The sequence below is a fragment of the Oreochromis niloticus genome, linkage group LG15, assembly GCF_001858045.2.
Source record: "Oreochromis niloticus isolate F11D_XX linkage group LG15, O_niloticus_UMD_NMBU, whole genome shotgun sequence".
In the NCBI taxonomy this organism is placed as follows: domain Eukaryota; kingdom Metazoa; phylum Chordata; class Actinopteri; order Cichliformes; family Cichlidae; genus Oreochromis; species Oreochromis niloticus.
In genome coordinates, this window is record NC_031980.2 from 14,578,771 (window position 1) to 15,138,634 (window position 559,864).

Consider the following 559,864-nt stretch of genomic DNA (forward strand, 5'->3'; position numbering starts at 1 on the left):
TTTCATGACTCACAGCTTGCACACTCATACACCTTGGATAAGCATTAACCGCAGCAATCATCAGACCAAATTATTAACAACTGTGTTCCAAAATATCTAGTTATTTGATGGAAGGTCCAAGGTAAGAGCTTGTGTGCATAACATTTTCAGGGAATGACTCACAGCCCTTTTTGCAAAGAAAGCGTGCAGTGGATTGCAAATCTTTCAAACACATCAAATGTGTAACTAAATTCTTTGTTTTCAAAAAAATCTATTCTTATTTCTAATTTGATGCCAGCAATGTGTTAAAAAAAAGTTTTGACAAGAGTAACAAAAAACTGTAAAAAGTTGTGCAGTGCTAAAGAAAACTGCATGATGGAACAACAAATGAGGTTAACTGGCAAACAACTTGTAACATGACTGGGTATAAAAAGAGCATCCCGAAGTGGCCGAGTCTTTCAGAAGTAGGGACGGCGAGGGGTTCACAGGCTGGTGAAAGAGCATGGGCAAATAGTTCAACAATTAAATAGTAATGTTTTTCAACATAAGGTTTGGGGGATTTCATCATCCATACTTAATAATATCGTACATGATAGCAGAGAATCCAGACAAATCTGTATGCAAGGGAAGAGGCAGAAAACCAGTATGTGGTTTTGGCTGTGATCTTCAGCCCCTCTTGCAGGCTTTGTGTTTAAAACAGGCACAACTCTATGCTGGAAATCACTGCATGGGCTCGGGAACACTCCTGAAAATGCCTTGTTAGTAAACTTCCACAAATGCAAATTAAAACCCTACCATCCAAAGTAATGAAAATGAGAAAGTATAAAACAAGATCCAAAGGCACTTCCTATTTAGAAGGAGACACAGTGGAAACTGTCCTGTGGTCTGACAAAACAAAATTTGGAATTCCTTTTGGAAATCAAGGACACTGCTTCTTCTAGTTCAAAGAGGAGAGAGAGCATCCAGCTGGTTATCAGCACACAGTGCACAGGCCAGCACCCAAGATGGTATGGAGGGTGCATCAGTACACATAATGCAGGTGACTTGCAAATATGTGAAGCCTAACTAATGCTGATTTATATTTACAGGTTTTTGAGCAACATGCACAACTCTGCTGGTTAAATCCAATCTGCAAGCTTAAAGTTCTGTGAACTACTAACGCTGAGAGCTGGCAGAGTTTGATGTAGACTAAAGTTAATAGTCTTCATCAAACTAAAAGCACAGTCTACAACTTAAACAAAAGTACTTTTAAAATCTGGGTCAGATATTTTTCTTCTATTCTTTTTCCTGTTTGTGCCAAAGCAGTGTTTGGGCTGTGGCACTGAAGATTTGGACAAAAATGACTGATTTAGGCCACTCTGCTGGTCTTCCATAGCCAAGATTCTATGCAATTCCCTAAGCACTAAGATTGTGATGTTAGAAGTGCCTTTCGTGCCGCTGTAAACAGCTGAACGTGAACTATTTTACTTTTTCGATCTATTTTATCTATGCCATTTGTTGTCACTTACTACTTGAACATCTGGTTTTGCATATGTTGGTATGTCCTTTAATACACCATCTTATTTACCTTTATCTCTTGTTAGTTTACAGGGAACGCTGTAAATGCTGATGTCAACAGAATCTGCTGGAGATGCATAGGACAAGTCTTTCACTCAAGATTTAATTTAAAAGCCAGAGGCATAGCAATACTTATTCACAGGGAGATTTTTTTTGAAACAAAGGAAGTTATTGCAGATGTGGGTGGTCCGTATTATCCTCTGGCTAGCTCCTTAATAAACTGGTGACTCTGCTAGTATCTACACCCCCAACTGGGATGATGAAGCCTTCATTTTCTCCAGATTTTCCAGTTTTGCAAACATCTATCCAGACTCATTCAACCATTGGAAATGGCCTCTGCCTTAAGCATCTTTATTTCAAAAATTGGCTTATGTGACCCCTGGTAGTTTAAATATCAAGAGAGTAGAGCTTACTCCTTTTTCTCTCCTGTGAACCAAATATTCTCCTATATTGAATATTTCTTTATTAGTATTACACTAATTCCCCTCAGGTCAAAGTATTATAGCATGGTAATATCAGATCATGCTCTCCTACATATTCTGTCTCCAGATCAAACAAGGTTGTACCTTTTTTTAATGCATTTAATTTTTAAAGCACTGATTTCCAGTGACCTCTGAAGTGGTGGTGGAGAATGTATTTGATCAAGTTGAGTGAGGTTTTGCTTTTCAGACTTTTGAGGAATTGTTGCCTCACAGCAAGAAGTTCCTGAGTTCGATTCCACCACCTGTATGTAGTTTGCATGCTCTCCCGGTGTTTGCGTGGGTTCTCTGTGGGTACTCTGGCTTCCTCTCACTGTCCAAACACATGCAGTTAGTGGGGTTAGGTTAACTGGTATTTCTAAATTACCCATAGGTGTGAATGTGAGTGTGAATGGTTGTCTGTCGCTGTGTGTTAGCCCTGCGACGGATTGGCGACCTGTCCAGGATGTCCCAGCCTCTCGCCCTTTAGTAGCTTTTATAGGCTCCAGTGATCCTGACAAGAATAACTAGAAGAGAATGGATGGATGGGTGAAGTTCAGACAAATACTATAAAAGGAGCAAAACAAGATGCCTTCTCTCCCCCTTGCTTTTTGACCTTGCCATTAAACCATTAGTAATTTTTTATGCCGGTGTCAAACTTTTTCACAAGGATGCAGCTTACAAAACTGCCTTACATGCTGATGATTGCTGTATGTTTGTCAGCAATCCCATGTCCTCAATATAACCAATCCTTAATATATGAGATCTCTTTGAGTAGCTATAGAGACAGTTTTCTCAGTTCGCAAGTCTTTATTGCACACAAGGAATTACTTGCACCAGCAGATCTCAACAAGGCGCTATTTCTGGAGCTGATGCAGGGTGCTGGGCAGGAGTTCATTAGGAGACAGGATAGAGTGATTAGTCCAGGTGAAACTGTTGGGAAGTGTTCAGAGAAATGCACCTAACATGAGAGAGCTGAGTGTGAGAACTGGCTTATTTGTATTCACTAAGGCAATGTCTCTGGTGATGGGCATTGGTTTGCTTGCAGTGGGTGCTGGAGGTCATAGGAGGTAAGGCAGACAGGTAATCAATGCAGAGAATGTACTGATGAAGGTTTCCAGGAGGAATGAGCCAGCTTGGTTTCGGCAGGTAAGTTGATCCATCAACGGGGCCCACTCCTCAGCCACACAGAGGAAAGTAGAATGCAGGAGAAAAAAAGACATTAAGCTAAGAAACTGAAGAAAATGCAGGAAAACCATGGAGGAGTCTGATTACTGGTCTGGGTATGCAGATAATCTGGTGGGGACTGGATGCAGAAACTGGAACTTTAATACAGGGAACAGGTATTTAAGATCCAGCAACAGGTGTGGAGGCCAAGGAGCGTGAAATGGCAGCTTGACCCTGAGGTGAAACAGTGCCTGCCCAACCGAAGCTGGTCCTCAGAGCAGGAGCAAAAAACAAAACACAAGCAAACTAGTGCAGACCATGACAATACTCTGCTTTTGCCTTGAAGATATCAAATATCTCAAATATAACCCAACGCCCGTGATCAATAGATGAAAAGAAGATATAGAACAACAATGCACAATGGCAATCTGCATTCATTTGATCAAAATGAAGGTAGTTCCAAAATATCCCCACTTTTCATTCTAAAGAAACCATTTGGAATAATTGATTCATTTTTAGATTTATGTGAAATAGTCAATATCTACGGGTCAACAGGCGTTTTCTGGAGTCAGAAGGAGGAAGGAGTAATGAGTATACTCGATCTCTTGTAATGTTCAAAAATCTTTCTTCTGTGTGCTTGGGAATATTAGTGAATGCATGTCAGACTGACTGGGGTACAGTGGAATCACATTACTGTTCTATTCATTTGTTAGTTTCTGCTCCTTTATGATGCTCAGCACAGGGCTCGGTCCATTTCATACACTTTGGTTGCAGTTCAGGAAGCATTTTGGATTGCAAAGCCCTTCTGTAATAGGACCTATCATTTTCATACCTGTTGGAATGGATGTGGCTTTCTGTGCCTGGCATGATTAATAGGATACACCTGATTTGGTTTTTTTTCTTTTGACAGCATATTCACATCCCTTGAACAGCTTGCAATGAAATTTAAACTACCACGCACCAACTTTTTAGATATCTTCCAACTGAGAAATTTTGTCAAGAAACAACATGGCTCTTTTCCTAACATGTCCCAGGCTACTCCAATAGAAAATTCACTTAAGAATAAGGATGTTATTCCCCACATTTATGGATTAATTAGTGAATCCAGTGCATGTCTCAGTCACTGGAGAAGCTTAAAAGTCAATGGGAACAGGACTTCCTTTCTTGAAGTGTTGCTCTTTTATGACTGTCCCGCTATTACAGTAAAGCTAAATTACGCTAGATTTAGTGTAATTTCACCCTATATGTGACAGATATTAAGCTTCTCATGGTAATTCAGGTGAGCTAGATCCTCTGTCATATTTAGCTGAAACCTGAGACTGCTACCTGGTCAAAAAATGTCTGTAATGCTGTTTATTTTGCTTGCCTTCTAGTTTATCATCTTAGTCTTTTAAACTGGAAAGGTCCTAAGTCGCTCTCCTATGCCAGATGTCTGAAGGATGTCATGTTCCCTTAGAAAAGGTTAGAAAATAATAAACATGTCGTAAAAGGAAAGAAAAGTGAGTTCTGTAAGATATGAGCTCCTTTTACATCATGCTGTACTTTTGTCAGTGGGATAGCAAATTAAAATGATCCATAATAAAGTCTTCTTATCCAGCTCTTTGATAACCACATATGAGTAGCTGTGAACAAGTGTTATATTTTGTTTGTTTTTGCTTGTTTGTCTGCCGCTGCTTTAGTTCGTTATTACTTTTTTTATGCATTCCTACTGGACTTATCTTTGTATTTCAAGTGACCGTATCTATTAAGGTAAATGTGTTGTAAAATGTTAGGGCATATAGGCCACTTCTAATTACTTTTCAAACGATTCAAAAGAAGAGATGATAAGGGCTGAGAAAAGGGAAGGGGATTCTACATTATATTGTTCTTAATGTGTGGCTACCATATGATTAGCACTGTGTTATATTACAGTGGGTACATATTGTAGAGGTTTAACATTCACCTAACAAGCAAACGATACCAGGAGGAGATACAAATCAACCATATGGAGCTTTCTGCTGGGGCGATCCACTGTGAATAAGGGAGCAGCTGAAAGGAACTCTGTATATTATTACAAAGTTTAATAAAGAGAAGCTCCTAAAATATTCTGGGTCAGATATATGTTACATTACTTAGTAAAAAAAAGAAAAGGCACAAGACATCAAGTTAACTTGATTCAGTCCATGTGAATTATCTTCACCTTTTGACTTGTTGCTGACTTTACAGGTTTGGAAAAAAGTTTAGAAAAAAGTTCTGTCAACTTGAATTGTCTTGTTTCGTCTAATTAGAATCTTCCTGTGAGGCTAACAAAATAAATAAATAGATAAAAAATAATTCTAGCTTCAAAAAATGCTCAAGTTCTTGTTGAGTAAACAATAAAACCTCAGGGTTTGAACTCAGGACCTTTCACAATGGAAGAAAAGGCTTGTACCCCTTAGACACTGAATGCACCTACAGACTTAGCATTTAGGGAATGCTGACTAAACATACACATGTGACAGGCTAAAGTGTTGTTGAATAAAGTCTTGACTATCCTACTCAGCTCGTATTGAGTTTCAACTGCTTCAGAAAGTTAATTAAAATAAAATTAATCACATCTTTAGCACTGAAGTTCTCTTAGTCATTGAAGTAAAGATTCAAAAAGCTTTTCAAGTAACAGTTGTAAGAATTCTGAAACTGAAACGCCGGCAGTATTGTTCCATCTTGTTCCATCTTCACATACCGTGACACCCGTGCAGAGCTGTTAATGAGGAGTTAAAGCATGCTAATCTGGTGAAAGTTGTAATTTTTGCAGATCGTTCACACTATAGGTCCACTGGAACTACATCACAATAAAGGCTTCATGCCCTCTGAAGAAATATCAAAGTATTAGCAAAAACTGCAACCGAACAACTGAGATATCGACTCTGGTTTTTGAGAATAACTACGGCCTGATATCCAGTGTTTGAACCGTTCAAGTACATTTTCAGTGATCAAGTGAGACGTCAGTGTTGTACAAATTATTAATGCCACAAATTTGCTTTTCAAAGTCAAAGGGAGCATGAAAGCACTGAACGCTAAAGTGTGTGTGTGTGTATACATACACTTAGTTTCACACTAATTACAGTGAACAAGACAGTTAGAACTCGTGCATCGATTCAAATTTTATTAACAATCAATGCAATGGAAAACAGATGCACATACACTCACAAGGAGGTACGCATCCATCATGCTGTTATCGGGCATTTCTCAAAGGAAACTTGAGCTTTTGGTTTTGCCAGTGACAAATCTTTTATTTTTGACTCAAATAAAGCTCAAAACTTCACTTTGTTTGAGATCAATAATTACTAATTGTCATTTTTATATTGTACAGACATACCTGCAAGAACACCAGATGACACTTTTTTCATTGACCAACCCAGCCCTGACTGCTACCTCATAAAACATTTTTAGGGATTATGGGCAAGTCCTTATCACTAAACATCAGTGTTCAGCCTCACTAATGCTGAATGGGAGCAGATCCCCGCAGCCAGGTGGGCAAAATATTATGGAAAACATCAGCGTGGGCTGCTGTGCAGCATACCACAAATGAAAAATCAATTGCACATAGGGTCAATATCTGGGTGTCTACACACTTTTGAACAAATAGCAAGTGCAAAGGCAGGAAAGTAGGAAGAGAAAGAAAGTGTTAAAGACAAACGGTTATGAAGAGAAGGGATATATCAATGAGGAGGGAAGAGGAAGTCTCTGTATGGAATAAAGAAAGAGCAGATAAAAAGCGAAGGTCAACGATGAATGAAAATACACAGGTGATGCAGATGTATACATGTATAGATAAAGGGAAAGCAGAAGGAGTGACTATAGGCAGTGTGTGGCCCTGAGTGTGTCACTGCAGACTGTGGTGCTGGGCAGCTGTCCAGCAGTGGGGAGGAGAACCAATCCAATCAGCTGTAATGGAGTCAAAGGTCAGTGTTCACTCCTGCAAAATTGCTGTGGCCAACTGCCTGAGCAAGACACATACACACAAACAGATCACTCAGTCTCCTAGCAGCTGTAGTATATCCTGATAACAAGAAGGGAACATGTGGGCATGTGTGTGCCTTTTGTCCTTGTGTGTTTCCATCAAATATAATGAAAAAGAAGCGGAAGAGAAGGAATGATTTTTTTTTAAAAATACTTTTGGCCTGCCCAGTACAAGCAGGCATTGATCAGATTGGTAGTTAAGGAAAAAAGGATATTAAAATTTCTGCTCCTGTAATTAGTATGAACTATTCTAGTACACAGGAAAAAGCACTCTGGCATGTTGATTTTTAATCTGTTTTACCAAAAAATTAGGGAATTACGAAAACAACATATGGTGCTCTTTAAACAAACTTTAACTGGGAACAGTAAGATTGCTGAAGTTTACAAAATACTTTCCCATTCTTGCTTCTTATAGGGTTTGAACTGTACAAAAGTTAGAGGCCTTTGTTTCATTTTTGCTTTAGAGTGACAGAAATGTTTTTAATGGGCAAGTTTTCTGGACAGCAGGCAGTCCAATTTAGCACCTGGATGAATTTATAGACATCAATCAACACTCAGCATCTCTAATAGGTGTAAATAATTTAAAGTTTTACCACATATAGCTACTCTGCAGCAAGCCATTCATGATTATTTGGTTCTTTAACTTTGCATTTATGAACTGACCAACCAAAAATAATGAAATGTGTTTATTTTTAGCAGCAAAATGGAACAATTCCAAGGTTTTTCCTAACTCAACATAGAACTATATCTGTATATACTGTAGTTCTGACTGTTCATCTGCCACTGGAGAGCCACAAGTTTGCGACTGCTGGCTATGAGGCAGCGCTTGATGACAGTGAAAAGGAAGAACTAACTTTTTAATAGGAACTCCCTCCAGTAGAGTCAGACTCAGGGAGGGTCAGCAATCTGCTGCAGCCAGTTGGTGGGTGTGGGGGTAACAGAGGACTAGAAAGAGGAGCAGAGAGTGTAGCTGGCTCCACCACAACAGCTCCTTAGAATGGTTCACAAAGAACTAAAGGCGTCATCATAGCCTCCAAAATTCCCAACACGTTTGGGGTGCTCAGAACAAGTCTGATCTATGGAGGCCTCATCACACAGCCCACAGGACCCGAAGGATCTGCTGCCAGCTTCCCAGGACACTCTGAGAAGTTACTTGTCCATGCCCACACCAATCAAAGCTGTGCTGGTGGCGCTAATGGCAGAAATATTAGTCAGTTTTAATGTTGTGGTTGGTGAGAATGACAAAGTTGTTTTTAGTGAGATGTTTCTACTTTAAAAGAGAGAGAGAGTGTGAGAGAGAGACAGATTGCATTAAAACTTAATAGTTAAGCTGTTACATTTTGGTCTACATTTGAACTAATTGACCATTGTACTGCATTTTTTTCAGTAATTAGAAAAAATTGGACAGCTTTACAACACCCTCTGATCCACAGGGCAGAGGACAACAAGAAAAAAGCTTTCAGAATAATACATGCGATATAATCATTATGATTCCCCTTAAGCCAAACTGCATTGCAAAAATAACCCTTGTCGATAGTCCCTGGCCACACCACAGTATCTGTTCTCATTCTGAGTAATGATCACTGAGCTGCAGTGCACTAGAAAAATCATACTGTTCAAACACTGAGCCCAAAGGCGTGAGGCAGCGGGGTGGCTGCGCTCGTGCTGCTCTCATCCACTTTGCCTCTCAGGGTCCAAGAGTCAGAATTTGTCAAGTAATTAGATACTACACACTGGCATGATGTGCGTCTTCTCTGATTATTATCTGGACACCCCTTGACAGCCTGATTAATGCCTGGCTGCACTGCTGCCTTTGTTTCTCATGCTTTATCTGTGACTTTGTTGACTTGCCCACTCCTGATTGCATCTTCGGGTAATCTCAGAGTGCATTCCGTGCATGAAATATGGTCGCTTTATTGTTTTTAATTAAAAACACATTTTGCTCAATTTCCCCTCATTACCACATGCAGCGAAGAAAGGAGGAGAGGCGTCGTTTTCTAAAGAGCAACCAGGACCTTTCTGCTCAAGGGTGTCAATTTGTGGTGATTTAAAACTACTTTTGGATTAATGGGGAGAAAACAACATTAGAGTTTTTTTTTTATGAGGTGCTTAAGGGACAAATGGTCTGTTATTTCCAAACTGTCCTATCATTTAGTAGAGAGCAATAGTCCTTGAAGTATCTCAGCAGGGCCACTAATATGAGGCCTCACAACAAAACCTTAAAAGCCCCTTTATAAGATAGGAGCTTCAATATCATCTGCACCTCATGAATTAAAATTTTGGAAATTAAAAATCCAATAGGGCGTCTAATTGATCATCCTTCACTGACCTAAAAAAAAAGATCCTCAGCATTGCTCACAGTATAAGTGGAAGAGACAGCCAGATGCCCAGTGAGAAGTACTTGGGATAAAAATCAATAGGTCTCAGCATCTATTACAGCAAAGGAGATGGAGAGAGGCGAGAGAAAGACGGGCGAGAGGGACACAGACAACTCAACAAGGCACTGAAAGCACAGGCAATAAGGCTGACACTATCACAGGAGAAAAGCAGGGAAGGCAGGGCTCATAATGAACACATGTATTGTGCAGGGATGCTGCAAAGCCACTGCAAAATGAGGTTCTCTTTATTCACCTCGCCAGTTCGAAGGATAGTTTTAGTCATGAGACAGCGAATAAAGGTTAGACTCATCAAGGGATGTTATTGATTTTTCAAGCTCACTAATATCCAGACAAACTACAGTAGTAAAAACTGTAAAAGCTCATGATTAGAAACATTTTCACGGGCTGAGAGTGTGAATGTGACTATCTCTGCCTCTGAAGCAGCCATTTAGCATTCTGAAATTAATAGATTTAGTTAGTGTGAATTTGTGGACCGCCTGTGATTTCCCAGAAGAGCTAAATGAGTTCAAATCGTGGCTGAAGGAAACCAGAAGTTGAAGAAAGGTGACAAAAAGATTAAACTATGCTTATTATGGGTTTCGCTGCACTCAAAACTAACTTGCTGCAATTAAAACACTGCCAGTTTTATCTGCCTGCCGAGTCCACTAATAAAAGAGATGTCGAGTTTGAGCCCAAAATGAGATCTCTCATAACAGCTAACATCAATGACTTTTTTCCTCATTTATATTTCAAATACAGAACTGGAAATCCCCCAGGGTTCTGTCTATGCTTTATAAACATGAGCGGGATACCTCGGTTGACTCTTTGGCCTTTCTACTATGAAAATTAAATATTGTTGGGTGTTATTTACTTTAGCTCCAAAGTCATCCTTCTCAATTAAGCTTTTATTACAGCTCTGCATGTTAATGAGTGCATGCTTTCAGTAAAAAAAGGCACGCTCTCCCACATGCAGCTATTTTACTTTAAAAAAAAAAACTTAGAAATCATTTTTGTTTTCACTTGAAATATAATGACAGTGAATACCATCTCTTTCTCTACAACTCCAGCTTTATCTAATGGTTTATCATATGAAAAGGAATTGTAGTTTGTTTTATGTTTGGCTTTTAGAAGCTTTATCTACTAATTGGATGTCTAGATGGAAAGAGATGGCATCTGCTCATATTTCGCTTGAGGCCGATGGAAGGTGAACCCTATGGAAAATAAATGTGCTGGTTTGTACTGAGATGAGGATGTTCATGTGGTTTGAATGAGCAGCTAAAAATCCGCTTCACTTTTTGAAGTAAGAGCTCATCAGAATTCAAAGCCCTGCAATTACACCTTGTGGCCACAGAGGTCACTGTTGCCACTACGAAACAACATATGTACTCCTGCTTTACCTTTTTTTTTCTCTTAAAGATAGTTGTCGATATATTATAATAATCCTCATGATAATGTAGTGACAGCAAATAGTTTCTTAAATGTTAATGGACACTTTCAATACACTAGTACTGAAACAAGTTAACAGCCTCCATGTACAACAGAGCACTCAGAGGTGTGGCCCCTCTGTACATCTCTGACTTACTCACTGCATATAACCCAATGAGACCTCTCATGTCTTTAGGCTAATGTCTCTTAGCTGAATCCTGAATTAGATCCAAGGCTGGTGGGAGTGATTTTAGTCATTGTGCCCTTACTCTCTGAAACTGCTCGCTCACTTTAGACCCATCACGATCGTTTTCACATTGAAAAGCAAACTTAAAACCTTCATCCCTCAGTCCTATGAATAATAATTGTGTGTATATGCCTGTGAGTGTTTGCAGAATTCGTAACACATGTGGTAACGCAATTTTAATTCATGCATATAACTTACACATATTTGTGTTAACTGTTTTGTCGTGATTGTGCCTTTACCTCAGGCATTTTAGGTTAAATGTTGGTGCCACTTTTTCAAAAGTCTTGCAAAAATTAAACCTGCTTGCAATAAAATCTGCAATATCGATACAATTTTTCCAATTTCATTCAAACCCTTCAAGCAGGTTTTAGTGTGTCAGCTCAAACTAGTTGGCAATCCAAGTTTAGTTGAATTACTTTTTGCCTTCTTGAATAAGTAAAAACTAGAGTGACATATTTTTATGATGCTCTTTCATATTTTGAAGCCAATGTCAGGCAACGTTACACAAGGTAGACTCACGTACTTTTAATTGAGGGAATGTGAATAGCTTGAAGTAAAACACGCTGACACATACTCGAAGCTTCCAACTGAGAAAGCAAGAGAGAAAGACCCTAAAATTATTTCACATAGAATTTGGGTTAACTTAGCCTTCCTTTATTCTATTATGTATTTGGTAATGATGCAAACTCAGAGATGTCTTTTTAGAAATTCAAAGAAATTAGTGCATATAGTGACTGACCAATGGGGAGCGAAGTGGGGTTTAGAAAGCTGAAAACATTGAGAACATGAAGCATTTATTCTGTCTTGGGTTCTGAGATGGTGCTACTTGTTCTTAGATCCTGGAGCTGTCTTATTGGATTATTCAATTTTTCATAAACCAAGTCCATCTAGTGCATAAGCAATATAGTGTGTTCTTTGAGAAAGCTAACAAGAGACCGTGACTGTGTGAGAGCAAACATTCCCTGCAGATGTAGCAGGTAAACCACTAAAGGTTAGAAATGCTGCAAAAAGGTCAGCTCCCTCAGTAGAATTGTGTGCTCCTGCTGCTCTCCGCAACACTTCAGTGACAGCAAGTTCTCGACTATCGGAGCCTCTGAGGTCAGAATACAGCCTGGGCTAAAATCTGGATTTGTGCATGATAAAATCTGTGGCTCTGTCTTTTATCACCTTTGAGCTGTGACTATGTGTGCCCTGTGTTTGAGTGTTTACCCAGTGCTTCTGGGGGCATAGAAATGCATATGTGCAACTGGTGAAATTGGACATCGAGTCCTTTCCCAGCTTCCCCATCAGCATTCTGTCCTCCTCCCTCCTGCCACCCCTGTCAGTGACCACCGGTGTGCGTTGGTGACATTTCAAGCAGCCTGAGGACAAAAACCACACATCACGCTTCTCTGTCATCCCCACGGGTGGGGAAAAGGAGAATATCTGTTGTTATTATTTCTCCGGTTTTCACTCTTCCACAAACACTGCCTCCCTTCATTTGAACAACAGCCCTGCTGGGGCTACCTATTTGGATGGTGCAAATACTACACTCAAATATAGCCTCCATGTCTGGTTGATCCAGAATATCAGCCAGCCATGACATCAACAAAGTCTGACTGAAATGTTTCCATGGCAACAAAAACAAGGTGCAATGACATTTAAATCAAGGCCACTCTTTATTAGCCTCCCTTATGTTTTCATTCCAGGAGATAATAGAGAAATTGAAAAGTGTCCACAGGCCTTCAGCTGTAAACAAGGATTTTTATTACATAAGTAAAAAAACAAATCTTACCAGATGTAAATGTAGCAAAGTTAAATTATGGATATTTGCAAGAAGAAAAAAGTTTTAAAATTATATATCTCATTCTCAATTCACATGTGTTTGCCTAAAACAAGAAATATATTCATCTAATTTTCTCTGGTATACCAATCTTGTTCAGTTTCCTATGGTTTAATAAAATTATGAAGTTGGAGGAACTGCTGGGTAAAAGATCTGAGTTCACCTGGGTGATCTGCACTCCTGCCAAAAACAGAAAGTGAACAAGGAGTGGTGCCAAAGGTAGCCAAGAAATTTAATGCACAAAAATTTGAAATTTAAATTAAATTTTGAAGCACTTTTCTTCTACAACAGAAAGCACAGTTCATACTGGGAAAACCTATTATACCAATTTTAAGCTAATGCTGAGTAATACAACATACATAGTATATTAATTCTGTGATTGTAAAGGGTGCAGGGTGTGGCAGGATTCATCAGAGGTAATATTTTCAAGTAAGTTACACTTTACAGTAAAATGGGTATTCCTAGTGTTTGTGCACCATCACTTATATCGACCTTACAATATAATTTCTTTAATATTTTCACTCATAATTGCTTAACAGAAGTGACATGAAGTGTCACCACACTTAATATGTAGTGCTAATACTGCTGCTCCTGAAAGGGGAAGCCAACACTTCAGATACCTTAAACCTCAATTCTTTCTAATGGCCAGCAGGAGGCAACCCCTCTGGTTGTAATAGTTTATCTTCCCTTTGTGGGGTGTGTCTGGATATGTCATAACAAAGCTAAACCCTTACTGATGTCTTTAGACTAGAGGAAATTAGGAAAGAAAGAAGGGGTTCGCTGGACTGATGACTGTCCCTGTGTCACCAAGATAGGTGCGATCCAATAGGTGGTCGACTCATTTCTTTTGAAAGATCTGCGAGAAAAAGCCCTCCGCTTGGTGATCTCTTTCAAGAATGACTCAGAGCTCTCAAAGCAATTTCTCACAATACAAGAGTAATAAGAAGCAAACAGCTTAATAATAGTGTTACTTGATTTAAAAAGGTTAGTTGTATGTTGCGAACAAATGGACGGTGCTATTCCCGACACTAAACCCCACCTAAGGGGAACCTACGCAGGTCCTATGCTTGTCATACTGTTACAACACTGAAAACTCATAATGAGTATGGCCCAAACTTTAAATAAATTGGTCATTGCATGATATTATAAATTTATCATGTGGTCTCAGGCATATAGCTGAGCAACCCCACCCACACACACACTTCCTGACTGGGCAGCCAATCAGAAGTAAGTTGGAGAGGTAAGTGAGCTAAAACTGGACTAAAACTGACACTGGATGAACGACGGGGCATCCTGTGATAAATAGGGATTATTATGAACTATGAGTGTATATGGGGGGTAAATGGGTATGATAGGTCTCCTATCACAAAAATGGATTTTTAAGTCAATTAAAAAATGATAGTCAGCATGTTTACATTTAATAGATCTAATATTCAAAAATAACCAGATAGATATTGAAATTTGGTTCACATTACTTGCAAAGTTATTATCTTTTATATTTTTATTTGTTTTTTATTTAAATAAAAGAAAATGAAATACTTTGTAAATAGACCGGCACTTATGTAGCACCTTTTTACTTAATTCGAGTCTCATTCACCTAATTACACACACATGTGCACACACACATACACACACACCAGTGAGTGCACTGGGGGTAACTAAGGATTCAGCATCTTACCCAAGGATACTTCCACACATGGACTGGAAGAGTGGGAAATCATTTAACCAACCTTCCTACTGGTAAACAATATCCCGAGCCACAGCCACCCCAAAAATGTATATAAAATATTTTGGAATATCATCATCCAATGCCAAAATGAGCCCTACTTTTCGATGCTGATCAGGCAGAGAACTTTTAAGTGTGCTGCACTGGGTCTATCAGCACTCAATATTCGGTCTACCTGTAATTTGTCAGCAGCATAAAGCTCATCAGGGAAGTGGAATCCACTCATTACTTTCCTCTAGACTATTTCGTTTCTGATTCGAACCTCATTTGTCTCTCAAATTCTAGATACTCCCTTGAGGGGGGCGGAGGTACTGATTGCTTTTTTAACATGATAATATGGAGCAAGTGGACTATTTAACCAGTTTGTTCGTCTTGACGCAACACCGTGCTTGACTGAAAGGCTGCTTCCTTCTTTTTTCTAACTAGGCAGACGGTGACAGCAATGAGATTCATTTCTAATAGTCCCACCTTAGGAAGTTAATACACCACAGAGCCAAACACAGTGGCTCTTTTTTCTCTCTGCACGTCTCCTCGTTTCCTTTTTTCACATCTCAACTTGCTTCCCATTTCCTTACTCCTCTCTCTTCTTTTCTACTCATGTTATTCCCACTAAATCTGTGATTCAGCTGCTGAAATCATCTTCTTTCATTTCTATTTCTGGGAGCTTCCCTTCTTTCACTGAAGGTGTACGTGGGGAGCAATGAATGGGAAGGTTATTGGGAGCGAGCTGAAATGGAACCGTCTCTTCAGATTAAGATGCATGCTACCGTGGAACGTGCAGTGAATGAGAAAATATTTTATGGCTGAGTTGGCTGAAGGTGGTGTTGGGGGTTATGTGGTGTGCTGACTGCCAGATTGAGGGCAACACAATGAAACATCAACAGTGATTCGGCTGTTTTTTTCCCCCTCTTTTCTGTGTGTGTGTGTGTGCTCCTTTATCCATGTGAGCCTGAAAACCCTTTGTTTACTCTGACTTTCAGAGTTCTGTTGAGTCAACCACTAAATGTCAAGGACTGGAATTGAAAAGCAGCTTTTCCCACTTTTCAAAACACATAAAGGTGGTGAGTGTAATATAATCAAGGTGGGATCATGGAGCGGGATTTCACAATAAGGAAAAGCAAACAGCCAAACAAAACACTTCAAGATTATGCACCAAGGTCAGCCACAGGTGAGTAAGACATGGCACAATATGAAAGTTTTTCCCCCTCGAAATAAGACTGACTTGCATGGATCAAACTTTGTGATTTGCTCCTTGCAGTCCTCGCGGTGACTTTTTAATGATATCTGATGAATCATATGAAACCTGGTACAAGTACAGCTGTCCTGAGTGCTGCTCTTGAATTAATCATTGCTTTGACCAATGATATTTCCCGTCTCGTTACAAGTTGTTCCTGACGGGCCAACACTTGTTTTACTCATGGGCATGCAAGATAGCAGACTCCACACTCTGATCCTGTTGAATGTTTGCAGCCCATATGCTTAGGTTTCCTCCCCGCTCTCTCCAGAGGGAATAACTAGAATGGTCCCACGAAAAGCCAAATTCAAATTGGCACCTGGTTAATGACTGAACACCAGACGAATGATTCATGGCAGCTGGGTACAGGCTATCAGTCTTTGACTTTCTGTGGCACTCCCGGGCTCAGGGCCTGACTGAGTGATGGATGCGGCGGCACCTCATATGAAAATAACAACAAAATTCTGCAATAAATTGTTTGCTAATGAATATGGACAACATGCCAAGGGAATTTATGATTTCTGGGATCTCATCTGTTGGAGCAGGGTGATATTGCCGATGACATTAAATGCGTCCAGCTGCAGCTGCAGCTCACATTAATCATACTCTGGGAGTCAGGACCTGTCAGACCAGATTAGAAGCGAAGCAGAGCCAGCTTCATTCCACCTCTTCCTCCCTCCTAGGTCAAGCAAGATCAAGTGTGGGAGTGTGGTTGTTTGTGGGGTTGCTACAGGCTTCATAAAGTGCCATGATCCCATCCCATAACAGCTCTGAACACCTGATCTTCAGCGGATGACTTTGCACTTTATGTGCTCGTTTTTGTTTGTGTGCCTTCGGTAATAAACCGTGATAGGTGTTCAGTTTTTGTGACACAAGTAGCTGGGCGGGTTAAGGCTTCAATTGGTCTCACCCGGTGAGATGCAGGGAAGCCGATCGACTCCGGCAGCTGTTAGCCACAGCCCATCGGCAGGGTGACCTTACCGCCACTCTGCAAATTTCACAGCTGTTTTTCGGGTGTCATAAAGATTATACTTAAACACCAGATAGAAGCTGATAAACAGTGATGCCTCATAAACTTCTAACTATCTGATAAACCCCTTGAGGCGAGCAGGATATATTTGATATCGACAAAAAAAAAAGGAAAAAGCCTTATCCCTTATCATCAGACTGATTTTTTAATAGGGTTGAACTTCAGTGTGATTGACTGCAGGGGAAATAGAGTCCTGGAGCTTCAGGCTGTATACTCTGGTGTTTGGAGTTGGGCTTCGGTAACAAATTGCCTTTAAATTCTGAGATGAGATTTTCTCTTGCAGTTATGATAGGCACTGTGTCATAGATGGATAGGAGAACTAATAGAGCAATGGGCAGAGAGGAAAAGCATTAAGAGCCATACACCCGAGAAGAGAGCTGCAGCATCGTCGTGCCTAGAGTGGCATTCAGTATCTTGATGCAATAAAAGTTCAGGTGATTGTTGCGATGGCTTTTGGATACCCGATGAATTGACCGATATCCCATATGATAGATTGGGAAATATATGGGAAGTTTAACTACACAACCAGAGCCTAGAATATCCAACTAGAGTGCTAATACCAATTATGATATGCGACTAGTGAATTTATAGAGCAGGCTTTAGGCAACAGAAGAAGCGTAGGAGAACACAAAGGGCAAAACATGAATATTTAAATGCAAAGTGTCATGAGTAGATCATTCCGAGACACAAAGCTCCGCTCTTACACTTTGAAATCTTTTGTCACGCGTATCAGTGTGTCTTATTCAAATTTCCGTTTTTACAAATAATGAACCATTCATGTCCTCAAACATGAAAATTACTGTAAAGCATCAGGAGGCCTTGGCGCCCTCCTCCTGTGTTGCCGTGATGATTCAGCAGTGGGAGCTGACAGATTGGTGGAATAATGAACAGCGGCGTGCTGGGTGAACGCGGGTGTAAGCACATGCCTTCTTTTGCTTTTCAAACTTGGATATGCCAGCTAGCAGTGGCAGTCCATCTTCCCTCCTTCTCCTCTCCTGCTGTTCCTGGAATGCTAGATGCTCATGCACAGAGCCCTTTCAGCTCGTGCAACAAAACAAACAGGTTTGGAAACTTCTTCTCCTTTAGAGGCCCTTGGTGTCTTTACCGCCTCTGTGTAATCTGGGCGCCTTTCTTGTTCTGTCGCACTTTTCTTTACTTATTAATCCATCTCCGTCTCCCTGCAGCTTTGATGCTGGTGACGGCGAAGCTGCCCTGATTCTGTCATCGAAGGAGCTCTAAAGGTGGGGTAGTGTCATTGTGATTTGGACTACAAGGGCTTTGGAGAGCCCCAGCGGTGAGATGAAAGGGTGTAAAACAGCCAAGAGTCCACACACACAATTTTCACGGCAGCATGAGACCTCTGAAGGCATCCTTGCCAGAAAGACGAGGTACATTAACTGACAAATTGTCAGTTAATGTACAGTACAGCTCCGCTGAGCTATTTTGGAGCAACGAGGAGTTTTCTGAGATGTCACACAAAACACACATACACTGGCTTCACTTATAACAGCAGAGCACTGTAGATGAGTGCATTAGACATTTCTACTCTCCTTGTAATCCCCCCCTGTGGACAGAACAGGCTTCGTATTTGTGATCCCAATGAAAAAAAAGCGAGCTGGAAGGACAGAACACATGTAAGAAAGGGTTTGGCAGGACTGTAGCCAGCAGAAACATGCTCCAGAAAGGGAAATAAGTGCACCCTCTGGATGGATTTGCTAACAGTGATACTCATAGCTATAGGCAGGCAGCTTGTCAAAGAGAGTCCATTGTTGACACAGCACCTTCATGTCTGAACATGCCATTTGACAGAATGCAGAAATTATTAATGAGTGCAAGTTGTAAATGATTAATAGATATTGTTTGCTTTGTTTGTCTCACTGTTGACAGACAAGTAGCCTCTGGCTAAAATGCATGCTGCTTCTCTTCCAAAGAAAACAAGATGCTATTTCAGGGATGGCGGCCATCCCAGTTGCAAATTACTTTGGAGTGAAGTCAAGGGCCTGTTTGTTTGTGTATATGTACAAATAGACCTCACCCATCTATCTTTTAAAACAGCATGTGATGTTGAATAATTTAAAAAAGCTGAGATTATGCTTTATATTAGAAATAGATTGCCTTCCTTACTGCCTGCCAATCACGGAAATCCACAATCGCTGGTTTAGGAGACCAGTGCCTTAGCCAGGGGACACATACACTGTGGCCCTGAAAGGGGACATTACCAAAATTGGGTCCTGTACTACCAAGCAAGTTACCGGATTCACTTCCCCTAACTGCAGCAATCAGGATGAGCAGTTAACATAGTTTCTTCTGCTTGGATAACAGTTTGGGATTAGCTGTATCAGACCAGAGACATTTATGGATAAATGGGAAATACAGGGAGTGCAGAATTATTAGGCAAATGAGTATTTTGTCCACATCGTCCTCTTCATGCATGTTGTCTTACTCCAAGCTGTATAGGCTCGAAAGCCTACTACCAATTAAGCATATTAGGTGGTGTGCATCTCTGTAATGAGAAGGGGTGTGGTCTAATGACATCAACACCCTATATCAGGTGTGCATAATTATTAGGCAACTTCCTTTCCTTTGGCAAAATGGGTCAAAAGAAGGACTTGACAGGCTCAGAAAAGTCAAAAATAGTGAGATATCTTGCAGAGGGATGCAGCAGTCTTAAAATTGCAACGCTTCTGAAGCGTGATCATCGAACAATCAAGCGTTTCATTCAAAATAGTCAACAGGGTCGCAAGAAGCGTGTGGAAAAACCAAGGCGCAAAATAACTGCCCATGAACTGAGAAAAGTCAAGCGTGCAGCTGCCAAGATGCCACTTGCCACCAGTTTGGCCATATTTCAGAGCTGCAACATCACTGGAGTGCCCAAAAGCACAAGGTGTGCAATACTCAGAGACATGGCCAAGGTAAGAAAGGCTGAAAGACGACCACCACTGAACAAGACACACAAGCTGAAACGTCAAGACTGGGCCAAGAAATATCTCAAGAATGATTTTTCTAAGGTTTTATGGACTGATGAAATGAGAGTGAGTCTTGATGGGCCAGATGGATGGGCCCGTGGCTGGATTGGTAAAGGGCAGAGAGCTCCAGTCCGACTCAGACGCCAGCAAGGTGGAGGTGGAGTACTGGTTTGGGCTGGTATCATCAAAGATGAGCTTGTGGGGCCTTTTCGGGTTGAGGATGGAGTCAAGCTCAACTCCCAGTCCTACTGCCAGTTTCTGGAAGACACCTTCTTCAAGCAGTGGTACAGGAAGAAGTCTGCATCCTTCAAGAAAAACATGATTTTCATGCAGGACAATGCTCCATCACACGCGTCCAAGTACTCCACAGCGTGGCTGGCAAGAAAGGGTATAAAAGAAGAAAAACTAATGACATGGCCTCCTTGTTCACCTGATCTGAACCCCATTGAGAACCTGTGGTCCATCATCAAATGTGAGATTTACAAGGAGGGAAAACAGTACACCTCTCTGAACAGTGTCTGGGAGGCTGTGGTTGCTGCTGCACGCAATGTTGATGGTGAACAGATCAAAACACTGACAGAATCCATGGATGGCAGGCTTTTGAGTGTCCTTGCAAAGAAAGGTGGCTATATTGGTCACTGATTTGTTTTTGTTTTGTTTTTGAATGTCAGAAATGTATATTTGTGAATGTGGAGATGTTATATTGGTTTCACTGGTAAAAATAAATAATTGAAATGGGTATATATTTGTTTTTTGTTAAGTTGCCTAATAATTATGCACAGTAATAGTGTTGGGTCTGTTCCCACAAACCCCGATAGTTCTAGAGACTTATTCATCATGAATGAAAACAAGACAGTCAGCGATCGATCGATTACTTGCGCAAGGGAGGCCTCCTCTGTGTCCAGCACGAAAATGACCCCGATGAGGGCCTCCTCTCGCTGGCTTTTATTGACAAACTTCAAACAATAGTTTACAAAACACCTCCCCTCGCAACCCCCTTTGGTTACAAAGACAAGGCACTGTATGTATGTATATGCAGGTATGTGTGTGTGTGTGTGTGTGTGTGTGTGTGTGTGTGTCCTCCTGCTGACCAAAGGGTCGTAAACGCAGGAAGCTTACATCAAAGGAAGTAGATCTTCCAGATAGGATGTATCTGCAATAAAACCTCCCCCAACACAAAGTGGTTAGAGGTGCTCAGGATCAAAGGAATAGCTTTGATAATACTGCTTGAACTAAGACTGTACAAATTTAAGAAACACAATGGCAACATTTAACAATTAGACCTAACAAATAGTCACCTGCACACACAGATATCCCCCTAAAATAGCTAAAACTAAAAACAAACTAAAAACTACTTCCAAAAACATTCAGCTTTGATATTAATGAGTTTTTTGGGTTCATTGAGAACATGGTTGTTGTTCAATAATAAAATTATTCCTCAAAAATACAACTTGCCTAATAATTCTGCACTCCCTGTATATAGAGAGATTAAACACATTCAACAGACTGAAAAAAACCAGCTCCTACAGACAGTGTGAGTGTGTATGAGAGGAGAGGGCAGTAATATAGTATGAAAAGAGCTGTTATATTAATAAATGTTTAGCCTGATTAGAGTCAAAAAGAGACCCGGCCAAAAATGCAGACTGAGTAACAGAGTTATCAATAAAACAGAGGATTGTAATCAACCGCAGACCTGGTCTATGTGCAAATTTGATATAAGGTCCTCAAGTTCAGTATAGGTATTTTATTTTAGGATTGTTCTAATTTAACAATAAAATTGCAAAATTGTTTGCACTTAACAGAAGAAAAAAATCAGTATATAGCTACATCTAGAAATATTTATTTATCACTGATAATCACCAGGGAAAGACCAAAACATTTAACACATCTGATCAATTTAGACCCTCCTGCTATTCACCCACACAGGATTCTTCCAGAGAATTGATTGGTCAGTATGCAGCATTTTTTTCTTACCAAGTAAGAGTTCTCTGAATTTCACAAGTTTGAACTTGGGTAAGTGTTTCTCCATGGCTGAGAATGGCACGGACAGGTTTCTGCAAGAGTTGGGGAGGCAGGCACACCAGGACGAAAAATGCAATGAGGGAGGACAGGTAAGGTAACTTCATAGCATAGAGTGGTGTGCTAGAGCATTAGTAACTAAGAGGCCTTAGTTACACTACTACACTGTGTAGCTTAACAATCCTGTGAGGATTGGAGAGGAGGACTGGGGCTGGTAATTGTAGATGGGAATCACGTGTGCCAGTGGACTCTGGGGTGGCCATGCCTTCTTCTGGGAGGAGGTAAGCAGAGTTAATTCACCCACGTCGACACAGACACGGAGGAAGAGAGAGAAGAGAGAAGAGAGTCAGAGAAGGCAGGTCAGCACCTGACTAGACAGGGGGGACCTTCTTCTATTTGGAAGAAAGAACTGGACAGAGCGTGGGTGAATGAATTCGCTCAGGTCACTCAGAGCTGTTTGTCTCAATTTACTGCAAGTTTTATGAAGGAATAAAGTGAAGTGGGAGAATGTAGCATCAACATACTTTAAACACGTACTCTTTAACCTTCTGACTTGATTAGAATCTTCACAGTTTTCAAGGCAAGAGATATGTGGATTGAAATATGGATTGTCGAGTCATTCAATATTGATACAAGGGTCTAAATGTTATCCTAGCAAGGAAATTACCTGTGCTAATTAAAGATCACACATTCACCAAAGGACCGAGCACACAAGGTGGCATTAATTTAGACTGATGGAAGGTGCATATTTGGGGAAGACTGGTGTCAAAATGTCAGGCGTAATGGTCTTGTACTGCCGTGACAGTGTACACTAACTTATGTTTAATCAATTAACTGCACGCTGTAAGTGCCTTCCTTGTATCGCAGGTGCCCAGAAAAATCAAAGAACAGAATTATCCTACAAAAATCCAAGCGTGCCCTTCACGGATTCATCAGCTGTGTAGCTGTGTTACATCAGGAATTCATCATTTTTGGAAGGAGTCAACATGTCAAGGTTGAACAGTTACAGGCCGCGATGATTTGTGAAGAGGCATTTCATTTGTTGGGTCACTAAAATACTCACATCAGTAGCCTCTAAGTGGATTTTTATGTGTAGGCCTAGGCGTTTTATGGTTCTGTTTTGGCATTTTGGCTGTAAGAAACTTGTGTTAGCAAAATTTGAAATGGCACTGTGGAGTATAAGACGAAAAATATGATGCTGGAGTGACCATGCAAGACGCTGTGTGCACACAGTGCATATTAGCTTTGATTATGTAGCATAAGACGGACCACACAGAAGTGGATATGTAATCAAATCAACATGCAAACTGTGAACACAGTCAAATTGAAGTGACAGAGTTAATTGCAGAACGGAGCAGTAGCAAAGGGATGTTTCATCCAAACCACAACTTATGATCAAACAAACGCACATAAAAAAGAAAAATCTCCATAAACTGAAACAAGCAAAAGTTTGTTTTAATGTTTCCTGTCTCTTTTCCCTATTTGATTCTGATGCTTTAAAGTCTTTGGCTGGTGCTTTTCTCTGATTAAATGGTGCTCATGTACACTTTCAATTCAGTAGACGTTTTACGGAACTGCAGAAGCCGTGTAACAAAACCATTTTTGAGACTGTTAACTACAAGTTCAAAATACATACTTGCTAGCACACTTAAATTGACCTTTAGGGAATCAATGTAGCAAATTACAAGGACTAGAGTTCAAGCAGGGTTCAAAGGCCATTATCTTGTTAAGACTGCTGCTCACTTACGATCAAGCGGAATTAAAGGCTCTTCAATAGCTCTGTCAGACTGAGAGTGATTAAGTAGATAAAGTGTCATGAATGTGCAGGATCCTGCAGAAAGTAATCCATTTTTATGAGAAAAATTACTGACTTCCAATAAACCTTTGCAGGGTCAAGGACTTTTAAAAGTAGTGGGAGGAAAAAGAAAATTTGATTACTTTTTTTTTCTTTAGTTGAGCATTGCACCTGCAACAAGATGACAGCCATGGAACATTCTTCTGATTTTGTCCTTCTTCTGCTCTTTTTCCCTCAGCTTGTGAGGCATGCTCTGAATTTCACCTTCAGCTGCTAAGGCTTCATATTTGCCATCTCAGACTTCTCTCCTGCTGCCACCATCAATAAGCTAATGCCCGCTGTGAATATTTTTAGCTTCGTATCTGTTCTTACTGATCCCCCTGACACCACCGACACGGACCCTTTTGCCTGTCTGCACTGCCTGAGGTGCAATAACCCTCCCTAGCATTGTCGACATCATTACACACATTGGGCCCCCTGTAGAGCCATGGCAGTGACACCATTCATACCTCTGTGAACTACCACAGTTCCCATGACTAACCCACCAATACCTGCTGTTTCTCTTGCTAGCGTCCCAGTCCACTGTGCAGCCTGTGGTTCAGCAACAATATCAGGCGCCATGGATCCAGCAAGCCCCTCCTAATTCCTTTGGGAAGAGATGCCAAACAGGCACAAGATGAGGTAAATTATTAAGACAAACTGTCTGCCAGAAGCCCTGTGCCAATTCTTAAATCCCAGTACAAAAAGAGACTGTGAAGCGGAAAATTCTGAGGCTCTTTTATGACATAGACCGTAGGGTAAATTCTGAAATACAGTTCATTTGAATTGTGTTATTCAGTAAAATTTAAATCCATATCTATTGCAAATTATTATTTTTTTGATTATGATAATGATTCTTTTTTTTTTTTGGTAATAGCTGAAGTTGCCTACTGTCACTCACAGTAAAATCCTGGTGCTATAATGATTACAGTCCCAGGGTATTTCATTTTAAATTACTGTAACTGTTCATCCCACACCTCCCAGCTGAGGTTTATTGGTAGTTGCTTCTCATCGTAGTAAAGATTTGAGTGAACTTATCATTTTTCTTACATTATTACATCCTTAACATGACTTAGCATGACATTTGTAAGTGCTCTGGTGGAATGAACCACAAGCGGTGATCGTGCCAACACTCAATTGAATCGTTAATAAAGCTGTAATGCTGTAAATCTTTGCAATATACATGTGTAGCTGAAGTAGACGTGCCAAGGAAAAAACCCTTCAGACCTTACTTTGGAGCAAAGTGACCAAAACTTTTACGTCTTTTCTAATCAGATTTGACAAGTGACTTACACCCCCTTGCCACTTTATCAGGTACACCTTCATAGTACTGGGTTGGGCCCACTTTTGCCCATGCAAAAGCATGCAAAATGTAGCACAAATTCAACAAGGTGCTGGAAACATAACTCAGAGATTTTGGTCTATGTTGACATGATAGCACAGTCACACAGTTCTTCTATATTCATTGGCTGCATCTTTAAAGAGATACACGTAGTAAGTAACATACTTAAGGTTTTATTTTAGGATGTGGTGTTTAAACGATGCTCAGCTGGTACTAGGGCGCCCAGAGTGTGCTAAGAAAATATCCCACACGGTTGCACCACCATAAAGAGCCTGAACTGTTGATACAAGGCAGGATGGATCCATGTTTTCATGTTCTTTATGCCAAATTCTAAACTTACCAGCAGAAATTGATACTCATCAGGCTGGCAACACTTTTCTAATCTTCTGTAGTTCAATTTTGTTGAGCTTATGTGATTTGCGTCTTCATTTTCTTGTTCTTATCTGACACGAGTAGTAGTTGGTGTGGTCTTCTGCTGCTGTAGCCCATGTATACCAAGGTCTTTTGTGTTGTGTATTCAGAGATGCTCTTCTGAATACTTTGAGTCGCTGCTACCTTACTTGAAGAAGTCTGATCATTCTCCTCTGACGTCTCGCATGCATAAAGGCATTTTCACTCGGGGAACTGCCCCTTACTGCATTGTTCCCTTTTTCTGACCATTCTCTATGAACCCTAGAGATGATTGTGTGGGAAATTTGCACCAGATCAGCACTTTCTGAAATACTCAGACCAGCCTGTCTGGCACCAACAACCATGCCATGTTCAAAGTGACTTAAATCCCCTTTCTTCTCCATTCTGATGCTTGGTTTGAGCTTCTGCAGGTTATTTTGATCATGTCTACATTCCTAAATATGTTGAATAGCTTCTGTATATATGCAGTGAATTATGTTTCAATGACCAATAAACTTAGAGGAAGGACTTTGGCTTAGCTTAGTAACTAATGTGACAATAAGCTATTGATTCCTGTAAAATAACACATTTTTTTACAGAGCCGTTTATACTTGAATGCTCCCTCCGCTCTGGATTCCCTGCATGTCCATCCCTCCAAAGGTCAGCGCTGTCAAAATGGCATGTTAGATTTGTGAGCAGCACAAATCTGCTGATAAGAGAAAAGAAAGTGGATTTGGTTTGTGAGCAAATCCTCTAAGTCTGCCAATTTTACTAGTTTCCGGTGAAATTTCACTTTTTTATAGGTCACTGTAGTCGACTGTTAAGACAAAGAAGCACTGTTTTGAGGGGGCCCTGTTTCATAACCTTTTTAAAAGAAGAATTCAAAAGCTGACAGTAAGCAGTTCATTTATTTATATTTTAAAACTTGTGCTAAGGAAGGTGACAGAAAATCTCACAATCCTTTGTTACTAACAGATGTAGTTTTTTGTCTCTGTGGTTTACATAACAATTTTTTTTTATGCTATTCTCCACAAAACTTAAAAAGACACGAATTTGCCAGTTCGGTCATTTCATTTTCATAGCGGGAAACAAAAGTGTGTCTGTCCGCGTCAGCCTCAGAATTTGTGTTTCATATCTGAAAGAAATTTACTTCTGGAGTTCTTGTCAAAGCAACTTTATCAGAAAATCAATTCCAAACTTCATAAAGGCATTTTATACTGCTAAAGCAATGTTCATCCATTATCTATGACAGCGCAAAACCACTGAGAATAAAACTGTTTTGAAAGCAGGGAAATGTAAATAAGACAATTGTGCACGAAACACTTTGGCTACGCTTTACCTTTTTGTTTGCTTTGACATAGTACTCATCTGTCAGCAATCCTGTGAGTGTGAATAGAACGATATAGATGAATATTTCACACCCCTCTTCTTCTATTGTAGTCCTAAAGAAAAACAAGTTTTTATGGAATTTCTAAGTGCCTAATGTCCATTTTTTACCAGTTAAATACACTTTCAAGGTTTATTGCTTCATGATTTGACTTGTAATTTAGTGCATCCGCCAGCTTGACTTTGACACACCTGTAAAATAACATTATTTCTATTTTCATCAGCCATCACAGAACATATATTACACATTGTTCCATATTTATGACAATAAGCCACCCAGATTAGTTCAAGAATAGGTTTACGTATGTCTTCTTAGGCTTTGATAAGGTGTGTGTGTGTTATGGACATAAGATGGGGGATGATAGGTAAAAAAGAGAGTGTGTTACTTTGGAGATAGTGGGAGCAGAACGGTTATGGGCTTTTATCTAATAGCATCTTCAGCGGCTCTTGAATTCCTTGAACACTCACGCTTTAAGACCTGGCGAGCACTGAGCTCTGAGAGGCAGGGGTAAGAGATAAGAGGTTTAATAATGAAGGTCAATTTAAACAAAAAATCTGAACCTATAAAACCAAACAAAAGAAAAATATAGTATTAACCCAGTTAGAAATTATATATTGTGGCACTTAGTCCCCAAAAAGGGCCATTTGGTTAAAAGATGTCATGGCTGAGCTGTAGTTGTGGCTACTTGAGAGTAGTTTATGCTGCCAAGAAACCAAATGTGGTCTCTTGTGACCTTACTGCTCTGGAGAAAATGGACAAGCTACCCCCTGCCATGACAGCTTCAGGGTAGCCCTCCACAACATGTGGATAAATTTGAAAGCACGCACTAAATCACAGCAAGTGCACTGTCTGCAATTATAAAAATGGTGATCGATGGGGTAGGCCTTGCCCTGCATCTTTGACTCCAGAAATAATGGTAGGTGGTGGAATTAACAGAGATCTGCCCTCGTCTATATCTAATGGCTCAGTGTCCCAGGATTACGAGCTTTGCCACAGGCAGCGGCATCATTGATTTAGAAGCATTAGTTTGTACATACAACAGCCGGGAGCATAATAAAAAGGATCCCTTTGCAGTTGTACTACTGCGACCCAGAGTATGACTGAATTACAATGCGCTTACTGCACGAAACCAGCACTGCTGGGACTATTTAATCTTTTCAAGAGCGCAGTAATACGAGGCCTGTGGTCTTCCACCTTAGGCATACATTTGGGATATCATCTAACTCTTTATAAAAGTCAAATTAAGTTACATATCACGTAATATGAGGCATGTCCCACATGATCTAGCGATTAAGATTTGTGGTTTGAGGGTGGCTGTGGCTCAGCAGGTAGAACGCATCATCAACACAAGACACTGGAGACACCTGATACTCCTCTGGAGCAACACACTAAAGCTCTGTTGCTCCAGATGGTTAGGCTAGCACTTGAGCAGTAGCGTGGTGGTGATTGTGAATACAACAGTGTATGATTTTCTCTTTTTGATAGACGCAGATTAGAAATTGTGTTAGTGATACAAAAGTGTTTTATCTTTTGAATTTGGCGGATTGGTTGCAAACACAGCTGTCTGGCAATGTTTTCACAACAACACAGAGATGAAAATCCAGAAACTGTCATAATTCAACACATATTTCACAAGACTTCCATTAGTGTAGCAGTTTTGCTTCAGCAGCTTAACATTTGTTTTCATTGCCAAATACCATTAGGTCACCATTAAGAGTTAAGTGTTGTGCTAATATTGTTGCTAGTGCAGACCTCAAGAGATTGTCCAAGAGACAAGGCCATTAGTACGGTTCAGGTCCTTTACAAGAAGAGAGCAGCCCTAGGCTACGTTGCATTAGAGCCCACAATTAACTGTGTTAATATGTACTGGATCCTCTCCGCTTTCAGCTTTCTGACAGCCAGCAGTGGCCGTGACCCTCATTAACCGAGCCACCGTACCTGCTCCTCAGCTCATATCAATGACCAGCTGCCCCTCACATTTCACAGTAATAATGTTGGACAAAATGATATCTGCAGAAAGTATGTTATTCAAGAGTAGATGGGGAAAAGAATGTAATTTCTCATTTATTCTCAAAATTAGAAGACAGGCTTTCAAAACCTGCAGGCAATGACACACCAATGACTGCGTATGTATTTAATATTTAATTTATTCTTTTTTTTAAGAGCAAAACCCTAAAAATGAAAATTAGCAGTGTTTTACCCACTGGCAGGAGCAGATGGGAGAAGAGAGAAAGCCAGGAATTTACTGAAGCAAATAATGTGAAATAATGAGTATGTCATGTAACATCCATGTTACCAGTGAACAAGCACAATCATTTTTACAGTTTTATTATATTAAAAAAAGCCTTTGATAATTTAGTTTTGTATTTGGTTTAATAGTTACAATGAAACTGCACTTTTTTTCCTTTTATTAAAAAAAAATCTGAAATTATACTCGCACTGAGCCAATAACGCACACTCTCACTGCTTTCAAATCTGATTTTATACACTTTGATCCGTAACAGCAATACAAAGCAGACACGTGAATTCTTGTGTAGAATAAATCCATTAGCTTCAGGCATGACTGAGTGTAAAGGGGGGCACAACAAAAACCAGGTTGGCAGGCTGGACACAAATTCTGGGAATGGATGCCCAGAACTTGAGCCAGCGGACACCAGATCAGAGGAGAAGAGTTGCCAGTGAAGTGGACAGCCGCTGCCTTTCAATCCCCCGACTCCATCTCCCCCGCTTGTTATGCTCACTTTTTTCTGCTCTTTCACGTCCTCTTAGGGGATTCATCTGCTCAGCTGTCTGTCTGCGGTTTGTATCTGACAATCTGTTCGGTACCTTTTACTCGCAGTCTCCTCACATCTGTCTCTCTTCAGCTGCACGCCCCGTTCACGGACCCGACAAAATAGTAAGCGAGAAAAGCAACATCTGGCTTTTTAATAGGAGCAGCTCACGCATCTAAAAGCCTTACAGAGTGATCCTGAATAATGACTGAAGCATTCTCCCCTCATATGAAGATGGGTGCCACATCATTTGTCTCTTCGTTCACCACCCCCAGCTGGACACACATAATTCTTAAAAACCACACATACACACTTCACACGCTTCTGCCTTCTGCCCAATTGCTAAACCAGGTGACTGCGATCAGATAAAACCAAAGACTAGCGAGCAGAACTGATTGTTATTTATGCATAACAGGCTCTTTGAAACCAGCACAATGATGTGGAGATGTGGTCCTTGACCCAGTTAATTAAAACACTGGTGGAGAAGTAACACAATAATGCCTTTGAAGTTAAACACAGCAGTCCTATTCATGTTCCCATATTAGCATTCCTTTCTCACCAGTTCCATTCAGTTTACCGAGGACTCGAAATAACATTGCTGCTTGTTGCACTGGCTCTACTGATGAAGTAACTGACAGGAAGGACCAGTATGGGAAAACAACACATGTAATTAAATCTGAACTTGAATAAAAATGAAACGTTAATTAGAAATAAGAACACGGGGTTTGGTGCGGTTGTTCAGTCGTGTTTCGTCAAAACTACTGGGCCTTTTCCATGAAAACATTTTGACATAACGGTTTGAAAAGCTCAGGTGTAAATCATAAAATTAATCATATTATGAGCGTGCATGCTGTGTCCTGGATTAGTGGGGCAGCTGAACAGATCAGACCCATTGTTGATTTTATAAGAAAACTCGTGTGCTTTTTGCCACTATAACAAGCCAAAGTCTACCGTAAAAAAGGAAAAGAGAAATGTTTTATTAGCTTTCTGGTGTGATTGCGTCCTTACATAGTGTACAAGCTATTTGATTTCCACAACAGGCACCGGCCACAGATTTGCTGCTTAGTTAATTTTTCTTCCTAAAGTGAGCGCTGCAGCACCCTTGGGATAAGGTTGTCATTTATTTTGAGTTTTTAATCACGTTTCGCCACATTAAGGAAAAAAAATGTTGACATATCAATATATATGACTTTCAATCACACCATGCCACAGAACAGAAAAGCTATTAATATGAAAATTACCATATTAAAAGTGCTTCATGTGCTGTTATGTCTTGGTCACAGTGCTTTCCAGCTTCCACAGCACTTAGAAAAGCAATAACCATCAGAGCTCTGATGGAATGATTTGACAGCACGCAGCTTAAAGGAATTCAAAACGTAAGCACTCACATTATATTGATTTTAGGTTAAATAAAACATAACTATTCTCATTCATTTTAATGTTCAGTATGATTTAAGTGGAGTTATGTCGTGTTAAAGGCTAACAGTCAGAGCAGCAAAAATGAAGGCCAAAAGCTGCAGTTTCTCAAGTGACCACTTGAGGTTGGCTCTAAATGTGAGTCTTCCGTCTTAAATGCCAGGCATCTGCGTTATGGTTGAGCCCCCGGGATCTAAACCTTTTCTCAAAGCTCAAAGTGCACCCTCAGCGGAATTGTGCTGACATACTTTTACAACTATGTACAATTAAGTTATACAGTTTAAGAAAGAAAAAGTTGGACTCAAATCATAAAATAATAATTATTTAATAGCCTAGTGTGTCTGCAGCAGTCATGGTAGCATCAGTGAACGGGACACCGATTTAAAAGTGGGCCTATGCACATAAGGTTTTGGGAAACCCTCCTCATGCGCTCAGATTCGGTGACCCCAGCTGTTCAAGTGTGTGGTGAGTTCATTAATTCAACATCTCTCCCGTTTTATACACTCTCCCATCCAAGACAGATATTTTTGGACTTTTATAACTAAATTCCATTTCTCTTTGAGTGTGCTATATGCGTGTGGCTCTAATTAGACACCAGTTAATGATGAAGTTTAAAGCTAGCTGTTCATGCTTGAATTTGTTGTGTATAGTCAGTAAAAATTGGCCAAGTCTATAGGTTATAATTATGTACTATTGCCTCTTCTGGTGCTTTTTTTTCTTAATCTTAATGAAATAGTACAGTGAGTTAACCCAGATGCCCTGTTTCAAAATTGGTTGCCTGTCAAGCCCATATGGTCTGGCACTGAGCCTGTAAAAGCCCAGTGTTACAGCAGAGATAAATATATTTAATTATATGCCTCATATAAACAAATACATTTGGTCATTGACAGTGCTGTAAAACAGTCATTTTTTTCCTATAATATAATAATAATATATATAATGTAATAACAGTATATAATAATAGTTTGTCATTTGGGTCATTCAGTCCAGTAACTGCATGGAGATTTTTGACCCATATGATTATGTTTTTATGTGTGCAGGGAGCCAAAAGGAAGTCAGTTATTTTAGAAGCTAGTGGGTGTGTGAGATGCAGACTCAAATGGCTCAGCTGGGAGCAGGACCGTCATGCACCTGCTCTATGGGTCCATATAGGCAAATAAAGCTAACTTTTTCGTGTGGTGAATGAGCTCCTTCAATAAATCCTTTAAAATTCTCATCAATGCTTTTATAAGTCTCAGGTTTGCTTAACTGTGTACGATCATATGATACTGCACATATTTCTGATTATATAAGACAACCTGTTGATCCCGCTGGGTCTGTAAAACGGCCATTAGGGCTCAGAAAGTGTTTAAATTATCTTACTGAAAACAGGATAAACCCCAGGAATTTGGGATCGATTTAGCGTTCGAGTCAGAAACTCACTTCCAAAGTTGTCAGTGTTTCTTTCAGCAGTGCTGGTTTTGAAATGTCAGTCAAGCACTGCTGAGATAGAACAGAGAGACAGGGTTTAAGCTTGTTTACAAAAATAGTGTCCAAAAAAATACTTTTCAAAAATTGAAATGTATGCACAGCCGGTGTGTGGTTGCAGTGTTGTTGTAGTTTATACAGCCTTTATAGTGAAAGCGAGGAGGATTCAAATTGCTGTTTCAATCAAGGTTTCGACATGACTTATCTGCTCCTACAGGTCCTGCAACTGTCACAGCAGTGGAGCACAGTGGAGCTGGAGAGCAGCATCTATCAACTATAAAACCATTCATATGTGAAAATTACTGGGCGTGGTAAAGTTTTAAATGACGGTAAAAGGCCATGGTGTCCAAACCTTGAGGAAATGAGAGAGGGAGTGGAAGTTGCAGGAAGGTGATGGGGCCGGTTCTCCCTGTAGATGGATTGTCTTGTGACACACAGAGGCTGCCCTCCATCTCTCTCATCACAAATAAATAATAGGACAGAGCAATGAACAAAGACAGCCAGGAGGGGCTGAGTCTCTGAGAGCCGTTACTCAAAGAGCATCGCCATTTATCAGTGTCACAACAGACATTTCATGCTAGCCAAACACACAGAAAACACACAGTGTACGCATATCCATTATGACCGCAGGCAAACAGGCAAGGGCATACAGATATATTTACTCTGGCTTTAAGCAACTTTCAGCAAGAAACACACAAGGATCTTCATTCAGCACACGATGACGTGCTATGAGCGCAGTTCAAAAAAACTTGGCAATTCAACGTGAAAAGGAAATAGGAAGGAAATGCAAATGAGGTGCTGATTATGCAGTCCCGGAGGTTTTAAAAAAAAGTTTAACCACTGAATAAAACTTTTAAGATGTGATTTCTACGCAGATTTTCTAATCATTGCTTTAAAAGGATTTTTATTATTCTAAGTGATGAAACTGGAAAATAATGACACCTACTGTGTGTAGCTTAGCGTAACTCACTTATACTGTCAGCACTGAATAATCAAATTTACACTGTTCCCACTGCACAAACTGTAGCAAACAAGATAAAGAGTTTCATAGACCCTTTCGAGTCACAGACCTGCATACACAAGTGTTAAGTAAACACGCATCTGACATCACAGCATTAAATAAAAGCCCAAGGCCTTACTGCATGGCACACACCCACCCAAGCATGGTAAGGTAATACATTAATGATATATTATTTCCATATGCTTAATATTTATCCCTCTGAGCATTCACTTTCCAATGCAAATCTCATTGGGTGTGACCTCTTATATACTATACAGAGCCTGATAACGGGAGTCTTTTCTCAATATAAGTGACAGCTCAATTCTGTGTGACACACTCCCGTCTCGTTGTCTTTATGCATCTACCTCGCCAGGCGAACGGCTGACAGTTTCGAAGCAGCTACAAAAAAAGTGCAGCAACCCACACTGTCACACCAATACAGCAGCCACTCCTTCCTCTTTGCCTGACACCCAAAACACAGAGTAAGATTGAGAGACAGAGCTCTGAGATGCGAGGCGAGGAATATACTGACATTGTGTGCAAGGAGTGGAAAAAACAGAAAAGATTTTCAATATGGGTCACCGTTTGTCTTCAGGATAGCCTTTTTGCTTCTATAACTGTGGGCGGTGGATACTAGACGTTTGTCAGTTCAAGCCTCTGGCTCACAGGCTTCCACATCCTTTACCCCTGTAACTGTTAGTCAAAAGTTCACCGATGATTACATTTGACACGGGAGGCTGTAAACAGTGTGGGGGCACCTTGGGTCAACAGAATTTGCACCTCGGGGTGTCCATGCTTCTTTAAAGTTTTGCTGATTTTTTTTTTTTTACCAAATCAGACTAAGGGACTGACTCGCTAAATAATAAAAACTTCACCCAAGTTCAACCTGAGCAGAAGTCTAATCAGCCAGCGAGATCCTGTGTGGATGCGAAATGGAAATGAAATGGAAGCAGTATCCTCAGTCTTTGGGTGTTTGTTTTGACTTCCTTGCTGACATTCCAATTACCAAAAAGAAGAAATTGAAGTTTGATTTATTTTTGTAATAGTGTCCTGTTAATGGTATTCTCCACGGGGCATTCATTTTTGGTTCCAATTTCTAAACCGTCATTTGATTGGTGCAATATTTGTGTGGGCCGATTGTAATATCGCCTCAATTTCAACTTCCTACATCTATCTTTCCACTAAGTACTTTGTGACGTAATCTAGATAACAGTTAAACGCGCGTACTGCTGTCATTATAGGAATGCATCTTACTGTGAGTTGACAGGCTGGTCATTTGCCATCACAACAACGGGGTTCATAAATGTGAGGTGATTTACCCCAACATTTAACAACGTGGCACTAACAAAGGACTGGGGGGAGGAATTGAAATCGTGATGTGTACACAGATGTACACACAGTCAGGAGGATACCACTTACTTTCAAGATGACTGAATCTTTTTGCTTTTATTTTCATTTTTGTGTCCAAAAAAACCTTCAACAAATCCCCAAAAAAGAAAAGCGCACAATAGCTCTGGTATCAAGTTTATACTTGTGCGGTTTCACTTCAACAGGTACACACCGATACCCTATTACTGAATATATTGTTGACAGGATTGGACTCACACTGTGTCTGAGTCACAACTCAAATGAAATGGTTTGCACTTATATATAAAGCATATTTCTTAGTGATTACATACAGTATGTGGGAAATGCTTTTTCTGCAGACTGTTATCATAAAGTAGTGCACAATGCCAATTTTCCTTAAGTCATTTTGCCTGTTATGACAATGTATTTTTTGCTGTGTGCATGTTATGTAACACCATGCATTTGTGAGAAATGACACCCTAACCGTGTACCTTACCTTAAACTTGGCCATTATCTAAGTGTCCATTATTTTTTGGCTCAGACAATCATCAGGTCTGTAGAACTCCTTAGATAGAAAAGAACTTCTGTGCATCAGAAATAAAAAACCTAAATCCCCCTCAGCACTTCCAGCTACCAGTGACTTTGATTGACCAACAAGGGAGAACAGAGGTTCAATGACACTTTCTGTAAAAGACTAATAAGGTCTTGCAGTTCAGGCAGGCAACACAGAGAATGTCCCCTCTTCAAAACTAAATGGGTTTATTGGCAGGTAGCTGTCATTCAGCGGCAGGGAGAGCGTTTTAAACAGACTGCTGAAGGGACACTAGAGTGTCACAGTCATTCACAATCTGATTTCTGGGTCCCAGTTCAGGAAAGCGTCCAATTGGGAATCACTTATGAAGTGCCTGGTGATAACAAGCTAGGCCAAGGCTTCTATCAGGAGCAGACAGATTTGCACTTGAAGCCACCGTCCAAATGAAAACCCTATTCTGCTCAGAGGAAAGACTGAATCCAAGCCACTATTAGTATAGATTGCTGGCTTGTGGTATTCCATACACTCACGGGTGAAATAAAGCAAAAGCAGAAAGAGACCTGATCATTGGGTGTAGGCTCATGGCACATTTTAACAGAACGATTCCAAGTCAAAGTTTTTATGATTGCCTCTTTTGGGACCTTCAATCAACACTTGCCTTCAGCTAATGGAGTCTAGTCAGCTGGAGATGGCTCTGTTGGTGTGTGTAACTGCTGGCAATTCTGGCTTTAAGTTTGTTCACTTCAGTTTTTGATGTGTGCTTTGTCACGAAGCATGGAAGAGGAGACTTAAATGTATTGGATGAAACCATCTTCAAACTTTTAAATATGTTGTTATGAGTCATTTTCACTCTTGAACTCTTGGCAGTGTTGTGAGAATCAAAATACAGACGTGGTTCAAAGTTTCTGCATAAAGCACATGCATGACAAAGTAATTTGCATGACTGGAAATAATCTCTTTTAGGTGAGAAGTTGTCTCCTTCTTGAGCTTGCCAGATGCAGACACCAGAGAGAAGTCTCTGGACAATTACCTGCTTTGTTCTCACATATTCAGACTTTGCACTAGAGAGCTGGCAGGGCAGGCTGTTTAATATTCAAACCAACTGATTTGTTCTCTTACACACAGCTCTTCTGTGTAGATCTAAAAAATGGCTATACAACTGAATGCAAAGGAAAAACCCACTGTGTGAGCCCTGAGTGAGATTATTTAAACACACACACACACACACACACACACACACACACACACACAGAGAGAACAGATTGGCGGGTAGTTGCTGGAGGTTGCTGGTCGATGCTAGGAAACAGATTGCCACACCAAAAAGCTCCTTTTGATTGCTTTGGTTCCTGGCAGATTGTTGCAATCACCCATAGTTTGCACCACAAATGCAAACTTATCTGCAAACACTTGAGATTTACTCTCCAAGCTGCAGTGCGATGCAACCTAAAAAACATTCACCTCAAGAGTAAAAAAAAGTAAAAGAGAGTTGTGCCTTACCACTGCAACCAACACATTTCAAAAGGCACAACTTTTAATTTGATCACGAACAGACTACAGCTTGAGCCCTCAGGCCAGCAGGGATCCTGAAAGGGTGACAAACTTTAAACTACAGCAGTGGCGATGTGAAAAGTTTGCAATGACAGAAGAAGAAAAAAGAGGTAGAGGGGGAAAAGGCAGTGGAGATCGGAGTAGTTTATAACCACTAAATATAATGCTTCAAAACTAAATGCTTCTACTCTAGCCTTCCCTGTGGGGGACAGAAACTTGACAAATATTTTCCACAAGCACCATATTATTTCTTTTGTTTACTTTGATGTTTAATGTTAGTTAAGTTAGCTAGCAGAGCAGCTGATCAAGTTTTTGTAAGTGTTTATGATGCAATAGTGATGCACGCTGGTTGAAGAGGTCCGCAGTGTATTTTTGCCATAACACACTCAATAATGATGGTTTGTGAGTCTTTGCAGACAAATCTGCATCTCCCATGCAAACTACAGATGACCAGAGCAATTGCAAGGAGGGTTTTGATGCCTCTGGAAATCCCTGACCAACAAACACTTTTCCTTGGCAACCAGGAAATCACCGACCTGTCTCTTGGCCTATTTGGCTGGGGCTTTAGTGATTGATTTCATGTCAACTGCCAGCAACCAGTCTGGGAATACACATTTTCCCCTTGCAACCAATTGTTGACAGATGGTTGCTAACCCATCTCTATGCCTGTGTGACTGAGGCCTTAGCGCACTTTCAAATTCATCATAAAGCATTTCAGATGGAGCATAATTGGTTAATTTTCACTAATCAGATTGCCTCCTGCTGCTCTTTTTCCAAAGTAAATTAATTTGCAAATAGGGATAGAACTAACAGATGCTATTTGCTATTCATTTGTATGTAATAAGAGCCCTTTTCATTCGTTTACAAAGCCAGACAGTCTTAAATATCACAGGAAGGACTGTTAAAGAAGAAACACACAGTGGAAAACCATAAAGTCTATGACTGTTCATAGCCCTGAACAGGTGCCCCAGTCCTATTTGTAGGAGGTATGACTTTCATTTAATGCTGAGTGCTATTTTACCCTATTGTAAAATATAATGTAATCCATTTAGATTTAATACACAAATCTAATTGAAATAGCTATGAATGCATTCAGACTTTTAAAAGTGTGCAATGACCAGCAACAGCTCGAGTGTAGCAGTCAAAGTAATCTTTACCTGCAGATCTATCATAGATGTGCCATTTCACATATAAACTCCATTCAATCACAGCTGTCATTAAAGCTGTGTTTGATGGCCGCCTGCCTGCCTGCCTGACCTGAATTTGCCATTTGGCGCTCCCGTCTGAGCCCTATGAGAAACAAGACAAAGAATCGAGAATAAACCGGCAGGCGGGAGACAGAGAGTAAGGGATAGATGTGACTGAATTGTTGATTTGTGCACATCACAAGGAAGAGTTTGGATGGATACAGAGATGTAAAGGGAGAGAGTTGGTGGATGCAAAGAGACATCCCAGACTGGGAAACTCTTGCATCACAGCTTGAAGTCCATCAGAGCAAAAGAAATAAGGCAGTCTTGAAATGAACTCGAGGGAGACAGAAAGGGGGGAGAGTCAAAGGATCAAGATGAGTTGGAAGATGAGATGAGGTCATGGGGATGAGCATCACTCGAATGTGTAACTAAGAAAAGTTGTATTTGGCCTTTTAAAAAAGTTGTTAAGTCAGCTCTTACTAAGCTAAGGAAACTCTCCTATTCAAGAGAGTTCTTTAACTTCTCATATAAGGACTCAAAATGTGAGTTCGGGCCATACAGAAATAGCAGCAACCATTTTTTAACCCCCCAAAAAATATCCAAGCATCACTGCAGTCTTGTCACTACTGAACACCACTTATCCTGACTTAACACCATGTTGAGCCTTGTCAAGCACCTCTAGTCCTCGTCTGAGTGTCTCTGGGGCTGTGATTGGAGTGTCAGGCCGAAGCACAGCACAGCACTCCATAAAGTGGCTATCTGGTGCTCCATTTGGGAACACTTAAGACTCTCCCTCTGCTAATTACGTGGCTCTAATTAGCTTGCGGGTAGAATCCAGTAAATGCCTAATTGTCTATTGACATTATGCAATGAGCTGCAACAAAACCCTCTATCTCTGTTACCGTATCGCCTGAACAGCGAAAAATATAGGCTGCTGAAAGTGTCAGTCTTTGGGGTTTGAAGTGCATTTGCACAAGACGGCACAAAAAAGGAAAGAGAATCCAAATATTCATATTCAGTATTCCAATCATGACTTTTCAAAGTCAGCGGAGATATGAAAGACTCAAGTCTGTCAGAGTTAGGCTGAAATATGTCTCCATTTTTTTTCTGGCTCTGCCTTCCAGTGTGTATTTCTTCTTTTTATCAAATCTAAATTAAATGAGCTTTATTGGTGGAAAATACTCATGAGCAACAAAAATAACAATATAACACAATGAGCAATGCTCAGCTGGCAAATGAAAGAGAGAAGGCATAAATTGATTAATGGTAGCAAACACTCACTCGTGCTGCTGCGGGAGATCCCACGGGCATTTTCAGGATTCTCCAAAAACTCACATTGCCTGTATAGAAAGTATGAAAGAAGGGATGCTATATAGATGTAACCATTTGAAGATTCAGCTTTTTCTGCTTTGGGAATAAGCACATATTCAGTACCTTGTGTGTATCTGAAAGCATTTATTCTCAAGTCTTTTCAAGTATGAAGAATTAACACGCCACAACAGTGGTAATTGATGCATGTTATTTATGCATTTAATCCAGTCTCTCTGGTGTGCAGGTGGAACATTTGAAGCATCAGCAGGAGCTCAGTGAATGGTCAGCTTTCAAGGTAACATTCACCAGATGTAGTCATTTCAGTCCTCTTTTGATGTTGCGAGCAAAGTGAGGATGTAGAAAATGGATCAAGGTATTTTGATGTGCCACTTGAAGCATTTAATGTCTTTATGGAAACAACGACTGGCGCATTTTAGAGCCTTTCTCCTTTTGTCTTATTTTGTTCCCATATCGGACAGAAAATTGCTCCTATTTCAAAGCTTACTCACATTCATGGAGGAAGTACATCCTGTTCAGACAGACTCTGATGAGATCCAATTATCAGAATAATAAACACAGAATGTAAAAGAAAATGCACCTTATCAAATAAAATTCTAATCTTGGGTTTTTCTGACAAAATGAATCTTGTGTATAGCCTGACTGACATATGAATATTACTCATATTTGTTGCTAGCTATTGTCTATAAAGACTAAAGAAAGACAGAAAACTTACTCTGCAATGAGAAAACGTATGCTTTCTTGGGCTACAAGCCTCTGATGATGATGAAATGTAACTGAAATATTTAAGCACATCGACTGCCATGCTAACTAGCTGGTCATTAGTAGTGAATTCAGACACTGGGGGAATAAATGGTTTATATTCCTGTTGCTGTTGTTGTCTCCCCTTTTCTATCGTGTTAACAGAGGAGCTCTGAATCAAATTCAGTGAGTACAACAGAGGAGTTGTTTCGGGTCATAACGTGTCGAGTGTTAGCTGACAGGCGCTACCATTGGCTCATAATATTCTTCTCACAGATTACATTCTGTCAGACGAGCTGCAGGTTGTTAACAACACTCATGACATGCGTGGCATCTGTCTTCTGGGAAACACGAAGAAAGTCAAGACCCCAACAGAGATGCAATACATATTGCATCTCGCAAAAGTTGGCAAGCTAACACGTTGAAATAAAAAGCTAAAAGTGGTCGAAACTTGTGGAAACACATATTATACTTGAACTGTGCTTTCATGCTTTTTTACACCCACAATATTATTAACATTCTTGCTATGGTTTCGTAGATAACCATAGCAGATTCAGATTTGATCTCTCTAGCAATTTCCTTATAATGAGCAAAGCAGCCCCATATAGCCATCCAGACTCTTCCATTAGCCTATCAGATCTGTACATGGACAATAACCATAGCTGTCTGTCATTCAGGTGATACAACAAAATGCATGCTGGGAGGATGTTCACAATCTGACATCATGGTGTGTGAACAATAACTTGGTCTTAAACATGACAAAGACCAAAGAAACCATTTCAGAGTTCAGGACTAAAAAGAAAACCATAGAAACACTCTTACCTCTATACATCAATAGCACATCAAAAGCAACGTTCCTGCACCCCAGCAAACACAGGTAAGGTTCAAATAAGGATTCCTTATTTCTTAAGGAGGGTAAGAAGAGTGAACCTCGCCCCAAAAGCTGCTTTTCAGCTTCTACAGATGCACAACAGAAAGCATTTTCACAAACTGCATGACAGCCTGGAACAGTAGTTGCACCAAAGCTGTCAAAGGCCCTCCAGCGTGTTGTGAAAAAGGCTCAAAACATCGTTGGCACAGAACTACTGTCTTTGGAATATCTATATATCGCTAACTGCGTGAGGAATGCCAACCAAATTATGCAAGACTCTGCAAACCCTGGACACCATTTGGTTAAGCTCCTCCCATCAGGCAGGTACCTCAGAGCTATCCTTACACATCCAAAGGCTGTGACACTGCTGAATTCAGTCTGTGAATAACCCATGTCCAATCCTAATTTCACAATGCATTTCATAACTTGTGCAATCATTTCATACTACTGCTGATGAACTTGCACTCGTGTGATCCTATTTTAATGATGTTAATTCAGTATTTTTTTTTAAAATGTATACTAATACTCTCTTTATCAGATTTATGGATATGTGTCACACTTTATTTCTTACTCAGTTTGCCACAGCAGAGAACTCGATGTATCTGATTTGCCAGATTTTTCTGCTGAATGCCCCTCATGTCACAGAGCCCAAGGCACTTGTGCCTTCTCCCGGGATCAAACTTTTGTTTAACTGTGTAAACCACTAGACTACAGAACCACTAATCCTGAATCTAAAAAATTTTACCCGTAATATTTGTCTAATAAGAAAATCTGTGAATTTATAGGGTTCATCAAACACATTCGGACAAGTTCGTATATAATTATACTGTATTAAAAAAACATGTCCACTAAATTGCCACTTTAAAATACCTGTTCTTACAACCTTTCTAGCAAACCTCTTTGGAGAATCAGACATTTTCATTCTGTACACAGGCAAGTAAAAGCAAAAATCTCTCTTTTTTCCCCCTCTTCAAAACCAATTCTAATTCATTTTGTGCTGTCAGGGGCTTCTCAGGACTCAGATTACTCACTATGGCAACAAACTTAAAAAAAGGCTAAAGCCTAAAGAATGATACCGGCAAGAATTACTGACACTTCAACTGAAGTCACCTGGCAAGTGCTACTTGTTGCTGTGGCTTACTATCTTTGTCCCAATCCCTGTTTGAGGGCAGTGAATAACAAAAAGGTATCATGTAAGGAGAGTTTTGCCCAGTAACAGCAGTGCGAGCATGAGAGAAAGTTTCTTTTGACAGAACCATTATTAATTCATTGAACTGTTTATAAATTTTATTGAAGCTTTTTTTCTAAAGCTCACAAGCAGCCGTCTTGGCTGATGTGTGTGAGCAGGTGCACTCATATAAGTTTTTTTAAATGTCTGTGTTTGTGTGTGTGTGTGTGTGTGTGTGTGTGTGTGTGTGTGCATGTTGGCTTGTTGGTATCACTTGGGGCCAAAACAACAGTTTCACTGAAATACAAACACAGCAGCTCTGCAGAAAACAGCAGAGAATTACATAGCTGCAGGTGTTGTTCATGGTATGGAGGTTCCGGTGAGAGCATTTCTGTCCATCAGTAGGCGTGTGTGCATGTTCAAGAAGATGTGTGCATGTAAGGCTTGTCTAGGCGGGGTACATCGGGGATATCATGAGAACCAGTACCTTAGTATCACGTCAGTGCATAGACTTTGGAAAAAAATGTTACTTTTTTGTGACGCTAAAAGCATTGGACAGTAAACACAACATGTTAGTAGTCAGTGCAGGTTGGGCAACATTTCTACTGTATCTTGCAAGCAAGTCATCTTCTTAGGTTAGATTTTAGACAAAAAACAATTACACAGAATTTAAGATGAGGGAATAAGTGGTGGATAACTTTACATTAAAAACAAACACAATATTTGTATTTTGAATCTGCCACTCCCTGGTTTTCAACAACGTACTAGAAGTCACGTGCACAATACACCTACAGGAGCTGCTCTGCTATGGAAAACTAAGCTATGAAGCTTCTGGCGGACAGTGTTTGTGCTGATGTTAATGCCAGAGGAGGTTTGGAAATGTGTAGTTATTGAGTCAGCGGAGTTTAGCACCTCAGTACGTCGTGATCATGGTGTACCAGTTTGTACATGAGTTGTTTAGGTTTCAAAATTCTTGAAATTTTTTGTGTGTTAATAAATACATTTGTTTTCATGCTCTTACTTTTTTTTAAATATAGAAATGGCCCATCTTATAATCCAGCCTGTGTTTGTGTGTTTTGCTACTCTCTGCAAGAGTGGAATTCTCTCTCTGTTTTACTAAAGCATGAACTGCAACATATCCTTGCCTTAATTATTGACCTGGTGTTAGAAAATAGTAAAAGTTTCAACAAAAAGACTTGAAATATTTCAGAAGTTTGCTCTAAAATTCTTTGACTACTTTCCACACCCACACAGTTTCACCCCTACCTTATCTGGGTCGATTTCTGTTGTTTTCCTTCTTCTTCTTTTGTCTCCATACACACACAGCACCTCCACATGCCTGTAGGATTTATAATTGATGCCTTGCGTTGTTATGATAGAATAGTATTGGCTGTGTTATTTCTCCTTTTTGAACACCGTGCCAACAAATATACTCCCAATTACCTTCATCATACTGTTATTTCAGGTTGCTGATACTGTGATGTCCCTTTATCTTAGTAAAGTTAGCAGACATCAGCTTGTTGCATCCAGCACTGTGTGCAGAAGTTCAGAAAACACAGGTGTTTTGTCACAGGCTGTCAGGCTGTGCAGATGTCACCCACCCTCAGGCAGTAGCCACTGGTCATTCGGCACAACTCAGACTTGGCACACCTTCTTTAATAGCAAGTACCAACTCCTCAGTACAACAGAGCACCTCCACACTGGGGGGAATTTCTGGGAAAACCGGAGCTGTGTTAAGTTCAGAAATCTGCCCTGAAGCCTTACCATACTTTTTCATTTGGAGAACGAATACCTCGAAACGCTCGCGAAAGCACACATGAGTACTCCCGGGCCCTTCACTTTAAAGCGTGATAATAATTCAAAGTAATTACCGAGGTGAGGTGTCTGAAAAACTCCCTTTTAAGCAGCTTTTTCCACCAAACATCAGCTCTCAGACATAATCACGACAAGCACTTAAGGTACATTAATACTCATGGGCTGAATGACTGATGGTGCACTATTATCACATAGTATTCTGTATCTGTATGTGACGGGGCGTGTGGATCTTTGATACAAAGACACAAATGGTTCAGTAAAGCGCCGATATTGGCAGCAGGTATGGCAGCTGCATGTCAAAGGGGTTGCCATGGTGACTGTGCACAGTCAGCTCAGCCATCCCCTCCCTTCCTCTCTCTGTGTGCCTCTTTCACTCACTTTTCTTTTTTTCTTTTTTTTGCTCCTAGTTATTTCGTCTCATACCAGTGGGCAGCTTTGTTTTGCTGTGGTGGCCTTGTGTTGCAACTGACAAAAGCCTCACAGTAACATTCGCAGCATCATGACGCTCGTCATTAGCACGCAACAACAGAAGATCTCCGTCCCCATTCCCAGAACACACATTTGCAGGAAAGCGACACTGGAAATGGCATCATGCCTTCATATCCTGATAGCTCTTTCCCTCAGAGCACAGTAATTGGGGAGGAAAAAAGCCTGAGCGAACCCAGAGCTGATAATCACATCCTGACAAGAGAAATTATCGTGTTCAGTAGCAGAGCAGGGCAGTTGCGCGTCTCAGACACAAATGTCACACTGCTTTATGCTCCCCTGCCTTATATGCTGAGGTCATCAAGTGCCTGTATGTTAATTGCTTTCCCATGGACTCTGATTCGCAGAGAGTGCAGACCCCCTTTCAAATCTCTGGAGATCACAACCGGCACATTTCTTCATAATCTTCGGTTTTCTGGCTAGACCCATTTTGTGATTTCGTGCTGGCCTCAACCCACACCACTTATATATTAAAGCTTCCTTTCCTTCAGTGTATTCTCACATCACTCATTAATGCAGCTTACGTAGTCTTGAAGCCAATCATTAATATAGTCGATTAGTGCAGAGAAGCTAGAGCAGGATAGGAGAGGCAGATTATCATGGTTAAATGTCACCAATATTCTTACTGCAATGTGCGCCCATAATGAGAACGAGGGAGCTCTGAAAATAGGAGCGATTGCTTGTGATGGGAGTCTCATGCAATGACTCAATGGGTTCTTTGTCTTTGAGCTTGCATACAGGAGCTCGGTGACACACATACACATGCATTCGCCGTGCAACACTAACGTTTAGATACGTGCACACACACACAAATAAACTCATGGTCACATGCCAAGCCTTTTATTTTAGTCTTGCAATGAGCGATGTGGAGCACAAACACTGAGTCATGAAGTCACACACAAAGGGAAAATGATACAGAGTTTAATGCAGTCAGCACATCCACTTGCTTACAGAAATATATGACACATATATTTAAGAACCTGAGCCATAACGTGGACACATCCCCCCCCCCCCCTCCAACAAATTGAAGAATCTGACATATTCTCTCCGTTTCTTTTCTTTCATAAAGAAGGGAGCAGCTTGCTAAGAGAAATCTTTCTTCTTTTACAAATAAGACTGTGGCTTACAGAGCAGTGGGGAAGAACAGTAAGGTACAGAGCACTGCCACAGAAAGTCTTTTGGAACAGGATTTACGGTGCAACCAGCCAGTATTTGCCATCACTCCCATGTTTCTAGGGTTTACAGACAGCACAGTGTGTAACGAAACAGCCTTCTGTGCCTTCAAGACATCATCTATGCCCCACAAATCCACTTCACAAATTGTTTAGAAATGTGAGATGATGTTTCAGGGAACCAGTAAAATCAGTACTTTGAAAACAGGATTAACGTCAGGTTTATAGTAAGAGTGTGGTCCCTGGGTAGGTGTCTTAATCAAAAACACCCAGTTAGTTTAGCATTGAGGACTCCAGTGAGACTCAGAAGTGGTTCCAACTGGATTACTAATTTGATGACTAATACTTGCTATATTTTCCTTTCAACACAAATGTCACCATTAGACCAGCTGGCAGAGCTGTAGAGACATTGTTTGTTTCCTTGGATGTCTGTGAAGATTAAAAATGGGCTAATACTGATGTTTAATGTCAAGAGCAGGAACTGCATTATTATGCTGCTACACAACAAAGAATAAGGCTGTTTCAGAAACAAGGGTCAGGAAATATTCCTTAAATCAGTAGTTTTGCAGATCTATTTGATTTTGAGTTATAACAGTGGTAAATTATGGATTTTATTCATAAAATGTCTCAATAAAAAGGAAGGTTAAATTTCTCAAACTCACATGGGCCCACCCCTGGGCAAAAATTTCCCCATATCACCTGCCATCTTTATTTGATTTACCTTTCACTTTGAGCAAGTTCACATCTGTAGCTCTCAACTCTCCCTGGATGTTGGACAAAGAGAAGCTTAATAGTTGTTTTACCACTAGATCAAGGGGTTTTTAAAGTCTGGCCTGCAGGCCAGTGGTAGTTCTTGGTAGCATTTTACGTGGTTCATGACCTTGACAGGGAAAGACATGCTGCTGTATACTTTATAAATTCATAGTTCACACCACAGTGCAAAACAAGACCAGAGCAGGGCTCTTCTTTCATTTCCACTCTTCTCTTCTAGCCATACAGTCGACTAAACCTTCATAATGCTGACAAATACATTTTGTGCGTAAACAATATAATATAAAACACTGTCTTCTCAAAGACATTACAAAAGCTGACTAAAAGTGTTTGCGTGCATTTTCAATGCAATCCTCAATTATGCTTTGGCTCCCAAATGGGTAATCAGTCATGAAAAATTCAACAATGTCTGACCTACAGTTGAGGTCAGAAGTTTAAATACATTCACCGTGGGCATGAATGTCATGAATGCCTTTGAGCTGTTCTTTTTTCAGGTTGGAAAGATGGTACAGCATACATCTTTAATGACTTCGAAAAACAAAATTACGTGCACAAGTCTGAATTTGTTTTGCATTTTCTCTAATCCACGCAGGGTCACAATTATACAAATATTTACAAAGATTTACTTAAGTCTTTTAATAAGTGGTGCTGAAGGTTCTATAGTATTTTTTGATTGGACAAGGCCAAGGCCTCTTAACTTCTCGTTGGTGATCATGATTGACTACAGCTGGGAGTGTCATGGTCCCTGTGTCTCCCCGGTTGGCTCAGCATCAGGCCACATGTTTTTTTTATTATTGTTTTTCTCCACTCTCTCTCGCTTTTGTCTCCTGCCTGCCTGGGTGGAACACATTACGGATTCCCGCCATTGATACACGCACCTGGACTAATTAACCACCTGCTGCTTGTTAACCTGGTTTCCTGTCCACTACCTTAACCAGTGGCTCAGGGCTTCTCGTCACTGGATCGTTGATAACCTGAGTTAGTTAGTGCAGCCCCGGTAAATCCTAGTCTCTGTAGGAATCTCTTGCTTGTTTTCTGACCGTGTGTTTCTCTGTATATAGATACCCTGGACCTGTTCCTGTTTACCTTCCATGGATTCCTGAGTTTGGCAGTATGGCGCGGTGCGAGTGGAGTGAGAGTGTGTTTGGCAGAAGAGAAGCGTGGCGTGAGTGATTGTGACTGTGTGTACGGACCTTTCCCCCTCCTTCCCATGGAGCCCTGGAAACCCCCACCCCTGCACTTTGTATATATTGCACCTGGTGATTGTAAATAAACTTTTCATTCTAAGAACTATGGGTCTGCGCTTGAGTCCATTCGGTCACGTGACAGGTAGTTTCTCTTTGCCAGGGTGACAAGGATTTTGAAAGCACTCACCAAACTGAACACTACAATGGGAAAATTCAAGGAAATTTGAAGCAGCCATTACGGACAAGCCAAATCCCATTTGGAAAAAAACATTTTAAGGTCAGACAAGACAAATATTGAGCTGTTTGGTCACAGTGACAAAAGGTATGTTTGGAGGAGAAAATGTGTCTTTTAAACTTCAAACCACTGTACCAAATATCAAGTACATTGATAGGTAGGTTAACCAAAGTTATTGGAATAATGAAGAAGGAGGACTACCTCCAGATTCTTCAACTTCACCTCAAACCAACGGCTAGAAGGCTGAAACTTGGACACAACTGGGTGTTCCAACAGGACAAATCCTAAAAACACATAAACACTGGCTTTAGAATGGATAAACAGGCTAACATTGGAATTTGAGGGAGGCTGACCTCAATCATGTTAAAAATTTGTGGACCACAGCCAGAATCTGCACCAGCCAACCGGTTTAAATGAACTGTACCAATTCTAATATCCAGCCGAAATTATGCCAGAAACGTATCGTTCGCTATCAAAAGGATCTGGTTGAGGCGCAACTTGTTAACAGACATTAAACCAAATGCTGGGACTTAATTTTGTGTGCATTAGAGAAACTCCAAAATGAATTCAAACTTCTACATCCAAGTCATTAAAGACGTATGCTGTACAATCATTCCACGCTGGAAAGACAAACAGTTCAAAGAAATCATTAAAAGCCCCGGATCACCATGACATTTGGGCCCACGGTGAGTGGATGACCTGCTGATGAACATTAAGGTGAGCTAGGTGTTAGCTTGTTTTTCCTATGTAAATCTCAGGGTTATATTTGTTGAACAAGGGTACTTAGAGAAACTATCTTCCAAATGAAATGTGTCCACTGTATGCATACTGTTTTGGTTTCCCGGTTTTTGTATTAACCTCTTTGTCTGACTGAGCTAGCCACCTTCCCACACAGAAAATAAATTTTGATAGGGTCTAATGGCTTCAAGTTTGATACAGCAAGAGCAATTACTGAGTGCTGAGTGCTCCGTGAATTGCCAATTATACAGTTGGCTCACCATGTTTAGGTCAGCCCAACCACACTTTAAAAGTTCAACAAGTTATTTCAGCCCAACAGATGGATAGCCTCTTTGGCTTCACGCAACATGGCCGGTTTAGCTTTCTAAAAGGTCTTACATTCACTCCTTACACTTTGTAGTAGCATTACAAAAACTCTTTCCTCTATTAATAATTAAAAGTTCATGCACATTTTCCTATAGTTAAGTTGCATCTTTACCACTTAATACAGCGCTAACAAATGCCATGTCAGTGACAAGCATCTTAAAATGAGTAACTGGAGTTGCGGCTCAGGTGTATGTGAGGCTTGTCTGAAACCCCCAGCCCGCGTACTGCATCCCAATCACCTGGCATGCTTGTCCAGTGAGACTACCCACACAACAGGACAATCATGCCAAATCCCCTGTTCAGCCAGGGGCAACCACGGCAGGTAAGGCAGACAAAAAAAGGAAAGACAAAGAAGAAAAGAAGGTATGTTGTAGGGGATCTAGTATCAAAGGATTCATTTTGTAAGGAATTTATGGAAGTGATTTCTGGGGAGGTAACCATATTTCTTGGCTATAACCCCCTGCTCAGCCTCCTTTATGCTCAGCGGACTTACTTTCAAGGTTCATCCAGCTCAGCTGCTTGGACAGATGCCATGCTGGGAGGTTGTGAAGCCACAGGTTTATCTCAGTTGATGGCCTGCACATCAGTCAGGAGCCCATAGCAGGATGCCATGGGTTGTTCTCCATCTTCCATTTCTGAGCCTTATGCTCATGATTCACCTGACAGTGGATCTATCACATGTTATTCAAGTGTGTACAAGCATTTGTTGACTTCCTGGGTTAAAAAGGGGTTAAGAGTCATCTATTAAACTTCACTATAGCTTTTCCTTCCAACTTCTGGGGGTATTTCCTGTGCTAGGCTGGTGCTTCTACTTTAAGCAAGCTTTGATTGTCAGATGGGCTGATAACCCTTCTGCCTCCCTTTCCAGCATCTGTCAATCACTGTGGAGCCTGTGAGCCACAAGAAGCATAAGAAGCTACACAGCCAGAAGGGAAGAGAGTGACACACAGAAAGAATTAAACAGGAAACCAGATTGAAACACACACACAGTTTTATACTGTGTACAGAAAGGAGAGACTAAGGAAGCTGCTTTGCACCACTACAGGTTCAAACCAGCAATGCACTGGCTTAACTCAATCGAAGCCTGATTCAGCATTTCTGATCATTAAACCAGTGCCAGAATTAGGGATGGAACGACATCCCCCATTGCTTCCATTAATCTATTAGTGTTTATTGACTGATCTAGTTCTTTGCTTGGAGATAATCATGTTTCCACAGTGAGCCCCATTTACTTTACTTCCTTTGCTGATTTGACAGATTTGCTTGTTGCTCAGAAAAGCTAACATCCACAAACTGTTACGCACTGTGGCACTGCTATTGCTGGGGTTGTGTCCTTTACACGTCATACTCTGAATGCTGCTGATTAGTGTGCACTGAGGCCTGTGCATCTGAGAGTTGAAAGATACTTTAACCAGTATAATAGCTTAGAAATGGGGGAGAAGTCAATGGGTTCAAATGTAATTAAACAAAGAAAATCTCCTTTTTTATTACATCTCTATCATATTTCTTTATCTGGCTTGAAATACTGTGTTTTGTTTAGATTTTATGTGTTACAAGTCTGTAATGAAAAGCTGATTAATTCATATATTTATTATATATTTATATCATTTATAGTAACTGGCAAAAGATTTACTTAAATTTGTAAAAAAAACTTTTAAAAAATTATTGGCAGACAACAAACTTCACTGGATACACTGCATCATCAGGCTGTTTTAAGGAAAGCCCAGTCTGTTGTTGCTGATCGTAAACACCCTCTTTATTCTGACTTTGAATGAATGTCGTCAGGACGACGTTATAGGATGCCACTATCTAAGTATGCTGTGATGTTTATTGTTTTATTGAAGTTTTATTGTTGTGTTAAACATTTGTATACGTATATGTTTAAATGTGGGTTAATAAGAAGAGACTTGATTGATTCCTTTAGGACTTGGTGAGCCGAAGGCAATTTTCCATTGATGTGGATGATAAAATTATTGTATTCTCTCCTATTTATGTGAAAAAAAAAAAAGTTTTTTAAACCTAATCTAATATGCTTTAATGGCTCATTCACACCAGCGTTTAGAAAGCAAGCTCAATGTTTTTTAGATTACCAAGACTTTTAAGACTACATGATGAAAATTCTGGACCATTTAGCAGCTGAAGTGACAGATAGAAACATGAAAAATGCACTTAAACTGTGATAAATGTTTCATCTCTATTTAGCTGACGGCAAAAAACACAATTCAAGTTAACCGACAGTGAATTCAGTGAGTTAAACTTTGGTGTATTTTGACACATTAATTTGTGCTTTTTGCAAACAAGTGGCAAAGTGTCTCAACAATGCTCAACCTTTCTGCGAAGGGAAGGCATCAGTCAAAAATCCTGAGAGGGGGCTGTATTAGATTTCTGCCACGATTCCAAATTTAACTTTCAGACCACGAGGCAATGTCAAAAGAGCTTTCAGTTCCTATTGATTTTGCCATGCATTAAACACAGAGCAATGACAGCCAACTTCAGAACTGTAAAATTCAAACATGAAGAGAATGTACTCCCTTGAACATACAGCAGAGTAATCTAATTACTTTTAATAAAAGTAGAAGGCTGAAATGGGCTTTTACAATACTTCAATTGGTTGCAGTCGCAATCTTTCTTGTGAACAGATTAATGAAAACCTTTTACATGACACCTCACCAGCCAGAACCTGTTTCAAACAGGTATTTTTCCCCCACTTCAGCAGCTGCAGCAGCAGTAGAAGGTAATTTCTGTAAATTAATGGTTGCACGCTGCCTTCATGACACCTGCCTCTTCATCAAATTCCAATGACACGATTGTGAGAAACCCATACAGGATTATACAAACAAAGACTGGAGGTGTGATGAAATGTCAGAGCAAAAAGAACTGATCATCAGCATGTGTCAGACGCCCACCTGTAATTATGTAAAACTGTGTGTATGCAGATCTTAATTAAATCCACATATATGTTTACTTATGCAAGCATTTGAGTTTTATTGATGTGCGCATCTGCTTTTAGAGGATTTGAGGACATCCATGCATGTAAGGGAATGTGCATACCTCTGAGCCTGTGTGTGTGTGTGACAGTAATAAATGTGGTGAGAGGGAGGTGGCAGAGGAGAGTGATGGATCGTCTACGCGCTGCAGGCTGAGTCTCCAGGGAGGGACACTGCTACATCCTACCAGGGAGGGACAACTTAGAGTAATTGGGTCACTGGTACTGGGAGGAGAGTTTCCACCCAGCCATGCTTTTAACTGAGAGAGCAGCACAGAAGGTAAGGAGAAAAGAGTAGAAAGAAAGGTAGGAAAAGTGATAAATAATGAGAATGTGGTCTTTGTGAAGGCAGCAGGCAGAGGCAGGGAAAAGCACGAAAAAACAAAAGCTAAAAACGGAGCAATAAAAAACACGCAGAAGAATCACAGTTGGAAAGAAATGAGCCGCTACTTTGGTTTTGATATCGTCTAGAAAAGCTCCAGTGATTACAGGGAGCCATGGATTCAAAGTTTTTTGGCTTTTGTGCAAGCAGATTTCATCCTGCATGGCGTGGCCTCATGTTAGGAAGTATGCAATATGTAGAAAACAGGCTGAGGTAACGCTTATGTTCATGCTCTGCTTCACTGCTTCCAGTGGAGCTCAGCGGTTAAATCAGATCAAACTCTTCTTTAATGAACAGAAAGAGGTGCAAAAGACCCATCTGGGAGTCTTCAGGCTGCTTATGGCTTCTGAAAGAGAGACTGAAACACATGAGAAGAAAGAGGCAGAGATGGAAGGAGGGAGACAGAGAGGGAGATGTGGGCGTCCTCTTCTTCTCTGGCAAGAATGAAAGGTCAGAGATTGAGCATTGTGTAAATCTATCACTACAATGCCGGAAGGCTAATACACTAGAGCTGGCTGCCTCCCTGCTGATTCTGTTTCTCCTGCACTAACCTGAATAGTTTATGAAGCTATACCTGATATTATATGTATTTTTGTTAACTATGCATATTTCAATTTGTTATGATAACCCAAAATTTTTGGCTAAATATATAAAATAAAGGCTGACAGAAGGGATTTTTGAGATCACATAATTAAAAAAATAAAGTTGTTAGACACTACTGAGGGCAAACAATGTAATACTTTAGCACTGTTGGTACTGCATTTTATCAATCAACTTATAAAACAATGTTAAAAGCAAGAAACTATAGTCCAGCTAATATATCACCCCAAACCTTTTGGTCCAGCCTTACTGACCCAGTTTTTCCTGCTTGTAAAACAATGTAAAATGCTCAACTTTGTAGGCAGTGAAATTTAAGCCTCAGTCACACAAGAATGAGACTAGCTGGTGACTCTTTTGCAACCTCTGGTTATTTGGCGAGTGGTTGGTGAAGGTTCATGGGTATTGTTGGGTGATATCAGTTCTGAAGAATGTGCTGAGTTGAATATATCCACTCTAACCAAAGGCACATTTTTTACTTTGAAGTTAAACAACTCTGCTTGCAGTTTGCATCACAAGTACTTCCAACAGGGAATACTCATTTGTCCCTTGTTTTTGCCATCTGGGCACCAGATGATTTCTAGGCCTGACTGACCAAGGCCATAAGTATTCAAAATATCATTTTATTTGATATTATTCACACAGATGACAAATATTAACCAAGTTTAAAACTACAACATGCATTTCAAACAATCATTTCTGATTTCATGATTGCAAACGCCTTATAGCTGCATTAAAGTATATTTTAATTTCCTGGAGAGCAGCACAAGTAGGTTGTAAACAAGACAGGCAAATAAAAGTTGATAGAAAAACTAGAATATCCATAATCGTGGTAAACATCCATTTCAAGACTACCGGTTATTTGCGCCAGTCAGTGGCATTCCACCGGGGCAAGCAAGGCAGGAGTGATTGTCCAGTGAAATTAAAAAAACAGGTATCAATTTAAACCAGAGTAGATACATGATCTCTCTCCTTACATCTCAGACAGTGTTCCATATCGTTGTGTTTTTGCTTCCTAAAAATTACTTTCATTTTGTTGTCCCAGTTGGCTAATGTTTCTGGAAGTCAGCTTGACTCATTTTGAGCCACCAGAATCTGTAGTTTCTGGCATTTTCATGGGTATGTCTGTTTCCAGTTAACCAGTTATCCAGTTTAGAGCAGCAGCTTTTTTTGGTTGTTTGCATTTGCACATTGTGGATAAACCTGACTTAAAAAAGAACAACATGCCAGATGAGTTGCTCCCAGCTTTGCTTTCACTGCTTTCAGATCGTTTACGTTCTGTGAGTTATTGTAAATGCGAAGATATGTGTGGAAACAAAGGTAGCAGTAGCAGATACTGTAAATGAGCAAATTCCTCTGCGTTTTTCAACTTGTGTGGCGTAGAGGAGTTAGAGTGTAGTGTGAAAACAAGGAAAGCCTTGATAATAGAGACGAGACATCAACTCTTACCACATCCACCTTAATAAAGCAGTGGAGGTAAACAGGTTCATAATCTCTGTTTTACTTTCTATAAAAGTCACCTCAGACCACTGGTGTCGGCCTCATCATTTGCAAATATAGTTACTAAATCATCAACAGCCAAAGGTTTTGAGATTGCCTTGTTATATTTGCAGTCTCTCTTTTGCACTGATGGAGTCATTACAGGTTGCTCATCACTTTTCTTAAAAGTAATGCAGAACGTTAGTTATATGTTATAGTACTCATATTAGTTTTTCCCTGACGTACACTGGTAACAAAAAAACCTGAGACTAGAGTCCCACACAGTGACACAAATCCCTAACCCAATGAAGGCAAACATACAATCTTTATATATGACCAGACAGCAGCTGAAATCTAGAGACTTCAAATCAGTTACCACAGTGATTCTACCTTTGAAATATGTAGAGATAGAAATGAAAGCTACAAAAATACAGGTCTGACTGCTCATCATTGTTTCTGTTACCTGTTAAAGATCAGGCAGAGCTGGGCTGAGTCACTCGGAGTTGTTTGCTAGCTTGTGTTAGCATGCTGTTCGGGCAGATCCTTGCAAAGAGCCGGAGATGTATTGCTTCTGTCCTGGATGCAGTTTGTACTTTACCAGCCTGTCCTTGTCCTGTCTTGCAATAAAAATACAAGGTAAAGTCCATTAAAAGTTGTAGACCACTCCACAAGTTACCTCCTCCCTGAACACTAACTGAAATCAGCTGATTGAGCTGTAAATGTACAGGAACAAAAGGGCGTGTTTGATTTTTTATTTTTTTATTTTTTTTGGTTCTATCTGCCTCTTGTGCAGATACCATTACCATAAAACAGAAAGTGACATAGTTTTTGCGGAAACTGTAGGGTTTTTTTGCTCCACGGCCTATCAAAACTCCATTGGTGTTATTGGAAAGTCATGTTTGACTTTATACCTCTCTGTATAGGTCCTGTGACGCTTTGGTTGCACTATTGGAAACAGTTTATTTTGATGCACATGCTGCCATTTTGCAAATTGTGCACAATAATATCTATATATTTTCTATTTCTTTGCAGTTCTTTGCAGTTTATTGCTTTTTTTTTTCTTTTTAAAAAAAAGCAATTTATGTAGTTACTAGGGACTTATTACATGCATATTATTAACATTTGGGATATAAATGTGTTATTGATGTATAAAATGTATAAAAACTACAGCATGTAAAAATGTAAAGATAAGCTCTGGCTAACTTGTTTTCTTTGTCTGGCTTAAAAGTAAGAACCCCTGTATTGTGAATAGCAACAGAGTTTTAATGTAATTACTGATTTTTGTACAGTCACATATGACATAATTGTGTTATTGAAAAATGTGATGGGATTACAGTAACGTCTTAGTTTGGAACATGTTACACCAAATGCTGCTTTTTTGCTTTCTACACAGTTTACCTGCATGCATTTAAAGCCTCCTGAAATATTTATGGTCAACAGAGCCAGGACAAGCCAGTACAAGCTAGTGACTAAAATAAAGGTTTGCCTAAAGTAGAGATGTTTGGCCCTAATACAGAGCACCATGTGTCATGATCCTGGGTCCTTTCGACCCAGCGTTTTGTGTTTTCTATTATTGTGATTTTGGTTCTGTCCCTCCTGTTTAGTGTTTATTCTGTTCGGCCCATCTATTCCTGTGTTAAGTCCGCGTTTCCCAGTCTGTGTCCTTGCATATGTGTTTCCTGTTTTACTTTGAAGGTCTCTGTCTTATGTCAGCGTGTTCTGTTTACGTTTCCCCTGCCTCGTCAGCTGTTATGTCTCCCAGGTGTGTTTCCCTCCTGTTTCCCATCCCCTGATTACTGATGTGTATTTATAGTGTGTGTTCACCCGTCCTCGTTGCTGGTTCGTCTGTGTTATTCCCCTCCATTTTCCGGTGTATTCTGGCCGCATTACTCTGCCTGCATCTCCGTTTCATGTCTCAAGGTTTCAGGTTTGTTTTTGCTTAGCTTTTCCCAGTTTAGTTTACTCCTAGGTTTTGGTTTTGCTCCTCCTCATCTCCGTTTGTGTCACCCTTTGGTTAATAAAGCTCGCTCACCACTTAAGCAGTCTACATCTTGGGTCCTTATCTACACTCCACATCTCTGCCACACCGGACGTGACACCATGTTTGGCAAAAAAGAAACATATCATATCATCACATCAAGCACAGGGGTGGAGAGCTAAAATGCTGTGGTGGGACCTTGCGAGAGCTGTGCATAAACAGATTCCTGCAACCTGGATGAACTGATGTAACAAGAAGTGGTCCACAATTCCCCCACAACAATGTGAAAAACTTATAAAATCATAGAGAAAATCATTATTTCAAGTTACATTTGCTAAAGGTGGTTCTACAAGCTGCTGAATCAGGGGGCATTCTTAGTTTTTCACAAGACTGTGATTGGAGTGTGCCAGATAACTGCATACATATATACATTCTTATTCTATTGTTTGTAGTCACTTTGCTTATATCATTTGCATCTGCTTTCGTTATGTAACAAACTGCAATAAAGATGTTATTTAACTTGGAGCATTAAATTCTCCATTCTCGCATTCATAAAAGAAATTAATATGTTGACAAACTCAGGGGAACAGATTTGTCATTTTACAAAAAAATGCCTCTAATGAGCCATTTTTCTCTGCAGAAAAAGTGAAGTGTTTTACATCTCCAGCAGGCACATCACAGAACAGTAAGAGCCACCTTGGATAAACAGACAAACAGAAAAGCACCGCCCACGGAAACTCCATCAACAGAAGAAGAAGAAAGATGCAACTGTAGCCACACTGACAAGTAATTTCTGTGAACACGCCAGTAAATACAGGACCAAAATAAAAAAGAGGAATTATACATTAAATTTTATGCCTCGCCACATCACAAATAGTGGTTATATTATTTTAGTTATTGTTTGCTTTGATTTTAACTTTAGGCGTTGTTGCACTGTTACCCACGAAGACTCGACAGCATAATCGTGAAAAATGGGAACAGGAGAACAGATTTGACATACTGTAAAGGTCAAAACCTTGAATCAAACCATTGTGGGAGAAAATATGACACGGAATCCTAGAGAAAAGAAACTCACTCTATCTATAACTCCTACACTGATGTTTTCTCCTGTTCATTTTTGTATCTTATCTTACTCTTCTGTCCCTCACTTCTTCCGTCGTTATCTAGTCTTCACATCTTTGCTCCCATTCTTCTTGCCGTCTAATTTCCTCAGTGCCTCGTTCTCCTGCACCACTATCCATCAGCTGTTCAACCAGCCCTCCAACCTTAGTCGCAATATCACTGCAAGTCTGCAGAACTTCTTTGTATCTGATCCATTTATTGAGTTTGCATAATAACTAAAAATGGTTGAGAAGCAAAAAACATATCGCTCTGTTTAGCCGTTGTGGTTTACACATGCAAGTAAATGAATTTTAAACCACAAGTTAGACCACCAAGCTTGCAAGTTTCATATTTTAACTGGGCAAAAAAAACAGCATTAGTAAAATTTCATTGTTTCAAAGAGGCCTTATTAACATGATACCTTGACACGGAGACTGCAAGAGCATTTTATAGATACAGGATTTTACTTAAAAGTTTTATAGGCAATTAACCCCTGAGATATTTAGTTTTTCTCTGCTATGGAACTGTGTGATGTATGATCAGCCAAGCAAATATGAGTTGCATAGTCAATAAAATTCATTAACTCATGACTTCTGGACATGAATTGACTTTATGTCTAAAAATCAAAACTGGCTGTCAAATGTAAGAGGCCCAGAGTTTAGCAAATCACAAATGAAGGGAGGAATTCAATAAAATATACTTTTATTAGGTTGTAATACTTCCAGAAAAGGCAATTAGTCTGCTATTTTGCAATCCCAATTTATGCGTCTGGAAGATCAGAAAATTAATGTTTAATTCTTGGAAGCTTCATAAGTGGATGTCATTTTAAATGTAATTCCCCATAGATGGTATTAATTATTTAAAAGAATATACTGTAATGCCTGTCTGTGTAATTAATTCTTAAGTTTTTGACAAGAATAATAAATAATAAACTCACTTTACTTTTTAATAGACCTCCAGGCAACATAGTGATGCAAATGAAAGCTGACAGATCACCTGAGAATCAACAATTTTAATGGAATAGTTCATGGAAAAAAATCTATTTTCTGGCATTTTTTTCACTCCCTCCAGTTTCAGCGCTCAAACCCCTGAGTGTAATCTGACTGTTCTGCAGCAAAATGATCAAACTGTGAATTTAAAAGTCAACCACAGTATTTACCTCCCTCTCGCCTATATTTCACTTGATGATAATAACCTAGTCAAATCGCACTATTCACCATAAGGTGCAACTTTTCTTCAAAATGCTCTGCTTATGCCGCTCTGGCTCTTTTGGGAAATTTGATGGCTCTTTTACTGCTATTTTGAAAGTGAAGCTCACATTTATTTCAGCTGTTAAAGAAAGAACTGCGATGAAACAAAGACACTAGTTGAAGAAACAGCAATGTCAATCACATGAACCACTTTGCTCTGACTGAAATATCTCCACTGCTGTCGAATGAATTGATATTCATGGTGTGGCATCATTAAGCTGATGTTTCTGGCTTTTGAAATATGTCTCAATGGCTACTGAATAGATATATGGACAGTTAAGTCAATATGTTTTAGCACAATGGAACATTTTTCTATGTAAAAAAACAGAATGGATTATGAATCAAACAATTAATATTTATATTTATATGATTGAATTGAAAACTTTTACCTGTAATTTAAGGGATTTAACAAAAGTACTGCAGTAACTGTGTAGGAGACTCAGGTGGGGGGTTGGAGCCTATCTCAGCTTCGAGAGACAGGGTACACCCTGGACAGGTCACAAGTCTATTGCAGAGCTAACATAAAGAGACAGACAACCATTCACACTCACGTTCATGCAACCTATGGGCAATTTAGAATCACCAATTAACCTAACCCCACTCGAGGAACTCTTGGATTGCTTTTGCAATATGTTCTAGGCCAGCATCCATTTGCATCCATTTGCAATGCTGTGAATAAGTTGTGCAGCATTTAGCTGAATCTAAACAGCTCCGTACGCCACAGAACTCAACCTGGTCACATGATCAGTAAACACTCGTTGCCGGTTTCCACTTCCACTGACAGGCCCATGCCACCACACTGCCATCATCATGTTTAACAGATCATGTGTTATGTTTTTTTTCCCGCAATCAGAGTCCTGATCAGTGCGGGATGGAGCTGCCCGACCACCGCTGCATTGTGGTAGGAATAACAAATCTGTATGAACTGATAAATGGACTTGAACTCTATACCTGTTTGGACAATGGTCGACTACAAGTCAGTTGAACTGTATATGTATATGTGTATTGTATATCTGTCTATAATGTTCACATCATCATAACATATATATAATATATACATTTTTGAGCTCTATTTCTGTTTTTTGTCTTTAGTCACACACTCAGGCTCCCTAGTCAAGCTTACGTCTGATTAGCTTATTACCCATTAAGCTGCAGTCAGGCGCCCTAGCCCTTTACCACGTTACAGTGAGCCAATTCTCTCCTTCTCCATACTTATTCATACTTACCCCTTCCCATCATTCTTGTACAATTGATCTTGATTTCAATTGTCCAAAGAATTTTTACAGTACTGTGCCGGCTCTTTAGATGTTGTCTTGCAAAGTGTACTTTGTCCTGTAACCAGTGGTTGAACCTTGTTGTAAACCCTCTAAGTTTGTATGCTTGTGTATCCTGGATTGCAGACCAAGCTACATGCTATGACATGCCTACATTATGACATGCTTTTCGATTGATTGAATGTTGTAAAGGGTTTTTTCTGAACCAAGGAAAGAATTTTTCACTGTATCTGTCTTCTGTCTTCTTCCAAACCCTTTAGTCACTGAGTGGAAAGGCAAGCTCAGTGACACTTCTTTTTAATTCCATCCAGTTAATGCAATAGTTTTGTTAAGCCTGTTATATGAATGCAAAAAGTCTGCCCTTCAATCATATCTTAATCATTGGATTCAAAATTCACAGTGGCTGTGTACAGAGGCAAAATGTAAAAAAGAAAAATTAAGTAGAACCTATGAATACTTGTAGATGCACTGCAGTACCTAGTGCATAGCTTATATAGGACAGTCATTTAAGCACAAATGTCTGTGGTCTTGTGGCCTACCTGTCGTGCACTGGTAACTAGGGGGTTTAGCAATGTGTTCAAGAGCCCATTCAGAAGTCTCACACTAATTGCATCTAGGCCTATTAATCAGCCTTTTTACCTCCTGGCAAACTGGCTGAGTGTCAATCTAACAAAACAGCATCAATCCAAATGAAATTAAAGCCTCCTGGAAAAGCTAATTAGTATTAGTTAAGGTTAGGTAACCGTGTGTTTGAGCCCTATTACACAAGATTTCATCACTGCACAGTGATCACAGCAGGTCCAGGGAAGGACAGTCATATCTGACCCACCTTCTGCTTAGTCTGGCTTTAGCCGGCTGCACCTTCACACCAGTGGAGGTTGACCAAACAGGTGGTCTGAGACTGTGTGTGAAGCTCCAGAGAATATGAAGTAAACGTTCTAAAAGAGATTTAATCCGCAGTGTGTTGCTTTCAAACTGCACTGTTGTTTTACTCCCGCTGCAAAATCAACCCATTTCTAAATGAAGAAATGTGGTAAGAGTAGAAACATTTTAATATTAAAAAAATCATAAAATATTAGTCTTTGAAAAAATTCTCATTAATTTTCAATACCTATAATTTAAGCCACATAAAGAATGAATTCAGCACACGCTCGTCTTAAGTGCTAAATCGATGTAGTAGTTCAGCTTCACTCTTCTTGAAAATAAAATGTGTATTAATGTGGGATTTACTAATGACATTTCAGTTTCTAAGATTTAAGATTTTATTTTTTAATTTTTTTTAATCTTTTTGCTGATATTAAGTGCTCACTGGTGTAGACGCTGACAGAGGAGAGGCGAAAAATGATGGAAACATAAATCAGAATTAAATTTGGGTCACATTAACTCAAATGACAGCTAGCTGAAGCTTTCAGTTATTAAAAAAAAAAGCCAGCAGATGAGTGCTGCAAGGAGCTAAATGATCTGTGCACAAACTGCAGGTGCACCGCTAAATAACAACCCTGCTCGGTAATCGAGGTTATGAAAGGAAATATTCTCAGCTACTAACAGATGAGACCAATAAAAAAAACACACACAGATGAAATTGGTAAAATAAGCACAATATACACTAGTACATGCTCATATAGCTTGCACTGTTGCCATGTTTGCAATAGTGAATGAGTTCCTTCAAAGCCTACTGGATAAGTGTGGCAGTGATTTTGCTGTCACTGTCAACAAATCCCCTGAAAATACTAAAATCAACAGCAACTATAAGGAATGGTCTGTGTAGCTGAACTCTGATTTAAATTACATTCTGTGCTGCAGAGCTCAGTCTTCATATATGCACACACACACACACACACACACACGGTTTAACTGTGGAGATCAGCTGAATACAATGAGGTCATTGTTTGAGATGATAAGTGGGCTGTGGCCATCAGAAGATGGGTACAGTGTGGTCATACACAGATAGATAGACATGGTCAGCAACAATACTTGAGTGGGCAATGGTGTGTAAATGATTCTCAATGTGCCCCCAAAAGCTATCTGAACCTCAGTGGGTCATCTGAGTTGCCCACTGAGTTGCTGCCATGTGATTGCTGATTAGGTATTTGCATTATCGAGCAGTTAAAAATGTGCATCTAATGAAGCGGCTGGCGAGTGTGCTTTAAACTAAGCACATTATTCCTTCATTACAATGAGCATACTATCACTTATTTTAAGCCATTCTCAAATACATCATTGCAGTTCTGTAAATGTTCCTATTTTGAAGAAGATTTGCTAAAAGCTTCAGTCTTTTGTTGAAAGAAAAATATAAGTTAGAGACCCATATTTAAAGTCCATGAATCAAAAATGTCATTTGCTTATTGTTATTTCACACAGATGTTTGCACATAGATATTTCTGGTCAGAGTCTGACATTAGAAAGCCATTTAAACGAAACGGGAAGCCTTGTTTATGGCTCAAATGAAATCTGACAGCAAGCTATGCACATACACGCCCGTTCAGAAGCCAGTTATTTTCCCTGACACAAGTGTGATGAATTATAACCTATGGTCTTGGCCAATGGTGTTATCCTCAAAGTCCATTTTTACAAGTCATTTTAAGTGCTTCCTGTATATAATGTTGCTATTATAGTACAAAAGCTCAAATTTAGTAGATTACATATTAGATCGAGGCTTCATAACTTCTATTCAAACAGAAGAAGTAGGCGGCTGTGAGATTATTCACTGTTACGCTGTTAAACACAGAGCCAGTCAGTGCTCCTTTCAGCAAAAGAACTTTTGTAATCCCACATTTTCTGACTAGAATTGTTCCAGACCTCCATCTTTTGTGCTTTTACAGCTACAAAAGATTAGACTCAGCCCAACCCCTTTCCTTTCATCTAACCTCCTCTCAATCAGGCCCCCCCAGTTCTGTTCCTCACCCTTCTGTCAACATCTATCAGCATCCCTTCAATCAGCTGCTGCCCTCTCTCCTCAGCAAGTTGTTTCTGAACATGCTGATCCAAGAACAGGTAATGAGGCAAAAGCGAACAATGGGTCACTATGGTGATCGAGCTGCGGGTGGTGAAAAGCCTCCCGTTTTCTAACAACGTGTTCCTCTGATTGACCTGTGGGCAGTCTGTTATAATCTCTGAAAGCTTTGGCTCACCTCACGGCTCACCTGGCACAGCAATATGCTTTCTCTTTCTCTGTCCCTCCTACTAATCCCTCTCTTTTTACCCCCCTACATTCACTTGTCCTAATCGCAGCCTCTCCCAACCCCACTGTTTCCCTCCCTCACCCCCCGTTCTATACTTCCATTCAGTTCATCCCTGCAATTCAATTTCATTTGCTATATTGGCACGGGGCAGGAAATCCTTATCTTGCCACAACATGTATATAGGAAATAAATTAAAAGAACATGAAACAACAAGGCCATAAATATGAATAAGGATTAAAGTTGGTAAGCTGTCAAATTTACTCAGCCAAAGTTGGTTTCGCAACAAAGGATTCATATTCATGAAGCCATATGTGCCACGAGAGCTAAATATCAGTCCCTTGGCTGTAATAAACAACGCTGCCTTTTATATTCCGCTTTATCAGATACACAATCAATATGCAAATTATTTTTAGGGAGCTAATTCTGCCAAAAAATACAAAAAAAACCCCTCAACATGCTGATCTAAGTCTAGTTTTATCCTGGAACGGGCCCCCTGTCTCTCCACACAGAGTGCCAGGCAGGCTTTTAATGCTCTTCACCACCTCCACTCATATCAGTGTACACACAGGCGCGCATGCACACACACACACACACACACATTTGGCTTCTAAATGCCAAATGCCTGCCTAATGAATACAAACACAAATGCACTAACACACGCCTAATGACATGCAGCCACCTTCTTGTGCATTCCACTGAAACCCACGTTTACACATTCCCTGACTACAAGCAAGCCAAGGATGCATGTGTCAGACGGTGTGCTTGCCCATATCCACCTCACTGTTAATCTGCTATACTGCAGTGTATCAAGAATAATGCTTTTTGACCATTTCTGTTCTTATCTCTGGCTCTTTATCATCCCCCTTTTTACACACTTTACCAATAGCCAAATCGCACCACCTGTGCACCCGGGCCCCGTCCTGCTGTACGTACAGCGTGTTGCTGCCCTGGCCCGACGCCACTGCAGATGGGAGGCACCAGAGAGGAGACGTTACAAGTATGAGCTTTGAAATGGTAAGAAGATCTGTTTATAGTGCAGTGCAGATGAAAGTGAGCCGCAAGGAGATGCACAAGGCCGAGGAGGGGGGGGTTGTGGCAGGATGAGGTATATATGGAAGGAAAGAGAGGATAAGAGAGGCTTGTTTCCACAGCCCGCACACACCTCAGCTAACCTACTGCCACTTGGCACCTGGAAGGATTTACTCTTTCTCTGTTCGTCTCCTCCTTATCTCTCATCCTTGATTATTGCTGTCATATTGCAAAAGGATAAAGAACATGAAAGGTTCAGGTAGAGGTGAAAATGAGCTGTATAAAATGCATTGCATGGACATGCAAATCTGAATGTGTAAAGGTCTGTGTTCAGCACAAATCTACATTCCCCGTCTTGTATATGAGCATTAATATGCGTAAGAGTGTGTACTCATGTGCATTATGTATCTGTGAAAAGCAAAAAGCAGAACACTGCGACCCCCTCCTCTTTACTTACACTGCATTGCTATATTTTTACACTTTTGTTACACTACACTGCCCAGTCTGTCCATGCAGATCACTAAAGCTTCATCTCACTGTGCTGCTTTAGGTAGCCTCAGTCACAAGGGCTCTGCTGAGGTACATAACCCTCAGTGAGGTTTAGTGTACATATTGATTTCAATGAGCCAAAAGCTAAAATATCAGTATCTGTGAAAAAGTTCAAAGTGAGATTTCAAGGTTTCTTTGCTTTACATTTGAACTTTTTTTAGAGATTAAATATTTTATTTGACTCTTCTCTGTGTTCTGCATCTATAGAGAACATTTCACATGAAAAAGTATTTAAGTTCAACTGAATTTAAACTACGTAAATCTTAAGAAACTCTGAATAAATCCCAACTCACCTGGTCCAGACAGCTGTGCAGGGCTGTGCAGGGCTGGGCAGGCGCGGTGACATCAAAGCACAGCTCAGAGCAAACACAGAAGGGAAGCTGGGGGGGAAATAATAACATGAGGAAAAAGCCTGAAAGCGAGAATAAGCAAGTTGTGTGTGGAGAAAACATGAATAATGGATAGCAAGTAGAAGTCATGCAGATGAGAACAAATAGACTCCCAATAAGAGGGGCATTAAAATAGACTATGTGACACACAGCACTGATAAAGACTTTTGTGGTGGCTTGCACATACACACGTATATTAATGTGAACCAAACAGAGGAACAATTTCCTGATGTGTTTGACAGTAATGAGGCAGAGGCAGAGTGCTGGATTTGAGGAGAAAAGCCTGCAAGCAATAGACAGGCAAGCAGAGCATGTCAAATCACCCTTATGTGGGACAAAATCATTATGTCACCACAGTCTAATCTGGCAGCTTCAAACCTCAATTGGTCTTTTGGCAAAACAAGGGTCAGTGGCAGATGGGTAGAGGCTGGAAGTGTGGAGCTAGCTGCCGGCCACACAAATGCACTGACTGAATCTCTAACCTCATTTACACCAGTTTCTGTTTGGCTCCCGGGGGCGCAACCTAAGTTCCAAGCCCAAGTAAATTTAGGCCAGGCCAGAGGAGACCGTAGCATCAATGCCTGTGGTCACTGGAGGGTCGCTTGCAGCTGTCGCAGCATGCACATCACGCGTTAAAAGTGCACATTTGCTGCAGGACTCAAGACTGTTGAAAGAATGTAAGAGTGAAACAAAAAAGCTGGGAGTGCAGCGTCGGTACAGTTACTTTGCTGCAGAGACAGAAATGCAGGCAGAGATAACAACCTGGAGGGAAAGGCCTGTGCTGGAAGGAGAGCCTTTTATTTGGTCCCTTTAATTAAGATGTCATAATTATGTCTGTGTTTTGGCAATAAATTAAACAACTGTTCAAAGACTAAAATGCTTTCCCCTTCCTTGTGAATATGAATGAAGATGACGGTGACAGGACAAAAATGTCTGCAGCCAAGCGGCAAGAAGTCATCAAATGTTTAATTTTCGCAACACGAAAACTGCTCCATAAAAAAGATGCATTATCACTACTATTACTCTTATTATTAATCATTGTCTACTGTAATTCTGAGACTTAAGTAGGCTGATTTTATTTAAATCAATTTTTAAAAAAGACCCTTAATAACATCAATTCATCATTTCAAAAAGAGACATTTTCTTTTAGTTCCTTTCCAATAAAGTAATCACACCTTTTTATATGCTAGTCAGAATTAACAAATGTCTAATTTACCAGCGAAATGCATTGCTAACTGAAATCAATAGATGTGTTAAGATGTGGGCCTGCATGACTGAAGCCAATTCTCAATGTTAAAGAACTTTTGAATTACAGAAAAGGCAAAAATCATTTCAAGGTGTGACTTGCACAGAATGCTTTTTCAATTCAAAGCTGACAAAGTTCCAAGAGAGTGCGTTATTGAAATCTTAATTGTATGGACATTAAGCCTTCAAGGATTTAAAAAAAGAAGTGGTCTAGTTTGCAGCTATTTGCAAACTTTTTGGCACATGAGGGGCGCATACCAAAATATCTAGTTACACAGAAACTGCTGCTTTTTGCTGTCTGGCAGAAGAAACTGAAACACCCACATACTTACCTCAGTAAGGCTGAGCCAAGGCTTCTATAAGGGACAACAGATTTATTTTTATCTAGTTCAACAGTGCAGTGCTTCCTGATTAATAATGATACAGATATTTTATTAGTATGTTTACCCTCAAATGCCAGGAACTGTTAGAATGCAACAGTGCATTTTCTCACTTGTGTACTTAAATACAATTAAGATGCACTTTACTTAATTGATGCATCCCCACTTTGTGCTACTTTACATTCTTAATTCACTAATCTTCATAATTTTGTACCTTTTGTATACAAGGCACATAACAAGCTAATAAAATATGATACATTATTATTTTGTTCATTTTTTATGTTCATTTATATATCTGTATTAAATGCTGTTTAAAAAAACAGAACGCATCTAAAATGCACAAAACACAAACCATTTACAAACAGGGATGGAAATCGACAACCACTTTCAGTTAAGACATCCAAATTGTCAAATCCTCTGGCTTTGTACTTCTCTAACTTTATCTGTCCGTTTCATCAGTGCTGGCATGTCTTACCGACAGTTGCACATTACAAAACAATGACATGAAATTCATGATGGTTAAGCTTTTACACACTTGAGCCGTGAGTTTTTGATTATGTTTGGAAACCGTGTTCAGGGATAATAAAACAGCTGTGCTGACAAACTGATCAGAATTATGGAATTTGGCTGTAAGCCTGTTCTTGTTTGCAGTGGCGATAGACAAGCTGATAACGTGGATGAAGTCAGGCAGGAGTCTCGGTGGGCTACGATGTGTACAGACAACATTGTGATCTGCAGTGAGAGTAGGGAGCGGGTAGAAGAGAAGCTGGAGAGGTGGAGATATGCTCTGGAGAGAAGAGGGATGAAAGTCAATAGAAGCAAGACAGAATACATGTGTGTGAATGAGAAGGAGACAGGTGTAACTGTGAAGATGCAAGGAATAGAGGTAGTGAAGCTGGATGAGTTTAAATACCTGGGGGGCATCCACCCAAAGCAAGAGAGGAGAAGAAGAAAGTGTAGGCATGGTGGAGTGGATGGAGGTGAGTCTTAGGAGTGATATGTGACAGAGGGATAACAGCAAGAGTGAAAGGGAATGTTTATAGCATGGTAGCGAGACCTCCTGTGGTGTATGATTTGGAGACGGCGGTCCTGACAAAAAGACATGTGGCAAACTGAAGATGTTAACATTTTTGTTGGGAGTGACCAAAAATCAGTACATCAGAGTGACATCTCAGGCTGAGAGCTTTAGAAACAAAGAAAGAGGAAGACCACAGAGAACACTGTAATGGATGTAGTGAAGGAGGACATGCAGAGGGTTGGATGACAGGGATAGGGTGGTGTGGAGGCAGATGATACATTGTGGCAACTCATAAAGGAAACAGCAAAAAAAAGAAGAAGAAGAAGAAGAAGAAGGGAAGAGGGTAAAGAATTTATTGGCAGTGTTACACTATATTGCTCAAAAGTATTCACTCATCCAGCCAAATCATTAAATTCAGGTGTTCCAATCACTTCCATGGCCACAGGTGTATAAAACCAAGCACATAGGCATGGAATGGGTCGCTCTCAGGAGCTGAGTGAATTCCAGTGTGGTACTGTGATCGGATGACAACTGTGCAACAAGTCCAGTCATATAATTTCCTCTTTACTAAATATTCTGAGTCAATTGTTAATTGTATTGTAACAAAGTGGAAGTGATTGAAAAAACAGCCACAAAGTGACAGGCCAAGTAAAATGACAGACCAGGATCAATGGATGCTGAAGCACATAGTGCGCAGAGGTCACCAACTTTCTGCAGAGTCAATCACTGCACACCTCCAAACTTCAGATTAGCTCAAGAACAGCGCTTCATGGGATGGGCTTCCATGGCCAAGCAGCTGCATCCAAGCCTTACATTGTCAAACGCAATGCAAGGTGTCAGATGCAGTGGTGTAAAGCATGCAGGGGAGACGTGTTCTCTGGAGTGATTTATTATGCTTCTCCATATGGCAATCAGATGGATGGGTCTGGGTTTGGCAGTTGCCAAAGAACCTACTTGTCTGACTGCATTTAGTGTGCCAGGTTTGGTGGGGTTTTTTCAGTGTTTGTTCTCTGTCCCGTAGTTGCAGTAAAAAAAACTCTTAAAGCTTCAGCATACCAAGACATTTTGGACAATTTCATTATCCCAACTTTGTACGAACAATTTTAGAATGGACCCATCCTGTTTCACCATGACTGTGCACAAAGCAAGGCCTATAAAGACATGGATGCACAAGTTTGGTGTGGAAGAACTTACGTGGCCTGCACAGTCCTGACCTCAACCCAGCAGAACACCTTTGGGATGAATTAGAGCAGAAACTGTGAGCCAGGCCTTCTCATCCAACATAAGTGCCTGACCTCACAAATGTGCTTCTAAAACAATGGTCAAACGTTCCCACAAACACACTCCTGAACCTTGCGGAAAGCCTTCCCAGAAGAATTGAAGCTGTTATAGCTGCAAAAGGATGGGCTGCCATCATATAAAGCCCTATGGATTAAAAATGGGATGCCATTCAAGTTCATATTTGAGCATTCTAGTGTATCAGCTCCATTTATACAATAAAAATAAAAACCAAAGTAAAAACCCACAAGCATCATGTTGCTCATGATAATGAAAAACTGAAACTTCTGCTATGTTATAGTACATAAACTAGGTGAATTTTGCTCAACCACAGTTACAGCAAAAGGGTTCACACAATGAAGCATTTGTTATAATAGTCCAATGTGCTAATAATATCATTTTCAAAGGGAGACAATTTTCTATATTGTTGCAGATAACTGATTAGTTTTTCACTGTTGTTAGATACGTTGTTATTATTAAAGTATAGATTAGAGGCGAAGGGGATTCAATACTTTGAGCGGTTTTAATAAATACTCCTTTCAACAGCTTTCTTTAGAGGCTTTATTTTGTTCCTTGCCGCATTCAGCTGCAATAATAGGAAGAATTGTCAGCACCAGTTCTTTTGTAAGGTTCACATTCAGTCACTAATCACAAATACAACACTGATCTCGTCTAAAGAGACACATCTCTGCCAAAATTACCTGCTACAACTCTATCAAACACAGGGCACTACACTGTGAAATGACCTACAGCGCCGCGTTTTACCATTGTGTCTCCTGCTTTATTTGTATTTTGATGTGGAGATGAGATTGGCCAACTTTACAGTGGTACAGATATTCTAATCTTTACTGTAATTTTGATGTATTATAAAGTCTACACCCACAGTTTTAGTGGTTATTTGTACACTTCTCTGTAAAAACAAGACTTCCCAGATAATATTGTATAGCGTTAAAAAAATGTGTATTTGTACTCCATATTGCCATGATAATTATAGCAGTCCATGATGACTAATTGGTACTAAAGGAGACTATAATGGGATTTTGTAGGAGTGTATATAGTGTTCTGAACTTATTTGCATACAAAAAGGCCCTGGTGGATTTTTAAAGTGCTGTGATCCGACTGTGGCTTTCTTTGAGGGACTGCTAAGTAAAGAATAGCTATTTGTATCAAATGATTATCCGCGGCACTTGAAATTCTTCTGCAGTCACACAGGTAGCTCCAGTCAGTGGCCTTTATAGTACTCACGCCCGTATGATGAAACCAAGCATCTCACAGTCAACTACCCCTCCTTAGCAGCTGGTTTACAATCTTTCCCACACCTCACAAAACACAAGGAAAAAAACATTACATAACGCTGAAGTTGGAACTAGAGCTCTAACTGTCGAAGGAGGGGGTGGTGGGGGATCCTCAATATTTAACACACCTCATCCTACATTCACTTTGACTCGGGCCGAGGAATAACCTTCTGATCTCGTCCATCAAAGCTTACTCAGCCAGTCACCTCACATCTCCCTTTATACCCGAGTCTAATCGGCACTGATTGGCTTATGAAAACCCTAATCACTGAAAATTACTTTCAGTGTGATGCCGGTATGTGTGAGTTCTGAATAACTTTAAAATGACGAGTGACTGCAGGAGGGTTTTTCTGTGCCTACTTGATTTTAAGTAGCTCTGCACAGTCACTCTATATGGATGTGGTTTTGAAATCTAATGAGAGAGAGCAGAAAGCTCTCCTCCACAAAGACGGAGACGGCCAAATGCCTGATGAAAAAACATTACAATACTCCTGTTGCAACCCTCACAAGCACGGCCTATATACTGTGTATGACACCTCAATCTGGACTTCAATTGTTCTTGAAGGCATCTTTATCCATATGCCAACTATACTATGTCTGTGTAAACTGATATGGAGTTAGTGACCTTATTCTTTTTAACAGTTTTAGTGCCTCATATTAGCCTTGTCAACTCAGTGGAGAGGACTCATATAAAGGTTTGGACCCAGGCAATCTCATTCCTAGTCTGATATTGCTAAAGGACAACCGCTAATGCATCCAACTAACTCAGCTGTGAACTCATCATTTTATCTGAAGGTATTATGTAATATACTTCATATTTCATCTGTCTCATACCGTTGTCTCCTATTAAAGAGTTATTTTAGTGACTAAATCATGGTTAACATTTTCACCTGCATGGCTCAATGGATAGCAAATTTAGCTTGTCAACCACTGTGACTCAGATGTGTTCTTTTCTTTATAGCAAACAATCATGGACCCCAGAGGATGGGAAACCTCATGATGTTTTATCGTAACACCACTTTGAGGTTGACCTTTGTAGTTTTTGGTTAATTGCTGTAAAATTTGGGGGAGATATCCATGGATCCCAGTGGATCCTAACAGCTTTGATCCTTCTACGTCTGGATCATAGTTTCTACTTAATCAGTGAAACACAGCAACATACATGGGAAGGGTGAGCAGATAGTCATGGTTCCCAGAAAATCCAGAAAATGCATCCTAATAACTCTGGTAATTGGCTGGCAGCAACACAATGCATTTAGGCATGCAGACACGGGAAATGTGACCTGCTAAAGATCACACTGAGCATCAGCATGGGACATAAAGGTGATTTAAGTGACTCGAACGTGGCATTATTGTTGGTGCCAGACAGACTGGTCTCAGTAATTCAGAAACTGCTGATCTACTGGGATTTTCCCACACAAGCATCTCTGGGCTTTACAGAGAATGATCTGAAACAGAGAAAAAAATCCAGTGAGCACCGGTTCTCTCACCGGTGAAAATACCTTGTCGATATCAAATGTCAGCAGGGAATGTCCAGACTAGTTTGAGCTGATAGGAAGGTAAAAGTCACTCAAAAAGAATTTTACAGCCAAGGTTTGCAGACGAGCATCCCCAATGAGACATGGAATCGTGAAGCAGATGGGCTACAGCAGCAGAAGACCATGCTGAGTAGCAAAGTGTAGTTTAGTTGAGGTGAAAGACAAAAAGCAAGCTGTGCTGACTTCAAACTGATGCAAAAACTAGACAACAAAAAAAGAAAAGAAAGGGACAAATCTTAAAGAGATACAATAAATCTAGCTGGAAAATGGATACCTGGAACAGTTGGCATCTGGGTTGAATAAAGACAATCGGGCAATGAACCAAAGAGAAACAGGGGAGGTGACTGATTAGATGACTAAACAAAGGCAATACTAATTGGGGTGGGGAAAGTAATCAAAAGGCAGACAAAGAAAGTAAATACGAAAACAGGGGCACAAGAAGGGAACAGAGTAATCTGGGAAATGACAAACAGAGAGACACAGATAAGGAAACAGGAGACGAGTGGAAAGAGAAAACATGAGGGAAGAGAACTAGGAAATAAAGCATGATCCAAACCCACAACTAGAACCCAAAACCACAACACACTTAATGTGAATAATATTAGTCTTTTACTTTCACTCTAAATAGCAGGCTTTTTGACTTTATATACTGCAGATAATGAAACACGCTGACTTGATGAGTGTCTGTGTCCTAGCAGTGACCGCATTTTATCGGTGCTCCCAAATAGACTTTGCCAGTTTATAGTCACACAAATCTCAATTATACTTGTAATACTAATTCTTATAATACTATTATTCAGATCCTGCTGCCATACCTATTCTAATTGAACCCTCCCTCAATTGCCCCCTTTCCGGTGTTGATGTGCTACAAAAATGTTCTGCGGAAAAACTGTAACACTCTTAAATAAAAAGGGGGCAAACACAGTAAATGACAGGACAGGAGGGGCCCGAAACAGATGGCTGTTCCCTCTACATAAGTAAATTGACCATAAATTCAATTCATTTCTCCCCGGTGTGTGTGTGTGTGTGTGTGTGTGTGTGTCTGTCTGTCTGTGTGTGTGTGTGTGAGAGAGAGACTTAGAGAGAGCTTATAAGCAGGAGGAGACTTTTTCTTTTCGTGCACAGTCGCACTGAATTAAATCAAATTGAACGTTTCTTTATCACATCACAACCAATGAGGCTAATTCCAAATGATTTTCTGTTTAAGAATTGACAGTAATGTCTATTGTAAGCTATACAATACTGGGATACTGGTTTCCTTCTTGTCACTCCAACATATTAGAACTGAACAGTGATTGATAGAGCGAGGAGAATAGGAGGGAGAGAGAGAGAGAGAGAGAGAGAGAGGTGGTTAAGCCTATCCGGAGGAAGAAGCAACTAGCCAAGAAGCCTCAGCAGTTACACTTGCCAAAGCGGTTCCATTTAGCCAGCAGGCTACACTTGCAGCATTCACCGTTTAAATGTGAATGAACAATTTTGCATACGTGTTCGAGCCACAGTCGCTCCGCGTCTCTTCCTGTCTGCGCTGTGCAGGAGAGGCAGCTGGGAATGGGATTTCCTTTAACATAACTTAACGGCGGCAGCAGTTGTTGGACCGGCGTTTTTCTTTTTTTCTTTTTTTCCTTTTTCTTTCGGCGCCTCCTCGCAGCGGATTTACAAAGCCTCTCCGGAGCCCGCAATGAAATTCAGCACCCTGGACAGAGACTAAGCGTTTCAGCACCCGGGGCAGCGATTCACCGTCCACTGGAGGTAAGCCAGCAGGAGTTAGCAGAAGCCCTTCTGCCTTGTATCTTTACGGTGGTGAGGGGAAAGAGCAGGTTAAAAAGGAGACCAAATGACTCCTGAATGTGCTATGACTTGTCTCAGCGCTGCTTCAGAGCGGGATATGCGCACATGCCAGACATTAAAACGGTGATGCTGAGAGGTTGAAATCACAGAAAGCACAGTTTCCTCGCTAGTAAGTTTAAAAAAGGTTAGTATGTGTAAAGCTTTCCCAGTTCTGCCACTTTCTGTCGTTCTTGTTCCGACTCTTTTTGGGGGGTTTATTTTGGACGCTTCTTTAAAGGAATTCGTGTTGTGTGGGGGGGGGGGATAAAGACGGCTAAAGTAATTGCCAAGCATTACTTGTTTCTACAGCTATTTGAATGATTAGATTTGTCGCCATGCTTCGATAAGCAGGGGGCTTCCGTTTGCCCCCTCCCGCCGGTTTCATGTAAGGCAGCTGTTTATTTTGAAGAGTCAGCGCGTGCCCGGGCGGCAGCGGCAGCGGCTCGTGCCTCCGGTCTGCGCGGAAAATCAGCCCTTCCGTGTTCAGAGGCCCCCACCAGCCTCCGCACCCAACACACACACACACACACACACACACACACACATAGACGTTCACACCGCCCCCACAGCACGCGACTGTTAATCCTCACGACCCCTGTGCTTTCCCACCTCATCGATATTTTAGCCTATCTGATAATGGGCACAAGAAAGGAAGGCGCTCCTCCCTTTTAGCACACGCATTTACTTCAATATTTCTTTCTTTATCGGAGAGACCAAGCCTTGGTTTCAATTTCTCGCCTCATTTCTGAGTTTTTAAAGCCACCAGCCGTGGCTTTAACCCGATGACTCCAAAGGTTAATCTTGCAGGTGTAACCACTGTGAAGCTTCAGATGATTAAAGTGTGCGTTAGGCCGTATAGTTATAGGTGTGTGATAACCAGCTTCTTTTGCTACCAGTCAGAACTATAGTTTGGTAATTATTGGAGTGTATATAAGAGGAAAAATGAGTACATGAGCTCAAACTGTAAACCTTTTCAAGTGTGAATACATGCTGTTTCCCTGTTATTGTATGCCATGTAACAGTAAGATGTTATTTGGGGGGTAGACTGTGTGTGGAGCTGAGACTAAAAGGCCTTTTTCATAAACTTTCTTACGCCTCATAGATTAAAACAACAAGCATATTAATCATTACCCCACTCATGAATAAAACCCACAGACCTTTAAAAAATGTGTCAAGTGTTAGCAAATATTGTCACGTTAAAGGTTTTCTCTTTTCTTAATGCCCATTTAATCTAAGCAGCACATTAGCTATTGCTGGGATTAACCATGTGACCTTTTGGTTTCCAGACTGGTGCTTAAACTTGATGTGGCCACCCAGCTTGTTCACTCCATGCATTGCTTGATCTGTCGGCTGCAGCTCTTTTGCACGAAGAAATTAGCTTTCAAAATGTAAAAGAAGAAAAATGCCAGTGTCAGGGCTGCTTTGAATAAGAGGTGACCCCTGTGGTTTCTGGTGGCTTTTTTTTTTGCCTGCGGCACTCCAACAGGCTCTGATAGCCCTTCAGACACACTCTCACACACATGCATACGCTCTGACTGCGTGTAAACCCACAGTGATGTAAGCCTCAGTTTTTAAAGCCTTGATTTTAATGATGTTCATTAGGATTTTGATTACACTGAATGTGTGATAACTCTCGGCACTGCGTTAAGTGTGTCTGATATGTCGGCTCAGACTCTGAGTGACAAGAATTAAGTGGGAGGAAGCAAGAAGTGTGAATCACAGCGGAGATGTTGCCACGGGGCTCCACTCCCGTGTCCTTGAAAGAAAGAAAGCATATATTGATATGCCAGTGTTGCCTCTGGGTTATTAAGCTCTGGGCACCACTGTATAGAAATTGCTGCTCTATATCATTGGGATGATGAACTAAATGCAAATTAATCTTTCATGCTCAATTTATTATCCAATAAACAGACCATGAATTTGAATTTTAATAGTGGCCCTACAGAGGGCACACCCCAGAATTGCCTTTTACCTTTCTGTAAACTGCATTTATTTTGTTTAAAATTGCAGTGGCTGCAGTGAACATGAGATGCTCTGAGTTCAGGGCAGTTGTTCTGAGGCATTTCATTTTCTTGTACCATGAAAGCAGTGCCAGTTTAACATTCATTTGCCACCCAGAGGGTTACCTCTCAACTGGGGTACTGTCTCAAACCATGCCTCATTGAGAAACATGGCACGGCACACCCACAGCCTTAGGGTCAGCAGTTGGGAGTCCACACTGGCATCCACAACACAGCTTGTTGATGGGCTTTGCTTTAGATTTTTCTTTTCTTTTTTTCTTTTTTTGCATTACATAGATTGCAGAACCGCGTTGCTTTTCATGAGTATGCATTTTACTTGCTCATTGCACAGTGGATCATGTTTCTGCATGCCTGGAATTCCATTTGTGGAGTCTCTTAAAATTCAGGCCTTTGCTAGAAATGCAATTAGATCCCATATTGCTATAAATACATGATGGGCCGATCCGAAGGCCACCGAACAGGCAGAGGCAGTGAACACCCACTCACCCTCCTCACTCCACATCACTCCCCCTTCCTAATCGAAATCCTCTCCCCCTCACCCCGCCACATGGTGAGTTGTGGGCAATTTGAATGGTCAGCAGAAGACAGTCTGGAAGCAATGGCTGTCACACAGAATACTGGGCCACAGTGAGCCTCATCAGTATAAAATCTGCGTGTCCACAGAAGTGTGGTTATTCCCTCCTAGGTGTGTTTCTTTCGGTCCTGTTACAGAGATAAAAACTGGATTCATGAGAGTGCTCTGTCTTTCCTGTGCTAGGCTCTACTGGGCAAAGCGTGCTACGCTAAACTGTGTGGTTCTGTGTTGTGCCTTGCTTTGCTGTGCTCAGTGTCGTTAGCTGAAACACAGATGCTATTGCATCTGATGCAGTGAGCACACAGCTCGTCTCACCGGTTCCCTGCCACTGGTTTTCCACTCCAGTATCGCTGTGCTTCGGAGGGCTATAATCTCACTGACATAATGGCACCCACTCCAATCAATAGCCAAATGGCACAGCGAATCGATAGCTACAATACTGTACAATAACGTGGCCTGGGAGAGACAGAGGGGAGAAGCAGCATGCAGCCATCATGCGTTTAACCCTGAAAAACCCTTTGAATATATACTCCTTAATTATGGATCAAAAATACCAACCTTGTTAACGATCCATGTATTATGGATTGCTGCATGATCTATGCTAATATAAGCACAGCAGTTGGAAAAATACTGGCACCACTTTCCAGGCTTGCTTTCCTCACTCTCTAATCACCACACAACCCACACACAAACACACACAAACAGCACAAAACTAGAGCCTGAACTACTGTAAAATATAAAAGTTTGCATAGTGCACAGAGGAAAATCCTGAGTAAATATCCATCATTTGTCGTACTTGGAAGCTTTTTTTTTTTCAGATTTTCTTGAAAACACAAACCAGTGGGTGCCAATATTAGCCAAGGGGGAAGTGTTCACACATTTAGCCCTTTCAATTAACAGTTGTTGGTTTTCCCTGAGGACCCAGAAAATTCATTTGGTTTTTAAGTGTTAGTCAAGCTTTTATCTAAACCTAGCTTAAAGAACTGTGCGATGGGGGGAGTATGGAGTATATTCAGTTTTATCTGATAGAAACCAGCTAGTATTTCACACTGTAGAAAAAGCGCCTTTAAATGATCCAGTTTTAAACGTTTTGTCTGCACCATTCTCAGAGATAATGTTATGCACAGAGAAAAAGACCAAGACGGCTCCGGGAAGAATACAAATTGCAAAGGTAACTAGGTAAGGGTCACAGCTAGAGCTAAATAACGGCTGTTATTCCAACAGAGAAGCAAATTGCCCTGAATGGAAGATAAGAACTTTATCTTTATGTCTGTACCACACTTTAACACTGCTAGAACCAAGATATGATTAGATCCAGCCTTTAAAAAAATCACTGCCACCCTAAATGGCACTTTCTCTGTTAGAGGGCAATTTGGCAATCTGCTCAGCATCTCATAAAGCAGCTACACTGGACGTTTATAAATCAAAGACTTCAAATCTCAGAGTGTGGCTGGAGGAGAAAACAAATGTACCCATGTGAATTTTTAACCAATCACTCCAAGGTTTGTTGTGGTAGCATAAAATTCCACCTGCACCATCTGTATGGTGGTTAAAGATTTTATTTTAGTTTTTTATTAATCTCTGCTTTGACTGTGGATGTTTTTTTTGCTCGCAGCTCACTAATTTGCTCCAGTGGAGGATTGTTGACAAAAAAATAAAGGGACCTGTAGCAGGAGCAGAATGCAAATCTGCCTCTTGTCCTGTGTATATGCAGAAATGTTTGGCATGTCATTACCACAAATGTCACCATGTAACTAGCAGCTAGTGCCTTTCCCCTTACACAACAGCATGCACAGCACACATACATTTTTTAATGCCACCCATATACCCACCCACGCCCTGCATATACACATGCTTGCGCACTGAATGCTTTAAAGACAGTGTGATTGTGCGGGGATATAGAAGTGAAATATTGGAGCCATTGCAGCCCTCCAGGCATGCAGTTATCAGGGATATAGAACTGATGGGAAATCAATCAGCTCAAGTGGAGTGGCCTGGCCTGTGGTGAAGAGAATCTTGACTTTTTTAGGTGCATGCCTTGATGTCTGCAGCTTATGTTCTAACCACGGGTAGATGTAGAGAGATTTGTTCAAATATGGTTAAGTATGGTCAACAGTGGTTAGAAAGGGCCAAGAACAGATTGTGGTTTGGGTAATAATGTGTATATGTGAAGTGTAAATAATTATTGGGCTTTCCCAGAAACAGAGGTGGAAGTACTAATGTTGTTTACTGCTACAAGACCTCAGGGGAGCAGAGTGGATGTTGGGGGCATGTCTGTTTTTTTAGAAGAGAAACTGCAGTTTGCATCCCATTTCCTAATGTTGCTGTGTTTTACAAATAACGCAGTCGTTGGGCCAGGCTCTGTAGAAAAGTCTATGTATACGTTCTAAACGTATACTTCATATTTTATTTAACCTGTAAACTTTTTAAGTTTCAGACATGAATGCATGTCTCTATTTAAAGTTTAATTTCTGGCGCCTCAGGATGGAATAAGAGTGAGGGGTTTTTTTTTTCTTTTGGGAAAAAAAATGAATAGGGAAATACTCATTTCTTCAGACCTCGGTATGTGCTTAAAGACATTTCTAAAACCTGTGCGTATTTTGTGTGCATAAGTTAAAATCTAATCTTTCATGACTTCAAGGGGCACAAAGAATATGAAAAAGTAGTTTGGTTTAAATTTATTATGTCCAGATATCCTTGTAACCAGCCTAAAAGTAGGGTTCCTTTATCCATGAGCCTGATGAAGAACTGAGTGAAATGCAGTGCTTTTGCTCTGAGTCCTTGATTATAGTTTTACAGACTGAGTGCGCAGTATCTACCGCAAACACTCATGGCTAGTTTATTATGAATATGTTCTGGTCTTGAAATGAACTATTATGCATAAATACATGCTTTCCCCTCTTTTTAAGATTCTTTTCCTCTATATAAATATCTATCTCTAACCTTACCTATCCTACAGTCATATTTACTTGCCGCAATATAAGGGGAGTGTTGCAGAATGAAACCCAGAAGATCTGTTACATCTCTGTGTCAACCTCATTTCTAATTCATGCATGTTATTGTTGCTCTGCAGCTGCATATATGTTCTCTGAGGTGCACGGGCCAAACCTGAATCACATACAAAAATGAAGAGAACAAGGTAATGTGCTGTAGCTAGAGGCTCTAGAGGATTTAAGTGTCCATAAACATTAATATGCTATATTATCCTACTGATACTGTTTCCTTTATGGTGATTTTAAGTAGGAGAGTAAACCCATTTTCACATTTTCATGCAGACTTCTCAATGGCTTTATCTTGACAGGAGGTAGAGACAGGAAGTGCGCGTCTGTATGCATGTTCCATTTTTACATTTTTCAGGGCTCTTATAGGAAACAGCTTACAACATGCACAACCTCGCTCGTTTAAATGCTCGGACTGTCAGCAAAACAAGGATTCACATTAATCTGTCAGCATGTGTGTTTGGCTGTGAATGCATTTGGCCACATACACACGTCCATGGATAACGAGGGTGTCACAGCAATGCTCCAGTTTCTGCTGTGTAATACTATTAGAAGGGAAATAAACAGCAATATTCCATGTTTGTCCACATTTTGAATGTGTTTCGCATTTCCATCTTGTTATATTATTACTGCGAGTATGCACACCTGACCAGATGCTGTTTGTGTATATTTCTTTACATGTGTGCATGTGTGTATTTTCTAGATGAGTGGATTTCTTCTGATTTCTGAAAGGTATGTGAATACTGTATGTCTGGATTAGTCTTAAGTGTGTGTTTTGCAGTGTGCATGTGTGTTTTTTTTAAACTCATGTTGGTTAATGCCTCTGTGTGACAGTGGATGTTTGCATTTGTGAGTAAAGAGGAGTCTACGAGTGACAGCGAAGTGTCAGTGGGGATATGATTTCAAGAACCATGAATCACTTTGTGCTGCTTTTAATTTAGCATTACTGAAGGCAGGAAAGGTTTTAGTAGAGAAGAGAGAAGACATTATGGCATTTCTCACATTTTGGAGTTCTGTTATTACACTAGTGAGGGATACAGATGGGTGATGAATGCAAAGAACGGGAATGAGAAAAATAGCAGATGCTTCCATTTAAGATTAAGAGTTGGTAAATAATGTGTAGAGTGTGAATCAGTAGAATCAGTAAGGCATCGCTTTTTATTAGCTGAAAAACAAACCTGGAGCTACGTGAAAAAGAAGCTGCCTGGTAGTTCAAACAGCCAAGTTGATCCTCCTTCACACCCACATGACATACTCCCCTAACAGCAGCGTATATCCAATGCGCCCTTTCAATCATGGTGGTGTACTTAAGCTGTCAGTGATCTGCTCACTATTTGCTGCCACACTGCTCACCTGAAACCTATGCTATCATTCTGTGCATAAAGCATTTAAAACCCCCTATAATCTATTCCACAAGCTTGGCTAACTGAAATGGTTTTCATTCAAGCTGCAACCTCAAGGGCTGAAAAATGAAACCAACGCTCAAGTGCGAAAAGGGTGCAGTTCCTGAAGAGGCCACTCGAGGAATCCCTATAGACTTCAGCCATGAAATCAGTCCCTGTAGTTTCTTTCTCCCAGCAAAATAACCAAATCCCATTTGGATTTTGTGAAAGATAAAAATCAGGGGTGTTGTCTCATTACCTGGCAGTTGTGCCTACACAGGCGGTAGCTGTTTGCTGTGCCACGCCTCTACAAATTCAAGTCACTGATCTGGACCTCTATTCGTTATTTTTCTTTGTGTCGGTACCTTTTGGAGCAGTTATCTGACAAACGATATGTGCAGCTGCGAAGTAGAGCCCATCTAAGAAGTTTCTGCTCTAGTTTCAAACAGTGCGATTGCGTTATTATCTTAGTCTGAGCCACTTAACACTAATCAGCATTTGTTTCTATCTGTGGGATGCACCCATCCATCCATACAGTTAATGGATGAAGTCTACTTAACAAGTTTGCTAGTGTTTATTTCATCTTGTCATCCAAATTTTGTCTGTTTAGGCTCTGAAAAGCAATGTTGAAAATGTGGCTATGTACATCTTTTATATACAGGCTATACAGGCTGGCTGATATATGCTACATTTGCTGCAGTAGATTTCCACTGACAAACTATGTAAAAAAGTATTACGCTGCACCAACTGCAAGATGGTTTATGTCAACTTTTACCTCATTTTTTCTCATTTATAGGTTCACACTAAAGTTGACTTTTTTTCTGTACTTAGCAATAGAATTTTACATCACATTGCAAAAGAATGGTGAACATTAATAATAGCTTTTAAGGCATTTTTCATTTGGGTTGGAGAGCTGTTAGCAAGTGAGTGACAGATCAGTGTACCGGGATGACAAGGAGGCTTGCCTTTCTGGTTGACTTGTCTGCCATTGCTGGTTAAGAAGCAAAATGAACTGAGATCATCTGGAAAAACAAACATAAAAAAGACTGTCTGAAAATCTGCCAAACACAGCTTGTGGTGTACATCAAGGGCCTCGTTATGTGCGTCTATTTCTGTATTGTGCAAAGTGTCACCCTTTGTGTAGATGTCATCAAGTGAGAGTATGTGCGGCTGTGTATGTTTTCAATTATGTGTCACCATATGTCTGTTTGTACAGCTATATGCTGCCAGCTCATTATGGTGTTGTCTAAGTTGGACAATGGGCTAGAGGTGCACATGAGACAGATTTTACCCCACTGGAGACATAAAAATATTATCATAATAGCCACGACACATTTTGCTGACAGTCTCCTGCTGTTCTGTTGTTTATTTGCTCCTGGACAAAACCAGTCAGGGTTATATTGGCTAAGGCGGTGTCCAAACCAAATACATACAGTAGATAATAAGGGAACACTACTGAATCGTCCTCTAAGCATCCTTATTAGTAATTTTAAACTGTTCCTGTAGAGAATATTGTTTGGACAACCTTTGTAAAGCTGGCAGTGCTGTGCAGGTGTGATTGTGCGTAATTACAGTTTGTGCTTTTTTTTCTTGTAATTAAGTCTGGCCCACAGAGTCAGCACCCAAGCTAGCCTAGGCTCCGTGTACAATGCTACAAAACAGAGGCTTGCGTGATTTAATTACCGCACAATCGCACAGTTCACACACATGTGCACACAAACAACAGCAAGCCAACAAGGCTCATACTCTCTTCTGCAGCTCTCTGTATTCCCCTCTCGTTTGTCACTCGCTGCCCTTTGCCAGCCCTCCACATATTCACTGGGTTTGTGAGGTGCAGGAGGATAGCCACCATGGCAGGGAATTAACCCTGCTGTATGGGGCCACCTGACCCATCTGTAAGACATTATTGCCTGTGTGTTGTACGTTTCAGCCCACCGAGTGCAGTAACTATTGTGTATATCATCATCAATACAGATCAAGCCTGACGAAGGGAAAAGTCAGACACCCTGAGCTGGACTGGAGCCAGGACTGGTAGACTGATTAGTCCGTAGTGGCTGCTGGTAGATGTTGCTGGGGGGATAAATTCAGCTCCGTATGACTGTTACTCCGGCTCGGAAAAGCAGAAGCAGCTGCTGCTGTGTCACTGCCCCTCGGCTGTGGAAGGAGACTCTGGAGATACAGGACTACTCTCCTCCCCTTTTCCCCAAGCTTGCTTTCTCCCCCCTCTATGCCGTTACTCTTTTCCTCTATCTCTTTCCACTGCACCTCCCCCTCTCTCCCATCTTTCTTGCTTCCTTTCTCAGCAGCACTCAAACACCAGCACCAACAGGCAGTAGATAATGCAAGGACACACACACGCACCAAACAGTGATGTACTCTCACGTGTACTGCTTCGTTTTCTGTGTGGGCTCAAACACAAAAGATTGGTCCTTCTATCTTTCCTGTTGTCATACTGCCCAAATGTGTGTGTGTGTGTGTGTGTGTGTGTGTTTAGATACGCACACACTTGTGTATGGAAGTGCACTTTTAAAAGAAAGCAGATGAGAATTTGCCTACATACAAACGTGTGTGAGTGCTTGTGTTTTGTTTTCAGTGATGAGCACTTTTTTTAACTAGCCTGTCTCTCAACTCAGCACGGCACTAATAGGCATTCTGCAAGCCACTCTGCTCTGCAATTAGCCGAAAACCACGGGAAAAACATTGATAAACAAAGATGAAACAATTTACGCCTTGCCCGTTGCAAAACCCTCAATCGAAGTCAAATGCTATTATCATCCCGGCAATATATTTCGGCAGGTGGAAGCCCGCTCTGCCAAACAGATACTACTATACCCTTGAAACACATCAAACAAAAGCAGATGCAAGTGCCTGTTTGCTCAAACACTTATTAAAATCCCATATAGGCCACTTATGTGGGTGTTGTTACTGGAATCAGAGTTAAAGCAGTGGTGGCTGCTTCATCCTTGTCCCCACAGTGCTATGGCAGAGAGTAGCAGGGGCTACTAGCCATAGTTTCATGTCAGAGCCAAAGTCAGGGAATGCAGCCACCATCACCACTGAAAAGCTCCATCATCCAGCAAACACGCTCATCTATCCTGAGCTGACTGCAGAGCAAAAGAGATAGCTTGAGGAATTTAAAACAAAAAAAGGAAAAAAAGAAAAACATGAATTGTTTGCCCTTTCTTTTCTCATTGGCTTTCTATCTATACCATCAGCCATTGCTATAGATTTCTCTCATTTCGAGCTATTTCTTAGCTGAAAATGTTTACACTTAATGAAACCAGACCAGCCCACTCCCTGATGCCCGATGCCTTTGAACATTATTCTTAGCCTCAGCAGATCAATATCAACTATGTTCCCTGTCGGTCTGTTTGCAATCACTAAAACTTGGTAGTAATGAATTTTTTTTTCACCTCAAACTCTCTGGAGCTGTGTGATGAAACCAGCAGCATCTCCATCTCTTACTAGGCTTTTCTTGTGAATGCCATCAGGCCAAATATCTCTCGTATCTTGTTGTTTTTAATCTCTTGCCAATAACTGAAGCATGCCAGGAATGAAATGCTTGTATTACCAATCACAGCAGCCACTTACATTGATGCAAGTTGTTGGAAACCAAATGGAGGTTGGAAATTGAATAAGGGGCCGGGCTGTATCACACCAGCAGACAGACAGCACATTGTACTGGTCTGCTGGCACACTTTTTAAATCAGAGACGGTCAACAGGAGTCAAAAATGTTGACTGGTGCCTTGCATCACTGGACACTGGAGTGAGTTTTACAAGGTCTCAGTCAATGGCCATGACAAGCTACAAGCGACGTGTCTGCACTCTAGATGGCACTGGGGAACCCGTGCATCTATATTCTGAAGCTCATCTGTCTGAGAAAAAACAAATTTACAATTCCCACTAGCCCTGAACAGGAGTATGCACATGTACACAGTGAAAATATACTAAAAACGGGATAAAGTGCAGCCTGAGGACAAAATAAAGACAGACTACATATCTAAAATGATGAAAACTTCAATATCATAGGATTTTACTAGATAAGCCTACTAAACACAAAACATAATTGCTTTATTGAGGATCAAAACAGCAGGATTTCCTTAAAAAGGGCAGAAAAAATAAAGAAAAACAGCTATGAGCAGTGATAAGAGGGCTGAGCAATTCAGAAGGGTACCTGACCTAATGTTAAAACTGTGGCTGTAATTACTGATAGGAAAACCACTGTTATATAGTCATTTAAAAACCACACAGCTAGTTTGCTATAAGCAGTTGCAAAAATAATATGAGCTCACTTCATATTTAGAAGGGTGCAAAACCGTTTCAATCCATCCTATAACTCGTGTGAGGCTTGGTCTGAAACGTTTCTGTGTCAGTTTTGATGAAGATTGGGGGAAAAAATGTTTGTGAAAATTTAAAAAGAAAAGAAAATCCTTCATAAAGATTGCATCAGTTAGTTTGACGCTGTTGGCACTGAGATTCTCACGGTTTTACCAGACAGAAGACTTATTACATAATTTAAAAAATATATTATATATTATTTATATATTTTGGGGCAAATCTCATTTCTCTAGCACCCCTTATCAGTCACTGTCATAATAACTCAAAATAGGGCCCAGGCACCAAACCAGTGTTGTAGCTAATTAATATTTTTTGGAAATAAACAATAAACAGTCAGTTTTGCAGGTTTGAGAAAGAAGATCATCTGGGCCTATTTTAGGGAAGATTGTGGTATGAGAAATATTTAAAGTTTTCACTCAAATACAACATGGTGATGCCGTGGTTAGCACCGTTGCCTCACAGCAGGAAGATCTTGAGTTTGAATCCGCTGCTCTGCCGGAGTCTTTCTGTATGTGGTTGAATGTTCTCCCCATGCGTGTGTTCGATCTCTCTGGGTACTCCAGCTTCTTCCCACAGTCCACAGACATGCATGTTAGCCTAAATTAGCAGTTGTCGAAAGGTCTGATTGTGAGCATCAATGGTTGTCAATGGCTGTGCACCACCTTTTGCCCTATGACATCTGCGATAGGCTTCAACCCCACCAATGACCCTGAATTGAATAGAATGGATGGGTGGATACCTCAAATACAATATAGAACAAATATTACACAAAAATATCAACATCATAGGACACTGTGAAATCATCTTTGATCCAATGAATCCAGCATTGCCTTATTTTTGAAAATGGTTTTTGAAATTGATTTGTGTCTGAACAGAAGTTTTACTAAATTATGCTTTCGCTTTCTTGGTTCCAATGATTGCACTTCCCCACTTTCTTCATGATTATGACATGAAGTATACTTACTTCTGAAACATATTACTTACAAATTCAGCCTTGCTAAGACAAAAAAAAGACATTTTGAATCCAGGAAGATAAAAAAAAAATAGACACTTTGTTATGAGATTGGGCGGGCTATAGTTACATCCTAACCCACAACTTCATCCATCCATCCATTTGCTTCCGCTTATCCTTTTCAGGGTCGCAGGGGGTGCTGGAGCCTATCCCAGCTGTCATAGGGCGAGAGGCGGGGTACACCCTGGACAGGTCGCCAGTCTGTCCACACAGGGACAGACAACCATTCGCACTCACATTCACTCTAAATCCTGCAGTCCAAAGACATGCACTTAATTGAAAAATCTAAATTTTGATTTTTCAATTAAGTGCATGTCTTTGGACTGCAGGAGGAAGCCGGAGTACCCGGTGGAATGGTGGAATTGAACTCAGGACCTTCTTGCTGTGAGGCAACAGTGCTAACCACCGTGCCACCGTGCTGCGCGAACCCACAACTTATGTAATAATATTATTAGTAGTAATAATAATAATAATGAATGAACAAATAATATTGAAGCAGAAAATAACATGCTTTGTAAATAATTTGGGTGTTTTAGAGGAACTGCTACTCCTTGCATTCAAAATTCAGTTCTGAATTCTGAGTGTTTAATTGTATTTGCAAAGTATTTAAAGAATGAACGGGGTGATTTCAGACACAGTCCTGGACTCTAAGGTTTGCCTTTGGGCTTTTTATAACCTGCTGACAATGAACAGGACCTACAGATTGTTGAAATGATTGGCAGGGCATCGCTGTTTCATGTCACCATTTCTCCTGCCTCTGCTTTCAGTCAGAGTGGGTTTAAAGACTACAGTCTATTGTTTATTTTTTATCTGAAATTTAACTAAATCAAATTAGGCTCTGTTATGTACAGTGTGGGCTGGGAGCGCTCTGTGTCTGTATTAAAAACTATTTTGCACAGATACTCGTCCCATTCTTCATTCCAGAGCAGAGTTAACATGATTCATGATTATTGTCTAACAGCAAGCCCTGCTTTGTGCCCCCCTCCCCCATTTCTAGCCCTGCAGACAGCTGTGGTTTCTGCCTGATCAATGTGTGTTCTTAGCAACTCCATCTCTTTCTAATTAAGATATTTCACTGTGTTCTCCATAAGGATTTCACAGAAAGGTCAAGCTGACTATTTTCCCATTTGGGTCTCAGCACATTTGCAAAGGTCCTGCTCACCATGACGACTGATCTACATATTTCCACGTGACAAAATACCAGCAACTGATGGCATTACAGATTTTGGGAGGTGTGAGATGTTGGGCTGCTCCTTGTTCAAGCTGCTTCAACACCATCGGACTTATTTACTGGCATAATCGCCTAATGTTTCATCAGAGCTTTCCGATGGGACAAATGATCTCTATAAAACACAAGGAAACAAATTAACCACCGGTGTCAAGATTTTAATGGTTCCAATTAGTCAACACTTTGGGGAACGTGTATTATTAAGAATGATTGCATGCCACTTACAATCTGCAAATTCCACCTAGTTTGTAGCAGTCGCAAGCAATCTGTCCAACACTTTCTACACTTGTTTTACAGGCCTAACATTACTGTAAGTAGCGTTGATTTAGTGCGGTGAACATCATCTGAGAGCAGGGTGTTCAGTCAGGCTGACATTGCCACCCTAAGCCCACGCACACACAAATCTCCACATGCCAACAATATCAGAGAGGCTTATCCTGTTTTCATGTTGAAAAGGATAGAAGCTAAATATTCAGCCTATTATATATTTTAGGTAAACATGTTTTTTCCAGTTTGTGTCTTTCCTCTTAAGTGTTGCCCATTCGTAATGAGGCCAAATGGGTATTTCACACTTTAACTTTCTATTTATTTTTGGTGTTCCTATAACTTTCCATCACAACTGAGGGTTGTGATTTAAATGCAGAGCTGCCAGTAACTCCTGACTGATTTGTTCCCAGATTACATCCTTTGGAACATTATTCTTTTGGCAGCAACTCGTTTCTCTGCAGTGGTCTGATTCCAGACAGAGACAGTAACCAATCAGTTACCCTTAGCAAGCTTTCCACAATTTTGTGGAGCCAGCCAGAACAGCTTCTGTTTTCCATTGTTGTATAGATGAAAACAATCCTTTGCTTGGTTTAAAACGCTGAGTACTTTCCTCTGCAAGTGAAACAGCACTTTGCATTTCAAGTGTGTGCCAGCATGCTAGCAGGCTATAATGCTTATGCTAAATAGAGGTAACCAAAGTATGAAATAAACTGAATTTCTGAGTGTCTAAATGGAGTAGATGAAAAGCTGGATCACCTAAAGTTTATGAAAAACCAAGAATGAGTGTAACAAACTTCATGGCAAGTCAGCCTATTGTAGTAGTTCTGGAGAGATTATAGTCTGAGTCGCCATTGTCAACCTACTGATGGCAGTAGAGAAAAATTCAGGAGGATGACTAAAATCATTCATGGTCCTCAGAGATCTGTTTATGTAAATTTTGCCCTGCTGTTGGAGTTAGATAACAATTCAGCAGGTACCAGAGTACACTGTCTCAGCTGGGGACAGAGAACGTTGAGCAAAACTTCTCATTTATTGCATATGCTGGTATGTTATTTATATAGCTGTTAGCTTTCATTTGCAAACTAAAATTATTATTCCTTGGTTGTACACCTTGATATGGTGCAGTTTACTTCCATCACTCCTTTTGTTCTTGAATTACGGCATAGAATATCAAACAATAGCTGGTTTTCCACTGTTGTTTTATGATGTTACAATAGAGCTGCATTGGTCATTTTGGATATAAATTTGTGGTTTCGGACAAATGTGTAAAATTTTATTATTATTCTTAGAGATGAAAGAGTCTGAAAGACAGGTTGTTCCAGTGTCTGCAGTGATGCAGACCCTTTACTGCTGTGGTAAAGAGAGAGCCGAGTGTGAAAACTGATTGAAGTTCAGTTGAAGTTGTCAAATTACTGGTCGGTCTATGTTCCCACACCTACTTATAGCCACAAGCTGTGGGTAGAGACCAAAAGATTGCAGGTACAGCTGTGGAAATTAGCTTCCTCCACTGAGTGTCTGACATACGGGTCTCAGAGTAGAGCTGCTACTCCTCCACATTGAAAGCCAGTTGAGGTGTGGAAGGATGCCTCCTGGGCATCTACTAGGTGCTTTAAGCATGTCCTACCAGGAGGAGGCCCCGGGGCAGACCCAGGACATGCTGGAGAGATTACATCTCTCGCAGCCTTGGGAATGTCTTTGTGTCCTCTGGGAAAAGCTGGAGTACGTCGCCAGGGAGAGGGAGGTCTGGGTCTCTGCTTAGACTGCTGCCCCTGCAACCTGAACCTGGACAAGCTGTGGAGAATGGATAGATGGATTTATCACTGAGAGTGGCTGATTTTTATCTGTTGTGTCACATTAAATTTACAGTGGTTAAATGTTCAAATACGAGCTGAAAGACTGGAAAACAGTTCAGTTGTTTTTACAATAAGAAATGACAACAAAAAAATTCTGCATCAGCGATCAGCCAAATTGATCAGCGTTACATGAATATTAGCCTCCTTAATCACTGATGTATGAATTTTCATGCACATTAATTATGCGAGATGTGTTTTGTGGGGCTAGAATGACCTTTGACCACAAAAACCTAACAGTTTCATCCTTAACTCCCGTGAACATCTCTGCCGTAATATTGGTGAGATGTCGAGTTCACAAGAATAGAACAGATGGGCAAACAACTCAAACACATAATGCCTCCGGCCACTGCAGAGGCAAGTAAGAGAAAAAACAATGAGACACAAAAAGAAAAAAAGAAAAGCATCACACCACAAAGAGAACCTTTTAGAAAAGAAAGAAAACAGACATATATGAATCAAAATGATAATTTAAAGACATTTCAAAAAATAACCAGCTGGAATTGAATGAAAACATTCAGCAGGGAGAGAAACAATAATAAGAATTCAATAGACAACAGTAAGGCCAATAGAAGAAAAAAATGTATTGTCTTTGTAGAACTACTTACATCTGTTAAATAGATCTCTCATTCCCTGCCATTGCTTGAATCTGCCAATTTATTCTTTGGATAAACATTAGCATGTTTTTTCTAGACATGCTGGACCCGTGTTAGCAGAATATGAGTAATCACTACTGCTGTTTACGGGAGATATTACACACCAAAAACCCATTAACCAAACGGCTCCCACATAAATGCCTGTGCTCCACTAAGAGTCGGCTGATTTCAGAAAGTCTGGAAAGGGCAGGACTACAGAGAATCCATCTGACCTGTCCTATTGATTGTCACAAAGCATGTTTGCCCACATCAGGTTTCAAAGCTAAACTCTAGGCTAAGACCGTCACCTCATGCACCCCTTAGCAGCAGTAATTGCAGAGCTTTACACTTCAGGCAACTAAGGCTTTCCAGCCCCAGCCCTGCTCCCATTGCTTGTATTGGTGAACAGGCTTGCCAACTTGCTATGTCACCATGGGATCTTAGAGAGTGAGGTGTTGCTTGTCCTATATCAACCCTCTCCAGCCCTACCTACCTCTCATTTCAGGAAACAGAGGAAGTGCAGAGCAGACAGACAGTAAGCAAGCGTGCGTGCATACGATAAGGGGAATGTGAGTTCTGCATGTGAGACCTTGTTTTTGTCTTTCAGAGCTCTGGCATGTTTGCCTGCAAATGAGAGGCATGGTATGTCAGATACAAGTAAAACTGCATGGAGATAGACAGAGAAAGAGACTTAAAAGCACGCCGCCGCCGCCGCCAAAGGTGTGCGCCTGTGTGTGAATGATAGAACGCTTGTGTCACCCATCGTCTTTCTGCTCACGGCTGCGGTTAATTATTCACCAGGGTTGTGCTGCAGAGATGAACTGAGGGGCTTTGGGATAAAGGCATTGGAGGAGGAAGATGAAATTATAAAATCCTAATGACGGAACTCCGGCTGAATGGTAATTTCTTAAATTGATTTTGAAGAGGTGCCCAGACAGAACTGGCATGGAGAGACATTGAGATGGAGCGAGGGAGAGGATTCCTTCCTCGCTCTCCTTGTTTCACTCTCTCTCTGGACATGTTCCAGCCCTCTTCACCTCTGGCCTCAGCCGCCTTTTTATCCCGTACTTAAGTTTCATCGCCACACATCTGTCCTTTTGTTTCAATCTCTCCTACTTAACCTCAACTTCTCACCTTCATTTACACAATCTGTTCACATATCTCTACGATGGGATCATCTTATAAACTATTATCTCATTTTACTCTTCACTCATATATATGCAGGACCCCAAATTGCAGGTCCCAGTCATCTTTGAGGTGAACTGGAGTCTAAATTCTTTGGACTGAGAATGCAAACCGAACCTAAATGAGCATCAATGGATTTCGGTAAGGAAATGGAAGTTGACATCTCATGGTTAATGGAGTAAATCCAAGGACAAATCTGTAGTGATCTGTAGTCATATATTAAATTATACTTTTTCAAGGTTTTAGTGGTCTGAAGAGAGAGAGACAAAACACCCCTGTGTATTGCATTTGCAGTATTATACCATGTTTATTTACATTTTTGCATTTTTCCACATGTTCGCTGTTTAGAGGAAATGTTATCGATAAAAACAGCATAAATATCCACATAAACAATATCAAAGATATTCACTGTCAAACTGAGGGCTCTTGCACCTTATCTGTGCGAACCGTTATTAGTCATTATAACTTTGGAGGGTCTGTAGTTGACATTGACCAAATACAAAGTAAATAAAATCCCCAGGAGAAATTTCAAAAAGTATAACCCCTGAAAATGTCAAAAATGGCATCAAAATGTTCTCTTCAAATCAAACTTCCTTTGGGGTTTAGGTCATGGAGGCTTTTTTGTCTGTTTTCTGCTATGTGTGTACCAAATTTCAAACACAGCTCCCGTTTACGTACATTTCCTGTACTTTCAAGAGCGTATACGTCCTTCTAAAGGCTGCAAATAATCCTAATAACAAACTGGACAGACATAATAGAGCCTTTACACTGTCAGCACTCGGGCCTAAATAAAGAATATTTCAACTAGAATAAAATTCTTTTGCATTTTTTATCAATAAATAAATACCAGATGAACTTTCTAATAAAAAAAACATTGGAATGGACAAATGGACTATGCACTATTTAGTCTTATTCACTGGTCTGCAGCATCTGGAATCCCACAGTTCAGCTCCTGATTAGAATAAGCTTCCTACTGCTATACTGGCATTAATGAGAGCCTACTTACATTCATTAATGTGTCTGCCTGTCTGAAGTTACTGGTTCTTGGAAAAACAAAGTGGTCCATGAGCTTAACTCATTACAGTGAAAAGAAATGCCAAGAAACAGCTAAGGGAAACTATTACATGCAAACAGCATCCTAACATTTCTAAAAAGGTATGCTAATGTTAACCCAACACTGCTTAATGTAGTATAAGTGAAGTGGATTTAATGTGCTTTCAGTTGGACATCTTTTGTGTGCCCGTCAGAAGAAATTAGCCACCTCCAGAATTAATGACGGCACTCCATATAAAGTCTATATCATGGGTGCGAAAGCCTGAACCAGCCTGCCAAAGGTTTCAATCCTGCCGACTGGATGGCTTTGTACAAGAAAGAAAGAGGGCATAATTTTTTTCCCCTTTTTTTCCCAGTCTTAATGCAGCATTGTGTTGCATTAAGTATGGATCACCTCGTGAGAGTGAGAAACTGTTAATTTCATAGGAGCCACAGGTCTGAATCATCATCAGTTTTACAGCCTTCCTACTGTCAAAGACATTACCCACGGCCTGCCATCAGCTCGCAAGTAAGATGGTTTAAGCCAAAGAGCCGTGACGGCATGTTTTTGATTTACCACGCTAGCATTTCTTTGTAATGACACTAGACTGGCTGAATGTGGAAAAAACATTTGTAGAGTATAGCTGTACTTTTTCATAAGAAAAGAAAACAAGTTATTAAAATAATTCATTATGCATTGGCTTCACCGGTTGGGCCCACTTGAAATCAAATTGAACTATTTGTGGTCCATGAGGTAAATGACTTTGACATCCCGAGTCTATATGACGACTAAAGAAATACTGCCTCTTTTTTGCCATCTCTTGTCAAGCTAAACCAAACAGTAAACAGGATTTCAGTGAACATGTAGGCCAAATGAATCATCTTGTGAAAGGTGTTGCCGCTCTGTAGTAGAGAGGAAGTGTTGTTGCGGTAATGCTGATTCTAGGCTGAGCAGGGCAAAGAGAAAGAGTCCCGCTCTGCTCAAGTGAATTATATCGTCAACAGGATACACTGAGGAAAGTGCATCAATTGAATCAGTGCGGAGCACTGAAAAAGAGTATTTTCCACTACCCTCGACAAACAAGAATAATACCTGTAGCCTTCGTAACATCAACAAGGACAAGGGTTTCCAAATTTTTGATAACTGAGTACCAGTTAAGGGAGACAACGTATGATTAAGCTTCACACAGGAAAAATTCCCTCTTCAAACAATTTTTAGTTGGTGTTTGTTCAGAGGATGGTCCTTTATTTGGACTTTTTTCTTTTGACTTTTAGGGGGGTTTTTTGTTGTTGTTGTTTTTTTAAGAAACCAGCTAAATTCCTACATCCTCTGCCTCCTGTTTTTTTCAGTTTACAAAAAGGCTCTCAGATGGACAGAACAAAAGAGTTGCAATTAAAAAGAAATGGTGCCATGGTCTCGTTCTGCAGTGCTATGTCACTGTGGAACTCCAGATGGATAAAATGTACAGTAGTGCATTTCAGCCAGACATTAAAGCACCATATGAGGGAACGATCATCTCTTATCACACCTGACAATCATCGACTCATCGAATAACAAACCGAAAGAAATGATGATGTATGTACAGTGGCCCTGAGAGGCCAAACGGACTGCAACTTAAGAAAACACCAGCAATAAGAAAAACGTTGCAAAAGCACACAAAACACAACGGAAATAGGAAAAAAGAAAACAGAAATAGGAAAAAACAGATTTCCGAAAGCACAAGGGAAGTGTTTCTGGGGAGACAATAACCCGACGGACCAGTTGCAGGAACCAAAATATGCTAAGAATTGCGCTGGGAGACACTTAAAAGAAGTGGAGGATCTATCGGGTTTGTGAGGAAAGAAAAGATGAGAGGTAAGTGTGTTAGCCTAACTATTAGCCTAAAAATCCGTCATTAGTATTATATGAATCATGATAAAATAGGCCTATGTTTTTGGTTCTTGCAACTGGTCCATCGGGTTATTGTCTCCCCAGAAACACCTCCCTTGTGTTTTCTCCTATTTCTGTTTTCTTTTTTCCGATTTCCGTTGTCGTTTTTCCGATTTCCGTTGTGTTTTGTGTGCTTTTGCAGCGTTTTTCTTATTGCTGGTGTTTTCTTAAGTTGCACTCCATTTGGCCTCTCAGGGCCACCGTATGTATGTCATAAAAATAGAGATTGTCGAAGTTCTGCGTCAATAACAGGTCAACATACAGAAAACACTTACAGAATAAACTAAACCCTAAACATTAGATACAGTCTAGTGAATATAACCAATAACCATTATAAGAAAAATGACCAAATGTCTTATTCTGTGCCACTGTGTACGATTGCCCACATAAATAAACTGATTACCCCAGGACCTCTGATAAGGAATACAAGACATCTCACTAAAGACAGATGAAATACTGAAATAACGAGAAACACAACAATTGCTCTTTTAATCCTGCAGGATACACTGTTTGATGATATATCCAACAGGCCTTGCTTTGAAGAAGCCTCCCCTCTCTATCGTTGCCTCACTTCAATACCCCTGAACCATACATGGCAAAGACTATGTCCAGCAGAATGGCAAAACTTAGCTATGTGAGATCCCTCGTTATTATTTCTAATGCTTCTCTTGTTTTCTCAAATCTCTAATAGTCTTCTCTGCATAACAAAATCAACATGTTATTAACTCAACTACATACTGCATGTGGCCCTGTATGAGATTCTTTGAAGGTTTTTTGGGCTGTGTGATAAATGTTCCTCTTTAATCGTGGCATCATAGTTCACACAGTTCAAACGTGGAACATTTCCAAGGGAAAGATGACTTGAAAAATGGGACTTTACAAATTTATCTCTGAAATTACTCGATTGCTTTGAAGCGAATAATGGAGAATTAACAAACTCTTTGACAAAAGTAGGGCCAGTAGACAGTATGTGCCAGTGTTTTATATAACAACATTTTAAAGAGACTGGAGGATGGGTGAATAAATAGAGGTCACAACTAGAATTTTTTATGAGTAGGGGGATTGAATGCTGAGAGTTTATTTCTGTCCATTTGCATGACCTTAGATAGACTCATGTTTAAAATCCTTTGATCATATTTATTTTTCTGAGAAACAGCAACACAAATCATCAGATTTTTCTAAAACCCTTCCTCAGAGAACAAAGTATTTTTATCTGCGGTAGTTGACTGCAAGATAAAAACCTTTTCTTAAACTATGTGGATGATAACTTGAGGACAAAATAATTTGTATTAGAAACGCCGAGCAAAGCCACACGATGATTTCTTTCTCATTTATGTAATATTAGAAATAACAGGCTCTGCATATGTTTATGTTTAAACCTTTTGAGTTGGGCCACGTCTGCCTTTTTGTTTAGGTTACCACCTTCAGCCCTCGTGTTACAAGCTCAGCTGAGCAAAGAGTATCTCAGGCAAAGCTCATATTTAGTCATTAATCCTCACGTGTCACTCGCTGAACAAATCCAAAGCAATGTTTGAACATATGAAAAGCAGCATTCCTCTTGTCAAATACAGTTGTGCTTCTCACAGAGAATTTCAGTGTTGAACTGAATAGTGGCAATATAATGGGACTTTTTTTAAAAATTAAATCAAAATACCCTTTTAAGCCAAATTTTTACGTTTTTATAAATAATCACTATTTATAGGAGTTTATCTAGGAATTTTGATATGATTGCCCAGGATAGTGGCATCATTAGCATGTTATACCAAGTTTCACTAGTTTTTTTCCTGTTTAATCCCATATAAACAGTATATTGTAGTTAATGTTGTATCATTTTATTTTAGACTTGGCAGTATCCTCAAGGGTAAATAAATGCTCCTGTGCCTGACAGCCATGAGAAGAAACTAGAAAAATGTGGGAGGGTAAGGTAAATACACTCAGTGCTGCTCTCAGTCAATAGCTGCTGTTGAGTTACCATTGAGCAAAGCACTTAACCTCCAACTGAGCCAGCGCATTCGCTCAGTAGATCTGTATAGATGGATCTTCGGAAGCTAGGCTTACTTGAATTAAAAAGACATTTTACATCCTTACCTCCACTTTTACAGTTTACCACCACCCTGTGCAAGCACAGCACATTCACACCTGAGCACACACGCGGTGACATACAAACACACATCGTTCTGATCCTTCCTCTAGTTCTGTCAGCCCCCTGAGGCGTTTCACCCTCTCGTTCCTGTCTCCATTCTTCCTCATCCTCAGTGACACCGCACCGTCCTGACCAGGCCTGTCACCCTGTTATCCGTGCAGCGGGCTGCAGAGGAGAACGAAAGGCACTGTGATTGACAGAGATAAGGCCTCTAATTAAGGCAGTGATTGGGGGCTCTGGAGGGGGCTTAGCTTCCTGGCAGGCAGAGGAGAGGAGACGTATCCAGGGCGCCCAGCCCCTCTGCAATTAGACACACATCTGCTATCAGCGATCAGCTCGCTGTCCCTAGAAAAGGGAGACTTTCTGGAGCACATTGCCTGTCAATGTCATTCATTGTCCCTTTTCCTTCCCTTGTACAACCTGCTTCCACCACACCCGATAGACTGTGGAGATACTGATCATGGCACGCAGATGCGAACACAAACAGTACAGGAGAGTGCACTGAATATTCACAGAAAGTTTGAAGTTCTCATATAGGGACAAAAGCAGTAGCTAGGCAAATACCCATTCATGCATATACTTTACAGTTTATTGTGCACACATGTGTTCAGTCATCATGGATGAATACATTCAATCAAAGCTAAGATTCCTAAACGCCTCTTGTTTTAGGTCTTTTAAATCCTGCATATATAAATTCATGCAGACCTCATCAGAGGATGTGTTTGAGTAAATGGGATAAATCCACATAAAGGTGAATACACCCAGTTTTACTGTAGCCACAGACACAAATTTACCATACCATTAGCATGCACAACCCTGTCTCAGTGCTCTTACTGCAAGCTTTGGATTTACACTTTGAAAGCATGATCAGCCTGTGGAGATTTTACAGCCTGGGTGAAATGTCAGATCATCTAAGCACCAAGTTTTATGACTCTAATCTGGACAGCTGACACAGACACAGGGCCCACTAGCATGTTCGAAATGGAATAATAGTACATTATGACACACAAGAGCATACATCACGGGAGTTCTTTGCTGCAGGAGAGGGTTGTCGGATCGGGCCAATTTATGAACCGATATGTCTACAGCCTAATTCCAAATATGAGGGAGCCGTCATTTGAATAATCTACACCGAGAGAGCGGGAGGCTAAGAGATATTTAACATGATGAATACGCCTGAGCTGTACAACTTGTGCTATCTGCTGAAGTCTTAAATCTAGACTCCTCGCCAGGGGGAGCGGGGTGAGAATATGGATGGAGCAAGCTTAAGTCAGTCTACGGCTTTCACAAAGAGAAAGGAGGAGAAAGGCCACACACTTGAATTGAAGAAACTTCAGGAGAGAGACACAGGGGGCCAGTTACGCATAGTCACCAACTAAAGAGATTTCTCAACAGAGACGTCTGCTGAAAAGGCAAATTAGTCTAGGACCAGGCATAATCCTTGTCTGTGAAACTGGCCACGAGTGTTTTCTCTACAGGGAACCAGGTCTTTATTATAGCCTTGCTCTTCAATATTGCACCCCAGACTGCCAGGAGACAGGTCGCCTCTGCAACAAAGGAATTTTGCTTTGACATGCTCTGTTAAACACACCGGTTGGCTCCTCTCATCTGTGCATGACTGTTTTAAGTCATTAAAAAAAGTTACTGCAGGTTGTGTAGGTTCAGTTGTGATCCCAAGCAACTGTTCTTGGTGTCTTGGAATGTACTGTTAACATGAAGAAAGCAAACTTAGCACTGAATTAAAGACGCATTGCAAGGTGTGCACCGCGAATGCTCAATATAATTGGGAGCACAAGAAAGTCCGTTGGCTCTGTGAGAAGAGAGTAAGGGAGAGATGGAGCCCCTCAGCGCAGGTCAAACAGGTTCTGTGAAATAAGAAAGAAATCAGGACAAGGGAGATGAAGAGGCAGAGAGGGAGCATAGTGAAGGAGGGGAGGAATCTGTGAGCTCGCTCAAGGAGAGAAATGGGAGAATTGGAGCATTTTCCCCTTGTGGATACTCGACGTTTATGACCAGACAGACAGAGACAAAAAAGAGAGAAAAATATATAAGTGCATTCTTTATACCTGTGTTTAGCCCTTGCGTGGCTAAATCCTTCTTCTAATGTTAACTAGTTAAATTTTTGTCCTGCCCATCAAGTCCAGCTGTCAGTCAAGACAGAATTGACCTGTTTTGCATAAAAAACTCAACATAGATCTGACACAATCGTTTAGAAATACACAGCTCCTTGGCACTTTTCAACTTTTCCTTGAATGTCTGATTTAGCATCACAGATCATATTTAAACAAAGGCACGGTTTGGTAAGCTTTTCTGGTTTTAAAACTTTGAGTTAAGCATCATGGTTCTCATAATGCTATATTTTTAGAGCCAGAAGTGACTACAATTAGCAATAATTATAGTGATCAGCTAATGCTAGCAATGTTGATTAGTAAGCATCCATCAGTTGTAGTGGTGCATCTGCTAATTAGTGTTAAATAGCATACAAATACAATGGTAGCATTTCAGTCACCATAACTGGAGCACAGATGGCTTGGATGGCTGTAGAGCTAACTGCAAAGCGTGTCATATTACTTGTTAGATAAGTACATTGAAAATTCTCCAAAAGCACCAACACCACAACCATGGCAGAGAGCTCCAGGTCGACATCTCAAAGTTCAGCCAGTTGTGAGTTGTTGGTTGTGAATAAGGTGCGGCTGTAGACAGTAGCATTGGCACAACTTTTGCTTTAAATTATTCTTTATTTACTCCCGTTCTTATCCATCATCAACTGACAAACCTGATAGCTTTAGATATAGAAATAAAATCTAATCTTAACGTGAGCTGTAGGTTGATTGGAAACAAAAAAAAGAAGAAATAACCTTTTTATTTTATGAATACTGATTTTGCTCCTAAAGCAAAATCTTTAGGAACAAAATTATGCTACTGCTGTATTGTAAGGTCCGCAAGTCTTATTTATTTATTCAGTAGGTTTTTAAACTATATCCTCCATAATGTATGCATGTAAACTGGACATAAATATATTTAAAATATGTTTTCTGGCTGTACCAACATGCCTTCGTTGCATTTAGCTTCTCTGTCTAAGGTGATCCAATTATTCCACAATATAGTGGCACACAAAACCCTTTGCTTCAGCATTTGCAGCATTACAGTCCGAAAGTGCCTTACTGCTGCATGCAAACTGAATATATCAGCTCTATGAAAGTCTCATTATTATAGCTGAGGAGCTCATGCATGTTCTGTTGTTAGCAGGCACTTTGGTGCTGCCTTCTTCTAGCTTCTGCTCTTTTTCTCTTGTCAAGATGCATTTTATGTCTCTAGCATTTTTGTGTTGTGATAATTTAAAGCATTTCTTGTGATACACCGAGGCGCCGGAGTCTGATAGAATCTGTGAATGTGAGGCAGAGTGAAGGCTGAGTATTTATGAATGGCCTTTAACAGCAGGGGAGAGATGAACTGCTGGATTTTCCCTGCTCTTGTTTCTTCGCCTGCTCTCTCCTTCTCTCCTTCTCCCACCGCGAGTCAGTGCGTGCCGTCCTATTGTGCACAACATTCAGGCTTAGTGTGAAAATCAGCAGATGGGTAATTTTGTTTGTATGATTAGTGAGGACGCGTGGGTGTGTGTGTTTCTGTCTGTGTATGAAGAAAGAGAGCGGGCGAGAGAGAGCTAAGGAGCAGGGAATAATTTATGACCGCTGTACCCTATAATTAGCAAAAACTAAATTGCGTGTCAATGTAGGAGGCTGTTAAATAGGGCTCGGCTTCTGTCAGAGGACATTACAAACCTCAAAAAGAACTGCAGTAGCAAACGACACTGTTTCCACTGACTACTGCTCTAAGCTCAAAAAAAAAAGATGTCTGAAATAGGAGCCTATGGCCTGAATAGTTTTAGACCCAGTTTGGCGAGACCAAACTGCCAATAACTTTCTGATGAATTGCTAATTCTGATTACTTTTTTGCCTTTAATCTGTTAATAAAGGCAGAAGGCACAGCCCAAAGGCGGAATCAATTGGAAAACACGGAGAATATTCTGGAGAAAAAAACACCAATTGACGTTTTTTAATTCTTCCTCTATACACTCTGTTGCCTATGAAGGTGCAGGCTTGCCTGAGGTGTGTGTGTGTGTGTGTGTGTGTGTGGTATGCATCAGCATAGCATTTCCACAGATTGAGGCTGTTCACGTCTGAAAGGGCTGACAGCAGTTGGCTGATTGATCAGATTGACTTTTTAGCTTGCAACAGCACCACCTCCCACCCACCCGGCTTCGTCTGAGACCTTGAGTTAGGATGGGACAATATTTTTTCGCACTGTTCAAATTGATTCACAAGGCAGTGTTCACAATAGAGGTCAAGCAGCATAAGATGTAATATCTAAATCAAACCTGAATTGATTTGTGTAATTCTTTTGTCTTGCTGCTCAGCGGTTCAAGAATGGGATTGTTTTGGTTCAAAAACGTCAATGCTGCCTAGGTAAAGATATATCTTAGTACAGAAAATGAAAATGGCCATGATAATAAATGTAAACCTGACACAACTGATCAGTGTTGTTGTCCACACAGTGCAGTTAAAACATTTCTTATTAAAGTAAAGCAGCTTTAGAAATTCAGTTAAATCATGAAATACAGAGATTGTATCTTAAAATTAAGAAATATGTAGATGACTGAAATAATTTAACTGAGTTTAGTTTTATTTATATTTTATTAGCACCAAATCACCACAACATTCACCTCAAAACCCCAACAATAGGATGATCCCCTTTCAACAAGCACTTGGTGACAGTGGGAAGGAAAAACTTCCTTTTAACAGGAAGACACCACCGGCAGGCTCAGGGAGGGGCAGCCATCTGGCCATAACCAGTTGGGGGAGAGGGGAGGGAAGGCAGGACAAGACGAACTGTGAAGAGAGAACAGAGTAATAACAACTAGTGACTGAATGCAAAGCGGTGTGAAAACACATAGAAATGTTCAGCATTTCATGGCAACCCCCCAGTAGCCTAGACCTATTGGGGCATAACTAAGGGAGTCTTCAGGTTCACCTGATCCAGCCCTAACTATCAGGAAGGACACAAATGCAGGACTCAGAGACAATGGAATGAAATAAGGAAGGCAGCTTTATTGCTGTAGCTTGAAAGCGCAACAAAAAACAAAGATACAAAAAAACCCCCAAACTAATACGAGGTGGAAAATAGAGCAGAGAGACTAAGGAACAGATAACTCAGGAACACATAGGATGAGGAGATAACACAACAAGAAGAGGAAGACAGAGGACTTAAATACACAGGATAACGAGAGGATGGGAGGGAACACAGCTGGAACTAATACAGACTAACAGGACATGGGAAGCAAACAACAGGGGAGGCATGGAAACAGAAACCTAAAAAATAGATGACAAAACTAAGATCAGAAAAAAACTAATATTACAAAACTCAGATACAAAACTAAAAGAACCAGAATCACAACTGTTCTGTATGTACTACAACAAAATCCAAAGTATTGCACCACAGAGTATTTTTCTGACCCTTGATGCACAACATCATAACGTTTTTTATCACTCTATATTGTATTATGACTTATTATCAGCTCCTGGTTGTTGAGCCAGGAAACAGCCACAGACCCTTTAGCATTCACTGGCATCCTGATGTCCTAAGACAGAAGGCTGACAATGATTAAGGTGCCTGAGCCTTGGCCAGCTGAGCCCCCCCGGGTGGTTGTATTTTCCCTCTTGATAAAGCGAGGCCATCGAATTAAAACAACTCCACAAGTCATCACTTGCAGTCTGATATAACTTTCAGGCTTTTTATGAAAGTTTCTCTCTTCGTTCCACAGCTTAATTGTCACGTAATTATTACCTCAGATTGAAAACGCTTGTCTTAATAGCGCCTCTGCATTGTTTATGAGCATTGTTTGAAAAGCGTGACATACCAGAAGTTTATTAGTGTGCCCCATCTGTTTGCCGGGCTCTGCATGTACATGAGACAACCTGATGTTCATGTCACTCTTTGATGCCTTTCTTCTGATCTCCATAATTAATTTAAAGATGCCTGCATTAAGTAAAACAGAATATGCTATTTAAATAGATGTCACTGTTGCTTGACAAAGCTTCTGCAGAAACATGGTGGTGCACCAGTTCAAATTGTTAAATTAATTGCTCCCTTTAAATTGCATTAATGGTGTAATTAATCAGTTTTATGAATTCCATAATATTGCACCTGCTATAATAATCAATTTTAGATTTGACATGATTATTTTCTAAGCAAATAATAGAATGCTTGTCCGCTAATGGTTTCTCATTGACTCTAAGGCCTTCCATCACAAAGCACTATGTCTGGCGGTAATGAAACATTTAGCTGTGATTGTGGATAGGGATTCACCATTTTTTTAAAGTTAATAAAGCCAATTTAAATTAAAAAGCCAGGTCTTCTTGCTTTCTAAGAACACTCATAGGCAGTCAGTATCTTTTTTTGTAACTCTTCTTTAACAGAAATATTTAAGTTTGTGGTGTTAACCTTATGACTTTCACACCAGGTTAGAGGAGCTTCTTTCCCTCTAATTCAAGTAATTTTCAAAATAAACTGCCACGAGATGCTGTCATGTAAAAACAAAGTATAAAAATATAAAACAAGTGAGAATTAATTGCTCTACCTTTATGCCTTTTTTTAAAATCTTCGAACACATTTTACATGTTTGGGTTGTTCTCCAAAACTCTAATTGGCGGTGTGATTACCACGCCACTGAATTGAGTTACTTTGTGTACTTCAAACAAAGGGGACTGATCTGAGCTGTTATGTTGGAGTCGGTGCTAATAAATGTTTAGCAGCAGTTTCTTTTGCTGAAATGATTGCAATGGCAAAAATAGAGAGCACCAATCGAGTCTATACACAAACTGGCAGAGCTTTGAAAACGAGGAAATAGCAGATGGCTACGGCGGCAGATTACCGACTATTGCGTTAGCATTATGAGGAAGCCAGAAGCCGCAATTACATCCCATTACACGTTAAATTTTATTTCACAGAAGAAATATCTTTGAACAAGTCAGTATGTTGTGTTTATATTGATTTTCATGATTGCATGCCATATTGCTACCAAGCACAGGACAGTTGTTGCAGTTTGCATGGTGATGATGTTTACAGAGAGAAGCGCATCTGGCTTAGGATTGGACCCTCTGCTCGAGACTCCCAGGGCTAGACAGACAGGTCATAAAGTCACATGATTTTCAGTGTGGCTGTTTAAACTGAAATGACATTGCAAGACATAGGATCTGTGTTTGGATCGCATATGGAATCAGCCCAAATCAGAACTGGAAGAGAAAAATCTGATTGCATGGGATTTGTGTTGTCTCCACTGCACTAAAAACAGATCTGAGTCACATATGAGAGAGGGAGAAAAAAAAATTCACTTTGTGCCATTTCTCCCTGCAGTCTGGACATCAAACAGCGTGCACAGACCCTGCTGGTGTTAGATGAGTAAAACACTGAGTCACTGTGGATGCCAGAAGATCCTTAATTCAAGCAGTCAGTGTTTGTCAATGTTTGCATCCTGGTTTACACTGTTTAGCAAATAGTCCATCCATCCATGCTCTGACCACTTCTCTGACTAGAGTAGCAGAAGGGCCTGAGCCTAACCCAGCTGACTTTGGGCCACAGAAGGCTCGCCCCCCGGACAGATCAACAGTACATCAAAGGAAGCAAGCAGTCAGTGTGCATGTGCACGGATTCTGTCAGTTGGTTGGTTTTTTATAGCTAAATTCAGCATTAATCTTACTGGACACGTACGCACTTAGAGGCATTGGATAGTGCGGCAGTTAAGGCCTTTTTTATTCACCATTCACAGTCTCTGTATGTGAGAAAACTGAAATATAAATAATTTTGCATTATCACTGATCATGTCTTGTGGTCCACGATTGTAACTCTTGCAACAGTAAATAATGAGTAATGTAATGAAGCTGGAGATGTTAGCAGAAAGTTGTAGGCTGGACAAAGTTTTATTGTGAAACACTGTATGCCCATAGCACACCTACATTCTGGAAATTCAACTAAAGTAACGCACAGCAAATATAACTTCAATTTCATTTTTAATTCAATTTTGTTTATATAGTGCCAAATCACAACAACAGTTGCCTCAATGCCTTTATATTTTAAGGTAAAGACCCTACAATAATACAAAGAAAACAGAGAAAACCCCAACAACCATATGACTCCTATGAGCAAGCGCTTTGGCGACAGTGGGAAGGAAAAACTGCCTTTTAAAAAAAAGAAACCTCCAGCAGAACCAGGCTGAGGGAGGTGCGGCCATTTCCCGCGAACGGTTGGGGTGAGAGAAGGAAGACAGGACTAAACACATGCTGTTAAGATAGCCAGAGACTAATAATAAGTAATGATTAAATGCAGAGAGGTGTATAGACACATAGTGAGTGAAGACTAAACACTCAGTCCATTATGGGAATCTCCCAGCAGCCTAGACCTATTTCAGCCTAACTAAGGGAGGATTCCGGGTCACCTGATCCAGCCCAACTATTTGGTTTAGCAAAAAGGAAAGTTCCTTCCTGTAGTGAGTGATTTTTAAAAAAAAATAAATAAATAAAGGTTTATCTGGCATTGCTGTGTTAGTGTTTGTTCTTCAACATCACACTGATCAAACAAACACAATTGTACCTGACCAGTCAGGCTGTTGGGGCACCACAGCTGAAGAAAAAGTACTAAACTAAGCTTCACTTATTAGAAGTAGTACAAAGAAGGAGGAAGTCTGTGCAGGTGGATGAATGGGCCAAACATTTTATTACTTTTAGACTTACCTTGTGCTTTTTGTTAGGGGTATTTTTAGTTTCAGGTTTTGGAAGAGATTATTGATGCTAACCACTTCGTCGAAGGTTTTTAGGCAGAAAGCTCTTTTTTTGTTTTTTGTTTTTATATGGCCATAACATTACAAGTTATTTAGTCACTTTAAGTGAGGGAGTTTTTCCTCAAGTTCTCACTGAATCATATAACATAAGCAAAATCACCTGTGTGGATCTGCATGGCTTATTACATATTAGTGTAATATGATTAAACTTCATATGGCCATCCAGTAATGTTGGTAGATGGTTCATTTTTTGTCTCATAAAGAATTAAATGAGAAATGGATATTGAGACGGATTCACCAAAATAGGTGAAATGTATGTATGTCTTTGTATCTCTTACGCACCTGTGTCTTCTAAGCTGGCTAGCTGGCTACTCGTGGGCATGTCTTGCAGAGTTACCTGAATTTCATTCAGACTTGAAATATCTGTGAATCCCAGAGCTTCTGGACAGATTACAGATAACACAGTTGAACTCTGGGCAGTTTGTTAATAATAACAGCTCTTCCTCCCATGCCTTTGAAATGAAGGTAGATCAAAGCTGGTCCTCCTGTGCTTCTCAGGGAGTTCAGCTGTAACTCAGCAGGGGAGCCGCCAGGGCTGTAGCCGGCACTATCTTTCCTGCCATCGCACTTTCTAATGTTTGTGGTCAGCATCTGTCCGTCTTCAGTTTTAGAGGGATTAACACTTGTTAGGAAGCTTTTAAAGCACTTAACGGAGGCTAATACGGTGGCCTTGAGTTGCAAACAACAACAAACCACAACAAAACTAAAAACACAGCATTTCAGGGAACACAGTACACAACATTTCACTTTGTGGAAAAGGTTGTGACTGCATTTTTTTTATTTTTAGGCATACAAGTTCTCGCCAACGCCGTCTCTCCTCTCCTACTCTTCACCATCCCCCAGCGCACACACACACACACACACACACAAACACTGTGAATCAGACATAAACACAGTCAAAAGAGAGGAGAGAAACTATCACAAGGGTAATTGACAGCAAAGGCTTTCGCATCCAGATGAAGTGCAACAAGAGTGCATAAATGAGATAAATAACAAATGAAATGTTTAGGTTTATTTTAATTTACTGCTTTTTTTGCCTATTTGGAGGTCAATCTCTGGAGCGCTGGAACTATTGATCAGCAAGATCCCTGTGCACTTTAAGCTTGTCACTTTAAAACCACAGTCTTCTTTTATATTTCCAGGTAGCCTGCTGTTATAGTGGTTTGAAAGAGGGTTGAAGACGCCTTTGTGTGATTGTTAGTAATCTGCGTCACAGGAAATAACTACTTGCTTTTAGTACGCTGTCTGATACTTCAAAAGTTGCAGTATTTGCATTTTATGTGCTCTTACTTTCAGTTCTCAGCTGGAGGATGTGTAAAATGGACATTTCTGCTATGAGAATAGCATTTTGGAGTGCTGTGTACAGTCACTAGGGTACAATAAGTACTCACCATCTGAATATATTCTGAAGTAATTTTCCCAGCATTGTCGTAATTGCCTATGTCCAGTGTATGTGAAGGCTAAAAAGCTCCAGCTTCACAGTTGTATTATCCCATTAAAAATTGCACACTGCTGTGCAGAGTAATAACAACATGCCAAAAGCTGCAGCAGTCTCTTCACAATGAAACAACTAATAATCACTAGTAAACCTTAGTGAACAACAACCACGGGGAATGGGGAATGAAGACGAGCAGAATATAAGTCCATCCATTTAACAGACAAAAGCAGCCGCGGCAAACAGATTAAGTATTTCCGATTTTCTAAAGTTATAGTCAGTAAATATAAATTGCGTGAATCCTTCACTCACGCCACGCATAGGCACTTGTGAGCACTGAAGTCATGCCCAAACACACCTCGGTATAAAGCAGCTGCCAAGAAATTTGACACCTCTCAGTGTGTCGCACGGCAAACAATTGTCTAATCCTGAGTGAAATATTGTTTTCCATTTCATTATCATACAAAACAGGTGCAGCCTTCAGCAAACACCGTACCCATGAGACACATTCAAAGCTTTGCAACATTTTGTCAAATACCGCTTCAGACGTAATAGAAAGCGCATGAACAGAATCCGACAAAGATCCTCTTTCTCTGCCAAACAACTCCTCTTAAGGTAAATGATCTTATATTCCGTTTTAAAAAGCAATCATCCTTAAAACTGGGGACGTTTCTCACATCATCAATAGATTTTCTCCACTTACTTCACGGCAAATTATTTTTTAAGACTGAACGTTAAGATTAAATGACTTGTTGAAAGGGACAGTTTTTCCCTGTTTTCTTTCCTCCCCCCTCTAATCATGAATCCCTAGCTGCTAATATTTAAATCAGTTTCTTCTGCAAAAGATATCCGATTTAACTCCTAGCTCATTAGCAACACTTCAAATCCTCCCTGTATCACATCTCTTTTTGCTTTTTAGTCGATCACATGGAACAGCAACCCTTGCTCCCTTGTCTCATTCTCCCTCTCCTTGCTCTCTAGTTGCTCTTCCCCCTGAGGACAGCGCATGAAGGTGACTGGCCTTGCCCTTTTACCTACCAGCGCATACCTGTTTTATGCAAAGTAGTAGCAACAGCAGGTTGAGTGGGTGTTTAATTGAGATGGACAACAAAGTAAGCTTTACTGGTTACACTGGAGAGAACTATCAGGATTGTCACTTCCTACATTTTAGCCAGTAACATAATATAGGACCTGTGAGGGTTTGATGTCTTTGGGATGTCATTTTCTCCGTAAGTGGGATAAAAGCAAACAGAACGGAAGCATGACTGGAATGAAGCCACCTCCCTTAGGGTGGCCAGATTAGAAATTGCAACACTGAACACACGGGGAGGAATTGCAAAGCGTGGCAAAAGAGTACGCTGAAAAAGGGAGATGAGGGGGGGAAAGGGGGTTGGGTTATTGACACAAAGATTAAATGGATCTCCCTGTAAAACTGCTGGATGAAAATCACTTCTTTCCCTGGTTGATCACACACCCAAATGATCATTACTGAAATAAATATGAGAGCTTGGATCACATGGGTAAATCAATATGCTTGTTAGAGTCTTACATCAGAGAATTAAAAGCTAGAGGAGTGCGTAATAGTGTGTTACCATGGTAAAGCTTCAGTGCCATGCCACAGATGTTTGTCTGAGTCTGTGTGTTTTTGTGTGTGCGTGAAGAAGTGGGGTAATGATAATCACTGCGGTACTTTATGCCCTTTTGTGGCCCTCAATTTAAAAAATTAAAAGGGAGTCACACTATTGCTTAAAGGGACAATCCAATTATCAGCGCGAGAGGAAGTAAAAGTGCTTGAAGGTGTGCCTCTTCAATGTAAGGGGTTAAAAAAATAAGAAAAAACTTAATTATTCAGGAATCACTAATTGTTATTGCTTGGCTTTAGTTCCACAAAGCCCAAAGCTGGGGGATTGGTGTCCAGTATGGTGCTGCTTCAGTGACTGCCATTTGGGAATTTTGGAAAAGTGAGAGAAAATGAGGGGCTATATCTTTGGGATGAGGATGCGTTTCTTGGATTAAAACTGACAGCAGCATTAGAGGTGAAAGCACACTTGGGTATAAAGGTATATTTTGCAGGTCAATTCAAATGTCCTAAATCACCAGTATAACCAGCAATATTATTTTTGGAAGATCAAGTTTGAACAGAGAGCAGTAATGTTAAGACCCAGTGGATTTCTTTCATTTTGTTCTTTGAAAATAATGGAAAATGGGGTTCTCGTTGCCTGCAGACAGTGTATAAGCTTAAAATGCCATGTAAAACTGGCAGAACATTGCATTTTCACCTTAAATCTGTTTTTATATTATAAATGTAAAATAAATTGGATCACTTGCAGTAACTTCACTATGCACTTCAGAGACTTTTTAGTTTCTTTCTCCTCATTGTTTTAGTTTTCAGTTTTATGACCCACAACTTTAGTGTTTGTTTAATTAAATTTAACATTTACTTTGGCAGACAGCTTGGTGTATCCCGTGTGGTATAAAGCCTACTTGTTTCTGTTCTGCAAACAGGAAAAGACTATAGACTAAACTAACTACGTAATTTCATTCTATGCACTGTTCTGTATTAAGCACAATATGCTTAATTGGATGCACTTCTTCATTACACTCTATTCCACTTCCTGTCAGCTGCCAGTTGAAGACAGGTTACCATGGTTACCCACCCTCATTTGAGATGAACCAAGTAATGATTAACAAATTTCAAAGTAAAGTATATTATGCCTTGCAACATGAAACCAATTAAACTCTCAGAATGAAGAGTTATTCACATTAGAGCTCAGCTGCCTTGATCACAGTCCAGTAATATCCCACATTTCACTGTGGGATATTTATGCTGCCATAATGTCCAGTGCTGCTTTCCTATAAATATAATGGCCTTTGCACAGTATTGGTCACACATTAAGGTTTCTGACATATTAAAATATCCATATACTCATTAGTACATGACTAGGGAATTTTACAAGGAAAACTATTCTGCAGCCTCTAACACTACTCACACTGTTTCAAGGCCTTAAACTTCAAGGGTTTTGGTGTCACATGTTTGACAGACTGAGGCTAATTGAGAGGTGGGGTATAAGAGTACAAAGTTTAAAAGAAAAAAAAAGAAAAAGAAGCAGAAAGAAAGGAGTGAACATTTTTTTCCTGTGGAATACTTTTGCTCAGCTTACTTTTTCCTTTGTCTAAAAACTTAAAGTTTTATATGTTGCCAACATTTCATTTCATCTTAAATTAGATTGTATCTACTACTGTATATGCAATACACTAACAAACATGTTGGCAGGATTTTATAGTCTGACTTCTACTACAGAGCCTACTAACAATACAAGGTGGCAGGGAGGTGCAGAAGTCAGCCCTGTCAACTCACCACCTAGGGGCCCTGTTGTGTGGTGTTTTCATGTTCTCCTTCTGCCTGAGTGGGTTCGCTCCAGGTGCTGCTCCCACAGTCCAAAGACATGCATGTTAGTTTAACTGGCAAATTCTAAATTCACTGCTGGTGTGAATGTGAGTGTGAATGGTTATTTGTCACTCTGTGTTAGCCCTGCGAATGAGACTGCTGACCTCTCCTGGGTGTACCCTTCACCCTGTAACAGCTGGGATCAGCCCCAGCACCCTCAAGACCTTGCAAGTGGCAGAAAGCAGATGGATAAAGTTACGATGTTATTTGTTATTAACTTTCAAACTGTAATTTGAAATCATGTTCATACAAAGGTAAAAACTGAATCTCAGTCAGCTTGAGTTCTGCATGAAGATTTGGATCCGTGTCTCTGAGGTTTGATATGTTTGAGGTCTTCACTTATCGCCTGCGTGACTGAAATGTAAATTATCTCAGTGTATGACTCGTCTCACTCGCTGTACCTGCACTTACTCCCCAATCTCTCCGATCCGTGTGGTACCTACGGTAACATCTGCACCCACAGTACAATAGAAAAACAGTATCATCAAGCTTTTATTGACTTGGCACTTTTGCCATCTATATTGTGAAACACCAATTACTTCCACACATTTAAATTGCACTGAAATCAAATTTTCACCAATTTTAGTCACACTGAGTAAAAATAAATGCTGTATGCAGCATAAAATTTCCAGACCTACAATTTCTCCTTCCATAAATGATGTCTGTTAGCTCAGTTTCCTGTTGTAATGATCCAATTTCATTTTTATTATTTTTCAAGTATTATTAACCTCATTTTTATTAATTTTTTTGTCAATTTCTAACCAAAAATATTTAATGGTGAATATGGTTTTTTTTTAAATATTGAAGAAAAATGCCTTCTAAATTTCCAAGTACTGCAGTTTACCCTAATATCATGATACTGCAACCGTAATAGGAAAAAGTTTTATTGATGTTACACAAATCGGTTATTGTTTAACTTTGTTAAAGCTAAAGATGATAGAGAAGGGTGGCATGGTGGAGCAGTGGATAGCATTGTTGACTCACAGCAAGACGGTCCAGTCTTGGGCCTTTCTGTTTGATTTTCCATGTTCTGCATGGGTTCTCTCCAGCCATTCCAGCTTCCTCCCACACTCCAAAAACATGCATGGGGTTAGGTTAATAAATGATACTAAATTGGTTGTAGGTGTGAACGTGAGATGAATAGATGTTTATATATGTTAGCCCTGAGACAGACTGGCGACCTGTCGAGAGTGTATCCTGCCTCTCCACCCTGGATAGGTTCCAGCGCCTTGCGACACTGAAATAGATAATCGTTAGAAAATGCATGGATGCATGGATGACAAAAGACTAGACCTCAGAATTCGCTCTTAGAGAATGAAAATCTCTGCCAATCAGAGGAAATTAATCAACGATTGGCTCTTACTTCTGCCAGGACTTTGAAAACAGCACAGTAATGCAGTGTTTACATTTAATATGATCCCTGTCTGAACTGTACGCTATTAGGTTATAGAAGAAGTACAAGAATATCAGGTTAAGATGTTTGACGGTAATGACCATTTAAACTGCATCCTCTTTGGACGGTACCTCAAGTGTCTTGTGTCTTGCCTCACGTGTATACATTAGGCAACCAGTCATCTTCGCCCCCTGTGTCAGTGACTAAATGCTGGGTGGGATGTCAGAGGGCTGCTCTTCACTTTGATGATGATTCACTGTGGCATGGTGCCTTTGATCCTCTCCCCAGCTTTGTGAATAAAGAATACACTTTGATTGACGCTGCGCACATTATGGCCGTTTGAGAGTTGGCAGAGGAGAAAAAGACATGTCTGTCATGTTGAAAAGCCCCTTGTCTCTGCTGCTAAGGGCCAAGTTGGAGGAAAAACACTTTTGAGCTGCTTTCAACATCTAAACCTATACAATGCCTATTATTGGAGCCTATCCTGCACAGCAGCTATCTATCCTTTGTCATGTGCGGCATGTTTGATTCAATAGTGTTTGATCAACACCCACGGCTATTTAAAAGCAGAGACAGCCCAAATACAGATTGGGTTAGTTACAGTTATGGGCTGAAATGAACCTTCAGTGCTTATCACACACACACACAATGTGACATGGCAAAGTAGAATAAGGATCAGCCTTAATCAACCATAATGGGTGATAAAATGAGCTTAGCTACTGCTACAAATCACAGCCTTCTTCTTAGTTTCAGATCCTTCTCAGTATTCTAACCCAGTGCAACCTTATAAGCAATCACAAGCATATTATACAGGGATAACAAGAAAACAAGAGACTAGCGATATAAGAGCAGCTAGTAACGTACAAACCCAGTGTATTGTGTTTTGACTAATTGATGTCTCTGCTTTGAATTGCACAAAATAGATGGAAAAGGACTAAACCTGCCAAAAATGACAACAAAATGCAAAATAAATGTGTTTACAATTTGAATTCACCACCACAGCAATTCATTAGGAATAATAGAAATACACTGTAAATAATGTATCGCACAAGAGCTTAAGCCTCTGGTGGTTATAGAACATTAAGGAAATGCGTCCCTAAGAAATGTCACACAGAGTCTTCAGCGCAACTGGGGAAATCAAGCAGTCAGCTTTGAATGCAGCTGGGTTTGTTATTGGTCCCAGTAGGGAACGCGAGACACGTTTTAACATGTATTCAGGGATCTGGGGATTTAATACCTTTCCGTGTTATAATCAGCGCAGGATATATTCGATCAGTGTGTGGTTACCGAACATTGTGAGGCTGTGAAATACGGGATAAAGGCGTGACCTAGAGATTGCAATCCTTTCAGCAGCCTTTCAGGCAAGAAAAGATGGAGTTTTCTGAGAGCTTTCGTGCGTTTGCACGTGCTCACTCGCATACACAGCGCATGTGTGTTAAGTTACTGTGTGTGTGCACAAGCATTTGTTCAGCTGAGCTGTGTTGAGCTGCACCCTGTGTACTGAGAAAATTCAAAGCAATCTGCTATCTCTCCTGAACCTAGCCAAGCGCTGACTGTAACACAAAGGACAGCGCAGAACACCTGCTGAGATGATGGAGATGGCTTGCAGCCAAGACAGCATATGGGTCTCATTCTGGTCCTAATGAAGACAACCTGACATAAATATCGGACAAAACGGCCCACTCTCGAGACCTGCGCTGTCCCACTGCAACGTTGCTGACATTGACGTAAACATTTGATCATCCTTGAGGTTTTGAGACAGGAGGAAGCATGGAGAGACAACGAAATTGGCAGTGTAATACGATATGTTTAATGCATAACAATACAGTTTCCAAAAAGCATAAACAGCTCAGTGTTCTTTGAAACCTACAGGTAACGGAGCACGCCATCCACTGTTGCAGGATGAAATGTTTTTGCTGCTGTAAACAAGTGCAAGCCCACAACCTTTACCGAGTGTATGAAGTGTCAGAACACCTCAGTGTTAAAAGAGAAGCTTCTCGGAGCTTGAAAGACTTTACTTTCCTCAAGCTCTGAATCTGTGTCAAAAAAAAAAAAAGACAAACATCAATCCAGCAGGAACATGGGTAATTAAGCGAAGTCAGAGCTTGAAAAGGTTCTGTTTTCATGCTCATTTTCAAAAGCAGCACCTGCACACTGCACCATTTAAAAAGAGTATAGGGTTTTGAATTGATTTTTTCTTTTGTTTTGTTTTTTTTCCACATGGTAGAGAGTGAAAGAATCCTGTGCCAAAGTGCTGTTCTTGCAGTTGAACTCACTGTCCTGTTCTTTGGCTTAAACTGACCTCCTTCACTGATTTTTAGGACAAACAGAACAGCAAAGCAAACATGTCACTTGATGCCCCAACCTCTGGTCATGTTGTGATCCGAGTGGAAGTCTGCAGCCAGTCAGAGAGGCTAACTGTTAAAATAACTGCCTGACAAGGAAGCTCTGGCTGTTTAGAGAGATAATGGCCTGGACCACAGACACAATAATAGCCTCCCTCTGTGAAGAAATGTTGTCCTGCCAGTTCACAGCCCCCCGTGGTGCCTATTTATAGTAAACCATAATTAATACGCAGTATAATTGAAGCCTCTGAGTAGAGCTGAAACATACAGACTCCTATAAATAGAGGCCCCCTGCGCTTACGGGAGGGGAGGAAAAAGTCATGCAGAGATGTGAAATCGCAGCTGTCAAATCTCATATCAGTGGACATTTCTTTTCTTTTTTTCTAATTCAGCGTTAACATTCCGGGCTAATCTTCAGCCTTGAGAAATACATTATAAATTCCGAGCGGAATATGCTAAGCAGAGCAGTGCGCTTCTGTCATCACTTCACGCAGACAAAGAGATTTTTTCACAGTCTGTGGCAGAAGGGATTAATAATAATCTAATATTGTCAAAGTTCATCAGCTTCCTGCTTCGTAGGGTGCACCAGCAGCAACGAATCACAGCGATGACATCTTGGGATCCATGTTTCGCAGCTCAAGTCATAATTCCTCCAAGGTTCAAACCATCCAATTTGGCACTCTCATATTATCGCTCCGGCCGTAATCCGTTCATTAGCGAAACAATCTCAAAGTCTTTTTTGATAATTAATGGCATTTAAATGATGATTCGATGTACGGTATATGTGGAAGCAGTCTTCCTTATAACATGTTAATGATCCACAGCATTCTGCTAATCAGTCAATTAATCACCATCTTATGAATTTAATCTCTTACTTAGGCCCTGTTCTACATAATGGGTTTTAAACATTCAAATCCATGCTTGGATTACAAATGAGGCGCACTCTGGTACCGTGCTCTCAAACTGGGCTTCCACTGGCAGTCCTTGATTTGACATGTTATTAGATAACATGTTGTTTTTGTATTCTTCAGCGAAATGGGGTATAACTCAGTGCACCCTTTTAAATTCTTGCAGGGGTGCCATTAAAGCTGCATTTTTCTGTATGTGCTTTTAGGGTGTACACGGTGCAGTTCATGTTTTCTAAGGGTGGTATTTTCTGATGAAAAACAACCTCTCTGCAATCTTTGGATCTCATTCAAAAAGCTCAAAAGCCCATTTTTGCTTTAGTGATTTCACACAGCGGGTGTGAAAACAAGCTCATGTTTATTTATCTCATACTTAAATCTCTCATATCAAGAGCACAGTTAGTCAAACTAGGAGTGAAATCCCAGTTTCTAAATTACAATAGTAAAGTCCACAGTGGTGGATCACTTTTAATGCATGTCTCGATTGGCTTTTTGCAAAGAAGCCGATCAATATCACTAAAAGGCTTGCCATTGTTTTGCTAAAGTGGTCAGAAAGTGGTTTGGGCAGGGAATTTAGGCTTTGACTTTCCATTTTTGTTAGAAACACAGTTGACATATTTGAGGTTGGAGTATTCCTCGTTTTAGTGTTTTTCCAACTTTGGTACTACTTTCAAAGGCAAACTTTTATTTTTTAAAAAAAGACAGTTTAAGAGTGGCTGTTGAAAGCACTGCTTGTACTATTTTATATCATGTAGGCTGTGTGGAGGGCAAAGGCAGGACCCAAATGCAGGACTCAGAATAACATAACCAAAACAAAGAAAATCAAACCTTCAGCTCAAAAAGGACCACATACTGCAAGCGAGGACACAACCAGGAGGGACAACATAACAAAGAGGAAAAGAAGACTTAGAGAATATATACATACTAGGTATTTAGGGAGAAGGGAAAAACCAGGGAAGAAAAACAGAACTTAATTCACACAGGACAAGAGACTATCAAAATAAAACAGGAAGTAACAAACACTGAGACTAAGACATAAGAACTTGACAGAACTAAACAAGGGCATGACTGGAGAGACAGAGACATAAACAAACAGAGAGACTTTCGCAGGAGACGCTGAGGACAAGAGACAGAGACAGAACTAGAACACGAAAAGAAATTAACATAATCAAATAAGAAACCATCAACTAGAAATATAAATAACAAAACTCTGAGGCACTAGGAGAGTACATCATAGACAGAAGGTTATGGGACTCAAACATAAAACCGTAAAGACCTACGACAGAACATGTGCACAGAACTATAATACAACGATAATTAAAAATGAGAAAGAACTCAAAACAACTCAAAAACTCAAAACACTGGGTCAATGACCCAGGGACCATGACATTTTCATAATGATTTCCTAATGCGTTATACACTTAAGTTGCTATTTGTGTTAACGAGCAGTTGAACAACCCACTACCACCTCTTAAACTGCTCATAAACCCAAACATCAGGTGGCTGTGGGAGAGCGAGTCATCTACTAATTGCAAGGTTTGTGGGTCAGTCCTCTGGCTTCTCCAGTCTACATGCCCAAGTATCCTTGGCCAAGATGCTGAACCCCAGATTTCTCCTGATTTGTTCATCAGGGTGTGACTATCATAGATAGAAAGCACTTGGAGAAAAAGTGGCTGTACGAGTGTGTGTGAATGAGACATGTTGTATGGAAGCACTTTGAGTGCTTAAGTAGAGTAGGAAAGTCCCATTTACCATTTACATCTAATCAGTCAGCTCAGTACTTTAAGGATGTAGTAATGCTTTAGATGAGTTGCTAAAGTTCAGAGCATTAGATGATTTATGTGACTTCAAACGTGGCATGGTTGTTGGTGCCAGACTGGCTGCTGTTGTAATGCAATTTTCCTGCCTCCGCATTCACCAAATCTCAATCCAAAGGCATACCTTAGGGATTTGGTGGGATGGGATATTCACATCATGGATGTGCAGCTTACAAATGAGCAGCATTTTTGTGATACTATCATGTCAATATGGAGCAAAATTGTGAGGAACTGTTCTGGCACTTTATTGAATGAATGTCAGAAGAATTATGATGGTACTGAAGGCCTGAAGTGTGTAGTACCAAAGAAAATATATGACTCAACAACTTGTAGGTGTCCAGATTTGGGAGAATACTAAACAAACCAGACAAAACCTACTCATTAATAACATAGTAAAGTATATAACTGAAGACCTAATAACTAATTAAAATGGAAGGAACAAACAGGAGAATTCATCAGTTCACGTATTACTTCTTTATAACAAAAGCAAAGAAAAACAATCAATATCGGCTGGTGCAATTTTTTTCATTTCTATGATATTTTTTATAATATTGACATTTGTTGAAAATTTAATGATGCAAAGTAAAATCACACCAGTTGTGTTTTCTGTTTTTCTGACGATAACAGGATATTTTCCACACTGCAGAAATTTTGAGTTAGACTTGCGTTAGCCAAACAACTTCTGTTTGTACGACCAGCCCATATTGAATGTTGCAGTCGTGTCTTGATTTGAAGCGTACTTGGGCTGACAGAAACACTAATGTGATTTATGTGCGTTCTGCCTGAAGGATCCGGTGACAGGAGTAGGCAGAAATGAACAAAACAGAGCGACAGATAAACTCTAGTTCCCGCTCAATGTGAAACTCGACAAACTCAAACTGATTGAGACGTTTCTGCTCAATTAGCACATTTCACTTTCTTTTCCCAAACCTCGATTTTCCCTTTTTTCTCTTTTCTCCACGCTAATATTTAGACTTGCTGAGTTATTTATGGATGAGGTCAGTGCACAAGGTAAGCTCCTGCTGGCTAGTTAAGTGCTCGGCATCTGTTTTTTTTAAATTTATTTATTTATTAATTTTTTATTTATTAATTTATTTTTCACAGATGCCCACACAGCCTCCCCAAACCAAACCTGTCACACGCTCCGACACACACATCAGCTCAAATATTAAACAGGTCAAAACAGAAACACCTTGAAACATCATTCAGCAAAAAAGGGAGTGTGAAGGGAAATTTTAAATGGAGCTTGAACTGAAGGTAAAATGAAACATGGACAGGGTTATTATTATCAGTATCATTCATGATGCACTGTTGACACAGAGCACGCATGAATGATAGCTGAAATCTGTGTCGTTTTCTGTTCTGCACTCACTGAAACAAAAGTCATCGTAGCCACTAAAAAAATCCTGCTGCATACGTGCTGCAATCGCACTTTCCTCGTTTCCTTGAAACTGCACCGAACTGACTCAATATATGTGCAGGAAATGAACTCTTTGCTGTTGTTTATCCCATTTACCCTTGCCTAGGAAGAAAATGCAGTGCCAAGCAATGTTAAAAATAAATAAATAAATAAATGGGAAAAAAAACGAAAGAAAGAGGCGTAGAGCAGTTAGCTACTGTGTGTGACTTTAAAATTGGCTTCTACAAGTTTCTGTAATAAATCCTCTATTAATTTAGCTCCCAGAATTAAACTACAGGGTATTATGGCCCCAAATATGCTGAATATATTAACATTTCCACGGAAGCATATTAAGTCGTGCAACCAGATGTCATGTGACATATCACAGACAATAGAGAGGAAATAACATCCTGAAGCAGTTTTACATGTGCAATATGCTCTGTCCCATCAATAGTGAAACAGGCTATATTTGAGCCAAGCTGACACATTACTTGGCTCCTCATATGTGGAAGGCCGTTGGCAATGAAACTGTGTTATATGGCCCAGTAGTGCTGACAGGTTTCTTTCTCCTTCTCCTCTACCCTCCACCCCCCACCCCCCTCTTTATTTCTTCCTCCTTTAGGCTTTGGAGAGGCTGGCACGTGGCAAGAAGAGGGGGGGTAGGATGGATCTTCAGCCCGGTGTAAGAGCCTCCCCCCAGGGAAGCCGGCGTCAGACGCAAGACCTCACGGGCCGCTGACCTGCTGTCTCCGTGATTTATGGCGGCTGGGGCCTCTGGCCACTGCAGACTCCTCTCCTCTCTTTCTTCCGCTTCCCTTCATGCACACTGCAGGACCGCAAGGAGCCACACACACTGCACCACCGTCCACAGGAGCATTCAAAAAGGGATTCCTCGCACATGCCAAGCTGCACCACAACCGTGCATATATCCACTGCATACAAAAATAAACACCCCCATAAACATTCCTACACTGCGGCACCGTGCCCCGCCATCCAGTCACATGTCCATTAGACAAAGCCTGCTCTCAGAGTCGGCTCCATTTGACGGCGTGTGGATTACGATCAGTCATGGTGTGTCAGCTGTGGAGCCCTTGGTGTAGCTACTGCTCAGGGGCAGAGCTGGATCAATGGAAGTGCGCTGAGTAACGAGGCGATGTCCCTGTTTTCACGTGGTCTGAGAGCAGTCAGCAGTTAGCGTCGTACCCCACACAGAGCTCTGCTTCTACGCTGCAATAATCATCGTCCTCTATGGACTATTAGTGCAGTGACTTATTTTATTATGAAATAAACTGTAGCTGGACATCTGCTCCTGTGCACACAACATCTGTCAGAGCACCTTAAATACCATTTTTCCCCCTCCAGCCTTAAAGGTTTGGAGTGTCCAGACTACTTTATTTTTATTTTCACAAGCTGTGGCCTGACAGTGAGAGCCAAGAGGTGCCCTCGCCATGGTGTTGCCACCCCCAGACAAACGCCACGTTTGCCTGACCACCATCGTCATCATGACCAGCATGGCCTTCATGGATGCCTACCTGGTGGAGCAGAACCAGGGTCCCAGGAAAATCGGTGTGTGCATAATAGTGCTAGTCGGGGATGTGTGCTTCCTCATAGTGCTACGATATGTGGCAGTTTGGGTCGGTGCTGAGGTGCGCACCGCCCGACGAGGATACGCCATGATCCTGTGGTTTTTGTACATCTTTGTGCTGGAGATCAAACTCTACTTTGTCTTCCAGAATTGCAAGGCTGACAGGAAAAGTCTGGAGACAGTAGCACGGAAAGCATTGACGTTACTATTATCCGTGTGTGTGCCTGGGTTATACTTAGTTTTAGTGGCTCTGGATAGCATGGAATATGTGAGAACTTTCCGGAAGAAGGAGGACATGAGGAGTCGTCTCTTCTGGGTGGCTCTGGATCTTCTGGACCTGCTGGATATCCAAGCTAACCTGTGGGAGCCCCAGCGGACAGGCCTGCCCATATGGGCTGAGGGCCTGATGTTCTTCTACTGCTACATCCTGCTGCTTATTCTTCCCTGTGTGTCGCTCAGTGAAATCAGCATGCAGGGGGAGCACATGTCACCCCAGAAAATGATGCTGTACCCAGTCCTAAGTCTGGTCACCATAAACGTGGTCACTATCCTCATACGTGGTGTAAACATGGTGTTGTTTCAGGACAGTCGGGTCTCCACAATCTTCGTCGGCAAGAACGTGGTGGCCATCGCGACCAAGGCCTCCACTTTCCTGGAGTATCGCAGACAGGTGAAAGAGTTCCCCCACCCACAGAATGCAATGGCACTAGAGCTGCAGCAGAACTCAGTCAGCCACACACAGCCACTGCCCAACGCCACCAGTTTGCCACACGAACCCTCACCGGCGCAGGATGTCATCGACACATGACCGCCAGCGCTAGACTCAGCAACAGTACAAAATAAGTGAAAGCTCTAGGAGTGGAGGACAGAGAATAGAGAAATCAGCTGCATGACAGGATGATATTCTGCTCTTGTCAAGCCCACACGAACTGCTGTGAAACCATAAAAGAGATTTCTAGCATCACCTGCCTGTCAGAATACACTGTAAACCTACACTTGACTGAGTGCAGCGAGCAGACTTTTCAAGTCAAAACAAAAGTTTTTATCGTGCTGTTGTGTTTTTAATTGTCTCAAATGTTTTAAAAGTTCAAACTTTAGAGACAATCTCCACACTGCTCTGACCAGTGACATTAAGTCGTGTAAAATGGACAGCTGGTTCCCCTTCACTGAGTATCTTGCATTTTTTTTTTAAAGGTCACTTTTATGACAGCGCATCTGTGGCATTTCCTTTGAATTCCAGCACCAAAGGACGTACCACTCAGCGTGAAGCACTGATGGAAAAGAGGAGCAGAGAGTGACAAGGGTCATTCATGAGAGGCTATCTGCTCTGGCTATCTGTGCTAGAGCAAGGTTGATGGCTTCTATGTTTGGGTCTGCTGAGGAAGGTTCTCTGTGGGAAATGCTACAGACCAAAAGTCTGATCAAAGCACCGGTGCAAATCACTATACCATCCACTGCAGGCATCCCAGAGTGCGTTAAAGTGAAACGATATGTGTTTGTGTGCATGCGTGCACGCGAGAGTGTGTATGTCTGAAGGTCTTGCGTGTTGACCACAGGAGGTTTAGCCTATTTCAAGTTGTTTTGGAGCAGATGAAAGTGTTTGATGAGTGTGACGAACTGCAAATGAAACAAAAACATGTAGATGTCAGAAGCGAAATAAGACGATGGGGCAAAGATACTCCTTGATTCCTGTACTGTACATTCCTTTAAAACTATCTCAAGCCTTGAGAATCCCAAGTATGCCTCACAAGAGAATTGACAGACGTAAAGAAATAAAATAACACAGAAAAAAGACATTTCAGATGTTATTCAGTTCCTTATTATTATTATTATTATGTACATTCTTTACATGTTGGAGGCCAATGATGTTTTAATAAAAGTAGAAATTAATAATAACAAGATGGTGGTTTCTTTTTTCGGTGCTGAGTATAATTAAATAAATATAGTTTTTTTATTCGGTTAAGGATTATTTGGTGCTTGTGTTATATTTTGAGAGCAACAGCTTCCTAACACCAACATATTTTTGCACAAAACAATCCACACAGCACATAAATATTTAGACTATGCAGCCTTTCTCTGGGATCCCGGAGCATTTTGTCCCTAAGGCTACCAATTTTGGGGGAATGCAATCAATGAATTTATTCTCAAAATGTGATAATAATGTATGAACCTTTTCTCGGTTTCGCTCTTTTCCTCCCAGTTCTCATTATCACCTTCCAGGTTTTTTTTGTTTTGTTTTGTTCTATTACCAGTTATCACCTCTGTATAGACCTGATATCACTTATCAAACAAAACTTTTTTTCAGCCAATGAGAAGCCTTCATGTCTCCATAGAGACTTGTATCAAAGGATCTGGGTGTTTCAGAAGAAGGTGGAGAGGTCAGCCACATGAGGAGATTCATTTTTTACCGTCATCAGGTCATCTAAGGTTAACTGCTGATCTCAGCTCAAAGGGACACACTCTCAGACGCTGAGTGGCCCAACTCAATTAACGATAACCGTCATCCGCAGAGTCGCAAAGAGACTGAATGGCGTTTTCTTTTTACAGTTTTCAGAAAAAAGGTGAGAGGCTGCGTAAAATGTTAATAAAAAGGAATACACGGTTGTGCAAAGTACTTAAACCCCATATTTAATTGAAGGCAACATGCTGAAAATTTTGAAACTAAGAAATCTTACTGCTCTCTGATTTTTAATTTTATGCCAGTAAAAAAGTCAGTGCAAGGACATGTTTGCCACTGTGTTGCATCACCTCTTCTGCTAACAACACTCTGTAAGCGTCTGGGAACTGAGGAAACCGATTGCTATAGTTTTTAAAAGCAAAATGGTTTCCCATTCTTGCTTGATGTCGAATTTCAGCCACTTCTATTGTCGTATTGTTTTATTTCATGATGCATAATAGATTTTTTTTAATTAAAAAAAACATACTTATTCCATACCCGGTTCTCAAATTGTCCTTTGCACAGGTAGTACTATTTTAATAAAGCTAAATCAGATTGAAATAACTGCAAAGACCAAGATAAATATTTTTATTGGTGGTATCTAAGCTTAATTACAGCTTAATTCAAAATGGCCTTGGCTAAAATGCCAATTTGAAATTACTATTTGCTAGCAAGGACACACACCACAAACATGAATTAAAAACAGTTATTGAAAATGAAGCAACAAGGTCAAAGGCTGCGATTTGGGCAAAGCCTCACTGAGGATTGACGGGACCTTTGAGAGAAGGTAGAGAAAAAAGCAGGGAAGGTGCGGCACAGAAACAAGAACACAGGGGTGTTTTGCACAAGCAGCAATTACAGGCGTATGAAATTCAGATAAATTATCTGTGGAAAGATGTAATTTGCTTTGCCTGTTGCGTTACTACAAATCCCTTGCAAAGCAGCGGTAATAATTCCAAAACTCAGGTAAAATGTGCTTGCTTTGCAAATTGGTACAAGTTGTGCTGTATGTGCTTGCATACTGACTAGGGCCTTGTTTTTGCAAAATATACAAAACACACAAAAAGGCAGTTTTCCAACTAATGTATGAAAAAAAAAAAGCTAAAGCTATTTGCAGAAGTGCTTAATTACTTTCCAATTTCCTGTGTTGTTACTTTAGATTCATTACTTAATACAGAACGCAGGGTCGGTATGTGACTTATGGTATTAGTTGCAAACTGACAGTCTCTTCTCATGGATTCTCCTCTGTAGAAACATATTGATTGTTCTTGCTGGTAGAGTATGAAATATTTCTGAGACGTGGAGCACATCCACTTCATTCTGGTTGTCTGTTTTCTGTTCAGCTCCTGTCTTACTAGAAGTCTGCATTATTAAGGCTGACAAATAAATGTTTACTTTGACATGGTGCATTATAGCTGTTATTGACAGGCCATTTCTTAATCTAATGGATCAGGTGACCCTGAAGCATCTGTTGGTTTTGGTGCTACTGGCTCAGGCTGCTGGGGGACCTCCCATCATGCATTGAGCAGTTCTCCTTCACTCTCCATGTATTTATGTGCCACTGTTGCATATCAGTAACTTTGTGATTCCTGTCTTGTAGTTTGTACTGTTTGTTCTGTTATGCACATCTGTGCTTTTTTCACACAGCAAATTGTTGTGGAAAATTGCTACCCTCCATGGGCCTGAAAGTGCTGAAAGATACTTCCTGTTAAGAAAGATTTTTCTCAGCAGTTTAGTCAAGTGTTTACTTATATGGAGTCATTAGAATTCCTTCTTCAGCATTTTAGGGTGTTTATGTAAAAATATAGCACAGCTTGAGTGACTGCACATTATCTTTAGATTAACTACATCTCCCACTGTTTGAGAAATATACTATATACTAGACCGGCTAGTGTGTTTAGACTCAATTATTTATGATCATAAAAAGCAATCATTTGTAGCATATTTAATGAATCCGTTATGAAATTATTATGAATTTTGTGGAGAGAGGAGGCTTGTCATCAGTAAGCCAATGTGCTCCTATTGCCAGTGCCAAGCCAAGATAAATGGGGAAGGGTTGCAAATGCCCAGGAAAGGCATTCGGTATAAAATCTTTGCCAAATAAAATATGCAGATCATCGACAATGAGATTTCTATACTGGATCGGTTGAAGCCTGGGTTAACAAGACTGCCGCCAGTGCTGCTGATCAGCAGGGTGTCAACGGAAGCTGTGCTATTGTTAGGCAAAGACAAAGGAGGAGAGGGGAAAGCGTGCTCGGATGGAGAGAGAGAGAGTAGGATGTCATGAAGGAGGGCATGCAAGAGGGTTGGTGTGACCAAAATGGATTAAAGGATGGGGTGAGACAGAGGCAGATGATCCTCTGTGCCAACCCCGAAGACAACAGCCTGAAAGAAGAAGAAAACTACACTGAAATATGTCATTTCTCATATTTTTACAATCAGAGCGTCAAACATCACTTCCTAACAGAGACGAGCCAGCTAACTCTTTTTTTAGATAGATGTGGTAGTAGAGCGGCGCTAAAAACTACTACAAAAGTTTACACTCAACAACTGGCCATTTCAACAAAATGAACCCACTCTGGAAACTTCCTTCACATGGTGTCAATTAGTTTGTGGTCTCAGTAATAGCTCAGTCGACACCGGCAATTGTTTGACCAGGAAGAATTTGGTCTGCGCATCACCCAACAAATCGAGGCGGTCAACCACATATTACAAGCCCAGCCGCAAAACCACTGCAATTATTTCCACCGGAAAGCACAAACTACAGCAGCAGCAGATTTTCAGGCATGTTTTGCAGTAAAAGCTTAACTTTACTTCAAACCTAAATACACCCACCTCCAAAACATTTGTGGAGGCTGCACTGAAAGAAGGCTGACAACATCAATTTCACTGTGGCGTAATGTGGAGGATAAGTTCAGTTTTTGGCATCTAAGAATTTAACTTTAATCCTCAAGCCTTCTGGAGCTGAAGAAAGCACGAATCGTAGGGAGGTTGATGATTGTCATCGTTTATATTTTGTTCCAGTCACAGCAGTCTATAGTCCTTGCACTGTAGGGTGGGCAAATTATTGCATTTTTAATGGGAGCTAGTCTTAGTTAAAGTATCCTGCTTAGGAAGCATCTAGCTTAAAGACATACTGTACTTATCTTCTGTTTCCCACTGCAATGAGGGATCATTTTCACATTTTAACATAATATTTTGCGAAGCACCGGCATGCTATTACACATGCTAGGTGCATCTGTATTGTGCAAACAGTTTGCAGTAAAATATCACCTTACACTGTTTACTGACAATCACCTGTCACATAACGGAAGAAATATAACTCCCCCCAAATCAATAATCCTTCAAAATTGTGTCACCTTACACTCTTTACTGTCATATCCAGCTTCCCATATTCACAGCATGCTTGTTAGCAGGGACAGCGGTTTATCGAGGTTTGACACTGCTCAACATAAATAAGGGGATTTCAAACATCTAATTACACACCTCATGTACTGCAAAATTAATTATTGTATGTAAACAGACCATTACTCTAAGTGTTGGAATGACACTGCTGTTATTTTCTCGAATTTGAACAGACTTCTAGATGCCTTGTTGGATTTCTGATGCAACTCACAAAATGAAATCTCCACTCGTGTTTTTTACACGGTAGAGTCAGAAGACTGAAACCGAGAACGAAATCCTACATTTAATTAAAAACATCCTGAATATGAACATAAGCTACAGAACCGGTCCACGGTACTAGAACTTTTATATGTATGTCCAAATCTTTTCTTTCTTATTGTTAGACTTACAGCATAACAGCATAATGCCGCTATTGTTTGAATAAATCTTGTCAGCGCAAGTGGTTGGGGTGGGGGGAAGTAAATGGCAAACTTGGGAATAGAATAAATTACCTGTGCCTGCCTCTGCAACAGATCACCTTTCCGAGACCCTCTGAGCGAGAGACTCATCTATAAATCACCAAGGCTGCACATCAGGAATGTAATTGTGCTCTCTCCATATGTAATAAGTTGGTAAAAGTGCCTTTTCTCTCTCTGCATCTGATTTACTGTGTATCCACGACTTCCTGCAGCACTTAGTCTCAGCTAATTTAAATCAGAACCAATAAGATGAGCGTGGCATTACCGGTACTGCAGAATTTCTCTGAACCACCTTTGTATTTGCTGACTTGAAGGAGTTTCTTCTCCGGTGGCTCTCTCTGTGTTTTACTTGTTAGTAAATGTCTCTGTTCTCATTCCGTAGTCACTTCGGTGGCTACACAACGCTGCTGCTGCACACCCCATTGTGCACAGTAATCTGTATGTAAATCACTCACTGACTCCATCATATAACTGCACTGTATTTATTGCCCACTGGACAACAAACAGTGACCTTCAGTCTTGCAGAATCATGCTAAAAGTTTTGCAAGTATTTGTTTAATACTTAACATTTGCTTAATTCACAATACTACATAAAAAAAAAACACATCAGATTTTAAAAATGAGAAATTTTGCTATTTCATTAAACATTTTAGCTCATTTTGAGGTATTCTGAAGCAATTTGGTAGTAACTTGTCTCAAAATAGTGTAATAATGTGCCTCGGATTTTCATCTTTCTAATACAGGCCAGTTTGAACACTTTGTTGAAGTCGTCTAATAAACTGGCAATTAAACTGGATTGCAAGTCAACATATTCATTCAATGATTTGTCTTGCCTTTAATGGAAACGTTTGACAAGAAAATGATTGGATATGTTTTTCATTTTATGGCTGTACATAATTTTTATACCTTCTAATGCTTTTTTTTTTTTTTTGACAAAGTAAATATTACCGTATTACCAGAAACTCTAATGTTGACTTACAAATTCATGAAATTTGGTCTGCTTTCATAGGCCAACAGCAGCCAGTGTTTAAATAATGGTTAGATAATTGTTAGATAAAGCCAAAGTCCACTCAAACGGAATTGGTCAATAAAATTACGACTCCAAACTCCAGAAAAACAGCAAAAATATTGTCCTTTGCATACAGACTCTGCAAATGAATATCCAGATAACTGTTCACAGAAATGAGTCAGACTTGAATACGGATACAAACATGCAGGTTTCTAAATTTTACTGTTGAACATTTAAAGCCTAAACTGTGAAAATAGGATTTAACCATTTCCATAGCCACCCAATCTGTAAGCACATGCCCCCTCATGTTGAACAGACACACAGCCCCGTGAAATTCTCACAAAAAGCCAGCACTTTGCTGCTACAGTAGCTGGTGAACACACTGGAGCATTTAGCAGCTAAAGAGCCAGATATTTCCCTCAGGAGTTCATGGAAACCAAAACAAATTTAAAAGGAAGAGAATATTGGACTGCTTGACATTTGTAAAGTGCACAGAAATGCAATTGTAAACGAGCGCTAATGCTGATCAAGACTGCTCTGTGTTTAAACATGTTTACTGTAGTAAGAGGTGAATATGCCAGTCACAATGTGAAAAAAAGATGTAAGAGGGAAAAAACACAACAACTGCTGCAAAGGAACATCTAATAATTACTTAAAGCTAGCCTCCTTGTTCAAACAAATACAAATTAATTGCACTTAAATACACAAATAGGGGGGGAAATGAATGGAAAAAAGAAGAAATAGTCTTGATTTATTTGTTAATCACTTAACAAGCTGAACAAAACATGATTTACCAACAAAGGAGGCTGTACCCCATTGTGATACCCTGAATTATGGATGTGGTTTCTTCTGGGAAAAAAGAAAAGAAACAAAAAAATAGAACAAGTGATGTATCTGAGTCAGCTTTCCTGTTTTTATTTAAAATTAGATTTGACTCTGGGTGTGAATCTATATTTCAGGCAACAAATGAAAGCCTTGGACTCCTTCCAACACTAATGTGTTCTTTTAATGATTGATCTCTGCAGAACGGCCTAACAAAAGTCCTCAACACTCGGTGATCTATTACACATCCTGATTCTAACCTTGATTAAAAGGGTTCAATGCTCACTCGCCATTAGTGGATGTTTCTAGGTGGTCTTATCAAAACTATCAGTCTTCATTGCAACATTGCTGGCTTCACCAAGGCTGGCTACTTAATATTCATACACAGATAGATAAGAAGGTATTGTGTTACCTTCACGAAGTGTACAGCGTGTGCAGAATGGATTAATCACTGAGTCACAATGCACAGGGGAATAGACTGTGGGAGCTGTCATAAACAGATAAGCATAAATGAAAGCTGAGCGTGTGCGGCGGTAGAAAGTCCTGCTGCTAGTTGTGAAAAAAGCTGACTGTCCTCTGAGTTTATGGCTTGATTTCTGTGCTTTCTTAAAAGTGACTTCATTATCAGCTGGATTGCTAAAAACAGCCAGTGACCGCAGGTTATGGCTCTGATAATGTCACTGTCTTTATCATTATTCAGTGTATTTTAATTTTATCTAGTTATAAAGTTTGCAGACGATTTTAAATACCAGGGAAAGGTCACATGGTTTTAGTGGAGTACCACAGCGATGTACCACTTAAGGGTTGTGAACTGTTAGCTTAAAAATTTTATATGCCTCCCCCCAACAGAGACACAGGGGAGTCAAGGATTCAAAAAGACACTGTGAAGAAAACCATTAGTCCAATTTGACACATCCCAGTAACCAAGAAAGGAATTCCTCTTAGAGGGAGGGATCTTTTTTTGCAGAATGCAGGTTATAATCGTGGAATATTTTCTTGGGTGGGGGTCTATGCAGAGATGCTCAGACCTCCTTCTCCCTGGCCACTTCCTCCAGCTATTCAGTCACTAAGGCGTTACCAAGCCAACTGAGAGATATAATCTTTCCAGCATGTTCTGATGCTACTCTGGGGCATCCCCTGATGGGACATGCCTGGAACACATCACCTAGAAGGCATCACAGGGGCATCCTGATCCACCTCAGCATAACCGCTAACCTCACCTGACACAGTGACGTGCAGAAAAGCTACAAATTAATGCCTAAAAATGCAGCAATTTAAGAGTCTGATGCTCACTCCCAGACCGCCCATCTTCTCACTAATTTTAAACTGACAACCAATAGCAGTATTGCTTTTTATGAGGTGGTATAATATTGTTCCATGACTCCATTAATAAAAAAAAAAAAAAAACGTGTTTAAATTTGGCTGATCTTCCCTACAAGATAGTGTCCTTGAACACACCTGGCCTGCTTCCAGCACGCCTGCTGTTTTTACATCAGTCCCTGAAAAGTATTGTTCTGGCAACTTGCGTTTTAGCTTCTGTGATGCCTGCTGGAGGTCCTCCACTTATAATTTGAATTTTGTTTTTCTACATCACAACAAGTCAAATCTGGCAAATAAATAAGATAGAGAGTGAAGACTGCATTGATGGCACAATGGCACGCACCAGCCACATAGTTTGTGTTCAGAGTCTAGTATCACCACTGCAAGCTCCTGAAATGCCTCAAGACGTTCGAGTTATAGGCTTTAAGAGGAGTGAATGTTGAATCAAAGTACTAACATGCTCCCAAACAATCCCAAACTGAAGTTCCTAGATCTAAAAATAGCATCCAAGCTTTAAGCAACCCAGAACTGCCCGAGGAGACGATTCCGAAAGAGAAACAGTCCAAAGTGAAATCAGATTGTTGTTGATTTGGCATGTGCTGAGTTTCAGAATTATATATTCACACTCCACAAACACTACTATTGAAAATAATATATATGCTAATTTAACACTGAAAAAACTTCAGGGCAGTGGTTCTCAAACTTTTCACAATGACTACCGTCTCAAAATATATGGCTCTTAAAGTACCACCCTTATGACGGACATTAAAGTACAGTAGTATAGGCCTATCTAACACCACATACAGTTTACACGAGACAAGTTTATTTCTTAAATGAATGTTATTAAGTGTCATAAACAGGATGTGACAAGTGATAATAATAACAACTGTACTGCATTAAAACATCCACAGCAGGTGGGATATCCAGTCTTTAAGTGATGACCTGATGAAACCTGCTTCTGGGTCCAAACTACTCGGCATTTATTAAGGCCATTGTGTTTTTAACAGGTTTAATGCTTTGTATTTTGTTCTATTTAATCTTAACAAGCCCCTAAAAAACTCAGTGATCACTGTTGGCCTCTCTTGGCTTTTATCATTACTATATTGCAGTTGTTCTCCTCACTGAAGTTTCTTCCGTTTACAGCATCCTGGCATGCAGTTACATTTGTTCCTAACCATCGGGAACCCTAACGTTAACTTTTATCGAGTAGAAAAAAGTTAGTGTTTGTCCTCCAGCCTAACTGTGTTTATATTATGCTAACCATAGCTGTGTAGCTAGCCACATCATTATATACCAGCTAGCCCAACTTCAGTAACCCTACAAACTCCACTGCTGTTTAGTTTTCTGTCTTCATTTATGTTGGAAGTGACAGCAGAGCTGTACATTTTAATTTTTGCTGTGGCGGTTAAGCTGCTGGATCTTTGGCTTCACGAGCCTCCTTCATGGTTCGTGCACATCAAAGCTCAGTTTGCTCTTCGTGGCGTTTCAGCCGACGACACGAAATACCGTCATGTGGTGGCCTTGCTGGATCTGCTGTCCTCCCACCGTGTGATGACCCTCCTCCGGGATCCCAAGGGAAATACACCGCTCTCAAGGCGCTGCTGCTGCTGCTGCTGCGCTACTCTCTCTAAGATGCAGAGCGGGTCGAGAAACTCCTCTATCTCTGGGTCCTGGGTGATGGTACCGCTCTCGAGCTCACGGAGAGCATGCTGCCCTTGCTAGGAACAGATGAAGGTGGATTCCTCTTCACTGACGTCTTCGTGCAACAGTTGCCGGTGCGAGCTGGCCTCGCCAACTCCCCGCTACTGGGCACGAAGGATTACCGCTCACTCGAAGAAGAAGTGGATCACATTCTCCTGGCTACCAGGAGCTCCCTCATCCAGGCGATAATTCCCGACTCACCCACGCCCCCACCGATTCTCCTGGGGGCCTCCGACTCATCGATGGTGGCTGGGATCGCGGCGCGGTGGCACCGCGGAAAAGGGCTGTGTTTTTACCATCAGCGTGACAGCACCGTGCTGCCTTTGGAGTTTTAAGGCCCAGGGAAATGAGCCCGCCAGCGCTCTGTAGCGGCCTCAACCCCTGGCAATAAGGAAAGGCTGCTTTTCATAGAGGACTCATACTCGGGGAGGCGTTTTCTGGTTGACTCCAGCTCCCAGAAGAGCCTCAGGAACTCTTGTGTTGTCTTTGTATACCTCCACAATTGTATAATATTTAATCTTTCAAAGAAATGGAGATTTCCCGCATACCACCAGAAAGAGCCCAAGTACCACTAGTGGTACGCGTACCACAGTTTGAGAGTCACTGCTTTAGAGTATCTTAAAAATATTTTCTACTAGGTCTACATGTCAATATCTGGACAAGCTGAGGTCAGCCAGATGGTATTGTGATACACTCAGGGGGAGCATGCAGTGATTGTCCAGTGAAGAACAGACATCAATTAAAATGTACCAAAGTGAAAATGGTGTTTTTTTTGTTTTTGTCTTTTTTTGCAGTGACTATTGTTTCTGGAAGCAGGCTCGACTATGTTTCCGTTTAAGTCAACTTCACGCATTTACATGTTAACAAAACTACAGGATTTAAGAAGAGCTATCAAACTGTGAGGCCAGGCACTTTCTTCTGGTTGTTTGCTCATGAGCATTGTGGATAAACCTCTGGTCTTTGACAGGAAACTGATGGAAGGCAAGTGTGCTACACAAGCACAGAGATCAGTTATGGTCTGCACTTTGTGTTAATATTTAGTTAGTATTAGCAAGTAAACAAGCTTCTGTGGCTAAGGAGCAAGATGTGAAAACGGGTGTGGGTCACAATCAGCCAAGGTTTCAGGTGAACCTATTGTGAAACCTAGCCCCACCCTATTATGTGATTTACTGAGGTCAAATGGCCCAGGATGTGAGTGGGTGTTAAGGCGTCTGGGAAGGGATCTCAAAACTGGATTATAAATGGCATACAGTTAAAAGACAATCAGCTCAGAATCATAACATGGTATTTTTGGCTCTTTATCTGGAGCTTGTTAAACAATTGAGAAAGATTGTTTTTTGTCTTTTTTTGGCAGGGTGGGGGCTGAGGGGGTGATGCAGTCACTGTCTCTGTTTGCCTTTTTGTACTATGTATGCCACTGGACACTCATGGCAAACATGGAGACTACAAGTTTTTTTAGCGACAGTTTTTTCAAAGCTGTTTTTTGTCAAATTTGTTCACAACAATGTGTGTGGATTATGGAAACCAGTGTGTTTTTGCAAGAACAACAAACTCCCATATGCCTTCATTTAATGAGGCAGAGATGGTGTCTCAAAACTTGGCCAAATTAAAAATCTGCTTGGCTATTAAATATGACTGGGTAAGTTACAAAAAAAAAAGCTTCTTTTGTCATTTGGGTGCACATAATTCATTAAACAAAAGTGTATGGTCAAGGTTCAGATGCTAATTTTAGTATAGGGGAGTGCAAACCAAACCAGTAGTTAAAGAAACAACCTACACCCATAGAAAGCCTAAAGAATGGACATAGTCACCTCAACATCACTTAGTGGTTTTGAGCTCTGCATTTTAAAACTTAAAAATTAGCATTTTGGCCAAAGCCATGTTTTAACTTAACAACGTCATTAGCCAGACTTTTCTTCGGTTCCCAAATTCAAACACTGCAGCGTTACTGAGAGTTAAAATTGCCTCATATTCTTTCATCTCCAATAAATTGTTTAGTGTGGCTGCTCTCCTAAGTGTTACAATACAGTTTAAGATCCAAGCATTCATTAAAAAAGGAAAATTACAAGTTCAACAGTTAGAAGTTAGCAGGAAGTTAGCTTGCTAGTTTCCATCTAAAGATGATACCATGTTATGACCAGAATTTCTAAAAAACTAAAGCATGCAGAGCTGCTATCACTTTGGACATAAATGAAGACAGAAAAAGATGGAAAGCGAAACAGCATCAGTGTTTGTAAGGTTATTGAAGTAGAGCTAGCTGGCATATAATGGTGTGCTACCTGGTAGTTAGTAAGCTGCATACGTAAAGTATGGCAAAAATAAGGCAAAGACATGTATTGGCTAAATGGATCCAGCAGATCACAGGAAAAAACCCCAAGATCTCTGTTCAGAAGAACAACAAAGATGCTGCACAGCACCCTCAAGCTCCCAGGCCCGACGCTGGCATTGAAGCTCAAGGATATTAAAAAAAAAAGGCCTATGAAGGCCAAAACTGCTTTTTGTACAAGGCTGTAAAATTGCTTTTTAATGCTTCAAAGCTGAGGATTTTAACACGGTAGTCTCTGGGGACTGACTCCTTTTGGAGCTAGCCTCAAGTGGCACCTACAGGAACTGCAGTTTCTGGCACTCTGGCTTGGCTCCTGAGGTTACCATTTGCCCACAACACCTTGCATTCAGCAGTACAGGATGCCCTTATGAGCGACTGCAGCAAGCAGCAGCAACCCAGTTTGCTAACCATCCATCACTGCAGCACAGCCATTTACCCAAACAGCAAAGTGGTGTCAAAAATACTGGCAAAGCACAAACAAGGAAAGAAAATGTCCCCAAACTATAGCTGTGGAGGCGGCGGGTGAACAGATAAACAACTTTTCAAAGCAGGATTATGGTGCTGTATATGTCAAGGCCAGGATGCGTGGGCATTGACTCTAAATGTGGCACAGCAAATGGCGAAGGAGAGCTAAGCCAGCATTCAGGGGAGACACAGAGTAGCTGCCCAAACTGGCTTGTTAGGGGGCAAAGAGGGAACTCATCAGTGCACAAGATCACGGCTGACAGAGGAGCTTGTTAACTGTAGTAGGGTAGCCAAGAGGTGGCTCATTAGGGAGAAGCACCAGTCGCCTGCATGGGCCTTGCTGGCCTCACCAGATGGCTGTCCGTCTGGATGAAGAAGGTTATCGACATCCATCATTAACAAATGATGCGCAGTATATTTTTTGTGATGGAATAGTATAGAAGGCACTCATTGTGTGACTTTGTCACAATTTGATAACTGAAACTTTATATCATAGAGTGCCAAAGTCTAATTCACTGGGGGGAGAAGAGCTCTATTTCAGTTTATCCTGAGCTTCTGTTTTGCAAAGTTTGTTGGTGGCACTGAAACATAAATCCTGTTGCAACATTGCCCCCTACTGGTGCTACTGACTGGAACTCCAGATTAATGGAGGAGAGATACAATCAAAACGTGTGTTTTTTCCCCGTCACTCGCCCCTCAATGGACTCTTCACATGTTGCCAGCTGTCATTGTAAATAACACATTGTTTGCAATCACCCTGTCTTAATAAGTACAGCCCTCTTCAGCTTGATTATCCCACAAGACAAGTTTCAAGTGAGGGCCAATAAATCATTACTCGTCATTCACTGAAGGAGAAATACACGCTGCAGCAGCTACATCTATATCAGAAGTGGGACTCATTCATTTAGCCATTCTTTGCAGGGATGCTTCAACCAAGTAGCAGATGATTTATTTGCTTTCTGTCTGAACACATATCCCAAAATAAAGAGTATTGTTGCATGTTATTACTTTGAGGGTTGATTGAGTGTGAATTTATCCACTGCTGATGTGACTGGAAGATGCTGGTACTTAATTAAAAAACTGTGAATTCTGTAGTGAGGAACATCAGTGAGTAAGATGTAATAATTGAGGACGCAATCAAGCCATAGTGAGGTAGCCGGAATAATAAAGAGTTTTTTTCTCCAGACGACCACTTTTGTTTAAAAGAGCATTAATCATGGTTGTGCAACAGCAGCTATGAGAACTACAGAAAAAGTCTACTTTTATCTTGAGGGTTTTTTGAACAAAAGAGAATCATTATATATGTTAACTTTGGAAGCTGCACTTATACAGTTGGCTCTTGGTTTAAGGGAAAAATGTGATTGAGTCAGCAAGTCTGAAATCGTCCTCAAGTGCTGTCACTTCCAGTTAATTAAATCTTATACTAAGAAATTAAAATGAATTACTGGAAAATGATTACAAGCTATACCACATTGCAATTCATCATTTTATGCAAACTTTCCAAATCTTAACTAGAAATAAGACATCTTACAGAATAAATACCAGTAAATGCAAAAACATGTGAAGCTCGATGTGGTCAAAAAAGATCTGCTGAGTGTCAAACCAACATCAGAGTGGTAAAGAAAGGTGATATAAAATTATGAGCAGAAGTTTACAGACACACATCAAGGGCATGAAGGTCATGGCAAATTTGGGCTTTTGCTAATTTCTTTGAACTGTTCTTTCTCTGGGCTAGAATTCTTATACAGCATACATCTTCAATAACTTTCTAAAATAAGAACTGGGCAAACTTCTGACCACAACTCTAAGTGTCTTTGAAATTGGCATGGTTGCTAGCGCCAGATGGGCTGGACTAGGAATCTTAGTAACTGCTGACCTGCTCGGCTTTTCCCACATAACCGTCTCCTGGGTTTACAGAAAGTGGTCAGAAAAATAGAAAGTATCCAGTGAGCAACGGTTCTCTGAGTTAAAATGCCTTGTTGATGCCAGAGTGCTTTGAGTTGAGAAGAAAGTAACAGAAACTCAAATAACAACTTGCTGCAACCAAGTTATGCAGAAGAATATCTCTCAGTGTTGTGCCAATGGGCTACCACAGTAAAAGGCCGCACTGAGTGCCAGTCCCATCAGCTAAGAAGAAACTAAAGCCACAATTTAAACAATCTCACCGAATTGGACATCGGAAATTTGCCTGCGTGATGAGTTTCTGCTGTGACATTAAGATGGTAGGGTCCGAATTTGGCATAAATGTGAAAGCACGGTTCCATCATGCCTGTATCAACTGTTCAGGCTCCTGGTGTGAGGAATATTTTCCTGGCACACTGTGGGCCCCTTAGTACCAGCTGAGCATCATTTAAAAGCCACAGCCTTGCTGAGTGTTGTCGCCTACCGTGTCCATCCCATTATGACCACAGCGTACTTATCTTTTAATGGCTGCTTCCAGCAGAATAATGCAGTATGCCACAAAACTCTAATCATCTCAAAACTGGTTGGTGTGGTGGGATGTGGTGGAATGGAAGTTTCACATCATTGATGTCCAGGTGGCATATGTGCAACAAATGTGGGATGCTATCATCTCAACATGGACCAAAATCTCTGAAATTGTTGAATTTATCCCATGAAGAGTTGGGGCAGTTCTGAAGGCAAAGGTAAGTTAGTACTAGGAAAGTGCACCTAACAAATTAGCTCATGAGTATATAGCTGAAAATCTAGGTGAATTCGTTTCTCAGAAATAATCATTAGGGGAATACAGTATAAAATAAAGTGGAAATCCTCAGTACAAGGACTTTACAGCGGCTTATCGTTAACATGCTCGTATTAGGTCATCTTGATAACCGATACAAGCAGACAAGTAAAACTACTTCAGTTCAGCCCATTTTTCTAGATAGTGATTTATCCCTCCACTGTGTGCAGGCTCTGTAGGACGTTAGCACCTGACCAAAACTGGGACAATACTATAAAAGAAATTTTTGCTGAATATCAGGGGAGTATATGGAAGTATTAATTTTCCACAGAATGAGTACTCCAAGCCTTGTGATTTGTAAAATCCTGAAATAATATAACAAGGAAACGGTTGTAGCCGCTTGCAATCTACCTCGTTCACACTACTAATGTTCTGTCCAGTGGCTAATGTTCCAGCTGCACTCTCTTATGAGTGGGCATATAACAAACAGGTTCACCAAAACACCACTTAATTTACTGAACAGTGGGTACGAACAGGCAAAAGGCCCCTTAATAATTTGAAAGTTGAGTTCATGCTGCGAGAAATAGAACAAGCATCAGGTACATGTACAAATGGCTTCATTTAATTAACGCATTTCACAAACAGTAACTTATGAGACAAATGTACAGGAATTATTTTGCCATTTTATTTTTTTCCTCACATTATTGCTTTACAGTAAAATGCATTGATTGGATATGTCCAGTATAGCAAGACAATACATTCATATAAGTTATACAGATGTCCTCAGTAATGTTTTGTAGTAACTAACTTTACATTAAATATATTTTTAATCATTATTACTCTTGACAAACAACTCCCACGTCACATTGAGCTCACAGTGCATCAGGTCGCATTCAGTCAAATACACACCAGTTGTCTCAGTCTGTTAAGTGTGTGCCTGAAAGTTTGTGCACTTATTTTTCCCTACACAGGATTTCCATACAATCTGGATTTTCGCAAAGCTACAACAAATATGGCCTCTGAAGTCTACTTTCGCCCCTCCCCCCTTCTTCCATTTTAAAAAAAGAAAAAAAAGAAAAAAGAAAAGATCAGAAACTAAGGAGAATGGACGCTGTGTCCAACAAACAGATGAGCAGTGTTTAACCCTGGTGTGTCCTTACCACTTAAGTGGGCAAAGACCACAGCAACTATACACAGAAAAAAAAAGAAAAAGTTAAATACTGCACATTCTGAATCAACTCAAGTACAGTACAAACATGCCTTCTTCAAAGAAAGCATAAAAAATCTAAATTAAAAAAAAAAGAAAACAGCGGCTATGTATATATGTACAGAGTTGCCACTAAAAATGTTGGGAGGGTCAGAGGATTGTTGTAAGGTAGGTGACTGGCGAACTCCCTGTGTGGTCACCACCTCCAGCTGATCCACAGTCATTGAACCCTGACAGACTAGCAGCTTTTGGGGTGGGTTTGACTTCTTTTTTGAGAGAGAAAAAAAAAATCCTTTAAAGCCTGCTCTCACTCTGGAATTTTGAAAAGAAAAGGAAGGAGAAGAAAAAAAAAAAAAAGAAAAAAAAACACTGAGAAAAGCCATTCATGCCACCATCCTGTGTTCGCTGCTGCCCCTGACCTCCTCGAGCCAGGGTTGCCAGAGAGTTAATGCGAGTGGAGAAAGACGACAAAGGATTGTGTGTAAGAAGAGACACCAGACTACCCACAAAGCCACTGCTCCAGACACTTCCATCCTTTGAGTTCCTCAGCTGTCACAAACACACTTGTGAGCTCACACCAAGTACTAGTAGACAAACTGACATCACATCTTCAAGGTTCCCCCCCTCCATCCTTATATGGCATTCTTGCAGGGGGGAGGGGGTCCTTCTGTCACAAAAATTCTTTACATTGAGATTGCATATACAAGTGCCTGCTGCCAACAATGGGGCAGAGGGATATTTTCAACACTTAACACTCTCCACGAACATAGTTTTTAAGTCTCTGCGCCTCACTTGCGGACTCCTCACAGGCATTTTTGCATGATGTCAAAATGTCTGGATTGCAGTGTGGCTCGTAGCTGCCGTTTTTTGTAAAAGTGGGCAGGGCGGCGTCCGTTGAGACACCCAGAGGCCCCCAGCCTTTCGCTGTGCTGTGGAGGAGCTGCTTTAGATGTCCCAGCATGCACTGCAGACAGGTGTGCTCATGTTGTTAACGAGGTCCCGGTCTGTTTTAGAGTCCGGTGTGAGAAACGTAGCGTGGGCCCACACACATGCACTCAATGTTCTCTGGCACACACACACACACAGTCACACGGACACTTATACACTGAAAATACACACGCACATAAGGAAGCACTAGTTGATTCAGAATGAGAGGACGGCTGTTAAAGTGCAGTATCTACATGTAACTCAAAATCAAGAGACCATCACCATCTCCACCTCTGTGTTTCCCTGATAACTGACAGCTGTGGTTGCCCCCCTCTGCCCTGGGTAGAGGAGCTGCAGTAGTCCCTACTGGCCAGAAGGTGATATAGCAGACAGTGTTGAGAACCATCTGGTTTCTGTGCATTTTTTGTTTTTTTTGGAACAAATATCATCATGCGGATGCAGTCTCAAAATGAGAACGCCTCCTGATGAGAAAGATCGGATGCATCACACAGATGTGGAGCCAGTCGTCTGTTTTTCTTTCTGAACTTGTGCGGAGGGAAAAGTTGAATGACGCGTCGCTAAACAAAAATAAAGCTGGAGTGGAGTCGCCACTGCCAGCCAGTACCTCTGAGTGGTCAAATCTCCTTACAGCAGAAAGCAACAAAAAGCATTTCCATGTGCAATTTGTTTCAGTGAAAAACAGGCAATGTCCAATATTTGCAACAAGCTCTCTTCCATATTTCATACTAGACAAAACGTTGTCTTGAAAAAAATACAAAAAAAGTGTTTACAAATTTACATTGTGCAGTGCTGCATATGCATAACACCTCTCACAGTCATCGGATCTGGACTGCGATACAACTTGACACAAAGTGTCCAGACAAAAAGGTCTTTTTTTTTTTTAAGAAAACAAAGATTTGATCAAGCAGAAGAGGGTTGGGGAGTTGCACATGGCGAGTGAGTGAAGTGAAGCACTAACAGTAACTGCTCCCTCATGCCAAAGGCCATGCCAGGAGAGTCAGGTCCAAGCTGGAGGAGGGGAGCTGCCAAGGACAAGACCCTCCTCCAGAAAGCTGAAGAGCAAGTGAGTCTTTGGGTTCTTGGGTAATTGGTAAATCTTTAGGAATGACTTCAAGGAAAACTCTCCCTCTCTCTGTGAGGGTTTAGATTGGGATCAAGGTTTGTGGTTTGTTAATTATTTTTCCTTTTTTCCTTGACAGACTCTTTTGGTTTGTGGAAAGGCTTTGGAAATGGTGTGTGAATCTCTACAACGTGAACATTGAAAACACACCAACAATTAACAGGGGCACTTATGATTTCTGGAGGTCCCCAACATCTAAAGGCATGCTAGATGGGTAGAAAGATAGCAGGCGCACAGAGGAACTAAATACTTTACTGCAGTAACAGGCAATGCCCCAAATAACGGGCATTAAGGACCGGCACTGTGTGACAAGGAGACAAATTCGAGACGTAGAATGGCGTCCATTCTTACAGCTTACTGCCTCGTAAGTAAATTAGATTCATATTTGGGACAAAAGGTTTACAAAGAAGAGAGTGCAAAGGAGGAGGAGAACAGTCTGTGATAGGTCCGTGTTATTGTAGAAAAGAAAATTGAGGGTTGCTATGGGAGCCTTGAGGTTTTGGTATTCGAGGCATGCTGCTGTGCTCTACTCCTCCATACACATGGGAAGGTTGACAAAAGTGAAGACGTTGTATTCTATCATGATAGAGAAGCAGAGGAAAACGGCATACAGGACGAGGACGTACACGCCCAGCTTCAAATCCAGCCGCCACTTGTTCAAGTGTATCCCCAGCACCTGTGCGCACACACAAAAAACATCAAAAGGCTTGTTACTGAATCCTGAGCATGAGAAAAAGGATTTCAAACTCAATTTCTCTACCAGATAAAATGAAATTTATCATTTATGTAGCGGCATTATCTGTTTAGACAACCAATTAAGCAACTTTCACAGACAGCAAGTTTTATGTATTTTTTTGCTGGCACTACAGTAAAGAAACAATCTAGATCGCCTACACCTGATCAGTGTTTAAAGTTCACCATTAAGCAAATAGAGCTCTAGTTTCCACTCTTTCCTTTGTTTACTCACTGCAACGATTTCCACTCATGATTATGTATTTGTTTACATGTGCATGTTGAGGATTACTAATATAAAATGTGCTAAAATGGAAAAAGGACACACCCCCCAACAGCCAGAACGCTGCTGTGCACAATCAAGTGATACTGCTACAGAAAATCTATATGAAGGGGGACCACGCACACATTTTGTAATAACTACAGTTTGTAGAAGTAATATTTGTTTACCACTGACTGTGTGGGGACTCATGTATATTTGATGTCACACTGTGAAATTTATGAATGTGTCTGACTGGAGCTCAGAATTTTCAAAGGATATCACATTTCAGTTTATTGCCAAATGCAGCACAGGGTTATCACATTGTCTACATTATATAATTCTAAATATTGAATGAACCGATTATTACAGAACAGAGACAACATTAACCAAAGTGTCATCTTAATTCTGTAATATTACTTCAGTTTTATTTAAAACATACACAGCAATTAACTATATCATCTTTCTGGAAGAGAGGAGCGTGTGAACAACATGCAAGCATTTTATTCTCACCGTGAGGGCCACAGAGCCCAGGAGAAGCACCACCGAGTAAAGCAGCCCCCGACTGTTAATCATCACCTGAAACACAAAGAAGACTCATCTGCACGATTCATCTGGATTTTGGTGGTTTCACATATTTAATAGCACAGAAACGATCAAGTACAAACTGTTGTAGAGCAAACTAGCCTCTCACCACTGATCCATAGCTAACACACATGGTCTGCATCGCCCAGGGAACCCCAAGTCCCACTAGAATATCAAAGACATTACTGCCAATGGTATTGGACACTGCCATGTCTCCCAAACCTGCAAGAAAAGAGAGACCAAACAAAGTTTTTTAAAAACTTAAGTTTCCTCTTCTAGACTTTTGGGTCAAATAAAAACGCTTCACTTCCAACGATTCTGCTGTTCTGTAGCTTCTGGTATTCACGAGGGCCCTAACCTTATTCAGCGGGGAAAGCAGTGACGCATGCCTGCACCGTAACATCTATAAACAGCGCTGTACTATTTCCTCTTGTTCCTGTGATCTTGAGCACTTCTCCACTTGGAAAAACAAAAAAAACCTTGTGTCTATGTACAAAAGACAACTGACAGCTTTGAACATATACTGCACTAGTTTCTTTAAAGAAAAAAAAAAAGAAAAGAAAAAAAAAGCAGCATTTGCAGCTTCGCATTTCTAAATTCACGCCTGTATGCATGCAACACATACAGCTTCCATCTGTGGGTTTAATACAATTCTACATGTAAATAGATGACATCCTTTTCGCAAGAAAGGTGGGACATATTAAACATCAATGTAAAAGCTGAATGTTAAAGATGTTATATTTACAGAAGTGTCAATTATCTATCTGAGCAACATGTTTTTTAAAAAGTTGAGAAGGAAGGGCAACAACACTGGAAAAGTTGCTCATGGGGTTGTGTGTTTGAACAAACCACAAATAAATCAGAGGCAAGACTGGGCCCTTAAGTCCAGATGGGGATGGATTCATCATTGTGACAGAATGCAAGGGCAAATATTTCAATTTAACAATAACATTTCACAACAACAAAAAATGCAAAGAATTTAGAGCTTTCATCAAAAACTCTACAATGGAAAGAACAAATCGACGATCCAGAACCCTGATGCTTTCTCTGAGAGGTGAGATGAGGTCATGTAGCACGGTGGTTTTGATGCATGTTGCTAGCATACGCTTATTCAAATTTTCTTGTATGTTCAATATACTGTCATGGTAAAAAGTCCTCTTTAGGTCTTAAAATTAGGTAAAAGCAACCAACAATGCACAGTCATTTTTAACAAAAACAAATGAAGAAGCAGAATTCGGAAAAACTTTACAAGTCTTTACAGCATTGCTTCAGTTCATTGAGGTTTCCAGGCATTCATAGATGAACAGCATTTCAATAAGGCTGATGTCTAGACTGAGTCATTTTTGTAGATTTGTGATCACTTTGTTACATACTTCACTGTACACTGTTCCACAGATTGCCTCATATGCTACTCTAGAATCATTTGGGCACCTTGTAGTAATCAAGTTGAACATATACTGCTCTGTATACCAGAGGACTGTTCTACAAAGCAATTCAAAAAATACTCGGGCAATCTTTCCATTATCCTCACAGCCAAACTTGGGGTAAGTTAATCAAGATAAGTTGTCATGGTTACAGGGTTTTCACTGTACATTCACATGAGAGGGGTGGCACTGGCAACATCAATTACAATTATGGCTAAGTGTAATGCAGACAGAGCAGCTGCTTTTAGGATTGGAAAAGAGCCCTTATATGAATAAACTTGAGCCCATTTAAAAACCACAGAAGAGGTGAAAATACCTTGCCGAGCCACGATGAGACTAGCTATGCAGTCTGGGACGCTGGTTCCTGCCGCCAAGAAAGTAATGCCCATGATAACATCAGGAATTCCCAAAGTGTAGCCGATTATGGTCACCTGAAAGTATACGTGGGAGGCAGTGCTCAACAAATGGCAACACAAAGCAAGACAAAACTTTATTTAAATGTTCTTTTGATGAAAAATATGTTAAGCCATAGTATGAATCTTCACAGTCCGTTCAACATTGTTAGGAATGATTTCAGTTGACTGTGCTGTTGCTTATATGGTAGTTTGAGACACGGCAAGAACAGTTAAGCAAACACTACTGGTTATATTAACTTTTAGCCTCTTTAAAATCTATACATAAAAAAATATCAGCTCCCCAAATGAAACCAGAGCATCATCTTGTATCTAGGTTCCTTGGATTGCAAGTGTTAGCTTGCTCCTGACCAAGCTAGCTACAGGCCATTCCAAGCTAGCATGTAAGGGCAGTCCAAGATATTTTTAGGTTAACTCGTGCATTTCAGTCTTTGTACTTGTTCAGTTTGGTCTTTTTAAATATAAATTACATGGGTAAAATGCAACTCCAAGGCCCTCTCTTTTCAAATACAATTTAAAATGCCTTTATTCTCATAGCATAGTTGTGTTGTATTAAAAAGAGGTGACAGCAGTCTTAACCAAATGGAAACCTTTTGAATTTATAAATTGCAGGCTACTAAATGCCTCAGCTTAAAACAGGACTTTAAAAAAAGTAAATTAATTAACCTTATTTGCTTTTGTAGGTGCCTTCATGTTTGCAATTTATGCTGCTGTGGTTCATCAGATTTCATTTGGACTGGATTTGGAGAATGTTTTGGGCGTAAGTGTTCCTCTTTAGAAACAGCTGAACATTACATGAATACTTAACATTAAGGTTTCACTACTGATACATAAATCTTATAAACTTAGTTTTTCTGCAGTCTAATGTCTTGTCTTAGTGTCATGGTTTTACATCTGCGTGGCACACACAATGATAGTAAAGGTAGTTCTGATTCTGAATTTGCACAAGCAGATAGCCAAATAAGTTACCTTATATGCTTTACTTTATTAAAACCTTTAGTTAAACCCCTGGTTTGTGTTTTATTTTCATATTTGTATGATTGAATCGTCATTGCAGTCGACCCTCTTATAGCCCAGAAAATGTTTTCTTACAACGATGTGCACCTGAAACCATATTCAGGTGGCAGAAAACATTTACATAGTAAACCTTCATGATAAATTGCTGTCAGTTATTTGAAGACCTGAAGGACTGTGCATTTTATTTGCCCACAGCAATACAAATTCCACTTTCAATTACATAAAACACAGTTTACACCAATTTTCACTTTTCTGCTTTCATATTTAATAGTCTGGGTTTTTTAATCAAATAATTACTTCAGCAGCAGTCAAGCAAAATTAAAATGTTTCACTTCGTGCTTTGCAAATTCCTGATTTAAATGACTAATGCTACTGTATGATCTTTGGCACACAAATATTACACTCACCATCCAGACCATAAAGTAGGAGAAGACTGCAATCCAGACAGTAGACAGGATGAAAGAGAGCATGAAGTATTTCTCCCAGCGAGGCTTGGCACAGTTTGGGACGGTAAAGAACAGCAGCAGGAGCAGAGGCCACGACATCAGCCACTTCAACTTACTGCCTATACCCCCTGCAGTGAAACAACAGCAAGAGATCAAGATTGTCCATTTATTTTCGCCAGGCTTAATTTATAAAAAAATAAAAATAATTATTAGCTTTAGCATCACATGCCAACAAAAACAAATCAGTTCCGTTTAATGTTTTTTTCCATTGTTTACACCTTTTGGTGAATTCGGTCATTTTTTCGCTTTGACCTTCAAATTACTTGTGGTATACTTATAAATACACATCACTTACAGCGTTATATGAAAAACAGGCTCTGTGTTACATGTCTGCAACTGCAAATTATTCAGCTTAAGGTCACACTGAAAATAACTGTCTAAACTGTAGCTCCATTTGTGTTCAGTTCCTCTTTGGTTTTACTAGTGAAGACGAACATGTTGCCTCATCTGTCATTTACCACAAACACTGAAAGCATCAAGCTTCATTGCTTTTTTAAATGAAGCTTTCATACTGACAGAGCACTCTATTTTGAGGAAAAAGGTTTCAGTGTGCCTTAAAGCACCAAAAACTTTACTCTTCCATGTCATTTATAACCTAACAAGATGCAACACCAATTCCACCCACTTAGATTTGTCTGTTTCATGATAAATCAGGATAATCAGATTCAGTCTTTTCACATGAGCAGGCACTGACTGATAAAAGGGCAGCCCTGCTTAGAGATGTCAAAGAGGATAATCATTAGTTGGTATACAAGAACCTACCGCCCAATTTAAGCAAGGACATCAATAACTGCCGAAGCAGAAATAAATTCTTAAGCAGATTGAGCAGCTCCATCCAACTAAGCATTCCTCTGAGCACTAATAGCACCTCTAGTTTTTAAAAATCTATACCTACAGGAGGATGCAAAGCAAGTTTTGAAATATGACTGGCATGTCCCCAATTACACATGTTCATCAGGGAAATGCATCAAGCACGTACTTGGAATATGAAAAGGTGAGATGGTGTCATTTTCCTCCACCTCGCTGGGTTTGTCCTCTGGCACGTTTCCATTCTCGATTTCAACCTTCCCGTCGATCACTTGCGTCTCCACACCATTGGCAGCTTGCATCAACTTCTGGCGCTTTCAAAAGAAACAAACTAAGTCAAAGAGCACATGAGCGAACATGCTACTACTTCTGCTTTTAAAATGGATTTTGCTCCTCTAGTTGTACAATGAAATTATATAAGTGTATGATGACATAAAACCCTTCAGGGCTTCTTAGAAACACAAAGCTGAAAATAGTTCCCACCTTTAACCTGTAAAAGGAAGCTAAATCTAGTTACTGGAGCACCAACGGCAAGCTGTACCTCTGTAATGATGAGGCGACTGGCCATGCGCAGGCGGGTCTTGGGTCCAAAATGGCTGGTCACCATGACACGGAGGCCAGCCTCTGGGAACCTGAACTTTGAAGGGCTTGCATTCATGATCTCATCCACCATCACCACAGAGCCACGGCTGTAAGCTTTGCTAGGCTTGACTAAAGGGGTAGAAGCACACATTACAGCAATAAATACAAGACACAACCCAATAATTCTCCAAACCATTACAGCATATTAACAAACATCTGCTGTATAACTTTGCAGTCTCGAGCGCTATAGACTTCCAAGCCAAAATAAAGCATTACTGAGAGCTAAGCTGCCATTTAATTAGTGTCAAACAGTGCTGCACTAGACCATATTATATTCCACCACTCCCCAATCAGTGTGAAGGCAGTTTGATGTCAAATATATCAAGGAAAACCATCCCAAGATGAGGAATACCTTGCATCTACAAATCCGGGTGTCTTCCTTTTTGAAAAATCCATCATTTCTTTCAAGCTCTTTTTCTATTTTTCCTGTTGGTGCCTTTATGTCACCTGCTCTCTCAGTGACAGGGTAAGTGCTTCTCTGAATCCAATTGTAAGGTAACATTGTTGGTTTGGAGCACCAGGATGCCAGTTGTAGCACATACAGTTCAATTCGCTTCAAATGGGTAGACAGAAATATCAAATTTGGCATTTTCTTACAGACAATTCAACTCAACTTTTTAGATTATCCAATCATATTTAAGTGGATTTACAGAGATGAAAGTTTTATATAAAATTGTATATAACATTCTCCAATGTGAAACTACAATAAAGCTATATAGAAACTGAGGCGTCAGTAAATCACCAACTTGACATCAGACACGCCTGGAGACCAGTTGGTGCCCTCCTGGCAACCCCCGTTTGCCATGGAAACAAAATGTGTACTCCAAGGCAAACTACTTAGCAAAAGAAAAACCTGAATTTTAGTGTTTTTGAGAGTTGAATTTTATTTTTTTAAACTTGTTTTGATTCAGATTCTTGCATCACCACTTGGGAATGATGAATCCTATCAGAATTCCTCTTTCCTAAATTAGTTTTTGCACATTATGATATAAGAAAATAAAATTGTATGCCAGTTTTAAATATTTAAAACTGGCAACCAAGACTGATTTCAAAGGGTGCATCTTTGAACATGTAACCGCAGGCACCTTTGACTCAACTCGAGCTGTAACTTGGCTGACACGTTAAACAGTCAGTCCGCTTCAGACTTCAACTCGGCCTGCTTTATTGGCACCCAGCAAATCCACATTTGGTCTTTGCATGCAATTAGTACCAAGATTCAGTGTGTGGGGAATTAAAAGTTCTACAGTCCACTTATTAGTTTTACTCAGCCTTAATTTGACTTATTATACATGCAAGAATGCACATAAATTAAATGTGTAAACAGAGCTGGCATAAACATTTCCTCTTGTGAAATTCATTACCACTTCAGGAGCGAGTGGGTCTACACCCCAGAGATCAGCAGAAGAAAAGTATGCAAGCAGAAAGAACTGGCACACAGCAGCACAACACTGTTGACAATAAGCAAGAAAAAGTTTAGTAAGGCTAAACAGACAGGCATGTTAGCACTAATGCAGCCAAAGTAGGAAAGGTTAGGTCTCTCAGAAGGGTTACATGTCTAATTAAAAACCTTTGAGAGTTCAAAAAGAAGGAAGAAGTGGAGGACTGTGGCTATAAAGTACTGTAACATGACACCAATGGTATTATTTAACAGACTAATTTTTCTCCCAGAATAACCTGGAGACCTAAAACATCATGTCGTGTGACATTAAACTAATTTGAAAAGATTATTTTTTTTAACTTTATTATGTTGTTGCCCTTTTAAAACTTCATTTTGTGCCTGTTAAAAAGCTACACTTGGTTATCACCCAAACTGAGAAAATGAGTTTTGAAGGGGGGGGTTAAATTGTAAGACGTGACAAATCGTCTCTTGTGAAGTTTGCTTGATGTGCTTCTGAAGAATTATTAAACGAAATAGTTGACATTTTGTGAAACGCATTTTTGATTCCACTCATGTCTTTATGCCAAATACACTCCCCACCCACTGGTGTACCAGGTACATCTTGCTAGTCAGAGTTGCTTCAGTTTTTTGACTGCGCATCCTTGATATGAATCCTTGTTCCGCCGCATCCCAAAGGGACTGAGATCTGGTGACCGTGGAAGCCATTTAAGTACAGTGAACACATGTTCAAGAGCAGTTTGAGATGGCGTGAGTTTTGTGACATGTTGCAGTATCCTGATATAAGCAGTCACCAGGAGATGGGTACACTGGTCATAAGGGGATGGACATTGCCAGCTACACTACTGAAGCAGGCTGTGACATTTAACATTCTTCTGCAAACCCTGGTTTTAATGAGCGGTTATTTGAGTTGCAGTTCCCTTTCTATCAGCTCAAAGCAGTCTGGCGATTCTCCTCCGACTTCTGACACCCAAAAAGCATTTTAATCACAGAACTGTAGCTCACTGGATATTTCCTTTTTCAAGTCTCTGTATAACCAGTGTGGGGAAAATCCTTTCTTCACCATTCTGATGCTCGGGTTGGTCGTCTTGACCATGTTTACACGCATAAACGCATCAAGTTGCTGCCATGTGACTGTGATTAAATATTTGCATTAACAAGCAGCTGAACAGGCGTTAATAATGAAGTGGAAGGTGAGTGAATGTAGGTACAGCTGGAATAGCCTACTGTTTTCCAAGAACAAAGAGGGCAGATGGCTATGTGACCACTGGCTAGCAGTTTTAGTTTGTAGGCTATAGCTTCATATTCTTATGAGTGGTATTTATCTTCTCATGTAACCACCAAGTTGTAAATGAGTTCATTTCACAACATGTTTAACTACTCTTCTAGGCATATTTTTAAAAGAACAAAGCAGAAGCTCAAGCATTTCTGGTTAGTTAGCCAAAAGGAAGCAAAGATCAAAGCCACAGCCCTTTTATAACAGGAGGAAATACCCACATTCTTCCATAGGATTAGCCACGTTGTTGCCTTTTCAACATACAGTCTCTCATTTAGCAGAGACTAGTCATGGGTACGCAGCCTGTCTGATTAACCTTACCTGGAAGTAAAGGCGATGACGGGTCGTCATCCCAAACATAGCCATAACTAGTATTACCGTCCTCCATCTCACTGCTGGCTGCCGCGTTGCCATTTGCCACATTTTTTTTGTTTGACTTTCCCATGAAAAACTTCTGCATGCTGGAGTTGAATCTAGTAAAAAGATTAAACATAATACATGAATCAGAGAGTGCAGGAGAGAAAAAAGCCACAAGATTTATCTGCAAATGGGTTTATCAGCTTTAGATGAAAGGCACCAATTTGTTTGAAATATAGCACGTATTAATTAGCCGGAATAATCCTCTTATTTCTCCTATACAATTTACAACTCAGGTGGCTCACTTTCTAATAAATATCAGCGCATTACATTATACATAATGAGCTGTTCTGCATTGGCATAAGAGAGAAAGAAAATATCCCCAGAAGACAATAACAAGCTTTTCAGCCTCAGACTCTCAGCAGGACCATTTGAGTGCCATTACATAAAAATGGATGACAAAAAAACCACAACACCGCTGCCTTTGAACATAATGTGCGTAGAGGTTACACTGGCAGCATTACAAGAGCTACTCTAGCCCCTCGGCACCTTTGGAAACATTAAAAATTAAAATTGTTTGTGATTATAGGCTGCAGTTTGCAAAAGAAGATCCAAGGCTATCATTTTTGTTTTTAAAATTTTTAAAATTGTGCTTTCTGTGTTGCTTTTTTTCCCCTCTCAAATGAACTCTGAGTCTGAGGACAGAATGGGAATAAAAGACTACCTGAGGACATCAATAAAAAGCCCTTCTAGTTAAACACGACATGTTCGGGGCAAGACATTTGCTCAAACATTCAACAGGTAAAAAGAAGCTTTGCGCATATAATTACAAGCCGATGCACATAATTCATATGTGTAATATACCATAGTGCATATGAATAACCTTTAAACACAATCTTAGCTTTCAAGGACAAGTAACACATGACTAATTACATCTAATTTAACAAATCCTTATAAGTGTTAAAGTATTTATAGTGATTTATTATTCTTACATTTTATGCACCTAACTTCTCCATGCTGTCATTTAGCAGCATGCGTGCCACTTGCTTGTGAAAAATCACAGCCGTGCACTACAAGGTCACCTCAGTGCACAGATTGTGCTATATAAAACCCACTTTATTCCATTTCAACTGGAATAACATGACAGCATATCCTAGAGTAAGCACTTCTTTCCTCCAAATGAGAAAGAAAAGGAGTGATCTGGTTAAGCCTGTGCTCTTAGCCACTGCAGAGGGGGGAAAAGATTAAACTCTTTTATGGCAGCGAGAGAGCAGACTGCTGCTGAGTGTAACACAGATTACCAGCTGGACAGAGACAGCAGCACAGGACAACCTGGTTGGCATTATTCACTTTGGTCTGGAAAGACAAAAATTGAGTGCAATGGACTCCAAAATCTGAAATGCCTCTCATTTTTTTTCCCCCCTTTCTCAAGACAGCAACCTATAAATAAAGCTAAAATTTAGACACACATTAACACTGTTAATCGTAATTTGAGCAAGTTTTTCTCCACAAAGCTCCCGTGTTGAATGAGCTTGTAACACTAGTCAGACAATGCGAGTAGCTGGAAATCCGCTGCTCATTTGTGCGCGCACGGTTGGTTACGCAGGTGTTAGTGCATAAGAGCGTGAAGCAGAATGTGTTATCATGATACCAGCCTGATTCAGCAAAAGCAGCTGTAAGAAGAATTTGCAAGACTCACTTCATGACGAGGATGTATCCTGCATACATGAGCACCAGCACCAAACTCTCCCACCTGACGGAGATACAGGATGAGGAATAAAATTAAAATGGCTCGACTTGTATATAAGTTAAATAGAAGTTCAGTAGGTTATACGTTTTAGCTTATAAAGCTTCGAGGTATTACATGACTGTAATACAGCGGCCCCTCCCACTTGCTTTTCAAACCTGCCCCATGAGGGGAAGCTAATCAAAAGAAAGATGTCTTAAAGAAAAGCAAATAATGGGTGTACTGAGGAGCTACACCAGGGACGTCAAACTCATTTTACAGCATCACACATACAGCGCACTTTGATCTCTAGACCGGTAAAAATCCCATCAAGTTTAGATGCACATTCAATCCCTGCGATATCTCAAAAATAAGGAATAGACGTGCAATTTCAACATGATAAAGACACGCTGCTCTATTTTAATGAGAAAAAAAATGTTAAAGTCACCACACCTTTCTGGACTTTAATCGTAAGAAATAAATGTGTAAAATTATGGGGGGAAAATGAATGCAATAACAGCAATAAGACAGTATGAAGCAGAAAATTTTTCTTAATTCACAAAAACAACAACAACAAAAAAAAAAAAAAACGTGTATTAAGAAAGACTGTGGGTGAGGTTTTCATGAGTAAGACGACCTGAAAATCTATGAAAATACAATTAAAAGTCCAAACTGTACGCTCTCCTTCACATTTACCAGTAGGCCGGATTGGAGTGGGACGTTTCCGGCCCCTGGGCCTCATGTTTGACATCCTTTGTCTACACCAAGAACCAATGTATAACAGCAAAGGATTGTTGCAAACTGAATCAAGCAAAGCTGTCCTAACTGAAAAGAACTGAAAAGTTGGAAAACTTTAAACAATCTCACTATAAATATGGTTAAACGCACAGCTTACCAAACTATCTTCTCATCATAGATGAACTGAAAAATAAAAAGAAAACATTTTTTAGATTACAGCACAGTCATGGCAACTATTCATTAATAAAAATATGTAATAACTTACTGCAATCAGAGCCACAACAGCCAGGATGTAATAGAAGGAATCCCTGAAAACAGCCCACCAGGTCAGCATCACCACCTAAGAATTCACAGAAAGTATCTTTTGAGTTAGTTAACATATTTGCAGAACACTTTCTGATTACACCTGCAGTTTAGTTCTCCACTTCTCCACTAAAACCAGTTCTAAGAAAACTGAAGCAGATGGCTTCGTTTCCCCTCAAATGCTACACATGTGATGCTCTGCAGTCTATAAATAAACAGAACGATACAGCCACAGCAGTAAGTCACTCCTCTCTCTCTCGCACACACCTGTCCAGCAAAGATCCCGCAGACACCAATGATGCATAGGATGTTGAAGACTGCTGAGCCAACGATGGTCCCCACCCCCACATCACCGTGGGTGATGAAGACACCTGCACATAAGGAGGCAGCCAGTCAGAATTAGTGGTGACACCGACCATCTGGGAACGTCTGAGTGGGTGCACATACTGCTTGTATGTATGCATGTGTACCGATGACAGATGCAAAAAGCTCTGGTGCAGAACTGCCAGCTGCCATGAAGGTGGCTCCTGCGACATCTTCACTTAGATCTAGTTTCTGCAGGAATTAAGCAAAGATGATGGTTTTACACAACACCGTAAAAGTGTAACTTGGGAAGACAGGATGACAACCACATACCTCACAGATCTTCTCCAGTGATGTCACAAAGTATTCATCACATGTTATAGCAAGCGCCAGAAACATGTAAAGAGCCTGGAGATGGGAAAAAAAAAAAAAAAAAAAAAAGAAGAAGTTACATTTGTAGAATGCCTCTGTGACAAGGGGCAAGGATATAGTAAATAAAGTGTGCATGGGCTTAACGGATACATCCCTAAATGTGCAGAAATTAGCTGGGTTAATAAAGCACTGGCTGCTAAACGACAGCTGAAGGGGAAACTGCTTTAAATTTTAATATCAAATCAGTGGTCAAAAAAAAAAAAAAAAAAAAAAAAAAAGCTGATTTACCTTACACAAAAAATAAAAATAAAATAAAAAATGTACAGGATCGGAATACTCCCCACCACCATTCCTAACAGGCGGATGGACGATGTATAAATTATAGATCGTGTGTGACATCATCAGGGCCTGGCAGCTCTGACAGGCGTGCTCTGCTCTATGCTATCCACAGGGGGCAGTGCAGGACTGCAGTGTGAGCAGACCCTTCACACATTTACTTCTCAGCAGTAAATTAAGAATAGACAATATTAGTTACATTTAAATGTTTAAATTGAAGCTCAGGACAATTAAAGAGGTTATGAGTGTATTGTCTTGACTGCAACTCAAATCTCAGTTTTGAAATATCACTTTTAATCAAATATGCTCAGACATTTTGAGAAATCCAGCAGTGATAATGACAGAAGCAATAACACAGTATGAGCTGCTCTCCATATGTAAAATATCCCATTTCTTTGTACTAAGGAAAGCTTAAGCAGGAAGTCCAGTTTATACACTGATGCTCAAAGCAGCCCTCCATCATTATATCTTTAAATCCAAGTACATAAAAAGTTCAAAAGACACCCTAATCAGAGCCTAGTCCTCTTATTAAATTTAAAAAAATAAAATAAACAAAAAACCCACTTCAGAATTCCTGTGACCCAAATTTTAAATTTCACTTCACAAACTCCAGTCCTGGGTGTGTGCATTCACAAGTGCATAATAACGAGCAACTCTTAAACTGTCTTTATGCAAAGTCAGAGGAGCACAACATGACTCACTGCAGGCAAAACTTTTTAATATAGAATAATAAATAAAATACATTAAAATGCACCTGCATTCTTATGAATGATGCCAGTGTTTAAGCTTGGACCAAAAATACAGCACTGGCATATTTATGAAGCTTTCCATGCACACTCCTGAGCAGGGACACTTTTATGACATACAGAACCATAAAATGAAATGACTGCTTCAGAATCTTACTGTGTGCATTCGACACATTCAAAAGACAGTTTGACTATATTAAAAGTCTGCCCTATTAATGCAAATTGCGTTTTATATCGTTTCCTGTTAGAGTTTATAATTTGGTAAACAATCTTATTACAGTTGGACACAATTCAAGGGTACTTCGCAATTTTTGCATTCAGATCTTTCAGTGTTTAACTTTATATTAAGTCAAATAACATTTTTTTAAGTGCCCTTGTATGTCACATTTTGGATCATCATCAGTTTTTGCAACCATCGTTTGCAGTTGAAGTATTTGTTATTTTTCTGCTTGCAGCAGCTGTACAAATAGTAAACAGACACTGGAAAAAGACAGTATTTAAAAGAACATAGCACTGATTTGGCATTATAGTAGGGCAAAAATGTGACATTTAGTTTTAAGCTAAAAAAAAATAAAGTTTATCATGTTATTCCCTTATCCCCTTTGTTCTGAGTATATATTAAACTATTTGAGTTTGAATTTACAGATATATTTGCAGAGAAATGGGTGCATACTTATTTTAAATAACATGCTCTTGAGCTAAAGAAAAGCACCTCTGATCAGTTTAAAATCTGGCAACTCAAACATGCCACCATAATCTCCCTCTTAACTTTCAGGCTTTGAAAGCTGAAAACAGTAGTCGGCTATGTGAAAAACCTCCAAATCTTCCTACAACCAAATGAGTCACCGACTGGAGACTGAGGCGATCTGTTATGCAGGTGCAGATTCTTTTAAAAAGTAGTCTTACCGCCACAATGTGCAGCATAATGGCTCCACTCTTCCGTTCATCGTTGGTGAAAAAGTCGTCGGGGAACTCGTGTATTGCTGAGGAGAGAAGAAATGTCACGGTCACCACATATCAGCAGCTTGACTGCAAGGTACACGTCACTGTCCTACCTTCAGACGGCTCACACTACACAACACTACGACCATGTTATTTTTTTTTTTTTTCTCCCTTCCTTCCCTTTCTCCTTGGCTACCTAATACAGAAATGTGTCTTCCATGTTTAAAACTGGGCAGCTTTGAGACTGTGCAAATTAAATAGTTTCTGATCACTAGCATCCCAGAACAGCTTTAAGGAACAGGAATAGTTCAGGCACAGGAATAGTTCAAAACACCTACAATATCACATCACTAAGGAACCAATTATTTCATACCTACTCAAGGGGGGGTGGTCTCAATCATCACATCCTCTTATGATGTGAAAAGCTCGGGCTATAATAAGAGGCTGAAGTCATACAGAATTACAGCAAGCAGGCAGAAAACACTCCCATGCTGAGGACTCGTCATTCATCATCCAGAGCTCCAGCTGGACCGCAGTGTGATCACGATACGAGCATAAGGCTCAGATAGGGGAGCACGGCCACTCCACAGTGCACCTGGCTGCAAACAGAAGCTAGCCATCTCCCTGACAAGAATAGCATCTGTGGGGGGGAACGGCCTCTGTCCGACCCATCCCTGCTGGACCTGAGCTGCAGGTTCACATCCAGCAACAAGCCTGCAGTATTCCAAGTGTAATACTTAAAAAACTAGAGCATTCCCTGAACTATATACTGCAGGTGGGAGGCTAGACTGAGTTGGAGCAGTGCTTGGAGTAGATGCTAACACATTGATGTAGATCAAGGGTAATATTTACATATTTTTATCCTATTAAGTTTAATACATTAGCAAGCTAAATACTTAATTCAGTAATTAGCACAGTACAGGTGAGACTGACACACAGTATGAAAAAGCCACCGAAATTGATCTTGAGAAGAAAAATTAACAGACTAAGTGTTATTTAAGGGACATCCATGCTGTTGAAAACAGGGTTTTGCCCCATTCATGGTTCTGTGCCAGTGCTGTGAGCACTTAAGCCCCACCCACCCGCTGTTCAAACGTTTTGTTTGTGAGGGACAGCCAGTCAGAAGAGGGTTGGGCTAAAGGCTCATGAGGAAAGAAGGGTAATGTTTAACTGTGAATCAAGCTAAGCTACTCCAGTAGAGTCCAAGAATTTAAGGGAAAAAAAAAAAAAAAAGGAAGTGGAAAGTAGTGCGATATAGGCCGAAATTAAACAAAACAAGTAAATGTACAAAATTTTTGAAGCGATTATTTTGTAACAGTTGATATATTTCACTGTGGAAGTGAACACTATGGGTTGCTAGTGAAACTAGGGGAGTGTATGAGAACATGGAGGCCATCATTTGGATCCTTTGACTGAAATTCAGAGCAAAAAATTTCAATCTGCATAAAAGTGGTGCTTCAACTTACAGACCATCCCTACAACCTAGAATTGGGAAAACATCTGACTGGGTTACTGCAGTGCAGTAATCATTACTCTATTCTTCAGTAATTCAAATAAACAGTTATTGTTAAAATAAAAAATTAAAAAAAAAAAAAAAAAAAAAAAAAAAAAAACCACTACAATCCAAGCCTGCAGAACAACGCTGTGCAGAGCAGAAAATAAGGACAAAATTCGGGCTCCTGTCACATGTGGAGTCGTGAAGTGGAACAGTGCTCACCTGAGACTTGTCAATGCATCTGTCCCAGTCTCACAGACGTCTTTTTGTAATGATATTTTATTGTGTGCACATGTGACCGAGTTAGCATTTGAAAGTGTGCACAGGGAAAATCAAATGCTGTGCAGGATGCAGTCCAAGACCTCTTAATCAACTGCGTGCTTCCTTCCTTTCATTTAATTACATCACATGACTGGTAATGTTGGTTCATTATGCATCGGTGTGTCGTACAATAGCTCCCTTTAGTTGCAAAATGAAAAAAAAAAAAGCCATGGCTTAAAGAAATTACTTGCAAATTAATCAAACCTCGATTCGTAGATTTTTAATGTGGATAAATGCACCTGATTAGATTAGTATACATGATAATAAAAAGCTGATTAACCTAGAGTGTAATATAGACTATAACATGATGTATAATGAAAAACTGAAGGCGGCATTGAAATCTAACAGTGGCATTGACTATGTCAGGAAGCTTTAGCTCATTTCATTTCTGACAGCTTTATATGGCATATGAAGTGTACCGGAAAGCTGGCTGCCTCGAGTAAACGTGCAATCAATTACAGGATTTGTCAGCTGTGCCCTCAGAGGTGATTGAAAACAAACTTATGCCTTATGGCTACAAACATCATTCTAGCTGTTGAAGGTTACCCATTAAGCTTCTGAAAAACATGGAAAGGTGTGAATTTCTTGCTCTCCCAGTCCTTCCATGTTCAGTTGAAACAGTGAATAATTAAATAGTTATTTGGTGACATTGTCTATGTCCTAAATATGAAATCAGCTCTGGCACGGAGAGCGTTTACAAAAAAATATAAAAAAAAATTTAAAAAAGGAGGTGTTTAAAAGGGTGCTGGCACAGTGACCGCAGAGATGACAGGTAGGCAGGGGTCACCTCACTCCCTGTAAACATTTGAGCAGACAGCGTCTGCAGGGTTCGTCTGCATCTCCTCACAGCAGAGGTCAAACAGGATGCAAACATGCTTCCACAGCCAGTTCCCATATAAGGCCAGAACAGGATGTACACACAGGGGTGGGACAATGCACACACTGCTTTAGTGATCTTCTCAAATGAGGTCCATAAATAGAATGATAAATATAATCACAGCTAAAGCAAGTGGGTTTTTCCCTTTAAAAAAACAAAACCCAAAAAAAAAAGTATACAGAAAATGAGGAAACAGCTTGGGGTGATGGATTACTGAAGTGTACCGCAAATATAAAATGTTTACCTCCAGATCTAATTTAATGATTTTAATCAAAGAATGAGACGATGTTTGCAGCTTACAGCTTCACAGTTTAAAAACCGTTTTCATTATTCTTGGTTTACTTCACTTCATCCATAAAAAAGCAACAAAAAAAACAAAACAAAAAAAAAAAAAAGTGTCACACTTCTATCTTCAATTGCTCATTTTGTACATCCAAGAATCCAAATCCACAAGATTCACAATCCACAAAGTTGCAGAGCTTCTTTTGTTTGCTTTTGAAACATTTCATATAATTGTCTGTTTGTTTTAGTCTTTTCCTTACACTTTCATTCACTTATATTTAAACTTATAAGCCATGATCAATTACCAAGTTGATTGATTGTGGAATAAACCACCAAGACAAAAATATTATTAAAAAGATAAAAATGTTCAGTCCACTTAATGAGATCATGTCATTCCCACACACCTGTTCCCATATAAATTCAGTGTGGTGCTTTGGGCCAGGGTAACTTATCTTCCTTTTGAAATGAACCTAATCACAACGTTATCATCTTCCAGAAATTTGGCCATTTTTAGCTGCAGATATATAAATGTTATTCCATGGAAATTGTAGGTTGGTTTAGTTGCTCATAAATAATATAAGTACTGAGTGCCTTGTGTCAAACACTTTCATCTGCTGCTTTCTGACTGAAACAAACTTTTATATTTACATTGTGTATCTAATATACACCCAGCTGCCTTCACATCTGCATCTTTTCAGAAAATACTCAAGCAGCTGGAGGGCGTCAGCAATCTGCAGCAGACGACTGAACCCAGCATCACCAGTTCTCTCAGTCACGTCTTTAGCACCGTCCTGCAGCACAGCATGAAGAGTTTGGGGGGTTTTTTGAAATGCACCACATCTGAAGCCATCAAACAGACCTGATGAGGCATGGCAGCATGCAAGCCTCCAAACAGCTCTGCATGTGGTCCCACGTGAGACACTGGGCAAGCACTGCTGGTCTAAACATCCGCTGAGGACTGAAATGCTCTTCAACAAGCTGCTCATATGCCTTCTTTAAAAAAAAAAAAATAAAAAAAAAAAAAAGGATGCTGCTGTGTTGGTATGGGGTCTGATGTGGCTGACAGCAAGGAAATTCATACTTGGGTTCCAGTGCTCTAAGAACTGCTGGTCCTCGAGAGCAATTTCCTTCGTAAGTGCTGCTGTCTTTTTTTTTTTAATGTATAAACGCAGAATGGATCATCGCTGTACATTTTCTCTCACTTCCCCAGTGTTTGCTGCAAAGCTGATGTTGGTTTAACGAGCCATTTTTCACTCCTGCACAGAGCATAGACGGCTGGCTGCATCACATTTGTCATCTTTGCTTAGCCTAACATACATAACCAAACTGCTCACTCGGTGTACAACTAATGAGGTTAACATTACGTTACCCTAAAGTGGTATCGGTGTATTTGCACATGAGAAGGTCGACGCATCTCTAAACATAATGTTCAGCCCTCCTTTCTACCCTCATCAAAATTTCAGTACAGCCCTGCTTTTATTCAAAGTTTAGCCTCGGTTGCATTGTGAACCAGATAAATTCAAGAACATGGTTTATTCACAGTCTACAGTTTCAAGATGTGCTATATAGCAAACCTCCCCTTCATAGAATCTCAGTTTTTTGATGCACTAAAGCCAGACTGTGGTAGAAACTCGTGCATTTCTGCAATTATTATTCCATAATCTGGTAATATTCCAGATATCATGGTGCTGTTACATAACACAGCTCAGTATTGGGTGCCTTCTGCTGTCCCAGAGAGATGATTGACAGGATGGTGCAGAGAGCAGGCCAGTTTTCACCCAACACTTCTGGACACAAAAACACCCTATTACAGATGCAAGACTGACAAGGAGCCCTGCAGAGCTCTGTTTTATAATCCTATCAATAGCCTGCTTCTGAAAAACAAAATGCTATTAAATGCGATACAACCGAATTAAAATATGACGCGTGCAAGATGTTTTGGCAGAGTGCCTGGTGATACCTTCTGTCACTGCTCGCGTACTGACCCACGGACCAGCCAGGTCATTAGCTGACTACAACTGACACGAGAGCGCAGAAGTCAAGAGACTCTTCAGAGGAGAGTGATTCCTCTGGGCCATTATTAACCCATTAGATAATTAGCTTGCTCCAACAGACATGACTCAGCTGACAGCTCAGTCCTGTAAACATGACAACATCATCACGGGGACGACCTATGGGAGAAGTCTCCAGGTCACACAGCAACAATAAGTTATCAAAACTGAAGCTGCTTGTTTGTCCAGAACACACATGCCCCGATCATCCTTGTTAGGTTAGCATTTTCTCAGACTGAAACGCCACACTCACTCTCATGTTTGTGTGAGAGCGTGACACATGCAATTTTCACTCGCATGAGCATACTCACATACCTATTACACTTCTGCTTTAAACATGAATTGCCCTGAGCCTTTAGTAGTCAAATTGTTGGTGGAGCAGATTCACAGACTCCTGCTTTAACAACTTAAAGGGGACACCGATATAGAACGCATGCATTCAGTTGTGTACAAGTGGAAAAAAAACATTTCGCTTTGTGTGACAAGAGAGTAAAGTAGCTAAATGTCACCTTCATTATCAAAAGAGGCAAAACAAGAGGACAATTAAAATTTGAGGGGGGAAAAAAATAAAAAAAACAACCTGGAGCCGACTAGAAAGCGAAAAGAGGTCAGATGTGTTTGAATTGCACGGTACTAAAGACTGCTCTGTGCAGGTGCTCGTGCCTCTCCTCTGCGCTGCGTTGTTTGCTGGCAAGCGAGAAGCAAAGTGAGGTCAGTTTCCATTATGCACAGTCGCATAATCCCCGCTTGTGTAATTCCCTTTTAAAAAGCCTCCTTCTGGTGTTTCCCAGGAGTTGACGAACCAGCAATCCAACGTGGACGGGCCTTTACTCACTGGCAGCTTCACCCGTCATGTTCCCGCCAAATTTCCTGCCTCTAAATTATTGTGCCAGCAGGAGAACTCAGATTCTTCTCACTAGCAAACATTTGCACTAAAAGGGACCGCTGCAGCTTTTACACGGTGACGCTGCTGCTTCTTAGCAATATAGATTCAGTCACAGCTCCCCCTCACCAACCCCTGCTTTTCATCCCTAGCGTGAAACATGTGTGGCCAGTGTCCGTGAGCAGATTAGTGCCATATCTAAAATAACTATAATCCAACCCATTCTGAACCTTTTTCTTTGTTGTTCACTTCTACTTTTGTGCTGCCATCTGCTTCTACCAGGACAATCACGCCACTCAAGAGTTAGTTCTCAATAAAGGGCATTAGCAGCATGTTTATTAAAGCCAAATTATTACTCCTAGAGAACATCAGCTATGCTTTTCTGCTCCCTCTCCCATTTTGTGCGCTCTAAAGTTGGCATAAGCACTCGGAAACGGGATACAGATGAGTGTATAACCCAATTCTTTTTCTCCCACCACCAAGTCGACCTTAAGCCATTTTTCAGGCAACGCATTACTGATCACGTTTCTTATAACAGCCCGAAAGAGCTCATAAAACATTTAAATCCTGAAATAAACCAGTCATTCATTTCTTCATACGTGGGTGAGAAATAGGAGAGCATTTGTTTCATTTGTCATGGGACAGCTACAGGAAATACTCAAGATCTGCATGTGATAGCTGGAACATTATTCACATGTTGTTTCAGACACCGAGTCATTTGGTCATTTGGTTCTTTGTGGCTTGGACGGATGCTTTCTAATCAAGATTGGACCCAGAAAGCAGTTTGGACAGCACCTTGTATTTGCCTGGAGTTATAATTGAACGCCTAATAAAACAAGCACTTGTGCTGCCTTAGCAGCACTTGGGACAAGCAAAAGCAGCATTAGCACCCTGTGAAGCACAGTGATCACAGAATTAATGAGGAAAAGGCAAAGACCAAAAATGGCCGAGAGAGAGAGTAATCCAAGCAGCCCACCAACAGATCTTCAACTGAACAGAGTATCATCTGTTCCACAATACCAGCATAAAGCAGAAGCCTACAGATATAATAAAAAGTACCAGTCCTGGCTCCAGTACAAGCACTGGTCCACTGCTGGATCAGCAGTCCTGAAAAACACATCTGCGGGGAATAGGCAGAAATTCAAAGATCTGACACCAACACATGCTTCCCTTATTGGGAGACTGGTATAAGGCCATCATTTAAGAGATTCCTCACCAAGACGGCACTATGGAAACTCAACCTGACAAGTGCAACAAAACCAAGGGTTATTCAATTTCAGTCAAATTAATAAATAGGACTTTTTTCCCCTAGCATTCGTTATTTGAAGGGGTCATTTTAAATTCTATTATCAAGCCATTTTTAGCCTCGTCCTTCATATTTTTAAGGATACATACCTGGTACTATGACTCTGACATGACAGGCCTGTCGAAACCACAGTTTTAATGGTAGGGGATTGATGTTTGCTTTACAGCCTTTAACATGAAAAAGGCACCCTGAATGGTTGCAGATGTTAAAGCTTGGATATGGAGGGGGGAAAAAAAATTGCAGTATGAGACGTTGGAATGTTTTTGTTTAAGAAAATTAACAGTATTGACCTGAAATTTTGCACAAATCCTATTAAGGCGGCAAATCCAAGATTGTCAGGTAAGACGCATGTGATGGAGTAATGTGGACTGATCCAAGTTAATTGTTGTCAATCCCCTGAATTTAAAACATTATAGGTTTATCTACTACTAAAAAAGCAACCCATTTACTACATACAATCATTTGCTTGCATTTCTCCATTTTTTTTAGCCATGTTTGTACTGAATGTATACTATATAGTATATATAGCATGCATAGTGAAAAGTGGGTGACCCTTTCGGGATCATCTATACGTGCGCAGGTTTCTCTTAAAGTTAGAGAGATCATCTCCACATTAAATAATTATCACACTAGTTGCAGTGAAAATTGGATAATGAATCTGAAACCCTCAACAAAACCTAATTGGTATCATAAGGGAGGAAACCTGGAGTGTAATCAGTGAGACAAGACTTCAAATGTGGGTTAGAGCTACACTGACAGACATTTGAGCTTGCTTACAAAAAGCTTATGCTCTGATCAAGACAAATTATTTACATCAAGCTGAAACGGGTTACAAAGGAATCCCAAGAGTTTTGATACTCATCAGGACACAAAACACTGTCTATAAATGGAGAGTTTAGTAGGAAGAAATCAATGGAGTTTGTCACCACCTCTGAGCTTGCAGTCATCCATACAAATGTCATAGTCAAGGTTGCATGGGTACCACAGAGCATCTTGATTCATGTGGAACAGGGTTGAACAGCTCGGGATGAGCTTGCAGCCTAAGAACCTTCTGAAATTTTATCCCAGAGTGCTGCACATGTTTAGCTTTGTGTAAAGTCTGCCCGGCTACAGTTAGGACCACACTGCCCACAACCTCGGAGCAACCCGTCAGCCAGGGTGGTCTGAAGTTTAGCAGCTATGACAGGATTATTCACGAGACAAAGACTCAAGAACAAAGAGTCATATGATCAGCTTACACTAACGAGGCAGAACACTGGTGGGATAATAGGGAGGGGGACTCCAGCCGATGAGAAATGTGTGGAATGTCAAATCCAGTCAGGTGCCTCCAGTGTGGAAGTCATTGGGAAAAACAAAAAAGGCAAAAGAAAGACTTCCAACATTATTTAGCACTTTTAACCACAGCGAACTGTCTGGTATTGTGACTGGTGCAAAAACGTTTGTTTACATCTAAAAATTGCAGGTTGCAACACTAATGATTTGAATAATCTCTGAGGGATTCTGCCTGCTGCGACCGGTAATGAAGTAATAGCCTGTTAGCTCTGACTGGATCACTTGTGATGCAGTAGAGTAAAGAGCGTACATCACACTTGAAATTACTTCCAAATTGTCTATGCCCTAGTGTCACAACTTCTGTGCATCAAATACACAAAACAAAGACAAAAGCCAGTATGTAGCAAAGCAATTACTTTCAGGGCTGTAAAATCCAACAACTGCATTTCCAGACATTTGAGAGTTTAGTAATGGAAAGCGCAGCTAGTCCCCAAATCCTGCCCAGCCAGTTAATCACAGCTCCGTAAGTGTATATATGCAACAAATGGCCAAAAGGGACCAAGCCTTTGTAACCCTGGCGGGCTTTGATGGCTCCCCTCTTCCCACTGACTCATTCAGAATCACAGAGCGCTCATATGAGTCAGTGTTTGGGAAAAGCAAACTAGTCAGGACAGAGGCAATTCAAATGGCATGGAAATAAATAAACAAATGCACCATTTCGTGACATTGCCATCACTGTTTATGCACCGTTTAAAAATCAATAACTTCGTGGTAAAAAACAGTAAGTCTTTTTTTGCAGCACGATGCAGATCTCAGCAGAGAGTCAGCATATACTCCAGTGTATCTAAAGAGAGTGCTGCTTCCTTTAAGTATACCTAGGATGCTGTAAGCTAATCAATACCCGACCCTTTTAATAGCCCTTTTGTTGCTTATTACTGCGCAAGTGATCTAAACCGCATCCGAATAAAAACCCAGCAGAGATGTGAATTAAAAGCAGAAAATCAGCTGAGAAATACCACAACTCCCTGATGTCTTCATACTAATCTATTGATATATTAGGTGCTGTAAAGCCCGTTTACAACATCTGAGCTGCAACAGAACTATCAGCCTCAAGGATGTAAATGTTGAACTTCAAAAGAATTAATTTGCAGTTTCACCATTTGAATAAAGACTCGCTTGTCAAGATCTCACTGTGTTCATAAATGAAGCCAAACAATATAACTGGCAAAAGAAAAAAGAAAAAAAGAAGTGTTATCTTGTTATTAGGTGATGAATTCACTGTTCATAATTGCAACAAGATATCCAACAGTTGGCCATTTAGGCATTCAGCAGATCTGGCGTAACATTATGATTCAGATGCAGTTGTGTTTATCTCTGAGGAAACTACAAGGCTCCTCATCTTCTACATGTCCATCCATACATGTCCAAGTTCTTTGAGAACTTTCTGTCTCAAAGAACAGAAAGTTCTTTGAGACTTTGTTCTCAAAGAACTTCCTGCTTTGACTGAAGATCATGAAAACATTGCTGTCAATATATTAAGAGGGAAAAAAATATAATGAATTGTTAAGGAGAAACATTAATTTCAAGATGATGTACCTGGCGCTGAACAGTTCTTCTCCTCAGTTTCATTTTCTGGTACTGAAGCCATTAGCCGTCTCCCCCAGATTTCATGGTCGGGATGTCCCTCCACAATCATCCCATGGCCTGAAACAGTATTGAAACAGCTTTGATTATCACATATTAACATAATATAATAATAACAACACTTTATTTAAATCCTCTTTGATCAAGACCTTAAAACTCCCTTATATACATTTCAAATATGCAACAAAACCCAACATGGCTGCTGTTACACAAAGTATGAGCCATGACCCAAAACACCCATGATCTGAATTATGCGCAATCTCCCGAAAGAAGGTTGCTTTTCTTTAATCCCTTAAAAGTTTTTATTCATGTATAAATGACATGTTCATCCAGCAGCAGCCGCCGCAGGAGGAATAGCGCATCAAAATGCAGCTGTGCCATTATACTTTGGGGGTGGAGAGTGTAATTTTTCATTAAACTGCTCTTAAGCCTCTAATGAGAACAGAGGAGAGAAAAAAAAAAAAGAAAAAAAAAAAACAGCAGTCACAAATCTATTATGTAAAAATCATAACAACGAGCTTACCAGTGCTTTAAAATTGCAGCTTTCATAAAATGGTGAAGTGAGAAAGTGGTAACTGACGACATGATGATTAAGTAGTTCTACTGTTACACGATTATGAGCAGATTACTAAAAATACCACAAGGAGTAATGTCTGCATTCATTCATACCGGTAGTTTGTCAACGGACCTCCTCTGAGTGCTTTTAGAGTAATAGATCACACAATGACTGGGACAGGGTCTATACAGCAGCACATTCACATGATCTCCATGACCAAAGTCTAATTACTGATCTTTGACACTGAGCAAGTAACATTTAAGATAAAGGAGAGAACATAGTGCTTTTAGCTTTAAACAAACTGCATGTGTACTAAGCCCCGCTAACTTTTTTTTTTTTAACTGAAAGTCCACAAAGTGCTAAAAATAACACTGATTAACAGATTTACACAGCTGCAGATAATTACTCCATTTGCCTTTTTATTAGATTAAAACAAATTAGAGACCACACAATGCACTACTCAGATCTGATTATCAAACCTATTCATCCACCAATCCATCTTCTTATCCAATTAAACGTTAGGTGGTTCTAAAACATCTGAACTGCGACAAGGTGACAGGTGGGTCTACCACATGGTTTAAAGAATCAACCATTCACACTCCTGCTGGAAATTTGGAATCACAAAATAACCTAATATACATGTCTCAAATTTCTGGGAGGAAACCCATGCAAGCATTGGGAGAACCATGCAAAAGGCAGAAAAGCCCCTGAGACTGAAACCCCGGATGGTCTTACTGTGTGGTGACAATGCTAACCACTAGCAGCTAATCATTTCAACTAGTGATTAGCCACTAGTGCTGAATGTTCATAATAGCGACCCACACTTTAAGGAAGAGGTCAAGTATTAAACTGTTATAGATTTTAACATGAGGGTGCATATGTTAATGTAAACCATGTAAATGTTAGCCAACGGTTACCTGACAGCCATATTAGCAGTCTGTTATGGTTAGCGTGGCAGCTAATGGCTTATAAAACAACAGTATGGGAGAATAGTTGTTTTCCCCCATGGTGTTGAAATGGTACACGGTATTTTTCCTGTGTTTCAGTATTTAGTATGAAATTCTAGTATTATGATAACTAGTTTGCACCATCCATTTAGCCCATATTTTAAAGCTAAAGGCCACTGAAGTACTGCTGAGCCAAGAACAACTGCATCAGTAGTTAGTTTCAACCCAAGAGCAGTTAAGCTTTTCACATTTTCCTACCACAACCCTCTTCCAATTGCCATTATAAAACAGTTCTACCTGGCTAAATTGTATTTCCAATGTAGTGATACAGATTTGCCACTTTCAATCCAGTAGAGTTAGACAGCCTGAAGATCTGCAGGCACTTGACAAACAGACTGTACACAAAGCAACTGCAGCTGCTTCCTACAGTTCTCCAATCCAAAAGACCAAAACCCTCCAGTCACTGCTCCAACCTGTTCCTTCTCACTAACCAGCTTGGTTACACTCCCCTTCTGCCTCTCCCCTTGTTGCTTGATTTCTTTTCAAGCAATGCTCGCATTAAAATAAATATGCTCCAATTTGATATCAGGGTAGAACATGAAGAGTCTAAAGTTTGCAGACACTAAACTTTTTAATGCTGTATCAATGAATAGGCTGAACTTTCAGATTTACACAAACTCCAGTAGACCTGAAGGATTAAACCCTTTAGAAATTTATGCATAAGATTTAAATACAATTTGCAGTTTCATTTGTGTAGAATCACTTAACCACAACTATTAAGTCTTACAACCAATGATTCTTGGAAGCCTAAACAAGATAACTGCATGTATGTGCATGTGCACAAGCAGTTTGACATGCTTTCTCAGTGCCAAGCATCTGAAAAGAAGGAAACAGTGGAGACATGATTCTATCAGTACTTCTAGGCAGGCTGGGGATAAAATAAGGATGCAAGCTTTTGTTTTGCACAACATTGCTGGCTTATTCGCCTTCTCCCAGTTGACCTGTTTTGATTAATTGTCTTATTCTCTGTGTTTAAGTCTTCATGTTCTGGCATTCTGAAGCTCTTAAAGGTTGGCAATACCCCCCGATTAATCCTTGTTAGTTTGTTAGGAGGAAATGTCATGAATTCAAGAGGCTGATTAGAAATTGGTTGACAGGGAAATGAGCCAGTAATTACTTCATTTGTCTTTGTAGGTCTGAGATCAATAAGGAAGCATTTTTACTTATTTAAACAGCTCAAACTGCTAAAAAATTAGCTTTTTGCAATTTATTTTAAATACAATTCCACCTGTTCCTTCTCAAAACTTTAAAGTTGATCACTTTGATGGTAACATGCAAGTCAAGAAATACATTTGCAGTTCAGTATAACAGTTTGTCACATTATTCGGGCACTACACCAAACTAATGTTTGATTCCAGTTTCTTTTACATTTACAGGGTCAAGAGGTCAACGAATCTTGAGTGGCTAAAAGAGGATTTAACATTAGAGCTGCTAGAAGTCCATTAATCAATTAGTTAGCCATTACCCAGAAAGCATTCCAGCCGTGAGCGATTGTTATTTAGGAATCCAATCAAGATGTTGTGATATGATATAAAATTTTTATCAATTATCAGTAGTGGCCTTGGACTCTGTACACTGGGTTTGTAGAGTTTGACTAAATGAGTAGTGGGTGTAGAAATAACCATGCCACTACTGATAAAGTGTCAAATGAACCAAAGACAACATTTAAGTAAGAAAATACATCGCTGGCTGCAGTAGTAAATGAGGGGAGCAAAGAAGGAAGTTAGGGGATATAAAATGACTGCGGTGGATGAACTCAGCCACAAAACATCCAATGCTAACACAAGAGGCTGCAGTTTGAGTTTTCTTGTGTTTTATTTTTTTTAAACAAATAGTCCACAATGGGTGTCTTAATGACAGTCCCCACCCACATTTATCATGTCTACCAGGAAAATCAATAACCTTAAAAATAACTAATTTTAACTCCAACTATGATCTTTCCCTACCACGTTCTTTTGTCTCCAAATATTACCCTCCCCAAATCAGTTGCACAACATGAAACTGTTGATTTATTTTCCTTAAAATCAATTTATCAGATTGAGAGGGTTAGCAGACCTGAGACAAACACGTTATGTTGGATAACATATGAAAAAGCACATCTGTCATTCTGTGCACGTACATATAACATGTAAATTAAGGATGTCACAATCATTATAATAGGTTCAGAAAATTCAAGAAAATAGTAGCAATAAGGTTATCAGCCAAAATGTTTCTATAACTTGTTTCCTATTGTAACTGAACTTAAAATGTAGTGTAGCATACAAACAGTACAACTGCCATTACTGCATCACTGCGTTGATATTCCATTTTTTAAAACCATGTGTATTGTCAATACAGATGCATTGTGATCGGTACTGTAAAGTGAACTCAGATTTATAAAATTATTCTCTAAAATTAGGACATCCAGCTACTTTAGGCAAAACCCAAATGGATACAATTGAATTAAAAAAGATCATAACTTCACTTCTAGCCGAGCACGCAGACAATAATAGCACTGTGGTAATGTCCTCTATCCAGGCAGATCGACCAAGGACAGTCATCCATCAAGCTCATCATGCTTATGGTTATTCACATTCCTTTAGTCAAAAATGTCTCCAGGTCATTTACACCCACACACAGACACAAACACGGCCAGCACAATCAGCCCCTCTGCAGCTACCTATCAGAGCTCAGCCCTGCCCTGCTTCTCAAAACACCTGCTCTACTCGCCCACGTGAGGCTTCTTCACACATACACACCCCCCGATCAGCATGCATGACAACATGTTGCGCCCCACCCCTCTTCATGAAGATGTAACTCATGAGTAGTACATCAAATCCCATCCATCTGGAGCATTCAGCATTTCATCACTCTCCTATACTGCCATCAATCAAATGGATGGCAAGCACAGAGCACAGACTTTCCTGTGACATGAGACATGCTGGTCCCTGTTGTGATTGTTGAAATATGAGAAAGGGCACAGCTATTGAATTATAGAGATTTAGTTATGCTGAGCTTTGGGTCTCCTCACTCTAAAAGGAAATTTCTTTTTCCTACCCCTCTTTCATCAAGCATGTCACCTTGAAATTCCACTATCCACCACCACCAAGGCTGCAGCTGCTTGTCAAAACGGCTGAAACCCAAGAGGAAGCCTGCTGTCAAATGCCTTCATGTGGACAGTTAGTGTAGGTCAGGCAAACTTGATTAAATGAAAAGAGGGGAAGCCACTGGTGACCAAAGGGAGCTTACTTTGTCTCCCAGAGCCTGTCTTTCGAGATAAGAGATTTGCACCAGCCTGTATGATATCGCTCCAGAATAATCTTTTAAGCCTCTTGTTGTTTTTAACGTAATTAATAAAACTCCCTGATATGTCTTTAGGGATCCAAAGCCAGGCAGGAGCTGTGGTGACTTTACAGCTGCTTTCAGCACTGGGAATTACTAAGTGGTTTCAGATGGACAGATCTCACGACAGGATCTGGCGCTGAGGCTTACAGCGTTAGAAGCACACCAATCCCGCTTCTTTCATGTGAAAAGTCCTGAATGGAGCACCAAGTCTCCTTAGCGATAAAAAATGCTAACAAAATCCCCTTTGGCACTGAATGCAGGCTCGATGTTCCCTCCTTATGAACAGTACTGGCCTGGAGGTGTGTTCCCATCTAGTTAACCCATGATCCCAGTGGTGTGTCGGATATTCTTCACCAGTAAAATGTCAAGGTTGGCGGTTAGATTACATAACCGTGTGTGTGGCTGTGTGGGATGCTGTGCGCGTCAGTGTTTGCGCGGAGTTTTGACATGTGTGAATGGGAGGGCATGTAGCTTGGAGTCTGTGTTTGCGTCGCACAAAAATCAGCCATCTAAATGGTTTGTTTCAGCAACACTTCGGATTTTAACTATGAATATTGTAACATCCGGCAAGATAACGCATCCCCGGTGTTTACCCTCCACCCCTCCCCTCCAAGTCATAATCAGTGGCCTCTGCGTAAAAATCGGCATCCCTCGATCGCCATGTGGAACCTGGGAGCGTAATGATGCTCGTGATCCGGTGTGAGCAATGGTGTGTGAAGCCCAGGGGCAGACGTGATAATGCCAGCGTTAACGGCGATCCTGAGCGCTAATGTAGTGTGATCGACAATACATCTGGCACCAGAAGACAAAAAAAAGGAGGGTGGGAGGATTTTGTGAGAACAAAGGGCAAACAAACGTAAATGCAAAAAGCGATCATACCTGGGTCGGAATGTTTTCTTTCTGAAGTGTGCACGTTAAGCACGGAGTGCGCGTGTGCCGTAATTATGAGCCTGGCTTTCAATTTCAAAAACGTGCCGATGCCACGGCGCGCACACTGCGGCATATACTGTCAAACAGACGCGTGTATACGCCTGAACAGATTCTCTTTTTTTCTTAAATGCCCCGCAATTATATTTACAGCTGACTTTCTAGGGAGTGTGATGGGTCAGTAACAGCAGATGCTAAATTCTTTTTCAATGGAAACTATACGGGTATGAATGAATGAATGAATGAATAAATAAATGACAAAGGCACCAAAAACGCATTTGGTGTCTGAAAAAAAAAAAAATTACATATTTTGATCTAATGCCCTTGCTACTGAAGCCTGATGGTGCTCATGTGACAGATCTTCGGGCTGCATGATTACACTGCAGATCTGTGAGCAGCTCTGCTCCGTCCTCTGTTCTCTACACCCCGGTGGATCCCTTCACACTCACCTGTCTTGGTCAATAGTGCCGACATGCTCCACGCTACGAACAGGACACTGCAGATAAAGCAGACCTGCACGAATAACATCTCCCTCCTCTTGCGAACTTTAAATATCTTCGCAATTATTGTCTTTTTTGAGGGGGTCGCGGTGTCAGTGTCGTGCTGCTCCATGCTTCGCACCTCGGCCGGCGGCCACTTTTTGCGTCCTTGAGCCGAAGAAACTGCCACCTCGCTTGCCTCTTCACACGGAACACAACCGGGATGTGACCCTCATTTCAAGCCGTCCAGTGCGCAGATGGAGAGTAGTAAAGCGGACAGTTTTTCCCCCCCTTCTTGTCTCCGATGCTGAGATGATGCCGTTCAGCTGCCCGGGACTGGTGACTGGGCAATGACAAGGCGGTCAAATTCCGATAGGTCTCCAAATCAGTTCAGTGGCGCCCCTGAATTCGGATTCTGCTAAAGAACGTGTGTCGGTTGGGTTCCTATTGCAACCTGCATCCTGTCCCGTGGAGAGAGAAAAAAAAAATCAGCTGCAATTGCTATTATCTATCCGTGGCAGCCTGTAGTTTCTGTGTTTAGCATAAAATGCGTCAGTGTTCAGTCACAAACGTGGAATCGCTCAGCTGCGCCGTTTTGCAAATCACACGCACCTGCGCCTGTTAAGTGAAAGCAATCCGTGTTCATCAAGGTTAATTGTTAAATTCAGGCAGCAGTCGTGCCGCTCGCCTCGCTTGGGCGCCTCCCCCTCCGCATGAAGTCCTCCTCAGTGCAGGAAAACCGTGCTGATAATGAGAGAGGACCATCAGCTTCCCTCCTACTCTGTGCCCTTCATCCCCTACATTGAAACTGGGCTCCTTTAACTTTCCTGAGTACTGCATGTGTAAACAGCCAGTGGGGGGGAAAATATCCTCCTCCTTCTTTCTCTTCACTGTCCACTTTAGAAACAACGGCGAGCTGCTGATTTATCACACGGGACTCCAAACTCACGCGATCTCTTACATTATTTGACCGTCGAGTAGGCAAGCCCGGTCATGCTGTTTAAAAGAAAGCCTACACAGAAACCAAATGTAATATCTTCTGGGTCCCTGGCACAGCCCCTTTAATAACTGCCCTGCAAGTCACCTGCTGTCCTCATTTTGACACCATCCTGAATAAGTGAGGTGATGGATCTTCTGCTTCTTTCTCTCAAACATCCACAAATACAGAATAAATTCTCATTTTTTAAACTTGCTTTTGTGCCAAAAAAAATAACATAATGGCTTTTGCTTCTCATAAATAAGGGAGCATTCACATGTAAAGCACTGTGTGTAAGTATTGAGCTACCCCTCGTTTCTTTATATTTTATTAAAAGAATGGGAAATAGGTGAAGGATTTTCTTGAAATGTGTAAATATACATGAAAATACAGTATATATAAGAAAACGCAGCCTGAACTCTTGTAGGCAGGCTTTCTTTAGGTATTCTTTGGGAATAGTTCCAGGCTTCTTGAGGGACATTTCAAAGCTCTTCTTTACCTTTTGTTCTGTCTAGATGTAGCAGCCAGTAGCTCAGGAGGTATAGCAGGTACGACCTGCAAACCAGCAAAATTACTAACCGTGAGGTTTGTGGTTTTATCCCTAGCATACAAAAAATACAAAATATACCAAAAATTAAACTAAATTACAAATTTGGGAGTGAACTGGAATTCAGCTTACAGTGAAGGCAAGGACAAGGCGTAAAGCACTCACTGAAGATCCTTGCTCTTTGATAGTTAGCAGTCTTGCATATAGGGCATCTGTGTTGACTCTAAAGCATACAGCGCTTTAGAGATTTAAAGCTAAAGGTATTTAATGCTGTGGTTAGGATAGTGCACCAAATTATTATCCAGATATTATACCTTATGCTCATCTACTGTTGTCTCACGCAGCTCAAAGAAAAGTGAAATTCAAAGTTATTGGCTCAAAAGTTTAAACTCTCATTAATATATTCAACTTTGAGGTTGTGCTGGTGAGCCACCCTGCTGTTTGCACTAATGAAGAGCCTTCCAGTTGTATTTATAGACTGCTCCTAGAATAATTGAGTCGCTTCCCACAGCTAAATGTTTAATTTACTTTGAATGTGAAGCTGATGATGATTCCATGAACATGTAGAAAAAAATTTTAAATAGACAGCCACACACTTTGGATAATAGTGAAATGATAAAGTCAGTTTAGATGACAAGCTTAGCTTAACATAAAGCCTGAAAGCAGTGAGATACAGCAACCTAGCTCTAGTACATAGTAAATAAAAGGTTAAGCTGTATCTTTAATTAAATGTTGTCACTGTAAAAAGTTATGTACACTGTAAGCTTGGCTAACCCTGGTGGCACAAGCTTTCTTTTTGCCATACAAGCATAAGCGGGGCAACGGTCTTTTTTGCTTGAAAGATAATAAGCACTGTTTCATTAACACTCAAGTGCAACCTTGCCCTCCAATTATAAACAGCACGCTCTTGTTGGAGGACTTGTGAGACTACAGAGCACAGTCTGCTCCAGCTGCTGCCTCCAGGCCTGCTGCAGGTCACCTTAGCTGCCAAGATAACAGACAGGAAAGCTGCTGCACTCTCAAAGCCATCAAAATGCACAGGTTGACAGGGCTGAAACAGCATGTCAACTTTTTACCATCACCACGGCTGCCCACTTAAGCAAAAAACTGAGCCACATGTAAGAGTCAAAGACCTCGCAGTCAGGCACAATCTCCAGCAGACCAGGGTTATGTAAGACCAGGACTGTCCTGTCTGTACAGTATGAGGCCATCCTCCAAAAACAATTCCCCTCATCTCCAAGAAGCATCCAAGATGCGCGAAGGGTGCTAGTTAAGCATGAAAGGCGATCGAAGGTTATTAGTTGGGGCGTTCTGAATCTGTTGCCAGGTCTTGTCTTTATCCTGCAGCTTGGGTCTTCTGCATGCACCCATACACATCAACATGTGCGACTCATGCCCATGCCAAGGGATTAGTCCCCTTCAGGCCCCTGCCCGCACAGCAGGCAGGCAATCGGGGAGCAGCGCCAGGGCCTGCTTACAGAGATTTAGCCACTGCTGTACACTCCCTGCCTTGGTGAAACATACATATGGCTTCCTTTGCCTTCTACAGGACCCAGCGATTGCCCCCTGATCTGCAGCAGAGATAATAATGTGTGTGAACTGTGGTTTTAGCCGCGGAGAGATAGTGAAAAATTGGCTTTGATATTAATGCTAGGCGTGTGTCATGTCCTTGCTCTGCAGATCACTAATGACTTGATGTCAAGTGTGTTTACAGTGTTGCACAACAATTGCAGTTTGACTCAGCGTTGCTCATTTAGGCTTCCAACTCCGTTACTGCTGCGATGATTCGTGTGGTTTATTCACTGGTTTGATGCAGTGATTAAATCCGCCCTTTAAGGGCATTACAGCTGAATCACTTTACATCATGTGAACATATTTAATTAGGTCTTCCAATCAAGCACCATCAGCACATGCCAGTTAACCAGTGCATGTTGCATGTCTTTTCTTAAAACTGTCAGAACTGATTTCAGCTCATACTCTTTGTGGTTAACGGGGGAAATTAGGTTTATTCCTATAAAAAATGAGAGTTTTTCTCCTCATAGTCCCAAAGTGTCACTTTGAATTCTTTGGGTTTTTTCTCTCTGACATTGTAGGATTTTTACTTCACAGAGTAAAGGGCTTTGGGATGACTGTTGTAATCTGGCACTATATAAATCAAATTAAACTGAAGAAAATATAACAAATAAACTGAATTGAAGTTACCCTAGTCCCATTATGTCAATTAGGCATGCAGATACACAGGAAGTAGTTTTCAGGTTCAAAGTTAACCTCACCACACGTGAGTTAGAAATGTTCCCACTTATCCTGTTATTAAGCCTTCTTTTATTTTGTTACTTTTTTCTTAGCACTTTAAAGGCAAAAGCAACTTTACTCCTTTGACAAAGAAATACATTTTTTGGCCATTATAATATATTTAAATGCTGTATTGTCGGAGTCTCAGCCAGGTAAGAACAGTATCTTTTACTTGGTAATGTTAGGTATTGTCATCAAACACGACTTGCACGATGGAATCAGTTTAGCTGTCTTTATGACTCTTCTCTACTTGTGTCACAGCATTTCAGAAGTTTTAGCATAAATAAATCAGGACCTTTAAGTTTGTATTCCTATAGGACAGCAAAGTTTAGACTTTTGCTATATTTCTTCTGCACTTTTAATTTACAGTTGCTCTTTGGTTAGGTTTAGTGAACAACACTACTTGGATAGGTTTCAGAAAAGATTATGGTTTAGATCAAAATCTGAAATTTCACATCCTTTTTACATATTAGAAGGCAAAATTCCCTTTCATTTTCTGTGTTATAACGGTGACACCAGCAGAGAACATTTATCTACTGTCTCATACAATTCAGACACTGAGGAACTTTTGTTGAGAATTCATCAGTGTGCTAAAAAATCGCACCAAGTGATCTGTGTAGAGCTTTGAAAAACGAAGTATACCATTAAATAGCTTAGAACCACCTGTAGCAATAATAGCTTGAATTAATCATGGCCACATTGCTGCATCATTTCAGTTCATTGAGGTTTGGAGGCATTCGTTTATGCACAGCGCTACAGCATTTCAGTTAGGTTGTGGTCTGGAGTTTGTGTTTGCTTTCAACAAATATGGTGCAGAATTATGGGTCTGGATGGATATCTCCAAATCAATCTTCCTTTTTATTTTGGTCAAAGACAGTTTTGCAAACCCGGGCTGTGCTGTTCTTTGGCAACCCTTCTGACCGAGTCATACTTTTTCAGTCTTTTTCCAATTGTATTGTCATGAACTTTAACAAGCTAACTTTGGTGGTTGTCATATTTGGACTGAGAATTCAGACACAGCACACCGGCAGCAGTTTTACAGTGATTTACAGTCTTATAGCTTGAACACAACCAGGAACACTGTCAGAGTGGAGAGATGTGGTGAAGGTGAGTTTAGTGAGATCTTGTAATTTTTGTGAACTGTTTCAGTGGCCATACTTGAGCCCTGGAGGAGTAACCGACAGTCAGGCGGAAATCCAAAGCAGCTGGATGAGAAACAGTGACGAGTGGGCAGGCAGGTGAGTAAATGGTAAGCACAGGAATCGACAGAGACTAGCAGTTGCACCACTAGCCACTAGCATGGTGTTCAGCACCATCCAGCTTTTATATATCAGAAGGTTAGTGAGCTAGCTCAGAACAAGTGTGGGAAGAACATGCCGAGCGACTCTGCCCACATGAGGGCCAACATGGAAACAGGAGCCCACAGTTTGTTTTCTTTTTCATTTCATCTTCTTTATTTTATTTATCAGGAGCAGAAAGTTTTATTTTCACATACTTCATAAGTTTTCCAGCTATAGGCTAAATAAAATCACATGTACCCTCCAAATTTTCTTATATATGTATATATATATATATATATATATATATATATATATATATATATATATATATATATACATATATATGTATGATACAAAAAAAGGACAATGCCAGTTGTACTATAAAATAAAGTGCATAGTGTAAATGGTGGACACCATTTGTAAGCTGATAAGCGAATTTGTGCCTGTGTGATGGATCGTGATAACCAGGTGACACTGAGCCAAAGGAAGAAGCTGGACTCCTTCCATTAATGCACTGCTGGCATTGTAACTAATATTTTACCAATCAACTGAAGCTAGTAGACAGATGGATGGAGAAATATCCCAAGCTCTGAACGTTTTTTTTTTCCCTCTGAACCTGAATTATTGCCGAGCTCACTTTAGCCACCGGCTGGTTGTACAGTACAAGCTTGGTGTGCGTGCACACGTACAGAGCCAAATTATCTCTGGAGACCTGCTGATTCTACTTTTTGCGAAAGCTTCTCATCCAGCTGCAGGAAAAATAAAATATTCATCATGAGTGTTGAACATTCGGTGGCTGCACCGCAGGTTTATTTGTATGCCTGTTCAGGTGTGAAGAGTAAACAGGCCAGAGACGAGCAACAGAGAGTCTAATCTGTGTATTCTGGAGGCAGCAGTCATCTTGTGTACTGCTCTCTTCATCTTCGAGGACATGAAAACCCACCCTTAGCGCTTTCGACAACAAAAGGCAGCACTGTCAACCCCAGACAGACAACATCAGTGACAAACATTACAATACACTGCCTTAAAATGGGTGCAATGGGGGACGATAGGACCTAAAACACAGCAAAATGATCAGTTATGTGTATTTCATCCCTGGCGAGAGAAATTAATTTCATTTTCTTTTGAAAACTATTACATAACGAATAATAGGTGTCAAAGTGGTGTACAGTAGGTGGCTTCTGACTTGAGAGTAAAACCTGCACAGAAACTATTTGTCCTGTTAAATAGCAGTAAAGTGCTAGAAGCCAGATTTGCCATCTCCTAGTTTATAGTTTCTCCAATAACAACAAGAGTTTCTTACTGTAAAAAATATTATAGAATATGAGCATTAAAGTACGATACTATTACCTGTTTGTGTTCCATTATACTGTTGTTTTAATGGTCCTATTGTAATCTCTATAAACAGCAAATTGTAAAATGTATCAAAGTAATGTATATTAAATGGTATGTTTAGAAAAATGCTATTCCTAATGCTGCACCATGTCCCTATTTATGCTTCATTGTAAAGACAATGTTACTGTATTTATTATTTAGCCACCCTGAAGATGAACACTGGCTGTAGGTCATAAACCTCCATGATCATGTTGCTAGCTGAACCTTTCTATTTGCCACACAGACACCGGAAACCACAACCTACATCTGTACATACAGAACTGAACATAATCCAAACCACAGTTTTTTTTCTTCACATTACTAAATGATGTGGTTATAATTAATGCAACAGGATTTCATGCAGATGAGCTGCAGCAGACTCAGACTTGTGTGTCTGTCCAGTTGTCAGTGGTGTTCCTCAGGGCTCTGTCTTAGGTCTCCTTATATTTATAATTATTATCTTCTACCTCTAAGTCATATTTTTAGGAAATTCGCATTTTCATTCTTACGCTGATGACACACAGCGTCATCTGTCCACTAAGCTCTACTCTTCCACCTTGTTCTCTCCACTGTTTGTGTACTTGAACTTGAATTGTGGTTATTTGCTAATTTCCTCAAATTAAACAGTGACAAAAAAGTGTGTTTTTGTGGTAAGAACTAAAACTGTTTAGATAAACTCGGTATGTAATCTACGTAAATGGAAGTTTTCGCACTTCCATTTACGTAATATTAGTTGTCTACGCCCATTTTTTACAGCTAACAATGCTCAGGGTACATTTTAATTCTACCTTCTCTAGCTTACCAAACAAACGTACCCGTATACTTCAAATGTTTCGAAATGAGCTGCTCGTGTCGTTACCAGAATCCCTTCCATAGAACATTTTACTCCTATCCCTCAACACCAGCGTCCTGTAAAATACCACATTAATGCTTCTTGCTTTCAAGTCTCTTCTTAACCTTGCACCTCCATATCTCTCTGATGTCCTGCATATGGCCACTCATTCCCATACTCTGAGATCCTCCTCGTCTATTAATCTCATTATACCGTCTGCTCGTCTGACTACCATGGGCTTTAGAGCTTTCAGTTGAGCTCAGCTTCAGCAAGCCCGTACCCAGGTTAGACCCCAGGACCTTCCTGTGGTAAGGCAACAACAGGAAGGCTAACCACCAAGCCGCCCTGCTCCATTAACAAAGAGTGGTATACAAAATCCCTCTTATTTTAAAATGTTTGCTATTTTGATGCACAGATACAGATGAATAGATGCATATCCTGAGACTTATTATATGTGACTGGTTATGAGCAGAACAGGTTGTAAGGTGCTTCTGAGTTAAAACTCAGGTCAAGGATCAAATGTAATTTGATGCTGAAATTTAAGGTGTTGCACTAGAATACTTTTAATGCAAGATGTTCATGTTGTTTGACTACTACTATACTATTACTGTACTACCTTATATTAATTAAATGTGTCACTTATGGCCTTTATGTTCTTTAATATTATACATTCTGCAGTTTACATCAAAACAGCTTCATCTTTTCAGTCCCTTCTCAACTTGTTGAAAAAGTTTTATTCTTTTAAGGATCAGGGCTGCATGAAATTGGATCAAGGTATTGCAGTTCTGCAGTTCTGCAGACAGTGGCTAAAGGAAAAAGGCTGGCTAAATCTGAGAGAGACTTAACCTTTTATAATGAGCTGCACATAAATAACGTTATTATTCTTTTCTGTCTGTGGGTAGGCACGCAAAGAGCAACCTTTTCCCCTTGCCAGGAAGAGTGGAGATTACCATTCAGGCTGACCACAGAGGTTACGTCAGACGAAGCAAGCAGCTCATTCATTCTGCGAAGATAGCATCAGAGTTGCAAACACAGGGTATAACATCTATATTAATGCAGGAAGCATTCCTGAAACAGAGGACAAGTGAGGGTGAGTTCATTTACTTCATTCACTTGGAGCTGGAGGTGGAGAGTGCGTGCAATAAAGTCAATGAGCCAGTAGATTTCCCTGCTGTGTAATTTCATCACCCTGCACACCTCCATATTGGACAAAAAAAGTTATAGGCACTGTGTAGGAGGACAATGTGTAGGAGTTGTTAATGTCAACTTTTTATTATTCATAAGCAGGCACGAGGTCCAGAATGTGCTTTTTGATGAAAAAAGCACATTTAGAGGAGCCCTCCATGGCTTTTGGACTTTATGGTATGTTTGCAAACATTTCCAATTTAGTCTATTATACTTTTTTTTTGGGGGGGGGGGGGGGGGGGAGCTTGTTTCACAGACTTGGGTATGGAGAGACTCTGGATTTTGGTTGGCTTTAACAAAAGATACGGTTTAATTGTGGGAATTGTAAGATTTGGGTTTTTAAGCTTGAGCTCAAAAAAAGAGGATCAGAGCCAGGATTTGTTGGCCTGCTGCAGCAGTTTGAGTGCTGTAACTTTTCTTGAGCACTACAGTTTCTTTGCACAAACGACTACGTGCCAGTAAAAAGACACCAAAATTAAATCCATCAGCTCTATGGTAGCAAGTCTTGAGCCTTAAACGGAATTTCCTATTTAACCTGCAAGCATTCAACCTTTTCAGAGATGTCTTAATAGCATGTGCATCTCAAATAGAAGCTGTCTTGAAATTAGAATCACATTTTATAATCTTGATATGCTTCACTAGGTGATCAACATGTCAGAAACAAAGGCTGAATTGCAAATCAAGCCAAAAAGGCATCAGGAAACTGTCCTGAAGAGAGCAGAAGGCTCACCACGTGGTGCTTGTGGGAGTGTGATTGATTGCATATCTGTTCATTATTACTGTATGCAGCACGACAGTACAGTCACAATTAGGTGACACATGAATTATTACATAATCCAGAGGCCAGTTTTATAGACTGGTTAAGTGATTATGGACCTAATCTCTATAAACAGCAATCTGCATGTGAATATGCTGAATCTGCAGGCACTGGACATCATGGTGTTTGGTACTGGAAGCGTTCAGGTTTCCCTCTCCTTGGTGTCTGAGTGCTACTAACGAATCGCTTTGAGATGATCAGATAATCTACATTTTTCACTCAAGTCCCCGTAGATCCGTGGGCAGTCAGGCCTCAGGTCTAGTTTTATTTTTCAGATCACTCAACATTTTCTTTGAGTCATAAAATGCTCACTTATGCTGCGATACAAGGCAAAGCTAGCAGAATGATTGGGACTTTACATTTCACCGAGATCTGCAGGTCACCACTCACAGCGCTGGCATCTAAGATAAACTGCTTAAAGATAAACTGTTGGCAGTGCTGAGTCACTTCTCTGGATTCGCACTCCTTGGTCTGGCCTCTACTAGTTTTCACATCACCATCATTCACTGCAGATGATTCAACCTTATCACACGGCCCTGTGGCATGCTGGAGAGTTAGGAGAGGCGTCTGCAGCGGTAAACACAGGCAGCTAATCTTCATCATGTTTACAGAACTCGAATTAATCATCAGCAGGGTCTCCTCGCAGCTCTAAAGGTGGTGTCAGCCATGTCACATCAGATAAGGCCGCTTCCCTCTGATGTGCTGAGTGGAAAGAGCAGGCCAGCCAGGTTGCATTCTGCTGACTGGCTGGAACCACATGTCAGGCTGAATGCAGTTTTGCTAAGAGGCTGATACCGCCTTCACCCAAGAGCACATTGCCTGATCCTATTGCCTGTAACGCCTTAAGTTACAGACAAGCAACTGGTCAGGTTTGTTTTTGCTCCGGGAAGAGAAGAATGCACTGTTTATACCCAAACCAAGCAAAACAATCTCATGTGATCTGACCTAAATATCGACTCACATACACATGATCATTAAGTCATCCAGATGTCTATGCCAGGGACTCAGCCAGGATCAGTCCCAGCTATGAATGCACCCCACAAAACACATTGTTTTATCAGAAAGGCAACATAGCAGCTGCAGCATTGTGGACTGTGGATAATCTGGCAGCAAGAGCCATCGTGGATTTGTGCTTGTGAGCTTTCCTGCTGTGTGGATGAGTGTGAAGAGCAGGGTGCATTAGAGGATCACCACTGTAATGGTGTAATTCAGGATTCCTGTTTAACGGTAATATATGTTTATTTTAAAGAGTGGGTGGGCATGAGTGGTTCCTTTACTGGAGTGACCATTAACACAGGAAGATGCACAGGGATTACTCATGAAGGGAGGAATTAGGAAAGAGATGGAGGGAAAAGGCAAGAGCTTGGAGAGGAATTAAGAAGAGAGGAGTTTATAGGGAGAGAGTAAGGGGGGAGGAAATGAAATAAAAGAACTTCTAAGGCAAACACAAACCTTTTACAAGCTAGTTTAAGGTTGTAAATATTGTTTAAAACTTACTCTGTGCATTTTTATTTAAAGGAATGATTCAAAATTTGGAAAAAGTTAAAAAAAAAAATACACCTGTTGACACCTCTAAAGCTCAGTAATTAACATAACACATAATACCTTGTTTGTTTAATCTATACATAATCTGAAATGTTAAGATGTTAGGAAGTTGTAGTTCTACAGGAAATTATGCGCTATATTTCATTAATCCGGATAAAGGGTGACCCCGTGATCAACCCCACCTACCCTTTTGCAACATCTGTTTTTGAGAAAAAGACTTTCAGAGGACAGAAAACATTCTAGCATTTGACCTTTCGGGAGCATTTCCCCAAGACATTAAGCCAAGGAGAAGAGAGTGCTCATCTACTGGAGCAATTTCTATTAGATGAAAGATGAGAACAGCTCATCTGTGAGAGCACTAATTTCTTAGTATTTTAAACATTTTCTCCCTGCTACACTTTTACTGATGACTAATTCATCATGAATGTACTTTACAATAACGCCACCCATAAAACATCAAACCTAGATTACAAAAAGCTCATAATGCAGCAGTCTGTAAAAGACCTTGTTTCACTGATAACTGGTATAGGGGAAGAGCAGGCAGGCGCAGCAACGTCTTGTAAGTCAGGAAATTCTTAAGGTGTGTTCAGAAGCAGAAGCTAATTTTAACCTTGTAGCATTCATGCAAATTGGAGCACTCGTAGCTTTAAGCTACCTAGCAATGAACACAGCCACTTCACATGTAGGAGCGTGCCTGATTATGTGTGACAACTCAACCCCAGTTGAGTTTTTCCCTCACGTTTCTCTAGTTGTACTCCTTTCCTATAAGTTCTTTGATTCACTTAATTAAATATATGAATAATGCCGCAGGATTAGCGAAAGGTTTCAAAAGAAAATCCACATTGCATCACACCACCTGCAAAATCTGCCTTGTTTCTGTCCAACTCTAAACTGGGGATGTGATAAGTAGTAACTACCAAACCCAAAGATGACACCCACTCAATACAGTGAGATTGGTCTCCTGGGAAGTGAGCCAAAAAAAAGTTTTCCTTCACACCACTACATATGCACATTTACTTCCCCTCCTGACCCAGCCGTGGGTTCACGCTCAGCTCAAAGAGTTTTACATTTAACAGAAATACAGCTGATTATTCTAGGCTCTAGGGAGGTTATACAAATGTGATTAAAGCTTCATAATAGAGAAAAAAACAACCTTGTTTAGAAATCTCTTGCTGGTTTTTATCATCCTGGTCTATGGAAAAATAGTTTTTTGGCCATCAGGGAAATTTTGTGGTTGTTGTTGACCACTGTGAAAAACTGGCAGCAAAGACGAGTGGCAGCTGCTTATATTGCCAAATAGATGATAATTTTAGCAGCAGTGCCAAAATTCCCATAATGTTTAAAAGCTGATTTTTTTTTTACCACTCAGTAGTTGTTGATAGGATATGCTCTGTTTCATTATAGGATAGCAAATCCTTTACCTGTATTTTTTACAGCCCACTATAAAAAAAATTATGAGCCAGCAGCAGTATTGAAACTGACTGCATAATTTCTGATTTCTCAATAAATGTGTTTTCTGCAATTACATATTTCCTCTGGAATGCAACTACCTTGAATCCCCCAGAACAATACTTTAACATTTCACTTTCTTAAATATTGCATTTGGATCACATACATCAATAGTCTCTTGACAGATATATATAGAAAATTTAATTTTTATAGTAGTTTCATTTTAATGAAGAGAGACAGAATATGAACCAACAATCCAGAAAAAAATCACATAAAAGTTATAAATATGATTTTCATGAGTGAAATAAGTATTTGATTCCCGAGCAAAACAAGCCTTAGTATTTGGTGGAGAAACTCTTGTTGGCAACTAGACATTTCTACAAACTCAGAAGGGATTTTGGCCCATTCATCGTTACAGAAACTTTCTAAATCCTTTAGGTTTCTTGGCTGCTGCTTAGTAACTTGAAGTTTCAGCTCCTTCCACAGACTTTCTAGGCCTGAGCTGGATACTGGCTAGGCCACTCCATGAGCTCAATGTGCTTCTTCTTTAGCCTCTCCTTGGTTCCCTTGGTGGTATGTTTTGGGACATTGTCATGTTGTAATACCCATCCATGACCCATCTTCAGTCTTCTGGCTGAGGGAATGAGGTTCTCAAGATTTTATAGCCTCGTCCATTCTGTCATTCTGTACCCTTAGCAGAAAAACAGCCCCAAAGCATAGTGTTTCCACCTCTGTGCTTGACGGTGTTCTTTGGGTCATATTCAGTGTTTCTGTTCTTCCAAATACAGTGGGTCGAGCTGGTGCAGAAGAGCTCAATTTTGGCTTCATCTGACCACAGCACTTTCTCACAAACCTTCTCTGAATCATATACTGGCAAACTTTGGACTTGTACATGTGCCTTCTTCATGAGGGGGGACCCTGCAGGTGCCACAAAATTTCAATTCATTACTGTGTAGTGTCTTACCAATAGTGTTCTGGTGACTGTGGCTCCAACAGCCTTCAGATCATTAACAAGCTCCTCCCATGTAGTTCTGGGCTGATCCAACACCTTTCATATTTCTTCCATTACTAAATAATCATACCAACAGTTTTCACCTTCTCACAAAGCTTCTTGCTGATGGTCTGATGTGGGCTAAGACTTGACAGCTCTTTGGTCTTTCCCATTGTGGTGGAGAGTTGGAATGGAAGAAATCAGATCAGAAAGTAAATCAGCAGTTTCTGAAATACCCAGACCAGTTGGTTTGGCACCACCAACCATTCCACACCCAATGTCACTTAAATCACCTTTCTTCCCAATTCTGATGCTCAATTTAAGCTTCATCAGGTTGTCTGGACCATGTCTATGTGCCTAAATGCCCTGAGTTGCCACCATGTGATTGGCTGATTAGAGTTTTTAACAGCTGAGCAGATGTACATGATAATGTTTCCTATGGGTGTATTTATGTCACAAGTTCTTACCAAAAAACCCCCCCAAAAAACTAATTTTTAAATGTTTTTTTCTAAAAAATCATTTTCCTGAATCTTGTAATGTCTTTATCTTAAAGTCTTGGAGTATAGGTACAAAGGTGCATAAAAATTTTCCAAATCTTTCAAATGTCTAGTTTTAGTCATGACCGCTGGTTATTTAGAACCCATGCTTAATCTCAAAACCAGTAGAATGTCATCACAATGTCCATTTGGGCTGAGTGACAGTTCCATTTTTAGAGCAGGATGTCATGGGATTTTTGTGCCTTATGTTATGTTTGAATATTGTGTGGTTTCATAGAAATTTGTCCCCTTTTCACATTATTACATTGATGTCATTGGCATTAAGTGGTCTGCTTAGTGAGGAGACCAGGAATTCAAAAGGGATTAAATTCATTCATCCTCCGATCCACACAGATGAATGGGTATGCACGACCAAGATGCTCGTTTTTTGAGTGCGGTTTGGTGCCAGTGACTGCAGCATAAAAGGCACAGGGGTGGTCAACCTGGGTATGGGTTCAAGATATGACGTCACCCGGCAGATTGGAGGTGCACGTTGAATGGAAAGCAGCTCTCTTAGTGGCCTCCAGAGGGCAGAGTGGCCTCTCTGCCCCTGGGCGATTCTGCCCTGTGCTCTGGGCTTAGCTGCTCGTTACATTAAAACAGGGGCTTCTGTGACAGAGTCAGCATTATGAAAGCTAAGAGGATTAGCTGATGGACATTTCTGGCGTTGCCGGTCAATTATCAAAATGAAAAGCAGTGACTGGGCAAGGCCTGGCATGCTCTATGGCACAGAAGAGCTCCTCTCTCTCCTTCTCATCTCCACTCTAGCTCTCCATCTCCCACTCAGCTTCTGTCTGTCACAGGTTACTGAGGTTTAGGCAGGGAGGCGGGAGGGGGAGAAATAAATAAAGGCGTCATTGGTGCCTTTCTGAACATGACATGGTTATCTGTGTGAGCCACGGATTAAAAAAGAGCATTTAAAATTTAATGTTTCTAAAGTGCAAAACTGTATGTTATGCAACTGTGTAAAAACAGGCCTGCATGTCAGCCAGCCATCCATGCTCAAGTCTAACTCCTCCAACCATGTGCATGATCATCCATCCCCACACACACTCCCTCACACTGCGTGCTTCGCTGCTGTGTATGTGTGGGCATGTGTGTGACTGTGTAGCCCCCTGTGATTGCTTAGCACGCTATGATAACAGGAGGAGTCTCCACCACTGTGATGTCACGCTGCCAGCACGTGTGATGCTGGAGTGTTGGGGGTGATTTGTGGGGAGGCAGGAGGGGAAGAGGGTTTGTTTTGGTATATCCATAAAAGTGACATTCCACAGCTGCCCGTGTTAAGGATCTACCCCGGGGATTCACACAACACTGCGAATGTAATCAGCCGAGTCAATGTGCCACCACGGCTGCAGCGGACACATCACGCCGGCAGTGACACCGTGCCTCCCCTTCCATCCTCAACACTCCCTCTTATCGCCCAGCTTTAATACAAGCAGTCACACCTCACTGGGGCACGGCAGAGGTGAGGCTGTATATCCACGTGTGCCAGAAAAAGATAAGAAAGCAAACTGATCAAGTGTTTCTCTTATTATTATTTTAAAGCCAGGAAGGCAACATCTATGTTTATTTCTATAACTGTGAGACAGTTACTTAACATATAAAAAGAGCAGTAATCCTGGTTTACTACAAGTAGGCTGAATTATATTCAATCCCAATTATCACTTTCGGGGACAATGTCATGTCAGCGCTGTATTACAGATGGTCCTGCTGCATGGGCAGATTTGATATGGGTATTCAGAGGCTGCTTACATACAGCTGAAAAATGTCTCCATCTGGTGTCACTACACAACTAGGTGAACTCATAGGCAGCAAAGTATTTGTAGTGATAGACCGATCAGCATATGTGACACATCATATGCTTATTTTTTTCGTGTTATCAGTCTGAAGTTAGTTTTGCTTATTGGCTTATTTTCATTCTTGCACTGGTTAGGTTTATCATTGTTTGTATTTCTGTTTGGTTGTGTTTGTATTCCTCAATATCAGATGATCTGAATTCATCTCAAAGTGTAGATTCTGAGAGAACTAATATGAAGCTCTGGAGCTTTGTCAAGCCCAAACTGCTGGAACCCTGTTCTCTCTCCTTGCCAGTGTGCCTCTGCAATGCGCAGTGAAAACATACAGAGGTGGAAAAGAAGATTATCAAATTAAATCGGCCACATTTTGGATTCGAATCTCCAGGTAGGCTGGGGCCTTTCTGTGTGGAGTTTGCGTGCTCTCCCTGTGCCTGTGTGGGCTTCCTCCCACAGCCCAAAGAAGTGCAGTGGTGAATCTAAAGTGGCCGTAGGTGTGAATGGAAGGTAGATAAAGAGCTTAAGTGCACAGCATAAAGTCCTGTATGAGTATATGTGAAATACGAATGTGGGCTTGTAGTATAAAGTGCTCTGAGTGGTCAGTAACACTGAAAAACCACAATATACATGCCAGCCCAGTAAGGATTCTGAGAAGCTTTCGATTTTACCTTATATAAGCAGTAATAAATGAGTGAATAGTCAAGTGAAACAATATAACTGTAGGACTGAATAGCCAGCATTTGAAGTCCTGGACATTTAAGACAAACAGAAATAGATCTTGGAAAAAACAAAGATTTTTAATGACAGATCTGGAGGCCCAAAACATTTACTTGTATGGAGGACTTGTACACTACAAGAACCTCAGAATCTGTTCACAAGAAGATGTCAGTCCATGGAAACATCTGCCTTTGCCATTATTGAGGTAAACTACCAATGAAAAAAAAATACCTGGAAAAGAAATTATAAAAGGTACAGGAAAAGGAAAATGTACAACACGGTTTGCAGTGAAACAGTCGGAACTGCTCATAGGGCAGAGGTACACGCATCTTCTCTGTGTAAAGTCCTTGTAAAGGCTTGTCTCTGTATTTCCATGATGTGCTCTGCTGCAGCTATACAACAGCGTACTGCTGATACAGCAGCTCCCGGATCTTATAATAGTCGTCACACAGGCAGCCTTCCAGGCCAATGCGTCCGGCCTCCGTCTGGACAAAGAGAGCGCAAACATGCAAAGGTCATCCACCAGGTCCTCACACAGCAAGCCTTCACCAGCCTTGTACGTCACACCAGACCTTAAAAACAAGTGTGTTCTCCATTCCTTCCTACAAACTTGGATGAAAGCGTCTAATGAATCTGCATCAAGATTTTACAGTTAAACACCGCACTCCTTTACGAGTCTCGGCTCTCTTTGATTTCCTTTTCTGGGTTGCATCTATTTTAAGTTCTTGTCAATTATGCAGTTTGTTGTTAGTATCCTGGCTCACTCCTACTTTCTCTTTAGTTCTGAAGCTTTGCCTGTGTTTCTTATTTGCATCTTTGTCTGAGGTGAGATGTTTTAATTTGCTGCTGGGGCTTTTGCAGCCTACTTACGCATGCTGTATTTGTTTCTCTTTGTGTATAAAGTACCATTTGGGGTATTTGTGCTTAAGTAAAGAAAGCTTAAAGTACTCCATTTTCCAAGTGTGTCTTAGAAAAACAGTCAGGTACCTATAGAGTATCAACATTAAACCCAGTTTTCTTCCTCCCGTTCATGCAAATACAATTTAAGACAAAACAGGAAGCAGATTTACAGCCTATTGCTTCCACCTGTTTTTCTCTACACCCCAGACTTTCTCATGACATATAAAATGACGTGCTCAGTGCACCGTAAGGAACTGCTCGGGATCCACAATCTATCATCAAACAAATGGAGAAGCACGGTTTGTTGTAATTTTTTGTTAGTGTGTCTCATGCGATTAATTTTCAACTGTGCATCGCTGCATCCGATGGCTCAGAGTCTCATGTCACTATAGCCAGGAGTGTAAAGAGAAAAGGTCTTTCAAACAGCATTTAAAACACCATTATTTGTCATTATTTGAAACACTGGCAGGTTTAATATGACTAATTGACTGGTTTTCTATCCATCTAGTATTCTTTCATGGGAAGGAAGGACACTTACTCTGCGGACGGCCACCATGTTGTTGCATACCAGCACTCCTCCCACAAACTCAGCCTGGATGCCCTCTCTCAGCAAGACTTGCTTGAAGTCAGACAGACGAGGCTCGTTGATGAACACCGACTGATGCCCTGGAGTCTGAAGAGAGAGTGAAACAGGGTCAAACTTGTCCTACAAAGACTCCTTATTCACTCTTTTGGACGCAGACTATCACAATCACATCACAAGCCTTGGGAAAAGTTTTCTTTCAGGGATCATTTCTGCATCACACGTTGGTCAAACGACATTACAACACCAAAATAACAGTTTTTATGCACTAACTGTAGCAGCTATTTGGGTCTAAAAGTCACGTGCTGCTCATGTTGTTTCATTTGCCAAAACAATTTGCATTACTGCAAGGAAATGAGGCTACCTGTCAAAATGAGCAGCAGCAAAAACAAGCCTTCCGATCACATATTCCCTCTGAGCTGAATCGAAACAAAGCGCCCTATTTAGCATTCGTTCCACCCTCTTTAGCTTTCTTCGCAGTCAGAGGTGGGACCACTCACTCGTACAACATCACTGACCCATCTAAATGTTTGGGGCACACTGGGAAAAACAGACTGCGTTTGATCTCTCATTCAAAAATATCTAACAACTCTACAGCAGCAAAATAAACTTGAAAGTGAATATTTGAAGGTCCTCCACTCAAACATGTGTTTAGAACATGTGCACAGCCTGACACCGGGAGACGAAGAGAAAAAGTTTAGAGCTGGAAGATATTAGCAGAATTTTGTGAGCTGACAATTAGGAGAATATCTCAGAGCAGCTAAAGATGGTTCATGAGAGTTGGATGCAGCCCCTAGGCTTGAAAAGTAAAGTCAATGAAAACATGCCTTAAATGGCTATTGATCGACAGGGGGTGAGAACTCTGTTCTGAGTGAAAATTTGTCCACTCTTTTCTTTGATTTATGAGCTCATAAATGTTTTTCTACTTGTTTATGATCTCAGCTGCTAATTTCAAGTGCTCTTCAATAGAATGTGACAGTTATTTTGCAGGCCAAAAGGTTCAGCTTATTGGTACGGCCGTGCACAGTCCTGATTTTTATGTGGCCCCTTGGGGGAAACCCCCTTCCAAAAAAAAACGATGAATAGATTAGAGTAGAGCTACTCTATGAGTCACATGTAACAATCAGTCTTAATCTAAGTGTAATTTCTGTACAGCAAAACAGCTGTACAGAAATTAGCTGTTTTGCAAAACAATTAACATCTCATTTCACTAGAAAACACCATAGCACATTGCTAACCAAGCTAGCTTGCAATATCTTGTCCAAATATGGGCATGGTTGGAGATGGAAAGAAAGTCAAACTCAAAGTTTTAAAAAGCAAAGTTAGAAATACATGGAAGATTGTCCAACATTTAAATCCAGTCTGTGGATGCACTATCCAACATAAACCTTAACACAGTTTATAGGGCTAAGAAATGGTTATGCATTTTTTGTCTTCTCTGAGGAGTCTCAGAGTCTCTCAGAAACTTAATTACTCATAATCAAATAATCAAAAAGAACAGCAAAATCATTCTACACAGCAAGATTTCTGCTCCCCACCTCGTTTGGTGGCAGTGGTTCCAGCGTGGGAATGACATCACTCTCTTCGGAAAACTCCTTCTCATCCTCTCCGAACAAGTTCTTCATGGCTCGCTGTGCCGCGACTGCTATGTTGACGGGGTCAGTGCCAAGATCGGGGGCGATGTCCATAGCCAGCTCGCTTTCTTCCGCCTCGTCTTTCACACCCTCCTCCAGTATCACACCGGTATCCACCTTCACTACACGCATGTCCAGCACACCGTCAATCCACGCTAGCTCCGTGTCTTTGGCCTTGCAGAACTGCAGAGAACTCACCAAGGAGTCTTTTAACCGCACCTTTACCAGGACAGAAAACAAGATAGTATGAAGACACTGACGAGTCTTGGAAGGATTGCAACACAATACTTCAGATTTAAGGTCATAAAACACATTTAAGGTATAAGATCAAATGCACCCATTACTAAATTTAGGGGGAAAAAAAGACAAATAAACACACTTTATTAAAAATATAATTACACAGGCCTTAAATGAAGCTAACCTGGTAGATGTGGGTTTCACTAGTGGCATCCACAGTTTCCTGCAGTTTAGGCGTGTAAACTTTGATGTCCTTGCTAAAAGCCTTGCAGGACTCTGCCAGGTCCAGACTGGCTTCTGGTGGCCCACGAACAATCACCAGCTGTCTGGGCTTCATCTGATTGATAATCTTCTTTATGGAGTCCCCGTCAGAGCGACCCTCGTAGTCTATGTACGTGACCCTTGCTCTGTGAAGAAACAGAGATGAGGTCAAGCCTTTGAACACTACACTTGCTAGGACAAGAACTGCACCAGAGACACCAGAGACTTGTTGACTACACATAACAATTTTCAGCATCATACAGTTTGATATTCAATCACGTGGAGGTGGATTCTACTGTACCGTTTGCCAATGGCCAGTTAAAATGGCTGAGAAAACACAGCCAAATTATCACAATGATCACTGACCTTATTTCAAGACTTTCTGTGCTTGAGATGCATTTTGTGGGGACTACAGACAGATCCTGGTCCATAGGTTCATCTCCATTGGTCAAACCAGATTCTAATTTGCTCTTCTCCTCCTCTGTGGCTTGCAATTCAGGAACCAGAAACTCCTCTAGCCTTTAAAAGGGTAACATTGGTTTTTATTATTATATTATCATTGATAAAAGTCAGAATTTCACATTAGTGGCCTCCTGGATTCATCAGTCATCTGATGTTTTTGTGCATTAGCATCGAGTACCTGATGATTTCTCCATACTCGTCCCATTTGATTCTCTCCTCGTGTGTGGGGAACATTGGATATGACTTTTTGGCCTGTTTGAAGAAACTGCCTTTACGGCTGCCCTCGCCCTTCATCATCAAATCGTGGTGTTTGGTTTTTACTACAGCCGACTGATCCAGATCATCATCCATATCGCTCTCATCGCTGGAGTCCACATCCACCCTGCAAACCCATAAAATAAACATTAATTCTATACTTAAAAGTTTAATTTGTCTAGGAGCAGACAACTTATTTTTGCTCGGTAGCGGAATATAAATGTTTGTCATAAAAGTGTTATGACTCATCTCGCAGTTACAGATTTCCTTTTAAACAGCATGTTTGAGATTTGTAGTCTAGACCACAGTTTGCATTTGTGATGGCATTTTTTCCAAACCTAATTTGCTGCCGTACTCGTGAACTGACTGATGAAACGTTTTGTAACACCAATAGCGTCACAGAGAAAATACATGCAACCCTTAAGCTACAAGTCATCTCATGTCTTTTTCTGCAGAAACTTACTCTTTTGCTTGTTCAAGTTTTTTAGCAGTTTCTTTCTTAAGTTTCTCCTTTTCCAGGTATTCTTCCAGCTCCTTGCCTTCGAGTTTTACTCTCTTCTTGACCTGTGGTAACGAGAAAAAGTGGCAAATGGATACGGTGTAAATGACAAACTGACAAATTTTGTTTCTTCCTAAGCCGGGTCTGCATATTAGCATCAGAAGCTTCCCATGGGGCAGATATCAACACTCTGGTATAGCAAATCAACATTATGACTGCAGGACTCACCTCCAGATCCAGCATCTTTTCTCCAGGGTTGTCGATGAGGTAGCGAGCTAAGGTTCCAGGTGTGGTGCGGTACGTCAGGATGATGGAATTTTTTGCATTTTGACACCACTGGATAAAAAGTTCTCGAGAAAACCCTGACTCAAGGTCCGGTTGGCTGCAGAGCACCACCTTGGGGCTGGGTACACGGGCCAGGTCTGCCAGACTGTGGCACAGGGTCAAATGTCGGAATTGGAACGGGTTGTTCCTCTTGTCCTCAAAACACCTCATGAGCTTGTCACTCATCCACTCCACCTACAAAGGATCAGTAATTAATGAATTCATGAATTATAACAATAACAATTATGTATTATTTGCTGTGCTCTCTCTGTAGAAAAATTTAAGTTTTGACTGGAAAAATCTGAATATTTCAATAGTTTCTCCGATGTGAAAAACAAACAGTTAATGGTACCTGGGACTTTGAGAACTCCACTACATTGTAGCTAACATTGTTAAGCAGAGCGAGTGGGTAAGCTCCGAGCCCAGCATCCTTCGTCCTCCAAATCTGGTCCAGGAGCTGAGCCAGTTCCAGCACACGCCCAGCTGTATCGACGGCAATAAGGACATTGCCATCACCACGCAGGGTCTCCATCACATTGGCTGTGGAAGAACGGAAAAAGAGAATTACAAATTTACATAATAAAATCTGTAACCGTTAGAATATGGCAGTTTGAACTCACATACTATTGATGTAATAGTGTTAGTGTTAAAGCGCCCAGTGGCTATTAATACGTACTAAGTAGCTGCTCATCTCTTTGCTTGCGACGTGGTTGTACATACGCCGCATTGAAGGAGTCTGTAATAAGTAAGGATGGACGGCTGAGGCTCTCCAATGAGCAGCCATTGAGGTGGCTGGAGTACACAGAGAAAAAGAATGCATTAACAATGAGCCAAACTAAAAACAATAAAATTTCATTTCACATTAATGTTTTCTTTGCTTACATTTCTCTCTTGTGGTTAAAGTCCACGGCGTAAACAATCTCCTCCTCCCCATCCTTCACAATTTTCCAAATAGTGCCTCCAATCATGTGACCGGCTGGAAGAGGAGTAATGGAAAGACCGTGCCCTTTTCCTGTCAGGTAAAAAAAAAAATACATAAACAATCACATTGTTATATGTGGTGCATAAACAGGGAATAACACCTGACCTCTGATGTTCTGCAAATAAAACACACCTTTCAAATTGACAATCTGAGAGTACTTCAGCTGCTGGATCTTATCAAAAGCAGCATCCACATCATCAAGAGTGAACAGTGTAAAATCTTCACTGTTGTTTCGGGACTACATGGAAAGAAAGAGAGAATTTAATACAGCAATGGTAATCAAGCCAAAAAGACCCTCTGTTAATTAAATCATGCATTACCCACATCCCCTTCTTACCTGATACAGATCGTACATGAACATCTGCCCCATCTTGTAGACAGGAATCGTGGCATAGATAGTACAGTTCAGCCCCAGTTTGCCCACAGCGTATGGCAGGGCTCCCAAGTGTATGGGGTCGGGATGGGAGAGCAGCACAGCGTCGACCTGATGAACATGTCTGGAGAGGGGAAAAAAGAGCATTGCAGCAGGTTCAAGTCCCAGAAAAGTGGAGTAGTTTAATTCAAATCTTTATTCAATCGCACAGTCTCGTCTCACAAGATCAAAATTTGTTCTTTAAAGGAGAACAATACGCATTCACAAGGAGTCCAGACAGATAATAAAGCTTTACATTTTACAAGGGTAATATAGGCTTCTAGTGGCCTCTACTTTGAGGACAGTTTGCGATTCATTCAAGATTAGAAGGTGCACAGTTCCAGAAACAAAGCCAACTAACATGTGCACATGGGAAATATTTAAAGTTGTGTTTAATGTTTTCCCCCTCAACAAAGATGACATTTCATGAACTGCCCTGTACCCTTAATGATGAGTTTTGACACCTCATTACATATCAATAAAGACGTGACAACCATTGACATAGTTTTTGGGGTTTTTCCAAGGGTAACTGAATAGGCAGAGACCACCCTCACCAATTTCTGATACAAACCCAGTCATCTTGCTCTATAAGCAAGAAAAGAGCTTCAAGGGTTACTTCTGATACTCTTGGTGTTAAGATAGCTATTCAAATTGTGTAAAAATCACTTTGGAGGTTTCCTGACTTTGCACTAAAATAAGAATTTAAAAAACATTTTTTTCCCTGGAAGTTACAATTCAACCACTGTCTCTGAAATCTCTGTAGCTGTAGTTATTAGATGTGAGAAAAGAAGAGATTTTAGGTAGTTTGGAAGCCTCAAAAGTAGAGCTGTCCCTTTTATTCTCGACTCTATAGATGTTCATCCAACTGATACAGTTAGAAACGATGAGTATGAAATTTCTCATTGGTGATAAAGTACTATAATAGACAGGGTTTTATATATATGTTGAGAGGGCGAGAGAGAGAAGACTACCAAAGGCAAGGACAGACATGAAGGTGAATGTGCAATAATGGCATAGTTAGAAGACGACAGACATCCTTTAATTCTGCACTCTTGCACTACATAGCTAAGAATGATTCACATTCACAGGCAGAGATGAAGAACACAACTATTATGTGAATAAAAAGCTCTAGGTGGAAAGCATAATAAAAACCAAACTGCATCATTAATAATTCCCACTCTTCTTCTTTCCACTGTCCTCATCGTACATCATCTGCTTCCATCTCACCCTATCTCTAGCATCCTCCTCTGTCACACAAGCCCTCTTTCACTACATCCGTAACTCGTCTCAGTGGTCTTATTCTCCTGCTTGGCTACTCCATATTTAACATTCTTTGTCCAACATATTCACAACAACATCATCTCAGCCATACTTCTTTAAATTTGGTCTCCAAACCGCTCAACCTGAACTTTCCTTCTGATCTAATTCTTTCTCCCAGTGAAAATCTTAACATCTACAAAATTGCCATTAGAGTATGAATTAGGATAATTCATGTTGTATATATGTATAGGAAACAGCAATAGAATTAGAAGACATACATTTGTCCATGCTAATGAAAGCATAAAGAAGCAAAGGACTAAGTTTGGAAATCTCTCCATATATGTTGAACCATCTCCTTGCGCCTGATATTCTTCTACTACAAGATGAGACAGAAAAAGTACAAATTTAACATAAGTGAGGTAAGTTGGGGGTCTGATGTTAAGAAATTCTTGGGAGATGACCCTCAGACTACAAGACTACAAAACCTACACCCATCGTCTAATGACGGCCAGTAGTAGTAGTAGTATTATAAACTTTCTTTTATGGCAATAAAAGGTCGGCACAAGCTTTCTTTCCCCTACTTCGGGGTGGGGAGGTCAGTCATCAATAAACCAGACTGCTGTGGGTGTACTGTGTTTAGTGAGTTCATAAAGGCACATTTACTTTTTGCTAAGAGTTTTTTAAATTAGAAACATCAACTCTTTTTGAAAGACTGGCGGTATACCGACCTCTTCATAACATCTATGATTTCCATGGAGAAGTTCTCATCCCAGCCGCAGTCCAAGAGGAAGCGGAATTCATCCACCTGCAGCAGGTAACAAAGGGCAGTCTCCTCCTGAACCCCTGACACGGCTGTTAGCTTGATAATGGACGTCATGGTTCTTCAGTTGTCGCGCTGAAATATAAGAATTGTGCTTGCATGTTATACTCACCACGAAACCTTTCCCACTTAATCTAAGGCGCGTGGCTCTTTATGTGTGTGAGTGCGACTCTGAGAAAAGTCATTCAATTTAATCAACAAAGAAAACAAACACAACCATGGTTGGAGTTTGCCATTAAACTGTGTGTGAGGCTAACAGCGTAATGTTGCACAAGTTTAACCTGTGATGTATGCAGCTTACAGGCTGTAAGTAAATAAAATGTAAACACAGTTTTGTTGCTAGCCACAGCTAGCTCAGAGTTGTTAGCAGATTGCCCAGCAAAGTGTATTTACAGTGCTAGCTAATGAGTGTAAATGAACTAACAAAGGAGCGTGCACCATACCATTAATTGTAAAATAATGGATTAGTCTTCTGGAATAAAAAACAAACAACAATCTTTTTTTCTGTTATTCCCAAATTAAACCATTTTGGCTCGCGTTTTTGATAGCGGCAGACATATTTGCCGCTGCATCATGTGTGAAAGGGCAAAGGAGCATACCACATATGGTGGTGTCGGTACTAAATAATTCTATGTTAAAACACTACATTTAGATTTTTTTTTCGAAAGGTATCTGAACACATCACCTTTAACATCATATGTTCAGTGTTGGAACGTATCTAATATTCCACTACTTGTGCTTTGACATTAAAATTAATTATTTAAAAATATGAAACCACCACATCGTAAGTTTACAGTTGGTAGAATCCGATGTCCTTCGCTTGGTGAATGAGGAGCTGAAGGCCGCGGCTGGTGTAAACAGAAGGTATTATTTTAGATATTAATATTATATATTATATTCATTATTCTTTTTTGGTCGAGTCAGTGAATTTTAATGTGTTTATCGTACTAAAAATACAGTAACTAGTGCAGTTTAGAAATAATCCTTAACTACACCTTGAAACATATTGCTAAGGCTAACTAGCTGACAGGCTAGCTAGCCAAGTGCCTCTCTCTAGGATACCAAAAGTTTGTGATGAACGATCTGCAGACTTACTGGATATTTAGTATTCAGCTTCATATATATAGCTGTAATGTAATGCATGGCCACCATATAATAACTGAAGTGACCGTGGTCTGTTCTTTGACATAGCTTGATGTGCATTTAAGCTTTGCCTGTCAAACCTCATTGAAGTGCATAAAGAAATGTTGTAACACATTGTTAAGGTGTACACATTCTTATAATCTAAAGTAGGCGTTTAAAGACAGTTGTTGTGCTAATTGTGCAAACAAATGTCTGTCATTTTTAGTCGAGAACATTAGCTGATTTCGTTTTCTAGAAGTTTTTTGCAGGTCCTCTAAATCTGTGAACATGGGCTACCCCCGGAATACTACATGTTGCTAAAGATTACAACGTCTCTTTCAATGGTTGGGACTCGCAGCATGATCAAAATAATGATGGTGGCACGATACAGATATAGTGTTATGAAAAAGCATTCTCCCTTTCCTTTTTTGAGTATTTGTTTCAGATCAAACAAATTTTAACATTAGACAAAGATAACCCGAGTAAATGCAAAATCTAAATCTGTGTAACTAAATGGAAAAAAGTGGAATTAAAAGATGAAAGGTGTTGTTGCATTCATTATTACTTTTAATAAGTCACTTCAGTAATAAGTGATCTGATTTCCTACACTTTTAACAGTATTTCCCCTAATTTTATTTTAGTTAACTTTTACCCTTATTCATTTGAGAACCTCATTTAAAATCATGAATTAATAACTGATTTGTTTATTTAACAGTGGAATCTGTGATGCCAGTGTATCAATGGTGTATCTTAAAAGAAAGCAATAAGATATTGCTATATTAGTATTTAGCCTTTCAGATAGCTTAAACAGAGATCAGACTTTTCAGCAATAGTGGTAAATGTTCTTGTATCATTTATGCTTGTGCTTTCCTGCATCCATTTTTCTTATTATACAAATATGAATGTCCAACTGCAATCATAAGTTTAATTTGGGAGTATAAAACCCATGCTGTTTTTCCTTTTTTTAGGTAGGAACCATGGTGAACTTGGCAGCCTTTGCCCGCCAGTACTGGGCACACATATTTGTCCCCACGGGCTTTGTCATTGGATGGTACCTTGACAAGCAACAGGACCAGAAGTTGACAGCTTTCAGAAACAAGAGTGCTTTGTACGGAAGGTAAGAACAAGTGACTGTTCACCAAATAAAAACAAAACAAATCCCTCAGGTTATTCTTGAATTTAAAGACTAACTACTATGTTGAATTCATGGTGATGTTTGTCACTGTGTACACAATAGCCCATGGTCTGGAGTTATTAGTTCAGTGCATGGATATTTTCAATTTGGCAAAGTTATAAATACATGAAATCTGCAATTTCATAAAAAATCCACCTGTAAATATTTGAAACACATAAGATGACGCAGAATAATGACAATTAGTTTAATACATCCTGTGTTTGTGTTTTATCTTGTCTATTTTGGTGTATTTAGGCCAAAATATGATGCAATGCTGAATGCAATAAAGACCCCTTACAGATATGCAGGCTCAATTAATAAGCAACTGCCTTCTATATCTATGCAAATCCACTTTAATAGATTTCCATATAACACTTTTTGTTTCTAATGTAGTAATACACTTTTCCACTTTCAGCCAATAACTCCAGTAGTGATCTTCTGGTGTAAAACTGTGCTCATACATCATTCTGCGCTGTGAAAGCCAAACATCTTACAAAACTTCAAATTTTTCTTCTTTTTATAGGGAACTGAAGCCTGGAGAGGAGGTGACCTGGAGGTAGACTGCTCTCTACTTGAAAGCCTGTGTCGTGTGGTGTGAACGAATGGGTGTCCTCAAATCACAATATTTAAGAAGACTCCTGTACCTCTGTTTTTGAGTTGTATCAACCAATAATAAAGATGCCATTAATTAAAATCATTTGGTACTTGTTAATGATTCTGGTTGTACAAGACCAAAAATTATATATAAATTTTTTTTTATTTTTAGTTGAACAGCAAAATCACAAATGCATTATCCATTTCCAGTTGAGCTAATGAAGGCTACTTGGAGCAGACATGTTCTCCACTGAAGATCTTATTTTGTATAAAGTGATTTGATCTCTTCATGCAGTCACCATGGTGGAAGAATCTAGTGCTACACTGGTTCTGCAGTGTGGATAATCCCCTTCTCAAAAAGTAGTTCAGCCAAAGCAATCTGGGGAAAAAGTAAGGGGAAAAACATGAGGATCAACCACTAATGACAAACACATAACCAAATAAGTGATTTCACTGTGCAGAAACCTTGTTTATACAGGTACCCATCTAAAACACTGAAGATAAGCTGCCCCATATGAGACACCTTCCAACAACATAAAACTACACAGAGTGTGTGAAGGTAATAATTACCCTGTCCTGCGCAGATTCACATGGGAGGCTTCCTACTGTCACAAAGCCGGGATATGAATGGATCAGAAACTCGACAGCATCTGTGTACTAAGAGGAAAAACAAGTCAACCCCGTCATTAGCACAGTTTACGAGACCTGACAAACACATCTGCCAATGTTTACCTCTGGTTTTATTTCAAAACTCTTGAGCTCCTCTTTGTGGTAAACTCTAGAGTTGTCAGTGGTGTAGTAAAGATGAACGGCATCTCCGTCATTGCATAACCTGGCAGTAAAGATTTACAAGACAAATGACAATGACACTTTTCTGCTTTAATTGGTAGCCTTAACATGTAGTCAATAAAAAAATCTGTGTTACCGGGCACACTGAGCACGTAGAATTCTGATTTGAGTCTGTGTAATGATATGTACACCCACATCCTTTACTTGTCCACCTTCCCACCTCGTAGGTGCTCCTTGTACACTGGTGACCAGTTCATCTGTGGGTGATGGCATGAATTAGAATCAAAAGCAATATCGTGACATTATGCATCTCACTGAAAAAAGAAACTAATGCAACAATTACAGCTCTCTCCATCACATACCTGGAGTGAGAGCGGGAGGAAGGCAGTCATGAATGAAGTCTTTAGCCTTCTGATCAACAGCAGCATCTACTGGTGCGTAATTTGTTAGCCTCTTCATCAGATTATCAATTCGAGAGAAGAACTTTGCCCTGCGCGGGTCTTCCTACACAAGGATAAGTTTTATCTTTAGCTAGTAATTGGGAGTAAACGAAGACAACACCTGAAAAGTTGGTAAAAATCACTTCATTAAATACCTTGTCGGAATTCTGTACTCCCATGTACGTCAGGTAGTCCAGAGGTAAACCCCGTCTGAACTCCACGTCCTCCTCCATTGCTACTTCCAATGCTGCTGGGACCAGCTGAAAAAAAGAGCAGTAAATTCTGAATACCCTTTTGTAAGTTTAACTGTCTTAGGCAATCCTTAGGTTAAGAAAGAAAGGTGATGTATGAACCATCAGCAAAATACTCTCCACCAGAGATCATTAGTATCATCTGTCAGCAGGAAAGACTGCTTTGGTTATTATTCTTCACCTGCAATGCAAAACCACTTCATGCTGGATGCAAGATTTATACCCTTCTGCTAACTACTGGCACACGTTTCAGAGTTCGGCCGTTGTCTTCATCTGCATGCACCACAGGGGGAAACAGGGAGGGTTTTCTACCTTTTGCAGCAGATCTCCCCAGCTGTTCTTCTGGTAAGAGGAGATGGTGATGTGCAGAGAGTGTGCGTCTGGTAGGCAGTTGCCTTGATGGATAAAACCTCGAGGGAAGTAGATGAGATCTCCGGCTTCTACCACCACATCTAGGATCGGCTTACCAATGTCTGCCTGGTCGAAGTTTGCTGAAGAGAAATCACAAAGCAGACACCTCTGAGAAATCTATGCCAGCATTAATTATATTTATTTATAATTCTGTTTTTCAAGCAAGAGAGGCTATTTTATTTCCACAAATCAGTAATTTATCATTTGTAAGTGACACCACAAGACATGAAATATTTCTTTTTCTGCCCTCCTTCATCAAACCCACTCCACCATCATTCTCTTACTTTTAATTACAAGTGCTTTTTACAAAGTACCCATTCCCCTGCTGCCCCAGGATCCCACGAGGTTCAGACCCAGAGGCATCAAATAATTATGCTAACAAAACGCAACCGTTAAAAACTACTAAGAGGATTAGTTGTTGTTGTTTTTTTTACTCACGACTCGAAAGCACAGGCAAGACCTCATCGTCTGATCTAAAAGAAAAGGAAAAAAAGAGAAAACGAAAGAGTAAAAAAAAAAAATATATATATAAAAATACCAGATATAGCAAAAATTAAACAAATTAAAACCCACATATGCAAATTGACTTTATTATTGTTTTAATTCGTCTGAAGGTTCAATAAACACCCCAGTTTCACAAAAATGAGAATTTTCTGGCAATTATTTTATGGTTCAGGCTTCACTGGGTTCAATCAACACTGATTTGGATGCTTAAGTAGTTTTGTATAAAACTTTAGTCCATCATGACCCACATACTATAAATAAGTCTGTTATGCAAGTTTGCTGATTTAAAACATTTGCAGAGATTTACTAATGCAATGACATCGCATAATGTACACGCAGTGTGTTTGATATATTATTCTGGATTTATTATTATGCACTATTAATTCAGCAACAGCATGACTTTAAAATTGTGGTGCTCTTTTTTGAAAGTTTCCCCGCTGTTTTTCACCTTGGGCTGTACACTCGCCAGCGTTTCTTCCCCTCCAGCTGAACCACAAAGGCTTCAATGTCATCATAATGTGGAGCAAATCCTTGTGTGCCAGGTGGTGTCAGGTATCTGGTTGAAGAAAACACACACACATCAAGACCAAAACAAATGGAGTATTCCCCAATGTGACCGATTTTTGCTCCAAATACTAACATATTGGCTCCCGCCATGCTGCCAAACTGCTCTTGGAGGATGGACAGCACGTTCCACACCGTGGAGGAGAAAGCCTGAGGATTCAGCATGCGGAGGGAGCAGCCACTCTGGGAATTGAGACACCAAGATGACTACTAATCTGCAGCACAGAGCAGATGGCGCACTGATACAGCTAATGGAATGACTTCTATCATGCAGCAATGAAAAATATTCAAATTAAAATATTACTTAGTACATAAATATACATCTGATTTTTCTCTTAATGAAGGTGGTCCCGGAAAATATGAAAATGAGGATAAGCTTTAATGATCCCCACAGAGAAAGTGAATGCAGCTAATTTGCATCAAAGGGCCCAATTATTAGGAAAGTAATCAGGACATTAAAAATGCAGAAATCACTGTAATCTTGCTTTAGACATAATCATAAATCAGCAGCCTGCAGCACTGTGTCCCCACCTCATAGAAGTCCCACGCAGTGTATGGGAGCACTCTCCCTGGAGGATTGTGAGTCTCTCTCTTGCCATTAGTGTAACTTGTGACATCCAGGTTCACTCCATACTGAACATCTTCCTTTAATATTAAAAAGTCAACAAATATTCAGGACTTTTATTCCTTATTTATACTAACAAATATGACCAAACTGCTCTGGACGATTATTAATCTGCACAATTAGACCAGGGTTGTCTCTAATTTTACATGGCGGCCACATACTGTCGACCAGTGAAACGCCCCTTTCTATCAGTGTAAAGAAGTTTAACTAAACACTTAATCCCCGAGATATCTTAATTACTTTGGTAATGTGAATGGCTGTGGCGGAGGTCTTCATCAATAGGAAAAGCTGTAAAACTTCAGAAAAATACAGTTAAAAGTCCAAAATTTATCTCCCACTTCACGTGTTCCAAAACTGTCCAGTGGACCAGATTTGCCTTTGACGGGCCAAATTGACATTCCCGAATTAGAGGTTTAAAAAAGGTGCCAGTTTGGTTAAAACATTTGTGAGACTTCCAGTAACAGATTACAATCCTTAAAAGTGCCAATAAATCCTGCCATCCATCATGTCCCCTGATAAACACAGATGGGGAGATTATGTCTTCTGTTTATCCACCCATTCTCCAAAAATTTCAAATGCTTGGTTCCACTTGCCCCTTCCCCTGACTCACCTGGTGCTAATTCAATGTTTTGAAAAAGAAAAAGAAAAAAACATATCCATTTTTAACTAAGTTTAAGACTTAGTTTCAGGTTTCTTACCTCTCTGAAAATGCGATCGAGCTCTGCTGTAGAGAACAGTCCCTTGTAGTAATCAGGATTCTTACGTTGGACAAAGATGGGCTTTTTTTCCCATGTTTCCCTGAGGAAAGAGGGAAATGTATCAATACCCAAGGCCTGTACTAAGAAGCATGATTTAGGTTAGTTGGTTAACCCTGGGTTTTGAATATTACAGCAGCAGTTCATTTCTCAGACAGGTCACTTATGCTGCAGACCTAACCTGCTCCAGAGCAGATTATGTTCAAGAATGAAGATCAACATGTATAAAAATCACTGGCTAATGGCCAATCAGGTCTCTGGAAAATGATATCAGGATGTTTTTTGTTTGTTTTTTTTAAGTTATTTGTAGCTATAAATACAAAATCTCCTCTCAGTAAGAGAGGAGATTAGTAAGAGAGGAGATTTACTGTCAGTAAAGGTTGAAAAAATAAAATATATATATTACTTTATATAAAAAGAGCTTCGAGAAAGAATGCCAGCTGTTTGTACCTGAAAAACATCTTGTCAGGAATGGGGGTGATGAGCCACTGGAACAGCTTGCTCGCTCTCTCCCTGCTGTTGTTGATTTTTGTCAGGTCTGCCAGCAGAGTCTCGAGAGGCTCAGCGCTCACACACTCCACCGTCACCTGATTCTGACAAATACACACCCTATTAGGCCTTATACGTTTTTGAAATTCAAAAGATATTAAACCTCTATCTTTACATTAGCAGGTAAACACACTCACGTGCGAAACTTCCTTCTGATTCTCCTCTTTTTGTGACGGCTTGAGAAGCTTCTTTCGCATCTTCTTCCTCTCAGCTTTCGCTTGAACTTTGACTTTGAGCTTAAAGGCTGCATTGTCCTTTTTCTTCTTCTTCTTAACTTCCACCTATAAAAACACAGAGGTTAAAACAATGCCCAGAAGACAGAAGTGTGCAGATAAAGAGGAGAGGGCTGGAGTCATTGCTGCTCCTCGTGCAGCTGTCAATCAGACACTCAGTCTTTGGTTTTAAGTGTGTGTACCTGCACTGAAGGCTTCTTAGCCGGAGGAGGCTGGTCCGGTTTTAAATTCTGATACAAGGCAAAAGCTGACATGTGTTTGCTCTCCATTTCACACCCGATGTACCACCAACCCACGACTTCTACACATGCTTCTGTGCGCTCCTTCTTCTTCTTCTACGAATGTTGTGTCGATTTGTTCTCTAATGGACTCTTTACCGCCACCTACAGACGTGTGCTTGATTTGACCTCATTCAATTATTTCTCTTCTTCTCCTTGTTCTTTTTCTTCTTAAGTAAGCAAACCAGTGTGAATTTAAAATGATTAAAACAATTTATTCTAAAAGAATGTTTTGTTGTACAGCAACATGATGGCAGGAAAATAATATTTTTTTTTTACCAAAAACAAAAAGGTTTTCCCAAAAGATAATGAAGCAACAGAGAAAGGCTAATGGTTTTAATTTATTTTTTACTACTTTCTTCATTGTTGATAGATACTGAAGACATCAAATATATGAAAAATATATGCAAAATATATGGAATTATGCAGCAAAGACAAAATTGATTAGTAACTCAAGCAGAGGCGGAGGCAGACATTCGAAACACCCAGGGCTTAGCCCTAAAGGGTAGTATCCATGTGGGATTTTTTGGGGGGGGGGTTAGAAATGACTGAAAGATTAATAGGCTGTGTTTTGAGTTTTGTTAAAAAAAAGAATGACTTCATATAGGGAAAAATACATATCACATATGCAGGACACCTTAAACTAGTTTTTTAATTAAGCAGTAAGGCAGAACAAAATCAGGGCTGTATCAAGACATGAGGACTAAACCCCAATTCAACCAGACCCAGAACTGATCCGGAATTAAAACAGGACTACTTTAGGACTTAACCAAGACAGAACCAGAATCAGAACTAGATGATAGTAGCACTAAAATCATCATAGACCTGCACTACACTTATTTTTTAATTCTACCAAAGTACGCTATTTAGATTCAGAAAAGTTTATATAATTATTTAGCCTTGTTGTGCAAACAAGCCTGCATAACTTAATAAATATAGAATTTGAAAACTAACAAACCTAAAAAGAAACACTAGGTACGAGATACATGAGTACCTATGATACGGTGATACTTTTAGTGAACAACCATTTGACTAACATGTGTCTCACCTGCTCTCTGTTCCTCTCTCTCTCTCTCTGTTCCTCTCTCTCTCTCTCTCTCTGTTCCCCTCTCTCTCTCTCTCTGTTCCTCTCTTTCACTCTTTGTGCTGACAATCAAGCCAAACACCAACATCATCAAATATACAGTGGAAACCAGATATTTACACACTCTTCAGATAAAAACACAAACACTTTTTTAATTGTAACATCAAATCAGACTAAATGTTTATTTTTTTTAGATTGATAAATATAAAAAACATATTTGTTAACTTTAAGAGTAAACAGAGAAACTATCTGTATTTCTTAATTGTAAATGGCACCAAACGTATTCAAAATTGAGCCACACTTATGGAGCTCCACAATTCTTTTCCTGGTGTTTTGGTTGATATCTCTTGATTTTCCCATGACAAAGAAACAGGCTCTGTGTTTTGCCTTATATGCATCCACAGGTGTGCCACCAATTTACTCACATGGACTCTACTAACCTATCAGAAGCTTCTTCAGCTCAGAATGGAATCATCTGGAGTTTTCTTATTAATTAACAATAAACTTAGTGTACATGTACTCCTAAATTTGATGAAAGTGATAAAAAAAATAGACATCTCTGTCTCTCTTTATTCTGACATTTAACTAATTCAAAAGATATTTCAATATTTATTTATCCAAAACAAAACAAGTTTACTCTAAATTGATGTTGTACAGTAAAAAATGTTCTTGTGTTTTCCATAAAGTGTATGTAAATATCTGGTTTAAACTGTGAATATACTGCTGTGTATTGAAATTCCTCTTGTTTTGCATAGAAATATACTGAACAACATACAAAGCATAATATATAAAATAACATCTACCTGAGTTTTTTCTTTGAAAGAAGCCCCTTATGTCCATTCTTGTATATCAGTACATTACTGAAACCGATTTATTTAGCCGTGGAGGGTAACAACTGAAAATATGAAATAAACACACATGTAAGGTAAGACTCTCTAAACAAACAGTGTTGTTGTTGTTCGGCTTTTCATTTTGCCATTTGTTGATTCACTTGAAGAACAAGTAACGTAATATGGGTCAAGTGATCAGTTTGACATCAATCTTTTGTGATACACCGTCATATTTATATTATTTGTACAGTACGAATGATTTGCTTTGGTATCTGGTCAAACTTCACTTCTCCTCCGTCTGCCTTGGCTCCGTTTCTCCAACAGCGCACTCCTAGGCAGCGGCTCCCCCCGCCGCTCGCTCAGTCGCTTAGTGTCTGAGCTCGGATCATACCAATATTAGGGGGGATTTACGCACAGTCGTAAATTCCCACAGTGTGCACTATGTGCTTCGAATATTATGTGTAGTTTTTGTTTTATACAGTTGTCAGCCAGGCATCTAACTATGAAAAAAATACACTTCAAAAGACCCCGGGCTTCTGAAAAAACAACCCGGGCTTAAGCCCAGTATGCCACCCCCCCGCTCCGCCACTGAACTCAAGTATGTCTTTTATTTTAGATTCCTCAAAGTAGCCAACCTTTGCTTGGTTGACTTCTCTCATTGAGCTTCATGATGTAGTCACCTGGAATGGTTTTCACTTCATAGTTGGGCCTTTTCACCCGCTTCGGATGTTATCATTCCATTCAGTGGGCGTTATTAGGAAAAATCAATCCCATAGATATGGGCCAGTATGGGCCTTCTACACCTGCTAGTTTGTTCAGAAGCCTTCTCGGGGTTCATTTGTGGAATTTCTTGCCTTTTTAATGGAGTTGGGACCATCAGTTCTGTTGTGCAGAAGTCAGATTGGTACACAGCTGACAGTCCTTATTTGACTTTATGTTACCTTAAATAAATAGACCCACATTAAAGGCTCAATTAGGTAATGGACAAATTCACATACAACAGTGATAAAATATCTTAATAAAAAATTAAACAAGAAAAAGAATGAAGGCAAATAATTGCTAATTAATGAACTCGTCAGTTGAACAATTAATTAACTATAGGCCAACTATAGCCAACTATAAGCCACTTTACAGTTCACCTGTTAGAAGACATCTGTTTTTTTATGGTCCATAATGCCGGCACCAGGTGGCGCAGTTTCACTGCATTTCCAGCGTTTGACGGCACCGTAGCATCAACACAGTTTCCCATAATGCTTTGCTGCGTGCGGTCGGTGCTGTTTGTCCAGCCGTCGCTCCAACAGTGCAGCTTTTAATGGTGCTGGAAGCGGTGCGAGATGAAAATGCTGCAACACCGCAGGCTTGTCCCGAGACTGTAGACCTGCAGATTCAGCACACGGAGATTTCTGCGGTGTGTCAGACATTCTGGGCGCCTTTCACTCAGTTTTTTACGACATCTTGGACTCCTCTATCCCGGTGAGTTGTAGCCGCTGAAGCTAACATCAGTCTGCCAGTGTAGTACAGAGCAAATGCGTTTTGTTGTGACCACTGCTGGCTAGCACGCTAGCTAATTGGAGAGATGAGATTTGTAGCCCCTTGTGTGGTTCCCTGCAATCCCCTGGCCATCTTTAATATGTCCTCTCGTCCTCGTTGGTTCCTAGATGTGAATTTTCAAAGTCCCGAAAGGTAGTTGAGTGGATTTCTGCTAGTCGTGAGTGTGTTTTGCTTTGATCTCGGCACACAGCCGGTGTAGTCGAGGCTTTGCTGTAATGTTGTCTGAATATGACCCACCTGGGCTGGACTGAAAATTTATCGATCTTTAATATTTGAACCCCCGTTTTTTTTTTTTTATTGTCACCTGCAAAACCTGCGCCACTTTTATGGCGTGTAGACTGTCACAAATGTCGCTGCCAGTTCAACGTCGAACTGCTTGTCAGTCGTGATAATTCATATTCATGTTACATGTTAATACACTGACGACAGTTTCAGCATCTCACCGTTTACACACCAATAATAAATGATAATTTGCTTTTATAATAGGCAGTCAATTGTAATGACATTTTTTAGTTTTAACACAACGATTGGAAAAGTTTAAAAATGGCTTTAAGTCATGGACTGCATCTTAACCACTTAATCAGTTGGCTTTTTTTCTCCTTTTTTGATATTATTTTCAGTGACTTTATCTCCCGGCTGTTCCACCCCATTATCTAATATTGATTCCCATAATATGAGTAATGTGCTGCCTTGTGTTTTTTGACTAAACTCAGCATTCATTACTCAGTTGCCATCTATCATCTCGTTTATTTAAACGAGGGTAGACTGAAAATTACGTAAACTCACCAAATAACCACAAACTGAGCTAAAAACAAACAAACTGGACGTTATATTTTAAGACTGAGTGCACACAGCTTTCTATAAGCAGTGAGTGAGTTTTCCAGAGTATTGTCTTACACTCTGTGGGATCTTCTTTTGTTACACCTTTCTAGTACCAGGTTGGACCCGCCTTTGCTTTCTGAACTCTTAATTCTTTGTGGCATGGATTGAACAAGGTGATGGAAACATTCATGAGACATTTCGGTCCTTATTGAAGTGATAGCATCACACAGTTACTGCAGATTTGTCGACTGCACATGTGGGGGTCATTTGAGTACAGTAAATTCGTTGTTGCGTTTAAGCACTTTGAGATGATTTGATCTATGTAGCAAGTCTGTTATCCTGCCGGAGGGCAGGGATGGACACTGTGAGCAACAATACTCTGGTATGCTGTGGCATGTAAACGATGATCTGTTGGTACTGAGGCAACCAGAGTGTGACAGTGTTCCATTATACAACCAGCAGCATGAACCATTTATAAAAGGCAGAAAAGATCCAAGCTTTCATGTTGTTTACTAGGGCTGGACTATGTCATACCGTTCACGGTAATACCGGTGTAATTTTGGGCAACGATAGGAAAATGAAATATCGCGATAGAATATGGGTAAAACGCGCATGCGCAGTGCCTATGTTTACATACGCACATGGCGGCGACGCAGAATGAGAAGAGCGAAAGTGGATCGTTAAATGAAACGGATGAACCAGAGTGTGTTTGTAAAAATGCTGCAACTTCAGTGGTGTGGAACTGGTTTAGCTTTCGTCCGTCAGATACATAACAAAGCACTATTTTTGGTAGACCATGCTAGCGGGCCGTCGTTATTACCGTGTTGTTTGGAAAATAGGGCACACTTAAAATCAATCCTTTGATTTTTCTGAAAATCGTCAGTGCCCCTTATAATCCCGTGTGCCTTATGTATGAATTCTGGTTGTGTTTACTGACCTCGAAACGATTTTATGTGGTACACGGCGCTCGAAAATCTGTCAAATGTTTCACTAAGACTTTGCTAAGCTACGAAGCCGCACCGCTTGATGGATTGTCGGAGCATTACGGCTATCGTAGGCAGGAGCCTCGCGGAGTGATACGTACTGTGCTTCAACATAATATTACTGTATTGTGTGTGTATAACCTCTTTTTAAGGTTTGTGGATATTCTACATGGTTTTGCTGAGGATATGTCGGCCAATTTCCACTGGAAATGCCTTTTGGTTAAACTGTCAGCAAGGAATTTGCATTTGCACTGTTAAATTTTTATATAACTTTAATGCACATAAAAAAACAGCTGCTTGTTTAAGTGAAAATACATTGATGGGGTTTTTTGCACTAATAAAGTTGTGGAGTTGTAAAGTATTTTGTCTAGTGTCAATTATATCGTCAGTTATATCGTTATCGCAAATTTTCAAATGTATATCGTGATAAATATTTTTGGTCATATCGCCCTGCTCTATTGTTTACTCCAAATTTTGACTCTATCACCTGAATATCACAGCAGAAATGGAGACCAGGACCAGGTAATGTTTTCCCAATCAGAGGATTGGAAAAAATTATTTAAATAACCCATTTAGATGCTTGGTTTGAAGTTCAGCGTGTCTAAATGTCTAAATGCAACGAGGTGCTGTCGTGTAATTAGCCAGTTAGATATTTGCATTTATGAGTGGTTGTACCTAATGAAGTGGCCAGTGAGTGTAAGTTCACTCTGAGTGAGCTCTTTGCAGATGAGGAATATGAAGCCCTGTAGCTGATATTAAGGCAAGGCTTGGCATGTTTTAGGGAAGCCTTAGGTTTCTGCCTGGAGCAATGCTTTTAAAGCATGTTTCTATAACCAGCGAACCAGTTTTCACTCACATGTCTTTGCCCAAGGTCTCCACTTAATAGCTGCTGTATCAGAGTTGTAGAGCTGTAGCTGTGAGGTTAATTCATTTGTGCCTTTAAGGAATTGCATTATCAGATTATACCTTTTGTTTACTTTTACGTTTAAGTCAGTAGATCATATTTAAGAGACAAATGAGTTTGAGTACATGTTATATTTGTACTTGACACTTGGTGAAAGCTGCTGAATACACTCTGATTCTGAAAGAGGAGTGCAGGGAAATTGGCTTCTGTGAACACTGCACCTGGAGCTTATGTACTTTCCCCTATCTTAAAACCAATATTGATAATCGTGTCTGTATTTGTCATGTGTTATTAGAGTTCTGTCTGAGACTGGGCAGCAGTTTCTTCCTATCCAGTTAGTGCCGGTGTCTGATGTTATCACAGGAAGTGTTTTTATTTGCAGGAATTCTTCCATCTCTTGATGTTTTGCTTGCTGTGCTGAGATATGAACAAGAGCAGGTTGTTAAAGTGTTTGCGTCATGACAATAAACAAAAGAGACTTGTGTTTTTGTGATGATGCAGCACAAAATCTATCATAGAGCATGCCAATAAAGATCTGTCCAAAAGCTGAAATATCACCAAACAGCTGTTTGTGTGGTTAGAAATTTCCACACTTTCACCTTTCTTTCACAAGACACACCAGTGTTAAAACTAGCATTTCCCAAAAGGTACAATATGCTTGCTAATATCCTATTCTTGTTAAACACATACCTGAGGTGCACATTATTAAATTTTATCATGTCTAGTGGCCATTCAAGTGAAAAATTAGCTGTGTTACATCAGTATATTATATGCTATAGGATTAATAGTTATATAGGAGCTTCAGGGAAGTACTTACTGCTTATGAACGGTGGGAGTCACCTTGTAGATGAAAATATGAGGCTCTGGATTTGAAGTCAGTTTTTTTTTGGCATGGGATTCTGTTTGGCTTAGAAGTGAATATGCTTGATTTGAAACCAAATGCATTCCAAAACAACCACATCTGGCAGAATCCTACTGTATGAGAACCAGTATAACCAGGTTCCAGACTGGTCAGTACTGAAATATTGATAAGCACCTGGACAACCACAGTCGTTATCGATGTTTATGCCAATGCTGGTCAGCTAGTCATAATGAAGCTGTTTACATTCTTTGCACTCTATTCAGGGCTGGCAGGGCAAAATATTCATAAATGTTAAATTACTTCACATTTTAATGAAAGTACACCTCTGTGCAATACACTGTATGCAAATAGGTAGTTGTATGTAGGCAGGGTAACTCCAGCAGCCTCAGGAAACGCACATGTGACCTTCCTTAAAGCAGTGCAGTGTCTTTGGTTGCTCTAAAAGCAGCAAAGTGGTTGCACTACCAGAGTGAGGTTTCCTGGCCCTGATGCTGATGGGATTTTCCAAACTAACAAGGTGACACTTGTTATTTTTAAAATAAGTCTGTAGTTACTCACTTGGGACATAGTGTTTGTAATTATTAGTACTTAGATGAGCAGCAGCCTCGGCTTTGTCACTGGAAGAGGTCAGACACCCAAATTGGGCAGCAAGGTGCTGCATTGGTTTGCAGTCATTTCACAGCAAGGAGGCCCATGGCTCAAATTATCTGATCTTGATAGAGTTTGCTTGTTCTCCCTGTGGCTGCATGGGTTTTGTCCAGATACTCATGCTTCCATCCATATCCAAAGACATTGATGTTAAATTAATTTTGTACTGGCCATGGATGTGAGGTAGATGAAGGGCTTAAGTACAAAGAGTAAAGTGCTGTATGACTGTAGACTGATATGTGGTCAGTAAGACTAGAAAGCACTGTATGAATGAGCATCCAACCCATTCTCCCCTGGCCTGTCTCCAAGTTTGTTGTAAAAGCCAAGTTCATTTTGGTACAGTATCCTCTTCCTGGTGTGAGCTGCACTGACAGTGAGGAGTAACTGATTTTGGTTTGCTCATGAATGTTCAGATGTTTATTATTATGATGTCGCCTGTGTAGGCAGCTGGACTTAATTTATAAGTTCAATACTCCCCATCAGCTGTTAGAACTGAAGAAGCTTATTGGATGAGAGGTGAAACATCTTCAGGAATTTAAAAAAAAGGAATCCATTTGCCTTCAGCTCAGCCACTTGAGACCATCCCCATGTTACACAGCTAATTAAATCACATGAATAATTCTTGAATTCTGTTAAGGTGTCTCTGTTTCTCAGCTTCAGACTGCTAGGTATCTCCTTGCCAGCTCACTGAGATTCTCACACCTGTGCTTTTCTGACTGCTATCGCAGGCCAAAATATCTAAATATCTGCTGTGAAATGGCCCAGTTGTTATTTTCTCACTGACTGTGATGAAGAGAAAAGTGGTCAGAATTTGGCTTGATTGCCCGTGATGATAATTGTACCGTGGAAGGAGATGGAGGTGCTTCTTTATGGCAGTCCTGATTTGTTTTTTACCACACTAGAGTGAGAGAGTTCGGCTGTGGTTTTTGAACACTGAAGACATTAATTGCCTCGTCTTTGTGATGAGGGCCTGGATGAATCATCAAATGGAGCTTCTGCCTCTTGACTTGGATTCTATCAAACTATTCTGCTCTTGTCAGAGAAAGTGCAGAGGTTTAGAGCTATTTGAGTAACTGACTGGTCACACTATGGAGGAGTGAGCTCTACTATTCTGCATCATCCTCTAAATCTGCTTTAAACGGCAGGAAAAGTTAGGCAACATAAACCATGGACAGCTTGTTCCATTTGTTTATTGAAACACAGAAGAATGGTTTCTTTGCACTAGAAGAGAGAAGTAAATGTTTTGAGTGAAGCTTCTGACAAAAACAGATGCAGCGGCTCAGAAAATGAGAAAAGAGCAGAATGACAGGCCTGCTTTTACTTAGCAAACAGCAGCTCTTCATGCACCGCCTGCAAGCAGTAGGATTTCTCGGCTCACTCATCTCCAATAATACTACAGTCACACTAGGGAAAACAGTAGTTTGGGACTTTGACATGATCAAAATTACTTCAACAAATAAAGCACAATAAACTTGTGATCTTTTTGCCTTTTAAATGGTTGTTTTGAAGACGGGTAGGGCAAGGCTGTGACTACTTGCAGTCAGTTCCCGTCCTTAGAGCGACTATGAGGCTTCAGGATGGAGATTAAACTGAGTCGGTGTGCTGGAGAGGATTTGTAGCAGCTTTTGGAAATTGGAAATAGTTTTATAGAAACCAGTTATCATTAAATTTGAACAAATATAAATGTTTAAATTATTTTTTAAATTTGTTTAGATCTGTCTTATACTGATTGTCATCGGCTTTTCATGTTGTCTGTCAAAACATGGATGTAATGAGTTCTGTTGACTTTATATTGACCATGTTTCAAAACACTATGTAGGAAGGTTTTCCATGATAATTGCTTTAAGCATTTTATCGCCCAGCTCCATAAAAAGCTTTACTTCAAACATTTATATAAACTTAAAAAAATCCTAATTAGGATCATTAATGATGTAGGATTTAGAGACCACACGATATTCTGTTTTCAAGTAAAAAACTATGAAGATCATGGATTTCAAAAAATGTAAAACTGCACAAGTTTTGTGTAAAGTCAGATATAAAATGCAACTAGGAAATGTACAGAGGAGGGTTTTTTTGGACAGAGGGAGACTATAACCCGAAGGGTAAGCTAAACGTCAAGACACCTAATGCACAAACAATAGTGGAAACCTTCTTTTTTTCATTTGTGGAGAGAATAGTTTCCCATCTGTTTCTGTCTATCTCTCTGTCTGTTTATCTATCTATTGAATATAAATGTTGAGGGGAAGTCAAGGTGAAGATTGTAAGTTGCTAGACTGTGGAGCATGGGGTAAGGATTATGAAGTGATTTATAAGTGTGCATAATTGAATGGGTCAGGTTGGCAATTACATGCAATCTGTTTGTGGTAATACGATGATAAATTGAAATTGGTTGCTGTCTACATACACAGAAATTCACTTGAACTACTTGCCTTTACAGTTCAGGCAGATCCTCATAGATTTGAAACAGAAATGATGAAATTCTGCCACACATGGTTACAAAGTTGCTGCAAGATTGCAAATTACCTGCAAATTCACCTTGCCAGTTGGCAGCTAGTGAGCTGAGTCCTCTATTATAAAGTGTTGTGGTGTTAATGAGCCAACACTTTGCAATCAATCTGTCTGTTTAGAAATTAAATGGTAGTTATTTGCCAACCTTCACTGATCTGTTTGAGAGTGATTGTCATTGCTCAGAGTTATTCTCTACAAGATACGCAGAGAAGTCACCAAACTGGAGCACTGGGAGAGATGTCACCACTTTCAGGGATTAAATGAAGCTGCCAGGGAAGACTGTGGATCACAAGTCCCCAAAATTCGTAGTTTCAGTGAGCATTTGGTTGCTGCAACAATTGTCAGTTGGTTGGCAAATGTGAAAAATTTCATTGTGAGAAACCATCCGTTGTTCAAGTTGCTTGGAGGTTGCCTTGCTATATTTTACTTTAGCTTGACTGAGCAACAAGCAACGTGTCTTTAAATGGGAAAACAGTTTTGTGCACACCTAGTGGACCTTAGTGCATTTCACTGCTAACCTTAAGGTACTGTAAGAGCCACGTGTGACTGAAGCAGTTGAAAATAACTGCTTTATTGCAAAAGTTGATTGTCAGTCTGAAAGACATTTCCTTCACTTTTTAATACATTTGATTTAAACACGTGGTAAGATTTTTCCTTTTTTCTTTTTGATCAGTGTAGCCTTAGAGTTCAGCCCATTGTGAGGCTGAGTAGTCATTAACAGCATGACTTAAAGTAGTGTGAAAGCTCTACATTGACGCTCAGGTGCAGTCTCTTTTGGGGTGGTACACTGCAATAATTTACCCTTGTCAAGGGGCTAATCACCCTGGCTCCCCTCCCACAATCCATCAGTGTCTGGAGGATGAGGCTTGCGGGCTTCTGGCAGCTGTTGTCAGGCTGAGTCAATCTGTTATGGTCTACGCCAGCCTGCACGGGAAGGGGGAGAGAAAGAGCTCTCGGGAGGACACGGCAAGCGGGGCTGCTGCCACTGCTATGGCAAGATAACAGGAGGAGTTATATGTTGAGAGGGCAGGATTTTACTATTTGTGTGCTAAATTTTGCTGTGTTATCTGCTGACTGTTCTGTCTGGAAAGTATTCATAGGGGAGAGTCAGGTTTGAGCATGTATGACTTTGTGAGGACCTGCCTTGACATTAGGTTTAGCTGTTTTTATGTATAGCCCTTTATTGTTGGGGTTGTGTTTTAACTGTTGACCTTCAGTTCAGACATGTCTTTCATTAAACACTTAATTGATAATTGATGATATAATAATATAAACGGTTGGTAGCTGGTGCCTGTGTTATGTAAGTGTATCTGTCCCTGGTTCATTGCAATGTTAAGCTATTCTGCTGGTGTGAAATTTATCAGTTGAAAAATAATATACTTCTTGTAACTCTAGCATAGTGCATCACAAAAAGACAGCACCAGTCTCTGTTTAAGAACAAAGCATATCCCTAATTTACAGTCTAACAGTGCCAATAATTTCCAGGGTTTAACTCAAAGCTGCAGCTGTTTTGACATAAACAGCTTCCATGTCTTAAAATGAATTGTCAGTGGTGTAATATATTTACGCCAACATTGTCAAAGAGAAATGTGCCGAAATTGGTTATATTCAGGGAGCAAAGACAGTACTCAGTGGATTTAAATCAGTTTTGAGTTTCAGCCAGACATAGGCTATTTTTCTATGTGATTATTGCGGCTTACAAACTAGTCCTATTTATGGCTTTAGCCCAATTGTTGATATTGGAGGCCTGGCACAGAGTGGTGTTGATGCTGGGAGAGAGAACTGGCAGAGACCTCACAATAAGACTCAGTCGTCAAAGCAAATATTTGGAGGCATACTTCCATTTGTAGTCTGTTCAGAGTGGATGGCTGTCCACAACTTTGCGAGGGCAGACTGAGAGGGAGAAATCTTTCAAATCGTGTTGGTGGATGTAACGCTACACTTACAAAATAGCCAAAGGTCACGATCAAATGATGCAGCAGGGGCTTGCAGGCATCAATGAAAACTAAATGAGGGTTAAAGAATGGCCTTTTTTAAGGTAGATGTTAAAGAAGCAGAGGTGTGATTACTACTGCAGTAATGATTTTGTTTTATCTATGTTTGCCACACACCAGGACGCCTGCATAGATTTCTTGTTAGTGCATGATAAATTTTAATTTTGCAGTGAAAAAGATTTAAAAAATATCTGATTATGGCAGAACTTTAAAAGCATGTAGCGCGTGATAATGTAAGAGCAGCTTTTGGTCAAAGGAATGACAGATGATCTGCAGATCCTCTGCTGACAGCTGCCCATCGCCACATGGAGATCCCTTAGATTAAGTCAATGATATTGATCCCTCTCTGTGACTTAGAGTCATTATGCAGCTTAAAAAATATTGTCACAACATTTTTGTTCATATTGATCAGTATTGATAATTTTTACTGGGAATGCACCCATTGGATATTTGTATGGGATATTGGCCTGATGCTGACAACGTGCTGATCTGTTCAATTCAATTCTTTTTTTCTTTTTTTTTCATTTAATTTATTTGTGCCTGCTTGTCTTCTCAGTTCTCCAGCCTGTAGCTCAGAAATCAGTCTCAGAATGCTATGTTCCCTAAAGGGTATAACGAGGCGCGGCACACATGGCAAACCACGGCAGGAGAAGGACTCATCAAATAACTATTCCAATTATTTAGGATGATACATTTTTTTGCCCTTAACTGTTTCTGTGATCATTATAATTTTTTTAAAACGATAATGTTTTATCAGATTACGCCATATTGTGTTGTATAATGAAAAGTCTTCCTAAATATAAAACACGACATCAGTACAGTTAAATCTGAGATCATAAAATACAGCTGTAGTTGCAGTTATAACAAAATTATTTATGATGCACTTGGGTCGTATTTAATCAGTGTTGCTCTAAAGTGACTGCTCCAAGAAGAGGATGTGTTATTTAGTTAAGTGCCTGTTGCCTCGACCCCTCTCTCCTTGTGGCTCTTCCTCGCCTCCTCCACTTGCATCTCTGGTGGGAGGTGCTAAGGCGAGAAGAGGAATTGAGGATGGGTGGTTTGGGAAATTGAAGAGGGCGGTATATTGTTCTGTGTTTACTTTGCCGCATGACAGCAGCAGCTAGCAGGACAGCTAATGTAGCATGAAGGAAGCTAATGGCAAAGACGCAGCAATTGGGGAGTTATTCAATAATTGAAGGACTTCAACGAGATGATGCTTTAGGTTCTCTCTCTCTAGCCATTCCCTTTGGTCAAAGACACATAAGGTAGAAGCTAGAGGGACAGAGGTTTGGTGTAACACCTGTTTGGGAAACTTTATTTGCGCTAAGAGTAACATAAAGGTTTATTAGTCAGTGCAATCTCTTACCGTGTTTGTGTGAGAGAGAAGGTGCAGAAAAAGAAGAAACCTGCGTCTGCAAAAAACATTAGTAAGCAGAAGCCTATGGACTCACCTTGATTTAAGAATTTTACAGGATTAGTCCAAAAAATTAGGCATATTAAGTAAATTTGTCAAAAATTTGTCATATTTTATATTGCCTTAAATTTAAAGGATTGATTTCAAGTGTATTAGTTTAATACTATTTTTAGATTCGTGTTCGATATCAGTAGATGCCTGTAATCAAAGCGTCTGTGTTGGTTTGAAATGGAAAAACTTGGATTGGTGCAGCAATTATAATTACTGCTTCCATTTGTTACTATGAATGATGCCGGAACTGCGCTGATAATAATGTAAACATAATGTGTTTGTGTGGTGTCAGCTCACAACGGTACTGTTGACTTCTATAAGCTTATCAGAGAATTGGATGGTATTCTGCTTGAGTTTATAAAGATATCTATCTGTTGTTTGACATTAGCATTGCAAAGGCCTATTATTAAAGAACTGTTCAGTTATTTTTATTGTAAATAATACAGGTCTTTGCTTCTCTGGAACGATAAAGGTAAATAAAAACAAACAAATGATGTATAAGCTCACTTTATTACATAAACTAGTTTATTTTTATAGTTTCAAGTTTTCAAGTTTTATTGTCATGTTTTCCAGTACAATGAAATTCTTGCTTGTCAGGTGTTTATTGGCAGTGGGGTGGATTACTAACAGACCATACTCCATGATTTTAAATATCAATATAACAACTACAAACCTGATACAATTGGCATCAGTTTGGGTTTATGTTTATTGGACAAATTAACTGAAAGGAAGTTCAAACAAAATCATCTCTGCTTCTTCACCTACTTTCTCTACTTGTTAACAGGATAAAAGTAGGTCTGCTGTATCTGTGTTGAGACAAACTAATTAAAAAGTAACAAAGTTGAAGCCAACTGTGAATAATTGCATTCGGTTATATATACATAACCACAAAGTCTTCAAAGATGCAAGGCTAAAGATAGTCAAGCAGGGAGCAGAGATCACACATAGCCAAAGGACTCAAAGCACTCTGGGAATAATAAAGCCAGAACGTAACACAACCCATAGAAATTAATGCACAGAGGAAAGCTGATGGGACGTGTGGAGACTAGATATATTTTGTCAGGTTGCACAGAGAACTTGTCAGGATTGGGAGATGGGAAAGGAATACCAAATGGGATGCTATAATTTAATAAGGAAAGTAATTTTTTAAGCTTGTCAGGCATCTCTTCTTAAGGTTAGCATAAAGACCCCACCCCCTAGACACAATCAGGCATTCACGTCAGCAGCCGAACTCTTGCCAGACTTGTCTAAATGTAAAAATAAAATAATTAATGCTGGGAAGTAGTTTAACTCATTCAGCCGTATTTGTTGCTTCATGTTTAATCCACAGACATTAATGGTGTTGGTCTTATAAGTGAGTTTAACTTCAGTAAGAAAGAAAGCATAATCCACAAAATGCTTTTTTTTTTAAAAGTCCTATAATATATTCAGCATACATAGAGAAAATCGGGATTTGGAGCTCCCTGTGCTTTGGTGTATGTTACACAGCTTTACTTTAGATGTTGCTTCTTTGAGGAAAAAGAGGGTTTTTTGACACACCAGAGCCTCTGCGGCAGTGAACTTGACATGTGTTCAATCAGAGAAGCAGTTTCCACTCTGGAATACAGAAAAACTCTTCATTTTCTCTGCCCTCATTCTTCTTCCTGCCTCGGACGAGCTGTTGTAACACAGAGCGACTGAACTTCTTGTAGATGTGACGGCTGGATTCATTTTGCTCCAGATAAAGTGTGATAAGAGCCGAAGCGACTAATTGGGGTCGACCATGCCTTTCAAAATTGTGACATCTGGGCTTGTGAAATGTCCTAAGATGGTAATTAATGAGATGAACACTTATTTTATTATAAATCTGCATAGCTTTAACAGGAAATGGATAATGAAGCACCTGGGCCCCCCAAAAAACCCACAAACTGAGAGATTCTGTACTATTTTGACTGAAGATAAGAGTATAAATGTGAAGCAAACAGTATAGATACAAAGGTGAGAAATATACAGAGGCCCCATATAATGAGTTAAAGTTATTTTTAGCTTAAAAATGGCCGTAGTTTCCATTTAAGGCGAGATTTTACTAGATTCTGCCAGGAGGAAGAGTGCATGAGAAGCTTGTTTGTAGCCTCAGACTCTTCTGTCCTATTTCATCTCTGACTAAAGTAATTATGCAGACTCAAATGTTTAAATGAGTACCATGTGGCAGCCTGTAATTAGATTTTTGGTAATGAATGGGTGAAATACCAGTTGCAGGCATTCAAGCACAGAAGTTCCCTGTAAAGACGAGGTTTGACAGTGTAGCTTGACAAGGGACAGGGATGTGTCATTTAGACGCGTCGTTACTTAGAGGATGAAAAGACGGTTTGAACTTTGGTTTTCCGAAAGTCTTTTCTTAGAACTGACTTTAGTCATCACTAGAGAGACTGACAGGAGTTCTCATTATTCTGGGTCTACCAAAAAAATAATTGATAAATCAGCGCTACTCATTTGTAATATTACAGAAGTGAATTTTAAAAGGAAATACCAGTAAGAGTCCACATTTTTTGTGCGCAAAGAAGCAAATTTAACACACCTAGGGTATCTTCTCGTTATCTAGATTTACGTCCCTTACCAATGTCATCAGCATACGCAGTCACACGAAGCTGGTTATCAACTCATTAAGTTAACCTAGAGTTTCTTCTGTGCATTCACATGCAAGGGATGGCATTGTCATCCTCTGACCAATCACAAACATGGATATATGTAAGGCAGTAAAGCGGCTGGTTTTCCAAAGGAAGTTAAAATTATACAGCAGCTGCTGCAGTCAAAGCAAAAGCAGGAGTGCGTGTATGAGTGGAAGAGCAGTGTGGAGAAATATAGTATTTAAAGTGTGCATTTTAAGTGCTTTGGTCAGTAAGACTGGAAAAGAGCTACTCTATTATTAAGGTATTGATTATGATTAAGATTTTATTCAATTCATTTTTAAAGGATAGTTTTAGTTTTTATTCTTTCTGCTGCAGCCTCTGTGAGTGTAAAGATAAAAACTAAATTCAGTTCAAATGTAGGCTTAGTCTCTGTCTAGTCAATGTGCGGTATAGTTGCAGGGACATGCAAAGACATTGGAAAATATTCACAAACATTAAACCCTCGTACTGTCTGCGTACAGATTGTTTAAGGTATTCCTAGAATGCTAAGGCTGTTTTCCAGAGCGTTGATTGGTCAGTGGGTGGTGATTTCATTCTTTTTGATCTCAAATGTGGAGTCTAGCTGCTCCAGAGCAAATTGTATTTGCAAGATATGTTATCATGGTGATATAACCCGGTAAGAAAGGAATCACCTTCACAGTAAAGAAAACCAAGTCTGCTTTGTTGTTCAGACCTCTGGCAGCACTAGAAGCTCAAAAAACATTGATTAATCCATGCAACCAGTAAGCCCCAGTAAGGCTGTACAGTGGCAAAAGTCATAATCACAATTCCTGCTTATTTAAGTCACACACAGCTAGAGACCGGTTCCAGACTACCTGAGAACTACTGGTCTTAAGAAAAAAAAATGCGGATTCCTCGACTGGTTGACGAACAGTTGCTAGCATTTGGTCACAAAGACTTATACGATTCCTCTGGTTATAATCAGATTACACTGGTTACGACTAATTTGCCTGGAAGACCCCAGCTTGTCTGCAAACACTTGCAAACCATTCACCAAGTCATAGTGAACCTATGAAAAGTGCAACACAAACCAGAAACAAGAGAATCTTTGCCTTCAAAGTAAAACTTGTGCCTTTTGAAGCATGTTGGTTGTAGCAGTATGGTACAGTTTTTACGTTAAAGGCAAACATTCTCTGTATCAGGTGTATGTCACAATTTTCATAATTCAAATGCCGCTCAGAGAGTAAATTACAAGTGTTTGAAAACAAATATGTGACTTCCATGCAAACTACAGGCAACCGTGCAACCAATTTCATCCAGCAGCAGCCAACAACCTCCAGCAACCACTCTCCAGACCGTTTCGAAATATATATTTTTCCATAAAGACCGCAGGTTGCCAGGCCTGACATGATTACTCTTTAAAGTCTTTTAAAAAGTTGTATGAATGCAGGGGCTTGGCTTGAGCTTCAGATGCATTTCAAATGGAAAACAAAGAAGTGCAATTAAAGACTTGCAGGTGGTTGCGGACAAAAGTTTGTCGTTTTGGGATTTGAGCCCAGACCGGCCTGTGATTTTTGGACAATGGAGCCTGTCTGGCACAGGCAACAAACTGACACCTCCATCACGCTGCTGAAAGCAGACCGGGTGAGAGACCTTTGGCAATCCGGAGGCAACTGACAGCAAATTATAGTTTATCTTTTATCTCTGCAGATGTAATTTTCTCCCTTAGCTTGTCTCCTCTCTGTCACAGTCAGATATTGTCTGCACTGTGGATAAAGCGATAACTGTGAAAAACCCAGTCAATTCTGTATGTCACAGTCAGTCTAAGCTTTTAGTTTCACAACAGTTCTCGATACGAAACAATGTCTGGGAAACTCTTTCTGCAAAGAGACCGCAGAAGGACGTTGGAGTATGTGAACCAATAGATGCTCTAGATAACACTCAGCTCATAAGTAAATACAATTTTAACATAAAAAGCATGACCGTGCTGTTGGGGAAGAGGAAATGCCAAAGGAAAATTGTCAAATACTGCTTTTCATACCACTTCAAGAAGAATTAGTTGCGCATCTCGCCTGAATTTCGCTCAGCAGGCGCCTCATCTCATGCATCTGTTTTTCGGTAATGTGGATTGAGTGTAACTTGAGCACATTCACTTCTCCTTCCTGTCCTCTGTAGCAAACTCTAATTCTTTTGTTGTATTTTTAAAATCTTTTTTTCTACATTAAATTGGACGTTATTTTGTCTGAGTTTGTGTACAAAGAGAGTCTGTCCAGCATCATGAATACACGTTTTCAAAAAGCAATAAAACTGGAACCTTAATTAAAGGAAAGCGACAAAAACCAGCTTCATGTTTTCTGCCAACTCTGCCCTTTGTTTTCAGGAAGGAGCAAAGTAACAATGCTAACTAACCAGTTTTGGGAAACCGAAGAATACATGATTATATTTTTGCCTACTGTGCGAATTTCTGGCAGGAAAAAAAAGGCCAAATAAAAATTAAAAATGTCAGAGGATCTCTTTGGAGGCTTTTTGGAAGCTGAAACTCATTAGACAAAAAAATGTGTGAGCTATTGTGTGGTGAAAAATGGAGGAGTCCTGTGTGTCTCTATGTCTGCTCTGACTTTAATTGGCTCTCACATTCGCAATTCTCACCACCACGGCGAGAGACTCTCCGTGCCTCACCCCTGCGGGGCAGCTCGTGCCACAGCAGTTAAACAGCAGAGGCTTCACTGACAGATTAGCACCTCCTGCAAAGGCAGAACGATTCATTTTGTTTATCGCTCTCCGAGCGCTAGGTCACCGAAGATGTTCGCAGATGTTGGTCTACATTACCAGTGTAGGGTCTTTCGATCATGTGGGTGATATTTGCATCTGTGCATGCATTTCATGTGAGATTTACACTGGGTTGTCTCTTAAATGATAAACATGTGCACTCCAGAAAGGACACAGGACTTTTATTTATTTATTTATTTTTAATGCTCGTGTGTAATCGTTGTCATACTGCAGGAGCTTTGGAGGTTGGAAGTTACCCAGGCCCATCTGTCATTATGAACTCATTCCTCCTCTCCCTCCCCTTCCCCGGTCATCACTCTCTGTCTCTTTCTGTTTATCTACATCTCTGTCTGTGTCTGTCTGCGCAAAATGGTATTCAGCAGAGTTATAAATACTCATGATTAGACCTAGTGATATTCGCTTGCAAACAAGAGGGCAGTTTAGTGTGGATTTTCTGTCTGCCTCTCTTTGTCTCCGTCTCTTTTAATGCACACACGGATATATAAAGGTCATCGCACCCATACATTATGTACGGAGTAGGAGGTGATCCACATGGAGGGCGAAATTAATTGCTCCTTCTCTGGGCGATCATCGCACCGATACCCCTGATAGTGATGATGCCCTCATTGTCATCTCCTCAGCGTTATTTGATAATGAAAGAGGGAAGAAATGAGCATCAACTGAACTGTTTTCAGTGCTGACACAGGGTGTTTTATAGTGGTGTTAAAAGCCTTACATAGAGCAGTGTGGAAAAGTATTTCATTCTTAAGTTGGTGTACAGTCAGAAATGTTTCTGCATGGTTTCTGGTGTGGAAGAGGTATATGTGTGTGTGTGTGTGTATATATATATATATATATATATGTGTGTGTGTGTGTGTGTGTGTGTGTATATATTTATTTATTTATTTATTTATTTACTTATTTATTTATTTATTCTTCAATGCATATTCCAAAAAATAGCTTCTCTGTTTATGATATGTATGTTAAACACACTCAGTCCCTGGTGGGTTTTTCTGTTTTTTCGATGAGAAGACCTTGGTAAAATCACTGCAGTCTCTCTGCAACAAAAACTGAACATTGTAAAACTCATAAAGTAAGGATTTATTGCAGGAATCTTGCCAGAGAGAGGCAATTTTTTCAACTGTAAGATCATCTTGGAGGGTGTCGCTTGTGGTAGTGTTGAACTGCGTTGCATAATTTAGTAGTGTTTAGCCTACCCCTACAGTGTTTTTCAGCAGATTAAGATTGATTTGTGACAGTTGCGGTTGGCAGGGAATGTGTCCATGAGTGTGGCTTTCTTAAATGAAATATTAAGCAGTAATATTTTTGTTTCTCATCTTCAGATATTTGATTTGTCAAGTACTCTATGACAAACAAACAACAATATAATCAGTTCCAGATGAACTTCAGCTCCATTGTCTTGGATGAAGTTGATGGCTATCATTCTTGTCCTTGATCTGCAGCCTCTGGGCTTTCATTGTGCTTAGTGTAATCCTCTGCTAGCAACAGACCTGTCTAAAACTGAGATGGAGTACATCTGACTATTTTATGAAATCAATCAAACACGATGAATTAGGGGAAGCATCAGGGCTCACTTTGGGGTGAAAAGAGAATGTGAGGATTGTTTACTAGATTGTAGATGACAGGATAATAATGATGATAATAATAATAAAATATGTTAGACATTTGGCAAATATACCCGGGAATTTCACCCAAACCACTTGTGGGAAGACACTTTGAATAATATAAAAGAGAAAAATCTGATCATTTTTCATTTGCATGCACAGTATACGAGTAATGCATTATGATATGCATTTGGAACATGAAGAAGTTATTAATAGGCTTTTGTATATATTATATAGTCTGGTATATAAGACTGCTCAGGTTAAGCAGTTTGGAAACAAAGCCAAAGAAAAGAGGCTGAGATGGTTTGGACATGTGCAGAGGAGGGATGGTGGCGTTATTAGGAAAGGACGCTGAATGTGAAGCTGCCAGGAAAGAGGAAAAGAGGAAGACCACAGAGACGAGTCATAGATGTAGTAAAGGAGACATGCAGAGGGTTGGTGTGACAGAGGTGAATTCTAGGGATAGGGTGAGATGGAGGCAGATGATCCATTGTGGTGTCCCCTAAAGGGAAAAGCTGAAAGAAGAAGATGGTTAATAGTCAGAGGTAGCTGGAGATTGAACTAGTTTGAAATCAGTGCGATTTTTTTTTATAATTGTTAAAGCACATAAAGTTGCACATCATTCACTGTTATGTGCTTATTCTGGAAGCGTATTTACAACCACAAAATAAAACGGCAAACATCACAAATGAAGTAAAATCAAATATTTCAAGCAAGGTTTGATGCTACTCATCAAGTAGCTTCAGCAGTTTAAATAGGACCATTAATTGCTAGCTTTAATCAAGTACTCTTGTCTTGTCATAACTCCTACGAGTGCCTTACAGTTATTTCTGTAACATGCCAGTGATAAAAGTCCTTGAGATGCCTCTGTCAGCTGTCTGCAGATGAGCTGTGATCCATGGCTACAACAGCTGCTCCCCTCACACAGCCCTACCACTGTGCCTTTCCTGCAGCTGCCTCCACCTCCCCACCACCCCATCACCTCCACAGGGAATGCCATGCTTCGAACTCCTCGATGAAATCACAATTAATTATGGGAAGGGTAGTATGCAAGCACAATGAGCCCAAAGCCCCTTAAGGAGAGAGTAATGCATCAGGGTAACCTGGAGTCCCAGCAGGCATTAAGCTTTTCTCAAGTGCAGAAGCGTGTTCTCCAAAGACCTGTTCTTACCGGCGCAGTAAGCTAGAACTGTGTACATTTAAATTAAGGTTTTGGTTTTGCCTAGTATTTAACTACAGCGGTATGTTAGCGATGCATTAAAATGACAAGAAAAACTGTTTGACCTTTTACATATGCTCCCCAGCTAGGAAAATAACAAGTAGTAAAATGAAATGCAAATATGATAAACTCAATATCCCCATCAGAGCTCTACTGTAAGGTAATAGGTGTTTAGATCACTTATTTATTTATTGAATTCACCATTTTAACAATAAGTGGTCCTGGTCCTACAGTCCATATAAGCTTCACACTGCTGCAGTATGTGCTAAGTGGCTGAAACTAGAGAGATACTGTAGCCTACTGTACTGTATTGTGTGATGCATTGCAGCTTTGTCCTTGAGCTGTGTTATTTTTGAACATTGTCTTTTAAGTATACTGCAAGCTGTGGAAACAATTGGCTCAGCTATTTCACATCATTGACAGTGATGTAACCGGGTGTTTTTCTATAGGAGTGACCAGGTTTATTACTTATTCCTCCAATATAAGGATTAATAATGGAATAATAAGTAACTCATTTACATTTACACATTTTCACATACATTTACATTTTTTTCATGAATTGGATTTGATTTTTAACATTTAACTGAAAAAAAATCCAACATTGGAACATTTACTTGTGCAAAACTTGTGCAACATAACTGTTAAACAACTTATTTTCCTTAGACATTAAAAAAAATATTCAAAACTGCTTTTGAAAGAGAATACAGGCAGTTAAATATTTCCTTCTGCCCTAGAATCTATGACTTTTTCTCGCTATCTGTCAGACTCGTCATCTGCTAGCAGGAAAAAAAACCCTCGCTCTCGACTTTGTTGCAGGATATGTCATTCCTCAGAAACTTCAGCTTTCACTCATTCACCAGCTGCTCCAGCAGCAGGCTTCCTCTGTGTCACCCCCCCACTCATGAGATGTGGTCCTTGAGTCGGACCGATTGTAGCCGAGTAAAAACCTGTTATAGCTGAATGTCACTGCTGTCTGTGTTCTGTGTTTCTTAAAGGAATTTCCGGACCGTCTCAAAAAGCACTGCCAGGTTGGAGAGACTGTTCAAACATTTATACAAGCTCTTGCCCTCAAATGCCAGCAGCACCCCCGCTTCTTCATTCAGGCTCTGAGCCAAGCACCTGCTGCTGTCATTCTTTTCACCTCACATGAATACGTTGAATACCTCTTCTGTGTTAATTCCACCCGATGAATTGCAGAATGTTTGCAAACATCACAACATAGATTCTGTCCCACTTTTTTTTTTTTTTTAAGGTTTTGTTTTCTGATTTGTCTCAAGCTGTGAAATTGATCTGGATTAATATAAAAACCAGTCCTTTTATTCCTCTAAATCAAATTAATACTCCTGGACTCCCACAGTCTGTGTTATTCATAGGACTGACCAGCAATTTGCTGACTGAGTCGTTGCTTGCTCATTGCACACCATGTGAAGCAAAAGAGTTTTTTTTATCTGGGTCATCAGCTAGGCGGCTGTGCTTGAGCTTCTGCTTTCCCTTGAGAAGACTACAGAGCTCCTGGTTTAACTGCATCAGAGGATTTCATCCTCTGAAAAATGAATGGATTGCATATCAAATGCATATTGATTTTCTACTTGAGTAATGTTATATTCGTACTATAATATACAGAGATTAGCCATCATAATGGAAAATCTATGTGAATAATTATGACATTTGCTGCCTGCAGCCATTCAGTTAGAGTTGCAAAGTGGCTTTGTGTAACATTGTAAGTGTACACCGTGATGTATCAGGTGAAGGCAAGGACGGGCATGTCGGTATCGCTGCGTTTAGGTGTTTTATGTTGCGCACTGTTACATCTATTCTGCAAAAACCCACAAATGGAAATGGCTACAATAACAGCTCTTTAGGTGCTTCACACCAAACCAGCTTGCAGCTCAGCTGTAGGTAATGATGGCATTATGATTGATCCCCCACAAAGTAAGTCCACAGTGATCAATGCTCTCCCATGTGTTTTCCATGCAGACAGCAGTGAGATTAAGTCGCCTTTAGCAGGGGGGCAGACAGTCTGCAGATTAGAAAGTTACAACTAAAGGGACTAAGATTTAGCTTTATCTCTCTCTCTGTGTGTGCGTGTGTTTGCAGGTGTGCGTGCCTGTGTGTGTGTTGCTCTGTCTCCCAGAAGCAGCTATAGACAGAGTTTTAGGCCAGCATGTTTTTGGCTTCGGATTAGACCCGGCACTAGTGTTTGCCAACATCTGCCTGCCATTACCCGGGTGACACTGGCAGTCATGCAGTGATTAATCGGACTGTTGTGATAGTTCCCGTTCGGTCACTCTGCACCTCAGGCACATCACTTAGCAGCAGGATGGGGGTCAGCGTTCACAGGGTCATATGTCCTGGGAGCTTTCTGTGTGTACCTTCCTAACTAAAGCAGAATGCAGGCCTGTAGTTACTGTGCAGGACTATCTCATATTAACCTGTGGTGCTCTGCATTCATGTGTGCAGTTCCACATTTGTAGCCTGCAATATATCTACTGCACACTGATACCCCGAGACTAGAACGTGTAGAAAATTTAAATCGGCTACGGACGGTAAAGTTATTTTAATAGTGTAAGTGAGGAAGTCAGAGTGGCCTCAGTCTGTGTGTTGCTGCATATTACAGCTCTGTTTTGCACTAGAACAAAGAATCAGCGAGTTGATGAAGGCTTTGGGCAATCTATGTTTGGTTATTAAATTATTGTTTTTAAATAACTATAAATAAACATCTTTGACAAACTAAGCGATTAATGGTTCATGAAAACAAACAAAACATCACAGCTTGCTTTTATGTATTTAGTGTTTATCTGGTTGTTTCAGTGGTTTTTCAAACAGAACTTTTTGAGATTTCACTCCTGGTGATGTGAAGATTTTCACATTTGGGGTGGCTGTAGCTCAGAAGGTAAAGCAGGTCATCCACTAATTGGAAGGTTGGTGGTTTGATCCCTGGCTGCTGCAGTCTGCATGCCAAAGTATCCTTGGGCGAGATACTGAACCCAAGTTTCTCTCCGACACGTCCTTTGGAGTGTGAGTAAAGGAAAGAGATGAAAAATCGAAGCGCTGCCATGTTTTTACAAATATTCTAAACCGGTGCTCATCAGTAGGGTGAAATGACTAAAAAAGCTTGCTGAGATTTAAAAATATTTAATAAAAATCTAGAAGCAAGGAAAAGCACGACCTACGCGTATCGACTAAAAAGTCTTCATCAGGGAAAGATAGAGAGCACTTAGAAAATGCATAGAAAAGTGCTTGTATGAATGGTTGAATGAGGCATGTTGTATAGAGGTGGTTTGAGTGCTCAAGTAGAGTAGAAAAGCACTCCATAAGAACCAGTTCACTAAAACGTTGCAGACAAAATGGTTAGTTTATTCCAAATTGTTGGCAAAAAAACCTTGTTACTTTCCTGTGTTGTAAACCTATTTTTGAGGGATCAAAAGGAAAAAAAAAACCCAAAATATTTACACAAAGCTGCACACAAGTTATGAAGAAAAGATGTCTTCTGACCACAAAAACAAATCTTTTACAGATTTCCCTTACTGATATTATGCAACGTTTTCAGACTTGCAGCTTTCACAAACTTGCAGATCTATGGCAGTCATTTTAGGCAAGACGGGATCACATGCCCGTCGTGTGATTGGCCGGCCCTTTTCCTCATTCCTCTCCTTGACAGGCACGCTCACAGACAGATGCACAGCAGCTGTATTGCAGGATGCAGTTTTTCAGGGCGCAGTAATCTCTAAACATCAGAAATGCCAGCCACATGGATGCAGCAAGGCGAAGTGATCACTTGAAGCAGACAGAATGAAAAATGGCTTTTTTCCTCAGTTTGTTTTAAGATCTTATCTGCGTGCGCTGTGATCAAACTAGGCTGCAATGAAAGCGTTACATCCACAGATGTTTGAATCTACCAGTAGCCCAGGGAATAACATCCTTATCGAGAGGAGCTGTTATGTTGGCAAAAGGTAAACATCCCTTGCATTCATCTGGTCTCTGCGACTGTGTCAGTCTGACCCGCTTTATCGAGGCTCGCTCTCAGTGTTGTTGGTTTAGTAACGTATTTGATAAGGGCTGTTTGGAGCTTGGCCTCTTGCTCGACATCCTCAGGGCTTGTGGTATGATGGAGTTGTGGCATGCTGCTTCTAGAAGGAAACAGTCTGTGGTGAAATTTAGATTATGCTTATGATGTAAGAGACATTCAGGACTGTGGAAGAAGAGCTACTGTGACTTTTAGTATTGCTGGTTTTTGCCCTAGAGCTATCTTTTCCCAACATTTGCACACTGAAAATGCAGCTCCTGGGGTCTTTTTTTACCCTCTACTTTCTTTTTATTTTTTAACCAGTTCTGAGCTGTAAGGTATGCAAGGTTATTCTTGCATATACCTCCACTGGCCTCAGGAACTGAAATAAAACCAGCAACCCTACAGCTGGTTTCCTTTGTGTGTGCCTGAGCCTTTTTCTTTCCTGAGCCAGTGAAGATAATTCAGCATCACTCTCTGGGATAAACTGTTATCAAGGATGCTCAGTAATTTGAGGCAGTGATGAGGCTGGGATGCAGGCGGAGGCCTTTAATGAGATTTGCTCGAGGTACTCTTGGTGTCGGCTCGCTGTACGTTTGTAGTTTCGCAGCGATGGCTCTCCCTGCTTTTCTGCTCTTTCTGTGACTTTAAAGAGAGAAAACAATTGAAAGAAAAAGATACCTACCCCCTGGTATTTTGCAGCATACGGATGTTTTTTTTCTCCAGGCAGTCATGCACAGAATGCAGCAAAAAAAAAAAACAACTGGATAAGCTGCAGAGTCTTGCTCTATACAGAAATATTTATTGTAGCTGGATGTGGAAAGCTTAACTGTAAATATTCCATATACACAGTTATTAACTATATTTATATTTCTGGGCTTTTCACCTCTTGCATATCGAGGTAAACAAACTAGGCCGCCCTTATTAATGGGAAAGTGACAAGTGACCAACCCTGCTGCGGCTAATGAGTTTGCTTTACTAACTGCACCCAGCCTTCATCAAACAGAATTATACATTTCGCTCAGCTTTAAGTTTTGAGGTGCATAAAAAATGTAAATATTTTGCTACATTAAAGCTTAATGCCAAACAGCTTGTCTTGCAGTTAAACACATTCCTTTTTTTCTTGCTGCAGATAATTATTGTCATTCATTAGTTCTTTTTTTTCTGCTATTCTCCCTCTCAGGTTTCTGACTCGAGGAGGAGGAAGAGTGGATTTCTGAGGCACAGTCTCTGGAGAAATTTCTCATGAGGGGTGGATGAAAGATGGATAGAACCGGCCCCTCTCAGCTGTCACACTCTGACCTCTGAGTAGCTATGTATTCCCTGCATCACCCAACGAGGAGGAACCCCTCCCCAGATGTGGGGCTGTCTTCTCACCCAGAGTTGGATTAATAGCCAGAGCTCACAAAAACAGAATGGCATTAGCTTGTGCAGACTATGACTCATCAGAGTTCATATCAGAGTACAGGTGAGCCAATACCTGCAGGACTCTTAAGGAGAAGTAATCAGCCTTGGATGACCTTCACAGAAGGATAGAGTTATACCCCAGGTTTGATGAATTAGTGTCTATTCCACTGCCTTGTTGACAAGGTCGGCCATGGCTGCTGCTGATCGCCAGAGCAATGGTTCCCTGAAGGGACGAAGAACAGACTGAGAGAGTCAACAATGCAGCGTAACGGTGGCGGCGTGGGCGTTGGAGGCCAGCCGTGGATGTTTCGCCGCGTGCGTCTCACGTGGCTCAGTTTCATGCTCTTCTTCATCCTGGTCTTCTTCCCGCTTATTGCCCACTACTACCTCACTACCATTGATGAAGCTGGGGATCGCGACAAGCACATCTTTGGGCCCCGGCCTGGCGGCGAGCTGTGCGAAGCCAAACATGTGCAGGACCTGTGCCGTATCCGCGAGTCGGTCAGTGAGGAGCTGTTGCAGCTGGAGGCAAAGAGGCAGGAGCTCAATGGGGAGATCGCCCGACTTAACCTGCGCATCGAGGCTTGCAAGCGCAGCATCGACAGCGCCAAGCAAGATCTACTACAGCTGAAAAATGTTATCAGCCAAACAGAGCATTCTTATAAAGAACTGATGGCCCAGAACCAGCCCAAGCTGTCGTTGCCCGTCAGGTTACTTCCCGACAAGGAGGATCCGGGGCTGCCACCACCCAAGTCTCCACGCTCCTGCCGCCTGCGCTCCTGCTTCGACTATGCGCGCTGTCCCCTTACATCTGGGTTCCCTGTATATGTCTATGACACAGACTCCTACCCATGGGGGAGCTATATTGACCCTCTGGTAAAGCAGGCTTTTGTTGCATCAGTTAAGAGCAACATTTATGTAACTAATAACCCCAACATTGCCTGTCTGTATTTGGTACTGGTAGGAGAGCTGCAGGAGTCCCCCTCCTTCCCACTGCCATCTCCTTCAGAGCTGGAGAAGCAACTGAAAGCTCTTCCTTACTGGAGGTCTGATGGACACAACCATGTACTGGTGCAACTCTCTAGAAAGTCTATGACACAGAACTTCCTGTATAATGTGAGCACAGGGCGAGCAGCAGTTGCTCAGTCCACTTTCCTGGAGCAGCAGTACCGTGAGGGTTTTGACCTAGTTGTGTCCCCGTTAGTTCATGCCCTCTCTGAACCCAACTTTTTAGAAGTGCCACCTCAAGTTCCCGTGAAGAGGAAATACCTTTTCACATTCCAGGGGGAGAGGGTGGAGTCCCTGAGGAGCAGCTTACAGGAGGCACCGCCCCAGTCTTTCGAGGAGGAAATGGAAGGAGATCCACCAGCCGATTATGACGATCGCATAATCGGCACCTTAAAGGCAGTGCAGGACAGCCACTTGGATCAGGTCCTGGTGGAATTCACCTGCAAGAACCCGAGGCCAAGTTTGCCAACAGAGTGGGCTCTTTGTGGAGAGAGAGAAGACAGACTGGAGGTCCTCAAGGCTTCTACCTTTGCCCTGGTGATTGCTGCAGGGGATGGACAACTTGTAGCATCAGCAGGCTTTGGGATGAGGCTGTTTGAGGCTTTAGAAGTGGGGGCCATCCCTGTTGTCCTGGGGGACCACTCCCGACTGCCTTACCACCAGTTTATTCGCTGGAGTGAAGCTGCCATTTTGGTCCCCAAGCCCCGTGTAACAGAGCTACATTTCCTCTTGAGGAGCCTGTCAGACAATGACATGTTGGCTATGAGGCGACAGGGCCGCTTTCTGTGGGAAACATACTTCTCAACCTCAGAAAATGTTCTCAACACCATTCTGGCCAGTATCAGAACCAGCATCCAAGTTCCTGCTGCACCCATCAAAGAAGAGCCAGTTCATGAGATTCCTCACAAAGCCGGGAAGCTGGCTGGGACCGATGCCAACCTGGCCGACAATGGTGATCTGGATTTGGGTCCCGTCGAGACGGAGCCTCCTTATGCCTCTCCACGCTTTCTCCGCAACTTCACATACACAGCTGCAGACACCTACAGATCATGGAACCGGGCCCCGGGGCCCTTCCACCTGTTTCCTCACACTCCTCTTGACCCAGTGCTGCCCTCTGAAGCCAAATTCCTTGGCTCAGGTACTGGTTTCAGGCCTATTGGAGGAGGTACAGGAGGCTCTGGAAAGGAGTTTCAAGCCGCTCTTGGTGGGAACGTTCCCCGAGAGCAGTTCACTGTAGTCATGCTGACTTATGAGAGGGAGGAGGTCCTGATGAACTCTCTCGAGAGGCTGAATGGACTGCCATACCTTAACAAGGTAGTGGTAGTGTGGAATTCTCCCAAGCCTCCTTCAGATGACCTGCTGTGGCCAGACATTGGCCTGCCCATTGTGGTGAGTCTAGATTTTTTTTTTTTTTTTTTTTTACGTGCAAAGATTTATCTAAATAGCGTTGTTATAGTAGTTTTTTTTTTTTTTAAAGTAAGGAAATCATCTCGTGCTCATCCTTTCTCTCTGAAATGCAAAAAGGTAACCTGCGATGTTTGATGTGTCAGATGAAAAGTTTCTTCGAGTACATCAGGATCAGTCTCTTTGAAAATCTGTTGGAGTCCATACAAATTACCAGCAGCTTTACTAAAAGGATTGAAGAAGCTTGACACCCATGAATAATAAAATTTGTGCCTTTGAACTAAGGATGAAAAATCAAATATTCATGTGGTTCACATCCACACCATTACGTTGTCACACTGACTTTCTTCACATGTGGTGAGCTGATGGGGAGGTACTGAAGAATTTGGTGGTGCCAGACTGAAACTGATATACACAATCTGCGTCAGTGAATTATTTATATTATTAATTTGGTTAAATTAATCAACTACATTAGCCGATTAATGTGAGTCTTGATAGCAAAAAACAAGTTACATCCTTGTAACAAATTTTCCTTACAAATTGTAGATGACGATTAAGCATCATGCCCTCATGCTCACATCGATCTGTAATAGAGGACTCATTAGACCACAGGACCTTTTTCCATTACTTCAGAGTCCAGTCTTTATACTGCTTGGCAAATTGAAGCTTTTTTTTCCTTAGCCACTTAATCACTTGAGTTGTCTTTGCTTTGTGCATGTGAGAGTCCTTTTACTTTAACTGTTTAACACAGCTGTGACGTCTGCTTTCAATTTAAGATTTGCTTTCGCTACATTTTTAAGTGATTTTGCAGTCAAGGTTTCAGTTCACCACTATCCCTATTGCAAGTCGAAACACATTAATCACAGCACTAATTATCCAATGATTCGTTCTTACCTACTTACTTGGTTAAATGCAGATGGGAATGTCTCTTTCCTCTCAGTAGGGCAGAGCTTTTATACATGCAGAGTGTTACTGTTAGCTGCCCCCTTATTCGCAGGGGGGTCACCACAACAGGTAGCTCCACATGTTTGGGTACAAAAACACTGTCGAATCAATGCCCTTCCTGACATAACCCCGAATTGCACCAGGGATCTGTTGGTTGGAAGAATGTGTTAATGACTACACTGCAGAGTTGCTGTGTTAGAGCTGTATTAAAAAGGAAGAATGATGACATCGCAGTTTATTAAGTGTTCAGAAATGTTTTTACAAACTACTTTGCAGTTTAACGTGAAGACTCCACACCTCAGCTAAGATGTTACTGTTGTATGTGCTACATACAGTTCTGAGATTGTAATGGAGACAGAGCCCTGTGTTGATCAAGCTATTTGATCAACACATTATTTCTAGATTACCTCAAGCATCATATTTTCTGCATTACATTCCTGAAAAGGTTTTCATATGATGCACCAAACAAACACAGATACCAATACGCATCTGTCATCAGCATCATTACAGGCTGACTGATGTGGACTTGGGCTCTAACTGGTCTCTAAAATGCTCATTTTTGGCACCCTATTAGAATAAAGTGCACTTAAAGCACTTCAGCTTAACAGCTTACATCTAACAGCGATTTGCAGTAAGATACAGGAAACAGCGTTTTTAGAAGCAGTCACTACATAAGCAGGTACTACTAGATCTCATCTAGACTACTACTACTTCTCTAAAACGTGCCTTTTATTAAAGCTCTTGCTGCCTCTCCTCTCCTCCCTGCAGGTGGTCCGCACAGAAAAGAACAGCCTCAACAATCGCTTCCTACCCTGGGATGCCGTGGAAACCGAGGCAATCCTGTCTATCGACGACGACGCTCACCTTCGCCACGATGAGATCATGTTTGGTTTCAGGTGAAGAAAAATGTTTTTGCTATCGCCTGGTGCACACTTGTCATTTCATTTGGTGTTTCGGCGTGCTTATTAAAAGCGTATTAACCCACCGTGGAAATGTTGCTGCAACATTGAAGATGAAAAGTTGATTTAATTAGACTTTTGCGACAAAGATCAACAGAAAAAAAGTCCCTCTTAATTCTAATGTGATAGCAGAGCTCTAAAAAGGGAGCTAATTACAAATACTAAGCACAGTACTTGTTTAATTATTTTCATTTTTATTGGTGTTGTTTTGTCTTGCAAGTCATTAACTGGAAAAACAATTCATAGATAAATTAAAGATGATAAGTTGTGCGCGGTGCTTTTCTCAAGAAAAGTGCTTCTGAAGAAAACTGAACACAAACATTGAGCTAAATAGAAGGAAGGAAGGGAAAATGCTCAAAATAATGTAGAAACATCACGTTCATAAAAAACACTAGATCCGACAGAGAGACTGAACCTCCTGCTAGAGACCAAAGTATAGAAAATAAAAGGGAAATGTGCTGTCAGCGTCTTGCTCATACAGCACTCAGATGAGCTGAATATGAAGGCCGTGCTTAAACCAATTAAACGATCAAGCGCGCCGTTAAGTTATTTTGGTTTACAACCTCTCCCCTCTGTCAGACTTGTCTACGACTCGGTGCTGCAGCAGCTTGTCGAGGCAGGCAAAAACTCACTTGCCGAGCACGAGTACGCCGGGGTCATTTGTCACGAATTATCTCAAACTCCCCCAGAATTACACAGGAATGTTTCCCCATCTCCGCTCTCGCCAAAGAGGAGAAGCCATTCGGCAGCCGAGTGCGTTAGACATTTTAAGTGGTCTCACATGAACTCGTTCGAGACTTTAATGTGCTCTTTGAGATTTCTTAGCTCCGTGAGTCCAAAGTAGGAATTTCAAGCATCCAATTTGATGTATTGAAACACTTTTTGTGCACATTCCTGCAGTGAATCATAAGAAAAAAAGGCTATATACTAATGGAAAAGAAAATAATTAATGCTTGACAGGAAAATAGTCACATGCTTACTTGGCTAACAAGTTGAAACAGATGGATTTGAAAGGGCAGCATATGTACAGACTCTTGAAATCCAAACACAGAAATTTGTCGTTAATTCTAAAATAAAAGGGAACCATCACACAGTGTCTACATGTTGCTTAAGAAGTCTTCAAATATGTCAAATGCTCGTTTATGAATAAAAGCCATTAAATTATTTAATAAAAGTCAGTTTGGAGGCTCTTGGTCACAAATTTCAAGCACAGTGCTGCTGTTCTTGCACATTTTGTGCATCTAGGTCACTCACTGCATAGTTGAGGCAAAGCTTTAGAGTTTACTGACTGGGAGTGCAATGACCAAATATTATTATTGGCTGGCGTTTTCCCCATTGTCTGATTTTAAGCAAATCAAATGGCATTTATTGGTGTCTGATAGCTGAATTTTGCAAAATGTTACAAAATTGTATAAGAGCTGAAAAGGTAACAGGTAAAATGATGTCAATAAAGATACATGAGCTGTCTTAACTGTTGTAGCTTATGCCTATAAACCTCCCTAATGCAAAAATCTTCAATCCTCAGGCCCGGTGTTTACTTCTCAAAAAGTGTGTCGCTTTTGATTTGTACACTGCTCAAAGAAATTAAGCGAACACTCAATCATCACAGTGGAACACAAAACCAGTTAAACTTCAGGGATAACAATCTGTCCCGTTACGAAGCATAAACCAGAACTGGCAGGTCAGCCACTGGCACCCGCTCTCTTGACAAACGAGAGCTGGATCACACTGAGCACATGTGACAGGTGTGATGGAGTCTGGAGACACTGACAAATATTATCATGCCTGGAACACGATGTTTGAAGAGATTGGGCACAAGTGGCTGACCCGGCGCTTGTGGTTTTCTCTGGCAGTGGAACTACGTGCTGCTGGTCTGTGAGCACAGGTCCCACAAAATGCCAGGCTGTCATGCTGCCCTCACAGAGTCTGATCAGTCAGTCAGAAAACTGACTCCCTAATGGAGGTCATTTCAGCTTTTCCTCATGCAAGGGATGTTTTCAGTTATGGTCCTGCTGCTGTAGCTGTGTCCAGCTCTCCTCGTGTGGTCACTCATCTTCCTGCAAAACCTACTCATGCACAAGCACATATGGATGTTCCATCCTGGAGGAGCTGGACCATCTGTGCAGTCTGAATGGACTGCATGATACCAGTAGTGACGATAACAATACCAAAAATCAAAACTAGAGAAATATCACTTAGTAGGAATAGGAGAGAGCATCGGTCTGTGGCCATCAGCTGCAAAAACCACTCCCTTTTCTTGTTTTTGTCACAGTGCACATTCAATTCAGACTAGGGCTGGGCTATATCATACCATTCACGGTAATACCGGTGTAATTTTGGGCAACAATAGGAAAATGAAATATCGCGATAGAATATGGGTAAAACGCGCATGCGCAGTGCCTATGTTTACATACGCACATGGCGGCGACGCAGAATGAGAAGAGCGAAAGTGGATCGTTAAATGAAACGGATGAACCAGAATGTGTTTGTAAAAATGCTGCAACTTCAGTGGTGTGGAACTGGTTTAGCTTTCGTCCGTCAGATACATAACAAAGCACTATTTTTGGTAGAGCATGCTAGCGGGCCGTCGTTATTACCGTGTTGTTTGGAAAATACGGCACACTTAAAATCAATCCTTTGATTTTTCTGAAAATCGTCAGTGCCCCTTATAATCCCGTGTGCCTTATGTATGAATTCTGGTTGTGTTTACTGACCTCGAAACGATTTTATGTGGTACACGGCGCTCGAAAATCTGTCAAATGTTTCAGTACGACTTTGCTAAGTTACGAAGCCGCACCGCTTGATGGATTGTCGGAGCATTACGGCTATCGTAGGCAGGAGCCTCGCGGAGCGATACGTACTGTGCTTCAACATAATATTACTGTATTGTGTGTGTATAACCTCTTTTTAAGTTTTGTGGATATTCTACATGGTTTTGCTGAGGATATGTCGGCCAGTTTCCACTGGAAATGCCTTTTGGTTAAACTGTCAGCAAGGAATTTGCACTGTTAAATTTTTATATAACTTTAATCCACATAAAAAACAGCTGCTTGTTTAAGTGAAAATACAGGGTGGGCCATTTATATGGATACACTGTGATAAAATGGGAATGGTTGGTGATATTAAAGTCCTGTTTGTGGCACATTAGTATATGTGAGGGGGCAAACTCCTCAAGATGGGTGGTGACCTTGGTGGCCATTTAGAAGTCGGCCATCTTGGATACAACTTTTGTTTTTTCAATAGGAAGAGGGCCATGTGACACATCAAACTTATTGGTAATGTCACAAGAAAAACAATGGTATGCTTGGTTTCAACGTAACTTTATTCTTTCATGAGTTATTTACAAGTTTCTGACCACTTATAAAATGTGTTCAATGTGCTGCCCATTGTGTTGGATTGTCAATGCAACCCTCTTCTCCCACTCTTCACACACTGATAGCAACACCGCAGGAGAAATGCCAGCACAGGCATCCAGTATCCGTAGTTTCAGGTGCTGCACATCTCGTATCTTCACACCATAGACAATTGCCTTCAGATGACCCCAAAGATAAAAGTCTAAGGGGGTCAGATCGGGAGACCTTGGGGGCCATTCAACTGGCCCACGACGACCAATCCACTTTCCAGGAAACTGTTCATCTAGGAATGCTCAGACCTGGCACCCATAATGTGGTGGTGCACCATCTTGCTGGAAAAACTCAGGGAACGTGCCAGCTTCAGTGCATAAAGAGGGAAACACATCATCATGTAGCAATTTCAAATATCCAGTGGCCTTGAGGTTTCCATTGATGAAGAATGGACCCACTATCGTTGTACCCCATATACCACACCAAACCATCACTTTTGTTGTTCCAACAGTCTTGGAGGAATCCATCCAGTGTGGGTTAGTGTCAGACCAATAGCGGTGGTTTTGTTTGTTAACTTCACCATCCACACATAAAAGTTTGCCTCATCACTGAACAAAATCTTCTGCGTGAACTGAGGGTCCTGTTCCAATTTTTTCTGTGCGCCGATCTGGGTCATCCTCGTTGAGATGCTGCAGTAGCTGGAGTTTGTAAGGGTGCCATTTGTGAGTAGCTAATATCTGCCGAAGGGATGTTTGACTAATGCCACTCTCCAGTGACATGCGGCGAGTGCTATGCTGTGGGCTCTTGCTGAATGAAGCTAGGACAGCCACTGATGTTTCTTCATTAGTGACAGTTTTCTTGCGTCCACATTTTGGCAAATCCAACACTGAACCAGTTTCACGAAACGTAGCAAGCAGTTTGCTAACTGTAGCATGGGAGATGGGTGGTCTCGTAGGGTGTCTTGCATTGAAATCTGCTGCAATGGCCCGGTTACTGCGTTCACCAGATATCAACACAATTTCGATCCACTCCTCACGTGTTAACCTCTTTGACATGTCAATGGCTGTGAACAAAGAGAAACTTGTAAATAACTCATGAAAGAATAAAGTTACGTTGAAACCAAGCACACCATTGTTTTTCTTGTGACATTACCAATAATTTTGATGTGTCATATGGCCCTCTTCCTATTGAAAAAACAAAAGTTGTATCCAAGATGGCCAACTTCTAAATGGCCACCATGGTCACCACCCATCTTGAGGAGTTTGCCCCCTCACATATACTAATGTGCCACAAACAGGACTTTAATATCACCAACCATTCCCATTTTATCACGGTGTATCCATATAAATGGCCCACCCTGTACATTGATGGGGTTTTTTTCACTAATAAAGTTGTGGAGTTGTAAAGTATTTTGTCTAGTGTCAATTATATCGTCAGTTATATCGTTATCGCAAATTTTCAAATGTATATCATGATAAATATTTTTGGTCATATCGCCCTGCTCTAATTCAGACAACAGTCACCTCAAGGTGCTTCATATTGAAAGGTAACAACACCACAATAGTGGAGAGAAAATGCAAAAAATCAAAAAACCAGCCAAGCATTTGGCAAGAATGGGAAGGAAGAACTCCCTTTTAACAGGAAGAAACCTGGCAGACATTTGTCATGACTGTTTGGGATTGATTGTTGTCACTTTAATTTACACCACAGGGGCTGAAATGGATTCACAATAATAGATGCTTTCTAACTGGACAGATTTTTAATCCTAAAGTTTAACAGACCTGTTTATTTAGACCTGTGTTATACTCTGATGATCAAGTTCTCTAATTTCTTTTTTCCTTTAGGATTGTATTTCCACTGCTCAATAGTTAAGTTTTAAATTGGTTTAAAGTGGTTTATTAGAAGGCTCTCAAAAAGGCTGCTTATACATGTAAGCTATTAATGTATGTAGTTTTTGATTCAGAGTAGCAGTGAGGAGGTAAAAGGATACAGAACAGTAAACTGATTTTGATGTGTTTAGACAGATAGCATTATATTTGGTTCTAAACACTTAATTAGAAATAATCCAGCTTTAAATGTTTCCATTAATGTTGTGTATGTTGAGAGAGTCTGTGAGACCAAGCTCCTCGACAGAACATATCAATATCATAGTTTCTAACAGGGAAACTGTATTTCTGGTGTTAAAAGATGTGTAAACCTAAATCAGTCAGATGATTTATCCTGGCTTTGATATTGTCTCTTTGTGATTACTATCCAGTAGTATGCTGTAGTGGCACAATGGATCTCATTAAAGAAGTGCAAGTGGTATAAAATAGAGAGGCATGTAATCGTCCTTTGTATTTGTATTCATGATAAATATTATTGTTACAAAGACTCAAATTATTTTGTAAGAAAGATTTACCATATCAGTGAAGACGAGATTATTCTATCAGACGGCCTACAGAAGGACATTTTTTATTAGCCATAGCACGACACAGTTCAATTAAAAGAACATGTTTATACAACTGAAGGAACTGAATTCATTGCCAAAACAGATAATACAAAAGAAACAGTAAAAGTGGGTTTAAAAAAAAATCTCTATTTGATTGAATTAGTGCGTGCGCTGTAATAATTGGTGATTCATTTAAAATGTTAAGTTCTATTATGTAGTGCTTTCCCTGATATGGGCCACAATTTGTGTAATATGCTGCTGAGTGTTTGTATGTTGTTTGTTTGTTTGGGATGTTATAGTGCACTATCAAAGATTTTTGACTCCAGAAGCTGACGCTACTGTGCACATGTAGACACCCTGCATCTTAATTAACTGATTTAAATTTGAATATTTTGTTGACTTCTCTGGGTGGCTCAGAGTGTGGCGTGAGGCCAGAGATCGCATCGTGGGTTTTCCTGGGAGGTATCACGCGTGGGACGTCAACCATCAGTCCTGGCTCTACAACTCCAACTACTCCTGTGAGCTCTCCATGGTCCTGACAGGAGCTGCCTTCTTCCATAAGGTCAGAAAATGAAAACGGCTACACCCTGGTAGGTTCACATCTGGCTGTGTTGGAGCATATCATTTACATATTTCCCTTTGTCCTTGTGTTCTCGCAGTACTACGCGTACCTGTACTCCTATGTGATGCCCCAAGCCATTAGGGATATGGTGGACGAGTACATTAACTGCGAGGACATCGCCATGAACTTCCTTGTCTCTCACATCACCCGCAAACCACCCATCAAGGTCAGTGACAGAGCATGCAGTCTGGCTCTGGGGGCTTTGCAGCTCCTTCAGGACGTGGGTATTTATATTTCTGCCTGCTTAGCCTTGCTATTACTCAAACTGGCATATCCAATATTCCGCACAAATTATACTTTTTAAAAAACACAAGATCGAATCCGTGCGTTACGGCAGATTTTTTTCTCTCTCTTTTCTCCTGGATTTTTTATTGGAAGGACATTTATTACCGCCGAGCACACTTATGGCTAGACAAATAATTATAGCAATCAAGCTAGGGAAGCTGTTAGAAGAGAAATGTCATTGCAGCCCTCACTTTAAGTTCTTTTTGATTTAGTGGGGTGTTAATATTCAGGGGCGTTTCAGAGGGGAATTAAGGACGTCTTTGATGGAGTGTGTTGCATGACAGCGTTTTCACTGCTAGGAATAAGTCTTGTGAATAATGAATTTGGGGCAACTTTGAATGAGTCCTAAGTGGTGAGGGAATCTATTTTTCTTTAAAATAAGACAAATAAAGAAGAAAATAAATGGATTTTGTTGTACCACTGGTGAGGAATTGGTATCTTGTGCAGATTTTTAAAGCTTGTTTCTTCTCCTCTTCCTACAATAATAAAAACAGCTGCTAGAGTTTGCTTTGGTTTGTTGTCAGATTCAGTAGCTTGCTGCAATCTAGCTGATTGCACTAAAGTTAACATCAACTGTTTGCTTGTAATGTTTCAAGTTAACATTTTTTAAAACAAGCAACTAAAATACGATAAAAAGGTTTGACATTGATGGCTTGAGAAATTATACAATGCTAGAAACAAACGATGGACAAGTTTGTCAGGAAAGTCAGCATGGGCATGGTTAAAAACATGCTGTTTTTGCAGCATATAGAGTCATGTTTCAGTGTTGTTTTAATAGTTTCAAAATAACAGCAGACCACTTCACTGCTGCAATAACCTGATAAAAATGAGAGCAAATTGTAAATTAACTGGTATTTGTAGCACCTTTCTACTCAGGTGAGCGCTTTCTACTACAAGACTGAATCAAGTGCTTACGAAGAGTCACACACGCTCACGCTTTGATGGATGCATCCCTGGGGGAGTCAGGGTTCGATCCACCAACGTTGGTTTTATATTAATTTCCCTGTTCACCTTCTGTGCTCCCTCCGACTCTTTTTCTTTTCACGTGCAAAGTTTCCAAAAGTTGCTTCAGTTTTTCCAGCATCAACCATTTCAGCTACTTTGGAAAATCTACCAACCGTTACTGTAGGAAAACAGAAAGATTATCCTCTTTCTGCTTTGGCTGCGCGATCAAGCCTTTGTTTGCCCCTTTGTTTAGAGTAGATGTCCTACCACATTTGGCACAGGGCATCAGTGAGCTACTGGATCTTCCACAGTGCTCTTCACCATTGTCTTCGATACATTCACATCTCAGCGGTTCACAGCTGGATTCAGGTGTGGGGAATGTGGGGTTTAGTCGGTGGCGGTATCCTTGTGATCCAGGTAGTGCTTACACACCCTGACCACATTAACCTGGGCGTTGTCCTGCACCAGTATTAGGTCTGAGGGTTTCATCCCTGTACTGATGGCTAGAATCTCGAAGTCTGTGTGACCCACGTGATCACTGATTCACTGCCAAACTGGTCATGCTGGATAATGTTGCAGGCAGCACAAAGTTTGCCACGACATCTCCAGACTTTTTCACATCTGTCACATATGCTCAACATAAACCTGCTCATCTCTGCAAAGAGAACAGGACATAGGTGGGAGACTTTCCAGTTCTGGTGTTCTCTGGTGTTTGCCGATCAAGCTGCGCAGTGCTGGGCTGTAAACACAGGTCGTGGCACCCTCGGAAAGTCTGATTTGGACTGCTCCTCCTCTTCTTCCTAACAAAAAGGAGCAGATATTCTCCTTCTACAGCCCTCTGCTCACATCTTCTCCACACTCTTGAGACTGTGCTGGGAAAAACTGCAAACTAACTGGACAAACTAAACTCTCTGAAGTTTAACAGACTTTATGTTATACTGTGGTGACCACTGTATACTATATACGGTTAAAAAAAGGGGGGGGGGGAGTTAGCATGTATTAAATCATGGTGCATTTAATGATGATTAATGGCTGTCTAGGCTGTCTATTAATGTTGTGAAGCACCACTTGCTGAAACTACATATAATTACATTTCAGTAATGCATTTGCAAACTCAAGTTTCTTACATTTTAAGCACTAACCCCCTGCTGTCTATTTCAGGTGACGTCTCGTTGGACTTTCCGCTGTCCGGGCTGCCCTCAGGCCCTTTCGCACGATGACTCGCATTTCCACGAGCGACACAAGTGCATCAACTTCTTCGTCAAAGTCTACGGCTACATGCCGCTGCTGTACACGCAGTTTCGTGTGGACTCGGTGCTGTTTAAGACTCGATTGCCCCACGATAAGACCAAGTGCTTCAAGTTCATCTAGCGTCTGGGCGAACGTCAGCAAAGAGCCAAAAGCAGGGTGAACTGAAGGAGTGAAAATAGGAGTGAAAAACGGCACCTTCCACTGCAAGCAGTAATAAAGATGGATGGGTGGGCTGCAGGGCAAATGGAAAGTAAGCCCAGATGAAAGACAAGTTAAAAGCTGTTGGCTGGTGGTCTAATCAGCAACACTACTGAAAATGTGAAGAGTGGAAGCTGGAAGGGACCACTGCCAACAAAAAGAAGCCTTTTCAGTGGATGTCACTCTTTTTCCCCGTGTTCTCTAATCATGCTCAGTCATCAAACCACTAGCTGCAGATGTCATTTGCACCTCTTAACCGCCTGCTGAGGAACGAGGGCGGGGTGTACACAGTGTACAGAAATTCTCCCAGGTTAGCAACACCTGATAATGGGGTTGGCGAGTAACTGACAGATGCCAGGCTGCGTTTGACACAGCAGACTGTTAATGGTTTCAGCCGAGAGATCAAACAGCACACAGCCGCCACTACGCTTTTGTTTTACGGTTACAAACTGTACGTCTTGTACATGTATATGAGCAAAGCACTGAAGGTCAGAAGTATTTTATTGATCCTTTTTTTTAATGATGTCGTTTAAGTGTAAATCTTTATGTGGAGTGAACCTTTTCCACAACCCCTGCCTGTGGGAGATCAGGCAGGACCTCGACTGAAAGTCAGCCCAATCATGTTTTAAGTATCGTCAAGTGCTCAAGGGGGAAAATTCACTTCAGCGGTCACCATAATGCCTCAAATTTGTCATGAAAACCAGCCACCATTTTGTCATTTCATATTGCTTACATGATCTGCACTCAGTGGAAGTGTTCGAAACAGCTTGATTTGTTTTTTATACTATGATGTTTGTAAAATTAGACGTTAAAAAGTAGTATCGGCTAATCAATGTTCCCAGGTAAAGTGCAACAAAGTCAAGAATAACAGCTGCCAAAATCAACAAAATATTGACTTTATTATTGCTGAAAGTTTTCAGTGACGTTCAGAATTATAGGAAAATCTTAAAGAGAACACTGATATTTTGTTTAAAAACACTTATTTGTGGAGCAGGATATCAATCCCTTTCTCCAAACAGGCTCTTAAATATCAAATCAAAGCCAACAGCTGATGACCCTAAAGTAGCATAAAATAAAGACTGGAAACTACCGTCGCTCTGCTTAATGGTACCAAATACTGCCTAATAGCACCTGTAAAGCACACTAAATAATCCAATGGTTCTCAAACTGTGGGGCTAGCCCCACTCTTGAGGCATAGAGCCACTGAAGGTGGGGCTTGGAGGACAAGGAAGGAACTCCGAGCTAAAGTGAATGGAGATGGTTTTTGTATTGTAAATAAATTGACGCTATGACGCTGACATTTATTTTACTTTAACATTAAACTGTTTTTATTGTCACAGACAGGTGGGAGTGATTGAGTGTTGCGTTTGATTCGTGTATTGCTTTCCACCTGCTTAGTACTGAGGATTATGGCAGCGGGCTTGTGTATGTTCTCTACAAAGGAAATAAAAAGAGGAGGGTGATGGGGAGCAAATAACGTGTAGTCAGGTCCACGACACTGTACAGCCAATCATATTCAACCTTGTTAACACACAGCAACGAATGAGCTTATCAGCAGAAGGGGTAAAAAGTATTGAGTCATAACATTTGCCTGGCTCTTTAATCCCCCTTTTACAGTTGATAGAAACCGTACACCAACAAGTTGACATTAGCAAACTTGACGGTTGTAAAATCCTGGCCTGATGGGCGGCTGGGTTTGTATACAGTAGTGTAAAACCCTGGGTGTTGGGCATGTTATAAAAGCTTTGAGAACCATTGAATTAACCCTTTTTAATTCATTTTATGGGGAGATTTGCTAAAATATTTATACCGTTTCCAGTCTTTGCATTAAGCTAACAGCTGCTGGCTGTAGTTTGTTCAGTCACAGCAGGGAAAACGGGTGTTGGAAACTATCGCAGACAAGTTGCACTCATCAGCCCTGACTGACTCAGATTGATTGCAGTCAGTTACCACAATCTGTCTTCATTTGTAACTTAGGCAGCACTTGTATGTAAGCCTTTGCCAATCTGTCAGAGAGTGATTGCATTCGGTTGAAGTCACACCACGACTGTTTGGAGACGGGTTGGGTTCCAATAGGCAACCGTTGCAGTCTCCTCGGAATCAAAAGTGTTTGCCCAGAGTTTGAGGGTGCTGCTTACTCAACCTGTAGGCAACCAGTTGTAAAAATGCAACAACATAGTCACAAGCAGGTTGCCATCCTATTTTTACTCCAGTGTGACCGAGCCATAACAAATATGAGCTTGCTTTCCACCGGCAGGCAAGCCTGTTTTCTAAACTGTACAACTATCGTCTTTAAACAGGTCTGACTTTTCAGTACAGGTATTCAATATGTTCCACCGTAATCACGCCATCCCTCTGCAGAGAACTCTCCCACCTCGGACAGAAAAGTCACTTTACAGTGTCGCCATATTGGTTTCACTTCATCTTCGACTGTTGCTTGATGAATGTTTTCTTTGCCAAATAGGTACGTTGTCTGCTGCTTTCCAGCGTAGTTTGCAGGTGCAGATGCTTGGTGAAAGGATGCAGTCTGGTACACCCACTTCCACTCTGCATGGTACTTGACCAGGAGTCAGTCCACTGGAGCTCAATCCATCATGTACGAGTGCTTTATTTGACCTTGTCAAGACTTAATCCCTGCAATCTAAATAAAAGGCAGAAGATTTCTTATAAATGTCATTCAGATTATGTTCTGTGAGGATGTTTTTATCAAACAAAATGTCATAAGGCCAGGGTTCCTGTGTATTTATTGAATATATTACTGAAAAAGATTTTTGTTTTTTAAACCGATACTGAAACATGCAATAAACTGACAAGATATTGTAGTTTAATAGACCTGAAAACAAAGAAATCTCAACCTGACTGTCAAACTTGTGTCATTGCCAAGGAAAACTAGCTGGTGCCACTGACTGAGAGCTAACGGATGACATGTTTTTAAAAAGATTAACTTGCAAACAGATAGTGAGGGGACAATAGTGGAGTTTATTTAAATCTGAATCTCCGCCTGCTCCATATTGCTACTCTTGCTCGGTAATCCCTCCAAGTGAAACATAAAAATGTTGGATCAGGCCTTTTTACCCAAGAGGGATAAACACTGAGCCAGATTTCTAATTAGTGTGGGCGAAAATGGCTGTGCAGAGTCCAAATTTCCACTTTGTGTTGCTGCACTGAACTAGAAAAACCAGCCTGGCTCCTAACCTCCTCATCACGTCTGAACACTTTTATTGGCGCTCCAGGGGCCTCATAATTACCTGGCTGACTCTAAAACAGTCCTCGGGGCTCTGTTGGGGTCAGCTGGTGTTCCTCCGGTCCCTGTAGTTTCCACCCTCGAGGATCTGTGGCACAGCTGGTTTTCTGTGGCTCGGAGCAGGGTGAATTTGCCTGGAAGGCTGCAGTCACTCTGCTAGGTGTAGAGTTGTGAAAAAGGAAAAAGAAAAAAGTGCTCCTGGGTCTGATCCACAGCTGTGGGCGAGGCTCCAGCCACCTGCAGCGTTGTACCAGACTGATGACTGATGACAGCGTCAAACATACCATTGAAGGCCAGATGAATGGAAATAAAAGCTCTCAACGTTGTTAAAAAAATATGACTCTTGTCCTTATTCAGGTGTCTGTTGGAAATCTGTTCCTTAGACTTGGATCGGGACATTTTGAGAAGTAATTATTTGCTCTTTAGTGGAGTTCTGTCAAGGGGGGAGGTGCTGCATATATTGGCAACATACTACTTCCCAGAAATTTCCCATTTCTGACCACAATACACCAATAGTTGGAGTTCCTACTTGGTAAACTTTGGTGGGGCTTCTCAGCTTTGACGTTAATATTTTCCATCATTCCCCAAAATGTCAGCTTTTTTTCCAGGTAATAAAACTAACCACCTACCTTCAGGTGAACCTTTTTAGCTCTTTGGTGTCTTCGGTTAAGTGAACAACACTTACCTGTTTAACTTCTTACTAATGCAAATATCTCATCAGCCAATCACAATTGCAGCATTAATAAAGGCTACAGCCTACCTGAGTGTACCCATCTTCTACATCACAAAGCTCAAAACAGTCTCACTGTTTTTTGGGGTTTTCTTAACAAGTCAGCGAGGGCTCGGTCCTAAAAAGGCCTCCAAAGTCACAACCTAACCTCAACCTAATAGAGCACTTTTGGAATGTGGTGGAACGAGAGATCCGCATCATGGATGTGCAGCTGCATGATGCTATCATGTCAATATAGACCAAAAATATCTGAGGAATGTTTCCCGCACTTTGCTGAATCTACGCTATGAAGAACTGTGTGCCTAATAAAGTGTCCAGTGAGAGCACTATAAGTAATTTTTCCCAGAAATAAAACAGTTTGTTTCACTTTGTGCGCAGATCAAAAATTAGTAAATGACTTTTTTCCCCCCTTTGTAGTTTTGTGAAAATTAAGGCAGAGAAACCTTAAGAGATCTGAAACATATATCATGTAGTTACTAGTTGTTCATAACCTGCTGCACAAAAATTTGATTTGTCGGGCAGACCTTCATATCTTTAGTCACAGCCACTTCCAGGGCTGCCTGCTGTGTGTGTGTGTGTGTGTCACAAAACTAACTCAGTGGCCAGAGTTGGGAATGAGAGGCAGGTGTTTGGAGGAGGAGAGCATTACAGCACCATATGCTGATCTGGAGTCTGGATCTGTCTAAGTAAATATTTTAACAATATTTTTACAATGTGGTACTTCATTATTATTATTATTTTTAAATTTAATTTTTATGCGAAATGCATAATGATCCATCTATCCAGCCAGCCCATGAATATTTCATCCCACACTTCGAAAGCAGCTCATTTAAGCAGGAAAACCACAGACCTGGCAACCCTGGATGTTTTCCTCCATTTCCAGTCTTTAGGCTACATTAAGCTGGCTCGGACTGCGCATTTGCCATTAAAGCTAACTCTCCAAGAATGCGAACAGGACTGTTCTCCAATATTGTGTCAATGGTTATCAGTGCTGGCTAAACACAACCTGCACTTTAAAACTAAGTGCAAACCAAACTAAAAATTTTCTGTTATTCCTGATTGTGAAAAAAATGATAATCTATTAAAAAATCTAGATAACATCTGTTTTTTATTAAAAACTGGAAAAACCTCTTTTGATAAATTATAAATTGAAATTGTCCCAACAGAACCTCTAAAGGGACGAGGAGTGGTTGCAGTATTCATAAGTGAGAAGAAGGGTTCAAATCTGACATCATTGGGACAGAGAAAGAAGAATGCGCCTCTCGGTTTCAACCAGCAGATGCAGGGGAAATGGTTTCATTCACTAATACAAGGGTGTGGCTGTGCAGTCTTCAGTATTCTTATGGGGGATTTTCTGACTCATAGCTGCTCTTTCAGATGAGTTTAAAATGGCCTTTGTTCCAGATGAACCCCTCGCCTGGATAATAAGATTTCTCAGTTCTGAACAACATTTTTTCCCCGTTTTATTTTAGCCTTTATTAAAAATGAAAATGAGAAAATATGATCATCTCCTTCTTGTGATTTGTCTCGCCACTCAAACTCGCGTTACAGCGTACACAGTCGAGGCAGAAACGGCCAGGTTTACTTGGCCTGTGCAGGCTTTTGCATATTCCTCCTCAGCGGGAAGCACCATGTTTCTACATGAATGAACATGGCTGAGTTGTTAGAAGGCTGAATAGTGAAACAGGCTCGATCTGCATTACACAGGAAAGGAAGCTGCTCTTTGATACCGGTGGCATGCAGAGCTGTGTCCAATTCTGTAAGAGACTCGGCAAGCTCAAGAAAGAATTGCATTCCTCTCGTCTAAAGTGGCGTCAGATGCATAGTGCACTGAGTTATGCAAGACCACGAGATAAAAAAGGAAATCTGTCTTTGTTTAACACACAGCCCACAGAAACGACCATAAAACTGGTAGACTAGGAAGAATAACCCAAGAACCTAAAAGGAAAAACCAATGAATGAATCTTGCATAATGTCATGTGCGTGTAAACAAACTGTAGAAAGCACAGCTTGTAAGTATAGCTGCAGCATGTTATAGGCCCTTTGTAACAGTCTTCTTCATTCATTGTCTTTTGTCGGTGGCTACGACTGATTGAGTAATGTCTGGTATGCTGGTGGCAGCTGAAATCCAGAAAAGGAAAGAAGGAAGGAGCCTGCTAGTACTGGACCGAGCTCTTTGGTCCAAGATTCAGAGGGGGAAAAATGTCTGGAAGTGTCTTAACATGGTCCTGTAAACAAGGCGGAAGCAGGAGTCAGCCCATCTGTCTCAGAGAAAGGTGGCAGATTAAAGGGTATTCATGCAGCCTGGCAGTTAAGACTGGGAACCCATGCTCACCTCTCACACCTGTATGCAACACACACACAACACACATCCCACAGGGAGTTTTCTTGCGCTCCGAAAATGTAGAAGGAATGCTCTCTCTGGAAGTTCGGTCTTGGAAAATCGTCCTCCTATGTGTCGGTGAGGGTGTGCCAGTGGCAGACCTGCTGTCCCTCCGCCTCCTTCATCTCTGTCCAGTGGGCCTGCTGCTCCTCGCTGGTGCTGTTGAGGCCCAGGGAGACCCAGCCCAGCTCTCCCTGGGCCTCATGCTGCTCCGGCGGCAGAACACCGACACCACCAGTGACACCTCGGACAGCTGGAAGAGCGCTACCTGGAACACGAATGTCTCCTTGTAGATCGGATTGGGCTGGCCACGGCAAACGGCCGTCTTACACTTGGACATCTCCTTTCCCTTTGAGTCCAGCATGGTCAGCTTCACATAGGTGTCTGAAAGGAAGCATTGGAGGAGAGAAGTGAGACATTGCCATCAAGTGGTCGGACATATGTACTACAGCAGGAGGTACGGAGTGTCTTTTAATAATACCCCTCAACACCAAGAATGCTATAATTGCCTCACTCCTAAAACTCATGCTGCTGATGGATTTTTTAAGGCAAACTGTGGAACTCTTTGAAAACTGCAAATGAAGTCACATTAATCTATTTCATATTTGCTGGCAGCAAATTTCTGAAAAATTCTGCACATAAATTATAAATGATGCCAAACGGAAGTGACCTTTAGAACATGCAAGCAACTCGGTGCAGGGTAGAAAACTAAAAACTTTGTGTCTTGAGAGGAACTACTGACTGACATGACTGACATTTCTGGGAAGCTACTTTCTTGCCAAGATACTGATCTCTATCAGCTTAGTAAATATGGAGTTAGAGCCTGGAGAAAGTTGGATTATCTGAGAGTAACGACAGGAGAAAACAGCAAGCCAGCCAAGGGCTGACCTAATTTAACTAAATCTGTAGAGTCAGTCTAATGCTCCTCTGACTGTGCCACTTCTCATGTTAGCAAGCTGTTCCCTCGATGCTTACATTTGGAAGCAGCATACCTTGGTTACTACTAAAAAACAACTGTGTCTGTTAAACTAAAAACACATTAAATGTTAATAAAAAACTAAATGCACTACATGGATCTGCACTATTAGCCAAAAGTTTCCTACCAATCAAATCTTTAATCCATCAAATTTTTTTGTAACTGACATTCGTTCACCACATTAATGCACAACTAGCTAAGCTCCCAGCTCTAGATTTATATATAACATAAGTCTGGCCTCAGAGGACCAAACCTAAGAATGCTACAAACTGGTACCTACAGTGCATACTGTAGTGCACAGACATCTTGATCTACCCCACATTTCTTTATATTTTGCAAGAATGAATGAAATGAAATGTGCAAATAAATACATGGAAACATGCAGTAAATAAGGAAAATAAAACAAAGTTTGTAAAATTCTAACAAACTTGGTATGACCACCTTTGTTCTTCAGCACAGTCTGAACTCTTATAGCCAAGCTTTCTTGTAATTTCTCTAAGTAGTCTTCTTAACATTCATTTAAAGCTCTTCTTTGGATGTTGGCTGCCTTTCGTTCTGTTCTCTGTGAAGATGATCCTACACTGCTTCAATAATGTTGAAGTCTGGACACTGGGGAGGCCATTCCCCATTAAATTAGACCTGCTGGCACTGATTTTCAGTTCGGTTCTTGTGTGATTTGGCATACATCCTTTTCTCCTTGTTTCCCTTCTTTAAGAGTGGTTTCTTGACAGGAACACTTCCGCTGAGACCATTTCTGCTGAGGCTTCAGTGAACAATAGATGGATCAACTCAAGTTTTAGATGCATGTCCTGCAAACGCGGTGCTAGATTTTTTTCCTAGTTTGCAAGGATGGGACTTTCTGTTTATCTGCTGCAGATAGTTTTTTTTTTAGGGTTGTCACTTCTTCCTTTGTCATCCAATTATGTAAAGTTTCCTCAAATTTTAAAGGAGGAGCTATACCAATCTCATAGCTCTTAGGTAATCACCTTGCTGATGAAAACATTATGTTAGTCAAACTTTTCATAGATTAAAAAAAATTGTAAAAAGGCTGTTAAAAAATAAAAAAATACTATTTAAAAAAGTGTCTGCAAACAGAACAGCGATTCATCTCTTGAGTTAGTTCATGCGTAAATGATTCATCAGTGTTAAGTGGCTTAACAAACAAAACCGCATTCCTCTGAAAATGGTCAGGTACAAGGACTGGACTGAAAATGAGTGAAAAAGCATCCAATGCCCAAGAAAAAGCTCTGAAGGTCCTTCAGAACGCCTGGAGAACTATTGCTCAATATCACTTTTAAAAATTACAATACAGCCTGGCAATATAAAGAGAAAAATGTAAAGAAATGGGAGATGGGACAATACTTTTACACAGTTCTACACATCTGTACAACCCTCACCAAATCTACAAACGTACAGAGAGCTTACATTTAGTTTACTTTTGTCTTACCTCTCATGATATAAAGCTGTCCCCCTACGAAGTGTTTTACACAACAAAACAGACCATCTGTGGCAGACACACACCAGAGCACACACACCATTGGAAAGAAGAAAGAGGGGAAGCAGTTTAAAGATTGCGATATACAGCAGAAGGTCAGCTTTCATGGGAAGCGCGGCGAGCATGATAAGCAGCAGGTCCTTCAGCATTTTGGCTTTAATAGCTTAGGTTATTAAAAAGCTGGTGTTTGTGCCACGTTCAAATGTAATGATCCTCTATTTGCTTCTGTTGCATGCTGTTGGGAGTCCTGCCCATCTGTTCGGCCCAAACAATAGCCTGACATATCAGCACCCATCGGAGGAAGAGAAGTTTAACTGAACAATTTACAGAGTCATTCCACACTTCAACCCATGCTGGCACAAAAGCCCAAAGTTAAATATATGTACTTACTGACGGGTTTATCAGACGCTGTGGTTTTGAAGTGATTTCCCTTGATTACCTCAGCTGAGAGCTGCCCTGTGGCAGAGTTGTAGATGAGACCCAGGAGGATCTCAGGTGTGGATGAGTCTTCAGTGGAGCGATAGGACAGAGCCCCCGCACTGCGAGACACGCTCACCACAGAGCCACAACCCTGGCAACGCAAAACCCAAAGGCACTTTATTTGTTTCACTTACCACTTAATCATCAATTAAAACAATAAGAAGCCAATAATTCATTAATCAACCTAGGAGTTAGGAGACAGATTTCTGAATCTATAGAGAAAGATGATAGAAATGTAACTTTCAGTGGAAAAAAGCATCTTAAACCTTATTTAGTAAAACTTTTTTTTAAACAAATTTAAATGGTGACACTATACACGCAATTTTTATGTCCTAGATGCCCACAGTTGCTTCTTAATAACTGCTCAAATAAAAAAATTAAATAACTGCTTCTCCAAGGACTTGTAGATGAAGCAATGCTGAAAATAAGGACAAATAAAGTAGAAATGGTGTACAGCTGATATTTGAGATGTAAAGTATATTTAAAAAGTGTTCTCACTGTAAGTTCAGAGCCAGGCTCCAGCGTGACAGGTAGAGCAATTTTGCCCTGCAGGTTGAGCTTCGTTAGGTAGAACACCTTCTCTCCCAGGACCTTCTCTTTTTTCATCCGTCTGATGCTGTACAGGCGGAAGCGAACAGCATAGTCTCCCAGGGCCTCCTGCTCCACCCTGGAAAACTTGAATGTTTCTGTGAAGACGGGACACGGGCCCTTCTGAACGCCGGTCTTAGCACGTTGCTTCTTGGTGGGCAGCAGGACCAAGTGGACCTGCCACGAGATGTTGCCGGTCTGTTTGAGAGCAGGAATGTCAGTTGCAGCTGTGACAGTGACGGCCAGCCACTGCTCACTGGAATCGTACTCAAAGGCGACATCCAGGGTGCCGTATTTGGCGAGGGGCTCTGGCTCGTAGGCAGTGGGAAGCGGAGGACCAGAACCATCCTGAATGTGCAGAAGAGAAAAAACAATTTCCCCTTCCTTTATGGATTTTACTTTAATTTCCATGATTTATTAATTTTTCACCATTCTGACATAGTATTAGAACACTCAAATAATCAAGTCAGTTCAGAGTATATTTCCACATTTTTACAGAAAATACACAACAAAAAAATGAAACTGTTTTCAGTGAATGTATCACCCAGCCCTTCCTGTAAGTGTTGCTCCCAACTTTGATCATTCCATCAAACTACAGGGCATCCAAAACAAACTGCTTAGACACAGAAAAGACAACAAACAGTAGGTCTGATCTCCCACCTCTGGCCCTAGAACAGCAGTGCTGTCACTGGGTATGTCCTCATCACAGGCTTTGTTGAGGTAACTCTCAGTGTCCTGGTCCCCGCTTGCCTCACTGGAGCAGTGGGGGCTGTCACAGCGCTGTGGGATCGGCGCTCTCCTGACCCCTCGCTCTGAGCGGGATCGAGAACCCACGCAGGCCCCCGAGCCCTCGTCTTGGTACGGAGGAGGCTGAGGTTCACCAAGCGAGGAATCTTTCTTTATCCTCTGGATGCTGCTGGCTGCTCTCATGACAGTGACAAAGAGGGATGCAGAAGGAGTGTTACTGGAGTCATACTGTGCTCTGCATGGAAACTCACTAGGTATGCAACATTCAGTCTAGCAACATACAGTGTCTCCTCTGTCTTTGCAAACCTATATTGTCATTTTAAATTCTTGTTAAATCTTGGAAAAACAACATTTCATGTACTAATATAGTGGTGTCAACCATAAGGTCAGGGGGCCATAATTGGCCTGGCAAAGACTCCAGTCTGGCCCACTAGATGGAAAATTATAAGACGTGCAAATATATTTAAACTTTTATTATATTTTCATACATTTTACACCTTTTCCTACTAATAAAGCCACCCCCACCCCCCAACCACTGTGCTTTATACTACTCCTGTTTTTGTGCTATTTAATGTAGAAATGCGTTTTTTGTTTTTAACAGTGAGTCCACTTTTTTATAAGTGAATAAATGATAACTATAAGTTTTATAATTTTATAATTCCAGGGTAGTCTGGGAAATGAAATACCAGAACTTTTGTCATTTTACACATTTATCATGTATTTTGACTCTTCAGGCCCACTTATGGCCAAAATGAGCTATATGTGAAGAAAACGTTCCCTCTAAGCCAGAAGAGAAAGAAAAGAAACACACATGTTCTCACTCATTATGTGTTTATACAGCTCTCTGCACTGAATCATACTTGGCTCTCTTCCACAGCATGTCTTTTGTCCTTTCTTCCTCCTCCTACCACAACCAGTCGCGGCAGATGGCCGCCCCTCCTTGAACCTGGTTCTGCTGTAAGTTTCTTCCTGTTAAAAGGGAGTTTTTCCTTCCCACTGTCACCAAAGTGCTTGCTCACAGGGGGTCATATGATTGTTGGGTATGTACTATTTTACGGTATACCTTACAATATAAAATGCCTCGAGGTGACTGTTGTTGTGGTTTGGTGCAGTATAAATAAAACTGAATTGAATTGTAAAGAAAGCTCTTAGAACATGTGGTTATCCCAACTGGCAAAGATGCACAGTAGACAAGGTCAGACAACAACAAAAGGACAAACAGAACAACGCTGTCATCCCTTATGTAGCAGGTTTATCAGATAAACTCAGGAAACTCTTCTCCAAGCACGACATCCCAGTGCACTTCACACACAGCCATACACTCAGACAAAAACTGGTTCATCCCAAGGACAAAACTCCCAAATACAAACTAAATATCGGAATGTATGCAGTGTAGTGAGGAGTGCTCAGACCTCTACATTGGAGAAACCAAAAAGCCCCTTCATAAACACATGTGACAACACAGAAGCGCCACCTCGACAGGACAAGACTGAGCTGTACATCTGGATCTAAAGGACAAAGGTCACTCTTTCGAGGATGTCAATGACGACAGATGGTTTGAAAGAGGATGAAAGAAGCCATGTCCACTGTGAACAACCATCTTTGAACAGAAGGGGTGGCTTACAACATCAACTGTCTGCCACCTAAAATGTAGTTTTTAGATCCCTTTCCAGGTGCCTTTAATTCAATCTAATACCTTGCAATGGTTTCACATGAAACCTCTGCTGATAATAACCCACACCCTTTTTCACACTTTGGCTCATGTGATGAGGCACATGATCAATATTGGCTCCTTAGTTATTCATATTCATATTAAATCTATTTATTAAATATGCATCCTGTGATTATTTTCCACATCACAATATTTGATAAAAGCAGCTTTAATTAAAACATTCAAAGATCATATTACAACAATAAAGATGAACACCACATTATGTTTGTGCAGTAAAAATGAAGATACAGCCAGTTAACTTAGATAGGCCTGGCATCTGAAACAGGTGAACACAACACAATCAAAACATATCAGTGCATAAAGATATAAATGGTGACTTTTAGCAAGAGAATATTTGTTACTTCTGGATCAATCTGGGTGAGTTTTTTTCCCCATTAGTCCTGAGGGTAGTGTCATTATTGAATTATAACCAGATTCGTGTATTTGGGTGTTAGACTGCCATCAATTTTCTATTCCAAGTCTGGGAAAGAAAACAATTAAGTTTTACTTCCTTGCAGTAACAGACATTTAGCACTAACCCAAGATGTTTAGAGAAAAGGACACTCGCCAGAAACTCTCCATATGATCCACCAAAGAGACATTGGGGCTCAATGAAATGAAACCCAAAATTTGTAGCTATTTCCATCAATTTAAAAAAAAGAAAAAAAAAAAAAAGAATAGACGCTACAATTACAGATAAATAAACACAAAAAGATTTTATGCACTTGATGTTTAGAGTTTAGGTTTATTTCTTGCTGTTATTTATGCAATTTTAGATGATTCTTGTATGCAATGTGTTTTATGATTCTCTTCATATTGTATCTGATTTTGTGGGGTTTTTATGTTCAGCGATGTACCGTGTACGTACTCTTCCACTGCATGTGCTCTCACCCTGTTCACTGGAGGCCTCGCTGCTGTATCCTCCGTGCTCAGATGACTGTTTGCGTGTGCTGCTCCATGCAGAGGTTGTGTTCTGCTGGACCTCGCCCTCTGGAACTCTGTCCTCCTCACTGTCTGATAAAACTCCCTCTGCACGTCACACATGGGCATTAATTCTAGTAAATCACAGATTATAACGTGTGCAATATTTAACGAAGTAACAAACTCAACCAGTTAAACATGCAGCTGCTGAAACTGGCACACAACAGGTCGAAATTGTGAATTTTAGTGCAAGAACTTGAAAACATGAGCAGAAGAGAAGATCCAAAGGGCAGTGAGGAAAGAGAAGCAGCACACTCTCTAACCTTGGTTTCCTTTCATTTTCCCCTTTTTGCTCTTCTTGCCTTTGTCCCTCTTTTTCTCCACATCTGAAGCCTTTTCAGTTTTTTTCGAACCCTCTTTTGCGGCTTTCCCCTTTTTCTTATCCGATGTTTTCACTCTGGAAGAAGATCTAGAAAGCTCAGATTCTTCCTCATCGTCTCCCTCTCGCTCAGTGCCGTCCTCTACCTTCTCTCCCTCTTTCTCATGATCTTTTTGCTCTTCCGGCTTTGACACCCTGCTTTCACTCTCACAACCAGGTGAGTGAGGAGTTTTATCACCGTCACCACTTTTTTGCTGAACAGCTGATTGGTCATTTGACTTCTTTTCTGTGTTTTCTAAATCATCAGCCTTCTCCTCTTGCCTTCCCTCTTGAGAATCTTCTTCATTTCTCGGAGACTTGGCTTCTTTCTCCAGTTGCTTCTGTCTCCTTTCTCTTCTCCTCTGTTCTCTCCTCTCCTGTAGCTCCTTCTCCTCTTTCTTCCTCCTCTCTTCCTCTGCTAACTCGGCTTCTGTCTTTTTAACTCGCCAACATCCATCCCTCCATTCCCACTCCAGCTGGCTCTGAGAGTTCTCTGCCTCGGTTGTATCACTAGTTTGGCTGTTCTTTGAGCCTGTGTTCCCCCCCTCTGAGTCTCTGGGCATTTGCCACATGCTTTTACTGCCGGACTTGCCTTCTTGCAGGGTGGAATTCTGACCCGATTCCTGGCTGCCGTTTTCTCCATCTTCCTTTTCCTGCACCTTGTCGATGATAGTAGTGACCTGTTCGGTCAGCTGGTCGCTGACAGCGTAGGTGACATCGCTGACGGCGTTGGCGAGATCATCCACACGACTGGTGACTGAGTCCAAGATGGAGGAAATGTTGACAGATGGGAGGTTCTGCTGGAAACTCTTGAAGAAGGCCATCTCTCAGCCGGGGTTCCTCCTGTCACCACGCTGACCACTAGATTAGCTCATCAGAGGCACTGACACAACATGTGTTTGTTAGCATGGTGTGCTGGCAGTGTTACAGTGAGTGCTGACATGTACATACGCACCAATATGGTGGTAATAAGAATTATACTTGTTTCAGGTCTCATGCTTAGACATTATCAGTCAGTTTCACGGATGTGGAGTAAGCCTAGTCATCGACTAAAAGAAAAATACAATTAAGACCACAATAAAAGCTTTCAGTTCAAGACTTGACAAGACTATGTCTGTCAAAGCAAAAGCGTGTAATTATTATGTGTATTATTCTGCCTTCAAAATAAGAAAATACAAAAACTGCAGTGTTACACATGTAATGGTTTCAGCCAACATTTTCTTCAGATTTCACCCTCTTTCTTTCCCACCTGTGCTAACTCTTACCTCCTCTACTCTGACACTGTGCTGGTTTTGTCTTGGTGCTTTTTGCGAATGCACACATTATGACTGGTTTGCGAACCGAACATTCAATAGTCATAACAGACTGAATCCACGGGCTGCATCGGTGACTCATCGGTGGATGAACTGTGGGAATTGTTGGGTCAAGCTTTTTGGCATCAGCACTAACACATGCAACCAATTCTACACTGAACAACACATCACCACAATTCACCATCAGCCTTTTATGGCTGAGGGGTAACAAGAGTTGGATGCACAAGTTTTTTAGTTTGGATTTTCCCTATTCCACCCAGGCTCAAAAAATATACATGCAGGCTCAAATATGCTTACTTCTAATAAGTGGTGCTTAAGGTTCTACTTAACTTGACAAGGCCAAGGCCTAGTTACTTCTCTTTAGTGATCATGATTGACTACAGAAAAATCATTTATTTGACAAAACTCAATGGACTGACCAATACTGAGAACAACGGGAAAGTCCAAGGAACCTTGGTGAAGACCTAAGAAGGACATAAGTAGACTTACACAAGTTGAGAGGGTTTTAATTCTTAATCAGAGAGCAAATTCTGTACAAGTGTACAAATTAAGAAACAAAACGGTAAGCTGAGGTAATAGAATGACATCGTTTTGACTTGGAGAAGTGTTGTCTCAGTTCACATGCCGTTGTATTTTTTAACAGAACACCGAGATCGCTAAGAGGATGCAAAGCGGCCATTAACATCATAATGCAGCACGTACAATGTTCAGTTTAAGCATGGCTCATAAAGATGTGGACGCGCTGTCATTACAGTGATGCCTACACAATAAAGCCGAGAGCAATCCAAACGTCTGCATAAATTTCTACAGATTTAATAGCGTAATAAGTCTTTGAGTGTGTTGAGTACCTGGCTGGTTGTTCTTATAGTCACTGAGATGTGACAGATTGTCAGGACTCTCCACTGACAATTTGTTGTTGAGGTAAAGAAAAAACAGAGCCATCAATGCCATGAAGGCTGCAATGGAAGACAGGACACCCAGGAGCTCGGGAGACACTGAGGAGGAGAAGAAGAAGAAGAGGAGCCATGAGGAACAAGCAAAGCAAGAACTGACAGAAAAAGAGAAATCCAAATGTTAGACTTAAACAGAAGTAATACCAAACCAAGGTATTTGATTATGTAAGAAAAAAAGAGCCCCATGTTTTTCTAATAAAAATACACAAGGTGATAACAAAAAAAAGTATTTTGATCAGGACTCCTGAAAAGCCGCAAACAACCCCAGTCAATTAATTTGTTTTGTGACAAGCATCTTAAAGTTGCAATAAAACTCCTACCATTTTGGCTTGTCAGAGGAGAGTTAGATATTGTTCATTTTAACAGATCCACTTCAAAAGCACACCAGATAAAATCTACAGCACTGTATGTAGGCCAACCATACTTCATGTAACCATGCAGCCCTGTGCTATTTTTATAAGAGCCTCAAAGGGACTGTATCTAACTGAAACCTAGACTCAGCAAACCCAGGGAAAAAAAAAAAACAGACCGGGCCTTGGTTTAATAGGCTACAGCACAGACACAGCACAGTGTAATAGCCAGGGAAACGGGGGAGAGAAGGTGGACAGTGAAGCATGAACGGCATTTCTAAAGATCACTTGAAAGGGCAGATTGTTAAATAAGAGACACTGAAACTGAGCGAGTTATAGGCACATATTACTGCCTTAATAAAATTTAATCCCAATAAAAAACTATGGGCATATTCAGGAATTAATCCCTCTGCATTTCCATTTTTAAGGCTTAGGTTGTTTTATACCCCTAATCCAAATTGTCCAATCACACCTCATTGATTGTAACTAAGCAAAATACCAGAGCAATAGTATAAAAGAGTTTCAGGGGTTATGTTGAGTTGTTGTGTTATAATATAACATAGCAGAATTAGATCGCACATATCTCACAGGAGCAAACAACCAACACTGCAGTTACTCATTTAAATACTGTCTAAAAACGGCCACAGGAAGCTTTAAGATGCTGCTTCACGTCCCTTTAAGGTGAAATCTTACACTGCTTACTGAAACCCTCATTCACAATATTGCCGTGTTGTTTCATTTTCATTTGTGACACATTATATTTGGTGGTATGAGTTTGGTGAAATTGAAGATGACTGTTTGTTTCAACATTAAAACAAAACAAAGACATAAACCTGAGGTATATTTGGGCCAACTTGACGGAGCTCGACAGTTGTTACACGTCTGCATTGTAGCAGGTGGTCACATCCTGAGGACCAATCACCCGTCACTGATCAAATTGGTGTAAAAATTCGGTCTCAGATGAGAAAACGAGAGAGAAAAACAGAGGTATACTTTCGCAAACCTTGTTACTGAACTTATTATGGACCGACTTGTCTCACCATGGCAACAGGCAGAGATGACTATAGCCTGACAACTAGCTGCTGCCTGCTGCAGACTGCCAAAATGGTGAATGCTAAATTCCCAAGAACGGCAAAAGAAGTAGGAGGGAGATAAGAGAGCAATGTGACAACAGAGGCTTACCTCCTCTAAATGAATATCCTCTTTAAAGCCAGCTGTTCCCAAAAAGCACTGCTTCTTAAAGCATTGATAGTAAATGATCTAAGAAGAGGGGGGAAAATAACAAAGTTGTCCTGCTCAAAAGTAATCCTACATGTAACAAATCCCTTACACTTAGTCTGGTCCAGCACTCGCCAGGCTTACGTATCAACTCTCACTCCCGACAGCAGTGTTGATTGAGGCAGAATGACCTCTGAGGCTACGAGAGCAGCAGCCATCTGTCGAAAACGAACAGCTTATGGTCCTGAGCTGCGGCAAGCGATGACACTTCATACATGGCCATATTCTGTAAATGTCAACAGTAGCTGAATAATTCAGACACCTGGGGTAACCTGAGCCCCCCCAACAATATACACTGGAAAGTGGAGCGGAGCAGCAAAAAGGCCTTTGAAACAGTTCGCCCTCCTGTTTTTACATAATACCCAGGAAAGTGTGATATCTCTCTTAAGAGCAAAGCAGATTAAGGTGGATTTTTTTCAAAACTCCGCTCTTTCGTCTCATTTTATCCTCCCTGAGTGTGTGTGCATGTGCAATCTGTGTGTGCAAACTGAATAAACAAGATAAAAATAACAGAATAAATCTGTTTCTTACAGCATGTGAACTCAGGCTGAACTCAGGATTCTGAAATGAGCCTCAGGATTCAATCTACCTTTTTTCCCCCAGGTAATGACTCCAACGAGCTAACAAACAAACATGACAGCACAGCCACTGAAGCATTCATTGAGAAAATGAATAACAGCCTGAGAGAAATGTGAGCTAGTTTGAATGAAGTGTCTGTGTCAAATAAAACAAGGGAAGCAAATTACTCTTTCATGTTCCTAAACTGCTAAGACACAGAATGACTAAAATTTCCTCATTGCAAGTGCTTGATTAATTTACTTTGTTTAAAGCTTTAAAACTCAGTGGCGTTTCTGGGACATGCTCGTTATGCAATCTGGAATTGTTGCTTACACATGGACCTCTGATACGAAACAAAACCTCCACTCTGAATAAATCATGAACACACAGCTGCCTTCTTTTGCTGAAGTGAACCTAAACTTGATACGCTGTGCATAATTCACACATGAACCGTGTGCTTACTGAGAAAGCTATAGAAAAGCATTCTATACATCATATTTCAGTAAAAATTCACAAGCAAAAGAGAGTGCCTGGGGGTGGGGGGTGAGCCAGTCTTCTCCAGTCATGCAACAGAAAGGCTTAAAAAATGCACGCACAAAGGCCTGCTTAAGAAATGGCATTATATCAAAATTTTATAATCTGCTTACATCAGAAAACTCACAAAATAAAGCTGAAACAAAGATCTGGAAGAGGATTGAAAATCAGCTTGTGCTGTAATGCATAACAGATGGTGAATACACGTGTCAGATTAACTCGTTGTAACTGGTTAATGCGCACATATGTAGCACCTGCCAAGTGGCAAATTGGTAAGATAAAAAAATATATGCACTAAATTCACAGCGGCTAAAGAAATACTTATATTCCCTGTATTTGTTTTAATTGCTGTTATGTTTGCCCTTTTCGTTCATTTCTTCTTGATCTTTTTGCCAGGAGGGATAAAGAGTTCACACATCTACGTGCCAAATGATTATTTTATACCTGATGAGGGTAAAGCTTTTACATCCTGAAACAGGAGTGGGTAATTCATTTTTCCCCAAGGGTCCATATTAGAAATTGGGATTGCTGTAGATGGCCTCAACCTATAGCTGAACTCAATTTTGCTCATTTTATAAGCTTATTGGTCCAGCCCTGCACAACAGTCCTAATTTCTCATGTGGCCCCTTGGTAAAAATTAATTACCAATCCCTGGTCTACTGTGCAAACAACAATAAAACTAACAAAAACAAAATAATGTCATAGCTTCCAGGTTGGAAAAATGAAGCCAATGCATAAGTGCCTTAAAGCTGGATCGTGGTATTACCTACTCATTCAATGACTAACAACTTGCCAATAGCAAATCATTAGCAAGTTAGCAAGTGGTTCCCAGTCAGACCCATCCTTTCTAATCACATCCGTTTTCTGCAACCAAGATGGTGACAGTGAAAAGGTTTCAAAATGGGACTTCAAAACCCAATGAAATTTTCACAGCAGCCACAGCCAGCTTTAATAGTGTCTATGGTTACAACATGAAAACCACCACAAATTAAATAAAAGAAAAATATAAAAGACTCCGAGCATCAGATTTCATAGAAGCCTCACACAAAATCTTAGAGACAATCCTACTGCGTGCCAACTACATGCCTCATCATCAGAATTTGCTACAGAGGTGAATTCTACAACTTCTTATTTCACTTTCTGGATTTGCAGTCAGTTATTCATCAGGGCTGATGTCTGTGACATTCAGCATTTAGGAACTCTTTTTATGAAGGGAACCCTGTCGGGAGGGCTGATAGAGAGGAACAGCTACACTACTGTGTGGAAAGATCATCCCTGACCTGACCGTTATTCACTCCATCATTCAGAAGTCCATAATCAGTCCAAGATGCTGTAGAACACTTTACCTAGCTGAGTCATTTTCAAATATTTCTTGATATTTAAACTCCAAAGCCTGCTGTTGATCTTAATGTTGATCTAAAAGAACATGATGCCGCCCTTCCTGTCTGGAGATGTGCAGATGTGGGAAAGAGACCAATGCACCGCAGATGACACTACACAAGAAATCAGAATCATCAGTACATCATCCAAGCAGGATGTTTAAACAGGAATTTACTGCAATAGGATATTTATTATTTCTCTGAACTGACTGCATTTTGTGCTGTTGCATTTTCACATTATTACATATTAAATATTAAGTGGCACAGCTAGCCAAAGTGGAAGAAGTGGAAGGGGGGTTTAATTACGTCATGTTAAACCAATTTGTATTCTTTAGGTTTTATTGTCTAAAATGGAAATCACAAGACTGTTAATATTATGAATATTAAATTAATTAAATAGAAATGCAATATTATTGTAAATACCCTGGTTAATTTCTTTTCTTGTTGTTTAACAAAATATACTCTTGAAAATGCACACATGCACTGTTGGCATGTGTGGTTGCAATGTGGTCTTACCTCGTCTGGCACAGATGAGCTCATGAACACCACAGTTCCTCCCCCCTCCTGTGAGAAAGACGATGTAAAGCTGGGAGTCAGAGTTTTAAATATGACTTTATGCAATGTAGAAACATATGGTCTGTCCTCAGGTTAAATGAGCAAACAGATGAACATGTCAGCAAACATAAAACCAATAGGCTTGAATGACCTTGTTTGCTTTTCGTGGTCTCTGTTTCTCTGTCTTTAATATATTGATGGGTATATTAGCCTATAGAGCAGTGTAGGCTATCATTAATCATCTCTATACCAGTAATAACCACGGGCCACTACAAAGGAACACTTTTAAAAATGTACTCTGCCACAGCTACTCTGAGGCTCAATGATGTCAAGAAGTCATGCATATTAAAGGCAGTAATTATAGCTCCATGCATTTTTTATAAGGCAACTAATAACTCATTACTGTGATGACTGGCATGGATTAAACAAAGTAATTTCCTGTTTTATTTTGTAATTCCACTTAGCTATGATGCCCTGTCAGTTTTACTGTGTGTCTCTGTTAGTTTTCCGGACATTTTTTTTTAATAACGCCTCTTTTTAATTAGCTGTCATTGTCCCTTGTTTATGCATCTCCTGTAGAGCTATTGCCACTGGCCTTCAGTTCCCAGTCGAGCATTTTTTATTATTGTTTCCCCGTATCCTTTCCTGTAAGTTTTGAGCACAGGGTTTGTTTTTATTCTAGATTGATTTTTCTGGAGACATTTACTGTACTGTTTGCTTTGAACTGCCTTCCTGTGTAACCCCTTATTACTCACCTAGTCACCAAAAAACAAAAACAATAAAAAGGTAGGGTTCATTGATAGGCGCATTTTAGCCTTATGCTAAACAAGAAAATAGAATATTTCATCTTTCAAATAAATGCTTTTACATCTATTTTAGCCTTGTAGTTGTGTGGTTGTAAGGCTTCCCTTTGGGTATGTCAAATAGAGGAAAAAGTCCGTGTACAGTGACAGATGTGAACCCAACCCTTCAACAAGTCACTAAAAGTTCCTCTGTCAAATTCCTGTATTTGGGTCGGCTCCTTATTCAGGGGCACTACAACTATAAGCAACAGTGTAGAAATTAAAAAAAAATTAAATTACATGAACTATTTCCTCGACGGATGCAAAAGCCCTGGCATGAGTTGCTTTGCTGGAAAATTATCAACATGATTTCGTAACTTAAATTTACACTTCAACAAATTCATCAGTAATACGCTGCTCTGTTTGGGTTACAGGGAAATAAGTTTTAGGTTTTAGTATTTTCACTGGAATACAATTTCATAATGTGTCAACTGGTTGTTTTACATAATCCCTATGAGGCTTAAGTTAACAGTGCTTCCTCTCCTTCACATCCCCAAGTTTTTACAGTGACACATAATCTCTCTTGGTTGAACAGTTCAGTATTGAGGCTCCAGTGTCACCATTAATTAAGGTGTCTCTACTTAAGAGTTTGGCAAGGTCACGTCTTAGCTCTGAATTTAGGTTTATTATTAGATTAAAAATAGTGGCAATGTGTTTATACATTCTGAAATTTGTTGCTGAGTTGTCTCAAACCAAGAAACAAAATTTTAGTGCATTAAGAATCCCTTCATAACATTAAAAAAAAGGTGTATTAGTTCACACTGCAGGTCTTAATGCTCAATTCCGATTTTTTGATCAAATCCGATTTTTTTGTCTGGTTGTTCACACTACAAATAAAATGTGACAGCAAATGCGGTCTAGTGTGAACCGTTCACGGCCCTCAAAGCGGCCCGCATGCGCAAAAGACGACGTCACACACAACGTGCTCTGTTTAGACCCAGACCAAACAGTATTGTTTGACTGATGGCCCTTAATATAAAGACTTGTTTCAGACTTTTACGTTTCCCAATTTTGCTTTAATTTATAAAGTTATTTCGTTATTTACATATGGCCTAATAATTATCCTTATTGCTGTTTTAGAGAGGAGTGGTGCTTCAAAGGATAGTTGCAGATTTCTGTCAGAATCTGCAGATTATACAGTACAAATAAAATGTTCACCTTTCTCCAATGTTGTCTTCCCAACAGTTTCACTAACATTCACACTGGATGGCCAGGAAGCGTTCACGATGTCTTCTCGGGCGCTTCTCCGGCGCTGATAATTGCCGTCTGTCTTGTGTCAGTGACATAAAAGACGGATTTAATGCGACATGACAATTCAAACAGCAGTCGCCTTCTAAAACACAAAATATGTATCGGATTCAGTACCACATACGAAAGTGACCTGGATCGGATTTGAAAGTATCGGATTTGTGCTGTTCAAACTGTCATACCATGATCGGATATGGATCGCATAGGGTCAGAAAAGTCGGATTTGATGCGCTTTCGCCTGCAGTGTGAACGTAGCCTTAGTTCCTTCACATCCAGGACTGTACAAGATAGTAGAATTTGTCTGAGGTCTTGACTTTAGTGCCAGAGCAAAGAGAAAACTGTGACTGAGGTAACAGACAGACCCTGACCGACTCAATTCATTCTATTAATTCATTAGCAGAAACTCTGTTGGCTATTCTCACCAAACTGTAGTAATTCTTAGTGTACAACAAGCACTTGCCTTGAAAGCACTAAAAGAGATGGATTTTTACAATAATAGAAGTAAATGTCACTGTCTGTCTGTGTACAGTTGTGACTCATATTCTGCTTTCACTGAGCCAGACTTTAGGTTACATTTCTCCAGATTTTCTGAAGGTCCTTCAGAGACTTTCTATGGAAACTGGCTGTTTTTTCACTCATTTTCAGTCCAGTTCTCATATCTGACCATTTCCAGAGAATTGCTTTTTTTGTTAAGCCACTTAACACCGACCTATTAGTTAATATAACAATGCCTCCACATCAGTGCTGATATAGAAGGAGAAGAAGTCTGTGAAGGTTCTCAGTCAGGAGAAGAAGTCAAAACAGTAGTCAAAGAAATTGTTTTTTTCCACAGTATTTCAAACTGTTTCAACAAGTCCCTCTGTATAATCTGAACTTCTGTTCGCCAGCCACTGCATAGTAGGTATGGTGAAGCCCTTACATTTCAACACTGGACCTGTCCACACCCTCATCCAATGATGTTCTAACATCAAGGTCTAAGACCAGCTTCTGGACCAGTGATTCCCAAAATGTGCCCCGGGAAGGTACTGCAGGTGGGCCGCGGTAATAACAGAACTTCAGTTTGAAATTACTCACAAGTATGTACAGTTACAAATTTATATAAATGTATTTATTCATATGAAAAGTATTAAAAGTGGTAATATTTATAGACAACAACAATTTGAATAAAATTTTAAAGGAAACATATCACCCTCTCTTATATTTGAATGGAGTAAAGGTTTAAGATTCGGTGAGCCCCACAGATTTTCTGTTTTTTAAGTGGGCCGCAGCACTCTTGACTTCAGGAATGGCTGTTCTAGATCAATGGCATTACTAGAAAGGGCAAGTGCCACCCATTGCTACCCTTCTGTACACGCCCCTGCTCAGTGACAACAAGCTGCTGCAATTTTTATTAAAAATTAGCAATAAAACATCTAATTAAAAGAAATTACATTAAAATTCTTCTGGAGCTGTCTATCTTTAATTAAACCACACCATCTCTCTCGAGTGTCACTGCGCAGGAACAAGCGCCCGTGAAACAATAAGACCCGTATCCGTGACAGGACGGGACAAGGCACGAGCCTACTTTTTGTCGCTGCCCGGTGATGTGTCCCGGTCACTCTCACTAAAGCCTGTAGTTGACACTTTTCCCTCAGCATGAAGGCTGTTAGATCCGCTGCACATGTTAGCTCTGAAGGTATCTACAGCACGTGCAGCCATCAAACAAAGTTTGACAGCAGCGGAGTGTTTTTCAAATGTTACAACCGTATTCCTCCGCCAAGTTATATAGTACTTTAACGGAAGAAAAACAAAAAGTCATGTGACGCTAAGCAGCGGCATGCTAAGACTTTATGTTAAAATATTCAAATTAATCGCTACGTGCTCACAGGTGTCCCATAACTGACGCTTTTGCTAAAAACGTCGCTAGTTTAAAATCAAATCACCGGGACTGCCTGCTTGTCTCGGTTTACTCGCGCATCACTTCACGTGCACATCCCGAGAAGATAATGAGACCTCAGCGGTCCTGCATCAGTGCGGGTGTCCGCACTTCAGCATCAGCCCCGCGCCTCCGGAGCACTGCGGTATACTCGCCGCGTGAGTTACAGAGAAACTGGACCAGAAATTACACACTCGGTGAATACCGCGTGAGATTATGGAAAGACGTCCTCCTTCAGTCCCGTGCAAAGTTTCCCACGAGTCCCGCAGGACACCTGAGAGCGAGTACCTACCGTCAATCGCCATGATGCTCCGTCCCGGACTCTACCAACTGTAGAGGGGTGTGGGGGTGTGATGGAGGCGGCCGGTCATTCATTTGTGTGTGTGCGTGTGTGTGTGTGTGTGTGTCAGAGAGAGCGAGAGAGGTTGTGTAACAGTTATATATATATGATACTTAAAATGTAAACATCTAACAATTATATAAAATGGGCTACAAATAAAAATATGTGCAGTATAACTGTATTATTGATGTAGGCTGGCTATTTTTGTTCTCCATGGTAACATTCATTTCGATTTCATTCATTTGTCCAGTTGTAGTAACCTACACTTTAGAAGTCTGCTGTAGTGCTACATTATTCCACTAGTCCACCTCATTTCTGGGGCAAATATTGCGTGTTTAACTGCAGTCCAATTGCACTCTCTTTCCAAAAATTTTAATTGTTGAATAAAAAACCTAAGACCCGATATTGATAAGATAATGATAAATACTGATAAGATAATTTATAATAAATGTTAAGGAAATTATGAAATGTTATTCTTTGTTTGACTGGTTCATAATTAATTAAGTTATGTTTGAGCAGTTGAGCTAAGATTAAGCTAAGATATTTGACTGATAGTTTAAGAAAGCAATAATTGTAAAGTTGTTACTTTTATTTAAAAGAAAATACTGAAATACGAAGCAGATGGAGCTGCTTTCCTGAATTGTTTGTCCTTCTTTCTTTAAAAAAAAAAAAAATAATAATCAATGCAAAATACAGTTTTTAAATGACGATTTCATGTATTAGTGGGGGGCTATCTCCACCAACACGGCGCTATGTGACAAAGTAACTGCCACATATCCAAAAAATTTGAGTGTGCCAAATTGCACACTTGGTGTTTTCGTCGTTTTGTGTTGTTTTGTTTTTTTGTTTTACAGCACTGTGTTTTGTTCTTTACAAATTATTCAAATATTGGCTCCACTACACCTGAAGAAACTACAATTCTTCCCTGCATGTGAATGCATCAGTACACAACTCCAAGACTTAGAAAGGAAAAATCTACAACTGCACACATGTCATAATGAAATGAAGGAGAAAACCATTGAGCAAGAAGGAGAAAAGGTGCAAAAACAATGAAATGCAGGTTCAAGAGCAAGAACTGGAGAAAACACATAATGACCTGCAGTGTACGCTTCAAGAAATCCAGAGCAGAAATCACAACTTAGAAGACATGTACAACAAAGTACAACAGAGGAATACAGACATGTACGAGGCAAAGCTACTACAGGAGGCAAAATCTAAAGATCTGAAAGAAAAGCTTGAAGAAAAACAAGCAAAATTAGAAGAACTGGAGAAAAAATGCAAGAAACTTGAGGAGGAAATGGCAGTAACAATCGAAGAACTGAAAACCCTCATCCTACAGAAAAAAGAGCTCCAGGAACAGTGCCTGCAAAAGAAGGCAAAAAAGAAGAAAGGCTTCTGGTTTTTCTGGAGGAGGGACCCTCCTGCTTCCTCACTTCATCATGAGAAGGTGTAGCCTCATCTTCCTCCACCGCTTTTCTATATCCTCACCCCTCTACCTCCCCTCTCTCCTTCCACCTCTCCATCACTCTCCATTTTTTCTTTCTCCCCTCCCTTCTTCATGCTTTTTCTTTCCTTTTCTCACCCTCACCCCCCAACTAGTCAAGGCAGATGACCCTGAGCCTGGTTCTGCAATAGGTTTCTTCCTTTAAAGGGAGTTTTTCCTAACCACTGTCGCCTTGTGCTTGCTCAGAGGGGATTGTTGGGAGTTTCTCTCCTCCTTTCTCTTTCCTCCTTTATATCCCTTTCTTTTCACCTCCCCTCTTCTCCCTTTCTCTCCTACCAACTCTCCATCACTCACCATTTTTTCTTTCTCCCCTCCCTTCCTCATCCTTTTTCTTTTCTTTTTTCACCCTCGCGTAACTTATTCTTAACTAACAATAAATATAATCAACCATATTTTTACTTGTGTCAAATCAATGTCTTCATTCAAGAATAATTCATCTTAAGAATAAAAACAACAAATGTGTGATAGCTGTGTGTGTTGATGGAGCGGCACATTTATGTTTTACATTTTAGCAGTATCTGTTGTGATACGTCCGAGAGTGAAGTGAAGTAACGTGGGTTACTGGTGGTTCAGAGAATATTTAAAAGTGGAATGGGAGCCAGAGCCTTCTGCCTTCACGATTAGGCTTAAAACTTTCCATGTTGATAAATATGTACCTCTATACACCTGTGCCCACTGCCTGCTACTGCAGTGGAGTTTATTCTGTGCTTACATCTTAAATTGGCGAAGTCGCGATTGCACAGCCAGGTAACTTAAACAATCACTTGTTACAACCAAGGCAGAAACAAGACTGTTAGATGCTCTTACGACCAAGAGCTCTGAATACACTACCACCCGTACCTTGAAGCAGCAGCAGAGGACCACATTAGCTAAGAACAGAAAACTGAGGCTACAATTCACAGAGACTGATCAAAATTAGACAACAAAAGTTTGGAAAAACATTGCCTGGTCTGATGAGTCTTGATTTCTGCTGCGACATTCAGCTGGTAGGGTCAGAATTTGGCTTAAAAGAACATGAACGCATAGATCTATCATACAGTATCAATGACTCAGGCTGCTGGTAGTCTAATTATGTGGGGGTGTTTTCTTGGAACATTTGGGCACCTTAGTACCAACTGAGCCTTGTTTAAACACCACAGCCTGCCCAAGTATTGTTGCTGACTATGTCCACCCCTTCACGACCACAGTGTACCCATCTTCTCATGGCTGCTTCCAGCAGGACAGCATGCTGTCTCACTGCACTCAAATGTTCTTCACACGCACCACATCTCAATCCAACAGTGCACCTTCGGGGTGTTTTGGACCTGTAGATTCACATCATGAATGTGCAGCTGACAAATTTGCAGCAACTGCATAAGGCTTTCATGCCAGTATGAACATGTCTGAAGAATAGCACTGTGTTGAATCTCTGACATGAAGGATTAAGACAGTTACGAAAGCAATAAAAGAGTCCAGCAAGTGGATCTAGGTTGCCTGTGAGCTCAATAAAATAAAATATTGCAGAAGTAAAAAGAAACACACAAAAGAAACGAGAACTACAAAATACAACATAAAAATAAAAAAAAATAAAAAAAAAAAAATAAGGGAGCTCAAAAGCATATTTTAATAATTTTAATGATAAAAGGGTATCTTTGTTCTTAACAGTCCGCATTAAACAACGCCAACAATACCAGGTCAGATTTCTCCTCGTCGTTAATAAACAACCAAGTGTTACCCCACACTGCTGACGTCACTACGGGAAGATACGCCCATTAGGCTTCCCCTTACTTTACATTTCCGCAAAGTTTTGGAGTTGTGACAGGCTTCCCTCAATCAGGTTTATTAAAGTTTTGTTTATAGACATTTATAAGCTAAAAGAAAAGATGAGTGAAATTAAGCCCAATGATAAAGGGTCGAGTGAAGAGAGCGCCGAGGAACAAGACTGGGCAGCGGCTAAAGCTGCTTTCGACAACCTCAAATCTAACAAACCCAGACCTGTGAGTGTTTTAATGTTATTTTCCTTTTCGTAAGCATGTTTGCTGTGTTATATACTTTCACGAAGAGTTGTTTGGGTAACAAACCCCTGAACATGTCGTGCATTTCTTTTTTCTCCTTCTTGTTTATCCGCCCCCAGCCCAAACCCAAGAATGCAGTCACCATCGCCGTCTCCTCTCGCACTCTCTTCAACATGAAGGCCGAGAGGAAGATCTTTGAGGAAGAGGGCTTAGAGAAGTATGTCGCTTTCCAGCAGGAACATGAAAACGAGCCCCTAAAACCAGGACCTGCTTTTCCCTTCGTCAAGGTATGCTTAGGCCCTTGGACTGTCAAACCTGCTGCAGGTCTGTGCAGGGCGTGTCCCCTCAGAAGTGTTCATTCACTATTACAACTGTCTGTGATCACATAGTTAAAGCCAGGGAATACTTATTGATAAACAGTAATAGCTAACAAGGGGCTGCATATCTATCCCTACACCCAAGAGGAGGTGGTGTAAACAAGTGTTTGGCTGTTGTCACTGCTAGAGCAAACATGGCTAAAATAAGAGAAATACCCAACACCCCACCAATTACTTAATATTTAACTTCTTTATTGTTTTAAAACCGGTTTCACTACTTGTTACAATGACATGGTACAAGCTAGGAAATCAAATAATTTTTCAACAAAGAAAACTGGGAAGTTGTGCTCTTACTTCCTGTAAAGCCTGATAGGTGCTGAGAGCTGATATTTGCACAGGTTTATCAGGTTCATTGTCATACAGAGAGTTACAGTTCTGGTTTTCTCGTTTGACAGTCACTGTCCCTGTGGTTTATAATGACTGTTTCAACTTTGGTGGCACAGCTGGTACCACAGCCACTCCTGCCATTCATAACAGCCAAACTGTCCAAACACAGAGCATTACAACGTTAATGAATATGGTACTAAATGCAAAGTTAATGTATTAGGTTGAAGTCATTTAACATAACAAATTATCAGCACAGTGTGTTTTTGTGCAATAATATACAAAGGGCCCTATCATTAATACATATATACTTTCTATTCCAACAGTTGACTGTCGGTTAATAACATATGGATGAAAATATACTGGTAGTGCCCACAGCATGAAATAAAAAATATGACTTTTTTAATAGTAATTTCTCATATGCATGCAGCCCAGAAAGTCTACTCTACCTAGAGGGTATTTTAGATGTAGCTGTCAGATGGGTTCAAGGTGGGGGTGGGACTACATCAGAGATCTGCTGGTGATGGATAAGCTGACAGAAGAGGTCAGCCAGGAGTCTCCATGGACTATGATGTTTGCAGACAGCATTGTGATGTAGTGGGAGTAGAGAGCAGGTCAAAGAGAGTCTGGAGAGATGGAGTTATGCACTGGAGAGAAGAGGAATGAAAGTATGTAGAAGCAAGACAGAATACATGTGTGTGAATAAGTGTAAGAGTGAAGCTGTAAGGAGGAGAGGTAGTGAAGGTAGATGAGTCTGAACCATCCAAATCAACAGACAGTTCACAAGAGAGGTGCAGAAGAGGACAGGCAGGGTGGAGTGAGTGGAGACGAGTGTCAGGGGTGATTTGAGACAGAAGGATAGCAGCGAGAGTGAATGGGAGGGTTTACAAGATGGTAGTAATACCTGCTGTGATTTGGAGATGACGGCACTAATAAAATGGTAGGAGGAGGACCTCAGAGAAGGTTCGTGGATGCAGTGTAAAAGAGCTGGTGTAAAAGAGGAGGTGGCTAGGGATAGGGTGAGATGAAGGTGAATGATCCACTGTGCCAACACCTAAAGGGAGCAGCTGAAGGATGAAGATCAAGGGGGAAAAAACTATTCATGGCATCAAGAATTATAATGTTGCAGGAAGTTTTTTTTTCTTTTTTCACTAGGTAGTTAAAAGTAAAGACAGACAAGAATGTGGTGAATGATGTATAGTAAAGGTCAAGCCAGCTAGGAATTAATTTATTAAGTCATTGCTGGCAGCACTGCCGGTGCACCCATTTGCTATGTATCACCAACCAATCATCGCTCTATAAAGTTTATATTTGTTCCCATTTTTGGCAAATTAGCTCCATTAAAAATATACCAAATGATATACAGGCAACTATCATTCAGTTGCTTTGATACTGGAGAAAATGTGAAATCGTGATGACCTGTCTCGCTGTGAGCCCTCAGAGGATTTATGGACATTTTATGGCAGACATCAGAGTAACGTCTCGGGAAAGTGTCCCACAGAATGTAAAAATATGTGCGTAACCTTTCTGTGTGGAGATCTGACCAAGCTGTGACTTTGAGAAGTTGTGCAAATTAAGTGCTAAAGGTTAATTGTCTTTAACCCTTGAACCATTCTGCTTCCTCGTGGATAGGTGCACGAAATCCTCAGCACTGTAATGCGTACCCATAGCAAGCATCCTAGCTGCACTGACTTGGTTCTGCATTGCTTTAAAAGTGTGATTTAACCAAAAGAATAGTGGTTACTTCTGTTGAGGACTCACATGCAAGATCCTTGCTTTGGGTGTATAACATGGTTTGTTTTTTTGTGCTTTCTTAAGGCGCTGATGAACGTCAACACTCGACTGAGGGAGCTCTACCCAGACAGCGAGGAGCTGTTTGATATTGTCTTAATGACCAACAACCATGCCCAAGTGGGAGTGCGCCTCATTAACAGCATTAATCACTATGGTATGCTGCGTCGAGGTCTGAGTGTTGAGTGTGGTGTTGGATCAGTCTAGCAATTACGCATCTAAAATGAGGAAGTCTTTCTTTTTCCGCACATCTCTTACTTTTTTTTTTCTCCTTGCTTCAGATTTGACCATAGAAAGATTCTGCATGACAGGAGGGAAGAGTCCTATTGGTTACCTGAAGGCCTACCTGACAAATCTTTACCTCTCCAAAAGTGCACACAAAGTCATACAGGCCATAGATGAAGGTAAGTGATGTTGGTCTAATATTTTAATCAGTACTTTGCAGAGTCTTGGACTTCCTTCACCAGCTTCTAGATGTTTAAGTACTTCTTATATTTACACGCCTCAATGTTGACTTTGTGACTCATTCACGCTTCAGAGGGAAATCTCGACTTCATACTAAACTGCAAGAAATATCTGGTTGAAGGCAGCATGAGATTTACAGCCCACCCACCATTCAAATGAACACAGAATAAGCTTGTGTTTTAACCATGACATTTATTTAAAACAAAGTGAATTAAGGGATCTTGATAGGCTCAGTTTATTGTGTACATACTATATACTGTATTTAGACCCGAGTTTTCGAGATTTTAATCCTTGCTTCGCTTACCTTTCATCAGGAATTGCTGCTGCCACAATGTTCACGCCGGACACAGAGCTGGAGCTAAGCGACACTCAGTTGAGAGTGGCGTTTGATGGTGACGCTGTCCTCTTCTCCGACGAGTCAGAGATCATCGTGAAGCAGCATGGCCTGGACACTTTCTTTGAGCATGAGAAACATTTTGAGAACAAACCTCTCGCTCAGGTAACGTATGGTTGTTTCCATTTTCTCCTACATCACTTATTTTGTTCTTCAGGAAACAAGAAGTGAGCATTTTCAAAAGGTTTAAGGACACAGAGAGAGTGCCTAATTATAGCTTACATAAAATAAAAGATGCCCCTCCAAACCTGTCTCAGGCATGGCTTTACACACACCTAACCAGGTGTGATCAATTCAGCCCAGGAGACATCTGAAGACTTTGCACTGCCACTGCAAAGACAATAGTGGTTGCAGAGGCGTGTAACAACATGCACAGAAATTCATATTAACTGGTTACATTTAAAATCTAGATAGAACCTCACAGAACAAAAATCCCTCCACAAATAGTGACATAGTTGATGCAGGATGAAAATGTATATATATATATATATGTATGGCAATATAATCAAAATGCATACAGTTGGCATATGGCTATGTCCCCTATTGCAGAGATATATGTTCTGTTCATCGGTGCAGACTGACTCAGATCCATTGCAACATGTTGGAGACGGGTTGCTTCCCAGCAGGCAACCTGTGCAATTACCTTGCAATCAAAAGTGGTCACCCAGAGGCTGAGGGTGTTCCATACCACTTGTAACTGAACGCCATATCCAAAAAAATTCAATGCTATCACCAGGCAACTGCCGATGATCCTTATGTTATTAGGATGTCGTCCTGTATTTACTGTTGCATGACTGAGCCACTAGTCAAATACTATAAGTGTAGCCATTCACACTTTTTAACAAGTGTTTTGCTCTCTGTTTTTGTAGATAGTTTCACTGTGCAGTCATGGTGAACTGCTGTTTCAGAAGCTGACTCAGTATCAGTAGACAGTACTGGCTGTCACCGCATACTAATGGTCCCTGCTAGATTCCTCATTAATTACAGTGCAAGCTGCTGATATGAGCATATTACGCTCTGAGAATTATCTGTGGGGTTTACGAACCCCCTTGTGAGTTGGTAAATATGTTTCACATCATCTGAAGCATTTATTTTCCTTGTGTGTGCTTGTGCTTGTGTATATATTTTCGGTATTATCAGTTCAGATTACAAGTAGTGCAACCATCCATCAAATGGAAAGATGATTTAAAAGAGAGAGGGCTCTATGTAAATAAAAGCAAACACATTGCAGTGGATTTCTTCAAATCTAACCTAGCACACACAGCTTTTTACCTTCACAGTCATCATTTTAAATTCAATTCACTTTTATTCTTTGACTCTTTCAGGGACCATTAAAGTGTTTCCTGGAGGCCCTGGGAAAGCTCCAGAGAAAATTCTATGCCAAGAACGAGCGTTTGAACTGCCCCATCCGAACCTTCCTGGTCACGGCCCGCAGCGCTGCCAGCTCCGGAGCTCGCGTCTTGAAGACCCTCCGCAGCTGGGGCCTGGAGATCGACGAGGCTCTCTTCCTGGCGGGGGCTCCTAAAGGGCCCCTGCTTCAGAAGATCAGGCCGCACATCTTCTTTGACGACCAGATGTTCCACATTGAAGGGGCCATGGAACTGGGAACCATATCCGCACACGTCCCCTATGGAATCGGACAAAAGTACCATAAGGGCAAACTCATCGAGCAGCCTGAAAAAAAGGAATAACCTAAGAATGGTTAAAAAAATAATATTACATTCGCACTACTTTTGCTCCAAATTAAATATTTATATTCATAAAAAAATGTCCATTAAAGGAATCGTAATTTTTAAAGGATTATGCTCATGAATTGGCAATAAGTATTTTCCTCATGAGAGGGTATAACTGCTGAACAGGAGAATGTATTTTCACACCAGGGTTACACTAGGTGCTTTACTTTCACTTACTGCTGTCGAGGAAAAGCAACCTTTTGGTCGGTTTTAATGTATGTGCTTACCACTTGAAAGATCTGCAGAATAAGTTTTATGCTGTTTTTTTTTTTATTATGTTCATAAAAAAAAAGTTATCCCTTTTATCTGTGAGGTTTTTGGCAAATATATATATAAATATATACATATATAAGTACTGGTACAGATCACCAATTCCATTATTTTTGGTATTTGGCAAAATCCTCACCCATTTCATATTTTAAAAGGGATTTTAGGAGGTAGAATAACTTCAGCTTACAAGGAGCACTGATGCTGTTTCTGTGTGTTACTGTACTCATTTATTTTTGTAGTGCCACAAAACTTGATCTTGTTCTTTAGGCTGTTTACGCTGTGTCTGTGTGTCAGCCAACAAGCTCTAATTAGACTTTATAGGTGGACTGACTACATCTACGTATGCATCTGTATATGTTTGCAGATATTTATGAAATTTATATTTTATAAATATGTACCTTAATGGCCTGCATAACTAAATGTCAGGAAGACGTTGCACAGATACACTCACATGTTTTTATATGCTGGTATATTCAATCTTTTTCATTTTTGTACTCACATTGTGGTAACACAATGATAGCTTGTCTACACCATTTGACTCTTCTACCAGCGAGTAGTTGGATAAATAAAGGAATGCGATGAAACCCCATTTGTTGTGTTTTGACAGTGTTGGTTAGTACCTAACTGCAGGTACTGTAATTATTTGGAGGCCCTTTATTCCTGCTTTATTCTTCATGTGAAATAAAAATATACTAAAGATTCTGTCAGATTGTTGTGTTTAGGCAGAGTTTGCCTAGTGAGAGCAACATCTTTCTATAAAAGAGCTACAGAGCTGCTTTTTTCTTTTCTTTCCTTAGGATGCTTCTGATTTATCTCAAGGCATTTTGAGAAGGCCTGACTGACTCACACACAAACAGATCAATGGTTTTTAGTGTAATGCTGCAGTTTATACTAATATTTCATATTTTTGGCACACAGGTTATTTGCTTTAAAAATGACACATTATGTATATAATACCTCGGTATTTATAGTTTAATAGGATTTTGGTTGCAGAGCTTTTACATTTAAAGGTATTTTTGTCCACCGCTAGGTGGTGCTATTTACCTGTAAGTGCTCCTCTTTGCATTCAGGGCCTCTGGGATAGTCTTGTTTTCCAGGTTGGAAAGTTGTTCCTTCCCCTTTCTTGTGGTTTCAAGTTGGAATATGGAAAAAAAAAAAGATGACTTGTATTTTACGTAAATGACTGTTTTGTTTTACTGTCTTGGTTACTGCTAATAAATCATTTTTAAACCAGTGTAAGTCAATCTATGGCATTTTCTTCCCTGACTTGATCCTTGAGCCATGATTATACCGACAGCACTTGAATGCATATCTTCAGTTACCTGTTTGACTTACAGCCTTAAAATTTTTCATAAGGAGTCACTTTCTTTCAAAAATAAATCTTTTAAGGGCCGCTACAGAATATTTCTGCCCTCCATGTTCAATCGTCTTAGATGTGCATGATGGAGGGAGCCACAAGGGGGCGCTCCAGCTTAACTAGATTAGGTCAGCCGTTACATTTCCTGCATATAGACTCAGCTGTATAGAGAAAAAATAAAATATACCAACACACGCATAGTTTAGAGAAGCCCATTAAAAGCCTTAAAAATCATCCTACCAATGCCATCATAAGAATGTTGAACCTTACAAAACTACAATAGCTCCTCTTTTTAGATTACCAAGTTCCCTTTCAGCCCATTTCCAGGTATCAAAACATCACTGCCAAGCGCAGAAAGAACAGCGAAATGCAAATCACTGTGCTCTCACTGAACATTAAATCTAATTAGAAGTTAATGAACTATATCCTGCAGCTTCAGATATATTAGAATATCTGAGGTTTACCATTCTTGGACTGAGACTGCAGAGATAATATGTGGTATATGAAATAAGAACACATTTTATACACACTGACAGTGAACCCTCTCGCTGCCGAAAAGCCAGTCAGGCCATTAAAAAAAGGTCGTCTGTGGTGGGAAGGTGTAATTAATTCTGAAATTGGTTGCAGAGAAAAATGACGACAGGGAAAAGGAAAGATGATTTTCAAGGTTTAAGTCCGCTAGATCATGTGAGTTGTTGTTGTTGATGATGATGATGATGAATGAAGACATTAGAAGAGCAGACATAAATTTAATCTATACCGTGTATGGACTGATATAACAAGATTTAGAGGTACATGCAAACATATATGATATATACGTTATAGCTGATTCCATACGATTTTTCTTCTTCTTTTTCTTCTTCTCTTCTTCTTCTCAAAACCTAGTGCTTATATCAAGTGGCTTGAAGATTATGGTGTATAGTGCAAATATCACTTATTGCAATCTCAGATTGTTTGTCTGAAGCAGATTTAAGAAAATGGTTACAGATGTCTTAATATGATTCTTTGTAACTCTAAACTTTAACCTCAACTCGTGCATCATTTGAGGCCTTCATCACCCAAATGAGTCTTTACACAACTTTTTCCACCTGTGCACTCTCACTCACTGAGACCTTGAAACCAGTAAAGATGTTAAAAAAATAAAATAAAGATAACATTGAAAAACAGAAAACTATTTACATTTATAGAACAAAATGTAAGTTGCATGTCATGTTGTTTTAAGCCAAGGCTAAGGTGGAGTAAAGGACTTTTTAGAGTTACTATAACAGGAAAAGTGAAAAATGTGGCTATGAAAGATAGTGAAGATTAAATATAAAGTGACTTATATGGGTAAAATAAATTTCACTAATGTACACTTAACAGATTTTTACAGATTTTTTGTGTCCCTCTTTCTGTTTTTGTAGAGCTTGAATTACTGTCAGCATCGCTGCCAATTTGAGTTTTTTTGGGGGGATGCTCACTCGGCGGAAGATATTTTTTTAATTTGATCATATAGTTGAGTTATTCATCTTGTCAGGGGAGTAGCTTTGCAACGAAGCAAGGTTTTGTCAGGCAGAAGAAGTGTGTGCATCCCTGAGAGCTGGGACCAACTGGCTGTTGCCATGGATACTTGGTGCTGACACTACAAGAACTGTGTAGGTTTGTTGAAGATATAATTAATAACAAAGGATTAGAGGCAAAGGTAGCATGGGGCTCAGTATGAGAAACCTCATCACACAGTTACTATAATTGGCACCCTTTCCGTGTGTGTGTGTGTCTGTCCGTGTATTTGTGTGGACACCGCAACAAAAGTTCTTGAAAAAAAAAATAACAGTAGCACCCTCATTCTCTGCTGTCGCATTTATCTTCTTGACAAGCAATTTGCTCTAAATAAGTTCCCTTGGTTTGAGTTTCAGAATGTTTTTTGGAAAGTAATTTATTTGTACCTGCATTACCGTGATTGGTCCATTGATGCATATCCTGGAGATCCTGGAACATTTATTAGACATAATTAGATAATTGATATGCTTTTATGATACCATGGCTTTCACATCAATGTGCAGAATCTTAAATATGGAACATGTTTACAAGGAGTAATGTACAGACTTAATGAAGGCAAAAGGCTTTATAACAATATGAATCAATGGATACTGAAAAGAAAGAAAGAAAGAAAGAAAGGATTTGTTAATCTGTAATTTTTCTATCATGTTAGCTGCAGCTTTTATTGCATTTTTCAGAAACTACAGTCATCCTACTATCCTAATCATGTCTTTTCTTCTTAGATAGGCTTATTTAATATAAAAGATTTTCAGACCACAGGAGTGTGTCTAAAGTTACGGCTTGGAGTGGCCATGATTTTCCCTATCATATATACCACTGGAGTAGTGCTTCTTGGGACTTAACACATTTCATGCTTAAACTTCAGGTTTAATAAAACAGGTGCAGGTTGCACAGAAACTATGAGAAATCACTTGGTTAATCGAATGTCATAAGTTCAATCAACTGTTTTGCTAACACAACACTTTCATTTTTCAGTGAAATTTCAAAGTCTTCAGTTGTCTCCAGCATTTCAGTAAAAGTCGCCACGAAACCACTGGCTTAACCATCCAAGCTACGTTTCCATTTTACATTATTGAGCAGTTTACTTAATTTATTTGTTATGTTTAGCTAATACTTAAAACCGTTTGACCCTTTTTTCTTGCAGTTTCAGTTGTTAATATATTAGCCAATAGTCCACAATTTCACAAATTTATTAATTATAACAATCTCAATGATTTACCTATGCTGTTATCTTGCAGTTTTAGAGAGCAGTTTAACTCCTAGCCATAATTTAGCAAAAATAATTAATGGCTTGTAATTCATAATTTTAATTAGCTTCTGTAGCTTCTTAAAGTGTTTACCCCAATGATTGTATACAGTGCATGATTCATCAAGTATGTTTAGCTACCACTTTCATTGCTTATTTATACTATTAGCTGATAGTTTTTTACTATTAGCTATACCTGTAGCTGGTGATTTTAGCCATATATTATATATTCCCTTTTTGACCTTTCCTGTGCCTGTTTTTTGAGGCTTTTGGTCTTTCCTGTGACTTATTTCTACAATCTTCAACTGAATAAGCAGATAAATAAACAGAAATGACAGCAGTGAGTTGTCCCTACTATTTTAATTGAAGAAAAAAAAGATAAATTAATAGTCTAAACAAGACAGACTTATATAGCAAGCACTGAAGTGACTTGTTATAAAACACTGGGTGATATAATTTCCTTGTGCAGTAATGAGCTACAAATATATTATGTCCAAACAAATCCTGTATATTTTGGTACTAGAGTGAGGACACTTTCAAACTGCAGGAATCATTTTTTTTAACAGCCATTATAAGAAAGCTAAAAAAATCCCCTTACTGTTTGAAGATGCCATGCATAGATAAGCCATTTAAAAGAAAAGCAGATATGGTCGTAGGATGTGCTACACATAAGAGTTTGGATAATTTTAGAGCTTCTTCTTACCAGAAATATGCCAAAGGCAGGAAATCCCACACCATATCAATAAAAATGTCAGAGGCCTTTAAAGAGCAAAGGGTGCACATAGGGGTCACTAAACTTGCACATCAGGTGCATCATAGGAGGTGTTAAGTAGGTTTTTTCAGTGATATAAGCACTCAGAAAGTGTAAAAAAAAATCTGCAACAAAAGTAGCTATTAGCAGATATATTATTTTAGTGAGTTTTTTCAGTGATTCTTTCAATTGGCTAGCAAAAGTTGCAAAAACGGTGAGAAATGTGATCACAGTAATTCCTTAATATTCTGTGAATCTGCAAAATAGTAAAATTGTTAAAAGGAAAAAGCAGCTTATCTTCACATTTGAGAACTGCAATTATGGAATGTTTGACATTTTTACATGAAAAATGACTCAACAATTGTACTCACGCTCATTGTTAGGTAACTACTGGCAAAGCAGCGCCTTTTTGTTTTCATTTACTTTTCAAAGCTGTCATATCATTGTAATAGGCTGAAACATATAGTGTTCCCTGCTAAAATGTACTTAGGCAAAAGTATTGTGGTATGAAACTAAAGTAGTTAAAAATGGTACTCAAGTGGAGTACTGTGAATGTACTTTCACCACTTTTTCTGTAAATACAATTATAGTGTGAGTTTGTGGTGATGAAGTTTGGATTTCTGCAGGTGGCGCTCACTTCTTCGTCTGTTCACCCGTGAAGATGGTCAGCACTTGCGATAACAGCTCAGTGAATCTGCTGCACGATGCCACGCTCACCATTTGCTGTGTGACTGAGTTTGTGGAACACAGTAAGTTTTGTGGCATTATTTGTTGAAAGAAGACTGTCGTATAATAATCGCATGTATTGAGGTCATCTGGTCCCCCTCCTCAGAAGCATTACGCTTCTTATGGAGACATAATGCAGAGTGCATACACTCTCACGCAAAGCTATAGACGGAGATGTTGTTAATCTACAGTATTCAGATGAGGAATGTAGCTTTGCAGAACAAACTTTGATCAGGTGCAGAACTTTTGGTGGATACCTTTTAAAGATTGCTGTTGTCTATGCTAACACACTGCCTGTTTGAAACAGATGCTCATCACCCTTGTGATATGCATTATGTTTTTCTGTAATTGCTGCCTGACTAGTGTTATTGCAGACCTAACTGTGTGTTCTGCAGGGATCCCAGGAAACCTATTTCTACACCTCCAGAATGAGCTGGCTCTTATTCAATTTAGCCTATTCTCATTTGATTGCACAGTGTGGTTCTCTAAAAGCGACCCCACAGGTCCGGAGGCATTGACAAGTGTCTCTGCATGAGATGGATAACTGAAGCCACATCGGCACACTGTTTCCTCCTTTTGGCCTTTCATGAGTGCACCTGTTAGATATTATCGGCAGGCTCACCTAAGATACAAAACACAGTTAGGAAGCTCTAGGCCTGAGCGTCTAATACACATATCTAATGATGGGAAGAGTTTAAACGATTCTCTGAAAATGCTTTGAATGATTTGAAACCAATCACTCATCACTGTTGCTCTGAAAATCCAAGGGGGACAGAGAGGGAGTGAGCTTGGTGATAGCATGCCGCTTTAAGACTTCCTTAGGAGCTATTAATTCACTGGCACATTATATCAGTTTGTAGGGTAAAAACATTAAATAGTGCAGAGTGGAAATAAAAGATTTGTTTTTCTTCTAGCATTTTAGATTTATCTGGCCCGAGTGAATGGCCTGCTCTTTGTCTCTGACGTCTTTGATGCATGTACCCTGCATTTCTTTTTCATGTAATTGAGTTACAAGTTAAACTGGCTTTTGTCATCTTGAGAAGCATCACACTTGTTTCTCGTCCAACCAGTGTTTAGCGTGAGGTTGCGTGGGCAGAAGGGAGAGCAGTATTAGATCAGCCGTAGTAACAGATGAACGGCATACAGTCATAGTACTTCATGGTCAGTGCTGATCAGCTGTGGCATTTAGACTGCTCTCCGGGCTTAGTAGAGGACACAGAGTGTGGTCCCGGCAGGGGCTCAACCCAGCCAGGCAGCAACACAACTAGCCGGCAAGGGAAAGCAGGGTGCAACTAGTGAGCAAGGAAGCATCACCAATTATCTCCACCTCTGCGCTTGTAGCAGGAATCCATTTCAGCACCATTACCTCTGGGCAGCCATGGGCTGACAGTCTCTCCCGTCAGGGCGATAGTTCTAAATTGGCTTCCACCCCTCTCCTCCTCCAGAGATTGAAAAGAGATTATTAAAGACATTCATCATAGAAGAAGCCTGAGCCTGTCTGGAAAGTCTGAAAATGGTGAGAAATGGCAGCACAATGGAGAAGGCCTGAAGAAATAGGGGGGAAGAGGGATGGAGCAGGAAGGAAATGATGAGGAGATATGTCTTTGCTGAAGGCTAGGTGCTCCTAGGAGACAGGGTGGTCCCATGGGTAAATCCGATGGGATGCAGCAGTAGACGGGGTGTGGGGCCCAAGTCTGAGGGAACACATGCGAACAGCAGGCCACCCAGTCATGGCTAAAACCCTACATATCGGATGCAGCACTAATGATACCCCTTGAGACCGTAACAGTCTGGCTACAGCACAACAAGATGCTCCATAACAATCTGGCTACAGCACAGTGTTTTATTTCTGTCTGATCCAAGTTGAAATCTTGGAGAAAGACTTTGCAAGCTGGACAAGCTGAAGGTCTGCTGTTGTTGTAAGCTCAGACATTAATTTACATCATAATGCCTTTGACTATTAAAACACTTATGATCATTCCAGCCAAGAAGACAACCACATGTTAAAAATAACGTGTCCTTCCCTGTGTCCTAGCCTTGAACGTGTATTGTAAGACTAATTTTCAGACCAACTTTGTGAACTTTAATGCAGTCTTTTATATCTGTCAAACACTCACTTGCCAGTCTTTACACTCCACCCATGCACAGACTAACAGAGGTGTTATTGATGTAGTTATATAACCACCTGAATATTGATGAACATTACAGCTACAGTATACCCATAAGAATACATGCTCCAATATTGGAAAGCTGTCCTCATGACACAGATTGCATGCATATCAGAAAATGATTAACCTGAGAGTTAGAAGACAATGAAGTGCAACAACAAAATGTGAAGAAGTGAATTTAAAGAGGAATTCTGACAGCAGCAGTGTGACAGCACACAAATGTGCATATTTTACTCTATACATATGTGGACAATTTTAAAATTGCATTTGGTAATAAAAAAAAAAAAGAAACTCCACTTTTGGATTTATTCACTACAAGTACAGGCGAGGAAGAGGGTGCAGGCAGGGTGGAAATGAGTGTCAGGGGAGATTTGTGACTGAACGATACAAGAAAGAGTGTAAGGGAGGGTTTACAAGAGGGTAGTGAGACCTGCTGTGAGGAATGGTTTTGAGATGGGGGCAATAACAAAAACATAGGAGGTGGAACTTGAGGTGAAAAAGTTGAAGATGCTAAGACTTGGACAGGATGGGAAATGAGCATATCAGGGGGCCTGTTTTATGCTGAGGGTACAGGACAATTCCACTACACTGAGGGGTCAATGATCGGCCCCTGGTACCACAGAATATTGGATATAATTTTGATTTGAGTAACTTTTATTTGATGTACTTTCGTTGATCTTCTGTCTCTCTCCATGAAATGAAAATTACCATAAATATTAGACACTGTTTATTTCTTTGGATGTGAGCTTATTTAAAAATTCAACAGGGTATCGAATAACTATTCCCCCCACTGCAAATAATCTTTGTAATAGAAACGACTTTCAGCTGCTCCTTTGTCACATAATAAACAGGCTACATCTGGCCACTGAGAAGTAGAGAAGACAAGAGACCCCTGTAAAACAACAGATTAGTATATTTATTAAGCTAAAGCTTGTTACGCTAATAAGGTAAGTTAGGCTAATTCCTTAGTTTTGGTTTCTGTCTTTGTAGCTACTTCATCCCTTTGTAAGACTTTATACTCCACTCCACTCTGCTTGCAACTTTTATTAAGACTTAAAATTTGCATTATTATTATTATCAGGGACCACAGACAGATGCAGTCAAGCCGTAGCCAACAGCTGTATGGTAGCTAACTAAACCAATCCTCGTGTGTTTTTTGGTGCATTTTTAATATAGTTAGATTCCTCTTCATTCACCTTTAGTAAAAGCCTGCTGCAGTTTTGATGATGGAAATTCTTGCATGTTATTTCCTGTTAGTTACCAGTAATTAGCAGGCATTTGAATCTATGTTATATGGATGCTTTGCTAATGTTAGTTGATGGTAAAAGCCATAAAGCTAAAATCAGGACTTTGGAATGCAGGTCCTTCTTCTAACATACACTATGGGATATACACATAACACAGAGACATTTGAGAGGTATAGATTGAATAAAACAGTATAATTGCAAACTTTAAAACAATTTCTAAAGTTCACTTGCTTACTTTTGGTATTATTCCGTAACAGACAACTCAAATTCCAACTTGTTATTTCTCTTAGAATTTCTTAATGATTACGACTATTCTTTTAATGAGATATTAATGAGATCCCAGCAATCAATTACTCGACAAGCCCGTCTAGTCTGTGTGTGTGTGTGTCAGCTGCCATGTGCTCTGTTGGATCAATTCTCTTCTACAACCACTGACCTGGAAAAAGCTGAAAAAGCTTTGCCGGCTCTGCTATCAATAGACAGTCTAATTAAGACCAGCACTGTCTGCTCAAATAGTAAAGACACTTGCTAGGATTGTATGAAAATTCCCTGTCAGTAAACCTAAACCTGGAGCTTCTGCAGATTAACTGTGACTCTCACTGTATTTGACTGTGGCCTCAGACTCTGGATGCCCTTGCCTGTCATAGCAGGGAGTTAGCCTGGCACTGAAGGAGGCCATCTGTTCAGCCTAGAGTGAAATGTATTGGATCACTGTGAGGTTGCTTGCACAATAGTGAGGCAGGATTGGGTTAGAACTCTTTAAAATTGGAGCTATCCATTGGACCATGGATCATCTGCCATTTAAAACAATTAGAGAGAGGACACATCTGTGTAGACTGGACTTAAGCCGATGGATGGGACAGGCAGCAAAGCCTGCTCCCTCTCTCAGAGAGGCACAGCAAAGAAGGGCCAGCATTTCTCAAAGTCATGGGCCCCCTTGAGTCCGGCTACCCCCATGTTCAATGGTGATCAAGTCTGGCTGGAGGAGCTGATAGACCCTGCTTCTAACCAGTCCTCTCCCAGTCAGCCATCTAGCCCCAGTGATCCAAGCAGCAGTCCAGGAGGCAGCAGGAGTAGCAGTGACAGCACTGACAGCCTGCACAGCTGGAACTCTGGGGTGACCTGCATCCTGCACAAGTCTATCAAGAAGCAGAGCCAGGAAGCTTTTCAGACTCGGCTCAGAGGAGACAGAGAGTGGGAGAAGCTTGCAGCAGTTCCTTCTACCAGGCCTCATGGCAGAGGACATCCACAGGCAGAGCAGGGAGGAGACAGCCACAGCAGAAATCTGCATCAAGGGAGGGGCTCTGTACTGTCACACACCAGCTCTAAGAGCGGAAAACTACAGTGTGTACTGGAGGAAAAGATTGAAGCCAAACTGAAGTTTTCGCAGTTCCTGGATGAGGTGACGTCTAATGTGCTTGACCCAAACAGCTTGCAGGCATTTGGAAAACCAGCATCTCCCTCTGGCTTCACCAATACAAATGCTGATCAGCCTCAAGCAGAGATCCACGTGGTGAGCCCCAGGCTACCCTGCTCAATGGCCCAGCAGCAAGGCCCTTTAGCCGAGCAGAAGACTCCGGAAGAGCGGATTTCTCCTGACCTGGTAGAAAAAAAGTATCTGGAGACGGACATCGACACTGTAAGGAAGGGCGATGAGCTGCACGACCTGGAGATAAAAGCAGACACACCAGAACAAATAGATGAGAAATATGTGATTCCACCTCCTCCAGAGTTCCGTCAAGGATTTAAGATGAAGAGTCACTTTCCTGAGTTTCACTATGACTTCCCCAGATACCCCTACAGATCTATCTCTCTGCCCAGGGGCATCAACATGGTGAGTGATGAAAGTCTTCCCAGTCTTTAATCAAAGCCAGGCCTCTGAACATATGTTGTGATTGGAACGGAAATTGTTCCTCTCAGTTTTTGAAGAGATGTCTGAGTAAATCAAGCCTTTGTATGCTCTGAGTGAGCCATTCCTGATTTTTCTGCTCTATTATTAAGAGCGTAAAGAGCTCAAGTAAACACGGGCATGTCAAAGAGTTACAATGTCTTTGTCTAGTGCAGTCTGTGGGGTTTTGTTTGAATAATCCAAGAAGCAGTTGCATATAAAATGAATGCTAGAAAAATAAATAAAACAATAAATTATTAAAGCCAGAGTTATGGGGAGAAAATATAAAAAGAAACTTTTATAGCCCCACTACAGAACTTTGTTATCGCTATCTGAACCAGAAAACCATTCATATACTTGACATTCCTGCATTTATCCAAATTTACAGTCTGTATATTATATAGAGGCCTAGTTGCATACACATATAAGATAAAACGAAAGATACAAAACATAATAGTCATTCCAGCATTTTGCCCACTTGAGGGCAGTAGAAATGAACTGCAAACACCACACAGACACCTTAAATGTTGTTGAGTTTCTGACCTCCAACCTATGCGCTAATTTTAGCTCTGATTTGCTCTCCACCATCTGTTCAATGTGATTATTTGACTCATATGCAGTTTTTTTCGGGCTTTTTATTATTTTGCTGAAAGGAACACTGGGATAAAAAAACAACATTTAAAGTTATGACCACTGAAACACCTCTAGGTCTAAAAGAAGTTCGAGCTTTTGGCGATGATTCTCTCAGCGTCTTACACAGAGTCTTTCAGTTTACTGCTAATTATAAAAATATGGTTTATGATTTAAAGCCTCTGCAATCGACTTGGGTTCGCCCAAGTCAAGCCCTTCAAAGTTGTCACCTCACTGGTGATTATTGAACCTAGAATATGTAGTCAGAAAGCAGACAAACCATGTCATCCTGGTGATGACATTTTGAGTGTTCCACGCAAGTTCTGCTGAGCTAAAGCTTCCAATTAATAGTAAAACATTTGGAGCAAGAATGAGCTGTGGGTGTACGATTTCTCCTGCTGACCCACATAGACATCCTCAGCTGATTCAACAGACTGGGTATGCTGATGTCTGTAAGTTTGCACAGGAGCACAGCTTCATGCTGACCAGTAAGCAGACTTTTATGGGACTCCTCATTAGCATTCTACCCATTAGCAACTCCTCCACACAAACAATTTGAACTGAACAATGCTGTCATTTACTGACTCAGCCCACTCACTCGCATTTATTTTGTGACATCCATCATTTACTCAGTTTGAAACATAACCTTGCTAAAATGAAAGCAGCGAACCTTGTTGCACAACTGTTTCCTTCTCGAGTAGCAACCAGTGTTTCCACTGGCTTACACCACTACAGTGCATTACACAGGAGGACAAGCCTGAGGGCTCAATCAGCAATTACTACAACCAGCGAGGGTATTTTTGCAGTCTCAGCATGACATCCATGTCAGTGGTGGATGATGAGGATGATGAAGCACCTGGCTAAGGTTACCTAGTTGCTAAATGTGCACCGCTTTGCAGACTAGGAAGCGTGCAAGCTTATTCTTTTACATCTCCGGGTTTGGGGTCTGTTTTTTTTAGCAGTTCTCACCCCCAAAAAACAAAACATACTTGACAGATCTTCAAACTCTGTGTCGCTCCCATTTAATAATAAAGGAGAAGACCACATTGCCTTAATTTATTGTCTGATTAAAATTCAGCCTTTGCCGTCACCTTAGCAACTGCTTGAAAAAAGGTGGGTGGTGTGTGGGGGCTGAGAGGCAGGCATGTGAGCCTGTTGGCGTTCATCTCAGTGTGAGTGTCTGTGTGTCGCTGCAAAGTTTCATCTCCTCACACAAGTCCTTGTACTTGTAACGAAACATTCTTTGCACTTGACCTTCTGCTGTGCACACACACACACACACACACACACTCACACACTGAACACGCATTCCCCCCACCCCCCGCTTTAAGGTGTGTTTTGTTTGTACGCTGACTCAAATAATCTCTTCGCAACGACTGCTTCCTTCATTAATTACAGGGGATAAATATGGATGAACCTCTCCTCTAAGTGCAGATGGTAAAATCTGCTTTCTAGCATTCGTCAAATTATGAAACATGATAACATAACAGCGCGGATACCACCCTCGATCGGGCCTAAATTTGAATGGAGATGGGGGAATATTCTCAAATCGATGCATAATTCATCGCTCTCGGAAAAAGAAAAAGAAAAAAAGCAGCCGATTCATATAAAACCTATTCTCCTTAACAGCCAGGGACTTGAGATGTAAGATTCAACAGATTGAACCACCTGTTCCCCCACTCTCCACCCCCCCCCCCCCACCTCCCCCTTGTTTCCCCTTCTTTCTATGTCTCTCTCCACATCCTCCTCCCTCTCTTTCCCTCTTTGCTCCTTCTCTCCGATTCAGCACCTCGACAGAGATACTGAGTCGCTGCCAGTATCCCTCATGGGGGGGCTTGCCATGTATCTGCAGTCTGGCTGCAATGGAGGTTTTCACTCTCCCTCCCTCCCTTTCTTCCCCTTTTCCTTCGCCTCGCTTTCTCACTCTTTCCTCTCGCACTCCCGGTATGGTACGATGGTTCTCTTCTCACCTCAAGTGAGCGCAGATGTACACATCCGGGCGCAGTCTGATGAGCGTTGCATGGGGTTTCTCACTAGTAAGGGAAAAGGGAAGAGGAGTAGATGAGGGAGCACGGATGTGAGTGGGGGGGGGGAGTGTGGGGACATAAACAAACACATAGGGAAACAGAGAGAGTGTGCTTGCTGAATATGTATGTTTCTTTTCTCGTTCTTTCTTTTTCTTTTCTTTTTTTTGTGGAGGGTGTTTGTGCTGCAACGGTGCTCCACTTGGCAGCTTCTGGGCCAGTTTGATGGGTCCGCTCCACTAACATGCTGTCATTTCCTTTAGATGCCTGACGAAGTGATGAACAACATAGACACCATCAGGTAAGCTTCACCCTCTCCCTCTCTCCCTCTCCCTCCTTTTTCTGCACATATCTTTCAGCACTCCATCATCACGCCCCCACGTTCTCCCTGTCTTCTTCCTTTAAGCTCCTTCCCTCCCACTCTTCCTGTCTCTCTCTCTCTGTCTTTCTACTCTTGCACAGTCTCTCCCTCACTCCCTCTTGTCTTTCCTCCTGGCTCAGCTGCTGCCGCTGCTGCTGCTGCTGGAGTGGCGAGGTGCTAGTGGCGGCGACAGTTTTAGTGGTGGAGGAGGAGGTGGTGGGGTGGGTGCATGTGTTGGGGGTTTTCTCCGAGCTTTAAGGGAAAGCTGGGTAAACCAATCCAGATAGCATATAGAGAGGGGGTTTTCTCCATCCCCGGCGAGGCTCCGGCAGCAGGATTTTTAACTCTCGGTCTTCAGGATGAAGCTCTGCGCGAGCGGAAGGTACTGCTTCACTGTTTGCATCTTTGATTTGGATTACAAAGCTGCTTTTGGTTGCGTGTGAATATGTGTGTTTGTGTGCTCATCTGTACGTGATGTGGCTGCACTTGCCATGTCAGTTCGTGCTCTCTGTTTACTGATGCAGTGCTGTTAGGAATGATGTCTCTTCTCTGATACTTTGTCAAAGATAAAAGGGTGTATTTTGCAGAAGAAGGCTGACACGGTTCCATGCGGGGAACCTCTTGGCTGGAAATTCGCTGCAGTGACTATGGCGTTACTGTAAAAGCTTTTTTCCCAACAGATCAATCAGGAGGTTTTTTTTTAAAATTTTTTTTATTTTAAATAATCTTGAATCTTTTAAGGTTCCCAAAATGTCCATCCACGACTGTTACACATTGGTTTCTGTGTGATTTTTGGACTGTCACCTGTCGGAATGCACCTGTAACACTGATTAATTACTCTGCATGATAACGCTGTTTTGCCACCATGAATACTTAAGCAAGAGCAGCTCTGATCTGTATGTGTTTAAACAAGCCTGACAGTCAAAAAAACACAAACGTGAGCGCGTGCTGGTGTAGACAGATTTTAATGAGCTCATTACAAAATTGCAGGTGCTCGCCCACTTTTCTGATTTAAGTATTTCAGAAAAATTAGAGCAGCAGAGGAAACATGACGAGATGCAGGGGCCACCCCCCACCCTCTACCTCCCACTCTCTGCTTTGTACCTCACTGGCCTACAGTAGACATGTTTTAATTAATACTAGTACTAATGAACCATTATTAATCCGGCTCAGATGAAAACAGATCCCAAGCTTTTCCTTTTGTGTTAGATTACCGATGGTGTTATTACGATTTCAGGAAGATTACAGTTTAAAAGCCATTTAACCAGGCGACGAGGGGTAATTAATCTTGACGGGGTGTTTCTCTAATAGGAGGCATCAATTGTCCTCACCTCTGTGTCACAGCTTTAATTGAATTATAGCAGCTGCGCCGAAATAAGAGGGGGGTAGCCCCGTGTCTATTCTGCTCGCTCTTTGCATAGGAAACCAGGTCACCTGTAGCCTATAAGCAAGCTGTGATGGGGTTAAAGAGAAATCAGGACCCACCTGAGAGTCTGACCCTACCTCTTCATCTCCCCCCCCCCTCCACCATATCTGCGAGATGCCTTCGAGTCTAAATGATGAAATGTCCTGAAATCTCTCACACTCCGTTGCTCCTGCTCTCTCTCACTCGCTCTTCCTCTTTCGCAATCCCTGTCCCTCTCTTGTCCGGGCTCATGTGTCGGGGCCCTGGAGATGGAGATGTAAATTTTGCATGGCGACACATTGGAGCTCCAACGCAGAGGAGACCTCGGGTGGATTAAACAGATTTAAAGTTTCAAGGAGTTTAAAAAAAATCGTCATCAGAATACTCTGGTGGATGAATAACAGTGTGAAGGGTTTTATTTTAAATATAAGATTGATACCGCTTTTTAAAAAGCATGATTGACAGCCAAAGATTGAGCAAAATTATTATGCCGCTGTCTTGGTGAGTGGTGATGGAAGTGATGTCCTTGAGAGGCAGTAAAACAAAAGTCTGGGTTAGTTTTTAGATTTTTAGGATGCTGATTGATGACATTTTTTTTCTTCCTTCAATAATTCCATCAAACCCACTGCGACTGGATATAATTTCAGAATAATGTATGCACATTAAGTACCCTCATTATACAGGAAGAGAAGGCGATTAAAAGGTGCTTCACACTGTTAAGTTTCAGAATGTATCCTGCACTTTACATCTTGGTCTTTTTAAGCCTGTTTTTAAGTAGATCTTTTTAGATATATACAGATTAAAGAAAGAACAACATAACGTGTCATGAAGAGGCCAGATAAGAGCTTAAATGCTCACTGGAATATGAGCTATAAATAGGCACTCACTCATTTGATGTGTTAATGATGGTGGTGGAGAGAGTTATCCAACACGTGACCTGCCAGGTGTTCACTTGGCTTGAGCTCTGGTGACTTTGAAGACCACAGATCCTTTTTTTAGTCATTAAGTCATTCAGTAACCCTTTATGCCCTAAAGGGAGGGATCTGCATTCATTATGTTTCTGCACTATTGTTTTTTGTTTTCTTTTAAAAGAGCATTTTGGCATTTTGGGGAAGCACCCTTAACCACTGCCTCAGTTAGTCCGCTATAATGTCTCGGCCTCGATCTGAAGGTAAACCAAATCTTCCTACTCCTCTGAAGCTCACTAATTAACATGTCCCGTCTTGTTTGTTTAATCTGTACAAAAGCCAAACGTGAAACAGCAGCTTGTAGTTTTTATAGGTTGGTTATTCCACAGCTCAAACAAACACGATACATGTCAATTATTGAGCTTCATTCGTGCTGCTTTGTGGATTTTGTTCCTTGCGACAGAGCCACGCTGCCTGTTTCCTAATCCAGACTGGCTGCCAGTGGTATGAGAGTGATATCAGTTTTCTCATCTAATTCTTGGCAAGAACACAAATAAAAGGCTCTCCTGAAGTCTTGAACTGCCGTTTAATTTTAACTTAAATTTGCCAACTGGAAGGTTTTTCTCTGCTTGTTCACGTGGTAGTCGCTGTTTGTGCTGTGTTTCAGTTAATATTGTTTCTATTTGATGCTAATAATACATATAGAATACTGGGCAGCTGCTCTATTATAAATGAGTCAAATGGCCATGTTTATGTTGTAGCAAAGGCACCTGTCAGCATCTGGGATGTGGTCGCAGGTTAGTGAACAGTTTTCAAAGTCGACATGGTGGAGAAATGGTGCAGAAATGGGGCAAGGTGAACGCCAGAGTGACTCCGACAAGGGCAAGATTGTTTGCGTTGAAACATTTCCAGAACAGTGATGGCAGGTTGTGGGAGTCAGAGGAGTGACAAAAAGATCTGCTGCTTGTGATCATATTCATATGTGTATTCATAGTTTTCACACAATATTACATCGCTATAGGAACGCCTACCTAGAGGACAAATAGGAGCTTTCCCCGTTTGTTCTGCCAGCTGTTAACTTGGATGCACTTGGAAGTCCCTCACTCCAGTTTCTTTCTCGCAGTGGCCATTTTGTACCAATCCATCCTTTTCCATTGCAACTCTTGTTTCGTTTAAACTGGTTTATTTCATAGAGATATCGCCCATTAATGGACATAAGTCTCAAAATACTGTATGAGACAGAAACATGACAGATTTTAGCAAAATGGCTAGTTTACATCTTTAGTCCCAAGGCAGATAACCAAAAATATAGCCATATGCAAGACAACAATGGTATTTAGAGTGAGTGAGATAAATCTAAAAAAACAAAACAAAACTTGTTATCAAGCTGTTCAAAAATATTACTACTGGATCAGCATGAGATAAACTATATGGATGCAATCTCTTGTCCATATAGGAGCAACATCTTTTAATCGTTGAATTCAGGTTTTCAGTCTCAGGTTTATAAAATCAAGCATGTGGTCATGTAGTCTGCCTTTACAACCATTGGTGAATGAATGGGTTTTGTTTGTGAAAGCGCTCACTGAATTCAAGCGTAGTATTGTAATAGGATGCCACCACCATTGTGGCATATTCCACGATCAACTGTCAGTAGTATTAATGCAAAGTTGAACCACAAAGCAGTAGACCACGGTCATCATCAAACCTCCTCTGGCATTAACATCAGCATAAAAACTGTGCACTGGGAGCTTTGTGGTATAACTGAGCAGCTCCTTTAGGTATAATGTGTATGTGTACTTTTTTCCATATAGTGTTCCTCCTTCCCCCTCCAAACAGCAACATTATTGACCCATCCAGCTCCAAAATAAACAGAACTGTCTGTACTTTTGTGCACTTCCATCCTGTTGGCAGTCTGAGGAATTCTCCACAATAAGCACATATAAAACGCTGCCAAAATGAAGCTCTGGCTGGGACCTCACTGTGGTGGGTGCTGTTTATTGATCGCAGATACATAAAACTTGCAGTATATTTACATAGCTTTGTTTTTCTCCTTCTCAGAAATGACTATTTGTGGCTTGAAACAGCTGGAAAATTAACAGGCTTTTGTTGCAATTCTATGGAGTGTCCCATAAGTCAGAATGGTGAAAACTACGAAGACCTCAGGGCACCTTCAGATTCCCTGAGCTGTTCCGAAAGGGGAGTTTTGGCTGATCATTATAGATAGAGAGATGTTAGTGCAACAGAGAGGACGTGTTTGAAAGCGGCGTGGGAGAGAGGCTGCTCTGAAGAGGCGAGAACTTAGTTTTGACCTGCTGAAGTGGACAGTGTTGCTCTGACAGACTGATGCTCTCCACTGTCCTCTGTGGTCTGACCAGTCAGCCTCTCTCTCCCACACTGTCTGTAGGTCTCTCCATCCTGAAGCTCTGAGAGCTCCCCCGGGGGGCCATTAAGCCTATCTTATTATCTTAACCCCATTATTTCTCCTCCCCTTTGCCTTCTTCAGCACCAGCGGTCAGGTTGTGCTGGTCAGATTTATTCCTCATTGTGAAGAAGCCTGCCTAATATGACAGCGGCTATAACTCAATTTTTTTGTAATTTGACTTGAATTGGACATTTACATAGTAATCTGCATTGTAGGTCAGTTTGTGGTCAATGGAAGTGACACCATTTTAATGAATTTTAAAGTGAGAGTTAGATTTTTTCTGAACAGAAGCCACTGTGAATACCAATGACAAAGAATGGTAATGCTAAAATATAGCCGGTGAATGAGCTAAAATAGTGTTTAGCGCAGAACTATAATGCTAAACTTGTGTATTATTAGTAAAAGTGAGGTAAAGCATCTTTAAGCATATATATAAACATGAATATAGCCACTGTGGTAAAGCATACTCTACTTTATGTTAACTTGAACCCTAATTCTGAGTTTACTTGTATTCAGTAAAGTGTGGAACTGGAGACTAAGGGCACAAACCCATCAGTGTTTACTGAGGTCATAGAGCAACAGAGCTTGAAGTGTTTTTTGTAACCAGAGAGGTCTTGTCCTGCTGGCCATTAGAAAGAGTGCTTCAAGCCACTTCCACCTTGAGTTAATTTTCAGACCCAGAAATCTGTCTTTTATATACAGTCTATAAAAATACAGCAGTATTCACCAAATGGTTGCTAACCTTTGCATAACCCCTGCATAAGAGTTGTTTGTAATGCTTTTCATTTGCAAGGGAAGGAGTTTTGGATAAAATTCTCAAACCCGTGTTTTTAGAAGTTGCTGGTGTCACATAGATAAGTACAAGGTTTCTGTTCTTACCATATGATGGAAGTTTGATAGCCAGACAGCAGGCAAAAGCTGAGGCAACAAAATTCAACAACAAAAGCAGCTGTGAAGCTTATTATCAAATAGGCTAATTTGAAGGATTTCTAAAAAAGGTGCATGTAAAATGAATTGCCAGGCTAAAAATGACACCAGCCATGGGGACATTGCACTGGATCTTTTGGTTCCTCTGGGTTGTGATTTTGGGCTCTATGGCTTGTTCTGTCACATCTCATGGGTGCTTGATTGGATTGATTGGATCTTCAGCTGCTTTCTCAAAGCAGTATCAAATCCTGCTGTTTTGTCAGATGTTTCTGGTATCACAGAGATACATGCAAGCTTACCTTTCTTACTACTAGATGTAAGATGTAAAATCCGGCAGTGAGCACAAGTCATCAAGACGCTGAGGCAAAACAAATTATAAATCCCTTTTTTTGTTTTTCACCCTTTCCATAAAAAATAGGGCAAGCATACTTTATACTACATGAATACGTGACACCACTCTGAGACCTGTAGGGGTTTCCCGTCATGCCGGGCATCAGGATATTGCACCAGATCTTTTGGTTCCTGTGCGCTGAAAGGGTAGCTTGTTGGCTTGTTGGGTGATCAAATTGGATTAGGTTCTGGATCTGTTCCTGTCCCTTCTTGAGCAGTTTTTTGCAACTTGATGGGGTATCTTATCTGTCATCGTTCACTTAACCTCTCTGTGCTTAAAATGTTGCGGCTGATTGGCATATAAAATGAACACAACATATAAAAAACATGTTTTTGTACTAATTGTAGGAATCATGCAAGATTTTAAGATACACAGCTCCAGATGAGATGTCAGTTCAGTGGCTGTGGGCTAAATATCTAGTTAGCATGCCTATGAAAATAGCAGACGCCATGTAAAATCCCAATCTGTTAAAAGTCTGACACAAACTCATGCCTGCACAAGAGGTTACATTGCTGTTGGACAGATACAATTGTAGAACCCATCTTCTCAAATCAAATAAATGCATTTCTTAAAATGTTGAACTGTTATTCGAAACCTTCTTTTTTAGCCAAGCCATAAAGGATTTAAAAGCCAAACTGCAGGGACCTTTGTAATAAAGAGTATCAACCTGTGAGAGTTTAGGAGAAAATTAAACAGATAAATTAAAGCTTTTCAAGCAAATGTCTGCAGCTTGTTTGCCTCGGTCAAGCCGGAGGTCACAGATTACCCTTCTTTTCTTTCCAAGCCACTACATTAATGGGGCTATGCTGGAAAGTTATTAGTGCTATATTGTGTCTTCCCAATATAGTGCCTCTCTGTTTATTTTAAAAGATCCATTCATGCATCCCTGAGTTGAGGCTTTTTAGGCAGCCTCTTGAGAGTTATGGATGGACCAGTAAGTACATCTGAGCCACTTTCTATATGTGTATAAGTGCACGAGGTAAATGCTGAGGAAACACACACACACACATACACGCACAGAAACACAGAGCACTACACTGCAGGCTAGATATGCAGAGGTTGTTCCTTTGTTGCATCTAATCACTACCTGTCCGTTCGAGCACCACTCGTAAACAGCATGCTGCGATGGTGGGTGGCGTGCTGTGCGTGTGTGTGTGTGTATACACATGTGTGCACGTGCATCCATGTGTGTTTGTGTCTGTTCTATTTTTAATGAGCTGAACCCGTTTGAAAGCCGCTTGTGTTTTCCCATCCTGTCTGCTTTTGGTTGTGGTTGCAAACGTGGCAAACACTGGCCTTGTTTTTTTGCACCACAACAGCATTTTCACAGCTGTATTTTTTTCTCTTTCCAACCAGCAAAATAAATAAATAAATGGATAAAAATGAAAAGACTGTGGACAAAAATGCTTTTATTTATTTATTTATTTTCTGCTCTCATCCTTTCTGGGAAAATTTAAATTGTGAAAGTAATTCAGAACCACTGAGATGGAACGAAGTAATCAGCGGGAAAACTTTGATTTCAACTTGTGAAAGAGTTCAAAAGTTGTGTTTTTTTGTGAGAGGGTGTATTCTGGGTCGAGAAAGACGTGATCTCAGCGTCTTTGCTAGGACGGCTCTCGGTAGGCTTCACTGGCACTATGAATATCTTGTCTGAAGGATGAGCTCGTTTTTTTTGTAGAGCAGCATGTTTTTATGTTTTTAATGCGCTCTGTGTGTGGGTTTGTTTTTTAGGAATGTGTAGGTCATTGTTTTTGCCACTCTGAGGATCCTAGCTTGAATTTGATCTTTGTTTGTTTTTTAAATTTCTATTTGCAAATTTGAAAACTATTTCTGTAGTTCCTCAAGGTGAAGGAAGTATTTGCAGAGTCAGTTTATTGATCTGTGTCATGTATTGTGTTGTTTGCCAGCAGGATTCTGTAAAAACTGCAAAGCCATTAAATAAAACTTGATCAAGACTTGAAGCATGGGCAAGAATAGAAGCAGTTCAGTTCCGGAGTGGATTTGATCACGCTCTTTAAAATGGCAAAGTAGAAAAATGGCCCTGGCCGAGGATGTGGCTTCTGATTTTTAAAAAATTTATTTTGCATTCAAATATCAAATTTTTGATTCGGACATGGAAAACAAATTTCTTCCAGGGACTGCCCTAATTGCACTCAGTCAAAAGCACAATAAGCCTCCGTAAGCCCAACATACCTACCTGACCACTTCATTAGGTACGCCATTCAACTGCTCATTAACAGCCAATCAGATGGCAGCAGCTCAAGCTTTTACGTTTGCAGGAATGGGGTGAAGCTGAAGTTGAAACAGAGAATCAGAAAGGGGAAGAAAGAGGGTTTCAATGGGACATGGTTGTTCATATCAGCTGGACTTAGTATTTCAGAAGCTGCTGATCTACTAGGATCTACTGAGAGTGATCCAAAAATGAGAAACAAAAAAACCACCAGCAGCCTAAAACGTTGATACAAGGCAGGATGGATCCATGCTTTCATGGTGTTTACAACAAATTCTGACCCTACCATCATACAACATTTCCTAATCTTCTAATGGCCATGTCTACATGAATACATGCATTGAGTTTCTGCCAAAAGAGTGGCTGACAAGATACTTGCATTAACCAGCAGCTGAACAGGTATACATAATGAAGTGACAGCCGAGGGTATTTTGTGTTTATATATTCCCTGAACAAAAATGCTGTGGGGAGGCTTGAATAATTAGGGAATCACAAATGAGTGGTATGCTGAAAACAATACTCTGGTAGGGAAAGCGTTAATGTATTAAGTGGTAGAGGCACTGTTGGAAGATAAATAAACAGATAACATTCAAACCAGTTCTCTAGCTTTGCATTTCATCATTATACCGGTGCCTGTATCAAACCCTCTTTTTAACGCGGTGCCATTTTCTACGTCTAAATGTCTGCCTGCAGCTTATTCTGTGGTTGATGTTGGACTCTGTTGTCTGTGTTCACTCCTTCAGTTTTGGCAGAACAGAACTGTTTGTATTTGGGATCGGCGAGCCTCCATCACCTCTTCCGCTCATTCTAAAATCCTCTCGGGATGTTGTCGTGATTTCACACTCCCCTGTGCCGGGTGCCATCAGCAGCACATGAAATCCGTTCAGCGGGTCATTATCCCCTGCTGCCGCTAATGATGTTGGTAGTTGCTGTGAAACTACTTAGGTGTCTGCTCCCGAGTTAATCAATGCAGGACCGAGAAACAGCTAAGACATAAACCCACACACACACTGACAGAATAGCACCCTAATTTGAAAGCTGATTTTTGTCTGTGAGGTGGTTGAGTCATACTGTACATGCCAGTGGACTGAGTGACTACTGCAGGTTGTTAATCTGAAGGCACAGGGGCCAGAAAGAGCATCATCTCTGCCTTCTTTCCCTGCTGCTGGATGAGTCAGCCACTCGGGTTCCCCCGCTCTAATGCTGAGGTCTGGGCCTGTGATAAGGGTTTTTCCTGAGAGCCAATCTTGCTGAAAGGTAGACGCGATCAGGAAGCCAGAAAGGAAGAAAGAGATCGACGGAAGAGGCAAGGAAAAGGAGAGGAAGGAGGTAAAGAAATGATGACTTTTCAGCAGAGACTTCACACCCGCTCTCTTTGCTTTTCCTTTGTAATTTGGCAAAGCTCGCTTCCTCTTTAATGTCTTTGGCTTTATTGTAAATACTCTGGCTAGCAACCCCCTCCTACAAACACACACACACACACACACACACACACACACACACACACACACACACCCCTCTACTTTTCCATCTCCCTCATTCCACAACTTTAATGCCCTCCTCCTCTTTTACCACCTCCCTCTTCCTCTTCTTTTCAATGCTCTCGAATGTCAGCGTGGCACGAGTGGGTGGCAGGCACCGCCATCCGAACGAGCCCCTTGTAAGGTTTTGCTGCAGTGTGAGGATGGGCACAAGGAAGACGAAGAAGCAAGCAAGCGAGTGAATGAGCGAGGGTGCTGCGTGCGCGGTTGTGCGTTGGCGGTTTGACAGCGGACACCTGATGGGGCCCGAGACGTGTCGCTAACAGCTGTCCTTTTTCACTTTTATGGCAGACAGTGTTGCTTTAATTCAAGCCTGGGAGAAGGAGGTTGAATAGGCAGAGCTTGTGCCGCAGAGTAAACACAGGCACGCACACATACGAACGCACAAGCAGGAACACACCTAGACTTATAGATGCAAACAAATGTGTACATGTGCGTACGGACAATCAAGCGTTCACCTGCATGGATAAACTCACAGATTTCTGCCACTTTAATGCTCTCAAATACATGCTCGCACCTGCCAAATCTTAAACACACACACACACGCGCGCACACATATTCGAAGCTGGTATGACTCAGAGGGGAGCAGCTGGAGTGAAGGCTCCAGTGGCGGTAGTGAGCTGTCACCATCTGGAGGAGTACATGTCTCCCTGCCTTCTCAGCCAGTAGCAGAAGTCACCTCCCAACAACTGAGCATTAGTAGATCAACATGTTTCTTTATTTCATAATACGTGTATATGTGTACATAGTATCAGTGGGTACAACACCCCAAACATGAGCTGTAACCCGCTGCAGTCCCATCCACAGTCGGTCATTGCTTCCTTCCCGGATGGTCAGCCCACTGCTCGGATCAGAGGAGCTTTGATCAAGCTTTGACAGCCTGTCTCATTCAATAACATGCGCCATTTGTCTGTGTGCTGAAGGCTGCACCTGTGCTGCGGACGCCACCAAGACGCAGAGGACTGGCGGGACGGAGGAAATATTTATACAAGAGACTTTCAGTCTTTCAGGCTTGTCAAACTCCTTCATTCACACTGCCTGGATGTGTCAGCTCCTCTTCTTTGTGTTTGGACATATACGAGATGAAGACACTGAGTCTGCAAGGGATGTTTGTTTTTACTGATAAGTCTGATATCCGCCTGTCACAGGAGACTTTCCTCCACCACTAGTGACACGAAACAAGTCTATGTCCTGCCAGGACCCAGAAGCAGTTTTTTTTTAACCTTCAACAGATTTTGTCTAATGGCTTCTGACCACAAGCAAAGGGATTCAGCATTAAATACAATATTTAGGAATGTAGAAAAGGTTTGTGAACATTTATGTTTTTTAAAAAGATATAGACAAATGTTTCAAACATTTCATTTTTTGTATGAAGGCAGTTGTGGGGGTTGTTTGCTTATGTTCCAGAGTGCTTTCAAAATTTCATCAAACCACACTCACACAGTGTGTGAGTGATGAGGCAGCTTAGTGCTTCTTTGTGTGTTTTTCCATGTCAAACTGTTAACATTTTTTCTTTTAATATACAGCATTTGTGGACACAAAAGAATACTTCTCATTCAAAATCAGGTTTTCAGTTCCCCAAATGTTCCCTAAACTGAGTGGGGGGAACCTAGATTTAAGAAGAAAATGCAGACAAGCTGTTTGTGGGAGCCTTTAATTTAAGAAATAAAAATATACACAGAATGTACTCACCGGGCACTTTATTAGGTACATCTTAATATTAATTGGTTGGACGCTCTTAAATCTTTGTGGCACAGATTCAACAAGGTGCTGGAAACATTCCTTCACTGGTACTAAGGGGCCCAAAGTGTGCCAAGAAAACATTGTCTACACCGTTACACCACCAGCCTGAATCATGCAAGGCGGGATGGATCCATGCAGTACGCCAAAATCTGATCCTACCATCTGAACGTCACTTTAGTAATCGAGATTCATAGACCGGGGAATGTTTTTCCAAGCTTCTGTTGTCCAGTTTTCATGAGCAAGTATGAATTATAGCCTCAGTTTCCTGTTCTTAGTTGACAGGAGTGGCACCCAGTATGGTCTTCTGCTACTATAACACATCTGTTTAAAGGTTTGGTCAGTAGTTTGTTTATAGATGCTCTTCTGCATACCTTTGTTGCCTTTGCATCACAGTCAACAAATGTTGTCAAATGCTTTCTCTTTAAACCCTAGAGATGGGTTTGTGGGAAAATCCCAGCATATCAGCAGTTTCTGAAACACTCTAACCCAGTATCCTGGCAAAGCGTGTAATTATAGACCCACTAGTCCATCCTATGAATGTCACGCTTTGCTTCTCCTAGGCATGAAATGGACAGGCATGCTTAAGTTGCAGTACCTTTCAGTGCCAGCAGAGGGCGATAATGTATTTAAAGGCAACATAAAAACAGTCATGGACGAACTTTTAATGAAACACATTTACACGTAAACACGTATCAGCCATGTAGCTTAATATTACGTGGAATAGAAGGAGCCTGGATTGTACTTCATACCTTCTTTGGTCAGTTTAACTTGTTGGCTTTAAATAAACTATCGCCCTCTACTGGTACTACAATCTAATTCCATTTCACACCTAGGAGAGGCAAAGCGTGGCATCCACATGATGGTCCAGCAGGTCTATTACATGCTTTGCTGTGATATTGGGTTGATGACTCAGAAAACCCTGCCACAACAACAACTAACTTATATTCATAGTACCTTAAATTACCTTTCTTCCTCATTCTGATGCTCAATTTGAACATCAGCAGGTCATCTTGACTGTGTCTACATGCATAACTACAATGATCTGCTGCCATGTGATTGATTAGATATTTGAGTTAATGAGTGTTCAAACCAATGCAACTAACAAAGTGGCCGGTGAGCGTATATATTGCCTCTCCTTTAATGGATTCCCCTCATATGGTAGCTGAACTTTGCTGGAAAGCTGAAAGGAATCCCTTGCTCTTTATGTCTGAAGGACTGAGTCCAAAGCTTGACATTTACGGCTGATGTCTCAGACAGTTTTACTTCTCATTTTCACTTCCGCTGTTTCTTTGCAGGAAACGCTGTGCACCGCCAGTGGAAGAAGTAAGACAAAAATGGTCTTTACTCTGAATTTAGTGCCTTGAATTTAAGGAAACGGGACAAAACTCGTGGGATATTTGCCATTAAAGTGTCCACATTATGCTTAATGGGATTTCCATGTCATTTAGTCTTCTACACAGGGATTTGCACAGTTAAAAAGACAAAAGTCAACACCAAATAGAGTAATTCTCACCCACAAAGAAAAGCTATTGAAGTCCTTCTTATGCCTCATTTGTAGTCCAGACTTTTCCAGACTTTCTGTTACTCATCTACATAACAGTGGTATAAGAGTGGCTAGTTTTGGCACATATTTTCCAAAATATCTCAGCCATGAGCAAAGCACACCAAATGTTCTGGTGTCGGGTACAAAGAGTGAACGCAAGAATCTTCACGGCATCTGAAGACCCAGTGAATTATTTTCATTTTGATGCAATATCCGGAGGGGAAAGTTGCAAACGTTGCTATGTGTGCTCTGTGCTCAAAAGGGGTTTTATGTAGAATGAGAGAAAGTGAAAGTGGGATCATAGCAAATTCGGCTTTTCAGGGGGAGAGGCCTTAAATAGACTGGAGCTAAAGAGCATTTCAGACAGAAGGTGAGAAGAGGAGGTGCAGCATGTGAGAAAAATTATGAGAAAAATAATGCATTTATTTTATTTTATTTTTTTTAGTAGCAGACCCCCTGCTTGTCCTGCTTGACTTGTCCTTACTAAAAGTTGCCATCCTGTCTGTTTGCTTTGTTTGGCAGGGTCAACACAGATAGATCACTCACTAATTCCAGACTTAGCTGGTCTCCTTTGGAAAACTAACATAAATGCTGTCTCCCTGTGGTCAAGCCCTTTAAACACATGAGAGGGAAGGAACACAGACAAACCATGAAAAAGATATACATTGGCAAAACCGCCTTAAAAGTCCCCCGAAATGGCGGCAAACATCCGAAAAAGAGGTAAGAGTGAACGTCTCAGACGCCATCTTTCCATCCATCCTCGTTTTTTATCTGTTTGTCCGTTCATCCGCCCACGAGGTGTCTCCTCTCGCCATCCAGAGGTGCTAAAGCAGCCTCATCCCGCCTCTCCAAGCCCAGAAGTCACGCTGCCTCGTCATCTCATCTCGCTGGAATGAAAACACTCATTATGTCTGACTCAGCTCCCGTTCACCGAGGAGGTCACTAATGGGGGATTTAACATCCCTGGAGCTACTTCACATTAACTCATCCTCTACCAAACAACAAACACCTGTTTTCCCCTGGTGATTCCAACCAATCACAGAGAAGCATGAGGCGAGGAGGTGGGGGCTGCTCGGATAGTGCGGCACTCAAATGTCACTCAGTCATTTGAGACATTCATTGAATCACTCTGTGGGCAGGTTTTCTCTACTCACTGACACAGTTCCATAAAACATAAACACTATCCCACATTCAGTCTGAAGTTAAACTGAAGCTAGAAGTTATTTAGTATTTAGCATTTTTGTATTTACAGTTGAGTAAATGCAGACTGGAGCTGTGTTCGAAGCAGGATACTCAATCTGAGTGCATAAAAAAAGCACAACTTACCTAACACGAGAAAAAACTAAGTTCTAAATTTGATAAGATATTATGTTGCTTTGCTAAAAAAAAGTGGAAATGAATAATTCAGATGCTCAGTTTTTCATGAAATAAAACTTAATTGGTTTAAAAAAAAGAAGAAATCCATATCTGATATAGAGGAATCAGAATATATGAGAATATGAGCACTGAATTATGTGCTCATATTGCTTTTCTTTAGGAAAAACAAAACATTGTGAGTTTGTGCAAGGATCTAGCTGCATTTATTTGTGGCAGAGAAGAGAAGAAAAGGTAGAAGTGAGGTGATATTTACAGAGCCACAAAGTCTACGTGCAGAGGAGATCGGGTGGATGGATGGGTTGACAAAACACTGGACTTTAAGACAGTAAACTGTATTCAGCTTTTATTATTGTAACATTGGACAGTGGTGGTATTCAATGTTAATCCACCTATGCTTCACTGACACAGGCCTTGAGCTCCTGGCAACCTCTGGTTACTAGGGCAAAATTAATATTCTCCAGCCAGTTGCTGAGTGCTTGTTGACCAGATGAAAGCTGCACCAAAGAGAGCGCTGCACCACAAACCTTGCTGTGATTGCTGTGTTGACCACATGTAACATGCTGACTTGTCTGCAAACACCCTCCGAATAATCGCCAAGTGGTAGTGAAGCTAAAAACATGATACACAAACCAGAAAAAGACACCATTCCCCTTCAAAATAAAACCACTGCCTTACTGCTCCAACCAACACATTTCAAAAAGTGCAACTCTGAGCAGCTTTTGAAAGCAAATGCAAGGAGGTTTTTGGTACAGCTGGCTAAGAATTACACATTTTTCTCTAGCGACCTGTAGTTGCCAAGGGTTACCAACTGGTCTATAGTCCTGTGTGACTGGGTTCTTATTTAGTATCCTTATTCTTATTCCCCTGAACCACACAGCTGTTGTAACACTTCTATCTAGGTCAGAGGATAGGAACACAATATGGTCATTCAACCCTTTGAAATGAGGTAGCTGCTAAAAAAAATGACACTAATGCACAAATGATGGCCTTTAACCATAAAAAACACTTTTCAGTACACAAATAGTGGTCCATAATACCAGGTGTAATAATAATGGTCTATAGTGGCCTATAATAGTGCTCATGAGTCACCTTTTTTAGTTCAGTTCAATGATTTTTTTTCCTAAGCTAAGTGTGGATATACCAAACATCGCTACTTTAACCAAAGAAGTCATGCACATCAAGTTTAATCATGTGAAACATCATGTCGTCCTCTGTGTCCATGTCTCCTGCACATATCTGGTGCATCTGTGTTGTAATTTGCCTTTAAATGGGAAATTAAAAGAGACATTTGGACAAAACCACTGAGAAATGATAGAGCGGAAATATTCATTTATACCCAATGAGGTTCCGTATGAAGTCTGGTTTGACCTGTTCTACTTTTCATCTTATCGATTGCAGAAAGATTATCACGCATGCTAATTAGATTAAACTGGGTGATACCTCATTTTAGTGTCCTGAAAAACAAAATCCCTCAAAGGAACCTGTCCCTGTTCTTTTTTTTCGATGTCCCTGAGCCCTCGACTCCCTGAATCTATGATTTCGTTAAATAGTGAGAAAAAGAGACAAAGAGAGGAAGTGACAAGAGCGTCGTGACCACATCTCCATCCACTCTGCTATCTGTTATCCGGTCTCAGATAGAGTCATTACCCTCCTTCCCCCATCTGTCCGTCAATATGAGGTCCATTAAGCCCCACCGGGCACATTCAGATCCATCAAGGCAACAGACATTTCCTCCTTTCCCACTCACACTTGCCCTTTTATTAGATTGAAGCTCAGGTAATGCACATACTCTAAAAATAGTCATCATTGTGCTGTCTTCCTGTATTACATGTGGGGAATATCGTCGTTTTGTAAATCTGAGCCTTCGGGGTCTATTCGCATGACATATTAGATTTCATTGTCTCATGTTTCATCACTGATTAAAACCTCTGTTTTTCTCCATTGGGCCTGTATTACTTTCTGATGAGGTTTCTGTGATGTGCTGCAGAGCTTTAATACTGAAAAAGATTGACTAATGCTCTAATGTCTTAAAAAGCTCTGTATCCTTACTTACCCCAGCCTGGATTCTTAATTAGAGATCTGTGTTTTGATCCCATGTTTTCCTCGCACCACACACTTTTGCAAACAAGTTTTCTACTTTTATCACCCTCTCATGATGCTCCCATCATAACTGCACAGCCATTCAGGGGTGCATTAAAAAGATCTGTAGACTACTTAGATAAGCATGCACTCAAGTTAGGAGCCTGTTTCCTCCATCATGTGCTCTGAACCCATGTGTGTGTGTATGTGTGTGTGTGTGTAGCTCATTGCTGGAGCAGAAGGAGGACTTACGGAAAAGACTTAACTACACAACACACAAGCTGGAGCTACTGCAGAGCGAATTTGACTCCACACGGCAGTACCTGGAGACGGAGCTGCGCAGAGCACAGGAGGAGCTGGACAAGTTTACTGATAAACTGCGCAGGTAGGCCCCTCAGTACGAACTGTACAACACCCAGGGGGCAAAGATGGTGGCAGTGTGGCACAGAACGTTTCACAAATTGTTTGCGGACTTTGTTTGCAGTCAACATTTCTCATTTTCAGAAAATTAAGATTCTCTTTTTTTTTTCTCCAGCAAACATGAGCAGAGAGAGTAGAAGACAATAACAACACAGCTCTGTCACAGGAATGTAAACAGCAACAGCAAATGTTTTACATCCCGTCTTTTTCACAAATGCTCTGTGGTGGATAGTGCTTGCACTGGACTTTCCACATTCAGCACTTACCCATGGGTATCCGCAGTTAGCCAGGCTGGAGTTCTGGTCCACTGAACACAAGCTTAAAACTGAGGAAAGATAAAATATACTGAGGGAGCTGTAGGAGAAGCCCATTATAGCCCAAACAACACAAGAAGTACGTAGCAGTTGTTTTAGTGGACTTTTTATGAAGTGTGAGATCAAACTTTTTATTTTATTTATTGAGCAGGAAAAAGTTAGGCCTGTTGGCATTAAACTGGCCTGACTAAAACAGGGTTAGCACAGGTTTCTGTTCTGCAGAACAATAATAGGAACAATCATAATAACATACAAATGTATTCTTCAATCAAATACTGTTTATAAGTCTGTATAAATCAAGGATGTCAAACTCATTTTACATCGGTGGCCAGCTGGCCTCCCTTTTTTGTCAGTGTAGGGAAGTTAAACTGTAATCTCTTTAATCCCTGTAAAATCTCAATACAAGAAAAAGAAGCAGAATTTCTATAATACATCTTAGTTTTACTACATGATAAAAAAAAAAATGCTCTTCTATTTAATTAAAGAAATCTATCAGGGCAGCACGGTGGCACGGTGGTTAGCACTGTTGCCGCACAGCAAGAAGGTCCTGAGTTCAATTCCACCATCAGGCCGGGGTCTTTCTGTGTGGAGTTTGCATGTTCTCCCCGTGTTTGCGTGGGTTCTCTCCGGGTACTCCGGCTTCCTCCCACCGTCCAAAGACATGCAGCTTGTGGGGATAGGTTAATTGGATAATCCAAATTGCCACTAGGTGTAAATGTGCGAGTGAATGTGAGTGCGAATGGTTGTCCGTCCCTGTATGTTAGCCCTGCGACAGACTGGCGACCTGTCCAGGGCGTACCCCGCCTCTCGCCCTATGACAGTTGGGATAGGCTCCAGCACCCCCCGCGACCCTGAACAGGATAAGCGGAAGCGAATGAATGGATGGATGGATGGATGGAAATCTATCAGCATGAGTCTTTGGGTTTAAACTGTGAAAAATAAATATTAAATTTCAGAAGAAGCTCTGGATGCTCATGGTCTAGACCAGGGGTCCCTAATCCCAGTCCACGAGGGCCGGTGTCCCTGCAGGTTTTAGATGTGTCTTTGATTCATCACAGCTGATTTAAATGGATAAATTACCTTCTCAACATGCCTTGAAGTTCTCCAGAGGCCTGGTAATGAGCTAATCATGTGATTCAGGTGTGTTGACCCAGGGTGAGATCTAAAACCTGCAGGGACACCGGCCCTCGCGGACTGGGGACCCCTGGTCTAGACTGTCCTGTAGTAATAAAGAGGAAAGTTGTTATTAATTCCCAGAAAATTCCCTGTTTTTTAATTTATTCTTTTTATTGTGGAAACATTGTAAAAAACTGAAATTGAAACTGAATAGTAGGTAGTAAAAAAAAAGGGATTTTTTTTCTATCGTTTAATTGTGTAATTATTACTTTATTACACTGTTGTATGTGAATTGCTGTGGGGGAGGTCTTTATCAGTAGGACAAATTGTAAAATGTGAAAATACAGTTAGAAGTCCAAAATCTATGCCCTCATTCTCATTCCAAAGACATGCAGTGAGCTGGATTGGTGTCTTTGGCGGGTCGATTCTGGCCCGATTCTGGGCCTTATGTTTGACACCCCTGATATAAAACATAATACAGGACACAATGACAAACTGAATGCTAAACAAATAATATATCAGTTTTAAGCGGAGCATGGTTATTCTGTCACCTAAAGGGAAATACACAAAATAAAGAGATCAAATTAGACGTTGGCAGCAGATTATTAAACTCTTTCCAGAAAAGTGTCACCAAACTCACTGCTTCCTTTCCAAATTCATTTCCTCTTTCTCTTTCAAGAAGAGAAAGAGGAAATGATGATACTTGGAAATTTGGGTTCCTAAACATTTTGAGCTTATGTCAGCATTTGACAGATGCATTTAACGCCGCATCATTGGTGGTGTAACACAGTGCTACGCAAAACAATGTTACTTTTGAAGATTAGTCATATTTAAATAGTCAGGGCCCAAGAATGGCACACTGCAGTGTGCCTTTAAAGTACTGCTCAGCTCAAATGTGTTTTGCTTGGATGTTTGACATTTACTGTACATGATGATGAACAATCAAACTACGTGTCAGAAGTCTACAATAATACTTTAAAATTCCACTTCAGGGTGATTGCTTATACAAAAATACGGATGGGTGGACGAGCCTATGTTCAGCATCAGACTTCTAAGCTGAAACACAGCTGTACCAGGTGTTAGGATTAATTGGAAAAGCCACCCTATGAATAACAGAAGGTGCAGTGGCCACCCTCAGAAAATGGCGCCGCTTACGCTTCGCCGTTTCCAACTTGGCGCCAGGATAATAATATACGTTGCCAAAGAACATGAAAAGAAGCCTGATGAATATTGGCAGCACATTCTTTGGTCAGAAGAGACCAAAATAAATTTGTTTGGATAAGACGGGGTCTGGATTGTTTGGTGTGGACCTGGCCAAGACCAGTGACTGCACACAGTGCAGATCACGAGAAAGAGAAGTGGGAGGGTACTAATAAGAGGCTACGAGACAGAAAAACTTCCAGGCAAGATGAGCTGCATAGATGGTGCTATAACTTTCCCAAAAATCTAAGAATGTGAGGATATTTCCAGAAATGGCTACAAAAGGCTTTTAATGTAAAAAGCTGAAAATGACTGAATACAGAGATTGACAAAATTCCTCTTTACACTTGTTTAAAACAACTAAAAAACAATCTGAATTCTGCTTTTGTTTTATCTAAAACGTGTAGGATTCGTCTCATCTTGACTACTCTAAATATAGCACTTCATTCATGTGCCTAAGGAAAAATGTTTAATACTGCATCACTGTTTAAGGAGTAGACATATGAGGTGATTTTCTGAAACCAATTATGATCCACTCCAGAAAGTATACCAATGTGATGTAAACAGAAAATACCCGGAGACTCAAACATAGTGAAATAATAAAGATTATATGTCTACCATGAGCGTTCTATATTTTATGTGAGAACCAAAGCGGGCTGAAGCTATTATTAATCTCTCTTCAATATCGAAATGCACGTATTGAGGGGGTCTTAAAGTCATTATATTAGAGATCATCCTCCAATTAAGATCTAAGAATTTAATTGCACAAGTCAATTGTACCACAATTGTTTGAGAGATCTGCAAATTATGCAGTGCTGCAGTGCAGTGTTTCTTATCTGGGTAACTCACAATACTGTATCATTTTAAATTACCTCCTGGAAGGTATTTTTTTCTATTATCTTCACCTGCTGTTTACACGAGTCTTTACTTATGGTATCTTAACTGATCAAAAACAAATGCCAGTTTGTGTTTTAAATAGATTTCATAGATTTTATAATCCAACACTTTAGTATGTGTTTATACCTGATAGAGTGCATAGTTTCCTCTGGACATGATTTAAGTGTGAAAGGCCACACAAGCGTCTGAGTCTGGTGTTGAGGAATTGCTGTCCAATTCCTGGATGGGTGAAGGCTGCTGTTGTGCAGTGGTCATTGGTTGTAGCTGTTTCTGATGATCACGTCAACACGGCGTGTCTCAGGCATCCTCAACAGGAGCCATACTGGGAATAAATGCTGGCCAAAGAAGTGTCTGAATATACTACTGATACAGAAAGCCCTACTCTGTGCAGTGTACAGGTTAGAGCACCTCATCTCGGTACATCTGTCCAGCTAGATTTCCACCAAGAACCGTCAGATTGGTGACGGTGCTGATATCACTCAGTAAAAAACAAAAACAACAAAAAGCAATTATGGCGCTGACTCAAAACCAATTCCCCAAACTAATCACAGTATCTGCTTTGGTGGTGATTAGACAGATTTAAAACAAAGATAATAAAATTAGTTTCATGACATAAACCTTGCTTTTATGCTAGTATTAAAATGAAAAAAGGAGTTGCATTTTTATATTTGAGGTACTTTTTAGAAACCCCGAGAGTTGTAATTATAAAATATAATCAAAGCGTCAGCTTTTTCCCTTCATTTTAATTACGTTGACATCCTCAGGCTGGGGTCCTCTGTCAGTCATAGTGGAGCTGCGGCTCAATATTTATTACTGGTGCCCAAAATCTTTCCATATATGTTACCATGCCTTGTGGGAAAAAAAATCCCTCTATTACGAGACATATGACGTGTTATTCAGCTTTGAATTGTGCGGTGCACTGCTGAGCCTGCCAATCTGCTTATTTCCAGTTTGCAGAAGTCTTCGGCTGCTACTGTTTATGTTCAGTCTATTACCTGCAAGTGAGCGCTGTTGTTTATTGTGTCACTTAGAATACAAAGTAGCTACTCAGCACTGCAGAGGATCAACCAGGATCTGGAGGAGAAGATCCACAGAAATGTGAGTATCTGAACAGGTGTCTGGGTGTTTTAAACCCTGTGTACATGCTGTACAATAAGCTCTCAGGTTTGCGGTCAACTATTTGCAGTATTTGTAGACAGAAAAGAAGCAAGTAGGCAAGCCATGAGATTTAGCGATGATACAGAACACTTGGTGAGCTAGTTTGAATATGAATGCCCTTCTGTTGGTACCACTGACGTTAATTATGGCTTATTACAATTGGCTGTCCTCCTTCCAACAGCAGAGTGATAGCAAACCCATTGTTCCTCAGTGCTCTGCACCTCACTTCATTTGTCAGACATTGCTTTTTTTTGCTGGTGGAAAGATACAATTAACTAGTCTGCCGGAGAACACTGTATGACCATCAGGTGTCTTCGCTGTTGAATAGACAGCTGAAAATGCTCGTCGAATGGGTTTGTTACAGCACAAGATAATAATCATTGCTGTCGCCATCATTTTGATGACAATGTGAGATACCAAGTACAGGTAATAAAGAGCTGAAGGTCACCCAGCTTTTTGTGTAAAGAAAATTGGTGATTTTTAAAATAAAGGCTGGCAGCCTTTTTTTTTTTTAGAAGTGTTCTCATCAGCTGTTATTGATTCATTTCACGTACACTCTCCTCAAGGGTGAGAGAGGTGCTGAGTAAGTCTCTCTGTAATCGTAAAGCTTGTTTACTCCTGAGGTGCCACAAACCCATCTGACCCCTTGGCCCTGCACAACTACAGAGAACGTAATTACAAGACTGATAAACACTGTGATATAGTTTGAGTCTGTTAAACTTTTCAAAGAGGCGGAACTACTGTACGCTCAGGCATTTTAATTACAGCTTCCACAAACCCAAAGCCCTTGGCCAAAATACATTTTACTGACAGGTGATGAAGCGAACGGAAACTCTGCTTTTAAAAAAATGCAATAAAAAAATGAAGATTTAACTATATGGAAGCTCAGTTTACTGACATTAAAGTTTCCCATTCATCAACAGTAGCTAAGAAATAAGTGTATATAATAAACTGCTGTCATATTCAGCTGTAAGCAATATGGATTAGGTGTGACAGTCGAAAAATAGGATGCAGGAGACAGAAGTAGAAACCAAAGCAAGCATTTAATCTAAAAAGTCCAAATTAAAATATCCAGAAATGCTTAGGTTGGGAAACACAAAGAAAAGCTACTGAGTTAAATGGACAACACAACAAAGGACAAAGGAACACTCTGGGAATATATACATGTGAGGTATGTGGAAATAGAAGGGGAACTAAAGACAGCTGAAGACAATCAAGACAGCAACCACGAAAAGTAAAACTAAACAAGATAAAGTAGAGCAACAGACAAGCACAAGCAAAAGGGAATTAAAACAGCAACACTCAGAACAGAAAGCAGTTACAACTGGCACCAAAATCCAAAAGAGTTACGTGAAAGGCTAAATATATATAAAATTGCCAATATAAACAGTACCGACGACCTAGATCTCAAAAGAAAATTAGAAAGATCTAACCAAAATTTTCTGTTTATGTTTATCGGGTTCATATTTGAATTAAAAATATGCAAGAATCAATTTTGAAAGTTTGTCTGAAAGGTCTCTTATAAATGATCTATTCTATAAATTCTATAAATTTAATTCCTAAAAAAAATACACAAAAAAGAATTACACAGAGGAAAGTACTTTAAAGTAATCTTTAAATCCCTGTTTTGTCATTGTCAGTCACAGCACCACGATGATGAAAAGCGTGCTCTGAGCAGAGAGATCATCGTCCTCAACAACCACCTGATGGAGGCAAAGCTCACCATCGAGAAGCTTCAAGAAGACAATGTAAGTAAAGCAGTGCCCGGCATTCAACTCTGCAGAACCAGATGATGAGTATGAAGTTATTGTTTGAGGCAAATAAAAAATGTGTGCTTCCATACATTCCATTCATTACATTGATTTTTTTTATTTTTTTTATTTTAGTATTACAAGCTATCGGGGAGGGGGGGCAGTTTGGGGTTTTCATACTCTTGCCCAGTGACACTATGATATGCAAACTGGAGCAAGAAAGGGAGCTGCAGATCCCCAAATTATTGGACGAATTCCTGCGTAAGACATGCAAGCTCAGTAGTAAGATGACCTTGTTGCATTAAAGTTCAAAATGGACTCATGATTTTACTGTTCCATTACACTGTTGTTGTTATAAAACGAAAAAAAAAAAAAGACTGGTAGGCTCTAACTTTGATTTATAGGCAGCGAGAACATCAATGGATAAGTTAAAAGTTGTTGTTTTTTTATTTTTTATTTTGTTTGTATTATTATACATTTGGTCACTAGGGGTCGTAACCTCTTGAATTATGGCATTTATAGAGGAAGTGATTCATTCATTCAGGTAGGTATCCCATTGGGGAAACTGAACACTTTTTACCATGTTCTCTTATGCTCAATTGGGACAAGAACTACATGTTGTGTCTGACAAATAATAAAGAACAAAAATGTTTGGTGTGTTACTGGAAAGCTTTTATGAATTTAAATACATAAACTTAGACAGATATTAGCATATCAACAAAAAAGATGGGATTTACCAGTGTGAGTGATGCAACTTTGCACTGACTAAAGGATAAAAGAAACAGCAATAAAGAGCTGAAGATTCAGCTCAGTGAAGTTATGTAATGAAGATTTCTTTGTCTCCGGGAACAAATGGCAGATAAACTACCAAAAACTAACATGCAAAATTAAAGCTACAAGGAGTGATGATAGGGCCCTAACACCTTTGGGGATATGGAGATGTGCTGCTATTGCTGCAGTTGACACTTTTCTTGCAGTCGTGACAGCATTAATCCCTTGACAAACTAGTTGCTTATAACAGCCTGTGCCCTCTAGTTGGTGTTAGATTACATCCACTAATAATATTTGACATTACATGTGTGGAACGCACAATGAAAACGTGATCCTCCGATGATGCTTGTTATGCGTGTGCACAATTTAATGTTGTAATCCCAAGCATGTTTAGGACTTCAAATAAGCAGTTAAATAATAAGTTTTGTGTTTCTGAAGAAGGAAAGTAAGTCTTGGGAAAATAGAGTTTAAGCAGTATTGATCCAAAAGAGACCAGAAATTTAGCTGGACAGGAAAGTTTTAATATTCATTCTCTGTTCTTTCCTTTGATTGTGGCCATTTTGTACCTCTGCAGGAAATGTACAGAAAGGACTGTAACCTGGCTGCTCAGCTTCTGCAGTGCAACAAGTCTCTTTACAGGGCCCAACTCTCAGAGGTGAGCTGTGCACTCACGTTTACAGGCTTGAAACCCGATTTTTCCAGTGCTCTTTATCCTTTGTAAACATACATTTTATATGTTCCTCAGTTTTAGTGAGGCCTCCGTCTAATCCCTGGTAGTTTGAATAGAATGTATTTAAATTCTTTCTTCACAAAAATCGCATACAACCAAGCTTAAGAACTGTATGAGCTTCAGGCTTTCTTGCACTGACATTTGATGTGAACCCAGAAAGACAGAAAAAACTGTAATTTTTGAATTCAGCGGTAGCCGGGTAAAAGAAAAAGCTTTGATAAAAGCTAAGGGGGAGGAGAGGTCTGAATGAGGTGTTTCTTCAGCAGCACTAAGCTGAATTTTCAGCTGATGACATGAGATGAGCGAAGAAAAATTTGCTGTCTTGACTGTAACATGAAGGTCATCTTGCCCTTTGTGAGCCAGAAAAGATAAGTCTTCCCGAAGCGATGAGTACTGTAGGTCACTGGAGGAAGGACAGAGAGTGAAGAATTAAAGCTTCATGGTTTTTTTTCTTTAAATAACCTTCACCTGAGCGAGATGAAAGAGGCAAGTTTTCAAAAAGTCGATGGCTCTGAGTTTAAAAGACTTTTTTAGCTAGATGCAATCTGGACATATACTATAGAACTATCTATCCTGTACACAGTGACTATGCATTGAAGGACATGAACCACAGCTTGATTTACTAATTGTTTTTTAAGTATAGCAAATCAGCATTAACATCTTCCTTTATAAGAAATCAGATTTTTACCTATTTACCTAATTTTCTATCCAAACCACAGTGATGTGCATTTACCATATATCATGCGAGAAATATTTAGTTTAGTAAACATAACTGACTTCTGCTTTTTCTCAAATGGAGTCCATTTGGCAGATCATTTGAAGGCCTGACAATAAAAAGTTACAATAGCACATACAATCAGATCCATAGGTATTTGGACAATGACAATGAATTCTTGTCATTTTGCCTCTGTACAGCACCACAGTGGAAGCTAAATCAAACAAGCAAGATGTGAATAAAGTGCAGACTTTCAGCTTTAATTCAAGGGCTTTAACAAAAGTATTGCATTAGCTTTTTTAGGAATTATACTAATTTTATGGATAATGGTCCAGTTTTATATACTCAAGTATTTTGACATTTAACCGCATCTAGTTTTATGTCTAGATTAAGCCTATTTTCTTGTTCATTCATGACAATTAAGTAGATAAAAGGTCTGGAGTTGATTCCAGGTGTTGTTTCATTTGAACTTGCTTTTTACTCAATATGAGCCCCAAAGATGTGTCAATTCAAGTGACAGAGGCCATCATTAGGCTGAAAAATCAAACTCGACCTATTCGAGAGTCAGCAATAACTTAAGAGAATGAAGGCTCTTTCCAGCCTAAAAGACCGAAAAGGCCTAAAAGACCACTGAAGACAACTAAAGTGCATGATGACAGAATTATTTCCATGATTAGGAAAAAGAAAACCTTTACAACAGCTGATCAAGAACCCTTTTGAGGTGGTAGACATATCATGAGAAAGACCTAGAATCAAACCTGTGTCTATGGAACTGGGCCACTACTGCGTACTGATGACGTGACTGCTGATAGAAACAGCAGGATAAATTCTGCAGTGTGCAGGGTTGTACTCTCTGCTCAGATTCAGCCAAATGCTCCAAAACTGACTGGACAGTGCTTCACAGTGCAAATGGATAATAGCCCAAAGCATGCTGGAAAAGCAACCAAAGCATTTGTCACATTAAATAAAAGAGATATTCTTCAGTGGCCAAGTCAGTTATCTGATCTCAACCCAACAGGACATGCTTTTCAATAATTTAATATGAAACTGAATGCAGAAAGACGTACAAACAAGCAGTGAGTGAAGATGGCTGCAGTAAAGGCCTAATAGAGCATCTTAAAAGAGAAAACAGAATACTTGGTGATGTCCATGGGTTCTAGACTTCAGGCAGTCAGTGTCCGGAAAGGATTTTCACCAAAGTGTTAAAAGCTATCATCTTATTTAAAATTGTGTTAATTTGTTAGGGATAATAGAGGGATAATAAGACACAGCTGAAGTCAACAAGAAGCGTCAAAAAAGGCAGAAAGATGGAAGTAAACAGAAATGGGGACACAAAGCAACCCACACAAAAAGGGAAACATAGACTGGGGAAATGCAGAAAGCAGCCAGAAAGGAGAGGGCAACAGTGTTTGTTCTCTTTAGTTTTAATATTTGTGGTTTGTGTTGGATGCAATGTTTTAAGGTTTTGGTGATGACTGTTTTCCTCCATGATTTGAAACTGTGACAATAACACCTACACCTCTAGTCCATGCACACAGACTGGAGTCTTTGTGCTCCGGTCACTCAGTGTGCAGTCTAGACAGAGTGCGGTCACTGACGGTGCGGTTTTGTTAATCACGTAAAACCACAAAGCAGCATGGGAACTACTTCAAGGGACATTGTGAGCAATTCTGAAGGACACTCAACAGAGGAGGTAAAACTACAGTATGTGGCAAAAATGTAAATGGAGAGCGCAGTGCAGCCTCATCATAGTGTCCTGCTGCTCCTTGTGAAAAGAATGCACGTGGGTATTGATGAGTGTTTTAACACTAGCCCAGCTTGGCGCCACTTTCCGCTGCATCAGCCGTGGGCCTTGTGCCTCGCCCATGTGACAAGGGTAGATTTGAAACTGGCAAGCGTCCACGAGGTTAAAGAACGCCTGTCCACGTGTTTTACGCATATGGCTGAATGGAAATATCAATGCAAACTGCATTTGGTTGCATAAGACTCATAAAATATCCCCCAACACTTGCACGGTACACACATTAACACACGCACGTCGGCACCGTTAACAGTATAGGGTCTATCATAAAGTGAAAAACTGTGCTGCAGGCACATTGCCAAACATAATAGGGGTCAGAGGCTATACATGCACTCACTGTATGTCCACCCGTCTGCTGGTCCTGTGGGTGGGAGCTAATCGAAAGTGTATTGATGAATGGCGCTGCAGCATTTTGAGAGGTGCAGTGGCTCTTCAGCGCCTACAGAAGCGCTTTAGTTGTTTGTTTTGCTGCAAAACAATCACAGAGAGGGTGTAAAATGATCACGCTTGGATTTCTGAACGCCACATAAAAGCTAATTGAGATCTTGTTCAAAACAAGCCCAAATGAAAAAAGTGTGTGGACAGTAATTAAGTGGCATTTAGTTTTGTCCAAGATGCAATAAAAGTGCTATGATAAACCGTCTCTTTCATGTTCTCTGTAGTGTTTGTCTTTTCTCTATCTACAAAGTTATAATTAGCTTCCTTCTCATTGCCAATTAGGAACAACTGACTAGATTCCTGTTGATGATGTGCTGCAGTTAGCTTAATGCTTGTTGCTATGGAGAGGTAGAGATAGTGGATGGAGGCTTTTTTTTTTTTATTAAGAAATGCTTGAAATAGAACAGCTTTTTTTTCTAAGGAAAGCGACTTATTCTCACTTCAAAATCAGGTATATTGTTCTCTTTGGTTGAGGTTCGTGACACTGAAAATTACACTTTTTTCCCTGCAGCTGTGAACACAATTCATGCAGTGAAGGCAGGTAAATGTGAACGTGTAGGTTGCTGTGTCGTATTCAGAAACCACCTAAAGTACAACCTAACATACTGACACACATACTGCATTGTGCAGCGATAACAGAACCTGTGAGCAGCTTGGATGAAACGCTACAATGCTGTGAAAAGTGTTTGCTCTTTCTTTCTTTTTTTCTAAAACATGTTTGTCACATTTAAATGTTTTAGATAATTAAAGAAGTAAAAATACAAAATGCAGTGTTTAAATCATGATTTCATTTATTAATGGAAAAATAAATACATCATGTATCATATTAAATTAAACTGTAAATTTAATTTGACACAAAAACCAGACTTTACACCAGGGATGTCAAACTCCTTTTATATCGCAGGCCACATACATCCCGACTGCACATTTAATCTCTGAGATATCTTATTTAAGAAATGAAGTGCTATTTCACCAGAAAGAAATCAATCAGCATGATCTTTGGGCTTAAATTCTAAGAAATAATATTTGACGGAATAATATGTTAAAGATAGGACATTTCATTAGTTTGGAAAGCCTTGTTTTTAAAGCCTTGCTTTTTAGGAACTGTTCCATGACTATGTTTAGATGAGAGGTGGCTAAGTTATCAGCTAACACTAGATAGCTTGGTAGCCACCAAACCTACAAGAGGTGGTCTTGGTGCCTACCAAGATGGAAAAAGGTGGGAAGAATTCAGACATTCATTATGTAAATTGGAGTACAAATACAGAAACTACAGAAAAATAAGTATAGAGAGGGGTTAAAGTAAGATTCAGCAGGTAGGGGGACCAGATTAGCTGTGGCGGCACAGCGTGGAGAAAAGTCGTGAGCTCCAGTAAATTATGTTTGTGTACACAGTGTGATCAGCTAACCTATACTGCTGCTACTGCTCTGAGGTTTACTGCTCTTTGTAGATTAACAGAGCTGAATTTAACAAGATCATAGCAAAATGTTTCACAAGTTATCTTGGCGGATTTCACCGCCTGAGCTATTTACACTGTCTTTGTACTAGATAGTACAAAGTTGGTATAAAGGTGAAATTTAGTGAATAAATCTAAGGATCATCAGCTTAAATTCAAATTAATCTCTGCTACACTTCATGTAACCTAACCTAGGTCATAAAAAGCATTGCATTTGAAATTACCCAAAGAAACACATTACTTGTTTAATGCTAGCTCCTCTTCTGTAGCACTAGCTAGATGCTAAAGTACCGCAACCATAACGTATGTAGATATGCACCAAAGATACAGTTTTGGCTCACTTTAACCTCTGAGTAAATCCTAGAAATGATGCATAAAATATATGTCTGTTCCTCTTTGTATGTGAAAAGTCTGGTGATGGATACACCAATAAGAATATCTTTTATGCGTTAGCATTCCCTCTATTTAGGCTGAAATTGGTTTGGTGTTTGAGGGGGCGCAGTGATGTTTTACTATCGCTTAATGAATTAGAATAAAACTAAGTAAACAAAGCATTCTAAGTAGAAAGAATGAGGACAAAAAAACCTCAATGATGACTCAAACTAGTGATTTCTTTTCTTTTTCATTTAGTCCATTTAGGAACCAGATTAGTTTTCTGTTTTTAAAAACACCCAACACAAAACAAAGATGGATTCACTGCAATAATCTGATCTAGTGTCTGTTGTTTGTGGAAGCAGTGTCAGCATCCATCTGTGGTTCAGTTTTGGAGACAGCATCAGGGTGTCGATCATGTTTGCTGGTCTGTGTGTGCATCCACCTGCAAAATATTAGTCTCAATAAAAACATAATGGACGAATAATAAAGACATTCACTTGTGTTCTGTTTTCATATAGAAAAAAGTAGCTATAGAACCAAACAAATGACCATGCATTAAAAAAAACTACATTAATTTTACACCAATCAAAATGTGCGAGACAAAACTAATAAAGAGGAATGTTGGATACATGCAGATGACACAGGCTGATGACTTGACTCAACTTTCACTCCACGATGCAAACAGTCTGGTGGCTGATGTTGTACAGTCTGACGCAGATGCCTCAAAACCCAATGCTGAGTGTGACATGCAATATACTTAAATTATTGCTGCTGCTGCACAGCCTTTAATGTCGACACCCTGATTTACCTACTAATTACTCGAGAGAGAGTTTGACAGTGCAGTGGAGTGTACATCAGTTCCTACACTGCATAGAATAAGGTCTTTGCTATAATTTATAACTAACATTCACCGATTTTCCCTGCCTTACCCTTGTTTCTCTGATACTTTTAGCTGCCTGCTGACTTCCAGGAACGCCTGACCATGCACCTGGAGGAGTCTCCCCTCTGTCACACCTACTCTGACTCTGTCCCGACCTCTCTCATTGCCAAAGTGCTTGAAAAGCCAGATGAGGCTTGCAGCAGCAGCCAGGCCTCCCGCTCCCCCAGCCCGCAAACACAGGAACATGCCTTTATTTTGGAGAGTTTGGGTCCCGGAGAGCGTTTGGGGCTACGCGGAGCCTATAAAACTGACCTGTACAGCAGTGACACAGCCCTGTATTGCCCTGATGACCGTCACCGTGAGCGGAGGCCCAGCATGGATATTCACGGCGAGAGGAAGCTGCTGTACGGGCCGCAGAACTCCACCGACAGTACTCCAGAGGAAGGTTCGGTTGGGTTGAGAGCTGGCTTCTCCCAGGAGCACTTTGCTAAGTTCCCTCCCCCACTGGGTGCAGCCTCCAGTTCTTACTCGAGTTTTAGTGGAGGGGGGTCTGAGGACAAAGGCAACGGACCGCCCAGCAGTGCAGCTTCTTCCCCCCACCATCACTCCCTCTACATGGAATGGAGGGATGCAGGGGACTATGAGAGAAAGAGTGACTCATCCTGGGAGAGGGACAGTCCACGGGGCTTTGCCAATGCTCATCCCTTCCAACAGACAGAGCTGAGCCACCATCAGAACGGCAGCTCTCCCGTCTACAGCCGTACCATGTCCTCCTGTTTCAGTGAGCCCTATGAGCCGCTCCCCCCATCCTCCTCCCCAAGCGTCGCCTATGGAGACAGCCGTAGAGGCAGCACATTGGCCCCCGAGGAAGAGGAGCTGATTGGTCGGTGGAGACAACTTAGCGTGGAGGACTTAAGTGCTCACACCTACCGCAGCCCAGGACGGGCCTCACCTTACAGCTTCTCGGAGCAGCACTTCTCCGTCCGTCCCGCCAAGATTCGACTTGGGCCGCTCTACAGCAGTTTCCAGGAAGGGGCTGACTACTACCACCACGGAGTGGATGTCATGGACCCAGTGTGGGTAGCTGCCAGCCCAGCCCCGAATGCAGCCCAGGGCTGCGCCAGGCTCACAGCCAAGCTCACCTGTACCGAGCTGAGGACAGTCAGGGGTCAGAGCACAGCTTGTACCACTCAGGGAGCTCTAAAGACAGGGAGGGAAATGTCGCATCTGGAGGCCAGAGCACTGATTATGTAGACCCCAGCCCCAACAGCTCCACCGAGTCTCTCCACCAGAGATCTCTGGAGATGGCCGCAGAACTGCAGCACTATCAAGTGGAGATGCACAGCGTGCCTGCACAGGTGAGCCAGTCGCCACCACCAGCCCCACCCCCTCCTCCTCCGTACAACCAAAAATTTGGCTCCCTGGGACTTTCCAGGAAGGACAGTCTGACTAAGGCGCAGCTTTATGGAACACTTCTGAACTGAAGGACTTTCCAATCAGGTTGCATCTTCAATAGTAGACACAGAGCCCTGGTTTGTTCAGCTACACCTTCTCGTAGTGCAGCCATTGTGATGGCTTGAATAGCAGCCAGGAACGAGTTATTCAGTATCATGAACATGTAACTATTGCCGATCATTTAAAAGCACTGATGGCGTGGCAGTGGATGGCGATTGTTTACATTATAAATTTCTCAAGGCAGTAAGTCAAGTTAGGGGTCAGATGTGGGGAAACGGACAAAGAGGAGCTCACAGAGTCCTTAAAACTTTTGAGAATGTGTATGTGTTAAACTACAAATGTACAAATATATACTAACTTAAAATTGAGTGATATATTTTGTATGTAGCTGTCAGCAAGAGATACATTTAAAAAAAACAGTGCAAAATCCTATTGGTAATTCTGGAACTTGTAAATAAAAAAAAAAACTTCCACTGCTTTATTCTAAAAACCCAGAGAGAGGTATTTTAATTGCCCCTTGATGTGCACAGAGATTTGTTTCAGTCGTTATTTTTAATCTGCTGGAACAGCGATGGCCTTGTGATGATTTACATTGAAAGGAAGCGAAAAAACAAAGACAAATTAGTACCTTAAATGAACCATGAGAAACATTTGTTTTGTTTTTCCTTCTCTTAAATGGATTTGACAGTATTGATGGGTGTGTTTTATTGTTATTGATGGAACGTTTTGATCTGTTTTAGCAGTCAGTATTACTTTCTTTTTTGCTCTTCTATATCCCCCAAGAGAGAGGTTTCCTGTCCCCTTTCTACCTCAGATTTGGATGCCCACACCCCACCAAACCACTGTAACCCCGTTTATTTCACAATGATGCATGTTTATATATTTTGGTTGTTTTGTTCGCCTAATAAAGCACAAATTATACATACAAACTCCCAGCCTTTAATGTACACATTTAGGGATTTGAAATGCCGCTGAATAAAAGCGATATCATGTTTTAATATCGCTCCGCTTTCACGCACAGTTGCATAGCGATCAGTTGTTGTTTCAAGATAATTACATGTCTGCTGATCCGCAGTGTTCAGCTGACTGACTGAACCGAGTGGAAGACCTTTCATTATTCAGACTCAGATTGCTGAGTCACTAAGTAGCTCTGCTTTTTCACTGTTGGGAAAAAAAATGTAAAAATAGGTTAGTAGAGAAGGATTTTTGCCAACAAATTCAGAACAGAGAGGAAGTTTATTTGTGTTTTCCCAGGAGTCATCATCAAGAAAATACTACAGTATAAGGAAATGGATCATATTCTGTGTGTTTGTGATATCTAACACACTAATTTAGAGCTACTAAGGAAAAATATATCATGGTATACTCCCCTTTGATGTATTAAAAGTGCCACGCCAAGCACTAAATAAAAAGGGGTTGGACAAAATACCTAAAAATAGAGAGTTTGACTGATATATTAGTCAGCAGATAAAAAAAGAAAAAAGTCACGGCCTAATATTTTGCTGGACCAGCTTTAGCTTTGGTTCAATTCAATTCAATTCAATTTTATTTATATAGCGCCAAATCACAACAAAAGTCGCCTCAAGGCGCTTTATATTGTACAGTAGATAGCACAATAATAAATACAGAGAAAAACCCAACAATCATATGACCCCCTATGAGCAAGCACTTTGGCGACAGTGGGAAGGAAAAACTCCCTTTTAACAGGAAGAAACCTCCGGCAGAACCAGGCTCAGGGAGGGGCGGCCATCTGCTGCGACCGGTTGGGGTGAAAGAAGGAAAACAGGATGAAAGACATGCTGTGGAAGAGAGACAGAGATTAATAACAGATATGATTCGATGCAGAGAGGTCTATTAGCACATAGTGAGTGAGAAAGGTGACTGGAAGGGAAAAACTCAATGCATCATGGGAATCCCCGGCAGCCTACGTCTATTGCAGCATAACTAAGGGAGGATTCAGGGTCACCTGGTCCAGCCCTAACTATATGCTTTAGCAAAAAGGAAAGTTTTAAGCCTAATCTTGAAAGTAGAGATAGTGTCTGTCTCCCGAATCCAAACTGGAAGTTGGTTCCACAGAAGAGGGGCCTGAAAACTGAAGGCTCTGCCTCCCATTCTACTTTTAAATACTCTAGGAACAACAAGTAGGCCTGCAGTGCAAGAGCGAAGTGCTCTAATAGGGTGATATGGTACTACAAGGTCATTAAGATAAGATGGGGCCTGATTATTTAAGACCTTGTATGTGAGGAGCAGGATTTTGAAATCAATTCTGGATTTAACAGGAAGCCAATGAAGGGAAGCCAAAACAGGAGAAATATGCTCTCTCTTTCTAGTCCCTGTCAGTACTCTTGCTGCAGCATTTTGGATTAGCTGAAGGCTTCTCAGTGAGTTTTTAGGACTTCCTGATAATAGTGAATTACAGTAGTCCAGCCTGGAAGTAATAAATGCATGAACTAGTTTTTCAGCATCACTCTGAGACAGGATATTTCTAATTTTAGAGATGTTGCGCAAATGGAAGAAAGCAGTCTTACATATTTGTTTAATATGTGCATTGAAGGACATGTCCTGGTCAAAAATGACTCCAAGGTTTCTCACAGTGTTACTGGAGGCCAAGGTAATGCCATCCAGAGTAAGAATCTGCTTAGATACCATATTTCTAAGATTTTCAGGGCCGAGTACAATAACCTCAGTTTTATCTGAATTAAGAAGCAGAAAGTTAGCGGCCATCCAGGTCTTTATGTCTTTAAGACATTCCTGCAGTTTAACTAATTGGTGTGTGTTACCTGGCTTCATGGATAGATAGAGCTGCGTGTCATCTGCATAGCAGTGAAAATTTATGCTATGTCTTCTAATGATGTTGCCTAGGGGAAGCATGTATAATGTAAATAGAATTGGTCCTAGCACTGAACCCTGTGGAACACCATAATTGACCTTAGTGTCTGAAGAGGACTCTCCATTTACATGTACAAACTGGAGTCTATTAGATAGATATGATACAAACCACTGCAGTGCAGTACCTGTAATACCTACAGCATGTTCTAATCGCTCTAATAGGATATTATGGTCAACAGTATCGAACGCAGCACTGAGGTCTAGCAGGACAAGCACAGAGATGAGTCCACTGTCAGAGGCCATAAGAAGATCATTTGTAACCTTCACTAAAGCTGTTTCTGTGCTGTGATGAGCTCTGAAACCTGACTGAAACGCTTCAAATAAGCCATTCCTCTGCAGATGATCAGTTAGCTGTTTGACAACTACTCTTTCAAGGATTTTTGATATGAAAGGAAGGTTGGAGATTGGCCTATAATTAGCTAAGACAGCTGGGTCTAGAGATGGCTTTTTAAGTAAAGGTTTAACTACAGCCAGCTTGAAGGCCTGTGGTACATAGCCGATTATTAGAGATAGGTTGATCATATTTAAGATCGAAGAATTAATTAATGGCAGGACTTCTTTGAGCAGTTTTGTAGGAATGGGGTCTAAAAGACACGTTGATGGTTTGGAGGAATTAATTATTGAAGTTAACTCAGAAAGATCAATTGGAGAAAAAGAGTCTAACTTAACATCGATGGTACTAAGAGTAGCTGTAGATAATATTACATCTGTGGGATGATTATTGGTAATTTTTTCTCTAATGATAAAAATTTTATTTGTGAAGAAGTTCATGAAGTCATTACTAGTTAACGTTAAAGGGATGGTTGGCTCAGTAGAGCTCTGACTTTTTGTCAGCCTGGCTACAGTGCTGAAGAGAAACCTGGGGTTGTTCTTATTTTCTTCAATCAGTGACGAATAGTAAGATGTTCTGGCTTTGCGGAGGGCTTTCTTATAAAGCAGCAAACTATTTCTCCAGGCTAAATGATGATCCTCTAAATTTGTGACACGCCATTTCCTCTCCAGCTTACGAGTTATCTGCTTTAGGCTACGTGTTTGAGAATTATACCACGGAGTCAGGGACTTTGGATTTGAGGCCTTAGTTTTCACAGGAGCTACAGTATCCAGAGTCGTACGTAGTGAGGAGGTAAAATTATTAACAAGATAATCGACCTCTGTTGGAGTAGCGTTCAGATAGCTGCTCTGCTCTATGTTGGTACAGGGCATTGAAGATGATAACAGTGGGTGGATTATATTCTTAAACTTAGTTACAGCGCTTTCAGAAAGACATCTACTGTGATAAAGTCTACTCTCCACTGCTGTGTAATCAATTATTGTAAATGTAAATGTTATCAGGAAATGATCAGACAGCAGAGGGTTTTCAGGAAACACTGTTAAATATTCAGTTTCTATGCCATATGTTAAAACAAGATCTAGAGTGTGATTAAAGTGGTGGGTGGGTTCTTTTACATTTTGAGAGAAGCCAATTGAGTCTAGTAACAGATTAAATGCGATGTTGAGGCTGTCATTTTTAGCATCTACATGGATGTTAAAATCACCCACAATAATTATTTTATCTGAGCTGAGCACTAAATCAGATAAAAAGTCTGAGAAATCAGAGAGAAACTCTGTGTAAGGCCCAGGTGGACGATAGATGATAACAAGTAAGACTGGTTTCTGAGTTTTACAGCTGGGGTGGACGAGGCTAAGCATCAGGCTTTCAAATGAATTAAAAGTCTGTCTTGGTCTTTCGTTAATTAATAGGCTGGTGTGAAAAATTGCTGCCACACCGCCCCCTCGGCCTGTGCTTCGAGATTTCTGGTAGTTAGAATGACTCGGGGGTGTTGATTCATTTAAACTAACATACTCATCCTGCTGCAACCAGGTTTCTGTAAGGCAGAGTAAATCGATTTGTTGATCAATTATTAAGTCATGTACTAACAGAGACTTGGAGGAGAGAGACCTAATATTTAATAATCCACATTTCACTGTTTTACTCTTTGGTTCAGATGTGGATACTGTATTGTTCTTTCTTTGTGATTTTTTATGTTTAAGTTGTTTATTGCTGGTTTTTAGTTTGTTTTTTGTCTTTTTGGGAGCTGACACAGTCTCAATGGAGATGGGTTTTTGGGGGGGTAGCAGGAGGAGAGAAGCTGCAGAGAGGCGTGTAAGACTGCAACTCTGCTTCCTGGTCCCAACTCTGGATAGTCATATTTTGGGGGGTTTAATAAATTGGTCCATATTTCTAGAAATGAGAGCTGCTCCATCCAAAGTGGGATGGATGCCGTCTCTCCTAACAAGACCAGGTTTCCTCCAGAAGGTTTGCCAATTATCTATGAAGCCCACATCGTTTCTGGGACACCACTCAGACAGCCAGCAATTTAAGGAGAACATGCGGCTAAACATGTCACTCCTGGTCTTTGGTGACAACACATAATCACAGTGTTGTTTTTTTCATTCAGCTTACACGATGTGAGTTCATTTTCCGCCAGGGTCCTGTACTGATGATGGGAGTCTTCAAGAGATTCTCAGTGGGGTTAAAGTGTGGACTCGGTGATGACCAATATATGTGTAAAAATTATGTTTCCTGCTCTCTGAGCCACTGTTTTTCAATTTGATCCCCACTAAACCTTGACATTGTCACCTTGGAATTTACCGGTGTGGTCATGGAAGAAAAGTACTGATGGACAAACCAGCTCATTCAGTGTATTCAGGTAGTCAGCTGACCTTTTGGTACACTTTTGGGTACATAGCATTGCCTAACCTAAACCTGACCAACTGAAGCAACCCCACACACTACCCCCACAGACCTGTAAGGTAAGTGCTTCATCCACGTCTGTTCTTGTCCTGATTTATCAATCACCAGAGTATAACCACTCTCACTAGACTCATCACACCACATCACCTTTTTCCATATCTCCAAAGTCCAGCTTTGGTGTTTCGATCTTGATTTCACGATCATTTAGGTTTTTTCCCCCCGACCACATTTCTTCCTTGAAGACGATGGCTCACCACTACTTCCTGGTTTTAATAATACACTGATTTTAGCAGTTTCATCACTCTTTTTAGTAGTATTCTTTGCCTGATGCAGGCCAATAATTTGTGCAAAAGTATATGCTTGATGCTCCCTGATAAGTGATGAAGCTTGAGATTATGGCATCAGCCTCTTAAATCTGAGGATTTGAGTTTTTTCTGTGACATCACTGTAGCCTTAAAATATTTGAATACTGAGTATATGCTGTTTGAGAAATGTTAATATCATGAAGGATAGTTTTCATTTGATCGATTAACTGGGAAAAATTGATTATTCTGGTAGGAAAATGATTAGTTGCAGTTGTTCTCTAAATACCCTTTGGTATCATTTGAAAACTGGTTCTTTTAGCACACATAGCAATTGAGTAAATGGTCTGGAAATGCTCTTGAATTTATTCAAATGCCTTTGAACTTTAAATAATAAAATGAGGTAAGAGGACTCTCAATCCATCCACAGGAGGGAGTTGCAGCGCAGCGGGAGCTCACCGATCGGCATCGCTAACCTTACTGTCCTAGCAGAAAGCATTTACACTTCAAACACATCAAGATGAAGGGAACTGGATCAACTGTTATCACTCCACCACCTCTCCTTCCTCTGCACAGCAAAGCAGATGCTAAAGCATGCAAAAATTTAGCTTTCCAACACCACAGCTGAACCTGAAACAGATACGCGTTTCACTCCAGGAACTGCAGAGCACAAGCACTGACGGGAAAATGTGACAACTCAGCGTAGCTTTGAAGAACTCTATGAGGCGATGTACCCGAGAGTTTGCTCCTTTTGATCCGAGGCTGCCTGTCTGACTCTAGGTCAAGACACAAAACTGGAATCTATGCATTAGATTCATTACAGAATATAATAAATTAGCAAGTTTAGAGTTAATTTTCACATCTGGTTCTATGAAATGTTTTTGTCAAAGACAGGGAAATGTTTCTCCCCCTACTGAGTCTTTCTAGGGAGTGAGGGTTTGTTTACATGTACTTATATAACCTTGCTACGGCTGTCTGCAAGCTGATTTCTTAAATGGTGTGGAAATTGGAAAGCTATTTAGCTTATTAAAAATTAGGGGAGAAGCAAACCTGGAGGGTTATTGAGAAGTAAGCAGATTATTTCACATAACACTGCTTCATTGTTTTTTAAACATCACTTTGAGAGGCACACCTTTAAATTCAAATCTTTATACAATCTCTAAGCATTGTGGCACTCTTGCACACACACCACTATCGCACTTCACTCTACAATATGCTGTTCAATTAATGTTCTTATCCTCAGGATGGAAATAGTTCTTTTATTTATTGCAAGTGGACGCTTGTAGAATGGTGTCTGTGGGGCTGCAAGAGATTAGCTATCAGGTCCAAGAACACTTAAGTCCACTCCCCAAACTCCATCCACAGAGCTGGACTCTGCTCAGTCAGCGAGTCCAACCATCCTCCTGCTTATGTCCCAGAGTTTCTTGGCTGCCTCCTCATCTGTGGCTTTGGGTAACAGCTCCTCCTCCTTGCAGTTAGCAAAGCACTTCCCTGACACTCCTTCCACCTCCGGGGAGCAGGCCAGATAGAGAGGAGTCTGAGCCCCCTCCAATGGACTCTTGAAAAAGACCAACGAGGCAAGGTAGAACAGCGGCTTTGCCAGGAGGGGGATTTGGATGTGTCTGCCTAGCCTGGTCCTCACGATCCCCGGGGTGAGAGCATTGACTGTGACCCCCGTCCCCTCGAGGCGACGGGCCAGCTCGAGCATGAACAGAAGGTTGGCCAGTTTGCTCTGACTGTAGCAGAAGGCCTTATTGTAGTTATTTTCACTGTTCAGGTCATCGAAGTTGATGTGGCCATATTTGTAAAGTTTAGAGGAAACCACCACGATGCGGCTAGGGGCCGAAGCCTTCAGGAGGTCCAGCAGCAGGTGAGTGAGGAGGAAGTGACCCAAGTGATTCACACCGAGCTGCATCTCAAAACCTTCGTCTGTCTTTGTGTAGGGACACTGGTAGACACCGGCGTTGTTGATGAGCACATCAACCTGGGATTCCTCCTGACAACAAAGATACATTTGAAACATTTAAGACCCCAATTAAAGTTTTATTACAACCTCTCCAGCATCCAGAGGCATTAACTGTCCATATGCATAACAAAAGATCAAATTTCAACCAAACAACTTAACTAAGTTTTTTCTTCCCTTAGAATGGACAGTTATGGTGGGACAATGCAAATGAGCAGGGCTGGTCTGAGTATAATGAAGGAAATCAGTCTGTATTAACTTATTTAACAGACATGTATGCATTTTCCTGTCAATTTTCACTCATTTGACACACACAAATGCAATTTATGCTTGAATAAATAACCCCATAAATGCTTGTAAAATGGGCCCAGCGGGCCCGTGGTAAATAAAGGGTTAAGTTAATTAATATAATACCTATTTTAATAAAACTTAAAGTATAGCACATTCTGGGTTGCAGAGACCTGCCTGAGACACCCAGTGGTTATATGAAGTATCTGCCAAATTCCTGAATATACAAGTAATGTTTTACATCTAAACCACTTTGACTTAAACTATGATGTGTACTTATAATGACATTATACCTGAATGCTAATAGGAAGGACAAAAATAAAGCCCCAAAGCATCTCAGTGTGTTATATAACAATCCAGTTAATCTGTAACTTTAATTCTAACTTCTGTAAGAAGCTAAAGTTTAATATGAACTTTGAATTACAGAAAAAATTGGAAATTATAAACTTTCTAATGGTGGAGGCTATACTGAATTCTATTAGATTGTATGTCTTTATCATTTAATTATATTAATTATGGAATGGTATGCTATAATAGCCTGTGGTTACAATTTTTCTTCATCAAACTAATACAGCATTATGAATTTACTATCTTGAATGTCTATTACAGTACTGTGCAAAAGTGTCAAGCCACCCTTTATTTCTTAAAAGTTTGCTCTGGTGAAGAGATTTATTGAAAAATGTGTATAACATACAGAAAAACACAATTTATAGAGCAAAAACAGAGTTTGCACTATCCTAAAAAGCTTGAAAGTCAATATTTGGTATGACCACCTTTATTCTTAAACACAGCCTGAGCTCTCTTAGGCTAGCTTTCTTCTCATTTCTTTAGGTAGTCTTCAGGAATAGTTTTTCAGGCTTCTTGATGCACATTCAAAGCTCTTCTTTGGATTGTTGCTGCCTTTTGTTCTGTTCTTTGCAATAATGTTGAGGTCTGAACTCTGGGGAGGCCAGTCCATGACTGATAGTGCTTTTAATGCACTGGCAGTGTGTCAGTTCTTTCCTGGATGTTTTTCTCCTATTTCTTAAGTACATTATTTTATCTGCTGTAGACAGTTTTTTAGGCCCAACGCTTTTCCCCTCCACTTCTCCAGTTCCCTCAAATTTCTTAAGGACACACTGCTGAGATATGCCAAGTTTTCAACAAACAGCTCTTTGGCAATCACCTTGTTGGTACAAAAATATTATTTTATGCCTGTCAAACTGTGTTATCTTTGGCATTTTTGTATATTCAACTTAAGAAATGGGAAGAAATGTTACAATTTGTTATGAAAGACTGACAGTATGTGCCATTATGTGTAGCAATAACACTGTATCATCGCTTGAGTTAGGTGCTTTTTTATGCTAGAAAGAGTCATAGATCTGTGTTAAGTGACTAAAAAATATTGCTCTGAAAATGATCAGATACAAAGAGTGAACTGAAAATGAGTGAAAAGGCAAATCTCTAAGGAAAGACTTTCAAAGACCTTCAGAAAGCCTGGAGAATTATCAAGACCACTTTAAAAATGTCTGGCTCATTGGAAGCATAATATAAGAAAATGAGTGGTGGCTCAAAATTTGGCACAGTAATTAATGTATAGAAAGCTTTTTTGTGTTTGACCATCCTTTGTGGCTCCTCCTGTGTTTACTCTCATTTGTGACTCAATAGTCTAAGCACACAGAGTATTGTTTGTTGTATGAAATGTAAAGCCACCTGAGGAAAATCTGTTATATCGGACCACATAAACAAAATACTTGAAGCCTTTCAAAGATCACTGCTACAGTTAAACAGTATCGTCTTTGCTGAAGCTTACAATAAAATAGGATATTAACTCTTAACATCTGCCAGGGGACCAACATTTCTAGACTGGCCCCTGTTGGACAATAGTTTATTTGCATCTGTAGTAAATGTGGGTTTGGGGTCCAATACTTAATTTCAGCACCAAGGACAGTCCCCTTGGAGCAATGCTCTGTTTTTTTCTGCTGAGTTGGGCTCAATAACAAACTGCACCACAGCTGGTAAATAAACTACAAACATCTCCACTCTTGCTTTGTTTGGGTTCTCATTTACCTGAGTCACCTCCTCACAGAAATTTCGGACTGATCTAAGAGAAGCCAGGTCCAGGTGTTTGATGACCACCTCCCCATTTTCTGGTCCTGCTTGCTTCTTGATGTCCTGGGCTGCCTCCTCGGCGCTCCGCAGGTCCCGGCAAGCCATAATGACCCGGGCACGGAGCTTCAGAAGCTCCCCGGCCAGGGCCTTCCCTATCCCGCTGTTTGCCCCGGTCACGATGACTGTCTTGCCTCGCATAGTTTCTCCTGAATAACGGAGCAACTTAACGGCTTTCTGACGGGGGAATAAACGCCGCATAAGAAGCAGGACCCCACCGCCAACAACAGCGGCAATTAGCAGAGGAGCGGACATAAAAGCTGTGACGGGTGACAAGTCTTTGAGAGAAACGGTTATGTATCGACGGTAAAAGCTGACCCCGGAAATGATTATAGTTTAAGAGTTCACAGCCTGTCAGGCAACAACACATAATATAAATATTTGTTATGTATGTATATATATATAGATATATACATATATCTATATATATATATGCATGTGTATTTTTAAAGCAAGCACACGACTGAACGTATTGAGTAGGCTGAAACCGTTCACACGCTAACCAAGTTAGCAAGCAACATTAGCGACTTCAAATGGTCACACAAAATATCTTCCGGGTCATTTTCGTAACGGAACAAAATAATCACGATATGCTAAACTAAACTGTACACCAGTTTGTTTTCACCGAAACAAATATAGTTTTTCCTAAAGATGTTTTCTATCAGCTACTACTTTTTAATTGAGCTTATAGAGGTCAGAAATATTACTTTACCTTTTTGTTTTTCATAATGTCATTTACCGCGATACCTGTATCAGCCACTAGATGGAGCTACACGAAAAGCCAAAAAAAACTGCACAGACGAGATGAGACCTATTTTATTTTTCCCATATTCCCATTATTATTATTATTATTATTATTATTATTATTATTATTATTATTATTGTTATTATTATTATTATTATTATTATTTGTTCCAGCAGTTGAAATGATTATGAAATAACAAGTAATAAAAAATAACATATCTGATGGATGACTCTCCACCTCACATATATATTGCATTATGTGATCATATGTGGTGTAAAAGATTTTCAACTTATGTCTTAGTGGAGGTGGAAAGAAACATTTTCCACCTGGGCCTGTTCAGTAAGAGGTGCAGTGGTGGTCAGGATTGTCCATGATGGATAACTGATGTTACTTCCTCTCCACCGCAGCTTCGATGGATGGGTCCAGTTTGCAGCCAATTACAATTTAAGATCCAGGCCTCCTGCTCTGTTTATTCAGTTTCTTAGTGTCACCAGCTCCAATGCTGCACCCCAAGAAGACCACAGTTAAGTACACTGTCCTTGCCACACCAGAGTGACAAAAGATCTCCATAATTTTGCTGCACGCATGGAAGGATCTCAGCCTCCTTAGGAAAGCCCCCTTTTTTGTGCACTGGCTCTGTGTTGGTGTTCCAGTTTGCCTGTTGTTGGTGTGGGTGCCCAGGCCATTTTGTACCTTAGCAAATACAAACTTCTATAATGATCCTGACAGGCTAGAGGTTTTTTCTTCATTCTTTCCATTCTCTCTCTTTCTGTTTGAGAAACCTATATCTTTAACTCACAGGTAGAAGGTTGTGGGCCAGAGTTTGTTGCTGGCCTCCTTTGTCAGAGTCTCCTTTCCTGGACAGTAACTCCGTCTATCCGTCTGCAGTTTGAAAACCACTTTCTGAGCCTTTCTTCCTGGATCCAGACTCTCCTGAGGAGATTCATGAACACTGCCAGCAAAATGTACCTGAGACCTGTCAAACTCTGTCCCTGCACTGCTACATTAACAGCTGTTTCAGAATCTTGCCTGCCTGCCAGTAATCCCTCCAGAAACTGTCCAAGAAACAGAGAGATAATGCCTCAGAATCCAATTAAAAATCTTACACAATAACTTTGTTCACTGAAACCGTACCAAGCAAGCATACTCTACCAGTTGACCAGCTTCTTAATATAACACGAATACACATTAGAGCATGAGTGCAGATTTTCAGCATATAAATGGTAACAATGTTTCAATCCTTTACAAAAACACACACTACTCACCCAGAACTTCATTTTTCAGGCCCTGCACAGCTCAAAGCCAAAGTCATGGTTGGTAAATTTATAATGCTTCCTACTCTCTTTCCTCTTTGGAGATCTACATTTTTGCTCTGGCTCATTAAACACAGTTTATGATGCTGCTGTGCCGACAAACTGCTCTATAAGGACAATTACAGAAAAACAAAGTGTTGCATAGTTGATGTCAACACAAACATTTTCCACAAATGACAGACAGACGGGTCAGAAAAAAAAAGTAATATTCCCAGCATACTGTTTTCCCTAGAAATTGCATTTATCATTAATATTCAGTGGAGTCGAAAATGACTGACTACTGAACTAACATTTTTTAAGTGATGGCTATTGGGAATGTTAATGTATTTTTCATGGAGCCTGTCAGTAAACAATGTCATTATTATTTTTTCCCCCTCAGTTTTACTTGTTATAATTAAATTTTCTTGCCCTTTGACAGTTGGAATGAGCTCCTATATAGATAGGTCGCCCTACCCTGAATCAGTTAAGCATAAAAAAATGGATGGATTAAATTTTCAGCCATATATGTTCAGACCATTAGATGGAACTATATGAGCACAAAACAAGAAAAAGTGACTGATAAGGGAGCTCGAGCTTCATATTTCTTGTTGGAAAATATGTCTTCTAATATTTCTTGTTGGTTTAAAGACATAGAAGAAGACTCTAAAAAACCTCAAACAGGAACAGACAATAACAAATAATCCTCCTGGGGCTTTAATTTGTTTGTTGAGGTGCTGACTCATAATCCATCCATGTATCGATCATATTCTGTTATACAAAAGGACTAGCTTCCTTTATAGCAGTTACGCTAATAGAGGAAATGACACCACAGTTGATTATTCACTTTCTCTGTAGATTCTCTCATAGCACAGTGAGCGATAACTGTACCTGTTAATACATATTTTGTGTGTTATTTTTCTCCTGTAAAATTCAGTAACACATTAAGAAAATGCTTACGCTGTTTCTAGTACTCCATAATAAGGAGAGCAGTTCTTATCGAGGGAACAAGATTTCAATAGAAACATGTTTTATTTACAAAGAAAGACAAAAGGATTCAGGTTTCGTGACCTACAGTGTAATGGTCCAAATGGCTGAAGGCCAAAAAAAGGTGAAACATTTAAACTCAAGAAATCTGTCCTCTCTCTATTCTTCTATTACACTTGGGGCAATTGCTTCACTCTTTCCGGCTGCGTCTGAAACAAAGGCCCCTGAGTTTCACAGTGCTGAGTTCTGTAATGTGTTTTTAACAACTGATCACAGCTAAACCATTCTTAACCTGTTATTAGTGATCTGTTCACCTTTTCTTTTGAAATAAATGTTTCGTAACAACCGACTACTTGCCCTTGCTTTTTTGGAAAAAGACATGACTCACAGTGTGCATTAGTAGTCCTAGACAAAATAAATTAGCTGTCTGTTTGTTAGCTCATTTAAAAACTAAACATTTCCCTCCTAACCTCCAAAGTTTGTTGTTTTCATCTCACAACTCTCACTTAAAGTAATCTAAATACATTTCATAATATTCCTTTACCACATTAACTTAAAATATTATAGATAGCAGTTTTTTTGATGTCCCCAGAGTGTTATTTAAGTTTAACTTTAAGGACCTGGAGGTGATCCCAGATCGCTTGTAGCACCCTGGACAGGTCGTCAGTCTCTCACAGCGCTGACACAGAGAGACAGACAAGAAATATACATCCTATGGCCAATTTAGAATCACAACTCATAAGTACATGGAAAGCAAACAACACACAGAAAAGTCTCAGCTGCCTGGAAGGTTCAAACAAGATCATTTTCTTGTGAAATATTCGATTTGAAACTCAAGTCCTAAAAAGCCCTTAATGCTCCCTGTGAATCTCCAGAATACTATAATCACTAAAAACTGACATTTTGTCGCGATGGCATTAGAGAAAAATTCATGAAGTCACTAAAACTGATTCAGTTTATTGACTGACACAACAAACAAAATTTAGAATAGAATAGAATAGAATTCAACTTTATTGTCATTGCACATGTCACAGGTACAGGGCAAGGAAATGCAGTTTGCATCCATCCAGAAAGTGCTTTAGTCGTGATATAGATATATTACAATATATATTAGCAATAATAGAGATGTGTAAGTATATTACAGAAATGGGTCTATTGTGGTATGTTATAATGTACACAGTGTGAAGTATGTTATGAATATTCTATAACTATAAGTATGTACAGGCTGTAGTGAGTACAAGCTATGTACAGGCTATGAACAGGATATAAATATGAAATAAAAACTATACAGAAATCTGAGATATACAGTTATACAGAAATGTGAACTATGTAAGTTATAAACAGTTGTGGGATTAAAAATTATCGTATGTACAGAATGATTATTTACACAGAACTATACAGTAGTGGTAAAGTGCTAGTGGTTGTGGGTGTGTGTATGTTCAGTCCATGAGTTTAACGTGGGTCAGATGTCAGGAGGCAGAGTTCAGGAGTCTGACAGCTGTGGGGAAGAAGCTGTTCCGGTACCTGGTTGTCTTAGCCCGGAGGCTCCTGTAGCGCCTCCCAGAGGGCAGGAGGGTGAAGAGTCTATGTGATGGGTGACTGGGGTCTCTGATGATTTTCCCAGCCCTTTTCAGACACCGCTTCCTGTAGATGTCCTTTATGGCAGGAAGTGGTGCTCCGGCGATGCGCTGGGCAGTTTTCACGACCCTCTGCAACGCCTTCCGGTCCGAGGCAGAGCAGTTCCCGTACCAGACTGTTATACAGTTGGTCAGGATGCTCTCGATGGTGCAGCGATAGAAGTTCACCAGGATGTCTGAGGACAGGTGGTTCTTCCTCAGAGTCCTCAAGAAGAAGAGGCGCTGGTGAGCCTTCTTGACCAGCTTGGAGCAGTTGGTCGTCCAGATGAGATCCTCGGAGATGTGGACTCCCAGGAACTTGAAGCTGCTCTCACGCTCCACAGCCGTCCCCTTAATGTGGATGGGTGGATGTGGGTCAGCATTCCTCCTGTAGTCCAGGAGGAATGCTGAGGAACTTAGTGACAACATCCTCTATTGTCTCTTGGTTCTACTTACAGGTTCAAGTCATGTAACATTAGCATGTTCTAACAAAATTATTGTTGATAAAGTTATATTAAAAGAAAATTACCTCAACTTTGATATGATACATGTGATAGTTTAAAAAACAAATGCATATTACATAGTGTGACCTCAATCTTGCAGAAAAGTCTATGTGTAGTGTGGTGTTTTTGCAGCCACAGAGCAATGTTGTCACAGTCCCACAACTTGGTGTCACTTGATGTGGCAACAGCATCAGAAATGTGTTTGTTTGCAGGGCAGGACCGCAAATACTATCAACATGCTTCATGGTAATCTAACCAGCATATTTCAGGAGTGTAAGGATGAACAGAGTCACACGGGGAGGCCTAAAAACATTTTTCAGTCTGTTACCCAAATAACTCAGGGAGCAGGGAACATTGCCTACGTCACTCTTGAATATTTGAGGTACTTTTATCATTTCAAATAACATGTTTAACTGAGGCTTAAGATCTGTTGGGGACATTACAGATTATAAAAGGTCTTTGTTCAGAATGTCGATGTCAGTCTGTCCACGCTTAAGCTCTTTGATATTTCAGATTTGGTATTTTCACATGCAGTGGTGCACACGGTGGTGTAGTTGTTAGTATATACTCATCTTAGCAAGAACCCAGACCTGCCTATTAGTTTAAACCAGGGGTCTGCAACCTTTTACACCCAAAGAGCCATTTGGACCCGGTTTCCACGCAAAAGAAAACACTGGGAGCCGCAAATACTTTTTTGACATCTAAAATGAAGATAACACTGTATATATTGTTTTTTATCTTTATGCATTGTGTGAACAACTAAGGTGTGCTGCTTATGAAATCCATGAAGTGCTACAGAGAAAATTAAATTATATTTATGTAATCAACACATTTTGAACCCTTAAAGAAATATAACAAAAGGAAAGACACCAACCTGAACTAAAATGATCCATGTAGCAAACAAAAATTGTTGTCAGCCGCCACCCTTATATCACCTTTGGGCTTTTGGAGCCTTGACCTGACTCTTAAAAAATAATTGGAAAAAAGCACTATGCTGCTGAAAAATGAAAAATAGATATTTGCAAAATTCTGCCTAAATATGTATTTTACCTGGTTAATGCGTGCGGCGGGGCGTGGTTTGCAGCGCCGCTGCAGGGGAGGCGGACGCACCTGAGCAGCACCCGCAATCAGGCTTCGCTGCCTTTACGTCTGCGCTATCTGTGCTGTTGGTGGTGTATGTCGGGCTGTGAGCTGAAAAGCTACAGCCGGCTGTATACGTACAGCAACCGTGTGTGGAAAGTGCTCATTAAAGAGATGCTCAAAAGCATGCTCATGGAAACATCGTCGGGTCTGCCGTGATATGTTTACAATGGGACTTCTGCTCCTGAACCTCTGCGCACAGAGTCCGCAAATCGGGGCTATACGAAGTCAGTTTACGCAGGACTGTAAGCTGTCATCTGTCAGGCGCGAACGGTGTTTGTCTTTAACATAGTTCACGGTGGAGAACAGCTGCTGACATAATGTGGATCCGAAGATCCATAATTGGCCTACCTGGGGTTGAAAGTCTCGATAAATGCACGGCGTTTCGGCGGGTATACCGGCTTCCGCGAGTGTGACTCTTATTTTGAGCGATGAAAAAATAATAGAATATAATTTTATTTTTATATTTCAATATCACAATAATCTTCCAATTTAGAACTACGAGTTAAAAAGAACTAACATAAATAAAATACACTTCAGCTAAATACTTCTAATTTATTTGCCCAAACCAGGCGGAGCCGCAGTATAAGGACTAAAGAGCCGCAGGTTGCCGACCCCTGGTTTAAACTGTGATTCTGTGTGACTTCCTGTATTAGGCCTATTGTAGACTTGCATTCTGTCTAAGGTGTACTCCCCCTCTTCACCTTGTGAACCTACTAAAACGATCATGAAACAGAAAAAAACAAAACGTTATTTGAGTGAATGTACCATATACATCAGAGTTAATGACTATGACTCACTGTTACGTGCATATATGAACACACATACCATACCTTTACACAGATGTGCTACAGCAAGAGCAGGGTGCCACTCCTGTCGCGTAAGAACAGGAAATTGAGTCTGCAGTTCACAAAGGTTCATCAAAAATGAACAGGGTTGAGAAAACGCTGCCTCGTTTGGCCTGCCTCAATTTCTTTCTTTCTTCCTTTTTTTTGCCTGTCCCGTTTGGTTCTTTAGCCGTCAAGAATTGTTGTCTGAAGGCCGACAAAGATACCCAACGGATTTACTTTACCAAGTGGATCATCACGACTTTTGTTGTTATTATTATTTATTTAATTTTATTTTTATTTTCAGTTGTTACAGACGGGACAGACGTGGCTGGGGGAGAGAGCAGCATAATAAACACAACGCCATTGCATTAATCCAGCTAAGTGTAAATAACAGTAAATACTAAATAATGAATGTTGTTGTGCAACACGCAGGACTGACAGCGCACAATGTGCGTTAAGGTAGCAGCCAAGAAAGGTGTGGTTTGTGTCTATGAACAGTGAACACCCGTGTGTACACCTGTGTGCACACCTTTGTGGATGAGCGCGCTTGTATTCAAAAGGTTTCTCCATGTAATGATCTGCTAGAGGGTGTAGGGAACCATAGCCCTGCCCCCCAGGGCATGAAGCATGCATGGAGAACATCCAAGCCCCAGACATCCAGAGGCCCCAGAGTATGAGAGCCCTCTGTCTGCCTGCCTCAATTTCTACTACAACATTCAGGATTTAACATGACATGAAATCCTGGATCGATCAGTGGTTCAGGCTGCTGGTGGTCGTGTAATGGTGTGGGGGATATTTTCTTGGAGCATTTTGGAACCCTTAGTACCAACTGAGTGTCCTTTAAACACCACAGTCTGCCTGAGTGTTGTTGTTGACCATAATCATACCTTTATCACAAAATATCCGTCTTCTAATGGTTTCTTTCAGAATAATGTGCCATCTAACAAATAGAAATCGGAAACAAATCTGAACCAATAGAGCTTTTTGGGGGAGATGCGGTGGAAGGTTTCCATCATCGATGAACAGCCAAAAAAATCTGTGAACCAAAATCTCTGAGGAAGGTTTCCAGCACTATGGCACAAACAATAAAGGCAGAGGGCTATGGATAGCCTTGGCTATGGGAAAATTAATTTACTGTTCACTTAAATCAAAATCAAAACCAGACTTGATGTTGCAACATGCATTCTGAATGACTGAATTACTGACACACACCCTCCATACTGTAATAAGGAGAAAAGCTGTAAGAGTCAAGAGTCAAACACATTGAAACAGTAACAATTAAACTGAAACAAACAGAGACAAGTCAGGAAACTGAAACAAAACCCAATAAAAACTAATGAGAGAAAAAACTCATTAACTCTGCTTTTGAGAGTGTTGTTGAGGTCCAGGTCATAAAATGCTCTGCTGCTATTGGCTGTGCGCCAGATTATACATTTACGAAGTGATTTACCGGCAGTCACGTGTGGTTCGTGTGTCTCCGGAGCGGATTTAAATGCGCTCCCTTTCACGTCGCCCAGATAATAACAGACTGAAATAATCAAAGTTTGAAGGCGGTTGACGAGTTACTTCACTTCCTCTTTATCTCTCTGTCTCTCCAGTTGGGTAATACCTCCTGTTTAGTTCAGGGTTTGCTTCAGTTCCTGTTACATGATGGCTGAAATAAAGCGTTAGTTAGGAAAATGTGGCGGAGGGTCGGGTGCCGTCTATCATAACAGCCTCGGTTGAAGCCGTTGGAGTGCTTCAGTGTTGCTCAGCGGAATAACTGTCAGCTCTAAATGCATTTGAACAGCGGATTTGTCTGAGGTCTGATTACAGGATAAAAAGATGTACACTTTCCAACTTCTATTTATCCTGGCTGGAATCTCATCCTTTCGTGCTGGTAAGTCAATTTTAGCATTTTATGTGTCGTATAGTTGAAAAAATAATAAAGTATTAAAGGGATTTCCAGATATGCTGACCAATAAAACTCAGTTCTGGGCTTTATGGGAAATGCCCAGTTTTTGTTCTACTTTCAGTTAAGAAGGGTAACTACTCTTGCATATGTGCTTTATTTGAAATAAATAAAAAACCAAATTTACCTGGAAATATTCTCACTTTGATAGAATAATACCTCCAGCATTTAAATAATTATTATCTGAAACAGGACCTGAATCCTAAACTTGTTAACTGTATCAGTGTTTTGCTTTGAATGGTGTTATTTCTATTTGACGATACATTACTAAGAATAACTAATTTTTCTTCTAAAAGCAAAGATCCAGGCAGGTGGTAACCATATGTGGCTCCATTTATTTAATAAAACACCCCATTTTTTTAGCCAAAGTGAACAGAACCTGATGAAATGTCTGACAATCCTTCTCCGATTACTGACAATCAACAAATATTCTACATGGAAGTGTCCCTGCTTGTCTAAATATTTTCCATGATGACTAGGAGAGAAAAAAAAATAATAAACTTATGCAATAACAAACCTAATCAGAAAAGTTACAGTGCTTTTCCTTTCTAACTTGTACAAGGTTACACCTATTCTGAGAACTTCTCTAATGGTCTGTTGGTTTTCTTTATAACAGATGATCGCATTGTCCTTTTTAGATAAGTTAAAGTAACAACACAATAATTACATATTGAAAAAATAGACCATCCTTCTTCAGTGTAACAGTTTTATCAGGAAAAATGTGCTTAAATAATCTAAACTATCCAAACTACTTATTAAGAAGTCTTTATACATGTATCCCAACTTGGGGGTTAGGTACCTCCAATGGACCAGAGAGACCTCCGATGGTCTCATTGATTCATGGGACTCAAACACCATGAATCAAAGGTAAAAATACGTATTAAAAATATAAAATATAGCTTAAAACAAAGAAACTCTGGCATAATATTCTTCACCGGTTTCATAAAACTACTATGAAATTATTTGTTAATGTTAAGGTTGTGTTTCTGTCACGCCACCACAGGGGGCCCTGATCTGTTTATGAGTGTTGCAGAAACTATTGGAAAACTCTTGAAGGTCAGGGAACAGGCTACATATGGTGCTACGCATGAGAAAAGCAACTTGATTCAAACCAGATGCAGAACTGTGCAATGGATGTTTCAGACAAAATAGTTTTGGTTAACAAGCAGGAGGGCTAATAACAGATTATTCATACTCATAAAGACTTAACTTGAAGCTGGTGGCATATGAATTTGTAAAAAAATTAACGATTGCCAGACTCGATTCACTGTGCATTCCAGTTAAGTGTTATTGTTTCCAGGGTTATGGCATTACTAGCATGCTGTGCTGCTTATCTTACTGTAGCTAGGAACACCTGGGATTTTGCTGCTATGACTCATCAGAATGCCTCCAGTAAACACAGACATGACAGTAAAAAACTGTTTAAAATACTGAAGATATGTCCATCCTGCTTTGATGATTGAGCCAATGAATGTTTTCAGGATAATCACATTTAAGACTCATTAAACAAAACAAAAACCACATGATTCATTGCTGGCTGTCTAAAATTGAAACTTAAGGTTATCAAAAAATACGCTTCAAATGTTACATGGAGCGAACCTGTTACAGCTGAAGCAACTTGCACAAGCATGCCAAATTAAGTAAAGTTGTGAGCAAGCTATAAAGTCATTGCATTAGAGGGTGGAATAAGCATGATGAGTTGTTCCAGGTAAGAAAACTAACCTGGGCATGGACAGTGCTATGGTGTAGCATGCTTTGATGGAATTACAGAACAAGTCATCAAAGAAAGTGTTTCATATCGTATTCATTTTAAACTGCTGACATACTTGACTGACTCATTCATCTCAGTTGTGAAATTCTACGTTGCAGCAAACAGTGCAAGAACAGCAAGAATAAGAACAGGATTTTTCTTGATAGCTGTGCATTATTCTGGATGCTACACTAGTTAATTTTGAATGCAAAAGATTGTTTTCACATTTTTAGCGATCATAACTTTATTACATTTAAATCTTTGCATGAGATGCGAAGCCTAATTAACAAAACTTTCTCTTGTATCAAAGTCGGTCTCCAGTTTGCATAGATTTTTCTGCTGATTTAAAATTGTGTTGGACTAAGAAGTGGGATTAGATTACGGTTAGGTGTACAGTACTGAGTAAAAGTACTGTACTTTTACTCCTCATTTATTTTTATTTTTTTGAGAAAATGGGGAAATAACAAGCTTAAAAGTCAACATTTGGTATGACCACCTTTATTTTTCAGCACAGCCCAAACTTTTAGGAATAGTTCTCCAGGCTCCTTGAAGAACATTCAAAGCTGTCATTTGGATGTCGGCTGCCTTTTTGCTCTGTTCTCTGTCAAGATGATCCCACACTGCTCGATAAAGTTGAGGCCGATCCATGACTGATAGTGCTACATTGTGTGTTTTTATATCCTGGTATGCATTCACTGCATTGGTGTATTTGGGATTATTGTCAGGTGCTTTCCAGATGATACTTCATGGTGGATCAAAATTTAGCGGTACTTTTCTGTGTTTGGGTTCACCTCTCAGGTCCTGTTTCAGGTTTTTGTTTTGTTTTTCCTATTTCTTGAGGACGCATTCATGTGATCATGCGCTGCAGAGTATCTTTTTAATGCTTGCCACTTCTTCTTTTTCCCTCCACTTGTCCAGTTTCCTCAGTTACTTTTAAGGACACACTGCACACCATGCTGACATATGCAGAGGTTTCGACTAATTCTGTTTCTCTTTAAACTTTATTCTACCTTATTCTAGTTGCTCCGACCTTTGCTGGTTAACTACTTCCTCAGTTTTCAGCCGATTTCCACCATTCAAATTTTAAACTGTTCTGCTCTTTCTGCTAATGCTAATATCTTTTGGTACTCATAACTTTTATACTTTTTGAAATATTAAGCTTTTTATGCCATTTTTTGGCCCATTTTGCTGAATGGGACGACATTATCAGTGTGATCACCAGTTTTGCTTGCCAGTCTGAGCCATGTTTTAGCTCAGTGAGATGAGCAGCCGTTCTCAGAGCAGGAGGGCCGGGTTCGAATCCTGCTTATGGCAACATTTTTTTCAGTAAACAGTTCAACTGTTTTAACTCTTTTCAACACATTTTTCAGTTTCTTCACCTCTTTTCAGCACAATTTTCATTTTTTTCATCTCTTTTTTGCTGAACATTCAGCTTCTTCACCTCTTTTCAGCAGAAAGTTCTACTTTAGCTTTTTTCAGCAGAAAGTTCTGCTTTTTCACCTCTTTTTTTGCACAAATTTCAGTTTCTTCTCCTCTTTCCAGCACAAAGTTCTGCTTCTTCACCTATTTTCAGCACAATTCAGCTTCTTCTGCACAGTGCACATTGTTTTTCTTATTATATCTTTGATTGGCACCAGAACTGGTTTGGCTCAGTAGGCTGAGCAGCTGCCACGAGATTCTGTGGTGAAGGTTTGAATCCTACCTGTGGCGGTTGCCGCACGTTCCCCCGCTTGCATGCACTCAGCTTTCTTGACACTCTTCACTGTACCCTTTCAAATACAGCCATCTTCAGCAAGCACTTTAGCTTCTACAACTCTTTTCAGCAGATAGTTCTGCTTCTTCTGCTGTTTTCAGCAGATTCCACTACACGGCATTCACACTGCATTTTCGCAGGAAATGCAACTTTTTCTTGTTCACTCTTTGGGAATCACCTGGTTCATGCAAAATCATATTTTATGCCTTTCAGACTGTGTTTTTAAGACTTTCCGAAAGCCTAGAGAACTATTACTTTTTTTTTTTTATAGAAAAATGACAAGAAAGTCTGATTCCCTGAAAGCAAAATATGAAGAAATGAGAATTGGTTCAAGAAAAAGAAAGGAAGCTGGGTAAGAAGAACCTCGTATTCTCAGAGAAGCAGACTATGACCCAACCCAAGTGTAAAAAAACCCTCTGTGCAAGAGGAAGTGTGGGCTAAATACAAAAAACAGTGAACAAACAGTCAAGGCTGGTATTGTGGCAGTAAGGAGGCAGACCCAAATGTAGCACTTGGAAACAAGGGTTAAAACTAACAAGCAGCTTTATTGCTGAACTTCAACTAACCACAAAATAATGCAGGTAAAAAAATAAATAAATAAAAAATACAGTCTTTAAAGACGGAAAAACTACAAGAAGCAAGGACACAGCCAAGGGGAAGAACTGAGACAATATATACACACAGAATAATGAAGGGAAGGGAAACAGGTGGGATCACAGCTGGGACTCATTACAGCTGACAAAGGAAATAGAACTACACACAAGATACGAGTAAGAACAGACAACAAAATAAAACAGGAAGAAACAAAACACAAAAGCGCAGGCTCGACATAACGACAGAAAGGTGAGCAAACACTGAGAGAGCAGACAGACACTGGGACACAGGTGAGGAAAGGGGTAAGAAAAGATGATGAGTTAAATAAAACCAAGACACATGGACTCAATGAGACATAATCAGAGAAGAAGAACTTAGAAGTTGACTGCTGGAGGAAATAAGAATAAAATGAAGTGGTCCTTATAGAGCGTTTTTCTACTCTACCTGAGCACTCAAAGCACTTTATACGACATGCCTCAGTCACCCGTTCACACCCATCCATCCATCCATCCATCCATCCATCCATCCATCCATCCATCCATTTTCTTCCGCTTATCCGGGCCGGGTCGCGGGGTAGCCCAGTAGCCCAAGCAGAGAAGCCCAGACCTCCATCTCCCCAGCCACCTCCTCCAGCTTACCCGGGGGAACTCCAAGGCGTTCCCAGGCCAGCCGAGAGATATAATCTCTCCAGCGTGTCCTGGGTCTGCCCCGGGGGCCTCATCCCGGTGGGACATGCCTGGAACACATCACCCAGGAGGCGCCCAGGAGGTATCCTTGTCAGATGCCTGAAACACCTCAACTGGTTCCTTTCGATGTGGAGGAGCAGCGGCTCTACTCTGAGCCCCTTCTGAATGCCGAACTTCTCACCCTATCTCTAAGGGAGAGGCCAGCCACCCTTCGGGCGAAACCCATTTCCGCCGCTTGTATTCGCGATCTCGTTCTTTCGGTCACTACCCACAGCTCGTGACCATGAGTGAGGGTAGGGACATAGATCGACCAGTAAATTGAGAGCTTCGCTTTTACACTCAGCTCTCTCTTCATCACAACAGACCGGTACAGCGTCCGCATCACTGCAGCCGCTGCACCAATCCGTCTGTCGATCTCCCGCTCCCTTCTCCCATCACTCGTGAACAAGACCCCGAGATACTTAAACTCCTCCACTTGGGGCAGGGTCTCGTCCCTGACCCGGAGTGGGCACGGACGAAACCAAGACACCCATTCATGCAAGCGCTTTTTTCCTATGCTTTAGCGCTTTCTGTGAGCCAGCTGTTTTCGCTGTTTCTATGCATCTGATAACCTAAGCAATCCATCCGCCGGCTTCAGTCTTTGCTACAGAGACAAAAGAGTTTTTTCAATTACCTTAATTAAAATGATCATTTCCTCCAGGCCCCAACAGCAACACCTGCAGTGTTTACCCTAAAGATCCGTACATCAAAGCGGGAGAGAACATCACGCTAACATGTCAGAGCTCGTGTGTTGGCACGAGCAAAATCTACTGGAAACTGAACAACGATCGCATTGATGATAGCCTGTCCAGCATGTTGAACCGCACACACACAGTCTTGTCACTCAGAAATTTCACTCACCCTCGTGCGACATTGCAGTGCTATACTGCAGTTACTCAGCAAGTCATTGGAGGCACCATTATCGAAACGTACTGTAAGAAGTCATTTTCTTCCATTCCCAACATGAATATGGCCGAGCATTCCTGCATTAAAGGGAAATGTAGGACATTAATAACTTGATTTCTCTTCAGCAGCAAAACCCAGAAATATTTCGTGCGTCCAGTATAGGCTTAATCAAGAGGAAAGCGGTGGCTTAGACAGCCTCACATGCACATGGGAGCATCACATGAATCCCCCAGTGAACTATACCCTAGAGAGGTAAGTTCTGTATTTTCTTTCTCTTGTGTATAACAACCAATGTAGATTTTTTTCTTTGTTTTAATGCTTGTTAAATTATTTAATAGATTTTTCTTTCCTTCAGTGTTTTTCATAAACAAAAGGAAACTGTACGATGCCACTCAAAGAAAACAACATGCACACTCACACAACTAGTCACACTTCGAGATGACAACATCACTGTTACCGTGACAGCCACAACTCATCATTGGAATGTTTCCTCTGAGCCTCGTACATTTGTGCTACATGACATAAGTAAGTGACATGGCTTACATTGTCTATAACTATATTTATGAATGTTTGTGATGATGTTGAAATGTCTGCTACTCAGGTAAAAGTCTTCCCCCAAAGGGCCTAGAGGTGACTGACTCTGCAGGTCTGCTCTCAGTTAAATGGCGACGTCTTTCTCCCTTAGGGCCGGGTCGGTGTGAAGTCAAATGCAGGAAGGTACACTGCTCTTTCATTACATGCACAGCTGCTCACTTTGAAGCAATAACAAGAATTAGTTACGACACTGCCATAAAAATGCTGAATGAAACAACAGTTTCAATGACGATGACCACAAGTTACGTCATTTTCATACATTAAACAATAAGTTACATAAACAGATTTCCAGGAAGACAAAATAAAAAGGAAGTCACAAAAAATGTGTCATCTCGATCTACAATCATGTCAAAAAAATATTCTCCCACAGGATTTAAGAGGGTAAGCAGCAGCCTGATGCTCCTATACAAATGACCTAGATTAACTGATGAGCAAGTGTAACTAGCACTAACATAATCAGACAGTCTTTCTAGGAATTAATTTCCAAGTAAATTCACCTCCAGGTCAAACTTTGAAATGACTCTTCAGGAGTCAGTTATAATGTGAGATGTTAAACTTAATGACAGCAAAATTAGAAAACGACTGAACACGTAAGACTTGTTTGGAAGGGATGCCAAGAAAAAGCCTCTTCTAACCCTCTCTAAAAGGAACGTGGCAGCACAGAAATGTTTGGACATAATGCACAAGACCACCAAACACAACATATCAGCACAAACAGCTCATAGCAGCTGTCACAGGACCTGGGCCCCTTGTAGTCATTAAGTCAACTATGAACTCCTCTGCAGGCCAAAGTATTCTAGAGTCAGATGGGATGAGTATATCTAATAGTTCAAGCTTTGCTGGAACTGGGCTTGTGCAACAGGACAGTGATCCCAAGGACAGCAGCAGATCTACACAAGAATGGCTGAATTTCTTTGAAAAAGAAATTAATAAAGCTGTTGCAATGACCCACTCAATGTCCAGTCCATCTGACTGAAATGCTGCGGCGGGGCATTACGAGACAAATTCCCGATGTCAGAAGCATGTGAGAGACTGATGAAGTCAAACAGAAAATGGTTACTTTGACTTGTTGGTGTTAAAGTTTGTTCTACAAGCTATTAAATCTTGGGCTGTACTTATTTCATCTCATGTTGTGGAAGTTTAATTTAAGCCCGCAGACAAACGGTGAGCGTAGCTAACATCCTTTAATCAAAAAGAACAAAAAACCCAAGCTTGGTGAGAGCAGCCATCACGGGGCAAATGACCAGCAGAGTCTCTCATGAACCCAGAACAGCCTTGGGTTTAAATACCTTCTACAGAAACAAAAGGCAGTGCACAGCTGTTTACACTCCCTTGCTACCGCTTACAGTGTTCGAAAAGAAAAGACTCTTCCTGTGGAATTGTCTGCTTCCCCCCAACTTCCTAAAATAAAATCATGGCTGTTCAATGGCATGAATAAGGTGTGAGACACTGAGACATGCTAAAACCCAGTGGCACCGAGGCATTATACAATAAATAATGTGAATAATACAGAAATAAAGGAAATTCTAATACACATGTTAATAGTTTTGCCTAGAGTCTTGTGAAAGTTAATTTAGTTGGTTAAGCATTAATGTTTTAAAATAGTGCCCAATATGTGCCTTGATTAAAGATTTCTGTCCAGTAAAAAGTTATATATCTAGTCATAAACAGTACTTGCTTCATCAGACACAAAAGTGCAGATGGTATAAACTGCTATAAAGCTGTGGAAAGAAAATACATTAATTTGTGTAGACACTATATAAGCTCTTTTTGTTTCTGCCAATATGTTTGCAATATTTAACCCTTCATGGCTAACTGGGGACTTGTTTCACTTCCAGGTTTTAGCTGGAGGAGAAATTGTCGAGGTAAGGAAACGCTGGTCTATCTCAAACCCCTAATCTCTGTGGTATTTGAGGAATGCAGAAATAAAAACACATTTGCTGCACAGGAAGTGAAGGCAAAACACAAATTAGATAACCTCTAATCACCTAAAAATCATATACAGTGGTCCCTCACTATAATGCGGTTCACCTTTCGCAGCCTCGCTGTTTCGCACATTTTTTTGGTGCAATTTTCCGTGGGTTTTTTTGTTTTTCTTTTAGCGCATTGTGTTCTGCATCCTGATTGGCTGTAGACCATTGTCAATCAATCTCATGCCGTGTCTCCTCTACAGTACAGAATGCATTCACCTTGTCAAATTTACGTAAATCTTCGATCGCTAGCAGTGTGACTCTGAAGAGCTGTACTGTACGTTTGTTAGTTTTCTCCCCAATGAACACAACAATGTCGACGAAACGTTTTGCACCGTCAAACGCAACCGCGGGTGCCTTTAGTTTCACTCTATTAAAAAACAAAAAAGAACCCCAAAGTTGGTTACTTCGCGGATTTCACCTATCGCGGCTTATTTTTTGAACGTAAATCCCGCGATAAACAAGGGACCACTGTATAGACATGTTCATAATGGACATACTGTGTTAGTTGGAAGAAACAAATAGAAAATAAATAAGCAACATGTGATATTTCTATAGCTGAATATTTAGGCTGTAACCATAGCTGACACTATTGATTTCTCAGTATATTCATTTTTAACTTCATTATAAAATATTTTCAGCATTCAATTTTGACAGCGATTTGATTCAAAAAGCTTCTAAGAATTAAAAAATATTATAATACTAATATTATAATTTTCCTTTTAATTAAGTTACAACTAATTATCTTTAGATAAGATTAAACATTACTTTTAACAAATAAAAACATTCAGCTAAAGGATGACTTCTGGCATATAGTGGTCACATTTGGCAAGAAAAGTATTTCACTTAATGTAATAAATTATTTTTTTTTAAAAAACTCCTCAACTTCAAAAAAGTTCCTTGTTGCATGGAATTTTTCCCTGGATAATCAATTCAACAAAATAAAAAATAAAACCTTTATAAATCTTGATTCTTTTTAAACATGCACCCTATAAATTTAGTGACTGTTGGTAAAAGCTTTGAGTATTTTCTAGAAGTGAAGTGATGTTCCTAAGAGGAAATGTATGTTTCTCCTAGTGTGACCACAGTGAGACTGGAAACAACAAAAGACCATATTGTCTACTAAATGATGAAGCTAATGGGTCCATCATGATCAACAATGTGGATTCCTGCATTACCTACAGCTTTTCAGTGCGCTGTGTTTTGGAGAAGGCCATCTGGAGTGACTGGAGCAAGGAAATACTACATGTGACCAAACTAAACAGTAAGCATGGGTGTAACTTTGTGTTGAACATTGGGGGGGGGTGTCAAGATCTCTGTCTAAATAAATAAATAAATCTGGGTAAAATCCCAGATGATTAAACATGCAACTATTTTGCTGGGAATGCCTGAAATGAGTAAAGAAAATCAACAGCCTATTTATGCAAGATAATTCAAAATTTTTCGGGGGGTTATATTGGCTGGGTCTGATTACTGGGGGGTTCATAACCCCCTAACCCCCCTGGAAATTACGCCCCTGACAGTAAGAACAATGTTCACTTAAAACTGCTTCGCAGATCTGAGTCAGTGTAGTCACTTCAAACGAGTGCAACTGAACGTACAGTTGACCTTAGCGATACAGAACAAAAACTATGACGTTGCAATTGAAAACCAACGAAGACCACCAGCTTAGTTATTTTAATGCATCTTTTATATTTGTGATATGAATGAAAAGTCAGGCCAAATCAAATCGTTTTGTTTAGTTAGAGCTTAAGTTCAGAACCTATATCCAAACCCTGGTTTCTCTTTTCTGTGTGGCTTAAATGTGATTGGCTTAGAATTGAGGGATCTATACTGAAACAAAGAAAGATGCCTCTTAAAAAATAGATAAATAAATAAAGCCATCTTATGATGGCTGAAAATCATTACTTACAAGTGTAACACTAGTTTAAATTACAGGCAGGATCACACCTGAAACATTTGCTTTGGCTGGTTTTTTGTGAGTTTACCTTTAAGAATACAAATCCTTTATTTTCCAGCTTGAAAGGTTTTGTATTGAATTTAAATTCTAATGTGCATGTGTTCATTAAATTGAACCTTTAACATGTGCTAGTAGTTTTATACGGTGATACAACAGTGACTGCGTTTGAGGCCCTGAGAGGGAACATAAACAAGGAATGTTAAAAGAATGAAGTCTGAAACATTTTGAGTTGCAGGTTTGGACTTGAATGTGAAGATACACCTAATACAAAGTCAAAAGTTTAGTCTGTTATGCTGTGTAATATGACTGTAATGTTTTAAAAAAAATACCTAGAGAGAACCGATGGCATGTAACACGAAGATGAGGGTCAGTCTGCAGCAGAATTACTAAAAATAATGAACTGCAATGGACTTGCGGTCTTTGACGTACCCCGCAGCTCACATCGAGAGAGCTTGGATAGGCTCCAGCTCCCTCCGTGACCCTGAACTGGAGAGGCAGTTCACAAAGTGGATGGATGATTGAATTATTCGCTGTAAACACGTAGTTGTTTGCAGCGGTTACCATGAGCTCCAGGATATTATTTAACGTGTGAACAGTCACACTGCTTTCTTGGCTTCAGACCAAAACCGTTGACAGTTTTCAAACATAATAATATTCCTGCCTGCGTAAAATAGTTTTTCTTATTTTGACTTTTTACAGAGAATCATGTCAACCTGCGCCTATGGAGAAAAGTGTCTGAACTGGGAGAAAATGGACTTAGAAAAGTCCGTGTCATGTGGATGGTAAGGAAATATCTCATTGGTGCCTTTAAACAGCAGATTTCTGTATGTTCTGTTTAATTTTTTATGTGACAAGCTTCAAATTATCCACACAGGGTATTCCTAAGGACTGTGGAGGCACATTTACCTACGACATAAAACAAACTCCTGACAGTGAACACATGACTGGAGGGAATTATACCTTCTGTGGCAACACAACTTGCGATGTTGTTGTAAACCAAGATGCGCACAGAATAAATCTCACAGTCTTCCAGAACAAAGACGTTCTTGTGGTGAAGTCACTTTATGTTCCGGCTGTTGGAGAGAGTAAGTTTAAATGCTATTTACTGAGCATTTTTAATGGGCAATTATTATTGATGTAACAGATTGCTTCAGTTTAATGGACAAAGGCTTTGCTGTGTTGTCAAGCAATTTGCTTCTTTTTTCTTTCACTTTATCTAATCGGCAGGCCTTCCTCAAGTTACCAACATCCAGACCTTATCTGATGACAACGTTATTAAGGTCAGCTGGATGGCTCCTATGCAGCCAGTCAGTGGGTATAAAATTGACTGGACCCAGGATGGAAGTCAGTACCACTGGAAAGAGAGCGAGTACACGAATGTAACACTCAGCGGTACGTTACAGAGCAGTGTGATCACGGTAAATTGATGACAGACTGATAGATGGATGTTTAATAAATTCCAAGGGAGCCTTGTGGCTGGAATCTTGAGTCATGCCAATTTATCGGCAAAGACATGATCCATTTGTATCTTATCTTCAAGCATCACTGGTTCATGGGTGTAGCAAATTATGCATAGCCTGGGTGAGATAGATGTTAAAAGCTGCTCTGTAATCCATTATACATTCTACAGAAAAATAGTTCTTGAAAATTGTGTCCTAAGATGTGTTGCAATTTGCGGTGTTTCTTTGGTTCCACGGACCGGGTAAAATCTGTTTCGTTTTTTAAAAAGTATCAGAAAAGACACTATTTTTCAAAGGTTAACAAATAGGGATAATCACCAAAATAGATCCTGTATTTGTATTCTTCATTTCCATTTAGTTTTTGGAGGTCTGCTTCAATAGCATCTCTGTTTACTTATGCTAGGAAGCTGCTTATTGTGAAGCTATTACTTTATTTCTTCTTGTTTTCCACAGTTCTCCCCCAAGTGCCTTTTATAGTGTCCTCACTTTTATTTCTTCTACATTCCTAACCCTGTAATCATCTCAGGCCTTCTCAAATCTTCTCACATAACTCTTTGGATGGCTTCAAACCCCAGATAAGGAAACAGATGAACTAAACTATTTAATTGTGAACATAACTGTTAAAGCAAATCCATCATTCTTAAACATTGTTGCACGCTTATTAAATCTGAAAAGTATACTAGGTCATAATAGATACTAATCCCAGGAAGCATTTCATCATATAAACAGATCATAAGAACCACTTCACTTGGTGCACTTGGAGCTTTGGTATGTTTAGATTACACAGCTTTTGGTACTGTAGTTATATTCTTGAGAGGCTTCCAGCTGAAATGGATACAAATAAAACATTATGATAGCAAAAGGCGGTATCATATAAAGCATGGAACAAATTAAAATTTGGCACTAACAGCACAAAACTCCTCTAAGGGATGCACGTAATCACTGTTGAGCTAAACAAGTATGCTGGAACTGTCACTTGCTAGTTCTCTGTCATCAATTTTCAGACCAGTCTTCCCCCTCTCTTACAGGCCTCCAGGAAAAAAAGCCATATAATATCACAGTAACGCCCCTCTTTGGTGACAAGACAGGTCAGGGGACACAAGTCCTTCATGTTTGCTCCAGTTTTGGAGGTACGTAATTCAGATGTTTGGATGTATACTCTACCAGCAAAGGTTTGGACACACATTATGATTTAATGATTTTTCCTTATTTTCATGACTATTTACATTGTTCTCACAAAAAAAATTCAAAAAAATTCAAAAAATGTTTTATATTTTAGATTCTTCAAATTAGCCACCCTTTGTTTTGATTACTGCTTTGCACACTCTTGGCATTCTCTCGATGAGCTTCGCAAGGTAGTCTCCTGAAATGGTTTTCCAACAGTCTTGAACGAGTTCCCAGAGATGCTGAGTTCTTGTTGGCCCTTTTGCCTTCACTCTGCGGTCCATCTCATCGCAAACCATCTCGACTGGGTTTAGGTCAGGTGACTGTGGAGGCCAGGCCATTGGGCGCAGCACTCCATCACTCTCCTTCTTGGTCAAATAGCCTTTACACACCCTGGAGGTGTGTTTTCGTGTCACTGTCCTGTTGAAAAATAAACAATGGTCCAACTAAACGCAAGCTAGATGGGATGGCATGTCGCTGCAGGATGCTGTGGTAGCCATGCTGGTTCAGTGTGCCTTCCATTTTAAATAAATCCCTAACAGTGTCACCAGTAAAGCACCCCCGCACCATCACACCTCCTCCTTCTCCATGCTTCACGGTGGGAACCATGCATGTAGAGATCATCTGTTTACCTTTTCTGCATCACACAAAGACATGGCGGGTGGAACCAAAGATCTCAAATTTGGACTCATTAGACAAAAGCACAGATTCCCACTGGTCTAATGTCCATTCATTGTGTTTTTTGGCCCAAACAAATCTCTTTTGCTTGCTGCTTTTCCTTAGTCATGGTTTCTTAGCAGCTATTTGACCACAAAGGCCTGATTCACACAGTCTCCTCTGAACACTTGATGTAGAGATGTGTCTGCTACTGGAACTCTGTGTGGTATTTATCTGGGCTCTAATCCAAGGTGCCGTGAACTTGGAATTTCTCAGGCTGGTGACTCAGATGAATGTATCCTCAGCAGCAGAGGTGACTCTTGGTCTTCCTTTCCTGGGGCGCTCCTCATGCGAGCCAGTTTCATCGCAGCGCTTGATGGTTTAAAGCGACTGCACTTGGGGGACATGTCTATTTTTTGTTTCTCTTTACTTAGCTGGTTAGTTCTTGCACAACTGCAGAAACCAACCAACTGATGGTCCCAACCCCATTTAGAAAGCAAGAAATTCCACAAAGATACCCTGACAAGGCACACCTGTGAAGTGAAAACCATTTCAGGTGACTACATCATGCAGCTCATCGAGAGAAGGCCAAGGGTTTGCAGCACTGTCAACAAAGCAAAGGGTGGCTACTTTCAAGAATCTAAAATATAAGACATATTCAGTTTTTTCTTTGCTACTTAATTCCATATATGCTTGCTTCATATATTTGATGTATTCAGTATGTACAGGGGTGGGCAACTCCAGGCCTCGAGGGCCAGTGTCCTGCGGGTTTTAGATCTCACCCTGGGTCAACACACCTGAATCAAGTGATTAGTTCATTACCAGGCCTCTGGAGAACTACAAGTCATGTTGAGGAGGTAATATAGGCTTTTAAATCAGCTGTGTTGGATCAAGTACACATCCAAAACCTGCAGGACACCGGCCCTCGAGGCCTGGAGTTGGACACCCCTGATGTAGAAAGTAGTAAATATAAAGAAAACTCATTAAATTAGAAGGTGTGTCCAAACTTTTGACTAATTCTGAAACAGTACTTTTTTAAATGCTGTGCCACTCTGATGTTGCCCATGTCACTCCCACAGATCCAGACAGCATTGCTATCACAGTTGTACCTGGCCACCGACAAGCCTTTGTGAGCTGGAATACGACATCGCAGAAGGAATGCAGCGGTGCTGTTCAAAGCTATACAGTCAACTACTACAAGGCGCAGGATGGACCGCATCTCAGTGAGTACGCCGCTCACTTGTGCGAAGTTTGCACACTTTCATTTAACACAACATTCATGGCATTTCTTTAATGGGTTTCTTCCAGATGTTACTGTGGATAGCAAAACGAGGAACGTCTCTTTGAAAGATCTGAGTCCAGACACCCAGTACACCGTCAATGTCGATGCCAGGGCTCTGACCGGAATAACAACAAGCAGTGATGAGAAATTTACAACCAAAAAATTTGGTGAGTGATCTATAAGAGCTCTGACTTAGAGGAATGATTCAGAATGAGCCTGTGAGCAGATTATCTTTGGTTTGGTGCACCCAATACCACCCTGATACTAGAGCTCAGAAGCAGTTGGTGAATAATCAACAGATGCATCAGCACAATAATCATGCTTTGGCATGTCAGGCCAGTAAAGATTGTTATTTCAGTCGATAGTGACAGTTTAATTTTTTTGTTTTGTTTTCTGGATTGAACAAAATACAGCAAAAAAAATGTTTTTGCTTAGTTTAGTCCATTCAGTGTCTGTGTAGTTTTTTTTATTTTATGTTTTTTTAGCAACCTTTATATTTAAATCCAGTCAAAACATTTGTGAGTTAAATAACTCAATGGCTGTTGTTACCAGTCGTGAACCTGTGTTTTCCTGCAGTCGAGCTTTAACCAAACACAGCTCAACTGACTCATAGCAGTAATAACAACCTAATCCCAACATCAGTGCCAAATATTAAAATTTGATGAGCCTTAGAGAAAATCTGTTTATGGCCTCGATCCAAAGTCTTTGTGTTTTCCAGCAGTTACCTTGGCATGTTTCTAAGGACCCAAACAAATAGAAACATTCCTGAAAGTCAGAAACAGGATGCTGCAGTTTTACTGCTCTGAGACCCACAACAGCACTTATTTGCTGACGGCAGAGTTGACAACTGCAGAAAAAGTTTAATAATTAATGACAGATCATTTATTTTCCATAAAATATTAATTGTTTTTACTGACAAAAAGGCGTGGCAGGATTTATTTTGCTGTTGTAATATTAGCTACAAGTCTATGACCATGGGTCAAAATTGGTCACAGCACAACGGCAAAAACTGAACCAAAAACCTAAAAATCAACAACTACTCTGGTTGTTGATTTTGTGGTTGTGAAAGGAGGTTGTGAATCTCCACATGCAGTCATGGTAAAAAGAAAGTACACCCTCTTTCAGCTCAGGTTTTTTTTGTATCAGGATATAATACAAGTAACGCAGTCGTTAGTAGGTGTTAAAATGAGGTAAATGCAACATTAAAGCAACTAAAAAACATGACATATTATGCTGTGCCATTATTTATTTAACAAAAAATAATCCAAAGTGCAGTGTACAATTAGACAGTGCAGTTAGGAAAATGAACAAGTATGGCTTGCTTAGAAGAGTTGCACATGGCAATTAGCTTAGGTATGAAGTTGCACCCGAACAAACCGAGACTTCCTGTCCTTTGGCCAGATGAAACCAAAGTGGTGTCATGAACTGGCCATATGAGGCAGGCTGGAATGGACCTTAGATGCAGACTCGTTGAGGTGAAAATGAACTCAAAAACACAGTTTTATTGCTGGACGGCAGTACTACAAAACTAACTAAATTAGGAATATACATGAAACTAAACACACAGGTAGGCAGAACACACGGTGGGGAATGAGGGAGAACGAGGATAAACATGAAAGGCGGGGAGACATGAAATGAAACACAAGGATGGGAAGCCAGACACAAACACATACACAATCCACATAAACACAGACACAAAGAGGGACACATGAGGACACAGACACAAGGGGAAATGTAATACTCAAGGAACTAAATGGGGAATATAAGAAACTCAAAACCAAATGACTAAGACTACTAATGAAAGTGACTCAGGTCTGTTGCCCCAAAGGATACAGGAAATGTGCTGATTTCCACGACATAATCATGTCTGATTTTAATGCATTTTCCTCTAAACGCTTGATGATCACTGACATCATGACTTTTAGCCTCATTGTTTCTGCAGAGAGATTTCTCCAGAACACAACTATAAAGCATTTACAAAAACAATATATATATTGTTTTTGTAAATGCTTTATTTTGTATATGCTTTATATACTCTCTGCAGAAACAATGAGGCTGTATCCTGTATCCTTTGGGGCAACAAACCTGAGTCATTCTTTTAGAGACGTACGTGGTGCAGCGGGTTGACAGGAACAATGAGGCGACTGCTGAATGTTACAGGTGCCACCAAAAAGCCACCAAAGGCAGATTACAGTGTAAACAGTGTCTCCAGATAGAAAACAGGAGGAGTGATACACGTCCTGTTGTCAGACCTGCAGGTATCAGGCTTGTGATGTTCTCCTTTATAGTGGACAGAAATGATTTTTTGGAGTGGGACAAATAATTTGTGTGGCATCTTATTTAATGCAGAACACCTGATTGTTATTTAAATAGTCTGAAATGGTTATTTTTAAAAAAAGGTAAAAGGTAAATGGCTGCAAATAACTTTGTTGTCTGCAAAACTTGTGCATAGGATTTTAAAATTTGCCATTTATATTTGCATTTAAAGTTATGAAATATGATTCATTAAACATGTTTGTGGTTTTTACAGTAAAAAATATAACTTTGTCTACTCGGATTTTGTGTTTTTTGACTGATTTTAGATCTATTGTGTTACTACAGTATGTCAAAATGAAAACATAACTGTAGATTCAGACACGTGAGGTTGTGCTGAAAATAATGTTACCAAACAAGGCAAAGTAAATAGTTTTTAAAGGTGAAATGTAGCAGTAAAATCAAAAGTAGTCAAAAACGGCCAATTATACCCTGGACCCCAGAGGGTTCAACATTTTTTTTAAAGTAACACAATAGTTACTTTTCCTAGTAATTAATTACGTTTAGAATCTTATAACTCAGCTACTAACTCAGTTACTTTTTTGAACAAGTAACTCGCAACTATAATTAATTACTTTTTGCCCAACACTGGACATGAGAGACTGATAAATTCATACAGAAAACAATTACTTCACATTTGTGTTGCTAAATGTGTCCTACGAGCTACTTAGTCATGAGGTATACTCGGTTTTTCACACAGTGCTTCTTCATTTTCACTTTTGTTAGACCATTTCACAGTGTTATATGTCACGAGTTGCTGTTGATCTCGGGTTATATTTACCTAATTTCGAGACCTTGTAAGGATTAGATATTTGCTTTATTATGTCCTGATATACAAAACCTTATAATTGCCTTGATTTTTTACATGACTGCACACCAACTGGTATTACTGAAGCTTGATTTTGTTACTATAAACAACACTTTAAAGTCATTTATTTTTATGTACACTTAAATTCTGGGTAATTTCAAACTTTGATGAACTTAAAATGGTACAAATGATTTATGTCTGCTGCTGACGTCAGCAATTTAAACCGTGAGAAGCAAGGGTTTGAGTGTGAAGTTGATTGGCTCATTAGGGCAAGTAGGGCTAGAGGTTTGAGTCACCCTTGCGGTAAACACTTGTCTGTCTGGGTAGAACGTCACCCAGATAACAGTTAAGAAGTACCTGAAGCCGCCTTGATGTTGATTCACCTCCCTTTTGAACTATTTTTCAACCATGAGAAGCCACTGTGAAAGACTGCCAGCCGACGGTTGATCAGTGTCAAAATATTTGTTTGCGTGCTAAGAACCAAGATCCTAACTTCTAATGTTATGACTCACTGGACGAGTATCTGAATTAAACCGAATGTTATGAACCTTTTTTTCGTTGCTGTGGTAATACTAGTTATTTAAACGGTATAAAAATGATTATTTTTTTTAAGAGTGTTTAATGTCTGTTCTGCAAAGTGCTCAATGTTCAATTGAAATGTCTTTAACAGATCCGGGGCTTGTTACTGCACTCAGTATCGCTGGAAGCGTTATCATCTTTCTGGTGTTATTTCTCGGATTATGCTTTGCTATTCAGTAAGTTTCAGTCTCTTTTTGTTATTGATGATTTGTTATGAGCTCCTTTTAAAAGCAAACACTGAACCAAGAACATTTCCAGCCCATTAATAGTGGAAGACAGGCTCTGATGTGTTAAGACACTGTGGTCATGTTGTGATTAAATTTTTGGCACCGTACACTTCTCCAGATTTCTTTCTGACGATGTGTTAATGATGTGTGTTATTTGTTCAGATGGAAGAAATTCCAGGAGAAGCCCGTGCCAAATCCAGCTCTCAGCTCTGTGGGTGTTTGGGCATCGCAAAGCCAACAAAAGGTGACGAGGATGTCATGGCCGTCGATTTATGATGATGAACTTTGCGGGATGGGGCGGTGATATTTTCACATGTAGTTTAGGTTTTTGAGTTATTGTTTCCTCTTCTCATTTTTACTTTGTTTGTTTGTTTTCTCGTTTGTCTTCTTTTAGTTTTTCAGATTGTTTTTTTGTCCCCACCATCTGTTTTGTTTATGTGCACATCTGTCTTGTTTTTCTCCCGTTTCTAGTCCCAAATCACTCCTTGGTGTATAAATAGTCCAGTCCTTGTGTCTGTTCACATGTGTTTTCTACATTTTCTTTGTGCTCACGCGTCTCTGCTTGTTTTTAACTTCATGTGTGTTATTATCTGAGGCTGTCCAGTGGGATACATTATATCTGCATTAATGTTGCTCAAGAAGTCACATGATTAAATTGTAGGTTTTTCATTGTCAGGAGAAAAAAAAGGTAGAAATACATCAGTGTGCTTTCTTGAATTGTAGAGAAGCTGAATGTTATTCTGTATTTCTGCTAAAGTGACTACTCAGTAATTTACTTCTGTTTTACCTTGTCGCGTGTGTCAACAAACTGAGTAAAAGCTGTTTAAGATGTTTTTTCTTGATCATTGCACATTTACCTCAATTTTCTGAGATCTGAAAGAAAGATTCTGTGATTTAATCAAAAAGTTAACTACCAAAATCTGGCAGTCGGATTAATAAAAAATGAAAATAATTGGTATTTTCAGTTCTCCTGAAAGTGGTTTTATGAATGTCATCTTAAACAGTTTCCCTCCAGACTTCCTGAGGCCTATATTATAAAGGAAGTTCAACACAACCAGGCTTTCTTTGCCTTAGCTGGCTTGACAAAACATAAAACCCCAGTTGGAAATAAGCACTATTATGATCAGTTTTATTAAAAACTATAAAAATTAGTATCCCACGGAGACACAAAAATCCCTTTAGTTTGTCATAAATTAGTATTATGAAATTACTTTGACTGAACAAGTATTTTTGGTGTGTTCTGTATTTTTGTAGTCACAGTTCTAGCAGTGAAGACAGATTAGGCTCAAGTATAAAAATATGCATATATTATCTGTATTACCAAATCCATATATGCATGTTTACAATGCACTGATGGTGCGATACATAGTGTGCCTCGCTGTAACTTTAGAGCTGAGCTTAGCTTTACCTCTAGGGGCAGATGGCCTCACATTTGACTCTACTCAGTGACCCCAAGGTGACTGTAAAATTAGCCCACATTAATATTTGTGCTGATATGCTATGTTTGCATAACTGCAGAGAGCTCTAATATGTTCTGATAGCACTTCGGGCTCGAATATAGTCATGCACTGAAATACAGTCAAATGACATTGAGCAACATTTAGTAAGTGCGATGTCTGAAAATTCCTCAACTACTCGCACTGATAATCTCCAAAATCACTCTTACTGGGTTGACTGATATCGCAGGTCCATGAGTAAACTGTCTTATGAGTTTGCTCCATATCTTCAGTTTTCGTTTTCTGTAATTTGTCAGATTACAACTGAAAAATCTGATCTAAAAATCAAATGTAAAATTTGGTGGTATTCGAGCTTCAGCGATTAAAACAATTCAAGTTGGAGGATTTTAAATGACTCTTTTCTCCCCTCATGTTTTTTTTATGATAGCTATCACGGTCCAGATTCAAAAGCATTCATGTGCTGCTCTTTATTTACCTGTTGCCATGGGGAATCCTGGTATCAGAGCTTCACCGATGATCGCTATCCTCCTTCACGCATGCATTCTTAACTCAGGGTGAACATAATCAGGGCTGTTTCAACTCTCTAAGTTTATCGCAACTCAGAGTTTATGCTAAGTTCCCGAGTTTGTTGAACCTGCTTTCTGGAACGGCACACTGGTTTTTACAGATGTTTTTTGTCCTAGTTTGAAGTTTCTGTCATGAACTCATTTATGTGTCCATGCACTGTGACTCCTTTAACATCTTCCCTCTTCCAGAGGTCCTCTATCCTGAGTTATCATGTCTATGTAGGGTTTAGCTTTCACTGGCTACAGAAACAATCCATGCCCGAGTCTTGATAATATATAAAAGCTGCTGTAATTCATCCTAGCTTTTTGTTTTACGGCTCCCTTCTGTCTGTGTGTTTGTATCCATAGGGAATCTGCTTCCAGCCATTCAGAAATCCATCTGAAAGCCACTGTGATACAGTATACCCAGAGAAAGCGCAGAGCACATCTACCCCTTCACCAGTTATAGGCTATGATACTCACACAGCCAGTGAATACATTGTGGACTACGCAAACTCAGGAATGACTCTTGGTCTTTATACGGAGGATGAAAGTCCAGTTGAACCTGCAAAGACTCCTCCCTCTCCTGGAGAATCCACAGCATTAATTTCCTCAGAGAGCAGCACAGCCAACCCCTATCGAAGTCAGAGTTCTGTGGAGAGTCCTGTCCCAGAGACTGCTAAACAGAGTAAGCATGTGCCAGTAAAACAGCAAGAAAGGGCATTACTTAAGACCATATATGTCACATTAGACATGATTGAACAAGATCATAACAGGTGAGAGCAGTGAAAGTAAATGATGCAGATAGATTTGCAGTCAGTCAGCTGTAACAGAAATAGATATGGTTTGATATGACTGTGTTTGTGTCATTAAGTTGCCTAGCACTGTGGAACAACAGGATACAAACATATATGACTGTTTTTGTGTACGTAGTAACTGCTTTATTAGGTCATCTTAATGTATTCAGCCGTGCAGCAAGAATAGGTTTCATTTAATGTGAAGTGATGAAAAGATTTAAGGATATGAGTTATCAACACTGATAATATGATATAGTGTTCCCAGGATTTAGCATTCTAGACATGCTTTGCTATGACACTGATCCTGGTTTTATGTATAGTCTGTATTATAGTATTGTGATATTTTGTTGTAAATATTTTAGCCATGTATTATATGCTTGATGTTTGTTGAGGTGTGACTCACTGCATTTTTTTTTTGCTTTACTGCTTTGTGTCATTTGTAAACTGGAGCAGTCATTAAAATGTAAATTTTGTTATTGTGTTGATAAATATTCACGCAGAAGCGTCATAAGGACTGTCATATGTCTCGTAAACAGACAAAAACAAAAGAGTATGAAATAAAGTGAATAAATGTTGTACTTGACACCCTTTTTTGTTATTTGATGACAAAATGTTTGAAGTATTCTGCATGTAATCATATATTAGTGTGAGCAAGGCTTTGTAATGTGCATGGCACTGAGTGTAATTGGAGAAACCACAGTACACGTTCATACGGAAGGGAGCCAGCTCACTTTTATTTTCCACTAATGCACTGTTAGACTGGTGAAAGGGAAAAAATGTGTTAATATTTCAAGCTAAATTATGCACACATACACCAGTGTTCTATGGTGTTGTGTGGTGTACACTCACCTCCTGCATGAATTTGGCATAAACAACAGGATTGGATCTATCCTGTCTTGTATCAGTGGTGCAGGCTGCTGCTGCTGACGTAATGGTTATGGGGGACACTTTTTCGGCACGATATCACAAAGCTGAGATCATCTCAAACTTATTTCTTCAACATGACAGTGAGTTCCCTGCATTCAAATGGCCTCAACAATCATCAGAACTTAATCCAAAAGAGCAGCTTTGGGAGGTGGTGTTACAGGGGATTTCCATCATTGACGCGGTTGGCAAATTTGCACCAGCTGTGTGATGACATCATGTCAATATGAACCAAAATCTCAGAGGGATGTTTCCAGCACTTTGTTGAGTCTATGCCATAAATAATTAAGGTATCTCTGGATGTAAAAAGGGAGTCCAATCCACTACTTCATTTGGATTTCAATCTCTGTTTATTGTACTGCATACTTCTCACTTGATCTGGTTGGTGTAAAGAAATCTCCTGAAGTTGCCAATAAACTTTTGAAAACCTTTAAACAGAGCCACAAGACATGAGACAACATGCAATAAAATAAATACTAGAGATACAGGATATATGTATTTTTTAAGCCAAGTAATATCTGCCCCACAGCTAAAAGAGATAATCAATCAAAGACATGTAAAACTGTCAAAATATATTAAAAGAAAGGTATGAAATATAAAGACAGAAAGAAACAATTACACATTTTTGTGTATTGTCAACAGGTGGGGGAAATAAAAAAGAACTATAGGTCTACATAACGAGGAGAGAGGAGCTAAACACATATAGAATAGAATAGAATAGAATAGAATAGAATAGAATAGAATAACCACTTTATTGTCCTTCAGAATATAAACCAGTTAGAATCAGAGTTAAATTTTGGAGCATTTACTCACCATCGAACTGTAGAATATAAATAACAAATAAATTAAAAATTTAAAGCAGTGTTGACAAATAAATAAAATAATAAGGTAAGAACGTTTGTGGGGGGTTTTGTGTTTTTTTTCTTCTTTGTAAATAAATGAATAAATGAACTAGCTTTCAAGCTGCTGCAGCAACCATTTCAGTCCAAAGGGTGGCGATAATGCACAGATACGATTTGCCGCCGTAGAAAAATACCAGTAGAAGAAGAAGAAGGATCACTGAGGTGTTGCTAGCTGATTGCTAAAAACCTAGATTTATGGTAGACAAATGAAAAAGATAGCTGAATTTCTTCAGAGGCTGATCTGCAGTGGATCGGAACAGCCTGCGTTTCGTGTAAAATGCCTCCTGGTCTGTCAGAAGGTTAACCGGGCTTAAACGTGCTTGGTGATTCTCCTGAATTAGGAGCTAAAGGGCCCTGAGTCCGCAGTGCTCGGGTGAATATCTACCCAGCATCTGCTGTAGGGGGAGAGAGGCAGCATCAAGCAACGGGGTTATTGATATTACAAGCTTTTAGATATTACCAACCTCAACTCAACATGTCAAATAACGGACCTCCTCCTCGATGGCGCAATTGTCCTAGAAGAGGGCAACCTGTGGCAGGTTAGTGTAAATTTAACCAAAAGTGTTTTATTTACCAGATGAAGCTATTGCTACTAGTTAGCTTCGTGCACTGGTGTTGCTGTGATGCTTGTTGCCTGATATATATCACTTATTTATTATTTTAGACTGTCAGATTTAAGTAGCAGTAATGGGCTGTCTTGGTTCACGTTCGGTCTTTAAGTACAGACAGATTACCACATATTTAAGCTCTGTTTCTCTGTTGTAAAAATGAATACTTTATCTTTTAAATGAGGTGTAAATCAAAGCGCCGATTTCATTGAATGACGTCAACAAATTTTTTAAGCTTGATTTAGTTAAAAAGGTTTGTTCATTTAGTATTTATATGAAATTAACTTAATTTTGGCATTTTTTTAATGAAAATTTCTCTGACACTGTATTCGTGCGCGCTCTTTTTGCTAGGTCGCTAACGGTAACTATTTAGCAACGTTTTCCGCTTCTTTTCAGCTTTTAGTGTGACTTTAATGTTGAACAAACACCAAGTATGGGAGTCTATTAGTTTTAAAAGAAAACGTTTTAAAAAGAGCTTCAGAAAAGTGCTGCTAAGTGGGTATGCTTCACCGTCAAAGAATCACGTGTCCAAACAAACCGGGGCTATGGCTTGAGGAGCTCACGGCGAGCATACTGTATGTGTGTGACACGTTACTAGTGCTGAGAGGCGTTTAGCATGAGAAGCATTTTTTTTTAATGTATTTGAATGCCACCTTTCTTTCTCTTTTGTTTTTTATAATCTATAAACTCTTAACTGTTATTCCAATTGCTGTTTTTGTCTGATAATACTATGATTTCCAGTAGGTATTTTGGAATTATTCTGGTATAGTCTTTGTATTCTTCTGCTATCTGTACCTGAGCTGTGGTAACGCACAAATTTCCCCGCCGTGGGATCAATAAACTCTTATCTTATCTTATCTTATCTTTATCTTTATCTTATCTTATCTTATCTTATCTTAGGTATGCACCCATCAGCTGCTACATCTGTGTTTGAGCTTCAGGTTTCTTTTAAGATCCAAAATAACTGAGAAAAAAAATGAACCAAAGTATCGGAGAATTCACTTTCCACCAGTTTCATACAGTTATTAGACGTTTTAACTGACTGTAGCTGGATTTAATTTTAGTTGTGACTGTTTCTATCATATTGCGCAAAAATCTGTGTAGCTTGTAAGTCTGTGGTCACTTGATGTTTTCTGTGAAAGACTTGTTAACCTGCAAGAGACGGACAATGACGTTCTTTCTTTGACCTCCGAATCTTTCATTAAAAGCCAGACTTTAGAAAAGTGTCTGATTTGTAGTGTTGCCTTTGTAAAACCTAAGCCAATCAAAAAAGGTGGATCAAGAGCATGAGGGACAGAAATGCTGTACAGCTGGGGTATCTTTAAAACTACTTCCCAGCTTCTTTTCCTTGACATTGATGAAAATGTCATTGAGGTTAAGGAAAGGAGCTGTTTCTTGGAGTGTAGTGTCTTGGAGCAAAGACAGACAGGTGGACAACTGTACTTCATAGCTAGAAGTGTACCAGTGTTTTCTGGGACTGGTCAGTGATAGACAGCCTGAGTATATCCTAAATAATTCAGTGGTCAGTAACAGACTTTGGGAATGTGTGCAATTTTTTCTACATTATGTTCTGTATTAATAGTGCAGCTGACTGATGTGACAGGCTTGAAAGGGTAGATGTAGATAAAACTGTGTTGATACGAATGGCAGTATGGACTGTGGATATAGATCTGTTCCTATATTTATTCCTTATTGCAATGTACAACTGTCAATATAACAGCTCAACATAAGTAGAAGGAAATTATAAGGTCAAAAGTAGACAGTGCAAGTGGATTGATCCAAGTTCCCATGCTTAAGTGATGCAAGGCTGTCTTGTTAACACTTTATACAAAAGTATTGATGTTACGGTTTTATTTTGCCCATTCATCATTGTTATCATTACAGTTATGTGATGTTAAGACATTTCTGTAAGACCTGCAATTGCAGGCTTGTCTCCTCTCCGCCTCAACTTTATAACAGTGCAACAGCTTACACAGATGCTCTGTTTGAAGGCACAGCTGGAGTTGGTGGCACTTTTATTCCAGGCTTTTATTCTAAGAAATTCAGTGTAGTTTACACAAATGGATCCACAGTTTTATTGGCTATTAACCAAGTTCTTTACAAAACAAATGCACTTGGGGTGCTGTCTAATGCTTAATTGAATGTGACCTTGACAAATACTTAGTCAGTGATTTGATTTTTTTATTGATTTTTCTGAATTTGTAGATTTGACTTGGTATGAAGTTAGACTCTTAGCCGTAACCCTAAAAATTAGTCATTAAATTAGGGACAAAGCCGCTGTCCCTGCTCATACAAGATAGTTTCAATGCTAGAATACTATAGGATTTTTGTTTCATTCATTACATTTCTCCTTCCTAGGTAAATTCCTGCCAATGAAAACGATGTTAGGTCCCAGATATGATGACCAAGTTGCAGAGGAGAACAGATTTAATCCGAGCATGCTGTCCAACTATTTAAAAAGTCTAAAGGTAAGTACCCTCAGCAAGGACTGAAGTATTAAAGTGGCACACAAAACCTTCCCTCACAGTGCCCGTTTCTCTCCTCCTCAGGTGAAAATGGGTTTGCTCGTAGACTTGACGAACACGACTCGCTTTTATGACCGCAGTGAAATTGAAAAAGAAGGGATAAAATATATGAAGCTTCAGTGTAAGGGGTAAGATTAAAAAGCACTGTTACAAACTAACTGTCCAAATTCATCATTTTGCAGAACTGTGGATGTTAATGTGTTGAATACTAATGTCATCCTGTACCTTTTTAGCCACGGGGAGTGTCCTTCAAAAGAGACCACTGAGATGTTCATCAGGCTCTGTGAACACTTCAATGAGAAGAATCCCACAGATTTGATAGGTGAGTATTTCATCATGTGGATTTCACCAATCTAATTGACAGACTAGGTGCACTTTTGAATCTAAGGTACACCAGCAGAAGGTATACCTCCCACAGCTTGCTATTGTAACAGGAAGAGTAAAAGTTGTACCTATCATTGCCGACAGCAAAGTAACAATTTAGCAGGTAGCTAATGAGAATGCCAGGGTTCGTTTGCTTTGCTTTCCCCGATATCTGTTTGCTCTTTTGTGCCTGGGGAAACTAGGCTTGGGCGATACGTAAAAATTTTCCAACAGGCAATCGTCAGTCCGGCAATCGTCAGTCCAGCAATCGCCGATGATGGAAAAGTATTCAGGTTTAACAGTATTTTCTCTCTGACTAAAATGATACCAGAAGCTGAGTATTTGGCCATGAGAAGCCTCTGAGTGTGTCTATGTTTTTCATTTCTTAAGATATCAGATGCGCCAGTGTGACTGGAACCCATTAAGTGCTGTGTTTATCACCTCTGCACACAGAAGGATATGAAACGAGACAGAAATAGACTTTAAGTGTAAAAACATCTGGTGCTGCAAATCAGTTTGCACTGTGTGTAATTTAGTCAGACAGTTGTAACAGCTTCTGCTTCAGCAATAACCAAATTCTGGCTATGACTTATCCCAGTCAGTATGAATCTTAATGCCTGAACATCATTTCAAAAACCCACACTTAAAGTACATAGAGACTTTCTGCTTCATTTACACTGACACTTTTATTTTGCAGTAAAGAATAAAGTGTCACTGTGTCCTTGTAAGTGTTTTTTTTTTTTTTAAGAGTTTAGTGCTATGTAATTATAATACTAGTGCAAAAACTTTGCTAGACCCCTTAAAAGTAGACATCAACATAGGCTACGTTCACACTGCAGGCGAAAGCGCATCAAATCTGATTTTTTTGACCCTATGTGACCCATATCCGATCATGGTATGACAGTGTGAACGGCACAAATCCAATATTTTCAAATCCGATCTGGGTCACTTTCGTATGTGGTACTGAATCCGATACATATCCGATGTTTTAGAAAGCGACTGCTGTTTGAACGGTCATGTCGCATTAAATCCGTCTTTTACGTCACTGACACAAGACAGACGCCAATTATCAGCGCCAGAGAAGCGCCCGAGAAGACATCGCGAACGCTTCCTGGCCATCCAGTGTGGATGTTAGTGAAACTGTTGGGAAGACAACGTGAACATTTTATTTGTACTGTATAATCTGCAGATTCTGACAGAAATCTGCAACTATCCTTTGAAGCACCGCTCCTCTCTAAAACAGCAATAAGGATAATTATTAGGTTATTTACATTATTATGTAAATAACAAAATAACTTAAAGCAAAAATTTGGAAACGTAAAGTCCGAAGTCAAACAATATTGTTTGCTCTGGGTCTAAACAGAGCGCGTTGTGTGTGACATCTTCTTTTGCGCATGCGGGCCGCTTTGAGCGTTCACACTAGAGCGCATTTGCTGTCGCATTTTATTTGTAGTGTGAACAAGCAGACAAAAAAATCGGATTTGATCAAAAAATCGGAATTGAGCATTAAGACCTGCAGTGTGAACGTAGCCATAGTTTACTCATAAATAACAGTGTTCTGTAATGTATAATTTCTAGCTCTTATATTTTAACATATTGATCATATTCTTGCCTATGTACTTTCAATCTTTTTTATTATTACTTCGTAAAAATAATTTTATTCTTGGCTTGTGGGTTGTAAACCCCAAAGAAACTGCTGTTTTTGCTTTGATTCTCTGTTATAAGCGTGGTTCAGCATTATGCTGATGCCTAGGCTTAGGAAGAGAATGAAGATCTGTATCGTGTTGCAGCTTCTAAATTCATACACATACTCTCAATAGAAAAGTTTGCTTTTGGAAGAACTGCCTTTGCACTAAATGATCACTATATTAGGCATACCTTGGTAGTACTGGGTTAGAGCCCCTTTTTGCCTTCAGAACTGCCTTTTTTAGTTGATTCTTTTTTCTTTCTTTTTTTTTTGGTCTATGTTAAAATGTTAGCATCACACAGCTGCTGGAAAATTTTGGACTGCATCACTGATGCAAATCTCCCGTTCCACCACATCCCAAAGGCGCTCAATTGGATCGATATCTGGTGACTCTGGAGGGCATTTGAGTACAGTTAATTTTTTGAACTTCCAAGAGCAGTTTGAGGGAATTTGAGCTTTATGACATGGCATATTATCCTGTTGGAACCAGCCGTCAGAAGATGAGTGCACTATAGTTACAAAGGGATGGACATGGTCAGCAACAATACTCAGGTGCATCGTTGGTGCTAAGCTGTGCGAGTCTCCTACACCATTACCACTACCAGCCTGAACCACTGATAAAAAGCAGGATGGATCCATGCTTTCATGTTGTTTACTCCAATTTCTGAGCCTATCTCAGACTCGGAACAGACAATGTTTTTTCAGTCTTCTCATATGCAATTTTGGTGAGTGTGTAAATGGTAGCCTCAGTTTCCTGTTCTTAGCTAACAGGATTAGCACATGCTCTGGTTTTCTGTTGCTTTGGTGTTTGCAATGTTGTGTGTTCAGAGATGTTCTTTTGCGTGCATAGTTAGTGGTTATTTGAGCTACTGTTGCCTTCACATTAGCTTGAAGCACTGTCCTCTAACATAAACAAGGCATCCTGGCCAGTGAGCTGCTGCTGACAGCATAGTTGATCTGTTTCAGACCATAAACTCTAAAGACAGCTGGACAGGGAAATTCCCCTAGATAAGCAGTTTCTGAAATACTCAAAGTAGCCCGTCAGGCACCACCAGCCACGCCACGTTCAAATTCACTAGAATCATCTTTCTTCAGCTCAGTTTAGGCTTCAATGACTCATCTTGATCATTACATACATTAAATTAATCGAATTGGTGTTGTGTGATTGGCTGATTGGTAACATGAGCTTTTGTGTCCAGCAGAGGGCAGCCTTACTCCGGGATTGGTTAAACGCAAATTGGAGCGAGGTCTTGTCAGAATATATTTTCACTGTTTAAAATTTCAGCAAACACATTCTTACACTCATGTCAAATATCAAACGGCTTCCCAGTACAACTAGTGCTCTTCTGATGTCTGCACAGTAGCACCATGTTCAGCCCTCACAAGGAGTGTCTTTGCACATTTTTAAAATATGCAGTCCTGTGCAAGTCACTATTTTGTCAGCTTGTGGAGGAGTTGCATATCGCAAACAACACTCATCTCCCAGTGAACACTGTGTAGGTGATTTATAGGTGAAGGAATATCAATGAGCACCTTGGCTAAATAGATTTGATCTAAAAGGGAACGATGTAGATGCTGGTGTGTGGGAAGGTTTTTTCCACTGTTTTTTTTTCCTTTTTGTCTCGAACTAGATTTTTTTTTTTCCTCTGTAGCTGTTCAGCTTGTTATTATGAGCTCAAAACAAGCTATTCTAATTTCTAATGCAGATTGTAACAAATTAAGTTATTATGTGTTTGGTTACAGGCTGAGTATAGACACAGTTAATGGATAGGCTTAAACACATGTACAAGGAAGGCGCATGTTGCTGTGCCTCTAAATTAGGCTTACACTGATACTGGCTGATAATGGCTTAGTGCATGCATATCTGTATCAGGCCTGTGTTTATAGTTGTGCCGAAACACCTTGCTGTATTTTACATTTTTACATAATAGTACCTCATATGCACTATACATAAAAAAAATAGTTTGCCTATTGCTTTATTTGAAGTCTTTGGAGTGTTCTAGTGGCTCACATGATTTCCTCAATTGTCGTGTAAATGTTATTTAGTGGGGAATAAAAAAAAAAGTTATCTCCATCTATTGTAGTGGTATTGGTCTGTCATGTCCTTTTGCCTGAAGGTTAGCCTAGGGTTGTACTCATCAGCCGAAGACGGGGTAACGCCGCTGCACTTTTATGCTACTGGCAGCAGGGTGCTCTCTTACACCTCGTCCTGTCCAGATTTGCTCTTAACTTGTAACTGCTGCCCGACTTGTAAATCAGACTGCTCGAACATCAGAGCAGAATGTGTGAATGTCATCTCAGCAATCTCCTGCCTTTAGCCAGCTGGTGATTAGGCTTTGTTTTCTCCACAGTACACATGTCCAAATTAGACAATTGGTCTGTTAAATGTGATCTCGATCCGCTGACGTTTATCTTTGTTATCGCTGCCGTTGCCAGGCAAACATCCTAATATATTGGGAGACATGCGAGTCAGAAGGTTTGATTTTATATGTATTTTTATATTTTTTTTTTAATCCTGCTGTGCACCTGCTGAAGGGATCTTGTCTGAATAAATGTCAGTTTGTCACAAATTGGGAGGATTTTTGTCAGATATGATTACAATCTTCAGAGTGCTTTTTACCCCTTGTGGAGGGTTTCCTTTCCAGAACCTTTTCTTCTGAAAGAGCAGAATTTTCTCTCCTTTTTTTTTTTTTTCCTCATGCTCTTTCCATTCCCTGAATGTTTCATCAATCCCTGGGTCTTTTCTGTGCGTGCAATGGCTGGTGTCAGATTTTTGATGTAGTTATAAAGGCAGGACCCCCCCCTAAGGAGAAAAGGATCTGCCTGTGAGTCCTTTGTGTGTGACTTGATGCCCCTCCTCAAAACATCCAGTCAGCCGCGGTATATCTCAAAGGCGAGCTGGGTTTATTGATGTGAGAGATGTTACATTGGATGAAATTGAGCCCAATGGCTTGGCTGTTGAAATAAGGGGGTCTCGCTCATAATATGCCACGTTGAATTGATTGAGGTGACGGCACACACGTCCAAAAAAATGGCAAGCTGTGTGAAATCGAAATAAAAACACAATTCATCATTAAAAAATAAATGTAAATCTAATATTTATGTGAAAACAATAGGGACAGAAAAACAATATATTGTGTAAACTTGAGGTGGAGTTCTTGAAAGGTTTGCATTTTTTTTTTCTTTCTTTCTCCTGAAGGTGTTCACTGCACGCATGGCTTCAACCGGACAGGCTTTCTGATATGTGCGTACCTGGTGGAGAAGATGGACTGGAGGTAAGGGCTGACACGCTTCAATCACTTACACTGCTGGGAGGGCAGTCTCACAATCTTCAGTCGTCTTGCATGACAACACAAACCCTACAACGTGGAGCTCCCACCAGTGTTACTCTGGTTTCACTCTCCCAAGCGTATCAGTATTTTTATTTTTTAAGCTGATATTCCCATCTTCTTCTCAGCATGTGTGTGTGACTGCAAGAGAGGTTACTCTGTCACTACCAGTCTAAATAAAGCTTTACAAAGAGGCTGGCTGGTTTTGAGTGACCGAGCAGCCGAGATAAATAATTTAGAGCAGCTGAGCAGGAGGGGTGAGGATGCATCTTTTGTCAGAGGTGGAGCAGCAGTCTGTGATAGCAGAATCCCTGGAAGCTGCAGACATGGAGGCTGGATAAACACCCTCCCACCGCCCACTACTTCCTGTGAAATGAATATCCTGAGAACATTTACAGCTGTCATCCACTATTACGTGTTGGAAGATAAGTAACAACAATGGGCCTTTTTAATGCGTATTACCACACGTAATGTTAAATGGCTTAACATTTTTGAAATGGCTTGAAATTGCCATTTCAAAAATTATACATCCTCTGGGAAAAAATTACTATATCTGAAGGGAAAATAACATGGCATATTTAGTGCACAGTAATCGATACAGTATTAGCATGCTTATTCTGTGATTAAATGCACATAATAACTTTATGCAGGAATGTCTACTGTCTGGTAAATAATGCAGTTTTATTTCTTGTAAAAGTAGGTTTAATTCTGAGTTGAGAAAAATGATTTTTTTTCTCCACAGTCACCTTAAAATTTTTATTCCTAGCAGAGATTGTTCTTGAGAACAGACAATTTGGCAGTTCTTGAGCATACAAGAAAAAGGTTAAAAGCCTCTCCTTCACCTTTAGTCAGAATAGTTGGCATGCAGTCCCTCAACCTCCCGTCTAGGCACACAGGTCAGAATCAGACCTGCTTAATTTTCAGCTATTTGAAGCTACTGCATTGAATTACATGGATGTTTTTGTCAAATCCAAGCATTACACAGCCTGCTTTATCATGTTTCAAGGTCACTATTATTTGCTTCAATAAATTTCACATTTAACTGTGTCACGTGTGCGTATTTTCAGACAATTTTAACATCTTTAATCTCGGAATCAGACAGATTAAGCTCCCCTTTTAGAACCTGACACCAGCAAATGCTCCTGTAAAGTGGATTCAATTATAATTTGATCATTAGAATATCTGCTTCCCTAGTTTTCAACTGCACGTAAGTCACTTTTGTAAAAACTATCTTTATGCTTTTTAGATTTTTGATGAGTACAAGGTGAGCATGAGTTTTCATACGCCTAATAACAGTTTAAACTAAGGGGCTTTTAATGACTACAGTCATTAAAGCCCACGTGTAGAAGTGTTTAACAATCAAACTGCACTTTCTGTGTTGAAAGGTCTTTCAAACTTGAAACGATTGAATATATTTTGAAGCAGGCCAAAGTTTGGAGCTTATATAAACATGTTGACTTCAAGAAAAGTGTATTTTCTTTTTTGCCTCGACTGATTGCAAATGCAGTTTGACATTTCATTTAAAGTGGTAGCAAAAATCTCCTGTACAGCTTATTCCTGAGGGTGATTGCTTTAAGGAAGGGGGATGGTCAGCTTCTCCAAAGTAATTGTGTGCGTTAAATTATTTTTAGTTTGTGTTATTCTGTAAATGTGACTGTTGTTTTTAAGTGTTCCTCCATCCTAGCCTCCGGTTTTTGTCGTGTGGTTCAGCTGTAACTCAGCTGCTGCTGCTGCTGTTCGAGTCAAGACAGCTGGTTGGCGTCCCTCTATCATGGGTTTTAGACAGACACTTGTTTGGAAACATTTGTTGTTGGTTAAAGTCAGCTCACTATCTTCTCTTTTATCCTTGTTCTACTCCACCCCTCTCTCACACATACTGAAGTCTAGTTATAGATACAAATTAAGAGACACTAAATGATCATAACATTAAGGAAAATAAAGCAAATTAAATATTTCATTCTTTTTGTGTTTCCCTTTGGTTTCATGGGAGCTTCTGCTTTAGACACCCTGGTATAAAGATAGTGCCTCTACACCATGTAAAAGGTCCACTTATTGTACAGAAAATCATCTATATACCCATATCTTTCACCTGCTTTCATGATGGTTTGGTCAACTTGAAACTAGTCTGAAGGTCTTTTAAAAAGACGTCCTGTCTCTGTTATTCGTTCTTATCAGCATCGAGGCAGCGGTGGCTGCTTTTGCCCAGGCTCGGGCCCCGGGGATCTACAAGGGAGACTACCTCAAAGAGCTTTTCCGTCGCTATGGTGACGAGGAGGACGCACCACCTGCCCCCGAGCTGCCAGAATGGTGCTTTGACGACGACGACGGGGACGTGGACGACGATGGCAACGCGCTTGGCCAGGAGTCGGGCCCCAGCTCCTCTGGGTCGGCGCCCGGCAAGCGGAAGAAAGAGAAGATAAAACTGGTAAGGCCTCTGTGTTCCAGGAAATGGACTCTTAAGTAGAAAATGTGTTGATCCCTTTGCTGCGTGACTAGGTGATTTTTGGGTCTACGGGGAGGCCTCTCTTTTAAGAGGCACAAGTATATAATAATCCTGTAAATCTGTTGCTGAATCCAATAAATCTGATGCTTAAATTTAGAGAAAATTACACTTTCCATTTTCTCAGCTGCTGACAGAGGTGTAATTTTGATTAGATAAAAGCTGCCTGCCAGTGTTAATGTAAAGTATTCATCAGTGCCATTCTGAGAAATTAGAAACCTCGAATCATCTCCTCTTGCTTATAATCTGTTTTTCCTTCTGTTTACATTGATCTAATGCCTCAGAGTACTTCAAGGAAGTGACTGTATAAGAAGGCTAAATCTAAATGGTGCAACAACACGAGTAGCAGCCAGTGTAGAGGCAATGAAAAGACAGAAGCGGCACTCGTATGGTGGAAAGTATTAAAAACATATTTATTGGTGTGAAACATTTGTTCAGATTACAACAGCAGAACATCTGTTTATTACTTTTATTGCACACAGAGCTCACTGACAACCTGAATGGGGCCAAATCTAATATTTGAGAATATGATACAGCACAGGCGAGATCCAGAGGAGAGAGGAGGAACAGTATACTGTCTCTTGGTTGAGTGGTCGGCTTTGCAGTCAGACTAGTTGGCGGCTATGTACCTATCATGATCAGGAAGATATTTCGAAGGATCAAACATTTCCACAGTTTCTCTATATGTAGATTTTAATGGGTGAGCCACTTAAGGATATTTGGTGAGTCATTTTGGCATGTGTTTATAGAGACACATAATCCAGAGTCAGTTTTCCAGAAGAACCGCACCCCTCACACCCACATTCCTATGTTTGAAAAATCATTTGCTGCTTCCTTGCTAGCCCTCGTCCTATCTGTCTTGCGTTTTCTTTACCAGATGGCTCACTGGCCAGGTAGTTGTTGTGTTGGTTCTTGATGATTATTCAGCTTCTTCCTCGGAGATTCAGAGAGGATCTCTTCCCACGGTTGGACACGTCCAAATGCACTGTCTTGGAAGTGCCGCTGGAAACAGGAGTTCTGTTCTGCAAGCCAGAACGTTATCCCGAGCCAAACCTGAGGCAGGTGGAGAATATATTCATGTGCCTCAATGCCAGATTCACTGTGGGTGCAGAGCAGAACAAGACCTACAGTCTCCAGCTGTTAGTAAAGTTTCCTCACTTAGGTCAAAGACATCTAAGGGGAAGGATAAATTAGATTCCTGTCTCCTATGCACTTAAGAACTAGCATGGATATATAGCTGATCTTAAATTAGAGAAAATACTTCCTTAAGGGAAGGCAGGTACTTACTGTTAAAATATATCATCTTTTAGAGAAAACATGACATACGGTATATATATTTCCACATGTTTTGACTGAATGAGCTAAAACGGCACCAAATAATCACTTCATTATCATTTGCTAATCAAATTGTTGTCTTGATCAGTTGTCAGACTATTGTTAAAGTTTAATGTGTTATTAAATGCTGTGTTGTCTCTGGCCAGCTGTCCAAAGTCTCCCAAAGCACAAGTCATTTAATATCTCACAGCCAGGCAGACATCATCAAATGACCACAGTGGAAGCAGCAAATGATCAATGCTACAATCAATGATATGACAGAATAAATTAATCTATCTATAGTTGCTGCTTACTTCTCTATTCGTTGGACAAGATATTGAGGTGATCCTTTGGACCAGTTTGGATCAAAAACAATCTACTGCTGTTGGTAAAATTAAAAAGTCAAACAAAAGTCATGATTTTGTTTCTTTTACACAAACTACACAGTTTTTGCAAAGCAGTCTGACTGTTTTTACTATATTTTTTTTACCACCGTATTTTGACAACTTCTTAAGGCTTCCAACCAGTTGCGGCAGACAAATGCCTCTGAGCCTGGTGCTAATGGAGGTTTCTTCCTGTTAAAAGACAGTTTTTCCTTCCCACTGTCGCCAAAGTGCTTGCTCAAAGGCGAGGCGATTTGATTGTTGGGGTTTTCTCTGTATTATTGTAGCGTCTTTACCTCAAAATAAAGAGTTAAATCTTCACAATATGCAGGTTATAACGGCAAATTCTTCTGAAACCATACAATATGTCCTGACCTGCACCTCACTAGAAATATACACTTTGTGTTAATGGAGCCAACAGCTACTGTAATTGGCTTTTTCAGTACTGTTAATCCCTCCCTTCCTTCCTTGGAGCGTTTTTCATAGATAGTGACCATTGCAGACTGGAAACTCCTCACACGATCTGCATAAGAAAATCTTTATGCTTGCCCATTTTTGATAGCAGGGCGTTACAAACCTACAAACCTTTGTAGCAAATATAAAAATGAGCTCAAATCAAATAATTCTCCATTTGTAGCTAAAACGAATAGTTATGTCTATAACTTCTGTTACCTGAAGGAGAGGAACGAGGTACAAAAAATAAGTATGGGATATCACGCCCTCGCGTGTCCTGGCTGAAGAAACCTTTATTCACGCCTTTAAGGCAGATGACGTGTGATGACACGTGCACGGCCCCGCCTGCACATATAGCCGCTGTCATCACGGTCATCCCTCAGTTCGATAGCCGCTCTTCACCGAGCCAAACTGCTCAGTGGGGCCACCTTGTGTTGTACCTCGTTCCTCTCCTTCAGGGAACAGAAGTTATAGACATAACTATTCGTTCCCTTTCAGTCGATTCACTCGGTACAACACATAAGTATGGGACATATATACACGCCCCGCAGAGCAGCCACCGAACCGGAATCGGGCCACCACTTCCTTAGTGAGTGGTAGACCCAGCAGAAAGGACAGTATGAGCCACCGAAGGGGCTGTAACGTCCAACCGATAGAACTGCACAAAAGTGTGCGGTGATGCCCAACTAGCTGCCGCACAAATATCAGCTACAGGCACCCCTTTAAAAAGAGCCCATGAGGTTGCCATCCCCCTGGTGGAATGAGCTCTCACCCCGTGGGGCAAAGCAAGACCTCTGGTACCGTATGCCAGTGAGATAGCTTCTATAATCCAGTGGGACAGCCTCTGTTTGGACAGAGCTCTACCTCTATTTGGATTGGCGAAGCAGACAAACAGCTGGTCACATAAACGCACATTCTGAGTGCGCTCAATGTAGGTGCGTAGCACACGCACTGGACAAAGAGAATGCATCCTCCTCTGCTCCTCAGATGCAAAAGGAGGGGAGCAAAAGCTCAGCAACTCAAACTCCATTGAGCTATAAGATGCAGGCATGATCTTGGGAAAATAGGCAGCATTTGGACGCAATACGACCTTGTGGCCATCAGGAGAAAACTGTGTGCAGGCGGGATGCACGGACAGCGCATGAAGGTCACCCATTCGCTTTGCCGAAGCCAAAGCGAGAAGTAGTGCAGTCTTATATGAAAGAAATTTCATATCCACAGACTCGATGGGTTCAAACGGGGGGCTACAAAGGGCCTCCAGCACCAAAGACAAGTGCCAAGCAGGGACACTGGACTTAAGCACGGGTCTCAGCCGGCGAACCCCTTTCAGAAAACGTATGGCGAGGGGATGTGCACCTGGTGTCACCCCGTCAAAGCCAATATGACAAGCAGATATAGCTGCTAAATAAACCTTAATTGTTGAAAATGAAAGGCCCTTATCCAGCAGCTCCTGCAGGAATGTCAAAACATCCACAATAGAGCACTGAAATGGGAGAGTGTGGCGGTCCTGGCACCATTGCTCGAAGGCTCGCCATTTGTAAGCGTACAAGCCTCTAGTAGATGAGGCCCTAGCGCTCTGGATTGTCGCTATCACACTGGGTGGCAAACCCTTAGCAATCAAGTTTAGCCTCTCAGCAGGTAAGCATGAAGGCGCCACAGATCTGGGCGCGGATGAAACACTTCTCCTCCCGCCTGAGAGAGGAGATCCCTGCGGAGAGGAAGCTGCCAAGGACTCGCTGCTAGCAGGCTGATTATCTCTGCATACCACGACCTTGTGGGCCACCAAGGGGCCACTAGAATCAGAGAGAGGGAATGCCGACGCACTCTCTCTAGAACTGGAGATATCATTTCCACTGGGGGAAATGCATACAGGAGCACGTCTGGCCATTGGTGCGCTAGCGCGTCCAAGCCCAAGGGTGCATCGTGGTCGATTATGGAGAAGAACAGGGGGCAGTGAGTATTTACCCTGGAAGCAAAAAGATCTATTTGCGCCTTGCCAAATAGATCCCAAATCTGAGCCACTATTAAAGGGTGTAACCTCCATTCTCTCACCAGAGGACCCCCCCTGGAGAGAAGGTCCGGCCCCAGGTTCAGGTGGCCCGGGACCTGGGTGGCTCTCAGAGACAGAAAATGAACACTGCACCATCACAGCAGAGAGCGAGACAGCTTCAACAGGGGAAGAGAGCGTGTTCCTCCCTGCCTGTTTATGTAAGACACCACTGTTGAATTGTCCGTCCTGACTAAGACATGCTGGCCCTCCAGGACTGGACGGAAATGCTTTAGAGCTAAGAACACTGCTAACAGCTCTAAGTGGTTGATGTGCAGCTGGCGCTGAGCTGCGGACCAGATCCCTCTCACTGATGCACCCTTGCACAGCGCTCCCCACCCTCTTAGGGAAGCATCTGTGGACACCACCTTGCGAAACAACACCCTCCCAATCCGAGAGCCCTGATGCAGCAGCCTGGGCTCCCTCCAAGGACGGAGAGCTAGCATGCAAGACGCGGTTACCGGCAGCCTTCTCCGGAGGTGACGCGATGCATACAGGCGGTGAGAGAGAGTCCAGCGTTGAAACGCTCTCATTTTTAACAGTCCAAGTGGCACTACGGCGATCATAGATGCCGTCATGCCCAACAAGCGTAATATCGTCTGGAAACGCAGTCTGCGTCCCAGCTGAAACTGAGCGAGGCAGCGATGAAACGCGGCCACTCTGTGCTCCGACAAACGTGCGCGGCTGGAAAGCGAGCATATTTCCAAACCGAGGAAAGAAATCTGCTGACTCGGGATTAGCGAGCTCTTTTGAAAGTTCACAGAGAACCCCAGTGTCTGAATGTGTGACAGAATCAGTGACAGCTGTGTCTCCGCCTGCTCTCTGGAGCAAGCTACGAGAGCCCAGTCGACTAGATAGGCTAAGATGCGGATGCCTCTCTCTCTGAGGGGCGCTAGCGCTGCTTCGGCACATTTCGTAAAGGTGCGAGGAGCGAGCGACAGCCCGAACGGCAGCACTAGGTATTCGTAGGCTACGCCCTCGAATGCAAACCTCAGAAACTGCCTGTGTTTCGGGTGTATAGCCACATGAAAATAAGCATCTGTTAGATCGATTGTCGCAAACCAATCTCCCGGGCCGACTGCATTCAAGAGCTGTCTGAGTGTTAGCATCTTGAACCTGTACGTACGTAGATACGTGTTCAAGACTCGCAGGTCGAGGATGGGACGAAGCCCTTCCCCTCTTTTCGGAACAACAAAATAGCGGCTGTACCAACCTTTGTCTGTCTCCGAAGCGGGGACCACTCGTATTGCTCTTTTCTGCAATAGCGCCTTTATTTCCTCTCTGAGTATCATGGCCGCCTCGGTGTTGACAGTCGTGTTTACGACTCCTTGGAAACGAGGCGGCTTGACCCGGAACTGCAACTGGTAACCCATGGCAACGGTTCGCAGCACCCACGGAGAGGGGCGCAAGCGCGCCACTGAGGGAAGCGAGCAGCCAGCCAGCTGACCTGCAGCACCGTCGGCGGGGCGTTGTCGCCCCCCAGTGTGTCTGCAGGGGACTGCATCACCTGCCTGACCTGGCTCATTCTGCCCGCAGGCTGAGCATTTGTGATTGTTTGAGAATAAACAACACTCTTTATTGATTGTAACATGGGAACATGTACATTCATACATTTTGTTGGAGGCACCTTTTCTGGGGCACAACAAAGAAAAACAGTGGGAACACTTGATGTGGTCACCTGAACATTTAACACACCTGAACAGGGAGTTACCTGAGGCATTTTGTGTGCAGGGGTTTTGTGCTTGGGAGACTGTGTTAGGAAAGTGCAGCGCCTTCTGGGGCTGACAACCTGAACAGAACTTAAGCGGCACCTCTTGGGCGGCAACAGAGGGGTAAAAGCAGCGTCTCCCTGCTGCTGGACCCCTTCTCCACTCGAAACCACAGCTAGGAGGGCTGAGGCTTCTTCCTCCTGGGCGTCGGGTCCCGCCGGGGCCCGAGGGTGGGCCTCTGCTCCAGGCCGACTGGCGTGGAGCTCGGGCCGGAGGATGTGCTCTCGCTGGCGGCGCACCCACTTCAGCAGTGGGCGCCGGTCTCTTGCCAGTCGGCAGAGGAGCGGCGGGCCTGTGAGAGCTAGCTGCGGGCTTGGGCTTGGGCTGACGTCTGGGGATGATGTCGCGCAGAGCTTCCGTCTGCTTCTTCCTCAGATTGAATCTAGCCTGAATGGCTTCAAGTGAATGTCCGAATAACTCAGCCGCAGACACTGGTGCGTCCAGATATACAGCTCTGTCCCTATCCGGGACGTCAGAGAGGGTCAGCCACAGGTGCCTCTGCGCCACTACTGTCGAAGCCATCCCTCTGCCCAGGGAGAGCGCTGCACAGCGAGACGCACGGAGGATGTAATCTGTGGCGACTCTGACCTCGTTAAGAAGAGGTGCCAGCGGGCTGGCATCAGGAACCAGCAATCCGAGCTCTGCCAGGCACATTGCCTGGTACGTCTGGAGCATGGTGACGGAGCTCATGGCGCGAGCAGTGCCGGCCTGAGCCCGATAAATCTTCTCCAGCTGCGAAGCAGAGAATCTGCAGTGCTTGGATGGCAGAGTTGCGGGGCCGCCGACACCATGGTTATGGGACGGGGCCAGATAAGCAGCCAGAGACGGCTCCATAGGGGGTGGGTTAGCTAAGCCAGCCCCCTCGGCGCCGTCCAACTCCATGTACTGTCCATAGCCGGGCACAGTGACGCGGGTAGACAGAGGTTTGTCCCATGATGCTGTTAGCTCGCAGAGAAAGTCTGGGAACATGGGAAGGCAGTTTTTGGCCGTTGCGGGCTCCGGTGGGAGGAAAAAACCCGCGAACCGCGACGGCTTCTGAGCTGGCGGAGGAGAGGGCCAGTCCACCTGCAGCTTCTCAGCAGCACGGTGAAACAGGGAGAAAAGAGAGGTGTCATCGTGGCCGACCGGCGCAGCAGCGGCGGCACATTGGGCCGACAATGAGCTCTCCTGCTCATCCTCCGACAAACCATGGATGTCCAGGCCGATGTCCAGCACGTCATCGTCTTCCTGGGGAGCGCTGGCGGGCTTCAACCCAGGCTGAAGCCCGTCAGTGCTCCTGCATGGTTCCGGCTCGTCATCGGCTAACCCGTCAACATATTCCATGTGGTCAGCCCAGCTAATTGCGGGGACATCGGCCGGAAAATCCTCGTCTTCGGACTCGGACGAAGCCGGGGCTCCAGACTCGGAAAGGAAAGGGTCATACCGTGCGATAGCCGAGCGTCCCAGCACTTTTTCCACAAACGTCACCCGTCTTTCCAGGGTCGAGCGCCGGAGCTGGCGACAAAACGCACAGGCTTCGGGCTCCGTCAACGCTCTCCTAGCGTGGACGATCCCCAGGCAGACAGGGCAGGCATCGTGCTGGTCGCTGTCGTGCAAACAGAAACCACATCCCTGAGGACAGGGGCGAACCGAAGATTTCTGCTTTGCTCGCTTCGGTTTGGAGTCCATTCCAAAACGCAAAGCGAAACGCTGCAGAGGAAAAACTTGAAATTAGCGCTCCGCGGGCAGCCTACACACCAACTGGGTGGTGGAGGCTAACACCAACAGGGGCAGTTAAGCTAAGTTCAAGTCGGCAGACAACGGAGCTAACTAGCAGCAGCTAGCTAGCCCAACTCAGCAGAGGTGTTCTCAGCAAGGTGAAGCGCGTAAGAACTGAGGGATGACCGTGATGACAGCGGCTATATGTGCAGGCGGGGCCGTGCACGTGTCATCACACGTCATCTGCCTTAAAGGCGTGAATAAAGGTTTCTTCAGCCAGGACACGCGAGGGCGTGATATCCCATACTTATGTTTTGTACCGAGTGAATCGACTGAAAGGGAACTTAATTCCACTCCTTTCACTCATTGATTAACTTTGTGTCCAGTCCAATTTAAAGTCTTTGTCAACTCAAAAATGTGCTTGACTTATTTTTGTTTGTTTTGGATTTGATTGGATTTTTAACCTTTTAAGAGGCTCTTTTTAAATTCATTTTACCCAATGAGAAATTCAAACAACTTTCGCAAAGACTTTTTGGGGTGAAATATGAGACATCTTGTCTAACCTGACGCGCAGATGGTTTTTTACATAGAACCATCTGGGAAGTTATCTTTGGGAACAGTGTGGGGAAAAAAGCCAGACACTAAAAATAAAATAAAATAATATATATGGCAAAATATTGGACCATATTAACCATCTGTCCATTACAGGCTTACTTTGACTAATCAGATCAATAGAGCAGAGCTGCCTGGTATATCATACTTATACAGAGCCAGTCAGGAGACAACAAGGGGAAAAATTACTTGTCCTACAAGAAATCTGCCTAGAAGTAGTTGTCTCAAGAAACTTATTGTAATGTAAAGACTTTACAATATTTATGTGAAAACCCCAACAAACAGATGTTCGCTAATAGAAGAACTTGGAAACAGTGGGAAGGAAGAACTCCCTTTTAAATTGAAGAGCCTTAGAAGAAATGAGGAGAGCACACAGGTACCAAAGCAAAATGCAAAGTAAAGGAGAAAGAAGGCAAGATCTTATAAACACATGACTATTATATGTGATATTAAACAAGCCTTTTAAAACCCCCCCAGCTGATTTAACTTTAGTTTCAGATGTCCTGTACTCTGATTCGCTTCACCTTTACAAGGCCATTAGGAGATCATCTGGTGTGAACGTATCAAGAGTCTAGAATATATGATAAATATATGTATTTGTGCAGTAGCCCTAATATGAAATGCACGTAGTCCCTCCTAGATATAATGAATAATGAACTTTATACAGGGAGAAGCTCATACACCAGGTGAAAAGTTTGCAACTGAGCTGAAGTGAAAAACGTGCACATTAAATAGTAATACTAATAAATAAATAATTTCCTTTATATTTGTATTTTTTACCCTTCAGTTTCTTGATAGGTGCTTGGATACTGTGTTGTCAAACTACAGAACAGAAATCATAATTTAATAACTGTTTTAACATGAAGTATATTAAATAGTATTTCCTATTTATTAAAGCGTGTAGCACAAACCTTCATCATCACATGGTTATGTGATATCAAGCATTTTGTTCATGAGTTCCCTAGAAATAACCGGGAATTGCAGATTTCTCATAAATAAGGTAACACAGACCTTTTGCTATATCTTTATGCAGAACACTTGTGCTTACGTATGTAGTCAACCCCCACAGGCTTACTTTGAGCCAGGAAAAACCCTGCATCTGTTTCTATCACTCATACTGGGAAAAGAGAGTTGATCCAGAGTGAGATGCACATTCTTGAAATAATTAAAGTGAAAATAACGTTCAAAATAGAGAGCAGTGAAAGCAGGATTTTTAATATTTGTACCTGTTGTCTCGCACAGGGATTCATAAAACAAAGAGGCAGCTGTTTGGAAAAGTATCACCGGCACTCAACGTGTTTTTCTTCTCTGTGTAGGAGGGAATAAATGTTTCTTAAAATTCATTCCAAGTTTAGCCTTCTGCTTTTCTTCTTTTATCTTCCCAGGGTGCAGTATTTCTTGAAGGTGTCAATGTGAAAGGCGTCACACAGGTCACCGTACAACCCAAGTTAGGCGAGATCCAAAGAATGTGCCAGGAGATGGCCGAGTGGGACAAGTAAGAACCTTCCTTTTACCTTTCTTTTTTTCCTCTGGGAAAGTGTGTGTGTCTGTTTACACATATGTGGGTGTACTGTACTGTGCTATGAGTGACTCATTTGTCTTAAATCACCTTTTTTCCCAGGAAAAAAAAATCTTTACACTCTCTGACAGGCGGCAAAGTCAGGAATAGATGTTGCTATTCTGGAGAAATATGCTGCAGCAGCTTTTTTAATGAAATTGCAGAGCATCAGCTCGACTGCAGTGGCTTGTCACAGCGCAAGAAAACAGCCCATGCTGCGATTTCCATGGCCTGCTGTTAAAATTGTTATTTTTGTTATGTCTTTGTTTGCTAATATACTAAAATCCTCACATATTTATAGTTTAGGAAGTTTTTCAGTGTGTAGAGCCAAAGTTAATTGTTGTTGTTCTCTTAGTTTATGACACCTAGTGCACTATATTATGACTTAAGCCACAAAGTTAGGCATCTGAGATGTGTTTCTTTAATGCATCCGGTTACTTTTGCAGAGATTATATTTGTTTTTGGGAACCTGTGTGTGTGCGCGCACAAAAACTCTTTAAAAAATGTCTTCCAATGTTCTTGAGTTAAACAATAGATTTCACTGACTCTGTCAGAGGTTATATGTCAATGCTGCATCCCAGCTTAAATATATTGAACATTCAAGACAAATAGTTCAGATGTAGTTGCAGTTATAAGCGTCTACTAGGGCTGCACAATTAATTGTTAGAAAATTGCGATCTCAATTCATACTTATGTGCGATCTCATTTCCAAATGACAATGATTTTTTAAAAAAAGAAAAAAAAGAAAAAAAAGATGACGATTGTACCGCATTTTGATCCGGGACATAATTTGCATGAAAACAAGCTCAACAAATGACAAGGGCAGAGCCTTATACCACGTAATACTGAAGCCAGCTGGCAGGGAAAAAACAACGGAGAGCGCTCCTCATTGTAATACTACAGTGTCATCTCTTATGTGATCTCTGTTTTTCCTAACTGTATGTCTAAAATGTGATAAATAAAGTTTATTTCAAAAAAACAAACAAACAAACAAAAAACAACAGAGAGCACATGAGAGATGACGAAGCTGTAAAGGTCAAGAAAGTGACAGGAGAAAATCCGTCCCAGTCAACCACATCAATAACGGGAACCTTATACAGCGCTTCCCCATACCCGTCGAACTCCCGCAGTCACAAAGAAATTACAGAGGCTATCACTTATCACCTGGCTAAAGATATGGCTCCCATCAACACTGTGCAAAACGAGGGATTTAGGAAAATGATCAACACCCTAGACAAACGCTGCACAGTGCCGTCCCGCAACTATTTTTCAAATGTTGCACTACCTGCTCTATACACGCAGTGTCGAGCAACGGTGGAGACGGAATTACAAGCAGTACAACATTTTGCGGGAACGACAAAATGTGAGACATTTATTGTTTTTTATGTTCATTTATTGTTTTTATGTTCAGTCTCAACTGTTACGAAGTTGATGTGCAGTTAATAAGTGCAATAAATATTTATACTGGAAAAGAAAATCGTGAGAGAATCACGATCTCAATTCTAAGCAAAAAAATCGTGATTCTCATTTTATGCAAAATCGTGCAGCCCTAGCGTCTACTATTAGATTTTTTTTTTTAAAGTGCATTGAAATCCAGTACTTGTTCTCTTTGAACTGATGAGAGAACTATTAGGTTTGCCAGCTGCCTGTTTGTATCCTATCATACGTATGCATACTACACTGCCTGGCCAAAAAAAGTCACCACTGTATTTAGGCAAAGGTAAGAGGCTTCCTCTGGGTGACTCCTGCAGTGATTCATTTTTCGCTGGCAACAGGTGAAGTAACCCTAACTGATGCAATGATTCGCTTTCTAAACAACCATGTATTTAGACATCGTTTTCACAACCATGTGATATCTCATTTCAGGAGAGTCTCATTTTTGGTCTGCTTCAAGCAACAAAAAAAAAAACCAACAACAAGGATATTGCTGAAACTACTAAAATGCGGTTAAGACCTCTCCAAGACATTACGTGGTTGGAGAGGATTTAAAAGTTTGAAATCATGTCATCATAAACATCAATATTAGAACTTGTTACTGTCTTTAAGAGTAAAAAAATGTGATAGTATATTGGCATGCACGCTGCAAAGATGGATTGGGACTAAACAGCAGCGCAGCTTAATAAAAAAAACCCAAAAACTGAAGCTAAATCAAAAAAGGCTTCAGTTTACTAGTGAGCTTAAATATTTAAACATGCACCCATCATGTCTCGTGCCTACCATACAAGCCTGTGGATGGTGGTGTTATGATCTGGGGTTAGTCAGGTCGAGGTTAAGCCCAAAAGAAATTAGGACAGCTGACTACCTGGATATACTGAACCACCAAGTTTGCTCGGATTTTTTTCCCCTTCCCGATGGCACAGGCATTGTCCAAGGTGATGATGTCAGGATTTAAATTGCAAAGGACTCGTTCAGAGAGCATGAGACATAATTTTTAGCCCCACTGAAAATCTTTGGGATGTGTTAGAAAAGACTTGACTCCCTGATCATTAATAGAAGATCCTGGATGGAATAAATGTGAAATTTCGTAAGCTTACCGAAACAGCCAACCAAAAATCTTAAGTGACGCTCACAGGAGGTTCTAAGCTGTGTTTACAGCCAGGCTCAGGACCAGGCACACATGTAAGGGCTGTTTTTGCTGTTTTTGCAGGTCTGGTTTTCCTGGTGCGCAGCCTGTGTCCATGGACAGGCAAAACTTGCGTTTCCTCGAGCAGAATCCATACAAAGTCAGCTGGAAAGCCGACGGCACGCGGTGAGTTCATGAGAAATGACTGCTTGTCTTAATGTGTCAGTACAGGTATGAGACTGTGTCTCTCTAACTTCATTGGGTTCAAAGTTCAATGGGTTTTCTTTTGTGTCAGTAGGCATACCGTAAGTTTATGTCCTTAAGAGTTGTCCATCAGGGATGCTCTCTTTCTCATTAGGTTTTAATTACAGTGATTTCACATGGCTAATCAGCTGGAGTGCTCTTTGATATCAGTGATGTTCCCTGCATAATTACCTTCATATAACCTGAACAGGATGACTGACTCCAGTCTCTTACCCCATATAAAAGAGATGGCATGGGGCACCTCTTCTGTCCGGTCACATTTTAGGTTGAATTTGTTTTTCTTTTGTTTGATGTCTCTGTTACGTAAAGCCAGTGCTGAGGGAAAAAGAAGTGTTAGTATTCTGGTAGTCCGCTGTGAAGCCCTGTTTCCCTCGCTGGTGCAAATGTGCAGTGTGCTGGTGAATATTTAATGACTGCAGTCACTTTAAAGAATTTTACATATCGGTGCTTTAGTTTCCCCTAAGAGAGAGACTAGCAGAGTACAGATTTGGCCTCTGACCAAGATCCTGCTAATGTGTGTAATCAGCTTCCATTATTTTCAGAACATCTTGAAATTGTTGTTAAGCTCTGCTCTGACGTTTGACTAAAGAGGGACACTGACCTCTTCCTCTGCTGCCTCTGGCTCTCGTCTGTCACCTTATGTCCCTCCAGCACTTGATTTTGAAAAGTAACCTGATATTTTTTTTCAGTTGTGAAAACCAGATGCAGATAGAGGCTCCGTATGCTATGAGTCACCACTCAAGCACAGGATATATTGAGGATATAATGCACTACCTTCTCCTCAAATTCAGCGATTTAAAAATGGTAAAATACTCTATTTTTAAAAAAAATCCAGAGGACATATTGCTTGAAATAAGATTTAAAATAATCAAAGAAGGTAGGAAAATCCATCTTGGTGAAATATGCATGATAAAAACTTCAACTGGTGAAATAAAAGGTGTGCAACAAAAATCTATGAACAAACCAAAAGATGGAGCAAATATTGAATTGGTACATTGTCTGATCTTTGTACTATACAGAACTATACAGAACTATACTATACTGAAGCAGTATAGTTACTCATAAAGGATCTGTTGCTTTCTTATGAGGTTTATCATTTGATCTAATTTGTAGGTATAGACAGAAGGCAGCAGCTACACAGATCAGCACCAAAAGCCCCAATACCTCCTCCCAAATGATTAACAAGTATCAGGAACTATGTCTTCATGGTCTGGTCTGGTACAGTCTTGACTTAGGCCAAGAATTCCCTAATCACAAATTTTAAACTACATATCAGTATACAGTGTATACATACTGTACCTGTCGGACATATGAATTTAGAATGTCTGACATTTAATAAGTAGATGATTAATGGAAAGTGTATTTTTATGTCTTACAACACTCATTTTGGCAGGAAAAGCATGAAAACCTGTTGCACTATTCTGTGCATTGAAAGTAGTGGGAGGAATGCTTGCATGTATGGGATTCCCATGTGTTTAACCTCATTTAGCTCAGAATAATTTTTGTTAGATGTTGTGGCTACTTTTTCTGGGTAACTTTAAAATAATGAATTTAGGGCATTTTTATTGCTGTCGCATGTCAAAACTGGTTAGATTTGACCTGAACCATATCTAAGGGTTAATTTTGCTATTGCTTGCCCTTTTTAACAATGTGTTACTGTCATAATTGATTATGTCTTAATCTGCATGTGGTAATAGTCCTAAATGGCTCACTCTTGTCTGAGAAATGCTGAAAACAGCAGTGACCACAGTGATCTAGAGTTGATAGTTTTACACAGACGGTGCTGTGGTCTTACTGCACAATCTGGCTTTGTATGGTTGATGTAAGTACTGTGGAACACAGGGTGAGTGTGGAGGGCTCTAATCCCATGTATGGCAAATTTCTAGGCAAATGGATGGGTAAACAAAGTAAACTCTGCTGCTAGTTTATTTCCAACACCACCTTTTTAACAGCGTCGACTTTCCTGAGCTGTTTGTTCATTTAGAGTCTGCAGATAATCCAGCTGACTGCGTCTTTTAGATCCTTTGGGTTGCTTGCTTGCTTGTTTTGACCCAGTTAAAAAGATAGTAGACTGCTGGAACATATTCTACCCTAGTAGGATCAAGACACATTGTTCTGACTGAGGTCACAGGAAAGTCACAAAGTATTCACAGACACATATAACTTTGCTGTATTTGGTCTTTTATGGCTTTTGTTGAGAGAAGGAAAAATACAAGATAACACCTTTAGCTTCAACTGCAGTGTGTTTGAGGTTGAGGTGAGCGACAGCAGCTTGCTCTCTTGGTAAAGCTTATATTGGCTTGGGCTGTGTTACAGCCTCCTGTGATACAACGCTGTATTCAGACAGTGCTTTGCTAGATTAGAAGTGAAAGTGATTTCTAAATCCTAGGTGTAATGGGATGACTAATTCAATCGGTGTGATCCAGTCACTTTATTTGGTCTTGGATTTCATACTTCCTCTAACCTCAGTCAACTCTTTCTTAAACTCTCCTAGTGTAATCGGAGTGAAATATTGCTGGATGTCCGACTGTCATGTTTGGGTTGTCCTAATACATTCAGCCTTCTTTCAGTTACTGTTTTTCTGCTGCGATTGCTTTCCAAACAATTGGGGCGTCATGTAAAAGAGGAAGCTTGGAGATGTTTTGTGTAGAAGTATGGTATAAAAATGTTGTCACTTTTCAGCCATATGAATTAATGTCTATTTCTTGAGTTGTGGTAAACAATGTGCCCCATCTTATATTAATATATAAATAAAATGTTTTCTGGCTCCTTTTAGAATACCTGCAAGTTCTTGAAACTTGTTGACACTTGGCTACAGACATACAGATTTGTTATTCACATCCTGCTTTGTGTGTGTGTGCGTGTGCATGTGTGTGTGTGCGTGTTTTGCATGCGCATGTGTGCAAACAACATCAGAATGCAAACCACAGCATATTTACACGGCAAAAGGTTTGATATGGTAGACTTTGATGGTCCTTGTTGTCAGCATAGTGTCAGCCTGCTGTTTGCGGTTCTCGTGCTTTTTCAGCAGTTCTCTTTATTTATCATTGTTGTCTTTTTGACACACGGTGCATGCAGTACGTCTGACAAAAGCAATGGGGTTTTTTGTAAAAGGATCGTGCAGCATTGTGGATATTCACAACGCAGTCTTTGCTTTGGTCTACATACAAGTAATAAAGTTGCGCTTGGAAAAGAGAGGCTTTTATTCTCTCTGCGAGGGACAGCCTGTTCTGATGTTACTTTATTCTCCAAAGCCAAGGGATGGATGAAAGCAATCTAAAATCATGTTTCCTTATTAGTGCCCGTGCTTTTTAATTTATCCAGTAAATAGCCATGTGTGTCATACAAGTTTATCTTTTGTGTGTGAAATTGAATTTACACAAAAGAAGTGATGATGAGAGGCGGTTTGGTGAGAAATAGATTTTTTTTTCTTCTTTTTATTAAATCAGTGTTATTAAATTCCAACAGTGCAGATCTTCATTGAATCTGGACTGTAGGTTGGACTGGACAATATTAGTGGACTGTGATTGTGTGTCTTCTGGAGGGTGCAGAGCAGGGCCATGGCCCAGTCCTTGATGAATTTAATTGGTGTGACAAGTCTGGCTTCAAAATAAATGTGGCAAAAACCAAATAAATGTTTACTGGCTTCTTTCCCCCGTCTGTGCGGTGAGCTAAATGTTTGGCTTCTTGTTGACGAAGCGTTGAATATGTGAATAATCTAATGAACAGTTCAAAGAGTTTTAATGTACATTAAACACTGATGAAAATGTTTAATTCTTCCTTTGCTGGCTTTTGGAGTCTGTCGTATTTCTTTACTGTGCTTGAGTCAATTTTGTTTCAGTAGCAGTAGTCAGAAAACCTAGCTTTGCCTCCAGTAAGGTGTAGTCATTAAGTTATTCCATTTAGAGTAGAGGATCAATGTTTCTTTGTGTGTGACATATACAAAAATACAGAACAGTGGGAGTACAGATTATAAGTTCTACAATTCCAACAATCCCACTCTTGCATTGCAAAGCTGGGATTGTTGTGACTTGTCCAACAATCAAGTGGCAAATCTGACTGATGGGGGAGCACTCCAGCTGAAAATTCCAACTGGCATCTCAAATTTTTGGCTGTCCACTTCAAGTGCAACACAGCATTAATCTGTTTGTCATCTAATTGCCATGATGTGCTGTAAGATCAGTGGTACCTGCCTTGGTGACCATCAGTATGAAATGGGGATGTGTCCCGCGGTTATTCTTACATTAACATTCAATTCCCGAAATTCTCAAATGCAACTGTATAAGCTTTTTTTATTTATTTATTTGTTTATTTTTTGGTACTGTAGTTGTTGTGGGCCACATATGCACCCAGATGGCAATTGTTCAGGAATTGAAGGGAACATGCAAAAGGATCTAGTCTGCCGTTACATGCTGAAAAAGGAGAGGATGCAGAAGGAGGTCCACAAGCACAGGAAAAAATACAAATGGAAGATGACAGCTAGTGCACCTGCTGCACTATGCTGTGGTCCATTTACCTCAGAAGGCTTCACCCCAGATTGGTGGTGGCAGATAAATGTATTTAACAAAATATTAATATGTGGTGTCCTTGTATTGATATAATACTGCCACACAAATACTGTATATTTTTTTTGTTTTGTTTTTTACCCACTCCTGTTCTTCACCTTACAAAATAGTGCCTAAACTGTTTTGGTGTTATAAGGGTAAGATTGAACTGAAACGGGGAAAAGTCAAATGTTGGAGCTGGGAATGACATCACTCCCGATTTAAACACATTCCAGTAGCAAAATTGGAATAGCTGGATTTGTTTCATTGATTTGAGGTGATATAACTATTGAATTCCGACTCGGAAACCTGGAAATTCTGACTTCCATGCAACACACTTGTAGCTCTGCTCTGACTCGTTAATACGAAAGGCAAAGTAAATTATGGAACTGCTTTGTTGTTGACATATTAATTTGCAACAATTAAATATGCAATTTTGCATTATGTTGGATGATAATTGTAAGTAATGAACTAGGTGTCAAAAACACATGTATTTCTAATGGTATTGGTACTAACTACCAAATTTCTGATACTGTGACATCCCTAGTATGAAATCCCTTTGGTCATTTTGGTCCTCAGCATCCCCTACATATTGAATTCCAGATGTTTCTGCCAGGGGCGAAGGTTTGCCCTCCTCAAAACTAGCACAAATAGATTTGTGGTCATTTGTTCGATGTGCTGCTGGGGTCTAATTCTAAAATTTCTCAAAGGATAAAAAAAAAAAGTATACATAGGCAACAGCAGGACTTGCAGTCTAACATGATGGAAGATTGTTGAGTTGGTGGGTTTTCATTAAGATGGCAGTGGTAGGGCGTGATCTGAAATTGTCATTCTCTTGATGCATTACATGAAATGTGCAGAGCATTTCTTATTAAATGTCCCACTTTCTTTCCAGTGGCATTTTTAAGACCTGAAATGGACTTTTAATAGGAAATTTGTCTCTCCAAGGTGGCCGTGAAAGATTTTTCTCTTTGCATATTGCCAGGGGTCCTCACTTTAGTTTTACATATTCTTAATCCCTTTGTTACCCTGGTGAGGATAAAAAAGTTTCCAATTCTAATGAAAGCCATTTTTACTTTTAAATGAGTAATTTCTTTTTTTTAAATATCACATGCAAGTATAATTTTTTTTTACAGGAAAAGGTTAAGTCAGGAAGAATGTTAATTTTAAGCAGCCTGTAATGCTCTAACAGAGTTGCTGTCAGGCCCAAATCGGTGATTCTGGCAGTTTCTTCTTATGACTACAGGGCAACGCATCAACATCTGTGACAGTTAAACTACCTCATTCAGTACCACGATAACATACGTGACGGTGACAAAGTACTGACGCTTCCCCACTCACCTAAAAATATTATATAGCTTTTCTCGATGCAACCAGTCATACAGTGAAGGGAGAAAAACAAGACAAAAAACAAACTTGTCACTTGCCTGCAATCTGCCAAGGAGGTGGCTTCTAATGGGCTTTGGAAAAGACAGCAAAATTAGTGGATTTGCCAAGAGGGGAGACATAAACTGAGTTGGGGTTTTTTCACCTCTTCTTATACAGCCTTCTGTCAGGGTTAGATTGGTTTGTGCCCCAGAGATGAAGAGGAGAAGGGCAAAGAGGAGAGAGAGGGCCAATTATGTTCTTAGGCATTTAAACAAACAATGTTGCTCATCTTGGACTTAAAGAAACTAGACTTGAGAAAGTCTTTGACTTTTTTAATTGTCTCTTTAAAGTCCTGTTCCATCCCTGATTAACACTTCAGTGATTTTATTTAAAGAGAGGACACCAATCTAGTGTTTTTCTTTTACATCCCAGATGAAATACTGTCAGTGAAAGAGACTCCAGTGCCATCTTTCCCATTTTTTGACTCTTTGTTTTTCTCAGTAAGACTGCCAGTGTTTTATATAACAAAATAAAATAACACAAAGATTAAAACATTTATTTGTTAATTCAGTATGCTTAATAAATAATTACAAACACATATGTGTGTGTTTGTGGTTTATAGTTTCTGTTGGTTATTTAGTTAATTTCTTATTTCTTACTATGTGTGTGTATCTGTGTGCCTCCTGTGGGGCCTACACAGTCGAGAGTTCAGCTGACAAATGTGATTCAAAGGTGAAAATTATTATCTATGTCAGAGTATTTAAATCAGATTGATATCCACAAAACTTCAGTAATGTATTAGGTATTAAAGTGCCATCAGGTTTCCAGGCAACCACCTCACAAATGGCTAAAATTGGAGGTGGGGGTCTTTGTTTGTTGTGGGTTTTTTTTTTTTTTGCCTTTTGTGGACAGCACAGCAAGCTGCGTTGTATCATTTTAATTTCACAGAAACATCTCATTTATATTAACAGAAGCTGACTTTTACATGATATAAGGTCATCATGTTGTCCTACAACTACCTGTCAATTAGCTGATTTTGCCCTTACGTTTCTACACTCTTCATTTCGTAACAAACAGCAAAAACAGGCCAAACAACACTGTAGCAAGGGCGTGTAGTAGCCTAATGTTTGTGGTGCTACTCAGCTGACCTTTTATATAATAGACCGCACCAAAATTCTGTCTTGTAAGTTATTGAAATTTTGTTTCAACAGGGAACTTGTAGGTTACCTTACTGGTGTTCAGTAAGCTTTAAATTAGGGCTGCTCCTCACATTTAATTCACTAGTCTCCTAGTCAATAAAATGGATCCCCAAAAAATGTTTAACCAGTCAAAAAAACTGTCAAAACTGAGCACAGTTAACATTGTCTATACAATTATAGTGTGTGTAGTTTTGGGTTCCTTAATCCTTACCCAGGTAGTGGGCAACAATAAAGGATTAGTTGCCTTTGGCTGCATATGTAAGCCTCTTTATAAAAGCTTACATTTGTAAGTATTTAAATAGTATTTTGAGTCACAAGAGTACTGCATCAAGCAGACAAATACAATATGTACATCCATTTGTTTTGCCCGCTTTTTTCTTTTTTCTTTTTTTGCGCTTCCGTCTAAAATGAGAAATCACCCCGCCCTCCCTAGGGGGGAAAAAGAGAGCACCGTCCCTTGAGCAGCCCCTTGACGCATCACTAATGATGTGCAAAGCTGTTGGATCTGATCTAAACCCTCCCCTGGAAATCAGCTGCTGTCAGTCATGCCTTGTAGACTTGCAGAGCCGATACAATGACCGTCTGTGCCTCATTAGGGCTAAAGAGCTTGGGGGATGTGGCTCGGGAATGTGCATAACATGCGAAGCACCCAGAGAGCCGAGGAGGAGGCGGGCAGAAACATCCACTTGTCTGAATAAATGAGCATATTATATTTCATAATTTCCTGTTGTCCATAAGAACAGAATAAAGTGTCTGTTGCCACCATAATTTAATAGAAGGAAGGAGGGGAGGAATGGTATTGGTATGAAGGTGTGACTGTGACGAGGAGGACCACCACTGGGAGTTGCACAGAACTAATGGTCTCTACTTTCCTCTGAACGTACTTGACAGCCGTGGCTAGTTGGCCAATTAGACAGCGGGAGAACCTCTTCTGCTCTGTGCAGACCTGTTGTGTCCCCACTGGTTGACAGATCTTCTCTGTTGTGACATTCGGCGTTTCTGTTTGATCTTTTTAGCCATTGTTCCTTTTCTGAGATAAAAGATATTAGCCCTGCGCACAAGTATATCTTTCTGTCTGCAGGAGTTATCATTTTGCCTAAACTAGGCAATGCAGGCATTTCCTGTTCCCTTTCTTACCCTGCTCCATCCTCAGTGTGAGGATGGAGTCCGTCCTCTCCCACCCAAAAAATGTAAGTGCTGGCCCACTCACCATATTTTCCTTCTCTACCCACATTTCTTTTCTTTTTTTTTTCTCTTTGTTTTTCTTTTCTTCATCCCCCTGCAGTTTCCACAGAACGTGTCTCCACCTGCTTTATATCTCAGGATTAGTGTGTTTTTACGCTTTCTCCTGTCAGGGGAGCGTGTGTGTGTGTGTGGTCATGCTCTACACATAACACCATCTTATGACGGCCACTTTTCTTGACCAGCGTATTCCAGAAGTTGTAGTTCTGGGTTCTCCATTCCCTTCTCTCAACTTGAACTAGGTACAGATTTACAAAAATAAAGTCCCTAACTTTTCAAGTTAGGGACTTCGAATATTGATGTCTTTAAAACTAGGAAGTTATTTACACCAGACAGAGATGTGATGAGATGAGGAAAACAAACAAACAAAACGATGTCACATTAACCCCCCCCCAAAGTAACACATATGGTCTTGTATTTAACTTGTATACCTATTCCAAAGCAAACCTAACTATGTGTGTATGCACATATCTTACATAACAAAACTGTTATTTATGATTGTAATGTCTTGATTGGGATGGCTGTAGCTCAGGCGGTAGAGCAGGTCATCTACTGATCGGAAGGTTGGTGGTTCGATTCCTGGCTTCCCCTGCATGCCAAATATCTTTGGGCAAGATACTAACCCCAAATTGCTCTCCGATGCATCCATCAGAGTATGAATGTATGTGTGAATGTTGGTTAGAAAGCACTACGAACATGTGCTTGTGCGAATGGGTGTGAATGGGTGAATGCACAAGTGCTCAGAAGAGTAGCAAAGCGGTATATAAGAACGAGTCCATTTACCATTTAATGTATTATAACTTATATTGTCATGTAAAAGTGTCCTGTCTGTGCATTATAAACCATTTGATTTATTTTAATAAAATCCTGGTTCTCCACAATATTTTAAAAGGATTATTTTTTACTTGTTTCTATCATGTCATGGATAATTTAATTTATTTAATGAGACGCAGGTGTCTGCACAAGAGGCATCCCACGCTTTGTTGAAAGATTATCTTGTCATGTAAAAAGTGGTCTTCTGGAAATATGAGTATTTCATATTGTGACAAATAATCATAATGCCCCCTCAGGGACTCCTGCAGTCAGAAGTCAACTCCACCTTTTTGGATGGGAGTAAACAATGGTAGTTGACATTTTGCTCTGCACCCTTAGTAAACTTTGCGCAGTCACGTGAACCAGAACTACAGCTGGAGGTAGTTCTGGTTAGTGTGTCTGGGCAGGTTGTCAGTTATGTAGGTCATGGTAGTCTTAAGCACTTTAGTTGAAGGCAACTGCACTTCTTTTTTAGGGTCTTGAAAGTGGATATAGAGGCCTCTTATATGAGAGATAAAATGTCTTCAGGAACCTACAGAAGAAATCCACTTGCCTTCAACTCAGGTGCTTATACTGTCTAAGTACTTTGAGTGCTTAGAGTGGCACTGCTACTTACATCAGACCTCTAGCGCATGAGGACTACTGCTTCACCATACTGTGGCCCAATATGGTGACAGTGAAGTCCATCTGACCGCAAGAGTTTAGAGGCGGCTGAATGTTATCTATGGTCTCCACAAGTTTTCTGTCAACCTGCCTTTAAGACATACTTCAGGGATTCATCTGAGAATTAAATTGATTGACTTCAGTTTTTCTTATCTGGCACCAAATCACAACAATAGTCACCTTAAGGCACTTTATATTGTAAGCTAAAGGCCCTACAGTAATACAGAGAAAACCCCAACAATCAGACAGCAACCTGTGAGCAAGCATTTCGCGACAGTGGGAAGGACGAACCCCCTTTTAACAGCAATAAACCTCCAATAGAACCAGGTTCAGGGAGGGGCAGTCATCTTGCATTATAATACATCTATTACAGATGTGCCCCAGCCGCTGGACTTAAAGCAGATTTTAAATAAATATGACCAGAATGACTATTTGGCTAGCAGCTCCCCAGATGTCTGTGTGTGTATCCATGTCTGCAATGAAGATTAAAGCATTAGGGATGAGAGGGGCTAAGGCTAGCTAGGGAATTATTAACTAGTAAATTGGCTGATGACCAAAATAAAACAAAACCATACATAAAGACACTCATATATCATTATATATCACCAGATATACTTTGGTGGGGTCCGTGTAGGAGGTCCTGGGCCAGACATCTCCTTTGAGAGTCAGCAAGGGTAAAATGGCAAAAAAACCTGGCATTGGCACATTACTTGTATAATGCACATCACTGTCGCTGGTGTTAACTTCCACACACCCTCACTCTTGGCATCTTGACAAATTTCCCTTTTTGAACCAGCTGGTATTCGTGGCATATTTATTAGGTTTAATCCTGTTGTTTATAATCGCGGAGAGTCACAGCAGGTATGAGAAATTTGTGTCTTTGTCCTTTGGGAAGTCATTAATCTCAAATTCATCTCTGCCATCCAAATTGGCTTTCCGACAATGCCCACATCCCTTCAGTGTGTGTACTAGCTGTAAGTTGGTACCACATGAAAGCCTTCTACCAATTTTCTTCTGGTTTGAAATACAAGATAATTTGCTGCAGTTTTTACTCGCATTGATTAGGATACTTAACCTTTCCAAATACAGCAGGGCTTTAGTTGCTCATTACGACATATTAGTTCTGCTTTATTCAGCACTTGGTATTTTGTTTTAAAGAGCAGCCAGCAGACTGCAGAGTGTAATTGAGTTCATAAGAGGTGTGTAATGAAGCCACTGGATTCTCTCTCTCAGTGGAATTAACAAAGACAAGCCTACTTGACTCTTAACTAATCAACCATTAAACAGAATAATGTCATGCATATGGATGGATGTTAAGTTAAACAACAAAAATAAGTTGACAGTGACATTAATGGGACTTAGACTATGGTTGAGTTTCTGGGTTTTGTAATTCTGTACATATTGTTCTTTAAGTAAAAAAAGACAACAAAGAGAGCCTAATAAAGATGTGTTTGACATGGAAAATCTAATCAAAGCAGTTGGGTAAAAACAATGCTGAATGCTCACACCTGCTGTTACACTTGGAGACTGTTCTGGAGGAAACACAAAGGCAACAATGGTGTCTGTGTTTTTGGGTGTGGCCCATCTTTTTTTAGCTCATTTTTGGGGAACCAACAGAAGGGAAGCTCAAGGATTTAAGTCTGTTTAATGTCCCCGTTTCGAAACTGCTTTTAATTATTTGCCAACTCATTGTGTTTATTGATAAAGCAGCAAACACAACTGTGTCTCTCTGGGTATTCTTCAGGTATTATTTGGTACTGAAATGTATGTATTTTATATCTATATAATATTGTAATATGTATAATATCTTTAAAACTAGCACCCCAAAACACATCATTTGTTAGCATTTTGTATTTGAATAATTGAAAAATCTCAAAGATACTGGAGTTTGACAGGAAAAAAGCATGTGTATTAGCTGAAAACTTGGGTGTAGTGTGGGTGTAGTGTGTCCTGGTACCAGGTACTACTATCTAATAGAAAACCCTAAAAACTGAGTTAAGTCGAGTCATGGATTGGCCTCCTGAGAGCCCAAAATCATTTTGACAGAGAACAAACAGCCATCATCCAAAGAAGAGTGTTAAATGCATGAAGAACTATTCCTGAACACTGCTTAAAAAAAGTATATAAGAAAGTTTATCTAAGATAGTCATACCAAATATTGACTTTCAAGCTTGGTAGAATTGTTCAAAAAAAAAGTTTTTGCCTTATTTGCTGCATGTTTTGATAGATCCTTGCACCTGTTTCTCATTTTCCTTGTAAAATGAAAAGAAATGAGGAATGGCTCAAGGCACAGTATTTTCAAATATTGTTTGACCTCAGTTTTATGTATCTTAATGAAACAACTGATAAAGCAACCTGGCCTAATACACATAATTCATCTAGCACAGTTCAATTTAGCCCCAATAAGAAGAAAACATCTCATTAAATGCAATACATTAGGTCAGTTTTTCTAAATTAGACAGCACCAGCAGAAGGATGGATCCTTAAATTATAACTGGGTTCCAAATAATTTGGATGACTTATTTTCCAGATGGGGTGTCCACAAAATAATAGATTAAAATGCATGCTGTGGGAACCCTTATCCAGTTAATTTTACAGCCCCACGCCTCTAGAGAAAATGCCTGAGAGAAGAACACCTTAGTTCACCTGTAGTGTTTACTCTGGTTATTCAAAGATGCCCCTCACCCCACCCTTGTAGTGGTACAGTGCAGATGGAGAAATAAGGGTGATAAAAATCACCCTTCATGCGCTGGCAATCCGGCACACCTTATGAGGATAGTGTGAGTCAAACTAATACCAGCCACATGCTCATATCGTGACCCATGTTTGAAAGCTGGCCTGTTTTAACAGCTTTTAACAGTCCAACAGTCGCTGCTCTCAAGTTGTTGAATCTCCCAGATTGGCCTACTCAAGGGTGGAAAAGTAATTTTCCAGCAGTGGATTGTCTTTTCACTTTCTGTTTTGCTTTTACTTAATATTACTTTTGAAGAATCCCAAACCAGAAAAAAATAAAGATTATGATGGACAAAATACCAGCAAATCCCTTGCAGTGTAATATCATTTAATCCAATAACACAAACAATGTGTGACCCCAGACTGACCATGTTGGTTTTCTTTGAACAAAACCAAACAAAAAACCTTTAAGCTGGTAACAGTAATAAATATATACTGTAGAGACGACGGCATGAAATCACACAAGGTATGTTATGTTGTTTTATTGCTGCAAAAGTTTAACTTGAGGGGAAACAGACTGTAGAAATGTTGTTTTGTGCCTCTTTATCTCACCTGCAAAGGCGTGCTGTGGATTAGCTGAGCATGGGCCACTGGTGATGTATGCAGTTTGAAGATAGAGTAATAACCTATGTGCTAACAAAGTGTTTTTGTGCTAGTGGAAGACGCTAAGGGACTTCTGTAATAGGAAAAAATAATTTGTTTACCATTGAGTAAAAATTTTATTAAGATGCATTTTGTAAAAAGAAAACAAGTTTTAGTATCAGCCACCTTTTATTGTTTTGAAAAGTAAAATAAGCAAGCTTTTATGTGTCTGTTCAGTTTCAGCCACACTGATCACAGCTTTTAGTTTGCAGTTCTCGTTAAATGCAGCTAGATAAAAGGAAAAATGGGTGCTTTGGTAATTATTAAGCGTCTGTTTGGTGATCTTTCCTTTTCAGACACGATTAAAAGCTCTTACACCTTTACCTTGTTTTTTTTTTTGTTTGTTTGTTTTTGTTTTGCTTTTTCAATTGAACACAGCTCATTTGCACTTTGGAGGCATACGCAGACTGTGTTGTTTCTCTTTGCTCACAACTATTAAGCTTTAAAGTATTATTATTACTTCCGATCTTAATCATCCAAATAAGCTAATGAAAGAAAATTATAGGCCTCTTTGCTTGTCTGGAGAAATTACATGAAAACGAGCAATACGAAACATTTTAATAAAGTGGTACGAAGGCTGTAATAGTTTGTGATTACCCCAAAGAAACAATTAAACATACTTTGAGTGAAATGGAAAACATGTACATGTTGAAACAGTTATGCTGAGATGCTGTTTTTCTAATCTATTCTGTTCCTGTTCAGTGAATGTGTTGTGGAAGAGCTCTTGATCGACAGGGTCGCACGCCAAACAGTTGTTTTAGTAGTAAAGATTCAGCCAATAGGTGATTCCAGTGCTTTGCTTTTTTTGGGTTGAAGCTGTCTTTGTTGCGATTTAGATCCTCCCTTTTGTGTAATGGAAACAAGGAAATCATCATTATAAAAAATCATTCAACTACTTGGGCTAAAATTGATGGGAGACACGCATAAATATAAAGCTTATTTCTGTGGGGCATGTTATGTTAAAAGATAAAAGCTACACAGTACTAAACCTAAGCTAGTTTGCGATGACCACCCCTAGTTGGGCTTTTTCAACACATACAGAAAACATACCATAGTTAGAAAACAACTGATATCACATAATTTGTGCACCAGCCAGGATTTTGCAATATTTAAATCAGACATGTGTGACAGCTGGGAGGCTGTTTAATCACTGCTAATTAAATCTAATCTAATCAAAGCTCCCACTTGTAGTTCTGATGAGGATTAGCTTCATTTATGAAGATCCCAACCAAGTAGTCCCCAACAGTGTTTTTGATTCATAGCATATAAAAAATGTAAGATTTATTGCCAGGATTTTATTGAATTTATGACAGTGTTACAGTTTCCAATATATTCTTTTAACTATTGAGTTTGGGGTTTCAGTGGTTCTTCTTATTATCATTGCTATCACAGCGATTAACACAAATAAAACTTGTTAACTTGTGCTTACAATTAGCTAAGGATGCATCCTGTTTTTCCACAGGTACATGATGCTCATCAATGGAAAAAATGAGGTGTACATGATCGACAGAGACAACGCCGTCTTCCACATATCAAATCTAGAGTTTCCTTTCCGGAAAGATCCACGTGTCCACCTATCAAATACTCTGTTGGATGGGGTAAGTTATGCTTTTCCCGTTACCTTCTTTGGAATGGTTCTGTATTGTCCAGTGTCCCCTCCAATTCCAAATTCACCGTCATCCTGCTCCTGCTGTGTAGTCTTTTTACGAAATTAGAAAAGGCTAATTGACACCAGCTGTCAAACCTGGTGTGAAAGGTGAGCACGTTTCAGTTTGAAACAGCAGACTCCAATCGTACACATCCTGGGGAAAGCACTAATGAAATGTTTCAGTTTTCAGTCTTTGTTCCGCGTTGTGTTTTTGTTGTTGCGCTCTGCTGTGTGCTCAGCAGGGGTCGGTGACTTATCCTTCCACTGTAATGCCAGGCTCTGACTTCCACTGGGGTGTCTGTGCAGCGTGGGTCACGCAGGTCCCAGCCGCACCACTGCAGCAGGTGCACATGTATGAGTCATCATGAAACAATAGGAAATTGCTTGCACGTTCATGTCATCAGTGATTATAAATCTCTGGCAGCCAGAGTTTGTTTTTGTCTTTCAAATACTGAAGATTACAAATAAGTTCCCTTTCATTCTTTATGTGTTGCTCCCGGCTTTGCTTTGTCAAAGTTTTGAGATTTTATGCAAACACTAGGTTTGCGCTTCCTCTTAGCTTAACAGTTTCTGATTGATGCGGTGAATTTTAAGTTCCTCACTCAGGCAGGACGTCTAATTGCAGCGTGTTAAGTGTTCCTTTGAAGAAGCAGTGTGGCCGTGTGTTTAGATTGCTGCAAGGTTTGTTTTGACTCGTGTTTATTAATCTGTTGATGCTTCTGGCTCTTAGCTGATAGAGGCTGTATTTTGCAGTTTATGAGGATCCCTTTAGAAGCCCATCTGTGTTGTCTGATATTCTTCATCTTTAGCCCAGAGCCTCTGGTCTTTGTCTTTACATGCTGTTTTGTGTTACAGTTTTTAATGAGCTTTACATCAACTTGGGTTCCAATTTTGGATGAATGCACAGTGTAGATTGAATTCCTGGCAGTTTCCTTTGGTCACATTAATGTATTCATCCGCTGCTGTCTGTCTGCGCCATGGTTCAGTGCACCAGATGCATAATGATGGCAGCCTCCTGGAATTACATCATTTCTACTCTCCAAATCCTCCTTCAGAGCTGTGCATGCCTTGCATTCATGCCTTTTCTCCTCTCCACCAATCTAGCTGTGGAAATTTAGTTGTGTTGTCTGGTCCTTCGTCCTGTGAGATGTGAAGTAAAATTACATCAGCCAGCAGGGGAGTTTTTATTGTAACACACTTCAAGTAGTCATTAGGATGCAGGTACTCAAGTAGAAGTTTCTCATCTTGGGAAAGTGGCTGGTAGATGACAGGTCTATAACAATTTTCCATTCACTGAAGACTGCTGTTCCATGTTGAAATGTAAAGAAATTCATGCCTTCGGGTTCTTTTAAGTCAAATAAATGTTAAAAGAAAAGTTTTGACATACTTACTTTTTGCCAAGAATAAAACGACAAGAATAACACTCCCATGTCTGTATAATACCGGTAATGGGCAATTCGCTCAGCTCATCACATAGACCGCTTTTACTGGTTTGAACCAGTAGAAGAAGAAAAAATAAGAAAATTTTCCTCCTACAGTCAATGGAGTAGTCGGTTGGTTTCAGAATAGTTATAGAATCTCCCCCCCCAAAAATAATGATATATATCGGATGACGATATAAAAACATCTATCGTTTCATTTTACGCTATCGTTTGTTTCGAAGTGTCGCAAAATAAACAGCTTACGGCAATAGTTTTTCACCGTTTTGATGGTCACTGTAGTGGCTATATTAATTTCTTAAAGTTCTCTCTTTCTCTTATATTTAATATAACCACACTACAGACGGACAAGCGCTTGTTTTTATGCGTTGTCGTTAGCAGCAGCGACGGTAAAACCATTGCGTGTCCGCTTGTTTATTTTCCACATAAACCTTTCACAATAAAGCTCAAGATTCTGTTGAGACTTTTCAAAATAAACTGAATCACGTGAAAGAGTATGCAGAGTGTTTACGGATGAGAAGCAAAAAAGAGCCGTCGGGTGCTAAAAAATAAACCTTAGACTCAAATGTTAGAACAGGCTTTTCCCCGCAGCACGCTGTGTAATAAATACTCACAAAGAAACAACTTATGTCTAAAAATGTATAGTTTCATGCATCGGTTAAAACATTCGACTCCAGGTACACGACGCCCAGCTGGAAACACTTCACGCAAGTCGAGCTGCCCAAGATTCACAGAATTTTCAGAAAACGTAAAATTTTGGTGATTTATATCGTTATCGGGACGACAGATGTCTTATATCAGGATATGAGATTTTGGTCATATCGCACAGCCCTAGACTCGTATTTTTATTCCTTGATACACTTTGATTATTGGAATGTATTATTTGCTATTTTAGCCTTCCCCCCCCCCGCTCTTATTCCCAATCTTTACGCTAAGTAAAGATAAACTATTTACGAGACTATGAAACAAATATGTTCAAAGCTAATAGAAGGTAATTTCTGATCTCGGTAACAGAAGCTTCATACTTCATACTGTTGGTCAGGGTGTGGATATGAGCCTCCAAAAATACTCCTTTTGCGTAATAGCTGTGTCCTTGAGTGATGTCTTACCTGTTACTCATTTATCTGTCAGGTACATCACTAGAGCACAGTTAGGTGCCTCTATATTTTATGAGGGGCGAGGGGATAAATATAGTTCTCTATACGTAGTGAGTCAGTCTCAAATTTTTACCAGCTAAAGTGTAAAAGTTCGACTTCCACTCCGACTTTAACCTCATCTTCACTGTTACTGTTGTGGAGATCTTTTAAAACTAATCACGTGTTTCTTATGAGTGTCAACCGTCACGACTGCACCTGACCTCGACCTGACAGCCTTGCATAATAAATGTGCAGTGCTATTTCTGCTTCATGTCCTCCTTGACCACACAGACACACCCATGTGCACGTACTTACACACCACACACCTGGCTTACTATCTTTTGCACTGCCGCAGCCATCTTCCTCTCTCAACATGCATCCTCTAGAGAGTCCCCACACTTTCTACATAACACATTTCAAACAGGCACCTCTTTTATTATGCTGTAATGTTAAGACCTCACGTAATTCAGAACATTTACTTTCTGTCCACTTTCTGCATCTTCTCCCCTTCCCTTTGTTGTTTGTCCATCCCCCTTGACCGAGTCTTTGTCTTACTCCCTGCAGGAGATGATCATCGACAAGGTGAACGGTCACCCCGTGCCTCGCTATTTGATATATGACATCATCAAATTCAATGTGAGTATGAGAAGGTATCATCTTTTCTTATGATTTTTATTGCGGAAGAAGTGCCAGGTCAAGATGTCAGGTAGAATAAACTAAAAGGACATTGGATGCATTCTATTAATGCTGCGGTCCGCCTGCAGCTGCTTCTGCCCTCTGCTTTTTTTACTTACTGTTTACTTAAGGTTCAGCAAAAAGGGTTTCTTATTTTGTGATCTTAGTCGGTAGCCGGTAGCAGGTTGTATATAATCCAAACGGTGCGCTGTATTACGTGAAGAAGCACTGACATGGTTTAGGATTTGCTTATCCCTTATACCTGAAAATTCAAACTCGTGGTTGAGTTCCTTCAGTGCTATAATGCAGCAGGCAGCAGAGCAGTGTTGATCCAGGCTTTGCAGTATTTGCATAGAGATGACAGAGCTTCATCATTCTGCATGCTAAAGGGAAAAGCGTGGCTCCGTTTGACCCTGCAACATGTCATGACTAAAGCCTGACCTTAACAACAAAGCTGGGGCTGAACTGATTTTGACCCATAATTGAATATTTATTAGCAAAGTTTTTTCCTTGTGTTTTTTTTTTTTTCATGTGCTTTCAGTTGAAATTGGTTTTGCCAGCTACACTGACCTGTTTTTGCTAACCACTTAGACAAATGTTATTAAATATTAACCTTTAACATTGTCGGTACGATGCATTGTGCAGGATTGACCTGATGAGCAGTCTGTTATTTGCTTCAGTGTGGCAGTAAGTGCCTGGTGCATCTGTGTGTTCTTTTATATGTCTAACAGCATGTTTCTCCTGTTAGATTATTTTGACCTTTTTGGTGAACTGCCCGGGAACAACACTGCGAAGCTGTTAACTACTAGCACTCTTTCGAACTCTAAATTTAATTTATCCCTTTAACATGTCTGCATATTGCTAATGGGATGCAGATAGTCACGGAGACAAACGAGCCTGCATGTTTACCCTTAGGAGCCCTCTGCTGTCTTCTTTAAAAAGAACTTGATGAATACCTTGGGATGAAGTGGGCGAGGGGGTTACCTCTGCTATTATGTTTCTCTGTCACCTCCCCTTCTCTATCGATCAGAGGCTCACACAGGCAAGCGGCTCGATAGAGGGCTCCAGTGGCGAGGGGAACGTCTGTGTGAGATGTTGTGGAGGTTAGCAGCTCCCCATGACTCCCCACCCCGCTATCAGTAGAGCACTGTATTGATCCTTTCTGGCCTTCTCTATTACCTGGGGTGGGCTGCTCCTTGGCACCGAGGCTTTATTCTGAGATTGAAGGTGGAAATGCAGCAAGGGAGAGAACACAGCACCTGCCTGGCCCATGGCCTAATGTGACCCCCTGCTTATATTTAAAGTGGGGTTGCAGCTTAATAGAGGGATGCTTTTGATTTGAGTCTAAGGAGAAGAGTGTGCCCTCTCGCCTTGTTGGGTAATTTCAGGGTGTCTAAGAAGTTTTACTGACGTTTTAAAAACTTTGATTGGAAAAATAGTTGTGCCTGGTTACACTCTGAAAATGACCCTAAGGTAGGGCTAGGGAGTTCTCTTACTTCACTTGTTGTAGATAATTACAAATATTTTTTGTCTTTCTTGAAAGTTGTTGCAGCTTGTCACTCACTGTCAGCTCCCCCACAGTGGGGGAACAGACAAGACAACAGCATTTACATACGTGCCCCCCAATTTTCTGATTTTGTTTATTTATTTTTTGGTTGAAAGCTGTTATTTTGAAATAAAAGCATCGAGGTTTGCAGTTGACATCGCCGCCTATGTGCTGACACTTTGATTGACCTCATTATCTTTTATGCTGCTAAAATAATCTTGCTTTCGGTGCATAAGTAGACAAGATAATTGGCTTAACTTGATTAACGGTTGAGCAGAAAGGAGTGCTTATAGCATTCACCACAGAAATGCTATCTGCCGAGGCATGGGCAGGTTTTACAGCCGTCAGTTCCATTTACTTCTGCTTGAAAACTTAATCTGCAGGTACAGTGTGTAGCTATTGAATCTGCTCCATCATTTCTTTCAGATCAGCAGAATCACACTGATAACCTGCAGTCTCCGTTTGTGCAGTTGCTTGAAAATGATACTGCATTAACATACACCTTACATCTTTATCAATAATGACTGTTACTTACAGCAGAAATGAAGAGGTGCAAATTGGACAGATTAACACAAGACCGAGAGCTGGGTTAGTGTTGGCCTCTAACTAGTAATAGCTTCCAGTCGATAACTCTGCCATCTCAGTTGACCTCACGTGCTGTAATTTGCTCATAAATCGCATCCATTCTGCAGGGACCACAAGCCCTGGCTGCCTTTATTGAGTGTGGCTTACTCAAACAATGCTAATCCACCAATTCATGTTGTTCTACCGTGTTAAATACAAGTGGATTATGCAGTATATTAAGAAGAGTAGTCATAATTCTAAATATGTTGTAGAAATACTTATGAAGTATCTTGCAACCCCTTGTTAAACACAGCAATATGCTTAACTCTTTTTTTTCCCCCTGGTTTTGAACTCTGTCTGTGAAGAAAGCTCGTGACAGTATTGCAGTGACTCATAAAGGCGCGGGAACTGTATGCTTCAGGGACTCTTCTCGTACACTTGGATAGAATGTCGTCATAAAATCTGGCCTAAGACCTGCCAGTCTACAAATTTAGACACAAATGTACTCCCGAAGCCAGAGGGAGCGACCCCAGCTCTCAGTGATGGAGGTGGATGACAGGAAATACATTTTCCGGAACTGTAGGGCTTTTGTGTGTGTTCAAGGTTTAGATCAAATCTGCCCACATCTGTTGAGATGTGGATGTAAAGCCTGAATACTTGATTCTTTTTATATCAAGTGTTCGCTCATTAATCCGACTGCTTCTAGTCTCAGAAAAATATAGAAAAAAAGTGTTACTCATCCTCCTTAAAATCTAACTGATGCACTGTATTAGCAGCAACTGATGTTGCCTGTTAAAATGATCTAAGATCAAATGTGTGTGTGTGTGTGTGTGTGTGTGTGTGTGTGTGTGTGTGTGTGTGTGTGTATATATATATATATATATATATATATATATATATATATTTATATATATATTTAATAGCTCCAATTGCTCCAATATTGCTTTAAAATGTTGTGGGTTTTTTCTTTTTTATAAAGTAGTCAAACAGGATGCTGAACAGCTTTAGTCCAAAACATCCTGAAAGCCTCTGTTTTTTTTTACGAATATCCCGAGGGAAGCTGGGCATTAAACTTGCTTTGACATCTCTTATTTTGTCACCGATGTGTAATGTAATTTATCCCAAATTATCCGAGGCAGTCACAGTGCTTTCAACAGGATTTCAAACACTGTCACTGTTTTTGCTGTATTATTTTAGCCTTGCCAACCTCATGCTATTAGCCTTTATTTCTCATTATATTGCTCTCTGGTGTTTTAAAGTTAATGTGTATATATAAACTGCTCAAAAAATTAATAAAGGAACACTTTTTAATCAGAGTATGGCATTGAGGCAGTTAAACCTCTGGGATATTGCTCTGTCAGTTAAGTAACAGAGGGGTTTGTAAATCAGTTTCAGCTACTACCAGGTGCACTAGAGTGGCAACAATGAGTCAACCCTCAAAACAGGAATCTTTTTACAGGTGTAGTCCACTGACAGTTTTCCATCCTCATCCTTTAAAATAGTTTTGTCACTAGTTTTGCATTTGACTAGGGTCAGTGTCAATACTGGTAGCATGAGGCTATACCTGGACAACCTCCAGGGTTTGCATAGGTAGTCCAACTCCTCAATGCATCAATGCGTAACATTGAGAGAAAGTTTGCTCAAGAGTGTGGAGGAGATTCCAGGAGAAGATGCCAAACTTTAGAAGCTGCTTGACGCATCAGCATAACCGGTATCTCCTTCTTTGTGCAAGGACAGTAGGGTGAGCACTGCCAAAGCCCAACAAAATGACCTTCTGCAGGCCACTGGTGTGACCAAACTATTAGAAAAGGACTTCATGAGGGTAGCCTGAGCATCTAATGTAATCTGTTGGGCCCTTTGCTCACAGTCCAGCACCTTGGCATAGAATGCCAAAACTGGCACACTGTGGTTTTCACACATGATAGCAGGTTCACCCTGAGCACATGTGACAGATATGAAAGGGTCTGGAGAAGCCTTGGAGAACAGTATGCTGCCTGTAACATTATTCAGCATGACCGGTTTGGTAAGGGGTCAATGATGTTCTGGGGAGGCATATCCGTGAAGGGACGCACAGACCCCTACAGGCTAGACAATGGCACCCTGACTGCCATTAGAATGAAATCATTGGACCTCCTGTGGTGCACAGTAATACCCAGGGTCATGTGGTGAGAGTATGGAGGCAGTGAGTATCCCCCCGTGCTCTCCTAAATAAATCCATTAGAACACCTCTGAGACATTATGTTTTCGTCCAATGCCGCCAGGTTGGACTTTAGACTGTCCATGAGCTCAGTGATGCCTGGTTCCAGATCTGGGAGGAGATCCACCGGGACATCATCCTTTATTCCTTTAGGGGCATTCTCAGGCATGGATATAAGGACATAGGGGACATGCATACTACAAATACCATTTTTGAGCTGCTGCAATGAAATTTTGGCAGGATGGTGTAGACTACCGCATCAGTTTTTCACTTTGATTTTCAGGGTGTCTTTGAATTTGGGCTTTTGTAGGTTTCTATTTCCATCAATGTGGCATGCTTTCATTCTTTACATTATCCAGTTCATGTCAGCATCAGTTTTTTTCTCCCCCATTGCTACTCTAAACCGTGGTTATTATTGTGACAGCAGTATCAATATGGAGGATATCAGAAATGGCATATTTGCATTTATGATATTCTCCGTGACAGATTAACCCCTGGAATCACAGCCCAAAATGGTATTTAGCCCTAGAAATGTTTGGTTAACAAGGTTTTTGTCTGCTGTGTTTCCCTGTTGAACAGTCGTGGACAGCACATGCCTTGAATCATCCACACTTACATCTTGTTCTGTCCCGATGACACGGCTGACAGATGGTGCCGAATGTGTGGGACATGATACCAGCTGTTGCTCCAGGAGGATGTAGTGCGGTTTTGCAGTCACCCTAAAAGAAAAAGAAGTCTTCAAAGAAATGTTTAAACAAGAGTATCTTGAACTTCAATCTGTCTGTGACCTTATTTGAAGTTCCCAAATTGCCCTTATAACATTGTTAAGGCTACATTAAGCAAATCGGAGAGTCTATCACAAGGACACAGCATGACTGGCTTCTCGTTTCTCAAGTTGTTATGGCTAATCTGTTTGCAGACAGTTGGCAACTTAAGCATCCTGCAGACACAGAGCAACGTGGGCATCCTAATGAAGTCGCATCCTGATGAATGCAAAGCCAATATTCACTTTATTTCCATTTATTTTATTATTATTTTTTTGACCACCAAAAGATTAACGGGATGAATTATTAAGTTTAGACCTGCAATAAATAATTATTTTTATTTCAGAGTATTTATCTGATTGTTTTCCCAAATAAACGATTAATTAATTTGTGCTCAGGAGGTAGAGCACCTCATCTACTTAATGGATGGTCAGTGGCGCAATCTCAATGTCCTCCAGTCCAGTCTAGTCAAAGTGCCCTTAAGCAAGATACTGAAACCCAAATTACCCCTTATGCATTGTGTGTGTGTGTGTGTGTGCATGCGTGCGTGTGTGAGTGAGAGAGAGATTGGTTAAAATGGGTTTATATTAAAAAACAAAACCTTGAAGAGGTCAGTGTGCAGTATTCACGCTCTATATATGATTGTGTGTGGAGACGCTTTCCAGCTTGCAATCAGCTCAATTTCCTGGCCAGTGTAAAACTGCAGTTTACATTTATTGGCCACTTCATTAGTTACATCTTACCAGTACTGGGTTGGGATCCCCCTTTTGCTTTCAGAACTGGCATGGATTCAACAAGGTGCCGGTAACATTCCTCTGAGATTTTGGTGCATGTTGACATGTTTCCTGTTCTTAGCTGACAACAGTGACATCTGTAGCACCTGTAGCCTTCTGCTGCCGCAGCTCATCTGCTTCATGCTTGGATGTGTTGTGTGTTCAGAGATGCTTTTCTGCATACCTTCTTTTTATCGAATGGTTTTTTTTTTTTTGTTGCTTTTGTGTCAGCTTAAAGCAGTCTGACCTTTCTCCTCTGACCTCTGACATCAACAGTGTATATTTTTCTCTTTTTCAGAGCAGTCTTTGTCAATCCTAAAGATGGTTGTGTGTAAAAAAATCCCAGCAGATCAGCAGTTTCTAAAATAATTAGAACACCAACAAACATGCCACATTCAAAGTCTATTAAACCATCCACTCTGTTGAAACTTCAGCAGGTTGTCTTGACCATATCTGCATGCTTAAATGCATTGAGTTGCTGCTATCTGATTGGCTGATTAGGTATTTGTTTTGATCATGAGCCATACCTAATAAAGTGGCCAATGAGTCTACGTACCATTATGTGGGTCAGATTTTACCTGTATTTCTAAAGGCATACACATCATAGTGTAAGGAGTTGTGTGCGTGTGTTTGTGTTTGTGTGTGTGTGTGTATTAAAATTTGTATTAAATATTAACAATATGCCCGTTCAGTTAATTAGCTCTCTGAAATGCTCTCCTCTGTTTTCTCCTATTTTCCACCCTGTGAGTTTTTCTTCTTCTCAACTTGGTTACCTTCATTCACTTTACTCCCTTTCCTTTTCTGTGCACCACCATGAGTCAGATTGCTGGGGAAAATCATTTAGTGCTGCTGCATGTGTATTAAACACACTAATTTTTGCTACCAATCTGTCATCCATGGAAGCCAATGAGATATTTTGCCATATCAATTTTGTTTCACTTGTAGCTGTATGTAATCTATGCAGCGTACATAATACAGAAGTCTTTGCAAAGTGCCTATTTGAGAAGGTATACTTTTCAACAAGGCTCTGATCTTCTTTTCTGTTTTGCTGAAAATCTGTGTGACTCACAAAATAGCACACTCTAGTAATTCGTCTAATCATAGCTAATTCTTTGTCATTCACTGTCTCGTCCTTTTATTCAGAAATCTTTTCCCCTGCCATTTCCAATAATTCCTTAGAAAGCTGTTGAGAAGAGAAGTGGCCTTTACCAAACACTTCGAGTGGAATACAAATGCTTAGGTCCTAAGCCTTTGGGCCTCTCGATACACATGAGAGAATATTGATCCATCCTGCTGGTGTAAGAGCTGTAAAAATTGCTAATGCTTCAACGAATTGTTTTGATAAATTGATGTTCTGTGTCTAAGAAGCTAAAACCTCGTGAAATGGTCCAATACTCGAATAATTGCTGCTTAAAAACTGACTTTGCATTAGGCTGTACAGTAGACCTGTAACAGTCAGTTAATCAATTTGTATATTTATTCATTTATTTATTTATTTATTTTTCATTCATATTCAAAAACTTTTGCCAGTTTCAGTAGAAAAATTGGCTGTTGGAACCTTTCCTTTTACCCATTTTTTTCTCGTCTTAGATTGCCATCCTGTTAGAAAAATGTGCTAAACTTGTTGGCAATCATCATTTGACAAAAATAATTATCTAATTAACAAAACATAAATGCTTTTAATGTAGTAAAGATCATCTACAGTACATTGATAATTACAATCATGGGCTTTAAGATTGCTTATTTAAGCCCTACAAAAGGAAAGATTATTGTATTTTCCATAAGCAGATAGAATGATGTTTGGAACAACATGTTGCTGTTATCGGTGCCAAACACATTTTTAAATTCAATTCCATTATTCTTTTTATTTAGTGGCTGTACCAGAGCCAGTGATTAGCATAGAGAATACTGTTGTGTAACTGCTCGGTTAAAAACAAGTCTATCTTGCCAAAGTATGTAGTTTTCTGGCAAATCATAAAGTGGTTTGAAAATGGGTTGTCTGCTTCGTCTTTCTTTTCTTTCTTTTTTTTAAATAAATATCAATTTTAACAGTCAAGGAGGTGTTTGGGTTTGAAATTAAAAAGTATTTTTGTGCTTATCACAGCCGGGTAATTTAAAAAAAAAAAAGCTTTCTGTGATTTATGATGTGTTTTGGCACCAAATAAATTGCAGCTCAGTTGGAGTTTCAGCTCATTTTTTTTCAATTAAATTTCAAATTGTTGTCATGCATTTGGTTCATGATCATCTGGCAGATTTTCATCACTAATGTCAGGAGTTTTGATAAAAGTGAAGTCTGTGAGTCGTCGTTTTTAATTGCTTTGTCAGCTGAGCAGCAGAAATATGTGACGGTAACTGTCAAATGTTCGAGCCGTATCAGGCTGTTTTCGTAGCAAACTCCTCGGCACCCTTTTACACTTTTTAAATTTTCCACCTGAGCTTTATTATTTATAACCAGGGACAGGAACAAGCTTTGTTGTACTTTTTCCTGTCAAAGTCACAGTGGACCAGCAGATGGCTGTGGCGGAACCTTTGCACTGTCTCGGTGGCCCCCGTCTGTGTAAACGAAAGTAGTGGCTCAGGTTGAAATGCTTGTCTGTGTGGAATAACAGTGATTGACTAACACTGTGGGGAAACTGTTGTCATGGTGACAAAGAAAAGCTGATTTACCTGTACTGTGTACTTTTTTGGGACGAGTTCAGCTGATGTTAAAGTAACCTTTTCACAGGTTTACCATATATAAAAGTATTGTGCCACACCTCTTAATGATTGAAATTAGGTGATTTCTCGCCCATTACCACAGCTGTATAAAATCAAGCACCTAGCCGTGCAGCCTGTCTTTATAAACATTTGTGAGTGAATGAGTTGTTCTAATAAGCTTTGTAGCAAGCCAGTATGTGAAATTTCTTCTCTCCTAGATATTCCACAATCAACTGTAAGTGGTATTAATGCAAAGTGCAAGTGTTTAGGAATCACAGAACCTCAACCGCAAAGTGGTAGACCATGTAAAGTTACAGAGTGGGGTCGCTGAGCACTGAGGCGCACATAGTGCGTCAAAGTCCCCAACACTCTGCTTACTCAGGGGAATTCACAGTTTAGATTTCTATGGCACGCATGCGTAATGCCAAGGGTTGGATAGAGTGGTGTAAAGCACACCGCCACTGAAGTCTGGAACAGTGGAAAGATATTCTGTGGAGTAATAACTCACGCTTTTCTATGTGGCAGACTGAGACGTCAAAAAGAACATTACCTGCCTCACTGCATTGTTCCAACTGTTAAGTTTTGTGGAGGAGGGATATTGCTGTGGGGTTATTTCTCTGTGGTGGGTCGAGGGGAATTTTAATGCTTCAGCTTACCAAGAAATTTTGTGGGAACCATTTGGGAATGTAATTTTCTGTCCATAAACTCATGGTTGCATGAGTTTTGGTGTTTACTGGCACACACAGACTCCTGACTTGAACTCCATCAAACACTTGTGGGATGAACTAGAGCAAAGATTGTGTTCCAGGCCAGCTCATTCAACATCAGTGGTCTGACCATACATACACTCTTCTGGATGAATGGGCAAAAAGACACACACATCCCAAACTCTTGTAGAAAGCCTTCCCAGAAGAGTGGAACCTGTTATAGCTGCAAAGGACGGGAGCAACTCCATCATTACGCCGATGAATTTAAACACTCAATATCGGTCAAATATTGGTGAGATATGTAATTGCATTTACACATTTATGGAGTATTGTTTTGTGGTCTAATGTCTGATTGAATGTACCTAGCAGTTTGTTTGCAGTTGACTGGGTCATCATGAAAAAAGTCCCTCGTCCTATTTTCATCAGTCTGTTCATTCTGAGGAAAGGATTCCAAGAAGCACCTCAAAGTGTACTTTACAATTGGTGTGACAGTAGCATAAAGTTCTTTTTGTTCCCCTTTTGACAATGCCTGCCTTGTTCAGATGTACAAAAGTCCTATTCCTCAACCTCACGAAAAGTATAATTACCAGTGTTGCCATGGTGACAAAACTGGCATTTCAGCAATCTTCACATATCTGTAATATGTTTTCACAAAAGAAATGCATTTTAAAATGTATGTGCTAATCTAGCCTTGGAAGAACTGCAAAGTTAAATCCAACTAAGTCCAAATAAATACTACTGTATTTGTTGCATTCATATAGATGTTAATTGTTCTTGTTTGTCAATAGCAAAGCATAGAATAATCTGTGAACGTTTGCAAGAGGGTAGAGTTGAATAACTGATTTTGTTTTGTGTTTCAGGGACAGCCTGTTGGCCAGTGTGATTTCAATATCCGGCTGTTATGCATAGAAAAGGAAATAATTTCTCCCAGGATGGAAAAGATGAAGACTGGACAGATTGACAAGACCAAGGAGCCCTTCAGTGTCCGAAACAAGCCCTTCTTTGACATTCATGCTTCACGCAAGGTATTGTAATCAACGGTGCTCTTTTCCCTTTCCAGTCCATTTCCCTCTCCATTTCTTAGACAGATGGTGCCCAGTTGAAGCAAAATCCAGCTTTTCAAACAAAGAAACACAAACACAGACGACCCAAATTCCTCACATATTGTTTCCCAAAATGAATTTGTTGAGCTAGTTGTGTCCCAGTTATATCCCTAGACGTTGTTTTCCAGGGCAACAGTAATTCATGAGCAAATTGGTCTGAGCTGGTGGGGGCAGACCAAGAGCAGCTGAAACACATCAATACACCGACTTCTTAAAGCAAGCCCAGTCTCATATAAGGAAGCAGGCGCCCTCTTGAGGTTGGGCCTAAGGGAGGGAACTCACAGCTACCTATGCTGGGATGGATCATAATAGGTCTCAGGTGTGCGGTAGCTGTAAGCGTAACAATACACTGCTGGTGTTGCAAACTCTGACTAGGAGGAAAAAACGAAACTTCACTTTATAACATTTTGGAGTGGTCGTCTCCTAGCATTGCTTTAATTAGCACATTAATACCATGAATAAACACAAAATACATTTCTATGTTTACTCAGATATATTTATTGTCTATTTTGGGTGATGTTTTTATGCTTTTGTCCTGTCATACATCTTCATGGCTCAGGTTAGAGTACTGTGCTGTTCATAGGCTGCAAATGGCAGTGATTTTATTTCTCTCAAAAGATGTTAAGCCTCTCTCAAAGGCCTGCTCTTGTGCCCTACAATCAGGTCTGTGGGAGGTCAGAGCACAATTAGTTTCATGTTTTCCTCGGACAAAGATCAGTTGGGAATGTTGGCGCTCCATATTCAGCAACGATCAAAGTGTTTGGAGGGGGTGAAGTTTCTGACATTTCTTCTGCTTTTTCCACTTCTTCTTTTGCCAACATTGATATCTTGGTGTTTTTGTGCTTTACAAAATTCCTAGTATGAATGGTTGCGTTACCTCTGGTCTAACCCTTTGCTATCGTCTTTTCTAAGAATCTTTGTAAGGCATAACCTCTGCAAGCTTTGGGGTTCATGCTGATCAAGATTTTCTCGAAATGAAGTCAGCAGAGCTGTCTGGTTTCTGACTGCTCTATTGTGTTTTTCACTGGCCATCTGCTCCCCATACAGGCATATCTCTGTTGTATGGGACATTAAGAGGGAGAAGCTGGAATCTGTCTCATTAATTCATAGCAGCACAACCATCTACTTCATGGCATATCAACCAGAAATTCCATTTTGGGGATATTTCAGTCACAGGCTGGAGTTGTATGATAGCTTTTGTCTGTTGCTAGGCTCCTGTTTTTTATCTCGCACACTTACACATTCATGTCGCCATTTCCCCACCAATTGGGAACATTTATTCTTTTTGCTTCCTCCACTTTTCCAATTATCTTACAAAGAACCCTTTTAGGTTTACAGAATTTGTCCATCGGGGCAACCAGATAATATATTTTTGGAATTTCCCTCTTATGAGGATTGAGTGGACTTGGCTGACAGTAGCCAATAACTCTGATCTTGCTCTACAATTAATTGTATTCATGGCATGTTTAATTTAGTTTGATGTGATGCACACTGCTTCTTCATTAGTTGAAGAAAAACTGTGGGCAAATTAGATTTGCTTACATGAATCTGATATAAATCAGGCCCTTCAATTTCAACTATCATAAATTACAAAGCTTGTGAAAAGAAATTGTGTGTAATTTGTTTTTTCATTATTGAATACAACAAAATAAAATATAGAATTATAATTTTAAATATCTTTATAAACTAATAGTATTAGTTTTGGGGTTTTTTAAAATTGTGATATAATTTTTTTTCACGGCTAATATTTATTGTGGTATTGCTCGACAGAGACTCTGTAGGCCTGCCAAAACTAAATGTGAAGCAGCTGCGATAAGTTTTAATGGGGGGAATTAGATGTTATTGTCTTGAAACTAAAATGAGATGTGTTTATAAGGTTTTTCTGGGTATAAATGCTAGCAGTTGGTCATTTTTGCTTGTTGCTAGACGTCATGACGATATCATAATATTTAATACAATATATATACCTTTAGTTGCCCAAGATGTAAATATCTGCCAAGTTATGCTGCTAAACTCATGACTGTGTTGGAGTTGGAGGAGTTGCCAGACAGACAAAGAGCTAGTGTATTATAGTAATATGCATTTGTATTTACATGTATTTTATATACAAGTACCCAAGTTGTCAAACTCCAGTCACACCCACTGTAATAATCACCTGCAGGGAGATGGGGAAAGTTGCAGTGTCTAATATTGCTATAACCTTGAATTCCTGCACTTAACTGTAGCTCTTTGTTTAAATGCTGCAGTTTTTTCCTGGTTGTTATAATGAAGTCTTTAAGAAAGTGCACGAACTATCAAATATGCTCTTATCTCAAGTTACTAATAAATGTTCACAAGTAAATTAGTTTGTTCTGTGCACTTGTACAATATTCTAAATATCATTCTGGGATGGCTGATGTTTCACAATAAAAACAAAAATGCACAATATTCTTAATGCATTAAAAAAAATCCTCTGGTAAGAGGTACTGCTAAATTGGACTGAGAATGTATTCAGCAGAAATCTCTATATTCCCTTCGTGGCATTAGAAATCAAGTCAAGACTGGAATGTCTGGTCATTTTCTTGCTTGCAGAGTTTAAGAGTATTGGCAATTTCCACAGAGGATCAGTTTACAAGGTAGAAATTCATATTCCTTCCTGGATTACAGAAAAGAGTGTTACAGTCTCAGCCCACTGGAAGCTGGCAAGTTTCCCTTAAGAGTGAACTAATCATAAAACTCAAACAAGTCTAAGTTTTATTAACTTTTTGGTGTCTGACAGAACTTTTTCTAACAGGCGGTTTTTGACCTTGATGTCAGGAACTCCTAAAAAGTTGGAGCTTATCAGTATTGAAACCTATTCATTCCTTAAAGATGTTTTTTTTCTTTTAATGCCTGAATGGTTCATAGGTGAGTGTTTATGGGCTTAACAAACAACTAACACAAAAGACAAACAGCCAATGTCCAAAGAAAGGCATTGAAAAACCTTCAGAAAGCCTGTTGCTGAAAACTCAATAATAAAAAAAAGTATAGAAGAATTTTTAAAAAAATGATTTTTATTTTTTTTAGCTACCAAAATCCATGTTTTTAGTAGCCAAAAGAATGCAGAATTTCTTTTATTTTAATGAACAACATGAATAAATGAGTTGCTGTTGTGAGCAGATGTCAGACGTCTTTTGGTGGAAAGGTCTGTCTGGAACAAGAAACAAGTTACATCTGTTCAACTCAATTCATTGCTCTTTAAAGAAGGAATACATTTAAACAGGCTTTTCTTTTTTTAATTTCTTTTTTTTAATTCAATTTTTAAAAAGCAATCATGCGGTGAGGCCTTTTGTAAAGCTTGCAGTAATTAAATGTGGTTCAAGGTGTATTCAGATTCAATTAAGTCACAGTTTAGTAACCTTAACATTAAAAAAGGAAATTAGAAGTTCTAGGTTTGGCTGTGCCCCTTTTATAGAGTTTCTAATATCCCACCTTCATTTACCATATTTTAGGCCTAAGATGAATAAAGATTCCCTACAAAATACTGATATCTCCAACACAGCTAGCATCTTCTCCCTGGAAACTAGAAAGTCATGAAATGGGAAGAGAAGAACCAGCTTTCTTACCTGAACTCAATGTCATCTTGAAACACCTTTTTTTTCTAACTGAGATTGAATTTGGATAGAGACCTGAAAAATGGTTATCTGGATACTTTTTTTGTGAGAGATTGCAGTCTTTTCACAGAGCACGAACCTAATCACACTGGGTGAGATTAAGGTTTAGAGTAGCATGCTGAATATAAAAAAAGCAATGAAATTGACTTCCCTTTAAAATGTAAGTAGTGAAGTGAAATAGGTTTTAGGGAGAATACTCTATAAAATCACCAAGGTTGATTTTGCATAAAGGCAGTTTTGTTTGGCTGCTTTTTGTTTGTGTGCTGCTGTGATGGCTGCTTTTCTATTGCAGTTTCCTGATGACAAAATAAGTTGAAAAGTTAGACTGAAAGTATTCAGAATAGTCGCTTAGAATATCTGTTAGTTTGTGTGCAGTTCATGTTGTACAAGTGGCCCGAATAGTTTCCCTTGTTGGCAACATTGTGCTTTGCTTTAGATTTCACTGGTATTCCTATTAAATGGTCAGTGAGTATAAATTAGTAGTGCACTGATTGTCAGCAGTTGGTGACATATGGCCTTGAGGCTGCCTACACCTGATAAGCAGCTGCAGAATCTGTGCTGAGAGTTTAACCTAACATCATTTGAGTTGTCTGCTTTATACTTTAGGCTGTGAAAAAGGCGAACTGAAACACGTGCATGTTTTAAATTATACCAGGAATTTATCTCTGCAAAGCCAGAAGGAGACTGAGTTTCTACGTAAGGTGTTAACTAAATGGATGCACTTTCAAAATTCAGTTGGAAAAAGTTAATCCCCGATGGTAGTGCTGCAGCTGTGCGAGACTGAAGCAAGCTACACCAACATTTCTCTTGTCAAATAAAACTAGTTCATGGTCAGAAGGCCAAAGTTACGCTTTCAGATGGCTGATGGCCAAAATGTGATGAGAAGCCTTTTTATTCTTTCCCGGCTCCCCTTCCTCATTATTAATGGTTCTTGATTTCATGTAAATGTCCTCCCTTCATGGTGCTCTTGTTGCATTTCCCTGACTCATGAGTCAGAGTCCATGTTTGTCAGTCGGAGCAGGTATACGGTGGTGGGGCCGGAGGAAAGTAACGCCTCCGGAACAGCATGTCTCATTAGCTGAAGGCTGTCAGTCGGCTGGTTTCCCGTTGCTCCCTGACCTCACACCTCTGTCAGTCGAGTCTCCAGCTGTTGGTGCTGAAGAAGCAAGCACTCAGGTCTCAATCTTTTTTTTACCTCCTTCATGTGGGTGTTTTAACTTGGTTTAAAAAAACACACGCAAACACGCTTTAATCACAGCTTAATATAAAAGCTCCTCTGTGGTGATCTACCCAACATACTGGATAATGGGTAAGCTAGTAAGGTCAAATCTACATTATTGACTGTCATATCTACAAGATTTATCCGTCCTAATTAAGGCCAGAAAATTATCTAATTTGAGGGTGGGGGGAACTCTTACAGCTAGGCTGCATGTCCCACCTACTTTATGAAATGCACTGCAAAAAAAGAAGGAAAAAGTGATTTGTCAGCCCTGCACCTAAGGCCATGGTAATACATCCTCCACGGTTAGGTTCAAGAACAAGCTGCACTTCATAACCTGTGTCCTCACTCTCTCTCTTCCTGCTGTGGCTGCTGCTGCACCCACTCATAGAGGGAAACATGTTGACTGTTGTATAAGGGCTTATGCTGCGTGGAAGAACACACAACATGGACTGGATGACTAATGTTTGTTTACCTCAGTTGCTTTGAGATTTTTTAGTTTTCTTCAAAGCCTCCAAGACATTATGCAAGAGCTGATGATGCATGGCATATCTATACAGTAAAGGTCGGATTCACTGACGAGAAAGCAGCTGAATATGTGGCAAAATCAACTGAGGCAGCTTCTTTTATTTGTTCTGCTTGCCTGCTCTCCTTGTACCTTCCAGGCTCAGGGCGGATGGCGAAACACGTGTCCTCTGGGTCAGGTCAGCAGGTGTTCTTGCATTTCGCTACTCTGCTTTTAGGCTGCTGGTTTCTTCTTCTTCTTTTTAAACCGTGGTTGTTTCAGGGTGTCCTTGTCCCCATCCACCCTAATAAAAAGCCCTTATCAAGTCAGCAGCACAACTTGTATTATGTTAAAAAGCTGATAATTTTTTTTTTTAAATAGAATTTTTCTTTCTTCCTAAATTTTTAATCATTTCTGTGCTGTGAATTTTAAAGTCAAAATTGTATTTTTTGTAATTTTTTTGTACAAGGACATAAAAACCTGAGTGATACTGCAGATATTGCATTATTTCGTTTTACAAAGGAGGAAAAACTGTTTTTGAACATAACCATGGAAACAGCATCTAAGCTTCAAGCTCGAAGTTGACATTTCCCATGGCAGCTGCTGGCTGGCTTGAACCTGAAAGGTGAAATTATTACAGACACACTAAATTCCTGTGAGGCACTATGGACTACAAAATGTCACACTGTGTATCTGTATAGAGAATGTTTTTCACCCTCTTTCTGACACATGATCCTATTAAATGCATCTGTTTCAGAAGAAGGACCTACATAAAGGTAAATGTCAATAAAGTCTTGTTTAAATTGCTTATGTAATACATGAGTGATAATCAACAGGAGATGAGAAGCAGCCAATAGACGGTGCCTGTTTGTTTAAAACTCTCACACGTGTACCGGTCCGTTTTGAAATGCTAACTAAAAGAAACTGCCCAAAATACATTATTACTACTCATCTGTGTAAGTTTGATATGTATACAACATGCGTGTTATATGTATGCAAACTGCCACATAAAATTTTTATGAACTTTAAAAAAAAAAATAGACATATTGTCTTCATGTAGGTAATCAACCAGAGAAATTTCGTTGTTAATCTAGTAATTTAGGCCTTTGGAAGTTTCATGAGAATATCATGCATCATTAGTTCTTACCAAATTCACTCTCATCCCTTATAGAGGTATTTTTACAGGTCTCTGTTACAGAGTTTTTGCAGACACATTATGAGTGTGGTGCATTCTCATACTTTGTAATTTTCCAGGAGCAAAATATACATTATTTAGTATAATGCCAGTATTGCTACATTTGTTAGTGTTAAAAGGTTGAATTGTATCCATTCTGTTTATGTATATACATTTTCTCCACAGCCCAATTACATATAGAAAGTTGTTTTTCCTCAACAAGAAGGGTAGTCTAAAATATTTATGCTTCAGCGTGAAGCAAGAAATTTACTCCACTAATGATCCAATTAGTAAACAGTATCTGTAAATATTTTAATTGATTAGAGTAGTTTTATTTTATCTGACAAGTAAACCTCCTTTTTTCTTTTAGACTTTTAGTTGTCTACTCATTGGACAAACACACAAATGGAATGACTTTTTGGTTAACCAGGATTATTTGCCAGTGTGAGCTGTATGCCTGATTGTTAGGAACATGGCCTGGGTTTGATTCCTTACATAAGGGGATCTGTCTCTTGTCTACACAGTCAACTGTCAAATAAAGTGAGCAGTTACTTAAATCAATCTTTTTCTGCTAAAAGTTATAGTTTTTTAATGCTTTGGAGTATGCCTTTGCTATTCAAGGTTTTTGTTTAATATCAAAGTTTAAGGTCAGTAATAGTATAATCACATCTAAATCCTGACATGTAACTCCTTTGAACTCTTCTACACAAAGTCCGATCTTTTACCTTTCAGATATGCAGCCAACTCCAAAACCATCACACTCTCCTCTCTTACTGACAGCACAGCATGCTATCGGAGCCCAGTAAAAGGCTGCCTCCTGGTCATTGCCTTTTCACACTGACACTCTGTCTGCTGTCTGTATGAATGTGTCTGAGTATGTGGGCTGTGTTCAGCACTGCTGTGCGTTCGCAGTAGTCAGTTTATCTTTCCTGTCTTGGAGGCAGACCGGTGATGTGTCTAACTGGCAGTGGTGTAGCTTCAGCACAGACTTGGACTGGCTAAAGTCCCATCTCTTTCCTATGATCACTTAATTAATGCCCAAAATATTGATATTGCTCAAATATTGTCATTTTTACTGTCTCTTTGCAAAGGTTTCCACTGCTTGTACCAACTTGTAATTTTGTTTTTTTGGTTGTAACCCAGTCTTTAGACCCACTCCATACCCTTTTACCTCTTGACCAGTCATTGATCAATATGCAAGTATTGCATTACCTAACCATCAATAATACCGGGTGGCTTTTTTAAAATAATGACTCACAGAGTTTGCTTAATTAGTTATCTATATTTTACAGATGTCCTCACAAAGAAAGCCAAGTAAATATAGTTGTGTGTCTTAATGACCTTCCCCCTACATACTGAGTGGAGCAGGTAGGAGACTGCTGTGGAAACATTGATAACAGATAAAACCTTCTAGCTAAAATATAAGAATGACTCATGGGTACTGCTCTTACTCAAATTCAAAGCAGCATAACCGTTTTTAAATAATTAGGCCTAAGTCACACAGGCTTGATTTTGACCAGTCACTAACTCCCTGACACGGTCGCCAAGGAAAAATGTGTTCCTAAACACCAGTTGAGTCGTTAATAGAAGTCACTGAATGTCACTAGGTGAAACCGGTCACAAAGTGCTGCACTGAAAACCACCTTGTGGTTACTTTGCCACGGTTGCCCATAGTTTGCATGAAAGACACTGACTTCACTGCAAACACCCACAAACGACCCGCTCAGGAGCAGTGAAACTGATATAAACCAAAGTGTGTTGATTGCAGCAGATTGGTGCTTTTACTTTGAAGGTGAATGTTTGCGTCTGCTCTGCATGTAGTTGGTAAGTGGTTGCAGACAAATTGTCAGTAATCTATCAATGACCAAAATAATTACAAAGAGGCTTTTAGTACAGCATCATCCAATAGCCAGCAACCACTCTGTGGTTTGGAATTACTGTAATCTAGGTGGTTGCCCAAGAAAAGGCTGTTACACCATGCCAGGTTTAAACAAAGTGTAGGTCTCTGTTATCCTCCCTCTTGTATTGTTTTGTTTTGGCATCTGTTGTTTTTTGTCCGTCAGTATTCTTTTATTTTCCTCTGTGATTAAATTTGAAATAGAATACCACTGAATAATAAATTCTCAAAGGTCTCTGAGGTGTGATTTATAATAAAGCCTGCTAAACAGTCTGTGGCAACCTATATCTCTAAGATAGAATTCAGTCCAATGCAGAAATAACACTGTCAGAGAGGTGTTAACGAAGCTCTGTGTTATTAATGCTTTAGTCAATAGGGTTACCGAACCAGACTTAATATTATTCATTATTAAGCTCAATTTTTTTTATGATCTTGTAAAAACTTTTTCCAATTTTGTGGCAAGAAATGTTGGACCATGTCCATCAGTCATCAAGACACCTGTCCGGTTAAACCAAATTCCCCTCATAACACAGTTTAATTTCACGCTGTGCCCTTGTGATTTTTCATCATCTTTGGCCTGTTCTAGTTTAATCCTCCAAGTGTTAATAATTGAGTTCTTCTTTGCTCTGTCACGACAACTGAATGCGTAAAGCTTTATCTTGATAATGTTTTTTTGGAAGTGTCAAATCAAATACAATCAATTTTCTTTCTTTCTTTTTTTTTTTTTAAAGAGACTGACATTTTCAAGACTGCATAACTGTGTTTGACTCCAGGCCAGCCAGTGGTTTAGCTGCCTTGCACACTCTGATGTGGGCTTTTCATCTAATAGGCAACTGCACACAGCCTTTATAGAACCATTCACATTAGGGTTGAAAGGAGCCTCCAGCAACAGCCCCACAGTCTGACTGGAATATCAATCCATCCTTTCCACCTTTGATTCAGCCCCCGCACCTAGACCTTAGAGTAAAGAGGATGAGCAGGCTGCAGGAAAATACAAAGGCTTTAGGAAACGAAAGTGCATAATAACAGTCCAGCTGTGGTGAGGAAGAGATTGTTATATTGCACAAAAAATAAGCCAGTGTTACTTTAATAAGAATGAGCTGCATTATGCTGAATGCTTGGATTATTTCTATAAAAACACACCATAAGATGCATTTTGCATACATTATCCTATTTGTAGACTTTATAAAATGTCACTGTAGATATTCTTCATTACTTCATTACAAACATTCTGGGACAGATTCCTTATAAATGTTTTTACACGTAGCTCTGTTTTGTCACTTGCAACCTTCGCAGTGGAAACATCAATTCGTTTGTTTGTTTTTATAAATTGAATAGGAAGAGTTCAGTACACCTTTAATGCCTCCTGGTTTATTTCATCTTGGTAGGTTTTGACTTTTAGTAGAAATGCACAGAAAATGTTTCTACCTTTTGTCCGTTTCATTTCACTTGGTATTTCTTACAAGCATTTGCAGTTCAGCCCAATACAGTCCGATATTCTTAACCAAACGGGGATGGGTCATTCAAAGTCATCTTGTAGCTCACAACTGTAATTTTGACCAATGGGATATTTTGTGGGAGCAGCAGAAAAGCTAAAAATGGTGCAAGTTGGAGAAGATAACTGGATTAAATAAGAGTAAAAGGTTAAAATTTTTACCACAGTAGTGATTCCAGGTTTTTTAGACCAAAAAATCCCCCCAAAAAAGCAATTTCGTAACTTTTGCAAATGTTTCATTTTAAGTTTGTTTTTGAAGGTGAATCTGACTTTACTGCAGTTATATGGATGAGAAATTATGGCGACACAGGTCGAAACAGTCCGATATCAAACTCCAAATGTATTTGATAAATTTGTTTGTTCTTCTCGGTTGACTGGTGCCATTTGCACATTTATTTCTCTGGCACTGTCATTTTTCTCCTCCTGCATCAAGTCATCAGAGCGTCAGGGCCATTACCTAGCTGGCTGTCACCAGCTGTCACTAGAGCTAAAATGATCAGTGGATCAGTAGTTCGAAACAAAAGCAATCTGCAACACTTACAGTATCCGCATTCCCAAAGGGCAAATGCCCAGTATTCTTTTGGTCTATTTCCCCTCATAAAATTAGCTGCATCATAGTTTGTATCATCAGGTAGTGAGTATCTCTAAAAGCTTTGGAGTGTTGGTCAAAGCAAACAACATCTGAAATTATAAAAAACTTGTAAAGTATACATATAAATTATAAAACAAATGATTATTAAGTTATTCATGAAAAATATTAGTTGAATTCTAGTTCTGGTGAACTGAAATTAAGCTCTCTCGCATATCTCTGTGCTCCCAAAAACGTTCTAATCCATCAAGGCATTGACAGAGGACCTACTTGGTGTCCTGTGCGGTTTTACACTGGGATATTTGCAGTGTATCCTTTAGATGCCTTGGACTTCAGGGTGAGGCCTCCTGCTTGTTCCTGCTTTGGGCTCATTGTTGTGTTTCTCAGCTCGTTCCCGAGCCACTTTTGAGGTGTGGTAGGGCCTAATGTCCTGCTGCGTCATGTTGTTGCTCTCTGGCAGAGTCATAGTCATGGTTGGTCTGCCAGAACTGAAGGATTCTCAGCAAAGCATTGCATTCTTCACCAGAGAGCAATGTTTTTCTCTTCACCTGGGAGTGATTTTACTGTTTCGACTGGTGAGTGTATAGTTTCTAATAAATATCTATGGTCTGACCATTATGGCATTTTTATTTTATTTTATTTTACTGAATCTGTATATATTCAGGTACCTGAAATGACTTTCTACTGTGTCCTTTGCTTATATAAAATATGCCTTTTACTCTGTTGAAGACGAATCACAGTAAGAAAAAGAGGGAAGCAGAGTAGCATACTTCATGTCATTTCAATCCTATCAGTATTTGCTGGATATCATTCATCACTGTGTCCCTTTGTGAAATGAGCTCGAACGTGAAACACTGGTGAAGAAAATGGTCTGACTTCCATCACTCTGTCATTCAGTCTCTCTCAAGGGGAGAAAAACTGCTCTGTATATTACTGGTTGATTTATCTCCCTGAGCGCCTTCGTTGTCCTGTCTCTGTCGTGGAGTCTACGATAAAGTCCTGATCTCTTAATGGGGCTTTGCTATTCACCTCAACCTACTTGTCCCAGGCTCAGCTCTGTGTTTCCTTCCTAAAGAGGCTTAACCATAAAAGCAGGGTCGCTGCCCCCTCTCTGCATTATCACTCCAAGGAACTTCCTTACTGTAGGAGTACGTGTGAGTGGAAGTCTTCTTTTCTGCTCATCACTCCATCCAGGGTTCACTGTGCTTGCCGAAGGTGGTGGGTGGGTGTGCTAAGATGGCAAGAGAACTGAAATGGAACTCCCAGATCTTACCGCCTACGTGCCGTTCCTTCATAAAGACACCATTTCTTTTTAGTCTGGCTATCTGCCTTCTCCATGTCAGCATGGTTGTCAAGCTTTGTGTGATCTGCTGTGACTCATTCATCATTCTGGAGAGCACTGATGTTGCTCCACTTTCTTTGCAGATATAGCAGGGAGTGAACACTTTGCTGTTGCTTTAGATAAATGCATCTGCGCCCCTCTAAGGCTAATGACTTCTCTTACTTTCCTGGAACACATCGTCTGAAAAACAGTGACTGTTTAGCCCGAAAGTACTTTGTGGAACTCCTCTAGTGGTATAATAGACATGCTATTTGAATGCAAATTCTTTGAGAGTTTTTTTTTTTAACCCAGAAGAACTGTATGTTGCTATATGCTTTATGCTGCAAATTACCCAAGGATCACACCATTTTCCATAGCATCCATATCACTGAGATCGCCATTTCAATAAAGGTGATGAGTTATTGTGTAAATCAAGTGGTATAACAGCAGGACAGAGATCTGTGGATGAACAGAAGAATAGATGACCGCAAGGGGAGAATATTGATAAAAGTCACAATCTCTCGTCCTGCCGCGCTGGTAAAATTTCAAAGAAGCTTTCAGATTTTTTTTTTTTTTTAATGCTACCAAATGGATAAATTTGACTGTGGAGCCTTTAGACCACAAGTAGTGCAATGGGATGTTTTGAGTTTTTTTTTCATGAGTGGGTCCCCTTTTCATTTTTACTGTGCATACAAGTATATGAAAGCAGGTTTTTGCTTCCAGCTTTACATACTCCACTGTCCTAACTGCTGGTTGCAGCACTGTGGAAAGAATCATAGCAATATGTGAGCAGTAGAGGTAAAAAAAATAAATAAAACTGGCTTTGCAGATGTTCAGTGGAAAAAAGAAACCCCTCAAGGACAAACACTAATTATAAAGCATAATGTTATTTTAAACTTTAACTTCTAATAACAAGCACTGTAGTGGATGTCAGAATGTTTTGGCACCATGAATATATTTTTTTCAGTAAATAAAAGGTGATAAAACGCTTTATTTAAAAATTAGAGGATAAAATACTGCCATGCATGTGGTATAACAGGTAATTTCTATATTTGTGTCTTAATATCAGTATATTTGTATCCCCATTTCCTTTTAAAAATGCAATAAGTGAATAAGTGTCCTCCTTCGCAGCAGATTTTTCTGATTTATTATACAGCAGAATCTGCTCTCTTCAAAGAGAATTTTTGTGACAGCGTATATCATCATAGATCACAGAGCAGCTGAGGCAAATCTGTTGGTCTAATGCTGGACAAAATACTCAGGTCAGCGGGACCTTAACAGGAGAGACCATCTATATAAGAATTTTATGGTCTTCTGGGTTTAGCAGGCTTTTTGAGCCCTGCGCTGAGTGGAAATTTAGTTGTCTCATTCCACACTTTCTTGTATTTGTGATTGAGCTTATAATTTGGTTTGTCTCCAAGCAGCACCAGGACAGATGACAATCTCTCATCTCCTGTACTACGAGTGTGCGTTAGCTCATCTTGGCTCTAATCATAGTTGGCAGTCTTCATATCTACTGAGCACTTTGCTATCTCCTAGTCAACAGGCACTTTACAATGTTCATGGCTGCTTATTGAAATGTCAGAGCTGGACAATAAGTAGAGATGTATGCAGGCAATGCTAATTAAAGTTTAATGTCCTCACTTTGTTGTCTGTCATTACAGCGAAGACATGATAGAATATATTATAAAAGGTCACCCCTGTTCCACCTTTCAGTACCTTTCCGCATGGCCGAAATGCATTGCTTTCTGCTTTAGCACATCTTGATGGCTTTGATATGATACCTGATATCTACTGCAGTGCACTAATGCATTTGCTTTCTGTTTTATTGACCAAAGCCATTTCCTGCTTGCCGAAATATATTTACACTCTGCATGAACATACCAAATGCCAAAGATCAGTGAAGGTTTGCAAAAACAGCATAAGAAGCTTCCTCCAACATAACTACAGCAGATAATGATGACGCAGATTTTTTTGTTTTGGAGTTTTTTTAATGTTTCCATATTTTTATGCATTTGCTCTTGGCCAGCACAGTGAATTAAAATACAATACTGACACAAAGATGTGGGCCACAATGAACTGAGAGGAACTGCAAATAATTCCCTGTGGGTTCATCTGTATGAGTCACACCTTTCATAAATAGTCACATAGCTGATCATTCATATAGTGCATATTTTTGCAACAGAGTGTGACATTTCTTGCTTTGCAAGCCCTCTTTCTCAGCTGATTCTGTATTTTCTGCTACTGTTTGGCCCTTGAAATGCTTATATTCAGTTCTGCAGTGTGTAGCTGTGCAATCATATATTAGGTTTGACAACTGGCAGAATTTTCCATGCCACATGACACGTTTCTATATCGATTTCTCCCTTTCCCAGCAGTAGCAGCAGCATTAGTGGGTTTCGCTTCCTGCCACTGTGAACATTGACTTTATATTGGCAATATTTCACAGCGAGCACAACACTAACATCCCAACATCACATTAAAGTCTTTGCACAGTTTTATTTTTGTGGAAGGTTGAATTGCCACGCGATTGCAGTTTCATCTCGTTTCTCTTGTTCACTCTTGAAACATTCGTTTGAAGGTCTTCCATTTCAGTTTCCTACATTTTCAAATATCACTGAAGATGGAGTACTCGGCTAACCCTGGCTGCCCTCTTCACATTGACCTCCCCCCTGTCAAGCACACAAAAGCCTCAGTCTTCATTTTTATGCTTGACTGCACATAATTTTTTGGCATTTTATTTCTCTGCTTTCAGTGTTTGGATTAAAGCACTTAAAAGCTGTTTAATTTTCACAGTTACAGAGTTGTATGCTTCCATTCTCTACATTAAAAAACAAGGAGGCAGTACAAGAGAACATAGCTTATAGTGAACCTGCAATGAGGCACTATATTTGTACTGCAAAATATGCAGGTTTATGAATTAAATACAAGTTTAGTGTGCAATAACAAGAGTAAAGAGTATTACATGTTTCTTGAACAGCATCCTAATAGGTATTAAACTAATTATGTTTTTGAGTTTTTCAAAGGTTTGCCTTGAGACAAAACTTGAGTATTATGGATTCAAAAAGTTAAGTTCTGCCATGACTCCAGCAGATGAGTTGTTGGATCAGCCGAAATCCTTCTAAGCATCCACTTGAGAAATCTCATGCAGAGTGAGCTCATGAATCTGCTTTAACTGCAAACACAGCAATCTTCTTTGCAACTCACCTTCACACCAGCTTCTCTTTTCAGGATATATCTGACTGAACCAAGACCATTTGTCTTGCTCTCTAGTTGAAGAGGTGTGCTAATCCCTCTTTATGCTACATAGATATGTTTGAAACAGGTTTAAAACAGCATTTGGATTCCTCCATCAGCTGACTAAAAGGGGAAACAACTGATAATGCATGGGTAATAAATAGATCTCTCTACGCCACTTAATGGACAGGCAGTGGAAAAGTGGAAGCTGATACAGGAAATCTTTAAGTCATACCCATAGACAGTATAAAAGATGAACGTAGCTACTGTGACATCATTCACCAGTTTGTTGAGTTTAATAGCCTTGAGATGAGCATTTTTTTTTCGTCACCATCTTTAAATGTGATTTGATGACAAGAGACATGTCTAACTGTGAAACCTCACACTCATTGGCTAATGGCTTTCAAACACAAGGTGGAAGCCAGTGAGCATATCCCTGATAATCCTTGTTTTTGATGCTTAGATACTAAAACCCACACTTAATGAAACCGTGGTGTTTCTCCCCATTTCTCCTCATTACCCTTCATTGATGTTTCCAAGAGTCATCTAATAGGTAAACTGTGTTTTTACTGCAGCTCTGGAAGTGTCCAGTGTAAGAAACTACAACCGACTGTAGATGGGTAACAGTATTTATTTGAAAGACAGGACAAAAATTTAAATTGCTCTTGAATTGGGAGATTTTCTCATATGTTCCCAATGCAGCTGGTATATTCAGCATTAATTTAGAAATGCTAATATCCTTGCTGTCGTTGCCATGGCAGTTGATGTGCTTCATGATGTAGAAAATTTGCTTTTGCTGTACAATGACTCCATCTCCCCTGGGCATCCCTCCTCAAGTACGGTGCCATTGTTCTCCTTTTCTTAGCAACAGCTACAGTGGTTGGTGTTCATAGAAGAGATGAAATGCTGTCTTTCACGTCATCAGAGACCTAATGATTTCTTGCTATTTTTGTCCTTAACCTAGTCTGTCAAGTTATCTGTATTGATCTCTCAGAGATGCATTATCAGTCAAAAAAGATTAGTGCTTAGTCTCAAGGCTACAAGGAGAAAATAACATATCAGGCTTGTCCTTGTAACTCTGAGTGATTTGCCAAATATAAGCCTTCCGGTTATGCTGAAACTCGATACTTCATTGCTTTTAGAGTGTTAGGTAAGTGCTGGCAAGCTCTATAGCTTTAGAAAACTTCATAAATCAATGTAATTTCCTGTATTTTAGCTAAAGCTGTCAGTTGTCAATCTTATCATTTATCTGTTTTACTTCACTCAAACTGGGCTTTTTTCTTGTTTTTTTTTTTTCCAGCTCCTAGAAGGCAGTTTCACATCCCAGGTCAGCCATGAAGTCGATGGGCTTATCTTCCAGCCATGTGGGGTAAGCCTTCACCAGAGTGTGACAGTTTGTCATTTTTCAAACCCTTAGTCCCGTTGCTGCAGGTTGATTGTCAGACTCTGCTTTGTCTTCCTACATGCGCCTACAAAAGAATCGAACAGCTTGTCACTACCACCCACCGTTTGTCACTCTCTGTGCCAGTCTTGCCCTCGGTTATTGTAAAGGAAACTGCAATACATGAATTCACAGGCCTTCCTGTAAGACAGTACGCAGTAAACTTGACACACAGTGTTTTCTGTTACAGCCTAAACGAACTTGGTTGAAATACGAATTTGCTTGGTGTTATGACAGCAGAAAATCCTACGGTAGTAACACTAAAACACCTCTTTTCATCATCTGCGATCGACTCAAGGACTTCTAATCCACTGCAGTATATTCTACTGTAGCGAAATAATATACAAACATTAATGCAGAAAGACCCTGGACTGAAGTTTTTATATTTTACAAAAACTTCTGTCCAATTTTCAACACCATTACAGAACCACCATGGTTTTATATCGTCTACGCTAAATTCTGACCCTACCTTCCTAAAATAGCAGGAGAAACCGAGACTGATCCGACCATGTAACATTTTTCCAGTCTTCTATTGTCCAATTTAAGTGAATTGTAGCCTCCGTTTCCTGTTCTTATGTAATGGGAGTGGCATCCAGTGTGTCCTTCTGCTGGTGTAACACATCAGCTTCAAAGTCTGATGTTTTGTGCATTCAAAGATGATCGTCTGCACACAAGGACTGTGCCATATTAAATTGTCCATGAAAATACCAGTATAAATGTTTACATGACATAAATGTCATTCTCCAACCTGGCTATGAAGAAGGAGACACGAAAAGCTGCTGATGTGTGACCCAAATGTAAAACAAGTGACTCCACTTGTTTAACTAAAGGGTTAAGCAGTTATTTTACACTTATACTTAAAATTTCCAGAGATAACACTTCCTAGGCTACTTTTGTGCTTACATTTGACTTTGTGCAATAGTAGTGACAAAGCATATTGCACTAATGGTAGCTTGTGGAAATAGATTTATGCTTTGAAATGGGTAGTGTGTCATCAATGACAGCAGCTCACTCGAAAACAAGGGTGAAAAGCCCTTCATGTTGTTGGCACTAATAAATAAATGCTGCTGCCTGTAAGCTACAGTCACGATAATGTTGCTCCGTTCTTTTTTTCTTTTAAAGATATATATAAATATATATTGCCAAAAGTATCATAATCACACTATATCACTCACCCCTACTGCATTCATTGGATGTACTGTAACGAGTGTTTATTTGAGTTACTGTTCCTTCCTGTCAGCTCCAAGCAGCCTGGCCATTCTTTTCTGACCTCTGACAACATTTTCATCCAGACAACTGCCTCACTGGATATTTTGTCTTTTTCATGCTCTGCAAACCCTTGAGATGGTTGTGTGGGAAAATTCTAGTAGATCAGCAGTTTCCGAAATACTCACACCAGACGGCCTGGCACCAACAACTACGCAACCATTCAAAGTCCCTTAACTTGAATTGGGGCCATGTTGATTGGCTGATTAGGTATTTGACTTCACAAGCAGGTCAACATGCATACCCAATGAAGTGGTTGGTGAGTGTATGTTGACTAGAGGTGTAAAAGTTGCAAGTTCAAACCTCTGCAAGTTTGTATTGTGACACCCCACATTAGCCACGTGCTTATGTAGCTTATGCTGTTTAGTCATGTGGAGCTGTTAATGCCTGGTTTAAAATAGGCCCGTCTGGTAAAAGCTGGAATGTTTGTTAGAGAGTGAATGGCAAATAGATCAGAGTAATAGAGTTTTAGACAGATTTTTGTTTATTCTGTTTATAATATACAGAATGACCCTGCTGCCAGGTCGCCTCTGATAGCATTGATTGCAAAGTGCAAAAAGAGAAAATGAAATCCATTTGCAATCTTATAATCCAAAGTGCATGACCAAGTTGAGTGTTAGTATTGTCTAACTAAATGTAGCTATGAATATTTTATTGTTTTGAGTCATGTACCAAGTATTGTTTTTGCTGTTTCGTATTCTGGGCACAATTTCGAGCGGTGAGGGAGTTTTTCATAATTACAGCAAGAACAGCAGAATGTTCTTGGCCAGATTGAATCCAGCTTGTTTGCATGTAAAGAACTGGGCAGCCGTCAGTTTCATTACAGGGATAATTGGTGTTAATGTTTTTTGTTTAGACACCTGCTTATCTTTGGTTTTGACTCTGTAAATATTTACCATGTGTGAGTGAGTCAAAGGTAAATGGCAGGGAATGCAAATTTTACTTTGCAGTTTTGGTCACAGCCTGTTCAGGAATGTTAAATACAACGTATTGACATATATATAGGAACATTTTGGAGAATTGCCTAGTTACTCACAGATTACAACTCATGATTATCACGATTTCTTCTAATGAACAGTAGATCATTTACATGGAAGTTAAAAGCTTCTGAAAATCCATTTCTGAAGGTTTTCCTGAAATTGGTACCATAATGAGGTTATGTTCCCGTTAGCATAGCTATGTGGAAGCCATTGAATTGCAATTAAGCCGATTTATATCAGAGCTATCGTAGTTAAAACCTCATTGTTTCTTAACAAATCCAGTCAACGCACACAAAAAAGAGATGTAAATTGTGTAATAAAAGCCAACATTTTTCATACAAATATGAAACTATTTAAAAGAAATAGGGTGACACTGGAAAGCAACATTGGATTGCTTTCTTTAGGCCTCAGACACGCAAGACTACAATTCAGTCGGTCGCCACAAGCGGTTTCCATTTCCTGGTTTTGCATCTTAGCTGCTTACAGAGTAGTTAGCAAGTGTTTACAGACGAGTCACCAACTAGGGGCAATCAAGGCAATCTGCTCATGACCAAAGCAATCTCAAGGAGGTTTTTGTTGCAGTACTTAGTGATTGCCAGCAACCTTCAGCAGTCCATCGCCATCTGGTTGAGGAATATATGTTTTTCCTACTCCTCCCTGCCAGGGAGTAGCTGATCGGTCTCTGGGCCTGTGTGACTGGGAGCTGAAGCTGGAATTGTAATTTCAGACAATGAATGCAAAGGTCCATATAGATGTCCTTATGCCTGCCTGTTTTTTGTGATCACGTGGACTCATCCACAGACATTACATTACAGTGCATCAGCTGCACAGTGCCCCAGGAGGTAGACTATAAAGTTCTAAGTATAACAAGAACGACTACCTGGCCGTCGGGTCTCCAGCTGTCTGAGTCTGAATCTTACATATTTTTCTCTGACTACAAAAATTAAATTCAAACTTAAAATTTAGAGAACCACGAAAACTAAACTTCACTGGTTAATTGTTGGTGAGCATAACTTCTCTTTGCTAGTCACAAAAAAAAAAAATATTAACTCTGTTGTAAAGACTGAGATTGCAGAATCAACACAATAGGGCTGCAAGCCTGCAAAAAATAACCTGAATTCCACATCGATCATTGATTTAACCACAAAACATAGTCGGTGTGTTTCTCCCTCTTGCTGTTTTTCATGATTTAAGAAGTAATTATCATTTAGGATAACTGTAGCTATACCCGTTTTATAGCCACAGTTCTCAGGAAATCTGGCAAAGAAATTTGCTGGAGGCAGGTTTACACAGCTGCACTTTTCCTCCACCATCTGCATTTCTAAGTAGTTTCACGGAGCCTGCTTAATTGATGCATCACTGTCTCAGTCAGTATGGCGCAATAAATTTCTTGTGTTTTGCAGGTGTTTTGGTCCTTCAGCAGTATCATCTTTCCAATTTCAGTTTTCTTCTTTTTAATTTGCATTTGTATTTTGGTTATTTATGAACATGCTTTGGTTACTATTTTCTCTCTCATGAAAGAAAGAATCCTGATTAGATTTAGGGTTTATTATTTCCAGATTTGATTTTTTTTAACTCTTTGAAAGATTGTTCTGTTATATTATATTATACTTATCATTATTTATAAATTATTTACAGTCTTTATCAGAAATTGTTTTGGAATCAGAGCACTACAGTTTTGTTTTGTTTTTGTTTTGTTTTATTGTGCAGCTAGTCATTGATTTATGATCATATAGTCATCTGCAGCCTCTGTGAAATGTGATATGGAGGAGGGTGTTGAAAGCACACTGGCTCGTTTGACGTCACTATGTATGTGTCTGAGAATTTGAAAAACCTTCAGAGGAAACAGCCACATCATCTGCATCCCAGTCATGGATTAGGATGATGCTGTCAACTGGGGTTTGTGATTTGTTTTGGCAGCCGTGGTTTACAGAATTGAAATGATTGCTGTTCAGCAGCCAGGAAGGGAATCATCAGGTGCAAATGATCTCCAATGAGAAAACTGATTGCATAGACAGGTCATTGTTCAAACAATTTGGTTTTGTTGTCAGGTGCCTTTTTTCACCCCCTCCCCTGTATAATTCTCACCTTTGAATTGGATAGAAGTCCTTTCACATCACTGAAAGGCTGTGCACTGTAAGAGAGATTTTTTCCAAGTGTCTGTACTCAGTTTGATTCGTGATTGAATCGCTGGTCTTTTAAGTAACGTTCTTCAGCTGTTTCACATATCTGCGAATGAAATCTCGCCAAACTTTGAAGGTCAGCAGCTACTTCCTCCCTGCAAAGCCAGGCAAACTAATGGGCTGGGACCCAAAAAGATGACAAGTGTTTGACTAAATGATGACGCAAATAGAAGTGAAATGGAAAATATTATGTAACAATGTCTGTTTTTATTTATATTGAACAAATTTCTATCCATCTGCTCTAGATGGAGAAAAATAATTATGATATACTTCTGCTTTAACAGGAGTTGATTATTTAGCATGCATCTAACCACTCCGAACAGCGTGATAGTAGCCTGGGTACAATCTCAACAGTTAATAATTAAAGCTGCCATCACTAGGGTGGGTAACAGACACAACGCTGACAACACTTTGGACATAACACAAATAGGAAAGATGTGCACCTGCTGTTTTGAGGTCTATTTGAAAATAGCCTGCTGATGTCTTACTGTGTGCTGAAAGCACTATCGCTCCCAGTTTTACCATTTTATAGCAGCCTAGAACAAAAATTATAACTAAAAAAACAGTTATACCACTTCAAGTTGTGTCTTTCTGTGTTCTGGATATTAGAAAATAAAAACAAAATTTTTCCATGTTGCAGTACTTAGATTTTGGATAACAGAAGCGTCTTTTCTTCTAGTGCGTGCAGTATAGATGGAAATCTAGCATCAAGGTGGAAGTGAATACCAAATAAAACATGTTACCATAGAAGAATTTACCTTAGATGTTTACGAGGAAGAATTAAGTATAACAGCATGGAAAGGGCAGATAACCCTAAGTTGTAGACAACTTACATATTAAACCTACAGGACCTCCTCTGCCATGGAAACCATATCATGAAGCTCCTGACACAGTGTTATTATGCTGATGTTAATGCCAGAGAACGTTTAAAGCTCTAAAGTTACTGAGTCAGGGATGTATGAAGGACTTCAGCACATTATATGGTTCCAAAATGCTTCCACTATACAATAATACCACTTATGTTTGATCGAGGACTATATAAGGGAGGTGGCAACCTTTAACAATATCATGCTCAGATTAAGTGAAGTCTTTAGAAAAACTCTTTCTTTCATAAATGTTTGTGAAGACAGATTGCATGGCTGGATACTTGATTTTATATACTTGTGGCAGTTGGTGTCAAAACCTCTGAATTCAATGATTAAGAGGTTTGGCCCAATAATATATCATTCAGTACTTTAATGTATCTAAATTCATTATGTGTTTAAAAAAACACGCACAAAAAAACAGAGTCAGTCTGGCGTTAAAGCTTTTCTAGTTCCATTTTCACGTGAGGGTGCTGCCAACTAGGAGCTGGCGACCTGCACATTAGTCAGATTTATGGTTGGGATGCACACATTCACCTCAGGACTAATCTTATTTAGAGGATTGCGTGCTGGCCAGATGTGATTAGCCTGCTTTAGTGAGAGGTTTGTTTGTTTGCCATTTAACTAAGAGAGCAGCATCTGCCACTCGTATACTAAATTTTGTAAAAAAGATTAAAAAAAAAAAAAAACTAACTAGGAAACAGTGCAAGCTGTGCCGTTTGTGGATTTCTAACATAAAACAAAAGAGTAACTCAAAGTAGTTTTTACTATATATTTGCCACTTTTTTGAGTCATGACATTGATTTAATGCTTTAGACATGCTAGCAGCATTGCTCTGCTAATGTATAGGTCCTTTTTAACTTTTTTTTTTTATTTTTTCATTTTAATGGAAGTCAATTTAAAAATGTTAGATGTAAATCTGCCAGATTTTAGCAAAAGTTCATTTACTTTGGTAATAAAAACACTCTTCAATCATTTGCTTTAAATTTGAAATATTTTTAAGTTTGTGTGTACCCACTTCTGGATACTTTGTGTAAATTCATCACTTAAAGTCACTGAATTTTATTGACATCTTGCATTAGTGGTTGCCACAATTCACCGTCTTTTTGTGTATGTGTCGTTTTTTTTAATAGTTTAATTAGCATTAGCTCAAAGTGCACCTCTGCTCAACACACAAACACAGCCTCATGGAGCTCCTAGCATGGTGTTAAAGTTCAAGTAAGAAGAGTAGGTCAGACAAGGAGATGAGAAGGACTGCCATTAGAATTTATTAAAGATTAATGACTGGAGAGAAGCACTTTGGAGAAGTTGTGTAATATTATCTTTTAGTTCGTAAAAGAGAAAAAAGATGCAGTCATGCACTACGACAGAGAGAGCACTGTTCTCTCATGTGTACTGGTTGCCTCCAGATACAGACACATTATGGGCTGTGAAATTCCCTCAAATAACAGAAGGCCAAGAGTTTAAGTTATGCAAAAGGCTTCTGATCTTTTGGTCAGCTTTATCCTCAAGGTACACAGTCTTTTAAGTACATTAGCCATTCAATAAAGGCATATTCACAGAGGTTGAAAGCAAAAAGCATTTATTGCCAACAGCTCCAGTGATCATTAGTGTGCAGGGAGCCAGTAAAACTCCTTCATATTGAAATTGTTTTTCTAAGTCATTGATTTGTGTTCGTGTCTACAGAACCCTTTGCAACCTTAATCTCTTCTTGTGCGAATGGGATTAGGGTGGTCTCGGGGTTAATCTCAGCGGGGTCTTACTTCAGTGAATGCCCATTAATGTTAGCACAAAGGTTAGCGCCACAGCAGCCATCGGTCACTGGTCGCGTTATCTCACCCAACACATGGTGTCCTTGGGATATGTTTTCTTTGTTTAGGGAACATCGGAAAGAGTTTGAATTAAAAGATTTTGAACAGAATTGCCACAGATGGCAGAATTGCTTATGGGAACACTCCAGATGGTGATCTCGGTGCAAAGAGTACAAAGAAAAATGTTTCTCTTCTCTTATTTTTTTAAACCACATCATTTAAGCTGTATTCAAAAATCTAAGGCAGTGCAAATACTGTGATTCATATACAGTTTGGACCCGGTGAAGTTAAAGCTTTTGAATCATGTTGCTATAGATTATCTGAGACAGATATTTGAGTTTAGAGGGCGCAACATTCATTAATGCGCATTTTATTTGCTCCATAAATCAGCATAATCGGTTTCTGTAAACTCACTTATTCTTCAGTCTGTGTCATAGCCACAGACAGTTTACCTCAAGATTTTCCCCTGCCCTTTATTTCTCAAGCCAGTTCCTCCCAAGAGAGTTTGTTTTTAATGCAACGGCACCATTTTGCATATCAACACTCAAACCATGCATCAGTGTGACTCACAAAGAAACAGACCAGTGTGTCTGAAGCTTTACTCTTGGGAACAGATTTATTGGACTTGTCCTGCCTTTTGTCTGTAATCCATGGCACACTCGCCTCGAAGCACAAGGATGTTATTAAATTGAGACATTAAAAAAACAACTGTAATCAAAGTACTTACGCGAACCCTTCAGTAAGCTTCCTTTTACAGTAAATCAGGCATTATACATAAATTAATATTTCATTTATTATGAATGATTTCTCTTCTAATTTGGCAGATTCACTTTGATTATGGCGGTGTGTCTCAAAGCACAGCAATCAGCCTTTTTTCAAGATGCACTTAAGTGTTGATGGATAATTGTGTAGCAATCAGAGGCTGGATTTGTTTTATGCTTTCTGTAATTGTCAAATAATCAGTTCATAGATGACAGGATTTGTTTATTTAATAAATGCCGTAACTCTCAGGGTAAATATTTACAGTATGTAGATTTTAGTAGCAGTGCAATCATATAAACTCAGACGTTCTAAACTTTAGAAAAAAAGTTGATGTGGATTTGCTATATGATGTCATACCTGGGGAATATTACGCTCAAGTTGGATGAAAATGTGCGAGCTTCTTCTTTTATTTTTTCTTTTAATATTCAAGCTTTAGTGTCTGTGAAATCATTCATATGATTTGGACGTTTTTAAAGAATATATGTATGAGAAGCTGTAGACAGAACATCCCCTGCTTCAGTTTAAATGTCTCAGCAGCAATCAAATAGCTTCCCATGAAACATAGTACAAGCATTAACATTTCTTTGACATTTGATCGCAATTTTTTACTCATTCTTGGATGTTTCATCTGGATAGCCATCAGTTAAAACTGTGTTTTGTCCAATATTTGTTGGATTTTTGGTATTGTTGGTTGTTGACGTGCAACATGAAAATGATCCCAAGTCCAGCAGCAAATCTACAACTAAGCTAAACTAAGCTAATTACCAGATAATTTTCATGTGCTAAACATAAAAACATTAAAATAAGAGAATTGAATTAGTTTTATTTTCTTTGGGGAAAATGTGTTTAGGTAGCGTGTTTACATGATAGTGTACATTAATTTTCAAAAAAGCAGGGGTTCTGAATATTGATATTCAGCTTTGCTGTTTTTCTCACAATACTGTGCCACAGTGAAAGTGACAGAGGTAGATTTCTCCCAGTGAAAATATGATTGCACCAGATCAAATACAAACATTTATTTCTAGACTGAAAGGGTAACAAATCTCTGATCTGCAGCAATTCAGTAACTTGTCACATTGTCTGTTTGCAGTTATTTTCTTTAAATTCTCATGTGGCTTCCTTCCCTCCTCTCAGTTTATTTATTTCTCTTTGCTGACATCAGTGAAGGTCAATGGTTAAGCACCAACAGTCACAACAAAGTGTTTAATTGATGTTAAAAGTAGCTTTTTCACAATAGCATCCAGAAAGATATTTTTCTAATAACATGTCAAGTTCTTATAAAAAGTAATAGTTAATCATGTTTGTTTTGGTGACTTTTATGAGCTCAAGATTTGTCAAGGAGCTGAAATTTACTTTTTGGGCTAGAGCAAAGACTGCAGGTGCATTTTTCTCTGCCTGTCTGTCTTTTTTTTTTTTTTTTTAATATTGGAGGTTGAAAAGTTTTCTGTGGCAGTTTTGTAGACTCCATTTAATTATTTATCTTGGTCCCCAAAAAGCTGAAGTTTGTTAAAGTAGAAAACTGCAACGTAAGCAGGCTTGACTGCGTTGCAGCCTGCAGTGTCATCATGCTGGGATTTCCGAAAGCTGGCCCAATTATAATGTTTAGTATTTTTATCCAGAGCTTTCAGACAAGAGATAAGGAGACGGAGTCCAGGGCAGTTGAGGTGTAGAGTTTAAAGAGGAAACCAAAACGTATTCAAATAGAGATGGCAAGACATGAGCTGCATAACATCTATATATTGTTTTCACACAATAGACGTATTTTCATTTGATTCATCACTGACGGTGGAAAAAATAGGTACATCATTTTCCTGGAGACACATAAGCTGCTGACTATTATTTAAGTTTGTTGACTGACAAAGGCCACATGAGCTAACAACAGCAAAATAACAACAAAGAAAGGAAAAGAAAAAGTCTGAGTAGTCTATTAACATTTAAAGTATCTTCATGACAAACTTGTTCCAGCACGAAGAACTAAAGCTGCCACTGCAATCTGGAGCAGTTTTTGGCCTGAGCTGATTTTGTTGCTCAACTTTCCCCAAACAAATTTTCCAATGCTTTTGAAAACAGTCCTTAATGGCTTGGATAATCACCGTATTATCACAAACAGATTGCATGTCATTTCCAACTCCAGTCACTCACAGAATGATAACAGACAAACTCTGTGTCATTGATGTCTGACGCGCCAAAGTCATTTTGAAGACCACAGCTGACTATGAGTGGTTGCAGACCTGGTCCAGGTTTTCGAAGGAGCCATTGCCGAGGCAATGAGATTGCAAATTCATCACACGCAGTAGCAATCATTTGTCCAGTCACATTCCTTTTTTTTCGATTGATTGTACTAGTCTGTAATTAGTGCAGGAGATTTTTGGGAAATTTGCAATAAGTAAATGTGCATCATATCTTCGGGCTTCTGAATGCCAGGTGCCACATCTTACAAAAAAAAAAAAGAGTAAGAAAAAGCAACTCTGGTCAAAGCCCAGACCTGATTCTTCAGACATTGACGAACGTTCATGTCTGACAACTGCTTTGAAGCCACCTCGCTTTACCGTGTGAGCTTCTGACATAAAAAGGGCACCAGTGCAAAGAAATGAAAAAAGTCTTGGCATTATATGTGAGCAAAAACATTGTACACAAGTTTGAAAGTAGATTTACAACACTAAACTTAGGCCATGTTTTGTGCAGTGTGTTGGCTAATGCAAGATATTCCTGGAGTAAACATTGAGCTAATTCGTTTGTTCCACACTCGATATAGACATTTGTTTTGGTTTTATTCTGTCCTTTTTAAAAATTAATGACACTATACAGCCACTCGTCTGCTTTCAAGCTGTGCATCTCCCCCCATTTTTTTCTTCTCCTTCCCTTCACTCTGACACCGACAGCCTCTGAATTTCTAACTTGAAACAGCAAGCAATTTGTATGCAATGGAACATCATTACCTGAAAATGAATTTGATAGATGAGAGATGTGTTCCTCAACGTACGGTCGGGTCTGAAGGTCTGTTTTGCACTTCAATAATAAAGCTCTTGTTTTGCGTGTGCAGTCACTTGTTGACAAAACTGCCAATAGTAATGAAAGCACAGGTTCAGCAGGCAGCACTTTTTCCATTTAGAAATAAATTTAAAGGTTGACTCTTTATTTTATCTTTGATTGGGCTTTCATGAGGTTGTTGCTATGGCTCTGCTGGCATGCATTCATTTAAAGCAAATATAACTTGGGTTGAAAATGTTAGCGTGCACATTTTAGTATGCAGAGTTGGGAGCAAGCCTCAATGGATCCCAAGGGGCAATGAGTTTTATTGGGGTCCGGCCATTCATTAACTTGACAGGTTCTGTCAGTTTTAAGACCCACAGTACCTGCAAACTTTGTTGCCCATCCTTATTCTAGCACTTTACAAGTTGGCACCATGTTAATTTCTCTTTTTTTCAGCTCACTTATAAAGTCATTTTAGCAACAGTTGTTGAGCATGTAGTTCTTAGATTCATGTTTTATTTTGCACAAGTGATATAAGTAATTTTCTAATGCTTATTTAGATACCTGTGCTGCATAGCATAACTAATTATACTGAAGAATGTTTCTTTCCACACCCACATTTTCAGAAGAAAAGATGTACTCAGTCGAGGCTCTGTAAAAGAGACACTCCGTCTTTTTCCTCCTGTCTAGCTCAATACCATGAAAAGCTTTTGTAGCGTGTGCTGGTTTCAAAGGCACACGAAGGCCACCTCCCACACTGAGAGCTCCACGGTGGACAAAGCTGAAGGACGCCCAACACTTGTGGTCCCTTCTCTTTACACCAGAGATGACAAAGTCAATCTGACCTCATGTCAACCAGTTTATAAAGTTATCTTCAGAATTTTCCATCAGTACAGGAATCTCATAATGATGCCCACACAGTACGTTACATTACGTTCTGGGCACAGTGACAGAACGTGTGCTTAGGCTTTTTCTAACAATCATAAAAGTGTTGGATCAAAAATATCCCTAATCCTAATGGGCCGTGTGCTAAATAGCTTTTCTCTGTGTTAGCTCTAAAGCACATTTATAAGATGTACAATAGCGACTCAGTCACAAAGTAGCTCAACCCTAAACCATACCTGCTTTATCATTTATTTGACTCTAGGTTATCTAGAAAGAATATAAGTTAAAGGGACTTTCACATTAGCTTCACTTTTTAGACCTGGAGGCTGTCTACAGAACTGAAAGTTGGGTTTTTTGTTTTTGTTTCTTTGGGAGTGTAGGGAGCAGGTGGAAGAGAACCTGGAGAGGTGGAGGTATGCACTGGAGAAAAGAGGGATGAAAGTCAGTAGAAGCTAGGAAGAATGAGAAGGAGGCAGGTGGAAACATGAAGTTGCAAGGAGTAGAAGAAGTGAGGGTGGATGAGTTTAAATACCTGGCATCAACCATCCAAAGCAATGTCCAGTGCACAAAGAGGAAGAAGTGAGGCATTGTGGAGTGAGTGGAGACGAGTGTCAGGAAGGATTTGTTACAGAACGTAGCAGCAAGAACAAAAGGGAAGGTTTATAACATGTTGTTCATGGTTTGGAGATGATGGCACTAACAGACTAAAGACAGGAGGTGGAGCTAGAGGTGACAGAGTTGAAGATCCTCATATTTTCATTGCCGTGACCAGGAAGGATAAGATTAAATGAGATCAGAGACAGCTCAGGTTGCGTAGTTCGGAGGCAAAGTAAAACGTGAGTTACACTTCTGCATCAGATCAACAACGTAATTTCCACGATAACCAGAACCCAGTCTATGATGCAACTGCAAGTCTGGTCAACACACACCATAAAGACTTGAATGGCATGGAAGCTTGCGGTGTAGGGATAAAAGGAGTTTTCAGTTGCTATGTAAGTTAGGTAAAAGAGAGCATGCAGAGGGTTCTAGTGAAAGAAGATGAGGTTAAGGATAGAACCCTGTCTTTCCAAAGTGGACCCTGGTTTTCATTGAATGTCAGTTGGAATACAATTCATCAGCCTTCAGAGGCTTTCTAAATGGTGGCACAGTGGTTAGCACTGTCGCCACACAGCAAAAAGGTCCTGAGTTCAATTCCACCATCAGGCCGGGGTCTTTCTGTGTGGAGTTTGCATGTTTTCCCCAGGTACTCCAGCTTCCTCCCACAGTCCAAAGACTTGCACTTAGTGGGGATATGTGAATTGATCAGTCTAAATTGCCCATAGCTGTGAATGCGGGACTGAATGTGAGTGCGAATGGTTGTTTGTCTCTGTGTGTTAGACTGGCAACCTGTCCAGGGTGTACCCTGGCTCTTGCCCTATGACAGCTGGGATAGGCTCCAGCGTACCGCGTGACCCTGATAAGGATAAGCCGAAGCGGGCGGGCGGACAGGTGAATGTATGTATGTATGTTGTGGTTTATGCTTCTTTATTCTCTGAGTGTGTCCCCTTGCTGTGTGGTTACATGACCCCTCATGAATTTGCACCTATAATGATATCTCAGCTTTCATTTATAATTGCCAGCAGAGGCTCTAAAATTCTTGACTGAAAAGTTTCAGAAGACGTGCTTAGATAACAAATATCTGGGGCCATATCACAAAGATTCACATTCACACGGGACTAATGTAAGCGCAGGATCTCCGTGTTTAATAAATTATGGCAGGTAATTGGAGTTCTTTAGCTTTTAAATTACAAACATGAAAGAATTGCACAAAATGTGGTTCACACACAACCTCCACTGTTATTCCAGATAACTGGAGCTCCCCAGTTAATGCTAGTCCTGTGAGCAGAGCTTTAGTGTTGGCACATTATGCAAAGTCTTTGCCTTTCTATTCTTTCTGCATGTCTTTCTCCTGCAGAACATAAAAAAGATAATTGGTTTGTATTCAACCTTTAGAGAGACACAAATTACCCTGACCAGAATTAAGATCTTGCAGTTAATGGTCAGAATCGTAACCACAGAGCTAAGGATGTACTTCAGGTATTTTTTTTTATTATTCTTTCCTTTTTCTTTGCTTTTTTCATTCTTCAAACAACAAATAAAATAATGCTCGTGCCGTGAGTTTATGAAAGGAGAGACTGCTCAAATCTCTGAACACGTAACCCTTTTTGCACATTTATTAAATTACTTAAATGGAGATATAAAAGACAGCTCTTGGAGAGAGATCCATGAGGCATCATTATTTGGAACAGGTATAAATGTTTTTTTGCCTTTGCACAGGCTCAGAAAACATATTGTACAACCTGCTACTTCCAGCAATGGCCTTGAAAATTGACCAGAGTCACACGATTTAGGTATACTTTTATACTTCCTAGAGATATCAGGTTGGCTTGATTGAAAACTGTTAGCTTGCTGAACTCAGACACCAGGCTTCTTGTTCTTGTTCGCAAAGCAGCAGGGCAGGTTTTAGTGATGATTCTCTCATACTGTGTTAATTTACATTTCTTTTCTATAGTACTGCCATGGGGGCATTACGTGGGTTGAGCAGGAACTCCTTATTTAGTAATTTAGTCATGTGTGTGACGGTGCAGGCTCTCCTGAGGAATCCTGTCTGTTTTCCACACATTTCCTTGGAGTAGACTTCTGTTACTGGGCAACCTTACAGTGACAGAATCTGGTCATCTGTTCCCGCCTCCACCCGTCATGCCTTTACATTTCTCATGTTTCACTTCTCTTGATTCATGTCCTTCTGAAATGTCAGGCGTGCATGAATAATCGAAGCGATGGAGGGAAGCATGTTGTTTGGCGTGTGTCATATGTTGCTGCGCAGTGAAACGCAGCAGTGATGTGAAGAATGTAATCGTGTTGAATCACTGTGCATAATACTTTGTCATTTTTATATTTACACTTCTATTCTGGTGTTCCCACCCTAAATTTTTCATCTTTAATCATTTCTTTTCAAATTTGGAGTGCTTGCAAATTTTCTAATTAGTTCTCTCTCTTTTCACTCAGGCGCTTGTTTGCATTTCATGACGTTTTTGATACTCGAAGGCTAATTTTTAACCCGAGATCAATTAGTTGGATGCCAACAGTGTGTCTTAATAGAGGTTCATTTGTATGAGGGTTTTCATCTCATTAGCTGTGACTGTTTGAAAAATTCTGCTCAGCTCATGAATTATTCAACCATTAATTCTCTCGTGTTTTACGCACACATAAATTTACTCCACATGGACCCCGCCCCTTCTTTGAAGGTACATTTCATGTATTTTTATTCCAAAGTGTCTGCCACATTGTAATTTTCTTGGGGTTTGGCTTTCTCCACAGAGGTACAAGCCTGGAAGGTGTGATGACATCCTCAAATGGAAGCCCCCCAACCTCAACTCCGTGGACTTTCGTCTCAAGATCACCAAAGTCGGAGGAGAAGGGTACGTCACTGTTGCCAGGGAAACGCTCTGCCTGAGGAATCCAATAGCACCTATGATTTTGTGACACACTGGAGTACTTAGAGACAACCACATGTGCACACATGTGTAAAGTCCAAAGCACGCACAGTGAATTTCCTTGACATTCATCTTTCAGTTTCTATTTCATCCCATTTTTTTTCTCCTTTCAGATTTCCCTTCTGCCTCAGGGTTCACTTCCTTTTACAGCAGCACAGCTACTGCATGAAAAGTTCATTTCTTTTTCCATTTTGCCTAAGCACATTTTTTTCCTGAAGTGCCAGAAATTTCGTATATGCTGTATGTGCTTTGTGCTCCTCTTTTTCTTGCTTTTTCTTTTTATTGTATTATCCTCTGCTACATAAATTATTCAGCTCCACTGATGCTCGCTCTAACCATTACCCAAGTATACATTACAGCTCTGCAGAAAACAATTCTATACTGGGGAGGGGGAAATCGGAAGGTAATAAAAGCTTACAAATGTGTTTCTAGGGGGGCAGGGTGGTGCAGTGGTTAGCACTGTCAGATCACAGCTAAACGGTTCAGAGGTTAAAGATGTTGGGCGTCCAGGGCCTTTCTTTTGTTGAACAAAGTCTTTTTATTATATTTTTGCCATAAAAGAAAATACAATAGAAACTATAATAACACAAAATAAGGAAACTATTTAAACATACTTCTCAGACCTCCCTCACCTTGCCCCTGTAATATCAGATCAAAGATATGAATATTGTTAGATATCATTGACATTTTTTCTCAGTAATATATAAAAATAAATGGTCGTTTTGTTACAGTAATGACATTACGATTATGCGTTAATAATAATAACCTGCCATGCTTTTAACAAAGCTTACAGATGAAATAGAATAGAATAAAATTTCCCAACAGATCCTTTAATTACATGTCTGAACTTTTCTATCATGATATGATATCATGATCCTTCTTTCCAGAAAGAATACAACTTTTGGCCAACAGAGCTGACAAACCAATCATGTTCACATCATAATCACCAAGAGGGATGTCTGATGGGACCATCCCGAACAGTGAAATCAGCAGAGATGGATATACGTTTTGATCAAATTTTAGAAAAAGTCTCAAACATTGATCTCTTTGGACATATCCAAAACAGATGCAACATTGTGGTTCGAGCCCCTCTGCATTGATCACATTTAGGATCCAGGTCTGCCTGGATTTTCTGAAGAAAACTTTAAACTGTCTAAGGCACGCTGAATAAAAAATGGCCTGTATTTGTATAGCGCTTTACTAGTCCCTAAGGACCCCAAAGCGCTTTACACATCCAGTCATCCACCCATTCACGCACACATTCACACACTGGTGATGGCAAGCTACGTTGTAGCCACAGCTGCCCTGGGGCGCACTGACAGAGGCGAGGCTGCCGGACACTGGCGCCACCGGTCCCTCTGACCACCACCAGTAGGCAACGGGTGAAGTGTCTTGCCCAAGGACACAACGACCGAGACTGTCCAAGCCGGGGCTCGAACCGGCAATCTTCCGATTGCAAGGCGAGCTCCCAACTCTTGAGCCACGATCGTCCCTATGATTTTGTTGCCAAATTGGGTCTAGGATGGGTTTTCCCAAATCAATTTCCCGTTTGTTTTTAGGATTTTCTAATCTGGTCAGTGGGTATGTATTGAGAAATTCTACTCATAAGAGCCAGGCCATATCTGTGTGTAGTTTGTGTGCTTTCCCTGTTCCAGTTTTCATTAGTTCTCTCCCATTTTTTCTCCCATTAAAACTATACTTGCTCAAGAACTTGACTCTTGACCAGGTTTGGAGATTCACGTATGTACTTCCTTTGGTTTAACCTCCTAAGACCCGAACTCTTCCACGACATGCATTTTTGATTTCTCTTGGATATTTGGGCATATTGGGGCCCGATGAATGTAAAAACAAAGAATTTCCAGATTTATTTTTTTTTACCTTATTTTTGTTTTTAAGAAAAATGAGAGCCACAAATGAGGATATTCATTTAAAATTTCGATAGAACAGTAGCAGTATAATGTCCTCGTAAGTGGATATTAGGACCATGTAGAGCAAAATTGAGTATTTTGGTCTAAATAACGCAAAATGTGATGTCCACATATGTGGACGGCAGGTCCTAGGAGGTTAAGTAAGGGTGCCCAGATAGGAGTGCAGGAAGCAAAGTGCATGATGCCCATGTGTTCATTATGAAGTACCTGCTATATTCTCACATGAGCTTCATAAGACATCACACTGACTTTATGCTGGGAAGCTGGCAGGTTAAAGACCAGCTGATGGCCCATCTGACTTCACCAGACATTTGCACCTCCATCTGGTAACGTCTAAATAAGTTCTGGGCTCCAGAGCATGTGTGAAAATGGCTTACAGTAGGTTAATTCATCATTGTGATTCAAAATTGCTGTCTAGGAATTACCATGCTTCTCCCCAAATGTCATCTGAGATGGGCCCCTGGTCTTTCCACTTGGATAAGTAGTTAAATGGATTTACGTTTTGACCACATTTTATTCATCTCAAGCTCAGTATTTTATTCTTGGACTAAAGGAGTAGCTTTGCATCACTCACAGTTCAAAATATAGGACCTTAGTGAAGTCCTGTATTTCAGTTATTGACTGAAAAAATATGCCCTCTGTAATGCTGGGCTCCTTTAAAACAGTCTTCCTTCTGATTGGCTAACCTTTGCAAACAGAAGGTTGAATCAGTGGCTGGGGCTTCTATGCTCTTCTGTGAGTTGTGTGCCTGGGATATTTGCAGTCTTTGACATTGACCTGTTTAGAACAGAGAACGTGGAGCAATCAAAGCAATTATATGCACATACAATGACCTCATCATTTGAACCTTAACAATAAGAGAATATATTATGTATAAAAACAAGAAAAAGCATAATACATTGCCTTGAAGAAAATGAATGAAAGGAATGTGTTTCCCTTGTCACACAGGATGCTGATGCGAAATCATTGTCTTCAAGTTTCATGCAGTTCATTTTAAAGTACATTTGATTTTGAACAAAATCTAATCATGCACCTGCAAATCTGCAGGGTAGATATGCACAAAGCATTGTGTTTATTTGTTTGTTTGTTTCAAGAAGACAAATTCAAATAACTGTTCATCTTTTCAGTTTGTCCTCTTGTGCCAGTAGGAGGCTGGCATTTGTGGTTTGGAGCGACTTAAAAATTATTGGATGGATTATTCTCCAGTTTTATAGGTGCTCATGTCCCCTCCGGGGGGAAAAATTCATCACTTCAGTGATTCTTTCAACCATCATCGGGTCAAAATTTTATTATCTCCAAAAGCAATGGCATTCTCGATAGCTTCAGCTCTGGTGTTTGCAATTTTCCAAACATTAAACCTGCAGAAACATCAGCTTGTTTGCCTTGTAACTTTGACTTGGCAGTTGCAGTAGATCACCGCTGGGCCTGGGTAAAGTCTCACAGAGCTGCTAGCTTGGCTGTAAGATCTAGTGCTCTTTTTTTCTGTTTCTGCACATCCTTCAACTCTGTGTTCTTTTCTGCTGTCCAGTCTGTGAGTGCTGTCTGAGTCGCTGTCAGCTTTCTGGAAATACTGCCTTTTCCTTCGAGAGCCAGCTGACCTTAGTGACTGTCCCAGCTTTATAGCCACGAGCCTGCTACCATTTACCTACAGCAGACTGAGAGGATGGCAGCAGAGTACAGTCACTCATTCTACTCTGAATCCAGCCAGCAGGCCCACTAGTCAGCGCCTTGAGTCCTCCCTGTGTGTGTAGGAGAACACAGACGGTTATTGTTGCCATTTGAGAATGTTCTGATATTTCCCCAAAAGATGATTTTTTTGGTTTTTTGCTGGCAGATGAGCTCTCAACAGACCTCGCTATAGCTTTTCAAATCTCTTCTTAGTCAGAGAGAGAGAGGGAGAGAAAGAGAGGCATGTAAGGAGGTAACAACTGTTTATTCATCAGCCCACACAATCAATCTTTGAGCACATCTTTGCGTACCACAGAGGCATACAGCCTTGCAAGTTTTATTGCCATCTCTGAAAGCAAGCACAGAGGCAGACGGTGATTATTTTGTGACAGGAGAGGTGGAAAACAAGGAAATGGAAAGATGAAGCAGCAAGTTGTGTTGGTGGACATTGCCAGTGCCCCTCCCAAGCATGGAACAGTCTCGACTATTGTATAGATTACTTGAATTATGGATAATTCGAGTCAGTATTCTCTCTGAAGGCAGGATGAGTAATGGTTACATCATCTCTTATTAGGTGTGCAGTGATTTTAAGAACTCAAAAAATGGAGAATGGTCCAGTCTAAATGGCTTGGATTGTCTCTGTAGAGCCCAGAGCCCAAGCTTCTCATTACTACTCTTGTACTCTGGGGAGTTGAGTGTCATTACAACATTGCAATCCATATTTTGTGTGTGTAAAGGATCCACAGTCAGACCTCAGTCAAGTACCTGCCTTGGAAATGCACCAGAAAAGTCAAGAGCAACACAAAGTCAATGCTGTTGAATTTTTGTACTTTACTCTTTTACTGAACTGTTGAGAACTATCCACTTTTGCATCCAGAGAGGAAAGATTTAGACCGTAATGGAGGCCGAACACGGTGTCACAGAGTTTGTGTTCAGTTATTATGTACAAACAATTAACATACATCGCTTTTTAGAAGCAGCACAGAAGGGTTTGGAATATACACCCACTATAAATCACCAAGTCTGCTGTGAGCTTGGAGCAGTTCATCCTTCAGCACAAAGATGAAGGATTTTGCAGAACTAGCGTGTCTTTGAATGGAATTCTGTAGATGGCATCTGAAGCGCGGGCCACTATCGTTCTGCTCTCACTATGATCACAAGGACATGCAGCTGTATACAGCTGTTACATTTAGGCTTCATTTACTGAGGTAAATAAAGATTTATCCGTGAATCGTGCTAAGCTATACAAGTTACCATAATATGTTAATTTTTAACCTTTATTTTTATATTGAACAAATAAACACATGATCATCAATTAGTCCATCTCTTTATATTAGTTTTTTATAGATACAAGTGTATATAGCCTGCACTAGTCCCATATGTTATATCTGCTGCAGTTTGCAGGGCCGTGTTGGTAGGTTGTAGATGTAAGAAATAAAGAAATTAGAAGATGACTTTAGCAGTTAGGAGATTAAATGTCACCATAAAAAAAATCCCATGGTCATTATAGGATTTTAAGAGCTTTATAGTTTCACAGCAATACCTAAAGTTACTGCAAGGTACCTCCAATGATCTCTTTGTTTTTTGAAGGCTCAGTAATTTCTAAATCTAGCTGTGGAGCGTAAGAAAACATCAAAAGTTGCATTTCTGATAACTTTTCGTCTGACAACAAAATCTTTAACTACAACATATGAACACCAGCTAGGCTGCACTCTGGGTGGATCTGAGTGTCATGGTAATGAATTACTAATCATACTTGAGCTCAACAGAGCCCTTTTCGCCTATCAGTCTGTCAAGATGTCATATAAAAATTTATATAGTACATTAGAATTTTAGATCATTTTTGTGGAGGCTGATTTATGCGACAGAGTAGTGTTCCAGTGTCACCCCTAGATATATGTTGTAATAGAGTATCTCATGAAGACAGTGAAGCCATATTGGATAAATTCAGGGTTGTTTTAAGCCACGAACCCAAGAAATTACTCTGGAGAGAAACGTTTAAATTTTTTCTTTCTCACATGTAGCACACAACAGGAGATCGTTTGCATTAGACACACTCTCGCTGCTGAAAATAGTTTAGTTTAGGTGAGCCAGCTGCCTGAATGGCGCATGCGACGCCCACTTTATGACAGTGACGAACACTGTTGTGACATCAGAGGAATCAGGCATTGTAGCTGTCTGGTTTAAGTCATATCACTGTCTGATTTGACTGAGTGGGGTATTTTGCACCTGTGTCAGAGGTTGTCCAAATAGGTTCAGCCCTGCCATGCATGTTCAAAAATGTCTCTCTTTTATAGTTGTTTGCCCTAATAGTGTTTAGTTCAGCTCAGTTCAACCTAAGAGCATCTAATGGCTTTCCATTGAGGAAATAGCTCATATAGAGTGACCAGAGTATTGGTATGAGTGAAGTCGTGCATGATGCAGTATTTTATCATGCTTCAGTCCTAGTATTAACATTTTTTTAAACATATGTTTGTTTGTTTTTCATTAATACTGAGTGCTAAGACCATTTCTAATCTCTTGCTTAATTTACGCTTGATTTTTTTGCTTCTAAAGATTTATAAATCTGTTGGAATAGTGTTCAGCTGCCAGGTACTATAGTTCTGATATCATGCTGTTTGCAGATGTGTTGACATTTAACAGCGCCTTGGTTGTTTTTACAGAATCTCCCGCCTTGTTCTGTGTTGAAAACCTTTTATTTTTCTTCTGTATCGTTAAGTTCTCTTGTTGTAGCACTATTCGTCTGACCCCAGCTCAGAGGAAAATTGATGCTCCAGTGTAATTTACACATGACCCTGTGAGTGAAACATCAGCTTAGAGCTGTGCAGTAGTCTGTGAACCACAACAAAAGAGTCTCTGCTTTAGAGACTGTGTTGCAAACCGCAATCTTATCTGTTTCTGCACCTTTTGTACGGCCTCTGGGACTATCTCATGGATGCTTTAGGAGAAATGGTGTCAGAAGAAGGGCACTTTTCTTGTTTTTGAATCCTGCATGTTTACGAAAGTGGTCACAATGTGTAGGTCCAAAGTAATAGTTGAAGTAATGATGGGACTGGACACGCTGTTGTAAGATCTTGGCACTGGACAGTGTCCATCACTGCATGGCTATTTGGCTCTTTTAATGTCTCCTGCTGCTTCCTTCCTGCCTCTGCTAGCTATCATTAGACCAGAGGGGGTTGAAATGGATGGAAAGATGGTCTCCAATTTCAGCCCCGACTGAAATCTCTGTGCTGCATCAGACTGCGTAACTGCACTGTTGTTTAGCCGTCACTTTAGCTCAGCGGCCCCCTTATTTTCATTCTAAAAATGGTTAACTAATATGAAGCCAGTGCCAATGCTTGTATGCGCAGTCTGTGGCACACATAGCATCAGACAAAGTGTCTGGAAATAACTACAGGCACATGGGGGTGTTTTTGGTGGAGAGTGCTGGGGAACAGTGTGTGATTAAGACATCTGTTGGTGAGCTCTGAGACACATGTTTGTCGAATTGAGAGCTGCGCACGCAAGATCAAAACCTGCACTTTAAAACCCAACAGCCTGTTAAAATGACAGTCACCTGGAGATTAGTTTTATATGTCCATGATGTTGTGTTTAGTCTGTATGTGATTTAGAATGTATTATTGTATTGCACTATAAACACGCCTATACTCCAGTTTAAAAAACATCAAGCTGTGCCGAGTGACAGAAGGGCTTCGAGAGGTGTAATCTCACGTCTCTACCATTCTGTTACTAGCTGCAAAATGCAAGCGACGTAGTGATTTCTTTGCAGCTCTTACTGAGATCCTGTGCTGAGTGTGTTGCTGGTGTTAACCGGGATCATTTTGTCTTTGCAGGCTGCTACCACAGACCGTTGGCTTCCTCTATGTTGGCAACTACGACAGGCCCTTTGCGTCGATGAAGGTGAGAAATAAAATAAATTCAGCATTGTACCAAAAAGCCAAAGCCTCCATCCTCATCCAGCTTTAAATTAGCTTTGTGTAAAATGTCTGATTTTTTTTTTTTTTTTAAAGGTGTGTGGTTAGGCAACACTGCAGTTGAATATAAATTAGTCCTCCAACCACTTTGACAAGTGTAATCTTAATTTTCTTTTTCCATTAACACATTTTCTCATATTTTAAAATCGCCGGTTTCCCAGTTAGCTTCAAGTTTTACTTCCAGTAGCTCCATTGTGTAGTGGTTTGTGCAAAGATCCCAGGTTCAATCCCCAGAAAAAGCACAAATTCCTTTGGAGTTGCATCATTAAACAAATCTGTGGCACAACCTGCTGTGAATAAGGAAGCAGCCGAAAGTAGCTTTATTTCTATTTCTAGAACCTCTTATGTCTTCACGTGTGGTTATTAGATACATTCAGTGTAATATTTAATCAGATAATATTTTTTTTCTGCCTACTGCTCACATTTTTAAATTAAATAGCTGCAGTTTCCTTTTTCTTACATAAAATACCTAATCTCATTAGTGAAGGTTAAACTGTTTGCCCAGATATTTCAGTAAACTTACATGTGTGTTTGATAACATGGAGTTTCAGTGTAGCAGAATTGTATATATACATTTAATATATCTGCAGTACCGTGCTGATAAAATGTGTTAGACCTTCTACCATAAAACAATAAAATAACGATATTTTAGAAATCCCAAATTGGACAAATTGGAGCGTTTCATCATGCTCGTGTCATGTTTAATTTGATGCATGTTGCTGTAAAAAGTGGTAAAAAGATGCATTTGGAAGCTCCACACAACAGTGATGCTCAGTTCAACGGGTTTCATAGTTGCATAAGGTCTGCTGTGTGTGAATACACAGTTGAGATGACATCATGAGACATTTGACCCACAGCAACACAGACTCGGTCCTGTGCACTCCAGTGATAACTACCATCTCATCAACATCATATATAGGTTAGGGTCCATTAAATTAGAATGAAAATTTGCCAGTGTGAGGCAGCTGACAAGCAACCTGTGTTTGCATTTGTTTTACTTTGCTGTAAATTTCCACTAAATGACTTGTAGCATTTGTAGCCTTTCCAGTCATGGTTCAAAAACACAGTAAACAAGCTTTTCTTTTCCCTCTCGTATCGTCTTGTCGTGCCAGATTCCCATGTATCAGCCCTGGGCTCTGTCACCAAACACGGCAGATTCTGTTTACTGCTTGGTCTCTAAGCTTCTCACGGGGTGTCGGAGCAAAAGCTGCAGCCCTGGGGTCATCCTCTGTCAGATTACATGTTGTTATTTTTGTGGTAAAATGTGTTTTACAGTAAGTCCGAATGTGAATATGCTAAAAATGGTAATTACTTGTCATCACAGGACATGATGACTTGTGGTTTTAATCAGAAGGCTGTTCCTGATAAATCTGACACCTCTACACAGCCTGTGTATGCGTTTGTTGTCTGCTGTGCTCTGTCACTCTGTCACACAATGGTTTTGACATTCATCGCCTTCCTTGTGGCCATGCTAGTAATTTCAACGTGCCTATTAGATGCAGTCGGAGGCATATCCAGTTTCCACTATATTGAAATCCGTTTGGCTGCTGTTGAGGGAAATCAAACCAACTTTGTCTGTGATAGGAAAAATGTTGTAATCTTCACGAACACTTGTTTTATTGGCTCAATCTTCCAATTTAGTTCCTTATTGTTGTAATTTCTTACATTGTTTGCACCTACAGGGTATAAGTAAAGTGAATATTTGGAAGGGATGTTGTCTGAGAATTTATCAGCTGAGCGCTTCAGAAAGAAGTCTGCTGTCTCACAAATATTGCGAGACAGCAGACTTCTGGAAAACATTTGTGTGTCTCTCTAAACGCTGTTTGGAGTTAATGAGTATTTACTGAAAAATGGTCTAATTATGATAAGCATGTCTGGAATAATTTATGACTTGCTGTTTGTTAAAAATTCAGTTGTAATTAGAATTTAGAAAGAAAGTATTTGAAACCATGTAAAATGTAAATAAAAACATTAATGTTCTGGAAACAGTTTAAGTCAAGTCAGTGCAATTACAAGCTAAAAAAACAAGTATTATTTGATCATATTTGTTTATTTACAGCAGTATTTAAGACGTTTTTTTCCTGTACTTTCTTATACCCATCCCAAATTTTGCAAACATGTTGCTGCCATTAATAATAATAATAATAATAATAATAATAAATTTTATTTATGAGCGCCTTTCAAGTCACCCAAGGACACTTTACAATAGGATAAAACACTTAGTAAAACAATGGCAGAATAAGAACAATAAATTAAACATTAAATTCAATATAAGCATGTTTTTCAAAACACTACAAAAAATGTTGGTTTCTTCTTTTTGATATGTTGTTTTTATACTTTAATTAAATGCATAGTATGAATCATTTGTAAATTTGGGTAATTTTTCTTTATTTATTTTATCATCTTAGCTTTTTTGGAAACAGGATTTTATTTGTGACCAGGTTAGGCCGCAGCCACAGGCCTAGGCATAGAGACTGGTTGATGACTCCCTTGGAACCGCCACTTGCTTTGAAATGAGTATTCTCCAACTGGTTGCTGGAGGTTACCGACAGTCACTGTGAAATCGATTGCTAAAGCCCCTTTCACTAAGGCTGAGAGACCCATCAGTGACCCCCTGACAACCAACGGTTGCTAGGAAACGATGGGTACTCCTTGACCGGTTAGCAGGTGGTTGCTGTAGGTTGAGTCATCAAGAGTGTGCTGCACTGAAAATCTCCTTACGATTGATTTGGTCACTGGCAGATTGCTGTGGGCGCCCATGGTATGCATGGAGGATGCTGACTTGTGAGAAAACACTCAGCAACTACTCACCAAGCTGTGATGAAACTGAAAACGTGTATCAGAAATAGAAAAGTGGAACATCCAAAATAAAAGTTGTGTAGTTTGAAATGTGTTGATGGCAGTGGTACAGTACAGCTTTTACACTTTTTGAAGTTGCGCTACCTTGTATTCAGTGTGTTCAGTATACATACAGTAATACAATTCATCACCATTTTCTCTTTCGCATGGTTTGCAGTGAATTTTGAGAAGTTATTGATTGATTTTTTTTTTGTCTACTGCTGGTCTAGTTTGAATAATACTTAGATGCGACTCCAACTGCAGTTGGTGATTACTACAATTATTTTTGTACACTGATACCATAGTTTACAACCAGTAGATAAAGCTACAAAAATAAAACCCCGTTTTTCCTGTAAATTCATCAGTAGTCCACCCACATTGGTGTTTTAACTTGTGTTACATAATTAGACCTTTATTTTTTGACTATACAGGTTGACAAACTGGGGTTGACTCACACGCTTGGGTTGTTGTTGTTCCTAGACTTTCAAAAACATTTCCACCGTGACGTCAGCATTCGGTTTGCGGGTTGCCATTTTGAAGCATCAAGTTTGCGTTTCTGCCATCGCCATTTTATTTTTGAACCAGAAGCGATCATAGTTGGGCAAGAGGATGGAGTAGCACCCAAGACCTGGTTGAAGAAAAATACTCAATACATTTGAACTCTGAAATTTGTCACTACAGGATTGCCTGGACCACAATCTAGGGACAACCCACTGGTCCCACGTGAACCAGTGGGAGTCTGTTTAGCTAATGTCATTCATTTAAAATTACAAATGATATTTTGGCTCATGGAAAGAATATTTATTTAGTATTTCATAGAAACACTTTATGAAATGACACTTTTTGGGACTCTGTCGAAGCTGGAGATGTTTTGAAGGCAGTCATATTGCATTTCTGGACTAGCTTGATTTTTTTCCAACACAGTGGATATGTGGGTTTTTCATAGAAGTATGGTTTTGATGTTTTTTTCACATACTTAGTCTGTTTGAGTCAAACTCTGGTTCATTTTCCCCCCTTGTTTTTTTTTTTCAGAATATGCAGTAGTTTTGCCTGAAATATTGCAAAAGAAATGCATGAAAAGAAAAGAATGCAAAGTAGTAAATTTTACAGCTTATCTGCCCCAAAGCAGGACATCTTCTATGTGTGTGTTTTTGTTGCTCCTACTCCAGATGCATCTTGCCAATAAGTGCATTGAACTTCTCATGTGGTTTGTATTGATGCATTTCGACTCCTTTGAAGTTTGACTGGAGTTGTGAAAATGAATCAAATATCATACATTTTTTTTACATGACTTAATTTCAAGGCATTCAGACTTAGGGTCTAATCAAAACACCTACGTCGGTGCACTACTTTTGGCATGCTAGCGGGCCGTCGTTATTACCGTGTTGTTTGGAAAATACGGCACACTTAAAATCAATCCTTTGATTTTTCTGAAAATCGTCAGTGCCCCTTATAATCCTGTGTGCCTTATGTATGAATTCTGGTTGTGTTTACTGACCTCGAAACGATTTTATGTGGTACACGGTGCTCGTAAATCTGTCAAATGTTTCACTACGACTTTGCTAAGCTACGAAGCCGCACCGCTTGATGGATTGTCGGAGCATTACGGCTATCGTAGGCAGGAGCCTCGCGGAGTGATACGTACTGTGCTTCAACATAATATTACCTTATTGTGTGTGTATAACCTCTTTTTACGTTTTGTGGATATTATACATGGTTATATAACTTTAATGCACATAAAAACAGCTCCTTGTTTAAGTGAAAATACATTGATGTTTTGGGGGTTTTTTGTACTAATAAAGTTGTGGAGTTGTAAAGTATTTTGTCTAGTGTCAATTATATCGTTATCACAAATTTTCAAATGTATATCGTGATAAATATTTTTGGTCATATCGCCCTGCTCTACTGTTGATTCCTCATCTAGGTGTAGTTTCACCACTTCATGGAGTCTGTTCCCTGTGCAGAACTATATGCAGCCTGTGCTTCCGGCTCATTTATTTACTTCTTATGTATTTCTAAGTAAGCGAACAGTTACGCAAAGACATATTTTATTGTGTTTAATCTGTGGCAGGACTTTATTGAAATGTTTTTGAAGTGATTTGGATTTTTCAGACATTTTTTTTTAGACTTTTCCTAGATATTGTTGAATCAAAATTGTGGGATTTTAAAAAAGAGTATGAATACTGTGTAATTAAAAGTTCTGCCCACAGGAAAACAAACCAATCAGTTAAAAGTTTGAGAAGTTGTTGGAGCAGTTGTTGTTTAACTGCCAGATTTGACAGTGCGCCGCATGCCTGCTCGCCTCTAATTTGCCTCATTTACACATTATTACCTTGTTGTTCTCATCTTTCTTTTTCGATGCGGCAGCCAATCTGAATGTGTGGGATAATGATTGTTATTATACATATTCACCAGAGACCTCAATCCTGATGTCATCTCGCGCATTCAAAAGGAGTCGTGGAGTGGTCGGAAGTCCCATTTGTTTGTTCTGGCACAGCTATTCAAGGGCACATATAGCTGTAATTACATAGTAGATAATGCAGCTGATCTGTGACAAATATTTTAACTTTACTACTGAACATTTGTGTGTATTGTAGTGGAAGCTAATATTAATAGGGAGGAGATGTTACCTTATTCTTTTTGAGCATGCATCTTATATTAGGACTGAATATTGATACAGTCTATCCAGAATCTTATTTCCTTCGAGGGTCCGTTTGTTCATAGTCGTACTTTTGCATCTTATATCGTCTCCCCACTTATACGTTATTTCATCCAGTTTCTCGTTATTAAAATGGGCCCGGGTGCTGCAGTGCCGCAGACCTCCGGGCCCCTTCTGATTAAGTCTAGAATGAAACAAAGGCAGGGTCAGTCGCAGAGAGGCGTGATGGGGAAAATAAAACAGCTATTCAAGGAAATTACAAACTTTGTTTATTTGTCTGACATCATACTGTAGCGCAGTGCGCTCGTACAACAGTCCCCACAGGATCCAGTATTTGATAAGGAAGCAGGGCGACTGCCTGCGTGCTGTGTACTGGCTGGTAAAAGGTCAGATATCATAAATTCCAGTAGTCTGGAGCTAATTTTGGTGCTGCTGCTGCTGCTGCTGCTGCTGCTGCTCCTCCTTCTTCTTCTTCTTCATCTTCTTCGTCTCCTCCTCCTCCTCCTCCTCCATTTGTGAAAAACACCTGGGGGATTTTGTGTGCACAAGTGAAGTTAAAGGGATTATGTACTGTACACTGTGCATGCTGAAATATATATTATATATTGCCTCTCCAAACATCATTAGCACTACAATGCAACAGTTGGCTATAGACACTCCAACCTTGGTATGCTCTTCTTAACCACATCAAATCTTCATGCTGGAAAGATTTACTAAAGACTAAAGTCCGGATCACTGCAGATTTCCTTCTGTGTGATTTGTAACTTGAACTGCCTGAGGTCAGCGCTACTATAAACTCTCTGACCAGAATAATAAAAATTGAAACACAGGACCAGATAACAGCTTTGTTACCTTAATGATTGGCTATTTTTCTTTTTTTACTGCTGCATATATGAAGCTATAATGCCTTAAAAATTTGAAATCAAAATTTCTAAACTGTGGGAGACAGAATATATTAGTGGGAAATTAACATTGTACAGTCACAAGAAATCCTTAGTGGGATTATCAGATGACACACTGGCACTGTACCACTAATGTGAATGGAAATTGCATTCATTAAGACATAATCACGTCACGAGTAATTAGTGTTTTTATGAACATGAGCCTGGATATTAAAAATACAACTCTCCAGCATGCACGATGCAGTGAAAAGGTTTCAGGAATCAGATTCAGACTTTAGTCACTCTTCTGCAGTGCTCAGAACAGCAACCCTTCAGCTATAGTGTCATTTTATGGAAGTGGATGAACTCGCAGGTGGAGGGAAAAACAAAAAATGAGTTATGTGCAACAGACACATGCGACAAAGGTACACGCCATGGTTCATGTTGTTTCATCTGAGTGTTCTCCTCAGGACGCTGTGGAAATGGAGCTCTCGTCAACAACGATGATGCTTGACATGAAACAAAGTCGAGTCAGTTTGAAAGAGAAGTTGTTTCTCTCTTGCAAGTGGTCATAACAGTGGTTTGATCGGTCAGTTCCTGGAACTTTTTCAGTATGACCAATCATAGCCTCTGTGTCTTTTCACTGAGCCTTGATACTCGAGAAAAAAAAGAGCTCTCTCATCACGTTTTAATTTTTTTTAAAATTGTCCACAACAAAGAGCTGCTTTTCTTCCTTGTCAGGCATGTTTATATTTGCTGATATTTCTGATCATTTCAGGATTTGAATAGAAGGCAGGCAGCAGAGCGCTTCTGCTCTGCAATAGTGCAACATTGGCTGATAAAGAGTTTGACTGCCAAAGTCCCTGATAACTGGTGGCACACGTGTGCTGCCATAATGAGACAGATTTGGATGGATTAAGCACCAAGTGGTGATGAAAAATGGCAGCCAACATGTCACCCTTCACCAGCAGGAAGAGATCCAGCCTGTAGCAGCACGTCCCGCCTGCCTGTACTGCCCTTCACAGCTTGCTGGCAGTTTGATGTGTGGAGCTTTAGGAAAGCTCAGAGATTCTGTCGCTGCTTTACATCATCTGCAATTCTTCTCCTAGTAAAAAAAAAAATGTTTGACTTGGCTTCAAAATCAGATTTCGGTAGTTTTGTCGATATTTAACAGTTACAGCTGCAAATCAATTTAGAGGCCATTTAGTGTGTTTATCTAAAATGTCATTTTTAAAAAATGTCTGTTTAGTCTGGATTCTTTCTCTCGCTTTCTGTCTTCCTTTCCTCACAAGCTTTCTTGCTTCCTGTGTGAATTCGACCCCCACTGTTAGCCCAGATGCACCACGCTCCAGGATCACATAAGCTCTTACTTTGTGTTTTTAGTGTCTTGCCAAATACTGGTGCTTTCCTGGCAACGCCGGTCACTCTCTGACCTCAGCTAAAGGTCGCGTGTTCACGCTGAACCCCGGAGGTATTCGTCATTTTTACTCTCTGCGAGGCCAAGGTGAAAAGTCACATCACAGCACCTCATAGCAACTCATGTCATTGCTTATTTTAAAAGCGTGCAATTGCACGTGACTGCTTCAGCTGCACTTTTTGTCTTCCACGTTCCCAGCAGCTACAAGATTTGCATTTTTCCAAGTCTCGACAATCCTCTCAGTCCCTCGACAAATAAACAACAGATGCTCAAATGTCTTCTTTGACTCATACTTGATCTTCAGTATCGTGTGCCATTTTCTTATACTTCAGCAGTGTTACAGTGTGCTCAGTGTGTAGAGCTGATTTTGTTTTCAAAGCAAAGTGTGATGTAATAAGTCAGTGATCCTGTGTGGCTCAGTAGGTGGAGCAGGAGCTGTTGCACTGCTTTATTGAGAGATGAAATACAGACACTCATGTTGTGTTAGTGTTTGTATGTGCTGATGTTTTATCGTAGGTCCTTATGAAGCAACGCAGCTGTGTTTAATGATCAAATATAAAGATTAACTGCATGATTAGCTTCTGTCATACTTCTGCATGAAGCATCAGAGCCTCGTCTTATACTGAAACAGGCATGCTTCCTAAAGTCACACCACAGTTGATTTCTATTTATTACATTTACATGTCTAAACTGCAATACTGTATAGCCTGTGCTTTTGATACTTTCATCTTCTAAAAGGTACAGATACACAATTATTTAGTACTGACATTGAAAATCAATTGAAACTTGAAGGAAATGTGTGACACAAGAAGAATAACATAAGAATTTAAACTACTGTACATAAATCAAACTTGTGCCCAAATAGTATTAAAGACCAATACAAATAGCAGTATAAGTTCATTTAATAGAAACCTAACATTTATAACTGGAAAATGGATGTGAATGTGAGCATTCTGTGTTTATTATTCTCAGTTAAATGTATTTATTTACTTACTTGTTTTTATTGTTTGTTAAACAAAAGTAATCTGAAGATGTCACATTGGGTTTTTGATATTTCATATACTTAAAAAATTGGTTAAACTATTGATTAATCAGAGATTAATTTTCTTGTTTAGTTACAGCTTTGGTGTATCCGAGCTGCCTCCATGGGTGCTTATATTCTATTATTTTTTTTCTCCTCCAACCAACAGAACTTGGTTATTATTTATTATTTGGATCTGAGCAATATGTGTCAGAGAGTTGCACCAGCATTACAGTGTCTAGGATAAATTAACTGATGCGCTGAATGACTTTAAATATTCCCTGCAGTAAATAAACTTGGTGGCACTACACATTAACTCATGGTACATTTATCCTTTGATATCAAAAATGTCACCCAAAATATTTCCATATAAGACTTCTGAGTCTTCTTGAGTGTTTTCTCTCCTAGAGAGATCCTTGGTCTCAGAAGATTCCCACAAAAAATGTCAGTATTTGCTTCAGTCAAATGTTGCAGCTATTTGAATAAGACATTCAGTTAATCTGCACAGTGAGCTGCATATTTCTGCGTTTCAGTGAGGAGCAGTAAAGTCAAAAGTAGATTATTTCCATCTGTAGTAATTTGGTGGCATGGCTCTGTGCTGGAACCTCCCTGATGCGCAGAGACCTGCAGCTCACTGGATATTTTCTCTGTAAACCCTAGAGATGGTTGTGGGAGAAAATCCCAGCAGATCACCAGTTTCTGAAATATTTCCACCAGCCAGTCTGGCACCATCAACCATGACACATTTAAAGTCACTTAAATCACCTTTCTTCACCATTCTGATGCTCAATTGCTCCATGACTATAAACAAAAATATAATAAGTCCTCTTTAAACACTGTTTCCAGAATTAGTTGTGCCAGTTGGATGTGTAGAGTGATATCTGCTAAGCCATCAGCTAATGTGGCACTGAGATTAGCTGATCTTTGTGGCCTGTATGAGCCAACGCTGTGCTCAGTTTAATCCCAATTTAGTGCTCTGTCATTGCAATTTGCTTTGCTTTTGTAGAATTTAATGCATCGGGCATAGAGCAGCCTGAAGCTTAAGTCTTTTTCCTCCTGATGTCTTCTAAAAGTATCTAATTAGTATCAGTAATAACAACATTGATGATGATGATAAAGAAAATGTGAAGAAATTGCAGTTGTGTGTGTCATTTATCAAAAGTAGCTGCATTGATCAGTTGTGCAGCATGTGTCTGAAAACTTTTACAGTGATTCAGATCAAAGTAAAAAGCAAGGCTGCGGTAAACCAGACCATAATACTCCACCTAGATTCACAATTTTTCACGTGTGATAAGAGAAAAAAATATGCTTTTTATTCGCTTACATTAAAGGCACACACCGTCTCTCCTCTCTGTCTGCGCAGGCAACTAAAGAGCTGAAACAATACGACAACAAGATCATCGAGTGCACCTTTACCAACAACAGCTGGGTGTTCATGAGGCAGAGGGTGGACAAGAGCTTCCCTAACTCCTATGACACAGCAATGGGTGAGTCTTTGTCCTTCTCCTTCCAGCCGTTATTTTTAATATCCCACTGTCTCTTGTATCTAAGTCTAAATCTGTGCAAATAACAGCCAGTCAGTCTGTGATTAATGGGTTATTTTATCTTTTTTTTTTTTTTTTATTTGCAACAGCCTCCCGCCTCAGTTTAATTTCTGCATTGTGAGACTGTGTATGCGGAGGGGCAAATGTTATGTTGTGTACTCTCCATTAAGAATGCACACTGACACTGTGGCCTTGTCTTTGGAGCTGAGGACAACTTGTTTTCTTTAGCTCCTCACTGTGAATAGAGTAGCTGACATTTTACCACACAATTTCCAATCTTTAAGAGGTTTTACTGTCGTGAATGGGAATGCATGATATATTATTGGCTGATAAGCGAGAAAATGAAATCATTGTTACTGTTTCAATAATGAAAGTTCAGCCGATAATTAAATCTGATAGCACGGTGCATGCTGCGGATGTTAGCAATCATTTTTTACTTTTTGCTTTTTTTTTCTTCTGCTCTTTGCTTGCTGCCTGAGGGCAAGGCTGAGCTCCTCATGCAGAACAGAGGAGCTAAACAAACTTTAGACGACGCTGGTTCATCTGTACGACAAACTGTACTAACAGTTTATCAAACAGGTTGATCAAGAGAATATAAATGTCTTTAACTGTCCGCCGAGATGTTAACTTGCTGCCTCTGCTTCATCCACAGCCATTTTCACACATTACCTATTATGCCTCTAGCAAATTGTTATGAACAATCTACAGACTAATAATTAATCTCTGTACCGACTAAGCTTAATGTACAGTGTCTTTTTGTTTTTTTTTGGTTTTTTGTCTTAATATTAAAATTAAACGTTTTGTCTGTTGCTAAGAAATCATTAGCAGCATCACAGTATTTATGAAGACTTTCTGGGTGAGGGAGCCTTACAAGACAGCATTTTCCAAGCACCTGTTTACAATCCCAGAACCAGTTAAGCTGGTTTGGGCTCAAAATATTTCCATGTACTGTTCAGCTAGCTACCTGGGTTGCTAATAAGCCAAGCTGCTAGTCTGCAGGAAAGGTTCACTTGAACAGACGCATGATAAGAGCGAGACATGACAATCAAAGGAAGCTAAATGGAAAACTGTAGCAGCAAAGATGGCCTTTCTCTTGCCCCTGACCCCAAAGAACCAATCAGCAGGAACCATAAGTCGGTCTTGTGGTTGTGCTGATTAATGTGCACAGCGGAGGGTCACGCAGCTTCAGCCGTGTGATGCATCCTATTACTTGTAGGTAAAACTACGTATCGTTTGTCTTTGTAGTAAAGCTTACTAGGAAAAAAAATAAGTTTGACCGCTTTGAGCATTGACATAAACTGTGGTTCTCTCCCTGTTCAGTGAGATAGGGTCTTGTTTGTTGGAGCCAAAATGGCTGCAGAGGGGCAACGCCGGCTTCTCGAAGGGCTTTGATTGTGCCCTGAGAGATACATGCAGTAGGGTGGTGTGAGTTTCTATCAGCTGTGGTGCTTAAATGATGCTCAGTTTGAACTTAGGGCCCCAAATTGTGCTGAGAAGAAATCCCCCTACTATTAACATCACCACCAGCCTGAACCATTGATAGAAGACAGGATGAATCCCTGATGTCATGTTGCTTATGCTAAATTTTGAAAAATCCCAACCATGCAAATGTAGAAATGGAGACTCATCCGATCAGGCAGCGTTTTTCCGATCCTCTATTGTCCAATTTTGGTGGTCCGGTGTGAATTTCAGCCTCAGTTTCTTCCGCTGCTTTAAGGCATCTGCTTTGAGGTTCCGCATTTTTTACGCTGTTGGTCTTCTGCACACTTTGGCAATAAAGTGTTTTGACGGAAGAAGTGCCACTTGCTGTATAGTTTCTCTTTTTTGTACATATAATGATGCGGGACACTGTAATGATTTATAGCAAATCCCTGTTTATGGATGAGATGCAGACTCAACTTTGAGAGCCAAAAACTTAAACTGTCAGTGCTTTAAATAAGCATTTTTTACCTTTTTTTTTTAAGTACAAGGATTTGCTTGTCTTGTGCCTGTACATTAAAGTCTCTTTAATGAGTTTTTAATGAGCTTTGTGTCTTAAAGTTAGAATAAATCTTGAGTTCTCAGTCTGAGTAGCCTTTCGTCCTCTCCACCAGCAGCACCTCTAGAGCAGTAAAGAGGTAGATGTTGTGAGCTGTCAGACTACCACAGAGCTGTCAGACAATTTATTAGCTCAAGGGCTTTAGGTAACCATTAATCTGGCCCGGGTTATGGTCTCTCAGACCTACTTCGGTGCAACCACATCAGTCAAAAATCAAATATGTTTGCAGTCGATTCACATGGCCACGCTAGAAGGTGGAATGAAAATCCAGCTGTGATGGACTGCAAACGTTATCCATGCACATTTTTAGGCCATCTCTGCAACCCTAGGCTTTCATTTCACCTCCACAGTAATGGCTGTCTTGAAGACAGTGCAGATGTGGCACCACTTCGAATATATTTTAAAATAATGGACTTAATAATGGGAAATGAATAAAAAGGGGGAAAAGTTTACACATTTAATTACATTAAAAATGCTTCAATCAAATTGGGTTTAATTTCACTAGTTGTATGTTTTGTTGTACGCTTTAAATACGTGCCACATGCTATGAAAATGCACAGCAGCCACAACAGGAGAAACAAATGGACACAAACAAAGCAGAGGAAGGCGAGGAGAGAGAAAGCAAAAATAATAGATAAACATGGCAATAAACCATGTTTGTGTAGCACTTAATCTAAATGCTGAGTTCACAGCACTATGCAAGGAGGAGCATAAAAGTACATATTGAAGCAATAAAAACAAGAAGCACAAGCGAGGGAAAACACATTTAAAGAATGAACGAAATTGATTGAAGATGATAGAAAAGATGGTCCTGAATTATTGAGCTTTAGATCCCGAGGCGGACTGTTGTACAGCCTTGGAGCCCAGATGGCAAAAGTGCCTTTTATCTCAAATCTGGACAGATAGTAACACATTTGTCCCCAAGCTGATAACATTTTGCTTCATTTAGAGGCTGGATATAGTCGTCAGTGTGCTGCTGATGTTATGGCGCTGTCATAACCGTGCAGAGGGAGCTGTGGAGCAGGAGGAGCGTTTTTTCTAGCACCCAAAAGTAAAAAGTCCATATCGTGTTTCCATAGACAGTGGGAGGTGACTCAAATGTTGGTGCGCGTCTGTGATTAAATAGTGGTTAAAATGTACTTTAGCAGCTTGGATGCGTGTCGAATCCTGTCTGAATCGTATAATTATGAATCATCAATTTAGGTCCATCACCCGTGGACATGAGAGAATGCAATTGTTTCAGGTGCCTGAATCTTTCTATTATGCACAAGATGTCTCTTGCTTTTAAATATCGAGAGTGGACGGTCAGTGATGACGTTAAGTTTTTCGTTTTTTCTACCAGGCCATCTTAGGTTGTAAAAGAAAAATGGCTCCATAGTATAGCGGGGTTGTGTTAGGATAGACAATGGGCACACAAAAATCTGGCAAATGAGACATACAGAGTTACCTGCTGTGGCGACGTAACTTTTATGCCAGGACATCTCTGAGGCGGGCGTGGCTCAGGAGGCAGAGCAGGTCATCTACCAGTCAGTTCAATCATTGGCTCATCTTTTCGACATGCCCACAAGATACTGACCCCTAAATTGGTAAATCCTGGTACAGCCATCAGAGTGTGAGTGTGTGCAAGTTAGAAGGTGTGTGAATGGATTGTAGGACTTTGAGTCATGATGTAAACAGGCAGTTCCAGTTTACGTCATGACTCGCCTTTGCACCTTTGTGTTTTGCTTTACTTTGACTCACTGGTTCTGTTTAGGAAGAGATTAGCCAGAGACAGACTGCATTATTCAATCACCTGGGAATGAGAGCGTGCTTTAAAGAACCATGAATTCACTGTTGCTGGAAAAGCCTGTCAGCATCTCTGTTGTAACTTCCTTTCTCCTTTTTTTGTCCAGCTGTGTGTCAAAGCATCCGGGAGCCCGTCACTAAGGAAATCCTTTTTGAGTATCTGGACCGCTGTGCTCAGGGAGCACAATCCCAAAACCGGAAAAACCCGCGAGACCCAGACTCTGAGCTAATGCCCCCTCCCCCTCCAAAGAGACCCAACCGGGCCATCCCGTAGCCCACAGCTACGCCTTTGGGACTGCTCCACGGTTACGGTGTACATCCAGCCACTCACACCCAACAGATAAAGGACATTTCAAGGCTTTCTTACCTGCAGCACGTTTGCTTTATCAGCCCATACATGTCGGGGGACCAGAAAACCTCGATGTCATTAAATTACATTGTAGACCTCTTTGTAGCTTTAATTGCCTGTGTTCTTATTAAAATGTAAAAAAAAAAAAAAAAAATTACGCTTAGGTAATTTTTTTTTCTTTGTTTTGCTGTTTATAATTTTAAACAACTGAGCTAATTGATATTTATTTACTTGGGAATTGTTATAGCAACAAATAACACCTGACAAACCGTGTTCATGTTTTGTCAACTAGTTCCTTAATTTGATTTTGAAAGAGGAGTAAACATCTTCAAAGCTCAGTCTGCTGTCTTGATGAGTCTACACTACAAAAATAGTTTCCACCATCAGAGGTCTCATGTAGATTTACACAAAGCTGCGCGGATGTTCAATTAACAGATTAAGGTTTCTCATTGAGTTCCACCTGTAAGACTCAGGCGGGGGTTTCCAAATGTTTTCATATCTCAGATAAGGATTAGATCTCAGTACTCTGCCTCAGCCCATCTGTGTGGACTTTTGTTTTAAAGGCCACATGGGTGGGCGGGGGAGATGACAACGTGATTACACAGTCTCTACAAAGTAACTACAAAGAAGTAAAACCAGTGAAGTCAAGCTGCAGATGGGTGGCACACAAAAGGAAACAAAAATCAACAAATTGTCTCGCAGAAGTAAAGAAGCTTCAAACGGAAGGATAAATACAACTCTTCCAGAAGATTAGAGCCTCAAATCGCTTGACTTTGATTTTAATTCGCCATGCGCTCGTTGTTCCCCAGTTTTCATCTACACCGAGGCATTAAAGGGGGCTTAATAAGCTAAAAGGTTTATTCTATATTCAGCATCAAAGTGAAGAACACTGTTTTTTGTGTTTAGCCAATTAGGATTTTGTTTTTTAAAAAATGTCTTGCCTGCCATGTGATTTGGCTTCAAATAGGCAGAAAAAATCTTAGACGCTTTTCAGTCTAAGAAACAGCACATCTGTGTGAAAAACACCATTTTAAGGTTTATTTTGTTTGTCAAGGACCAGGTAAAAGTTTAATAGAAAAGTCGCTTCATTCAGATTTAACTGATTTTTCCTCTGAAGGCCCCGGGCAGGAGGACAAAACACAACAAAATGCAGTTAAAGTAAAATCAAACAGAAGCTTAAAGAATATAAATGCTGACTGTAATGTGCTGTAGTTACAAAATGTCTATACTAATTGTTACATAACCACCTGCCACAGAATAACATCTGTGAACATGTGAGTAGGGATACTTTTAGTTGGGTCTTTTATGTATTTGGACTATAGTCATGGATGATGTTACTGAATTATGAGTTTACAGCATTAATTCGAGAAGTTTAACAAACATTAGATTAACAGTTTGGTCATTTTTCACACATTCCCTTCATTTTTTCAGGGTATGAATTGATTGGACATTTCACCGATGAGCTCTTTCAAGGCTTGGTGTGACTGTTTTCCCTCATTATTTCATGATAAGTCTGTTCAGACTTCTTTGTACCAACGCTCCAGAGCCTGGTGTAAATTATTTAATATTTTAGGTACAATTGTGAGATAAAATGCACAAAAAAATCACCTTCAGTGAAGGTAATACAAAAATATTTTTGTACACACTGGCAAAAAAAATCTGTCCTCTTGATCTGAACCTTTGGGGCTTCGACACATTTGTAAAGGTGGCTGAACTGCATTAACAGTCCCTTTTACACCATCGGGACATGTAAATTACAGTTTCAGTCCTGAATTAGTCACCCCTGACATTAATTTAAGAAACAGACCAAATTTCTACATGTGACTTTTAAAAAAAAAATGATAAACTGGTCCTTGGTGGATCTTAAAATGATAAAATACAACTTCAGATGAACAACAACACATGACATATTACACCATGTTATTTATTCATTTATTTAAGAGAAACTAAGTCAAAATGAAGATGGTTTACTGCTTCTATTGGAATGAAAAAGGTAAGTGGCAGCCAGCTGACGCTAATCAAATGCACTTGGTTAACTGATCATCTGCTGCACGTGTGAGCACCTCTAACTTGCTACCCATCAATCTGGGAAGGGTTTTAAGGTCATTTCCAAACAATTATTCACAGGTGGAAAACGATACTGATAGTGTCTAGTCTTCCCAGGAGTGGACGTCAAAGTAAAATCACCACAAACTCAGACTGTGCACTTCTCTGAGAAACTGCAAAAAATTGAAGATTCTACGGGCCTCAGTTAGCATGTTAAATGTTAAATTTCATGACAACACAGTTGGAAAAAGACTGGACAAGAATGTTTGGAAGGTTTATTAGAAGAAAACCTCTTGGGTTTGGTTTGTAAAGTTGCATCTGAACAAACAAACCGACCAAGATCAAAGTGCTTTAGACAAACGAGACCAAAGTGGAAATGTTTGGCCATAACGCACAGTGAAAACCAAACACAGCGCACCAACTGTCAAGGTCAGGCTGGTGGAGGGATGATGATTTGGGTTTGTTTTGTAGCCACAGGACCCGGGCACCTTCCAGGCCTCGAGTCAGTCATATACTCTTCTGTACATATTCTACAGTCAAAATACAGGGCATCTGTCTGACAGCTAAAGCTTGGCCAAAACTGAAAAACCCCAACCCCAAGTACAGCAGCAAACCTGCAACAAAATGACTAAAAATGGGGGAGAAAATCACTGTCAGTGCTGTGGTGGGACCTTAAGAAAGCTGTGCCTGCGAACCTCAATGAACTGAAGCAACGCCACAAAGAAGAGTGGTCCAAAATCCCTTTACAATGATATAAGAGTCATCATGTATTTAACAAAATCTAGGCCAAGAATGAAGAAGCGTTGCATCCTGTGATTCAGTTGCTTGTAGAACCTCATTTAAATAGCAGTATTGCTGTTCATCTTAGGTTGTTTAAGAACCTAGAAAGATCCAGATGTACGTAAACCTCCACAATTTAATTGTGTAATATGTGAGTGCTGTAAAGAGAAAAAAAAAAGCTCCACACTATACCTCAGCAAACTTGAGTGAAACATTAATCCTGTCTTTTCATATTAGCGCCACATATGCAGCCATGTTTCTTGGCCAAATTTCGGTGGAAATGTCAGTGAAAGCTCGTGCCTGATCTGTATGCTGCGAGCATAGAGAGTCACAGGCTGTGGCCATGCAGAAAAAGCTAATTAAAACATTTAACATACAAGATTAATCATCGGCCTCGAGACAAACAAATATTTATCTTTTTAATTAAGTGTTCTGCTGAGGGGTATGACAGGAATAACAAGTCATCAACCCTTTTCAAAACAGACACATGCCCTGGTCCCCAGGCAGCAGTTTTCCGCCACCTCTATAACCCATTGTGTGGCGCTTGACCTCTGACCTCCCTGTGAGGCCCAGGCAAATGAAGATAATTCCTCCTGCGATTATTAAACGTGCTCAACGTTGCCGCTTTGTTTTAATCCCTTCGGTAAAGCCTGTTGCCAGGAAACATATGGATTATTTTCTTAACCTGTTGCCCACATTGTTGCTTTGAGTAACTCCCATCTGCAGCGCTCATCGCCCACTGTTGTTTTTGTAGAAATGATTTACACAGAGGACTATGTAATCAGCTATATTTAATTGTTTATTACGGGTCTCTCTATTGCTCGCTCATAGTGGATGATACCACTTCGACGTTCAGTGACTCTATTTCTGCTTCTGTGTGACTAAAAGTTACCATTTCAGAACAATTGTGAGGTGGAACTTTGTTTGAAACGTGTCTCTCTGCACCCCCATGCTGCGAAGGATTTTTTTTCCTTCTCTTTTAGGATCAAGAGTCAGAATTTGTGCTTATTTTAAGATTAGGGTGACGTTGAGCGGTTAGTCATGCAGGAGAATTTAGAGCAGGAGTTAGGAAATGAATGTAAGTTAGGGGAGCGTAACACACGAGTGTAACAAATCATGCGTGTGTGTTTTGAGTTCCTGTCGGTTGGCGCCCGAGGCGCCCGTTCTCCTTATAGCGGGGATGGATGAGCTGCACTCCCAGGGCTCTCTTCCCCTCCGGCTCCACATGAAAGCTGGCTGATTTTCATCAAAGCCTCCCCTCACCTTTTTGTCGTGAGGTTGCTGCCGCAGAGAGGCCGCCGCTCTCATGCAGCAGGTGCGGGATTCATACCTGTTTTTCTGTTTTCATTTCTTTTCTCTACGAGCTTAAATTTCATTCAGTTAAATCCATCCTTGCAAACTGTTCTTCTAGATTTAATATTGACCCAAACCTGTTTTATTTTTCCAAAACCCCTTCGGCGGCTTCTGCGTCGTGTTCCTCATGAAAACGTGGCGGAAGACGGAAGCTCGAGGAAACGCAGACGGACACATGAAAAGGAAGATCCTGCTTCGTCAATAATGCGTTTCCTCTGGGTGTGTTTGTGCCCCAGAGTGGAGGAGGTGAGGAGGGGAGCGCCGCTGCGGCTGTATGGATCTGGAAATCCAAACACACTCTGTCTTTGTATGAGCACAGGTGGTGTAGCAAAGATTACCAGGCTCTCACTCTCAGCTCAGGTGTTGGAGGCTGAAAGCCACTGAGCTTCACTGCAATATTAATTCAGCAGAGACGACTTGCGGGTCATTATTGTCTCAGTATTACCTGCATTTTGAATAATGCATGTCTGCGGCTCTCACTGTTGAGAGGTGCAGAAATATTCTGTTTGCAGCTCAGAGCAGCTCGTGTACTGACGGTGTTTGCAATTACTGTAAACTACGTTTTTGTTATCTCGAAAAAAAAACCAATGTGTGATTCAAATTAATAATAATTAAACGATATGGGGAAATTCATTCATTTTTCATAATCAAACCACTCCTTGTACAGTAAATTCATGATGTCATCATTTAGTTTATTCTTCAAGTGATCAAATAGGGCCAAATATGGCCCCAGCAGTATATTTAAATGTGATGCGTTTATTAGTAGCATGATTTACTGCTGCAGAAACCTTGATTGTCAGTATTTCTGCACAAAAAAATTAAATGTAATGCATCTATAAACAAGATGTATGTTTAGGCTTTGTTTTAAACAGGTAGTAACTAGTACCCTGACTCTGACGACTTCATTATAATTTGTTGGGTCTCTGCATTCATGTGGATGTTCCTACAACATGCACCAGCCACCTAAACATTTTTGCAGATCAAGGCCACCTCCCCAATGACAACAGCCTTCTCTGGCAAGATGTACACACTGAAACACGCCAAAAGCAGCTCAGGAACACATCAACGAATATAACGAAGACCTTCGACCTCCACCGAATCAAGAACTGGTGCCAGATGCTACAAGACACCCCGAGAGTGCCCTGTGTCCACACATGGAGCTGTTTTGGACAGGACCTAATATTGGTTTGATTGGTATATTCAATTCAATTCAATTCAATTCAATTTTATTTATATAGCGCCAAATCACAACAAAAGTCGCCTCAAGGCGCTTTATATTGTACAGTAGATAGCACAATAATAAATACAGAGAAAAACCCAACAATCATATGACCCCCTATGAGCAAGCACTTTGGCGACAGTGGGAAGGAAAAACTCCCTTTTAACAGGAAGAAACCTCCGGCAGAACCAGGCTCAGGGAGGGGCGGCCATCTGCTGCGACCGGTTGGGGTGAAAGAAGGAAAACAGGATAAAGACATGCTGTGGAAGAGAGACAGAGATTAATAACAGATATGATTCGATGCAGAGAGGTCTATTAGCACATAGTGAGTGAGAAAGGTGACTGGAAGGGAAAAACTCAATGCATCATGGGAATCCCCGGCAGCCTACGTCTATTGCAGCATAACTAAGGGAGGATTCAGGGTCACCTGGTCCAGCCCTAACTATATGCTTTAGCAAAAAGGAAAGTTTTAAGCCTAATCTTGAAAGTAGAGATAGTGTCTGTCTCCCGAATCCAAACTGGAAGTTGGTTCCACAGAAGAGGGGCCTGAAAACTGAAGGCTCTGCCTCCCATTCTACTTTTAAATACTCTAGGAACAACAAGTAGGCCTGCAGTGCAAGAGCGAAGTGCTCTAATAGGGTGATATGGTACTACAAGGTCATTAAGATAAGATGGGGCCTGATTATTTAAGACCTTGTATGTGAGGAGCAGGATTTTGAATTCAATTCTGGATTTAACAGGAAGCCAATGAAGGGAAGCCAAAACAGGAGAAATATGCTCTCTCTTTCTAGTCCCTGTCAGTACCCTTGCTGCAGCATTTTGGATTAGCTGAAGGCTTTTCAGCGAGTTTTTAGGACATCCTGATAATAAAGAATTACAGTAGTCCAGCCTGGAAGTAATAAATGCATGAACTAGTTTTTCAGCATCACTCTGAGACAGGATATTTCTAATTTTAGAGATGTTGCGCAAATGGAAGAAAGCAGTCTTACATATTTGTTTAATATGTGCGTTGAAGGACATGTCCTGGTCAAAAATGACTCCAAGGTTCCTCACAGCATTACTGGAGGCCAAGGTAATGCCATCCAGAGTAAGAATCTGCTTAGATACCATATTTCTAAGATTTTCAGGGCCGAGTACAATAACCTCAGTTTTATCTGAATTAAGAAGCAGAAAGTTAGCGGCCATCCAGGTCTTTATGTCTTTAAGACATTCCTGCAGTTTAACTAATTGGTCTGTGATACCTGGCTTCATGGATAGATAGAGCTGCGTGTCATCTGCATAGCAGTGAAAATTTATGCTATGTCTTCTAATGATGCTGCCTAAGGGAAGCATGTATAATGTAAATAGAATTGGTCCTAGCACTGAACCCTGTGGAACTCCATAATTGACCTTAGTGTGTGAAGAGGACTCTCCATTTACATGTACAAATTGGAGTCTATTAGATAGATATGATACAAACCACTGCAGTGCAGTACCTGTAATACCTACAGCATGTCATAATCCAAATTTCTGTTGGTACTATACAAATCTTTACGTTTACCCTATATGGACAGAAGGATGGGATCGCCTACAAATTTCCCCTAGACAAGCTGCTTGGCTACAGAAATATAGGCCATGAAGCTCCTGGAGCACAGCGGTTGTGCTGATGTTAATGCTAGAGTAGCGTTGGAGGTGGTTTCTGAACACTTCTACTTTGCAGTAACACCACTCACTTTAGATCAATTCATTCTTTTAGAAATGTTTCTAAAGGCAAGGTTCACAGTCAGGTGCTTGATTTTATATACCTGTGGCAATGAGACTAAAACACCGGAAATTAATGATTAAGGGCCAAATTTGTTAAATGGGTCAAAATAGCAAGTAAACTCTCATAGTTTTGTGGAGTTTCCTACACACAGACCCCATCAGTTAATTTTAATATCAAGTGCCAAAAAAGATACATTTTTTCTGTGTTAAATTTCGACACAATTAGCAGTAAATTGCGTGCCACAAACGTCAGAAAATCACTTTGCATGCTTGATTTAATACCGCTCTTCCTATATTTTTCACCTTGAGAAAGGAACTTGTAAAAATCTCTGACTTCCCTCATACACACAATCTTGTCACTACGCTCTCTTTGTAAATAGCGACAGTAGGCTTCTTTCGTTACTCAAAAACCCAATTTGCCCTGGTGCCACATGTTAGTAATTACTTTTGCACATGTAGTGAAACCAGGCACTGCATCCAGTTCTGTGTACCCATCAGAGACATTTTTACACTTTCCTCAATCTCTTTCCACCTCCTCTCAGCCTGTACATCCTCACCTTGACTTTATTCTGAAATCTTAGTTTAATTTGTATCATTACTGAGAGCGCAGTCCTTCTTAAGATCCTGATTAGGTAGTGCAGGTTGCTCATCGACTTCCCTCCAGTTTCCAAGCTGCGTTATTAGCCTCACATCTGATGATATCGGAAACATTAAAAATAAAAAGTTTGGGGACTTCACAACATCATCAGTGAACCCAAAAGTCACGACTGTGAATCAAGTCTTCATCCTACTGATTTTAATAACAGGCTTTAGTCCTGATAATAAAGTCAGACAGTCCTGACCTGATTACCCCGATGAAATTAAAAATTTAATTGCATAAATTTTTCAGCTGATGGACTCGAGCAGGCATTGCAGCACAAATCTATTACTAGCAGATTCTCGGCTTGATGCCATGAGGTAACAAATGACTCCCATTTGGGGCGTCGGCCGATGAAGCTGCAGCACAGGTCTTCAGTCTCCATCAGAACAAGTGATCGGGGGGGGGGTCTTTGTTCGTGACACCATACAGCTATTCTGTGTGCTTTGTTTCTTACAGCAGCACAGCGAGGCTGCCAGTGTAGTGTCAGCCCACTCTGTGATCAGCTTTTCAATGAACGTGACACACAGAAACTGCACTTATGCCTGCTGCTGCATTTTCAAAGACTCCCAAGCCACTAAAATACCTGTAAAGCTACTTGGATATCAGGCATAAACACCGATCCTGCTCAAAGCAACCAGAGGGGACAAACATCTAAAGATAAGTGACATGGCAAAAAAGAACATTTTTATTTATTTTAACTTGATGTCACCCTTAAATGTTGTTTTGTTTTGTTGCATCCCAGAAAGACACCCATGGCCTTTAAGTGAACTGCAGTCAGTGTTACTTGCATTTGCTTGTGAGCATCAGATAAAACAGTTAGGCCTGCACTGTTGTATGCAGTGTATGCCATTCATTTAGCTGAGCATATATACTTGTGTATAAGCTTGGTGTTTTTAGTCAAATGCGATACAAATGTTTGATATAACTGTCAATTTGACAGAATTTGACAAACTAGTTAACCACAATTTACACTCAAATATGAGCTTTGCAATAATGTGGGCAGGCAAGCAAACTGAAATTAGCAATTTTGATCCCCAAAACCAAACAAATGTCTCTCCATGAATCAAACACCCTGCTTGTGATCAGCCTAGTTTTTCCTCAGCAACAGACATATTTGGTTTAGGTCAAAATGACTTCATTAGATTAAATCTGGCTGCCTTGTGACCTGTTATCACCTGGCACATGCGCCAGGTGTTACTAGGGTCACAAAAGAAAGCTTCCCAGCATGGGGATGATTTGCTGCTCTTCCTGTTCTAAGCGCAGCCTCATCACCAGACTTGAAAGCGGTATTCCGGTACTTTTAGCTTTTCACTTACCTCCTGCATCATCCATGTTTTTTCATTTGCCCAGGTGGAGATGTTCTTCATGACATAGACGTCCTCTGTGCTGCATGAAATATAGCAGCAGGCTGATGAACCTCGGCTTGAGTTGTAAAATGTGTGGAGTTGCTTTGTTTATTTAGCACACGCTCTGTTAAAGCCACAGTGAGTGGATAAAAAGTGGTAGCAAGTACGCACCAATGTTCGCCCACATGCTTGCATTTATACTGAAAGGTCAGGCCTTTTTTTTATTCCTTAATGAGTTCCCACATTTCCCCCCCCCAAAGGATTTCTTCAGTGGCTAACACTGAGCACTGCTTATATCAGAGAGCCAGTATTTGTTGTACTCAACATCAAATCACAATAAGTTTTGTGCAGCTCCACCAAGTTAGTACAACGTCAATGAATTTTCCTCGCTCCAGGCTACAAAGGAGTAAAACCACAGAAAATTAAAGAATGAGATGTGATTTGTGTTTTTTTTCCTTTACTCCATTAACTTGGTGAAGTGAGAATGTCATCGCTTGAGGAGAAAAGGTGGAGGGACGCCTTTAACCTGAAGGTGTAATTTTCTGACTGACATTTTGCAAAATCTTTCAGAGTGACTGCAGGTTGACCTCACAGCTTCTTCTTTTTAAATTTTTCATTTATTATTTTTGTTTTGCCTTTTTTTTTTGCCCTTTTTGTCTTTTGATGCTGCCTTCTCAAATTGCTTACCAGACGGTCTGATTTACGGGGTGTACCAGCGCACGGACAATAAAGAACGAATTGTTCTTCAGAACAGCCAGACTTAACGAGGGCTTGCGATTTAATACAAGGATAACTGCCCAGTGAAAGACCCGACAAAGTGATGAGGTAAATGTGAGAAGAACGCTAAAAGAGAGAAAGTTCAGATCCTTTGTACTTTTTCACCTTTACCGGTAAAGTGCCTGTAAATGACAATAATAACCTACAAAGGGCACAGAGTACACAGTGTTTGACACTTCTCCCACATACTCGGGAGTAAAAGTCGTGATTTCTCAACTTCTCAACTCAATTCGAGCTCCTGCTTTTTGTAGTCTGTGAGCTTCTAAACTGCCGGAGTGCTCTTTCAACATCGGGAATTTTTTTCATCCAGAAAAAACGAAAACAGGTAATTTTCCTATTTACGTGAACATTTCACAGAACGTTACCTTATTTTCTTCAGGAGCATTAGATGATTCAGTTTTTTGCTATTATTGTATTTTACAGTACAAAGTTGGGGCATTCTTTACCTCAGTGCTTGAACAGTCTCTTCCATCTCCCACCAGTGTTTAGCTGCCTCCCTTCTGCGACTGTATCAGGTGGCTTTTAATGAGTAAAAACCAGAACATGGGTTAAAAAACTTTTCAGATTCCTGCAGAGAAAAAAAACCCTCGAGATGATGATTCCTTCAGCTTCGTGACTTGGACAACATGGGTGACCAGATCAGCATAGATGTCCACAAAACATTTCTCCCACCTGGTAGAATACTTTTGTCTGTATATATTCACTGTGTTCTGCTTCTTGTAAACTTTCGGACTCTTTGAATTAAGCTTATTTTCTTGGCAGCACATTGACTAGCACTGCGGGTCCTGGGATTGATCTAAATCTAAATTGGCTGTCGCTCTTTGATGGACTTGTGACCTCTCCAGGGTGTACCTCACCTCACAACCCAAGACAGCTGGCATAGGTTCAAGCCCCCCGTGACACTCAATGGATAATCTTTAAGAAAATTAAAGGATGGATAAATTAAGTTTTTGTGTGAGCTTTCCCGTGTTTCTTTGTTCTATTTGATTAAACCCAGAAAAGCTTGATGCCTTAATCTTTTCTCTGCGTTTTACTGCTTTTCCTCACATAATTCTCACCACATTTATGTTTTTGTTTTTTTTACATACTTCAAACTGGTCTTCAGCCTGAAGAAGGTTTTTCCTTTTATTGCCATCTTATCAGCCTTGTTGCAGCAGTAAGGGAGATCATGTTTGCTGTTCACATGAATTGTGAAAAACACTGGGGAGAATCCTTTCCACTGACGGAAAGTAAAACATACAAACTTGTGGAACATTTTCCAAATTAAAAAGTGTCAGTGGAGAGCTCTGTCCGCAGGAAGCTGGGCGAGGCTGATATTGTGGGCCTTTTGTCTTCTCAGCAGTCATTTGGGTTGCAAAATGTTGGCTGTGTGCAGCTGGCAACCTTTTGTGCAATTTTAAGTACAGGAATTCTTAAATTTAAGCTTGGTTTGTATTCCCTGGACAACCAGATTGAGCTCAGTTGCATGCACGATAATGTGTTGGTCATGTATTCTGCGAGGTCAACACATTCTCTCTTCTAACTTGGTTAGCAGGTCGTTCGTTTCATATTTAACCTGCAGTCTCACACTGTCCATTTTAAATATTCAAGGTCTGCTGCTGAACTCTGTCGAACTGCTTTGCAGGTGGAAGAGTTACACTCAAAAGTGAAGCTCATGGCTCCCGACCAAGAAAGCTTATGAGACGAGCTGGGCGTGACAATGGCGTACCGAAGCATCTCTTTCGCCACACTTTCAAAAGTTTAATCAAGATGATTTTTTGAGGAAAACACAAAACTGTGCAGCCATGAGGCCTTTCTTCATTATAAAGTTCAGCTTGTCCAAACTATCTCAGTTTAGCTCAAGTGATTCTTCATATTTCTTGGTCTCATTGCTGGTAAAGTATTGACTTGAATTTTTAAAAAGGAAAACAACCCCCCCCAAAAAAACATCAAATCGCCGTCTCTTTTTCTCACAAAGAGCTGAAGGATGAAAACTCATTGGACTCATCAGACCAAAGTCCAGCTTTCCACTAGTTTAATATCCATTTCCCGCCTAAGCAGTTCTGTTGTTCTTACTGAGCTCTCTCAGCTGCCATTTCTTTGCAGCAGTTCAACCATGAAGGCCCAATTCAAACTGTTAGCTCCCAACAGCTGACGCTGAGATGTGTCTGCCACTTGAACCCTGGTAATCACTGATGTGGGCTCTAATCTCAAGTGTTAATTGTTGATTTGTGAGGGTGGTGACTTTAATGAACTTATTCTCTGCAGCAGCGCTGACTTTTTGTCTGGTTTTCCATGATAGCTGACGGTTGCGGCCACTTTCAGAATTGTTTAGATCTTCCAAGCTGTCTGGCCATGCTCAATTAATGAGTGGTTAATCCCACATAATAGACTAATAATAATAATAATAACAATAGTCCTCATTCATGTACATCTTTCAATTCTGATTAAATATAAAAAAAAAATCACTTGGTCCTTACCAGGTTCTAAAATTATTTAAATGCAACCTCACATGAACAATATGTGAGCATATTACATCATGTCAGCTAAGCACAGCTCATGATCCGGAGGTTTGTAGAACCAGCTTTAGCAGCGATAGATTGAAGTAATGGTTTTCTGACATCTTCAGTCTCACTCATCATTGTAAAGGAATTTTGGTAATATGGAGCTGCCAGGGTGAAGGAAAAGTGAAGATCACAGAGAAGATTCATGGAGGTAGTGAAGAAGGACATGTTGGTGCGATAGAGGAAGATCTTAGGCAGAGGGTGAGATAGAAGCAAATGAGCCGCTGTGTTGACCCCTAAAGGACCAGTCACATTGGTGCTTTAGGGGTTTTAGAAGCAGATAGGAACTGTGAGTCCGATCTCCACCAGTCTGCACGTTGAGGTGTCCCTGAGCAAAATAATAAACCCAGATTGCCCTAATGCATCCATCAGTGTGTGCCTGTGTGTGTCCGTGATAGATAAAACACTGTGAATAAAGCACTGTATGAGTGTATATCTGTGTGTAGGTGCTTTGAGTGCTTTGAGGAAAGTGCTATATAAATGTCAGTCCATTTATCTTGGCACAACACAAGAGATGGTCTCAAATACATTAACAAGGCAAAAAAAAAAAAATCAGTGTTTGAGGTTTACCTGCTAAACAAAAAACATTCCAGGTGATGACCTCATGCACCTGGTTAAAATAGTCGGGAAAACTTCAGTACCATCATTAAAGCGAACTCTGATCTCTTCAGTATTGATTTGCACTGTAGAAAATAGTAAAAACAAAAAAGCCTGAGTTTAAAGGGACAACATGCACATATGCTGACCTCTTTATTTTTTAACCTTTGACCATGTTACTATATGCATCGGCCACTTTAATAATTATTATAAATAAGTAGAAACACAGTCGATCCTGCTGATATGTGGTGAGGAGATTAGCATAGGTGGGGCTGTTGCAGTTTGGTGCAACAGCACTTTCATTTTTCCTGAAATGTAATAAACCTAATAGTCTGTGAAAGAGTAACATTATATCTGCCTATAGAGAAGAGTTGGTCTGTAGGCTACACATTTACTGCATTTACATGATTTCTGATATTTCTTTGAGGGATTTACATCCACATTGCTGCCAGTTATGGATGATCTTGTAAAACCTGTATAAAGCCTATTTGTTGCTCCTGTTTCCCCAGTGGATAAAACACCATTTTTACTTAAATGTTTGACGCTGCCTAGATTGAGCTGTGTATTTACCATCTACAGAACTGCATTGTTTTCTTTCAGGTGTAATTTACAGCCGTAATAACCCCCAAATTCCACCTACAATTGTACTAAAAATATGGAAGCGTCTCCTTATCATATTCAGAGAGGCAGTGGAGTGATTTGGAAACTACTAAATTGGATTTGGTGGAAGTGAGGAAGGAGGGGGCAGCTTTTGTCACAGCAAAAGTCATTTTTCATGTGATATAGCTGCAGGAGTGTGTGCTGCGGCTTCTGCTGTGTACGGAAATGATGGAGGGAAATGGCACAAGTCCCTGCTCATTGGGCATTTCCATAAACTTTACTTTTTCTTTGACAAAGTTTCATCCTAAGAATGCCAGAAGGTACAGGTCTCATCTTGCCGCACCTCATTATGTTCAGGGAACAGCGAGGCGCGGGGAGTGCTGGTGTGTGTCCTATGAAGGGCCGTAAAAGGAAATAGACTCCACAAAGTTTCCTTGAACAAGACGGCAATAGTAATGACAGAGTTGACACGGGAGATGGGCTTTGTTGTCTTTGGAGAGGCTTTTTGGTATACAGTGCTTTCTATAAACTGGCAATCACCACCACCCAGAGACAAAATACTGATGAAATATCTATACATTATTGATATGGCTCCCCTGCGCGCCACGCTCATTTCACCACTTCGATCTCTGTAGCTCTCGATCTCTGTCTCCGGAGCTCCCTTTAGGCTCCGTTTTATGAAGCAGTGAGGCTGAATACAGCCCCATCTGAAACCACAGCCCATTCACTGGCTGGCTGGTGTAGATCCGCCTGATTCATCACACTGATGCACAATAAAAAATATTAAAAAAACACAACAGAAGAGTCATCATTATATTATATGTCCAACTCTGAGGGGCTAATTAAGATAAATACTGCAGTGAAACTCCATCAGAGAAAGACTCATAGTTTACCTGCCTCATAATGACTAATAAATAATCAATATTTCAATAAAGCTCCCATTTGTGGTGAGATTGAGAGGCTTAATTATTCTGTTTCTCCAGTTCATGGGTGGTCTTAGCCCATAAAAGAACACTTAATCCTTAAGTGTTTCTAAAAACATGTAACTATAGATTTATCACTGAAATTCCAACAATTTTCCAAGTGGCTTAAACAAAGGCTAATCTGCTTTTCCCCTCTTTGCATCCATCTATACTGTGAATTTTTTATCCCTCAAATTACACTAAGCGGATTTTACAATTCAATAACCATGTTTATGTGATAATGTCATTCTGTCACCACAAACTCAACACTTCTCATTGACTTTTCCATTAAGGGACTACCACATGTTACATTAAAACAGCTGGAAATAACAGCTGCACTTACAGTGTCATAAAATCAATCAAAAATGGGTATCAAACGTGCAGCCTGGAGGCTCAAGCTCCAACTGGGTCCACTGGATGGCTTTGCAGTTGGAGAACTGCAGTGAATTTTTCCATAAAAATGAACTCTTTCTTTTGTGGGGATTCCAGCTTTACACAGGACAGAAAATTGGTGGAAAATTTAAGAGTATTTCTAAAAGACAAGTTTAAATCATAAAGATGTAAAATACTATTGCCATACAAAGCGACGTTTGAAGCCTTTGTGACCGTCCACCTTCCACATTGTAATACACAATGTACTTACAGTAAACGCAACAAATGTGGATAATTGAAATATGAATTATTGTTAAATTATAAAAAATTATTTGCTAAGAAATAATACTTTTTGTTGTTGGCAAATTTTAGAGGAAAGCAGGAAGGGCTTCTTCTTTATGGGTTTAGCTTGTATAAAATCTTGGCTATGGCTCGAGTGAATATTTTAAGAATATACATGTACATCTTAAAAATAAAGTAAAGAATAAATGTGAAGGGCTGTTTTTTGTTCGTTTGTTTTTATTTTAGATATGCACTTCGTTTGTTTTTTTAAAAAAAAATTTGTCTTGAACTTAAAAAAGACTACTTTCTGAAGGTCTTTCAGTTTTTCTTTACACTTCAGCTGCTTTTTCACCCATCTTCAGTCCAGTCCTTGTACCTGACTATTTTCAGAGGAAAGCCTATGAATCATTCAAACACTAAAAGAAGAGCTATTAGCTGAAAACTTGGCCTGGTGTGCGTAGTGTCCTTAAAAAACTGCACAAATGAAGGATAAAGTAAGAAGCAGCAGACCTAAAAACTATTTAGAGCAGATAAACAATATCTGAAAGTTATGTCCTCAAGAACCAGGAATAAAAACAGCAGACCTGACAGATGCATCTAGACCTTCAGTTGACTCGCTGAAGCTTCATCAGAAATGGTCTCAGTGGAAGGCTGACAGTCAACAAGCCATTCTTGAAGAAGGCGAACAAAGAAAAGGCTGGGGTACGGCAAATTACACAAACTCCGGACTGAAAATTAGTGGCAACAAGTATTATAGACTGATGAACCCAAATTTGAAATTTCGGCTTCAAATTGTTGCCGCTATGTACGATGGAGGTCAGGGGAGAGTGAAAGTGAGTGTACACAGCCAACTGTAAAACACAGGAGGCTCTGTTATGGTTTGGAGCTGCATTTCAGCCAGTGGTGTAGGAGGTCTTGTCAAAATAGAAATGACAGTGATGTCAAACACACTGCCAGTGCAGTAAAAACATACCTGGATAGAAAGACACACAACAGGACACAATCAGTCAGTGATGGGTCTCCCCAGAGCCTGGACCTCAACATTACTGAAGCATTGTGGGATCATCTCGGCAGAAATCAGAACAAGAGGCGGAAACATCCAAAGAAGAGCTTTGAATGTCCTCAAGCCTGAACTATTCCTGAAGACTACTTAAAGAAATGACGAAAAAGCAGGTGGTCATACCTAATATTGACTTTCCAGCTCATTAGAATTGTACAAAGTCTGACTTTGCTTTATAAACTGTATTTCCACCTACTTCCCATTTTATGAGCAAAAAAATAAAGAAATTAGGGGTACCCCAAATGTTTGGCCAGTATACATTATTATGAAATGATGTAACTGGTTTGGCCCACATGGGATCTAACTGGGGTGCACATTTTGTGCCCCATGGACTAAAATAAGTTTGAAACCCCTGAATTAGACAACAGAGGAAAGTGGAATTAGTGGATTAATTGTAACAGACACAGTTAAATGAACACATGAAAATGAGAACATCAGCAGTTCAGACTTTGAGACATTAACCTGCAAAACTTTGGTATCAGCACTTAAGAATGTGTTCTGTTGGCAGCAGAAGACAGGCATTAAATGCAAATTTAATGTTTGAGCATTTTGAATTATTAACTACTTTAGAAACCAGTCGATATCCAGTAGGCAACTTATGGAAATGTGATGTGGAAACTTAAAGCCCTCCGGGATCCACTGAGAATGGACATTTAAGTAGGAAAACTTTTTTATGAGTTTTAATTAAAATGATTGAAGTTGCTTTAAAAATAAATCAGACAAACTAGAGGTTTTCTAAGCATAGCCTGAAAAATGACAGAATTTCAACTGTGACGCCTTTCCATAAATCCACTAATCCTATCTGCGAGACTTTGACTTTCTCTCAAATGTTACTGCTCTCAAAAACATTACTTGGTATGGCTACGATTGCTGCCATCTCCTGTATTGGTAGTTTTTGAATGTTTATGTAAAAAAAAAAAAAGTGTTAAAACACTGAAGGGGATCCAAAACACACTGAAACCCACTGTTTGACAGATAGATGATTCTGTAACAGGTGAAAATCTGATGTTTATGCTGCATGTCTAAAGTTTGGGAAATCATCCCAATCATCCCCGACTTTCCATCTCACTACATAAAGCACACACTTCTTGTATTGGTGCTGAAGGCACTTTTTGCATTATGGGCATTATTCTGAGGGATAATGGGCTGTAATCCACAGACCTCGAGCTTCTTAGAGACTGCTTTCAATCTATAATCGTCCCTGGAATGACTTCAGGTTAATTTTTATTGAATGAAAGCCATTAACTGGAAATGTATTTTATATTAAAGTGTTGTAGAGCCTCAAATTGCCTTTTCCCCCCCTATACTATACCATCATTACATTTAAAATAGCGCTAATATAATAAACTTCTGCTTTGTGTTTAAATGCTATGTCAAGTCACTGCAGCAGAGTTATTACCAACAAATGCCTGCAGCTAGAGAAAATATATGTGCGGCGAAATTTAGCGAGATGTGCAAAACTAATGAGTCACATCTAGCTTTAGGACTTTAATATGAGTGCGACTCAGGGGGATTTGTCTGAGTGTTAAATATAAGGTGATATATGTATTATCAGATCATTTTTCATGAAAGCTGGCAGCTCACGTTGCCAGCGTAACCACAGTAAAGGCGTCACTTGTTCTGCGGTACATTTAGTTTGTTCTCTGCAAGTGTTCAAGGTGAAAGAAAATAGGGATTTTAATAGAGGGTTTTATGAGTGCAACAGCAACACTCGACCGTATAACAAAAACAGCAAAAAACAAAAAGTCAATGCAGGCTTTGCATCATTTTTTAGTTTTGTCTTGTAGCTTCTAATTGCATCTGTCTGGAAAACTGAAGATCTGAAAGGGTGTTTTTTTTGTTTTGTTTTTCTGCCACAGACTTCAAAATGACCATATTACAAGTTTCTGTGTAGCTTTTAATCAATACCAAACATTTCTCTCACACAATGGATGGACTGTATAGAAGTAGTGGGATTTAAAGACACATTTAACCCTCCATTCCTCAGTCTAGTGCTAAAGGACTGTTGCTGTAAAGGTTTTCACAAGCCTCAAACCTGTTATCCTGTATGTAAAACCTGATAGTGAGTCTGTCTTGTAGCGTCAAAGCCATTCAATCTAAATCCCAAAGGGGAAAGCTGGGAACCAATCACGCTTGTTTTTTTATGTCCAGGGAGAAAGAAGTGGAGAGCTGTTTACTGCCCTGCTGCTAAAGTGGAGTGGGAATCCAGTAAAGTGCAGACACAGAAGCACAAATTGGAAACAAAGCTCCATTATTTTGTCCTCTGCAACACACAATCTGAGCTAAAGGTTCAGACCAGAGTCTATTTTACATCTTTATGTGTGAAGATAGTATGTGAGTTAAGCCAGTTCCCTGAGTCCATACTTAAGCATGAAAGTGCTTATGCTACCAATAGCATGCAATTATCAAGTGGCCACCTCCAAGGGAGAAAAATCAAGCTAAGATGGAAATATTAAAAACAGCTGTTCCTCTAATGGCCACCTAGGGCTGCAACCAAAATAGACCCACTCCCCATAGACTTGCATGTAAAAATGTCCAATTTTAACCATGAAGTTCAAGGTCGATAGCGTGGTTAAAGGAAACATTTTGGTCTATATGCGTCCCTTTGGATTATGTTAATGGCTGCTTTGGTGTCTAAACCCGTCTGCTGGGCTACACCTCAGTGTTTTTGCCTTTTGAAGCATTTTCTCATGCTGTTATAAAACTAATAAAATCCCCTACAACCCAACTAAAAAGACAGTGCTGAAGTTTTGGTTGTTGGGATTTTTTTAAGCTTGTCACTTAGCACCAATTACCAGGTATGTGCCTGGCTACACTGCACCTGTGCAGTTTATGTATCATGGTAACCAGACCTTCCAGCATCAGCTGATGACTTTGCCAACTTGTCCAAATATAGTATCTTCTTTTTAAAAACGCAGGATGTTATGTTGAGGCTTTGAAATGTCTAAAAACCAATGGGTGATGTCATGGTGGTCATTTTATATACTCTTAAATAGAAAAGAGGCACATAGCCTTTGGTTTGCCATGAGGTGATCTTTTTTGTTGTTGCCACGTTGGTGTTTGGAATTTGGATGTAATGAGTGAGGGATTTGACTGGGTAATGTGCAAACTCATTGGCTAACAAGTTGTCAATCACAAGTTGTAAGAGGATATGAGCGTAGGTCCATTAATGTTTAGACAGAGACAGTACATTCCCACAATAAATTTTAAATGGAACAACTCAGCCGTTACTCTTCACCATGGAAATGATTCTGCGATCATCCACCACTACTGTCTTCCATGAACGTCCAGTTCTTTTTGCATTGCTGAGTTCAACAGTGCTTTCTTTCTTTCTTTCTCAGCATGTACCAAACTGCAGATTTTGCCACTCATACTATTGTAGCAATTTCTCATATGATTTATGTTTTTGGAGCTTAAGGATGGCTTGTTTCATCTGCAAGGAAAGCTAATTTGACTACATGTTGTCTGTACACAGCTAAATCTTCCAAATGCAAGCACCACGCCTCAGATCAACTCCTTTATCTGCTTAAATGATGATGACATAACGAGTGAACTGCCCACAACTGTCGATGAAACAGAGGGTTAAAAAGAGAGTGGCACAGGTTAGGGAGCTGAAACTATAAACCCTTTGATATTAGACCTTTGATATGAAGACCACACTTGTTAACAGGGGAAATCTGCTGTTGTTTCCTCTTTTTATGGTGCTTTACAGTAAGGAAAATATTAAAAATCACCTAATTTGAAGCCCTTGAATGCCAAGAAAATATCTTCTTTTAACGGTTTCTTTTAAAGCCCTCTTTGGGAAGATTTCTGGTGTCAGTTACAGTCCAGTATAACTCAAAGCAAGAGGCAATCTGGTAATCTGGCTGCACTTACCCTGAGTTAATTTAATAGAAAACTCTCCTAATGTAGCAGCCAAAGTGTTGCAGGTTTGTGCCGCTACTACAACTGTCACCGCAGGGATCCATTTGATTTCTGTAAGGTCCGCCTCCCTTCAGCTTGCAGTCTTACTAATGACATGACTCGATGTCATTTGAGAGGCATTTGAAAACCAAGGATGAGACTCAGTGTGGGAAAACTCCAAGCTTCATTTAGCCAACAGTTTCCTCACAGCAGTTTTCAACATGCTGCTTATAAAGTGACACTTTTAAAAAGGCCTGAGACAGACTGATTGGCATGTGGATGAAAACATACAGCAGAGCCTTTATCTGCATTTCTCTGAACAGAGAAAGAAAAAATAATAAGCCAGTTTTCATGCTCTTGAATATTATAAACTATGATTGACGCAAAAGAAAGACAAACCCACACAACAGCGGTAATATTGCAAATTGCTTTTCAAAAAATTCTATGCATCAAAAAGACATTTCAGCGCAATAAATCATCCTGTTTGGCCACGAGGCAGCGAAGAAAATAGACGCTGGAAACAGCACCCCAGCTGCTATTTGTAATTATGCATTTTTTGAAATCCAAGAGCAGAAAATTGAGTCAGGATTTTAGTGTGAGGGGGTGTTTGTAATTGATATAATGGAACTAGGGGAAAAGCTTTGAAATGGGAGCTTTAGGAAGGAGTGCGGAGAAAAGCCTTTGTGGCACAGCAGCAAAACCTCTTTGTCTATATCTGAAGCAGAGGCGACACAAAGCACCGCTGATCTGAGTTATGGCATCATTCTGTAAGGATTTAAGAGGCTGAATTCCCCGACAAGATCGGCCTCCGCCACATCAAAGAGTGCCCTCTAACTCAGAGTAAACAGGCTCGCTGTTGTTCAGAGCCTGTAGTGGTTTAATAGTGTACAGCATTAATGGATGTCTCCTTTCGCTGTAACAGCTCAGGTCCAAATCCTTTAGAGCAAACATATACTCAAACTGTTTTTTTTTTTCAATTACGCAGAAAATACTGTGCCGTGGTTCAAGATAGCAGAGTAGCGTTAGTGATCCCATTGGATTGTGGAGAAACAATTTAAAAGTCCACTCCTTACCTCTCTGCTTTTTCCCCAACTTATTTACTTAAATGTGGATGATATTTTGGTAAAGTCAGTGGTACGCTAACTGGGGTGCAGGGCTCACAGTTGGGATATTTAAAAACTAGACATGGGGCAAGGAGACAGATATGGACAGAAAAAAATGTGATTTATGCCGTAAAAACAAGGAAATGAGGCTTTTCTGATGCTACAGTGCTATTAATAAAATTGAACTTAGATCCTTTATTTGGGGTTATGATCATGGTAAATATAATATGGTATAAAGGTTTAGATGCAAGTCAGTGATGGAATTCAGACTGCATTGAGATCTGATGTATTCCTGACCACTAAAATGCACCATGTGCATGAACCGGATTGATGGTTGATTTAAGCCTTTAACTGCTGTCATGCCTTGGTTCAGATGTCTGTGGCACCACCACAAGGATTTATAGTGCCCAAAGTAATGGATCTGAATCCTACAGTGAGTCAGCCTTATTTCATTAGAGTCAAGGCTTAACTTCTCTTCTGCTTTACTTTAATGGGGAAAACGTTTCCTCTGATAGCATTTCCCCTTTTTACGAAACACCAGATTTGAAGACCAGAAGGTTGAATGGGGACAGTTTTGGAGGTTATTAGAAATAAGTGGGACACAAAAAACATGAACATAAACATTGAATTATGTGACTTGAAACTGAATTTTATGGTTTAAAAATTTTCACAGGTGTTTTTTGAGGTATTCAAGGTCAAACGTGGTTCATGGTTTTCAAAATGCAGAAAAATATGCTGAAAACATCCCGATGGACCATGTTTCCAAAAAATATGTCTTAAATATGTTCAGTTTATTAACGCTAAAATTTCACTACTAATTCTAAACAATTCTAAACACTCATATTTTTTCTCTTTGAAAGTAGAGAAAAAATATGAGTAGCAAAAATGTAAAGCACCCAATCGTATAGATCCAGCATACGATTTAGTGTCAAACCTAAAAGCATTAAAAAGCATGCATTGTACCCGTATAGTTTATAAATGTGGCGTGCTGACCAAGCTTGACAGGCTGTAAAGTGGGCGTCCCAAACAGACAACAACACGAGAAGATTGTTTCCTCACCCTGTGTTTGCAGGATGATATGGCTACCATCTCTCTACCCAGACAATCCAGAACAGACTCCACAAATCACTCATAGGGCAACCAGGAAGCCCTCCATGACTACCCTTCACCTTCAGGCCCATTTATGCTTGAGTCAGCAACACAACCGAAAATAAACCTGAACATGTGGAGGAACGTTTCCAGATTCTTCCTACAACAGTTAGAAAAATAAGGCTTGTCATCACTGAAGAAAATTCCCATATGTCCACAATCTAGGATCCAAGATGACCCGCACAGAGTGGGCTTTATCAGAGACTACCTCCAGAATTTGGAAGTGGACATGATGGAATGACCTACCTGCAATTTTGGAATGAATAGGACACCATCCCACAGCAGTGTGTGACCGAGCTGGGGACAAGCATGAGGCTGTGTACAGTTCTTCCACACCATTTATGCAATCTATGTGACTCCTACTGTACTGTCAAGTGAGCAGAGCATCCTGGGCTTTCTATTGATGCCATATTGATGCCATGTGCACATAACAATGCACATGGACTTTAAAATGACAGAAAATGCAACTTCTGTATTTTATGGCCACGAAGGATATTTTTTGCAGAAATTATGATTCTGTTGCTTAAACTCAAATCGAACGGTAATTTGACCTCTTCCACAACTAAACTTTTATTCAGTGTCCTTTGTAGGACTTACTACCTTACATTTTTAACCAATGTATATACTCTGAGAAGCAGAGGGTAGGATGATACAGAAAGGATTTTACACAAAACTGATGAAAGAGGTGGAAGAAGGCCAGACATGAGAGCAGGAAGGTAAAAGCTCAGAGGAAGACATATCAGTTTTTTTTAGAGACTAGGCAGGGACAGCATGATGGCATCTACTGCCCATAACAGGAAGAACTGGGTTTTTAGGCATTATGATATCTAGAAGGGGAAATAAGAACCTTTTTATAAACACACACACCAGCCAAGAGTTGGATTTCTTCTTTTTATCCTATCGATTTCTGTAATCATAAATATCGTAGCAGTGCATTAAACTGTACATTTCCTGTCTTTATCAATTCAGTTTCAACCATACTGATATTGTCATTTATTTTTATATTATGTTCCATGAAAACAGGGCATGAAACAGGAAATAGACAACCAGGTTTTAGCAAAAAAAATTAAAATCAGCCACAAACAAGAGTGAATTTCTAAATTAAAACTAAAAACATTCACCACATGTGTTCACCACCAGATAACCTAGGATCTGAACTGACTGTTTCCTATGAGCCAGTTCAATAAGTTGAGACAGATTTTAAGCACAACCTGATACAAAAAGAGTTTTATAGACTGAAAGTTTTTATAAAGAAAAACCATTTGAATCGTCCATTTGGATACTGGTGAGGCTGGCAAGGCACAGTCAGTGTGGGAGTGATATGGTCAGTGGACATTAAATGACCCTGTATGGCAGTTATTTGTCATTCTCTGTGTCTCACAAACAAACTCTCTGTCCCGGCTCCCCATGAACGACTTTGGTTCAATTATCACTGTATTGATGGAAGACATGAGGTCCTGTGGCTCATTTATCAGTTCATGAGGTTTCCTTTTCTCTGTCCATTAAGTGCGATTGTTCTTTTTGTGAGCTGTTCAGGGTTATAGCCTCTTTTCGCCACCTTTGAACACAAAAACCCACAAACTGCCCAATAAGGAACGTTAATGTTACCGGGATTTAGTTTTTACAAATTTTATTTAGTAAAGATGTTATGGTCTAACATTTATAATAATAGTCTTAGACCACAATAAATCTGATATCTTAACAGTTGTAGTCAAAAGGAGACACAGCTTTATTAAAAAGATTTAAATGAGGGAATAAAGGTTGAGAGCCTTTTTCAGTTTGTGCGAGAGCAAAGTAAATTTCACATTTCAGATCAAATCAGAACTAAAAAGCAAAACATTACATCAACCCGTGAACAATTTGAATCGGCTAGTCTCACAGTTTGCTTCTGTAACATCCATATTTCACTGCTCACGCTATCATTGATGGATAAATTCGGTCCATTTATTCCATTTCTCTTCACACTTTTTCTCGTAAAGTTTTATCTTTTAAGTCAGTTACTCTAAAACATATATTTCATATATTCATATTTTCACCCTTTCATCTTGTGTTGGTGGATCTGGTTTGCACTCTTTGCGATAGCTTCTTACAGGCAGCTAACACAAATATCTTCTCTTGAAACGATATTTCCTTCAATGTAACCTAAATACCATTTAAATAATAATACAATTGCCTAAATTTTGGAAATTACACAACTAGCTCCAGTTCCCTTTGCTGTTTAACCTATAGTGGTGTATTTCCTTTGCTTTCTATTAGTCGTTGGTATAATTTATGTATTATTCTATATTTCTTTGGTTCTAATTATGCAATTTTTTCTCAATTTGATCTGTTCTAAACTTCTTGCAGCATCTCCATTTTCTTTTGTTTCCACTGGATATATAATATTTTAAAGCAAGACGGATCTTAGAACAGCTGGTCACTGTATGTTTTAGCTGACTTAACCTCAGCATAGTGCATTCCTTTTCACCTGCAGAATAATACATGTGACTAAGGGACAAATTTGCCAGTGCAGCAGCACTTCTGAAGAACTAACTCTTATATACATTTGCAGATTTAGTTGGTATGTTAACTGAAATTAAGTGGAGGAGTAGAGGGGTGAAGGGTGAAGGGAGGGGTGAGGTTTGGCAGAGATTAGAAAAAGATTTAATGATGAGGAGATGAAGCTGCAGAACAGATGAAAGTGAGAGATCAGGGTGGCTCGAGGTGGGTGCAAAATTTTGTTGATGAAGCATGTCGAAAATACATCTTTTCCTCCCCTGATGTTCTGGAATGGGAAGAAAGGAAAAGGGGAAAATGATTAAGAAGGAAAGTGAAAGCAAAGAAAAGCATGATTAAAAAGGGATTAGCTATTCCTATACGACGTTTTGTGGCAGGGAATTCAGTGCGATGTGTGATATGCGATTTAGAGCCTAAGCTACAGTATGGTGATGTATTTTCTTGTGTAAATGTAAGTGGTTTTAACAGCTTATACCCAGATTCCAACACAAAATCCAGAATTAAAGTACAGACAGTGCCAGTGCTTTATCTCAGTTAGACCGTGCTTTAGATAACAAACACCTCAGAGCTGCAGTCTCATCTGATTTAAATCCCCAAATGTGAAACTGAAGCACAGGGCCACCTGTTAGGATACAGTCTCCACATTCCTGGCTTTGATTGGACTTCATTTGATCCCAGTAAAAAACTTTTCTTAAATCTTAAATTCCCTTAAATTTTAAACCCTAATCTGGCTCTTTATTATCTAAGTCAGCGATGAAGTAAATCTGACCAATCTGACTCTCATGAATGATCAAGGTTTTACACGAATATTCAACAGTGATGTCTGTATTATATAATGCACGAACTACATAAGCCCATGACTCGTGTTTTATGTCTAGAGTCAAAGGCCTGCCAAAACATAAAGGCAGCAAAATAAATCTGTACAAACATCCACGCACAATCCATAAAGTACAAAAAAGATTCTTAAACTTAAGCCAGTGTCGCCTATTCATCAGCAAGTACTTAATATTGCTCACTAGCTATGCTATACATGAACAAACACTGGTGAAACACTAATACCAAGGTACCAAATGATGTGTTTTGTGAACCCTTGCCCGTTCATTTCTTTTCTTCTTTGAAAGCAGGGGAGGAGCCGAGGAATGGCCATAAACAGCACAGACTAAATTCATTCAAGCGAGGGTTATATTTAAAGCTACAAGGTTCCCAAAATGGCTCTTCTTCAAGTCTAGAGTAACATTTTAATGAGTAGTGTTGTGGTTCAGCAGGGTTTTTTGTAAACTTTCAGTCTTAGTGCCAGATGGAGTTCCTGGGCTGTCATTGATTCTTCATACACTCATAGGTGGAGTTTTCCTGCCAGGGCTGACCTTCCCAAATCTGCTTCTCATGGTGTAATAAAGTGCTGGTCGTTTCGAGGTTGATGGATGCCGCAGTTCTCTGCTGGACTGCCCTCGCCACTATATTGCCAATACCTAACTGTTCCCAGAAACCAGCTACCTCCAGGCCACACACACTCATGAAGACTGCAAACACCATCATGCACCTTTATGGTGCTAAAGATGCAGCTAAATGCTGACATGCCACCTACACACATTAGAGTGCATTTAATATTACTGAATATTTGTGTATTTTTTTTTTATATTTATAGTGATTGAATATAAGGATAATAATTTAAACAGGGAGCTTCATATTTTACATGTCTGGTCCTTGTATTCTCTAATATTGATGTATTTCTGGTAGGTTTTTAATGGCGGCTGGCACCAGTGAAAGTCAGCTTTCTATATCTATATATCTATAAATGTGGATCAGTCCTGTATTTTGTATCTTATAATCTGGATAACTTTAATCTCAGATAATCATAATCCTCAAACAAATTGTCTGTCTATGGGATTAATAGTGTGCCATAATCAAATTAGGTAAATAATTTAATGGAATTAATTCAGTGGAATTTTGAGTTTTAACATGGTTTTTTTTATAAACACTCAAGGTACTGCACAGGAATTTACAACAGAGAAAGCCACATGGTGAGTTTCAGTTCACAAGGCTGGGACAGATGTTTGAATTTCTTTAGGGAACAGGAGGCAGAGAGGGTGACAGACTGGAGTCTTTCACAGAAGATGAGGAGACGTTAAAGGGCGGACAGGCAGGTGACTTTAGTGAGACAAGTGACAACTTCCTCCTTTTTCAGAAATGGACCAGCTCAGGATTGCAGGTGAATAATTTCCACAGAGGGAGAGCTTCACCTGACAAGGAAAAAGGGAGCTCAAATTGGTCCTTGACAACTGGTAAAATAGTAACAGGCGTGTCGGATAAGGAGTGGGCAGCTATGGGGTGGAGTCCAAGGCTGGACCTGGCCATCGCCACCTGAGAGCAAAGGAAAGACAGGAGACAAGAGAGAGAAAAAGAGGGAGAAAAACTCTAACCCACCCTAGACCACAACCCAAATTGGATGAGAGGAAAAGGATGGATTGTGGAATTTTTCCATTAAACACTTTTGCACATGGTTTCAGAGAGATCTATCAACTTTCCCGCACTTGTTTTCAGAATTCAAATCATTAAGGACAAAAGGAGACAAAACAGGTGAAAATGACTGATGATATTATTATTTTCGTTTTTAATATCGACAGCTGTCGTAATAATTGTGTCCTGGGCGACATGGGTGGGAGTCAAATTACCACCTAAATTATTTTGCAAGTGTGTCACTGTGTACTTCTGCATGGCAGTCATGCCTGAATATGATAAGAGTGAGTGACCCCAAAATGTTATATTTACCTTACAAGGCCAGAAATAAATAAATAAATTAAAAAAAATTTCAGTACCATGACAGTTTGAGTAATGTCGTTCTCAGCATGGCCACATTAACAAAAACTGTGTGGCTGTGTAACTGTTTGATAGCGTAAATGTGTTTTTTAAACCACTTAATTGTGTGAATGTTCAACTCTGAAAACTATACTTTCTATTTACTCTGCGAACAGAAGGGCCCTCCGAGTGTTCCAGATACTAGAAAAGGTCAAACTAGAACCAACAGCACTATTATAAAATAGAAACAAGCTTTTACAATCTCGCTCTCAGATGACACTTGTCTTAAAGGAGCGTGCTTGAAATCTTAAAATCTGCTCCTTAATAATGCCCCGGCACTTTCTTTTCTGTCCTGACAAATGAGCACCTTCGGCTCTTCACTCCTTGTCAGTTCAGTCAGAGCTCTGTAAAATGGTGTCAAACCTCCTCCTCCTCCTCTTCCTCCTCTTCCTCCTCCTCTGTTGTGATGAAGAAATGCGATGAAGTCAGTCAGTGTGTGCGTGTGTGCCTGCAAACTCTGTAAAAGATGTAAATAGCACATGGGGAGATGACAGTCCTTTCTCCCCTCCTCCGGGTTGTCCATCAGCTTTCTTCCCACACCAGCCTCCACTAGCAGCCTGCCTGCATCATTCAACCTAAACTCCAGCTTAGACAACACCTCCCACCCTCTGGGTCTGCATCATAGTTTCTGCTGCACAAGCTGCAAACACACATATTCACATTTCAGTGCCCGGGGTTCATCTCTGTTACAGGAGATTGGATCTTTATGCATATGTTTGTTCTGTGTACATATGTGGAAAATAAAGGTTTGGAACAATGAAGTAACTTTTTTTTCCTTTATTCTGTGATGCTCTGTACTTTCATGCACATGAGCCTGACAAAGTGCTGCTCTGCATAATTTTCTATTTGTTAAAATGAGGACCAGAGACAAATCTATAACTCCGTTCAGTCTGTAAAACAAACACGCTTGCCAGCATGTGTGTTCATGTAGAAAAAACGTGGTTAAGTTTAGCTCTGTGTATTATAGGCTGTCGATGGAGCTCCCTGAAATGAAAACACTTTGTTTCTCATGTAATTTGGATGAGATAGAAGATTAAGACAATTTCACATTTTATTGCTCATCTGTTCTTCTCGTTGGATGTTTATAACAAGCATCTGTTATGTGTTTGGAGGAGCAAAGTCCTTATTATACTCACCGCTATGTCATATTTTATATTTTTGAATTGTATTGAATTGAATTGTACTTACATGTAATGCATACAGTGTGTTGCAAAACTGTTGGGCCACCCCTCATTACAAGCCAATATTTGGTACCACCTTTTATTTATCAGCACAGCCTGATTTCTCATCATCATGTCGTTTCTTTAAGCCTTCTTCAGCCTTTTGTTTGTTTCTCGGTCAAAATGAACCCACACTGCTTCTACAGTGCTGATGTTCGGGCTCTGGGGAGGCCAATCCATGACTGATAGTGTTCCACTGTGTGTTTTTCTTTCCAGGCATGCTTTTACTGCATTGGCAGTGTGTTTGAGATAATTACTATGCTGAAAAATGAAGCTGCTGCCAATCAGACACTTTCCAGATGGCATCGCATGGTGGATCAAAATCTGGTGGTACTTCACCAGATGCGTCTGGCAGGTCCCGTATCAGGTCTTTGCTCTTTACTTTTTGTCCCCCCTATTTCTTAAGTACATAACTCTCTGATTGTGTGCATATGCTGTACATAGTTGTTTTTTAGGGCTGCCACTTCTAGTGTCCTCCACTTGTCCAGTTTCCTCATAAAAGAAAAGAGGCCCTGCACACCATGCTATGCTGTTTTCACATAATATTTTCACTTAATTGCTCTTTGGAATTTCCTGGTTTGTGCTTGACAGGTTTATGACTGTCCAAGTGTGGTATCTTTGGCATTTTTCACAGCTTCAGGTAAAGAAATGGGAACCAGGTATGTGCTTTTGTGTCAGACTGCTAGTAGCAAACAGGCTATGATACCATTTAAATTTGGTTCTTTACTTAGTTCTCTATTCCTTGATTTAGGGTATTTTTTATGCTTGAGTGATTCATAGGTAAGTGTTTAGTGGCCTAAAAAATTAAAAGCATTACTCTGAAAATGTATAAGTGCAAGTACTGAACTGAAAACGAGTGAAAAAGCATTGAAAACTTTGCACCATACTATACAGAGCTAGCAAAAATTTTGAGCTTGTTTTTTTTTTAACAAAATCGCTCTTTTAAGCACCTCCCTTCATCTATCGTTCATCCATTCCTTCATGTGCTTCTGCTTCCAAAGTTTATTTCGCTCTCATCCAAGATCAAAATCCCATTTGTTCTGTTCTTTTTTTCGATTCCCCTTTGCAGTGTTTTATTATTGTTATACTTTCTGCTGCAGCATCCTTGTTTTCCCCAAAGAGTAATTAAAGTTTTTCTCTATCTTATCCTCATCTTCATTTCAGCAGAGAAAAATCAGATTTTAATGCGTTTGTAGATGGCAAATGCAATCAGCGTAGATAAATCATACCAGGAGAGCGTGGATGCAACATGAATACTAATGTCAGCTCTGAAATGAGCCTCTGTGACGCTGAAGTTTTAGACTTTTCACCTTAAAGCTGATAGATTTCATCAGCACACATGGATCTGGAGATTTCAGACTCAAAAGCCCACAGAGTATTCTTGCTCTAAAATGTATAACTTTTAAAATATTGACGTTTATGTCTTTATGGTAAATATGAAGCTTGCGCCAGCAGCAGCAATGGTTTGTTACATCATGAACTACATAATTTTGCAGTAGTGATTTGTATGAGATGGTAGAGGGCCCAATGGAAAATGTACCTATCCTCCTTTTAATAATGTCAGATGTTTTGATAGACTGGATATAAAAGATGGACATCTGCTTGTCGACTGATAATTTATTAACCCTGCAATTTGTTCTTGTTTTTGAGATCCAAATGAGATCCAAAGAGAAGAAACAAAAGCTTTCTCTCTCTGCCTTTCCAGCTTTTTATCAACACTTTTGATGTGCAGCACATCTTTAAACTACAGTTTTAAAAGCTCATGGTTTCCTGAACAACAAATATTTTAAACCTCTCTCAGTATGAAGATTAAATAAGGACCATAACTTTTCTTATGCCAAGTAATCTAAACCACAACATTAATGACTAACCTCGTGTTGTTGATGCCGCCTCAGCTATTGGCTGAGGCTCAAGTTTGGCTCAGGTTTGCTCCTGTTTCTGTGTTTTCTTCTTTCTATCGACAATGATGCTGATTGGTGATCCTCAACATGTATTTTTTTATTGTCAACAGTTTAACCCTCATTCTGTTTGTTTGTTTACGCTGCTCAAGAACATCGTGTGATCATCACAGTATAACACAAGCACAGTTAAATAGAGACATAATAGACACCATTCTGTCCAGCTAGGAAGCATAAACTATTGTCAATCCGCTTTGTCTGCTTTGGAGCAAATAAAAGTGACAACAGGTGCACTGGAGAGGCATCAACTAGACACCCCCACCAAAGAGGAAAGGTTTTGCAGGTGGTGGCTTAAGATCATTGATCTCCCCTTAATCCTCTTGATTGAGTTTTCTCTAGTTTTGCTTTTTCTTAGAATCCTCCACAATTGCTGCAGTTCTTTACATTTTTGTATTGCTTTTTTCTTCTCCCTCATGAATCCTGAATTGAACTGAAGTGAATAGAAGACATTCCTACCTAGTTATTGACTTTGGGTCATATCCATCCATCCATCCATCCATCCATCCATCCATCCATCCATTCCATCTGTCCGTCTGTTCATCCACTGCTTATCTAGGCAGACATGCCCAGCTGGGGAACCACCATGGTGTTCTCAAGCCAAACCAAAGATATAATATCTCTAGTATCACCCGGGTCTGCCCGAGGGCCTCCTTCGAGTGTGACATCCCTCTAACACCTCAGCTAGTAGGCACCTGGGAAGTATCCTAGCCAGATGCTGGAAACCACCTCAACTGTCTCCTTAAGATGCAGAGGAGCAGTAGCTCTACTTGAAGCCCTTCCTGAACGACTGAGCTCCTCACCCTAACTCTAAAGCTGAGCCCACCCACCTTTCAGAGGAAGCTTATTTCCACTTCTTGTATCCACAGTCTCATTCCCTACCCAGAGCTCGTGGTTTCATATTTTCACTTTTCAAAACACCAAGAAGGTGACAGCCGAAATACTCAACTCAGCTCAAGGCTTCAAAATGGGACTTCACAAACCAATCAGTAACAGCATTGTGGCTAAGTGCATCTTTTATATACAGTCTATGGTCATTTGACAAGTTATTTAGTCACATAGTTTGTAGGAACTGTTAAACACATCCAGTCTTACCTAAACAGACATGAGAGTGCTTCCATTGCTGGGCTGATAGTGGTGTGTTAAATCTGCACCACAGCACTGTGTCCTGCAGAGTAGCGCGTGCTGTAGCCTGAGGTGTATATTTCAGAATCATATCTACACATCTCAGCAAAGCAGACCTCAGCAACTGTGAGAAGTCTGTTTAGTATGTGCTGTGTAAACACAGTATATGATTAGCACAAGGATAATAATGTGAAACAAGATGTAACATGTAGGCTGTAATTGCAATTGTGTAACATGCTGGGGTTTTTTTTATTTTATCAGACTCTGTTGGTTCAAGGTTAAAGTCTTCTCCTTTTCCTAGTAACTGTTCAGGATGTATTGGCTCCGACATAAACAGCTTCACTCATGGGTGAGCAATGCAGACACTCGAGCACACATGTATAAATGCAAACAAGGTAATTGCTTACTACAGCATGGACTTAACAGGGTCCAATGCAATACTGTAAACAAAGCTTAAGAAAGTAAGAATGCATAGTTCATTAAATGTCAAACAAATGTGTCATGAGTAAAAAGTACACTAGAGAAAATTTAAAGACCAGAATGAGGGCCTTTACTCCAGAGTCTCAAACAAAGCTGGGTAAATATTCATCTTTAATTCTGTCGGCCCAAATGTGATTCTGGAGCTGGACAATAACTGCTGGCAAACTGAAACATTAGAGAAAAGAACTTACACAGAACTATGTACAAGTAAAACTGGTGAACAGCAGCAGCCAGCTCCTAATTTACTCCTCAAAACTCACTTTTACTGATTTTTTTTTAAAAATATAGTAAATCTGTGTTTATTCCCCTCCACTATTACTTTATTTGCTTAATCCTCTCTATGCCCTCCTGTATGATAAAACTGAAAGTTTGAGTTTGTGCCGATGAGGCAGGGAGAGGAGGAAGGAAAAGGTTATCGTGGGGGAGGGAATAAGTTTGCTAAATTAGTCAGAAAACCGAGAAGAATACCAATGCAATCAAAGTGCCTCCATCTGTGCAGATGAGACACATATCTGTATTTTCTCATTAAATGCAAAGACAGACGGCAAACACAAAAGACGCAGCGCAACAAACTGCAGTCTGCTTTGCTCGTTTTCAGCTAGGACATCGGATTTCTTAATGTCATGTACATCAACATAATTGCTTTGAAAAGTTGCATTTAATTTTAAAAAAAGTTGAAAGTTGGTAAAAAGTTAAACTAAGCGTCTAAATCAGTCATTCAAATGCTATTCAGATGGACAAAAAAGGCTTATTTTTAATGTTTTCACATTGTGTTTTGATGTTGTTTGTAGTTCAGGTGGAGCCAATTCTTTTCCCTTACATGGGGTAATTTAGTTGATGACATTTTGTAGGGTGATTTTTTTAAATATATGTTTTATCTGGAAAATCCAGCTGTCTCACCCTATGACAGCTGGACCCTATCCCAGTTTTCATAGGGCAAGAGGTGGGATAACCCCAAGCATGTCTTTGGATTGTGGGAGGTACCCAGAGAAACCCCCGCAGACACATGAAACTCCACACAGACTAGATTTGAACCCAGGATCACTGTGTCCATGTAGTAAAATAAAAGGGATTGAGGCCTACATATGCATGTTACAGTATATGTAGCATTTAATACCTTTTATTCTAGGTTTATAAGCTAAAGTAGCTCCTCATAAAAGTGCATCTGCAGTGTCTTCATAGTTTTACTTTTTGCTGTTACAGTTTCTTCTATTTCATTTAATGGAATCCTTTAAATTTTAACCCAGTAATTCAGCATGATTAGTTATGTGAAACTGAAGCAAATAATAAAGTGCAAAAGAATCACTAAAAAATGAGAAAAGTGCTCTTTTGGATTCACGATTGTAACATAAATGGCATGCGTACACGGTCTAATAAAAGTCCTTAAAGAGTCTCATGTCTCTGGTTGAATTCTGTTTAAACAAAGCCGTACATAAAGTCACCTCATATGGACAAAAAAGGCCCATCCATTGTGTTTCTCATAGCACTGAGTCTTTTAATATTCCTACACTCTCGAGCTCGAGGGACAGATGTTGGACAGTATAGTGTGAATGACTACAGCCCCTGAGTGTACACACTTCAGCTGGGCTCTGTCCAGAGGCCTGCTATTCAGCCACATGATGCCGCACCACCAACATCTCATTCAAAGGGACTCAGTTGCCATGACAGCCAAGCTTAGCCTTGGTTCAGATAGCAGATGTTACCCATTTTCTGCTCATTTTTCTTTTGTTCTTTGTCTCCTCACCCTTCCTCAAGGAGCTGTAATGCACCATTTGTGCACAGTTCAATAGCACTTGTCGGATCACGATGTGCTGGGCTGGAATAGACACCCACTTCAGATGCGCTGCGCTGCAGAGGAGGCATGCTTGCACCCACTGGGTGTCCCAGGGATAATTGGCTCAGAACATCTTGTTATTGGCCCCTTTCTTTGATGCACTGTCTGCTGTAAAATCTTTACCCTCCAGCAAAAATTATCATGTTCCCGTGTTTTGTCTGCGCTCAACCTTGGCTGTGTCATGTGACTAGCCATTTCAATCCTCACTGGTTGTCATGCCAACCGTACATCTAAGTCAGTGTGCTTGTTCGGTGTTGAGATGGGATGCTTGCGCTTCACAGAGAGGCAGGTAGGTGCATACAGAGTGTAAGCTTCGTCGTGCGTCGTGCACTCTCAAAGTACACTTATGTGCTTGTTGTTTTTGCACTAAAGTTTTGCAATGATTCAATTATTTGACATCTGGGGTAAATTTATTGGGCAAAGTTACAAGAGAGTGTACTAGAGCTCAGAGAAACCTGGACTGAAATCTGTAAGAGAGTTCAGCAGCAAACATGCTGGTAGAATTTCTATTCTATGCATGCAGTTTTTGTATATTGGTGAAAACTAAAAAAGTTTGTAGATGCTCGATTCCTCTCCTTTTATCCTCACCGTATCCCTCCCACCAACAGAGGAAGCAAGGAAGTTAAAATGACTTCTGAATGCAAAGAAACGTTTCTCCTCCTGGTAAGATTCGTATATTTTCTTGGTGCCGCAACTCTTTCATGCATCATACATAAAAACACTTCCTCAAAGAATACACCTGTGTGTGAAAATGGTCGATTAAAGCTTCTCCAGCAAGGCTCCTCTCTCCTTCACTGAGGCGTACAGAGTATGATTCCCGGGTCACAGTTGGGAGGACAGAGGAGGTGAGGAGGTACAGAATAGAGGAATGAGAAAAGCCTCCTGTCACGTTTTCCTCTTTCTCTGTTTCCCTGATGTCTGTTATTGTCACTTCCTGTTTTATTTGGGTAATAGTTTCATGTGTCTCCTGTTGTTTTACTTCCCATTTTGTTTGTTTTTCCCCCTTTTGTAATCCTCCTCCCCACGACCATCATTTTTACCTGCACGTTCTTAGATTCCTGTGTATTTATAGTCTTTTCATCACTTTGTCAGATGTCTGTAGGTCTGTAGTCGCTGACTGTGTGCTTTCACAGTGAGTCTGCTTTTCTTATATATGTTTTAACCATATTTTTTTCCCTGGTTATTGCTTTGTTTGGATTTTTTTAGTTGTCTTGTGTTTTTTGCAAGTTATTTTAAAATCATGACACCTGCTAGCTCCGTCCTGGATTTGGCTCCTTTTTTTTTGTACAAGTGAGGAGCCCTCATCAGATTTTTATTCTAATGTTGTTCCATATTTGTCCATACAAAGACACGCAGAACGCTGTCATGCTAAATAATCACATACGAGCTCATTCCTGCTTTTCACTCATCTGAATCATTTTATTTTCATCATTTTGATTCCCAGTTTTAAAGCTGGCATAGCCTCCAACCCACTGTGACCCTTAATTAGATAAGCAGTTAAAAAAAGTGGGGGGATGGATGTTTTTTTTCCTTTAATGCTGCCTTTTTTGTATCAAATATATAGAGGAGATTGAACCTAATCAAATGAGGTTGTCCTTTACTGAAGAAAGACTGATAATGACGGTGATGACACCATAACATGAGTGACTAGATTAAATATTATGGGTAAGAGTGCTGCCATCAGTTTCTGGAGAGGAAGTTAGGCATCACTTTGTTTTGTTTACAGTTTATTGGGGCAGTAAAGTTTGTCTGGGGTAGTTCATCATCACCTTAATTGCAAATGTTACTGTTGTCTGTTAAAATGAGTATTATTATTTTTGAGCAAAACAAAGATCCCAAGATTTATTACTAAGTTTTATGAATAAGGATGATTTCATGTTGGAACCCTCCTGGATTTAAATTTGTGTATCACTGATTACTAATTAATTTTGTCCTGTTTATTTAGACTGATTAAACATCAGAACTTCTGGCTCTAATGCTAATTCATATGCAGCTACTGTTGTTGTGAGTGGTACAATTTAATGAGTTGAAGCCTGAGGCAGTCCTGGTCTAACTGGGATACTTTGTCCTCCAGTGTGTCTTGGGTGGGCCCAGGGTCTCTTCCCAGTCAATCTTGCCCAGAGCTTCTCCAAACAGGAGGCACTCGGGGGCATCCTCACCAGCTGCCCCGCACAGCTCAGCTCCCTAAACAGTGTGACACAAAACCTCCACGACAGGCTGCCAGGCTCACAGTGTTTCTTAAACTCTCTAAAGAAAGAAGCTGCAATATGGCTGCTTTCTCTCACCTGGATGGGTCGGGCTTCTTTGTCCAGTGAGAAATGTTTCAGAGGTGGTGATCCCCATTTGAACGGTGTCACAACGACATGCACACTGCTCTGGTCGACTTTGAGCATCAGTCCAGGGAAACCTTGAGGAAAAAAATCTAAAAGTAAAAGAAAAAACTGTTACTAACCCACAGAGAGACTCAGTAGTGTGTGATACCCAACAAGATTTGTGGAATGCAAATGCAAACATATATCCTTGAAGGTTATATTTTTTTCCCTGATTATAAGCTTTGCATACCAAAGTACTTTTCCTTGTTTTACTTTTGCAGATGCATTTTAAGGTAGCTGAAATTTCCATGATTTATGCTGTTGTTTTAGATGTAAGATTTAACATGCTGTCACTCCTCGAAGCATTTTTAAACAGTCCACTGCTGGGCAGGCCAACAGGATTTTGGATGATCCACTTATATTTCGTACTCTCCATATGTGCTAATAAATTCTGGAAAGATTTACAGGGTCGGCTTGTGTAAGCATAACCATTATAAGCCATCATTTGCCCCTTTCTCAGTTAAACAAACAGCTCCTGCAGGACAGACAGAGCAGTGTGCTTTTATTGTAAAGTTTTCTGTTGTCTTGTTTTTATGCAGACGTTTCTCAATCATCCTTTGGGAGCCAATAAAGTAACCTTAACCTTTTTTGGCAGACAAATGTTCCCTTGAGGGCAATAAGTCAGAAACTAAGGTTTTAAATCAGTTGTGGGAAATTCATCACACAAAATATGCAAAGTAAAAGCTTCTAATGCAAAACAGCGTTAGTTATTACCAGACATTTGTGGCCGTAATAAATTGTTGTCACCGTGGGAGCTTTTAGCATGCAGACTTTATTTCTTTGTTTCTAACCTTGTGCTTCATAGCTGTTCCTGAGCTTTCCATTATTTAACAGTAATCAACATCAGTTTGCTCAGTTTAACTGGCTTATACCAAGAACACACTCAGAAGCAGGAATCAGACGCTACTCAGGATAAAAGACTAATCATTAATAATTACAATTTAATGTGCAAAGCGGGGAATCACGCACACAGGTAGGCAGTCAACAAGGGAAAAACTGAGCAAAGGGGTTGGGAAAATGTATAGTGCAAAAAAACCTGTCTGAAATACAAAATCCAAGCAGTGCAGGTAAATAGGCGAAAGCAAACTGCCAGGAAGAATACAAGAAAAATTCCTGCTATGTTCAAGCTATGTTCAGTGAAAACCAGTGGAAGGAGAGGAGTTTGCACTCTGGGTTGTTATCATAGATCTGACAGGAAAAGCAGAACTAATAGCAATTTAAAATAAATATTTGCACAATAAGAGTGTAAAAGCATATGTCAATTCACATCATCGCACAATCAATTTACTGAAGAATTTTAGAAGAAGAGACAAGAGGCATATAAGTCACATGGTCCCTAAAAAGAACTCTAATGCAGGTCAAGCATTAACAGTCTCCAATAAATAGCGTTAACAAAGAGGCCCAGGTTAAAATGTACCAGAGGTCCAGAGATGGACAGGTAGGTCTTCACAGAACGAGTTGAGGCAGGCTACTATAACTGGCACAAAGGACGAGGCGTCACACATTTGAGATGTAATGATCTGATGATGAGTGAATTACAAACTGAAGCTTTGTACTGCAGGTGAGCAGAAGATGATAAACAGGCACCATGAAATACACATCCACACATGTGCACAATAATCTTTTGAATCACAAGATATTATTTTTCTAAATTGATTTTCTGGGCTTTTCAGCCTTTATTGCAATAGGACAAGAGACAAAGAGATAACACGAGAAAGCTGGGAGAAAAACACGCAGTAAGACCTCAGGGCGCATTCAAACCTCATGCTTCTGCATTAGCCTTATGAGTCGCCTCCTCAGTCCAGTAACATCAACCAGCACCCTGTTATTTTTGTACTTAATAAGAGTAAACAAATGAGTGTGAAATGCTACATTATCAGCTAAGCTATCAGCTGAACAAGTGTATGGGTGCAAACAGCAGACACACATTTTTTTTTTTAAATATTTTGTTATATCTTTTCATGGGACAACATTGAAGATATGATACTTTGATACAATGTAAAGTAGTCAGTGTACAGCTTGTACAACAGTGTAAATTTGCTGTCTCCTCTAAATAACTCAACACACAGCCATTATTGCCTAGACTGCTGGCAACAAAAGTGAGTACACCCCTACCAGAAAATGTCCAAATTGTGCCCAATTAGCCATTTTCCTTTCCTGGTGTCATGTGACCCATTAGTGTTACAAGGTTTCAGGTGCAAATGCAGAACAGGTTTGTTGCATTTCGTGTTATTGCTCTCACACTCAATTCAATTCAATTTTATTTATACAGCGCCAAATCACAACAACAGTTGCCTCAAGGCGCTTTATATTGTAAGGTAGACCCTACAATAATACATACAGAGAAAAAACCCAACAATCATATGACCCACTATGAGCAAGCACTTGGGCGACAGTGGGAAGAAAATACTCCCTTTTAACAGGAAGAAACCTCCGGCAGAACCAGGCTCAGGGAGGGGCGGCCATCTGCTGCGACTCTCTCTTACTGGAAGTCTAACATGGCGCATCATAGCAAAGAATTCTCTGAGGATCTGAAAAAAAGAACTGTTACTCTACATAAAGCTGGCCTAGGCTATAGGAACATTGCCAACACCCTGAAACTGAGCTGCAGCACGGTGGTCAAGACCATACAGCATAACAGGACACGTTCCACTCAGAACAAACCTCGCCATGGTCGACCAAAGAAGTTGAGTGCACGTGCTCAGTGTCATATCCAGAGGTTGTCTTTCGAAAATAGATATGAGTATGAGTGCTGCCACCATTGCTGCAGAGGTTGAAGCCACGGAGGGTCAGCCAGTCAGTGCTCAGACCATACACCGCACACTGCATCTCATGGCTGTCGACCCAAAAGGAAGCCTCTTTAAAGATAATGCACAAGAAAGCCTGCAAACAATTTGCTTAAGACAAGCAGACTAAGGGCATGGATTACCTGTGGTCTGATGAGACCAAACTTATTTGGTTCAGATGGTGTCAAGGATGTGTGGCAGCAAAGGGTGAGGAGTACAATGACAAGTGTGTCTTGCCTACAGTCGAGCATGGTGGTGGGATTTCATTGTTTGGGGCTGCATGACTACTGCTGGCACTGCGGAACTACAGTTAATTGAGGTAACCATGAATGCCAACATGTACTATGACATACCGAAGCAGAGCATGATCCCCTCGCTTCAGAAACTGGGCCACAGGACAGTATTCCAACATGATAACGACCTCAAACACACCTCCAAAAAGGCCACTGACTTGTTAAATAAACTGAGGGTAAAGATACTTGACTGGCCAAGCATGTCTACAGACTTAAACCCTATTGAGCATCTGTGGGGCATCCTCAAATGGAAGGTGGAGGAGCGCAAGGTCTCTAACATCCACCAGCTCCATGATGTCATCATGGAGGAGTGGAAGAGGACTGCGGTGGCACCCTGTGAAGCTCTAGTCAACTCCATGCCAAACAGAGTTACGGCAGCGTTGGAAAAAAATGGTTGCCACACAAAATATTGACAGTTTGGGAACAATTTGGACATTTTCACCTAGAGGTGTACTCTCTTTTGTGAGATACTGTATATATAGATAATCCCATTAAAGAGGCACCAACAGCACAAACACAGTCGAGACGTCCAGCTCATTGATTGTAATTGGCGGAGATGAGGCCTAATAAACAGCTGCTGGCTGCAGCTGCCTGTGTTCGGACATCTGTCAATCAACGCAACCCCTCCACCCCCCACCCTCACCCCCATCCTAGTTCACAATTGTTATAAAGAAGGGAGCTACTAATAGAGGACAAAACTGTGAATGTTTGATATGATTCTAAAAAAATCAGCTTAAAAAAAGAAAATTATCCTTGGTGCTCCAATAAATTAAAAGACTTTCTGTAACACTGAGCACTCCTGACAGTCCGGCTTGATTTTCATGAGCAGCACACATGCCTGTTTCAGTAGATGGAAGGCTGACTTCCTTAAGAACTTTTTAAAAATTCCTCATATTCAGCTCAGACTGCAGCGTGTTCACCCACATTAGGTGTTTTGACATATAATTCATAAAATGTGTATGAGGATGCTTAAAAAGGCAGTAGACTATCATCAGTCCGCATGCAGCAGCATCAGCAGAGCGCTGCGGCGTTCACCCATGTGAGACATCCTGACTTCATTGCATTTCATATAAGCAGGAACAGGGAGATAAACAAATGCTGATTCATTTTTTTTCCTGCTTGAAGTGCATTATGTTTGCTGTTGTCACCACCAATATGCTTCTCTCTGCCACTTTTGACTGAAGTTCAAGACAAATGAAAAAATATTCTGTATTGCCTGCATAAAGCCTCCTATATACTAACATAATGAAATACTTTTAGTCTGCTGGGTTTCCTTTATGCATTCATTATTTTCACCTTTTGAATATGAAGACGGTTTTTAGTTACAGTCAAAAGAAGCTTTTTCAAGAATTAGAAAACAATGATGAAAGAATGCTGGGAAAGTTACCTTTCAAACCCAATAACCCAGTTACCCTGTTTGTCTTTCTAACATATGTTGAGGAACAAAGCATAAATTTAAATTCAGTACTTTAAACCTTAAGCAGAACTCAGTAAAGATTATTTTAAAACTGAAGTTAAATAAACACAACAGAGAAGGAGGTATTGTTGGTGACTGCGGTCTTAATAACTTACCTGTAGACTTTTCATAGCAAACAAGTTTTACAATGCTCACCTTCCTTGACGTGGTTGTTGTTTTGCAGCCTTATTCCTTCATGTTAATAAGATTTGTACACATTAAAATAAATTTAAGAATTTAGGAAAAGCATTCATCTAAATGGCATTATTATGAGCAGCCAAGGATGGGTTCATTACTGACCAACAAATTTACCCTTAATGGTCTTGATGACTTAGATCATTGAACTATATGCCAAGAGAAATCATTCCTGCATGGGGTAAAATGCAAAAACAACAGAAGGAATGTTATTATTAACATAATATTTTAAATCATGTATTTAAAATTAACACCTTCACAATCACATTTCAGTTACTAAATATAATGAAATTGCATATCCTTACAAGGTAGCTGATTAAAATCTTTCTCATTGCCTAATGTCTCCAATACAATTATGTCTATTTTATACTTCAGTAAGATTTAACTGTCCAACACTTTCTGTCACAGGGCTCCTCTATGATATTTGGTGATTAAGTCTGCAAAATAAATGACAGACTGTTAATGCAATGCTCCATTTTTATTTAGTACTGTATGCTGGTGTGCAAAGAAACATAATCTTTTCTCATTCAAAGACAGACCCTTCTGCTAAAGGAGACAAGTTTAGGCTGTAGTCTATACAGCAATAATTTAACACAATGGTGCATGCAATGTAAGCATAGCAAATTTTGCATTTTCCCATTGTTCAGACAGAGGTTTTGTGAGCCACTCACTGTGAAGGATCTTCTGGCATAAAACTTGAATTTTTTTCAGATGATCCATAATTCCATAGCTCAGTACTTATAATATAATTCAGTACTTTGCTGGGATTAAAGGAAGATGCTCCTTGGAGTGGTTTGTTCTTGGCATGGTTTAGTATGTTTGTGAGCCTCAAGTTTCTGGAGTTGTAGTGTGCAAACATTAACTAATTAGCACTAATCACAATGTAGGCTGATGCAAATGTTCTTTTGCAATATCTTCCTATATTATAGCAAATGCCTTTTTGTCTGTTTGTTCGTTTCTTTGTCCACCAATTCGTCCTAGATCATCAGGAGTTGAGTAATCAAACTGGGGCCCAAGGTACGTCTTAGGCCCCTGAAGGTTCTTATCTATATCAGATATTATGATATCAACGTGTTGCCTAGCAACTGTCTAATAACAGGCTAAAAATACATTTCTAGCATTTATATACCTATAACACCTTGTAAAAGCATCATATAATTTTTATTTCTCAACAATAACATCTCATTTCTATTCACAAATCTTATGTGAATTATGCATGATGTATTATGACACCATCATGTTGCCTGGTAACCACCCAGACATGGGCTAAAATAACCTGTTTTTAGACTTTATCTTACAGACACGTAATGAAAACATCCCACTGTTATAATTTCACAGCAAAAGCATTTATTTTATGACCACATGATTTGAATTTCAAAACCTAGCAACCGCCTAACAACCACCTAACAGGCTAAAATTTTCCCTTTTCAACATATAAACAACATCAGCTATGATTGAGTATTGGGAGTCCAAACAGGCCAAACAAACACTAGCATGGATATGTATGAGTTAGCAAAATTTAAACCTTGATCTGATGCTTAGGCTGTATGAGGAGTTCATGCACCTCCAAGGTTACTACAATTCAGCCTTAGGGTAGTAAAATTGTGGACCACATTTCACTCAGTAACTACATAAGCCAAACTCATGAGAAGAAAATTCAGAAACTCAACAAAGCCAGTATGATTTATAATCTGTTTAATAAATTGTGACAGTACATGCACTGAAGTCTGGGCCAAAGTGGTGGCCTTTAGCCAAACACTGCTGCCAAACAACAACCAGGCAAAACCCCCTGTTATAATAAAATAATGGAAATATGTGTACAGTTGTTTAAGAAAGTGAATGTTAATTGTCTTAAACTGTAAAGCACATGCACACACAACGGAGAGGAATAAAAATTTAGATAACCAAACTCTTTTTAAAATTCAACGCATTGCCTGTGACGAGAAGAAAAACATGCAGGATGATCAAACTGCAATCACTTGTTCTCTTTCCTATTATCAACCTTTTATTTTCTGTTCTGCCATTTTATTGAAGCAAGGTCACAGTGAAAAGGGTTTTCAAATACAAACAATCACTTCAGTAACGACACAAACAAACGTGATGTTTGCCTGACAGCATTTCAATGTGGGTTGTCCTTCTGAAATGACAGCGCCTCTCAACGGGGAAGAGCTAACAATGAAAACATCCATCTACCAGTAATGTGAACAGAATATGGCCCGTTCTTCGGTCATAATAGATACAGATGGGATTCACCAACAAATGACCCATAAATAGTGTCATAAAACTAATCAGATCTATTCATCACAATTTTATTTATTGTTTAGCATAAATAAGAAGAAGTTTGGTTATTGCTGCAGAGCTGGAGTAAACTGTAATTTATCATGAACTGATGGTGCAGCTGCAGCTCTGTTACATACAGATTTTATAGCTGGTTTGGGTCTATTTATGGAGGAACTAAACAACGGCTCATTTGTCTCGATAGGTTTCTAAGCGTATTACGCGGAATGATGAGTAAGTGCCACATAGGAAAAAAATAAGCTCTAAGTTAGTTGGACTGCTTACTGGCAAAAAGGCAGAAGTATACATGTGGCCTATTTTCAGATGACTCATCCACATGTCATGCGATAACCTTACTCACTGGTTTCACCTATTTAAGCAAAAGCATGAGCAACTGAATGCTCGTGTTTCCCAAGGAGAGCTGGAATTTTTAGGATTCAGATCAGGGGAATACCGCTGGGAGACCAGGATCAGACGAATGCAGGAATGTTTTTATTTTTGATGTTCTGTTTGTTTGTTTTTTAGCTGGATATTGATGAGTTTGTTACTGATGTATTAGTGAGGTATCTGGGATTTTCTGTTAGAACTTCTTCCTAAAAAATTGCTGAATATGGAAAAAACCTTCAGGGAAGAGGCAGGAAGTTAGGATGGCGTAAACAGCCTTGATGAACTTTTACCTGACAACTTCAAGTCCTTTTGATTTACATAAATATTCAAGAAATGTGTACAATCAGAATATAATTTCTAATTTATTATTTGGTTGTTAAACTTTTGTAATTGAGGTATTTTGGTCTTTTTTTGTGAAAGTCTTCCAAGCAGATTATTTGCATTGCTGTATTTAGATCGCATGTTAGCTCAGATATGTTGACCATGTTTCATATACAGCTTTGAGTAAAGTGAGTCAAATTCACACAATCGTATAGTTACACCTGTCAGTTACTAGTGAATATGTACATGCAGGACTGATAAGAAGCAGTGTGATGCAGTCATTTTTGAGGCTCGCCAAAAAAACGAACCATTAAAAAGTTAGATTTCTTTTGAATCAATTTCCCAGTACATGATTTTAATCTCTTGGAAAACACAGACATATTCTGTGAGTAGTTTTCTCGTTGACTGGTTTTACACAGTGGTGGGAATTTAAATTTGTTTATCAAACACAAATGAATGAATCTGTACACACGTCAGAATGTGTTCAGTTTGCTGCATTCTTAAGCCAATGGTCTCAGAAAACAAAACAATAGTTTGTGCAGAACGCTGTCACAATGCCACGATGGCACAATGCCACGATGGCACAACTGAGGGCTTGCTATTGGCATGCTGGATGCGGACTTGCATGCCATGAGTCACGATTTGCCATCCCAAATCTGATCGTTCTTGGGGGAAAACTGAGACACCTGTACTTGTGCTATTCTTGTGGTAGCACCCTACCCTGTGGCTTTTTCAGCAGGACAACTCCTGTCTCCATACAAGTTATGCTAGTGTAGCACAGGACTTTCTGGATCAGAAACATATCCGGACACTTGTCCTGATACGTCGCCTACTGAACATTCCTTAGACAGGCTGAGCCACAACTAGTGACCATTGCACAGCTGCAGGGTCCAACAGCAGGTGCAGACACTTGTACAGTCTATGTGCAGACTATTTGCATTACATCCAGAAAAGGCGGTACCTCGTATTAATCGTCTATCTACATATTATAGTACTGGCCTATAAAATCAAAATCTATTTTTTTCACTAGTCCTTTTACCGGGTTAACACAGGCTCTACAAAACTACAACAGTGGCTTATTTCATGCACCGTAATGTTTGCATAAATAGCTGTTTCCTATTTTCAGCCTATATTATGATGTAGACAGTTGTTTATGCACCTTAATGTTGAAATAATGACTTCATGCATTTGGTGAGGTAACAAAATTACTTCTGACTAAAAAGGTCGTTTTCCATATACGCTTATTAATGGGCTGAAATGGCTGTAAATGTACCTAAACTGGAGAGTTTGACATTTTGTACTGAATAGCAATTAGTTACTTAAATTACATCTAGTAAGACTTCCTTCCTCTGACTGTTTTTTTTTTTAAATTTCCCCCTGAGCTCTTTGTCTGGTCCATGGACTCGAAGTGAGTCACTGGAGGACAAAATGTTATGTACCACAACTGAAACGCAGATGGCCGTGAGCTTTGCTTCAGCCATCACTCATTGCTCACTCACAGGTTAGCATGCCAACCAAGTCAGAGAAAACTGTCACAGTACACCCGTCAGTTTGGCAAACCACCCTGCTGCCTAAAGTCTAACTGCTCCATGTGGTGGATATTACAAAGTCTCAGAGATTGGGAAGAGAATAATAAACAGATGAAATTCGCATGTTGGACATTTTTGCTGGAACATTTTGTGGTGTCTGTATATTTAGAGTAAAACTGCAACATAGTAGTGGATGTATGTTATTTTCACAGGTGTTGAATTCCACATAAGAAGGCAGTTAGTATTGTTGCATATGAGTGATATATCAGTATTTTGTTGTTTCCAGGTGTCAGTCAAATAGCTGTTGATGCTTAAAGGTGAGTTCTGCAGAAATGATGCATAAAAGAAAGAAAAGTCTGCCTTGATCTTAAATTTATCCCCTTCTGTTTTAATATTACAATCTGTTGCTGTTGTTTCCATTCAAGTGGCATCAGTTCCTCAATGGCCGCATGAAGTTGGCTTCAAAAGTGAGATGGTCCCTATCCATCTGGGAACCCACTGGCCAAATTATTGACTTCTCTGATTTGCTTTCATGTGCAGCCACAGCCAGGCCATGATTATAGTTTCTGTCAGCTGGCCATTGTTTTCAAATGCAGATAAATTTTTAAAAAGTAAATAAAAGCTTAATCATCAGCGGATGATAACTGATTGTTATCTGCTATTTGTGTTTTGCTTGTCACACAGGTTGTTTACCTTAACCAAAGCCTGCTTAAACCTGATGTTAGATGGAACTCGGATAACAAAGAGAAGCCTGAAAGCATCGCGTAGCAGATTCTTATTATTCATATGAAGCAATATGTATTCATGATAAAATACCCAAAGTTTACAGCCTGAACATGTATCCTAGTCCACAAACTAACGCTGTAAACGTTATCCTGACATTCTGCATCCCACAAATACAGTCCACCCTGTCAAAACTGCCACCTATAGCGCAGAATATCTTAACTCAGGATCAACTGTATCTTTCCCGACCTTTTATCTAGCACCACCCTCACCCTAACGTTTCAGGTTGTCTGATACTTTAAGAACAGCTGCACAGTTAATCACACTGTGCCCATCCATTGCCTTCAAAAGCTCACTTGGTAGTGCAGAGGACTTCAGAGTGATCACAAAAGACACCCTTGGGTTGCTAGTTTGATTCCATCTTGAAGGATGTGGTGTTTTGGGTGCCTGTAGCTCAAGCGGCAAAGCTACATGTAAAGAATAAAAGCACTCTATCAGTGTGTGGTAATAGATGAATGTATCTTGTACTGTAGAAAGTGTTCTGAGTAAAACTAGAAGCACTGTATAAATATAAGTCTATTTACCTGTGTTTGGTACATTATAACCTTTGCTGCTGAAGATGGAAAGCACCTACTGAACGTCAACATTTTGATTAATATGAATATTTTTGCTTAAAGCACAACTGTGCTTTGTTCCTTATTAGTAATTATACCTGCCAGGAAATATTTTTATGCCCTTGACTTTAATTGCATCAAACTACTTCTGCTACTATTAAATTGTAGGAAATACAGCAAGGAAGTTGACAAAAAGATGCAGTGAAAAAGTGAAGTACAGCATATGATCAAATCAGAAGTGCATAGGATATACTGCAGCATCACAGTCGGAGGCTTTTTAGCAGTGAAAGTGCATCTGAGGGAACCATTCTCCTTTCAGAGGGAGATTAAAAACAGTAAGATCATTACCTCAAGCTTGTGTACCAACTGAGAAACCCTGAGCAGACGACGTGAAGCAGTGTTTCTCTCCTCACACTGCTTTGATGTTTCCTAGAACAAGGCATTTATCTCCCAGTTAGTCTTTTAAAGCTTATCAGTTATCAACAGAGGAGGAAGAGGGCTTTTATTTTGGTCTTCACTCAGGTTTCAATCAGTATGTGAAGCTCAGATCTTATCGAATCTAGTCTGGCTGATCGTGACTGTAAATAATGTGTTCTTTCTCAGTTTTTCTACAGATTATTGAGAATTAGCTTGGGGAAAATCTACAAGTAACTCACAGGCTCATACTAACAACCTTGACCTCATTTTAGCAAGAAGACAAAAAAAAAAAATCTAAGTTCTTTTTGGCATTTCTGTCATTTCCTCCCCATGACAATAAATGAATTCACACTTTGTGAAACTGTACACTTTGTTCACTTCAGACATCACTGGCCGCCATGGCGGAACGATATTAATAATTACACCTGTGATGATGACAGAGGCACAGTCTAATTTCAGTCCCAAAGAGCCATCAAGTTGGTTTTTTTAATGGTCTGTCTGCCGAGGCAGTCTGTGACCGACAAATGTCCAATTTTAATGCATCTATTCTGATTTTATCTGCAACAATACTGCTATCATCTCCTGCCTCCTTGGCCTGCACTGCTAATTCTGCCATTGTGCTGGCCTGAAGCCATGTGGGGAGAAGAAAACATCACTAAAATGTCTGAATAAATGGAAATGAGATCATTCATAATCAGTGAACTGAATCTGTATTTATTAAGACCAAGCACAGGGCAGGGCTTTGTTATTGTGATTCATAACAGGATCTGACTCTTAATTTGTTGGTGAGTAATCTGATCGAATGTGCTGATAACTAGTCGGCCTGTCCAGATGAGAAGGGACACTGGAGCAAATCTGAAGTGTACAAAGAAAAAACAAAAAGAAAGAAAATGTCCGTGAATCATCACCGATCAGGACTGTGTGTGAAATGTGAAGTGTTTTAACGTTAAATGCGACTAAAACTTACTTTTCTTTATTTCTTTCTCCAATTTTCTTTCTCCAAATCGGGATCTTGGTGTTGTTTTTTAAGCTTTAAAAATAGCTGGAAGGCAAACCCGGTTGGATGGGTGGGGATGATGGGGTTCAACAGTTAGAGATAGCCAACAAAATATATGAAGTCTGCTATCTGCTCTCTGAGATTGTCAATCGTGGTTAATTATTCACAGAATAAACAGGCATGGAGTGACTATCAATGAAGTCTGCAACCTCCATCTGTCTTTGAAAGCATTCAAATTAAAGTTAAGCCTACTCAAGGCAACTGAAACGTGCAGCTATTTGTTCCTGCACAATACAAACGATTGTGATCACAATAACGTCATGAATTAGGAGGACAGCAAGCTTCTACTAAGCTGCTATTTATCTATTTGTTGTGCTGTGGTGATGCTGGTTTTTTGCCCGAGAACATCCTCTGCAAAGAGGAGCTTTGGGAATTCAAAATTCAAAATCCCTTTTCTTTTCTTTCTTTCTGTTTTTTCCCACATAAGAACCCTCTGTCGTCTGCCTTGTTCCTATGCACCGCAATTGACAGCTTCATGGGTTGGGCAGATAACGCGGTATGGAAACACGTGACCGGGCTTTGTGGAAGCTACGCTTCATAAGTGTGAAGACAGAGAGAAATAGATTGGAGAGACGCTGGAGGCGGCAGCAGCAGCAGTAGCAGCAGGAGGAGCAGGAACGCAACCTGTTTCCACAAAGCAGGAGCGCACTCCAAGAGCGAAAAGGCACTTCTGCAGACACCCGAAAAACTTAACTTGCGCAGAGAATTTGAAAACAAACTAATTATTATGATAAAAGTGACGATTTGCGTTTAAACCGTTCACGGTGCTTGTCTCTCCTTTTATGTAAGATCTGAGTTGGTTGGAGGATGCGTTTCTGACTTGGACTAACGCGCGGTGAAAAAGGGCGATTCTGTGCACTTGGGAAAATTATGTAAGGTAAAAATCAGCACTTTTCTCCTGTACGCGTTGCATTAATACTTAGATTAGTACTTCAAATGCTTTTTTAATGTTTCTTCCGCTATCAAAGGGTTGGTTTTTCTTTTTTCTTTTTTTCTTAAATGTTACGCATTTCCAAATATTAATTTACGCACCGGAACACAGGTTCCAATATACATTCCCACATTAAATGGTTAAATTCTTTTGGGAGTGTTTAAAACTGTACATTGAAGTTATTTAATAATTATTATTCTGTAATTTTATATGTTTATTTGTTCGGGTATCCTGTGGGCTGTTTTTTCCATTATCTGCTTAGACTTTTTAGCTCCCAACCTCTAAGAGAAGAAGAGACGTTTTTTTTGTTGTTGTTATTATTATTATTGCAAAGTAGGAGCCCAGTGATGAATAATTGTGTTATGCCCATAAGCTTAAAAAATGTATAAAACAGTACTAAGAACAACGTGAGCTACTATGTGGGTCATGCCTAACTAACGAACTCAGTAATACGTGTGGGAAAAAATCTGAACTGCACAGACTTTCAGATATCTGCAGTGGAAAATTCGAATTATGCGAGGGTTATCCATCTTAGAGAAATTTCAGCCCAAATTTTGCACTGCTGCAAACTTGTTTCTGTTTATGGCTTTTATTTTCTTAGATTTTCAAAAATATTTCTGAAATTTTGTTGTTGTTTTGTTTGTTTTTTAATCAATTTGTAGGTTGTCCAGACATCTTAGACTGCAGTATAACCCTCAGACGCAGCCATGAAATCTGTGTTGGATGGTGTGGCAGACACCACCTTTCGGACTATTACATCTGGTTTGCAGTATCTGGGCTCCAACGATGCTAACTATGACGACCCGATCAGTGATGTAGACTTCAAGGGCAGCTTCTCTCTGCAGAAGCCTTTATCTGCTTTCCGCAGCAACTCTTTCCCAAACAAAGTACCTCCAGATGAGGAGCTCATCCTCAAGGGCATCCCCTTCTACCCTACCAATGCCACAGACTTGTTTGGCAACAGGAGTACATTCAAAGATGAGACTAACAATATACAGTGTGGGGAGAACTTTATGGACATGGAGTGTTTCATGATCCTGACTCCTAGCCAGCAGCTGGCTGTGGCTGTGATGTCTCTGACCCTGGGCACCTTCACTGTTCTGGAAAACCTGGTGGTGCTCTGCGTCATCCTGCAGTCCCGCACCCTCCGCTGTCGACCGTCCTACCATTTCATCGGCAGTCTCGCTGTGGCTGACCTGCTGGGCAGTGTTATCTTTGTCTACAGCTTTTTGGACTTCCATGTTTTCCACAGGAAGGACAGCCCCAATGTTTTTCTCTTCAAGCTGGGTGGAGTCACGGCATCGTTCACAGCGTCAGTAGGGAGCCTTTTCCTCACTGCTATTGACCGCTACATCTCAATTCACCGGCCTCTCGCCTACAGGCGCATTGTGACACGGACCAAGGCTGTCATAGCCTTCTGTATGATGTGGACAATCTCCATCGTCATCGCAGTGCTACCTCTGCTGGGCTGGAACTGTAAGCGTCTCAATTCTGTTTGCTCAGACATATTCCCCCTCATCGATGAGAACTACCTGATGTTCTGGATCGGTGTAACCAGCGTGCTGCTTATTTTCATTATCTACGCCTACATATATATCCTGTGGAAAGCTCACCACCATGCTGTCCGGATGCTGAGCCGTGCCTCCCAGAAGAGCCTTGTTGTCTATTCAGCAGATGGGACCAAAGTGCAGACCACACGCCCTGATCAGGCACGCATGGACATCCGTCTGGCCAAGACCCTGGTGCTTATCCTGGTGGTGCTGGTAATCTGCTGGGGCCCATTGCTTGCCATCATGGTCTATGACCTCTTCTGGAGGATGGACGATGACATCAAGACAGTGTTTGCATTTTGCAGCATGCTCTGCCTGCTCAACTCCACTGTCAACCCAATCATCTACGCCTTGAGGAGCAAGGACCTGCGGCATGCTTTCCTCAGCTCCTGCAATGCCTGCAGGGGCAGTGGCCAGCAGTTGGACAATAGCCTCGAGTCAGACTGCCAGAACAGAAATACCCACATTTCTGCCAACAGGGCTGCAGAGAGTTGCGTGAAGACCACTGTGAAAATAGCCAAAGTAACAATGTCTGTATCAACTGAAACTTCTGCAGAAGCTGTCTAATTGGCCATGACGGGGAAAACTGTGTAAATGTCATCTCTCCCCTCCCCAAACAATGCCATTCCACAACGTAAAGCAGAAGTTAGGCATTCATCTCCCGAAAATTCCAACTTACATCCTCACGTAGATGCTTTAGTGGTTGCATAATTTACGTTTGTGTATGAGTACATAGTGTGCCAAAGTGCCAAATGGTATTGCAAGGTCATGTAAAGGACTCATATAACTGGAAGGGGTCATTAAAGACTATCATAAGTCTGCTGTTTACCATAGACTTCATGATATCCAATTAGTGAAGGCATATTATATTTTTGTACTGTGAATTCAGGTTTTGAAAACAATATTTCATTTATGGGATAAGGGGCTACTGACATTTTTAAGTAGAGATGTTTTACTGTGTCATTTAGACTTTAACACGTGTCTTGCACCATAAAAGTACGAAATCCTCGCGCCTTGACTTTCTACAGGCTTCATGTACATGTTGCATATCGACATTTCTATAAGCAAATAGAAGGAAAAAAAACAAGTTTAATTGATGCAAACTGTCTTTGCCATATAACATGTTACTTTTGTATTTCTGACAACACTCAGTGAGTGGCAAATGTGTGAGGAGATTTTTGAGAAATCAAAAGGTGGTTTGTGTTCCAAGACAGAAAACATTATCGCCATAATGAAGCAAACTCTAAGGCAAATAGATTCACAGCTTTTGGCATCGGGAAATCTGAAATGGCATCTTCCGCGGCAGAGTGACTGTCCCCGATGTCTGTTCTTTACTCGCTGGCTGTTACACCCTCAGAGTAACGTGTCTTTGTTCCGATGTATACCTAACAACTGTACAGTGTTTTCTTGCAAAATAAAGTGTTCAGATTGACTCATTCAACTACAAAGCCGAGACAACAATAACAAAAAAGCTTTTGTTCGAGGCTTGAACAGCTCAAAAACTGAATTTGGACGCAGTGTGCTGGTCACTACTGTAAGAAACTGACTCTAGCTGCTTCCGTCAAATGTATGATTTTACTGGATTTAGCCTTGTACGTGTGTGATACCTTGTGACTTGGTGATATGTTTCCAAGCCTTTTGATCATTGCAGTGAGGTGTTTTAGTGCTACTGTTGCAGCGGGGCATCATGTTGGAAAATAACCCATGCACGGGGCTAGTGAAGTAGTTTTGGCGTAACTCTACATTAAAAAAAGTCTACTTTTATTTTATGTATGAAAACAAAGAAACTAAGATCTTTTCATTAGCTGGTACTTTGAATGAGAGTTTTTGTGTATGCGTTCTGTGGAGCATTGACAACTGACCTTACAAAAGAAGCTCAGAAGATGTGATTTTTCTAATAGGTGATGTAGTACTTTTAATCTAGAAATCTCACAGCACAATTGTTCTGTAGACATTTATCTCGGTGTAAACTTATCCAGACAGCTGTTTATCAGTATGCTTTGCTGCCTCTTGTAATTTTGAGTATTGAAGATCAAAATGTCAACTGTCAAGTGGCTTCTGTACATTGGTGGCATAATGAGGAATCTATGACTTTAAAAATCCCAATCAGTCAAGTGTTTTTAGTATTGCTGTTCTCAAACTTTTGAATAAAGTCGCAGCTGGTGGTCACTTTGCCTGCAGTTTGTTTGTTTGATTGATTAATTAATGATGGAAAACAGCACATTTTTGCTCAATCTATCCACTGATTCGAGAGGGACCAGACGCTAAGAAAGCAGAGCGCTGAGCTCCTGAGCATCTGTGATGCTTCAGTGCCCCCTTGTGGAAGAATCTGATGATGTGATCGTCAGCCTTTTTGAATAAAGAGGACATTCCTCCTGTTGGATTTTAGCTTTGTTACGGTTACTTATCGCAGCCCTAAAAGTGACAAATTGCAAATCACTGGCTGCAAATCATCTCCTGACAGAAACATCTGCTCTGATCTTTTTATCTCTTGGCTTACATGAAGAAGGAAATTGAAACATCTGTTCACACAGCTGTCCTTGGGATTTTGTTTAATGCAGATGCTTCAGTCTTCAAAAAAAAAAAAAAAAAAGAAAGAAAGAAAAAAAAGCCATGAGGCAGCATACATGAACAGGCCTCTCAATAGTCAGCATGGTGATTCAACGGTTGGCACTTCTGTTTCACAGCACACAGGTCCAAACCAAAACAGGACCCTTGTACCAATGTATGAATGAGATTCTTAAAAGTTTGACTTCCTGTTTAAATAAAAGTTAATAACCCTGTCAAAAAACAAAAGCCTTTATTCACTTACATTTTTCTCCTTTTTACATATTAGATCGCTGATTACGCAACAAGTCATACAAGACTAGTGAAAATAGGTCTTTTCTACACCCTTTAGCACTAATATCAGTCTTAAATCAGAATAATAATAGTTTATTGAGCCTCACAGCAGCACAGTGGCACAAAGAAGAAGTGGTGAAATAAACAAAGCTAGCATATCCTGTTGTACAGTTCAAACATAGCATATGTGTACAGAGGTTGCTGAGGAAGTGATGGATGGGAAATGTCTTCAGTGTATCTGTGCAAGAGGTTGGGGGTTATTTCAAAACTCAAACCGCATCTCTGACAGACAGGCTTTTGCAATCTGATTGTTAGAAATGAAAATACCATATTTTGTAATAATTGTTTTACAATTTTTATTATTCTTAATATTATATTTTGCATCAAACAACACAAGACTGAAGCAAAGAGAACACAAGTCTTTGTGTTATTAAAAAAAAAAGGCAAAATCAAAGTGCCACACCCAAGCTTTAAAGTGAGTCCTACAGGGTATCATTTGCGGAGCATTTTATGGCTTCCATATATTCTCAGTAATAAGGAATGAGAAGAATTCAATTTGTACTTGGGGGTTTGGGTTTTAGCAAGCAGCAAGCTGTCTGATATTATATCCGGCATAAAACACATATCCTAAGGTATCTTATTAGCCTAACAGAGCACTTTTCTTCCCTAGAGTTTCTAAAAGTAGAATGAGAGGCAGAGCCTTCAGTTATCAGGCCCTCTCCTGTGGGAACCAGCTTGAGTTTGGATTCAGGAAGTCTTTTTAAAAACTAAACTGAAAACGTTCTTTTTTGATTAAGCTTATAGTTAGGGCTGGATGAGGCGACAGCGAATGATCCCTTATTTTAAACTGGTGCTGGGCTTCTTTTGATGCACTCATTTCTTTTTCATTTACCTCTTTTCACTCCCTGTGGATTCATACATCACAACTGCATTTAATCACTAATAATGATCAAACTCTACTTTCACCCATTGTTTGGATTTAGTCTTTCCTCTTACCTCCAACCAGTTGCAACAGATTCCTGCCAAATTCCTTAGGGATTATTAAAGTGTTCCGATTCTGTTGGAGGCTTTCTTCATGTTCTGTCACTAAGTGTTTGCTCACTTCTGGTTGTTGAGTTTTCTCTCTAACATTTAAGTAACTTTACCTTACAGTATAAATTGCCTTGGGGGTGACTGTTGTTGTGATTTGGAGCTATACAACAAAATAAAATTGAATTGGGTGAAACCTTAGGATTCATTTAAACAGAAGACTTTCTTCATTTATTAGTAATGACACAAGACGACACCTCTTTTTCTGAGGCACATTCTCAAGTACATAATTTAAACGGGATTATATAATGTATGAACGACAAACAACGCATAGAAAACATAGAGAAATGGTTCTTCACCATTTAAGTAGCTGAATTTTAACTACTTTAAATATTTTTATTAGCCAGTTAATTATGTTAGGCAAGCTAGTGATGATTTCGGTCAATATGTTCTCACATATCCACGACTGAATGCTTTAAAATGTGTACTTTGAATGGTTTCTTCTAGAAAACAACTCGTAAATGTCAAGTCTTTTGCACAAATACTTTTTAAAATGTATTTGATATCATATCCTAAAGCTTTACACGAAACTGAAACTTCGCGTGGGTTTGGTACGTTTTGTGAATATACAAAAACAAATTTAAAAAGAGTACGTTTTCTGTGTTTTCGGGAAATGTAGTTTTCAAAATGTACAACCAAACGGACGAGAATGTGTCTAAAAACTACAATTACCTGCAAGAGCGTGTCTTCTTGCACATGCGCATTACCAAACAAACGCAAACTAATAAAAGGTAGGCTTGTTCAGACCGTTGTAGTCGGTGCTCTCAGCTAATGTGGAAAAATCTGTAATCATCTGATTTAATGCGACGTTTTTGCTACGTTATTTTATCCTGGTCACGGTAAAATATATTCGTTAACGTGAACGTTGTGAGATTTATCAGTGGAAGACAACGGGAGACGAAAAAAATCCGTATTTGTCTACAGCCCGGAAAGGCTTCTACCGATCGACTTAGCTAATACTAGCTAGCAAAAGCGGCACATACCCGGGCCCAGGCCGGTGGCTTTCTCGGATACCAAGGAATTTTGAAGTTTCCTGGCTTTAAATATTTAACTTAATTAAGCGCAATGGCTTGTGGAGCGACTCTAAAAAGGAGTTTGGACTTTGATCCGTTAATGAGCCCTGCTTCCCCCAAAAGAAGGAGATGCGCCCCGGTTATGTCTCCGGTGTCTTCACCGCAGAAATATCTGCGCATGGAGCCATCGCCTTTCGGGGAAGTGTCGTCCAGACTCACCACGGGTAAGAAATGATGTCTACGTTTGATTTCACGGCTCTCTAGTTTTCTATATTTATACCGCGCCATATTAACAAGTATTTCCAGTGGTGTGTATGATGTAACGCTCCAAACAAGATTGTGTAAAGTTAAGACAAGCATTGTTATATTTAGCGCAGCATGTGGTGGTAATTTTGTTATAACTTCAACTTCCATCGAACTTTTATGGCTTTATGAAGAAATATTGTTTGGTATTAATGTGCGGGGGAGGTGATAGTAAAAGAATAATCTTACAGTTTAACTGATTAATTGATTTAATGTATTTGTCTACAGTCGGGATATACATTAAAATAATGCCAAGGCCATACTTAATGATCATATCCGAATACTGCAGCGACTCAGTCTCCATACAATCACAGCACCTCTATGTAAAGATTTCATTTAATGCTGCTTCTGTCTGTTTCAGAGCAAATTCTACACAACATTAAACAGGAGTACAAGAGGTTTCAGAAACGGCGACACCTAGACAGTGCTTTCCAGCAGGCTGAAGGCTGTCCTCTGGACCTGCAGAACATTCCCGGTGGATCTGCCTTACCAGGTAGCTATACCTGGGTTGTTTTTGAATAGGCTTGTTTTGCTGTAATCCATCAACTTCATGTTTGAGATCAGGGTTTAAAGGGTAACATAAACACTTAAGTCAGTTGCATGGAGTGTGGATGAGCTTATTGTGAGGGATTGTTTTGGGTTACAAGCCTGATTTTTTCTCATTTTTCACAATAAATCATCACTTTTCTTTTACTGCTTTGTTTTTTTTTATAACATTGCTTGCTTGTTGGGAAATCCTGCTGCCTAAGGCAACTCCGCAAAAAAAGGCAGAGGGAGAACAGATGACATTCCTTCCTTATCCTTTCGCTTTCTTTTGATTGTGAGGTGTTTTTGTAATTCTCCCCGATGGGAGTGTAAAGCAGACATTGGAGTCTACTGATGGTAGAGGCCCTCTGGGTCTTAAAATAGTTCACTTAAAGCGTATTTGCTGTACTAATACTTAACTGCAGTCAACAGTGGTGTTAAGTCTAAAAATAAGTGTCAGTGGCACATTTGCGTGACACTACTTCCATACATCAGGGTATTCTGTCATCAGACAGTTCTTTATTTGAACTGTTCAGCTTCACTAAAACATTTAAGACATGTGATAATTGTGTTTAGTGTTGTGTTACTGGTAACATAAATGGCCTTTTATTCTACCAATAACCATAACAGAAATATACATCTTGGTGGAAGGTTGGGATGGGGGGGTAGACGGCAATCACAATTGGTGTATCACAGATAATCTGTCTTGTATATGCTTAAAATGAGTGACAGAACCCATAAACTCCCCCAAACAGTGTTTACATAGAACTGTTTGGGAGGGGGGGGCGACACAGATCATAAAGTGAAAACCCGACAGCAAAGCATATGTACTTATTTGTTTTTTGTTTGTAAACAAGATTTAGGGCAGATGAGAGGTGTTTTAAACTGTATAATTACAGTATCAGGCTCAGGTTAACGTATTCGACTTGACAGCAGGCCTGTTTTGACTATATTTTAGTTTTTCTCATCAGTTCTAAGTTGCTTTGTTATAACCCTCTTTTCTATTAGCGATTTTTGGTTCCTAGCTATTATCAGACAGATTTAAAACAAACTTATAGAAAAACATGCTGGAATAAAACTATTGTGTTGCTCTGGTGTGTTTAACAAAGAGAACCTGCAGCCTGCTCGTCTCCTACTTTCCTGAGTGTAGAGAGAACCACCACGAAATCAGTGTATATATAAAACCCATAAACATCACTGTTTGGAAAAAGCAGTACTTTCACTGGACTGTATAATGCTTACTGCACTGTCACACTTTCTGAAGTAGTCCACTGGTGCTGCTTTTATACTGTTGTCATTAGCTGGTCTCATAGCCCACCATGAAATAGTCTACTTCCAAAAGGCATTTGCAGTAATGGTTCACGATTATGGACACAGTGGCTCTTATTTTTTTCCCCCTTAACTCAGCACAATTTTGTTAAGTAATAGGAAATATCTTTGGCCAGAATCTTCAGTGGGGAGGTGTCACCATGGCAACCAGGAAAAACAAGCTTTAAAAAGAGCATTATTTTGTTCCCCCAGCAGTTGTTTTCAAGAAGATAATCAAGTTTGTTTGTTTTTCCTTTGCCTAAACAAAGTTATTTTTAATGTTAGGTTTATAATACATTATTATATTAATTGTCATCTGTCTGGCGTGACTCAAAGTGTGGCCTCTGGTGTCAGCAGCGAAATGGTTTACTCTTCCACAAAGCGTGCCAGCCTCCAAATGTGGACATTTAAAAAGTGGAAAAATATGAATATATATATTAATTTTGTGTGGCACTAATCAATAGATTAGGGGTCGTGACTGTTTCACTAACTGCCGAGCGACTGCGTTGCATTAATTATGAACGTGTCGGCAATCTGTCGCTGTCTGTGACACAGCCTCTCAGCCGAGCATCTATTCACACAGTGAGGGCACGATTGATGCAGCACATTGCTGCCACCATGCTCACACTGTTTTGGAGTGGTTCTAAAACGTACAAGCACAACACGTTACAGCTTGTTAGCCCAAACTCTATTGTTAGAAACAAAAATTAGAAAAATAATGTCGGCATGACTTGAGACTTGTAGGCCGTTTTGCTGGCAGCAGAAATGCCTGATTCATGTTGCAGTGGTATCAAATTAAGGCAAGACTGACTGTGCTTCTTTTGCTTTGTTTGAAGCAGGGCTTTGATTTGTTAGCATGAAGCTGGCAATTTTTTATTTCTTTGTTGCTGCAGGCTGATTCTCTGGGCTGTATTTTGCCTGTAGTAGTGTTGTTGTTGTTTTTTTTGTTTTTGTTTTTTGTTTTTGTTTTTTTAATATATATATAACTTGCATGTGAAATACTGACTCTTTCAACAGGTACGTCCTCAGGTGCTTCATCTCCTGCCAGGAAAGAACAGCCTTTGTTTTCCCTCAGACAAGTTGGGATGATCTGCGAAAGACTACTGAAGGAGCGAGAGGACAAAATCCGTGAGGAATATGACGAGATTCTGACGACAAAGCTTGCAGGTATAGGTTTTTTTTTTGTTTGGTTTTTAATTTATATTTAATGTTATGTTCACTTGTAAGTAATCCAAACTGAGTTTAAAAAAAAAAAAAAAAATATTCGATTTATTCCACCAGAGCAATATGACGCCTTTGTCAAGTTCACCCATGACCAGCTGATGCGAAGGTTTGGAGAGCAGCCTGCAAGCTGTGAGTGTATATTTTTGCTGTTAAACATTTCTGTCATATTAGCGATAGCTATGGTATTTGCCTCTTGAGGTTAAAGTGCATAATAAGTAGTTAATATTAAAATATAATATGAAAGGAAACTTGCTTTTCATGGCAGAGCTCTTGTCACAGTCTGTGTACATTTATGCTTTATCAGCAGTTACACAGCTTCTTGGTGCATGTTTACATTTTCACAGCAGACTGAAGCTGTCAGAGCTAAATGGAAGTATAATGATGTGAGGCTGAACTGTCTAAAATGACAAAGTATTTGCTGCAGTAGACTGTGAGAGTGCAACCTTTTCAGTGTGCCCAGGCATATCAGCTTATGCTGATAAAAGCCACAGAGTCAAGCCAACATAAATGAAATTCAAATCGTAGATGATGTTTTAGCTTCTTAGGGCTATTTGTGTGAAGGAAGAACTCACATTTTAAGCGGTAGCAACCAGAACTAGGCTGCATGTTATTGCTCGCTCATTTTTCCAGAATTTGGTTACAACTGACACGTAGTGACTCATTTTCTATATCGAAGTGCTGCAGAAGTGCAGTGTTTGGTGGGGATGTCATTCAAACAGCCCACCAATCTAAAACGGCGAACCAGTGATGGAATAAAGAAGAACTGGACTTTGCGATATTTATTTTAACTTCTTCATCTGCAAACATCTCTCAAAACCTACTTTTGAAAAATGTTTCTGGTGCATAAACTGTATATAAATGATACACTATTCAGTCCCTTGTTGTCCACCGAACCCCTCTATTGAGGGGAAAGCCTGCAATATTTGCCCCCCTTAGTGGTGCTGGTGACTTTTCCACATCTGCTGTGTGGATTGTGATCAGTTGATCAGTTTCTTGTAGACGTGGTAGGGCTCGACTTATTTATTGACAGGTCGATATAGGCTATTTGCAGATGTATTAGTATTTGTATTTGTATTTATTAATGGCCAATAAATGGTGGGGGGTAAAAGCAGTAGAGACGGGGCAAACGCCCTTCAACCATGTTATGAATATTGGCTTTGCATAGTTTGTCCACAAGAGGGCGCTCTGCAACTTCCATGCCCACAACATGTGTGTTTGGAACACCGCAAACACAACAGCCATTTAAATCCTGTACTGGTCAGGCTTTTATTATTAGCTTAATCATTTACAAACATGCTACAATTACTTTTTTTTCACAAATAAAAATTCATAGAAAACAAAGAAATCTGTGAAATCTGTTTTTTGCATGTTAATATAGAAGATGTTAAATTAAAAGTAATATTGAAAAGTACATTTTTAAAAACAAAATGCAAACAAAATTTGGAGCTCTAGCTTGGTTTTTCACCCATTTATGAAGTTGTCAGTGCCAACATTTTTAGCTGAACTTTTGTTAAATGTCTTCTAGTTTAGACAGGATTTATAAACTGTCTTATTAAGAATAGTTCCTGTCTGCCAGCTCATATGTGTAATCGTTTATTCCTTTTTTTCCCCTCCGTAGATGTTTCCTGAGGTCGGCGCCCAAATGGAGTACCATTTACTGCAAACTAATCCAGGGCCTCACTGGGTCTAGTTGGACTTTTCTCCTAGCTGTGCCATATCGCCTCTATGTGGACTCTCTGCCTCGGGCATCAGTTAGTGGCACTGGTGTTTGCTGTTGCCTCCAGAGTTTGGAGGGCGCCCTGCTGCCTTCATGTCTGAGGACCCGCTGTGGCTCCACCCGTGGCCTCTCCACTGCCGCATCGATATTTATTTGGCGTTGTTCTGATGCCTTTGTGAAAGGCTGACTGCCACCACTCATTTGACCCTTTTGATTTCACTTTATTTTTATCATATTGAGTCGTTCCACAGAGAGGATGTTACTGTCGCGGCTTTTCTGTATGTACTTTTTTGAAAAAAGGGATGGCTGAAGGCAGCTTTCAGACTGACTTGAGGAACAGTTGTCTTGGCTTGTTTCAACATAGTTTAAACTGTACTGGTGATTACTGCTTTTACACTTGTATACACTGTATATTTTTATTTTTTTGCTTGATGTTTGTCCATTGTACCATAATTTCATGGTTTTATTTGCTGTAGGTATAAAGGGGCTTTGATTCAAGAAAAGCAAACAAATAAAAGTCTTTACACAAATGTTAATTTTAGATTGTGGGTTGTTGGGTTTTTTGTGTTTGTTTTGTTTTCTAGCCTTTTACCCTTTCTATCACTTGGTAATGGGCTCTACCATTGTGATTTGTTACTTGGGAGTAGTTGTTGCCTCTCCTCCCAGACCACAACCAAACTCAAGTAATTCATAAAATTCATATAAATCAACTACTGACTGGAAGGTTGGTGGTTCAATCCCTGCTTGCTCCAGTCTGTATCCCAAAGTATCCTTGGGCTAGATACTGAGCCAAGTTGATCCAAATGTGTTCATCAGAGTGTGAATGTTAGATAGAAAGCACTTTATTTAGAAAAGGTGGCTGTGTGAATGGGGCATGTTGTACAAAGCACTTTGAGTAGAAAAGTGCTATATAAACTGCAGTCCATTTACCATTTATGTAGTTGTTGCATTAAACACTTATATAAAAATCAACTTCATGTTTGTTGAAATAAAAATTTGGGGGAACTAATTTATTGATTCATATATAAACAAGGAGCCCCAGGCCTCCAAAAAGTACTCATGTCATATTAGTGTTTTGGTATGTTCATTTATAATTACTGGTCATTCATAAATATCTTAAAATGTTATATTTTGTCAAGTTCTGTAAATGTATTTAAGGCTTGGGGCAATAACATTCATTAGGATAATAAATGAGAACACTAGATTACGTCAAATGCAATTTAGCAATATGGCTTAACACAAAATGACAATATTCAGCTGAAACGTTTTTTAAAAAAAATAAAATGTGGCTCTTATATTCTGATAGGACCCATAAAAATTGCAAAGCTTGCAGTACAGTAGCAGAAAGCCTAAGTAAAAAGAAAATTACATTTGGTAATGAAAAAAGTAAAATCACGGTGATGCAGGGATTATTGAATCATTGTATGTCTATATAGTAGTTATGGTGGGGTATCCTATGCTTGAATTTAACGCATCAATTTGACATTGTTTGGTCTTGTTTATATGCATAAAGTTCAGAAAAAAAGGATCAATTTTGACTTTGAAAATGACGCAGAAGCCCTGATATTGATCGGATGTTATCTCCTCAGTGATTCAAAGATGAGAAGACTTGAAAAATGGAGAAATGTAATTTCCCAACTTCTCCTTCCAGAGATGATATTTGGAATAAATCACAAGTTTTCCAGTAATCCGCGGGACTATTTTTCCTCCATATTTCTATCTTTCATACCTCCTGTTAAAGGTCATTTAAAATCACCGGAGATCTCGATTATCAATAAATTTGAGAAACACTACAAATATAACTTAATCCTTCCCTCAATCTTTTTAGTGAGGATTTTAATATTTTTTCGACTCGTTACTTATGGAAAAAAGTTTTCTAAGCTTTAAAGCTGCATTTAACAATATGAAACTGAAGTCACGTGAGTCCTCGAGCCAATTGGACCCTCTGTTACCAGCTCTTGTTTTAGAACTTGCTCAAGTGCACAGATTTTATCCAGGGACTTGAACTTTTGTCTCTTGTAGTCAGTAAAAAGCTACAATTAATAATAATAAAACTTTTTTTTTTTTTTTTTTTTCCCGCAGGAGCGTTGTTGGTCATTTTTAAATTCACCAGCTCCCTCGTTTTAAGATGGCTGGCGATGATAAAACTAACCGCAGTCATATTGTTCGCCCTTTCACCTCCACTTTATTTTGACCTTTTTCCGTCTCCATGCCATAATATGACCGGGAGCACCCTAGAACAAATTCGAACGAACCTTTTCTTTTATTTACGCTATTTTCTAAAGCGAAGCCTGTGATTGGCCGATGAAATCGGAAGTAGTAGCAGTAATACGGAAGTGCAGCAGCAATGTGTCAATGTGAAACCACCCTGCAAGGGTTTTTTTTATTTATGCATAAAGGTTAAGTTAAGGTTTTGTTCGTGTGTTTAGAAAACATGGCTTGCTTTTTCAGGAGAAAAATCGCGGAGAAGGTAATGCGGCTGGGAGTCTCAGATTTTCACAAACCTGTGTGCTAATGCTATCATGTTTTGACCCTGCAGGGCTGTGATGGTACACTTACAATGTTTATCTGGTGTTGTGTTTTAATGTCTAGCTGGGTAGAGCGCTGCAGCAGTCAGAGGATGTTTTTATTCCAGCTCTGACAGCAGTTCCAGTCCTGAAGAAACAGTTAAGTCTGTTTGTGTCACTCACTGGTAACCTGTAGGATGCTATAAGTATGTTTTGTCCTCTCACCTGTTTGTCAGAGACTTTAAAAAAGTTGTGATCCTCAGGCAGGGAGCCGATTTCAGGCTTTTAATTGGAACACTGAGAGCCAGTGGGATTTTACCATCCAGTGGAGACGTTCAGGTGCAGACAGAAAACTTGGCCACTCAGGTGAGATTAAACCACCCTTACACAGTAACCATTCCTCTTCACGTGTAACTGCACTGCATGTATATATTTTTGATGAAGGTCATGGTAATACCCGCGGCTTAAAGTGAGGCCCTGTTTGCCCCGGGCAAAAGCATTAAAGAAGCAGACTGGTTTAACCCGAGGCCTAACCTCTGACATGAACTGTAAAACTGTGACAAGCAGAGCTGCCTGTAGCTGAAGCACTCACTGTTTGGGATGCATTTCATTCCTCATTGTTCCAAACAGGCCAGTGTTTCAGCTTTGTGTGCATCCAAGCTTATCAGTTCCTTTAAGCACTGTAACCCTATCTTTATGGCAGTTGGACATTGCAAGACATTCATATAGTTGTATAATCTGTCCCTACAGATTATACAATTAATCTTCCTCAATTCATTGAGTTCTAGTTTGTGTTTGTCTCATATACACTAGATGAAGCTTTAATTTGTTTTTAGTAGGTAATTCACACTTTATCTTTCAGTTGAAGCAGGACAATGTGGTGGAAGACATCTCAGCTACACGTGGAATTATCAACTTTAAAGTTAATCGCAAGCTTCTTGCTCAGGTTTGAGTTTCCACTCACACAGTGACAGCTTAAACAAACAAAACAAAATGAAACAAAAAACTTCCACAGCTTCTGCTGTGATCACAGTCCCTCTCCACTTTATCTGTTCCAGAAATTGTTGGAGCCATTTGGAAATGGGGAGGATGATAAATTCGGGTTAAATAGTGAACTTTTCAATACTCTCACGACAGGAACGACATTAGTGGAGTATAGGTAAGTTTGTTTTTCAGTTTTATTTATATGGCGATAAATTTAAATGCGGCCTCTTTGTTAAAACGAGGGAAGGATTCTGTATGTCTCCACCTTATTTTAACATACACCCCCTGGCTATGTAATTAGGCACGCCTATTCAACTGCTCATTAGTGTAAACATCTAATCAGCCAGTCACATTACAACAACTCAGTGCATTTAGCCATGTGAACATGGCCAAGGCAATCTATGGAAGTTCAACCTAAGTGTAAGAATGAGGCAGCATAATAACGCAGCTTGTCACAAAGCTCAAATTATCTCAAACTGGTCTCTTGAACATGACAGTGGGATGTGGTAGAACAACATGGATGTGCAGCTGACAAATCTTTAACAACTCTGTCATGTCATTACGTAAATATGGAACAAACTCCCTGAGGAATTGTATCCAGTGCCTTGTTCCTCGGAAGACAACAAGTGGCTAATGTAGTACTTACAAAGTGTACCTAATAACGTAGCTATTGCGTGTATTCATTTCCACTTAACAGACAGAGATGATATGTTTGCATGTTACAGCTCTCCAAACATTGCCAAAAAATTCCATGCTGGACACTTGCGGTCCACAATAATTGGTGAGTATAAACTAAACTGATAATAATAATAATAATAATAATAATAACAATAATAGTACAATTATTATTATTATTATTATTGTTATTAACTGAAATGCATGTGAGCTACATATTAAATCGAGCCTTACCAATTAACTTATTAATGATTACAGAAATGTGCACAAAAGGGTTTAAAATTATTTTTATTTTGTCATCTTGAGCAACAAGTTTAGTTTTTTTTACCGTGAGTCTGCACAGTTTTACCTTTTTAATTATCAGGACATCTTCAAAATATTTATATTGTTAGCTTGAAGAAGAAAATTAAGACCTGATGTGTCATTACTAGATTTTCAAATTCTTAAATATCAAACAGTTTTACAGCAAGTGTAAAAAATATAAACTCTATCTTCAGGTAACTTCATTGCTAACCTTAAACAGTCACTTGGAAATGATGTCATTCGAATGAACTACCTTGGAGACTGGGGGATGCAGTTTGGTGAGTTGGTCAGAAAATTACTCTACAGTGAGGGATTATCTTTTGTTTGTTTGTTTATTAAAATGTCAGGACAAGTAACCTGTCTTGGATTTCAGGTTTGCTGGGAGCTGGATTTGGGCAATTTGGAAGTCCGGAAAAATTAAAACAGAATCCCTTACAGCATTTGTTCGAAGTGAGTTTGGATGTTCGGAGAAGGACCTGATAGATGCTCTCTGTCTCTTAAATTTATATTTAACGACTGAATGAGCCTCAGTTGCACGTTTAGAAGATGTTGTTTTTGTGTTATATTCTAAGTGCTGTTTAAAAAGGGATTTTTAAACAGCACCAGTGTTTTTTTTCCTGTTTTTTTTTCTTTTGCTTTGCAGGTTTATGTTCGAGTAAACAAAGAAGCAGAGAACAATGAGGATATGAAACAGGCTGCCAGAGACTTCTTTAGACAGCTGGAGCAGCACGAGAGCCATGCTGTCTCCTTATGGCAGCAGTTCAGAGACATCACAGTGAAGGAGTATCGGCACATTTATGAGGTTAGAAAGCTGCCAGACAGCTTGAGTCTCTAAAGATAGAAACTTGAAATGAGAAATAGAAATGTTTAACAGTTGACTGCCACGGAGCACGACTGAGATTGATTTAAAATCTCTCCAGCGGTTGGGGGTCCACTTCGACGTTTACAGCGGGGAGTCCTTTCACCAGGATCAGGCCCAGGAGGTGGTGCAGCAGCTGCAGAGCCGGGGCCTGCTGAAGACATCTGAGTATGTGGCGACCTTCGATCGGTAACTGGTGTGTCTAACACCAAGTAAACATGTGCTAAGAGGCCACTGATTAGTCAGAGGCACAGAGTTCAGCTTCCCTACAAACAGAATACAAATAGATTTTAACAGATGGGGAAGTTTATTTGCAAAAAATGTGTCCATCTTTAAGCAAGGCTTTAAACTGCAAATAACATATATTTAATTGTGAAGGTGTTGTAGATCCTTGATGCATCAGTCCTTCATTTTGGAGCCATTTGGAGATGCCACTGAACTTTTTATAGCTCTGTTTTTGATCTCGTTCAGCTCTACAGGGAAATATCTGGCTCTTTGGCTAATACATTCTCCTCTGTGCTCACCTGTGTCTGTCAGCTCTTTGGTGCTCAGCAGGTTGTGTCCTGTTGGTTTTTAGGGCTTTACTTTGAAAAACGAGAGCAACGGCTGAACCAAAACAGTTAAGCTGGAAGGCAGAGAGATTAAATTTGAAAGAAAATACAGATTCACATAGTTATCTACCAGTTTATTGCTACATGTCACCCCTTGTATAATGATATTGTTTTCATATTGTTAAAATATTTACCTAAGCCCAGACTTCTCTCACCCCATACACCTTTTCCAGCTCTATCAGATAACCAAAACACTTCAACTGGCTCATTTTACTGTGGAGGAGCCAGTTGAAGTGTTTTTTACAACACACTATGTTGACTTAAAAAACCTTTCCGATACAGGATCACCCGCATCCCACCCTAGAATCAGGTCCAGGGTACCGGCTCAAGGCAGGGCGTTTGGAAGCTACTTGGGTCTGCCCTCCCGTGAACTCACAGGAGGAGTGTAGGGATTCAGTGCTTAGTAGCTTAAAAACGAAATACAGTAAAATATGCATTGATACAACAGCTGAGCCTGACCCTATGTCTTCTGGACATAATGATTTTTTTTTCTGTTGACAGGAAGGGCACTGGTGTGGTGGATCTTTCCCCCAACAGAGACGTGACCAACGTCTGCACAGTGCTCCGCAGCGATGGTACAACTCTCTACATCACCAGGTTAGTTAGCAGGAATTGCGATCGGTACAAAATGGTGAAAGCTTTTAGTCCTCAGGATTTAAGTTTATGTGAGCCCACTGAAATTGTTAGCTGCTTTACTCTGAAAAATCGAGTGCACCTGGTAAATGATGTCTCTCCCTCTGATTTGCAGCCATAAGCACTTATTTTGTATTTTCTGTTTCAGAGATATCGCTGCAGCCATTAACCGAAAGGAAAAGTACAGTTTTGATGAGATGATTTATGTGGTAAGCACACCCAAGCTCTCCTTTTTGCCGCTTCCTTTATTCCAATAACAGACGAGGAATAGATAATATGGAGCCCAGTTTATTTTCTGCATTATAATTTTTGTTTTTTGCCGTTACTTTTTTGCGCTGAAAACAGAGCAGAAAAATAAACTACTTTCACAACTGGTCATTTAAGTAACTTAAAGCCAAGCAATCTTTGGAAATGTGCTTTAAAAAAAAAAGCAGAAGAAATGTAGTGAGAAATACACCTGGACTTTTGTTTTAATGAAAAATAAAGAAAAAATAATTTTCTGGTAATTTTCTCGAAACAAGTAGTAAATAATCAAGAAAAGCAACTGGCAGATTAACTGTGTATGGTTAGTCTGTATGATATTCATATTTTGTATTTAATTCAGTATTTAAAACAAAATACTGGGGGGAAAAAAGTCTTTATAGGGAAGACTTAATAAGAAATATTGTATTAGAAACGCTAGCAGGACTTTTCTATGGAAGCTTGGAGTTATCTCAAAATTGTAACTCAATAACTTGACATTTCAAAATTTTCTTTTTCTAGACAGATAAAAGTCAAGAGAATCACTTCTCCCAGTTATTCCAGATCCTGCTTGCGATGGGTCACTCTTGGGCAGATGGGTAACGTAGCATTACATAAATTCACCCGTAATGCACAGATTTAATGAAAAGTAGTTAATGTCAGCTCTTAATAATCTTATTTTTGCACATTATGTTTATGAAAGACTTGAAATTAAAGATGCATTTAAGGCTGGAATGACAGCAAACCTTGGCTCAGTAATTACAGGATTTCCACTGTCTCTTTTATAATTCAGTCAAGATGGATTCAGTATTACTTTACTCCAACTTCAGGCTTCTATTCCACATTTCACTTAAATTTTCTGCCACTTGTAGTTATTGCTTTTTCTTTTAAAGTTACACTTAGAAAAAAATAATAGGATACATTTGTGAATGTACATGCATATCAAGAGTTTATAAAGTACTTAAAATGAGTGCTTCTAATAGTATTAAATACATGATTTTAGGTGTCGGCACGTGTCCTTTGGTCTGGTGCAGGGCATGAAGACCAGGACCGGTGAGGTGGTGTTTCTGGAGGACGTGCTGGACGAGGCTCGGGCCAGGATGCTCAACAACATGAGCAAATCAAAGAGTAAGCCTGTCACACATTAGGCAGTTATATAACAGTAAAAGAGTAAATTAATACTTATGTGTCCTTTAAGTACTGGTATGTGCCTTTCTCCAAAAGTTAATTCTTTTCATCTGGGCGTTTTCAGTGGGAGAAGCGTTTCGTCACTCATTCAAGTGACTTATTCAGTCTCAGCTGACTGCAGGTTTCCCCAGTCTTATAAACTTGGATGAGTGACGAAACATTTCTCCCACTGAAAATGCTACGTCCAGATGAACAGAATCAACTTTTGGAGATTTACTTACCTGGATGATTGAGAATGCATCAAGACGTTATGTGCCCTTAAAAACAAAATCAGCACTTCAGTCCTCAATCGACTGGTGTGCAGGAGTTTTGCTTTCATCTTTAATTGTTGTCAATTGCATTTTGCAACAAGAAGATGGCGCTCTTCTCCAAAATGAGCTTGATTTACATTTTTACGTGATGAGCAGTGTCCCAAATCTATCCTCCTGTAAGCAGCTAAGCACATTTTTCTTCCACAATGAACTACACATGCCAAAAAAGGCGTTGGTCAGAGTTGACAAGAGCTGAAACTACTTGTAGATGGTTAAGGCCTTTAGAAAAATGCCTCCTAAAAAAAAAAAAAAAAAAGTACAAAGACTGGTATGTATTGTGACATATTATGGAACTGAGACACATTCTTAATGTTGACTCAACACTTAATTATTCCATGATTACTGTGGGAGTGACAGATGTCAGAACAAGGGCTGTTAGTTTTGTTGTGTCACTGACTAAATGTAAATCTTTCCACAGCAACAAAGGAATTGGAAAACCCAGAGGACACTGCAGAGAAAGTAGGAATCAGTGCCCTAATAATCCAGGTCGGTTATTACAAAAGATGTTTACTATTTTTATTTAAAAATACTGCTAGTATTCAGCAACCAGCAGCTTCATTCATTGGTCTGTGTGTGATTAATGTTATGATTGGGAGTTTCAGGTCTTTTTAAGTCAGACCAATAATAACACATTGGCCATTAACTGATATTCTAAGTTTGCTAAATGTTCAAAATTAGTGGTCATAAAGATCTAAAAGACTAATGTAAATCACATATTTGTTAAATAATTAAGACTTTGTTTCAGTAGTACAAAAGAAAATAAACACAAAAACAAGATTATGCACTGTCAAGTATAATATTCCACCACTGGCTGCTTCATTTCTCGGTCTTAGTGATTATGCGGTGACTCCTTTCAGGAGTTGTAGCATTAAAGCAACATTTATTTATTTATTTTTTTTTTATTAGTTTCTGGCCTTCATCGGGCCTATCACGAGCCAAAACCCATCAGTCAAGCAGTAAAGTCCTGTTGATGCATTACCTTTCTCACACCTTTCCTCCTCTCTGTGCACTTTGCAAGTAGGCGTTGACGTGCCTGAAAACTCTGTTTTTCCAGGACTTCAAAGGCCCCCTGCAGTCAGACTATAAGTTTGACTGGGACCAGATGCTGCAGGCTCAGGGTGACACTGGCGTCTTCCTTCAGTACACACATGCTCGACTCTGCAGGTCTGAGATATTCTAGTATTGATACATTTTCATTTTGGATCCTCTATTAATCTATTCAGTCATTTATTTTGGAAAATGAGAAATAACAGAGAGACATTTGGAAGACATCACACTTTAGATGCATGTCTGACATCCTTAATTCCAAAAGGTCGACAGGATATTTGTCATGTGAGTCACATGTAATCCTGTTATTACAGTTTAAAGCAGACGAAAAAAGGTGTAGAGGCAGTTGCGTTCGACCCATCCCTTCTATCTGAGCAGACGTGTACTGCCATCCTGCAGCACCTCCTTCGGCAAGCACGCTTTCTAAACATTTGTCAATGTCAATATTTGTTCCACGTTTACAAAACTGTCCCTTCTTCATTTGCAGTTATGACGAGGTATTGTACCAGTCAGCTCAGGATCTGCAACCTAAGCACCTTGTCAACTTCTTGCTGAAGCTGTGGTAAGGAACAGGATGCCAGTCTTGCTACTTGGCAAGCCCTTACAGTCATAAAGTTTACGTTAGTAGTAAATATGTACAGAGGTGTGTCCCTACTCTCTTTCGTGCCTTCCAGCCACCTGATTGCTTCGGCACACAGAGATCTGCCAGTAAAAGGAAGCCCTGAGGCTGTTGCACAGGTACAAAAAAAAAAAACAGAGTTATGCAAACTTCTACCGGTTTCTCCTCTTAAATTGCCAAAATACTACATTGAACAGCCACAATGGAGTGGATTTTTGTATAGCCTTTTAATGCATTGTTATATAATTTCTTACGCAACAACCTTTTCTTCTCACACATGAACATGTTAAGAGAAACCAGTTGGGACATTGTCTGAAATCACCAAATTAGCACAGTCACATGCACCACAAGCTTTGTACTGAGGAGGTGACAGGTTGAGGGGCATTTACTGTCTGATTTAACTGTTTCGGAAATTTTTCAAGATTTTAAAAGGTCTACAAAATTAATTATAGCTACATTCTGGCAGGAATACCCAAGAGATTTATACCAAGAAAATTACATGAAAATGAATAACAGAAGTGCTTATTAGTGGGGTTCAAAGCAGAAATTTGGACAAAGTTAAAGATGCCTTACCCCTCACGGGACTCTTGACTAATCAAACATTGTGTTTGCTTGTAGAAAACATTGGTCAGCCAATATAATTTCTGTTTAATAGTAGGAGCACTGCTTACAGATATCAGCATAATGACAAGATAGATGGTCTTTACTAATATCAGTGGCAGATACTTAAGTTTGTCAGTGCAATTGTAAGCCTGACAAATGTTAAAGTGTAAAAAGCTACTTTTGGCTGCTACCTTATTATCAAGGGATCAACACAGTAGCTTCACATATTTTGGCAGGTTTTTTTTTTTTTTAAAATACAAACTTAATACAACAGTTTTGCAACTTGAAAACGGCTTCATTCTCCTCATGTCCACAGGCAAGGTTACGACTGTTCAGCGGAGCATGCTCAGTCCTGGCCAACGGGATGAGAATCCTGGGCATCACACCAGTTAACAAAATGTAAAAACTCCATCGGTGTGTATCAGTGTTCTTTTCAGTGCTGCAACTATTGTTGATTTGTATTCTAAAAACAGAGCCTTATATTGTCAAAATAAAATTATGCTAGTCTATAGGATTGGGTCTAGTCTGTATTCAGAAAAAACACACTTCTCTGCTAATAAAAGCTGTAAAATTACCTTCATAACGAGACAACACTGAAGTGATTAAAACAAAAAAAAAAAAAAAAAAATTTCAGAGACTCAGTTCACAGTTCTATCTGATGACGTCGACACGAAGCAGATCCAACTCTAACCTCAAATGAGGAAAGGCTTCCTCCATCCTGGTCCAGCATACAAATGTCTGATGTCAGTCAGCACCTCACACAGAAATTAGTTTCTGTTTGTCTTCTAAATTTGTATCCTTCCGGGTTAATCTGGATGTGTCTTGCTTTGGAAGTCCATACAGGTATATGGAAATGATGACAAGGAATGCTCCAAGGGCAAACGTCATAGCTGCAGAGGAGGGTAAAAAAGCAAAATGACATTTCCATTATTAAAAAAATAAATAAAGGAAGATTAATGGTTTTAATCAAAGCTGGTGTATACCAAATCATTTCATATAAAAACATAGTCAAGCCTTCTGTTAGTTTCAAAATGGAAAGAAAACATGCTAGGAGGCTCAAAGGTAGCACTGACTGTTGCCAGTATTTTTAATTATGTGAATCTAAGCTGCTGTGCCCAGTGTTTTAAGCTGTTAATGTCAATAATAGAGTATAATTGAGGCTTTAAGCTACTTTTCAAAACTTTTCTAGAAAGTTACAGGAGACTGGGATCTGCAAAGTATTACTGGATGTTTTACACAGGCAGTATAAAAGAGGGACGAAGCAACACGATTTTGACCATTAGTAAAAGGTTTGTGTTTATATATTTAATATCTGATTCCAAGAGTGATCTACCCTATATTTGATCCACTACTTTATCAAGTAGTAAGAGAGGTTTACAGTTCAAATAAAAGAACAAAAATCATGAGCCACAATATACTCTTACTTGATGAACTGGCTGGATTCAAACTGTGGTTATGAGAAACTTACTTATTTGTAGTCCAAACAAGATTACAGATGCCACCATTGAGAGGACAATCGCAGCTGCAGCAGAAAAGCCTTTCATGATGTTATCTGTGTACTTCACTACCACTGACGTGTACAGGCCACCTACACTGGCCAGGACTGAAAGCACAAGCAGAGCAGAGTCAGACAAAAGGTACAAGGAAAGTAAAAGAAAGGTGCTTCTTCCTCAAGATGTCATACTTACATACTACAAAGCACACCCAAGGTGTGTAACCAAAGAAGAATCCTTTCTCCATGACCCTCTCTCCATCAGTCATGTAAACACCGATCAAGGTGATCACTATGCCGGACAGGTACATCTGAATGTTTCTCACCCACAGGGATGTCTCTGAGCTCTTCAACACTTTCTCAAAGTACACACCTTAATGTAAATACCAGACTGTCAGATTCAAAGGTTTAAAGTACAACAGCAGTAAAAGTAAAATCCATCTACTTTAGAGAAAATATCATCTTATCAGTTTCAGACATGTGTGCAGATCGTGGGTTTTGTTGGCGTTTTCTTAGCTGCCAAACGTATTTCTGGATTTTACTTGACAGTTAAGCCAATACTGAAAGTGAAATCATCAGCACTGGTCTTACCTGCAAAACCAGAGCAAAGGACAGCAACTGCAATGGCAATGAACCCAATAATAGGATTCTGTTCAACCTGTGAAAAAAGGATCAACAATAAACTACAGAACAAATGATACAGCTTGTAGATTAAAGAGATTTTTAAAAAAGTAATGAAATGTTAATTTACTGCTAGTGGCATCATAGGAAATTAATAGTGGTTTACTGAGTAACCAGGATGGTGTAACATGCTGCCCCACCTCAACTTTAGTGGCCTCCGCGGGTTTCCACTGAACCAGTGAAACGCCTCCACAGAGCATAAAGACGGAAAACCATTGCAGCCGGCTGAGAGAGCGGTTCAGCATGAACACTGTACACAAGGCTGTGCACGGGATCTTCAGCTGATAGGTGACCTAAAAAGGATTTTGAACTAAATATTATAACTTCACACATAGATGTAGAATTAGTTTCCCTAAATATGTTGTACACTATTAGCATTTCAGCCTGAAAAGCAAAAGCCAAAGTGATCGTAAATTCACTGCCTATAAATCTCTCTCAAAACTGTGTCAAAAATGCAATTTACTGAACGCTTTCTGAGGTATAAACTGCAAATAAACTGAGCTTCATTTTGTCACAAATATTTGTGCAACAAACCCTTTGACTATAAGGGGAAAGTCCCACTTGACATAAGGAGGATATCAAACTTCTTGGATCCAAAATATACCAAGTACTTAAAAAAATATAAAACAAAAAGGAAACTTTATCAAGCAGTTATCTATAGAATTTAGTTGCTACTGATATAATTAAATGCGTGTAACAAGACCTGTGTAAATAATGACGTGGACTGTCTCCACAAGAGCCACACGTCAAACCCAGATTCACATAATACCTGATAAACTGCTGCATCCAGATTACTCAGGGCGATGAAAGCCATATTATTCTGAACTGCATACACCACCGAAGGCACGCTGAGTTTTAGCAGTTCTTTAGGGCTGCAGAAGATGTGTTCCTGTATGGTGGCTTTTAGTTTGACGAGACTTCCCGTTTCCCTGGGAGAGGAAACGTGAAAAACAACGGATGAATGGACGAAGAAGAAATATAAATGGCACTGATGCTATTTTATTTTATTTTTTTTAAATGATCAAACCATTGTTATTTGAATGTTCTGCATGACATGGCCTGCTTGCAATGAATAAACATATGTTTGTTTTATCTGAGGGGTTTATTCATGAACAAGATTAACAAGTCACTTAGGTATGTTGATAGTGTGTCACGAAGGTGTGTCTCTATTTGTGTGACTACAATGGCATGGCAACATATGAGGAAGAGGTTCAGACTTTCAGTTTGAAGTGGACTGGAAATGGCACATATTTTCTTTTCAGAATCACCTCTAATTACTCTTTAGTTTCTCTTGAAGAAATCCAGTTTATACGTAATAATTTACTGTGGTACATTTTACTGGCACTGACAAACGAAAGCACGCAACAGGAATTTATACACAGTCATATGTGTTACAATGCTGGAATTGCAGCTTATATTAGACAGATTAAAAGACGGATCAGTTTATTTGTAGTGAAAATTACACTCATTTGGACAAAAACTAATATAATTTCCATATTACTGTCAGGTTGCAGCACAATACAGTTTTACCTTTATATTTTTATAGCCTTTTTAAAAATAAATCTCAATATTGTGTTTCTCTGACAAATTCTGACTGACACTGATTTATTTTGTGTGTAAAAAGTTAGGTATAAAAAAAGAAAATGAAACAAAGACCATTGATAACCACTCTGCTTCTCTTTGACTGGTCTTGTTGAGCCAGCTAACCCAAAGAAAGTCTGGATATGCTGAACCTGCTTTGTAATGCAATGGAAATACTTCATTCTGTTAACTTATGTGTCCATGCTGTCATTACTGTAAGCTTTGCAATTCATATTTTGTCCCCACACAGAGCAATTAATTCTCAAAAGTGTGAAAAATATAAAGGTGTCTGAATAGAGCTCTGTAAATAAAGTTACAGATTGAACTACAGTCTGTCTAAATATGTTTTTCTATTATTAAAGTCTTCTTTGCTGTCTCTTTACAATTTGTCACTTGTGAGAAATTTCTGCTCTTCTTTTTCTTGGCAGCCTTTAGTTTATTATTTGGCATCAGTCTGACAAAATGAAATGAAAGCTATAAATGAATGCTATAAAGGCAAAATACTGGGAGTAAATAAGATGAAAAGGTACAAGTTTAAAGGAAATGTTATATACCAAACTATAAATCGATTTACTCGGAAAATGAGTGGCAAAGAAGATTATCTTTAGGTAAAAGCACATACATATTCTTAATGAAGCTAAGCATCATCTATTATATCTTCAATTTTAATTATCTCTGGGATGTTAAAAGGTTTATTTAAAGTTTGCTAGCTCTGCCCTAACATAAGGTTTTAAAAAAAGTTTATTTTTAAAACTAAGATTTATAGCCCTTAGATGATATTTCAAAGAGTCCTTAACTTAAATCTATCTCTTGCTTATATTGTGTCTCGATAATGGATTTCTCGAGCTATTGTCCACTTTTAGGGAGTACTAGACAAAATCTATTGGCTTATTTATAAAATGAAATTTCAATATAGGCAACCTTCATTTATTAATATAAAGATTTATAGAGAAACATTTTTATGTGCACACACACACACACACACACACACACACACACACTTGCTGATTACTTTATTAGGTAAACTGCTTGGCAATAAGTGCATTTGGAAACCAAGCCAATCCACTCAACTTTAAACTGAGGAATGAGGAATTAAGGTGATTTACTTGACTCTCAACATGGCATGGTGGTTGGTGCCAGATGGGCTAGTCTGAGTATTTCAGAAACTGAAAGGGAAGAGATTTTCATGCACAATTATCTCTTGTATTTACAGAGAATGCCTCAAAAAAGCAAAAAAATATCAGCGTAAATGCCTTGTTTGAAGTCACATGTCAGAGAAAAATGGCCAGACTGCCTCGAGCTTATGGGAAGGAGACATTAACTTAAATACCCATTCATTAGAGCCAAAGTTTGGAAAAAGTGTCTCTGAACACACAACATTTCAAACCCCGGAGCACACACACACAAAAACGGAAAAATGTTTCCTGTTGTGAATCTGAGAGAGCCAGAATTTGGCATAAACAACATGAAAGCCGGGACATATCCTGCTTAGACTGAGGATATTGGATATTGGGCCCCTTAGCGTCACCACAGCCTAGCTGAACGTTATGACCACACTGTACACATCTTCTGAAAGCTGCTTCCAACAGCATGTCATAAAGCTCAAATAGTCTCAAACGCAATTCTTCAGCATGACAGTGAACTCACTGCAATTAAATGACCTCCAGAGTCACCGGCTTTCAATCCAGTGGAGCAACTTTGAAATGTGATGTGCAGCCGAAAAATCTGCAGCAACTACGTGAGCCTATCATGTCAACACGGACTAAAATCTCCGGTATGTTTCCAGCAACTTGTTGAATCAATACCGTGAAGAATAAAGACGGTTCTAAAGGGAAAGCGGGGTCCAAACCAGTATTGGCCAGTCATGTGAATTTCTTAATTCCACACCTTACATTCTGTGGTCACTAAGGAAATAGCAGGTAGCGCCTCAAACACTTACTTTGTGAGCATCCCCAAGCTCAGCACTAACTTAATGACCTCGGCGATGCACACTGCAGTTGTGGAGAAATAAAGCTCCTCAGTTGAAATGGTCCTGGTGTACCGCAGTGCCACTGTGTAGGTCGCTGCCACCAGTGTCATCACCGTGAGACAGTACACTTTGAAGATCACGCTCACATTTTCTGAGGAGAGAAAGGGGAGAAAATGTTAGCTACCGCTCGTAGCACAAAATGGTATGAAGCTACATTAGCGACCGCTTCAATAATTACTTTATGAGCAGAAACGACGCGGTTATGAGAGCTTATCTGTAAACTGTTCGGTTTTACATTTTAATGTTTTGCTACCTAATGTTTCTGTCGCTCTAACGGGGTCTTACAGCTAACATTAACCAGTTGTGCTAGCTTGTGTTAACAAGTAAACTCACCGTTGGCCATGGTTGGTCCGTTCAGCTACCGTCCGAGTGACTGGAGAAGTAATAATGCCGTTTATGTTACATGTCATCAAAACAATGCGTGTTGCAGGCATACAGTCACTTGGGGAATGCCGCTCGCCCTGCAGCACATGAAACCCGTTTTCTTTTATATTCCCAGTTCCTGTGAGTCGTCATTCGTTCTGTATTACCCAGAATGCAGCGTAAATCGAGTTTACAAATGGTGCGTTTGTTTTCCACACGTTGACGTCAAACTGTTAAACACAAACCATAACAACATTGCGCAATAGAATAAAGACAATTGCTCATTCTCAATAAAGTAAAAATGATTGAAAAGAAGGAGTATTATTAAAAAGAGCATAAATAAATAAATAAAAGAGCATCGCGTGACCCCCCTTATTGAGCAAGCGTTATTTTTCTTTTGTTTTTTATAAATTCTTCAAGTAATCTTCAGGATTAGTTCTCTAGACTTCCTGAAGTACATTTTAAACGCTCTTCTTTGCCCTTTGTTCTTTAATCTGTCAAGATCCCCTAAAAGTGCCTAAAGATACAGTTTAAAAATATTTCTTTCCTGTTATGTGTAGACATAAAACTGGTTCATCTACTTGAATAATTCATAGATCAGTGTTACAAACTTTGGAAAAACTTTCAGAAAGCCTGGAGAACTATTGCTCAAGAGCACTTTAAAAATTATAAGACATATTGTGTTTCTTTGAAGCAAAATATTGGCAGTATAGTGAAACATGTTTTGCTTCTTTGAAGCATAATATAAAGAAATGAAGGGTAACTCGAGACTTTCGCACAGTCCTGTAGGTTCCTAGTAGTTAGCTGTGGTAAAGTGAGAATTGTTTGTAGATTTTACTTTGGTGCCTTGGGCTTTCCATTGCAACTGGTATGCAGCCAAACAAGTATGTCTATATAAAGTTCAATATGTTAACTTATTTAACCTATCAGACCAGTTTGAAATGCTTTCAAACCTAGAAATTTGAACAGTCTAATACAATATTTACAACAGTTTATTATATTAAACTATGTGTGTCCTTTGATTTAGTCGATATCAAAACTGAGCTGATAGTCTACAAAGCAAAAAAATAATCTAGGATTTTTCAGTTTCATCTTCTTTGCCCTTTGTTCTTTATTCTGTCAAGATCCCCTAGAAGTGCCTAAAGATACAGTTTAAAAATATTTCTTTCCTGTTATGTGTAGACATAACACTGGTTCATCTACTTGAATAATTCATAGATCAGTGTTACAAACTTTGCAAAGACTTTCAGAAAGCCTGGCGAACTATTGCTCAAGAGCACTTTAAAAATGATAAGAAATGAAGGGTAACTTGAGACTTTCTCACTTTTGTAGTGAGACTTGTTTCTAGGATTGTACTTTGGTGCCTTCATCACAACTGGTATGCAACCAAACAAGTATGTCTATATAAAGTTCCAAATGTGAACTTAATTGACCTATCAGACCAGTCTGCAATGCTTTCAAACCTAGAAATTTGAACAGTGTAATACAATATTTACAATTATATAATTATTGTTATATTATTAAACTATGTGCATCCTTTGATTTAGTCAATATCAAAACTGAGCTGATAGTCTACAAAGCACAAAATAATCTAGGATTTTTCAGTTTTATAAATGGGGTGGCACAGGGGTTAACAGGTAACCAGTTTAGGAAAATATACTTTGGTCATGACAGTAAATATACTTCATTTTACTGTGTGGTAGATATAAATATACAATATCATTAACATTTGCCAAATAAGAATTTATAATGCACATCATTACATTTGAGAAGGAGACATTTCAAGTAAGTATGCATAATTTTATTTCCATTCTTTTCAGATTGATTTCACTTATATCAGGTAGCTTGTCTACGTTGACTTAGGACAAAGTATTTTGTCACAAAGCATACCCAGAACTGCTTTCACTGGCCACATTTGTAATAAACATAAGGTCTAAGCCACTGGTAATGACAATATCTAATGATAAAATGATTGTTTAAAAAGGCAAATAAACTCACATTACAAAAAAAAAGAGAAAACTAACCAGTTTGTGATCATTTGGGCCTGCATATTATGTAAATCTAGATATGCACACACAATTAAAAAAGAGAATTAAATAACTGCATATTTGAAATCCTTTATTGTTTTGCAAATAAACATACCACAAGTCTGAAAAACTGAAACAAAATCATGCTTTGTTAAATAAAGGAAAATAAACTGGATAGATAAAGGTCTGTAGTGAAATATTGGCATTTCTAACTCTGTAGAACATGTCATATCAACTTTACTGAATTCAGGTTTATTTATATTTATAGAGTCAAATAAGAGGTATGGAAAGGTAAAGACCCCACAATAATGTTTTTGTCATTTAATAGATAAAATAAAGTAAGTGACAGGCTTAAATTGCTAACCTGTCTGAATGAAAATAACCTGAATTATAACATTTTATATCAACTAATATCTCTTTTATTAAAGGTAATTCTCTAGCACAGCTAAGCCCATAGGGTAATATACACTTAATATGATCATTTCCAGCAAAGCATCACATTGAACACTTTGTAGAAAATAATTCTTTTGCAGTATAATGTTTAACAACTCACTCTTAAAGCAAATTAGACCCATTGACAGCCTCAGCTTTCAAGATTCACCGCATTATCTTTACACAGAAATCTGAGCCTCCTGTAAGGCTGCAGGAGCCACATCTCTTCATCTGACAGCAGCCACCATCAGCTACACCTGCTCATCACATATTGGACATGAAGATGATATTTAAATGGGAAGAAAAGCAACTTTATTTGCCCTTTGAGGAATAATCCCCATCAGAATTGAAAAACATCCAACACCTTGTTGTTAGTTGTTCCCACAAACACCCAGCCTGTGATATTTTGGTGTAGCTGTAGGGAGAAATGGAACACCATCAATGCAAGTCCATGTTCTGCTGCTGCTGCTGGAGGGAAAGCTTTGGTATCCACAGATAAATATAAATGAACTCAGGAATTATCGGTTGGGACGTGCTCGAAGCCTTCGCTCTCCCTCACCAGCGCCCTCTCCAGGATGACGCGGCCCTCCTTGTAGCGCTGGCTCTCCTCTGTGGCGAATTCGTACATCCAACCGAGTTTGCTGTTGCAGTTCTTGCAGCTGACATCACGCACCATGTGCCTCCCCGTCAGCATGACTCTGTCCTGCACCTCGCTGTGCTGCAGATTCACAACCTGGAGAACACCAACCCCATGTCACTGTCCCGCATAATTGCTTTTCAACAGTGAAAACATTTACAAAAACGGCTTACTTATGAAGCTTTTTAGTTTATGACTGATTTTGACAGCGTAATTGTAAAATCAAGTCAGTGACTGAACTTCATTGGGGGTGGATCTAGAGCTGCTTAATTATGGCAAAATTCAGTTCTATTAATCAATACTGAGATCATAATTATTCAACATGATTTTTTTTCCAGGTAACTGGTTTCAATAAATTAAAAAAATATTAAAGGAGTGAAATTGGACTTTTATAGCAAAGCAAATATGAAAGAAAGGGATGAGCTGAAAGACAAAGTGAGAAAATTGTTGAAAAACAACACAGTGATCATTTCATCTTGATTATAGTGTTTTGTTTGGAAGCCAGAATAGTAACTGAAACTAAAGCTTGAATAATTGCACCAACTTTAAATCTCAAAGATAATCAACAAAGATTGATCCAATAACAGCAATTTTGGTTTGAAACTGTTATATGTATTATTTTTACCTTCATACAAAACATTCCTGAAAGAAAATCATCTGGACTATAATATTTATAAGTTTTGTTCACTCAAGCATAAAATATGTTTTTTTTTTTGTTAATGGAAATAACATGAAAATGCCTTCTGTTAAGTAATGTACCACAGACTCTGTGCCTTAGCTAATCGCAAACCAATCGTGCCTGCTTACATAGAGCTTTTCTACCCTAACACAGGACTCAAAGCACATTTTACTACAAGCCACATTCACCCATTCATATACAATTTCATACAGTGCTTTGTTCTAACTGTAACAAACACAACCAGTCCAATGCATGAATCAGCAGCAATTAGGACAGGATAACATGCAGACTGGACGACCTGGGTTTGAACCTTCTGGCTGATGGATGACCATCTACCTCCTGAGTCACAGCCACCCTCATTTAGGGGCTTAAGGGATCCAAAAGGAAGGAAACAAATATGGTGACTTTAAAGTTTCCAAATTTCAGTTAACTGCTATGTACTTTGACAGACTTTAACTCTTCAAATACTTCTTAATATGAAAGTAATTAATTACATAGCTGCATTAAATATACTAAACAATCACCCTATTGTTTAAGTTAAAGTATTTTAACTAAATAACATCAATGCTGTCCATCACGTGAGAAACTGATGTACCTTGTTGAAGAGGAAAGCCCGGCCAGTGGCTCCGGTGAAGCGGGTGGAGATGAGCTCAGCTCGGTTGGTCAGGATGGTGTCACAGTTGGCACAAGAGAAGAGGCGAGTCCCACCAATGTGGTCCAAGAAGATACGCCCCATTTTGAAGCTCGGCCTTTATAGTGAAGAAAACAGCCCTGTTGGAGTATGCCTCTCACATCTTTCTTTAGATTGCTCTCACACATACAGTGGGTTTTAAAGTGATGAACAGTGTGAGACTCTTTGATTTTCTTTTCAGGTTTAATGGGCAAGAAATTAAAAAAATAAAATAAAAGCCATGTCTCAAATTGGCCACAAATAACAGAAAATGTTTTTACTGCCTGAATAAACACTATCCTTTCAAATAAAAAAATAATTGAAATACTAACATCACAAAGAGATACATCAGAGGGTTTTGTTTTTTTTTTTAATAAAAAAAATATTTATGTGCAAGAAAACTTCCTTTTTGTTGGAGTTGCCAGATACATTTCAATTTGGTACTTTTATACATCAACAGCTGAGTCATTCCATCTGAAATCACAGTGGGCCTTCTGCTCACCCACCTCAGATTTATCGAAAAATGTCACAGTCCAGTGATTGGACATAGATAATGATTGCTGTGAAATATAAGCGTCATATATAAAATAATTTAAAAACAGGGCAATCCACCCATTTTGATCATTTTTTCTCCCGAAAATTAAATCTTAGGCCATGTTTGAACATGAATATCTCATACGATAACGACAACAGTTTATCGTATCACACTGCTATGATACCACACAATATCTGAAAGACTCGAAAATATGATGATTAGCTCCTTTTAGGTGCTTTTTGATTGTTTGCTTGTGTATTGATAGAAAACGCAACTCAAACACGCTGTTTGGGGGTGGGGGGGGGAAATCCAAACAGAGTATTCAAAAACGAAATATTCACTACTTATTTTTCTTTCTTAATAAACTCGGATTTTGTACCGTACTTATTGTAAAAGAAACAGTGGGGTTTCTGTTTTTAAAGGGACCCCTTAAAGGTATCATCAGGCCGAGAGCTTCGCCAATAACAAGGTTAGGAACATATACAAACTACGTTTCAACATCGACATGGTAAATTATCAAAAAAGGTTGGTTTTTATAATAAACAAATAATACAACTGAAGCGGACTTATACCAAAAACCTTCTCGGAAAACTGTGTGAAACGGTAATTCCAAAATCACGCAAACAATAGCTAAATAAGGATAACCTCAATAGGCCAAAGAAAACCGTTACGTGTACTCCAAATTTCTCACCTCGTCGCGTTAGCTGAAGAAAACTCAAAAAAAAAAGGACGTTTCCCTTGTTAATAGTCGCCGGGTCGTCTTTATATTCGAGTATTTCACGTTTCCTCTATTGTTATTGTCGTCAAACTCAGCGTTTGATGCAATTTGTGTTTTTTTACACAAGCTTTCAAGAATGATATGACAGCTTCCGTTTAGGGGTTTAAAAATAAATCCGAATCGAAACTTTATTTTTTAATATTGAAACATTTGTGTAAATAATATTTAATTATAAATGTTAGTGCCTTGAAAAATATCTTAATTGGAACAGTAGTCACAAACCTACTCCCCCCTCCACCGCCCCCCCAGCATTTTCATAAAATAAAGGCTTTTATTTTGAAGTCCCGGTCTCTCCAACATTTTCCATACTATTTAGTAGCTTGACGCAGCTCCTATCTTTGACCACTAGGGAGCAGCACGTCATACCAAAATAGAAACCCTTTACCAGACCCACATGACTGGATGTTGTGGTAGTTTCGTTCCTGCCAATTGAAGCATAAACCCACCAGTTCATTGCTAGATAGATTACTTTCTTTGATTTTTTTTGATACATGAAGTACAACTACCCTGAAACTGTGCAGAAAGTGTCCTTTGTAGTAAATTTCTCCTTTGTGAGATGTACTTTTCATATGTTTTCTTCATTTTACAGTAAAAGTAAATATGTAAACGAAGGTTGAATCGTGTGCTTGTGAGCAAAAATTGCAGACCGGTTTATTTTTAGTCAAAGTTACTGAATTTCAAATTTTCCATTGTGCTAATCTTGCAGTAAACAGTCAGTTTACCTTACAACCAAGATTAACCAATGGGATTTACCCAGGAATGTGTCCGACATTCAAAATAGAACCACGGTATACTTGCACCACCTGCCCCAGCTTTCATTCTGTAGCCTCATTCTCCTTTCATGGCACATTATATCACTTCGTCAGACTTTAAAGCTCCCTAAAACCCGTTTCCTATGTTATAGTGAGTCGAGCCAGTTTTCCAGAATAACACGTGTAGCTCTTTATCCTCTGTGAGGACTCGTTGCATCTGCTGTCACATTAGACTAATGTGCTCTGAACAGCCAGAAAAAACAGTCAGGAACACTGATCTGATTGTCAATCATTCCACTTAATGTCATATGTGAAGGCAATCATTTCTCCATGCATTGTCTTTTTTCCTTGTTATCTATTTTTGCCACTCTCTTGTTTTGCCACTAATCGGGGATTTGAGGGGTTTTATTGTGACTTTTATGAAAACTATTCCAATATTTCCCCGTATCCATGGGTTTTTCAGTAGATTTAGTACTTTAGTGCAATCTGCCAGTTTACTTTTCTCATTTCAGTGCCTGATACAAAGGCTCCGAAACTTTTTGCATTACTTCTGAAGTTGCTTCTTTTCTCCGACAAGTCCAATCTCCTCAATCTTTAAATCTAAATTTACGTCTTTAAATTTAACAGCCTCATTTTGTTTTGCTTTCTCTCTATTACAAAATACAAATAGATCGAATGCATTTTATCTTCTGATACAGTGGTGAAACAAATATAAATAAATAAAGTCATAGTACTACTACTAAAGTTTTAGCATCAAATTATACATTAAATACACTGTCTGAGAGACTGGTGAGTGACTCCTTGACAACCCCAATTATTGTGACCTCCAACAGCCAATAATAAACTTTAATTTGGTGGTGGTTGGTGTTGAGGAATAAACATTTTTCCCTATTGATTGGTGGTTGCGAGGAGGTCACTGGTTGGTTTCTTTATATGTACTCTGACAAAAGTCAACAACAGCTGCTCTATTGGCTTGAGATCTGGTGACAGTGGATCCCATTTGTGACATGGTGCATTATCCTGCAGCAACAATCCCCAGCAATACTCAGGCAGGCTTAAACATTTAAACAATGTTCAGCTGGTACTAAGGATCCTAAAGTGTCTGTGAAGGTTCTCAGTCATCCAGGTCATCGTAGTCAAAGGAGCTTGCAAAGAAAAGCGTCTGGACTTCTTTAAGTTGCTTGAACACGTTTCACCTCTCATCTGAGAAGTTTCTTCAGTTCTAAGGTCAAATGGCCGAGAGTCCCAGATTTAAACCCAGTGGGAGTATCCCCCCAAAGAGGGACAAAAGGACCCCCTGATGATCCTCTAATCACATGAGCCAAGGTGTGAAAGCGGGTGTGGGTCCCAATCAGCCAGGGTTTCGGGTGAGCTCATTGTGAAACCTGGCCCCACTTTGTCATGCGAATTCCTGAGGTCAGATGGCCCAGGATGTGAGTGGGCGTTAAGGCGTCTGGGGAGGGAACTCAAAACTGGATGGCAGACAGTTGGTGTCGTAAACCACCGCCTCTGTTCAAAGATGGTCGCTCACAGTGGACATAGATAGCTTCTTTCACTCCTCTTTCAAACCATCTGTCCTCTCTGTCCAAAATGTGAACATTGGCATCCTCGACAGAGTGTCCTTTGTCCTTTAGATGCAGATGGACTGCTGAGTCTTGTCCTGTGGAGGTGGCTCTTCTATGTTGTGCCATGCGCTTGTGAAGTGGCTGTTTGGTCTCTCCAATGTAGAGGTTTGGGCATTCCTCGCTGCACTGTACAGCATACACCACGTTGTTAAGTCTGTGTGTTGGAGTTTTGGCTTTAGGGTGAACCAGTTTGTGTCTGAGTGTGTTGCTGGGTCTGAAGTACACTGGGATGTCGTGCTTGGAGAAAACTCTCCTGAGTTTCTCTGATACACC

The 559,864-nt window shown here is 40.1% G+C and overlaps 17 protein-coding genes and 3 long non-coding RNA genes across 29 annotated transcripts; 11 read left to right on the top strand and 9 right to left on the bottom strand.

The window, feature by feature from the left end:
- Nucleotides 1–73,384: 73,384 nt before the first annotated feature.
- tmem121ab (transmembrane protein 121Ab) lies at nt 73,385–121,516 on the top strand. 2 transcript variants are annotated; one of them, XM_025899135.1, is made up of 3 exons: nt 73,385–73,791; nt 91,401–91,502; nt 118,724–121,516. In XM_025899135.1, exon 3 carries the CDS (start codon nt 119,550–119,552, stop codon nt 120,492–120,494), a length of 945 nt encoding a protein of 314 aa, XP_025754920.1. In that variant the 5' UTR covers nt 73,385–73,791; nt 91,401–91,502; nt 118,724–119,549; the 3' UTR covers nt 120,495–121,516. The 2 variants fall into 2 exon arrangements, with proteins under 2 accessions (XP_025754920.1, XP_005475057.1); XM_005475000.4 differs by lacking the exon at nt 91,401–91,502.
- Nucleotides 121,517–136,972: 15,456 nt separating this feature from the next.
- Nucleotides 136,973–171,829, bottom strand: slc24a4b (solute carrier family 24 member 4b). 2 transcript variants are annotated; one of them, XM_025899137.1, is made up of 18 exons: nt 171,501–171,827; nt 170,859–171,349; nt 164,548–164,655; nt 154,429–154,505; nt 152,402–152,476; nt 152,236–152,320; nt 152,033–152,136; nt 151,728–151,802; nt 151,620–151,645; nt 150,698–150,751; nt 149,020–149,114; nt 145,869–146,038; nt 145,500–145,641; nt 144,422–144,588; nt 142,901–143,015; nt 141,270–141,382; nt 141,089–141,154; nt 136,973–140,260 (listed from the first exon to the last, which is right to left on the bottom strand). In XM_025899137.1, exons 2-18 carry the CDS (start codon nt 171,019–171,021, stop codon nt 140,111–140,113), a joined length of 1,785 nt encoding a protein of 594 aa, XP_025754922.1. In that variant the 5' UTR covers nt 171,022–171,349; nt 171,501–171,827; the 3' UTR covers nt 136,973–140,110. The 2 variants fall into 2 exon arrangements, with proteins under 2 accessions (XP_025754922.1, XP_005475058.1); XM_005475001.4 differs by having other exon boundaries at nt 145,500–145,635; nt 170,859–171,829.
- A 15,451-nt stretch (nt 171,830–187,280) lies between these two features.
- On the bottom strand, nt 187,281–196,457 carry cpsf2 (cleavage and polyadenylation specific factor 2). Its single transcript, XM_003446284.5, has 15 exons — nt 196,298–196,457; nt 195,763–195,929; nt 193,700–193,859; nt 193,495–193,600; nt 193,263–193,392; nt 193,057–193,172; nt 192,733–192,920; nt 192,285–192,575; nt 192,021–192,121; nt 191,481–191,684; nt 191,207–191,359; nt 190,764–190,986; nt 190,247–190,561; nt 188,664–188,798; nt 187,281–187,710 (listed from the first exon to the last, which is right to left on the bottom strand). The coding sequence occupies exons 2-15, from the start codon at nt 195,909–195,911 to the stop codon at nt 187,618–187,620; spliced, it is 2,364 nt and encodes a 787-aa protein (XP_003446332.1). The 5' UTR covers nt 195,912–195,929; nt 196,298–196,457; the 3' UTR covers nt 187,281–187,617.
- Nucleotides 196,458–196,657: 200 nt separating this feature from the next.
- On the top strand, nt 196,658–198,844 carry LOC100694334 (uncharacterized). Its single transcript, XR_001224507.1, has 3 exons — nt 196,658–196,718; nt 197,945–198,093; nt 198,674–198,844. It is a non-coding gene; the product is annotated as an uncharacterized LOC100694334 (long non-coding RNA).
- Nucleotides 198,845–198,888: 44 nt separating this feature from the next.
- Nucleotides 198,889–204,229, bottom strand: riox1 (ribosomal oxygenase 1). Of its 2 annotated transcripts, none has more exons than XM_003446348.5 (15): nt 204,048–204,229; nt 203,770–203,913; nt 203,534–203,670; nt 203,027–203,126; nt 202,235–202,348; nt 201,780–201,886; nt 201,588–201,695; nt 201,074–201,108; nt 200,537–200,715; nt 200,129–200,233; nt 199,896–200,037; nt 199,670–199,790; nt 199,477–199,576; nt 199,315–199,401; nt 198,889–199,123 (listed from the first exon to the last, which is right to left on the bottom strand). In XM_003446348.5, exons 1-15 carry the CDS (start codon nt 204,132–204,134, stop codon nt 199,064–199,066), a joined length of 1,626 nt encoding a protein of 541 aa, XP_003446396.1. In that variant the 5' UTR covers nt 204,135–204,229; the 3' UTR covers nt 198,889–199,063. The 2 variants fall into 2 exon arrangements, with proteins under 2 accessions (XP_003446396.1, XP_005475059.1); XM_005475002.4 differs by having other exon boundaries at nt 203,534–203,676.
- Nucleotides 204,230–207,288: 3,059 nt separating this feature from the next.
- extl3 (exostosin-like glycosyltransferase 3) lies at nt 207,289–247,479 on the top strand. Of its 2 annotated transcripts, XM_003446282.5 has the most exons (6): nt 207,289–207,530; nt 231,206–233,826; nt 235,555–235,682; nt 241,938–242,082; nt 242,180–242,308; nt 244,534–244,743. In XM_003446282.5, the coding sequence occupies exons 2-6, from the start codon at nt 231,688–231,690 to the stop codon at nt 244,741–244,743; spliced, it is 2,751 nt and encodes a 916-aa protein (XP_003446330.1). In that variant the 5' UTR covers nt 207,289–207,530; nt 231,206–231,687. The 2 variants fall into 2 exon arrangements, with proteins under 2 accessions (XP_003446330.1, XP_025754921.1); XM_025899136.1 differs by lacking the exon at nt 207,289–207,530 and having other exon boundaries at nt 231,688–233,826; nt 244,534–247,479.
- Nucleotides 247,480–247,628: 149 nt separating this feature from the next.
- syt14b (synaptotagmin XIVb) lies at nt 247,629–269,854 on the bottom strand. The gene is given in 10 exon segments (XM_013271997.3): nt 247,629–251,368; nt 251,371–251,562; nt 253,602–253,658; nt 254,040–254,220; nt 254,628–255,065; nt 255,378–255,637; nt 258,067–258,204; nt 260,676–260,822; nt 265,396–265,443; nt 269,732–269,854. Coding segments are annotated over 10 exon segments (1,596 nt in total). The 5' UTR covers nt 269,745–269,854; the 3' UTR covers nt 247,629–251,246.
- Nucleotides 269,855–273,024: 3,170 nt separating this feature from the next.
- On the top strand, nt 273,025–279,220 carry nt5c1bb (5'-nucleotidase, cytosolic IB b). The gene is made up of 6 exons (XM_003446281.5): nt 273,025–273,259; nt 273,397–273,564; nt 275,797–275,926; nt 276,051–276,173; nt 276,549–276,733; nt 277,954–279,220. Exons 1-6 carry the CDS (start codon nt 273,146–273,148, stop codon nt 278,317–278,319), a joined length of 1,086 nt encoding a protein of 361 aa, XP_003446329.1. The 5' UTR covers nt 273,025–273,145; the 3' UTR covers nt 278,320–279,220.
- LOC109194912 (uncharacterized) lies at nt 278,920–280,054 on the bottom strand. Its single transcript, XR_002056661.2, has 2 exons — nt 279,954–280,054; nt 278,920–279,753 (listed from the first exon to the last, which is right to left on the bottom strand). It is a non-coding gene; the product is annotated as an uncharacterized LOC109194912 (long non-coding RNA).
- A 12,585-nt stretch (nt 280,055–292,639) lies between these two features.
- si:dkey-174m14.3 (brain-enriched guanylate kinase-associated protein) lies at nt 292,640–326,050 on the top strand. The gene is given in 7 exon segments (XM_025898986.1): nt 292,640–292,950; nt 309,358–309,519; nt 314,113–314,179; nt 315,880–315,987; nt 317,336–317,416; nt 323,230–324,234; nt 324,237–326,050. Coding segments are annotated over 7 exon segments (1,851 nt in total). The 5' UTR covers nt 292,640–292,927; the 3' UTR covers nt 324,642–326,050.
- A 3,941-nt stretch (nt 326,051–329,991) lies between these two features.
- rdh14b (retinol dehydrogenase 14b) lies at nt 329,992–335,398 on the bottom strand. Its single transcript, XM_003446280.5, has 2 exons — nt 334,838–335,398; nt 329,992–332,533 (listed from the first exon to the last, which is right to left on the bottom strand). Exons 1-2 carry the CDS (start codon nt 335,189–335,191, stop codon nt 331,916–331,918), a joined length of 972 nt encoding a protein of 323 aa, XP_003446328.1. The 5' UTR covers nt 335,192–335,398; the 3' UTR covers nt 329,992–331,915.
- An 8,168-nt stretch (nt 335,399–343,566) lies between these two features.
- LOC102078481 (interleukin-6 receptor subunit beta) lies at nt 343,567–366,121 on the top strand. 4 transcript variants are annotated; one of them, XM_005475009.4, is made up of 16 exons: nt 343,567–343,925; nt 349,481–349,753; nt 349,851–349,977; nt 350,081–350,250; nt 350,327–350,442; nt 352,158–352,184; nt 353,367–353,553; nt 354,949–355,031; nt 355,124–355,334; nt 355,477–355,641; nt 356,738–356,839; nt 358,610–358,753; nt 358,839–358,979; nt 362,604–362,688; nt 362,902–362,983; nt 365,111–366,121. In XM_005475009.4, the coding sequence occupies exons 1-16, from the start codon at nt 343,871–343,873 to the stop codon at nt 365,519–365,521; spliced, it is 2,379 nt and encodes a 792-aa protein (XP_005475066.1). In that variant the 5' UTR covers nt 343,567–343,870; the 3' UTR covers nt 365,522–366,121. The 4 variants fall into 4 exon arrangements, with proteins under 4 accessions (XP_005475066.1, XP_005475067.1, XP_005475068.1 ...); XM_005475010.4 differs by having other exon boundaries at nt 349,854–349,977; XM_005475011.4 differs by lacking the exon at nt 349,481–349,753 and having other exon boundaries at nt 343,568–343,925.
- Nucleotides 366,122–367,476: 1,355 nt separating this feature from the next.
- Nucleotides 367,477–473,699, top strand: rngtt (RNA guanylyltransferase and 5'-phosphatase). Of its 2 annotated transcripts, none has more exons than XM_003446279.5 (16): nt 367,477–367,903; nt 370,331–370,440; nt 370,522–370,625; nt 370,731–370,819; nt 375,747–375,822; nt 378,052–378,301; nt 388,038–388,147; nt 390,858–390,959; nt 405,704–405,839; nt 409,029–409,100; nt 419,248–419,412; nt 435,860–435,928; nt 451,084–451,184; nt 458,689–458,755; nt 469,009–469,132; nt 473,120–473,699. In XM_003446279.5, the coding sequence occupies exons 1-16, from the start codon at nt 367,840–367,842 to the stop codon at nt 473,284–473,286; spliced, it is 1,806 nt and encodes a 601-aa protein (XP_003446327.1). In that variant the 5' UTR covers nt 367,477–367,839; the 3' UTR covers nt 473,287–473,699. The 2 variants fall into 2 exon arrangements, with proteins under 2 accessions (XP_003446327.1, XP_005475070.1); XM_005475013.4 differs by lacking the exon at nt 367,477–367,903 and adding an exon at nt 368,408–368,547 and having other exon boundaries at nt 473,120–473,286.
- LOC112842425 (uncharacterized) lies at nt 380,786–388,019 on the bottom strand. The gene is made up of 2 exons (XM_025898993.1): nt 384,120–388,019; nt 380,786–382,581 (listed from the first exon to the last, which is right to left on the bottom strand). The coding sequence occupies exons 1-2, from the start codon at nt 386,008–386,010 to the stop codon at nt 381,113–381,115; spliced, it is 3,360 nt and encodes a 1,119-aa protein (XP_025754778.1). The 5' UTR covers nt 386,011–388,019; the 3' UTR covers nt 380,786–381,112.
- Nucleotides 473,700–480,269: 6,570 nt separating the features above from the next.
- Nucleotides 480,270–484,211, top strand: LOC109194790 (uncharacterized). The gene is made up of 3 exons (XR_002056524.2): nt 480,270–483,590; nt 483,748–483,940; nt 484,028–484,211. It is a non-coding gene; the product is annotated as an uncharacterized LOC109194790 (long non-coding RNA).
- Nucleotides 484,212–522,737: 38,526 nt separating this feature from the next.
- On the top strand, nt 522,738–526,884 carry cnr1 (cannabinoid receptor 1). Of its 2 annotated transcripts, none has more exons than XM_005475015.4 (2): nt 522,738–523,101; nt 523,823–526,884. In XM_005475015.4, exon 2 carries the CDS (start codon nt 523,868–523,870, stop codon nt 525,275–525,277), a length of 1,410 nt encoding a protein of 469 aa, XP_005475072.1. In that variant the 5' UTR covers nt 522,738–523,101; nt 523,823–523,867; the 3' UTR covers nt 525,278–526,884. The 2 variants fall into 2 exon arrangements, with proteins under 2 accessions (XP_005475072.1, XP_005475071.1); XM_005475014.4 differs by having other exon boundaries at nt 522,746–523,106.
- Nucleotides 526,885–529,344: 2,460 nt separating this feature from the next.
- akirin2 (akirin 2) lies at nt 529,345–535,271 on the top strand. Its single transcript, XM_003446345.4, has 5 exons — nt 529,345–529,877; nt 530,318–530,449; nt 532,807–532,956; nt 533,071–533,142; nt 534,632–535,271. The coding sequence occupies exons 1-5, from the start codon at nt 529,706–529,708 to the stop codon at nt 534,640–534,642; spliced, it is 537 nt and encodes a 178-aa protein (XP_003446393.1). The 5' UTR covers nt 529,345–529,705; the 3' UTR covers nt 534,643–535,271.
- A 1,747-nt stretch (nt 535,272–537,018) lies between these two features.
- Nucleotides 537,019–545,821, top strand: rars2 (arginyl-tRNA synthetase 2, mitochondrial). The gene is made up of 20 exons (XM_005475017.4): nt 537,019–537,200; nt 537,323–537,396; nt 537,501–537,603; nt 538,100–538,183; nt 538,296–538,396; nt 538,947–539,002; nt 539,394–539,477; nt 539,573–539,649; nt 539,843–540,001; nt 540,120–540,226; nt 541,171–541,266; nt 541,451–541,511; nt 542,065–542,141; nt 542,546–542,670; nt 543,460–543,527; nt 544,096–544,205; nt 544,403–544,498; nt 544,576–544,650; nt 544,763–544,826; nt 545,627–545,821. The coding sequence occupies exons 1-20, from the start codon at nt 537,165–537,167 to the stop codon at nt 545,711–545,713; spliced, it is 1,740 nt and encodes a 579-aa protein (XP_005475074.1). The 5' UTR covers nt 537,019–537,164; the 3' UTR covers nt 545,714–545,821.
- Nucleotides 544,916–551,646, bottom strand: slc35a1 (solute carrier family 35 member A1). Its single transcript, XM_005475016.4, has 8 exons — nt 551,427–551,646; nt 551,004–551,184; nt 548,253–548,412; nt 547,624–547,776; nt 547,394–547,460; nt 546,999–547,175; nt 546,779–546,913; nt 544,916–546,200 (listed from the first exon to the last, which is right to left on the bottom strand). The coding sequence occupies exons 1-8, from the start codon at nt 551,434–551,436 to the stop codon at nt 546,067–546,069; spliced, it is 1,017 nt and encodes a 338-aa protein (XP_005475073.1). The 5' UTR covers nt 551,437–551,646; the 3' UTR covers nt 544,916–546,066.
- Nucleotides 551,647–553,242: 1,596 nt separating this feature from the next.
- LOC100692709 (protein yippee-like 5) lies at nt 553,243–557,301 on the bottom strand. The gene is made up of 3 exons (XM_003446277.5): nt 557,128–557,301; nt 555,827–555,980; nt 553,243–554,648 (listed from the first exon to the last, which is right to left on the bottom strand). The coding sequence occupies exons 2-3, from the start codon at nt 555,965–555,967 to the stop codon at nt 554,427–554,429; spliced, it is 363 nt and encodes a 120-aa protein (XP_003446325.1). The 5' UTR covers nt 555,968–555,980; nt 557,128–557,301; the 3' UTR covers nt 553,243–554,426.
- Nucleotides 557,302–559,864: the final 2,563 nt, after the last annotated feature.

Excerpts from the sequence above, each read along its gene's own strand:
- LOC102078481 (XM_005475009.4), top strand. The coding sequence starts at position 343,871 with ATGTACACTTTCCAACTTCTATTTATCCTGGCTGGAATCTCATCCTTT. Across the intron at positions 349,978-350,080 it reads GTGAACTATACCCTAGAGAG|TGTTTTTCATAAACAAAAGG; the intron begins GTAAGTTCTGTA and ends TCTTTCCTTCAG. Across the intron at positions 353,554-354,948 it reads ACATGTGACCAAACTAAACA|AGAATCATGTCAACCTGCGC; the intron begins GTAAGCATGGGT and ends GACTTTTTACAG.
- akirin2 (XM_003446345.4), top strand. The coding sequence starts at position 529,706 with ATGGCTTGTGGAGCGACTCTAAAAAGGAGTTTGGACTTTGATCCGTTA. Across the intron at positions 530,450-532,806 it reads CGGTGGATCTGCCTTACCAG|GTACGTCCTCAGGTGCTTCA; the intron begins GTAGCTATACCT and ends CTCTTTCAACAG. Across the intron at positions 532,957-533,070 it reads TCTGACGACAAAGCTTGCAG|AGCAATATGACGCCTTTGTC; the intron begins GTATAGGTTTTT and ends TTATTCCACCAG.
- LOC100692709 (XM_003446277.5), bottom strand. The coding sequence starts at position 555,967 with ATGGGGCGTATCTTCTTGGACCACATTGGTGGGACTCGCCTCTTCTCT. Across the intron at positions 554,649-555,826 it reads GGGCTTTCCTCTTCAACAAG|GTTGTGAATCTGCAGCACAG; the intron begins GTACATCAGTTT and ends GGTGTTCTCCAG.
- rngtt (XM_003446279.5), top strand. The coding sequence starts at position 367,840 with ATGTCAAATAACGGACCTCCTCCTCGATGGCGCAATTGTCCTAGAAGA. Across the intron at positions 370,626-370,730 it reads ATGAAGCTTCAGTGTAAGGG|CCACGGGGAGTGTCCTTCAA; the intron begins GTAAGATTAAAA and ends GTACCTTTTTAG. Across the intron at positions 435,929-451,083 it reads TTATCTTCCAGCCATGTGGG|AGGTACAAGCCTGGAAGGTG; the intron begins GTAAGCCTTCAC and ends CTTTCTCCACAG.
- rars2 (XM_005475017.4), top strand. The coding sequence starts at position 537,165 with ATGGCTTGCTTTTTCAGGAGAAAAATCGCGGAGAAG. Across the intron at positions 539,478-539,572 it reads AGACTGGGGGATGCAGTTTG|GTTTGCTGGGAGCTGGATTT; the intron begins GTGAGTTGGTCA and ends CTTGGATTTCAG. Across the intron at positions 544,827-545,626 it reads GCCCTGAGGCTGTTGCACAG|GCAAGGTTACGACTGTTCAG; the intron begins GTACAAAAAAAA and ends TCATGTCCACAG.
- rdh14b (XM_003446280.5), bottom strand. The coding sequence starts at position 335,191 with ATGTCCGCTCCTCTGCTAATTGCCGCTGTTGTTGGCGGTGGGGTCCTG. Across the intron at positions 332,534-334,837 it reads TCTGTGAGGAGGTGACTCAG|GAGGAATCCCAGGTTGATGT; the intron begins GTAAATGAGAAC and ends CTTTGTTGTCAG.
- tmem121ab (XM_025899135.1), top strand. The coding sequence starts at position 119,550 with ATGGTGTTGCCACCCCCAGACAAACGCCACGTTTGCCTGACCACCATC.
- extl3 (XM_003446282.5), top strand. The coding sequence starts at position 231,688 with ATGCAGCGTAACGGTGGCGGCGTGGGCGTTGGAGGCCAGCCGTGGATG. Across the intron at positions 242,083-242,179 it reads GAGCTGCCTTCTTCCATAAG|TACTACGCGTACCTGTACTC; the intron begins GTCAGAAAATGA and ends GTGTTCTCGCAG. Across the intron at positions 242,309-244,533 it reads CCCGCAAACCACCCATCAAG|GTGACGTCTCGTTGGACTTT; the intron begins GTCAGTGACAGA and ends TGTCTATTTCAG.
- cpsf2 (XM_003446284.5), bottom strand. The coding sequence starts at position 195,911 with ATGACGTCCATTATCAAGCTAACAGCCGTGTCAGGGGTTCAGGAGGAG. Across the intron at positions 193,393-193,494 it reads TCAGATTGTCAATTTGAAAG|GAAAAGGGCACGGTCTTTCC; the intron begins GTGTGTTTTATT and ends TTTACCTGACAG. Across the intron at positions 191,685-192,020 it reads AAACTTGAACAAGCAAAAGA|GGTGGATGTGGACTCCAGCG; the intron begins GTAAGTTTCTGC and ends ATGGGTTTGCAG.
- slc35a1 (XM_005475016.4), bottom strand. Across the intron at positions 547,777-548,252 it reads TGGATGCAGCAGTTTATCAG|GTCACCTATCAGCTGAAGAT; the intron begins GTATTATGTGAA and ends AATCCTTTTTAG. Across the intron at positions 546,914-546,998 it reads TTGGGTGTGCTTTGTAGTAT|TCCTGGCCAGTGTAGGTGGC; the intron begins GTAAGTATGACA and ends TTGTGCTTTCAG.
- LOC112842425 (XM_025898993.1), bottom strand. The coding sequence starts at position 386,010 with ATGGACTCCAAACCGAAGCGAGCAAAGCAGAAATCTTCGGTTCGCCCC. Across the intron at positions 382,582-384,119 it reads TTTATTCTCAAACAATCACA|CTGGTGAGAGAATGGAGGTT; the intron begins AATGCTCAGCCT and ends AGGGGGGGTCCT.
- slc24a4b (XM_025899137.1), bottom strand. The coding sequence starts at position 171,021 with ATGGAGCAGCACGACACTGACACCGCGACCCCCTCAAAAAAGACAATA. Across the intron at positions 144,589-145,499 it reads CTCACCTTTTCATATTCCAA|GGGGTATAGGCAGTAAGTTG; the intron begins GTACGTGCTTGA and ends GTTTCACTGCAG. Across the intron at positions 141,383-142,900 it reads TCTCATCGTGGCTCGGCAAG|GTTTGGGAGACATGGCAGTG; the intron begins GTATTTTCACCT and ends CTTTTCTTGCAG.
- cnr1 (XM_005475015.4), top strand. The coding sequence starts at position 523,868 with ATGAAATCTGTGTTGGATGGTGTGGCAGACACCACCTTTCGGACTATT.
- riox1 (XM_005475002.4), bottom strand. The coding sequence starts at position 204,134 with ATGGAGAGCAAACACATGTCAGCTTTTGCCTTGTATCAGAATTTAAAA. Across the intron at positions 203,914-204,047 it reads CTAAGAAGCCTTCAGTGCAG|GTGGAAGTTAAGAAGAAGAA; the intron begins GTACACACACTT and ends GTGTTTTTATAG. Across the intron at positions 201,696-201,779 it reads AGCATGGCGGGAGCCAATAT|ATACCTGACACCACCTGGCA; the intron begins GTTAGTATTTGG and ends TTCTTCAACCAG.
- nt5c1bb (XM_003446281.5), top strand. The coding sequence starts at position 273,146 with ATGAGTGAAATTAAGCCCAATGATAAAGGGTCGAGTGAAGAGAGCGCC. Across the intron at positions 273,565-275,796 it reads CTGCTTTTCCCTTCGTCAAG|GCGCTGATGAACGTCAACAC; the intron begins GTATGCTTAGGC and ends TGCTTTCTTAAG. Across the intron at positions 275,927-276,050 it reads TAACAGCATTAATCACTATG|ATTTGACCATAGAAAGATTC; the intron begins GTATGCTGCGTC and ends TCCTTGCTTCAG.